This window comes from Lepisma saccharinum, chromosome 4 (assembly GCF_977018435.1).
Source record: "Lepisma saccharinum chromosome 4, izLepSacc3.1, whole genome shotgun sequence".
Lineage (NCBI taxonomy): Eukaryota > Metazoa > Arthropoda > Insecta > Zygentoma > Lepismatidae > Lepisma > Lepisma saccharinum.
The window spans coordinates 80,345,570-80,922,285 of NC_139232.1; the positions used below are offsets into that span (position 1 = coordinate 80,345,570).

A 576,716-nucleotide genomic window follows, 5' to 3' on the forward strand; every position below is an offset into this window, starting at 1 on the left:
CCACTTTATGCACAGTAAGGCTAATCGGGACTGGACCTACAGTAATCGCGAAGATGAGGATGAGTGATGATGTGATGAAATTGATCAAGGGACACTCAAAGAACACCCATACGCAGGCCGGGATTCGAACCCGGGAGTGCACTAATATGCAAATTAAGAAAAAAAAAAGAAATAACCAAAGTATGGTGAGGTCTAAAATAGTAATGAAATCAAAGTTTAATACTTTATTCAGGCGACAGTTGCGGAGTAAAACGAATTATCATCATATAGCCTTGTATTGGCTATATGATTCAATGATTTCCCCAATAACTTCCTAAAAAGAATGGGAAGGGTTATCATCCTCTATTAGCCACATTTTTCTGTACCAAGGTAAAAAGATGGGTAAAGAACTCTTGGTCCTTGGGCATAGGAAGTGATTGCTCCTTCATGAAACTTAGAGCAAAGGGGAGAGTTTGGAGCGATTTAGAAGGGGTAGAAAGCGTTATGGGGGGGGGGGAGAAGAATGAGATGTGAGAATATGAAGCCTGTAAGAAGAAGAATGGCCTGGAAAGAAATAATGAGGAAGATTTTGGGAGGGTGGTGTGAAGAAGAGAAGCCAAAAGGAAATATAAGAAAGGAACAACGAATGTGAAATGAAATTGGGAATGTGAATGATGGTGTAGAAGATGAGAATGAAGAAAGTTGTGAAAGTTTGGAGTCAATATAAGGAAGAAAACTCGAATGATGAGGTGGGAAGAGATTAATGTAAACGAAAAGAGAAATTATGTAATTGAGAAAATAATAAGTGAAACAAGTGTTGTTTATATGGACTTCATGAGCTATAATTATTACTAGAGCCCGAAAAACTGTAAAATATGTATGTTTATGTCATATAAATTGGAAAATATGTCATGAAAAATTACAAATATGTCAGAAAAATGCAGAAATATTCCCAGTAAAGCCAAAAGTATGCACAACTGTACTCTCGAATTTCTCCCATACCCGATAGAGTAGAGTAGGGGCTCTAATGTACCGAATGTTATTTTTACTTTTGACTGATTTTTGTGAAAAGCGAAAAAAGCAAACAAATGAGAACGAAACTTCTTTACTTCCCGTGCAACAATGAGAGAGAACATTTTTCCTCAATAATGTTTGCATGGCTATCATTGTCGGCGGGATAAACAGGTGGGGTATTATTGTTCTGTACTAAGAAAAGACGGCACATTTCTTCCTCCGTAATTTCCATATCCTGCCATCGACAATATGAACTATCCGTTATGCTAAAGCTACGAAGAAAAAATTATGAAATAACCGATTATATGCGAGAGAATTACGAAATTATACAGAAATATATCTTATTACAACAAATTGAAGAAATATGTTGTAAAAACGAGAAATTGGTGAAATATGTCAAAATATGCTTTGTCAAGTTTGTCTGTTTCGGCTGATTTTAATCGGATATGTAAAGATCTCACCCCAATATTAGATCCGAAGCCAAATGAAAAATATGTTAATACATAAAGTCCCGAGCCCTAAGTATAACGTTGCAGCAGAATGTTTGCAGACAAAGTAAAGAGAGAGAGAGAGAGAGAGAGAGAGAGAGAGAAAGATAAACTGCCAGACACACGTAGAGAGAGAGAGAGGGAAAGACCCAGAGAACAGAGAGAAAGAGAGAGAGAGAGAGAGGAACACAGAAAGAGTGTATGAGAGAGGGTAAGTGAGTGAGTGAAACAGAGATCAGACACCCGGAGAGAGAGGTGGGTGGAGGGAGAGACAGAGAGAGGAACGCCGCTCTATATTTCATTCTTTCCTTTACAAGACAAGAAAGAGAAGAAAAGGCTTTTGCTTACTTTGACAGTAAATGCAAAGCATATCGACCCATCACTCACATTTTCGTACGAAATTTCTCCAATGAGTAAAACGTCACCAGCTTCACAGAAATCTGGATGTCCCCACGGATGGATGGGCTTGATGGACGCGTCCTCCTTGGCTGCCGAAGTGAGAAGTCGCGGCGGACATTCCGTTGCCCAATGACCTGGTTCCCCGATCGAAGCTGCTCCCTCCGCTGCCCTTCATTTCTTGTCGATGGGAAGTTTCTACAGTGAATCGGCAATTCGGGATCAAGCCGGAGACGTTACTGGAAGAAGCGACTAAGTAACAAAGCGCTCAGAAAAGAAACTTTTGGTGGAAAAACGGAGACGAGTTGGCGTCCCGGTTACGGCTTCTTATGTTTGTTTTTCTTATTTTAATCCGCCTTCCCTTTCTTTCTCTTTATCTCTGTATCCATTCGTGTTTCTCCGCGCGGATTTGTAAGGTGTATCGAGGCGTTAAAAACCTTATTTTACCCTCTTTAATGTGTCGTTCACGAAACAAAGCAGATTGGAGCATCCGGCACCTTTGATCCAAACCGAATCAGGCTTCTTTCCCTTGTTAGTGAGACAGTGATTTTCAGGACATGTTGAAGGCGGAGTCTCTCGGGCTTCGGCCCCCCAATCCCCCCTCATTTCGAAGAGTTCAGGAGCCAGAAATCTACAATCATCATCATGGGCACACCGAAAATGGAGAGGGGGAGGGTGATGAAATTAGTAACGTCTTCTCTGGTATTAATTTGTCCAATAAATATATAGCCCCAATCCCACCACTCACTCACTGACTCACTGACATAAATGTTCTCCATGAAGGAAGCCCCGGAGGCGAAAAACGCCCGATTACGACCCCCCATGAAATCGTCCCAAAAGGCCGAGAAAATTCAAAAATCTCTCAATCGGCCCTTCCTTAAGGGTGAAAATGCCCTTTTCTCACGTCCTTAGCAACCGTTGCCACGGGCATTTCTTTTGCACACATTGTTTCCTTCAATTCTTAATTGTCCAGCTACATTATATTTCTCACAGATAAGTAACACACAGATGAATCAACTCCTGGTTTTGAAAAGGTGCCTGAAACAAGGGTGACATCTACATAATAAGGAGTTTCAGCCCAGATACAATTACGTATATATTGTTATACTCAATGCGTAAATATCTACATCGTGCTTGTTTCAACTAAATGTTTTGGGGGTATAATGACATGCAATTCCTTAGAGCTTGCCGTGCTTGTTGTTCACCATGGAAACGGACGTTGCTAGGGAACTTAAAGAAAGTTTATTTTCACCCCGAATGCTACTGTAAGGGAATTATGCTAGAGTTTTCGATTGATTGATTGATTTGGTGTTTTAAGTCCACTTTGTGCACAGTATTAGAGTTTTCGAATTTTAAAATGTGAGCATCAGAATTTTATTGCAAAGGAGAGATAGAAATTTGCGAAGAATGAAGGAAAACATTTCTTTATTTCAATTATGTTTAAAAATGTAAAACTGACTACAGAAGTAAAATGTTACTTTTCCAATTTAGTGTCGCTTTTGAATTCGTTTACATAAAACATCTAACTAACTATCCTGAAACTGTTATTACTTACCCAGCTTATTATTAAGAAATAAACCAATAATATTTTGATTATTTGTACATATTACAGCGCATACACACATAAATTTACGTTCAAAACTTTCCAAATAAGCGAACCACGTCGGCGAGCGCACGAGACGTGGCCACAGGCCACGTCGAAAGTGCGCGAGTCCAACATATATAAAGCCCCAATCCCACCACTCACTCACTGACTCACTGACATAAATGTTCTCCATGAAGGAAGCCCCGGAGGCGAAAAACGCCCGATTACGACCCCCCATGAAATCGTCCCGAAAGGCCGAGAAAATTAAGAAATCGCTCACTTTGCCCTTCCTTAAGGGTGAAAATGCCCTTTTTTCACGTCCTTAGCAACCGTTGCCACGGGCATTTCTTTCGCACACATTGTTTCCTTCAATTCTTAATTGTCGAGATACATTATATTTCTCACAGATCTACAACACACAGATGAATCAACTCCTGGCTTTGAAAAGATGGCTCAAACAAGGGTGACATCTACATAATAAGGAGTTTCAGCCCAGATACAATTACGTATATATATTGGTAAACTCAATGCGAAATTATTATCTACATCGTGCTTGTTTTAACTAAATGTTTATGGTGTATAATGACATGCAATTCCTTAGAGCTTGAAGTGACTATTGTTGTCCATGGAAACGGGTGTTGCTAGGGAACTTAAAGAAAGTTTATTTTCACTCCGAAAACTACTGTAAGGGAATTATGCTAGACTTTTCGAATTTCAAAATACGAGCATCAGAATTTATTACAGAGGCAATGTAGGAATTTGAGGAGAATGACGGAAAACAGTTATTGTCCAATTATGTTCAAAAATGTGAAAATAACAAAATACGTAAATATTGCATTTTCAATTTAGTCGCTATTCAATTCGTTTATGCAAAACATCCAACTACTTATCTTGAAACGGTTATTACTTACTCAGATTATTATTATTAAGAAAATAGACAATAATAGTTTGAATATTTGTAATTTATTAGTTCCCATACACACATAAAGTTACTTTCTAAACTTTTCAAACTTGTACACATGTTCCCCATCATCCAATACAACATGCAGACATTTTCAGTCATTAAGATCTATGAAGAACCCCATCTATAACATGATTGCGCCCACAACGTGGCCGAAGGTAACGCATGCGAGCGTACAAGACGTGGCCAAGGGCCACGTCGAAAGTACGCGAGTCTCACATATATGAGGGCAGTCAAATGAAAACCGAACATCCGCTACAAAGTGACAATGGAGTTTGTTTTATTCAAAAGTAATTGCCACAAGTGTTAAGACATTTATCCCACTGGGAGACGAGACGATCAATTCCAGTCTTGCAGAAAGAGGTAGGTCGCTGACGGATCCACAACCTCGCCCACTGTTGCACTTCCTCGTCCCAATGAAACTGACGTCCACGAATGTCTTTCTTCAAGTCACCAAAAATGTGCAAGTCACAAGGGGAAAGATCGGGGCTGTACGGAGGATGTTCAAGCGTTTTCCAGCCAAATGTCTGAAGCTTATCGCTCACCAGATTGGCGGTATGGGGACGGGCATTATCATGCAAATTCCGTCCAACAGCATTCCAGGGCGTTTTGACTTAATGGCGCGTCGCAGTTTCTGCAACGTGTCTGCATAGCTCTGCGCATTGATTGTGGCTCCACGCTCTAGGAAGTCGACAAGCAGAGGGCCCTTGCAGTCGAAGAAGAAGCTCATCATGACCTTACCGGAACTCGTATGGACAGCTTTGGATTTCTTTGGCGGGGGAGAATCGACGTGTTTCCATGAATCGACGATGAATTTCGCGTGTTCCAGTACCCTCAGCCACCAAGAAACGAACCACACCTCTCTGCTCTTCTTTGCTTGCCTCCATTTCCAATGCTGGACGAACACGCTTTTCGCTACGCTCGCCTCCTGAGCAATGACGAAGCAACTGTGTGGACCTGTGCGTTTTCACTATGCATTTCTCCTACCCTACAGATGGCAGTATCGATACGTATCAACAGTGTTGTCAACTTTTACGAGGAATGTGTTTTTTGGTGGGTGTTCGGTTTTCATTTGACTGCCCCTCATAGATAGATTGATTGAATTAGGTTATTTAACGTCACTTGTTGGTTAATCGCGATGACGACCAGGATGGGTGATGAAATGATGAAATTGATGAATGAACACCCAAGAATAACATCCATGCCGAGACCGGGATTGGAACCCAGTACCCCTGCCGTCGTAGCGCGCTGTGCTATAGAGCGACCACAAGGAAAACAACCTTTGATCAAATGTCTTCGCGCACTTCGCTCCATCGGTTCAGAAGGAAGCATGCTCCACTCTGCTCCTCCCTTCCCCGCGGGAGCACGATGCACAGTACTTGCGGGTCTGCGCAGGCTCTTTTTGCATGCGGTTCCACTATAACCACTAAGAAAAGTAAATAAAAGTAAAGTTCTCCCCTGTGCTTTGCACTACGCCATGAAGGTGTATAGGGGGGTGTGGAGTTAGGGCCACTAACCACTAACTATAACCACTCGACCACGGAAAATGTTTCTCGTAGAAGAGCGTCGCTTATGTTAGGATGGTACTTCGAATAGACGAGACGAGACATTCGAGCGTGCCGTTCTCGTTCTCGGTCTCGCCTGTCTCGATATCGGTTTGATTTTGAGTCGTGTTTGCACCTTCATCGGCGCGTCTCGTTTTTTTTTTGTTTTGTTTTTTAAATTTGGTTTCTTTTACTTCGCTTTTGTGCCACTTTTGGCTAATTGCGAAGATGAGGCTGAGTGATGATGTGACGAATTGATGAATGGACACTCACAAACATATATGCCCTCGCCGGGATTCGAACCCGGGACCTCTGTCGTCATAGCGCGAAGCGCTAACCACTCCACGGGGCCTCGTCTCATTTTTAAAAACGTACATCTAGGTCTTAAAAGGCAAGTCTTGGTCTAGTCACGAAACATATAGTATAATCATTTCCAACATGTCGACCAATGAACTTTCATGAACAACATTTTCTAATAATTTTTGTTTCACGCTACGAACCCTCAAATAAAGAAATTTTATTCTGAATTTATGTGTAACAATGAAAAACAGACATCGACTCGTCTCTTTGTATCTTTCTCACGCTTACTCCATTTTTACCTTTTATCTTTTTCTGTCCCCCCTCTCGTTTTCTTATGTTTGTTCTTCTTTTTTTCCCTGTTCCCCTTTCCTTCTTTATTTCTCTGTTTCACCTTTGTTCTTTCTTTTCTTCTCTCCTCTTTCTTTCGTCCGTTCTTTCTGCTTTTCTTCTTCCGTTTTCTCTTCTTTTTGGTATATTTCTTTCTTATCTATTTTCCTCTATCCTTCTTTTCACTATTCCTTTGTTTTCTTTCTTTCTTCCTCTGCTATCACGTTCTCTCTTTCTTTACCTCTCTCACGCACATTCTCTATCTTTGTGTCCGTGTGTTTGTGTGTCTTGCTGCGCTTTAAATAACTGATAATCTCACACATTGAGGATGGACCGGCTATGACAAGTTCATAGTGGCTAGTGATGACGCCCCAAGTTTGAATTGCTTAAAATAAAAACAACTTTCCCGGAGAGAAATACTAAATTCGTCCCTGCATGTTATGTATTATCCCGTGTTGAGGTAAGACGTAAAGCAGTTTCGAAGAAATTGAAAATGTTGCTTTCCAGGGACAAATAAATGGGCCAATAGAGAAAATTTGCACAGTACTACTACATTGGCAAAGGTTTGAAGTTTACACATTTTGATCTTTGTAACTCTAATAATTTGTGACATCAATAGACCATGTGCTGTTGGTTTTTGTTCGCAAGTATACATGGAGAAACTGGTGTATTATCGATATATAATTGAATCGAATTTTGCCTATGTAGATCCAGTACCTATATTTTGTGCCTCATGTGATCAGTGACGTACGGTGACCTCGACACTTGGGGTAGCAATCAGTGGCTGCTAAATGGTTACTAAAATAAAGTACACGTATCCCCCCCCCCCCACCTTTCGAAAATCCTGGGCACACCACTGGTAGCAATCGATGTTCGTTGTTGAGTGCAGAATTATTCAAAATGTCTATACTCACTCATATGTAGACTGGGGTGCATAAACATTACCAGGTAAATTGTGTATCTCAGTGTTCATTCACTTACTTCTGTGCAACGCAATATTCATGAACTCGTATCATTTGTCGGAAAATGAACGAAAATGGTGATGGATAACTTCCATTTATGTATCCCACAGTGTAATATAACTCTTCTAACATGAGACCATTACATTTATAACCCCCCTCCACGTACACACAAATACATAGATTGCAGTGTTGTTAACTACACTAAAAAGAGATTGAGCGATTGCAATAAGAGGGATAATTTGGCAAGACTTGAATTCTATTTATCACTGTCCTTTGTTTGTAAATAATGAGAAAATGCTCCTTGACTTGCAGCAATGTATTCAAGATTAGTCATAATCGTTACAATTAACCTCATCATCGGAATTGTGGATAAAACGAGGTATGAGAAGACACAAACTTTAGTTTTTTGTTTAGGTTGACTGAAAATCTGACGTTCTGGTTAAAGTATCAATATGTATATAGCACGTAGACGGTAATAATAGCAACAAAATGAAATTATATTGTGTGAGTTATGGACGTACCCAGACATTTTTCAAGGTGAACGAACTTTTTCCCAGGGGGGGACAACATTAAGATTACAACGTGGAAGTGCGGTTTGACTGTGTACACAAAAGCGACTTCTCCATGTGCTTCGAGTGCCTCCCCGGTGACGTGGTGGTAACGTCGTTGCCTTGTGATCAAGTTGTCCCGGGTTCGATACCCGGTGGAGGCACATAGTGGTTTTAAACTGTAGGTCCAGTCCCCATTAGCTTACCTGTGCATAAAGTGGACTTAAGAACAAAACTCGCTCTATGTGCTTGGACAAAGATATGAATGACAGGCGCTTAATCTATCACTTTACAAAATAATGTATTAAGTTTAAACATTTCTGGAAAGCTTAGAAATTTTTCTACGTCTTTATTCGAAATATTTCTCAGTAGTTCCCTTCGATTTAAAATTATTACCAAGAGTTTTTAAAAATTTCGTAGGAATTTTATAATTTTTATGCATATTTATGATTTTTACGAAAAGGATTTTGTGCAAATACGCCTCTTATCGTGATAAATGATAAATACCTGCCAAAAATTCAGCTTTTAGTATAGACCATTTCAATTGTTCCCAACAATCTTGGAAATGGGAAACGTGAGAGATGTATGAGATGTTCTATTTTATAACATGAACCAATTTTCGACACAGAAAACACAATCTATTCGAAGTTTGGTTAAGGTTTTTGGTAATCGTAAAAACAAAAAAAAAAAAACCAATGGTATCCTTCTGTAAAATTGGCAATTATGTCTAATTTTGTTTGTCAACTGTAATCAAATGTGCATACTAAATGAATTTGGTTGTGTTGAATAAGCATTTGTTTGTCACAATAAGTATTTGGTTACGAGAAACTATTTTTTTTTCTTATTATAAACAATGGCGTAAGCTGGATATTTTTTCGGGTGGAACTGGAATTGTAAAGGTGCATTGTACGTACTTACATAGCTGGCTTTCTAGGGGCACGGCATACACAATAAGTAGGGACGTGAAGATTTTGTTTTATTTTTTCCTAAATTTCGATGTTATTTTTTACTGCAATTCGGTGTTGTATTTCGCGGTTTGGGACAAAATTCGGTGTTATTAACTTAAAATCGATGATATTTTTGCATGCATGTTTACTGTTCCTTCTATGCTTAAGATTTTCAAATTGCTTTAGTTCTAGAAAATTGAGATACATTTTAGTTTTAATGACAAGAGAATATGGATTACCTTTGTGAGAAATGACGACATTTCTTCCATTTGGAAAACTATTTCATCTCATCAGACACTAAATATGAAATGTTTGTTGAATGATAACACCCAAATCTTTGAACACAATCACACACATCACGTTTCCATAAAAATGCCAAAAATTCCCTCTACGATCTCAGAATATACCACACACACACCTTCCAAAACACAGAACGCTGGAAAAATTTCCCGTTCCTACAAAATTTCCCTTCTGGGATTAACCCCCCCAAGCGAGTTCTATTTCAGGACGAGGTTAAACACTATCAGTCTAGTCTACCACAAACAATAAATGAGGTGTTACGATCTCTTTCGAATCGAATTTTCAGCAGCTAAACTATACAAATGACAGATCTAATAGCGCTTCAGGTAGTTCTTTCTTAATAGAAGAAGTGTTATTTCCAGTTTATGCATATTTCACGGCGTTTTCCGCAAAATTCGGTGTTTTTCTGTAAAATGAAAAAATTCGCGTTATTTCATTCTTCCGAAACACAGGAAACGTGCCTCCTTTACCTACCCAAATACATTTTAAACACTTTATTTTGGTTTCCTCAACTTTTCGGTGTTTTCGTTAAATCGAAAACTTCACGTCTCTAACAATAAGAATACCCGGTGGAGGCACATAGTGGTTCGGATCCCACTTTATACTGTAGGTCCAGTCCCGATTAGCCTTACAGTGCATAAAGTGGACTTGAAACAACAAAACAATCAATCTAACAATAAGATATTTCTTATATTTGGATCTCCCCACTCTCAAAAATGACAATCGGGGGTTATTTCAAGAAGGGTTTGCATTTACCACTTTGGTCTTTCCCAAGTACTTCACTGCTTTTATATGAAAATGTTGATTCACCCATCAGCCCCCCCCCCCCCTCTGGATACGCAAGTGATTCCTCCATGTAGTTGGCATTCGGGACCTCGCCCGTGCATTTCTCTATTCAACAAAATTGCGTTTCTAAGCTGTCGCGTCATAATGAAGCTTCTGATTATTTAGCCACAGAAGCTAAAACACCATGAAATGCCTCTCTATGGAGATAACATCGCAACATTGTTTTCACCATGTTCTCTTCGCGCGAATACAGTTTCGTTCGTGTTTTAGTTGTGAGTAATTGGTAAAGGTCTTTTTTCCACAAGTTTGCGTTTCCATGTAACTGTAACGACACAATCGCGTAATCTGTGTAGTTAATAGATGGTGAAAGTTGCACGTTCCTTCTGTCAAAAGGGAAAAAGTTACGCCAAGCAAGAAGTGTCCATCAAGCAGTTTGGATTGAGGCCTTGTGTCCAGAGTGTTTGCTCAGGCCTTGCACACTTCGGGTGAGTCCTGCAACCGATTCTCTGTTTGCTCAAAATTTGTGCTGCAGCTGCCAACAAACTGAAAACTTCCACACGGATTATGAGAACGTCGTTAACTTTTTCCTTACTTTTCTGCGATACACTTTCACCTCATCATCGAGTTGAATTGGTATGAGGAAGTCCTGTTTCCTCCAATAGCACACAAAAAAAGCCACCACAATTGGTTTAGGTATACGCACAGGCCTTGAGTGAATTTGCCTCCGCCATTTTGACGCCCAAAGGGATTCGTGACTCCGCCATTTCGCGGACACTTACTGATAAACATTGTTGCTTATTTCGTTCCAGCAACTTCACTCCGCATGTTTTCTCTCCTTGATTGCTGCTCTTTAACGACAAGCATGTTGATACTATGACAGATTGTGGTCATTCAGTGCTTGCATATTTTGTTGCACGAGTCTCTGCTAAATACTAGGTTTTTGTGACGACAGAAATTAATTACAGCGTTGTTGAAGGTCCAGGAATTTAAAATAAATTCAATTCCGGCCCATGAAAGAAAATCAGCAACATTAAATATAGGTTCTGGACCTTAAAGAACCTTTTTCTCTGTAAAGTATTTCAATTTGGTCCGGATCAGTTTAAATACGTTCCAGGAACCTTTTTCCGCATCAATTTAAATACGGTCAGGACCCTTTTTTCCGGATCAGTTTAAATACGTTCCAGGAACCTTTTTCCGCATCAATTTAAATACGGTCAGGACCCTTTTTTCCGGATCAATTTAATACGGTCCAGGACCCTTTTTTCCGGAGCAATTTAAATACGGTCCAGGACCCTTTTTTCCGGAGCAATTTAAATACGGTCCAGGACCCTTTTTTCCGGAGCAATTTAAATACGGTCCAGGACCCTTTTTTCCGGAGCAATTTAAATACGGTACAGGACCCTTTTTTCCGGAGCAATTTAAATACGGTCCAGGACCCTTTTTTCCGGAGCAATTTAAATACGGTCCAGGACCCTTTTTTCCGGAGCAATTTAAATACGGTCCAGGGCCCTTTTTTCCGGATCAATTTAAATACGGTCCAGGAACATTTTTTTCCGGATCAATTTAATACGGTCCAGGACCCTTTTTTCCGGAGCAATTTAAATACGGTCCAGGACCCTTTTTTCCGGAGCAATTTAATACGGTCCAGGACCCTTTTTTCCGGAGCAATTTAATACGGTCCAGGACCCTTTTTTCCGGATCAATTTAAATACGGTCCAGGACCCTTTTTTCCGGAGCAATTTAAATACGGTACAGGACCCTTTTTTCCGGAGCAATTTAAATACGGTACAGGACCCTTTTTTCCGGAGCAATTTAAATACGGTACAGGACCCTTTTTTCCGGAGCAATTTAAATACGGTACAGGACCCTTTTTTCCGGAGCAATTTAAATACGGTCCAGGACCCTTTTTTCCGGAGCAATTTAAATACGGTCCAGGACCCTTTTTTCCGGAGCAATTTAAATACGGTACAGGACCCTTTTTTCCGGAGCAATTTAAATACGGTACAGGACCCTTTTTTCCGGAGCAATTTAAATACGGTACAGGACCCTTTTTTCCGGAGCAATTTAAATACGGTCCAGGACCCTTTTTTCCGGAGCAATTTAAATACGGTCCAGGACCCTTTTTTCCGGAGCAATTTAAATACGGTACAGGACCCTTTTTTCCGGAGCAATTTAAATACGGTCCAGGACCCTTTTTTCCGGAGCAATTTAAATACGGTCCAGGACCCTTTTTTCCGGAGCAATTTAAATAGGGTCCAAGTTCCGTATTGAAATGAAACAATACTCAACTTGGACGGAATTTAAATTGTGAGAGAAAAAAAGGTTCCAGTCCTGCTGCGGAACCTAATAGAAACCATTAGAATTTATGGGTTCCTGGACTTTAAACAACCCTGGTTAATTATGACGACGATTCAGATAATTGGAAGGTCAATTGAATGCTCGTAAATAGAGGAGAAGAGATGTGTGCATACAATGCATTCATTCTTATTCTTCTTTCTTTTTAGTTCTTCTGTGTACATTACCTTTCAACAATTCTTCTTTGTAGACACCATTTGTGTGAGCACTTCGCACTTTATTATCTTGGCTATTCATTAAAGCTTAGACGTACCTCTTCATATCCACCTGTCAAAAGCATCCAGTCTTTACTCTCTCTTCCCTCAAGGTCCATGGAACTCATTCACGTACTCGCAGAATTTACACGCTTGAGTTCCGTCTCTCCTGCTGAACTTCTGTTGGCGGTGCCTGGATGGCCATATGGTACTCATCGTGCCTGGCAAGACCTCCAAAGATATGTGTAATGTGCTCAAGCGACAACCTGTGCCATATTGTGCGGCAATAATATTACTCCAGAGTCTCTGGATTGGGCATTTCAGAAACCATTACCTCAGCGGAGTGACTGGTCAATTTCTCGCTCGCTATGCTGTTCCGTTAATACAATCTCCAAGAAGATCAAAGACTGTATCACTTTTGAAGATTCCTTATGTGGTGATTAATATAACAGATGAAAACAGTGGAGTACTTTAATGTGCCACATTGGAATGCTTTGATATGTGGGAGCAGGGTATGTTTTTTTTTTACATTGTTGTTAACCATTTAACGAGCAAGCACAAACGAATTCCAATGATCTCTTAACACCCAACCATTACAGGGACAATGGGAGGCCTTGGGGTCTAAGATTGGTTCCAACCTCCAGATAAACGGTACTTCTGGTTCAGCCAACACCGCTCCACGAACTGGAGATGGCAACAACCTAGGGACTCGTCTACACTCTGTCCAGGGAATCTCTGGAGTTAGCGAACTTAAACAGGTTCTCTCCGCAAGTAGTGACTCGAGAGGGCTCGACCAGTGAATGCGTGAGAGTGCATGGAAGGGTAAACGCGGCTGTAGCAAATAGTCGATTGCAGCAGCGCCCACTGCTTTGCTCCGCCCGCTCGCTTTCTCCCCTTCTATACCTTCATGCGCGTCCTCGCTCCACAGATTCCCGAGAAAGGGTGTAGCTCATTGCCTTAGAGAATCGGTACCGTGCACTACACATGACTAGAGGTATATAGTATATGTATAACCTTTCATCCAAAATCTCCAGATGTGCTCTGTCTCGCCAAACATTGTTCCACGAGACATTATTCCAGGTCAGAGCGTGAAATCCAACCCAAACTATACACTGGACCTACCCGATGGCGCAGTGGTAGCGTCGTCGCCTTGTAATTATGGGGTCCCAGGTTCGATATCAGGTGAAGGCACATAGTGGTTCGGATCCCACTGTAAACTCTAGGCCTGTCCAAATTAGCCTTACTGTGTATAAAGTGGACTTTAAAATTCAATCAGACAATCAATCAAAACTAAACTATACCCTGTTCCACTTATCTCTGGAGCAAGGCCGCGCATAGCGTCAGAGAAGGGGAGGAAATCGAGTGGGAAGAGCGAAGCAGTACACGTTGCTGCAAAGGCTGGTAACCGCAGTCGCGTTTCCCCGTCCCCTCCCACGTGTTCATTGGTGGAGACGTCTCGGGCCACTACTTGCACAGAGACTATTTTTCGTTTGTCTGCTACAGCGATAACTGAGACAGCGTATAAGGTAACAACCTCCATTGAAGAGACCTGGGACAGAATAGTCCGTTACGTGATTTTGTTGTAACTTTTGTACCTACTCTGATCCTTATAGGGGCCGTAGCCAATGGTAGATATGGTTCAAGTTGACAGACCCCCATTAGCCTCTAGTGTTTGCTCTAGCTAGAGAACAGTGTGCTGTTTGAAAGTACCTTACCAGTTCCAACCAGCATCCAACTCCGTCGTCTCTCTAACTGGGCCCTTCCCGCAGGTACCGCCTCAGCGAGGTCACGATCTCCATCCATCACTTGCGGTTGACCCGGCAGCGTGCTTCTTGGTGAGGATGACGACACGAAGTGTTCCTGCCGTTTACAAAAGCGATCATTCCACTGTTTCTATGCCTCCAAGTGTTTCAAGCTACCAGCGTTAATGACACGCCTACCAATTTATTACTTTACGCCTCATTTCTGCCACTTTTGGATAACTGCGAGGAGTTTTTTAGTCCACTTTATCCACAGATAAGCTATTCGGGACCGGACCTACAGTTTAATCCGAATCATTATGTGCCTCCATCGGGTATTGAACCGGCGACCTCTTGGTGACAATGTGATTGATTGAATTGTTGTTTTAAGTTCACTTTATGCACAGATAGGCCAATCAGGACCGGACCTGCAGTGTCTTGCTAACCACTATATGCCTCGAACCAGGGACCTCTTGGCGACAATGTGGTCTACGCCATCGGAGAGGCCACATTCACAACTGAACACCCGTAGCTAACCCGGAATCTTCGGTGTTGAGATCCTGAGTCGACCAGGATTCATTGGCTACCTCCCCATGCGAGAACAATGGTCATTCCACGGTCTACATAAAAAGTTATTATACTACATTAAACGTCCAAGCTTTGCCCTGTAGATAGGAACGGAAAGCACACTCAGATTTCACATACCAAGCAAAGCCTTGCTTTTTATAGAGTAATTACGAGGCTCGTTTCGGCCTATTTTCTAAAGGAAACACTCTAGGATATTGTGGATAACCAACCTTTTGTTGGAATTTTAGCAGTATAGACCACGTTTCGCGCATCAATCTCGAGTTGAAAAATCAGGAATTGTGTCGGCCAAAATGTTACACACACACACGGCGTTTATTTCAAATTTAATTTACAGTATTTATAATATGAACATGGAATTTTTTTTAGATAAACTCAGTATCACAAATTGTGCGCCGGAATCAATTCGATTTGTATTTTGTAGAAAATATTTTGAACAATAATAAGAGGGAGGGTAAAATTCTTTCTCAAGTGGATACAAAAACGTAAATTGTAGTTTGAGTCATGAGATTTTATGTTTACAAAATGATTTTAAAATATGTATCAAAAAACTATCCATTTAAGACACGTAAAGTTATCATTTTCTTATCTCTGTTTTCATATTTAAACATGTTATATATTATTATTATTATTATAGTTTAAAGTAAATTAGGGTTGGGTGGGTGGTCATTATAGGTCTTTTCTACTCTTACGGCGGGCGCTCTATATGCTGGCAAGGGAAGTGGGGAGCGGGGAATACGCAGCAGACCAACCAGACAACAGCGGTGGCGCCCAGAGTTACGACGTCGAGGGGAGAAAGTGCTGCCCCCACCTCGTTCTACAGGCTGCTGCGTTTCTTATCGCGCTGGATTGGTCGGTCCTCTGCTCCCCACTTCCCTTGACAGCATGTGGGTCGCCCACCGTAAGACTGGAAAATAGCTATAGTGAAAGATCGAACAGTCTGTAATGCAAAATATTCTATGTCGTTTTAGTAAAGTATACCAGTTCGTCCAAACCACGGGCCGTCATTGCTTTTTACGTGGCACCATTAGTAGTTGTAAAATCTCAAACTTTATTTTGATGCACACGTGATTCAGAATAAATTACGTGTAACGTTAAGCATAGCAAGAAATATCTAAAGTAAAACTTTACAGTTGGAGAAATTACGTCACGCAAAATATTTTTTCACAACATGTGTACACATGATTGAACTTTTGATTTTGTCTTTAGCCGACCTCCGTGGCAGAGTGATAAACACACCGCGCTACGACGCTAGGGATCCCGGGTTCAAATCTCGCCCTGGGCATGGGTGTTCTTTGTGAGTGTCCCTTCATCAATTTCAGCATATCATCTCTCATCCTGAACTTCACGATTAGCCAAAAGTCAGAAAATCAAAGTAAAATAAACAAAATCAATGATTTCTATCTCTATATAATAAACTATAATTTTGTTCACTGCTGTTGAAACGTGCAAAGCTACAAGTAACTATTAATTTAGTTACTCGCCGCTTGAAAAAGTAACTGAGAGTTACGGTTACTCATTTAAAAAAAGTAACTAGTTACAGCCATCGTTACTCGAAAAAGTAACTTCTACCCATGTACAGTCAGCCGCAATAAAAATGGGACACCATGATCCTGAAATACTAGCTTCCCTGTTATGTGTTACTTCTGTTGCCTAAGTCTATGGCGTAAGTTCTGCTATCGCCGCAACGTTAGACAACACACAAGGGAAGCAGGTACTTCAGGACCTAGGTGTCCCATTTTTATTGCCGGTGACTGTACGTACCCACAGGAAGGGCTCATCAAACTCGAGCCGCCCCGAAATTTCTCGTTTTAAGCTAGAGGGAGAAAGGTACTTGCGAAATACAGTGCGTTCATTTCCTTGCGAGGCCGAGAGAACGGGAGAAGTGTGGCGGGTGGCGCTAGCGGAGATGCCGACATTTTCGACCAGTAACGTCCCGCTTAAGTTTACCCTCGAAAGCGTTTTGCTTCGTTCGGAATCGTTTGGAGGTTTCGAATGTGCAACACTGTATCAAGATTAAGTTGCAGCCTAAACCTTTGAAAGTCAGTGGTATTCGTGAGCATTGTTTGCAATCTGAAAGCTCCGCGCTTGAGTTGTTCTTTCCTTCTTGCCCTGGACAGAGATGCGAATGGAGTGAGGAATAGACCTTGAACCAAGAGCGTGTTAGTTTCGTACTGTGTGTGGTTTTTGGTTACTTGCCGTGCTACTTCTTTTTGTAATTGCAGTGTGTGTGTGTGTGTGTGTGTAAGTGAGGCGATTGAAATGCCAGCCGCAAAGTTCACGTTAGAACAAATATTTTTTATGTATGACACTTACGTGAAAACAGACTCGTGTCGAGACGTGTGTAGGCAATTTGCACAGAAATTCCCTGGCGTTTTAGAACCCCTAAGCAAAAACGGCAGATTCTAACCGAAGAAAAACTTGACGAAATTGGGTCAGCGTTAGAACGCTCTCCATACAAACCTATACGCCATGATTGACAGGAGGTGGGTGTGTCAAAATAGAGTCTACGGAAAAAATCCTCATAGTATTGACGAACTAAAAGGCAATATAAGGGCAGAACGTGGAAGAATTACGGAAGAAGAACTTTTGCGTTTGAATCAAAATTAATCCAACGATGGCAGTGATGTGTGAATGTATGTAGACATCACTTTGAACAACTCTTATAACACAGGTTAGTGCTCGTTTTCCAATATCAATATAAATATCTGCATGTTAAAGATATGTGTATAAAAATAAACGGGACGTTACTGGTCGAAAATGTCGGCATCTACGCTAGCGCCGCCCGCCACACTTCTCCCGATCTCTCAGCCTCGTAAGAAAATGGACGCACGGTATACAGCGAGAGAGATATATAGATATAGAAGCTACGTTAAAAATAATACAAATTTAGTTTACTTTTCTTACGTACCGTAGATCATTTACTTTTTGTCCGCATCCGCCCCTGTTTTCTTACGTGGGAAACGTGGGAAAAAGGCGGTTCTGTCCCCAAAACGCTGTTGTCTGTTTTGATCCGCAGGAGATGGCATTGATGTCGAGAGCTTCACGCCGAAATTAATGAAGTGTGAAGAGCTGTTCTATTTCTGCCATCTTCCATTCTCTTCCTCAACAAGCAGATCGCGACTTCTTTTTTTTCCTCTACTCTGGGCTACGTGAGGGAGGGGCGTGACGGCTTCCAGCCTTTAACATTTCCGAGCAGAAAGAACAAAAGATCCAGCGAACTTTATGAATGTACCCCGTTGTAGGATACGCTCTTTTTTCCTTTTCGCTACTTCGAAATATTCCCGCCAATATCGTGAGTTTGTGTTGCGTCATTCGCTAAACAAAGAAAGTTATTTCTTGGACGATTCCATTCACGTACTTGCAGAATGCTTGCGGCTGCAATTTTGCCACCGTGTTGGTAAACCTACCCCGAAATTGTTTTAGCCCACCCTTCTGTGCCCCTACATAAACTGCACTAGACATTTTCAGAATAATTTAGTGCATAGCGAGATTCACGCACACTCAAATATGCAGAAAGGGACAAAGGGAGGAAGAGAATGAGAGAAATCGAAGAACGAAAGAGTGAAATAATAATAGATACGAGAAATAGAAAATGTATAAATAGAAAAATCAACGAAAGAGCCAAAAGAGGGAACGAGAAATATAAAGAAAGGGACAGAGAAGTTGAAGTAGAATGAAAATGGCGAGGAAACCACTGAAGAAGGAGAGAGATACCAAGAAAGAGACAGAGAAGCTGAAGAAGAATGAAAGTGACGAGGAAACCACTGAAGAAGGAGAATGATACCAAGAAAGAGACTAGAGAAGCTGAAGAAGAATGAAAGTGGCGAGGAAACCACTGAAGAAGAAGAGAGATACCAAGATAGAGTCAGAGATGCTCAAGAAGAATGAAAGTGGCGAGGAAACCACTGAAGAAGGAGAGAGATACCAAGAAAGTGAAGCTGAAGAAGAATGAAAGTGGCGAGGAAACCACTGAAGAAGAAGAGAGATACCAAGATAGAGTCAGAGATGCTCAAGAAGAATGAAAGTGGCGAGGAAACCACTGAAGAAGGAGAGAGATACCAAGAAAGTGAAGCTGAAGAAGAATGAAAGTGGCGAGGAAACCACTGAAGAAGGAGAATGATACCAAGAAAGAGACAGAGAAGCTGAAGAAGAATGAAAGTGGCGAGGAAACCACTGAAGAAGGAGAGAGATACCAAGAAAGAGAAGCTGAAGAAGAATAAAAGTGGCGAGGAAACCACTGAAGAAGGAGAGAGATACCAAGAAAGAGACAGAGAAGCTGAAGAAGAATGAAAGTGGCGAGGAAACCACTGAAGAAGGAGAGATATACCAAGAAAGAGAAGTTGAAGTAGAATGAAAATGGCGAGGAAACCACTGAAGAAGGAGAATGATACCAAGAAAGAGACTAGAGAAGCTGAAGAAGAATGAAAGTGGCGAGGAAACCACTGAAGAAGGAGAGAGATACCAAGATAGAGGCAGAAAAGCTGAAGAAGAATGAAAATGGCGAGGAAACCACTGAAGAAGGAGAGAGATACCAAGAAAGAGACAGAGAAACTGAAGAAGAATGAAAGTGGCTAGGAAACCACTGAAGAAGGAGAGATATACCAAGAAAGAGAAGTTGAAGTAGAATGAAAATGGCGAGGAAACCACTGAAGAAGGAGAATGATACCAAGAAAGAGAAGCTGAAGAAGAATAAAAGTGGCGAGGAAACCACTGAAGAAGGAGAATGATACCAAGAAAGAGAAGCTGAAGAAGAATGAAAGTGGCGAGGAAACCACTGAAGAAGGAGAGATATACCAAGAAAGAGAAGTTGAAGTAGAATGAAAATGGCGAGGAAACCACTGAAGAAGGAGAATGATACCAAGAAAGAGACTAGAGAAGCTGAAGAAGAATGAAAGTGGCGAGGAAACCACTGAAGAAGGAGAGAGATACCAAGAAAGAGAAGCTGAAGAAGAATGAAAGTGGCGAGGAAACCACTGAAGAAGGAGAATGATACCAAGAAAGAGACAGAGAAGCTGAAGAAGAATGAAAGTGGCGAGGAAACCACTGAAGAAGGAGAGAGATACCAAGAAAGAGAAGCTGAAGAAGAATGAAAGTAGCGAGGAAACCACTGAAGAAGGAGAATGATACCAAGAAAGAGAAGCTGAAGAAGAATGAAAGTGGCGAGGAAACCGCTCTAGAAGGAGAGATATACCAAGAAAGAGAAGTTGAAGTAGAATGAAAATGGCGAGGAAACCACTGAAGAAGGAGAATGATACCAAGAAAGAGACTAGAGAAGCTGAAGAAGAATGAAAGTGGCGAGGAAATCACTGAAGAAGGAGAGAGATACCAAGATAGAGGCAGAAAAGCTGAAGAAGAATGAAAATGGCGAGGAAACCACTGAAGAAGGAGAGAGATACCAAGAAAGAGACAGAGAAGCTGAAGAAGAATGAAAGTGGCGAGGAAACCACTGAAGAAGGAGAGAGATACCAGGAAAGAGAAGCTGAAGAGGAATGAAAGTGGCGAGTAAACCACTGAAGAAGGAGAATGATACCAAGAAAGAGACAGAGAAGCTGAAGAAGAATGAAAGTGGCGAGGAAACCACTGAAGAAGGAGAGAGATACCAAGAAAGAGAAGCTGAAGAAGAATGAAAGTGGCGAGGAAACCACTGAAGAAGGAGAATGATACCAAGAAAGAGAAGCTGAAGAAGAATGAAAATGGCGGGGAAACCACTGAAGAAGGAGAGAGATACCAAGAAAGAGAAGCTGAAGAGGAATGAAAGTGGCGAGTAAACCACTGAAGAAGGAGAATGATACCAAGAAAGAGACAGAGAAGCTGAAGAAGGATGAAAGTGGCGAGGAAACCACTGAAGAAGGAGAGATATACCAAGAAAGAGAAGTTGAAGTAGAATGAAAATGGCGAGGAAACCACTGAAGAAGGAGAATGATACCAAGAAAGAGACTAGAGAAGCTGAAGAAGAATGAAAGTGGCGAGGAAACCACTGAAGAAGGAGAGAGATACCAAGATAGAGGCAGAAAAGCTGAAGAACAATGAAAATGGCGAGGAAACCACTGAAGAAGGAGAGAGATACCAAGAAAGAGACAGAGAAGCTGAAGAAGAATGAAAGTGGCGAGGAAACCACTGAAGAAGGAGAGAGATACCAAGAAAGAGATACGGAGAATCTAAAGAAGAATGAAAGTGGCGAATCAACCACTGAAGAAGGAGAGAGATACCAAGAAAGAGATACAGAGTTTTCGGAATGAAAGAGATAAAGAAAGAGGGCTAGAAAGAACGGGGGGAGGAAAGCAACATTGAAGAAAGAAAGAGGTAGAGAACGAAGCGGAGAGTGATAAAGAAAAAGTAACAGGGAGAGATTAAAAAGAGATAAGTAGAGAAGCTCGGACAGAATTGAAAGGTAGAAGGAAAGAGATGGAAGAAAAAGAGATGAATAAAAGAATTAAAGTGAAAGAAAACTGAGAATGAGAGTGTGTGTGTGAGAGAGAGAGAGGGAGAGAAGATAATTTTCTATTCATTCTTCGAATCTGAATCTCGAAAAATAAAATAATAATGAAATAACACACGATAGAAATTATATATTTATCTACGGGTAGAATTTCAATGAGCGCAAGGGATTTAATTTCCCTGTTACTTTCGGCTATTTTTCACCAGTCACAGTACTTAAGGAGAAAGTTCCCTTACTCAAATCATCACCCGAATTAAAAGCAAGCTAGTGTAAAATCCTCCTTAGTAGAATTAGTGAATTGCAAGTTCTAGGTTCTATACAAGACCTTACCAGCATGGTCGTAACTTGGAGCGTAATTTTGAGGGGTCAGAATGAAACCTAGGACTTAACTTTGGGAAAAGTTATCCATCTCATAATATTAGAGTCCAGGATTATTTACTAAATAACTGAGACGTTTGTTAAATTACAAATATTACTCTTAATTACTTTACTCATCAGGTTCCCTAACTTGTAAATCTTAATAAACCTGATTTTTTTTGGTGAGGTAGAAGTGTTCCCCCTTGCCCCCAAGTTACGCCTATGCTTACCAGGACATTTAGGAAACAAGGAGGCACTAAACGTTTACCTCAAAGACAGTGCAAATAGAAGCGCTTTTAAGGGTCAAGCGACCTGGGTCTTGGGGCCGCAAACCGGCACGTCCCCTTTGAGTAGCGCGAAAACTTTGTTATTATTACATAAGAGTCGCTATTTGTTTTTAAAAGCATTGGATTCGTGTAGACAAGAATTGAAAGAAGTTATTGCTGCGTACCATAATAAGCATATTGCAGAATCATGTGGCCGCGGTGGCTCAGTTGGTAACGCGTCTGACTACCATGCTAAAGCTCCCGGGTTCGATCCCCGGCCGGTTCAATTTCGCGAACTTCTCTAACATTGGAAGCGACCCCGGCGCCCACCAAGCGTCGAATGACATGGGTACCTTGGGGAAACCCTGGGGGTAAAGGCGGTCAGAGGCGTGAAGCTGATCACATCACCCCCACTCACGACCGGATCAAGAAAGTGTGGGGCGTTACCCCTATACGCCTTCATGGCGTGGTGCACAGGGGAGCACTTTACTTTACTTTACTTTACATTATCATGTAGCAATTAAGCTACAAGAGATTATACTGTTTTTGATGTCATTATGCCACATGTCCACCACAATGGACATGTTCTTTAACAGTGACACTTCGAGTATATTAAGAATAAGGCTATTATTTTTCGTCATTAAAGCCGTTGTACGGACCTTGTAACCAAGGGGTCCCGCGTTCGGTTCCCGATGGACGCACATAGTGGTTCGGATCCCACTTTAAACTGTAGGTCCAGTCCCGATTAGCCTTACTGTGCATAAAGTGGACTTAAAACACTAAATCAAGCAACCAATCGTTGTACGGACGTGTTTGATTGGAGGAACCCACTTCGCCCGGGTGAAAATTGTATCTTGAGCCACCCCTGGGTGCAAAAGACAGTTCTTCTGCGAAAATCTGAAAACGACAGTGTCGTTATCTCTCATCGTTTATGGAAGGACGTTGGGAATATGAAAATGCTATCTGAGGACACCGACATCTGCACATACACCAACAAAATGCCGGACTGTTAAAATAACGATGTCAACTTGTCATTTAGAACGTAAAGTAATATTTTGGCAAAATATCTCGAGTAAAAACAAAACGTATTTTTAATGTCTCTTAGATTTTCATGTTTATAAAGGTTTTGGGTGCATTAATTTAGCATCCATCCAGAAAGTATATTCGAACTTTCCGGTACTCTATGCATTTTTGCTGTTTTGAGCCACTTTCCTGCCACTTCTAGCTAATCGCGACAGTAAGAATAAGACTGAATTAGTGCCGGGACTCGAACACGTAACCGATCTTGAGGCGACTGCGTTGAGGTGCCATTTAAAACCATTTATAAAACCAGCTTACGATATGGGTTTAGAAGCTAGTGTGAATCAAGTGATGGAAAATTTATTTTATGCATAATAAACAATCGTGTCTGGTTTTTAAATCTTCATGCCGTCCCTGTTGAGATAGTGCGCTCGTGAAGAAACCGGGAGGTTTCCCATAAACCCGATGTTTGGAAAAGATCGATTACCACGTAGCCGACAAAAGCACACAAGCGGAAAGAAAAATTTTGCAGCCCGCCCTCTCCCATGCCAATGATACTTTCACTTCCTCGATTTCGGACTCTGATAGAATCTGCCTTTTTTATGCATGTCTTTTCGGAAAGAAAAATAAATGGTGCTTGACAAGAGGAGGTCAAATTTCAATTTAGAGATGCAGGGAAAAAATGGGAGATGACGGGCGTATCTCATGCAGTTCTTCGCGACTATCGACTCATTCCTGATGGCGAGACATAATTTCGCTGTACCAAAACTTGCTACTGCGTCGGCCATCCCCAATTGGGCAGCGGGGTGTAAGGGGACAACTTCGCAGAAGACGGGTCTTGCTCTTCGCACAACAGTCTTGCTACTTTGTATTCTGACGTCAGACTAGGAATGCCTACGAGGTTAAGTTAGGCTTGTTAGGTTAGGTAACATTAGCATAAATACAATGACAAATTATTATATAGGCTAAGAGAACTAAACTTAGCTAGCCTAACCTAACAACGTAGGCATTTAGCCTAAAATTAGAAAGCTTTCTCCCGTGACGTCAGAACACAAGGTTAGAATACTCAAGACGATGTTTTGGGGGCTTTTGCTCAGTGGCGATCACAAAGGCTCCCCAGATCCTGGGATACGAGGATGGGAGGGGGAGGTATAGGGTCCCCCTTAAACAGTTGATTCCGTACCACAGTCATTAACGAACCTTTGTTCCGTAACGTAAAGAGCGTACAAATTTTCATCTATAAAACTAACATGAAAGTTAATGCGAAACATTAATGAAATCGTCCATTACTTGAAGGGTTCATATTTGTTTGTCGAGTATCAAACAAATGATTTTAACCAATGAAATAATTATACAATGTCCACAATAGTTTGCAAATGATCTACAGTAACCAATGCGATGTCTATATTGGTTCAACAGTCTCTCTTGTAGCAAAAAGGGTTCAAAATAGACTCTGAAACCCATGTTTTACCGAAATACAAAAAGTTTCAACATTAAGATTTTTATAGTATTCATTAGAATGTAGGTAAAATAAAACAATGTAATATTACTATTATTATTTTATTTTATTTTATAATTATGTATTAATTTTTTTAATTTTGTACAACCAATTTTGACATAGTGATATACCTGGTTGTTTAATCGTTACATCACTTAAATAAATATTATTATTATTATTATTATTATTATTATTAGAACAATACACAGTTAATTACACAATATTATATAACAATAAACAATTATTAGTATCAGAGATATAATAGATCTCGTTGAAAACTGTAACTTAAAGTGTAAATATGCTAACTTGTTATGTTATGTTATTCTACAGCTTATGTATTTTATTCGTGTAACTTTGTACTTTTGTATTTGACTTAGTGCTGTATTAGGTTTCATACTGTGCTCAACACTTAAAATAAACACGATTATTATTTTTATTATTATTATGTCATTTATTCGACATGGAATGCAGTTTTTCTTTCATATCAGTGGTGTTGCTGAATTCTCGTTAGGTTTCTTTATGTGAAAATATTTAGCACACTGGAAACAGCAGGGAAAAAGTATGGTTCTTGATTTATATGTTAATCAGTTCTTCGGGTGGGGGGGCTGGCATCACGGTCACCTGTGCTGCTGGTGCATGATAATGTTATTCGTATATTAATATTATTAAACTGTAATTCAAAATATCTCTGATTCTATTTTCAGTGGCGGAACATTTCAGTTTCAGACCCAGTACCAATTAGCCATTTTGTGCTAAACTTTTTCTTCGTACTCTTTTACAGTTTGGGGAAAAAATATTGCGGAAGGATTCCATTTTTCTGTGCTCGAACATTTTTTTGTTTGTTGGGATATATAACTTTTCATCATAGATACTCATTGCTTCTTTTGTTTGTGGGGGGCACGTGACCCCCCAGAAATCCTCTGATGGGCGTTAGGATTGTTTGAAAAATTGTGGAGATTCGATAAAATGTTCTTCAAGAAATTCTGGAGAATTCTAAATTTTTCAGAATTGTGAAATGCCACCGTCTATTTCCAAAGTATTACATATTTTACGAAAAGAGCAGCTGAAACAGGTCAAAACAAAGGTCAAGTGGAACTTAAAGTATCGTGATTGTTAGGACCTATGTTGCACCATCGTAACTGATCGCAAATAACGAAATACGGTTCATCTGATGTTTCATGAAGTACAACACCTCTCAAATGTCACGTACAAGCATGATCGCTCGTTAAATAAGGAACTTTCATTCCATGGTGGAACAGCAGAAAGAGGCAAGAAGACATAAAGTTCTTTATCTGAGCCGAGGGCTGGCCATCTCTTTGATGGTGGGTGTGACCCTCCGATTCCAAAACGAAAGGAAACATTTCGCCCTTTTTTCTACGACTGGCTAAGCACGGGCATTCACCGAGTCAAATTTATGGCCCGCGAGTCTCTACTTTTGCATAACAGATGGCGCATGATGCTGTAAATTAAAATTCTGCAGTAAAAGAACAGTTTGATTCTCATTTCGTCCTTGCGCAAGATTGTGTGGATTCATCCACATGTGAGGTAATAAATACAGGCGGGGAAAAGTTGGTAATAATCCGCAACCCTTGGTTTCAACTTTGCATCAGCTGGTCTAACGCCAAAATATGACTTTATGTGTAACTCATGATGCAAATCTGAATGTCGGGATCATAATAAAATACCTTCCATTATAGAATCCGACAGAATTTGGGTTTTCCCATACCTTTCACCGTGCAGTTTTGCACACTCAGTATCCTAGCGAAGTATTTGTAATACAGAATGCAACCTGGGTTTATAAGCTTGCTTGGTTTATCCTCGTCACTTCCCTTCTCTGTGTTCTTGTCTTTTTTTTGGTAGCCGGACAATTGCGATGACGAACAATTGCGAAGAACACAGATACAAGTGAAAGAGCGGGTGAACAATTGCGATGACATTTCAAAGCTTCTATCAAATTGAAGGGTGACTTAACACCGCGTACAATACCTTTTACAGCCGGCCCCCGTGGCGGAGTCGTTAGCACATCGCGCTACGATGCCAGGGGTCCCGGGTTCGAATCCTGGCTTGGGTATGGATGTTCGTGAGTGTCCATTCATCAATTTCATCATATCATCACTCATCCACATCTTCGCAAATTTGCCAAAAGTGGCACAAGAAGCAAAGTAAAATAAAGCAAATCAATCAATCAATCAATACCTCTTACAGGAGAATTATGTGAAATATTGATATTTTCGAATAGAACAGTGATTCCTCTCACTCTTTCTCCAGGTTTGAGACTGGCAAGGTAGCTTGTAAACTACTTGCATTACAACCACCTTTTGGTTAGGTTAGGTTAGGTGTACCTGTGGGTTAGTCATCCTTATCGTCCCAATTGTTCTAACTAACTAACTAACTCTCTAGCTTTCTTAAACCCGAAGGTTCATGGCTGCAGCAACACAGGCCTTCCATCTGTCCCTATGTTGAGCAAGATCTGTATACTGTTTTCCAACCCTACCGATTTCCTTTAGGTCCATCTCAATGTTGTCCCTCCATCTTCGACTTAGCCTTCCTACAGGTCTCTTACCATCAGGTTTCCCAACAAGAATCCTGTAAACTCCTCTTTCCTCTCCCATTCGTGCCACATGGCCTGCCCACCTAAGTCTTCTTGATTTAATTATTCTAATAATATCTGGACATGAATACAAATTATGTAGTTCTAAATTATGTAACCTTCTCCACTCACCTGTCTCCTCATCCCTATTGTCGTACCATTATTTTGTAAAATTACCTTCACCGTCAAAATCATCGCAATTGTCCGTGATTTGAGCTTCATCGAAATTGTGCGCTATCGTAATTGTCCTAGATTCATTACGTTTCCGGTACCTGTTAAGAAAACACTCCATACATAGACAACAGATCCCCATCATATCCAGTCCCATGTAGCAGTATGACTATAATGCTTGCTTGGAGGTCCTTTTCGAAATCTCGTGTCTGCCAGATAGTAGACTTCGAGAGGGAAAGTTGCGCGATACTAATGCTTCTCTACGCGGATGATCTCGTTTTAATATCAAACGAAGTATAGGGGTAACTTCAGGCAGACTGAAGCAATACTGCACAACATGGAAGTTGAAAGTAAACACAAGAAAAACTAAAATAATGGTATTTAAGAAAGGTTATGTCTTCGCAGCAAAGGAGCGGTGGGCGTATGGGAACTCGGAGCTTGAAAGGGTGAAACGTTTCACCTATCTAGGCATCACGTTGAGTATGGCAGGGGAGTAGACAAAGCACGTTGAGAGCAGAAAGGGAAAAGCTTGTTATGCGCTGGGCAAGGTAGAGCGACTGCAACGGAAAGTCCCTGGAGTCAGTGTGAGATTGCTGGAGCAAATTTATGAAGCAACTGTGAAAGCAAACCTATTTTACGGCGCGGAATTATGGGGAAGGGTAGGGGAACGAGTAGCAAATCAGATACAAGCGCGGTTTTTAAAACAACTGTTGGGAACCAGCGCGAGTGCAAGCACGTGTGGCGTTCTGAGGGATATGGGAAAACACGGGGAGGATGTCGAAGCGAAGATGAGATGCTTCAAGTACTGGGTGAAGCTGGAACAAGGGACTGGAGACTCATTGAAAAAACGGTGTCTGCGAGTTCAGATTGAGGAAGGGTTCGCACGCCACTGGGCAAGAGGGATTAGAGATGACCTCTACAGAATGGGTCTGGAGGAACTGTGGGAAGATGTGAGGGGCGGAAGGTGAGGGGCGAATCTGGGATGTTGCAAATTATAAGGAAGTGGAGGACAGTAGCAGGCAAGACGTCATGGCAGAATGTAGGGAGAAGGTAACGCTCGCCGCCGCACAACCGACAGGGGTGTGGGTGGAATGGGGGAGGAAACGGTACATTAATACGTGTACGTACCAGCAAAGAAGTGGATTCGCCTGGTTCCTGCTAGTGGGTGGAGGCAACACAAACTTAAGGGGCCGGACGGTAGTGCCATCTGCACGTTATGCGGCGAAGAGAATACGAGGACTCACAGCCTGCATGAGTGTGTTTGGTCGGCGCCCCTCAGACAACGCAAATGGGGGGTCAGTGCAAGGGACAGCATTGAGCAGACAATCCAGGCTGTATCTAGGGAGGAGAGGGGTAATGTAACGAATGCTAACATCAAAGCCCTGGGCTCATATTTACATGCAGTTTGGAGGGAGCGCAGGAAAATGCTGCAAGAGGTCAGTGAAAGTGGAGGATACGGAACAGTGGATCAGGCATAGGGCGGGTGTGTAGTGCAGTGTTGTGAAGGTAGTGATAACGAACAATCTCAAATGTTAGAAGAGAGCCATATTGCCCTTTATGCATGTATATATTCTTTTTTTTCTAAATGTTTCTGTTTATAAATGTTTATAAATGTATGATTAATAGGGTGTATGTTTAAGGCGGGGTGTTTATGTAACAATAATGTAGGATACGCACAGCCCAAGGGCTTGTATCAATATCAATAAATATCATATCAAATAAAAAAAAAGTATTCATTGCGATGCCGAGGACCTGTTGGGTCCAGCCCGTGCTGTGGGCTTTTGAGGGCAGCATTTTCACTACGTAGTTTTCTTTTCCTAAATAGAAATTAAACTTGATTCTTCGCAGGCTTTTGTTGTATGCTTGAGTTTGGTTTGAGTTTATGTTTTAAGTCCACTTTATGCACTGTAAGGCTAATCGGGACTGGACCTACAGTTTAAAATGGGATCCGAACCACTGTGCCATGTGCCTCCACCGGGTATCGAACCCGGGACCCCTTGATTACAAGGCAACGACGCTACCACTGCGCCATCGGGGAGGCATTTTGTTGTAGGCACTGAACTTTATATTTATATAACTGATATTGTGTTTATAACATTTCTGTCTGCACCATACTAAAATTTCAAAACAATCGGACAAACCGTTTTTTATTTATGGAATTTCAAAGAGAGCAATCGTTTGCAAAACTAAGAAAAGGCTATTTTTTGTTCATTCATTCAGTGTTCACCCCCTTAATCCAAATATGATTCGAGTAACAGGAAGCTACACGACTGTCTTCTGGTGATATAAACAAGTTGTTCTAAGAGTTGTTTCTTTATCAGCTTTAAAACTTATCTTTTATGAAGTTTGGCAAGGTTGGCTATTCGCAACTAGACTTCCAGCCTGGGTAAGAGTATCACATTTTTTATCTAATCATAATTTATGCTTACTGTTGCAATTTGCATAAATAGGCACAAAATTACACAAAATCAGAAAAGTACAAATACAAAGATAGATCCGAACCACTGCACTGTACCTTCCCTGAGATCGAACTCTGGACCTCTTGATTACGCGGCGACAGCCACTACCCTCTCAAGGAGGCTCGGTTGTTGTTTAAAGCCCCTATCACACGGAACTGGATTTCTAGTAGGAATGCCCTAGTTGCCGCTGAACTAACTTTCTAGGTAGCAATCATGGCCGCCTGGCTGACTGCTTGACTGGTTTGGAGGAATAGGACATGTCTAATTGCTACTTGCTTTCCTCGACTGGATTCTGAGGAACAGCCAATCAGAGCAAAGTTTCGCCATGTGAAGATAATCTGTGAGTGTGCAAAGGAGCGTTTTTGTCAGTGGTTTCCGAGTGTTACTCCAGCAATGTATAACGTATACAGCATGAAAGGCGCGTTGAGTCACACCGTGTGCATGGTGTTTACATTTGAAACAACTAAAATATTCTTCCATACGTATACAGCAAACGTTGTAATGTATGTTTATAAGCAGCGCCATTGTTTTGTACCTAATAACGTTTTATACGAAACGTTATTCCTCTCGGTTGAATAGTTATCGGCTTTTAAAAATGTGAAGTGATACATTGTTTACATCTCACGCGGCCGCCATTACAACTTCCCTCGTATGGGAACCGAAGTCTATCGACAAGTACGCTGATAAGTATCGTGTGAGTCGAAAACTAGCAAATTGGTAGACAGTCCAGCGCCAACTAGGGCATACCTACTGGAATGCCAGTTCCGCGTGATGCGGGCTTAAGGTACCTGAATCCAATATGGTTTAGTACCCAAAATGGCCTATTTGCTGTTTCCAAGTAGTTACAAGGTTAATTCGACATATGTCGTTAGTATGGTATTTAGACTGTCCGAACGACGTGATTGGATCTGTTGTCTGTACCTGTAGTACAGTAACTTGAAGACAAGTCTGGACATCGTGATTGTGTTCTACGTGTCATAATATTGCATTGTCAAGTTGTTACTTACTACTACATATTCCAAGTGATAGGTATGATAGCTCATAATTTGTACTTTACAACAATGTAGCTACTTAGTTTAGAATTTAATCTAAAGTCCTGTTTATAATGAAGGAGAAAAGGACACTTTGTAAGGTAGACTGAATATGGCCTACATAGGAACAATCGTAAAGGGCATGAGAAAGTGACATTTGTTACTCTTATGTTCACGTAGAGTGTGTGGGACTCACTAACGATGATAAAGAACCTTTCATTTGCCCAGACTGGGATGTGTAATCCATAGTCGTCAAAACAGAGCGTCAAAACAAGACCAATATTGTATTTGTGAGACTACCCGATACCAAGAAAAGTTGTTTCGCAAAATTTGAAAGTACGGCTTTTTCACAAATTTAATTGTGTTTATAACATTTCTGTCTGCACCATACTAAAATTTCAAAACAATCGGACAAACCGTTTTTTATTTATGGAATTTCAAAGAGAGCAATCGTTTGCAAAACTAAGAAAAGGCTATTTTTTGTTCTCACGACGAAAAAAAATATAAAGCATACTCGAAAAAAATTTGGTTAGCATAGATTAACGCAGAATTGAATAAGCTAACTTTTGATATAATTTGTTTTTATGAAGGTCTACTGGTTAATTTTTAATTCGAGTTGAAACTCTATAATTTTTAATCCGACAGTAAGCTCTGTTCCTATATTTTAGGCGAAAAAAACCCGCGATCACTTAAAGATCTGTGAATGGCAACGGTGGATAACAAAATGTACATTAATGAAGACATATGATAGAGTGCGGACAACATCAATTTATAGCCAGATAGGTGGGTGGGGAATGATTTTTCTTGGGCTAACGGCACTATAATGAGATATTCGCTACTTAAAATCAACTTTATAGGCGGAGAGCAACTTAGATTATGTTTCTTTCATAGTAAGGGATAAACTGCAGTGAGAACAATATTAATTTATCCATAAATGAGAGGTAAGGTATTTTCCTTGGTCCAAGGTGAAAAAAAAATCCGGAACTTTTGCTGTCAGCGCCGTTGTGCCTGCCATATTGATATGCGTAACTTTTTAAAGGTACAGTAAAACCTCTTTAATCCGAACCCCGATACGATAAGCCGGACTTCGCTTAATCCGGACAGGCAAAAGGAACAAAAAGCAGAATGCAAGGTTTTAAATGTGGCTAGAAGTCAACAAGAGAACTTCCCAAAGAAAATGCAGTCAACCACTGATGAAATTCTGTTTCCCGCAGACTTTGTACTGTACTGTATAATGTATTTAGGCCTATGCTCTTTAAATACACCATAATAAACGTGTTTTGTTGCTATAAAAAGAGTTTTACTGCACTTTCTACTGTTCTTTTAGGTTATTTCAGTTAATCCGGACATTTGTTAAACCGTTCAACTTATCCCCTTATTAGTCCGGATTAACGAGGTTTTACTGTAAATAGTGTCAACCAACACACCATTGTGTGTTGTATCCTGTCACATACGTAGCTAGATAAAGTATACTGTAGGTGTTTAAAACGAGACCACATTCAATCCCTTTGTTGTATCTCAACTACCTAAAATGGATTCTTTAAGCGGCAGTCATATTGATGACGGCATATTTAAAAGTTTCCAAATGGGACAGTCTTTTCACCTGCTGGAATTTACAAGGTATAAACGGAGCATTCAAACTCTGGGCATGCCTCACAGGTTCTGTCACCAGATTCTAGATGGTTGAAGTCTCTTTCCACTTCCATGTGTATTTTATTATGTTGCTGTAATTCTCTTTGTAAGATTGACTGTAGCTCGTTTTTAGTGCTTAATACCCTTCGAAGCCACCTGTAAGAACCCAACACCTCCCCGGCATGGAAGCAATCAGCAGAAGACGCGTAATGAAGGAGGGGGGTGGGGCGCCATTTCATTAAGGAACGTCAAATGGAGCTTCCGGTTTGGAAAGAGCTGCGTGAGTTTCGTGTCTCTTCCTAGTTTTCTAGTCAGTGTTGCCAACCTCGTTCTGTTAGAGCCAGGTTTGGTCTCTGGACAAAGCAAAATTTCTTTTTGTCGCACTTTATCCTCAAATGTACTAATCACGACTGGGCCTACAGTTTATAGAAGTACGAACCAGCATGAATGTGCCTATACCGGAAGCAAACCAGAGACCCTTTGATTTCAAGGTGGTAGCATTAGCCACTCCGCTATAGGGACGCCGAGAGATACAATGCGTTTCTAGAGGATTCCTTTTACTGCAATAATGCAACCTTTCCTGGCATATTTATACTAAACTGTGCTGTCCGATATACATTGCAGAACCACAATTTATGAATTAAATATTTGTAAACGCTGGTCAATCTCGTAAATAAAAGATAGATAACTTCCCACTTTGTATTAAATTAGTTTTTAGTCAACCTCGTCTCAAATATAGGGTGACCTCGAGGTCAGGTATAAGTTTAATTTTAGTGAAATTATGAAAATTTTAGTCAAATGACCAATACCGATTGGTTAAACGTTATCAAATTTTGGTACCAAATGTGCCATGCTATGTCAATTAGTACATAAGAACTGTGAAAGTAGGGCTTCACACGTTCTCAACGTCGACAATAGCGATGATCTGATCACCAAGTTGTGGAAATTCATGAGATCGCAGTTTCTGGAATCGAACACGGGTCTCCTGCATGACATACTTTACTTTACTTTATGTTATCTGAGCTTTATTACAATAAAGTTTCAACAACAACAATAATAAAGTGCACTTCTTTGAAAATGTATGAACTTCATATTTACACACAAGTTCGGTATTGGGTGACACTCTCTGAAAGCAAAAAAGTTGTTTTCACACTGCCTTAATTAAGGCAAGGAAACAAAACAAGTTTTTATTTATTTACCTTACTTTGATTTATTGAGTAAACGATATGTAGACTATGTATACATGGACGTCCGGAAGGGGGGCGGGTGGCAAGTATTTATTATGTTATTTATTATAAGGGTGTTGATGGAGCATTATAATTTCAGACTGAAGCAGTGTTTTTTGAGGGGGCAGCACTATTATGGGGAGAAATATGCCTCCTTTGCCCACCTGGAAAAGAATTACCTTCTTTGCACCTCCCTGGAAAAAATCCTGCGGACGTCCATGTATGTATGTTTTATCAATTTCTACTAATAAACGATAATCATATGATAACATAGTTTAAAGTACATACATCACAACCGTGGGTGTCCGCGGGATTTTTTTTCCAGGGGGAAGGAAGCAAGATTATTTTCGGGGAATTCGAAGCATCCCCCCCCCAAAAAAAAACAGTACTCCAGGCTATTTTCGCCAGTCACAGAATACGCCATTAACTAGAAACAAAAACAGCCTTAACAAGAAAACTTCCTAATGCAATTCCTAAAACTAATACTATCATAGAATGCTATCAACTAAAATTTTACTGTCTCTGAGGATAAAATCTCCCAACGACGGTTAAAGTCTGAGGCTATAGGGAGACGCTCATCACACAAGAACAAACGCAAGACATCACGTCTCCACAGAGGATTATCCTGGCCTTGTGTCAAGGCGTCAGAACCTCGTTGCCCTGCAAGAAGCAGTTATGAGGCTGTTTTACTGGAAGTGTAATTGACTTTTGGGTGCCTTGCACGCCGCTTTAGTTTAGTTATCGTATTCCTGCACCAGTCCTACTCACAATTATCAACTCGTTACAATTTTGAACCCACGTTGCTGTGACTGAAGTGACCTTATACAGGGTGGCCCAAATAAAACTGTACCCAAAACAAAGGTGGTAGTAAACCAGTTCTTTATCATCAGAATGTTTTTGTAGTTGTTATCAGATACTTATTGAGTGATGTCTTTTGCTTTATTCTTTAAAATTTGTCAAGAGCTTCAAAATCTCAGCTGCAGTTGTTATATTGAACATCCGTAGCTTCAAGCTACAATCCAAAACATTCTGAGAAGAACCGACATGTGCCGCCTCTATGCGGATAAGGCCACTTCAATTCCAACATCTGGTCTGGGAAGTGGAGCGTGTGTCACTCTTGTGACTGCATTTGCCTAAGTTTTAACATGTAAGTTACAGATGTACTTGATCGAACATACTAACACTCTTCGCTTCGTTGGCTAAAGTTTAGTTTTACCCACCGTGTATGTATGAAATATATAATTTTGGGATGACATTTATTTTCCAAGAGGGCAACGATCCCATTTCCCCCTTCCGTAACCCCTTGGACACAACCAACGGGATCACTGTGGCTCTCAAACCCACCGTTACAACACCCTTTCCATAACCCAGGAACAAGTTTCCATTTATTTCATCCCTGAACTGGCAACACTGCCCCTCCAGTATGCCACCATTACAGAGATGCCGTGTAAGCCAAAGCAGACGCCATTATCCATTTTTTAACATAAAAAGCCCGTCTTTTGTCGGGCGGAGCCAGTGATCTCGTTGTGTTGGAGGTCTTAGAACGTATCGAACGGTGGTAGAGTAATAATTGGTAGCAATAAACTCACAACAATGAAGAAGCTGAGCTTCCCCATTGTTGTGAAAGGCTGAGCGTGATGTGCGGTCATAATGGAGCTTCCAGCGCGTGGCTGGGAGACTGGCGTGATGTTCCTTCGCCCTTCCAAAGACATGGAAAACGCATCCCGGCGACCTTATTACGCTGATGACTTCTACATTGTTTTTAGCTCAACGCCAAAGTCCGATAAGGCTGTCGTGATTTGCACGCTCAACAAGCATTTTCTATGGCGAGGATTCTCTGGAAAGTAATAATAAAACAACGTGTTTTCTCCACTGTTTATTTACACGATAAGGGGCTTCTTTATGACTAGGGAACGGATTTTAAGGTGCAGCACCTTTCGAAAAATATAGCTGAATATATATAAATATATCATTCGTTTGAGATATGTATTTTAGGACATGAAATGTACGTAAAATGAAGACACTATGTTGCACCTTTTCGTGAGATTAGCACATATATCGCCTTTGTACCCCCTCTTTGATGCTTCAGTACCGTTTTCCTTCCTTTTATTTCATGTTTCATAAAACAATTGGACAGAAACATAAATTATTTTCACTCTTCTTGAGCAGCAACATAAAATCCTATAGTCTTATTTTGTAGAGCAGAACGAGAGCTATAAAATTGTATAATATAATAATTGCAGCCCCAGTAGTTCCCAAGATAATGTAGCAAAGACCCCGAAAGAAAACACAAGCTTCAACAAAATCTATTCGGTAGAACAACGATTCTCTATGCGGTCCGCGCGCATTATATACAGAAGGTGCAGAAAAAGAGAGAGCATTGAATAAAGGCATTTTATCAGAACCTTTTTTTCCCCCTTTCCCGACCATAATTTTGAACATTAAAACCCTTTCCCTATTATGACGCATCAGTATATCCGGAAAGTTAGTCGATATAACACTCTCTTTCGTTTTATCTTCTATCCATCTTTTTCCTACATCTTTCTGATTCCCTATCTTTTGTCTCTCTCTACACTTCCTCTTTATCATTAGCTGTCCCTCTGGTTTCTTTTTCCTTAGTTCCTTGTTCCCCATTTTTCTTTATTTTCCTTTCACTTCACTTTTCAATTTGCCTTGCTGTCTTTGTTATCTTTTGTCCACATTTTTTTTTCTTTCTCGTTAGTTTGGAAACTACGGCTAAATTTCTCGAAGCTCCGAAACTTTTGTTTCTTTACGATACCCGGTGGTTCAGTTCCGATCAGCTTATCTGTACATAAAGTGAACATAAAATATTAAAATGTGCACGTTTGCGATCTTGCTGGTCTTCGGTTTTCGGTGGAGGATCATTGGACAATGATTTGGATTCCACTTTAAACTGTAGAAACAGTTCCGATTACCTTTTCTGAAAATATACTTTACTAAAAAAACATTGGACTTTCTTTACATGCTTAAAGTATCGTTAGCTTCCCAGGTTGCTGTTATCAAGTTGTGTCAGTTAAAGAAAACGCTAGAGCAATCCTCCTCCTGAAAGTTAGACCAGCGCCAGAATTTCTTGTGCTGTACAGGATAGATTTTAAACTCTTTCGAGGTAATATTTATTGTGAAGGTTACTTGTTTTCATGATGTCTGCCAGCACCCAACCTACTCGCCGCCGAAGTTTTCGGGTTCGAATCCCAGCCTGGACGTGGGAGTTACCTGTGAGTGTCCCTTCATCAAATTTGATCTAATCATCATTCATCCCCATTGAGGCTGAAAAGCGGCGCTAAATAATGCAAATAAAAATGCAAAATCCAGCACCCAAAAAGCAGACTAGCGAGGCTCTGGCGTCTGGGCTCACAGCCAGCATGATCCTCTGTGGGGATTACGTTGTGTCGTCCATATATGTCGTCTCATGTTTTTGCCATTCATCCTCATCTTCGCGATTAGCCAAAAGTGACAGAAAAGCGAAGTAAAATAAACCAACCCAATCACTCAACCAGCAGGTCCCGGGTTCGAATCCCGACTTGGGCATGGGTGTTTGTGAGTGTCCATTCATCAATTTCATCATATCATCACTCATCCCCATCTTCGCAAATTAGCCAAAAGTGGTACAAGAAGCGAAGTAAAATAAAGTAAATCAATCAATCAATCACTAAACCAGCACGCAGTATTTGTTGGAATACTTTTTTTAAAAACACCTTGTGTACAGGGCCGGATTAAGACGAAATTGGGCCTGATGCTTGAAATCTTCGGTGAACAATAAACACGACGTCGTTATAGTTACGTCACAGCACAAAGAATAATAGCAACTGTATAATAAGTAACGCTATGTCTAGGCGTCCGAAATTGGGGCTTCTGAGATTTATTTTCAGTTTAATATAGCAAAAGAAAACTGTTCAGCTTTCGGAAAATTCTCGTCTCTTTTCATCTGGGCCTATTTCAGGAACGGGCCTAATGCTGCAGCATCAATAGCACCCACCTTAATCCGGCCCTGCTTGTGTACTGGACTATGAGTACGTAACTCCACTTTCACTGTTTTGAGAAAAGTCCTCGGTCCCGAATGAATAAAATGGATTTCAGGAGAGGGGAAATTGAAAGAAAGAATCGATCAGCAAATCCGAGCAATTGCCCCAATGGAAGGCGAAAGTGAAAGGCGAGGAGAGAGCGAGGCACACGCCCTCTAGAGTTAACGGCCGTCGTGACGTTATGAATCGGCTTTGTTTACGCCGGGAATCCGTATCTGGAACATCGCTGATGTTACGATTAGATTACGCTTGTTTTTTTTTTATTATGAATTCATGCTTTTTTCGCTAGATCTTGTTGTTTTTCTTTGTGTCTTTATCTTTCCCTGAACGCCGCTCGTTCTGAGTTCAGATGTCGCCACGGGTCAATGCTAATGAGATTGTTCTCGGATCTTCACATTTTTTCGTTGCATCAAAACAACAAAGCTGCGGAGAGAGTCGTCACGTAATTATGTTACGTGTTTTACGTAAAGAGATGCAATCGTAAGTTCGTCAGATTAATTTTCCAATTAAATTGTTCTCTAATTTGTTTCGTTTGTTTCCAGTTCAGCTTGTCTCTTTGTTCTCGTAATAAATAGGTTGTTGACGAGCCAGTCATTATTGTTTGGCATGACACACGATGTATAGTGTTCTTATTGTTCCCCTGCCGGTGAAATTCGAAATAACTGTGAAACTACGTGTTCCATTGAAAAAGTGTTGCACCAAAAATTGTTTATTTTTGCACGAGGAATACGAATAATAATAAAAAATTAAGTTTCCTTTTTTAAAAAAAATTATGACCTCAAATGACCTTGGAATCGTCCTCCTAATAAAACATACATAATGATATTCGCTTTTCACCTTAAAGTCAATTAACTTTCATTTGCTATATTTCTTTCCAACACGCTTCCTTTGTGAGATTTTTCGCATTTTCAACTTAAATAGTTCACTCGGTATATTATATGCGCCAATGTTTGGCATTATAATTCGCTTCCACACAGCTACTGTGCACACAGCGACCATTTTCAAAATGGTGGACATATTAAATTGAAACCTCTGTATATCTATATATTGGAAACCGGATAATTTTAGTAAAAATGGAATGCCGAATGCGAAAGTTTGAATTTCAAATCATATCCGTTGTTCCCGTGCCCGCCATATTGACAAATGGCCGCTAAAAAAAATGCAAGAGAGGTCAAACTCTGTTTCTGGCCGCCTAACGTAGAACGGTCAAAATTGTAGAGCGTAAAATCTCCTGTGCGAAATTCCTTTCCAACATGCTGACTGTCTCATGTTATTGCATTTTTTTTTAGCTGCGCGTAGTAAATTTCTCTAAAACTTATTTGTCAGTTCATAACGATATACTATTCTGTTAACGTGAATTATGCTAATTGAACGTGTAAATGGTCACTGGGATTCTATCCTTACAGCCTATGCATCCATCATATTTGGCATATGGGCGTCAATTTGTAAAATGGCAGCCGTTCCAGAAAACACAATCAAAAATTAAATATCTCGGTTACCATACAACTGACGCACAAATATAAAGGGACAAAAATTGTAGAGTATTGAATTTCGAATATTTACCTAATTGCAAATCAGTACTAAAAATTGGACTATATGTGACAATCACGATGTAGAAGAGCATGTGGAATGTGGACTGATTTGATTACAGTTAAGTTTGGCAACAATGCATAGATCATAAAATTGCAGGATACGAAAATGGCGTCTTCGATGAACAACGTTTGCCGTTAAAGTGCTACGAAAATAAGATTTTTATCGGTTCGTTATCGCAATTAGCGCAAAACCATTCACGGATAGCCCCACTGACCATTCTCGGTAAGGTTAGGTTACGTTACGTTAGGTTAAGCAAATATAGTTAAAATTTGGGGTCGTAAAACTATTCACGGATAGCCCCACGAACCATTCACGGTAAGGTTAGGTTATGCAAGTATAGTTAAAATTTGGGGTCGTAGTAACGTCATGAATATATATTTCGTTCCTTAAGTATTCGAAACGCAAAATCTTGCGATAAATAATGAGCAATTGTGCATTGTCGGTTGCGATCACAGACCCCCTTATTTTGCAATTTCTACACGTGACCCCCAAACTTTAACTTCAAATTCGTGATTAGGAGGCCTCAATTAGTGAGTATGCGAAATATTACAAAAATCGGGGAGGGGTCCGGTATTGTAAATTCGCTCCGTAAAGAAAACGACAAGAAACCAAACTTAGATTTTTTTGTCCGCGATCATAACCGAAACATTGACGCTACCTTTTTTAAGCACTAACTTCGACCACTTGCATACAATGTTTGGTAATAAGTGTAATATCTTTTCTATTTTGGACGCCATAGCAAATTCATACGTACAAGTATGTACATTGTTACAGTTAAGAAAAGTGGGTCTTTACACGAATGTAGTACCTGGTTTGACGATAATATTAGTCCTTCGTAAGGATAAGCTTGTTCGAGATGCATTTATAAATTCCAGCGTTTCAAGCCTGTTTTCGTTCATTATAATTCATCTTATTGTTTCGATAGTAAACGTATTGTCAAATCAAATTCATTGAATCGAAAAAAAATTAAAACAATCATTGTTTCCTTGTAGGTACTGGTGTTCCAAGTTAATTTAATAAAAAGGGGGATATATTGAAAAGTGCTTGACTTTCTTTTGCTTTTTAAGCATTGCATGTCTAATTAATTCCGCTTGTTTGTGACAAATACAATGTATGTACGTTCATGTAAAACTGGTCACGTATGCAAGCGTGCTAAGTAATTGTTTTGTACACTTGAGCTAATTCGCAATTGAAATTTCTTGTTAATTGGACACAAATGGGCGGTTGTAAATTTCCGTGCATGTCAAAAAAGAATATGTAAAAAAACTCGCTTGTTTAATTCGTTTAGGCATTTGTTCAATTTTTAAACTTGTGGAATATGTAAATACGACATTGATTGTCGTTGAAATTGTACATTTAAACTTAAGTATTGCAATTAAAAGATATTGTTGAAATTTTCCTGGACTATGTGATAAAAATGAATGAAAATATTCAGGCTTACAATTGATAGGCTCTGGAGTAAAACATGGTGACATTTTGGTCATTATTGAGTTACAAAGTAAGATCCATCCTCCAATTTTCGCATGTCTCGCAATTTGCATTGGTTTCGTTAATTCCTTCTGAAATTAGTAAACACAACACGAAAACAATTTATATACAGTATGGCTTCTTATAACCTTTCTGCTTAAACTCAGTAATGACCAAAATTTCACCATGTTTTACTCCCGAGCTAATCAATTGAAAAACAAAGATACATTTTGTTGCAGATTGTGAAATTCGACGGCGTAACTAATCGAAAATTTGCTTTTGCATGCTAGCAGGGTAGATAAAAATCACGATTTTTATTTAAATAATATTTTTTGTTGATTTTTAAAATTTAAATCTGATTTTCTTTATTTAAATCGATTGTTTCGATTTAAAAAGAACAGCTTAAAATTGCTTGTGTGGTATTTGGCACCATACATATAGATATATGTTTTTATATAAAGCTTTTTCTAGTAAACCGCCCTGTAAAATATTTGAACAGTTCGATTAAACAAATAGAACATTATATGTAAATATACATTTTTCTATTTCTGATACTGTACCTACTATGGAAATGTTTGTTGAGTGTTGAGTATAATAATTTCAGCAACTTTTCTTCCAGTGAAAATAAAATATTCTGGATGTACTCTAAAATTATAACTTAAAATATTAACTTAAATATTACTTAAATTTATTGGTAACTGAATTTTGAAGATTTTTTTAATGGTAGTGTGAAAAATACCAACTAGCATGTTTATTTACAGTTTAATGATAATGACACTATTTATGGATTAACATGATTAGGATTTTGTATATTTTTCTACACAAAATGTTTGCTATTTTTTTTTCCATAAAAAATATTGAATTTTAAATCAAGAGAAATATGTTATGTGCTTACATTTTCTTTCATATGAGCTTCACACCATCAGTACATATATTTTATTTCCTTTATTTTCCTTTCTTAGAGCATATAAACACCATTAAATGATTACGAGTACTTTCACCAAAACTGATATGATATCTACAAAATCCTCATGTACATTATTCTAAACTATTTATTCAAAATGATTTAAATTAGTTATTTTCTTTAAAAAAATCACCTGATTTAAGTCTTGATTTAAATCAATCCACATGATTCTATTTTGATATGTTTCTGCTGTAAGTTATGTTCGTTGAATGTATTCAGTCTATTTTGCTTGTGGCTTTAATAGTTGCATAATTAGTACAAGGTTCTTTCATAGCTTGCGATATACAAGCAAATTGTTATTTTAAGATATGATTGCCGTAAGATAGCCACCGAATGGACATATATCCTGTGGGTTCCGTGAAAAAAAAGAAGTTTTTCCTATCGTGGAGGCTAAGGCGAAGTCACGTGTTCCTAACTCTTTCTGCAAAGAACAATGTGATTTTCTCATGATTTTGGAGACATTGCCCTTGGGGTTGTGGGTTTTAAATCCCACGTTCGGCCATGCTGTAAAAATTTATCCAATATGGACTAAGAGTCTGTTCTCGCACCTAGGCGATTATGATTTTATTTGTAAGAACTAATAATTCCCAAGAAACTCGACAGATCGTCTCTTGTTCGTGTATAGTTCAGAGACCCACCAGTAGGTGGCTCCACTTGCGTGCGGGTTGAAGTTTTGGGCAATTCCTCTGTTTCCCAACCAGAAATTGGAAATGCTTTCGTTCCATCAGGTCGTCCTTCATGCCTTCGCTCCTTCAAAAGAGCTCACTTCGAGTGCGTTGATAATTGATTCATATCGAGAGGCTGGGCGGGCGAGGTTGTGTCACGGTTTCCTTTCCGGGAGGAGTCGAAACCGCCGTTCAATGTGGAGTGCAGAGAATTACCAAACTGGAGGAAACGTTTGGATTCGCTCTCAATAGCCGTTTTCGGTTAGACGTGTTTGCTTTCACTTTTTCTTTCAGTTTCAAAGCTGTTTTATTGAGATGTTGAGTCATAAGTGGCAAACAACAAATAAAATATCTTAAGTACTTTCATTTGATAACGAACACGTGTACACACACACACAACACCACTACAACCACCATCACCACACATTTACAGAGGACATTTTTAACGACATGTATTATCGTTTGAGTCTTTAAGTCTATACACATGTGCTAATCGAGACTGGACTTATAGTTTGAACGAGGATCCGAACCACTATGGGCCTCCACTGGGTATCGAACCTAGTTTGTTCAATGATTGTCTATTCCTTGCCCTTCCTGGGAAAGTGTTGTTAGCTCCCTTGAAAAGTGTTTTGTTGTGCCATAAAACATCACCTGTCTCTAGAATCGAACTCTAAGTTCTCGCGTTGCAGTCAGACGCCATACTGTTGTTATGCTCAGTAGTTTTGTTATGTTTTCTTTCTAGGAGTAAGCTCTGTGTCTCAGTGAAGATTTGGAACTCTTTCCAAATGTGATTTCTGTTAGTAATTGATCTTCACTTAATATTTCAGAGGCCCCAAACAACTTTCACAATCATAAACACCTTAGCGTTTTTAACCATACTATCTTCTCCACAAATGTACATATTTCAAGTAAAAAGAAACGAAACAATCTTGATTATTCTACAGAACTTTAAAAGAGCTATAAAAAAGATAAACCTTTGTTAAAGTGACGACTTCGAAAATATTATTGACTTCGAGCTGTTATGATCAGAAAAAAATAAGATCGAATTGAATTGTGTTTGGAACTTAGAGAATAAATTTCTGAATAAAGTTTACTAAACAATGGAGGTGAAAACGCGCACTCTATCATCTGTGTAAACTTTACTAGAACAATGCTTGCTTCTAGCAACTGAGAGAGTGGTTCGAGGCAACCAGCATGAGGCCTTACAAAAGAAGCAACTTAACTAGTAAGTACGTTTTTTACAGTCGTTCTAGACATTTCATAGTTTAAGCATTGAACAATATATATATTTTTAATTATCTTGTGGATAAAATATATATATACGTATATATATATTTTGTGAACATCATATACATTTGAAGACAAGTGAAAAAAACTAAGGGGTTGGAAATGAAGTTGGTTATGATTTTTGCCTTAGTTGTGTTGCTTGGAAAACGCATAAAAGAGTATGAAGGAGTCTATCAACCAGTCTGGTAAATATGGAAATTCTGTAAGAGCACGGGAATGCTTTTTTTCTGGAAAAGCTATCAAAATGTTACGAAATTTACTAGTATTCTGCAAAAATCAACATTTTTGTAATACAGTGGAACCTTGATAACTCGAACTTGAGGGTAACAAGAAAACAAATCGAGGTATCAAGGATTTCGACTTACCAAGGTTCGAGTTATTGAGGGCCAAAATCGCAGACTTCGAGTTATAGAGGTCTAAAGTTTACTTACCCTTCTGAACGTCGGCACTACGTATGTCCCGACACGATTCTTTATCACCTGACATTGTACGTACACCCTACATTTCGACTTACTGAGGTCTGTGCGACTAAAACTTCGAGTTATAAAGGTGATTAAGTAGGGCCCGGGACTTTATGTTCTATAAAACTTTAAAATATGTATGTAATTATGTTATAAAAATGAAAAAAATATGTTACGAAAAATTAAAAATGTCAAAAATTCAGAAGTATCCCCAGTAAAGCCAAAAATATGCACAACAGTACTTTCGAATGTCTCATTATACGGGATGTCAGTATCTTCCAGGGAAGATCGACCACGATGGGGGTGGGGTATTAAATGAAGTCAGAATCCCTTTAACCATATAATGTAGTGGTAAAATATTGACAATATATTGTGATGTTCACTGCAATTATCCAAAATGTTATTTGCTATTATATCAGATTTACAGCTTTGTGGAAAGTACAGCATAATTGGCAGCTCGCTATAAAAAAGGGGGCATTTTTGTTCTGTACTAGTTGGTAAGAAGATGACATCTGCTAATTTCTTCGTTCGTAATTTCCTTATCCTGCCATCGATAATATGAACTATCCGTTGTGCTAAAGGTACGAATTATAAAATTAAAATAAATAAATTATAAAATAACCGATTATATGGAAGACAATTACGAAATTATACAAAAATATGTCTTATTACGAGAAAATGGAAGAAATATGTTGCAAAAACACGAAATTGGTAAAATATGTCAAAATATGACTTATCAAGTTTTTCTATTTCGACTGATTTTCATCAGATATGTAAAGATCTCAGCCCAGTATCCGATCTGATGCCAAATAAAAAAAAATGTTATAACATAAAGTCCCGGGCTCTAGATTAGAATTTAACTTCGACTCATAGAGGTTTTTCATAGTCTACCTTCGAGTTATTGAGCTCTAACGGCATTCCATAAACTGTACAAAAATTCGTCTTATCAAGGTTTTATTCGAGTTGTTGAGGTAAAATTAGCATTTAGTGTTATGGACAATTCAAGGGGATTACAAAAAATTCGACTTATCAAGGAATTCGAGATGTTGAGGTTCGAGTTATCCTGTAGTACAACATTCCGTGATTATAAACGATCACAAAATTCCAAATATGTATATTACGAAATTTATACTGATACCATTCGAAAGAACAGCTCAAAGAATTTTAGGGATGTGTAATTGTTGGCGTTAATTACAACAATAGATAGCATAACAATAAAGAATGAAACAATTTAAAAAAGGGAAAAAATCTTTCGATTGTTAATGTGTTATTGTAAATGGCATTGTTGTTAGAAGCTAGCCTGCAGTTAAACATCCCTAAATCCTCCGTGTCCAAAATCCATCTCGATGTTCGGAATTTTCTAAATGAGAAACTTGAAGGAAGATGGATTGGACGCTCCGGAAACAAATATGCTGTGTTCTGCAAGTGGCCACCGAGGTCCCCTGACTTGCCTGTCTATGATTTCTTCTTATGGGGTCATATAAATGATCTTATATACGTACCTCCACTATCTCAAGATCTGCAAGATCTGAAACGTCGTATCATTGTCGCCATCGGGACCGTCACTGTAGATACGGTGGAACGAGTGTGGCATGAGTGGGAATATCCCCTTGATGTTTGCAGCGTGACACGAGGAGCACACATTGAGTGCCACTGAATAAGGGTAGTTAGGTTTTAACATTTGAGTTTCTGCTTCTAATGGCACCATTTTTATATAACTATGAGTACCGAGAGCGATGCTATGTGTTTTTATAATCACGGAATGTTTTTGTGGACATGCTGGACAATAAATATAGGTTTTCGAAAAATAAAATATAGGACAAACTAGTTTAATATACTGAGTATTACTCGTAGTTAAAGTAGAAATTTGTAGGTGGGTGTCATATGACGTCTGGATGCGCGCATATGTGACAAATTTTATTTTTCGTGGGCAAGAATTTTTCTGTTTGGACAACCGAATAGCATGGTAAAAAAGGTTCAAATCTCCCGCCTGCCCGCTTGAATTCCGTATACTTGCAAGAACTGACCTCCATAATGGCGCTCCAAGCCACACTTCAGCAGTTTGCGACGCAGGTGAAACACCTATATGTAAAGGGGTCCTGTTTGGAAATCTTTGTCATTTAGAAATCTACGTCAACAAGTTGTTATTGATATATACCGCTGCCTTGTGATTTTTCAGTGCTCTTTGGTAGATAGTTGTTTGGAAGAATATATTATCAAATTTTACTATAATTATATATTATTTACAATATTATTGTTATAATATTATAGAAGGGGATTCGTTTTTAATCATTTGCCAATGCATTTCAAGTAGTATTATATACACTCACCCTTGATACTCATTTGCATATCTCCCCCTATATACAGTTCAGTTTCTCTTCTCGTTATCACCTTTATCATTTGAACTTAATATTCTAAAACTTGGTTAAGAGAAATTTGAGTAGCCTTGGTCCTAAACTCCACCAGCAAGTTGGTGTATATGTAAGGGACACAATTTTGAACAGCCAAAGATTACATAGTCGCGAATTGAGTGCTGGATCGTCATCTTCTATAGCTACCCTAGCAGAAGGCCATGGCTGCACTCACAATATCGTCACCGATGGCCCAAGTTTCGAGCAATTTCATCCAATCGCCATTTATCGTCATCGTCGCGATTATCCAGATTTAGGAGAAAAGCGACGTAAATTACAAATACAAAAATTACAATTTAAAATATTACTCTTTGACGATTGTAGTAGTCAACCATGGCTTATCGCTGGAAAACGTTGATTGTACTAAATGTTACAAGACTAAAGAAAATCCTCTCCACACACTAACAGCATCTATAACTAGAAAAACTTTTCCCAACAATTAAAAACTAGAGACGCCTATTTGTCTATGTTTTACAGATTAAGAGTACTGAATGGACTCGTCCGAGTCTCTCACGCTCGAGCGTTTACAATGGCATATCATATTAATCAGTGGCGTGCGGTGACATTTTCCGTTGGGGAATCATATCGCGAAAAATTATGAAAACCAAGAATGCAGTGCTTCTACGTGGTACGTTATACTGAAAAATTAAGCACTCTACCTGATACTGTTTCCTTAACGTCTCTGAATGTTCTGGCGCAGTTGTTATTTTTTCGAATTTCAGTCTGTCTGTTGTCAAACGCATTTAATGCAACAGACGATCGCGGATGATTGAAACAATTTTCAAGATGTTCACACATTGCAATATTCACAAATCCACTTTTGCACCACGTAGTTCTTTCCGTAGTAAATAGTAAACAATGCCAACACTAAAGTTTTTGAAGCAAACATAGAAATTCACCCGCCCGAAAAACAGTAACTTTTCACCTCGCAAAGCGCTTGAAAAAAAGTGTGACCGCGGCCAGCGAGTTTTACCAACTCTATTTGGCGGATGTATCTATGGACATGTTAGATGTCTTAATAGACCGAACGCTCTGAAACGGTTATCTTCACATAGAATATGTCATCCGTATCTCAGCAATCATATTTTTGTGTTTCTCCTGTGTTTTGAAACTATATAGTTTATTTATGAATATAAATTTTAACAAGCTTGGTGGATATGTTACATTACTGATAGTATACAGTACACTTGGACATTTAATCGTGCAGTTCGCAACACTGAGGACATTAACAGACTGAACCGATGGCACTCTGGCTTTTTTTCAGCCCTTACCGATTGGAAAACAAAATTTACCTTCACATAATGTACCCTCTCATTGGATCCTTCAAGGTCGCCCGTTGATTTTTCGGGGCCTTGCTGGCGTTGTGTGTCGCAGATGTTTTGTCAACACGACACGAGAGGATGTTGATGGTCCCATATCGGAAATGGACGAACCTAGGAGGCTTGCAGGTTGATTCTGTTGAGGCAACACGGAAGAAATAACGAAAAACTAGAAGTGAAAGAAGTAATTTTGCAACAGTCATCCTGTGTGCCAGCACTGCTGGCTTTGCTGTACCGGAGTGCACGTACATGAAATTAATGTGACAATAATCGTAGACATATACGTATATGTAAAATATCCGTCCTGGCAGTATCAGTCCACAATCATCTGTTGCATTTTCATATATCACCGTATTGATAAGATAGATTCAACTACATTTTAATATGGAGATAATGACTGTTTACTTAATTTTCAATTTCACTGTATCTTTCATCTCACGATCCACATTTGAGGACCCACTACCACACACAAATTACGGTTATAGGTGTTGCACTCGGCCTCGAGCGTATACTGCCTGTTCGAGCGTTATTCCTCAAGCGAAGAAGCTTCCGTTTTCGTACGCTATCTAGCGTCGTCCGAGCGAACTATTTGGCGCTCGAGCGAAATCTTCTTCCTGCAGTACTCTAATACAGATGTTCTTATTTTTTTCAATCGTAGCGATTAAATTAAAATTCAAATTACAGAAAGAAATGCTTCAACGTATCAACGTCTGAACGAGGCATTGCAACAAAACCGCCTCCCTTGAGACGAATCGGCGTGGAAAAAAAAAACTTGCAATCCCATTGTTGCGTCACCTAGCGCAACATTGGTCGTTTGCGAGTTTCGTGACAGAATGCATTTTCACTCGCTCCTGTGTTGCAGAAATGCCTTTCCCTGGTCGTCATTGTGATTAAGAGGCCGCGTTACAAGGGATTGTTAAATTCTGCCTCTCAACGTTGTTATTAGCAAGCAAATACCTTGGCAATGAAATTTATAAGAATGAAAAATACTTTGTTGCTTTGTTCTGTTATCTTTCTCTGTATGCCCTTCACCATACATGCTGCTCGACTTTCGCCATAGCTTCACAGGAGAAAGTTACATGAAAGTACCAGGCGTTATTTACAGGGAAATATGTGATATCTCATATTGCTGAAATCTAGATAATAAAATAATACAATACCGTATACAGTAAATTTGCGCTAAAGAATACTGACTTACATACTTTTGCTTGTTAAGTTTGGGCCGACCTCCTTTGCAGAGTGGTTATCACAGACCGATTGGACGCCAGAGGTCTCTGGTTCAAATCCCGGCCTGGGCATGCGCCCCTTCATCAATTTTCATCTTCGCCTTTCCTGTTCGATACCAGTGTAGGCAGGTAGTTGTTCGGATCCCACTTTAAACTGTAGGCCCAGTCCCGATTAGCCTATCTGTGCATAAAGTGGGCTCAGTGCTAGCCGTTTGCAGTAGCGCACACTGCTTTCCTCCCCCGCTTGCTTTCTCTCCTTTTCTACCGTTATGCTCTACGGGCTCCTGGGACGTATTATAGAGCTAAATAGTTTTGCACATTTTGATTGTCTTCTATTTTCAGTTCCATTTAAGATATTTCGATTGGCATAATGCGCTATCTTGATTTAGAATATCGAAAATGTTGAATCTCTGGTATGTTTTGTGTATTTACCCCTGTTGTTAGGGAGCGGGGCGGTAAATAAACCAACAAAATGACCATAAATTTAGACGCGGGGAAAGGCAGCAAGAGAACTTCTGTTCTCTGCTTCTAGTGAAATCATATGGTGTAACGCCCACTACAGGGAAATGCGCTGAAATTTCCGTGCCAGACGTTTCTCCGCTGACGTTAAGCTTAGAGTTAGGCAAATGCGGATAAATCACTGATCCATTGGATTCCCTGCGAAGCCAGGATCCTGCACTGTCTCGGGAATCTGTGAAGGAAAGCCGCGGATAACGATAGAGAAGGGGAGATAGCTAGTTGGTGGAGCAAAGCAGTGCGCGCTGCTGTAAACGGCTGGTAATTGCAGCAACGTTTTCACCTTCATGCACTCATTTCCCCTGCCACGGGGTCATTGGTCGAGCCCTCTCGAGTCATTACTTGCGCAGAGGACTTTTTGCTTTCGCTTGCTCCAGAGATTCCCGGGAGAGAGTGTAGGTTCGAATCGCCAAGTTGTGGGTGTACAGTCACAGACACTGCTGGGTTGTAATGATTCCATTCAAAGCCAATGCATTCATTTCAACCCACAACAGCCCGTGACTGTATCATTGCGATTGTATGTGCGCAAAAGTAGGCCTAAATCTTCATGAGCATTTTTTCAACCAGTAAAGCATAAAAATTGTGATTGTACTAGTATGATGGAGATGTTTTTCATTGGGTTTGTTTGCTTATTCGTATGTTTGTGTAAGAAATCCCAACAGATAGCGCTATAAACCAATTTTCTTTTAAAGTCTTCTAATGGAGGCTTTTATGTAAAGATAAATGCTACTTTTTTTAAAAACAAAGATTTACTTATATCTACTTGAAATAGAAGAATTAAAATAATCATATTCAACTGCAAAATTTATACAGTTTACATAAAGATTTCGAACTCTACTAATGGAAAATATAAGTGAAATCATGTCTTCAAAGAGATATTACATATACATAGAATTACACTACATTAGATACTATATTTGACTGTGCATACACTCGGTTAGTGTATTGGATCCCATTCTCGCTATTTTGTGGCTTTCAAGATCGGAGTGTGCTAACATTGTAATTCTATTCAAGAAGTTTTGCAACTGTTCTCTAGATAAGTGGTTCCCACATTTTTTCGCTTCACGGCGCCATTACCGTTTCAAGATTTTTCGCGGCAGAATGTAGGTTTATCTAACAATTGCAACGCTCAGTTAGTGTGGTCAGGTTTGCTTGCCTTAAGTTAAAAAATAAACACACACTTCAAATTCCGAAACATTTTATGTGTAAAAAGTACTAAAACCAAGTGTAGATTCACAAGTAAGTGTCATTTTAGTGAAAATATTGGAACATTTCGCGGCGCCCCTGTAAGTCAGCCACGTCGCACACTTTAGGAACCACATGATAGGTCAAAAACGAAATTTTGGAACTTGCACCGGAGTCGAACTCGTCATTGGTCGGTCCAAAGCAGAGAGCACTAACAATTTGGCTTCCAAGCTCATATACGCGCGCGCGCGCACACTCGCACATACACATTGAGACTGAGGCTACTAGGAGGGGGAAAGGCAGCTGCAAATTTTCTTGGAGTTCCGACATTTCCGACACCGTCATTTGCGATACTAAGGCAAAAACTGTTTTTTCCCGCCATAAGCGACACTGCTTGGATTTTCCCCTACGATTTCTAATTTGTTTATCAGAATTAGCGACATTTGCGTACGTGCAGCAGCAATAACGTCTCTGAAGAAAGTATTTCCCGAGGCTCAGATCAGTGGTAGTAATTATCACTTTAACCAATGTTTGTGGCGAAAGGTGCAGGAGTTGGGACTGACAAACGATTACAAAACAGATCCAGACGTGCGGCTGTGTATAAGAATGTGTTCAGCTCTGGCTTACCTCCCTATGGCTGACGTCGATGATGGATGGCTGTGTGTGATGGAAGATGCGCCAAACCACGACATATTGACAAAATTTTTTGGATTATTTCGTTGAACAGTGGATGAACAACTCTGTTTTCGACATTTCCATGTGGAACTGCTCCCAAAGCGGCACAGGACTAACAATGCAGTCGAGGGATGGAACCATACAGTTAATGTATTGACGGAAAAGTCAAGTCCTAACGTGTACAAATTAGAGAAGAAGGCCTTGAATCTTTAGGGAAATGTAGACGACGTCAGTACATTACATTAGATGAGATAATACAATGAGCATTTGCCGACTATGAAATGCATAGAGATCTTAAGCGCTTTTTGAGGAGAATGGCGTACGTTCAGAAATTAGAATGAAAATAGTAAGATGTTGCTTCAACTACAACTACATTTACATTTCTACATTGACAAGGGATTGAAGTCTGCTCCTATACTGACAAGGGATTCAAACAATCCGTCATTGACAAAGGATAAATACATCCAGCTTTTAAACACCTAGATTCCATGATGCCAGTGTGAAGGAAAACTAATAAAGGTTTTAAAAAACACATCAGCTTCCATGATGCTGCCAGTTCTAAGCCTGGATAAGGTGTGAAGGGAAGCTATTTACACTTTGTGTCGCAGATGATGGTGTCGCAAATGTCAAGGAATATATTTTCCATACAGTGTCGCATATGACGGCAGAAATGTTAGTGTCGCATACGACGGTGTCGCAAAAGTCGTGTATTCAATTTTCTTAACTAGTTTATTTCGTTGAACATCAAAGATGTCAAAGTTACTGTTTAAAAAAAAGAACATGCATCAGTCAGAAAAGTTTTTTACGAGAATTTCATTTAACACTTTTTATGTGCCTCTCCTTGAGACCTTACAACTGGCAGTACTTGGTCTGTATGACATGTACTATCTTCCAAACAAATTTTGTTAGCATTGCATGAATGAATTGATTTCCAGGTTGCAATATTTTCTTATTAGTGATTTCTGTATATGTACTACGATCTTGATCTCATGGGTGCTCTACTACAGTACATTTTGGTGTAACTTGTTGATGATATCTATCCCTCATGAATGGCTCACTAAACATTTTAATAATATGTGCTTGTTTTCCATTCATTGGTACTATAAATATTCGATTAATCCTTGTATGATAGTCTTTCCTGTATGCCTGCCGTATTAAATATTCGAATAACCCTTGAGCGATATTAATTCCTGAATGCCTCATTAGATATTCGAGTAACCCTTGTTTGAGATCCAGTCCTGGGTGCGTTATTAGATATTAGAATAACCCTTTGTTGATATTCGTTCCTGGGTGTTCCATTAGATATTCGAATAACCTTTGGTTGAAATCCAGTCTTGGGTGCCTTGTTAGATATTCGAATAACCCTTTGTTCATATTCGGTCCTGGGTGTTCCATTAGATATTCGAATAACCCTTGGTTGAAATACAGTCCTAGGTGCCTTATTAGATATTCGAATAACCCTTGATTGAAATCCAGTCCTGGTTGCCTTATTAGATATTCGAATAAACCTTTTTTGATATTCGTTCTAGGGTGTTCCATTAGATATTCGAATAACCCTTGATTGAAATCCAATCCTGGGTGCCTTATTAGATATTCGAATAACCCTTTGTTGATATTCGTTCCTGGGTGTTCCATTAGATATTCGAATAACCCTTGGTTGAAAACCAGTCTCGGGTGCCTTGTTAGATATTCGAATAACCCTTTGTTGATATTCGTTCCTGGGTGTTCCATTAGATATTCGAATAACCCTTGGTTGAAATACAGTCCTGGGTGCCTTATTAGATATTCGAATAACCCTTTGTTGATATTCGTTCCTGGGTGTTCCATTAGATATTCGAATAACCCTTGGTTGAAATACAGTCCTGGGTGCCTTATTAGATATTCGAATAACCCTTGATTGAAATACAGTTCTGGTTGCCTTATTAGATATTCGAATAACCCTTTGTTGATATTCGTTCCTGGGTGTTCCATTAGATATTCGAATAACCCTTGGTTGAAATACAGTCCTGGGTGCCTTATTAGATATTCGAATAACCCTTGATTGAAATACAGTTCTGGTTGCCTTATTAGATATTCGAATAACCCTTTGTTGATATTCGTTCCTGGGTGTTCCATTAGATATTCGAATAACCCCTGGTTGAAATCCAGTCCTGGGTGCCTTATTAGATAGTCGAATAACCCTCTGTTGATATTCGTTCCTGGGTGTTCCATTAGATATTCGAATAATCCTTGGTTGAAATACAGTCCTGGGTGCCTTATTAGATAGTCGAATAACCCTCTGTTGATATTCGTTCCTGGGTGTTCCATTAGATATTCGAATAACCCTTGGTTGAAATACAGTCCTGGGTGCCTTATTAGATATTCGAATAACCTTCTGTTGATATTCGTTCCTGGGTGTTCCATTAGATTTTCGAATAACCCTTGGTTGAAATACAGTCCTGGGTGCCTTATTAGATTATTCGAATAACCCTTGCTTAAAATCCAGTCCTGGGTGCCTTATTAGATATTCGAATAACCCTTTGTTGATATTCGTTCCTGGGTGTTCCATTATATATTCGTATAACCCTTGGTTGAAATCCAGTCTTGGGTGCCTTGTTAGATATTCGAGTAACCCTTTGTTGATATTCGTTCCTGGGTGTTCCATTAGATATTCGAATAACCCTTGGTTGAAATCCAGTCCTGGGTGCCTTATTAGATATTCGAATAAACCTCTGTTGAAATTCGTTCCTGGGTGTTCCATTAGATATTCGAATAACCCTTGGTTGAAATACAGTCTTGGGTGCCTTGTTAGATATTCGAATAACCCTTTGTTGATATTCGTTCCTGGGTGTTCCATTAGATATTCGAATAACCCTTGGTTGAAATCCAGTCCTTGGTACGTTATTAGATATTCGAATAACCCTTGTTTTGATATTCGTTCCTTGGTGCCTTATTAGATATTGGAATAATCCTTAGTTAAAATCCATTTCTGCGTGGCTTATTAGAATCATATAAACGTTTGTGGCTCGCTTATTAGACTTTATTATATCCTTTTTTGTGAGACATCTCAGTCTCACATGTGACATTTTTTGTTTTATTCCTCAAATGTAGTTTTAGTCGTGTGTAATAATAATAATTTCCTCCTTCTTCCGGAGCAACATGCTGGTTTCACACCAATACGTACTGTAATTGGAATTGTAACATTTTATTATTTTTGAGATGTTAGTAGTTAATATTAAAAAATAATACTCTTCCCTATAATGATAAAAAGAAGCTACTAAGAATTAAGAGAATAGGATTAAGAATTAAAAGAACCGGATTAAGAATAAAAAATACGATATCATGTCATCACTCAACCTCATCTTCCTTATTAGTCAAAAGTGGCAGAAAAGCGAAGTAAAATAAACCAAATCAATCAACAATGAAAATACTGCAGTAAAACAATAAATTGGTATAGCAAGAATTCTAAAAACTTTGGTAAGCTAAAAATCTATAGACAAATATCTAACAAAAATAGCAATGTACTATCTTCATACGTATTCAGTCCTTATGTAGTGAACGAGTTCTTCGAAGCGCAAGTTCTCCCTTAGCTGTGCAGAGTGCAATATCGATTCACCTCCAGAAGGAGGTGAGGGGCATTTTTGGTCCAAGGTGTTATAATTTAGGGCCCACTTAACGATCAACTTTCCGGCTGGTAAACAACTTGAATTGTATTCCCTAAAGAGCTGTATAGGCTGTATATCCTCTGGTTAACCTTTCTCATTAGCGTACACCTTGTGATGCAATATGTATACCTTCTAAAGGGTGTCTCAAAAAATATGGGGCATTTTGAAACAAAGGAATAGAGAAGAGAATAAATAGTTGCAAGAGATTTAATCATGGAAATGAATAGTGAAGAGGATGCCATTACATAATTACATACCGCTGAAGAGATGGGTAGGTTTACGTCTTGAATATGACGACCTTTTCTAAGCATCCATTCCTGCAGTCGTCGAGGAACATCCTGTATCAGTTGTAGCAGGTCGAGTCAAACGGATCTGTGAGTAAATCGGCCAGATTCCTATGGACATGTTACGTCGAGCTATATGCAGGATGTCCCTCGACGACTGCAGGAATGGTTGCTTAGAAATAGTCGTCATCATGAAGCCATAAATCTATCCATCTCTTCAGTGGTATGTAATTATGTAATGGCATCCCCTGCACTATATTCATTTCCATGATTAAATCTCTTGCAACTATTTATTCTCTTCCCTATTCCTCCATTTCAAAATGTCCCATCTTTTTTAGACACCTTTTACTTTCGCTTCGTTTATATCTATTTAAGTACAGTAACATGCTATTCTGTATAAAATACAATAACATGCTATACTGTATATCTTACGTTCAAATGTAATCATTGAAATACACATTTTATGTTTTAAGAACGCTTCTTCTATTGTAACATGTCTCATTTATGCCAATTATGGGCATATGATCATCAGTATTCTATGATCAACGGCTTTTTTTTTTAGAACTTCATGATTTCATCCCCCCGAAACTTGTCGTATACCCTCCGAAAATTTTGAGACTACAGCACTGCTACAGAGTAAGGGTGCAGTGAGTGTAATGTCAGTTTGTTCCAAGAGGGAAGCTAAAGAAGTTTCCCCTGGTCGAAATAAATAGCATGAATTCCCTTCCCTCACTCTGTTAATTGAAGGAACAACTTGCCATGTGGCAAACAACTTATTAACGGTTGAGATCATCGATATATAATAGCTTCCTAACCAGAATATATTGGTTTCTTTCTGTTCACCCACAGGCAATATCACGATAAAGTGCAACATTATTAACATGAAAAAACACGATTTTTCTCCCTCCCTCCTCTACTTAATGTGCAACTTAATAGGTAGGCAACAACTTGCATTTCATTCATTAGACGATAAGGATTAAAATTATAGCAATTCAATAAATTCCGTAAAATGGAGGTGGGTGAGGGTTTCATTGATCCATACTGAAAACCATAGTATTGTTATTAAAATTAATAGTAACTGTCTACCTCCTCACAGCTACTTAACGTACAACTTGGCATATGGGGAAAAATAACTATTGCATTTCGTTTCTCCAAAATGGCCGAGATCGAGAGAGTGTGGGGCTCTACCCTCACATGGCACAGGGAACTTTACCTTTACCTTGCGTTTCGTTTCTGAGTAAGTTTTATATCGAGGTAAGTATCACAAATTTCGAGGAAAAGGGGGGGGGGGTAGAGGGTTTTTTCTAAAGTTTACTTTCAATAGTATTTCTGTATATGAAAGTATTTTGTGAAGCGCATCACAACATGTTGAAAAAATACACAATTCGTTTGAGTATAATTTTGAATAATAAATTCAATTAATTGACATTACGTTTCTAAACTTTCTATTCCAAGGTACGTATTACGAATATTGAGTGAACTTTAATTTATTATTCTTATTTGATTATTATTAAGGGTACATAGAAAACTAAATCCATGAAGTGTTAGGTTTCAAAACCTAAATGTTTCTGACATAACTGTACAATAGTATGCGTATCAATGACATCATAATGCTAAAGAAATATTACATAATAAAAATAATTAGCCTACCTCTAAGTAGCTTCTTTCGCTATTCATGCAAACTGTTCACCACTGATCCATCTTTTGTGATGTATTTCTCCTCAATTCTTCCTTGTCTGAATTCACTATGCGTTGGAAATATAAGTATTATGGTATTAACTATAGTTGTATTGAAGGATTTCATTTAGTCCTGTATTTTATTCAAGCGCAATAGTACAGTTTCAACCATGACGATGGGGTAACTGTTAATTCATGAACAACAATGGCATATTGTTTCATTCTTTCTATTGTTACTTCACTTCTACACGATATTAATATTTTAAAATAAAACTTAAGGTTCATTTAGTGACATCGGATTTATTTTAGTGGTTTTCTATGACGGCCACTTATCATCTTGACGTTAATTTCAAGTAAAGTAGCCTTACTTATTTTGACGCGAGTAACATATTTCTTGGGTTACTAGAATTTTCAAGCGCTAATAATTCAGGTCCTGTAAGTGGCATTGTATAGAAAGCTACGTGTAAATAAATCAAGTAATTAATAGCTTTAGCTGGCAGGCACGAGAATTCAAAACCTGGAATCAGATTTCAGCTCATTTTAACAATTTTCGATAGTTGGCCCATTAATTGGTATCGGTAATGAACTTGACGGAAACCGATGTCTTACAGTGATACACCTAGTTGTAATAGCCCACAGATTTGTTTTTTAAAGTTCAGTTATTTAAATTTCCCCGTTAGTTAGTTTCTGTGGTTAGTAAAATTGTGTTGAAAGCTGAAATGTTAATTTCATATAATAGTGTCGTTTTCTTACAATTGTCACTACGATGTATGGCGTGTACAAAGTCGGAAAACTTAGCGCTTGATTTATTAGTGTGTCTGTAATTGTATTGAGACTCCATGGCGTATATTAACTGTGTATGTCGATATAAAGACGCAAGAAAATACCACGGATGATTAAGAAATTAGCATGATGCAACCATAGTGATATGTTAATGGGAAATGTTTCATGAAGCAAAGTTTATGGCAAATCTTCCCTTAAATTTGAAAGATTTTGTTGAACGATTTGTGCAAAAGTGAATAACAAAACACAGAAACTATGCATATCAGCGTATTAAACTTTTGACATGTAAAACGAATTAAGTAAAATATCTGTGCTGAGGGTGGCTACTCACCGGGAATTCCTTGAATTCCGGGAATTATGAGTGAATTATTGGATCCGGGAATTGGGTGTGAATTGTGCGTGAATTTTTCTCCGTAGACGTGAAAAATTGCAACTTTTATTAATCAAAATACCATCGAATTAATACATATTTATAAATGCCTTGAGGTAGGTTTTCGCAGTTTAGCTTCTATTTTTATCTAGGAACGAAAAGAGAGTTGCGTGGAAAATAGAACAAAATTATCTCAATCCGTTTATTTTGTTAGTGTCCTTTGCAGTCTATCTGACAGACGGAAGATTATTACAAGATAACATATATTGAAGTAGATTAGTTAAAATTTGAGTTAGAAATTCTTATACAATTAACAGTTTTTCGTAGATTAGTATATCCCGTAACATTTATGATTTGTGTTTGTAGATGTGTGTGAAATGGCAAATGTAAATTCCGCACCTGAAATTTAATATTTTAAACATACATACCGTTTAATTGTATTGAATTAGAATTTTTGGATTCATTGGAATCACTCAGACCCTTTATATTGTTAATATGTTTGCCTTTGTATGTGTGAGGGTGGTGAGAGGCGATATTACGTAAGTTTGAAATAGAGAAGACATCGGCTTGTAGCTTTGAATTTTTGGAAAGTTCACCTTGAAAACCGGGAATCAGTGGCGGCGATTGGGGGGGGGGGCAGTTGCCACTTTTGTCCCCGCACTGTGCTAAACCTTATCTACAAAAGGAAATATACTGTCTTTGCCTCCCCCAGCTTTGCACTTTGCCCCCGGTTTCGGTACCAAATCTCCGCCACTGCCGGGAATTATACGTACAGTCAACGCCAAAGATAATGGTAGGCAAATTGTTCACCACTACTTTCATTACTTTTTTATTCTACGTCCTGTGTTGTTTTAAGGAATGAAACTATGTTGGTTCGAAGCAAGCATTGTTCTCTGCTTATTGCCGTCGTTATTTCAATTCATTGTCATCACATTGTGTAATTCAGATCGAATGAAAATGGTGGTGGACAACTCTACTCTTCCTTTCGCCGTTGGGTGTACCTGAATTTTATCATAGTCCTAGAGTGGCCACCCTGTGTGCTGGATAAGCACCCATCTGGTGGATACAAGTCTCACAAGTATATAAATAATAATAATAATAATAATAATAATATATTGTAATTATTATTATTATTATTATTATTTCTACTATTTTGTTTTATATACTTGGTTTTGCCCTTCTCCCTGCAAAAGTTTTTGGCAACGCCAATGGTTACCACATACGAGCTTCATGAATCCCTGAGTAACACTCTTCTGATAGCAACAACGAGCTTTTGATATTTGGAATATATTCAGTGACCGTTAACAAATCGAAACCTTTGGACGCCCCGTTAAAATTTCTGCCGTATGGTAATTTCCACTCCCATTGCAGTCGTTTCCAGCATTCAGAATTTACAACATCCGGTGCGTCTCTGCTATGACCGAAAACGAGCTGACAATCGTGGAGCTGGTGTCGTAGACACTAGCGCTGGATCGATCAGGGGGCTGCAAAATGTCCGTTAGAAGAAAATCTGCAATGCGAACGATGTGGAAATCGAGTTAAAAAATAGACGCGTGCACGAGAGCATAAAATTATTTCCGTTGTCTGCTGAAATAAGCCTCTGCCAAAGTTGTTCCTGCTTCCTTGCTACTTAATAAATGACCTTAGAAAAGAAAAGAGTAGGCCCTAATTCATCGCAATCTAACCCCAAGCCCAGGAGCGTCCAGCTATAAATCGTCCTTTATTTGACTTGCGCTGCAGAGGGACATTTCGAGACACCCCGCGGAGGCAGAATTGTCACCAGGTTGCACCGTGACGGTGGAGGGTTTGGTCTTTCGTGATTTCCGAAGCTTGTTCCCAACCCAGCACTTTATTACCAACTGTAGTTTGAGTTGTTTTTCATCCAGCAGAGCCTCCTTTTAAAAAAAATATGTACGTGGAACCTGAGGCGAAATATATTAGAAAATAAATATGGCAAATTAATACATCGTAACGGATTTAACATTCAACAAAAATCTTCGCCTCAAAAATTTCCTGGGTGGGGGAGTTTTTGTATTAACAACAAGGATAAGCAAATAGTTTTGACTTCAAATATACATTACTAAGGGTAATATGGAAAACACACATAAATTAGTGTGGTTGTGAATGCTGAATGGTGTCTCTCTCTCTCTCTCTCTCTCTCTCTCTCTCTCTCAAGAGATCAGTAACAGATCTACACTAATAGCAATATATATACAATTAAAGTAAAACAAGAATTCAAGACAAATATTAGTATGAAATCTAATTGACTTATATTAATAAAAAGCAAATACTTATACATAATAAAACTATTTTCAACTAGTTTGTAATTCATTTACATGTTTAACTAGGTAGTGAAGGAATTAGTTTGCTACTTTATAAATATCTGATTGTTTTGTGTGTTTAGGGGGTGTAGATTATGACTTTCCTCCCCCCACCAGTCTTCAATGATTTCATACCCTGCTCTTAAGCTATTGTTAGTGATCCACTTAAGCTTCTAGACATAATGTGCTCACTTGTAGACCTTGACAATATGTTTAATTTCTAAAAAAAAAATGTGTGGTCTTAACTTGAACAGTGCAACAAGGAAACAATTTGAAATTTCTCGTAACGAACGTAACCTACATTGGATGAAGCATGCGTTGAACTTTGGTAAAATTAAATTTCCTGTGAAAAACAATGTGGGTTTATGCCCTAAACAACTGACTCTAGGTCATCGTATGTACAATGGGATCCATGAGTACCGTGCAAATTGTCCATCGCCATGTTCGTGCACTTTATTTGACCCAATAAGAGCTTCAAGAATTGTTCATTTCAATAAACTATGAACCTAAATAGGTAGAAAGTAACACAAATGAGCCAAAAAATATAGCGGTTTGGTTGACTTGGCCTTGAAAAGTCTCTCAGATTAGATTTAGTTAAAGTCGCACAATATTTTCCTGGCGCAGACCACCAGCTCAATCTTCCCGACAACCTTTGCGGTGGTTTCAAAACCAAACACGCAAGGAAGACCTTATTTTCCACACCGCTGAGCAAATAAGACATCGTTCCAGGAACGAAGAAAAATGATATAGGTATATCCATAGCAGTTAGCCAAACTGTATACGGTAGAGACCAAAGAAGAGTGATATAAACTTAAGTAATTTTGAAAGGACATAAGGTTCACATAAACTACAAAAACACCAGAAAGGAAAAACATTGAATATTATTCCTACTAATTGACAATCATGACAATTAAAACAACAAAAATCACCTTTATTCAGAGGTGTTCCTCAAAGGCCGCTTTCACACTTGGTGTACATTCAAATTCTAAACAATAACACTATTTGTAATCTTAATTGTGCCATTATTTCAGAAATATGCATATCCTGAAGTATCCTCTTAAACCTTTCATTGAAATATTTAAGTAGGCATTTTATTTTCACTTCCCCCGTCACAAAAACTTAGTGGTTGCATGCCGACAGATTGGCTAATTTGCCATTTTCATCACATCAATGATATACTTATATTTTTAAGAACTCATAAACATAGTTTATATTTACTAATAACAAACAATATAGAAATTTAAATTTCTCTAAGGATTCTAGCCAGGCCTTGTGGCCGAGTGGTTACCCCATCGCGCTGCGACGCCAAGGTCCCGTTTTCGAATCCCGCTCGGGCTTGGTTGTTTGTGAATGTCCATTCATCAATGTCATCATTTCATCACTCATCCCCACCTTCGAAAATTAGCCAAGAGGTACATAACGCGAAGTAAAATAAACTAAATCAATCAATCAGTCCCTAAGGATTCTAGTAAGGTGTTGTTATATCCTATAATTGTAACATTTATATCTTTCTGGATAATAAGTTATTTTTATAAATGTAATTTATAATTTGTTTCAGATAAGATAGTAAAATACGAAGCAGCTCTACAATATAGATTTTACGGTCTTTTGTTGGAATCAGATGTAGAAAGGGATGCTTATATTTCCAATGATATTCACTCTTTTTTAGGGAAGATAAACACATATTATTATTACTGCATATAAGCAGTAAATAGTAGAAACCTCGAAAATAAATTTAAAGCCACATTATGACATTTCCCACCTAATTATTACAGGGGTATTCAGTCCTTTTCCTGACTATTAATTTTTTTTACTTTTTCATTCATGGATATTGAATTTTTCAACGTATATATTTAATTGTTCTAATAATATAAGAGATAAGGAAATAATATACTGTTCAGTATTGTGTGACCTTCTCCAATCACATGTTTTATGGCATTTAGGCCCAAATACTTATTGCAATATAATATGAATTGTCTTTGCTAGGAGAGTTCGTTCCAGTCATGAAAAAAATAGCCGAGAAAACGATTAAGAAAGAACGAAACATCCGCAAGGTAACACTCCCTTACTCCTCCCGCCATTTAAACCCATAAATCCAGTGACACCGCGTAAGTGACGGAGCAATTAACGCCCAGAGATAAGGCTAATTGGCGACAAAGAGATCTCCCGTTCCGCCGCTTTGGTCCCCTTTGCTGAACTCTCCCAGGTGCACGTCGCTACCTGCTGCCGGATGGGGCGCGTGCTCAGCATTACAGGCGGACCTGCAGATGACTATCTGGGCCCCCGCTGTGGGGGAGCGGAAGCTGTCCGTAAAATGCACGACATGGCAAATTTCCCACGACGCTGCTGGTCATACATGTGTGTGTGCTCTCACTATCAGAAGGGGGTGCGTTCCAGTGTTGCAAACCAACAGCCAATCATGGAATATTTTATTATTATTATTTCTAGGGAGCGGAAATTGATGATGTCATCTTTTTTCTGACATCTCGGACACGATGGCCATTAAATATAGCTACACAATATTACACTTGGTCTAGAACCCAAAAAAGGTAATTTTAAAGTGCATTTTTATGTATTATTTTGCCAATTTTCAGGTTTTAAGTCATTTTCCCTGATTTTCGTCACTTTTCGCAATATTCGGTGTATTGTTTCGTCATATTTTGTCACTTCTTTCATTTTGGTAATATTCTTGAGTCTGGCTGACAACAGACGAAGATTCTCATTTGAGAACCTCCGAAAGGCAATGGTGGTGTATTGCAACTCTCTGTAAGGTAAGTGGAAGAAATCGTTAAATATTTAGAAAGTGCTTGTATGTGAGATATTTCAAACAATTTCTGATGTTAAAAATTACTTTTCCGACGCACTTTTCCCTGGGGGGGGGGGTCTATGAACCCTTTCCCCGATGCGTCCCTGATTTTGATTTCCCTATTTTTTTTATACAATTTGTTAAATTTCCAAACAAAAATTGTCTTACGTGGATCGTGATAATTTCTTCTTCTTGACAGTGCCACAGAAACACACCACACTACATCACCAGGCAAAGATGCGGGGAATTAATGCATTTCACACTAATTCTTTCAGTGTATACGACTTTTTCATTAAATTGTTTTAAAATTATTGGGTTCTTTCCATTGGAAATCCTCGTTGCATATGTTAAATGAATGTGCATGTGGTATCATTTGGTGCTTTTTTTTAAAAGAAGGTTGAATTTTGCTTAATTTCCTTTTCATTTCAATTTTTAACCTGAAACTAACCAATTTAATGGTCATTTTTTACGTCATTTTCCCTCATTTTTTTAGGACATTCTATAGGTCATATACCTATATTTTTTAGGTCATCAACTTCCGCTCCCTAATTATTACTATCAGAGTTGGATTTTCGTATAGATTGACACAGGGATTTAAACTGGACTTTCAGGTGTTATTTAACGACTAATGTGTTAAATCTAGGTGCGACGAGAGGTGAAACTTAGTCACCAAAATTCTATCAATTGTGTCTTCGAATTAATAATCGAGCATATGTATATATAATATTAGAGCGAGCCGGTACCGATGAATCGGTACCTGAAAATGTGTGTTGGATTTTATTTACCGATAACGGCCGATACTTTTGATCATTCGCAGGATTCGTAAAAATGCCACACGACACTTTTTAAAATAACGTGGGAGTTATTCGAAGTTTCTTTTGATTTTTACCAATATTATGTGAAGAAATTGTATTTTGTGATTACGTAACAGGTGTTTTATATGAATTGTAGCTTTCCTGGCGACGTGATTCGAACAAGTGTTCTCGGGTTACCAGCCAGATTAAATCAGCGTAGAAATGGTTAATTTAATAGTTATGTAAGTAACCCTACACTGGTCTACATTCTCTGAGAGCAATTTAATGCTCTCGAAACGTTGGAAGCTAATCTTGATTTAACCTGGCTGGTAAACCGAGAACACTTGTTCAAGGTGTTTTTATATTCTGATTTAATTGTTTAATATTTTAAAGCAAAACTGTGGTAAATTGATGCTTGGAATACTTACCCATTAACATTAATTAATGGTTTGAACAACTTTTCATTGTTACACATTTCAAGCATCAATACCGGTGGGATGGATATCTTACACAGACTCGGTTTGAAGTGATGCAAGGTCAACCCTAATATATATACTTACAAGGGCACCCGCAGGATTTTTCTCAGGGGGCGGGGGGCAAAGTCATAGCGGTTTTTATTATTATTGCTATTATTTTTGTTGTTGCTATTATTATTATTATTAGTTACTACTACTACTACTCTGCAAATCATAAAATTCAAATTGAATTGAAAATACTTTGGAGTTGTATACAAGTTCAGATCGAGTCAACTATATTTAGAGAGAAATTGGATTCCCCCTTGCTTTCTTTAAAAAAAAATAATAATAATCACTTTGTTGATGAGCAGTGCTTTGTTGTTTTTTTCACAATGCACAGATATAAATCAGTCGCAGATTACTTAATCTGTTGTCCTTCATGTATACTTCTAATCCATAATTAACGTGCCGAAGGGTACTGTAAAATAATAATAATAACAACAACAATAATAATAGTTGCTGCAACTTACGGCCTGTAAGTCCCAGAATACAATATTTTTTTGTTGTAAATTTCACAATTTCACCATTCGAATTACATTAATTCTTCCCGGAAATCTCATTGCTTGCCCCCCCCCTCCACCCTGCGGGCGACCTTGTGTATATATATATGGTATAAGATTTGGTATACGTACAGATCGATAAACTGACTTCTTACCGGCCCCCGTGGCGGAGTGGTTAGCACATCGGTTCGAATTCCGGCCTGGCCATGGATGTTTGAGAGTGTTCATTCATCAATTTCATCATATCATCATCACTCATCCGCATCTTCGCAAATTAGCCAGAAGTGGCACAAAAAGCGAAGTAAAATAAAGCAAATCAATAAATAAACTGGCTTCTCGGTTTATTCAAGAGTCTGTAGGCAACGTATCACAGAATTGCCAGTTGCCGATTAGTAAACGTCACTTTTTAACTATTTAACGACACAACCCAATGATTAAACGTGGAATATAAGTGTTTGCAAATATGAAACTATTTCATAATGTATGGAAAGGGATTTGATATTAGAAGGGGGCATTTTCGCCACGCGGAAGGGCAGGAAGCCTTCACGGTAGGTGGAGGCTAGGCGGATGTGCTTCCACATACCTTTTGGTCTCTTCCGTGGCAATTACACACAAAGCTATGCGCGGCGGAAATGAAAGCGTGGATCATTCAGCAAACACTCATATGCCACTTTGTACACATTAAATAATAACAAACCACACATTAAAGAAAAATGCACAAGAATTAAGCCACTGGTTTCCTCGCTTCTCCCTGCTACATCCTCAAGAATTGAAAGGATGATGCCGTGTGAAGAATGCTTTTGAAAAGACGTAATCGTTTACTTTTTTAATAAAATAGAATAAAGTTAGAAAATTACAGCTCTGGAACCTGAACACTGTAGTCAATAACATTTTCACCCCCAAAGAGCATTTCCAAAGCTTTAAAGATAAATTAATTTTCTGGGCAGTAGCAATTTGGGAACAGACATAATGACAAGCTTTTTCTTATTTTACTTCGCCTTTAATCTAATCGGATGATTAGGATGATGATTACTGGTGATTAGATAAAATTGATGAAAGGACATTGACACGCATGCGCAGGTCAGGACCCGAACCGGGAACCCTTCACCATGATAGTGAGTTGATCATGAGATCCATGAAACATACTCGACAACCGAAGCGACATGATGATATGAAGATGATATAATTATACTAGCAACATTATTGTAAATACATTAAACATGTTAAAACTGGCCTATATTTTCATCATAATTCTGAACGTAAAATATTAAACGTCTCTGTAATATGTTACACTCAGTGGCGGCGATTGGGTTCCAAAACGGAGGAGGAAGGGGAGAAAAGTGCCAAAACTGGGAAGGGGGGCAAGAACAGTTTACTTTACCTTGGTATATAAGGGTTAGCATAGTGCGGGAAGAACAGTGGCAAAAAAAGAGTGTGGGAATGGGGGGAGGGGCAACTGCCCTCCCACGCCCTTTCTAATCGCTGCCAATGGAAATTCTTGGACACTCACTGTAAAAAGATCTCACCATCGATCAAAGTTCCCTAGATTTTGCACTCTGTAAGATATGCAATTATTTTGGCCTAAAAATTAAGACATGTACTCTCTGTGTGATTATACTTGCATAATCTTTATCTCCGTTGAAAGTGAAATTTACTTGAGCAAACTTTTCAAATTATTCAATACCTGTTTAAAATTTAATCATCCTGAGCTAAACGTTTACTCCGTGTTGAAAATGAAGTCTGTCTGAGCCAAACATTTCACTCTATGTTGAATGGGAAGTTAACCTTAGCCAAATGTTTCAGATTTTCGCTCCCTTGAAAGGGAAATCATTTTTAACTAAAGTCCGCCCGGCCAAAGAATGGACCTGAGGAAACCCAGACTTTCCGCCTCCAGTTCACGGGGAGAAGAGCGGTGTTGCTACACGCCTGATTTTTCTCCAGTCGAACACGACACCTCTTCCTGCCAACATGGCCTCTTCGCTCACATTTTAGGGAGAGTCAGGGAATCGGAGACCCATTCGCTTGCTACGCGGCGGCAACCATTAGGCTGCTTAGTGCTTGGCTTTGTTGAGGGTTCCTGTTTCGAAAACGACCCAAAACGAAAAATTGGGCAACGCAAAATACCGCGAGGATTTTCCCTCGCCACGGCAACTGGACTAAGCCAATTGGTTCACCGGTTTATGTGGCCCTCCATGGCTTTCTACAGAAAAGACGAAAATAGAATTTCCAAGTCCATTCTTTGGCCGGAATCACTGTAGTTAAAAATGAACCAAACTTTCCTATATTTTTCACATTGAATAGTTCTGAGCTAAATTTTCTTAATTTGTTGCTGATTGTTGAAAGTGACCCCATGCTAAGACAATTTATTCTAGACTTTTCACTCTCCTGCAAGTGAAATCATATTGAGTTAAACTTTGCTAGAACTTTCACTACGTGTTAAAGTAAGTCAACGTGAACCAAGCATTCCTAAGTTTTCCCATCTGTTGAAAGTGAAATATTTTTTAGCTAATTTTTCCTATATTTTTCACTCTCCCATTCTATTCCATTCTATACTATACTCTTTGTTGAAAGTGATGCCATCCTAAGCTAATTTTTCCTAAATGTTTCACTCTGTGGAAAGTGATGCCATTCTGAGCTTTTTTTTTTCCTAAATTTTTCTCTCCTTGCGTATCATACCCTATAATTCGTTACGCGTGTTGAAAATGATGCCATTCTGGTGCCCTTTGTCGAAAGTCATGTCATCTTGAAGGAATTTTTCCTAAAATTTTCACTCTTTGTTCAAAGTGATGCCATTATGACACAATTTTTCCTAATTTTTTCACTCTTTGTTGAAAGTGATGCCATCCTGAGGCAATTTTTCAATCTCCACTGAAAGTAAAATCAACCTGAGTCAAACCTCCCTGTATTTTCTTCTCTGTAAAATGTGAAACCACCCTGACTCTGCCTGCATTGATCCCTGAAGCTCGCAGCAGGATTTTCGTCCTTCGAAGCCTCTTTTGTGGATGAAATGGCTGCTCCTCCTCCGACTCCCTATCTGACCGCAGGAGTCCCGATTCAATCCCTCGCACTCACGCCCCCACCCAACCCCACGTATTGACGACAAGAATCGCAGGAGTCGGGAAGGCCGCCTGTCCCTTGACATCACTAATGGAAATCGACACGCAACGTTACGCCCCCTGCGACACCTTCACGCACACACAATTGCCCTCCCGTCCCTGGTTTACGGGAATTGCAATGTTAACGTTGAGCAAAATGAGAATGAGCTATGTTAGAATTTCTTCCACAAGATAGACCCGGGTTCGATCCTGATGATCTCTGGAATTTTTCACATAACCTCTCTGAGGTTCACCTGTACCTGAGCCACGCTAACTCCCGGCCCCCATTCACAGCACAGAACGGTTATTTTGACAAAATTCTGTTTCCCTGCTGGCCGATTCGGGGAGGAGGGATACTAATGTTGCCGATTGTTGCCCAATCAGAGCGCAGCTGTAGGTCTAATTGGCTGTTTGACAGCAAGTTTCTTCGTAGGTAGACGCGGCTAAACAGGGTCACTTTCTTAAAGACGGGTCCCCCGCCGGGAGGTGTCTCGGCAATGGATACCTGGAGAAGAGGATGGTGTTGACCACATCACATCCACCACAGCCGAGATGGTAAATGTGTGGAACACTACTTGCACTCCCAGGTTCGAATCCCGGCCTGGACATGGATGTTTTTGTGCGTGTCTCTTCATCAATTTCATCATATCATCACTCATCCTCATCTTCGCGATTGCCAAAAGTGGTAGAAAAGAGAAGTAAAATAAAGCAAATCGAACCTCTGCACGTCCTATGTGCCTTCATGGCACGGTTTCATAGATAGAAAGTGCTAAGTCTGACAATTGAATTCCTGGAATGGCCGCAGCATGGCGCTGGGGTGTTGTGTCAGGCGAACTCATCAACTCCAACACTTTTTGGCATATTCCAACTTGAGTTCACAGACCAAACGAGTCGTTCGTTCTTGAGAACCAGAAGTAGTATTCCTACCAGAATCAGTCTTTGGAAAATAGTCCGCAATTAGCGGGGGAAATTTGTTTGTTCTTTGATAATGAATTTTTTAAAGATATTCCTTTTTTAGTGCATATATTAGCTTCAAATTAGAATTACTTTGATTTAAACACGTGCTAAAGACGTGTTGATTACAAAATCACACAGCAATATAGATATGAACTTGAAGGCTACGGAAATAAATGTGTAGCCTGAGATGAGTATCTTTTCAGCAATAGCATTTGATTGGCGTATGTTCTAGTATCACTTTTACCTCATTGGCCTTTGAACAGTTTTATTCGAACTGTTTTGGATGTGTAAGGAAAAGAAGACCATTTGGTTGAAACTCGATGCGTAAAAGAGGCAGGCTGACGGGCCGTCCCCGGATGATGCATGGCTCCCTCTGGAGGAGAGCTTCGTGTGGCTGACGTCATCCATCACTCACTGTCAAGGAGTGTTAACACTCGCCACAAATGTGGAGAAGGAGATTCCGCACTTGGTAATATTTTTTTCTAATGCGGTAGGATGATCTGTCGCCAATCTTGAACCACTTTGTACGATTAAAAATGGCTAAGAACTGCTCACACAAGAAGCACCTACATCCATGGTGAACATGTATACTAATTCTTCATGGGAATAAACTGAGCACGTTCTCAGTAAATTGGGGAGGTGCTACACGTTTTGAGAGACAGCTCTGGAAAATGTTAACTTGGTGAAGGCTATTGGTTTTTTGGCTCTATGAATAAAATTATGGAGTATGGTATTTGCAAAATTTTCAGGCCACACGGAAACTTCCAACATCGTCATATGAAAACCAGAGGAACGTAACTCCAAAAGTGTGTCAGTTTTGTTTAGATAAACTCGTCTGAAGAGGTCTATTTGGAGTCAGAGCGGTATATCTCCACTTCTAATCCTTAGCAGTAAGGTGGAGCCACGTACCTCCAATTCACTGACTCCTTGTAGGAGTCAGACATATTCCGAGGCAGTGGCGTATATTGAGTCCAAAATCTGGGCTATCTCACTATGTCACGTGGTTCTAGGCTATGAATAGAAATAATTCTTCTTTGTAGCTAATCAGTGGTGATCTATTCATTCTAGTTTGGAGCCTTTGGTCTGAATATTTTACAGCAGTTACGTACGTTTGAAGAAATGGATAGTAGAGGAAAGTCACCAAAACTGACATAGGGCTCTTAAACCGACACATCCCCATTAAACAGCCAAGAAGTCCTGCCACTTCGCGGCAACAGGCTAACTCTATTCTCTTGTCAAGATATTGTACGACCAGGGAAACAAGTTTTCGTGACGGTTTTCTTTGTGTAGGCAAAGATTTTTGTTTTGGGATGATTTCAATATTTTTGTTTTGTCTATCCATAGTGCTATATTATTGATACTGGAAGGATGAGTAAAGTTTTATAGTTTTAATAACGTTATTGTAGATAGAATAACGATTCCGAACATACTGTAGTATATTTTAGTTGTGAAGATGTGGTGTTTGTAGATATTTTAGGTTATTGCTGTTGATGGTGCCATTCCCTAAACCGACACACGTCAATAATTGAGTTCCCTAAACCGTTGCGCCAGATGAAGATGCCCTACAATGTATTTTTTGTGAAGGACTTATTCTGAGGATGCCAGTGGTATCGTGTGCAATCTTTAGGCTCCTGTTCAATCTGCAGGTGCAGAACATGACATGTACTCTGTGATTTCTGAAGATGACTTTATTTGTGTTGCCATTGAGCACTAAATAGGGCAAAGAAATTACATTTCCTTTCATGCTGATGAAAGGAATTGCTTTATTCTCTATTAGAAGCCATTTATCACATACATTATTTTGTGTTGCTTTGTAATTTAATTCCTTATTTAAACAGGTATGTCGGTTTAGGAACCAATTTTCTCAGATGTTGATTGTACCTTTTTTGATAAAACTATTTTGTAAAACAAAAATGTTGTTGTAATAGATCTTGTTACACAGCTTATACTTGGGCATGGAATTGATGTTCACATTGATGTATTCCACTTCGGAAAATTCCTTGTCTACTCTGAGTTAAGGTTAAAAAACAAAACGGCACGTCGGTTTTGGTGACTTTCCTCTACTGGTTTTGAGCGGAATTGGTCCAAGCATTTGCAGATGGCGGACAAATAACAGATTTATCGATATTCGAAATCTGCTGGTGACATTCGAGTAAAGTTCTTATACTGACCGCTGACATGCTGAAATCTCAAGTCTGCCATTAGCATTGACCCGGCCTGCTGTCACATGACGCAAAGAATCAGGTTTGTCACCAGCATAGTTTTTGGTCTTCGTCTTATGCACGTTGCTGCTGCTACTTCCGAGTACATAAATAAAAGAGAATGAATGCTCACAAAAGCATGCACGACAGGCTAATGGAGCACCGTCCTCTCCCAGCGATCTGGTGCTCGCTGAATTGTTGCAAAGGTTTGATGCGGCAGTGCTCTCGGCTCAAGAATAAAACAGGAGTCGGAAAGAAATTCGAGCAACGAACCGAACGACTCTTGCTCAGCTCGGCCGCCTAAACGTACCTTTACCACCGTTTGATTTCCAATGCACTCTTTATCTCAGGATTCTGTGGAGCAACGCCGCGCATAACTGCAGAGAAGGGGAAAAAGCGAGTGAGTGGAGCAAGGCAATGTGCGCTGCTGCGAACAGCTGGTAGCTGCAGTGGCGTTTTCCCGCCAGTTACCCTGCTCGCGCATTGACTTGTTTCCGTTCGCTTGCTCCAGAGAATTCGGGCATAGAATACCCTTGTCTGTGAATCGGGTGTCACTTATCGCACACCGTATTGGTCATCTTTGTCTACTGCGTCAGCTCGGATTGCTTTCGTTAGGTTAGGTATAGGACTCCTAGCTTAAATACACGATAAAACACTCCAAATTTTTCGGGGCTCGATCAAAAAAGTATTATTTATGCTAAGAGCCCTAAACCTGCTTAATGCAACAACGAAAACAATGCGCTGACGTCAGTAGAAGTACGTGCTCAGTACGGTGTGCGATAAGTGAGAGCCCAGAGATTTCCGGGACGGAGTCTAGGGGTGATATTCAGACGAGTCAACATGAGACTTGGCAGGGTATTGGCCTCGTCTCGAGTTGTAAATGCCTCTCTCGTTCACGATCCAGTTTCTACCTGCAGCTGTGGAGGTACTTCAGATCCAATCTTCTATTTTTTTTTCTGTATTTTGCTTTTCTTTTGTGAACAACTGATGTTTGAATGGTGTTTCAGACATTTTGCACTTTTGTGCTTCTCGTCCCTTCTTTTTCTCGTCTTGGCATCGGATTGATTCTGATCAACGAGACCTCTGAGCATTATCTCGTTGACTGCTGTTGGTGATCATTGTTCTTGAATTTGTTCACCTCATCCGCTGTAGAACAGTCAACCTGGATGTTCGTGGGTGTATGTAATAGATGCGTCGGTTTGTTTTGTACGCTGACGTTCCTCTCGCCTTGCAGTGACCTACCTGTCTTGAAATGTTAATTTCGCGTCGAGGAACACACTCTTCCTGCCTTTTGCAGGGTTGCAGCTCTTGAATAGGCCGGACTGAATAGTTTTTTCGTACAGCGTACAGCTTAAATTCGGATTGCTCTGTTAAGTTCTTACAGTTTTCAGTCGTTTTCTGTGAGTGACTTAATTTATCTTCAAGTCTGCTGCTACAGATCTCTTGCTTTCCCTATTTCTTATCCTTCACATCATGTAGCTCTTTATTCTTCAAGTACACCTCGTTGCAGACTAACGAAGCTCTGGCGTCTAGACCTACGGCCAGTATCATCTTCGTAGGACTGTGTGTGTGTTGCCATGTGTCTTGTTCTTATGTGGGCTGAGTGCCCTTTTACAGCCTCACCCTTTAACCGAAGTCAGAATGTTTTAATATTTTACTTAACGACATTACAGTTATTTTTGTTACGGCAAGGGGCCGGACCCCTATTTTGGGTGCAAAATAGCCTTGACGCACCCAAAATTTTAAATTCAAATTTATTTATTCTTCAAATGCTAGTTTTTCTGTCCTTTCTTGTTTTATCTACCCATCTCGTTAGATCTGGAATAGAAAACAGAACAATACTGGTAAATATCATATTATGGGCTAATTAATGTTTCAGTGAGGAAGACAAATAACTGGAAAGTAATGAGAAATCCAATAAAAAAAGAAAAGATAGACACAAGTAAGAGCGAACTCTTGCACTCCCAATCAGTGTGTGCTCATGCCCTCTCTTGTCGTAGTCAACATAACCGCCCTAGATTGATTGATTGATTTGCTTTATTTTACTTCGCTTTTTGTGCCACTTTTGGCTAATTTGCGAAGATGGGGATGAGTGATGATATGATGAAATTGATGAATGGTCACTCACAAACATCCATACCCATGCCAGGATTCGATCCCGGGACCCCTGTCGTCGTAGCGCGATGTGCTAACCACTCCGCCACGGGGGCCAGCAAGTACTAACGAGAGAAGGGATTCTAACCTCCACCATATCGTTCTTTATTCTCCCACAAACTTAAAACTTTGGGAATAAGCTTCAGAATGTTAACGCTTAATTTATAACTTTGAAGAATTATTGTAAAAACACTGGAACTCATAAACTTACCTGGATAAACTTCAGATTATGCACGACACAATCTGAATTATGGTCCAAACATTAGTTCAAAACAAACACACACTAAGTGCCGGTAGCTGACGCTCTGTGTTGCCAATTGTGGGAAAATGTCACACCAAACTCTTGCCCTCCCCCTTACCTTATCTTTAATTTATTCCTCTTCTTTTTCTTGATTCTCCGTTCTCTCTCTCTCTCTCTCTCCTTTAAAAAAATCTTCCCCCTGATTGGAGGCACATAGTGGTTCGGATCCCACTTTAAACAGTAGGTTCAGTCCCGATTACCTTACTATGTTTCATTCGAGGGCATACCTTTTCCAGTGACGCAATCACAGGGGAGGCATTGCCCCCCAACCTTGGACGGAAATTAGTTCTGGGGGGCCAGGGGGGCAAACACATACGGCCAAGCGTACCTGCAGGGGGCCATTAACGCCCTCAATTTCAAATTTCATGCAAAATAAAAATACTTTTCGTAAAATTGTCGTGCTCACTTCGATCGCAATGCCCGCTTTCTTAGTCTCATGAAGTTCAAAGGGGGGGCGGCAGGAGTCGGCCCTAGGCGCCGAACGCTCTAAATGAAAAAGTTGTAAAAGAGAGAATGCTATGGCGCCACGTGAAATTATTTGCGCCCTATTAAATCAATATTGATTTCAGTCTGCAAAAAAAATTGGATCTAAAAATGTTCTTGCTCGCTTCGCTCGCATTGTATTTATTAGATTGCATTGTAGATTACCAGAGAGAGAAGTAAGACTTGTCTTAATTGATTTTGTCTTAAATGCATTGACAATTGTTTTGAGGAAAAGAAGCGTGCACATTTCAGAGACAATTTATATAATTTTTGCTGTTGGTTTATTATGAAGTGGATGAATTGGTTGTGTAATGTATTTAAATAATATGTGTTTTAAAGAAACTATGAATAACTATACAATTTAGTGTTGGCACGTTGCACATGTATCTTTTTTATTTTACGTTGCTCCATGTTGCATATGTATGAAACATATACCGTGCATGAAAGTTATACATGTTAATGTAAAAAAAACAAAAAAAAAACAATTATGTTCGGAATGCATTTATCAAGCATTTTCTGTTTGTTTTTTTCAAAAATAGTTTGTGTGCTTGTTTTCAGTTATTAATGTGAAATTGAATGTGTTGAAAAAATGATTCAAATAGTTTGTTCGAACACAAATGCTTTAGCACCGACTTCTATCACTTTTTTGCTTAATTTACGAGGATAAAAACGTCTCTGATACTACTACTACTACTACTACTACTAATAATAATAATAATGATTATTATTATAATTATTATTGGTACATTTATCCGGGTACTTGCCCCCCCCCCAGACAAAAATATCGTGGTTGCGCCTCTGACCTTTTCGAGTCTCCCTTCGAAAATTTTCTATCGACCCTCATGTTATTTTGTTCTATCTTATTAGTGCCCCCCTACAAGTTACCACCCCTCCAGTGGCTACACCCCCACCCTTAACGTAAATTCTGGGTTACCGACATGAACGCATTGCCTCACGCCAATGCGGAAAGGAATAAGTAATATTTTTATCTCTCCCCTCTGATTGGCTAAGACCAAAACTTCACGAGTGCTATTGCTAACATACACTGTCAGATCGCAGATTACCTCTAGGAAACTTCGTGCAATCGCTGGCTCTTTGGGATTTGAAAAAAAAATAAACTTTGGGAAATGTTTTTCCTCTTTTCAAAATCTGACCAGATTTTACTTGTTACATTTCCAGAAAGTTCTTTGTCCGCCGGAGGCTATTTTGCGGAGGTCCTTCCTACATATCGATTCTTTGCAAGTTGACGTGACTTCCCCTCGTCACGTGACGAATCTGGGCAGGAAAGGGGTGGGAGGTGCGCGACAGGTAGGTGGGTAATGCGCCCCGTAACAGTGTTGCTATCCTTTAGGGCGAAAATTTTCCCTCTGCGTTCTGAATGTTTCCCCTTTCATGAGCCATTTTATTGAAAGTGAAAGTTAGTTTGGTGCACACTGAAAAAGCTTCGACAAGGAGAGAGAAGAGAGGAGAATTTCGAGCTGCTATCCAACTCTATGATCTGTAGAGGTTCACGAAACTGATGCAGAGTGTTATTTCTGTTTTAAGTTCACTTTATGCACAGATTAGCTAATCGTGACTGGTCCTACAGTTTAAAGTGCGATCCAGACAATCGCCGGGTATCGAACGCCTTGATTACAAGACGGTGACGTTACCACTATGCCATCGGGAAGGCAAACGGAACCAAAAGTTCTGGATTCGAAACACTCATTTAATCAATTCATCACTCATACTGATTGTCGCAATTAACCTAGATAGGGCCACTGGGAAGAGATTTCTACAATTAGGGAGTTACTTAAAAATACGCAGAAATCCCTACAAATTAATTTGATTTGGTTTATTTTACTTCGCATTTATGCAACTTTTGGCTAACCGCGAAGATGAGGATGAGTGATGGTATGATGAAATTGATGAGAGGAGACTTACGAAGAACACCCATGCCAGGGCCGAGATTCGAACCCGGGACCTCTGGCGTCGTAGCGCGCTGTGATAACCACTCCGCCACGGAGGCTGGCTGGCTCTCTACAACTTGAACCTCATCTAGAAAAATAACTGGGGGTTTCAGGTGTGACCAGTGGCGGTCATTGGGTTCCAAAACTGGGGTGGAAAGACAGTATATTTTCATTTGTAGATAAGGTTTAGCATAGTGCGGGGCCAAAAGTGGCGAAAAGTGAGGGCAACTGCCCCCCTCTAATCGCCGCCACTGGGGGTGACCATTTCTTAAAGCACTCATAAGTCAACATCTCTTCCATGTGGTACTCCCTGGACAGCATTTTGCAGCCTAACGAGGCTGTGGCGTCTGGACTTTCGGCCACTACAATCCTCTGTGGGATTTATGTTGTGTCCTGCAATTGTAATAAGTAAAGAAAAAGTAAAGTGATCCCCTGTGCTATGCACCACGCCATGAAGACGTATAGGGCGTGTGGAGTTAGGTCGCACACTTCCTTGATCACGGCCGAAGGTGGGAGTGATGTGATCAGCACCACGCCCCTGGCCGCCTTTACCTTCAGAGTTTCCTCCATGTGCCCACTTTGTACGCTGCTGGGTGGGCGCCGGAGCCGCTAGAACAGGTGGAAAAAATCCCAGTTCTCCCCCACTGGGGATCGAACCCGGGTCTCTCCAATGGTAGACGCCCTAACGACTGAACTACCGTGGCTGTGATTGTCCTTTAATCAAATTTATCAACATTCATCCTCATATCGTCGCAATTAGCCAAAGATGGAAGAAAATCGAAGTAAAATAAAGCAAGTCAATAAATGGAAATTTCAAAGTATTTGCGATTCAAATTACCACCGCGGCGCTAGTATCGCTGCCACTATGAATAGAATGGAGTAGAATTTATTTTCAAGTATGAGCCTTTACAGCTGTGCATACCATATAAGGATGAAAAGAAAATAGTGCAATTTTCCTACACCATTCCTCCTCTGTCTACTTCCACATTCACACTATTTGGGAGTTCACAAACACAGTCTTTCATTTCCCATACTTTCACTACACTTGCGCTGTTTCACTACAGTATTTCACTAAACCCTTACCTGAGTGATTCCTAATTTTTTCTCAGATTTATTTATTTATTTAGTATCCCCCTGTCACACATTTTCGCTATCACCACTGAGCTTCTTTGCTCTCTTTGCCCAGACATAATGTAGAAAAGTTCCCAGATTCCTTATTTGCTCCTCCCCCCCCCTCTCGGTCTCTCCCTCCTAATAACTATTGTCATTATATTCTCAATGTTAGCTTAATTTATTTCCCTGATATATTTTTGTCTTGCCTCCCCTGTTTCTTTGCACTGGATCTAACCACTAGATGATTCTAGCAAGTGGATTAACATTCTAATATAAGCGTAGAGAAAACTGAACATAATTTTTGAAGCACTTGTCAGTTGAGGATTTAAGTTCTTTGTACTGATGGAGGGGACATTATTTGTAACTGAGGCCAATTAGGTTAAATGAATAGTTACTTTTAATCCTACATTTCTCAGAGGTGATTAACTAAATTTAGACATTAAGGTGGGAAATTGTCAATTTCATATTGCTACTTTTGAAGGTCTTGATAGTTGATTTTAGAAGTTAGTGCGGGAATTAATTTTTAAACGTGGAATATAGAGGAAAACCATCAACGATTTAGTATATTTAGTCATCTCGAACGTGTGTATGTGTTTGGGGTGGGGAGGGGTCATTCTCTTCAGACTTAAGTTTTCGGAAATTCCTCTGCTTTCAAAAAGGCCGGTATGACATTCAAAATAGAAAAATTACACCTGCTTTGAATTCCTTCTACAGTACTCATGAATTTTCGTGTGACTTGCTTTCCCTGTTATCTACGTAGATATTTGTGATAGAAAATAGACTTACAAAGCCACGAAACTATTGCGAATATACAGACAACAGTGAAAGCAAACTACACTATGTCACGCAAATTCTCCACATTGTGTTCCAGTAGTCTGTGGAGCAAGCGAACGAAAACAAGTCCGCTGTGCAATGAACGCCTGAGAGGTAAAGGGATTTCATGGAGGGGACAAGGCAGCTGCAGCTACCAGTAGTTTACAGCAGCGCCCACTGCTTTCTCCCTTTCTCTACCCTTATGCGTGGCATTGCTCGTCAGACTCCTAGGACGGAGTATAGAAGGAATTTTAAGCAGATGTATCATATCAAATAGCATTTTTTTTCAAGGAAAGGAGAGGAAATTTCGAAAACGGCTCGACTGGGATTGGCCAAAGGTCCTGTGCAACCCCTCCTCAGACTTGACACTACGTGTCCTTTTTTATTTCTTTTCCCTCTTATTAAAAAAACTCCCTTCAAATTTCCCAGTATAATGGAAAATGTTTCCCTCGCGTGGCAACACTGCTCCGTAGGAGGGCCAGGAAGAATCGCCGGATCACGAACACGCGCCTGCGCAATGCACAAGGTCTATAATGGTTCTTAATTTCCTCGGCCGTCATCAGGAAAGCCATTACGTTAGATTTGGTGCATGCGATGAAGCCACGAAATCGAAATTGGAGGGAGGGAGAGGAAGTGACAAAGGGTCCATGCCCCCTCATCAATTTTAGATTTTACCTAAATTTAGGGGTCGCAAAACAAATGAATTTTCACGGAGACGTACTGCAGCACTCAGTTGACCCGATAATCACAGATGTCGCCCCGGTCGTGTAATTGTGTGGTCGCTTGTGATTGTATTTGGTTATCACGAACAGCCAAAGGGAAATGGGGAGGGGTTGGAGGAATTACTTTTCGCAAGGGTTGCAGACGAGAGTTTTAGGTGGGATGGGGACAGGAAAACAAGTTGGAGTTGTGGTCACGGCATCATATGTTTACTTGAAGTATTGACAGATATTTGGGAGGTGTTTGGGGAGGGGCCCTTCAAAAATTCCACAATGGCGGTGGGAAAAGTACCCTTTTGTCCCCCCTCTCGTCAAAATCCACATTCAGTTAAGTTTTTATTTTAAGCGTTTATGTGTATCTATGCACGCGCACACATACGCATAAGGTAAAGCTACCCCTTGAGCTTTGCAACAAACCTGGAAGGCACGCGGGGGTATGTAGAGATAGGCAGTAGCGGAACTAACACGCTTTGAGCCCCCGCAACTTTCTGTTGTGCGTAGGGTTACCAGACGTCCGGTTTTTCCCGGACATGTCCTACATTTAAGCCTTAAGACCGGCGTCCGGGAGGAATTTTGGAAAATATCATAAATGTCCTACATTTTGAGCGTCAGATAATATTAATTAGGGAAATGCGTAACAGAAAAAACATGCAAGTTACAAGTCTGTGGACTGCGCTTCCAAACTCAATAGTGAAACTTATTTTGATTTAGTCATTGCCCAAAAAGGAAAAGGTTTGTCCTGCTATTAAACAAACGGGAAAATGGAAGCAATTAATGAACAATTTTTTGGGACCAATTTGTGATGTCACTGTTCAATGCCTGAGTGGAATTTCTTGTCTGATGGAACAAGGTGTTTCCCATTCTTATTCAATATAATTTGATTGTAAAGCATGGGTATAGAGTTAATCAGGGTGTTTGCCAGTCAAGAAAGTCATGGAAATCAAGGAAAAGTAAAGAAATCTACAAGTAGGTCAAGAAGTTAATAAGAAGGCAATAAATTATACTTGTGGTCAATAATTTTTTCTCTAACAAAGACTGATTGGTTGATTTAGTTTATTTTACGTAACTTTTTCTGTCCCTTTGGCTAATCGCGAGGATGATGAATGGTAGATAGTATGCTATCAATAACTTTTAAAATACTTAGTCCCTCATTTTGGAAGGGGCAAGTAGTGGGGTTTGTGGTGGGATAAACCCGAGAAAGTATGAACCCCCCTCAAGCAGATTTGCTTACACTTAAAACTAGCTCAACATGCCTACATGAGCTTTTTGCTCAAGTGTGGAATCTTGTCTAATCCAAGATTTTTGTGAAAATGCCCTCGGGAATTTCCTCAGAAAGTATGACCCCCTCAGATTGATGAGGTTACACTTACAAAAGGCACTTCTGTGAGATTGTTGTCCATAAATTTGTTAAAAATATGCCCCTTTTGATATTTTTTTTGACCACACCTGAAACTACGCCAAGATGCTTATAAGAGCCACACCTACACCCACCCACACCCACCCACACATATTTACTTCCGGTTCACTTCCGGTCCACTTCCGGTCTACTTCCGGTTCACTTCCGGTTCACTTCCGGTTTACTTCCGGTTCACTTCCGGTTCACTTCCGGTTCACTTCCGGTTTACTTCCGGTCCACTTCCGGTCTACTTCCGGTTTGAGTTCAATTGGACACCAGGCTCAACTTGCATATCTAGTACTAAGACAATGCAATATGCAGAGACCTCTAGAATTGCTCTGTGACCCGCTCATTTCTTACATCATAAACATATGATTTTTCACCTATGAGAATGACACTGCATATGGTGTCTTCAGGTAATGCATCGTGGAATTCACAGATAATTTTAATGTTTGTCCTGTCATTAACCACAACTTGTTTTCTTTTTGAAGTGTTGATGACAAACATGGGTCTCCGTGTTTTGAATTCATCTGGAGTGTAGTACATATCAGTACTGCCAGTAGTGACCCTTTTGAAGGATGTAAATGCCTCATATAATTTGAGGAAATCATCCTTGGAAATGTCTAAATTGTAATTTTCTCTAGGGAATACCTCATTTCTGCCATTTTTAAGATATATGTTCTTGATGTTGCAGTTATCAAATCTACTCGAATTTTTTTCCTGATTGTTGTGTCTCCCAGTCTGAAACAGTACCACCACAAAATCAGGCATGTCGTATTGAATACTAGAGAATGAATTTGTGGCATCAAATTCATAATATGTGCCAGATGCGGGCTTCTGTACACATTGATATGTATAAAATTGCAGAGGAATCTGTGGATTTTTTATTATATCAGCTTTGTATTTAAGAGCATAACTGGCTTCATATTCAACAACTGGGATTCTTAGCTCCATAGTCTGAATAATGCATTTGCCTGCATCTGGTAAGGTATTAGGCATAGCTTCCCCTGTAGGGTTTAATGTGCTGTACCTCATCAAAGCATTATTATCATTGGCAGCTCTTCTAAATGTAATTCTTAACCCGCCCTTCCACATAATTTCTTTGTAATCCGAGAAGAATCCTGGCAACAGGCGCATGGGGAACAGCACTGTGTGGCTCTTAGATAATATCTTATCACCAGCCTCAAATCCGCCTATTTTGTAGTAAGAAGCTTCGGTTTTGGATAATTTTAATGTGGCCAAAGCTGTGGAGGTAATGCCGGGATAATCTATTCTGTTTATAACAACACCATGTTTTCTGATCTCAATTTCAGAGAACAGATGCGGCACAAAATTGTCTACAAGTCTTATATTTGAATTTGCCGGATAATCTGTTCCATCGAGCTTTACAACATCAAATTTGATGTATAGATCTGCTCTGTAAGGGTGTATAAATCCATCCCCTACATCAAGATCAACCTCGATTTCCGTGTTGGGTTGATTTAAATTTGCAAATGTCCTCCTGTTTGGGGGGAATGATTGTAGCTCATAACTCTCAATATTTTCCATTGTATGTATTTTTATTTAAATGTTAATCTCTATGATAGCAGTTGTTGTGGCTCCAGCAAAATCAACTAATTCTTCTTTTTCATTAGTGACCATCAATTCAATGTAATCTATTCTGTTGTGGCATACAGGAAAATATAATGTTGGGGATGGATTGTAGATGATCGGCTCCATGAATTCGGAATTAGGTTTGAATGTTGCAATGATGCCGGTTTGTTTGTGAGTGCCTATGCCATTTGATTTGGTAATCATACCCTCAGCCACATTACAGTGAATATTCAGAGTCTCTATGGCTAAGAATTTGGGTATATTCATAGCAGTGTGTTTGATGGCCGCTTCAAGTTTTGTGTTGTTCTCAAAGCCTAACAGCTCTCCTATAGTACCCAGATGCACTGTCTCTGTAGCAGATACAATCTCTACTCTGTGAGTGACAGAATTTTGACTTAACACTACACCTCTGGGTAATTGAGCATTTAGAGTGGACAGATTATATTGCCCTGGAGTGATGACAATTTTTTGATCCCCTACTGCAATTGTATTGTTGTGGTGTGTAATATTGGGGATCAGGTACATGCCGTAAAATGCTCTGAGAGCTATTGTTTTGGGATACACTATGTCATCATGCAATTTGAGTTTCAATATTGAATTTTGGCTGGTGAGATGGAATACCCCCATGATGTTTTAAATACCACAAGGCTTTTTGAAAATTTTCAATTGATGGTTTATTTATTTGAGACATATATCTCAGAACAGATAAACACAAATGTCCGCAATTAACATCTTTGAAGTTTTGAATACGGGCATTATTGTAATAAAGATTAGCCGATTTTAGATATTTTACTAAATTTTCAGGTGGAACACCTCCAAATGAATCAAACACAAATGCATTATTGTTTAAATATTTAAGATAACAAATCCAGTGAGTGCCCTGATTTTTGTACTCATCCAAATTAACAATGCCACACTCTTTGTTGAGTGGTTGTTCCGGTAAAGAATCAGACATGTACACACCCCTAAAATGTTTGATGCCCAGTGGCTTGATTAAAGCTTCAATATCTTGGTTTGTAAGCGGCTCTTGTTTTTTTTAAACTTACTCATGGCTCTCTTAACACCTTTGCCTTTTTTCTCCATGGCCAGGTTATGGCGCCTCTGCTCATCTAATTCTGCCCTATTTTTCTTGGCATCTATTACTGTTTTTGCTATGGCAGCTGATCCCCCAGCCAAGCTCCCAACAGCCCCGAGTGCAGCTAAGATGGCAGGGATGGTAAATATGAATCCCCCTGTATGTGATTTTTTTCTTGATTGCTGTAATTTTTTTAATTGGGGGGTACTAAGTAATAATTTCATACCATGGCCCTTTGCAAGACAAGAGCTTTTTTTCTTGCGCTGCTTTTTGGTCAAGAGACTATCAATAGTTTTAAGAGATTTGAGACCTGCATAAGGTATTTGATACATAACACCCTTGGCCTTCATTGTAGGTTTATTATATACATATTCACAGCCCCCACCCCAGTTTTTGTTTGGTGCTCATAGCTATGGTGGTTCCCAATGCTGATATTCTCTCACTCAAAGAAGCATCTTTGCTTACAAATCTACCAAATGCAGCCTCTTCTAATTTCTTGTCTGCAACATGTCTCTTGTCAAGATCAGTATGTGTGTTGTATGCTATGTCATGGTCTCTGCAAGCAGCATCTAGAGGATTAACACCAGGATCACCTCTGTTTAATCTATGATCCAATTTTGTGCCTGGACCACAATACTGATAGCCTGGAATATGTAGTTCAAATGGCAGCTTGTTTATAATGTCATTAACAAGGCCCCGACCCTCAGAAATATTCCAAAATTTAGGTGGTAGAGTATTAATAATTTTTATGAGATATCCAATCCCCTTAGGGTCATTCACTATAAAATTAGACAATTTTGTGCTTATCATGTCCATAATTCCAACCTTTTCATTGTAAAAATTGTTGTTGCCGGCATTTTCCTCCCCAGCTATCACCAGCAACCTATCTACAAGTTTCCTGACATCATCAACCCACACAAATTCTTTGGGCAGGGTGTTGTATTGTTTGATTCCACTGCCAGTCTTGATCTGTGACCATATGGGCTTGATTAAATTATTGTATTTTGCTCCACTGCTAGACTTGACTCTTTTTTGTGTGGGATCATTGTTCTGGTATAGAGCATCTGATTTTATTAATATTTCTTTGTAATCCTCATAATCTTGATCTGTATAGCTGCCAGGCCTTTTCCTAGTTATCAGTTCCCACAACCCAGGTGTGCCGGTGTACTTAACAAAAGCACCTTTTTCTCCGAGACGAGATTCTGAATAAACAATTATATCATCCCCCATAAATGTTACTCTGAAATTGCCAATTCTATGAATGATGCTGCCGTCAAGCTCTGTGTCAGCATATAAGCCAAACACCTCATCTTTGTTGTCTTTAGGTGTGGTTAAATATTTTTGAGCAAGAAGACCCAATTCAATAGGATCCTGAGTAGCTTCAATTCTTCTAGGAGCAACAGGACTAGGTGTATGAATACTGGAAAGTGGGGTGAATGGATAATCTAATATGTTCCTAGCAGCTACAGGTACAAGCTCTGTAATCAAATCTTGATTCTGCTCTGTAACAGTTTTGATATTCTTACCTAAATTATTAATAGCATCAATTACAGGCTGTTCTGTTTGTTTGTGTTTTTCATAAATTCCCCGGTTCTCTGATTTCCATCCCTTAAATCTTTTTACAAGATAATCTCTTAACTTAAGATCGTCAATGACTGGTCGTTTCATGGTTATTTATATACGTCTCAACGTCTAGAAAATCGTTGATTTTATTTCTGTATTTGCCAGTATTAGGTGTTCTTGTCATATCAATTGTGACAAACCCATAACTGTCCTGGTTCCAGCACCTGCTGCAAAACTTGGAAAAATCATTGTAGCTCAAGTCCCCACCTACATATTCATCGTGTATGTGTTTGAGGTTGGTATGATCTTGATGAAACACACATATAAAATTGCTGTTGTCTCGGATCAGCTGCTTCGGTATTTTAGAAAAAGTCTGTGCCAGGTAGAAGCAATCAATGTTTTTGTGCCGCCCCTGTGTAAAAAAATTTCTAACCTTGTTTTGATTATCCAGTATAAGATCATCAAACACAACAACAGAATTATCGAGACATTCATGGAGTGGCTTAACATCTGGTACAAAAGTGGCTATATCCAATCCATCATATAGCTTCATCAGCTGCTGATATTTTAATTGTTCCAAGCTCTTAGAGAAGACATACAAGTGCCTGTTTTTCCAGTCTAACCAGTTGGGTGCCAATAAAAAATTATCAACCATTAGTGTAGTTTTACCACAAGCAGATGGCCCAACAATAAGACACCTAATATTATCAGGCAGCAATTTTCCATTTCTCTTATTTTGTTGTTCAGGCTCTGGCAGCCTTTTTATAACATCCCAGGTGCTCATATTATCATTTTGTCTGCATCGATCCAGCTGTTTTCCGGATGACCCAGCCATTTGACAAATAACTTGTTGCCTTTTCTGCGGATAATTTTTTCTATGAGATATGTGTCAGGCTGTTTAGTTTTGCTGAGCTCTTGTTCATAGAACCTGCCTTTGAGAATTTCTCCTCGGTGATCTTTTATTATATATGTGTTAAGGGTCCCGGGTTTAACTTGAACCACTGTAAATAATTCAGTACTCCAGTTTCTTGTAAAGCCTCTTTTGAATAAGTGCTTATATTTACTTATTCTTACTTGATCACCCACCCTGTATTTGGCCCTTCTTGTTGTTGCCTGGTATCTAGGATAATAAACAGTCCTGATCAATTTTTGCTCATCAGATGAAGTTACTTCGGAGGGTTTCATGTTGATTGTGGAATGGACCGAGTTGTTATATTTATGTAGAAGTTCTGGAAGAATATTAATCCATTTATAATTACCTTGAAGTGTGAATTGTTTATACATAAGATTTTTTAAGGTTCTGTTGAATCTCTCTACAATTGAGGCTTTGAGATCACTGTAACTCGAGTAATGTTTTATTGCCTGGCTTTTAATAAATTGTTGAAACACTGAATTATAAAATTCTTTGCCATTATCAGTTTGCAAATAGCGCGGGGATCTTCCACTCTGATTGATGATTGTCCTGATAGCTTCTGTAACACATTTTCCAGTCTTGGATTTGAGTGGCACAGCCCAGGCAAATTTTGAAAATGTGTCTATTACAGTGAGTAGATACTTGTAGCCCTTGTTGATTTTGTCTAAGTTTTTCAACTGCCCACTTGACAACTCAATCAAGTCGCTCTGCCATAAATCATCTATGCCCTTTGTGACTACTGGGAGCCTCTTAAAATTATGTCTGGCCTGTCTGTGTAATTCATCAACAATAATTTGTCTAGACATGATATGTAAACAAGAATATTGCAACTATAGGGTGTTCAGCAGCTGAGACTGCAGGATTTTCTAAATATAATTTGTCCCCTATTTGTATTTTAAATTCCAGAGATCCATCATCTTCAACATATGCTGTTTCTAATGTATTGGGGTCTGTAAAATCCTCTAACTCTACACTGGTGATTTTCACTTTGTTGTCAGCATTTGTTATTGATAAGGTAGGGTAGTGGTGTGCCTGTGGCTGATGCCAATATTTGATCTTGATTGGTCTCAATGTGCCCCCAACAAAAAACTGGTAATAAAATTGTGCAGGGGACAGCATATATATTTTGCCACCTGGTGTAAATGGTGAATCATATTCTTTGTTGGGGATGCTGTACAATTCAAGAATTACTGTATGTTTTGGATTCTCGATTATGCCTGTTATTTCCTTTTCTGCTGTAAGCAATCTGCTTGTTACAGATTCAAGGTGCTCATTGATGGTCCTAACAACATCATCGTGGCCTGGCTTGATCTTTATGTCCACAATAAGTTTCTTGTATTGTTGCACAATCTCTTGAAGCTGGGTGGCAAAAACAGACAGAGCATTTGCTTGATTGGATTCCATGGTTCCTAGCTGTTGCTTGATATTAGCTACAATTTGTTGCAAATTTTCAACAACTGCCAATTTTGAATTTTGAGCAGTAAGATCATGGACCTGTCTTCTGATATCCTCAAACAGGGCATGCAGTTCATTAATATGTTGATTGGTTGGAAGAGTGGCCACTGTCTGAGTGAGTTGTTTGATCTCTGTCTGGATATTCTTGATATCTTCTGATTTCAATATGCGATTCACTGCCCTCTTAATATTTTTAAGTTCCTGTGATGTAGGAAGATTTGATACTGTATTTTGCAAAAATTCAAGTGCCAATTTCACATTGTTTAATTCAGAAGCATCAGCCACATTTTGCATAGCATTTTGGAGCAGGGCTATATCTGCCTGAGTGGGTGTTGATCGTTGTAAAATTTCAAGTTTTGTTTGAATATCATCTATCAAGTGATGAAAATGAGATAGTTCAGATTCAGTATTGAGGTTTTCAAGCTTTGTGATCTGTTGCTGGACACTAACAAGTGTGTCTACAATACCGGGCAGGCGAGTTTCTTGTACATTTGCCAAATCACTTTGCACTGCTGCTATGGTACCTTCAAGATGGGTTATGGTACTTTGAATTTTTCCAAAATCTTCATATGTTTCGAGTTGCAGCTTGATGTTTGCTACACTCCGAGTTATTGCATTCAAAGCATCAGAAGATGGCAAGTTGTTCATAAAATTTTCAAGTGTCTCAATTTTTTCTTTAACCTCGGCTATGGCATTGTGCAGAGGGTCCAGGTTAGGTATCTGGAGTGACTGAATCTGTTCTTTTAGAGTGGAAATCACTAGATCAAAATCTTCTTGTGATTTTATGCTTTTGACAATTGTTTGGAGCTGTGCCTGGACATTATTTATTTGCTCTTCCAATTGTTGTTTCAATTGATCAGAGTTGTTAGCCTGGGTCTTAAATTTGGCTTGAAGAGCTGCTACAGCTTCTTCTAAACTTTGAAAATTATCTAATGTTGCCAAATCAGTATATTTCTGAAGCAGCACTTTGAGTTCAGAATCAATTTTAAGAAGAGGGTCCATGCATTGTGATTGTAAATTTGTAATTTCTAATTGAAGACTGGCATTGAGTGTAGTTTGTAAAGCTTGTAAATCACTTCTTAATTTCTTGACTCTGACATCAAGCATCAGAATCTCATCACTGTGATCTTCATGCCTTGTATGGCCAAATATATCATTAGGCATTTTCTTTTAGTGGTTATTTATTATAGAGTATCTGATTCTTAATTCTATAAAAAAGGGTATAAGCTTGTCATAAGATCCAGGGACCTCAATATATAAGCAGTCACCAGCAGAAACAGTATATACAGTGCCAGAAACCATGTTTGAGTGCTTAATTCTATAAATATTTCTCCCTACTGAAATCTTGACATCACCCTCAGGGGTTGTAATAAATTGCAATTGCCCACCTACAGGTAATTGGTAATGATTTAAATTATTGTTAAATATGTACAATGTCTTGCCTGTTTCTTCATTATTATCTGTAAGTATGCTGTTCAGATGAATAATTAACAAGCCACTCAGTTTAGACATTACAGATTGAAAATCAGGAGAGGGTTGTGGTGTGGGCAGGTCCATAATAGCTTGTTTCTTGAACCCAAATAAGTTCATAGGCATGTTTATTTATTTCAAATCATGCTCTGGAATTGGGCATTGTTTCCCATTTTTCAAATCACAATGCCCCCAAGGTAGAGTATGTATGTTACATGACAAAATGCATCTCTTGTCATCATGTGGGTCCAGGGCCACTTTTGTTACAATATTTGAAGTCAGCAAGTGATCCTCACTCTGGATTCTATTTTCTGATGTTCTGATTGAACTCTGTGATTTGATGCAATTTTTATAATCTTCAAATTGGAGATCTTTTTCAACAGTTACTCTGCCAATGCCCTTGGCCTTTTTTGACAACAGCACTACATGTTTTAAAACTGTACATCTTGGCACTTAACCCAGCAAATTCCACAATAACATCACCAAGTGTCTCATCTTTTAACTTGCCAGGCACCTTTTTGTTGTGGTGGTGTTGAATCTTTGTATGTTCACTGGTATCAAAGTATTGAAACAATTCAGGCTGTGACATATCTTGATAAACATCTTCTGTTTGAATATCAAGAATAAAACTATCCGTATCCATGTACAATAATTTTACACGATCACCATAAAAAGGTTTCAGCACATCATAATACAATATTAACATATGTAATTTGGACAATTCCAATATCACAGCCCCTACATAAATAGGTTTATCAAACTTAATCTTTGTTTTCAACATGTTGAAAAGTGCCATGTCCTCATCATAAATTCTTCTGTAATTGAAGTTGGGCTTTGCAACCAATTTTTTGCTCCGGCTGGGGTCAGTAATTATTTTAACATCGGTATGTTTTCTGACATTTTCAATTGTTTTGCCATACACTGAATTCACCATCAATTTAAACAAGCCCTTATCAAATTGGCTCTTTGCAGATGTTCGAAGCTCCGTGTTTGTGTCAATGTAGGGTTTCAACCATTCTGAGTGCCTGAACCTTAAGACTTTTCCAACTTTGGTCACTTGAACACCATGTTTCATCAAGAACTGTAGGTTTTTGTAATATATGACATAATCCTGTTTCGGCTCCAGAGTCATCATGAGCTTCTTCTGTTTAGAGCCAGGTGAGTACTGAACCTCGGGAATTGGGGACAAATCAGAAAATTTATTGTGCAAATGATCAGGAATTGTCAGATCAACCTCTAAGAAGAGGCCATATTCACTGTCATCAAAATTCTGAAGATCCTCAATATTGAAATCTTCAACCCTTTCAAGCTCTGCATATGGCAGTTTATCCATCATGGCATGACCATAGAGGTTGTTTGCATCTACATACGTTATATAATTTGATGGCCGTGCTGGATCATAATCAGGCATATGCTTGTTATTTGCTCTGGCATATCTCTGGGAACATTGCACCATCCCTCCTCTTATACATTTCTCCATAAACAGATACTTATCTTGATCGTGGATCAGATCCAATTGCATTTTAGTGTTGAAAAACATTGCGGCCCATGCTAGACCAGGGGCACTGTAAAAATACAATGGGTCCAGCTTATAATTTTGCATGGAAGATTTTCTGAATGCCTGCAATATATCAGCTAAGAGGGTGACATCAAGTTTCAAATATGCCATGTGATAATCACCAAATGTCTTGCATTTTAAACTGTTCCACATCAATTTGGCATGGTGATAATCTTCATCACTGATTCCAGATCCTCTGATTTTGCTATAAAATGCTTCTTGCGGTGGCAGGGAACACTCATCAAATTTAGAAAAATCTGTGACATAGTCATATGGATATACACCCTTCCGCCTAATTAATTTCAGGTCCAGATTTGGAAACATAGCACGTGTGATTTTCAAGTCATCATCAGATAATTGAGAGGCCAGTGTAGCCAAGCTAGCAGGTAAAAATCTGTAAGAATCAAGAAATCTTATGTGAAAAGGAACACCATGAACTTTAATTATCTTGCTAATAGATATATATTTCTCATCATTTTCAGCTAAAATGTTTAAATTCTGCTTCTCAAACCCCTCGTACCTGATCAGATGATGGAAATCATAATTGGATGCTCCATGGCAAAATATGGGGATAAATCTTGGTCTCTTGATCTTAATATTACAGCTATTACACAGGGCCATTAAGAATTTACCATCTGTATGAGAATGGTGTTTCACCTTGATATTTGTATCTGAAAATTCACAATCACATACCGGGCATTTTTCTGCATTGTTGAAATCTTCAATCTGTTCCTCTGTTAAAGGCAGCATAGGCTTTGATATTAATAAGATGTTAGATGCTATGTCACGGCACACATTTTCTATTATATGTGCAAATTCTTTGATGGCATTTGGTCCCTTGTATGAATATTCTTTAATAACAACACCATCCCGTATAACCACACAACAAAAACTGGAAGGTTCATGTTGTTGGTACGGTGTACTTGAAGATTCTTCTGGATCTGGGCTACAGAATGCAATAGGTTTGAGGTTCGATTCGAAATCACAGACAATATATGCTGGGTGTTCCAACAAGGCTTCATACTTTTTGAATTTGCAATTTTCACTTGGATTGGGCATCACCATATGAACAGGTTTATGGTTGCCACAGTATTTCAGATGCTCAATTAACTTGTTTTTAGCAATTTCTGCACTCTCTTCACAAACACCATTTACCATTTTTCTACCATCAAATACAGTTAAGCATCTTCTGCACAACTTAAATATTTTTTTATATTTGTCTAGTTGTGTTCTCACTAAAGCTTCAAGATTATGTATCAGAGTGTAATGGTATGTGCTATCTCCTTCAATTAAGAGCAGATCAATCGGAATTGCAGATTCATCATCAATTGTACTGATTCTGAGAGGTGCTATCGGACAATTGCCAGTGGAACAAATAAATACATTAATAGATAATTGTTTGCCATTGATGTGCCTGGCCCTTTTTTCAAATTTATCAATATTCTGAACTGACATTGGATATTCCAAACCCTCCAATGCATCGTCAAAAAGATGTTCATGTTGTTTGTAATAACTTATTCTCTCAGGATGCCTTGAAACTAGAAACAAAGCAGCTAATATACACCACAGAAAACATTTCTGGTCGGTATTTTCTATATTAACCACGGCTCTTCTGTTTTTGATATTTGCAGGTAATGGTACATATGTAGATCCTTGTAATGGAGTGAATTCAGAAATATTAACATATAACTTGTGTGGAGATCCGCATAGGCTCCATCCGGACTCTTTTGCTGCAAATTCAGAGTGTTTGATATTCAGTTGATTTATCAAGCTGCTTATTATTGTGTCTGAATTTGCATTTGAATATACAGGTACAGTTTCTGTTATGTGGGGCTGTGTAAATTTTGTGCCATTTGGTTTCTTATATTGTACAAACAATTTGAGGGACAGTTTATAAGAGCTATTTTGTGCATTTAGAATTGCCTGGAGATCAGGATTTATACTGTTCAAGAAATTCTCAATGCCACATCTTGGCTCTGATACAAACGGGTAATCTCTTAATTGGCCATTAAAACTGCTACGGATAGGTTCATGGCGTGGCTGTTTTGCTGCTCTGGCATTAAGAGGTGCTTCGTGCTTTCTTTTCAGACCAGATGTGGATGGTTGTGCTGATGACTGTACAGAGCAAGTATCTTTATGTGTATATGTGAAATATTCCATGCTATATTTTCTATTGCATTTGGGGCAAATTTTTGTGGGAGTTTTGTATTTGTCTGGATTACAAATTTTTTGATGCTTGGCCCAATTGGGGCTGGATATATTTTTATTGCACTGATTACAATATTTTTGATTCGGCATTTTTGCTGTTGTTTATTATATACAATTTCCTGGGTTTCAATTCAAAACTTTATGCTGGATAAAAATATCAGTTGGGTTCAACACTGTGCTTTGTATGTGTGTGTATGTGTGTATGTGTGTATACACTTAATATTTTTGGCTTTGGTATTTATATACAATTTCTTGGGATTCAATTCAAAATTCTATACTGGATAAAAATATCAGTTGGGTTCAACACTGTCCTTTGTATGTGTGAGTATGTGTGTATGTGTGTATGTGTATGTATATGTGTGTGTGTGTGTGTGTGTGTGTGTATGTGTGTGTGTGTGTGTATGTGTTGATATTTTTGGCATTGGTATTTATATACAATTTCTTGGGGTTCAAATCAAAACTCTATACTGGATAAAAATATCAGAAATAGGCCACAACTTGGCCACAAGTAGACCGGAAGTAGGCAAACCGGAAGTGGACCGGAAGTAAACCGGAAGTGGACCGGAAGTAAACCGGAAGTAGACCGGAAGTGGACCGGAAGTAGACCGGAAGTGAACCGGAAGTAAATATGTGTGGGTGGGTGTAGGTGTGGCTCTTATAAGCATCTTGGCGTAGTTTCAGGTGTGGTCAAAAAAAATATCAAAAGGGGCATATTTTTAACAAATTTATGGACAACAATCTCACAGAAGTGCCTTTTGTAAGTGTAACCTCATCAATCTGAGGGGGTCATACTTTCTGAGGAAATTCCCGAGGGCATTTTCACAAAAATCTTGGATTAGACAAGATTCCACACTTGAGCAAAAAGCTCATGTAGGCATGTTGAGCTAGTTTTAAGTGTAAGCAAATCTGCTTGAGGGGGGTTCATACTTTCTCGGGTTTATCCCACCACAAACCCCACTACTGGGGCACCTGCCCCTCCCGCTAAATCCGCCAACGACTACTGTTGCCAAGTTTAAACATGGATTGGATCTTAGGATATTTCTTTGCCTTTTCTTCTTTTTTTTTCCTTTTTCGAAATCCAGCACCACTTAGACGTTTGTTTTTAAACATTTCTCACTTCATTAACATAACAGCTACAAAAGAAACTTAACATGATACGGGAGTATTACAGTTTCACCAAACCTTGCTGAAACCCCGGCGGTAAGTAGGGGCGGGGAGGGGTGAAGGTCATCACTTTTTTGCCTGTCGTCTACCCTTAGGCGACATAATCAATTTCCATTCTACTAATTAAGGTTTTCTTCTAATCTGGCAATCCACTTTTTACTTTTCTAGTGATTAAAACATTTTCTGTTTGCAGTTGTAGTGGAATAAAAATATAAAATGTTTGGTTGAAAATATATTTTAACGCCGAAGGGAAAACTTTTGTGAACAATCGGTGTTTCTTAATTTATCATTCTTTCTGTGTCCCCGAAGCTCTTGCCCCCGCACCGCGGAGGTGTTATTTACGCCACTGGAGATAGGAACTCACACGTTCAAATCTCTACCATTTGTGGAGGTGATGCGAACATCACCACGCTCCCCCAGAGTTGCAGCCGGGTACCCATTTATTAAAGGCTGAGTGAACCCCAGAGCCATCCAATGCAGGAATATGGAGAGAGAGATTCCAACCTGGAATTATCCAACGGGGAATTGAACTCTGTTCTCCCCCGTGGCAGTTAGACAACTTCCGATGTTTAAAAAAATCATCTTATTTTTCATTTTTTCAATTATTAACTTTTACCCTTTAATTTTCAACGAAAGAAACAAATAACATGCATGGCTTATTTAGGATTCGAACCCGGAACCCCTGGTATCGTAATGCGCTGAACAATCCGCTGATGAGATCTCAACCCGACGACTTGACCAACGGGACTTCTCTCTTTTTCTCCTCACACTTAGACAAACATACACCCCCATACATACATACTATATATATATATATATATATATATATATATATATATATATATATATGCATGCTACAGTTATAGCAGTTGTTGCTACAGCTAGGCAAATATGCACTTGTCTAGTAAAACTCCTATTGTCGTTCCTGACAGTTTATTTGAAAAAATGAGAATTTAATGTAAATTTTTGTAACTCTGCAAAACTCAAGTTTATGTTTTTGTTCAAAGATGGCAGCACAAGGTTACAGAAATTTCTTATCTAATGAAATCACGAAAATGTAATCGTTTGAGAAATGTTTTTATTTCTTTGCGAACGGCGATGGAATTCTGAAACATCTGAGAAAGATATGAATTAATGTTCATAATCAACAGTTTTCGCACAAGTTAATTTTGAAAGTTTTGAGGTGAAATTATGCAAAGGATAAGTGAAAGTCTTCCCTACACAGTTCATGAACATGTCCTAACATTTCACCGTTTTCTTATCACCATTCATCATCATCTTCGCGATTAGTCAAAAATGGCAGAATAGCTAAGTAAAATAATTAAAAATAAAAACTACACCTATCTTTGCTTTCATAAAAATAGCTCCATTCTGTCACCCACAAGTGAATGTTCTTTCCAGAAATATGATTTATTTTTTCTGTGCGTTATGAGATCTTAATTTGAAGCCTACGTGTGACGGTGGACCACATCCATCACGAGAGGGTGGAAGACGGAACTGAAGGAAGAAATCAATCAATTGTGTCTGGTAGCTACATACGAACTCTTATCCAAATCGTTCATCATTCATTCTCGAAGTTCAGTGTCAACTTCAAGTGGGTTTCAGAAGGAAGGTGTTTTTCTTCTTAAAGTGGCTGAACCTCCGTTTGGCTAATATATTAGTGATTAAAGAACACGTTGGTCTGTCGATAGAAGTTCAATTTGAAGTTGCGATACTAAAAGCGATCCGTAGTAATTACTTCGTTTTGTGTTCAGGAACATATAATAAATTCCTAAGAAGAAAGAGATGTTCTATCATTTTCTAAATTCACTTTCATTATATTAGTTTTATTTATTTTCATAATTAGCACATGCCTACCCAATGGCGCAGTTTTAGCGTCGTCGCCTTGTAATCAAGGGGGTCCCGGGTTCGATACCCGGTGGAGGCACATAGTGGTTTGGATCCAACTTTAAACTGTAGGTCCAGTCACGATTAGCCTTACTGTGCATAAAGTGGACTTAAAACATCAACTCAGTTATGAAAACAGATTAAAATTTAAATATATTTATAACCAAAAATAGAAGACAAATCCTTCATTTCTCGTTTTCTGCACTTTTTCTATTATTTATTCTTATTCTTTCATTGATCAGACCAGGTTTGTCGAACCGGTCGTAAATTTATAATTTTTGTTGGTATTTTTAACCTGTTTTGTGTATTTCCAAACTAAAAACAAGAAACAATAATAATGCCGCATTACATATTTACCGGGTCACAGCACTAGCATTTTAGTGTTTCTTCTTTTATGTAATCATAATACACACGTATCGTTGCGATTAATCTAAATACGTATTAATGCGGACTTTAGTAACCGGAAAACAATACAAAACATTTATTGATGATTTAATTTTATGAAGACCAGTTTATCTGGAGATAAAATAGCCTAAGTGCTGACGCACCAAAAATTTTAAATTCAATCAATCAATCTCTTGGATTCGCGTTAGCTCTTGAAAATTTGGAAGCATATCAGTAACTGACCTGGCTGTTATTCCCAATGTCTTTTATTATCTATCAATCAAGCTTAGAGAATCACAAATTGTATATACGGACTGTGTATGTACTTTGAATTTTGATCATAAACGGAAATTTGCATGGTGATTAGGTTGCTATTGATTATTACGGATCAGGTTTTGCTCACACATACTCCAAGCAGACGTGATTGGTTTACTCATTCACACCAGGGAGGACGGTAAATGGGAAGTTGAGCACTGACTGCTTGAATGTAGACCTGCCTGTAACGTTCAGCCGACATGAGGGTTGCATAGCTTTCAGGATCTGCATTCGTTTGAGAAGGTACTGGCACAGCCTTATCTGTGGTACGGGCGATCCTTCATAAATTGTGTTAACCTCTGTAAATTAATTTATTTGTATGTATTTCTCCCTGCACTCATATCTGCTTTCATGTGCTGCCCCAAAGTGCACAGGCTAATAAGATTTAGAACTACAGGTTTAGCAAATAGTCAACACTGAAATTGTATCTTCCCGATATTGCATCTATACTGAGTCATTTCATTGTGTTAGAATTATCATTATAAATCGTGCTATCGTGAGGGTTTCTGCACACAACATTGTATAAGATGAATAAATAACTACTAAATTACCAATGGAAGTATAAATAAATTTAAGAACGAGTTAAGATAAACGTAAACAAAATAAAAAGTAAAACTTTGGGGTAATAGAAAAACGAATATCGCGATAAAGATGAAATTGATAACAAAATAAACAAGACAAATAAAAAATACAGAATAAACTTTAATAAACACGGAAACATAAAAATGATACATATCGAAGTGAAAGGGAAAGATCTTTTAATTGAACTACAAAACTTTGATAAAACCCAAGATAAAAAAATAATAAAATCAGAAAGGTGTGTGTGAAATAGGAAGGTATCCAAAACTTGACCAGTAAGAAATAATATGAATATTTTATTGAATTTTCCTCGCTATTTGATACGGGGCTTTTGTGAGTTCTAGGGGTAATGAAATCTTCAAATAAGACGTGAAAAAGCATTAGAAACATAAATAGGCCACAAACTAGTGTGGAATAGCTGAAAGTAGTAGTGAGTAGTTTCCAAAGATGTCATTAGGTGGAAGCACAATCCAACTTGGATGATATTCAGTTAGCAGTCGCTAGATAGCAGACGCACGCATGGGCAGCTCAGTTTAAAAATGGCGACCATGTTTGAGGTGTGCAGTTAGAAAAGCAGCGTGATGATGTGCGTTTTTAGTGGGCAAAATGACTTCCTGCAAAGAGTATTCACAAGGAAATGTTTCTTATTTACGGTAAGAAGTGTTTGTCACGCAAAGCGTTGCACAACTGGGTCGATAAATTTTTGAGAGAACAGTCAAACATTTTGCAGATGATTAGTCTATGATTTTGAACGTGAGGTGCGACAGTGGTCGCTAAAGCAGCACAAATACTTTTATGCAAATGGTTTTGTGAGACTGATGAATGAATGGGATAAGTATATGAATGTTGGTGGGGATGATGATGAAAATATAAACGGTTTTCAAGTCAGTAGCTCACTTAGATTTTTTTTTTAAGAAACGTTTTTGACCTACAAATAGACTTACCCTCGTATATGAAAAAAATGGACAACTTTGACAAATTCAAAAAAGGTAATATAAATTAGAAAAACCACATCGACTAAGAAATATAGGCAAGTAAACATAACAAACTAAACAGAAAAACTATGAAAGGATAACACATCTGGAAATGTATTTAGAATATGAAAAATCGTATTTGTTCTGCTTGTATTATTTTTATTTTTACGTCGCTTTTCTGCCACTTGAGGATAATCAGGACGATCAGGATGAATGATGTTTACATAAAATTGATGAAAGAATTTCGAAGAGATATATAAATATCTTGGTCGGAATCAAACGAGAGTGTAAATCTTTTCTTGAACGTTCGCAGCAAACTGTGAGGCAAAATATGAATAAAAGTAGGGGAGAATAAAGTAGAATGAAATGAGAAAAATTTGGACAAAATATAATTAAATCTATATCTTGTTTTTCGCGTCTGCATTGCGGATTTTATTGTGGTTGTGCATAAATGCTTGATGCACATTTCCACACTTCGCTTCACCGCAGTGTTGAGACCGGAAGTCAAATCTGATGCCGGGCTTAAAAATTCATGATGTACTGCCAACAATTTCCACGGGAGACGCAGAAGCGAATGTGATGTTGAAACACCCCCGGCGCATCAGCGATCCATATCGGGAGTTAGTGACCGCCGGAACAGGGCCGTGGGAGACGAAGCAGATGTTCCAAAGGGAAATTGAGCCGTTCCTTCCCTGCCTCCGGGATAACTAATATCCCCCCTTCCCGCAGGTGATCATGCGAGGCAAAAGCCTTGGGCAAGTCAGTCTCTCCTTCCAACGGGTGGTGGTGGCGGCTGGGGATAGACCATATCTATCCACAGAGCGATATTCTTATATGCTGGGTGTGTCACAGTGAATTCTGAACCATTTATACTTCGCAGCGCCCGAATCGTAGCACCAATTTCAATTCCACCTTAAGGCCTGTAAAATTAGTTATGGCTGTATTAACATGCAATGTTAATTGGACACTATCCATTGTTTAGTGCTTTTTTCGTTTCGTCTAACACTACCTTCGAGAGACCACCTCTTCTCTCGTATTCAGGTCAATTTGCCGGTGGAAGTGTGTTGGTCTTCAGCCATTTCCATTGTCTTGATAATCCCTATCTGCTTTAAATTCTCTGGTGCCTTGTTTGTAGAACACCAATTATTTTATTTCATTCGTTTTTAGCGTTGCGTTTCCTACTTCTTTTTTTTAACGACAATGACGAGGATAAATGATGATTACTTGGGAACTGACTAAAGAAAAAAAACCTGTCTTTAGCACTGCTGCAGCAACACAAGTCTTCCATCTGTCCCTATCCTGAGCAAGGTCAATCCAATCATTTCCATCCTTACATATTACCTTTAGGTCCATCTCAACGTTATCCCTCCATCTTCGTCTTGACCTTACTACAGGTCTCTTACCATCAGGTTTTCCAACAATAATCCTGTAAACTCTTCTTTCCTCTCCCATTCGTGTCGCATGGCCTGCCCATTTAAATCTTCTAGATTTAGTTACTCTAATAATATCTGGACACGAATACAAATTGTGTAGTTCTACATTATGTAACCTTCTCCACTCACCTGTCTCCTCATCCCTTTTGGGTCGAATTCTGTGGAAGGGAAAATTGTAGTCTTTAAAATGCACCCTAGGACACAAAAAACATTTTGGCCGGCTAGAAAATTAGTTGCGTTATTCATATTTGACACTTCTCTCTTGCTTTTCTTTTCATTAATTTCTCGTGTTCATTTCTCTTTTTCTCGTTCCTTTTGTTTGTATACCTCTATCCATATCTTCGTTTCCTTTTTCGTTCTACTCTCTTCCCTGTCTTGTCATTTTTCCTTTTCACTCTCTTTTACCTTTTGTTCATCTCTTTCACTCTCTCGCTGTCCACTTTCTTTAACTTACTCCACCTCTCTCCTTTTAATTCTGCCTCTCCATAAGTTTCTATTTTTCTTCCCTTCTCGTTCTTTCTTTTTCTCGCATTTTCATTTCTCTCTTTATCTTTCCTTCTAAAGTTGTCATACTTTTTCTCTCAATTCATCTTTGTCTTTTCTTTTAATTCCTCCCATTCTCTCTTCGATATTTTCCCATTTGATGAATTTCTGTCCCTTTTCTTTCTCGTGTCCACTTTTTGTCACTTTCTTTTCCGTAATGACAGAAATAACAGGAATTTTAGTTCCGGCTATACATTTATGGGATCTTACTCATTGCAAAGTTCTGGAACCTAATCCAATCGTACACCTCTGAAATGCTGCTTCACACAAAGTAATTCTTTCACACCGGTCATGACATGCGTTTATTCTTTCGTCAGTTTTTTTAATTGATCCTTAAATATTTAGGAAACAATGTTTATACCTAAATAATACATATTTCTTTAGAATTGATATGGATTATGGAGTACATAATTTTTGCAGTTAGGTTTTCTTCCAACCCCATCTCTCTCCCTAACACACACACATACACAAAAATTTAAAATTAAGAAAAAGTTTTCAACAATCAAGATACAATGTAACATTAAGAATTTTTCGTTTCAGGTGAATTTCGTTGCAAGGCTACCATGAAAATGTGGCCCAAGTGGTATAGAATAAGTGATGGAAACGTTTTAAGGTTTGACTGTTAGTGATATTTCATAATATTCAATTTTGTAGATGCATATACATGTAATTTATGCAGAGACACTTCTTCAGTTATTGATGATCCGATTTATAACAGATAACAGCAGCACACTCTGTGTCAACAATTATTTTTTTTATTAACAGCTTGTAGGTTTGTTACCCTTTATAAAAACTTCCCGATTCTCCATTTTATGATTATTCTTAAGATAAATTGTGAGGACATTCTGCATTCAAACAAGTAGTTTTCATCGTTTCTGCTACGGGTTAATTTGCATAACCCAGTAGTTAGCGCTCTATCTCTTTACGAGCCCATCCGGGTCCGATCCGTGCAAGGAACACCAGAAATGTGGGTGTTGTCTCACCTTATGTGGAAAATTTGGTAGCTAGTTTGAGAAGTAGAGAACAGTGGCGTTGGAACTCAATGCTCTGACCACTCTTTGCCGAAAGAAATGCTTGTCAAAACGGCAGTCAAAGCGCTGTTGTGCCATACGGAGGTGTTAGGTTTACCCATATTTGGCCTTGTATTGTCTCAGTATCTGAAAATTTACAATAGCCTCTGCTTTATAAATGTCCGACTGAATTATTATACTGTTCCTTGTTCAAACAGTAACTTTCTTAAAAAATATTACATATTAAGACATGGTTTATCCAGTTTTTCTTCCTTGCCTTATCTAGCCGATTCGCATTTGTGAGGTCTCAGGTTCAAATACCGTGGTTAGTCATCTCGACTGATGTCAGTGGTAATGTCATCTCTTCACGCGAATGCTGGGATGAAACCTTTAAAGGGGTGTTTTGCGGTCCCTTTCTTTTCACAGACGTTGTTCTCTACTTTCGCAATAATTATAGCCAATTTTTATACTCCCAGTACTTTAAGAAACATACCTTGGAGTTTTACACAAGTTAAAAAAAATAGCCCGTCCGTCTTGTGAGAATGAAGAAAGAATTTTGCAATGGAGTAGATTTTCGTTCGTACGATCTCTCCCGCTGTCTTTTATTAAATTTTTGCATTATATTTATTCATATACAGGGTGTCCCACAGAGGGGTTTACACTATTTGAATGTTAATAACAGTGAAAATATTACAGATAACGTGATGGAACTTTTTGTATCTGGATCTGACATGATTAGTGCTTGTTGCCATTCATTTGTTTTTCTTTAATTTCAGTTCAGTTGCCAATAGTGACAAGTAATTGACAAGATGGCTGGGAACCTTTCCGTTGAGCAACGGAAGTGGATTTTAAAGTGTTTTTGGAAATGTGAGAACATGAGAGAAGTGCAGAGACGATGGCGGGCAGAATTTGATACTGCGCCACCGTCACGTGTAACAATTACGAAATTACGCGACAAGTTTGAGAGGGAAGCAGGGCCGGATTAACCTATGGGCAACTGGGGCAATTGCCCCGGGGCCCCCACCAAAAGGAAGCTGTGAAGAGCCTCCATCAAAAAATCTTTTAACCAGTTGGCTGTGCTTGTGAAAAATTACATAAGAAGTTGTATTTTAAAAATAAAATAAAAATTCAATATTGTCGTATGTCTACACTCTTCTGGATCCAATTGTAACACAGCTCTCAGTCGATCTGTTTGTAGATATTTGAAACTCAGTATACTTTATACCATGGATTGATTTGGCTATGGTGTGGAAATAAGGCACACTTATTCAAACAGTCAATTCTCAGATACGATTAAGATAATAAATAATCCTACAAAGTACATGACTTTCTTTAGTTAATAACATCAAAAATGAAAATTAGTGAAGAACTGGCTTCGTGCTGCCATGGGACAGGATCGCTTATCCAATATTTGTTTATTAAGCATTGAACATGAACTTCTTCGTGAATTGGACTTCGATGATATAGTAGATGATTTTTCGGCGAAAAAGGCAGGAAAAGTGTGTCTACTATAAGTGTTAAACCTTTGGGAATTTTCTTGAAGAAAGTGTAGTTACTACAATTTCCACAATGAACCTGTCAGTAATTATCCAGTAGATGGACCGTGCATATGTAGTGACACATTGACTCTTCATTGTAAATAATATCATTTATAATAAATTATGTACGTAAGTACAGTCTACTGCTCAGTTCTCTGTTTCCGTCTGAACCCCCTTAGTATTTACTATATATTGTAGTTACGGTGTTCACTCTTCGTAATATACTGTAGATATTTAGACGCAGAATTTTACTGCTGCTATAGCGCTACAATTTTCGCCGTGTAACTTTATTTTACTGCGCTATTCTCCCTGCAAACCTATCTGCGATATGTTCGATAGTGAATGACTACTAAATCTAATATCAGGTCTACCATTTCAACTGCTGAAAATTGGTGGTTAACATATTGAGTTAATAAAGCTCCTAGTAAAAAATAATAAAAGAATGGGGGCCCCCACAAAACATTTTGCCCAGGGGCCTCCACAAACCTTGATACGGCCCTGGAGGTAAGGAACTGTGTATGATCTGGGGCGGTGTGGCAGGAAGAAATCAGTATCGGACGAAAGAGGGATGGAAGCAGTGGTACAAACTTTCACAAGATCCTCCAAGAAGTCCATACATCAAATTCTGCCTGCCATCGTCTCTGCAATTCTTTCATGTTCTCACATTTCCAAAAACACTTTGAAATCCACTTCCGTTGCTCAGCGGAAAGGTTTCCACCCATCTTGTCAATTACTTGTCACTACTGGCAACTGAACTGAAATTAAAGAAAAACAAATGAATGGCAACAAGCACTAATCATGACAGATCCAGATACAAAAAGTTCCATCAGGTTATCTGTAATACTTTCTCTGTTATTAACATTGAAATAGTGTAAACCCCTTTGTGGGACACTCGGTATAATAGTTCTGTATGAACCGAAAACAAATAACACTTAATTACTGTTAATTAATTATCTTTAATAGCCTTGGCACGGTCGGATAGTTTCACAGGATTGATTCCATTGGTTTCCTTTATTTGACTTTGCTTTTCTGCCACTTTTTGCAAAGCACGAAGATGGGCATGGAAGGTGGTAAGAAGAAATTGGCCAAGGGCAATCACAAATAAACATGGAAAGAATACAATACGAGCCCCACAGAGGATTATACTGGCTGTGAGTCCAGAGGCCAAAGACTCGTTAGCTGGAAAAATACATTCCAAGGTGTACCACGTGGAAGCGAAATTGATTTATTCGGTTTATTTTTTCGCTTTTCTGCCACTTTTAGCTAATCGCGAAGATGAGGATGAGTGATGATATGATAAAGGGGCACTCGTACAGAACACCCACGCCTAGGCCGGGATTCGAACCCGGGATCCCTGGCGTCGTAGCGCGCTTTGCTAACCACTCCGCCACGGAAATAGGCGGAACAGAGGTTTAACATTTGAATGCCTTCAGAAATGGTGACCCCTTGTTTCACAAGTGGGTGGGGATGGGATAAAAGTTAGCTTTTCGTGGCCAGAGACATTTGGATGTAGTCTCCAGCACCCACCCCCCTTCCGTTAATCCACCCCCTGGACACAATCGTTACATTGTAAATCAACCAGGCCACTGCCCTGTCAAACATTTTAATGAAAGATAGAGCTAAGTTGTAAATATTAATGAAACCTTTGCGTGTAAACTTAATATAACGTACGCTTTTACAACAAAATAGCCGATTGTAATCTAAAATGGGGTTTTCATTTGGAACATAATTGTTTTCCTTTCTCCGCGAAATTACTTTTTATTTGCTGCGAAGGAATTCGGCGCTGATGCCAATCGAACTTTCCCTAAAATCCCCGACGCTTGGGTGGTTGCTCCGCGAAGCGTTTAAAGGGCGTTTCGTTCTTTCACACGCTCCGGGGGTGTCATTAAGAACGGAACTAAATGCCTGGATGCGTACATATCTCTTGCTTGAACGATGCGAGATGGGCGTCAGGAATATCATCGGTAGAATTATTACAAGAGGAAAATGAAAACTGTACGGCAGACTGTATACAGCTCAAATTTACATGAGGTATCGACTGTTATTTACAAAACGACCTCAAGGCTGCAACACTAATCAAGTGAGCTTCAAGACTCCATTTTTGTTATTTTAAAGATGGCGCCTTCTATACACACTTGCACCAGTGAAGAGGAGTAGTTTCTTTCCCTCTGTCAGCGTAAAAATTACAGAAATTTCTCGGTAAATGAAAATTCAATCGCTGTGCATGCTTACCACACCAGCAAGTTTATCAATGGTCTCAGTTCGCAGACAGATGGGTGGAAAAGCCTTCGCAGTGGCTCATGGGTGACTGCACGTGGACCCAAGACTTATCCTTCTTAAGGTATACAGGCACTTACTCAAAGTTGAAATATTTGTGCTAATAAACAGCACACTTGTGCAACCCTACATACTGCAGAAATCTACTAGATAAGAAGCAAAAGCAAATTGAGATTTTCATTTCACTCTGCCTTGTCATAAGCACTCACTTAAGATACAGCTGCATTTGTGTGCAACCCATGGGTAACAATCAGAAGCCGGTAAATTGATATTTACTGTTTTCTCACATTGGTGGGGGGGGGGGGGTGGTATTGACAACAAAGATATTGTGTAAGAGGGAGTTTGAGTTTTTAAGTTACTTTATGCACAGATAGGCTAATCGGGACTGGAACTACAATTTAAAGTGGGACCCGAATCAATCCCTATGTGCTCCCAGCGGGTATCGAACTCAGGACCCGTTGATTAGAAGGCGGCGAGGCGACGTTGCCACTACACCATCAGGGAGGCCTCATGTTGTAAGGAAGAGAAAATGTAATTATTATAGTCATCTACGACCAGTATAAAGTAATTAACAACAATAATATTTAATCTTAAAGTAAATTATCTGTTAGAATATTTACTTACCTTACTCATTTCTTGATACAATAGAGTAATTCGAGTTTGGAAAGAACCGAGACTATATCGGATTACAAAAAAAACGCTGTAGGGAATAACCTAGGGAAAATTGAAGTTATTTCACAAAGCTGAATACATTTCGACAGGGAAGTCTTTTATGACAGGACCATTAATTGACAAGAATATGTTTGTTACAAAGTTATACTGTATCCCGGTTATCTCTGTAGCAAGGCCGCACATAGCGGCAGAAAAGGGAGGAAATCGACTGAGCAGAGCGAAGCAGTACACGCTGCTGTGAAGGCTGGTAACTGCAGTCGCTTTTCCACCTCTACGCAATCTCATTCCCTCTCTCGTGTTGATTGGTGGAGCCGTCTCGCGTCACTACTTGCGCAGAGACTTGTTTTCGTTCGCTTGCTCTAGAGATAACCTGGACAGAGTATGCTTTCAAATTCATTTTCTTTGAGGGGGATACAAACATCCTTGGCAGGGATAAAAATAATTTTGTTTTGCCGGGATAGTTTTTTTTTGTGTGTGTGAGGTGGAAATCCCGCGATTTGTTATCTTGAATTTCCATGTTCTCGCAATTTTTGAGCGAATCTCACTAGACTTGTGCACGTTTACTTGCAGAGAAATCCTTAACTTGAAGAAAGTGGAGGACAAGTTATGTTACCGTCGAGGAGGACCATCAGGTTCCTTCACGTTACGTCTCACTTTTGTTTTCATCATCCACGTCACGATTTTCGCTTTTGTTGCGCGTCGATCACTTTCATCGAGCTCCAGTTCTGAAGACTCTTCGCTGAGCACGGACTGCGAGAAAGTGAGCTTACGTTAACAGCAAAGCCTGACAGTTTATTATGGAGGCAGTAATTAAACGCCGGGGGCAGGCTGTGGAAAATCTAACTCACGTGGCGAGAGCTGCGGGCAGAGTTGCCAACTGCATGCTGTTGCAAAACACCAAATTTGTTCACATTTTTTTCGAATATGAAAAATAGTAAAGTTTAAGTACACTTTATGTTCATATAAGCTAATTGGGAAGAGTGTACAGTTTAAGTGTAGTGCGAACTACTATGTACAGTTAGCGGCAATAAAAATGGGACACCTAAATCCTGAAAGACGTTATGTGTGTTGCATAACTCTACGGCGGTGGCAGAAGTTGCCATTGAAAATTTGCTATTAAAATCAAGTCATCACCGTGGAGTTAGGCAACACATGTTGGATGTAAAGGAGAAAATGGAAAACTCATTCCCCAAAGTACTAAATTGGTACAACGTCAAGAACCTGAAGCTTAACGTTGCAAAGACGAAGGCTATGGTGCTTCACACCGGTAAGGCAATCCCGGCTAACACGATAGATGTTACCCTTAATGACGCCAGAGTACCTTTGAGCAATCATTTAAAGTATCTAGGAATCATTATAGACCACCAGATAAATTTTAACCTCCAAATAAATAACTATATTCGTAAAATCTATCACCATGTTTACATATTTCGAAAAATTCGGAAATATCTCAATAGAAATCTTAGTACCCTTCCTTTATTCGTCCTGTATTCGAGTATGGTGCTAGTCTTATTTTTGGCGGTAACTTAACTCATCTGAAGAAACTTGAAACAATCCAAAACAATTCCTTAAGAACCATTCACATGCATCCCCCAAGAAAATAATTCCCAACAATTGCGCAAGATTTACAACATACCCACAGTCACTTCGAGAATACATTACATCTACCTGAATAAGGTATTCCATAGTATACATAACAAATCATCTCCATTGCATAATAGGATTAAGCTCCGCTCCGAGTTCATCACCCGAAACACCAGATCGTCCTTACATAGAGACCTAGTAATCCCCAAACCTGACAAAAGCAGATTTGGCCAGAAGTCCTTCTCGTACCTAGCAGCGGTAACCTGGAATTCACTCCCGACGAAGGTCAAACTCAGTACCAGCAAAGCGCAGTTCTGTCGTCTTCTACGTTCACATGCCTATAAATTCTAACTTCAGTAACATTATTTTCAGTGCTTCATTCCCCTCCCACACCACCACCATTCCCACCACACACATACAGTATGTTTTAAAATTTTCATCTATGTACTTCGAACAGTAATTTCATACACACTCATACCCAAACCCACACACCCTTACATTTTCCTTTCTTCTAAATGTGTATAACTCTCAAACTTTCTTTGTTCCATTGCTACTATAGAACATTTTATACTGTATACTCATGTAAATTCATCTCATTTTCCTTAGATGTAGCTTTTGTATATTTTTTACCACATAGGGCATCGTCATTATTTGTATTAATATCGTTCTAAATGAAATGTTGTATGGCTTAATTGTAACCCTATGTAGATAATAAATAATAATAATAATGCCTTGCAGAAAAGCATTTTAGGATCTAGGTGTCCCATTTTTAATGCTGGTGACTGTACCTCCACCAGGTATTCAACTCGAAACCAATATCTCACAATAAAAAAATTAGGCCTACATTTAACTTCGTGTTTTCACACTCTTGCATCAGTACTACATCACGCTTAATTAAACAATTATTAAAGCGAGCGGCAAATACTTGTTTTTGGATGTCTATGGTTGTCCTCTCTCTCTTTAACTAATTACTTCCATTAACAAGCAATAGAAATAAACAGAATTTAGAGATTTGGTGATGAAGGAAGGAAAGTGTACATTTAAAGGGCAATACGAATGAATGCGTGTTTGAGGCACGTATCCATGGAGAGGAATAGCGTATCTTTGATACGAAGCCAGGGATTGTGGTTTAGAGTCCTGCGTAGAGTTTGATGTTTCTAAATGTGTGCTCATTCATGTTTTCTTTCATTATTCATCGCTATGGCCGCAAGGGAAGCATAAAAAGAACATAAAGTGACAACTATACCCAAAAGTTATCGCTATTCCGTTAGAAACAAAACAGTTCCCCCTGTGGGTATATTTCACTTTAAAATGGAAATCTACTTAGTTGGTTTGTTGAGTTTAAGTCCACTTTATGCCCAGAATAGGCTACACGGGGCTGAGCCTACAGTTCAAAGTGGGATCCGAACTAGTATGTCTTCACCGGGTATCGAATCCGGTACCCTTTCATTGCAGGGCCACGAAGTTAAAATCTACTTAGCCTATCTATTCACAAAGATAACTTGAAACTAATATTGCACAGCTTCTCTTTGATTATACGTACCTCTGTTGTGCATGTTAGTGACTGGAGGGGGGGGGGGTGAGGATAGGACACACAAATAAGAGTTAGCTTAGAAAGATACCAAACGTTACGTTTGTACGACAGAGCGCCGAGCAGAGCAAGGGTCGTAACATGCCCCCCCGCCGTAACATCGAACCGTAACAAAATCCGCTCGACGCTGGCTCGGAGACTTAGCTATCCAGAGGCGGTCCTAAGACCAAAGATGAAAGGAATGCTCGGGATGAGGGCCAGGAAGATGTCCGATGGTTTGAACTACACTGTGACATCCGAGCAAAATTCGTCTTGCCCAGTCAACATCTTCTGAATCGACAATGCATTTTGTAGAGCAAGCAAATAATATAATATAAATTGTGCTGGAAGTGTAAAATAATGTGTGCATGGTACTATACGACACATATATACAGGGTGTCGCAAAACTCTTTCAACAACGCTTGGGTGCTGGTAGATATCATAAAAACAAGTAACTTTTCCCTATAAAGTTTACCTCGAAAGCGCTTAGTTTCTGCGCTATAAGCGCTCAAAATCTATCCTGTACGTATGCAACCCAACGCAGCAAACGCTTGCTCTGACATAACTACCAGGGGCGCGTGGAAGGGTTGCCACTAGCGTTCCTCGTTAAAAGAGACGACTTCAAAACAACAACTTGGGAGTCTTGCCTGAGCAAAATCCAAACATTAATGGTACTTACGATGTTGTAAGAAGCATTGACAGTATTTATAAACTGACAAAGACAAAAAATAATGGGCAGACTGAAATTCAAGATTACTCATTCTAAAATAACTCCATAATTGTTTTATTGATTTGGTTTATTTTAATTCGCTTTTCTGTCACCTTTGGCTAATCGCGAAGATGAGGATATGATGAAATAACAAATGACACCAATGTCTAGGCCAGGATTTAAATCCGAGACACCTGGCGCCGTAGCGAGCTGTGCTAACCACATCACCACGGAGTGTTTCGTGTGTCATGCAAATTCAATAATTGCAAGGGACACATGAGATAGGGGAAATACACGAACGAACCAATGTAAACATGATTATGCTTTCTGCCTCGTTTCGAACATTTGACATTCGAACAAAAACTGCTGGCTGCTAGTGCATTACACAATGACTCTACCATCGTGGTTGCAATCACATTCGCAGCAAAACATGCCTTACTGCAGAAATGAACTTTCTTGTCAGTATATTGGTACTTGATTTTTCTAACGCTACTATTGTTCCAAGAGTCAAAATAATTCGTTAAGAGCAGAGAACTAACAGACGTTCTAAACTAAGTTTTCTTACAGTGTTGTTTTTACGTTAAGTTCAATGCACCAATAGGTGTAGTGATGCAGTACCTGCTCCCTTTTCAGAAAAATTGGGACTACGGAGACGAATGATTCGGTGGCATATTTCTCCAGGCCGGAGCTCTTATCAGGAACCTTCGATAAAGAGATCATGTGTCGATCACTAAACGTACTCGATCACCAAGGCGACTCAATAGACTTTTGCTGTTCGCAAAATTGTTTTTTGTCATTGTGCAATACGAGTGTCCTTTACAGTTCAGCGCTTCATATAAGTATGCATTTCTTGTCATTGGCTTTTAATAAGCACTAATTTTAATGTGTGATTTTATTCATTTCTAAACGACGTGTTTCATTAAATTAAAAGCCGACCCCCGTGGCGGAGTGGTTAGAACATCGCACTACGATGCCAGTGGTCTTGGGTTCGAATCCCGGCTTGGGCATGGATGTTTGTGAGTGTCCATTCATCTATTTCATCATATCATCACTCATCCCCATCTTCGCAAATTAGCCAAAAGTGGCACAAAAAGCGAAGTAAAATAAAGCAAATCAATCAATCAAACATTAAATTAAAAGAGCCTCGCAATTACTTCCTTATGAGACGAACACGATTAGCAATAAAGCTATCACAGATAGGAATAATTTTCAAATCAATTGTAATAACATTACAGTCTGCATGTTCGAAACGAGGCAGCAAACACATCATGTTTACATTGGTTCGTTCGTGGATTTCCCCTATCTCACGTGTCTTGCAATTGTTGATGTTGCATGACACAAGAAACACTGCGTGCTGAAGTGGTTAGCACAGCTCGCTACGGCGCCAGGTGTCTCGGGTTTAAATCCTGGTCTAGACATTGGTGTCATTTGTTATTTCATCATATCATCCTCATCTTCGCGATTAGCCAAAGGTGACACAAAAGCGAATTAAAATAAACCAAATCAATGAAACAATTATGGAGATATTTTTAGAATGAGTAATCTTGAATTTCAGTCTGCCCATTATTTGTCTTGGTCAGTTTATAAATACTGTCAATGCTTCTTGCAACATCGCAAGTATCATTAATGTTTTGGATTTTGCTCAGGCAAGACTCCCAAGTTGTTGTTTTGAAGTCGTCTCTTTTAACGAGGAACGCTAGTGGCAACCCTTCCACGCGCCCCTGGTAGTTATGTCAGAGCAAGCGTTTGCTGCGTTGGGTTGCATACGTACAGGATAGATTTTGAGCGCTTATAGCGCAGAAACTAAGCGCTTTCGAGGTAAACTTTATAGGGAAAAGTTACTTGTTTTTATGATAAGCGTTGTTGAAAGAGTTTTGCGACACCCTGTATATTGCAAAACATAGTGATATACAAATTTCAAAGATTTATATAATTAATAGGCGTAAGCAGCAGAGAATATAATCAACTGACAACGTTGGTGGAGGCACATTGCATAGTGGTTCGGATCCCACTTTAAAATGTAGGCCCAGTCCCGATTAGCCTATCTGTGCATAAAGTGGACTTAAAACATAAATTCAAACAACTGACAACGAACACAAATATTTTGGAAAAGTAGGTAGGCTACATTGTTGCTTACAATATCTGAGAACATGCACACACACACACACACATTCATATAGTTAGGTTAATTTTCCTTCCAAAATAAACATTATATTTACCTTTTTAATGTATTCGCCAGTTTAAGTGAAAATTTTATTTCCGCTTCGTGTACGGTCACCGGGAATAAAAATGGGATATCTAGAAGCTGAAATGCTCGCTTCCCTGCAAGGTGTTGTGTGTTACCTACCTACACGGCGATAAGCGGATTTTAATAGCAAAGTTTCAATGGCAACTTCTCCCCCTCTCTTAAAGGCTAAATGGATGTAAATATAAGATGCTTGTGTTACTTTCAAAGCAATAAGCAATAACTAAAATAGACGACTGTTCACATAAGTACGTACGCAAGGGGGGGGTGGCGCTTGCCCCCTCTTGAGATATCTGGAAAAGGTTCATTTAATTCCAATGGTGAAATTGTAGCGATATACTTTAATGAAAAACAATTATTATTATTATTATTATTAACTAGTAATAAACAAATAATATTGTTTTCTGCAATTGACAGACTGTTACATGTCCAACAAAATAAGAGAGAACATTTTCACAAGAGAAATTACAAAAACCTTGACTTCTGTAACTATCCTCGTGCGGGACGGGAAATCTTTGATCGGGACAGGATTAGGAAGGAAATATTAATAGGCTAATCCTACCATTCTGGACTGAGAAAGAAAAACTCTCCATTTCCCTACCAGACCGGGAAAGATTCGAAATATCTCTATGTTGTTAAAATCTCGAATTATACACACCACTATTCCTTCAAGCGATTGTATTTGCACATCTGGAATAATTTCAAGAAATTTCAGACACTTATAGTGCAGAAAATGTCAAGAATTAACCTTTCTTAAATAAGATCCGGAATTTCTCGTCTTCTCAGGATTACGAAAAGTAGGGAAATAGTTTCCTGAAGTCTAGATCTGACGTTGATAATTTAAACCTAGTCATTTTTTATTACATTTTTTGTTTACAGTACCCTTCTGTACGTTAAAACATGGATCAGAGGTACCATGAAAGAGAGAAGATTTAGTGCACAAGGACAAAGAATTGTTCATTAACAAAGTGATAGATGTTCATGGAAAGGAAGGAAGGCGATTCAAGTTTCTATCTAAATAGTAGTTATACGCCAAAATATATACAATTGCATTTGAATGGTACGATTTGTAAAATAATAATAGCAATCATAATAATGATAAGTTTCTATGATTTAAGGGCAAGCTACGAAATCTTACTCTTGTCCACCCTCATAAAAAATCGCGGGGGCGCCACTGTACGTACGACATACGTATCAGTGGAACGTTATTCCCTTCCGCTGAAGACTTGATACGGCTCGACGCTCGCAGGAGAAAACAAGAGTCCGGAGATCCGAGTGCCGAACAGATTCTGCTTGGCGCTCGGTACTGACAAACGCTCGGCATTCTGAACGCACCTTTACGTCATTCAGACCGTAGGATAATATTCTCGAAGAGTTACAAGCAAGGAAAAACTACTGCATTGATCGGATAAGGAAGCTGCTTCAGTGTTCGATCACGGTGAGCTTCGACTCAGTCTCGTCACCGAAGGTTCCAGGTTCGAGTCTCTTGTCGTTATCACTCGTTGGTTGATTTGGTGTTTTAAGTCCACTTTATGCACGGTAAGGCTAATCGGGACTGGACCTATAGTTTAAAGTGGGATACGAACCACTTGTACCTTCACCGGGTATCGAACCCGGGACCCCTTGTTTACAAGGCGACGACGCTACCACTGCGCCATCGGAGAGGCCCGTTATCACTCGTGTCATAATTCTTCCTCTTCGTCACGATTAGAAAAACGTTTGAAGAGAAGTGACACTATATAAGAAAAGAAAGTAAAACTGAATTCCGTGACACATCAGCCCGTTGAGAGATTTCCAAGCGGATTTCCATTGGGTGAAGCGTGATCAGAGCGTCGAGTCCCACAGTCGCTGTTTTCTGGCTTTCGATACCGATGCCCGCCAATATAACTTTCAAGCAGCTCCCCCACGGTGCTGGGCCAACACTGATATTTCGGAGCTCTCGCCGAGAGTGGAACCCGTGGCATCAAACCAGCTCCAGGTGGGAGCTTTCTTATGATACTGCCATGTGTTACGCCTCTGTAACAAGCATAACTTTTAACCATTCGAAAGCATAGGTACATTACGTATTTGTTATTTGGTAGTTTTCACGTCATCTGCGAATCAAAGTTCAACTGTGTTGAAACAACTAACCTGAATGTAATCCACTAATGGCTGCAAATTGTAAATTAAATTTATTTTCTGTAAAATACGCTAAAAGAAAAAAATGTATATCATCTCAAGTTTTAAAATTTTAACGTTCATTGAACATGCGTCTAAATAATTTCGATTCATGTAACTTTATTATGATGCAATGACTTTGTAAAGAAAGGGTGTTGGATAGTAAAACCTCAGAACAATCCCTGGATGGACTAGGGAACGCACTTCCTGTGTGGACTAGGAAGGAACTACCCTGAGTGGACCAGGAGTAATTAGACAATTATAAAATTAGCTTATAAACCATTTTCAGATCAGATAGAACTAATGATGACTAAATTATCCCGTCCGTGATCCTTAGTTTTACACTCACTCTTACGCCAAAGTGACTGTATGCTGTTTCTACAATAAACTGTTGAATATTTAACATGTATATATTTTCAGTCTTTCTACTCCATAATAATTTATTATAAAATATTAGTTACTTTGTGTGATAACATGTGCTAGTAAACTCAAGATAAGGTAGATTTAAATTGTCCCAGATTTGTTCATGACATTAAGAGGTTGGCTGGGGATGGCACCACTGACGTTTTGATTTAGAGTCTTGGCTTGGCATGACTGTTCCTTGGTGATCGTTACGATGCATAACTGAACCAAAAGAAACTGAGATTAATAGGGTTTTAATTTTATTCACAAATTGTACTCCTTAACTTACATCTTATAATAACTAAACAGCTAGTGTATTTGGATTTCTATTTTTATTATTTTACGTCGCTTTTTATCCGTTTACGAGTAATCACGTAAAGAAAGATTAGTAATTAATAGGATGTAGAGAAGATTATACGGACTGGCGGTAGAGACGCCTGACCCTGCCTTCAAGAATGCAGTGTACCACGTAGACAAGAGATTGGCATTTGAGTGCTTTCCGAAAAGCTCATCCATTACACCTTGACACCACCACCATCTGACGATATTTTTTGTTGAAATCGTGAGAAATTTTTATTTGAATTTTTTGTTGAGTCCGTAGTCAGTCGCTATCCTACGAATGAATGGGCAACCTTCGCATAAAACCAGACTCTAGAGATACGGGCTCCTCCAGAGACTGACTGTACTGCAAAACAATCATGAAATGCTACCTCGCTCAATTTGAGCGATGGGCTACCAAGTGGAGAACATGTGCAAACCCCGAAAACACAGCGTCCCTCTTCACACACCAACAACACCGCTTCCGACCATGCATTTGCTTCCATTAGCGCCACATCTTATGCCAATATAACACCCGATTAAAAGGGTATAGGTGGCAAGAACACTATCCCGCGTGAATTGAACTTCGAACATTATATATATATATAAACGTAAGACGTTGTAGACGTAAGCAAATGCTAAATTTCTTAACACCTGGTTCGGAGTGCGATTGTGAGCGACATCCTTTATAAATTTGACGGTCCTTTCAGACCGAAGCGACAGGCAACATGTGTCGCTTGAAAGCGAACCACCAGTAATCAATCTTTCTAACCGGAGCGACACAAGCTGCACGTGTCACTTGTCGCTCTGACTGGGCTCAGGGAAGCTGTCAGGTCGAAGCAACAGACTGAGAGTTCTCAGTACAAGAGCCCGTTCAGCCTATAAGCAAACACTCACCACGCATGCGCTACCAACAGTCCGAGACGACACGATGCACCATATTAAGAAAACAGTCAAATCATTGCGACACACATGACACAAGTGATACATGCCGTGTTTCTTCGGTTCGAAAGGTTTCATTGATACTGAGGGTCCACATTCAAGCGACAGGCGGTGCTTCTCGCCTATCGCTTCGGTCTGGTAGCTTCCCAAATGCCGTGCACTGAGATAGATGCCTGTTGTTCGCACATGCGCAGTGAATGTCTGTTTATAAACTGAAGGTGGCCATCTCGCTTGTCGCTTCGCTATGAAATTCCCGTGTCGCCTGTCGTTTCGGCTTGTAAGCTCCCAGAAGCTGGAGAACGAAAACTAGGAGGAGCTTTCCCATTGACGAAATTCCATGGCCCCCTTAAATCCCAACGCTGCCTTAACATGAAAGCCACTGAAGCTTCCTTCCATTTCCTATTCTCTTCTTTCTGTTTATTCTTTTATAGTATATTCACCGCCACGAATTAACTACCGGTAAGCATGAAGATTTGGACATTAACTGTTGAGGTTGTACTCACTGCCTGCGGCCACGAGACCCCTGTTCATTTAGCAAAAGACCAACGACTCTTACCGTTCTAGAGGGTGGGCATGTAGGGAGGCTCTGGAGCGTGGAATACACACATTGCTGGGTGGCAACAGCTAGGAAGGGCAGGCAGGCCTTCAGATAAGGTGCGTGCCTCGCTCTTTGTTGTTTTATTAGGTAAGTGGGGCAGAGGGGAATGACCAACGCAGCTGATCTAATTGAAGCAAAACTGTTAACGGCTTTTTGAAAAGGGAACGCGATGGAAATAAAGTTTGTGTGTGATGTGCGAGGCGTATCGGACTTGGGTCGCTGGTTTTCGGCGCCTCAACTTGTAATCTGTCCACTTTCATACTCAGAACGATGCTGGCGAGAAAAGGTGAGTGAGCCTTTTTTCGTTTTTTCCAACCTGAACAAGTCGATTGAACGGTACAGAGTCCGAATTCCTGTGACCCCTCTCGGTGTATTGTGTGTGTGTGGGTGGGTGTTGGCATTCCTCAGTGCAGCCTCGGTGCAGAAAGTGTGTGTTTTAATGTTATTTGTCAATGTGTTCATTTGCATCTGGAGTTAACGGGCTGATGACGTCTCCTGCTTACAGGTCGTGGCGACTTCGTGGGTGGCATCGACAACGAGGCGCTGGACTTCCCATTGGACGATTACATCACGGTCCAGAATGACGAAAACACTCTGTAAGTACACGTGCTATTTTTCTATTCTTCAATATCAGTCTATAGATTGACAACTAGTTTTCGAGGAGCTTTGCTGTTCAAATACATGGACGTGAATATGGTCATGTAGTGTTAGAAGTTGAGGGATAAAGTAAAGGGCATATTTCATACCAACAGTTTCCTGCCTCTATGTTCGTGAAAGCTGCTAAAAATGAGTGCCGGGAACATGCAGCAGCAGGGTCGGCGGGGGCCCCAAACCGAGGTGTTCTCCTTGAGTAGCGTCAAAACTTTAATTTCGATTATACAAGCATACACACAGAAAACTAATTACATCATATCGATTGATGCACCAGAATGCATCGATTGATGCACTAAAGTGTGTTTTATGGCTTCTTCAAACAATCACATTCACATTTGATGCATTTTCTTGCATTTTTGTATGTCGTGAAAGAAAGTGCATCATTTCATACAAGTGAGGATTTATTTCAGTCGAGATGCACTTCAATGCATCAGTTGATGTTCCTTGATGCACCTTCCTGCATCTTTTCGGATGATGCACTTAAACGTTTGGTCTGAGCTGCAGAGTTCGTGTAGCTCAGACGAAACGTTTAAGTGCATCATCAAAAAAGATGCATTCTGGTGAATCAAAACGCATCAACTGATGCATTGAAATGCACATCGACTGAAATAAATCCTCACTTAAATCAAATGATGCACTTCGGTGTTTGTTTCACGACATACAAAAATGCACCCAAATGCATCAAATGTGAATGTGATTGTTTAAAGAAGCCATAAAACACACTTTAGTGCATCAATCGATGTATTCTGGTGCATCAATCGATATGATGCATTTAGTTCTCCGAGTGTAGTTATTTGCTGTATATAAAAAAGTAACAACTGTGCAACAACGTTCCACACCACATTGCATATTGGAAACAACTAGATGAAAACAAAGAAGTTTCGGATAGGAAATATAGATGGCAGCATAAAGGTAAAGTAATACAGGGTTTGTCCGGAAAGTAATAGGACTGAGTCGATTTAAAAAAAAAATATTGAGCCAATCGTTACAATTCTTTAAAAACTTTCAAAGTAGTCTCCTTCTGCGTCGATACAGCGCTGCCAGCGCGATTTCCAATCATTGAAGGCGTCACGGAAGGCATTCTCCGGAATAGCCTTTAGAGCCGCGGTGCAAGATGCTTGGATCCCCTCTGTCGTCTCAAAATGCTTGCCTTTCATCGGCCTTTTCAGGCGAGGAAACAAAAAGAAGTCCGGGGGGGCCACATCTGGGCTGTAGGCCGGCTGCGGAAGCGTTGGGATGCCTGCCTTGGTCAGGTAGCTGGTCACAAGAAAGGCGGTGTGAGCCGAGGCGTTGTTGTGGTGCAACTTCCAGTCGGCTGCGATGTCTTGTCGGACCCGATTGACCCTTCGTTTGAGTCTCTTGAGCACTTCCACATAACACTTGGCGTTGACGGTTTGTCCAGGAGGAACAAATTCATGGTGGCAAAAAAGATGTCAAAGTCGGTGTTTGTCGAAGTCGAAGGTCTTCCATCACGGTCTTCATCGGCGACCTCTTCCCGGCCCTCCGAAAAGGCCTTGTGCCACCGAAACACACCACTTCTTGCTAAAGTATCATCTGGGTAAGCCTGCTTGATCATATCAAACGTCTCTGTCGCAGATTTACCGAGTTTCACACAGAATTTAATCGCGTACCTCTGCTCTAACGAACGCTGCATTTTCGGCTTGCACCACTCACAGAAACACGTCGCGCGAAAAAGCCTGTCCTGACTCTCCGGGTGCTCGGAGACAACTGACTAGCCACTTGTAGGTTAGGTAGGAACCCCCTCTACCGAATACAGTCAGTGCGCGCGCGCTCCGAAGTACAGTCGCGGCGAAAAAAAATCAGTCCTATTACTTTCCGGACAAACCCTGTATTAATAAATTGATGAAGGATAAGTATCGACTTAATGAGGGTAAAAATATGTTAAGAAGATGTAGAAAAGATGAAGTCAATGTATGAAAAATAGACAAGAGATGGAAAGAAAAACAGTTGCTTTTCATCATTCAACAATTTCAAACCTTATTGTCAATTAATAGATACGCATAAGGAAGTACTCGGACTTCGGAAGCCTATTTAGTCGCCTTCTTCGTTACTACCATCCCTGCAACGAGGAATCTCTGGAACTTACTGTTGCATAATTGAATTGAATTGAATTGAATTGAATTGAAAAGTCTTTTTATTTACTACAGAGCGAGATTCAGCCTTGGGCTGCTCTACCACCTAACTCTGGTGAATAAAAGTTACAATACATACATTTATAATACTGAATAATACTGAAATCAAATAACATAACATGAATGAATATGACATAAATGAAAAATAATAAAATTATAAGAGAATACAATGACAGATACATTAACACACACACACACACACATACACACGTGTACATACGAAATTTCCAGATCGATACTAAAATAGCATGCACACAGGTTGAAATATTCTTTGTGTCAGATAAGTGTTTGCAAAATACATGGTTTTACTTTACTTGATTCCTGTTGCTTAGCCGTACGAGCTAATGCTCAATTTTTGTCTTTGCAATAAAAATAATACGACTTGTTCTTTACGTACTGCAAAATCATGTAGCAATTTAAGCAAAGAGATTACTGTTATTTTGATATCATTATGTAGGTATTAAATAAATGAATACCTACAAAATAAAGTATTCTTAGCAGTAATACTTAAAGTATTAAAAAATAAGGATATTATTTATATTACTTAAAACCGTAAATACGTAGCAGGGTCAAGGTTTTTATTGGGAGTGTAAAGTTTGGGGACGAGGGTGAAAAGTTAGGGATGGCAGGGTTGAAAGTAGGGGACGCCAATAATCCTCCTCGGGTGAAAATTTTATTTTGAGCCGTCTCTGTGTCCCCCTCTCGCGAAATTTTCCTGAACATCTGCCCCAAAATTGTGCAAGAGTACCCGATTTATGAATACAATGTCCTTAGTTCGAAAATGTTGGTTGATGCATGGGGCCAGTGCTCGACGTGAGAGGGGATGCGGGGGACGGTATCCCCCCAGCTAGCAAAATTTCCGCAAAGCATCCCCCACCTGTTTTATTATCACCATGGTACATAGGAACATCCTCCATCTAACACCAAGGCTCGACGAAACATCCCTGCAGTTAAGATTTTCCACTTCAAGCGCTGCGTGGGACAGCAGGAAATAGAACTGAAGAAAACCTAATATAACTCTTTCCTAGACTAACCCAACACAGGTTAATAAAGCATCTGACGTACTGATAATGAAGTTCGGACGCTACGACGCATGTAAACCCTATTGTCATGGGACACTATGTACTCCCCACATTCCCACGACAAACCTTTGGCCAAACGCGTTTGAAAGAACCGCCTCGGTGCCGAGTGTTTTCAGTTCACGATCTCACTAACAAGAAAACCGGGTTCGAGTCCTGGTCTAGGGGTAACCTTTTCTGCCTCTTCATTAATATCAACTAATCATCATTCATTATCTTCGCTGCGATCAGTAAAAAGGTGGCAGAAAAGGGACGTGGAATAACGAAAAATACAAATACAAACAATGTGTTTGTATACGTTCTTGGCCATCACCTATTCTAAAGCACTAAAACATTATGTATCCCAGTGTTTATAATCAAATTGTAACCAGGAGAGTGGTTCAATAAAGATTCATTTTCCATATTTCACATGATATTTTGTGCAAAGTGTGATACGCATAATAAGTGTACTAAAACTAGAAAATTGCAGCACTCTCATTGAGTTCTTCTGCTAAGGAGTTAAACGTGTGAGGAAATGTTGACGTGGAGAAAGATGAATCCTGTATCTGTTTTAGAAATGAAAGAATAATGTGAAGATAGCCAGATAGCTTGTTATTATGAGCCCCTACCTATAGCAATTGTAGACATTGGTTGAAGCTGAGTCATTCAAGGTGATCTTCATTCAACCATTGATGACAACACAATCAGAAGTTTGGAAAACGTTGATCATCGAATATCGCCGAATATACGTGCGTAAATTGTACTCTGGGATAATGAATGATTACTGCATGTTCAATGAAAACATTCATTTTCTTATCCGTATCTATTTGCAAAATTGAGTACCAGATGGATCTCCAGTTTATTAACTGTTTTCTAGAAGGCTTATCGACAACAGAAATCACTAAAGCGTGTTAACTCTGCACCAAAAATTGTGGAATATTTCTTCTCTCGTCTAAGCATACAGGATGGCAGCTGGATACGTCATTTTGACCCAAAAAGTAAAGGCACTTCTCTACTCACTGCACAAGAAGGCAAGGATCCAATCTTCAGCAAGAAAGGTCTTGCCGATAGTGTGTTGGGATCAGGAGACATATCTTACCTGATACGAACTTACTGCAAAAATTACAGTACAAAATCCTATCCCGTAGTCGTGTCATGCTGTCTGACGTTACAAATAGGCAAGCGGCCACATGTGGCTATGAAATACCATCCAGCTTACTTGCCGGATCTTACACTGTCACGTTTCTTCTTGTTTCCTTCTCTAAAATAATTTAAACCGGCCCCCGTGGCGGAGTGGTTAGCACATCGCGCTACGACACCGGGGGTCCCGGGTTCGAATCCCGGCATGGGTGTTTGTGAGTGTCCGTTCATCAATTTCAACATATCATCACTCATCTCCATCTCCGCAAATGAGACAAAAGTGGCACAAAAAGCAAAGAAAAATAAAGCAAATCAATCAATCTAAAATAATTTCTTCGGATCATCTATTTTTCTGACGACGAGACTCATATCTGCAACAAGGTTATGGTTCAAAGATCAAAATCACGTCTTCCGTAAAAATGGATCCGTCGTCTGCTCCACCATTACAGAAAATGTGTAAATTTTCACTGTGGCCTATGCATAAAACGAGTATAACTTGTCAAGAATCAACAGGATAGCACCTCTAAGTAGGTCAGAGCCATTCCTTTACGCACCTCCCTGGTATAATCGTGTTTTTCACCTCGATTGATTGCTTGATTGGAGCTATTTTACTTCGCGTTTCTGCACTTTTGACTAATGATTGATTGATTTTCTGTTTTAAGTTCACTTTATGCACAGTAAGGCTAATCGGGACTGGACCTACGGTTTAAAGTGCACTTGGAGAACTAAATGCATCATATCGACTGATGCACTAAAGTGTGTGTTATGGCTTCTTCAAAGAATCAGATTTATATTTGATACATTTTGGTGCATTTTTGTATGTCGTGAAAGAAACATCAATGTGCATCATTTGATTCAAGTGAAGATTTATTTCAGTCGATATGCACTTCAATGCATCAGTTGATGCGTTTTGATGCACCAGAATGCATCTTTTTTGATGATGCAGGAAGGTGCATCAAGGAACATCAACTGATGCATTGTAATTTATCTCGACTGGAATAAATCCTCACTTGAATCAAATGATGCACTTTGATGTTTCTTTCACGACATACAAAAATGCAAGAAAATGCATCAAATGTGAATGTGATTGTTTGAAGAAGCCATAAAACACACTGTAGTGCATCAATCGATGCATTCTGGTGCATCAATCGATATGATGCATTTAGTTTTGTGTGTGGGATCCGAACATATATGTGCCTCCACCGGGTATCGAACCAGGGACCCCTTGATTACAAGGCAACGACGATACCATTGCGCCATCGGGGAGGCGCTAATGCGAAGATGAGGACGAATGAAGAAACTATCACATACTCATAAGGACAGCACACAGCACAGGACCATAGAGAATTATACTTGCCATGGGTCAAGACGCCAGAGCCTCATTAGTCTGCAAACTCCAGTCCAAGGTCTACTACTTCAAGGAGGCTGACATTTTGGTGCCCGTATGAAGGGTCACCCCTTTCCCCCCTGTTTTTCATCTCGATTTCGGGCTCAGATTCCACCATGCGGGGTCTATGCTTTGGTGTATTTCCATTTGAAAAATCGTACACTATAGCTATCTTAACAATACAAAGTAATGGATTTTTGTTCACATAGAAAGAATAAGTTCAAAGTAAAAAATAATAACAAGGTCGCTCAATTTTGAAGACCACTTTCGTATTACATCAAGGTTCCGATTTCGTCAGATAGAAACCAATTGAATTCCATTGCGTGTTGCAAATTATGGCCTGTAAGGTCCTCGAGGCGTTTCTTCCGAAAAGGTGCCAAAAAGTGGACCCAAAAGAGAATGAAGGAGCACATGGAATTTGCAAATGAAAACAAGAGGATTGTTGAAGCCAGGAAAATATATGAGGAGGAGGAGTCAGGAGGAGTCAGCAAATAGCATTAGGATCCTATTTCATTTGTACTTCTTCTGGATGGGTCCTGTCTTCTCATTTTCTTTATTCCAGGCGCAGTTATATCATCAGGGAAATGCCCAACGTCAGCGGGTGGGCTTGGTCGTACCCAGAGGAAACAAGGGCCACTTATCATCCTGGAAAACTAGTGCTGACATATTTCATTTTGTTCATACGTTGGAAAGTTATATAAGTGCCATTTCCTTTTCATATGATTCAAAAACAAAAGGATTGTCACAATTCCAAAGTTCTTCCCTGGATTATTTTTTTTGTCCCTTGGCAAAAAATCTGGGTGCGTTCATGTCCCTAGCTCATCTTGAAGTAATTTCAGCCCCCGCTTCTACGCACACACAGAGGGTTGAAGAGAGAAAGAATCAGAAATAAATAAATAAAGTGACAGGAAGAGAGAAAGAAAGAAGGAAGAAAAAGAACAATAGAAGAAAAGGATAAAAAGTCAACGAGCACACAAACAGAGATAGCTAGAGAAACAGAGAGAGAGAAAGAACAGAAATGTTCTGGCGATGAAACCGAAAGAAACTTCCAGCAAATGAATTATGAGTTGGGTTTGTGCTTCAATTCTCTCTACTAGATGAGTTGATGCAAACGTCGGGACACATGTCCCGCGCGGAGGACATTGCAAGATTTAGAACCTAAATATTTAGCAAACGTGACAAATAAAATGATTTTTAGAATATTTAGGTAAATTTCTTCGAATTTAAGATGGACAACAACCTTCGCAAGTGATCTGGAAAATACGATGCATATCATGTACTCATTAGACAAACGTAATATTTTGTTACTTATGTTATCTATTTTTATATTAAAGATGGAATTTGCAACCTTTATTCGGAGATATTTACATGCCAGAGAACAAAGTTAACATAGTCTGTTCGTAGCACGTCATAGCCTCATCAGATCTAGCACTGCAAATATTGTGAGTAATATTGTCAAGTTTAAACACATATTGTTTATTTTGTTCATGTTATTTTACTCCTCTGGTTCCTCGTAGTCCTCCCTGACCTCTGGTGGAGCGTGTGGACATTATGTGACCTGTATTGACGAGCTGCTAGGGACAGCATTAGCACCTTTGGAAATACATGCTAACAGCGCCAAACCTGACCTGCGTAACCTATCCACGTATGCATATAGCTTAATAGCTTAAATAAATAAAATATAACTTGCAAAATCTATTTACATGCTTATTTATGCTATTATATGCCTACGTGGATAGGTTAGGCAGGCCAGGTTTGGTGCTGTTAGCATGTATTTCCAAAGGTGCTAATGCTGCCCTTAGCCGCTCTTCCTGTATTGTGCTGCTGGCTAACACAAATCAGTGCTATGTGTTTCTGCAATGATACAGAACAGAAAAAGCAATTCCCGAGAGCTCGTAGTTTCGAAACAAGATTTCGCCAAGGACAATGTTATTGACTGAGATATTACTTATTACACTCATTTGGCGTTCATATCTTCAGAGCGGCCTTCGCGATGGCGTAGTGGCGTCGTCACCTTGTAATCAATGGGCTTCGGGTTCGATAACCGGTGGAGGTCATGTCAATACCCGGAAACCATAGTTACATGTATCGCATTAAAGTCGGTCACTTTGGGGTATATATTTCTACATCTAATTGCTCTGTGGTGTGTGTTTCAAGCTTAAAAGTAGTTTTCCATCGCAGTTTTTGCCCTTAAAAATTTGCTTGCAGGATGTTGCACCAATGAGTTTAATTTTTTATGTAGTGCTACATTTATAGTTTCATTGTAAATTCCGGGCTGTAAGGGCGACTCTTTTGTTAAGACATCCAAATGTGTCTTAACAAAAGACACAACACAAGATTTTCACGTAGTACACCCTGAACTGCATTATGCAGAATATCGAGGGTCTGGGCTCAGCCAGTATAGTCCTTCCTCTGTTCGGCTTGCGTTGTCTCGCCCATCCCATTATATCACCATTCATCTCCATTGTCGCGATTAGCCAAAAGTGACAGAAAAGCGACGTAAAATCAACTAAATCAATGAATCAATCAAACGGTTGGCAATTCTGTGTCGTTACTTGATTCTGAAAACCTCTACGAAAAACTGAAGCTAAATTTGTGTCAAATAGACTTTTGACAAAATTGTATACGTTCCGCCATTCCGCACTAAGTCACGTGGATGCTTTTGCCGATAAAACCGCGTCTTCCGCAAGAAGCAAGTATAGATGAAGTCCTGATTCGAACGCCACTTTTGTATCTTTGACACATATCGAGAGGAAACCGAAGGGACGGGTATCTGGTTTCGAGTCGGCGCCTGTTTTTTCCTGAAAAGCGTTGTTGTCACTTTACTTGCAGTGTTTAGGCATCCATTCATTAACTGCGAGGTTATACTCCCAAGGTCTTCACATTGTATAAAAAAAATAGCACACGTGGACTTGACAAGAGCTGTCAGTTTCTAAAACGGACGTAATTGGTGGGAAAGGCTTGAGGGGAAGATATACTGGGTTCCAAGTGGACGTGACGTACGGTTGTTGACTTCTGTAACCTAGGAAACTGATCTTTCGGACCTTTCGTTGAAGTAAAGTGGCGTTCGAATCAGGACTTCAACTTTACGATAGCTCTGGCGTGTTAGCAGGGGATAAGCCACAACATGGCTTTTTACCCTTTCAACAGGGTGGGCGGCGAAGTTTGGCAACGCTGGCGGCCAGTTCGCCGACGTGGTTGGCTTTGCTGACAAAGCTCCTTACTGTTACTTTTGGCAGGGATATGACATAGTTATACATTTTCCCTGTAATATATTGAAGCAACCACGCTGGTGAGCTCAAAGCCAACCGTGAAGTTGTATGGTGTTGAGCAGAAATGAGTGCACGTTGGTGATTCAAATAATGCACAGCTTTGACCGAACATCTACGTCACAGGACGCAACCGAGCGGCTGAGCACGAAAGTAGAAATGTTAATTAAATGTTGTAATTGTAACAGGAGCTTTACTTTCTCTCTCATTTCACTTGTTCCGCCTGGAATCCGAGATAACAGCTTTCTTGGAGAGAAGTAATAAATATATTCTGTCATATTATCAGAGCCAAGTTTTTTTTTCTTTTTTTTTAGAGTACGTTATCCACTTTTTTTTATTGTCGAAAGTTCGAAGTGAAAATTGGAGTAATTAATGCTTTGCATTTCACTGGGAATTTAGTTTCAGGTGTTGTTGGTTTCAGTGCTTTGGATTATTTGCACCCCTTGCACTAAGTGGCGTGCTCAGGATTTTCGATAAGGGAAGGGTTACACAGAGTGGTGTAAAGAAAATGTGTTCAAATCAGGGTTGTTAAAGTTCCAGTAACCCATAAATTCTAAAGGGTTCTATTGGGTTTCGATGTAGCACCGGAACTTTTTTTCTCGCACAATTTAAATTCGGTCCAAGTTTCGTATTGTTTCATTGAAAAAAAAGGTTCCTGGACCGTATTTAAATTGATCCGGAAAAAAGGTTTCTGGACCTAATTGAAATATTGGGTTGGTGCGAATGAAATGTCCGCTTTGACGTCTGGTGGGAAACTCACCTCAACAACACAACACAGGGATTGACTGAGGTCACGGGTCTAATGTCATAAACTCTGTATACGTCCAGCAAACAGGCTGGAGCACCCAGACAGTCAGGAGGCAGTGTGTTGCTGAACAGGGTCATCTGAAAGTGTTCATGGAGAACACACAATTGCGAGTGATTTGTCTTTACGAATTCAAACTGGGACATTCTGCTCAGCAAGCCGCCAAAAACACTAACAGTGCATTTGGGCCAGGAATGGTAAATGAACTCACCATTCGCCGCTGGTTTGTCAAATTTCGTTCCGGTGACACAGCATTGCAAAATGAACCCAGTGGCCATCGGCCAACATCATGTTCGGATGAGCTCCTCAGGAACCCCGTGGAAGCGGACCCTCGGAAAAGTGTTCGTGCCATTGCAGACGAGTTAGGCATACACCATGCCACTGTCGTTTGGCGGCTCCGTGGAAGCAGTAAAGTGAAAAAGTTGGACTCATGGGTACCAAATGATTTGACACAGGTCAACAAGACTCGCCGCCTGGAGGTGTGCAGTTCTCTGAGTGTAAGGAATAACTGGGATGGTTTCCTGCATCGGATTGTCACTTCAGATGAAAAATGGATCTGCTATGACAATCATAAACGATCAGGACAATGGTTGGATCGTGATCAACGTCCAGGGCGGTTTCCGAAACCACCTCTCCACCCACGGAAGGTGTTGTTGCTGGTATGGTGGTCTATGGTGGGTGTGATCCATCATGTCTTTCTCAGGCGAGGTGAAACCATCAATGCAAATTGTTACAGTCCTGAACTCCATGAAATGCACCGCAAACTTCTCCGCAAGCATCCAGCAATGGTCCACAGACATGGTGTCCTCGTGTTGCACGACAATGCTCGCCCACATGTCGCACAAAGGACGGTGCAGGCTCTGCATGAGTTGCAATATGAAACCCTTTCTCATCCAGCATATTCTCCCGACCTCTCTTCCATTGACTACCATCACTTCCGGCATCTCGATCACTTCCTAACAGGGAAGACCTTCGCTGATGATCGGGCGGTGCAATATGCCGTTGAGGATATCTTTGCGTCGCAGACTCCAGACTTCTTTCGCCATGGAATCCAATTGTTGGCTGAGCGATGACAAGTGTGTGTGGCTGCAGACGGCGACTATTTTGTTTAACCAGGTATTGTAGTTTTGATTTTTTTGGCCTTTGGCAATGACGCACCAGGGCCGGACATTTCAATTGCACCAACCCAATACTTTACAGATAAAAATGTTCTTTTCGGTCCAGAACCCATTTACGCTTGCTGATTTTCTCTCCTGGACCGGAACTGAATTTATTTAAAATCCCTTGACCTTTAACAACCCTGGTTCAAATATTTCAATCAAAAATAGTTAACATGCACGATTCGTTTTATGAAAGAATGAAATCATGCAGTGAAAATATTATTTTATGTGAAAGAAGGTAACTTCACTACAGCGTCAGATTTAAATAAAAAGGAAACGAAAGAAAGTTATGGTATTGTTATTGAATATGATTAAGCATACTACTTTGATACGAAAAACAGTATTTTGATATTGAACACACCCATATTTGTAATTAAATATAATGAACGTCGTACCAGCGGCACATCGGAAATGAAGAGAAACTTGTATTAGCCTTCCATAATTCTTGGATTTAACCTTCAACGTATTCTGCTTATTGCTTTTAGGTAACAATATGAAATATATATATATTTTCATAATTGTTATAATGTTTATATTGTGATCATGTATTATAGGACACCTGGACTTCAGACTAAGGGTTCTTTGCACCAGAAAAGTGTAATTTATTCGTCACCTGATTGCACATTTATCTATCAACGGGTGCACCCTCTCTCACTCTAAAGCAAAATGTCCAATTCCCACACTGGCCTTGCGTTGACCATGAACTCTACCACGTGTGTGATTGGTTTCTCTCGAGTCCAATGTCGCGGTTGAAGTGAAACCACGCATGTGTGGTCAAAGTTTTTCTACGCACAGCACTTACGCACAATTTGTTGCTAATCAAGTTCCTTTCACGGCCATAATGATCGCTCGATCGAGCATATTAACCTTGAAATTCAATGTCGCACCTTTTCCTTTCTGGTGTTTTTTCTTCATAATCTTGCAGCAGTCTGTTTCAATTGTCGAAATTGACTGGAAGTTCGGATCACTTAGGATCTGAAGAAAAATCATAAGGGTTTACGTGTAAAGTGAAATTTTTTGAAAGAGAATTTGAGTTGGTGTTTTAAGTCCACTTTATGCACAGTAAGGCTAATCGGGACTGGACCTACAGTTTAAAGTGGGATCCGAACCACTTGTGCCTCCACCGGGTATCGAACCCGGGACCCCTTGATTACAAGGCAATGACGCTACCACTGCGCCATGGGGGAGGTCGAAAGAGAATTTGATTCAAACCAACAACTTGGATAAGATAAACGCACCCTACAAGGAACAATGTTGAACAGTTGACATTGTTCATTCAAATAGACACACAGTGGCAGGAAATATCTAGAAATGCGAAGCAGGGACACCCGCAGAAGATATTTCAAGGTGATATAATGGAGGTTGCGTCAATATGTCGTCATGTTTAATAGTTATAATTCATTTCTCTGTTTGAATCATGGATCATCGCTTTCCATGTTGTCCAATAGTCCGCTAACACTCATGTACGGAACGTGCTGCTGTGTGAACACCTGGAATCCTTTTTCGTCACTGCTGCCTGCAATCGGTAGACTAGACTCGTAGCTTCATATGCCAGTTCTCACGTCTCGAATGGTGGACCATGGGACCTGAAAAAAAAAAAAAGTGTAAATCAATTATAGTACGCCCCTCGTATTAGTTTTATCACAGTAGTCTGCATCATCTCGCAAGAAATGAATGGTGATTTCACCGGAATAGGCGCCTTTTAATGGTTTTTGCTCCTAATTTTAAAATTAGTTGAATTTTTCTCGATCTGAGGAAGGCGAAGTTAAAAAGGAAGAAAGATAGGAACTTGTGTGTGAGAGAGAGAGAGAGAGAGAGAGAAATGTATAGCCAAAATGATGGATGAAGAAAGAGATTGACTAACAGATAACGAAGGAAAAAGGACACTGTCCCAGGAAGCGAACAATTGATTTGTTGAGTTGTTACTTTAAGTTCACTTTATGCTCAGCAAGGCTAATCGGGACTGGACCTACAGTTCAAAGTGGGATCCGAACCAATATGTGCCTCCATCGGGTATCGAACCCGGGACCCCACGCGCAAGTAGTGACTCGGGAGGGCTCGACCAAGGAACGCGTGAGAGGAAAAGTGAATGCATGGAGGGGTACATGCAGCTACAGCTAGCATCCGTTTGCAGCAGCGAGCACTGCTTTCATCCGTCCACTCTTTCTTCCCTTTCTCTGCCGTTATGTGTGGCCTTTACTCACAAATTCCCAAGTCACCGGAGACGAACGTAGACATACTGATAATGAAATACAGAGAATAAAGAAAGCAGAAAAGGGAAAGTGAGGGAGTCAAAGGTATTATTGTAAGAAGGAAATGAGGAAGAATTTTAGTAGCCATGAGAGTCCACCCATGTAAGAGCTGACATCCTTCGGAGGCATCCGAATGTCAACCCCTCTTCCACGTAGTACACCCTGGACCGGAGGGGTCACGCTAATGAGGACAGACCTCACCCTTTGAAGACTTGTGAGGGCGAAGGCGATCCGTGAGGGCATGTGAGGGTGAGGGAGGGAGAACGTCAATGACCACCTCTGCTCTGGACTCTATTCTTGTAGAGTGATTCCTTGTAGAGTGACGAGGCAATGTCGTCTGGACTCGCAGACAATATAACACTCTGTGGACCTGTGGTTGTGCGCTGCCCTCTGTTGTTGTCCTATCATCAATTCCATCATCATCTTCGCGATTAGCCAGAAGTGGCAGAAAAGCGAAGTAAAAAAAAAAACAACCAATGAAGGCCCACCACTGGACGGGAATAGGTCCATACAAACTTCTTTACCTGCTACCCACTAGGGTGGTCGTTCTGCGCGCTTCGCAAATTAGTCTTAAGCGTCTGCAGCTAATATACAATTGCTACACTTCAATATAATGCTTCGGCGACCAGGCTGGTTTTATTGGGTTTGACTTTTATTGACCACTTAAGGTTTATTACCCTCGCAATGCTCCCAATTGCAGATTCAATTAAAGAGGAAAGCGCTCAACGCAGTCGTGAACAAATGAAAACTGCTTTTTATGATTTGCAACTTCACGCTTATCTTGCAAGTGGGGAGGAGGTAGGGGCTTTTTGCAAGCTGCGTACTGTAACAGCACAGTCAATTGTTCGTGACCAGAAGCCTCGTTAATGGGTAATCTACAATCCGTGGCTGCTTGCTTGGAAACAGAGAAGAGAATGGGAAACTCACACTGCGCATGCTCTGCGCGTTTGTTTATTAATCTCGCATCGTATTAACCCTTCGTGTGATAAGATCTTTACACGTGCTTAGGTCGAAACAAAATTGTTTGCAACGAAATCTTCACCTGTAGAAGTTATGCACGAATGCTTGAAGAACGCGCTGTTCGTCAAGGCAAGATTTTTATTTCAACGTAACTCTTACTTTAGAGGTGCTAATGAACCAATATGTAAATGTATGATGACTGGTGTGCAGAGGCCAAAGATCTGTGACGCAATTTTATTATCTCTAACCATAACACGAGCTTAATTAGTGTCAACATACGTAGGGCGAATGCCAGATTTTCTTCATCCAAATAATGATGCATCATTGTTCAGGATGTTACTTCTTAAATAGTAACGGAGTTAAAGTATTTGGAAAGTAACTGAAAGTAACTATTACACTTACATTCTGCGAGAAAATTTTTAGCAAAAAATTACGCACCATCTATAATCATTAATTGTAATAAAATATATATCAAGACTTATGTGTATTTATGTTCCTGGACATATAATATAAGTCTTCGTGTATTTTTAATAGGTACATCAAATAAAATGATTGAACCAGGAGCTAGCTTTGCTTGAATGATTTTAATTCGAGAAATCGTTCGAATGCCGGCCAAGATGCTTTGCACGTGGTGGCATCTAATTAAGGGGTCCCAGGTTCGATACCCGGTGGAGCCACATGACACAATGGCGCAACCACAGGGGGGCTGCGGGGGCATTTCCCCCAACACTTGGATGGAAATCAATTCTAAGGGGGCCAAACATTGACGGCCAAGTACCCCTGTAGGGGGCACAGAGGGGAAATTGCCACCCCTGAATTCAATTTTTTTGCAAACAAAAATACATATCTTAAAATTGTATTGCTCGCTTCCCTCTCAATCCCTGCTTTTCTTAGCCTCATGAAGTTCAGAGCCATAGTTAGGGGACGACGGGAGTCGGCTCTGGACGCCAAAAGATCTAAATGAAAAAAAAGTTGTAAAAGAGAGAATGCCATGGCGATCCGTGAAATTATTTGCGCCCTATTAAATCAATATTGTTTTCAGTTTACAAAAAAATGGACCTAAAAATTTTCTTGCTCTCTTCGCTCGCAGTGTCATTGTTTTCGGTAATGCATTGTAAATTACCAGAGAGAGAAGAAAGACTTCTATTCATTAATTTTGTCATAAATGCAGGGAACAATTTGATGTGGAAGAGGAATGTGCACATTTGAGGCAAAATTTATATTTTTTTTTTTGTTGATTTATTATGAGGTGGATGAATTGATTATGTAATGTATTTAAATTTTATATATATATATACGCACACGCACATACATATGTGTATTTATTAAAAAATTGAATACGTACACAATTTAGTGTTAGCAACTTCCATTATGTATTTTCTTATTTTACGTCTCTGCATGTTGAATGTGTGTAAAACATATGCTGTACATGAAAGTTATAGCTACATGTTACCTATATGTACGAAAAGAATTAGGTATATTCCTAATGCATTTATCATGCGTTTTCTGCCATTCAGAATACAGTTTGTGTGTTTGTTTTCCATTATTAGTTATTGTGAAATTGAACGTTTTGAAAGATGATTTCAAATCGTTTGTTCAAACACAAATGCTTTACCACCGATTTCTACCCCCCTGTTTTGCGGACTTTATGAGGATAATAATGTTTTTGATACTACTACTACTACTACTACTACTACTAATAATAATAATAATAATAATAATGTTATTATTTTTGATACGTTTATCCCCCAGACAAAAATTCGTAGTTGCGCCTCAGTTCGGATCACACTTTAAACTGTAGGTCTAGTCCCGATTAGCCTTTCTGTGCATAAAGTGGGCTTACAACAACAATTTAGATGAAATTTAATCAAACGTTGTGACATCGATTCCACTTACAACAAAATCCACTCTCTCGGCAATAGCTTCTTTCTAACTCGACTACTACGTCGATATACCGTGCGTCCATTTCGATCTTTATTTATTTATTTATTTACGACTTTGTTTACATGGCGAAGTTAAGGCATTAATGCCTTCTCTTCCACTTAACCATTAATTACAGGGATCATTTTTTTCTTTGCAGTAAATTGTATACAATTAAAAAATTAAAAAAGATAAATGAAAAATAAAATAATAAAAGAAAAGTAAAGTAGTGAAAGTAAAATGAAACTAAAAATGAAAGCAATACAGTTTGAATACGAGCAGTCAAGCCCTGGATTAACCATTAATTACGTACATTGCTCATTATTTTTACTAACACAATGAAAAAAAGTAGCTTAGAAGAAATTAAAAATAAAAGCAATACAGTTTCTACATGCACACACACACACACAAACACACATTCACACACAAGTACCTACATAGAAAGCATATTTCGTGGGCTAAATGTATAACGTATTTCTTTCTGGGAATTTAATCTAGGTCCAATTGTTTAGCATGTATAATTTTAATTGTCTTTTGAATATTACAATTGAGGAGGAGGCTTGGATTTCGGGGGGCAGTCTGTTCCAGTGTCCTGCAGAGGTAACGGTAAACGAATTGGCGTAGAAGTTAGATCTGTGGATAGGGATGGATAACAGAGATTTTTCACGTGATCTGGTGTTGCGGGAGTGAAAGTCCGAAAGATATTGAAACCGCCCGGAAAGGTATTTTGGATCTTTTATTTCTAGGGCTTTGTACAGTAGGACAAGGTTGTGGTAAATCCGTTTATCACTTAATTTCAGCCACTCGACCTTCGCATAATACGGTGTCAGCCGAGAGATCGGGAGAAGCGTGGCGGGCGGATCTGACGAAGATGCCGACATTTGCGGCCTGTAATGCCCGCTCATTTTTATGGACATATGCAGACATTTATATAAATATTGCAAAACGAGCACTAACCTGTGTTATAAGATTACGGTTTTAATTTTAGTAGCTTAGTGGCTGTATGTGCCGATGATTTTGACACGCCCACCTCCTGTGAAACACGACGTAGAGGTTTGTTTGGAGAACGTTCTAACGCTGCACCAATATCATCGAGTTTTGCTTCGGTTAGAATCCGTCGTTGTTGCTTAGGTGTTTTAAAATTTAACGATCCAGTTTCTCGTAATTTAAGGACAAGATGTCTAACCGTATCTCTGTGTGTAGTTGAAACGCCTCGGAATTTCTGTACAAATTGCCCACACACGTCTCGACACGAGTCTGTTTTCACGTACGTGTCATACATAAAAAATCTTTGTTCTAACGTGAACCTTGCGGCTGGCATTCCAATCGTCTCACTGACACAACACACATACACACTGCAATAACACAAACAAGTAACTGCAAGTAACCAAGAATAACACTCTTGCGCACAGTACGAAATTAACACGCTCTTGGTTTACATTGCTCGCCACTATATTCACAACTCTGCCTTCATCTAGTCGCGAAGGAACAAAAAAACTCGAGCTCGGATATTTCGGATTGCAAGGAAGCTCACGAAAACCATTCACTTTTAACGGTTTCGTCTACAGCGTAATCTTGATACAGTGTTGCACATTCGAAACCTCCAAACGATTCCCATGACCACAAAACTCTTTCAAGGATATAAACTTAAGCAGGACGTTACTGATCAAAACTATGATTAAAATGCTTTATTATCTGTGGCTCTTAACATCGTTTCTATAGCGTATTTATTTGTGTATATAAGAGCAGAACTTGGATGAATTACAGAAGAACTTTTGCGTGTTATAACACAGGTTAGTGCTCGTTTTGCAATATTTATATAAATGTCTGCATATGTCTATAAAAATAAGCGGGCATTACAGGCCGCAAATGTCGTCATCTCCGTCAGCGCCGCCCGCCACGCTTCTCCCGATCTCTCGGCTGAAGATCGAAATGGACGCACGGTATAATATATTAAAGGCTTGGTAGGTAATTAGCATCTACATCATCTTTGAACATGACAGTCTCTCCGCTTACTCGTGCTTCCAGCACTAATCCTGCCCAGAAAAGTTTTAAATGATCTTCCATTTTCAAAGTTATTTCTTTCCATTTATTGCTTCTTACGAATTCATCGCGTGTTTCTATCAATGTGCCAATTTCCACCGTTCTACTTGAACTAGTGGAACGATGCGATTCTCGAAACTTTGTGTCCACTTCTCCCAGCACAGAGAGCTTTTAATTCAGACACCTCTTATTAGGCTTTCGCAAGGCGCGCGGACCAAGCGTTCAAGTGTGAAGAAAGTGCTCCTTTGAGGAAAAAACTTTCTCCGGGTTTTGGGTTTGGTGTTACAAACAGTGAGGTATGGTTTGTTTGTTAGAATAGAGTAAAGGAATACTTTCTTCTAAGGGAGGTGCTTAGGCTTCAACACCAGTCTAAACCTCATGCCGAAGTAAGTTGTTTTAAGTTCACATTTGTGGTAGAGAGATACTAATCAGTGGGAAATTCACAGTTTAAAAGTCTCAAAGGTTTCATTTCAAGGCTTCAGAATCCATTGCCATTGTAATAAAAATAACTTTGAGGTTTAAAAGTATCGGAAAATATCTTCATTCTCCATTAACTGTAAGAACGAAGTTAATGTAAACAAAACCACGTGATTTCTGAAAAAAAAATAGTTCCTTTCCTATGCCAGTTTAGGTCTTATCTTCCTCATTAATACAGGGTGGCCCAAAAGTAAGGTATACAGCATATACCACTGTCGGCCTGGCGTTGTTGTTTGTAACGTCGTCGCCTTGTAATCAAGGGGTCCCGGGTTCGATACCCGGTGGAGGCACAGTGGTTCGGATCCCACTTTAAACTGAAGGTCCAGTCCCGATTAGCCTTACTGTGCATAAAGTGGACTTAAAAACAAACTCAAATACAAAAAAAATGTTGTTTGTAAGTTCATTATCCTTTTCAGATATCTTGATACTATGAATGATGGCTGGTAATTTGAAAGTACGCAGTCGTAGTACTATCATAACTTGTTGTTGTTGTAAGTTCATTTGATTTTTGGTACTGTATTCCTACTTTTTGGCCACCCTGTATATGTGTCACATATGTATAGACTCCGCGGCGAGGAGGTGTCACTAATCGAATCCCCCCCCCTCATCCCAAAAATAGCTATAGCTCATAGGGGGTCGAGCATATAAAGTTATTTACACACACACACACACACTCCACACACACACAATCCCTTAACATTCCTTCCAAATTTTTCGCGGCACCCCGTAATTGTTTCATAATTTATGTGTCCATTTTGTTTATAAATGTACCCTTACAACTTCCTACAAGTGCAGATTGAAAATTAACCGCTACATCTAATTTGGCATCATCATCGTCGTGATTAGCCAAATTCGGCAGAAAATGGAATGTCAAATACAAACAGTTGTTTTTGTATCATGGTCATTTATGAACCTTAGTTCTAACCATAGGTAAATTTCAAATTGTTATAACTCTCATCTTGAGAGATTAGTTTGTTTTACTCCTTCCTGGACCAACTAGTATGTTTTTGCCCTTCTATTCTTCCTTCAATTAGTTTTCGTTATTGGATTTCAATTGGCTTCGCTTGCATCTTGGGACATTTTCGTGCTTCTCTCTCTATCCATTTCACATTGGTGGATCCATTCAGTTTATTTTACTTCGCATTTCAGTCACTTTTGGCTAATCGCGAAGATGAGGAAAGGATGAAAGGACGTTCACAAAAATACCCATGCCCAGATCGGAATTCGAACCCGGGCAGTCTGGCGTCGTAGCGGATTGTGCTAACCACTCCGCCACGGAGACCGGCACTACCCATTTCATCTTAAACATTCTCCTGTAACAGCACATTTTGTTGGCGGTCAGAAGGCAGTGTCTTCCTCTAGTCCCCTTCTGCCATCATAGCGTAGGGTTGGTTGCCTCGATCCATCTCCTCCATTCCTGTCTGTTTCTCATCATTCTCTTCATCATATTTATTGTCTTTTTCCTTTCTCTTCCAATCTTTTCCATTCTGTCTTCAAACATTATCCTTGGTCTTCCTTTACCTCTCCTACCTTGCACCTTTACTTCTAGAATTTGCTTTACCTTTTTTTTCTTCATTCATTCTGAATACATGTCCCCACCACTTTAGCTATCTCTTTTCAATTACTTTCTCTAGCGACTCCTGTTCCACTTCTCTTCTTATTCTTTCATTCCTCACTTTATCTCTCCAAGTCTTATTAACAGCTCTTCTCAGGTATTTCATTTCACTAGCCTGAATTTTACTCAGATGTTTATGTTGAAGTGGTAAACTTTCCATTCCATAGTGTGAATGCCAAATATTTGGACTTTATTTTATATCTGAAATCACTTGCCTCGTAATTTGTCATGCACTATCTTTCAGATTACCAAACACACACACACATACCATAATAGCTACTCGGGAAGTTGAGAGATTTTTTTCGTAAGTTACAATATTTATTTTCTGAAAAAGGTAGGGTGAAAATTATGATTACAAAAATAAAATACTACATTGAATAAATATATTGCTGAATAGGTGTATCTAGTTAGTTAAGTGTAAAACACGTGACAAACAGAAGTTCCCGAATAAAAGCGTATGAATCCCCTATATTCATCTTCTTCCATGATTAACAAGTAGCCCAATTATGCAGATTAATGATATGTATAACATGCTAAGAATTACAATTCTTTGCAGACATACAATTCCAGGATGCAATATTTACCTTTTTTTGACCAACAAACTCAGGACCTTCCTAATGACATATTGGTAACGCTTCCTCTTTGCAATATAGGAGTATCGGTGGAGGACCCTAGTAGTTCGATCCCAATTTAAACTGCACGTCCAGTCTCGACTAACCTATCTGTGCATGAAGTGGACTTGAAAGAAACTTTGACAAACGAACTCTATAAGCAAACAAACGGAAGTTTCGTGGGTGAAAAAGTGTTCGTGGACTTGTTGATTGATTAAATCGGCCTCTCGGTGGCGTAGTGGTTCTGACCCCACTTCAAACTGTGAGTCCAGCCCCGATTAACCTTTCTGTGCATAAAGCAGACTTTAAAATATGATTGAATTAAGTTATATTACGTCGCTTTTCCATCACTTTTGCCTAATCGCGACGATGAGAATGAGTGATGATACGATGAAAGTGACGCTCATTCACGAAGAACAGCCGACTTCCGTGAAGGAGTGGTTATCAGAGCGCGCTAAAATGCCAGGGGTCCCGGGTTCGAATCCCGGCCTGGGCATGGGTGTTCTTTGTGAATGTCCTCTCATCAATTTCATCATACTACTTATCACTCGTCCTCATTTTCGTGATTAGTCAGAAATGGCAAAAAAGTGAAGTAAAATAAACCAAATCAAGCAAGGACCACTCTACATATATAGGCAGGAAATCATCTCGCAGAAATTATCAAGAACTTGAAGATGATGAATTGAAGTACTTAAGGAAAAGGCCAGAAAAAACTGTATAAAACCATACATTTTGAAGTGGAAAATGAATTTTAATATCAATAACTGATGTTAAAATAAAGAAACTTTTAAAACTGTGCTTCGAATGATGTAACTTGAAGATCTGCGATGTGAAAATCACGTAATTTCTTAATTTCCATCTTTATTTATTTAACTCTAAATGGGTCATGTAGGCCCCGAATATTTTTAAAACTTTCGACATGTTCAAAATTTCTAAAATTATCCCCACCTAATTTTCAACTCTGCACCGCTTCTCTTAAGATTTGGCCAATTTGCTTCCTATCTAAAATAACCAACACCTGAGAAGGAATATCGCAACTCGAGCATGTCCAAAGACACCCTATGTATATAGAATTTGAGCATCAGAATGCGATAATTTGCTCAAAATTGTGGCCGCAGCGTTTTGCTTTTCAACAAACTCTCACTTCAATTATCTCAATTTCATAAAATTATCGACCTTGGCAAAACCTCCGTTGCACGGAATGTTTTTTTTTTTACCCCCTCCCTGCCCCAACTCCTCGAAGGCTTCTATTATCCTAATGCTATTGACCCGTATCCCGGCTGCCGCTTTCACATCCCTCCCGGCACGCAATGAGGTGCTAAAGCGAGGAGTATTTATTTTATGCCCATAATGAAACTAACTTCCCTGTTTGTTAACTTGCAACTTCGCAGATTAGACACGTGTGATTTTAACTCCCCGGAACGACTTGCGTGTGTGAATGTGAATAGAGCTGGCCAATGCAGGTTTAGATCACGCAATTACATTCTGTGGCGACGCATGGGTTGAGAATGAGACAAGTCCCTTCCAAACTCGTAGCCAAAATTTTATTTCGGGGGCTCATCCCTTATCAGCAGCTGCCATCTAAAGGCGAAGAATTGGGGGGTAGATGCCCTGAAGATTAATTTTCAGTATATTACAACTTATTATGAAAAATGTTTAATCCTGCCAAGGACGTAAAATTAATTACCATTTCAACATCATTTCCAACGAAACATTTATAGGATTTCGGGGGAGGGGAAGGGCCGCCCCCAGAACCCATCCCCTGGCTACGTGCCTGGGAGTATACTTTAACTAACCTTCCTGATGTCTCTCAAAATTAGCACTTTTATAGGTTATAAGTAACGTACCGCCTTTAATTCTTCGTGCATGTCACCACGGTGCAATGCACGAAGAGAAAGCTAGCTTCATTTCTTTCTTACTTACACTAACTAACTAACTCTCTAGCCTTCTTAAACCCGAAGGTTTATGCCTGTGACAACACAAGCCTTCCATCTGTTCCTATCCTGGGCAAGATCAATCCAATATTTGCCATCCTTACCCATTTCCTTTAGGTCCATCTCAACGTTATCCCTCCATCTTCGTCTTGGCCTTCCTACAGGTCTCTTACCATCAGGTTTCCCAACAATAATCCTGTAAACTCTTCTTTCCTCTGTCATTCGTGTCACATGTCCTGTCCACCTAAGTCTTCTTGATTTAATTTTTCTAATAATATCTGGAGAAGAATACAAATTATGTAGTTCTAATTTATGTAACCTTCTCCACTCACCTGTCTCCTCATCCTTTTTAGGTACAAATATTTTTCTAAGGATTTTATTTTCAAATACCGTACTCTTAATTTATTTTATTTATTATTTCAAAATTCAACCATTTTTCAGTTTCAAAAACCAATACGTTTCACCTCCCTATATTACGAAATTACTGTGGTTCTTGCTATGAATACATGTAATATTTTGAATTTCAAACGTTCAAGTCCTTTACTCCAATTTTGATGCATTTTTGCCTACCTATTGCACAGTTTATTTTTTTGAAACCTAGAAACCTGTGCTCAATGCTTGAACAAGTCACATTGAACATCCAATACAAATATCAGGTAATGGTAAAGAAGCTGTTACGGGCTAATACCATAATAAATAGTTACTAACGATAATAATAAATGGCGCCAAGCGAATAAGAAAAGAAAGTAAGAAGATTGTATTTGTAATTCCTTGTGCAATTTATCATGGTAGTTCTGATCCCAATTAACGTGTCTGTGCATAGAGTGGGTTCAAAACAAACTTTGTCAACTATTATTATTATTGCAACGAGGGGTAGAAAAATTCAGGGTGCTCGGTGGTCATGGCGCCTGAAAATTTTCACCTAACGCTTGAATTTTTAAATTCAGTTCTAAAAAAATATGTATATTTTTAATATTTAGAGTTTACTTATGGAAATTTCCATTTCTTTTTTTTAAAAAATGCCGACTACAGTACGTGTTTTTTCTAATATTGGTGTATGTTTTCTGTATGACGTAAGTCATAAAATCAGAATAACAAACATGTCAGTATTTTTTTTTTTTTTTTTTTTTTTTTTTGCAGTGTTCGTAGCCGAATTTTAAAATCTGGAACTACTTGTATATGGGAGAATCGGCCATATATTAGAATGTGTTGCATAATGTGTAACCGGTTAAGGCACAGACCTCAAGGTACCACCAGACTGGAAAACTATGCGCTTTTCTTTGAAGCCGCGTATCTTCGCTCGCACATAGCCCAGGGAGTGGTAATATGGCGGAGATGCGCATTCTGATTTGAGTCTGAAGAATGAAGCATTGTGGGTGTCAACATGTGAAACGAATTTTATTACTTATGTTACTTTAAATTTATAATTTAGGATCCACTGTTCACTACAGTGCTCTCAGAGCTTCAGAGCATACATACACGATACATATGAAAGTATTGTACTCTAATCAGTACCAGGGGTCCTGGGCATGGATGTTCTTTTTGTGAGTGTCCTTTCATCAATTTCATCATATCATCACTCATCCTCATCGTCGCGATTAGCCAAAAGTGGCAGGAAAGAGAAGTAGAATAAACAAAATCAGTTAAGCCAATCATTCGAATATGTAGCATTCAAATTATACAGCTAGTAATACATTGAAAATTCAGTTTCGACTGTGTGAGGATTTTTAAAAGTTACGCAGGAGTCTGAGAAAGAGATTTACAAAACTTCAAATGAATGCGGAAGTGAGGCTAATCTTCGGAGAAAGTAATATGTCCATTTTAAAGTAACAAAAAAATGATGTGTGCTCAATTATGTCTTGAAAAGTGGATGCTGTAAGTGGCCGAGCAAGCAAAGATTTTAGACATGCGTTTTTCTTTTAAAACACACTTCATGAAGTTTACCTAATTTCTAATCGTCGTGATTGTCTAAAATGGTGTCAAAAGGACGAAAAAATAAGATAATAGAAATATGTGTATAAGTGGCCTCCCTCGTAACTGTTGTGGAGCTCGTTCCGCGTTATATACACGCGCAGAAGGGGAAGAGAAGTAAAAAGTCCAAAAACGATCAAACGTAATAAACCGAACCTACTCAAAAACGCACAAAATTTTAACACCGAGAGCATGTTGATCTGCTTAATGGTAATACTGAGACCAAACCTGATGCACCTAACATGCAACATACACACTGCAATTTGCGTTGGTGTATATATTTTCACTAACACTTCTAACCTGTACTCATAATAATATATTTCTATGATTTTGTTCTGTTTGATGAACGTAACTACATCAGGCAGTTAGTGTAATTTTAGTGATATTATTATCAAGTTAATAATATTGAAATAAAGCTGTTTCTTGGAGCATACTTCACATGAGCATCTGGTTAGGTTTCAACATGATAGTCAAGGTAAAAATTTTACCATTCAAAGTGCAAAAGAAGGTAAAGCATACACATGTGTACAGAAGTTGTTAGTATTATGAACATTGGCGTATCCGGGTTAGACACACTATCTTACCGAATTTTCAGATCAGTCAGTACGTCGCTTCTTTCAGAAACTTTTATTTAAGATGCAAAATTCACTTCTCAAACGACACTGAAAGCGGTAATAATATCACTGTACATTTTGTAGTAATAAAATATAGAAGTTTCAACTTAACCCAAAGATTGATGTATAAATTTTGGCTTCGTGTTTAATGCATGTACAAAATATTCTTTGTACTTAAATAGGATATCAATTGGTTAACGATATTTCAAGATTCGGCGATTATAATATAAATTATTTACTTTTATTTTGTCCTTTTACAACATAAGTTTATTAAAAAGAAAACACTTTGAAATTGCTACGAAGAACTAAATGTAACTAACATATAATACGTTGTTTATCTACTTCGGAAATGATGTAGATACTTCATTCCAACGTCAGTAGACCGCTAGTTCCCGCTACATTGAAAAATAAAACTTCGCTCTCGATTCACGTGCAATATTATTTGTCTTTGCGGCAATCGTTAATGTACGTGTTGTATGTACTACACTCGTATAACTGCATGAACATTCACTTGTACAATTAGAATCAGGGAGTACCCATGTTGCTTCGGTAAAGGAATGGGTGAAATATGCTTATTATTGTTTTCACTTTTGTGAAGAAATTATTTGTACTCATTTGCGGAGAGGAATATGTAAAGTTGTATCCTTCTTATTAAACTTTAAAATTGCCATATTGTGTGGAGCAATGACTCACAATCTTCAAATTGTTGTTAGAAATAGGAATATGATACCACCCCCCGGCTTCTAAATTTTTGACTTCAAGTTGACCCATGTTAAGAGGCCCACGTCTCTGTCTGGTACCTTGAGGTCTGTGGGTTAAGGCCACTCTGGCTCTCAAGAATATATTACTCTTAATCCAATCTTGTATTAATTAATACATTAAAGTTTTAAGATCATATTTCAAAATTTGTAGTTTTATGTTAGTTGGATATGGCTTACTTAGACCGTATTTGCCAAAAAAAGGGGGGGCTCCTGAGAAAAAGAGGCTGGCTCCTGAAATTTATTTTAAGTTTTTTTTTCCATCCCTGATTACAACTATTGTTGCTACTATACTCCATTATCGACAAGAAAACTTGTAGAAATTTCTACGAATGTACAGAACAGCATCGAAAGAACCGTGAATTATAGGCACAATGGCATTATAAAGAATGAATGGCCTATTTTTCCTTCTTCCAACAGAAGGAAACTCGTGTGTCTGTGTGAAGTAGTGCTGCATCATTCGTTGCGATGGCTGCGTGGCGTGTCCTACCCTCATTCCACGGCAACCGTTAGGCATTTGTTCAATTTCCTTCTTCCCCTCTTTCTATTACCCTAATTTTCTTTCTTCCTTTTTTTTTATTCCAAAGAACGACTTCAACGAGCCAGACATGAGTAACTTTAAAGAGCTGCTTAAACAATTAACCCAAGTCGTGTGTTTGTTTCTACTGTTATGTCTGAAATCCAGACTGCGCTGTAGCCTACTGTTTACAGTATTTTCCAGAATGAAGCTAAGGGTTGCCAGGTACATCTCTTCAGAAATGTCCTTTCCAGAAAACACCAGAAGTCAATGTGGACTGTGGACGATGTGCATTGGTATCAGCAAACATGTCAGTGGCGAATCGTGACTATATCCTCAAATACGCCTATCGCTCTACGTAAGGGTCCTAGGGATTTTAGTATTGTAAGTCTCTCCACTTAATCGGAATTCTTAGATTTAGCTGCGAGGAGAAGAGCGCCTTCAGAGGGCTGCACAGCGGCCAGAATCGCTTACTAGGCCCGCCTGGCTGGTCGGGCGGGCGAGTAAAACTATATACCTGGGTTTTGACCCGTCAAGCATCGAAAGCCCACTGGTAACTGGAAGGCCTTGCAAGACGAAGCTCGCTTATCTTCAGCGAACGCTCATTCCGGTTTTGCACCATCTCCAGATACATGAGTCACGGAGTCACCGTTGCCAATTTCTAGATTCTAAAATGGTCAAGGAGCACTTAAAATGTTCACTTTTATCAATTTGAAATTGCAGACATTTATTCCTTGGTAGAAAACATTTGTATCACTCACACCCAGTGGCGGCGATTGGGTTTTAAAACTAGGGGCCCAACGTGCAAAAGTAGGGGGGCAAGGACAGTTTAATTTCCCTTGGTACATGAGGTTAGCGTGGTGCAAAAGTGGCAAAAAGTGGAGCGGGGGGCAACTGCACCCTCTCGGTCCCGCCCCTAATTGCTGCCACTGCTGTCACCTGTAAAGGAGTACGAACCAAGTCTCGCAAAAAGTACCATCGTAAATATTTTGGAACATTGTGTGACTGGTGGTGGTTCTACATTATACTTTTTGGGGAGTCCTCCCCTATGGTGCAGTGGGATGTCGTCGCCTTGTAATCAAGGGGTACCGGGTTCGATACTCGGTGGAAGCACATGGTGGTTCGCATCCCACTTTAAACTATAGGTCTAGTCCCGATGTTCTTTAGGCAGTAAGACAACTTAAATATCCTTAAATGTGCTAAACTTTTTTTTTTAAAAAAAATCAGAAATACAAACTAAGAATCTTGAAATATAACCTATATATTATTTAATGAGTCGTTCTTTGTTTCCTCATTTCAAAGTTTGTAGTATGTAAATGTCACAAACCATGACTTAAGTAGAAAATATCGAAGGACGCACATAAAATGTCGGTGCTTGATAGAGCGGGGGGAAAAGGGGTGCGCTAAACCACAATCCTGTCTAGGGGCCCAAAGTATCTACCTACAAGCTCTTCGACACAATCGGTTTCAACATCAACAAATCTTAAAACGATAGTCATTTGCACCATAAGTGTGAAATCTTTGGTGTATTCAATTGATAAGCTAATTTGACTTTGTTGCACATTAATTGTAGCAGTTAACTTTGAATTTTAGGACTTAGATGATAATAATAATTGTGAATCTCATTTTGTTCTTACGTCTTAATGTTCTTGTAATATTAAATATTTGACGCAGTGGCGTAACAAAATCGTAAAGTACGCGTCCGCAAGAAATAAATTTGGGTCCCTCAAGTACAGTCATATTCTTCTAGGAAATGTATGTAATTACTTAGAATGGCTGGTTGTGGCTACACTTACATTAATAACTATACAAATCGATGCTCTAACTCTGAATTTTCATATATTACAACATATCTTTCTTTGACATTTATGTATTCAATAGAAGAAAATAGAAATACTTAATTATCCCTTCCCCCCAAACAGAAGGCGGTACAGGATACAGAGAACACTGGAAGCTAGTGTAGAGCTATCAAAGAGAATAAACTTTCCCAAAGCACTTGATTTCAGATTTAAGCACATTCCTGAAACATAGAACTTGGATCAGGAAATTCGGAAGATAAATAATCTTCGTGCCCATTACAGAGGGCAATAGCTGCATCTGAAGTTGTAGGAACGAAGGAAGAACTGCTAATATTATCCATACCCTTCTTCAGTTTAAAACACCGGAAGCATTTAAATGCCCCATACTTTGCTCCGTGGCAGTTTGAGGTGCTTTACCGTTAACATATAAAAATGGGGTAGGCTTTGCAAAGTCACGAGACAAAAGAAAAACCAAGATAAATTGCTTTTTATTCAAGAAAATAATAAATGGATAAAAATATCCAAGCAATTTTTGCGTTGATGTTTCACATGAGAAATGATAATTATTTGGACTTTTTCGGGGCCCCTTATGGTTAGAGCTCCCGCCCGCCTCTGTTTTGACGTATTCATTCAAATTATAACGTTAAACTAGAATATAAAGCCAGATAAAAAGGTCTTAATTTTATTGCCCACAAAAATTAGCCTTTTCTATCTTTCTCACTTCCATTTATTACGTTTTTCGTATCAACCTCATGGGACGGGAGGCCCCTACATGCGCAAGGCCCAGGGTGGTCGCCCACTTCACCCACCCCCTCCCTGCTACGCCAATGGTTATACAACTTCAAGGCACCTGCGCTGCGCCTATCATAAATTCAAATATTTCCATGCGTAATGAAATATGATGGCCGTTGGCAACACTGACAGGAGTGCTCGCTTCTACTTGCAAGAACGTACATCGAGTCTCACGGGTCCTCTTAAGACCCGGGTAATAGAAAAGCCTGGCAGGCATCGAAGCCTGTGCACAACTGTGACGTGAAGCTCGCTTGCGCGATGTCGAACACCTGGGCTTGACGTGCGTGTTGCATATTTTTAGGCGCGCCTCCTCGCAGACGGGTTTTTTCCGGGTCTCCTGTGCATGTGGTAAAATTTAGATTTTCATATTTATTAGCTCGTGATGAGTTCTCTTAGACACATGGCACAATACAGTTCCCAAATAGTATACTTCGATCACGATTTATATTTTAATCTTCCGCTATTAAAGAAACGTGTGTGAGATTGAATCATTCTCTCAAAAGTGGTGTGTCCTCAAAGGGCGTGTGTACATGAACAAATAACTTTCGGCGCGAGATCAAGGCAGTTCCCCCTCAGGTTCTGGCTGTCACCTTCAGGAATTTAGAGCGCTGTAGTGTTTGAATGCCCACGAAGGACACTTCCAACACATGTTGTGATAGTCCCCCATTTCCCATACTCACACGTAAACCATATCAATGTTTCGTTTTATTTCCGCCTGCCTTGTAAATTTAAACGGACACTTTTCGGGCTACCTTCGAGTGGGACACCCTGTGTGGGGAACCCTGAACCCTCGAACCCTGAAGTACTTGAATGTGAACCTATAAAAAGGTACGAAAATAACATCGACGATTTTTCAAATTTGTAAATATTTCAATTTTGTTCTTGCGTAAATGAATGTGTTTGTTGTGTAGAAGTCTGCAGTCTGCACTATTGGGTAGTTTTAGTTTTATAATCATTAATGCAAGGCAACCGGACGTCCGATTCACCGATTTAGTCAGGACAGTGCGTTACTTTTAACGTGATGAGAAAATTGTATCTTTATTATTTTTTGTTAACTCACATTTGAACATGTTCTTTATTGTAATAATAATTGCTAATACGCAACATTTAATTTATAAATACGTATATTATTTTCTAAACATAGAATTTTCATGACTTTTCAATTGCCCTGGTATAAGAAAATTAGAGGAAATTTGAAAACATTGTTAATATGTGGAACACAGAACTATTTGAACTATCTTGTAATCTCTCTCTTATATATATATATGTATATATATATGAATATGGTTTCAGATTTTTAAATTTTCTTTTTAGTATGTTACACTTACATATATTACACCCAAATAGCACCAATCAGTTTTCAAAATGTCCACTTCTCGCCCTCACACAGGCTCGAAGTCTCCCTGGCCGGGCATCTATTGCAGCACGGAGGGTCCTGATGGGGAAGTCCGTCCCTGCTGTTATCAAGGAGCGCTTTTAACTTGCAGTTATAGGGTGCCTCTTCTTGCAGACGTCCCCTCTGGCTCTGGGCACAGTCTGTAGTCCAAGGTACTGAGATCATGGCTATCAGATGGCCAATCAAAAGTGGAGATGAAATCGAGTACATTGGTCTCAAGTCACCGTCGCACCATCCTTGCCTTATGAGCTGGGACAGAATATTTCTTGAACATTGTTTGGTTCAACAGTGTCACGAAAAGTCCAGGACACTTTCCACATACAACGCACGGCTTTTTCTCAAAAGTCCTGGTGGAACTCTCATAGGGTCATAGCTCAACCCCCCCCCCCCCCACCAAACCATGACTGGGGAGGACTGGTGGCATCTCTGATTTCTGGGAACCCTCTCACAAACTTCTCGAGAGTTTGAAGCATACACCCTTTCATTTTGGCGGTTAAAACTTTATTCAGTGGTGAACAATTTCTTATCAGTGAAGAGAATTCTGCAATACCCATTGGCAACGTACCGCTGCAGGAGCCGTCTTGATTTCAGTTCCCTCTGCTTCTTCACTTGTGTCGTCAGGAAATTTCCAGTAGGTACCCTGAACATTGGTTGTTTTGAAATATTCAGCTCCTGTGCCATTATCACTTGTTTCCGGATGAGATTTCGGCGGATGCGACCCACCACTGCTTTGACAGCCGCCGCTGTTCATACGGTGTGAAGTCGACCAACTCTTGGGCGATCTTTCATGCTACCAGTATTAGTAAATCTCTGGATTGTCTGATACACAAACCTTTTGCTGATCTTCGGGATTTTTAGGGCCTGGAAAATCTCAAGGAGTGACTTTCCAACCATATGCAGAGCAATTACGGCTACTCTGATTTCATATTCGCCCCACTCCATGCTAAGCACAAGAAGATGCATGCTTGAACTTTAACAGCTGAACACACAATGGTCAGGAGTGAACTTCAGCACAAGCTTGGTTCATGAGCCTGACTACCGGATGTGCAGTCCAAGCAGAATGTTTGTAGCAGTATTAATAGTCAGACTAGGTGTGTGTGTGTGTGTGTGTGTGTGTGTGTGTGTGTATATATATATATATATATATATATATATATATAAACACATTTTCGGGTCTGGCCCTTCCCTAAAAAAATCCTGGGTACGAGCCTGCACACACACGTGTATGTTTGCGTGGAGTGTAAGGGGAGACCCTTTCAGAAGACACCCAGATGTCAACCTCCCTTTCATATACTACACCCTGGACTGCATTTTACAGACTAGCGTGGCTCTGGCGTCTGGACTCACGGCCAGTATAAAGGGGCTCGTGTTGTGTGCTGTCCATGTGTGCTTGTGATTGTCCTGTCATTCATTCCATCTTATCACCACTCATCTTAATCTTCGTGATAAACAAAAGTGGCAGAAAAGCAAAGTAAAATAAACCAAATCAATCAATCAATGCATGTATGTGTGTCGGTGTGTGTATACAAGAGCAAAAATGAATGCCGCTAAATAGACATGTTACACCCAGGTTTCTATACTTGGCAATACTCTCACATGCCAATTGAATCCAAAAGTTAAATTAAGTAGTAAATATTTTCTACTTGCTTTTGCTAAGATCCATGGAAATCCGTTTATGTTCAACCATTTCATTATTATTTAGGACTAACTAACTAACTCTCTAGCCTTCTTAAACCCGAAGGTTCATGGCTGCAGCAACACAGGCCTTCCATCTGTCCCTATCCTGAGCAAGATCTATATACTCTTTTCCATCCCTACCGATTTCCTTTATGTCCATCTCAACGCTATCCCTCCATCTTCGTCTTGGCCTTCCTAGATGTCTCTTACCATCAGGTTTCCCAACAATAATCCTGTAAACTCCTCTTTCCTCTCCCATTCGTGCCACATGGCCTGCCCACCTAAGTCTTCTTGATTTAATCATTCTAATAATATCTGGACATGAATACAAATTATGTAGTTCTAAATTATGTAACCTTCTCCACTCACCTGTCTCCTCATCCCTTTTAGGTCCAAATATTTTCCTAAGGATCTTATTTTCAAATACTCTCAATTTGTGTTCCTCTTTCAATGTAAGGGACCAAGTTTCACACCCATATAATACTACAGGCAAAATTAATGTTTTGTATATTTTAACTTTTAGTTTCTTAGATATTAAACGAGAAAAGAAAAGTTTATGAAGAGAAAAGTAACTAACATGCATTTCCTGAATTCAGCCTACTTTTTATTTCCTCTTTAATATAATCTTCATTCGTTAGTATTTGTATTTGGAAACTGGTTCAAACCAGTTGTTATCAATAATTAAATTTTGATTATTACCTAACACTTGGTTTCGGCCTGTAAGCATATATTTAGTTTTCTCTTTGCTAACCTCCAAACCTATCTCTTTAGCAGTTTTGAAAAATATTTTAACATTATTCTTAATTGTATTTATATCATCCCCTAATAAGTCTACATCATCTGCATATGCTAACAACTGCGTCACACCGCTTAGTTTTAGTCCTTCGTTAGTTTCTTTTACCTTCCTAACAGCATATTCTAAGGCAAAATTAAAGAGCAATGGAGATTATTAAGTCTGGATATTAAATGTAATCTTAATTCTCCAGATGACTATCAACATATTCATTTCTTCAGAAACTTGTGTGACAAAATCAAATAGCTTACAATGTCGACATTCCCAGAATGTTTATAATCACAACTTACACTACTGTGATATTTTAATGGACAAATGCACGTTTTGTGTACTTCCAGAGATAAATATTTAACTGCTTTACTTGAGCACCAACAATCACCTTGAACCTTGTCTTAGTTCCTAGCTACGTGTTGTTTCGTGTGAACTTGGACCAAGTTTTAATTGATCTGTCTCTCTTCTTGACGAACGGAATTGAGAAATAAATATTCATTTTATAGCGCGTTAACGTTAATTTTAAAAGAAAATAAAGCTCGTAGTACCACCACTTTTCTGCTCATTATTTCATCATCACTACCACCACTAATCAAATTGTAACCTTTTTACTGAAGTGTATACCATGATGAGATCCTTTCATTCATCGCGATTAAATTAATGTCACAAATAACCAGATCGTGCCAACGTCACGATTAACCTAGAGAGTGAGAAAGGTGACTTTAAGTTCATGAAAATAAAAATACTAGTCATTCTCTACGTGTGTAAGTAGCAGCATGTAGTGACTTCAACATAATTTAGAAAAGTATCATCGAAAAATTATCTAAATTCTCTTTTCCTTTCGAGAAGTTCCATGAGTCGTTTTTTCTACACACTGTCCCGAGAATTTCTGGAGCAATCGAACGAAAGCAAGTCTCTGCGCAAGCGCAAATAGTCTCTCTAGATGGCTCCACCAATGAACGCGTGAGAGGAGAAGTTAGGCAACCTCGATACTTCCTTGCATTACGTTACACATGTAGCTACATAATGAAGCCTTATAACCTAAAAATCTTGTTTGCTTGTATATCCAATATCACATGAATTTTTTTTACTTTATTTTTTAACACCGTTTGTGTATTGGCAAAATATATGTGTGCGCGGGGGGGGGGGGGTTATCCACCTTATCATTCGGTTAGATTAACTTGAAGAGGTAGAAGGTTGTCAATATTTTTTTAAAAGAAAATGTCATCCCTACTCTAAGTAGGTTTATAGACAACCGTATTAATGTGTTTCGATCATTTTCGGCGTAATGCTAATTTGAATTAGTACTCCAAAGTATCTAGGTACCATAAAAATACAGTACCTGTATTTACAAAATTGCAGTAACATAGGCAAGGCGTCTTTTCCCCAAAGTACAGATCCGTAGTCATGACCCTGAGTTGACAAACTGGTGTAAAATTTTCAGCTGAGACTGCAATTTTACAATAGTCTTCGTGGTCACAAAACTGATCACTGGTTTATCTTTGTTCTCGTACCATATTTCAGTCTTTTTTGTTTGTTTTTCTCGCGATATTATAGCGCAAATGCTGTTCTAAATCACCCGTCAGCTTCGTGCCTTAAACTTAAGAAACGCAGTCACACGCCCACAAAATCGTCACAAAGGACATTTGAATGCCATGTAAATTAATGTTCCTCTCTTCAGTAACCAAGTGGTCTCAGGTTTCATTCCCTGAGGACGCATATTGTACAGTGGTCCCACTTTAAACTATAGGCTTGTCCCAAGCAACCTATCTGAGAATAACGTGGACTTGAAAGAAAATTGTCTTCTCTTTTAGGTGGATAGACATCAGCTTCAGATTACACTGCGAGGGTCTTCAAAGTAAAGTACACTAAATACGAATATGTTTGTTTGTATATTTTCTAATTTACGTCGCGTTTTTACTTCTTTAGGCTAATCGCGAGGACGAGTATGAGATATTTCTGTACTTTGATGATATTGATTAAGGGATACCCACAACACCCATCCCCGAGATAGGACTGGATTGATTGATTTTTCCTTCGCTTTTCTACCACTTTTGGCTAATCGCGAAGATGGGTATGAGTGATGATATGATAAAATTGATGAAGTGACACTCACAAAGATCATCCATGCCCAGGCCGGGATTCGAAGCCGGGACCCCTGGCGCCGTAGCGCGCTGTGATGACCACTCAACAATGGAGGCCGGCTGCCAGGATTGGAACTCTGAATCTTCGCTCGCAAGATTGTCCATCGACCACTCTGCTATAAGCCAACCACAAACAGAACCAACCCAAAACCTGTCAATTGACACATGTAGTACATTGATTCCAATAACACATTAACGTTCATAAACTGCAAATGATGCACTTTTTGGTGTGTCAAAATGCTCACAGAAATGCATAAAAGGGCACTTTTATCAGCTGGTGTTCCGTGCAATTGGGAATATGAGACAAGATAATTTCATAGGTAACAAAATTACACATTTTGCTGTGTCAATTGATGCATTAAAAGTGAAATTTTGTTATCTTTGAAATGATCTTGTATGGCCTTCCCAATTGATGCATTTTTAGTGCATCACACGGAACACCAGCTGATAAAAGTCCCTTTTATGCATTTCTGTGAGCATTTTGACACACCAAAAAGTGCACCATTTGCAGTTTATGAACGTTAATATGTTATTGGAATCAACGTATATGTGACACATTGCCACGTTTTGTGTTCTGTGTGAAGGTGGCTTCTTGAAGTATCTTGTATCGCATGGTCTAAACAAGTAGCTATCGTTCTGTATTTGTGGATATTGTAATCACAGTATCTTTGAAAAATGCTGTTATTTGTGCTTGAGTCGTGGATATCCGTGAACGAGACCAATGCCATTCCGAAAGGAAGAGGAAAAATGTGCGAATTCACGAGAGAAAGTTGAGCTTCCTTTGCGAAATAAACGCACTTATCTAAGTTCTTTTGGAATTCACTGGGCCCCTCCCTAGCAGCAAATTCCCGGCTAGAAACAACTGTGTCTGCAATTCCCGAGTAAACAAAGCTGCGAGAATGACTGGTCAATCGCTTCTGAGGGCAAGCAAATGAGCAGGTCAAGGTTCGGGTGGTGTTCCTGTTTTCGACCGGAAAAACCAAATTGATTCAAGGAGTAACCGTTTTTTGGGAACCTCGGAAAGTAGTCTTGGACTACTTCCTTGCTTTGTATATCTAAGAGAAAAAGTGTTGCCATTGGCTACAATTTCGGTCAATCTTACGTTCCTGAAAGTACATATCACTATACAAGCTCAAGCAGAAAATCAGGGTGTCCTATCGCCAGCGGCAGCGCCAGGATTATTCATCTAGGGGCTGCTGATGGGGTGCGGAAAGAAATTTAGGGGGTGCGATTCTGAAAATAAGGAAAACATGAAACACGCATGCAACCTTTCAAAACTGGGGGAGAAAGGTGCCAAAACGAGGGGGAGGGGGCAAGTACAGTTTACTTTTCCTTGGTAGATAAGGTTTAGCATAGTGCAACTGTATTCCTAATCGCCGCCACTGATTAACATAAATTACTGACTGAAATTAAAATATATGTGTGAAATATATAACTTTAGATTGACATTCATTTTCCAGGGATGCTGTTCCCCCTTGCCCTCCCCCTGAACGTCCATGATGATACGTATTATATAAAAAAAGTCTTCTACTCCAAGAAAGTGGCCATACAGTGTAAACATTCATATACACGTTGCAATCTTATTGAACTATGTAGTGAAATACAAAACAAAATCATCCTGCCCTTAAAAACACATTTTTTGAACCTTTTCAATGTAACCAATGGAGGTACAAAATACATAGTACATTATACCTTCCATCTGAGACAGGACAAAACGCGAAGAACACAGCAACTGTGTCATCTTTAAAATCCCTTATGTCGCACTATCCCCAACAGCGAACTGTAAAATTTCGTGAACATTGGGCCTCTTCCTAACAGTTTTTGAAACAGCTTGAAATGGTACGTTTATTTGACATGTTACGTGGAACAAATACATAGAACGTATTAAGAAGAAAACTACCCTTCATGTTACAACTCGCATTAAATAATTTCCAGAGCACGACTTGGTGATACCTTGAAAGCAGCTGAAATTCTTGCTCCAGTGCGAGGAAGAACAGCCAGGAGGAAAATAAACCGTTTATCAACAATGCAAAACATAAAAGAAAAACATAACTCACATTAAGCTATAGGCAATTATCAAAAACCACGAACAGACCACTTGAAGAAACAATAGGTGAAATAAATCATAACAACAATGCTGACGAAAGAAAAAAAAACTGCCGCTGATCTTTATAGAGGTTCCCGCCAGTGCAGAAAATTATATGCATATCGGCACCTCTTTCAGTGCATACAATAATAACGGTCTTACTCATGGACGTCCGCAGGAAGTTTTCCAGGGATGGGCAAGGAAGGTATTTTTTTCCAGAGGGGGCAAACAAGTCACATTTTCCCCCAAAAGAGTGTAGTTCCCTAAAAAAAACATTGCCTAAATTTGAATTTATGGTGTTAATGCAATAATTAGCACACATTATTGTGGCTAAAATAAAATTATATGTGTAAAATACGTAATTTTTGGTTGCTTTCATTTTCCAGGGGAGGGACCACGGTCCCCCATTGCCCCCCCCCTTTCCGGACGCCCATGGTCTTACTTCAATACCTAACATCGGCTCTCAATATGACGACATGATAAAATATTACTTATTAATGTTAGTCTTTGCAGTTGAACGTAGGAGGTGCGGAAGAAAATTAAGGGGCGCGTTAGCACACCCTCGTGCCCCTCTGGCGCCGCCCCTGCCTATCACACTTTTTGTATTTTCACATAATCAACTGAACGAGCAAAAACATGAAGCAAGGAAATCACAAACAATACAAAAGTTCAAACAAATCAAGTTCATAAGAATGTTTTGTATAACAATGCGGAATTTCGCAATCAATTTGGTGTTAAACTCAACTCACGAAGTTGTATCTGCGGAAAATTAATTGAATATTATTGTTAACAAGGGCGCACCTCAGGGATGTGATCGACTGGTGACAGTCCAATTTGTCATTTTGATGATGATGATACTTATAACAGTTTATTGCTTCTTAATGCTGAGCACAACAATGGTCAAATACAATTCTACGTTAACTATTTCTACAATTAGTTCACAACATGCGCCGTATAAAATATACTATTATCGAGTTTTTATGAGTCCACCACCATTGTTACTATACCTATTGAGTCGAGTTGAGTCTTGTCCTATATTTAGGAACCTTCACACACATGTTGACTCCAATAACAAATTAACTTGCTTAAATGCATATGATCCACTTTTTGGTGTGTCAAAATACACAAAGGGCACTTTTAGCAGATTCTGTTCCCTGGGACGCACTGAAAATGCATCAATTGGGAAGACCAGAAACGATCCACCCAGAGATAGCAAAAGTTGAGATAAATACAACAAAATTACATGTTTACCTGCGTCAGTTGATGCATTAAAAGTGCATCAACCTTGATTTGATGCATTTTGAGTTGTGTATTGGAAGAAATGACTGAAACAAATTGTCATTATTCAATGAGAGTATTTTCTGTAAAAATACTTATTTAATATACTATGAGAGCTTTTCTGTAAAAATACTTCTGCTTAAATTCGCTATAGAGTTTGTAATGAGTTCCAACTACTCCTTATATTTACTTACCATATACTGTCTGACCTGACTATTTTTGCCATGTGACAATGGATTGCTGATGAACTCCATAATTATTATTAGGTCAGAAGTTTAGTAGCTGAACTTATTGAAACCTACAATTTGAATTTATGATGATGTAGATCCACTGTATTACTTTATAATTATGTATTCAATTCTGTAATTTTGTAAGACCAATTTTGACATAGTGATGTACCTGGTTTTCAAATTGTGCTCATCACTTAAATAAATATTATTATTATTGACTTGGTTTATTGTACTTCGTTTTTCTGCCCCTTTTGACTAATCGCGAAGATAAGGATGAGTGATATGGTGAAGTTGATGAAGGACAGTTGCAAAGAACACACACGCAAAGGTCTGGATTCGAACGCAGGACCCTTGGCATCGTAGCGCGCTATTATTATTATTATTATTATTTGAGAGTATGCCGAAAGGGAGAGAGGAGAGGAGGGAGTCTTCAAGTCCAGTTACTTCTAAATTAATGTTCCTTGCATGATTTCACATCACTTATCTCGTAGGTCGTATTTTTCTGCCTCTTTATTATGCTTACGTTACACTTCACAATGTTTGTCTAGGTGCTCCGGAAGTTTTCAGGAAAACCTCCACAAACATTTTCCTTTTGCGCTTTTTCCTTGCTGCGTGCCTAAATCTGTTGCGTCACGCGTGCGTCTTTGATGTCTGTGGAAAATCTATGCTTTGTTATCACGCTCCCCACAATTGGACATTGTTCTGCCTGCCTCACGAGGAACCCCCTTCAAGCTGATTACTTTCTTTGAAAGCGCCAGGCTGCGAATCAATCACACCATCCCGCCTCTGAAACAGGCGTCGTTGGAGAGACGAGCCGTGCAAAAAGTCAGGCACTGAATTTTTTTGCCAGTTTCCACCGCCATGATCGATAAACATCTTTTCCACGAGTTTTTAGTTTTTTTTTTTACAAACTTTGCCACCTCGATGGTCGACGATTTTTTTTTTATTTGATTTGGTTTATTTTACTTCACATTTCTGTCACGTTTGGCTAATCACGAGGATTAGGATGAGTGATATGGTGAAATTTATAAAAGGACACTTACGAAAGAACACCCATGCTCAGGCCGAGATTCCAACCCGAGGCTCCTGACGTGCTGCGCTAAACACTCCGCCACAGAAGTCGGCTGTAGTTGACGAGCCACAAAATAATTTTACTATTTTAGTAAATTTTATTTAAAAATAAATGTATTACTTTATAAAACAATATTCATTGCAATCTAGTGTATTGAAATTTGAAAGGACCGCGCTGGATAAACAAGATTTCGAATCCGGAATATATTGGTTTAAAGGTGTACTGTAGGTTGCATTAAAAAGTTACATTGAATATGACACAACAAACTGTAATACGACACCGCACTGTAAATTATAGTTACTCTTGTACGTCGAGCGTCGAGATTCCAGGCGGCAAACGGGCGATCGAGCGACACAATAACCAAATGAAGGCACTCTATCTCACTCCATTCATCCTCATCGTTGCGAATAACCTAGACGGGTACAAAGGAGACGTAAAAAATCAAATAATATACAGTTGGTAGGGTGTCTGACTGTAACGCAGGAGACCTGACTCAATCCCCGAGGTGGTTGTTCTCTAGTGAGAATTTTTCTTTGGTCTGCTTGTGCAAGATTCATTCACCCAGCTGCCATCAGTGGAAATTGTTAGGCAGCTAAAGGTGATTAGAACGTGGTGCCGATCAGAGGTGCCAACTTAAGATAATTTTTTCGGGGGGGTGGGGGGGTAAGATCGGCATAAACAATATACTTTATGTAAATATACAGAGCATTCCCTGACATTCGTTACGAGACTCGGCGGCAAGCGGCCCGGCGTCAGCGCTTGTCTTTCCCGTTGAACGGGTCCGTGACAGTCGCACGCTACAGTCTGTTTTTCTTTCGCTCTCTTTCCCTTTCTGTTGACGTTGCAGACTGACGCCAGTATAATCCTCCCTCGGAAATTGTGTTGTGTTGTGTCGTGTCCGTGTGTTGAAGATTGTGGCTTAATTTGGCACCACAAAAGTTTACATTACAACAAAGGATTTATCTTGTCGAGTGTTACTTCGGAAAGAGGAATTGTGGAGAAGTGCAACGACGTTTTGCAACGAAATTTCCTGGTGTTCACGTTCGACATAGGACCACTACATCAAACATCGTAAAAACGTTTTAGAGTAACAGGGTCAGTTATGAATAAAAGTGGAAAGAAAAATGGGGAAATCTAAAAATTAAAGTATACAAAGACAATCCGCACACCATCCGTGAGTTAAAAGAGAGTATTGTACGAGAAATCGGGAGAATTACAGTAGACGAACTTGCACGTGTAAATGCCAATTTCGTTCGGAGATGCCAGGAATGTGTTGCAGCAGAGGGACATCATTTTCAACACCTTCTGTAGTCAAGGTTAGTACACATATGAAAACTGTAATTTAATAGCCGACTCTAGCGACTGTCGCGGACCCCGTTCACCGCGAAAGACAAGCGCTGATGCCGGACCGCTTGCCGCCGAGTCTCGTAGCACATGTCAGGGAATGCTCTGTACATAAATTGTGTTCTACGTGAATTTGGGGGAGGGGCAGAAAGTACCTTCCACCCAGGGGTGCCCATCCCCCCCCAAGGCCTACGACGCACTCCCCCCAAAGTAGAACATTCCCCATGCCCCCCCTTTATGCCAAATTATTTGCTCAAATTATTTTGGTCAGACAAAATTTGCGGAACAATATAATACAGACATTTTTAAGCAATATATGTTTACTTTAGGTACTTAAACTTTCATGTTTGCTAACATAAAACGTACAAAACTGCTCAGGATCACTGCCATTGTTAGTGCTGAACCTTATTTTTAACAGTTTGTTCGCTCGACTAACATTGTATTAAGGCGCAGGCGCATTTAAAAAGAAAAAAAAGCTAATGCGAACAGCACGTCCCCCATACCAAACCGATCCTAAAGGCATAAGAGATGGTGTTTCATTTCAACCTCATCGCCGCGATCACCCACAGGTAGGTAGAAAAACTGTACATAATAACCATAACTAAAAATCAATAACAAGTCAATCAAAGAAACGATCCCCCCATTTTTGTGTGAAGATATATAGCATTGGTATAAAATTCTGTTCCCCCCCAAAAAAAGTTCCCATGGCGCAGGCGCGTCTTGAATCCCCTTTGTGGGCACCCCTGCTTCCACCCCCCCCCCTAAAGTTGGTGCCTATGGTACCGATCATCCCATTACCGTTCTATCAGGACCAAAATTGCTTGGAGCTCAACCTTCACGCCTATGTAACATATGGCAATGCGCAGTGTTCCATTTGGCAAATGAGAAATGCAACCTCCCTCCATTTTGCAGGCTAGCGAGGCCCTGGCGTCTGGACTCATGGCCAGTATAATGCTCCATGGGACTTGTATGGCGTCCTGTCCATATGTGTTCGTCAATTCATCCATTTGATCTGATCACCATTCATCCTCATCTTCGCAATTACCCAAAAGTGACAGAAACGCAAAGTAAAATAATTTAATAAATTCCTTCGTTAAAGCCCAGCATTCGTCCGGGACTGAGGACATCATTGAAAATTATTAGTCATGATGGTCTACTGTTTGATGGAACCTACGGCATCATAACTTAAACGTGTCCGATGTAAATGCCCACGACAGTACTGAAGAAACTGAGAAATTTGCTCGAGACTTTTCGCCCGCCTGTCCACTTTCATTTCAAAGTCCTCCGGTCTATGGTTCCGCCACCGTCAAAACACAAAAATCCAACTGAGACGCTAGGTCTCAATAATTTACACTGATTATATAAATTCTTCTGTCAATGATGGCAGTGTGCCACACTAATAACTCTAAATATTCATGGATAAAACTTCCAATACGTCTGTATCAAATAATATTCCAGTCTCTTATTTGAATACATCTTGGCAGGCATTGGATGACAGAGGGGATGGCAAGAATAGAACGTGAAGTTTAAGAGAAACAAGGCAACGTGGTTGCAAGTTCGGCGAAAAAGACAAGACGCCATGCTCTCATCGATCAGTCTTGCAATTGGACTCCTGGATGGATTCTGGCGGAGAACTACGCCTGCGACCTACTTTCTTACGGCCCAATTGCACGAAAGGTTTCGAGTTGTGCGTGGCCCGATTCTACGAAGTAGCTCCAAATCACATTGTTCCTAAATCATTTTCCGATGACGAAATGATAAAAGGAAATAATTCTTTCCACTGAACAGACGGGACGAAGTGCTGTCTGCTTTTTTTCCACTCCAACTTTAATCTCTCTAAATCCATGGAAACCCCGTAATGAAGGCTGGCAAGGCTTTGACTTCTAGAATACAGTCAGGACAATCCTATGTGGTGGTGGTCTCCTTTATTTTTATCATGCAATGGATGACCATCGTGATCTGTAGTAGAGACTGAAGCACCATCCGAGTTAGTGATACCACAGACAAATTATAATAATTATTATAGTATACTATCTTAATTTATATGTGGTCATGGGCATATATATAGTTCGTAAAGGGGAGGGCAGTTCAATTTTGGTATGATTAGGGCTGCTTTATTTCATAAGTGAAAATTCAGGGCACTGCTGACCGAAAGCTTGTTGGGGAGCAGGGGGGGGGGGGGTGCTGGACCCGACAAAGTTGTAGTTACGGTCACGTTACTTAGTATTGATACTTTTCTGTCCATCTTGTGTCAAAGAACTTGAGAATGTTGTGATGTTTACCTGGTTTTCTTGCACTGTGGTTTTAGAAACCAAATTTCTTTAAAAAGACTCGAAGAAAAAAAAATGATAACTGATTTGACGGTCCCAATGTAGTTTCTTATCGCAGAAATTCCGAAACTTTCAGGAAATTGCAGACATTTGGTCAGCAGTCCCATCTGGTGTGTGGAATTACGTAATCTCATCCCATCCTTATCCCGTCCTATACGTCTCGAATTTAGAAAAATAAATAAAGTCCGAAGAAATTTTTATAAACAAGCGGATAGAACAGGTAATCTGGTAATTTTACTGAACCAAAAGGGGAGGTGGGTTGAACCCGTTGAACCCCCCCTTAAATACACCCATGTATGTGGTGATACCATATTTCTTTGCCAAGACGACACACACTGAACTGGTTGTATAATCCGGCTTTTGTGCACCAACACACAACAGTGATTATTCCAATTCACATTATATCATGTATTACATTAAAACAATATAAAATAAAAACTTTGACAGGGCTTAAAATAGATTGTGGAATACAGAACGTCCTGAAGAAAAATTTTACTCTATGGAAACCGTTATATTTAGTGTGCGAATTAAACATTAGCTTCGTGGAGATGAAAGGAAATCGGCTCTGTTTTTGAAGCAGATAAATGAACATTATTTTTATTATTATTATTAGGTTAATGTAACAGTAAAAATAACTAAATTCCACTACTTCTTTTCACGTAACTCCCCAACTGCTCGCACGAAGCTCGGTGAACACCGAAATGTTGGGGGTTGCTAACGATTTTATGGTTGTGTGTATCAGTTCTAAATTCTGCAGTTACCAAATGGCATTGGTGCACTAAAAGTCACATGATCCGTAATCCTCTAGTTCCAACTCTTGCACAATTTGAACCTTAGTTTCAAACTATTGCATACCTGGAGCTGACTTGAAGCTTGTCTCACTGTTATGTTCTGTGATCAAGTGAAGGCTGTGCTAATGTTTTCCACAGTCGGTTGATATATTCAATGTCTATCACTGCTTCTTCACTTTTCCCCAATGCCTGTAGCTGGAAACTTTTGAATCCTTACGGTGGCTCTTTCGCATACTTATTCTAAATTCTTCTTGCACTATGGTTGGCGATTTCATCTCGGCCAACCACAGCACACACTTTGCCTTTCCCTGTACAAATGCCACACACTCAGCAGTGGCAGAATGTGGAAGTAATGCACACAGAATAAGACTTAACCGACTCATCTGCAACAGAAAAGCAGTCATCAGTGACATCAAGGAAGTCTGTAATCAAGTTAAACAATTTGGGATACCCTGTATTTCCGCCGCCCTTGGGCAGAGGAATAAAAATTCTCTGACCCACGGTTCTGGATCAAAAATTTCTTATGAATCCTTTTTCTACCATAAAGTAACTCTGAAAGTTTGTCGAGTTACTTCCAAAAAGTAACTTCCCCCAAAACAATCTTAGCGTAAAATTGTATCTGCTCTGTAGCGTAGCACCCAGCCACGGCAGGTAAAGGAGGCTGAAGGCTTTGATGTCGCTCCGTGGAATTAGCTCCAGTTCATTTTGGGGTTGAGTGACAGCTGGAAGGGTTTCCCCGCCGAAAAAAAGGCAAGGGGACGGGAGGGGAGCTTTCTTACTTCGGAGTGCTTTCGTGAAATGAGTTATCGATTTCGGTGAGAAACTTGAACTCCGATTGTTGTTCTGTTCTTCCTCTGTTGTGAAATCGAAAAACAGACTGTCAAAAGGAAGCAGCCTGAGTAATAACTTGCGAAGGGAAAAGTTGCCATCTATCTATCTACCCTTGTGCCCATTGCACTCGCAAGGATCTGTGCAGGGTAGAAAATGAGGCCAGTCAAGCTTAAGTTAAATTTTAAGTTGTTCAAGTACAACGTTCGTCGAATTGACATTAGATTAAATTCGTTCTTCTTGAATCGAAAAAAATGTATATTGTTTCCTGATATTAGAAGTATAAAAATTCAAATGGGTTGATTTCCTCACCAATGTATGACCATTACACAGTGGAAATGTGGCAAAACAAGTTGGACTTACGCTTTTCTATGCTTCATCCGAGCTTCGTGGCGGAGTGGTTAGCACAGCGCTCTACGACGCCAGGAGTCCCAGGATCGAATCTCGACCTGGACATGGGTGCTCTTTGCGAGTGTCCCTTAATCAATTTGATCAAATCATCCCTCATCCTGTGCCTTCCCGATGGCGCAGTGGTTGTCTCGTCGCCTTGTAATCGATACCCGGTGGAGGCACATAGTGGTTCGAATTACACTTTAAACTGTAGGTCCAGTCCCGATTAGCCTTACTGTGCATAAAGTGGACTAAAAACACCACCTCAATCAACCCAACTCATCCTCATCTTCGCGATTAGCCAGATGTGGCAAAAAAGCGAATTGCAAGAAACTAAATCAATCAAACCCTAACCTGTGCTTCAGACTAGAAGGATGTAAAGGAAAAGTACTTCTAAAGTAATAGTCACATAGTACTTCTCCCGAAACGACATGCTTGCAGGTCCTACCGTCTAGAAGCACAGCCAGTACATTTATCTGTTCGGCTTCTGTTCTTTGTCCTGTGCATATTTGTTGTATTGTACTCCATCCATTTTATCTTATCACCATTCATCTCCATCGTCGCGATTAGCCAAAAGTGATTAGAATAGAATTCACTTCAACTGTGAGACTTCACAGCTGTCCATTCCGTACAAGGAAAAAGTAGTATGTTTTCCCACATACCTTCCTTGTCTTCTTCCCCTCTTCGCTTAATCGCGAGTTCAGAATTATCGTCCTTCACTTTCCTCACTTAAAGCACACTCACTATTTTCACTAATTTCTTAGATGTATTATGTCTGTGGAGCAATTCCGCGCATTACTGTAGAGAAGGGGAGAAAGCGAGTTCAGAGCAAAGCCGTGCGCGTTGCTGCAAACGGCTGGTAGCTGCAGCCGCGTTTTCTCCTCCATGCAAACCCTTTCCCTCTCACGCGTTCATTGGTCGAGTCCTCTCGAGTCACTAATTGGGCAGATATTTGTTTCGTTCTCTTGTTCCACACTCCTGGGACAGAGTATAGTTGATTCCTAGAAGTTTTAATAGCACCCATGTCATTAATCTTCATTCCCTACTCTTAGCTTCTTTGCTAATGTAGGCAAGTTCCCAGATTCTTTATTTGCGTGTCTCCCCACCCTTCGGTCTCTCCGTATCATAACGGTTTTCATTATCTTCTACATGCTACATTCAGTTATTTCCCTAATAAATTTTCAACTTGCCTTATCTTTGCTTAGAGCCGTGGTTTAGTCGGAAGGGCGCCTGACTTTCTGTCACGCGGTTCGGTTCCCGTCGTGGGTGATCTAAGATCGGAATTTTCGAGGCCTTGTCGCTGCATACAGCGGCTCTGGGTCTGAAATCACTCAGCCTCAAATCAGTGGGTACCTCGGGGCAACCCTGGAGGGTAACGGCTGCCGGAGCGTGGTGCTGATCACATAACTCCAAAATAACCGAAATCGAGAATGTGTGGGTCCCATCCTTTAAATGTGCCTTCATGACACGATATGCACGGGAAACTTTACTTTTACCTTTTGTCAATTAAAAAAATGTAAACTAACCAAAAGTTGCAGAAAATGACGTAATATAAATCAAATCATTTCACAATAATAATAATTATAAAAATAATTATGTGTAAACTTATGATTGGTAGCCAACCTTGACTCGCCGCAACCGAATTGCGCACACTTTAGATCCAGAATTGCGCACAAATCTCACTTATCTGTTTTGCGCACAGATTTTGATTGAACGTTGCCACTTTGATAGATTTAAAGTCTGTGCGCAAAACTGTTTCTTTTCTTTAGACAAGAAGAGAGAGAGAAATTAGAAATAAAATAGTAAATCTCTTAAAGGATTAAATAAACATATAATTTGACCAGTAAATGTAACAATTTTCATACCAATTTACATAATACAGTAAGTCACTATTGATGTTTTCAAGGTACAATTTTCATACCAATTTACTCAAACTCAAAAGTTAGGTTAGGTTAATGACTGCACAACAAACACTTCTGTCAATAGTAGCTCGTGACCTTCGGTATAAATACGGAGATACACCGACCATTACATTCTAGTCCACCAATCAGGTTCATCCTCTATGCCTATCTAATGCTACCCTTCCAGCAAAAACACGTGCAAGTCCACACACACACAAACAAACACAACAGAAGTGAGAACGGCTTGAGAACATTTTACATCTGGCAACATCGCCTCAAATTTTAGTGCGCAATCCTGTACATTGTGACAGCTTGTCAACGGCTTATCAGATACCACTGATAAAACCGGAAAAGTGTGCGCAATCCGGCTGTAGCCACCTTGACTAGGAATAAGCAAAAAGAAATGGGTAGTATTCAGTCAGCTTTTCAAGTGCGGTCGGGGGAAGGGGGATGATATGTAAAATGACTTCTCCGCTGATGAAGCACTGCATAATAATCCTCCAACACCCCTGCTGAAGAGCCAGTGACTTTATTTTTCTTCCAGCGTTCCGCTCCCTTGCGCATCGATGTTCCGGCCTGTTGCGTCGTCCCTTCCTTATCCCACGCAACATCATTGTCCTCCCCCTCCCTCCAATTTGTCTAGGACCCTTTTTAATTAGGGTTGTCGCTATCACACCTGGCGGAGGGTGAGAGACCCCCACCCCTTCTTTTACCTGCCCCTTTGTGCCATTTCGGAAACAGCGTCGATGCTATCTGTAAGCGTTGCATTAAATGATTACAATGATGAGAACATCATTCATTTGAATATGCAGTGATACCAACCTGCTTAGTGAAACGTTATTAGAGACATTAGTTTTCGAAGTGAACAATGGGGAGACATGAGATTGATTCAAGGATATAAAATGGACATGTGACGTCATGAGACTTTCAACAGTGTCTTTTCGTCTCGTTAATGTGGAAGCTTTCCTCGGTTCTGAAGAGACGTATCATCTCTCATCCAATTGACTTCGAAATCCTGAAAACAGGCACGGATGTAGAATATGTTGGGGGGGGGGGGGTCCGAACTAAGTGTCTCATAATAATAATAATAATACCACCATTAAGCCTTGTTTCCATGATATAAAAACTAAATATGCTGACCAAAGCATACATTTATTTTATTATAAAACATAAACTAAACGTAACGTTTCAACCTTCTAGCAAGGTCTTCTTCAGACTCTGTACCAAGTACAAATGTAACCAGGTAAATAACAGGACGATATATATATATATATATATATATATATATATATATATACACACACACAAAAATACTCCCCTCCAGACTATTAGAAAGTAGTTCTGGAACAATCTATCAGGTGGCTTTTCCTTGTCAACTGTACTTTCACCTGAAAGAGAATGTCGCTGGACTCTTTATCTCACGCTCTATTTCCTTCATTCTTCTTCCTTCTCCTCTCCTCTTTCTCTCTTGTCGTTTCCACTCTTTCTAATACCTTCTTCATTCTTTGTTTAACTTCAGTCCCCCATTCCAGTTCATTGTGTCTTGTTCACCTTTCTTCTCTATTTCCTTGGCCTCCTTCCATTTTCTCACTAGTATTCTCTATTCCCTTTCTATCTGCTTAGCCTCATCCCACTCTATGTCATGTCCTGTTTCTCTCGTGTGTTTAAATATCGCATTTCTCTCTCTCTAAGTCGTACATCATCCCTATGTTGTTTCAACCTGTCTTTCAGCCTCTATTCGTTTCTCCTATGTACACACTCTGACATTCTTTACATTTCACTTCGTAGATAATCCCTTCCTCTTCTTAGTTTATGTTTTATAATAAAATAAATGTATGCTTTGGTCAGCATATTTAGTTATAATAATAATATTTAAACTAAAAATCATAATTACATTAAATTAATTTAAATAGTATTAATTAAAATATTCAAACTAATTAATATATTTTTATTACATGGAACGGTTTAAGAATAGTGATATAACAGCACGTATTCATTATCTAGCTTACGTATAGTCAAGGTCGGCAAAATTTAGGAAAAAAAACCTTCCCTTCCAAGGAAATTAATGTCAAATAGATAAATAATTGAATATTTATTGAATATAAAAAAGGATCTTTGATCCAGTTGACCAAAAGCGAAGTTCCTGGAGGATATTTTGTGAATCTTACCTTTTAAGTAGTAATAAATCTTGCATAAATCTTCTTTGGTACTGTCATTCAAAGTCGCATGATAACAATATAATCCTTGCCATCCAATAAGTTTGGAAGAAATAATTAACCCTCAATTAAACAACAAGTATATTTGCATTATTTAATTTTAGTTATTTTATTATCATTATTTAATTTTTGTAATTTATGTACTTGGTAACTCTTTTCGGGCGGGCGGTACGAACACCTAAACTAGGAAAGCTGAGTGATTCCTGCCATTCTTGGTCCTTTCTCATATGTTGTATGGTTCAAGTCCTGATTCGAACGCCACTTTACTTCAAAGAGAGTTCCGAAAGATCCGTTTCTCGCTGACAACTATATGTCAAGTCCGCGTGCAGCCCAGTATATCCTCTCAAACTTTTTGCACTAGGAACTGACAATACTTGTCAAGTCGACGTGGAGTAAATGATATGTTGCCAGTTCAGTATCTTTAGCCCTTCTCTCTCTCTCTCTCTCTCTCTCTCTCTCTCTCTCTCTCTCTCTCTCTCACTTTCTTCTCTTTCCTTCTTCTTCTTCTCTTTTTCTCTTCCTCTCTCTCTCTCTCTTTTATGGGGAGAAAGCTTTCCTTTTTCTTTCTCTCTCTCTCAGACCAGAGGGGGGTAGCACCCCACCCCCTCCCCCATCCCTGACCCCCTTCTCTCTCTCTCTCTCTCTCTCTCTCGGGAAGCGAGAAAGGGAGAGGGGAAGGGGGAGAGGGGGGAAGGAAGAGGAAAGAAGGCTCTCTCTCTCTCTTTCTCCACAGGAGGGGACTGGAATTGTAAAGGGGGCTCTTTACAAGAGAGAAAGAGAATAAAGAGAGAGAGAGAGAGAGAGGAAAGAAAAAGAAAGAGGGCTCTCACTCTTCTTCTTCTCTCCCTGGGAGAGAGAGAGAGAGAGAGAGAGAGAGAAAGAAAGAAAGAGAGGGGGTCTCTCTCTCTCTCTCTCTCTCTCCCCCTCTCCTTCCCCTAGAGATTTCATAACGTTAGGTTGCGAGTATCTTTGCTAGATTGCGTTATTATTTTGTTCTATTCTTTTATACAATAAATGGAGACAGGCGCTGGCTCGGAACCAGATATCCGTCCGGTCGGCTTCCTCTCGAGCTATGTTAAAAATGTCGTAACTGACGTTCGAATCAGGACTTGAACTTTACGGTCACGGACACTTCTGGGCTGTAAACAGTCCCATTGACTTTAAGTAGGATCATTACAACCCAGAAGTGTCCGTGACTGTGCCAGTGCACTTCTGTCCAGATTCCTAATCTCGTTATAGTCGCTATACTTACTTATTGGATATTCTTGCGACATGGGAGCAAAAAATACATTTCCCGAGTACGCGTGATTCCACCCCCTCCTCCTCAAAATTGTTTATGAAAATAAGTTGAGCGCAAGACAAAGCAGTGAGTCACCATCTGTGAGGGCAATGTTCATTCCAAGTCACGTGCTTGCTTCAGATTACTTTGTACCTTCTCGTACGCAGTAGCTGGAGAAAATGTGGAACGCAGTGGCGGCGATTAGGGGGGACGAGGGGGGCAGTTGCCCTGCACTATGCTAAACCTTATCTACAAAGTGAAAGTAAACTGTCCTTCCCCCCAGTTTTGGAAACCAATCGCCGCCACTGTGTGGAATGATTAACTTCAGAAAATTGTACTTTTCCATTTTGGTATACTACGACTCATAATAAAAGTCAATCAAATTTATTCAGTGATAATAATAAAATAATCTGAACCAGGAGCGCCCGTTAATTGGAGATTCAAAGGCGAGGGATGTATTAGTATTAAAGTCTGCTTTAATTACGAGAGATTATGGGATCTGGATTTTAACCATAGATTGAAAGATAAACACACGTGCAACTTTTAGTTTATTTTTCATATTTGAATATATTTGAAGCCCTATGACACGAACACGAAAATGAGTGAGAAGATAAAACGAATGAATTAAAATTTATATATGCTTCGGCATGTGTGGGCATTTTCCACCCTACAGAGTATACGAGGAAAATCACCTTTGGAAGTTAAACTGGTGTAAAACACCCTTTGGGGAAGGTTAAAATTGCAAGGTTGTAAAGCAGTAATCTTGAACCCGTCCCGCTAAAACCCGTAATGAAATGAAAGAATAAATAACCAGTGAACTCAAAATTTGTGAAAGAGTCAGAATTGTCTGTTTTATACAGAACTCTCTATTCGGTACCACTTATGTCTGCGAACAGCTCTTTTCCGAAATGAAGAATGTGGAATTAAAGTTGAAGAAACGACTAATCAGCACATGTCTTCAAAGCTATCTGCAAGTAGCCTCCTCAAACTTCAAGGCAAATATTGACATACTAGTGAGTAGTGAAGGAAAAACAATCACAGTTTTCTCATTGAAGGGGTAAATGACTATTCATGTGCATGAATGGTAATGTGCATATCTTTCTTTTTAAAAGACAAATGAAGTAGAATGATATATGGCCCACTATAGGAAAAACGTTGACGAACACTGTTGTAAAGGAACCCGCACAGTTCATACACAACATATTAATGAGGTAAGGAGACATTAAAAATGTCCTCGGACACTGTAAAAGTCCGTGCTCCTCTAAAAGCTAAGAACATTTGTTAAAACACTGTAATTATCTCCTAACATGGATGACAAGGAGTCGGGAAGATGAAAGTTTGAGGATATTAAAATCGACACATTCCATAAGGATGTGCAGTCCACCGCTTGCAGCAAATGACGATGTCTGAGAGACTGTGTCCAGTGCGAAGCCGAGTTAAAATGATCTTACTCGATTTGGGGGGATGGAACGAATAACGTCATGCACCAATAGCGGGCTTGATAGCATGAAGCTTGTTCCATGTTTCCTCTTTCTACGACGCTCTAAGCCCCGCAATAGCAACTTTTCGCATTGACTCAAACGTGCGGGCAGAATATTGTTCCTCTGCAATGCTGCGAATTTTCTCGCGTGGATTAATACATAAAACCTGCTGCAAACTTAACCTGTCGCTGGGCATAGCGACGTTTTACTTCAGATACTTTTGTGGAGTGTATGTACCTCTCTATAGAGGGGTATTTATGGAAAATTATGGATAAAAACAGACATTTTTTGTGCGGTGTGAGAGCTTGAAATTCTACTCATATTTGAGTAGGCTGTATTTTCGTAGATTAAGAAACTAAAATATCCTCATCAATGTTAGCACATTACGTGAGCTATGTACATAATTTTGTTCCGCACCTCGGCCGCGTGGTATGTGATGCTTTGGGACCCGGCTACCGGACACGCGCAGGTTCAAGTATCCTGGGGAAAGAACAACTTTTCTTCTGAGATTTCGGACTGTGTATGGGACCGGTGGTCACCCATCATCGTGAACGAATTGGGGAGCTACGAATGAGTAACCTAACCCGGTCATGGGAACCTACAACAAGGATCAATGGTTCGTCGTGCCGACCACACGTCACCTCGTAACTGGTTGGATGATCTACCTCGGGTGAGTGAGTGGTTAGGATCAGCTGGAGTGAGGCAGGAAGTCGGTTGGCAGGCTTGGGCTATGGATGGGCTGTTTGTTGCGCCACGGGATATAATCACAATATGATCTACCTCTACGGCAGATTGGATAGCACAGCGCGCTACGACGCCAGCAGTCTCGGGTTCGAATCCCGGCCTGGGCATGGATGTCCATTGTGTCACTTCATCAATTTCATCATATCGTCACTCATCCTCATCTTTGCATCGAAAGTGGCAGAAAGGCAAAGTAAAATAAACCAAACCAATCAAACGTTTCGAGTAGAAAATCATGATAAAATGAATTTTAACAAATTACTGAAGTAACCATATGCGTACATGTCCTACTAAGAACTCAATATGCTGACCAAGGCAGAATTTATTTTATTTTAAAACACAAAACTAAACGTTACGTTTCAAACTTCTAGCAAGGTCTTCTTCAGACTGTGTACCAAATACAAATGTACAGAGTGTCAAGAAGACCTTTCTAGAAGGTTGAAACGTAACGTTTAGTTTTGTTTTAAAATAAAATAAATTCTGCCTTGGTCAGCATATTGAGCTTTTGGTTATCATGGAAACAAGGGTTAATGATACTTTTCAATGTAATACTAGTGACAAAAAAGTGCATCCAAAAATCTTTCCTCAATTTTCACGTATTTTCTATTTAAATTATATATGGTATACTTTGGTAATTCTTTTATTTCTGTTAAATTTATTTTTCTTTCGTGATTCAAGAGTTTCATATTTTTTACAACGGTTCATATTTCACTTTTTTGGAACATGAATAAATATTTTCAACTCAAAATGTTCACAAACTCTGCTTTATTTAGCCGTGTGCGCTGAACGCCATCTGCTATTTTTGTTAGTAATTATTTATTCCTTGTGTTGACTCGTATCGTTTTATCCTAGTTCATTTTTATTTTTCTTAGAATTTCTTGTCAGTTATCTCTCGTGTATCAAGGGTCCCGGGTTCGAATCCCGCTCGGGCTTGGTTGTTTTTGAATGTCCATTCATCAATTTCATCATTACATCACTCATCCCCATCTTCGCAAATTAGCCAAGAGGCACAAAACGCGAAGTATAATAAACTAAATCAATCAATCAACTCTCTCGTGTATCTTCATACCTATAATTTAGGTATGTACAATGTTTGTCACGTCAATATTAACCCAATATAGCCCCAATATCCCATTTTATAACAGGCCACAGCTTTCAATTGTTAAAATAACTTTGTAGCGTCAATAAAAAAAAAAAAAATATTCACGGAATGATTTTGAATTTCATTTTGTAAAATGGTATGGCTACTTTAAAGACAGTTTTAACATTTGGAAAGAAAACATAAAAAAACAGCTGGGCCTCATTCCAGTTTTTTTCCACTCATTTTAAAAAGTTCCGAACTCCTTGGCGTAGTGGTTATCACATCGCGCTATGACGCCATAGGTCCCGGGTTCGAATCCCGGCATGGGTGTTTTTTGTGAGTGTCCTTTCATCAATTTCATCATATCATCACTCATCCTCATCTTCGCGATTAGCCAAAAGTGGCAGAAAAGCGAAGTAAAGTAAACAAAATCAAATCACTTAAAATAGATTTTTATAAAGTTCGCAGGGAGTACAGATCATGTGAGGTATTAGTACTACAGTGTAGTGTAATAGGTTGATGGTGGTTTGGATTCTTTCGGTTGCCGAAACAATCTGGATAAAGGAAACTTTTTTCTCTTCTTCTTTATTTTTGGCTCACATCTCGTTTACGATTTCTAGCCAAAGTTGCTGAGTTCAGGTACTATTCAGTGGCGGCGATTAGGGGGGGGGGGCGAGAAGGTAGGCACCCCCCCAAACTTTTCGCCACTATGCTAAACCTTATCTAGAAAGGGAAATATACTTTCTTTGCCCCCCCTCCAGTTTTGGAACCCAATCGCCGCCACTGATACTATTATAAATGTTGCAAAATGTTGTTGAATATCGTAACTTTCTTCGAAACACTATTGACTTATTGAGTGTTGTAGTCCATTCTGTTCATATGATATAACGACTTTGCGAGGTCTTATGGATTTAAATTGTCGTGGGGGTCATCATGGCTGTTTAGATTGTAAAACTATGTTTTCTAGCGAAACTCTAAAGAATCCCAAATAACTGCAGGACGAGATTCAGATATTAATGTACATAAGGACATCGGAAATGGAACCTGTGTGTGAAGAAAGTTTTTATAAGAGGGCTACTGTATTTTTTTTATCAAGGTCCGATCGGTCGCGAAATAAAAACCACATTAAAAATCCGATGAAGCTGTGCGCGGATGTGTTGCGCAGTGTCTCTAGTATGCCCGTTGATCGCTTAACGTCGCACGTGTTAGTTCGGAGCGCGCAGTGATCACGGAAACATGCCAAGAACATTAGAGTCGCACGCAAAGTGTAAAGTGCAATCCAGCCAAAATTCATCGGCGAATGAGTGCAGTGCACGGTGAAACTTTCATGAGTGACAGCAAAGTGCGGCAATAGTGCAGGAACTTTGAAGCAGGACGTACAGACATTCATGATGCAGGCGGTCAGGAAAGGAAGCGAGTGTCAACCGATGGTCTTGATCAGCGAGTGGATCAGGCTTACTTACTCTTACTTACTCCTTGGCTGCTACAGCCCCTAAAGGGCCTTGGCCTCTCTCACAATGATAGCCCATTCTCTTCTGTCTTCTGCTCGACGTCTCCACCGTCTTACTCCCATCCTAAGGTCCTCCTCAACGTTCTCCAACCATCTTTTCCTTGGCCTTCCTCTTAATCTTCTCCCTCCTGGTGTCCCTTTATAGACCTTTTTAACCGCTCTGTCTTCAGGCATTCTTTCCACATGTCCTAGCCACCTCAGTCTCATGCTTCTTATATCGGAAACTATATCTGTTTTTTTTGTAGAGTGCTCTAATTTCATCGTTTCTCCTGATTCGCCATTGTCCATTCTCATTTACTGGCCCGTATATTTTCCTCAGTATCCTTCTTTCCCATCTTCGCAAAAGTTCTTCATCTGCTTGCACCAAAGTCCATGTCTCTGCTCCATATGTCACCACTGGCTTTACGACTAGCTGATATACTTTGATTTTCAAATTTCTACTCAGGCTGCGAGATTTGAAAACTCTTAACAGTGAGAAATAGCTTCGATTACCAGCTGCAATTCTTGCTTTTATTTCCTCCTTAATATTATTATCCATGGTAACTAATGTTCCAAGATATTTAAAACTTTTGCATTTTTCATAGGTGCCTCCATTAAGTTGTATATGTTGGCCTTCCCTGAATTCCATATTTCGCGCTGAGAACATGTATTTAGTCTTGGGTTGGTTTATTTGGAGTCCCATCTCACTAGCTGTGTTCTCCAATCTTCCCAGTCCTTCCTTCACTTCTTGCAATCTTCGTGCCATCATATCAATATCATCAGCATATGCTAGATTTTGGTTCACTCTGTTGAAGAGAGTTCCTTCTGGGTTACACCCTTGATCCACTCTTCTCATGATATTTTCTAAAGCTATATTGAATAATATCGTAGATAGCACATCTCCTTGTCTCAAACCTTGGTTCACTGAAAATTCCCTTGTGAGCTCTCCTTCAATCTTCACCTTGCATTGAGTACCCCTAAGCGTCATTCTGGTTATTCTTATTAGCTTCCTTGGGATCCCTAGCTCCTTCATTGCCTCATACAATTTTCCTCGTATGATACTGTCATATGTCTGCTTAAAGTCTATAAATAACTGATGAATATTAATGTTATATTCATAACATTTCTCCATTATCTGCCTGACCATAAAGATTTGATCCGTAGTGGATCTGTTTGGTCTAAAACCACACTGATAATCCCCTATTATTCCCTCAGTCAGTGGTGACAATCTTCCTGCTAGGATCTTTGCAAGCACTTTGTATATTACGCTCAGTAGGGCTATACCTCTATAGTTCTCACAGCAAGTTTTATCGTTCTTTTTATGTATAGGGCAGATTATTGCCATACTTCATTGATCTGGCATCTGTTCATGTTCACATATATCAGATAACAGTTTGTGTATATACTTTATTAGTTGATTTCCTCCATTCTTAACCATTTCTGCAGTGATATTATCAATCCCTGGGGCTTTGTTATTCTTAAGAGACTTAATAGCTGTTCTAACTTCTTCTAGTGTTGGAGATGTTCCGGTTTCGTCATCATGGTCCTGGTCTGGGTACTCCTCTTCCATCACTCACTTCTAGATCTTGGAACCCATCTTCCACATTAAGTAGCTGACTGAAGTATTCTGCCCATCTCTCTAAGATCTCATTTTTCCCGCCTATTAGGTTTCCTACTTGGTCTTTACAGAAAGCTGTCTTTGGTTGGAAGCCTTTCCTTATATCCTTCACCCTCATATACATTTTCCTTACTTGCTGATTACTATTATATTCTTCAAGTTCCTCAATCCACTCTTTCTCAAAGCATCGTTTCTTTCTCCTGCACACACAGTATGCTTCCTTTCTTTTAAGTCTATATTGTTCTGTGTTATATCTGGTTTTCCTATTCAGCATTCTCTTTCGTGCCTCATTTCTTTCATTTATTGCTGTTCTACATTCCTCATCAAACCATTTACCTCTTCGAATCTTCGTCTTCTCTCCCAGCACTTCCTGTGCTGTTTCATGTAGGATCTCCTTTATTATACTCCATTTCCCTTCAATACTTTCGCTTTCCCACCTTTGACTTCTTTGTTGAAGTTGGTTGCCTACCATTAAACGGAATTGTTTGGCAATGGCTTCATCTCTTTTTAACTTCTCATCATCATACCTTGAGGTCACTTTCGCTCTTCTTCCATCCCTATATGTAGCTTTCCTCTGTCTGTACTTAATGCGTACTAAATAATGGTCCGAATCACTGTCTGCTCCTCGACAGCTATCTACTTGTAGTATATCAGAGGCATGTCTTCTGTCTATCAGCACATGGTCAATTTGGTTTTGTGTTACACCATCTGGTGAACACCATGTCATTTTCCTCACGTTCTTCCTTTGATGCCAGGTGCTTCTAATGACCATTAAGTTACACATAGCCAGATCTATCAGTCTCAGACCATTATCATTTGAAATTTCATGCAAACTTTCCTTTCCTATAGTGTCTTGGAATGCCTCTTTGCGTCCAACCTTGGCATTAAAGTCTCCCATTATTATCTTAATGTCATGTTTTGGTATACGATCGATTACCTGATCCAGCTGCTGGTAGAATCCATCCTTTTCATCTTCTTCTGCCTCTTCCGTTGGGGCATATACACATACTAAGGTAATGTTGAAGAACTTGGCTTTCATTCTCAGCGTACATAGCCTCTCATTTATTGGTTTGAAGGGAAGGAAGCGAGTGTCAACCGATGGTCTTGTTCAGCGAGTGGATCAGGCGATTCGAGAAAATCGTCGGTTCACAATTTCTGTGTTGCTTGAGTCGTTTCCCGAAATTTCAAGGTCAGCTCTCTATACCATCGTGAGTGAGAGACTTCAGTACCGCAAACTCTGTGCGCGATGGATTCCCAAGATGCTGTCCGACCAGCACAAAAGACAGCGAATGGGCGTCGCCTTAACGTTTCTTCAGCGCTACCATGATGAAGGAGAGGATTTTTTTTAACAAAATTGTCACAGGGGATGAGACATGGGTCCATTTCGAAAATGAAGAAACAAAAGAGCAATCCAAACAGTGGATGCATTCCCATTCTCCGAGTAAACCAAAGAAGTGCAACCGAACCTTCTCCATCAGAAAGTGTATGGCTACTGTGTTCTGTTGCAGAAAAGGAGTGTTGATGGTGGAATTCATGGAACGTGGCACGACCATCACTGCAGCCTCATACAGCGTGACGCTTCAACGTATACGAAGGGCAATTCAGAACAAGCGAAGAGGCATTGTCCTTCTTCATGACAATGCTCGGCCGCACACTGCAGCTGCAACACAGACGCTCCTGCAGCGTTTTCGAAGGGAGGTGTTTGATCACCCACTTACAGCCCGGACTTGGCTCCCTCAGATTTTCATCTTTTTACGCACATGAAACGCTGGCTAGGAGGGCAGCATTTTGGCACAGACAACGAGCTGCAGACCAGCGTAGAGAATTGGCTGGCAGCACAGGCGGCTGCCTTCTATGACGAGGGTATTGGAAATTTGGTACCACGCTACGACAAATGTCTAAATCTGGGCGGCGACTATGTAGAGAAGTAGCTGGAAGGTGTAGCTAAATGTTGCAAATAAAAACATTTTTCATTTCACTGTGTTTTTTATTTCGCGACCGATAGGACCTTGAAAAAAAAAATAGCCCTCGTATAAAGAGCCTCGGTGTTGTTGTCTTAAGGGACATTCAAAAAAAAAAAATGGTTTGTTTGATAGTTTCTCCGCATTGACATCAAGTTGATTGCACAATTTTTCTTTAGCTGCTAAAAACTAGATTCTTTGAACGGCAGCTTCTCAAGTGTGTCAAATTGTACCCCTTGTTCTCACTTAAAACAATTCGTACTGGATTTAGTGGAGTACATTATTCAAAAGCTTTCAGTGTACCTCTGTACCTCTCCCGTTCTTGCGCCACTGCAGAAAACTTTCACGTTATGTTAGTATAGCAAGTTGCTCTCCATCTTGTGATGATATATTGTGTAAAAGTACATGTACAAAACTTTCCTTATCTGCTCGTGTACTTTTAGCATTTTCCCAACGAAACAGTCCGTAAAACAATCACTAAAGTCCAGTTTGAAAGAAGATACCATCATGATAGAAAAAAATCATTCTCCCTTCAAATCTGCCATAATTCATGCGACCTGTGGAGGCCCATGACTTAGGAGCTTATACGAACTCAGTATGAAAGTTAAGGTTTCCTCATTATACGTTTTCATCATTATCTAACAATTGCAACTTATTTTTTATCACGAAATTTACCTATAATATTTTGATTTTAGGTGAACCATGGTTTACTATAGTCAACTGTTGGCGCCACCCTCTGAAGTAACGTATCCTACTACATAATCTAGCCTAAGTTCATAAAAACGAATCAGGAACGCTATACTCAGCACGCAGTGGCGGCGATTAGGGGGTGAGGGGGGCAGTTGCCCCCCCACCTAATTTTCGCCACTTTTGCCCCCGCACTATTCTCAATCTTATCTACAAAGAGAAATATACTGTCTTTGCCCCCCAGTTTTGAGACCCAATCGCCGCCACTGCAGCAAAGTGTGCAGGCACTAGGTGGAAAAACTTCTCAAATTTATTTAAATTTATCTCAACAGATGGCAGCTCGTGCCAATTAATATTTTTGGTGTTAAATATGGAATTTTATTCCTTGTAGAGGAATAATTTTAAAACACACTAAGTTTAACAGTTACATTGCATTACCAAGTATGGCTATTGTTGTTTTTTTACGCTAAAAGTTGTTTATATCTGGTAGAGAATCAACATTCTTGCAAGCTATTTGCCACGGATTATCAATAAATATAACGAACTGTTGGGTATCGCCAATGACTACATTGGAATTGTTCTTTATCGTGTATTTTTGGTGAGAGGGCGCTCGTGAGCTCTCTGCAAAATAGATTCATTCTTGCATATTGGTACGTAAGTCTGTAATTCAAGAGACTCGTAGGTTCAATCATTCTAATATAATGCAAAACAAAAGAGTGCTTTAATTTTGTGACACAATTATCACATTGATTCTGCTAAAACATGAAAACACAGTTCATATTTCAATACGTCATCACTAGCGAACGTATTTTAATGTGCAAAATTATGGTCGGGAAAGAGGAAAAAATAGTTTCTATAAATGTTTTCAAAAAGGTTCTGATAAAATGCCTTTATTCAGGTGTAAACCAGTTGACATAATTAGTAATAATTACATAAAGTAACTAAAAGTGTTTAGGAAATAAACGTGGCATTTACTGGGCTTCAAACAACTTTATATACTGGATTACGCTCAACATTTATGTTTTCGAATGTAAGTCGCTGACGTTTTGAGCTCAGATCATTATATGCGGAGAAACTCCATTATCTTAAGAACTATTGGGGCTGCAATGATTATATATTAATATTATATATATTATATATAATATTATATTAAATATTATATTTGCTCTACAAAGTGAGACTATATGATTTTATGTAGCTGCTCAAGAAGAGTGAAAATCAACTATTTCTCTCTCCATTATTTAAACAAAACTTGAAAGAAAAGCAAGGAAACAGGTGCTGAAGCATCAAAGAGGGGATAAATAGGGGATCAATGCGCTAATCTCACGAAAAAAAGGTGCAACAAAGTGTGTTCATTTTACTTGATTTCATGTTCTAAAACAGCTATAATTTTGAAAGGTGCTGCACCTTAAAATCCTTTCCCTAGTCATAATATTTAGGTATCCGGTGCAAGTTCTTCGAGGATAACTTGTTTTGCATATGCAATCATATTAGCATATTTATCATTCAATTAATTTCAAGTCGAGAGTTAGGAAAAGTAAAATTATTCATGCCGTGTAGTAAACTTTCAAGTAACTTACTGTCCAGAGCCTCCTTAATACGTTATTATGAAATAAATAACGAAATGACTAAAGGTATAATCAGATAATAACCGTTGAAGAAATGAAAGAAGAAAACTACAAAAAGAAATCTTTGTTCCAATGCATATAGGAACAACTTGAGGCCTGGGTGTTCCTACATTAACATTGCAGAAAGTAAATCTTGGTAAGATTAAACTAATAAAGAAGAAACTTTTTGTCCCTTCATCCACTTCAACTTATCACCATTTTGCCTCATATTCGCAATTAGCCAAATGTGGAAGAAACATGACACGTTGTTTTATCCAAAGAACATTACTTAAACCAACCCCCCTCCAAAAAATACTAAATTACAGAGATTAAGATTATCAATAAATATTTGTACAACTGGAGAGAACAATAAATATTTGCACAACGAGAAAGAAAAATGAAGACAGTAAATATTTATACAATTGAACGTGTCAAACACGAAGTAAAATATATCATTCAGTCTGGATTGTAATGATCCCATTGGATGTCAATAGGATTGTTACAAAACAGAAGTGTCTGCAGAGGTGCCCATCCCCCCATAGCCAATGGCGCATCCACCCCACCCCCAAATCGTCATGCGTCCCGCCAAATCATATCATGCGCCCCCCCCACCCCAAATCATATCATTCACGCCCTCAAACCATATTGTACTCCCAACAAAGTATTTAATTACGACAGCATGTCTACCGGAAGTAACTTTTTTCCCCTTAGCTTTAGTGAACACTATACTTGATCTGCCCCTCCTCCATAAACAGGGATGCCCATCACTCAAGATAAAATCGTTCATCATAACTCCCCCCAAGATAGTTTGGATGAATACGTAATAATTTTTGTCTATTTGAATGAAATACCATGTTAAACTGTCCATATTTTTTAATTGCTCGATTATGGAAATGATTTTTAGCTAGCACATTGATTGGTTAAATGTAAAAAATAAAATTATGTAAATATGCATATAAATAGCGTTTGTGAGTCGGTTTATAAAACTCACAATTTGAGTATTTAACACAAATTGTTACACAACTTAAGATAAAGATAGAAAATTCAACCTTGGCAAACAAAATATTATGCTCTTGCCTTATAACCGATTCAATTATTGTTTCACGAGACATTACAGAACCCAACCTACAATTTCTTAAGTTCAGAGCCATAATATAATACGGTTTCCCTTTCAGAGAACGCACTTTTAAATTTAATTCTCAATCCTACGACCAAAATTTCCATGCCAATTTTAGATTTACTGTTGATATTGAAGACTGGATATTGCCTCCTCCAAAATATTAATTCTCAGTCTCCATACCAGAATTTCCGCAACAGTTGGATCAATAGTAATACACAAGAAATGGATACCCCACTCAATTTAATACTTAATCACCCTCTAACTATAATACCAGCCATAATATAAGACCTAGAGTTTGATACTGTGCCCCACAACGTTTAATTCAGAATCCCCCCTCCCCAAACGCACGTGTCAATGAAGGCCTAATTTGTAAAAGTTGGATATTTCTCCCCCTTCCCCCCTTCGATAATACCCTTACACACTTTCTTTGATGTAATGGATTAAATATGGTGCATTTAAGGTGTAACATTTTTACATAAATTCTGGAAAAATATATGTAAATGTTGAATTTTATCTTATTTGAAGGACCCCCACCCCCCCAAAAAAAAAATCTCGATGGCGCAACCTGCACCATAATCTTACCTATGGGCACCCCATGAGTGTCTGTGACTTTACGATATGCACTATAATATAATTTTCAGTGTTTGGGAAGTTACTTTTTAAAAGGTAACTAGTCTCAGTTGCAGTTACTTGCTTCAAAAAGTAACAGTTACTCATTTTAAAAAGTAACTCAGTTAAAGTTACTGGTACTTGAAAAGTAACCCTAAGTTACTTTTACGTTACTTTCTGGCGGAAATTTTCTTGCAAACATTTACATACAACTGGTGATCATTAATTGGAATAAAATAAACATATGAAGACGTAAATGTGTTTTATTCATGCTTCCGGTTGGTACATAATATAAGTCTTCATACTTTTATGTTATTCAATGGAGGCGGAAGGTATTACTGTAGGGAGTAGACAAATTACCAACCATTTCTCGTGAGGGGGGTGTTTCAGGTTCAAATAAGAAAACCACTAAGAAATTTTGCCTTAGGTGATCTGACGAAAATTAGCTTTTCTTCCACGTTACAAACATCCAAGTTAGCAATTTAAGTGTCGTAAAGTAACTGTTGAAACGTTACTTCTATTGAAAAAGTAACTCTGTTATAGTTACAGTTACTTGATTATAAAAGTAACTAGTTACAATTGCAATTATCAAAAAAGGAACTGTTCTTTGTAACAAGTTACTTCCAAACACTGATAATTTTGTTGATACTTGTAGTACTGTTATTCATATTGAGATGAGAATTTGGGGCTGCACTAAACAAGATGCGTGCAACACCCCATCACCCCCTTCTTGTAGGCTGTTGCGAGTAGGAAATACCAATTCAGTGGCCGTCGCTGGAATATCCACTGTCGAGAGAACGTGTTAAAATAACGGCGGTCACTCCTCGCGTAGAACTCCCACACAAGGGCTTGCCTTATTAGAGCATTAGCATTTTAAATCCCTTGGAACAAAAGGTTTCGGAGGTCATAAAGCGACGGAGGCCATGTGTGATTTATTAAAGCAGAGCCCCTTCCTTCTGCGTGAACTTTCTAGAGCAGCGGAACTTCATTAGGAATGCTTTAGAAGGAGCGACCTGTCGAAAGGAACGTGTGAAAAAGGCGCGGCGTTGTGTAAAGGGGAAAATGTATGCGCGTTCGGAAATGACGGAGCGAGGAGTACAGAGAGAAGGGATAGCCACATGTAGGGCTCGAGTAGATTGAATAATCCCGGGATTTCAGTACTTGGGGGACTTTATTTCCGGGATCCCGAGCTTTGATGGTGACAAATCATTTATCGCGCTACGGCGCAATGGGGTCCGGAGTTTGAATCCCGGCTTGGGCATAGAAGTTCTTTGTGAGTGTCCCTTCATCAATTTCATCATATCATCACCAGGGCTCGCATTTTTAGGTGCTAAAAATCAGAAAAATATTTTTTTATGTGCTCAAAATATGGAAAATATTTATATTTTATGTACTGAAACATGGAAAATATGCATTTTTATGTGCTAAAAATGTTCACAATTTCTGCTTAAAACAGCAACTCACCAGATGAAATTAGCATGTTTTGGTGAATAATGGTGAATTACAACACACCGTAACTGTCATCATTAAATTGTCCATCACAAAGGACTGACGATTGTCCCGAAACGGTGCCTTATACTGCGAAAATGTTCCACATCACACGAAGTCAACCTGGCATACTTAAGGCATGATATTTAACTCTCACTTAAATATCCAATATTTTCTTCCTGTTCACCGTCCAATACATTTGAAATGTTACACATAATTTTAAAGCCAGAATTTTTTGAGTGATGACTCATCACTCGTCTTCTTCTTCGCGATTAGCCAAAAGTGGCAGAAAAACGAAGTAAAATAATACCAATCAATCAAACAAGCACCAAATCATTTATTCCCTCTTCTCTTTTAGCGAGGATCCGCGGTGGTCTAGTCGATAGAGCGTTTGAATGCCACGCGAGAGACCCTGGTTCGATTCCCAGGATCGAAGGTGGAAGTTTTCCCTGCCTTTGCCTTATCCCTGCATAAGGAGGCTATGAGGTTTACCCAGTCTCAAATAAATGAGTACCTGGGCGGTAATGTGAAATATGTGGCCCCGTCCCTCTCCTACATGGGCTTTCGTGGATTGTTGCAAATGCACGGGAAACTTTACCTTACCTCTTAGTGAGGCAGGATCTTTTCTGGGGATTCAATTCCAGCTTCTACTGACGACACCACACAACTCAACTGTTCTATTAGATTTTGTTGTAGAATTAATGAATCATGTTCTGATTAGATTTCATTGAAGATTTCTTTCTTTCAAATTCTTTTGAATTTTTAGTCTACATTTTCAGTTTTTAAGAAATGTGTTGCAAAGCAATTTTAGGGCATTACTTAAGCTTTAGTGTTGAATATACTATAAGACAAGATATAGGAATGGCATATTACAGATAGAGGATCTTCTCGTTGTTTGGAACGCAGAAACGTTAGTTTGATAATAAAAGTTTTCCAGCACTTTGTTGGGGAGGATTGGACGTCCATAGTGGAGACGAGAATCTCTTATGTTCCGATCGCACCAACTGCCCTAAACCAACAGACATCTTGTACAATTTTTGTAAATTTCAAAATGTGAAACTAGGAAACTCCGAAAAAATTCCCCCCGTGTATATATTTTTCAATTCGAACACTATTTGCATCAAACCTCCACGGCAAAAAAAAAAAAAATAAAAAAAAATAAAAAAAATCTCCCGTACCTTGCTTTGAAATTGTTTTCCTTGATTGTCAGAGTAGAGTGCCACACACGTAAATTTGCCGTTGCGTAGAAACGAATTTTCGTTTCGTCTCTCTCTCTCTTAGCATCATGTGTTCTACCCTGCTCGAAAACCTTCGCTATTGTTGCCACATTGTCATTCCATTCCTGGACACACTCGCGCAAACATCATTGAAAACAATTGAATAGCGCTCCAGCTCGCGGTTCCCACCGTTCGGTAGGGACGCTAATGTGGCAATATAGCACGGCGTAGTGCTTGCTTCTTTTATGCAGTGCATGTTCATTGGCTAGCTAGTAACTAGTGTTGCCAACTGTAATAATGAAGCACTAATTCTGTCACGGAAGGGGAAAAGGCAGGTAAAGTGGCGGTGAGTTTTGTTGGATTGGAAGCACCATATTTTTATTTTATACTAAGTATTTGACCGGTTTGACGTTGTGTGCGTGTATTGCGTGTGTGTATGTAAAAGTGTGTGTTTGCTAATGAACGTTAAATTCCATAATGCCTCCAGTTCTGTCGAAGTTGAAATCAAAAACCTTGCATAGCCAAGCTCGGGAAATTCTAAGCAACGTGCACGAGTTCATGAAGGAGGAAGCCAGTCATGGTGTTAGCATCCCAATAAAGCATTTTGGCAAGAGAGCAGCGAACAGCAGCAACAAATTGTTCATATTTCATAATTTTGGAATTATTCAAAATAAATAAATTATGTGGCTCCAACATCATTTCAACTCTGGCTCCGGCACGTGTTCTTGTAGAAATTGCATAGAGGAGGCTGTCATTTTTGCTGCTTAATGCGATACATATTGTTTTCTGTGTTAAAATTGCCATGCTTTGATGGGTGACCAAGTTCATAGCAGGGCCGGCGGAAGGGGAGGGCGAACCGTCCCATCTCCCAGAGCGGCAAAATTTGAAGAGAAGAAAAAAATAAGCCTATTGAAAACTGTGATCGAGCGAGATATTCTTTTGCGCTGAATAGTATTGAAATAGCATAAGAAGTCTCATTATTTATTTTATATTTTGATGTTTTAGTTAGGAATATATTGATTTTCAATTTTCCGTTTCTGCGTAATGACCCGGGGGGGGGGGGGGGGGTCGAAATAGAGCGGCATCTGCCGCCACCTCCCAGGGAGGCAAAATGACTAGCGCCGGCCCTGGTTCATAACAAAAGAAAAAGCCGCGCAGCTTATCGTCTAGTGGCAGTATATGTACTTGTTATTGTTGTGGAAGCCGGCATCCTTTGTAAATGTACAACAAAGGCAACCGACTGTCGCCGATCTCAGAGAGGAAATAATAATACTGCTTCAGGAGGAGTGTTATGGTGCAATTGTAGCGGTTTAACACGTTGGCATGTTATTATCTGCCGTTGCAGTTCCATACCAGTGTATACGGGTTTTGGGAGTGAAAAGTTAGAACGCCACCAGTGCATTAATGCAATGAAAAATAATATATATTTTTTTTTATTTTGTTTGAAATCACTCAAATAAGGAATCGTATGAAGAAGTCTTCTTTGCAGCATTTTTGGTAATTTTACTTATGTGTTAGTTCATATTTTGCGAATTTTTAGTCCATATGTATATAGCTACATACAAAGCCACTTGTTAGTACATATTAATCCTAGTCCTGGTATAATGCATGACGTTTAAAACTCAACGTTAGATAGACCTGAATTCTCTAATTTTATTGTTGTACGTAACAGCTGTGCATCGGCGCACTGCAGCGATTTTTCTATCTGCTCCATTAGCAACACTGCTTCTTTAGTTGTTTCGCGCATCGCACGGCAGAATTATCTGCGCTGGACTCTACTGAAATTATCTTGAACTAAGAGCACGGCGCTATTGGAAGATATGTTTTCATATGTTCACCCACTTCGTCACCTGTGGGTGGTCAGTCAGCTCAGACAGGAACAACCACGCCTATCCCCTCACCTGCGTCAATCTTCTACCATTCAGCTAACGTTTTTCTTATTATATACATTGAATAGTGTATGGTTGCGTTTCAAAGTGGACCGAGGTGGTGATTAATTTGAAAGTCACGGGAACTGAGCGGGAAAAAAATGTTCCCTCTGCTGTCAGCGGTCATCGAAGACAAAGATTCGAGGTGCAGAGTTTAGGAAAGCTTAAAAGCTGGAAGTGTCTGTGTGCTTAAGTGGAGTAATTATTCTTTACTGACGTAAGAAAAGTCCTGCCTTTGTATCTGGATGCAGTGTGGCATTCCTTAGTGAAAATATGGCTTTGCTTGAGAGATATTTATTATGCAAGAATTTCAGCTATTTTTCATTTGGATCTGTGAGACACCATCAGAAGCTGTTCGAGATATATTCATTTTCATTTTATTTATCTATTAACTATTGATATTTATCGTCGTGACTAACTTAGAAGAGGTGACGAATAGCAATGTTCAATAGCTAAATATTCTAGTTGGATTTGTTGCCGGATTCAGTACAGGTGCTACCGCTACCAAACGAGAGGCCCCAGGATCGAACAATCTGTAAGGTAGGAATATATCGCGGTGTTTTCCCATCATGAATTCCATCTGCTCATCCTTTATCCTCATAGTCACGACTAAACCACCAAGAAGAGGAGGAGAGGTGGGGTTAAGGGGTGACTCTTTCTGAAGACCTCTCTACACCTAGAACACTCAGACTAACGAGACTGGCGACTGGACCCACAATTCTGTGGGGGCTTGTGTTGTCCTGTACACAAGTCTGTTTGTGATTGTCTGTTCATAAATTTTATCTTATCACCATGCATCCTCATGTTCGCGATTAGCCAAAAGTGGTAGAAATGCAAAGTAAAATAATGTAAAGCAATCTGTCAACAATATACCAGAAGGAAGACTAAACACATCAGTGTGATTGTGAAATTCACGTGATTAATGTGTCCAGAAACCTCCCGCTGCAAAGAAGTAAGAAAACACGACTAGAATCTTTAGAAATGTGGCTATGGCGAAGATTGGAGCGGGTGGAATGGACAGACTAGAAAGTGATCCAGAAGAGAAAATAGAATTGGCTGGAACGCAGGCTAACAAGAAACTGCCTGCAATTAGACGCTCTAGAAGAATTGGTTAACGGGGAAAGGATATGGGAAAGAAGAAGGCAAAAGATGATAAATCATATTAAATTAAGTGGATCCTACGGCGACATGAAGCGTGGCGCAAGTTTGGAAAGCCTGGAGGATGCAGTGAAAAACCTGCCTATTAAGGCTGACAATGGAAAGACTGTTTCAATGAGTTCAAAAGGCGATTTTTCCTGTATTTTCAAAACTTTTTCGGGATTCCGAAGATAAATTGTGCATTATAATGCGATTGTTACTTTTTTTAATTCCTTGAATATTAATAATTACTGTAATTAACATTTACGTTGCCACAGTTGAAATGCGTCTATCGATTTTACTCAAATGCAAAAATTTGGGAGGGGGATTTATAAAATTTGGGTCCCTATAGGCTATCCTTTTGGGGCCTGCCGACATAATTATTATTATCTGTTTTGTTATGACACTTCACTAAAGTTCGATAAAAAAATACACTCAGATTCTTCAGCGTCTCATCTTTGTGCGACACCCCTGCATTTGGCTATAGCCTAGGATAGCCAAATGGTAAATCCCCCGTCAGTACTTCAAGGAAGGAAGAGTTTCCACGGGAAATCATTCACTTTCTTAGTTTGTGATAATTTGCGATAACATTTTGCGTAGAAGATTTGATGTGTTTTCAGGTGATTTTTGCCTCGCTGAAATCACTTCAGCGGTTCCAGAAATATCAACAGGTAAACACTGTGAGCTACTGCAACGTGCAGCGGCCATGTTGATGACGTCATCGTGGCTTGATGCAACGGCTATTGGGAGTATCTTGAAACTCTGTTGCCAACAGCGCCCCCAAGTGTAGGCTGGAGCAACAATAAACCTCCTTGCTTCCGTGAGTTAATTTAACTGACCCTTTTCCACCTTCCTCCAGTACAACATCTTCATTGTGCTCCGATCCAAAGCCTCTCACAATGGCCGCCATAATGATCTCGCCTGACCCAGCCAGGGATTACCCGCATTGATGCTGTATTTTGAGGTCTTGGGGCCTGGGAATCCCCGCACTTGTCCCGGTGGAGTCGCAGGAGAATAATGGCGCCGATGACAACGGGCAAATGAGTTGTAATGAATAGCGCCGCTGATAAATTACGAAGCTGGTTGACAGGTTGGCTTTCCAGGCCGAAGGAACGAATGTCGGCTGATATTTGTGAGTCCATGCGATGATCGATGTGCAGCGAATGTTGTCAGAATTAATTACCAGGGACCCCAGTGTAATTCCTGCTAAATATTTTATGAAACCTTCATCGCTTGTTCATCAAGAGATCTACGGCTGTGACCTGATTGAACAGTCACAGACAATGACGTCAGCGTGTTATTTTGAATTCAGCATATATTTTTTTTAACCACTGCCTTTTCAACAAGGAAGCTATATTCTGTCTCGGGAATCTGTGGAGAAAGCCGCGCTTAACGGTAGTGAAGGGAAGGAAGCGAGTGGGTGGAGCAAAACAGTGCGCGCTGCTGCAAACGGCTGGTATGTGCAGCCCCCAAACACTCTCACTTCTTCTCTAACGCGTTCATTGGCCAAGTTCTCTCCAGTTACTACGTGAACAAAGGACTTGTTTTCGTTCTCTTGCTCCAGACATTCCCGGTATAGAGTGTAGGTAGATGAGCTATACTCTGTCTCAGGAATCTCTGGAGCAACGCCGTGCATAACGGTAGAGAAGGGGAGAAAGCAAGTGAGCGGAGCGAAGCAGTACACTCTGTTGCAAATGGCTATCGCGTTGCCTCCATGTGCCCCCTTTATCCCTCCCGCGAGTTTTGGCCGAGGCCTCTTGAATCACTACTTGCACAGAGAACTCGTTTTGGTTCGCTTACTCCACAGATTCATGGGACAGAGTAAAAAAGAACAAGCTGGTTAAAATTATCGTTGCACAAATTCACAGGAAACGTGTCCTTCATTATATCTGACAGGTAAAAAGACAAAGCTCTCCTCTACACATTGGAACAGGCCACACTGTAAGAGAAAAGTGGTGCTGAAAGAAGTTACACAGACTGTGGCCTTGGAAAGTCCACAACACAATTTGGAAAACTTTAAACCTCAGTGGTGTTAAAATTTCACAGATAAATCGTTGTAATGAACATTTCAACACCACGCAGGTTAAACTTTGACCAAACTGTGGTGTGTGCCTTGCAACAGTTCTTTAATTCAAAGACATTTTACAATTATATTTTGTTATTTAGTTTTGTGCATAATCTGAAAAGAATGAAGAAAACTTCTGTTGTGTTACTCTATTCAATGTTGATGTTATTTTGTTTGTTATTCGTAACTATAGTGACTGTAGAAATTGGTTAATATACTAATGTGTTAAGTAACATTTGAAAAGTTATTTTTATTCAAAATATTGCAACAAACTGCTCCACACCGGGGACAGTTGCAATAAATTGGCGACCCACAGCCAGGATTCGAAAATTGTAAGTTGATAAGAACTGAACTGATAATGCTACAATGAAGAAAAGAGAAGTGCCTTACGTGCTTCGAAGTAGTGTGTGCCTTCAACCGGATCTCAGTGATGTTGCTGAAGTAAGCAACGAAGAGGACAATTCTGGTAAGCAAATGGAGGATTTACTCTGTTGTAAGGACAGATTTTCTGACACTCGCATGATTGAATGCACGTCATGCAAGAAATGGGAACACGTAAATTGTAGGGGTCTTACAGTTATTCACTGGGTAATATTCAGCTCTATGAAAGAAGACTATTACTGTAAGGCATGCAAGCCAGAATTCAATCCATTCACTCTAAAATCATATTTGGATACAGTAAATCCCAATATTGACCAAATTTTATCTGCTTTTCACTTGAGTTTGGCCCAACATGAGAATAGGTTGCAAGACAAGTTGCTCCAGAATACCGAAACTCTGGAGAATAGGTTACTCCAGAATACTGAAGCTCTGGAAATTAGGTTACTTCAGAATACTGAAGCTCTGGAGAATAGGTTGCAAGACAAGTTGCTCCAGAATACCGAAACGCTGGAGAATAGGTTACTTGAGAACACTGAAGCTCTGGAAAATAGGTTGCAAGAGAAGTTGCTCCAGAATACCGAAACTCTGGAGAATAGGTTACTCCAGAATACTGAAGCTCTGGAAATTAGGTTACTTCAGAATACTGAAGCTCTGGAGAATAGGTTGCAAGACAAGTTGCTCCAGAATACCGAAACGCTGGAGAATAGGTTACTTCAGAACACTGAAGCTTTGGAGAATAGGTTACAAGATAGACTTGATCAGAACACTGAAACGCTGCGCGAAAGTTTACAAACAAACTGTGAAGTTTGGGGCACAAAATTGGTTAGGTTGCAGCAAAGTACTGAAAAACTGAATGAAGGGCTCCAACATGTAGAAAATAAGTTGCAGCAGGTTTCTGATGCTTGTCAATCAGCTAATAGGTTACTAAATGAACGTATAAATGATGAAGTAACGTTATTAAATTCGAAAGTCAGTGATCTGGAATCAAAGCTAGACCATCAGGATGATGAGTTAAAACAACACTTATCAAACCAGTTGTGCCAACATGAAACTTCTATAAGTACACTACAAACAAATATGAATACTACGCAGGTAAAGTTGCAAGAATTTGATTCTATGCTTAAGGATTTAAATGAGAAATGCAATAGCTTAGAGCAAAGCGATGTTATTTGTACTAGTATGGTTAGAGACGTTCTACAACCAGATAAAGAATTAAGTAATGCACTTATTAATGAACATAGGCACATAGCATGCCAAACTGATACAAGATTAAATTCTAAATTAAAGCATGTTGTTTTTAGTGAACACAATAAATGCGAAACATTTCATACAGGTTCTTCTGGCTATGATACATCTGATGCTGAACTGAATTCTGCAAAGGAAAATGTAACCAAATTGTGCAAGGGCAAATCTGCTCACAATAAAAGTAGAAATAAATTTGGTAAAGCTTTCACTTCACAAGGCAAAAATACATATGCATTGCGGCATTGTGTTCTAGATAATACTGAATTTACTAATAGCAATCCTACTGTTGACAAAATCCATTGTACATGTTCACTAAATAACCATTCATGTCTTTCTTCGTTGAACAACTCTTTGCTGTATGATAATGAGCACGTACATACTTGTGATATTGAAAATAATGCACCTAGTTCTTTATGTGCTACAGACACATCAAAGCAAATTTGTTCTACATCTAACAGAAATTCCATACCTTCTAGAACTTATGTTGCTTGTGATAATAAAGAAAATTTCACAGGTCTTGGAACTTCAGTATGTGGTTGCCAACGTCAAAGTACATGTCATTCCTTAATCCATGATCAGTTTCCTGATGACTTAAATGTAAATCATTGTCCTTGTACTAGAACAAACTGTACTTATAACCCGATGTGGCTTAATAATGATTCTACATGGAATTCTTATAATCAGTCTGATAAATGCTCTAATAGATTTTCACGAGTTAGTGAACTCAGTCAATTGCCACGTTTTGGAGGAGATGTTTCAAAACAGTCTGCTAGAGAATTTATCGAACAACTAACTACAATGTTGAACATAATTGGTGTTCCTCCCAAGTATAAATTATGTATAATTCGTAAGTGTTTTTATAATGTAGGCGCTTACTGGTTCAACAGTGAAAAGAAGAGTTTCATTTCTTATGAGGACTTTGTACATAAATTTCTTGATCAGTTTGCATCTAATGAGTTATTAGAAAGTCAGTTGACATTGTTACGATCAAGAAAATACAACCCAGCTTCAGGTTTGTCATTGGAAGCATACGCTTTAAAAACGTACTCTGCTTATTGTAACCTTGTGGAAACTCCAAACAAAGTTGAAGTAATACGGATGATTTTGAAGCAGCTACCTGAGTCAATTTCAAAGAATGTGGGCTGCCATAATATTACAGATCTTAAGCAACTGACGCAGAAATTAAGGACTATTGATTTGTATTCGAGCGAAAAGAATAAAAGTTTATCTTTGCCCGGTGATAATACAGATTCTGATGACAAGGCTAATAAGAAGAGAAGTTTCGACAGACCAAAATACTTCGTCAGGCAAGTAAATGTGGAGCGGAATTCTTATGATTCTACAACACAGACCGAAAATGCAGGAATCAATGTAAATCATCGCCCATCTCCCAGAAGATTTGAACGCAATCCCTCAAGAAGGCAGTTTGTAAGGTCTGAAAGAATTAATAATAACGTAAATAATTCGAATTTCAGACTTGGCAATACCCCAACATCTGATAACAGAAGATATAGTAGAACTGGAAATTACAATGAACAACCAATAGAGTATGGTAATGCATCTCATAGTTCACAGGAAAACAGTGTTACAGTAGGCAGCACCAACTTGCAGCGTAATTCTGCAAATATGGAACACCTAACTCCGACTGCTACTACTACCACAAGTGCACATTCTTCTAACTACTTAAACAACTAAGGCAGGGTGATATGCTCCGATTTACCTTGCCACAAATAAATGCAAAGGAGCTGGATGGTAGAGTTAATAACCCTTATTTAGTACATGTTAAGGAATGTCTGAACGATTATAATAAAATTAAATCTTTAGGCGTTACCAGAGATAAAGTTTTATCTGTAGCATTTTTATTAGAATGGTACGATTCTGAACCAGAGTGGATTATGTCAGAAAACGGTACTCCAATGCCAAAAATTGAGAATCCAGAAATACAAGGTAAAATTGCGGATCTGTCTTTAAATTGTTTAATTGATACTGGAAGTCAGTGTAATTTATTAGATTATAAAATCTGGACAATTCTAAGTTCAATTATACCAGGAGCAAAATTGGAACAATTAGAAGGAATACAATTGGCTTGCTTTGCAGGAGATCAACGTATAAAGGTAATGGGTTTCAAATATGTAACAGTTCAAATAGCAAATGAGTTTTTCCACATGCGACTGTATATTGTCAAACAGTTACACGCTGATTTAATTTTGGGTTCGCCATTTTTGTGGCAATATAAGGCGATTATAAATTACAGCAACGCAACCGTCATGCTTTCGAATTCATTAGGTCAGGAAATAATTGCTCCGTTTTTAATGCAATCTGAAGAAAGTCTTCCGTCAATGAAGGGAATAGTACGTTCTTGCAAATTACCAATTTCAACCACTTCACAAATTGAAGGAACATCTGACATCGCTTCGGAGGAAGATATTCGGCGTGCAGCGTTCATGAACAATACTCTTCCATCTGATTGTTTGGATCAGTTATTTCATCTTCTTCTCGAATACCAAGTTTTATTTTCTGACAAACCTAAAAAAGCAAATGTGGAAGCTTACGATATACAATTGGATACTGATGTGCCAATAATAGCACCAACTTATCCTGTTCCTTATGCTAGACGGGATGATATGGAAAAAGAGTTACAAAAATGGCAACAGTGGGGCGTTATACAAGAAAGCACATCTCCCTATAGGAATCCACTCCACATAGTTCCAAAGGCGGGAGGTTTATGGAGACCAGTGGTCGACTTCCGTAAATTAAACCAACACGTAATTTCTCCGATGACACAGGTAGAGCCTATCTCGGAATTACTACAAAGATTGAAGGGAGCGAAATACTTCACATCTATTGACCTTAGTTGCGGTTATTTTCAGATTCCTTTGACACCAAGGTCGTTTAAGTTTACGGCATTTTCTTATAGAGGCATTTTGATGGAGTTCCATTTTTTGCCTTTTGGAATCAAAAGTGCCGTGAGTGTGTTCGTTGATAGAATGCATAAAATATTTGGCAATCATACAAATTCTTTCCTGATTGTTTATATTGATGATATTTTAATTTTCTCTCCATCAATTCAAAACCACTTAGAACATTTACGTTATGTTTTATCAACTCTGAAGACAGCTAATATGTCTATTAAATTGTCGAATTGCAAGTTCTTCCAAACTGAAATACATTTCCTAGGCCATGTGATTTCTGGAGAAACCATTCATATTGATCCTGAAAGGAACCAAGCAATCATGGATTTTCCAGTTCCTCAAAACAAGAAGGCTCTAAGGAAATTTTTAGGAATAGTAAATTGGAGGAGAAAATTTGTTCACAAATTTGCAATGATAGCTGCTCCTTTGTATGATTTACTAAAATCAAATAACAAGTGTGACTGGAAGGAGAATCATCACCAAGCTTTTAATGATTTGAAACAGCTAGTTACATCTCCTGATGTATTAGCTCAACCGGATTTTAGTAAAATTTTCCATCTTAACACTGATGGAAGCAAAGTTGGAATTGGAGGAGTTTTATGGCAGTTATCAGGTGAAGATGAAACGTTAGTAATACAATATGTTAGTAGAGTATTGCGTGGTACAGAATTAACTTATTCAACTCATGAGATTGAATGTCTTGCTATCCTATTTTCAGTAGAAAAGTTTAGTGTTTATCTTAGTGGAAGAACATTTGTTATTCATTGTGACCATCAGTCACTTTCATGGCTGCAGTCGGCTAGAAGTTTAAACCCAAGACTAAACCGCTGGGCATTAAAACTTCAAAGTTTTGATTTTACTGTTGAACATATTCAAGGTTCTACCAATATTGTGGCTGATGCCTTAAGCAGATATCCTGCAAGGGCACAGGGAGATTTATTCACATCGAAACTCTACGTTAATAATACAAATATCGATCTCCTATCCCAAGATACTCCACAATATTGGGTACAATCTCAACAGAACGATGAGCAATGTCAAAAGTTAAGAATTGCGATAAACAAGGGAGATTCTAAGTTCGAAATCAGAGGACATTTTAGAATGCATGAAGATATCTTATTCTATAAATCTATTGCGTCTGAACACTGGAGAATATTTGTACCTAAAAAAGCTGTGGAAAAGGTACTGTATGATCATCATGATTTATGTGGACATTTTGGTTATTCAAAAACCTTCAGAAAGTGTTCAAAATTTTTCTTTTGGCCGAATATGAAAGCCAGCATTAAATTATATCTGAGAAATTGTCTTGAATGTGCCAAGTCAAAGCAGAGAGTGCAACGTATCACACGAGAAGATCTTCACATATTAACTCCTAAAATACATCAATTCCTTTCATTAGATTTGATTGGTCCGTTACCAGCTTCTCAAGGTTATCAATATATACTAAGTATAGTGGATCTTGCAAGTAAGTTTATTATGGTTTATCCTTTGCGTAAAGCTTCATCTATGGAAATTATCAATAAACTAAACCAATCGTATTTTCATCATTATCCTGCATGTCTAATTATATTAAGTGATAATGGTTCACAATTTAAATCTAAGGAGTGGCGAAGTTTTATTACCTCCAAGAACATCAAGCATATTTTTACTTCGCCATATTCACCACACGCTAATCCAATTGAACGCTACAATAAAGAGATTGTGCGTTTACTGAGGTTATTTTGCAAGGATAATCATAAATCTTGGGCTAAATGTTTGACAAACGTTGTCAAATTGTTGAACAATTCATATTCTGAATCTATTGGTTTTACACCTGCGGAACTATTTTTACACGATCAAGTTAAAGATAATATAACTAATATTGTCGATTGGCCTGAGAATATTGAAGAATTATCCTGGAAGGCAAAATACTTGGAGCTAAAAGAAAAACTTAAACATCGAAGAAATTCTAAAGGTGTTCAAACAAGCTCTGGTACTAAAAATATTGTCAAAGGAGATTTAATCATGATTAAAAATCATGCTAAGAGCTCTGCTTTAAACAAAACTATCTACAAATTATATGATTTGTTTATTGGCCCATTCTTGGTAATAGAAGTAAGAAACAATTGTGCGACTGTAGTTTCTCTAGATGGAAAGGGAACAAAAGGTAGACAAAACCTAGAAAACATTAAACCTTTTAATTGTTCGGAGGAGAAAAGAAAGGAGTTGTTAAGAAATACTGATTTATGTTTTAATTGTACATAAGGATTGAATTTGTTGTAATTTTGTGCAAAAACGAGTTCAGTTGTTTGCATTATGTATTTTATTATCATGTGTAAACCAGCATGAATTTATTATCTCTGTTCTGTTGATCATCATATTATCTTTTATGTAAGAACTTATGTTTGGCTTCTATTCTCATCAGTATGGTGTATGTCAATGTATTGAGGAAGAGTGTTGACACGAATAACAAAGGGAGAATTATACAAAGTGTCTCTCTGGAAGAATGATAAGAAGGAATATATATATAATGTAAGTTGAATGTAATGTGATTCGCATTTTTATTGAAGGGCTTCGTTTGCACATATAGTTTCAAACGGAAGAAGTGCACTCGTTAAGAATAAAACCCTTTTAAATGGACATAAGATGGTTATGAAATAGTAATGGTAATGAGATTGCAGTAAAGAAGAAATCTACTGAAGATGGCTGTAAAGAAGATGTGAAAGGAATAAGATTGGTGCCAAAGAAGTAGTAGAAGAAGAAGTGAAGATGATACATTGAAGATGTTACGTTTGAAAAATATACGTATTTCTACATCAAAGTATGATATCAAGGTTTTCAACCGGAGGAGGAGGCTATTGCAACAGTTCTTTAATTCAAAGACATTTTACAATTATATTTTGTTATTTAGTTTTGTGCATAATCTGAAAAGAATGAAGAAAACTTCTGTTGTGTTACTCTATTCAATGTTGATGTTATTTTGTTTGTTATTCGTAACTATAGTGACTGTAGAAATTGGTTAATATACTAATGTGTTAAGTAACATTTGAAAAGTTATTTTTATTCAAAATATTGCAACAAACTGCTCCACACCGGGGACAGTTGCAGCCTCTTGGAACCATTGTGTCGTTTTAACTCCATTTCATTTCCTTGCATGAAGACATGGGTGGGGGGGAGGTGTAGGTAGGTGCCAACACATACACGTCTGGGCCATATGTGGAGGTAATGTGATCAGCACCACGCTTCTGTCGCCTCCCCCATCTCCGGGTACCCATTTATTAGAGGCTGTGTGAGCCCTAGAGCCGCTCCATGCACGGTTGAAGAATTCCCAATCTTAGGTTAGCGATTTCAGGAATCGAACCTGGGTCTCCCACATTGAAGTTACGACCGAACCACCTCGGCTCTATTATCTCTGGTAGGGAGATGAGACAAAGTTATTTAGTGACGCCTCTGCACTGGCATTGCTTTAGTAACTGTTACTATTTCTGTCATTTGACGTCGCTCTTCTACCTCTTGAGGTAATCGCGATGATGACGATGAATGATGAAGTGAGTACTGGCACCATGATGTACACTTGTCTGAGCAGGGGTCAAACCTTTTATCTTTAGTTTCATAGCACGTGACGCTGACCACTCCTCCACGAAGACCTGCGTGCCCTCTGCTTCGCTAGTCTTTTTGTTAAACTTTTGGAACTCCTCACGCGTAAAATAAAATGAATGACATAGTAATTGACGATTTACCTAGTATTATATCTGTCCGGGGAGAGGGGGAGTCCAATTTTGCCCAAAATGTGTTGTATCCATTTCCTAGGTCATTGAAGTGGTCCGCAATGAATCGCCACATACGTGGAACACAAATTAACTATTCACCATCTATTATATGAACCCTAGGATTTTTTTTATTTACCATAGGAGGATTAACAGGAGTAGTACTAGCAAATTCATCACTAGATATTGTATTACATGACACACATTATGTTGTAGCACACTTCCATTATGTATTATCCATAGGAGCAGTATTTGCTATATAGGCAGTGATTTTTTTTCTGTGAAGACAGGTTACAGTAACCTTCAAGTTTGTTTGTTATTGTGACAATGACAAAGTTTAGCATAAAACATTATCAGTTTATTTACTTTTAAGGTGCCGGTACGGCGTGCCGTTGTGTACCGCCAGAAAAAAAAAACACTTGATATATGGTAGGTATGTTAAATCTCATCTCTAACCTAATCAACTTAACCTAACCTCACCTCATGTTTTCTCCTTCTCCTGTAAAATCAACTTCTTGAACTTATAACCTTTTTCTCACCAATGATATATGAACACGACTGTACCAATAATTCACATTCACATCATATTGAAAGATAACATTTTTTCTGATTGTTAGATGGCAGAAGAAAACAATTTTTGTTGGCCTTGAAAGATGTGTAAAGATGGAATATTAATGCGTTATAATTCAAACTCTAAATATACTTATTAAACTCTGAATAAATCGAAATATACCTAGTTATTTTGTTGTTAAACTTTTAATAATATCTCCCAAAAACTGTTCAATCTCGTCGAAGTAAAGTAGATATACCGGGTGGTCCATTTATAATGATAGTATGGAATATCGCATGCAGAATGCATCCAATCGAAAAATTGCACAGAATAAAAGTTTGATACTATTGAGGGGGTAAGTCAATGCCGCAAAAATTTCGTCGCCGCCACACACCCCTTAGGGGTGGGAGGTAAATTTGAAATTTCAAATGGAACACCCCCATTCGTTTTACATATTTGGATTCCGTGTTGAAAGAGAAGTATTTTTTGTTTGAAAAATTTTGTAAAAAAATTGCAAACTTCGAACATTTATAAACATTTGGTAGTTTCAGATTCATTTTGTTCCCTTTATGTAATAACAGTTTTGGTTTCCGTTGAGAACATTGCATAAACGAATTTTATTCAAAAAATGTGTGCAAAGAATTCGGCAAAAGAAAATTGTTTGCAATTTATGTTTGTGTAACAATAAATAATATTAATTTGTTCCAACTCTTTGGTTTCAAGGAACAATTTCATATGAACAACAAAATTAAGTATTTTACTACAAATTAGTTATCATTTGAGGTACACAAATAAATGTTTAAAGGAGCAAATGTTCAAAATGATGACCGTTCTCTTCAATGCATTTCAAAACACGGTGTCTGAAGCTCCACACTGTTCGTCCCAAAATGTCAGGAGTGATAGAGGCACGAGAATCAATAATTCGTTGCCTCATGTTTTCTGGCGTTGTTGGAACTTCGTGGTAGCACTTTTCTTTAAGTAGTCCCCAAAGGCAGAAATCAGGCAACGTGAGATCGGGTGAACGAGCTGGCCAAGAAACGGTCCTCCACGTCCTATCCATCGACCAGGAAACTTTATGTCCAACATGGCTCGAGCCTGAATGGAATAGTGAGTAGTGTTGTTCATATGAAATTGTTCCTTGAAACCAAAGAGTTGGAACAAATAAAATACTATTTATTGTTACACAAAAACATAAATTGCAAACAATTTTGTTTTGCCGAATTCTTTGCACACATTTTTTGAATAAAATTCGTTTATGCAATGTTCTCAACGGAAACCAAAACTGTCATTACATAAAGGGAACAAAATGAATCTGAAACTACCAAATGTTTATTAATGTTCGAAGTTTGCAATTTTTTTACAAAATTTTTCAAACAAAAAATACTTCTTTTTCAACACGGAATCCAAATATGTAAAACGAATGGGGGTGTTCCATTTCAAATTTCAAATTTACCCCCCCCTTAAGGGGTGTGTGGCGGCGACGAAATTTTTGCGGCATTGACTTACCCCCTCAATAGTATCAAACTTTTATTCTGTGCAATTTTTCGATTGGATGCATTCTGCATGCGATATTCCATACTATCATTATAAATGGACCACCCGGTATACGTTAATATTATTTCAGTGCTTAAGGGAAGAAAAACCAATACGTTCTGCAATCCGGCAATTCCCGTAGCTTATATGAAACATTTGAGGTGTGTATTTCTCATTGATTACATTGTAATAATCACCGTAATCTAGACTTGCAAGAGCTTAACTTATCAAACTTAATGCTGATTTATTTCAAGATTGATTTGTTTTATTTTACTTGCATAATACTTCACTTTTCTGCCCCTTTTGGCTAATCGGAAGATGAGGATGAGTGATGATATGATGAAAGATGAAGGGACACTAAAAAAAAAACAATGCCCAGGCCGGGATTCGAACCCGAGACACCTGTCGTCTTAGGGCGCTGCGCAAACCACTCCAACTATTAATTTCATAAATAGTGTTGTTTAGTTAAATTTAATTACGAAAACTTCTTCATGAAAGTAGAGGCGTATTAATAACAAGGAACGTTTACATTGCTACCAAGAAAAAAATTAATAGTTCTTTGTAAACACACAATATTAATTTAAAAGAGTGCAACGTGCTTTACTCTTTTCTAACTTTGTCATGTTTCTTCATTCCGTTCCCTCTTGTCTCAGTGCCCTGGCAACCTCCATCCTCAAGAATGTCCTATATTTCTCTCCTTCGATTTACAAGTATTCGCAGAAACTACAGTAACACGATTAATAATTCTTAGTTAATGAATGTTTATTATAAACTGCTCACAAAAAGTTTTGCATCACCAACAAAAACTGTATTCCTGGGAAGAAAATAAACATACAATTGCTCAATCAGTACAAGAAAGAAGAAAACGTGGAAAACATGGGAATGGCATGAAAAAGAACGTTCACACTAATCCAAAAAAAAAAAAAAAAAAAAAAAATGACACACTGCTGAAGTAGCAAAGGGAAACAAATGGCACAACAATGCTATCTACCTATTTGTTATGTCAGACAGGATGTTTACCACCTGGTATGTCCCCCTCGGGCTGCAATGAGGTCTTCAACACGCCGGGGCATGCTCGCAATGAGATGACCAAGGTCATCCTGTGGTAAACGATCCCATTCCTCCTGTGCTGCCAAAAGAAGCTCACGTGGAGAGTCTGGGAATACAGGACGGTGTGCCATTGCATTCCTCAACATGGCCCAAGCATGCTCGATACAATTCATGTCTGGGCTTCCTGGCGGCCAGGGCATTCTGTTAATTTGGGCCTGCTGCAGATAATCTTGCACCACCCCTGCACGATGTGGCCGGGCATTATCATCCATGAACACAAGAGTTGGACCAATGTTCTGACGGTATGGTTCCACAGTTGTTTGTAGGATGTCTCTGACGTAACGCGGTCCTGTCAGTGTCTCTTGAATTGCAATTAGGGGCGTTCGGTGGCCGTGCATAATCCCTGCCCAAACCATAATGCCACCTCCTTGGAATGGATGAACAGGTTGCACATGACGAAGTCTCTCCCGCGGTCCTACGCCTCTCCACACTCTCACACGTCTCGAATCAGGCCTCAGACAAAGCCTACATTCATCTGTAAAGAGTACACACGACCAATCTGCAGGTCCCCAATGCACATGTTCGCGTGCCCACACCAAACGATCACGCTGTTGGTTTGCACTTAGAGGTTGCCGACGCATGGGTCTTCGGCAACGTAAGGCTCTTGCTCGCAGTCTATTGCGAACAGTCTGGGTCGAAACACGTACGCCTGAGGCTTGTTGGAGGTTATTTCGCAACTCATTTGCGGTCCTTGTATTGTGCCGCAGGGCTGTGACTCCTAGCAAACGGTCCTGGGCTGGTGTTGTTACCCGTGGTCGACCTGAACGGTGGCGATCTGCTACTGTCCCACTGTCTGTGTACCTTCTCCATGTTCTGCTGACATCGCTCTGTGCGATTCCCATCGTCGCGGCTACCGCCCGTTGTGACATCCCACTCTGCACGAAGGCGATAACCCTTGCCTGATCGAACTGCGATATTGTACGCCTGGGCATGTCTACAACGCACCTTCACTACTTGAGTCTCTCTACGTAAGTGGGAGATATAGCCTTGACCATTACCACCCACAATACTGAGATGTTCGAACACACAAATATGCTCAGGTGGTCGTGGCTGTCGTCTGAAGAGCGAGTTATACGGGGTTGAATGGGTATCTTGCACAGCACAGTGTGCTTTCTCACAGCTGGCCCAGTGGGACATGTTGCGATTGTTCTTTCTATCATTTCTTGGGTGATGCAAAACTTTTTGTGAGCAGTTTATTACATTTTTCGAAAAGTAAACATATATAAATACCAAATTGTAAGCTGATGCCTTCAAAATTTTGACCTGTATTTTCCTTCCACGTTATCAATACAAAAAAGTTAATTCCGAATGAAAAATGTGAAAGACATAAAAATTAAAACTGTGTTAAAGTTTCGCATTATTTTTTATAAGCGAAAATAAAACTTCACTTTATCATATGTTTAGATGTATTATAACCAAATTAACTGTATGCAGAGTACTTATCACAGCCAATGGCGTGCCCAGGATTTTTGAAAGGGAGGGGTTACATGTATATTTTCTTAGCAGTCAGTCCTCCTTGCGTCATGTTTTCTTGTATTTGGAGTTCTTTTTTTTTTTTAGGAATACTGGGGCAAAGGGGGGGGGGTTATGACCCCACCAACCTCCCCTTGGGCACGCCACTGATCACAGTGCGCTACGATGGGAGGGGTCCCGGGTTCGAATTCTAACCTGGGCATGTGCATTATTTGTGAGTGTCGCTTCATCAATTTCATCATACCATCACTCATCTTCACGATTAGCCAAAAGTGACAGAAAAGCGAAGTAAAAATCAATCAATCAATTAAAATTAAATAAACTGTATTATGGTACATTATTTTTCTAGAAATTCTCGCTGGCGCGCAAACTTTCAGTTATGTATCCACAGTTATTATTAAGAGACCTGGCATATTCTGAAGAATTAAACTATTGTATTATGGCGTTAGTTACTCAAATACACGTAAAGGTACGTTGAATTAACCTTGTAAGTCCTTAATTAAAAAATACCTTGAAAATGTCATTTTTGAAATTTCGTAAGATCTTCCAACCTACAACTCCTGAAAATTTCCGATTCTACTTCAAGGCTAATCGAGACAATATCGATTAATGAAAATGATGGAGATTATCTGCTAACGACTGTTTAACTTCTGGTTTATAAGCCAGCCTGTAATTTAACCGTCCATTAAAATTAGTAATACACTCCCTTCCATTGTAAAATATCTACTAACGAAATGTTAACTGGTCGTTAGTTCTACACGTGTGTACTTTTAAACTTTTAATTTAACCGTTACCTCTTGCATTCCAGATACTTCACAGAGGCCCTAGCAGAGAGTGAAGGGCCGAGGGGTACGCCGGTGTCTGCTCCCGACTCCACCGTCAGCCCCAGTCACGTGAACAAGGGAGGACCCCCGAGGATTCCGCCACTTCCGGTCAGCTCGCAGCAACCAACCAGCGTCCACAGCCACGTGGTCATCACCAGCGCCAACCAGCCCTACAAAGGGGCTAGCAATGCGGATGGCACCTTCACCACCAACACGTGAGTACATGCTTTGGACTTCTTTACGCCTGAGATGCTAGCCTGAAATACCTAATGAATATAGCCACGAAACCTAAATCCATGTAATAACCGCCCCCTAATCGCTGCCTCTGAATGTATGTATAAGTTTGCCAAAGAATAGTGAGGAAACAATGATATAACTGTTCACTTTCTAGCTTGAATCGCTAAACGGAAAGAGAATAAGAACAAATTCTTATTTTCACTGCGCCGTTAGACATGAGCGTGGTGCACACATGTAGTTTGTCGCTAGGAATTGTGGGAAACTGATCCAAGGAAAATATCGATTCGAAGGTAATGGGTGTGCGGTGAACCGAGGGCTAGGAAGCTGAGCGTGTCATGCAGACAGACTAATTGCAGGCGAAATTACGGCGTGCGGCTCGCCTCAAATTGCGCCGGGAAATGGAAAATCGGGGAAAATAATTTCGTTTCTCGTTCCCTTCGCGTGGAGAAGAACGCGAAACAAAAACTTGTTCTTTAAAGAAAAGAGGCCATGTTTGAATGTTAATGAGAAAAAATGCGGCACTGTTCAGGCGAAAACTGTAGGAATGCTATTATGAAAGCGAAAGTTTACAAATTTTGTTTTCATAGGCACGTGAGATGTTTTTTTTTCCTTTCCCATTACAAATATGCGGAAATTAAAGAGCATGCGTCTTCCTGGTGCTTTTTACAGTTCTCTAAGTTCCAAAACCAAAGCGTGTCTTTTTTTGGCAGCCTAAAATTACGAAATGGTCCCGGTGAACGAATACAGTAATATAAACCCAGCAATTTCTTTGGTTTCTAAATGTTAGTCTTGATTGTACATTTTTTTTAACAATGTGTTCTTGCATTAAGCAAAGTTCCAATACAATATGATAAATTGTTACGTGCCCGTTTTTTTCTTTCACAGTAAAACCTTACCATTACTCCTTCACGGAGAACTACAGAACGTTTCAATCCTACTCTGCAGCCACCTTAGATGTGGGATAAACTTTATCTGAACCTTGAACCGACTTCTGTGGCTACTTTGAAGGTCCAGTTCCGTTAGTTTATCTGACCACAAACTGTGTTTATAACGAACCCTATAATTATTTTGATGTGAATATTATGAAGTATGTACCGGATGGCGCACCTAAAAGTACCACCGGAAATATTTTGTGAACAACAATAAATATTGAAAAACTGCTTTCGCAGATATATAGGTGTAAGAAGGGCTCATGAAATTAGTGGACACAATACGTTCAACTACGTAAGGAAGTACGATTTTCAGCACAAAGTTAGTTTTCTTTTAATGGAAACCCCATTTTATTTTCAGCTCATTTGAAAGTACGGAAAAAATCATTAACAATGGCGTTTGTTACATTGTAATACGTCAAGTAGTAGTTCTCAAGTAATTGTAACCTAAAGTTGAGCGTGAAGGTGCATCCTTCACTATGCCTGTCGGCAGAGCCGAGCGCAAATGCCGTCGCGCATACAGCCTGCACGCATGTGCTGCATTTTTCCTACACTCGCCACAGATAAGTATCATCCCAGCCTTTTCAGAGTCTGAAAATACTATTTTCTCAGCAACAGTTCTGACGTACGTACACTATCACAAACATCTTGTTAATTAGTGCACTTTGTTACGCCATTGCTTTTTTTTATAAATTTCATAAATCAATTTGAAGGAAAAAATGTGTAAGTTGCAGAGTTTAAAAGTTGAAAACTTAAAGATTTGACGTAAATAAATGAACACCAACTAAAAATTAGAAAGATGTTAACGTACTAATATTCATGTATGTAACTGATGGCGAAATGTTTAAAATTTATAATTTTTAATTAACAATTATTTGTTAACTCAGAAAGATGTACCAGAAGCTTTCAGATAATTTGTCAGAGCTTACGTTTGTACAAACTGCACATTTTATTGTAACCCGCAGTTGTTGGAACATAACAACTTTCCTAAGCACAACGCATAGTATGCAGAAGAGTAACATGTTTGTTAAGATACCCGAATGGCGTCAAAAGGGGGATATGTAGGTTACGACATACACGAATCAACTTGTGAGAATGTTTATTCCAAGCGTCAACTTCAGGTTTCAATTATACTTGAGAACTACTTGACGATATATATATCGTTGATTTTCTAGACGTAGAGACGTATATAAACAACCATGAAACGACCAATCGTTGACGATCTGAAATTAAGAGACTATCTTGTAAAACGATTCAAGGGATGGAAATCGGAGAACCGATGTTTTTGAACCCAAATAAGTTCATCGGCATGTTTATTTATTGCAAACCATGCTCTGTGATTGGGCATTGATTGCCACTTATCAAGTCACAATGACCCCATGGTAGAGTATGTATACCACATGATAAAACGCATCTCTTATCGTCATGTGGGTCCAGAGCCACTTTTCTTACAATATTTGTAGTCAACAAGTGATCCACACTCTGGATTCTACATTCTGATGTTCTGATTGTACTACATGATTTGAGACAATTTTCGTAATCTTCAAATTTGAGCTCTTTGTCTACAGTTACTCTACCAATGCCCTTGGCTTTTTTGGTGACAGCACCACTGGATGTTTCAAAGCTGTACATCTTGGCTCTTAACCCAGCAAATCCTACAATAACATCGCCAAGTGTCTCGTCTTTTAACTTACCAGGCACCTTTTTGTTGTGGGGTTGAATATTCAGATGGCCAGGCAATTCGCTAGTATCGAAATAGTCAAACAATGCAGGGTCTGCTATATCTTGATAGACATCTTCTGTCTGAATATCAAGGATAAAGCTATCCGTATCCATATACATCAGTCTTACACGATCACCATAAAAAGGCTTCAGCACATCGTAATAAAGCTCCAGCATGTGTAATTTGGCCAATTCTAATATTACAGCCCCTACATAAATAGGCTTATCAAACTTGATCTTTGTTTTATTCATGTTAAAAAGCGCCAGATTATCGTCATAAATTCTTCTGTAATTGAAGTTGGGCTTTGCTACCAATTTTTTGCTCTGGCTGGGGTCAGTAACCAATTTGACATCAGTATGTTTTCTGACTTTTCTATGGTCTTACCATGCACCGAATTGACCATCAATTTGAACAAGGTCTTATCAAATTGGGTTACCGCACGTGTTCGAACCTCAGTGTTTGTACCAATGTATTGCTTCAACCACCTTGAGTGCTTGAACCTCAAGACTTTGCCAACCTTGGTCACTTAAACACCATGATGCATCAGAAACTGGAGGTTCTTGTAGTATATACCATAACCCTGTTTTGGCTCTAGAGTCATCATCAGCTTCTTCTGTTTAGAGCCAGGTGGACACTGGAACTCAGCAATTGGCGGCAGATCAGAAAACTGGCTGTGCAAATTATCAGGAATTGCCAGATCAACCTCTAAGAACAGGCCATAGTCACTGTCATCAGTCTTGAAGATCCTTAATGTTGAAATCTTCGACCCACTCAAGCCCTGCATATGGCAGTTTTTTCATCGTGTCATAACCATACAGGCTGTTGACATCCACATAAAGTATATAGTTTGATGGTCGCGCAGAATCATAATCGGGAACACACTTGTTGTTGGCTCTAACATATCTTTGAGAACATTGTACCATGCGCCCTCGTATACAATGTTCGATGAAAAGATACATGTCCTGGTCCTGGATCAGATCCAATTCCATTTTAGTCTTCAGAAACATGGCAGACCATGCTAGGCCTGGAGCACTGTAAAAATGGACCGGGTCCAGCTCATAATTTTGCATCGATGATGTTCTAAATGCTTCAAGTACATCGGCTAAGAGCGTCACATCAAGTATCAAGTATCTCTTATGATAATCACCAAGTGTCTGGCATTTTAAGTTGGTCCACATCAACTGGGCATGGCAATAATCATCATCACTAGTTCCTGATGCTCTGAGTTTGCTGTAGAACTCTTGTTGTGGTGGCAGAGCACACTCGTCAAATTTGCAAAAATCGGTAACATAGTCGTATGGGTATACACCCTTACGCCTAATCAATTTCAGGTCCAAATTTGTAAACATGTCACATGTGATTTTGAATTGGGCATCAGATAATTGGCCAGCCAGAGTAGCCAAGCTAGCCGACCGAAATCTGTATGAATCTAGAAATCTTAAGTGTATAGGCCTGCCATTAACATTGATTATCTTGCTAATAGCAATATATTTTTCGTCATTTTCTGCTAAAATATCTAAATCCTGCTTGTCAAACCCCTCGTATCTGATCAGATACAAATTTTGGTCTCCGGATCTTAATATTACAACTACTACACAGAGCCTTTTCATATTTGCTGTTTGTATGACAATGGTGATGCACCTTGTTATTTGTGCACTGTTGAAATCTTCATTCTGATCCTATGTTAAATGCAGCATAGGTATTGATTTTTAATAATATATCATAGGCTATGTGACGGCACTCATTTTCTATTTTACGTGCAAACTTTTTGATAGCATCTTGCCCCATGTATAAGTGTGCTTTACTAATAACACCATCTTGTACAACCACATAACAAACACTAGAAGGTTCATGTAGCTGATACGGTGTACTTGAAGACTCTTCGGGATTTGGGCTGCAGAATGCAAGCGGTTTGAGATTTGATTCAAAATCACAGACTATATATGCTGGGTGCCGCAACAAGGCTTCGAATTTTTTGAATTTGGCTTTTTTGTTTGGTTTAGGCATAGCCATATGAACAGGTTTATGGTTGCCACAGTATTTTATATGTTCAGCCAACTTGTTTTTATCAATTTTGGTATTCTCTTCATAAACACCATTTACTATTTTTTGACCATCAAATACAGTCAAACATCTTCGACACAACTTGTATATTTTATTGGATTTGCCTAGTTGTTTTCTGACTAAAGCCTGAAGATTGCATATCAAAGTGTAATGGTATGTACCGTCTCTATCAATTAAGAGCAGATCGATCGGGACAGCAGAGTCATCATCAAGTTTGCTGATTCTAAGAGGTTCTATCAAGCAATCGCCATGAGCAGCAGAAAACACATTAATAGATAATGGTCGGCCATTGCCATGGACGTCCGCAGGATTTTTTCCAGGGAGGGGCAAGAATGGTATTTTTTTCCAGGGGGGGGGCAACCAAGGTAAATTTCCCCCAATAATAGTGTTGTTCCCTCAAAAAAATGGCTTAAATTTGAATTTATCATATTCATGCAATAATTAAGACATATAATTGTGGCTGAAATGAAATTATATGTGACAAATATATAATATTTGGTTGACTTTCATTTTCCAGGGGGGGGCCACGGCCCCCCTTGCCCCCCCTTCCAGACGCCCATGGCCATTGCTATCTCTGGCCTCTTTTTCAAATTTATCGATATTCTGGACAAACATTGGATATTCTAAGCCATCCATAGCATCATCAAAATCATGTTCGTGATGTTTATAATGACTTATTCGCTGTGGATTATTTAAAACTGGAAACAAAGCAGCCAAAATACACCACAAAAAGCATTTCTGGTCGGTATTTTCTACGTTAACCACGGTTTTTTTGTTTTTGATATTGTCAGGTAAAGACAGATATGTAGAACCTTGTAGAGGTCTGAATTCAGAAATATTAACATAGAGCCTGTGTGGAGATCCACAAAGACTCCATCCATTAAAACTACTATCAATGGGTGCTTTGCATGGCTGCTTTGCTGGTCTAGTATTATCAGATGTAACAAGCTTTCTTTTTAGACCAGATGAAGATGTAGATGGCTGTAGGGACAATGTAGATAGTTGTGCGGAACAAGTGCCTATATGCCTATTGAAGTATGCCATGCTAAATTTTCTATGGCATTTTGGGCATATTTTAGTGGGCATTTTGCGTTTCTCAGGATCACAATTACGTTGGTGCTTAGCCCAATTAGGGCTAGATATATTCTTATCGCATTGATTACAATATTTCTGCTTTGGCATTTTTGGTTTTGGTATTTATATATAATTTCTTTGGGCTCAAATCAAAGACTATATACTTAATACAAAATATCAGTTGGGTTCAACAGTGTGCTTTGTATACTTAGTGTGTATACTTAGTCTGTTACTATTTTTGGTTTTGGTATTTATATATAATTTTTTGGGGCTCAAATCAAAAACTATATACTTAAAAAAACTGGAAAAAAAACCCACAGGTGTCTGTCAAGTAGACCGGAAGTAAATATGTGTGGGTGTGGTGGGTGTAGGTGTGGGTGGGTGTGGGTGTGGGTGTAGATGTAGCTAATAAGATTATACTTTACAGAGTGTTACACTAAAGGCAATAAGCTCATATGAGCATCTTGGCTTAGTTTTAAGTGTAGCCAAAACAATGCCAAGAGGGCCATATTTTTTATGATCCTATGGACAACAATCTGACAGATGCAGCTTTTGTACGTGTAGCCAAATCAATCTGAGGGGGATCATACTTTTCACGGGAAATCCCCGAGGGCTATTTTACTAAATTCTTGTATTCGACAGAGTAGCACAGTGTAGGCAATAAGCTTATATAAGCATCTTGACATAGTTTTAAGTGTAGCCAAACCAATCTGAGGGGGGGTCATACTTTTGTGTTCCAGTAATATCCTATTTTATACTACTCGTATTACAATGTAACAAACGCCATTCTTAATGATTTTTTCCGTACTTTCAAATGAGCTGAAAATAAAATGGGGGTTTCCATTAAGAAAATTAGTTTGTGTTGAAAATCGTACTTCCTTACGTACTTGAACGTATTGTGTCCACTAATTTCACGAGACCCTGTCATACCTATATATCTGCGAAAGCAGTTTTTCAATATTTATTGTTGTTCACAAAATGTTTCCGGTGGTACCAAAAAAAATATATATTAGACTTTTTAATACCTAGAAAAATATGCACAGTATATTTCCAATGCTATGTGTTGTGAACTTTCAGCATATTTTGTGTCCCCATCCAGAAACAAATTCTAGATCCTCCTATGATTTTATCTGTTGCTGGTGGAAGGTTCTGCCTCAGGTGACAAAGAAATGCTAGTCTAGCAACACACCCTTGATATATTCCATAGTAAAGCAATTTTGACCTTGGCGAAATTTTCAGATACTTTACAACCTAATGAACAATTGGTACTCTTTCGGAGCAAGTCTCAGTTTCGATTTTGAATGGTTTAACACGGTTTCGGTACTACTTCAAATAATGGTAATGCAATGCAAGATTCCACCATTAAAATTAATATCTGGATTTTCATTCTATTCAATGGCTTATTTGCCCCTTTAAGTCTCTTAAAATTACGTTAGCTTTGATTTATTTCTTACTTTTGCAATTAACAACACCGTGTTCCTTCTATTCTCACATGCTTTTGAAAATAAATAGAAGAAAATGGGACTCGTCGAATTTAATATTATATTTTTCTGTATGAAATCACTTGCCAGTTGGAGATTCTTGTTTCCAATATATTGTTAACAATAATCACACTTTGTTTCCAACCTAGCGAACTTTATTTTGCTGTTTCTAAGATAGTTTCCATGGTTACAAGTTTAAGATTTAATTATCATTTTCAACGCTAGGGACCGCATCTTCGATATCCATATCATCTGTTACTTCCGAACCTCGTACTGCGGTCATGTGGATACTATGACACATAATCTTTACTTACATTTACACTCATGTCATTACCTGTTTAGCACACTTTACACTGCTTACTCTTATTCCATGGGTTCACAGGACCTACTCCGAAGGTCTGAAAGATGAGGGAAGGGCATTTATTCCTCTCAGTGAGGTTTTTTTGGGACTAATCAGCGCTTGAAGTGGAAGCTGGGGGACGTTTGGTCGAATGTTGACATTAGTTGGCGGAATGCTCCTGTGGGAAAATTTTGCTAGCTGGGGGATACCACCCCTACTCCTCGCATCCCCCCCGTTTACTTCGACCACTGGTCTAATTATATTTTAGGGGCATCAGTTTGTCCATTCAGCCAACAGCCTTTTGTAGATGCCACATGCTGTTTCGATGAGTCGTGGCGGGAAAAGTTGTGAAGGCGCACAGGTAAATTGCAAGGAAAGGAATGACTGTCTGTTGGGTACGCATACGCCCAGTAGCATATCCTGGATTTTCATAAAGGGCATGCTGTACACAATTTTTTAAAAACATATATATTATGGAATGGGGGAAAGCATTATACGTATTCAGTAGTAGACGATTTGCACATTAACATTATTAAATATTGCATAAAGTATAAAGTAATGAAATATGGATAATAAAAGTTTAAAAATCACCAGATTTGATGTGTGATGTGGACGTCTTCATAAAATCTTCAAAACTTCCCTGTTCTTTGTTACGACCTCATTATGAAGCTTTACAGATATTTTCATTTGTTGATTTATCTGAAGATCTATTCTTGTTCGCCCAAATGTCGAAAGCTCTAAACTTGCTCTAATATGACAGAGAGATTTTTCATGTATTGAAATAGAAACCGATAGTACGTTTAAATTGCTAAATTCATCCTTAGTCCACACACTTGTTCTATCAACACCAAACAATAGACAAGGCAACAGAACAACCTCTCTGTAACATCACAACCTGCTAACCAGCTATTTTTCTTGTATTGTTCAGTTTGAAAATATGGCATGGAGCACATGTAGAGAAGAATCTGTTAAAATGCTTATGAAGGTAAAACTGGAGCAATGATGATCAAAGGAAATTTAATTTTGACAGAATCCAAATATGCACCCTTCAAACTAACTCCATGGCATTAGCCTCATCACAAACTTGAACAACCCATTTCTGTGTATTTGTAACGTGTTTTATCAAAGTTTCTCTTGCATAGGTTAGATGCTTTAGGAATCTGAATTGCTGAAATAAAAATGAAACAAACTCTGAGACCTACTGCCACTTAAGTAGAAACACACTTCTAGGGTTAGATAGTGGCTTCGGGTTAATTTACATCTTTACTGACAGCTTGTTATGTCTAATTTAATATATAAACTGGCAACATACCTTGAACTTACATTGAGTAATGGTACTTGTTGCCATTATTATCACTGTAAAGATTTAGGGTGCAGAGCAAGCTGAGAGGATTCCTGATCACTCCTCAGCATTCTTCTGATACTGTCTTTGTAATTTGTATCGTAATTTGGTAATATATAGATTCTTACATGTAATTTCTTGTAGATGGTGCTGGTATACCTAACCTGATAGACTGTGATTTCTTCTTTCAGACCAAATCTTCCAGAAAGTCCTCCTGATTCGGGGTCTGAGCCTCCCTACTCACCCCCTGATCCAGGGTCTCACTCACCTCGTAAGTAGTTGTAATTGTTCTTACTTCTTTTCTGCATATTTACCTATCTAAATTTTCTGATACACTTTTCACTAATAGGCATGAAGTATTCATTACAAGGCCTACGAAAGTGTTAGTTTATGCAAAATGTATATTTTAAATCATATGTTGCCAGTGTGATTAACAAGAAAATAAATAATCCCAAAATATTTGTATTTTATTCTGCTTCCTGATAATGACACTATGAAGTTCTGAAGATATTCAAGATAATTAAAAAAAAATACTCATTGGAATTATTTATTTCCTTGTTAACAAAAGAATACTTGTTGTGCCACCAGTCTGGCTGAAAAGAAATACTAATTACTTGATAACTATTATCAGAAATATTTATAACAAGAGCCAGTCCATTCACATGAAATTGAAGCAATATGTTTTACCTTTAATTGGTGAGGTTTTCATTGTAACAATAGGAATTAAATTAAATTGATCTCATCTTAGCCTGTCTCTGTGGCAGAAGATTACCTTTGTATCATGCTGCAATGCTAGGGGCCTAAAGGAGAAGTCTTGTATAAATCATGGTTATTATTATTTGTTGTTGTTCCTTCCTATATTCCATTACTTTATCATTCATCCTCGTTGTTCCAGTAGTAAGGGGGGTAACATAAAACAATTAATCAATGTGGAAATAATTTAACCTGAATGACATAACCCTTATTATGAATATTTCTGACGATTCTCATGAATGAATGTGTTTATTTATTTCCTTTTTGATGCAGAAATTTTATGTATTCATCCTGAACAAATAGTTACATATTTAGTTTTATGAAAAATTTGCATGAAAGTCTGAACAGAATATGCAAAGCTGTGTCAAAGGAATTGTTATGATGTAACATATGTACTCAACTAGGGCAATGCGAGGTGTTCTGCATGGGTTTCATGAAAAGATACATTCATACTTCTTCATTTAGGGGAGATTGGGGCAAGTGAGACCCCTTAAGAAAAGAAAGGTCATAGTGTGCACATTATTTATTTGAGAAGAAACCAACTTTAACGATGCTACACGTAGAACAATTATGAACATTTTTATCTAGTTCTAACACAAAAAAATAATTAACTTACCTGATAAAAAATTGAAATAAATCCAGTCTACATTGGGATGCACTTACCCCACTGGGTGGGGCAAATAAGGCCAGCCAGATACAGAAATTGAACACTGAAACTTGGCAAATAACTTTCACGAGCCAAATGTTCTAAATCACTTAAATCATGTGTCCAGATTAATGGAAATATAACTGTCAGATAATCCATACAGGAAGATGATTTCATCGGTTCATTATCGGCACATTCATCATGCACCCATTGCTTACAATGCACACTCTGAATCCACTCCTCTAGTGATGTGTCGACATATCTTTCTGTACAAGAAGTCACACTGTTCTGTCTACAACAGCATCCACAATTTTTTCAGGAATGTTCTGGTCATCAATGATCCCTCTCCTTGTTTTCTGTGAATGTGGGATTAGTAATAATAACCCATGGCTCGACAGCCCTTGCATGGCCTATTCCGATCTCTGGACTGCCAGTCTCCCTCCCACAATCCTACCTAGAGGTGTGGAGATCTTCAACCGGTAATGGGGTGACATGGGGTCAGCACGTTGAACCCCAGCCATTATAGGAGATTTCCGAGACCGGGTTACGCTACTCACTCGTAGCTCCCAAGTTTCCTCACAATGGTGGGTTGCTACCGGTCTTATACACAGGCTGAGAGCCCAGAGACTGAACCCAGGTGGACTCTAACACATGTCGTCCTGCAGTCGGAGTCCAAAGCACAGCACCTTAGACTGCACGACCACGGAGGAGGACGAATGTGGGATTAAACCTTCCCATATTTTGTACCTTCCTTGCCTAGATTATTCTTGAGATGACAGTTGTCTGGGGTATACTGTATTTCACTTTTGCTTTTCTGAACAATAGACTACCATCCACTCCTTTCGAACATAGACTTGAAACATGTCTGAAATGATGGCACAGGGAGAGATATAAGTTTTACGTAACATTTTTTTAATCATAAGTTTTCAATACACATAGGAGCATTGTTGTCGAGATTAACCTAACTGTAGTAAAGCAACGTAAAATAACCTACTAGTGAATCAATTAAAATGGAACAAGTGTGACCGTCTAAGCTTCTAGGTGGACACTCTTGCCCTACCTCAGATGTTTTATTTACTTGACCCCTGCATGCGAGATTAATAATGCTACATTAACCGTATGTCAGCATGAGGTTCGTAAAGAAAATTATTATGCAATAAATACATTAAAAGTGTTAAAATTTATTGACGATATGCAATGCAGAGTTCTTTAAACCATCATCTTTATAAATATAACACCGAAAATTAATACATACTTGTAAAATCCTCAATTTTCAAGTGAGCGTACAACTGCTTCACAAACAGCCTCTCCAGCTTCCATGACACCAACTAGCCTCGCAGGGGTAATTTCCTGTCATGGTCTACAATTCAGCTAGGGTGGACGCACTTGCCCAACCTGTCTCACTTGCCCCACCCTCCCCTATGTCATACAATAAATCCCTAGTGTTTTCATTTGATTAATTTGTACATTATTTATCCACTATTAACTATTATACTTATTCATGACAATAAAAAAAGAGAAAAAGATTAATCTTTTATAATTTATAATAATGAAAATGCTGGCAACAACTGCATTTATTGACACAAAAAACGTAGCAATATTTATACCAATTGTATAATGTTTTTGTTGTTTTTATTTTTTTGTAGAACAAAAGGGCTTAACAACAAATCTGCAAGAAATTTTACTTCAACCTCATGAAAATTACAAACTCACAGCTATGTATCCAGCTCCCCCCAACTTGAAGCACCTTTCCTCTGATTCCATCCAGCCATTGAATAGTCCAGGTCAGGGGCATCTCACCCCTCACCAGCAAATGGCGAACACGCAACACCATTTGTCCCCACTTCCAAATCATACTCAACTCACCCCACTCACAAACCCCGGCCCACCCCAGCCGCCTGCTCAAATATCCATCCCCACCCAGATAGTCGTGGCTACTCAGAACGGAGCCCTGCCTCCCACCAGTGGACCAACATTAGCCTCGTTGGGGTTGCCTGGACACAACATGCAGCAGCCTTCGCAAGCAGCAATAACCACGCTTTATACGTCGCTTCAGAGTGGGAATAAGAAGAGGAAGCTCTCTGATGCCTCTCATGGACCTATGAACCCCAACATGATGAACAGCATGGTCCATGTGAAGCAGGAACCAGGTAAAATACTTACAAGTCCATGTTATTAACATGGGCATTGGTAGGGGTGTGTCGAACATATCCACCAACCCCTCTGGGATTTGGCATCACTCATTTCAAGTTACAAAAAATCAGAGATCTTGCTATTGGGTCATTCCATGTCAATTCATCCAGGCCATGTCACTATCACCCACCATCCCCGATTTTGATGAATCGGTATACTTATATGCTTGGGTCCCCTTCGGTTATTCTCGGGGCTTGGCCGAAGCAAACAGCTGCTATCATTTTTATGCGAGCTTCAGAGAGGGAAAGTATCCTTATTGCATGTCTTTCATAGCGTACACCTCTGCAAACCTTATCAGCACATCCTACAAGCGAATGTTGTGAAGTTAAAGGTTTAGAAGAACTACACCATTTCCTCGATTATTTGGTACTGAAGTAATTGGCTGTAATTTTAGCGCTGGCACTGCAGTTGGCTTCAGCACGTTCTTTGGTGGCAAATACAGATGTCACACATAGTCTTCTTCACAATGATTGGCATTGTACACTTTCATTTCTTACATTTCGTCTACAAACATGAATCCACTGTTTACTTACGCAATTATCTGCTGGAAATCTATGAAATTTTATGTCAGTTCCTTTAGTTTTCTGGTTATAGTTTTCATAGCTTGCTACAGCACAATTAGACATGATTGCAGTCTACAAGTACAAAAATACAATAAAAATAAATCGAACGCTACAAAATCAACAACCTGCTTGTTCCGATTTTCACGACATGTTAACAGCTGAATGTGACCAGCACCAATTCCTCCCAGATGACGTAATGAATGCACAGACGACTGCACATATGTACTGCACATAGCAACGAGCACCCCCTGCATTTCTGTTATAAATGATCGTATATTCCCGCAGATTTGCCGTAGAACCTTTAAGTTCGTTTTCTTTTGTTCAGAATAGTGTAAGCTTCCATTTAAATAAGGTTTCAGACGGGTGTATCAATAACTATGTATTTTATGTACAGTTTTATCTTTTTTTTTTTTTTACAAAAATAAATGACTAACTTCAACAGTGAATTACATGCAATGCCCCCCTCCTTCAATTCCCCCAATTTTATATGTAGGTAGCTCAGAATGTGTACTAATGCCTGATGAAAATATTAGGATGGGCGCTTCAGAGACAGAGTGATAAAAAAGATGTTTGCATCTAATGACATTATAAGTTAATCTTATTAAAAATGCTTATGTATTTAACACAAAGCCTGAATTACAATATGTTTTAAGGTATAATATTCAAAATTTCTGTTCACTGTGTGCGAAGGTAGTAAGCATAGGCGTAACCTGGTGGGGCCTAATTAAAGGAAGCATTTGCCCACTCCCAAATTTATAGGTTAATTAAAATTTACGAGTGAAATATATTTTGTGAACCTCCTGACACTTGAGGAACAAACAAATAAAGAGTAATAATTGTGATTTTTCAAATGTATTAACAAATAATCCTGGACACTATTTTTATGGGATGGAAAACTTTTTGATTCTCTCAACCCAAAGATAGTGCCCAAGTTACGTCCATGAAGATAGTACCTAATAATACTTACTCTATTGTACTCGATGCATAGTCAAAATTTCATGTACTATAAATTGTGCCGTTTACATTTTAGATGGATATTTTGACCATTTCGAACATACTAAAGTATTTGATTTATCACTAAGTATACACAGTGCAGCAATTTTAAATCGAGTCTGGTGCTCTAAAAAAATAAACAAGTCTTCATAGAAAGTTACTTACCTTTGATCATTCAAAGTAGGACCCTCCTGCATCCACACATTGTAGCGCAATGCCTGCCAGTACATGGAAGGATTGCTGGAATTAGTTTTATGTAACCCTTTTTAAAATCCATATCGTATCCTTCTTGATTGTTGGTACATCATAAAAGTAGGAACCTTTCAGTGCAGATTTTGGTTTAGGAAATAAAAAATAATCACATGGAGCCAGATCTGGTGAGTAGGCAGGGTGCAACATCACACAGTCGATTTAGGGCCAAAATGTTCTTTGCAATCACAGTCTTGCGACTTGGGGCACTGTCATGAAGCAGACGCCAGCTGCCATCATCTCAATACTTGGGCTTCACACGTGTCATTCCTGCATCAAACGTTTCAGTACCTCAAGATAAAATGCAGCGGTAACAGTCTGTCTGAAATTTTAGTCTTCAATAATGATTGTCCTCACTTTCTCAACCAATTGTGGCCCGTCCTTCACTGAAATGCCTGAGCCATTCAAATACATGTGTACAGGATAAACAATTGTCCCTATAGACTTGTTCGAACATGTGAAACGTTTCCGCAGCAGTTTTACCCAAGAATGCACAAAGTTGATGTTTGCTCTTTGTTCTATGTTGAAATCACGATGCACCTTCACAACACGTGCCCAGCCCACATTCAACAATGCCACAAGAGGCAATGTTGCTCAAGGTCAACGAGCTCTGTGTCGCTTGTTCGTGAGATACCCGTTACTTGTTCGCACCACAGAATGCTTGCACAGTGGCACCACCTACCAAGAAAAAAATCAGTCTCGATTTCAAATTGCCGCACTGTGTATATGTCCTTCCATTTGTGTTGTTAATGTCCACTGGACACAGGACACTTTGTGGCCAGTTGTAGGAATTTGATGGACCAAGTGGATGCAAGAATTTAATTGCTGCATCTCCTTTTTTCAAGTGGACTTTTGAAGCAATCCTACAAACAAGTTTGAGTCTCACACACATGCTAGTACGTAGCTGTTTACAGTTGGAATTCGGAAACCCACTTCTTCACAACTGTCAAACCATACAGTTATACAAAACATATTTCATCAGCACTTACTATTTTTGCACTGACTGTTAAACAACCAGTGTTTCGAAGTAAGTAGTTACAAGTAACAGTTACTTTTTATTTAAGAATTCTAACTGTAACTAACTACTTTTAAAAGTAAATAACTGTAACGTTAACAACGGTATCAGAGCTACTTTTTGCAATAGGGGAAGAGCTAAATTTGACAATTTGCAAAATATATATGTGTGAGACATCACACAAACACTATGACTAAAATTTCTCCCTAAATTTTAAAGCTTTTTCTTGAATGAGGTGTGTAAAAGTTAATAACAAAATAGAATAATTATTCATTTCAGTACACTAACTGTATGAAAGTCTCGCACCATGGACATGTGGTTTAAGGCATCAGGCTTTGGGCTTGGGATACAGGGTGCACGATGGTTCAAGTCTCCTGTGGGGAAAGCATTATAACTTTTCTCCTGAGATTTCAGTTAGTGTATGGGACCAGTGGCCACCCACCATTCGTGAGAAAATTGGGGAGCGATGAATGAGTAGCTTAACTTGGTCATGGAAACCTACAATGACGACTGAGGATTCATCATGCTAAAACAACCAGTTGTGTTTGATATTCACTCGTCTCCTGGATTGAATAGAAAAGCATCATCAAAGATATAATAATAATAAATTTGAAATAAAATTGGCTTATTTTTATAAGTATATAATAGTTATTATGTAATAAGAATCATATGCATGATAATAACCAGTGCCGGATTTTTCAAATCTTGGACCCCCTCGCAAAATATTACCAACCTACCTTTACACACACGCATGCACATTATATATATATATATATATATATATATATATATATATATATATATATATATATGGTAACACACTTAGCGTAAAAATTACGGATAAAACTTCTTCGTTTCATAAGCTCTCCAAAAATATACAAATGTTGTCAACTGGCACACGGGTTGGGGGAAAAATCTGTAATTTTTCCGCTAAGTGTGTTACCATTTTTTTGAGTAATCCTCTTCCATTTAAACGATAATTTCCAAATTTCTTCATGACGTGTGCTCCAATGACTGTTTCTTTCTGTGGGTATGGGCATTTTGGGCATGAATTTTTTTCGCAGTAGTCACTCATTCGTCAGCTTTTAGCAACATGTTGATTGAGTGCCCAGGGTGTAGTAGTTTTTTCACAATTAGTAGTTTTTTGGTCGCAAGTCGGAATGTGTCACGAAAATCTACAAACTGCAATAACTCGAAACCCATTGATTTCCGACCCCTGGTGCATAGGGTCAAATTTGTTGCAAATGTGCTCTAGTATTACCCCTTTCCAGGAATAGGTCCAATTACCAATCTCCCTGTGTGTATATATATAAATAATGATGTATGTGTGTAATTTTTGATCTCATGTTGACAAAGTCACATATAAGGGTCTAGAACAGGGATCTTCAACACACAGATGGCCAGCAGAGTCCTTTGCCGTGGCCCGTCTCCATTTGAAAAATTAAGTACCGAACATCAAGAAACGGATTAAGTAAATTGCAGATGGCAGCATCTTACAGTTCTCAATATCGCAGTATAGCTTCGTGGCCTGCGAGCGTCATTGAAAAATTATTAATGTGGCCCGCACTGTCTGACGAGTTGAAGAACCTGGCCTAGAGGGTGATTCAAAAGTCCCTTAACACCCCCTATAAAAAAGTAAAGGAGTTAGGTTGGGGTACAAATGGTCTTGATAGAAACAGTTTAAGCTTAGGGGGAACCACATTGGTGTGTTGCAAGCGAACGTCTGCCATATTGTAGGCTGCCATATTGAATTCAACACTGTTTTCTCACACCTGGAAAATGATACATTTGTTACAATCATGCAGTTGTAACTTTTACCTGATTAAAGATAGGTTGAAGAAACCTTCACCACTGCATTTCTCGTGAAATTCTAGCCTGATTTGATTCTAGTCTGATTGCCGCACTGGATACCTTGAGTGGGTGATTGAAGGTCGGAATTTTTCCCGCTTTGTCCCCACATAAAGCGGCTCTAGGGCCCAGCCAGCCTCAAATCAAATAGTCCCTGGGGGGAGGGGGCAGGTAAAGACAGCCGCAGCATGGTTCTGATCACATCACCTCCAAGATTACAGAAATCGAAAATATGTGGGGCCCTACCCCCACATACCCTAAATGTGCCTTCATGGTATGGTGCTATATGCACAGGGAACTTTAACTTTACCTGTATATAATTATTATTCGTTTCTGTACTCCTGAGTAACTGCGTTTATTTTTTACATATGAGAACCCTCAATGGCTGAGGGTCCCCTAAAGCCTTACTTGTCTCTGCCCCCCTCCCCCCCCTTGTACAGGCGGGGTTTTGCAGCTTGTAGATAATGACAATTGTTATTACTTCTACTGTTCAGGTCTCATCAATGTTCTGACCCACCCATCCCACAACAACAAAATTTTTGGCGATGCACGTGGTTGTTAACTCGTCTTATATGTAATCTTGACTAGCCAATATACATATCTGTTCTAGTTAATAAGCCCATTCACTACCTAATAATAATAATTTAGAAATTACTAAATCTAAAAGCTAAATCAGAATATTATCTTATTGTGTTATAAATCATATCTATCATTATTTCCATATGACTAAGGGAATTCAACAATGAAAAGTCAACAAACGATATATTTTAACTTTCAGTATCCAAGAAACAACTAAGGAGAGAAACCTGTAAAAGATACCATAAGATCACATAAATTCCATTGATTTGTGGGCTTCAATTAATAATTGAATAGACAAGAACACTTTCTCTTCATTACATCGGATTGCTACATTTTACATTATATCCAGAGTTTCAAGTAAAGGTTTGAAGAGAGGGAGCATGGAACCTCTAGAAATATAATGCTACTTGATATGTTACATAACCTCTACATGACAACAATGTTGGAATAATCTGTGTGAAGTTATACATACTCTGTCTTTTTTGTTATAAAATGATTATTTTTTTACAGAGTTGTCTCCTGACTCAAGTTCAAACCACACTGGAGTTTTGGATGATGATTATGGCTTTGAAATTGCAGGCGATGCAGGATTATATCTGGACTCCACCTATCAGTGCATTCGCTTTCAGATATTTCAGCAAAATAACTGGCATGTGTTGTGTGATCAAAATCTCAAGGAACTGTAAGTATTACACCAGTGTTCACTAACCGACTGATTTTCAAAAGTCCAATACAATAATAAGCAATTTTGTAATATTTTAAACCAAAGACAGTATAATCTTTAGATAATTATCACTGAAATTATTAGTTCTATACAATTATTCAAATTTCTTGTATAGTAGAAATTACCATGCTTGCAAAAGATGCTCAAAGCAAGGGCATATTGATCGTAGCAATGTGACAACTTGCGCTGTCTTGTTGGAAAGTTGGTAACTAATTGTTCACAGGCATTTACATCCATACATTTCTGGAAAATTTCATTTTGCGATTCATCTATACAAGGGAGAAAAATTATTATTACTATGAGATCGTATGGACTCGCTGTTAATGTTGCATGAAATACTATACACGTGATGGACTTGGGAAAAACTTTTTCACCACTTTTTAAATTTTGAGCCCCCTTTTCCCAGCCCCTTCTGCAAGCTCCCTCCTTCCCACCCCCTCAAGACTTTATTTATTTTTTAATGACTAAAAAGTGAAAAGAAAAGCAAATGAACATATAAAATTGTTGGTAAATTATACTCTATATAAAGAAATAACTGAATGAGCATTTCAAATGTAGAATTCAGACTTGTGAATATTAGGGATAATAGTGAGATATATCTAATGAAATAAGTAATAAAATAAATTTTCAGACGAACGAATAGGATATAAGTGATTAATAATTATGACTTTTGAGGTTGTGCAAATTTTTGTTGATAGTAAAAGAATTTGAACATTAGGCTCATGTTGAAACATTGCAACAGTCAATTGAAATAAGTCATGCTAGCAAGCAGAAAATAAGCAGATATGATTTTTTGAGAGGAAAGTAAAAAAGTTAAGAGGATCAGAATAAACACTTATTAAATAATGTAAATTTTTATTTAAATTTTATTCTTTTCCTGTTACTCAGATTTTAGCTTTTTAAGTTATTAATGTAAAGAGCATCACCATAAATGTAATTGACATTGTTGATGTCGCTTATCTTGAGCAAAAAATTAGAGTATGATGTGGAGTACTGACAGTCTGAGCAAGATATTTTTCTTTCTTCATTTGTAATTGCCTAATATCATAGAAGGTACTGGTAATCATTGTGACAACTTTTGCCAACTAGCATTGAATTTTGTTATTGTTTTTACAGAAGTTATTTTCATGTTTTTGTAAATAGTAAATGCTTTTGTGCATAATTTTTCAGCCCAGTTCCATATTACAAAGTAGATGCTGACAAAGGCTTTAACTTTTCAAATGCTGATGATGCCTTTGTTTGTCAGAAAAAGAATCACTTTCAGGTGAGTAAAAGAAATGTTTTTTGTTTGTTATATTGCTCAACTGGAAATTTAAAAGGTTATTTTCACACATTATAACTACAGATTTTCAAGCACTTGTATTCCCTCAGATCTTCAGTTCTAAAACTTGAAATATATAAATTGCAGTTCTAATAATGTTATAATTAATAATTATTAATTAATGTATAAATGTTTAAACTAAAAGATACAAATATATTATGTAAGAACAACAACTTATTATTGTATGAGTGCAAAAAACACAACAAAAAAATAAACATTTGATACAAATATATTTACAAGAATCTTATTATTTTCTTGTGAAAATAAATAAATATCATAAATATGTATAAATTCAAAGATAGATATATATATATTATGTGAGAACAACTTTTCATTGTACGAGGGATAATAAATTAACAAATAAATATAAAATAAATATTTGTACATTCAAGGATACAAATAGAGAACGTAAGAATGTGTCTAAATAAAGGTATTCAATTATAAATGTAAAACAAGCACATTTTTAAACGAAAAATGGCTGGGGTGACAAAGTACCCCATGTGCCTGCTTATGTTATAAAATATAGCGTGCCCGCAGGAGGGTTAAATATGTTGTTAAAAGTTAATATTATTTAACAATATTTTCATTTTATAATTATAAATAAAAAAAAATTACAGTTAATTTATCTGGCATTTAAAGTAAACTATTTCATATATTGTGCTAACTTAGGTAAATTTTAGGATTAGCTAGGTATCAATATTTACTCTGCATCATATAATATTAGCTATATTGAACACTTGTGATAAATAATAATATGTGGCCCAATAGCCCTTGAGGGCATGGCCTACGTACCTACCTGCGACTGCCAGCCTCACTCCTACATGCCTCAGCAGAGGTGAGCAATCATCCAATCAGTTACGGGGTTACATGTGGTCAGCACGATGAACCCCAAGTTGTTGTGGTAGGTTTTCCATGATCAGGTTATGGTACTCATTCATAGCTCCCCAATTTCCTCATGATGGTGATTGGTCACTGGTGCCATACACTGGCCCAAGTCTCAAGTGAAAAGTTGTAATGGTTCCCCCCAGGAGACTCAAAGTAGTATGCCTCCTGTAGCTCAGAGGCCAAAGCCTGACACTTTAGACCGAAAGGCCATAGTGCAGGACAAACACTTTCGATAATGGGGAATGTAAAAGACAGATTTGAAGTGTTATGTTACATTCAGGATATTATAACAAAGAGTGCTGACAATAATGGTAAAATATGAATGGAACATCTTGCAATATAAAGTGTTTTTCAATAATTAATTCCCAAATATATGTTAATCAAGGGGTCCCAGGTTCGATACATAGTGGTTCGGATCTCACTTTAAACTGTAGGTCAAGTCCCGATTAGCCTTTTCTGTGCATAAAGTGGACTTAAAACACCAATTCAATCAACCAAATATATGTTATGCAATTATTGCTTAATATAATAAGTGTGTGTGTGTAAGTTAAAGGTAAGGTAAAGCTCCCCTAAGCATAGCACCATGCCATGAAGGCACATTTTGGGGATGTAGGGGTAGAGCCCCATGCATTTTATTATTATTATTATTTTTATTTTTATTATTTGTTTTTAAAGGTGATGTGATCAGCACCATGCTTCAGCCGCCTTTACCTTAAGGTACCAAATTATTTGAGGCTGGGTGAGCCCCAGGGCTGCTATATGCAGAAACAAGGCTAACTATTATTATTATCCCATATGCTTTGTGGTGTATGTTACAAAATCTTCATTGTAGAATGAAAAATAACAGGAAGCCAAATTCATTTCCAAAGTATTTATATGCATTATCTGCTGCAAGCAAACTTCATTCTCTAGTGTAACTCTTTCTTCCACTACAGAGAGTATTTTTTTAATTTTTGTATAATTGTCTCAATTTGTTTCCAGATAACATGCCATGCACAACTTCAAGGAGATGCTCAATTTGTGAAAACTCCTGAAGGATTAAAGAAAATTTCTAGTTTCCATTTACATTTTTATGGAGTGAAAGTGGAGTCGCCAACACAAACGATCAAAGTTGAACAATCGCAGAGTGATAGAAGCAAAAAACCATTTCATCCAGTACTGTAAGTATGAGAACATAAAAACTCTATAGACTCTATACTTTTTACTTTTTTCATTTAAACACTGACTACAATTCACCTCTTTAAAACATCCCGTACATAGAAATATACTTGAGTTTTATTTGTTATCAGGGTTCAATAGGTAAAAAATAACACAATAACTGTGATTACCATTCAGTTGTTGGTAGATTCAATTTATCTCCAGCTAAATAATTAGGAATGTGTTGCAGATTATGTTCTTTTTTGCTACTGGATAGCAAGGGGCAACTTGTGCTATTAAAACGTAGGGTAAGGGAATCCAGACACTTGCAAAACAATAGGTTTAGTTAGATCTGGAAGGGTTAAGTGTAATTTATGTTGATTGATGTATGAAAGCTTGAGGTGGTCTTGATTAAGTTTATTTTTATTAGGTTAAACAGATCCTGGCTGGGGTTTTGCTTGAATGTTATGTTGGTTTACATAAATATTGTTAGGCCTTGTTGCGTTTTGTGAATTTTATTATATTAAGTTTTTATTTAGATGAGGATGAATTTTATTAGGTCAGAGTTTGGTTTGTATCGGCTAGGCTAAGTTTTATTTTGTGTTTTATTTCCTTTGGTTTGGTTTAATCTGGTTATATTCAGCTGAGTTCTATTAGGTTAGATTTTGCTTGATAGCAGGTCTCCTCAATGGCATAGTGGTAACGTTGTCACCTTGTAAACAAGGAGTTCTGGATTCGATACTTCTTCAAGCATATCTGTGCATGAAGTGGACTTAAAACAATAATTCAAACAAATTCAAAACATGTTTAGTTTAGTTTGGTTCTCTTGCTGTGCATTAGATTTGTTAATCTTTGGTTGTTTTTTAAAGAATATGCACCACATAACACTTCATTTTTATCCTTCTTCAACAAGTTTTCCTACTCTTGACTTATACAATACATAGTTTTTATCAGGAGATTAAGTAAGCTTTTTTGGAATTTAAAGGAACAATTCTTGATAATTATCATTCATGCATGCAAAGATTTCATTTTTGAATGAATAAGGAGGGCAAACTTCAAGACTCTCAAACGTGAAAAGGGAAGAGATAACTATTATGGCACAATGCATGCAGGCAAAACAGTATAGAGGAGCATTTGGAGAAGTAATATTAATTCAGGATATCAGGTTCATTGCCCAAATTGTCAGTACTCTAGGTCCAGATATATTTTAATTTTAAATATCTGGAAAGCATTATTGAAGAAAGTGGAAGAATAAATAAGAAGATAAACAGAAAAGCACATAACATAACTTTATCACAATGAAAGGAGACTATATTGAACAAGGATGTATCTATGAAATACACAAAGATGATATAGACCACAGTGACATGCACAGAAAACTTATTGTAATATGTTCACATTTTGCAATCTTTTCCTGCCTTTGACATTCTTGTTTTTTTTTTATGAATACTGGGCCTAATGGGGTGGGGGGTTTTGACCCCTACCAACTCCCTCTTGGGCATGTCACTGATGGCATATTGTACATAACAGTAATATTATATTTGATTAAAATCCATGAACTAGGGATAAAGATAAATTCAGGGAGTGGAGATTAAAATCTTCAGGAGTATACTTGTAGTAGGAAAAATCGAATGAAGAGGGAGAGGGAGAGAGGGGGGACTGAAGTTACTGGATGGAACAGATCATGCACAGTTAAGTTGATTTTGGCATGTGAAGAGGATAAAGTCAGGAAGACATTAATTTCAGAAAACTAGAACACTAACTGTATTATCATCAACCACAATAATAGCTACATCAACAGCAAAAATAACTACATAACCATCAACAACAGTAGGTACATCCTTCTACAACAATAACTGCATCCCACCAATCACAAAAATACCAAAATAAACGACTCCAATAATAAGTACAACATTGTCAACCACAACAATTGCTATACCTTCAACTACAATAATTACATACTCCTCAACCACAACAATAACTATATGATCAACTGCAACAATAACTATATTATCATCAAAAATTAAAAACTAATCACATTATCCTAAACAACTATATCATTGCCAACTACAACAATAACTACATCATCATTATCAACAACACAAGTATCACATTCCTATAATCAGTTATGCCACGTATACCTACAACGGTACCTACATCAACTTCAATGGCAACTACATTAACTAGAGTTGCAACTACACAGTACATCAACTATAATCCGTGATTTATCCACACACTCCCAACACTATCTAACACACCCCAAAATTTCCTCAAAGGCCCAATTTTGTTAGGTCAAAATTTACCCTTAAAGATCCCTAAATTTGGACTTAACTCCCAAATGGAAAATTCTGGATTAACCCCTGATCACCCAGAAAACTACATCAACATAAACTACAATGACAACTATGTCAACATGAACTAGAGCAACAGCTACGTCAACTATAGTGACAACTGGCCTCCCTGATGGTGCAGTGGTATCATTGTAGCCTTGTAGTCAAGGGGTCTAGGGTTCGGTACTCAGTGGAGGCACAAAGTGGTTCAGATCCCACTTTAAATTGTAGGTTCAGTCCCAGTTAGCCTTAATGTGCATAAAGTGGAACTAAAACACAATCTCAATCAATGAACTCAAAATAGTGACAAGTAGATCAACTAGAATGACAACTACGTCAACTAGGGTGACAACTACGTCAAGTGAAGTAAAGTGACAGCTACGTCAACATGAACAAGAGTGACGTCTATGTCAACATGAACAAGAGTGACGTCTATGTCAACATGAACAAGAGTGACGTCTACGTCAACGTGAAGTAGAGTGATGGCTGCGTCAACGTGAAGTAGAGTGACGGCTACGTCAACGTGAAGTAGAGTGACGGCTACGTCAACGTGAAGTAGAGTGACGGCTACGTCAAGGTGAAGTAGAGTGATGGCTGCGTCAACGTGAAGTAGAGTGACAGCTACGTCAACGTGAAGTAGAGTGACGGCTACGTCAACGTGAAGTAGAGTGACGGCTGCGTCAACGTGAAGTAGAGTGACGGCTGCGTCAACGTGAAGTAGAGTGACGGCTACGTCAACGTGAAGTAGAGTGACGGCTACGTCAACGTGAAGTAGAGTGACGGCTACGTCAACGTGAAGTAGAGTGACGGCTACGTCAACGTGAAGTAGAGTGACGGCTACGTCAACGTGAAGTAGAGTGACGGCTACGTCAACATGAAGTAGAGTGATGGCTACGTCAACGTGAAGTAGAGTGACGGCTACGTCAACGTGAAGTAGAGTGACGGCTACGTCAACGTGAAGTAGAGTGATGGCTACGTCAACATGAAGTAGAGTGACGGCTACGTCAACGTGAAGTAGAGTGATGGCTACGTCAACGTGAAGTAGAGTAACAACTACATCAACCAGAGTGACAACTTTATCAACATGATCAACTTGAAGAAAACTATAACATAACTAACTGAGTAACTCTCTAGCCTTATAAAAGCTAAAGGTTTATGGCTGCAGCAACACAAGCCTTCCATCTGTTTCTATCCTGGGCAAGAGCAATCTAATGTTTTCTATCCTTACTGATTTCCTTTAGGTCCAGCTTAACATAATCCTTCCATCTTGGTCTTGGTCTTCCTACAGGTGTCTTACCATCACATTTCCCCACACGAAATCTGTAAAAACGATAACATTGTCAACTATAACAGCATTACATCATCAGTAACTAGAAGATTGGCTACATCAACAACAGTTAGATCAGTGACCCCAGTATGAATTTTGCCCTTCCAAAATGTATTTGAAATTGTTGCTACTGGAGTGTGGTACATTTATATTTAGAATTTTCTTTAACTTTGAATTACAAGAAGTGACTCGTGCGATATTCCCAATTATAATATACATTGTGTCGCTAATTCTAGTACTTTTTAATAAAATAGAAACCCTCTCTTTTACATGTGAATGTGAACCTAATCTACCACATGTAATAATACAGCTTGATATGGCATTTGTTTTGGACCTTCTTTGTTTAATAGATATGTAAATGTTTTGTTTTGCTCTGGAAGTTATATTTGAGTTTTAATTTTCTTCTATGTCACTTTACTGCCTGTTTAGGCTAATGATGGCAATAAGGATGCAAGGATTCAAACCCTGAACCTTCAGTGAAAAAATTGTGAACTCACAATTTAACATACTTGGTCATTAAGGCTGTAGAAATGTTGTTGACATGTTTAACGCATTTCTAACTTAAAATATTAGTTGAAATTTTCTCTCGCAAAGAATGGAAGTATCAACACACATAGAGTTTGTAGTACATAGAAGTACATATTGAACCAAGAAATAAAGAACATAGATAAACTTGAAGCCTTGGGCATTCTACTTGTGGTGTACCTACAGAGAATGTTGTTTCAATAATTGTCATGCAAAGAAGAGATTTTTAATGCAAGAAGTGAAAAATTTAAATACACTCTCGGATATAAATAAATAATTGATTAAAACTTACTTTGAATATAATCACCTCAAAATACTCAATATTTCAAATAGCTGCATGCTATATAATTTTGTCAATTCATTTATGAATTTCAAGAATTTGTTTATAAAACAATGATGATAATTAATGCTATGGAGTAACACAGCAAACCGCTAATTTGATTGCAGAAGCCTGGACATTTGCCTACAGCTGCATTACTTTTTTGTTTACTAGATTTAAGGTGAGGAGATAACAGCTACGCACCATGTGTGCATTTATTTGAATATCGTCGGAATGGACACTGCTACTGAAGAAAAACGTGGGGTACAAGAGAGTATGAATTTCTCAACAAGTGGCAGGTCGAAGCATTTTTCAAAGTTGATTATTAAGCTAGATACGACCCTGTAAAAAATATGACTAATAAGAATTTTTGGAATCCCATGTATTCCTTATGCGGCAAACTTCAACATCAAGTTAGGGCTAATCAAATTAGAGTTTTGACTTTTCTGCTGGGCAATCACTTCTTAAAACTGCCCTCTTCCCGTTGATATAATTTTCTATTCCATCGGAAGTTTGATATTCCTAAGATAACAAATCAAAATATACTCCCATATGCCCAATGCATTTCTCCTTGCCTCCTGGCAGTGTTGCCAAACTTGGTGCGCATAAAAGAGCTAAATTTCACCTTACATGGAGTTAAAACTGACTTTCAAGACTAATGTTAGTTGTCAAATGGCTGGGGCGCTGCTATTACTGTTAACTCTAAATTGATGACAATTTATTCTTATTTTTCATCATCTAGATCCGGCAGCATCACCCATCTCATGGTCGTACAAAATCGAAAATAAAGTATTCCCTGATAACAATATTATGCAAATTTCATGTCAACACGGCGCTATAAAAAAAGTAGCTGGGGATATAAGAGGGAGTGGGGCAACGCAGCCAATATAACAAAATCACTTCACGTTCAAAATGCATAATCATGGCAAAAGTTGGTCTATGTGGCCCGGAATCAGTGATGGTATCATAGGGAGGCACGGGGGTGGGTGCCCCAGTTCACAGGCAAACGAGTACACGAAAGAGCCAGATCTGGCTTAAGAAAGCTAATTTGGCAACACTGACTCGGAGGGAAAAGCCAGGCAGAGACTGTCTTGCATACCCTTAAAAAGAGCACACTACTTTGAGTGTGAAAGATAGAGGAGACCAATAAAAAAATATGTGATTTGATTTGCTATTCTGCTACTTGGCTAATCGTGATGGCGTAAGTGATAAAATTGATGAAGGGACACTCACAAAGAATACCCATGCCCTGGCTGGAATTTGACCCTGCAAGAAAAAAATATGTGAGAAATAGAATAAAGGAACATGTTAATACTTTTAATGAAGGCACACCTCTAACTGAAATTGGTGACAGTTGATTAGAGAAGTATAGTTCATTAGAAGGATAAAAATATTAAGGATTGTGGGAGCATTTGGAAGAATGAAAATTTATATACTATTGTAAATTGTAAATTAATTAAATTTTCATTAAATTCAAGCCAAGTTATGAAGTATAATAATTACCTCAGATTTTATCCTTCCATTGGACTATGACTTTGACAAACTGAATAAAACAGTTGCTTGTAATTGCACATACAAATATTATGATGAACATTTTTTTGCCTTCATTGTTCCCTTGGCTACTTAGATATTGTTGTTTATGACCTTATTGTTCTCTGAGTTTTAAATCATTATTACATTGCCATGTACTTCTGGTATTGTTGTAGATGGTGGGCCTGTTGTCTTATATTATTAACCCTTGTCCATCTTGCAATTACTGTCCAATAAAACAGGCAATGAGCATAGACAGCCAGACGTTCACTATAAAATTATATTGTGAATGAACGACTGGCTATAATCGCACCACATCACCACCTCTTTCAACTGCTAAATGCCTCGTTTTCGTCATTACTGAATTTTACCTGTACTTGTGTTGAATTTGGTGGTGCTAATAGAATAGCATTAAATAATTTATATGCACATTGTCGAAATTTTTCACATGGATTCCACTTTGGATTTCAAATTTAGTGAAAATTTCAACCCCAACAAGAAGCTTTTTTTTTTTTGTTATTTTTCATTAATTATTTCTATATTATGTATGAAATGTTTTCAATAACTTTTATTACAATGTTTAAAAAATTGTTACAGAAAAAAATTGCATAAATAGAAAGTTTACATAAAATGTCACATATTATATATCTGTGGAATGTAGAAGTGTAGATTTCAGAAAACATTGCTAAATAATAACATACTTAGCAACATATTATACATTAGTTTTTGAAAAACTGCAACAAGAAAAAATAATATAAAATAAATAAATAAATAAATAAAAAACCCTCTCCTGGGAAAATCTCAGTATTTTGAGGCTCGTCCAGAAAGGGTTAAATGCTTGTCACAGTGCATACATTTCCTGCCATCATAATAGTTTAAGGTGTTTTCATAACATGGTGCAATGCACAGGGGCTAGTTTCAACCTTTAATACAGAAGGCATGAGTCAAAGTACAATATGAGGTGTCTGTGATATGAGATGTTTTTTTTTTGTTTTTTTTTGCCTGAGATTTGTTAAGAATTCATTTCACATACATGCACACAAATCCAAATGCACATCTTAGTGAAGCAATGTGACAAACCAAATACATCAGCTGAAAGGAATACATCAGAATTGGATTTTGAAATTGGAATCCAAAAGATTAATATTTAAATATTAACAGTAATTTCTAAAGATTTTCATAAAATAGCATTATAAACACAATTTGTAAACAACTGAATGCTACAAGGTACAAAAGCACTCCCTCCCAAAATGATAGTAATAAATATAATCAAATTTTATGCCATCTCCATGTATTTTGTGTATTTATTGCTAAGATAAAGTATTCTTGACTAAAGTAGTAGAGAATCACAAATAAGAAATATTCATTTTTGTATTGATGCACCATTCTTAAAGCTGCCATTTTGTAACAAAAATTTATTAACAAGTATTTTATTGTGTTGCAGTGTCAAATTTTATATCATTGACTACTTTTTAATTTAAGGCAACATTTTAATATCTATGATGTAAGCAAATGATTCTCATAGAAGTTGCAGCAATGCACATACCACTCATATATTTTACTTTAATTATTTTCTCTGTTATCTTTTCTGTAGTTCAAGTCTTGAATATTGTTTTAAGATGCTGGTTGTTGGAATATTTTTTTTGTTTTAGGTTAACATAGTCATTCTAAATATTAAATCATTAACATACTCGTACATTAATGGATGCATTTAGTATGAGAATTAGGTTTTTGTAAGAAAATCATTGCTAAAGATGTGTTACATGTGGAGAATGCATATTGAAAACAAATTTCCTAACTGTTTCTAAAATTTATGCAGGCAGCAGAAGTGGCATTTTACAAGGTAAATAAGATGCAATTGGCATTGACCCAATTACTTTTCTAAATTTATAGAAGACATAAACTTCAAAAAATTAGATTATGAATGACATAGTAATTGAATCTCAAGATTTTTGTATCATAGATTTATAGTCTCATGTATTTTTCAAATAATGTTACATAAAAATAAAATCACTTCTGGAAATACTGTACAATCTACAATATTGTATTAATCCACTAATGAAATAACACAATTCTTTTACTGCCGTGGACTAAGACTAATTTCACTACATGGTCTCTGAGAACAGGAGTATTGATGATTCAGTTAGTAGGGTGTTTCACTGCCATGCAGGAAACAGGGGGATAATTTAGGAGTGAGTGTTCTAAGGTTGGAATTTTTCCAGTCTTGTGTCTGGAAGTGGCTCTGAGGTAAACCTAGCCTCTAATAAATGGGTACGATGGGGAGTAAAGGTGCCATTGCAAAGGTGGCATTGCCTCCAAACATATGTATGTGTGGGGCCCTACCTCCACATCCCCTTATGTGCCTACATGGCATAGTGCAAAGAGCATGGGGAACTTTAACTTTTCACCTTATGTGGGAATTATTAATAGTAGCTTCCTCAGACCAAACATGCACATAGGCATTAGACATCTCAGGCCTCCCTGATGTTGTAGTGGTAGCATCATTGCCTTTTAACCGAGGGGTTCCGGGCTCGATACTCACTGGAAACTAACAGTGGTTCAGATCCCACTCTAAACTGTAGGTCCAGTTCCAATTAGTCTTACTGTGCATAAAGTGGACTTAAAACACTAACTCAATCAATCAACATCAGACATCTCACAATGAGGAGCTTAAAATATGTGTGTGAAAAAAATAATTTTATAGCTATATATCACACTGCGAGTTGATGTGAATGCAACATATTGCCATCATGTTAATCAACAATTGAACCTGGGTTTGGCATTCCATAATATTGTCCTAACATACCTCCCAAGCCATTGGGGAACTTATTAAGTCAAATACTTACTTTCACACTTTTTGGGTGTAATTGTTTATACTCTTTTTTGGTAATTTTATTTGGTAGTTTTTTCGTTATTTCTTTGTTGTATATGTGTTGTTTCTTTCAATATTTCACGAGAATGCACTACAAATGGTTTGCAGCGCAAAGCAAATACAAAACATTTTTTTCATATTTTCCAAGTCCTCTATACTAATTACTTTTTCTTAGTAAAATAATGCAACTCTCCAAAGCAATTTATATCTTATTTTGTAAATATTATTAGCAAATTTCAAAATGTTAGGAAGTAATATTCTTCAGACATTGCAACAATTCCCTGAACAAAACGTTACTTTTTCCCTAGTTAAGAAAAATTCAGTAAATGTATCACCTTTTTTCTAATTATAACATTTTAAATAAAAGATCTCAAATTTTATTTGTAATGGTAATGAGTAAATAGAAATGAAGTTAATAAAGAAAATATTGCTATTAATTTTGTATGTTTATATAAATCTGCTTCAAGAAAATAAAGTTGTTATAACTATTGACAAGTTTCCAGAGTGACTATATAATTTTATTAAGTACAATGATCTTAAGAAGATTCTTTAGCTGTATTTTAAATATTGTATGTAACTACGTTCGAAAGTGAAAATTAATGGAAATTTGATTTACTTCAGTGGCAGACTCTTTTTATATAAAAAATCCATAGCAGTTAGGACTGACACTGTATCATTCAAGTTAAACCTTCTGCCCAACAGCTAGCATCTTTATAAAGTTATTAGATTATTATTTTTCTTTATGTGTTAATGCATCAGTGTCGTATTCTGAAAATTTGACCTGATTTACCACAATTCTTATTTATGGTATATATTTATTATATATTAATTATATATAATAGAAATAAAACACCAATGCAAATATTCAAGTAAAACAAAAACAGAAGTCCAACAATTTCCAATTTTCAGGCAATTTCTATGTATGTTAAAATAGTTGGTTTACTAGCAGTAAACCAGGTAACATTGGAGAATATGCTACTGTGATTCATTCTTATTTGCTTTCATTACATGGCATTCTCTCTATGATATGTTCATATGTAGTATTCTTGATGAAATTATTGATATTCCAATGTTTAATTGTAAATTGAATACTTTCATCTATAATACATTTTTTAATATTTATTTTGGTCAAGTAAGCTTTTGTATAATTGATCCATTGAATTTCTATATTCAATATAAATTTTCATTAAAACCTTGTTGGCGTGAAAGTTATATTTATTATATACTTGACAATGCACACTTCCTGAAAAAATATTATAGATTAAATTTCATCAACATGATAAAACAGTGTAACAGTAAGACAGAATTTTGTTCATCTTGTGTGTGTTATAAAAATTACAAAATGGAAAAAAATTTATTTGTTAAATTTCTCTTCTGCAGGGTTGATTTTCAAAGAGAGCCAGTTGTTAAAACCACGGTTGGGAGGTTACACTTCAGCGAGACAACATCGAATAACATGAGGAAGAAAGGAAAACCTAATCCTGACCAGCGATATTTTTATCTTGTTGTTGGCCTGCATGCACATTGTGGAGAGAACAACTACCCCATTGTCTCACATGCATCTGAAAGGATTATTGTCAGGGTAAGTAAACTAATTAAATTGGAATGTAATTGAATTACTGCATTGATCAAATAATTCCTAAAACTTTTTTTTTTATATAGTGAAGATTTGGATTGTAAAACAAAGAGAAATTGTTAAAAGAAAATCAAGTTAAAGCATTTACCTGTATGTTACAGCAGTAAACTATGATAATGATCATGTCTGATCAACTTTTATTTTTTAGAAATAATCAACTTCTCTTGAACTTACATGGGGCCTCCCCGATGGCACAGTTGTAGCGTCATCACCTTGTAATCAAGGTGTTTCAGGTTCGATACCCAGTGGAAGCACATAGTGGTTCAGATCCCACTTTAGAACTGTAGGTCCAATCTCAATTAGCCTTACTGTGCATAAAGTGGACTTTATAAAAACTCAATCAATCAGCAATCAGTCTTGAACTTATTGGAAGACAGACAAATTATAAAGTGATTTGCTTATCTTAGGTGCTGGAATAAACGAGATCCATTTTATGTATAAACTCTCATTAGCATTTTATTAATTAATTTGGTTTATTTTACTTTGCTTTTCTGCCACTTTTGGCTAATTGCAGAATCAAGGATGAGTGATGACATGATGAAATTGATGAAGGGACACTCACAATGCCCGGATCGATATTCGAACCTGACTCCTGGCATTGTAGCATGCTGTACTAATCACTCTGCTACAGAGGCCAGCACTAACACTTTATTATATGAACACCATTTCGTACCATCATGCATAGTATTTGTAGTTTTCTTATTCCTTTTGTGATACTTTTGAGTAATTGTGATGAGGATGAGTAATGATCTGTTGCTTGAACGTGTGATTTTTCATGTGAAGCCTACATGTAGGAATACTGCTGTCCCATTGGCAGTGAAGGAGGCATCAGTTAGCCACAACTTCCTGGCATTGTAGGGCTTTTTAATGCTTTTAACCTATTACATAATTTAACCCATATGTAGCACCTTTCCCACCCCTAATGAAGAACCCAGTCAGTTTCTACGGTATGTGTCTAGATATTAGTAATTTTACTATTTAATGACAAGCAGGGTTGTCTTATTTTGATATTTTATGTTATATAACTTGTGGAAAATTTGGTTATACATAATTAATGTGATATGTTTACAATTTTTTGTCTCACTTCTTACAATCCTGTTAAATTACCCTTATTATATCTTAATTATGTGTAGTGCTGGATTTTATCAGTAAATTAAATAGACTCAGTCGTCTCAGAGATTTTCAATGGTTTATTTCCTAAAATTTTTGGTAGCTATATGTGTATGGTATATATACTATTTTTCTATGTCTAGATCATTTTTCTGCCACTTTTGATTAATCATGATAATGATGATGAATGATTGGATGAAACTGATGAAAGGAAACTTACAAAGAAACAACTATATCCTGGCCACATGTCACAAGCAAATGCTTCACTGGTGATGTAATGAGTTAAATCCTTAATATGCTTGACCACTGAGGTGACATTGGCTATAAAAACCACCATATTACAAGTATCAGCTCAGAAATATTAACACATTTTATGCATACTTTATTGAAGTGTCTAATAATAATTCATGCTGTTTTCTAACATTACTTTTGATCCAACAAATGGAATTGACAAGCCACCAAACAGGTAAATGGCTGGTAATTCCAGTTTGATTACTTATTTTGCACTGAGTGTTATTTATTCTATATTTAAATGTGTCAGATTAATAATAGACATTTAACATGCTGCTTTATCCTGAAGACACTAGGCTTTCTTATTCCAGGCATCCAACCCTGGTCAGTTTGAGAATGATGTTGAGCTATCGTGGCAGAAGGGACACACACCGGAATCCATTTACCACGTGGGACGTGTTGGCATTAACACAGACAGGCCTGACGAGGCACTTGTTGTGAATGGAAATGTGAAGCTGACAGGCAGTATTGTGCAACCAAGTGATGCAAGAGCCAAGGAGAAAATTGAAGAGGTATGTAACCTTCAGAGCAGATATGATTACAAAGAAATGTCTTTGCAATATTCATAATTTCATTCTGCCAAATATTCTTTAAGTCTACATAAAAAATTGGAACCTGCATGAGACAAATGAATATACATCAGAAATCTTCAATATGGTGGTATATAAATCTATAAAAATATTAAGTAAAAAGGTAACGTTCACCAGTCACTGGAAGAATTTTAATTTTTTGCAGCTACAAGCTGCATCTTCAGATGTAGGAGAAAAGTACAGTAAGTGATGGGAATGATAGCGAGAGTTCAACCTGCAGGGTTGCCAAGTACAGCTTGAAGTTGTGGACTGTATAAAAACATGTGGTTTTCTCGCCAGGCTCGTCGAAAACTGTGACTGATATGCTGTGATGTGGGAGGGGGTGCAATTTGTGGGGGGTGAGGGAGAGGGCAAATGGTAGTAATGGAGGTAAAATGTAGGGATGGGGTGGCCTTGTTCAGGTCAGGGGGTGTAGTTGTACTCATGGCTGATGGTTGGTGGATTGGGGTAAGAGGTTGATGATGGATACCTAGAAGCATTCGTTGAAGGGGCTATTATGGTTGTTGGTATGCACGGTAACAGTGAAGTCCAGGTTTTGGGTGGAAGACCTGTGGTTTGATTCTGAGGTTGAGGATTGGATGTTTTCCCCATGTAGCATACAAGGATATAGATGAGGTTTGAGGTGTGTTAGATTACTTTGGGGTAGAGGATGAATTCACTGGTGGCAGTGTAGATCTGGAGGCCATGGGAAGTGACAAGAATGGGGCAGGCTTTGCACCTGGGGAGGTTGCATTTTTGAGCTGGATGGAGTTTATTGTCGGCTGAAGGGTTATGATGGACCAGGATGTTTTGGAGGTTAGGATATTTGAGAACAACTCTGTGCTTGTCAGGAAAGATGTTTCTGATGTTGAAATCACTGTGGAGGCCAGGAAAGAGGGAACATAGGGGTATGTCTGATTTTGTTGAGGTGGGAATGGATTGATATTGGATTTCAAGTATGGATTGGTGCCAATTTTGTTGGTGGAGGTGTATGAGGCAGCTTGGGATATTTGTTTGGTGACCATGGTGGAAGAATATCCATGGCTTGATGTAAGCAGAGGTTGTAGTTCTGTCGGGAGGTGGGTGAAATATTGAGGCATTGTTCCTGAGGGCCAGCGAGGATGGGATGGCTTTCTTGGTGTGGAATGGGCGGGAGCTGGAGAATTGTTGCATGTGTTTGTCAGTTAGAAGTGCATGGATGGATTTATACTTACATGGAGCAGCCTATGACTGAGAGTCTCCTGATTTATAAAGGAAGTGCTATTAAAAATGTTTTATAACAATTTCATGTCCTCCTCTGTGGCCGTGCAGTCTAAGGCACTGTGCTTTTGGCTCAGACTGTAGGACGGCATAGGTTCGAGTCCACCTGGGTTCAGTCTCTGGGCTCTCGGCCTGTGTACACTGGTGGCAACCACCATCGTGAGGAAATTGGGGAGCTTCAAGTGAGTAGCATGAGCGGAATTCTCCTACAACAGCTGGGGGTTTGACGTGCTGACCCCATGTCACCCCATTACCGATTGAAGATCTCCACACCTCTAGGTAGGATTGTAGGAGGGGAAACTGGCAGTTGGGAGATAGGCCAAGGTCCTTCGAGGGCTGTCTAGCCATGGGTTATTATTTATAACAATTTTATACTATGTAAATTAGAATTGGGTTAATAATGAAATCAACATTAGTAATATTGGTATTAGAGATTACAGATTCAAATTAATTACCTGTACCGCTTTGTCTAGTTACAATTAAGAATATGAATGATCATTATGTTACTGATAAAAGGACACTCGTAAAGGAGCATCTGTGCCCAGACTGTAATTGAATCTGAGAATCTTTGGTGGTAAGATTGTAATTTGTCTATTTGATGTATTGTGAAACACCATTTCAGTATCAATACACAGAAGTTCATCAAATGTTGAAGCTTTGAATAATTGCATGAAAAACATAACTTCTTTCGAAATGACACCTTTTTAATGCGCTTGTCATGATCTAAATTAAGTTAATAATATTATGCAGCAAGACTAGTATATTTGCAGAGTAAAGTTGCAATTTAATATTTCATACTCTAACTTGAAGAGCTGCCTCCCCGATGGCGTAGTGGTATCGTCGTCGCCTTGTAATAAAGGGGTCCCAGGTTTGATACCTGGTGGAGGCACATAGTGGTTCGGATCCCACTTTAAACTGTAGGTCCAGTCCCGATTAGCCTTACTGCACATAAAGTGGACTTAAAACACCAAATCAATCAATCAATCTAACTTCAAGAATAACTTTAAATTTGTTAAAATGCTCTAGAATTGGATACATACCAGAGTTATCATGTTAAATGAAGTATTGTAGGTCTATTCTCTTTCCACATTTTCTCTTCTTTACATAACACACACACACACACACACACACACACACACACACACACACATACAGGAATAAATACAAAAGTTGCATTAGTCTGTTGAGTGGCAACTATCATATTTCTTTCTAGTTGGATACCAAAGAGCAGCTGAGGAATGTCCAGCAGCTGCGAGTAGTGAGATACCAGTACGATCCAGCCTTTGGGAAGCATGTTGGCCTTTCTGAAGCTGATCTTGCTGCTACAGGTATTATAGCCCAGGAGGTTCAGAAGGTTATACCAGAAGCTGTGAAAACTGCAGGAGACATTGTACTGCCCAATGGACAAAGGATAGACAACTTCTTACTTGTGAATAAGGTAAGTACATTTATTTTTGTAATACTAAAAATACTAAAGAATTAAATTAAAGGATCATGAAAATGCTGTGGAACCTTGATTTTATGTTTCTCAGGGGACTAAGATGAAAAAAACATAAAATATGGGAAAATGCAATACCGAGAAAAATTTTATAACATTTTCTATGGTAAAATCTGGGAATGTAAAATTGTGGTTCTACTGTAGTAATTTTTTGTTGATGAAATGTTGAAGTTCTAGATTATTAAAAAGATTTTTATTTCAATAATTACATCAAAAAGAAACTTAAAGTGCCTAAAATCCAGTGCAAAGCAGGATACTGCTCATAATGAAGTGAAAATAATATGGAGCACATTAGGCCTGTTTCATTTTTTCTTCTTTTGCGCTGCAAATACATTGTATAACTCAAATATTGGTGATCATGAAAATGTAATGTGCCTTGTCTCATCAAAATATTGTACTTGTCTATTCTAAGCTGAAGAATTAACCCATTCATTTGCATTCCAGCAAATTTAAAACAAAAATTTATTTCATTTCAGGAAAGAATTTTCTTGGAAAATGTGGGTGCAGTAAAGGAATTATGTAAAGTCACAGACAATTTAGAAAACAGAATAGATGAACTAGAGAGAATGAATAGGAAACTAGCAAAATTGAAGAGGATAGATAGCTTGAAGTCAACTTGTAGTATATCAACAGGTATAATATCGATTTCTACATGCTCATTGTGATTTTTAAAAATTGCTTTGTTTATTGCCTTTTCTTATATTACTACCTTAATTATATATTAAATGTTTTACCGATATAATATATTAACCGTAGCTTACCTGTCCCATACAAGAAACTTACCTGAGAGAGGGATACACACTTTTTCATCATTAAATTTGAAGAAACCATTTTGTTATTGAATTACTGCTTTCTTTGTTGATTACATATGTGCAATTATTTATTAATTATAATAATTACAAAATTATCACCATTAATAGAAAATAATAACCAAATATTGCAGTAGTGTCGCACACATATTTTACCATTCACTAATACTCACAAAAACCATAATAATTTTCATTAATGCTTTATTTGTTTATAGAGGTGCAGTTGTTTATCAATTATAATAATTGCAAATATTACCATCATTATCAACCAATTGTACCCTCTCACTGGCACGAGTGTCTCAAGTGACATGCATTAAAAGATAGCACCTGATAGGCTCACCTATATATAGTGCATTTTTTATCCTATTTACATTATATTTATGTTTTTATGAACAAAAGTTACAGAAATATTGAGAACACCCTAGGGAACAATGTAATTTATTTTCAATTTTTTATAAAAAATTTCAGTTGAAAAATTGAAAAAATGGAGGTGGTGGGCTAGGGTTAATTATTTATTTTTAAATATTGTATATTATTATTATATTACTGATGACACTGAGGAGAGAAGCTAACAATGGAGGGAATAATTAATAAGGAACAGAACATGCTTTCAGTTTTATGTTATGTACTGAAGCAAACAATAAACACAGGACAAATGGAAAGTCTGATACAGCAGGTTGACATTATGAACACAGGTGGTAGACAGAATGCATACACTGTAAAGTAGTTGGATACAAAAGCAATGAGAGTATATATTCATTAGATATTTTGCTGCTCTCTTAAGGATATGCATAGATGGGGTGAGTGTTGCAAGTGCCTCAAAGCACATGTGTGTGTGTGTGTGTGTGTGTAAATTAGGCAAGAAAAAAGAGAAAGAAACCCTGATGCCAGAATTGGTCCTGGTTATGTGAAGGACTTGGTGCAAATATTGTGCACAAGGGTTAAACAAAAAACGATCAGAAGAATGCTGGCCTCCCCCATGGTACAGTGGTAATGTTGCCACCATGTAAACAAGGGGTCCCAGGTTCGATACCTGGTGGAGGCACATAGTTGTCTGGATTTGTCTCAAAACTGTAGCTCCAGTCCCACTTAGTCTTTCTGTGCATAAAGTGAACTTAAAAATAAACTCAAACTCAGAAGAATTCAAGAGATCTTTGTTTCTTAGTCTTACACACATCAATGACATGTATGGAGAAAGGTGAGTGGAGAAGGTTACATGATTTTGAACTGCACAATTTGTATTCATGTCCAGATATTATTAGAATAATTAAATCAAAAAGACTTAGGTAGGCAGGCCATATAGCACAAATGGGAGAGAAAAGAAGAGTTACAGGATTCTTGTTGGGAAACCAGATGGTAAGAGACCTGTAGGAAGGCCAAGATGAAGATGGAGGGATAGCATTGAGATGGACATAAAGGACTTCGGTAAGGATGGAAAAGATTGGATTGTTAGGGTTGTCAGGATAGGGACAGATGGAAGGCATGTGTTGCTGCCGTCATAAACTCTCGGGTTTAAGAAGACTAGAGTGTTAGTAATTAATAAACAATTAATTTTTCTCCAAATTATGAGTTCCTTGAATCTCTGTTTGACCTTACTGTGTGCATCATGGGAAAAGATGAAATCAAGAAAATTATAATACATAAAAGGGACAAAAAATAATATTTTCAACTTCATTTCAATACAGCAAGGCCTATTTCTGCAGCGAATTACATAATTGCGCAGACAGATTGGCCTCCCCAGTAGCATAGTGGAAGAAAGTTAGTTCTTAACGTCACTGTTCTGTTAAGTGCACTATTGTGTGAGTATTTAAAAAAATGGTTCTTGACCAATTACTTCTAAAAGCAAGTACCATTCAAAACATAGTTTGTGAACTGCTGTTCATGTCCTAGGAGGTGTTACATACATACACCAACCACATAATAATTACTAACCAGTATCTGATCTACAGAGGTTGTTCCATCTACATTTGGCCAATTTTGACTTACCCAAAAATGTAGACGAATCCATGGTGCCAGGTCTGTAAGTGCTCGATGTGTGTCCCTTGGTTCCTAACAATAGCCCAACAGCGTAATTTCCACTGTAATAGGCTTCTCTGAAGAACTGGGAGGGGAATCTTGTCCCATTCACTTTGCACAGCTTTCCAAAGTCCTTCCACAGTTGTCACACGCCGTTTTCCCAAAGCCCGCTTCAGCAAGCCAAATCCACAATAGTCCATAGGACTTGCGTCTGGAGATTTAACAGGTACCTCATTGAAAGGTATCACCTGTATACCACTTGCCTCCTCCATCTCCCTGTAGAATGCGAGGGACGATCGTGAAGTATGTGATGAGGCCTTGTCCATGTGAATGCGCACCAGATTGGCATCATTTCCGTACATTGTAGGAATCTCATGCTCGTAGATCGGCCGCATGATCTGCTCCTGATAATACTGCGAGTTTGTTTTGCAGTTCTTCGCCACCCTACGAATCTTCAGTTTACCTCGGTAACAGTAGCCAGTAACGACCATGAACCCTTTTGGGAAGGATTCTTTACATACACGGACCCACCTTCTGAAGTTCTTTGCACCTTTCTCTCGGTACATGATGGCTCTCGGTTTACCGCAGTCGGAAAGGTAAATCCATGCTTCATCGAGCGTTACGACGTGCTTCCACCTTTGTTTTGCCAGATGCCGTTCGTACAGCTTCCGGGCGTTACACTTTCGTTCCTTTTGGTGGGCATCCGTGAGAAGATGGCAGCGAGCTTTCATGACTTTTTCCAGCTTGAGTTGATGGTGTAAGGTCCGGCTCACAGTCCCCAAAGACACGTCAAGACGATTAGCCATACACCTTTGTGTTGGCTAATTTTCTTGCCTTGCCATTTTGCGCAGTTTCCTCTGCATGGTAGGGGTGGCCTTGGCCTTGGCCCGCTTCCTAGGCAACTTCGTTGGTGATCCAAATGGTGGAGCTTCGTTGCTCTTGTACTTTTTAATAACATTTTTTATTCCACTTAAACTGATGTTGCAACCATTCTTCTTGCACTGTTTTCTAATGACAGAGACACTAAACTGGGCGTCATAAAGCGCCGCAACATAGCCTTCCCAAAACCGGCTTAGTTTGGCCAGCATGTTGGTCACAGAGCGGAAACCCACACACTTGGAAAAATATTTTACACAACACTCACAACAATGGTCCTGTTTTGTGCGATATTTTCGTCCGCGCGGATAAACAACTTCGTTCCCAGACAGTCACTGCACAACACTGCAGGACGCCACATGCCAGTTCGGGTGAGTCCAATCTGCCCAGGAGGGGGGGGGAGGAACGAAATCGGCCAAACGTAGACGGAACAACCTCTGTAGGTGGTTGTGAGGCCTGCGACCAACAAAATTGTTCCTATGAATTCATGATGTCTGGAGAAGCACCAGCATAAGCTCATAATAATAATAATAATAATAATAATAATATCTGGTGCAAGGCCCCCAGATAAGTAGGATCTTGGATGAGTGCCTGAGTTGTATAAATCATGGAGTTTAGTGTTTAGTTATAGTTGTGTCAAATCTCCATCTTTAGTTGTTCCTGCTATTGCTTATCTTTCTATTCTCTTTTGATTATAATGCTCTACTTCATACATAAAATGATATAAGAATTGTAAGAAATTAATTGATTGAGTTGCTTTATTTTACTTTGCTTTTGTGCCACTTTTGGCTAATTTGCAAAGATGGGGATGAGTGATGATGTGATGAAATTGATGAATAGACACTCACAAACACTTCATGCCCTGGCTGGGATTCAAACCAGGGACCCCTTGTGTTGAAGCAGGATGTGATAACCACTCCGCCACAGGGGCCGGCTTGAAAGAAATTAGGTTTACTTCTTTATTCATTACTTATGTTCAAATAGGCTGATTTAGTTAGTAGATTCATTTTTGTGGTGAATTACATAACATGCGAGTGTGTATTATAGTTACTTGGAAGAGAAATGAAATTTAATAATATTTATTTATTTTTTCAGTTTCAAGCAGTAGAGGCTCTAATGTGTCGGTGAAAAAGAGCCGCAAACACAAATTATTTTCAGAAGACAGTTTGTATACAAACAAATTTATCCAAATAACAATTATAGCACTTGTAGTGGTAATGGCTTTCTGGTAAGTAAAACAATGTTATCTATTATACTTGCATGAATCTTTGCTACTTATTTTATGATTCTAATTTTTTTCCAGAAAAAGATGCATTCTCTACTTGCATTACTAAGCAACAAGCAAAAGCAATCAGCTTCGACCTGAATAAATTGGTATATATATAGGTATTTTTACTAAAAAAGCAAACACCATTCTAATATATCAAATAAAATAATTTTTATAGTTCTTTATGGATAGTGGTTCAAGTTTCTATTATTTTTGGTTGTTTTTTTTCTTTGTCGAAACATAACAAATGAAAGTTCATTATGTTAATTATGTTATTTATGTGCATGGTTTATACAAGTGTTCCTATATGTTAATAGTCCTTGCAAATGGTGAGAAAAATATAAGATTTGTATCAAAGAAGGAATATTATTTGTGTGTAAATCTTCAATCACACAGTCATTTTCAGTTGATAATGATGTTCCCGTGGATGAAGAGATACCAGAATACAAGGTCTTTCATAATTTCCTCTGGGATTTTGGAAGTTTGTTGCTCAGAGGCCAACTCACTCACAAGGAATGGAGTAATATCCAAGTTTATAACCCACCTTACAAATGTTCGATATGTCCTCCCTTGGTGACTCGGCAGACATAAAACGAACACGTAGGTCAGGAATCACTTGAGACTGTGGAGATATCTGAGCATAATTACAGAATTAACATCTGTCAAGTCACCAAGGAAGGTCGTATCAAACATTTTTAAGGTGCATGAAGATTAGGCACACACAGGAGATATACCACGTAGAAATTTCAGTGAAAAATGCAGGCTTGACCAGGACTCGAACCTGGGTCTCTGGCATACCGTGCCAGTGCTCTACCACTAAGCTACCAAGCCAGCCTGGCCTCGCCAGATTTTTCGCTGTTGCTGTTTTTGCCTGTGTGGAATCATCTCTGCTAGTGCTACTGCAATAGGATCTGTTGCCAATGAAACACTGTAGACTTTGACGTTGCCTGGTTCTTCCCAGTGTAGAGGAGGAAATTTGTAAAGTGGTTTAAAAACTTGAATATTTACTCTCTTCACTGACATGCTCTCATCTCTGTGGGTGAGTTGGCCTCTGAGCAACAGACTTTCGAAATCACAGAGGGGATTATGAAACACCCTGTGTTGAACACAGCACTAAAGTTCAAGAGGGTAATCTTCAGTGGCGAAGCATGACATTTTTATGTAGTCATCACAAGACTTGCCAAACGTCAGGGTCAATCTTTCAAGCTGGGAAGGGGAAGGGGGAGGGGGCATTCCTACATTGATAATGATGATAACAGTGTTCGTACATGACGTGTGAAGTAGAGATGGCTAAATCTATTCTAAAAAAAAAAAATGGAAAATTTTTTAAACTTCTCTCTCTGAAATTCGTCTTGTTTCCGAAATCCAGGTAGTAGAATTTTTGAATTGAGTTTTTAGATTTTCCGGAATCCTGATATTTTTGGCTATCCCTGGTGTGAAGTAAGATATGTTAGGGAAAAGGTTCTGTTTGAGTAAGTATGTCTATCACCTCGAAAACAAAAATCTTGATCAATCTTGTCATTTGTAAGCATAGTAAACACAAAACAGCAGGAAGTACTTCGTGTTTTGTAAACCAAGAACATCCCCCCCCCCCAAAATGATATTTGAATCGCAGGATCCAATAATATCTTTCTAGCACTAACCGTGGGGAAATTTATGCTTTTGCTTACTTATATTTTTTCTATGCACCATTACTTTCACCATGTATTCTGTGTAAGTTGCGTTGCGATGCTCTTCAATATGTTTTTTTTTTCTCTTAAAAAACAGAGCATTGCATGCTTTACAGTGCTGGACATTCTGAGAAGTTTCATCTTGATGTCACAGAAACCCTGCCGTGTTTGCAAACAAGGAGGCTGAAAAAAAATGTCTCTCATGACCAGACCTTCAAAAGTGGGAGAATAGCGGTCTTAAGGACCTTGGATTCGCAGACCTGCTGCGATGAGCTGGCCCACCTGACACTATTGCACTCAACGGAAATGCAGCGGGATGTTTGGGCACAGGGGGAGGGGGTGTAGAACTGGGCTCTCCTTTTGATGTGCTAAACTTAGCGAATCTCTTGTGTATTTCTAGCTGTTTAATGGTGTTCACTCAAATAAGCGAATATTCTGATTTATTTTTTCTTCTTCCCTAAAATATTTAAAAAGCAATATTGTTATTATTTTGCTTTGTCATCGCCGCATCCTCCGATGACAGGATGCCTCACCTTTGGTAATCTTTCTTCCAGTAGCTTACATGGCAGGTTACAGCAGCATGGCACTGCTGCAGGGAACAATGACATTATAACGTATTTGTCTGTAAAGTTTCATTGGATTGTATGTATGTATTTTTTTTTTTTTTTTTTTTGCTGTAAGTATACACATTCATTCTTGAGTAAATATGTTACTTAATACACTGATAAAATTTAATATTCATTTTCCTTCCAGTATGGTTTCTATGGCTACTTTGTTCTTTCTGGAGATTCAAAAGAATACAGGCAGTCTATCAGGGTAAGAGTTCAAGATAATTTGCTATTCAGCTCAATTACTCAAAATCACCATGGTTTGTTTTATGAAATTAAATCGTTTACCATATTTTCAATCATTAAGTGTTACCAGACAAATGTATGAGGTTTCAAGTAATTTTCCTCATTTCTTAAGAATGTTAATTGAATATTACTTGCATAAATATAGTGAATGGGATTTTTGTGTAGCCATAAGGGAGTATGAAATTTCCCCCTTTTTTAAATCCTCTTCCATCATTTTCATATTTTTAACATCTGAGGCTATGGGCACGTAAAATTCTGTTAGCCTCCCTCAATGAATACCACTGTGGCTTCTGACTACAAACAGAAAGTTGTAAATTTTATTATGAAATGCCACATGTTGCAATTATCACATGATATTGGACACGTGACCTTTGTAATTTCATTCTCTTTTTTATTTTTTTTTTATTTTGTGTTAGTGATAAGTGAGTAAGATTAAAGGAAGACCTACTTCATGAATTATTTTCCTCAGTTAAAACTTTTTTTTTTGAAAGCTTACACTTATGAATTTGTTTTTAGTAATTTCATTTTTATTTCTGTCTTTTGTCATAGAATTTTATTAATCCTATTTGTCTACATATTTAATATTAAATTCACAATTTATTAATCTCTTATAATGGCTAAGGAGTTGTAATAAAATTATTTGTAAAGATACTTTATAGAATATTAATCACAAAAGGTCATGACAGTTCAGTTATGTCCATCCATCCATCTGGCTATTTATATCTTCAAAACTATTGGAAATCAAAAGTAAAGATTTTGTACACTAATAGTTCTGAGAGTCCAACAAAATTGTCACAATCAACATATCTGCCTGACTTTGAGAGACAGCAATTAACATCATGTGACCTAATTATATCTCAGACAATGCAGATCTGTCCATTTGTTGTTAACTATGGACATGGGGCAGACTGGGAACATCAAAAGGGTAGTGGAATTTAATTGGAAGGATGTCTTGAGTAAAATATTCTCCCCCACTATACAAAAGTTTCCTGGAAGACTTAGTATGGCAATCTATGCTACATTGGAGTAAATCAGGCCTGTTTGAAATACAAACATGGAATTTTCAATCAATTGGAAAAAGTTTTTATATTACCATAGTAACCATTAACTCAGAGAAAGTCAAAGCATCCACTTTCAGTTTGAATGAGAATTAGGCAATAAGGCTACTGATGGGCTATTCCTATTCCTCAATAAACTAGAAATAAGGTTTATTTGGAAGACTTGAAGCTAAACTGTCATTTATTATCAATAAATTTATCACACAACTATATGATTCCCAGATATCTTATAGCTCGGTTACCATGTTTAAAGAGTCAAAATAAATTATCAATTTTCTACTGCGATTTATCAGAGCATCTGGTTTTGATGCTGCAAAGTAATCACACAAAAATTGTATTCGTCCTGTATAGTTAATTTGGAGACTGATATCTTGCAATCACAATCAAGTTCCATGGCTATTCTATCAGACATTTCATGGGAAAACATAGAAGAGAAAGAGAGCGGGAGAGTGAGAGGGGGTGGGGGGGAGACTGTGACTGACTGGCTCACTCACTGGTAAAAATTGTCATAAGTTGCTGATTTTTAGGGTGAGGTTGGAGAGCATAACATTAACCTGTTTATTCAAAGTAAAACATTAGTTTGCAAATTGATATTTGAATTTTTACTTCATAGCCTCAAGGTTTGGAATAACGCAATGTAAAATTATTTTTATTTTTAGTAGGTTGTCAGCAACACAGGTGCCTCCATTGACAACTTCTGCTTCAACACCATCATCCATGAAGCCTACAAAATACCCATCCTCTTCCAAAGAGCTGTCATGGTATTACACATCACAGAAAATTAAGCCTCCTGACATCAAGCATTTTTCGTCACCCTTGGAACCACAAACCACAGAGCCGGAAGTTTTGGAACAAGATGCTGTTCCAAGGGACTACACCCTGAGGCCTCCGGTGTTAGGCCGACCGCCCGAGTGCTTGCATCCCATGCACTATTTGGATGGTGAATCTTCAGCATGCCAGGTGAAGTATTCGCAGTTTTTTTTAGACATGTTAAAATATATCCTCGATTTTAATTTACACTGAAATAGATATGAAATGTAGCAGTTCAGTCTTATGTTGGTTTCATGCTGAAGTCATAAGGATCACATGCATAGGGCATCAAGCCATTATTTGTATTAATATTATTCTAAATGAAATGTTGTATGGCTTAATTGTAACCCTATTGAGATAATATATATATATATATATATATATATATAATAAAGGAAATAAGAAGGAAATGGGAAATACTCACCAGACACTGGAAAAAATTAGATTTTCATGGTCGCAAGCTGCCTCTTCAGTCATAGGTAAAAGAGAGATAGTGGAAACAGAAGTCAGAGTTTGATCTACAAAATTTCCACATCCAGATCAAAGATATAGGAGAAGGGAGGGTTGGGAATGCAGATGAGAAGGAGAAGACAGGGTTGGCTGGGAAAGTTACTGAGTATTTTTTTTTTTCACACCATGGGGTGTGGTTGTACTCATGACTGATATGTAGGCCCTCTCCCATCTTTTCTGTACTAAGGTGTTGGTAGATTGGAGTAAAGGGTGGATGATCACTACCTGCAAGCAGTTGTTCAAAGGGATATTGTGATTGTTGGCATAGACAGCAACATTGAAGTCCAGGCTTAGGGTGGAGGAGTGGTGGTTGTAGAATCAGAGGTTGAGGGCTATGGATGTTTTTCCAGGTAAAAACCATCAGAGATGTTGCACATGAATATATAGATACCATTTATGGTATGGCAAGTTCCTTTGATGCGCAGGATGAATTTACTAGTGGCGGTGTGGTACTGAAGCTTGTGGGAAGTGACAAAAATGGTGCTGGTTTTGCATCTTGGCAGTTACATCACCCCCCCCCCCATTCCTCCCCCTCCAACCTCGGATTTATTGTTTCATGCCATTGCACCCATACAAGCCTGGTAAGCTTCAAAGGAAATTTGGAAACTGAGGCAGCAGATTGCTGAGGGAATAATTATAAGTACCCACACTGCACCTATTACCGAGATTTGTCTATGATTCTTATCTGCATATGGATCTTTGTTTCACTTCTTGCTGTTAGCGGAAACTTGGTAGTAATGTTAATTGAAAAACAATTTTCCCAATGTTCTTCAAAACCCATGTTAAGTTGGAAAAGATGTAGTCTCATATTTAGGATGTAACTGGGGGACCATCTTGCCTCAATTCAATGATGAGTAACCTCCCCGATGGTGCAGTAGTAGCGTTGTTGCCTTGTAATCAAGGGGTCCCAGGTTCGATACCTGGTGGAGGCACATAGTGGTTCGGATCCCACTTTAAATTGTAGGTCCAGTTCCGATTAGCCTTACTGTGCATAAAGTGGACTTAAAACACCAAATCAATCAATCAATCAATGATGATGGATTCAAGTGATTTTATTAGCGAGATCGGTCATAACCTTTCAGTGCAGAGGTCAGCAGCATCTTACAATTGGAGAGTCATTTCGAGTTGAAATCAGTGAGTCTAGAATAGGCAAAGTATGAGTAGGAATGGTGTTGAATGGCACGTCAGGACCCCAACCCCTGCTAGTTATGCCTATGAATGTTAATGCACTGAAAGGCTCCTACAGAACAGTGAGCTTCTAACATAAAAAATGAAATTTTTCAGAATAAATAGTTTTCATTTTGATCATATAAAGACATTTCAGATTTTGCTTTCAATTATTTTCTAGAAGAGGTCCTTGAAAAATGCACTTTAAGTACAAAGGTAATTGGATTTCATATTAAGCTATGTATTCTTCAATACCAGTCCTTTGTTTTCAGATATTTACTATATAGATCAGTGTTCAGAAAGTTACTTTTTAAAAGAAATTATGTTACAGTTACTTATTTCAAAAAGTATCTGCTACTTAAAAAATAACTAAGTATCTTTTACAGCTACTTTCTGCTGGAAATTTCTTGAAAACAAATTACACATAATTAATGATTATTGATTGTAATAAAATAAATGTATGAGGACTAGTTTCCTTAGCCTTTGGCTATTTCACAAAAGTCATTTCACCTTCACATCCAAAGAAGACACACAGTTGGAAACAGAGTTGTCAAACTTAGCTCTTCCCCACACCACAGATTTTCAAGTTAATAAATTGTGTTGAAAAGTAACTGTAAGAGTAACTGTTGATAACTGTAAAAATGATAACAAGTAACTTCCAAACACTGCTATAGATTATGTTTTTATTATTGTAGGTTTTTTGCTGCTTGTCAGAGATGCCACATATTGAGGAAAATCAGGATCCCCAGGTGACCTCACAAGTGGAAGAAAACAGAGGTATACAACAAATGTGTAAGCAAATTATAAATTAAATTTTTCATTTTTATCTCTTGTTTTGGAACAAGGAATAAGTTTCCTTCATTATACCAAAGTTGTCTCTCTGTCTTGAAAAATATTGAAACTAATGGCTCTCAGATGTGAGATTTTTAAAATCAGCTTGCCACAAGATTTTATCACTTAATTTTGGATAATTGAACTGAACTGAAGTATGATCTGCTTTACATCAACTCTGGATATTATCATTTAGGGTGTTGCCTCATGTCTTCACATGAAACCTTAACAGTATCTGATGTTTTAAAACATTGTGACTTACATTTTCAAGGGTAGCGTATCACTGTCATCACCACCTTGAAGCAGCAGCTATTACTGACTACACAATCAGAAAATTCACTTGTAATATCAATTAATGATAATGATTTCTCAGGTTAAATTATTATTACAATAGGCCTATATTACTAGAGTCGCATATTTATGGTGAATAAAATATCCAGATTTCAATGCAACAACTTGGCACATTTTGGGATCAAATGCAGTATATAAAATTGCATTTCAGTGTTAAAATGGTGAATGAAATCCCTAAATTTGATTAAAAACTACACTCGTAATACAAAACTAACTTTTCCCTTCTAATAGCACATTTGTAGTTGTCAGAGTATTAAGTTTATTCCTGTGTAAAGGAGTCCATTTTTGCTTCTGAAATATGTACCGCAAAATTAAGCAATTTTTTGTGATTTGCATAGCTCTCAGGATAATTCAGACTTCAAATAAAATCACGTCGGTAAATATAAACTCTAAATTTCGTGTTTGAAAATTTATTCCGTACTTTACAGTTCATTTCGCACCATTTAGTGACAAAACATGGTAGGAAAATGCACCTCACATATTACAGAAACATGCAAAATGAACATTACGGAGTGTTATTTCAAATTTCGTGTTTCCGTCAAAAATGAAATATGCATGCTTCTATATATTACCTTTTACTTTGAATGTTGCTATTTATATAACAAAATATATTTGCCACATTTCATGAGAGGACAGTAGCAATAAAACTTGGAAACTTGAGTATGTCTCCCAGTTTCAACACCCAAGATTATCAACATATCACGTTGTGTTGCAGGAGGTAGGCCTGATCACAACGATGAAGTGTCAGGTGAGGTATTTCAAAATTGTATTTGTTGGGATGTTTCAGAAACACACCAAGAAGTTATTATTTTAATCTGCTATTCATTGCAATTTGATGTATCTGTTCAATGTCTTGATAATGAGGATTGATTAATTTTTTAGCAGCATTTGGAAACCATGAAGCAGCAACAGTGACAGCAGCAGCTAATAGCCTTGATGACATCATGAAGGCTACAAGGGATTCCCAGAGTGACTCCCTTGAGCAGAACAGCTTTGATGTGCAGGAACTGCCAAATGAACATCATGCTTTAGTTAAAGAGGTAATGTTTTATTTCCAAATGATATGTTCAACATTTAATTTGTGAAAAGATGTAGATATTCTACTGAAAGATAAAGTTATACATTAAATTGGGATTGGCAAATACGATAGATATTTTGCAAGTTACAAAATGCTGTTCTGTGGAAATCATTTGGAAGCAAGTTTTGATCTTTGAAAGCACAAAGAAACAAATTTCTTGGTTTGATTTGCTCATAAGGAATGCTTCTCATGTAGGGAAGTACAAAGTGAATGTTTTAAAAATAGCTAATTTCAAAATATTAATATATTTTCAGGAGTAGAGATAGACAACATATTCTGAGTTCATTTGACTTTTCTTCTGATTCACCATTTCTTTGCTTCCAAATGAGCTCAGAATGTGTGCTCTAGCTTCACTAATTCAGAAATCTTACTAATTTACTTCAAACTAATTCTCTGTATTGTAAGAGTCATTAGAGTAAATAATTAATATATACACAAATGCACTAAAATGAGCAAATGAGATTTAGCATTATGTTGTAGATTTCTTACTACAAATACATTGCATTCTGTAAGTCTGGGTATATAGGCAATGTGCTTTCTTTAAGAAGGAGAATGCTCTGAATTTTGGCTTTTACGTTGCCCCACAAAACCAAATTCAGTGGAGTGAGATCTGGGTTCCTTGGAGGTAACTTAATTTATCCTTGGCATACAGTCCAATATTCTGGAGCCTGTATGTTAAAGCAATGTCTCACTGGAGAGTAGCTGTCCTGTTGAAAACTCCTATGGGTCCAGACTTACAGGACACCCTGTATATTGTTGTGTTATATGTTATGTATAATCACAAAGCTACAATGGTAAATTGTATTATGTGTGTGTTTACACATACACTCGGAAGTCAGACATTCCTGGTTTAAATCTATGATACAAGGATTTCTACATGTCACTTAGTTGGAAATGGTAATGGAAAGCAGCCACTGGTTCCCCACTTGGTGTTTGGTTACAACACTGTTCAATTGGACTCTTTTCAAAAATTGGTCATTAAACTACTAAAATCTTAATGACATGATGAAGGGACCACAACCCCTCTCCCTATAAATTGAAGGGACCAGGGTTCAAATCCCAAGTAAAGTATAAATATTTTTGAGAACCCTTTCATTTCATTTACCATCCACTTAATACCATCTTTGTTATTAACCCACAGGTAGAAAAATGATGTTTAATAACAAAAATTCAATTAATAATTCAGGCAACCAATTTTTACTTTTGTGTGAAGATAAGTAAAAAATATAGATATTCTTAAAATATTTTTTTTGATCAGATTTAAATTATTTTGTCCCCCCCTCCCCTCCCACAAAAAAAATTCTATGACACAGCATACATCATAAATTTCTTCTCTAGGCATCCTTGCCTGTAGAGTATGTTTACTATATACTGATATTGTGACTGATGTTGCAGATGAAAGTTTTGGAGACCTCTATTCTAGCACAGATTCTGATCTTGAAACTAGTATTCCATTTTCAATTTCCTTTACAATTAAAAAAAAAAAAAAAAGTTTTTGTGGACAACATGCCAGTTCTGTGTCTTCTAAGTGATTTGTGATCTTGGTCGATCCTCACCAACAGGCAAGGTTCAGTTTAAATCCAGTCAAAATTTAGATTGTTTGCACCTCCTTTATGGTGCAATGAGATAGAAAACTAGCAAACGTTTAAGTTGTGCTTGAATACTATTTGCTTTAACAAATGTTCTTTCTTTCAGCTGAAGGAGCTTTACCTCTCTCTTGAGTCTGAACTCACACTGAAATTAATTACTCACTCTCTCAGTATATATATATAGAGATGATGTACTCACTTGTCCAGGAAGCTGGTTTTTGAAAACCAGTTTCATGCAGAAGTGAGTGCATGAGCTCTCTCTACATATTTACTAGCACCTCTCTCTTCCCAAAATATGAATTTACTTTGTTACAGTAAATAATATATTCCTTTAATTCCTTTTTTTTAAGCCCTCATCTTGGTTGACTGTGGACAATAGTCAACGAGATGTGAATGTAATGAGAAGAAAGAGGCGGACTGGTTCACAACATCAAATCATACATGACAATCAAGAAGGCTTAGTTGATGGGGATGGTAGCCTGGAAAGCTTACCAGGTAGGAGCTTTGGTTAACCTACTCATTTCTCTAAGAAATTGTATTCTTTTCAAAAATTGATTTCCAAATTATGTGTTTATTGTCTTGGGTATTGCATGTAAATACTATGAATGGGCCAGTAGGAAAATTTTACTGATATGGATAAAATACAAATACATATTTTTTAAAAAACTAAAATTATTCATAAAGCAAGTAATACATTTGAAAATTTGTTCTGTGTTTATTTTTGAGGCATATGGAAAATACAAATAGCTGTTGTCAGAGAAACACTCAGAGTTTCTCTTATTCAAATATCTTATTTGTAATGTCCGAATAGGTGTCCAATGTGGTCATTTATTATGAGCTCAGATGCATTTTGCAAGAAATAGAATATCATGTGTACATACATCACATGGAGAATGATGCCAACACGACACTTTCAGCAACATTACAAAAAAAAATTTAAAAAATGAGAGTTTCTCTGATGATAGCAGTCTGTGTTTTTCATGTGCATCAAAAAATAAACATAGAACAATTTATTTTTAAATATTACTTTCTTCATGAATAAATCTGTATAAGATGGCAGTCAGTTGTTACATATGGATCGGAAACATGGACAGATAATATCTCATAATCATTGAAACATGAGGACAGATAAGATATGATATGTAAACCAGAATTTAAATAATGGCACAGGAAGTGTTGCTACATGAAGGAAAATTTCCCTTGGTGCAGGGAAATCTAGATCCAATTCTACGTAAAAAGGGCGATTGTATTAAAAATATAGATATTACCAGAAAAATTGAAGTTGTCTGCCTTCTGCTTTTGTTTATTAACCTGAATGCATGCATTGGTGTTTTATTTCTAATACATCTAATTAATCTAGATCGGTATATTATAATTATATACAATAAATAAGAATTGTTGAAGTAAACCTGGTCAAATTTTCAGAATGCGCCACTGTTCACATGATAGTACATCGTGGAGCATTGGACTTCTTGCATGAATATGTTACTCTTTTCAACAAACTTGATTTATGTTTATAGATTTAGATTTAGATTTATTTCGTCCATTAATCACATTTGCATTTTTATGCTGTGATATTGGACACGTCAGTCAAACATTACAATATACTAATACAATGAAATATTATAATGTAATTTATCATTTTGGAAGAAGCTACTGAACATATCTGAAAATATATCAAAAATTTATTGCACATTTAGTTTCATGCCATAATCCTTATGAAGGTTACATAAATGCATACCCCTTGAAATCATCAACTTTGAGGCAAACATACTACTACCTTGCATTGAGCTTCTCAAAGCTGCAGTGGCCCTTCCTAGCCTCTCATTGGCTCATTTTCACTGATTTGCCTATCATTTAGCTAGGGTCGATGCACATCCTTGACCTGTTTAACTCTGCCTCACTCTCCCCAATAGTGTTTTAGATATATTAATTTCTAATTTCTTATTCTGGTTTCAGACAATGAGCAAAACATGTTCTCAGTAACTCTTCAAGGTCGTCATTTCAATCAGACCTTGACATCAGAATTCTGCCTGCCAGAAGCGATGGACTACACTCGATGCATTGATAGGACGGCCACAAACTTTACATATCAGATTCCTGTAAGCCGTTTCATGCCTGATGAAAACCTTGTTCTTCAATTTCAGTAAGTAATACTTTTATCCTATATTTTTCTAAATTCATAATGTTGTTATCAGTGAATTAGAACCATACTTCGAACATTTGTACATGATGCAGCTTTTTCATATGCATACAGGTAGTTTTGCTTCATGGGGAAGTATAGATGCTTAGATGTACAGGATAAATCAGGTTGGTGACATTAAAAACCACTCAAACAATACATGCATTAATCAGGGGTCAAAATGGACCAGAGCGAGATTCCGGTTCATGACTATTAGAAACCTTCTCATCACTAGAAATCAGAGACAAAATGTACCCCTTGTGCATAGGCAGATTATCTGACATAGCGAGTTATGCATGCATGCAAATGCCAGGTGGAAGTTCCTTTGCAACTAGTCTTTATCTTACTTGCCACACCAGTTTGCATTGAGAAAGTTGTGATGCTTACCCATGATAGTGCAGAATAAACTCAAATTTAGTGCATACTCTGCTTAATGAGTCACTATTTCAATTGCTAATGTAATGCACCCAGGTAGTTTTTGTTGTATTATAATTTCAAGCTTTTTCCTATTTCATTCTAGTTCAACACAAATTTCTACACTTCACCCAGAAAATTGTGATTCGCCAATTCACCCTGTTGATTGCTTCGGGAGCAGAAGCGACTCTCATTTGTCATCACAATCATCAGATGAAGGAAACCAAGATGGGGTCTTCTCTCTGAATGTTGGCCATTTCATTTCCAAGAGTTTCCGATTCAGAATACCCATCTACTCCACTGTTAGTGTAAGTAAATAGAAACCGTAGATTAATAAAACAATGTATTTTATTTGTTTATGCATATTCAGGTCTTATCATCAGCTCAACAGCATGTCTTTTATTATTTTCTTTGACGTAGTGTTTGAAAAATTTTGGCAAAAGTTTTTAAAAATTAATTATGGTAATGTGATTTAAAAGAATGTTTACATTGAGTGACCAAGTGCATGTAACTGAACATAAAATATGACTTGTAACTCATAAATAGAGGCAGGTTTATGTGCACTAACAAAGGACAAAATATGCATTAAAATGTTGCTTCAATTTATTTGCTTTAAATTAATTGTTTTTACTAACTAAGGGCTTTCATCCCTTTATTAGGAGTAAGAACTAAATAACCTCATTGCTGATGCATCCATTATAACTTTTGATAATAAAATTAATCAGTGGATCCCTCATTCCAAAGGAGACTGCTAAACTTTTGAATATACACAATCGTAATATGAATTGTTACTTCACTTGGTATAATGAAAAGAAACATGACAAGGACATTTTCTTCTGTTGCATTCCTGCATGGTTTCAATGTAAAGTAATTTTATACATCAATTTGACAATTTCATGCACAATTCCAATAGCTAATTTTTGTGGTTTTTGGGATTTTGTGCTCGATTTTTCATATTTTTATACATGAATTGATCATTAGTTAAGTCTATGTGAAGTTTTGTTTTTTGCCAGATGTGCAGCTAAACAGGTGATTACCACTGTCTGCCTGTTTGTGCAATGCAGGCAACCTTTGAATACCTCCTCCATGAAATGGCCAGCTGGGAAACAAGATTTTGTCAACATAATCATTCTGTGCTATGAATGGCCACCAGAACTTATCTTCGCCTGGGTATAATGTTAATGTAACATTTTAGAATTGCTCTTAGAATTGAAAATCCGGGCAGAAGACTTGCACAATTTGCAACTTTGATTATTTGCTTTTGTTCATAATGACTGAAATAACAACCATAATCTTCAGGTTCATTCTAGTCCAGTAGGAAACCAGGCATGATACCAATGTGCTCGCTGGCTCACTAGGAGTTCTAGCAGCAACAATAGCCTAGCATATACTATTGTGCACAACTAACATTTACTCGGTGTCAATTGAACATTTATTATTAATTTTGTGTCTCTCTTCCTGCTTCCCTGGATTAACAATGGATTTGCGATTTTAGAATCACAAGCTTGTATTTTTTGATGTGGCATAACTTACACCACATGCCATTTTTGTCATGTACTTACTGTTTTTCTCTAGCTTTTACCACATTACGTGTTTCTTCGGGAGTTAAATGCTTGGCTGACATCAGGGCATTATTTTTTGAATTTTTCTCTCTTTTTGAACAACCATTATGATATTCTAAAATCTTTAAAAGATACATATAATTAGAATTCCTCCTAGAATATTCACATGAATTTTCATGTTGTTTGCTTTTGATTTGTCTAGATATTATCAATAGTTTAATAAGCTTACATAGTGACAAAATTGAGAATATCTAGACTATAGTGAAAGCCAGTGGCAAGCAATGCAGTTCTCCGAAAGGGAGGTAAATAAATTATGCAGCCAATTGCCCCAGCTTTTCTAGGAAAGAAAGGCATGTGTCTTAGTTCAAAATTCTTGATCACATTATTGATATAATAAAAAACTTGCTATTACTTACAGCTTCTCGTACACAATTTGAAATATGTTTGTTTTGGTAAATTCACCAAACAAAAGAGAACACTCACTTGAACAACTTGTTCTTCCCACACAAATGGAAAATGTTCCGAAAAGCTCTGAAACTAACAGAAAAGTGATACCAACCTCATTGTAAAAATTATTGTTCACAGGAGAGTAAAATAACTGACTTGAACCTTAAAATTAATTAAGCTTTGGAATAAAAAGTCATTACAACAGGTTGAAAATGCACCCGTTCTTTTTTTAAAATAATGTATCATATTAATAAAAATAGTATTAGAGTTTGATAGCATTTAAAACTTAATGTTTTTGCTATTTGCAGGTCTCAAAAAAGAGTTTCGTTGCTTTCTTTACATAAGTTTTGTCGAAAAAACATCAGTTTATTGAATTTGTTTGTATGGAATATGGAAACTCACGGTAAATATCGTGTAAATTATTTGTCAACACTGGTGTTGTTATTTGAGATGAGTGAGGCGTGAGGTGGACAACAGCCAGCTGTTCTGCAGATTCCAGCACTCTCCAGTGCCAGGGACATTATGTTTGGCTTAACCTCTGAACATCGACATTATTGACAGCTTTACAAATCGTGACAGTTCAAGTAATGCTTTAAAGTTTGTCTACATGGAATTTAGAATACTTATAATTATTTATTTCAATAATTCTTTGTTTATAATAAAGCAAATATTCATCTTCGAGATCGTGATGCTTTCTGCTATTAGTGTCTGCTTTCTGCTTGGCTCAGCTATTTTCGTGAGAAGCCGAAAATCTCCAAAAAGCAGAGCTTTTATGAGTGGTTTGGGGATGCTTCACCAACACAGCTGAGAGGTTGCTGCTTGCCAATGGGCTGCTGAGAGAGTTTGCAGCCGTAACATTTCTTGAAATTGAGTGCGATAGAAACTAAATAAGGCACTCAACATAAAGTACATTAAATAATATTTTGATAGTGCAAGCAGTGCTTGCTTGCATTGCTTGTACTATATCTTTGCCACTGGTGAAAGCAAGTCACATGAAGATTCATGTGAACACTCTAGAAGGACTTCTAAGCAGATGTAATTTTTTAGATTTTAGAATATCATAGAGTTTTTTTTTTAGAAGAGAGGAAAATTCGAAATAAGCTGCCCTGGCATCGACCAAAGATTCAGCCAAGCCTTAAGACAGGAATAGTCAAAGTTTAAAACCCAAGAAGGTAAGTTGGGTTAAGAAAGGTTAAAAATGAAGGTAAAAGACAATGCAAGGTGCCCTGTCATTGCTTCCTACTCCATTACATCTCTCGCTGGCAAGTTGCCAGAACACAGTTTCTAATGATCATTAAGGATGTGTGTGTAATTTTTTACCTTGGAATGAATTCAGTGATAGGTTTGTGTAACGGAAATGGTTATGGAGGTTAATATTAGTAGAACAAGATGAAAACCAGATATTGAACAAAAAACATATTTAAATTGAAAACTGGATGTTTGTCTGAAACATTCACATACATTGTATCACAACACAAAAAGCTAGTAACAGAATAAACCTGTCCATGGTTTCTCTTCCTCTAGCCATGGAGGCCAAACCTAGTACACATACACTAATACCTGGGCCATATCGTTCAGGTTTCCCAAATGGCAGTCAGGTGTATTACTGAATGAGCTACCATGACACATGAAGTATTCATAAATTTTGATTTGGTTTATTTTACTTCGCTTTTCTGCCACTTTTGGCTTCTCGCAAAGGTGAGGGTGAGTGATGATGTGATGAAACTGATGGAGGGACACTCACGAACAACACCCATGCCCAGCCATGATTTGAATACATGACCCGTGGCATGATAACATGCTGTGCTAACCACTCCACTACGGAGGATGGTTATTGACAACTTTTGAAATAAAATGGCATGTATTAGTCACATGGCCTGAAGGAATAGCCATAGGACATGCTGAAATATCACCCAAATTAGAAATGTAGTACTTTTTCATGTATGTTTTTTAATAAATTTCAATTACGCCTTGGTCATTTCTATATCAATATTTTATGCATAATTACATTATGTAGAAATGATATATGAATTACTCTGCAAACTAATCTCAAGTATCATATTTTTCAGAGTAATTCAGTGTGCATACTGCCAAACAACAAACTAGGAACTGACTTCTTGGAGTATAACTTCTACTTCTACAGAGATTGTGAAGAGTAAGAAAGAATAACATTATCTCTATTGGAGAAGAGAAAATTCAACGTGGAAAAGACTTGCAGATTTAGCCCCGATCATCTGCATATTGGATACAGCTTGAAGAATAGTAGGATGAACATAGAAATATCAACATTTGATGAGAAAATTAATGTTGTGTACATGTCTACTTCTTTTACATGCAAACATAAATGTGTGTATTCCCAAATGTTGAAGCACAAATGTTATGTTGTCACATACTTTTAAATGCACATGTCGTCCATCATTTCTATACTTTTTTCTTCAGATGAACTGTCAGGTTTTATCATTTTGAATATAATGTGTGCACAAATAAATTTAAAAAATTTTTGAAAGTAGTTGATTTGACATGAACATGATAGTCTATTTTTTAAAATTTTTGAAACATAATTTCAAATATACTCTTGTTTACGTATCGAGTATACATGCAATATATGTTAACAATTGCCGTCCAATATTCAGGGTACTGTGAATTCTTCTAAAAAGAAATTTGTGGTATTGTTGCTTCTTAATACTAATAGATAGCCATTTGTACTTCCACAGAATGAAACTTGTTTTTTTTTCATGTCAAAGATTTTCCAATTTTTATGTTCCTTTGTAAGAGAAAAAAAATAAGTTAACTGAAATTTTAAACTTATGTATAAGAAGAATAACAGATAACATATAAATATTTCACACAAATTTTCAAACTACAAATTAACAAGCTAAAAACTTCATTGATAGTGAGATTTTTGGAGGAGAAAAATCTGCTTCTAATTTTTGTCTACAGATTTGCATAAAAAAGAAATTACTTTTTGTTGAAATAAAAACTTATCAATTCAAAAATCCTGAAATGAAATAATGTTTCACTGCATAATTTGTTAAAAACTGTTACCTAAAATTAATTTGAATCTACAGTATCAAGCTTAATTATAATTTACCCTTGGAGAAAAGTTAGCAAGGATTATATTACTCTTGATGATATTTTTCGAATATAAATTTTCTGCATCATAATTTCTATGTATTTGCTAGAAATAAGAAGCACAAAATTTTACATTTATATCAATTACAAATGTAGTGTTGATGTGTGTAAAAAGTATCTTTGGTTTTAATATTAAAACAGAGAGGATAATAGTTATGCATAAAACATATAAATCACTGAAAGTGTGAAGGGACTACAGAATGAACATTATATTTCCTCATTTACATACACATGTACATATCCAGCATATGTGGCCTTTAGTGAACATTAATTTCATCTAATGAATGTTCTAATAGTTCCTAAAATAATCGTTATGTAATCTGCAGAATGTTTTTGCTGTAGAGGTATCAAAAGCATCTAAACCGTCCATACTTGTATAATGCCTTCAAAAATTGATCCAAATTGTGATACAAATTCCACATGTCTAAAGTGCTTTTATTATTATGCAATATGAATATAGTAGGCCTTTTGAATACTGTTAGAGATTGACTACTTTTGAGCTAAGAATATTCTTTATGAAAAATCTACTATGTTCTACAAAGAGTTTTACAAATTGTACCGTAAAGATATATTTTCATGCTTTCATTGTTAAATTCATATAATTAACTATAGAAAAGTCAATTTCTTTGTAAATGATGACTCAAACTGTTACTGAAGGAACATTTTCACTGCATGCACTATGATATTTACTGCATGTTTTCTGATCAATGTCTCGTGTAACTTAGTTGTAATTAATCTTGTTTGTAATTGGAAATATATTTCTTGCAATTCTATAGAGATATCAAAACCCACATGATACTAGTTGTAGCAAGAAAGCTTATATTTCATGGTCTTGTCACACTTTAGCTATATAATCACGTAGATGTATATTTAAAGTAAATTTTAAACTTGATGTAAGTGCTGCAATAAGTAGGTAACATTGGAAAACTTAGCAAGACCTACCACATATAAAACTTGTTACATAATTATTATCAAAGACTCTTCACAATCGCAGCTTTTTGAAATTTGGATTTTTCTATGTAAACAATTTACATGACAATTATATAATATCTAAGAGAACTCTTTGCCAAGAAACAAAGTTTTCAGAATATATACAGTATGAAATATTACCATATATCCTCATATGTACTTTTAAGACTCACGGTAAATGTACATTAAAATGCTTCTTGAATATTATCCTCCTTAGATTGATTTGAATGACACCTTTAGATAGAAGAACAAGAAGATAAAAAAGTTGTACTGTATACTGAACTGTGCTTTAATGGCAGAATATGTTAACTGTAGAAACACTTAGAAAATTAATTTTCTTATAGAAAAACACATGTGTATTGTGGTACCATTATTGTACAAATTCTCGATCTCGTTTATCTTTCTTGATGTTTATTAAGAATTGTATTATATTCAGTGTATTGTGGCATTATACTTAAATTGGTTTTTACATGTATGTGCCCATTAGTTTTTCATTTTTGCAAGAGGTCTATCTGGTTTGGATTTGTTGTAATGATCTAGAACAGCACATGGCTTCTTACGTGAAAATTCCTGGTGTAAGTGAGAGAGCACAGATATTCAAGCCACGGTGATCATTATGTACCTGTGCTTAATCAAATAGTTGTTTATGCATGTTGAATTGTTTTAAGATGTATTTTTGTTGTCTCTTGTATTTGTTTATAAATGTGAATTTCTTGCTGTGTCGTAGTATTGCTTTCTAATGAAAATAATATAGTCAGATAAGTTGGTCGATATTCATTTGTTTAAACTGAGTGCAAAGTGGGGGCCAATCATTGATATCAAACTACGTATATCCAGAGATTGTTAATACATAGCAAAGCCATTTCGTATGGTCAATATTTTTTGAGTCTGTAGTAGATACACAAATGGTGGGAACGGAATAAATAGAAAGAACCATATGATTCCTTTTTATTTTAATGGCTTAATGAAGCTGTATTTTCTATTGTGTATTACACATGATCAGGAACACTATCATGTTGTAGATAAAGTATTATCTGAATACAGCAAAGGAATGATGTGTGTAAGATGATGCACGAATTCTAATCAGAGTTGTTTTAGAGCAAGGTTTATCAATCTAAATAACAGTAAGAACACTTAAACAAAATAAAGAACATAGGAGGAATACATATTTCTAAATTCAATTAACTATAAGTTGACACAGCATTGTGTATATGTATGTAGCAATAAAATGTATTGTATAAAAGATTGGTAAAGAAAAGTCTGTGAAAATTACATTTCTGCATTTGAAAGTTACTTTCTGTTAATACCTAATTGTAAAAACTGTTTTATTCTAATTGTGACTAAAGATGTTAGAAAACAATCAAATTGTCATCTGTCTATGTATTATAAAGGGGTAATAAAAATATAAAGATTTAATATTAAAGGTTTTCATTGAAGTTACGATTTCTCAAAACTGATTAACTATAGTAAGTATAGCATAGCTACAGTGGTGTCGCAATACTAACTGTTGTGCAATCATAGTGCAGAATGGTTATTTTTGATAAATCCTGTTTCTCTACTGGCTGCTTTGTGAAGGGGAAATTTTAACATTGTCAGCTCTTGCAAAAGTGGCTGTTTGACCACAAGTTCCTTCCCAGGTAAAAGTGGCAACACAGGGTCACTGGCAGAAAGGCAGTCTCCCTGCTGGAACTTTACTAAGTACCCCCGGTACCCTGCGAACAGAATAACAAGATGTTGCATATTTCTGTCACACTTTGATCCTGTTATCTAGAGTCCAACACAGATATTTCTGCCGTGCGATGCACGACAGAACTAAAGAAGCAGTTACTTACGTGAAATTTAGAAGATTTCGTACTTCCGCGTTGCACAATTTAATGGTTCAATCCTATTAATTTCGAAGATCCACTGTCTTCATTCACAAAAGGGTACGGCGTTTGAAGCGGAGATGGTATCGCGTCACTACATTGTTTGTTCCCGCCTGGGAACAAGTCTTCATACGATTCCTTATTTGAGTGATTTCAAACAAAATAAAAAAAATATTATTTTTCATTGCATTAATGCACTGGTGGCGTTCTAACTCCCAAAACCCGTATACACTGGTACGGAACTGCAACGGCAGATAACAACATGCCAACGTGTTAAACCGCGACAATTTGACCACAACACTCCTTCTCAAGCAGTATCATTATTTCCTCTCTGTGATCGGCGACAGTCGGTTGCCTTTGTTGTACATTTACAAACGATGCCGGCTTCCACAACAATAACAAGTACATATACTGCCACTAGACGATAAGCTGCGCAGCTTTTTCTTTTGCTATGAACCAGGGCTGGCGCTAGTCATTTTGCCTCCCTGGGCGGTGGTGGTAGATGCCGCTACATTTCGACCCCCCCCCCCTCCATTACCCAGCAACGGGAAATTGAAAATCAATATATTCCTAAGTAAAACATCAAAATATAAAATAAATAATGAGACTTCTTATGCTATTTCAATACTATTAAGCGCAAAAGAATATCTCCCTCGACCACAGTTTTCAATAGGCTTAATTTTTTTCTTCTCTTCAAATTTTGCTGCCCTGGCCGGTGGTACGGTTCGCCCTTCCCTTCTGCCGGCCCTGCTATGAACTTGGTCACCCATCAAAGCATGGCAATTTTAACACAGAATACAATATGCATCGCATTAAGCAGCAAAAATGACAGCCTCCTCTTCCTCCACCTAAGTCCTATCTTTCGCAGCAAATGTCGCAAACTCTCTTGACTTCCCACAAAATGTATGTCCGCCTGTAATTTGACATGCAATTTTTTCAATGTCGGCACTTCGTTTTCACGCAGAGCGTAGTCGTATATGCGCCTACGGATAACGTTTTCATCGAAAGCGTCCACTGACGATTTGGTCGCTGGTCTTTGTAGTTCTTTCCCGGGAGTGTGGAATGATGTGGGGGGGGGGGCTTCTGACATCTCAAGAGATTGTCTTTCGTTCATGATAGCCCTGATTGTTCGTTCAGGAACTCCAGTCGCAGCCGCTGCTCTCTTGCCAAAATGCTGTATTGGGATGCTAACACCTTCGCTGGCTTCCTCCTTCATGAACTCGTGCACGTTGCTTAGAATTTCCCGAGCTTGGCAATGCAAGGTTTTTGATTTCAACTTTGACAGAACTGGAGGCATTATGGAATTTAACGTTCATTAACAAACACACACTTTCACATACACACACGCAATACACATCAAACCGGTAAAATACTTAGTATAAAATGAAAATATGGTGCTTCCAATCCAACAAAACTCACCGTCATTTTACCTGCCTTTCCCCTTCCATGACAGAAATAGTGCTTCATTATTACAGTTGGCAACACTAGTTACTAGCTAGCCAATGAACATGTACTGCATAAAAGCAGCAACCACTACGCCGTGCTATATTCCCACATTACCGTCCCTGCCGAACGGTGTGAACCACGAGCTGGAGCGCTATTCAATTGTTTTCAACGATGTTTGCACGAGTGTGTCGAGGAATGGAATGACAATATGGCAACAATAGCGAAGGTTTTCGAGCAGGGTAGAACACGTGATACTAAGAGAGAGGGAGACGAAACAAAAATTGGTATCTACGAAACGGCAAATTTATGTGTGTTGTACTCTACAGAGAATCACTAAAGAAGTTTCACTATTTTTTTTAAAACTCCAAAAACTACAACAGTAGATAATCTCTGTACAGTGCTTTTGAATTTTCATGCAGCACAAATCTCCAAGGGATTGAATGTCCAGATCAAATCCATTAATATTACAGACATCTATGGAACGTCCAATATGTATCCAGTTTTGAATATCCATTGGATGTATATGGGATATCCAGTCCTGGATATCATAGGATCTCGAATCCTCGATATCCATGTAATTTACAGTTTGAATATCCACAAAATATCCAATGCTGGATATTAAGTGTATGTTTACAATAAAATTGACCTTAACATTTCGCTACCCATGGAAAAACTCGGTGTCTAGTCATTCAGCTATTTGCTAGAACTTAAGCATCATAATTCCAAAACTTCTCTACAAGACATGGCATTGATCATAGACCCATTGTCTGATTCATGTACACAGCAACCCTCCATTGAAATTCTACAGGACCTAAATATTAAGATACATACATTCGATAACATCCTCACATGCCAAGACAAGCAAGCCAAAATATATAATAACCAGATTATATAAACGAGACCTGTTCTGGTCTTCATAGCAAAATACATAATGCATTATGTTTATACTTGTAATAGAGGTAAATAAAGTACACAAAGGGGAAAATGGAGAAACCAGCAAATTCTGAGGAAACTGGTGGCCTCATTTATAATTAAAGGCTCCAGGGCACAAAGTGCATGACCCTGAACGTGTGTAGGTGGAGGTGGGCATCATCAAAGAGGTTCCCCAAGTTTTTTTCGACCGGAACGACATTATAGTACCTTTTCAGGTGTTACTGTCTTTTATTGTCTTTTCTTGCACTTATTTTTACTTCAAAATATGAATTATTTGTATAAAATAGTGAACAGAACGTGTTTAAGTACATTAGTTGATTTCTCCTGTCAATAATGATAATTTATTGTTATACTTGTGTCGTGAATTTCTATTTCTTCCTTTTTCTGTGTACATACCAAAAATTATTAGCTTTACTTTTATATAATTTGATTTTTTCGACTGAGCATATTCTAGATTAGCATGTCAAATTCTGTTAATGTTATCAACAACAAATTTACTTGTATGTGTGTGACATGTATATTTGTAGCTGTAACTTTTAAATGTAATTACCGGAGACCTATATTTGGGCAGCTAAATGCCTGTTGGTACCACAAACTTAAATAAATAAATAAAAATATGTTGTTTGCTCCCAGAGTGTCGAAAATTTGCAATGGGAATTTGTAGATATTGTTATTTTGAATTGTCTATTTCAAAGTGACACCAATAGACATCATCCACCTCTAACATATTTTGATCCTTCAAAGTATGTGATGTCATTATTGCTGGAACATCACCCAGTGGACAAACCAACCACCAAGTAAAAGACGAAAAATGGAAGAAGAAACAGCAGATATGTCAAAAGCATGAAAAATCTTTTAAAAGGCCAGTCTTTAGTTTGAGTTTGTATTTAGGCCCACTTTATGAAAGAGAAGAAAATTGATACTGGACGTACAATTAAAAGTGAAATCCAAACCTGACTATAACAGGTATTGAAGCAGGGACCCCTTGATTACAAGGCGATGTGTTACCACTATGCTATCGGGAGGCCCAAAAGATCAGTTATAAACACATTTTTCTGCTAATTAGTGACTAACATGCAGTGATTTTCTAACGGGATTTATAGCTTTATACGCATTTGTATAAATACATGCAAGTCAGTCTGATAAAAAATAAAAGTTTGTCCTACCTTTGTAGAAAAAAGGCATGCAGCACATGCTGTGTGCATCTCCCAGAAAAAAATGTGGATCCACCTATGACTCTAACCTCAAGCCCCCTTTCGTACGTCACTGTAACATATGATCCGGAACCCATGCCAGTAGCAACGAGAATACATATCTTTACAGGTTATGTTTTTCTTATCCTCAGATGAATAATTGATTTGTTTTCTTTTTACTTTGCTCCGCTTTTCTGCCACTTGTGGCTAATCTTGAATATTAGAGTGGATGATGATATGTAGAGGTGACACTCGCAAAGAACACCCATACCCAGGCAGTGATTTGAACTCGGGACTGCTTTATCCTGAGGTGAGAACACTTACGGTATCCATCAGTGACGTGCACTGAGGAGTAGCTAGTCTAGCAGAGATAGATTAATCAATCTCATGTCTCTAATTATTTTCAAATCACAATATTTATTGTCTTGAAGCGTCCACTTATGCAACACTTTTTCCCACGTGCTTCTCATCCCTCGGTGTGATCTGCAGGCACGGCTGGATACCCTAGCTGGCTTTTCCTCCACCTCAACAGTTCCAGGTATAGACAGCCGCCCGAAGGAAAATGGAAGATTTCTGTCTGTACCTCCCTTGCCCCCCGCTCCAATGGTTGAAAGCCCATGCTTTCAGGTCCTCCAGTCTATCTCCTATAGGAGAGAGGGGATTGGTTTCCCTTCGATTCCTTTGTAATTCCATTTGTTATCTGTTATTTACACCACAACTTTTTACACATTGTATGTACAATATGTGTGTATAATATGGGATGTAGTTTTATTTGTTTATGAAATGGGAACGTAGGCTACTTGTATTATGTGCAGACAAAATTTTTTGGTTTCTTTTCTTCTTCTTTTTTTTTCAAATATGGAATATATAATGATTAAATAACAAATATTTGTTCATGCTCTCTCTCTCGCTCTCGTTTTAGTAGTTTCTTATTTAAATATACTAATCTCTTGGCCTCCAATAAACAAATGGGTAAGCTAAACTGTCATAAATACGGATGCATTAATTTGGCACTTTATAATTGTTGTTGTTAGTTTGGTTTATTTTACTTCACTTTTCTGCCACATTTAGTTATTGCGAATATGAGGATGAGTGATGATATGATCAAATTGATGAAGGGACCTCACAAAGAACAATTCAGGCTGGGATTCGAACCCGTGACGAGCGCGCATTCTTGTTCCTGTGTGTTGTACTCTGCAGTGAATAATGAAATAATTTGGAATGAAAAATGTATCCTAGAACTCAAAAAGCCAAATGAATATTGTTGAAGAAACTACAAGAAAGTGTGTTTTATTACCTGTTTATCCCCTCTAATATATTGAATTCTTGCAACCTTCCGTCACCTTTTCTAGCTGTACAGATTTAATCGCGATACGTAGCTAATGAGCTTATGGAAGTCAGGAGGGACAATCATAAACAGAGAACTCTGGACTGATTTCACAGTGCCTTGCAAATGCACTGGGAGGAAATTATTTGTATTTTTTCCCCTTTTTTAGCGTTGCTTTTCCATCACTTTACCTAACTAGTGTCATGACGACGAACATTGATTAAATCAAACGAATGAAGAATGGTTACAAAGAAACACTCATGCACAGGCCAGGGCTCGAGCCCGGATCCTTCAGTAACGATCGTGAGATGGAGAAATTAGGGAAATCAAGCAATGCAATTTTTTGGAAAAAACGTTAATCATATACAAAGATGGTGTTTCAAAAATCCAATTGAAATTTACCACTGAGGAAAAATGCAGTTTGCTTTACCGATACCCACGTATCGGAATAGTTAGATATTTCCACTCATCTTTGTTGTCGGCCGACCTCCGTGGGGGAGTGCAAGTGATTCCGGATCGGTACCCGGTGGAGGCACACAGTGGTTCGGATCCCACTTTAAACTCTAGGTCCAGTCCCGATTAGCCTTTATGTGCATAAAGTGGACTTAAAACGCCAAATCAACCAACCATGGGGGAGTGGTTATCACTGCACGCTCGACACCAGGAGTTCCGGGTTCGAACCCCGACCTCGGCATGAGTGTTATTTATGTTTGCCTCTTCACTAATTGTATCATATCATCTTCGCAATTAACCAAATGTGTCAGCGACTCTAACTAAGTAACATAAATCAAATCAAATCATTGATTGATTGTTTGATTTTGTTTATTTTACTTCGCTTTTCCACCAGTGTTTGCTAATCGTAAAGATGATACGATAAAATTGATGAAGGCACAAACACAAATAACACCCATGCCCAGGTGGGGGTTCGAACCCGGGATATCTGACTTAATAGTCAAATCAACATGTTTTGGATTTTCGAAAGGGGGAGGGAGTTACGTGTACTTTGTTTTAAGTAGTCCTTCCTCATTTTGCATTCTTTTTCTTTTTTTGACGTTCTATTTTTAGGAATATTGGACCCTAAAGGGGAGAGGGGAGATTATGACCCACACCAACCTCCTTGGGCACGCCACTGATTGCTACCCCAAGTGTCGACGTCACCGCACGTCATTGGTATCCTCGTCGTCGCCTTGTAATCAAGGGGTCCCGGGTTCGATACCCGGTGGAGGCACAAGTGGTTCGGATCCCACTTTAAACTGTAGGTCCAGTCCCGATTAGCCTTACTGTGCATAAAGTGGACTTGAAACACTAAATCAATCAATCAATCAAGTCATTGGTATCCGTTCAGGTTCAGCGTGCGAAAAATACATAGCGCCGCTCTTCTTAACGTGAGAAATTCCATTTCACATCTATGGAATTTGTCCCTTTCTTTCTTTTAATTTTAGCAAATTGATTAGCGCGTATTAACATGCCGGCCGCCACGATCTGTAAAAGGACTTTCTGCAGAGTTCCGGTATCCGATCGTTGGCTACCCTGAATTGCAACACGTCATCACCTGTATGCACTTAGCAACACTGACGGAGGTGCAGCGAGATTGCGCAGTGTGAAGTGTATTGCTCACCTGACGTCACAGTGGCGGGTTGCCAGCGCCTTCGCCGGCGGGAGGAGGAATTTAGGGATGTCTTAGGGCGGCTCCTGGCAGGGAATCGCAGCAGGAAAATCGAACTGTCGCTTGTCAGAAGGTGAACGAGTGTGAAGGAAGGCGGACGTGTTTGCGTGAAGTTTCTGGTGCAAATTTTGTCAAGTGCATTTTTTGAACAGAAAAGTACCCATATTCTAGTCTTACCTTAAGTCGGTCGTGTGAACTCTTTTGTGTTGATAAATATTTCAGAAGTGTCTTTGATCGAAAGAAAAATTCAAAGATGGGACTACACGAAAAGGTAAGTCGGAAAGAAAGAGCACATGTACTGGGCGCAGTGTATCTAACTTTGCAAATGTTTACATTCTAGTGAACATAAATCATGTCTATTTATGCGTGTGTGTATTTTGCTGATGTGTATACCTCTTCAGGTAAACCACAACGATAATAGTAATTATTATTATTATTACACGAAAAGGTAAGTCGGAAAGAAAGAGCACATGTACTGGGCGCAGTGTATCTAACTTTGCAAATGTTTACATTCTATTGAACATAAATCATGTTTATTTGTGCGTGTGTGTATTTTGCTGATTTGTATATCTCTTCAGGTAAACCACAACGATAATAGTAATTATTATAATTGTAATGATAATTACATAAACTGGAACAACCACATATGCCCTATCCGGGATTCTAATCTTAAATCAGCAGCGATGTAAAGTTCTTTCTACTAGGTCATAAAAAATGCAATTTTGAAAATGAAGTAGAAGCTTTGGCTACAAGCACGACTTTCTCCGGGATATTTGTCATAATGTACTAAATATTGTGTTGAATTACCTTGAGTAAATACGTGAAGTCGGATATGTGATTAGGGAAAGGATTTTAAGGTGCAGCACCTTTCCAAAAATATAGCTGTTTTCATACCGATCGCTTTCGATATGTATTTTAGGAAAATGAAATCCCCTTTTTACCCCCTCTTTGATGCTTGAGCACCTGTTTTCTTTCTTTTCTTTCATGTTTTGTTAAAACATTTGGACAGAAAAATAAATTGTTTTCACTCTTGAGCAGCTACTAATAATCCTATAGTCTTAATTTATAGAGCAGAACGAGAGCTATAAATGGGTATAATATAATCATTGCAGCCTCAATAGTTTCAATTATAATGTAGCAAAACCCGCGAGAAAAAAAAAACAACTTCAACAAAACCTATTCGGCAGAACAACTGTTCTCTATGCGGTCCGCGCACGTTATATACAGAAGGCGCAGAAAAAGAGGGCATTTTTTCAGCACCTTTTTTTAAAACATTTTCAGAACCTCCCCCCCCCCCTTTCCCGACCATAATTTTGCACCTTAAAATCCTTTCCTTAGTGATTATATTTTATGAACTTGAGACTAAGTGGACTATAATTGACGCGAGTTTGACAAAGCTCGCTCGGTCGTTTCGGGACGTTTACTTCAACAATAGTCAGAGATGTATTAAGGAGGGAGGCACCATGCAGCTTTTGCCCCCTCCACTTACAATTACCCCTGAGGGAGGGTTAATATGCACTGCAGTGCCTCGATGTGCACCAAATTTTCAAAGATATTCTTAAATATCTTTCTAAGGCATATTTCCTACCTAAATATGAGCAAGTAACTTGTTAAATATTATAGAGCTCAAAGATAATCTGTATTTAAGCAGTAGTACAGTGTTTAGAGCTGGCATAATGTTTTGTTATGGTCATTTATTGTTAAAAGTAGAATACGTATACTTGATTCTCGGAGCCATAAATTTAAAGTTTATACCGTAGGTGACACCAGGAGGCAGTGGCACTCCCCCAAAGGGAGTGTTCTTATGTCTCTCAATAGGGAGTGTTCTTACATCTCCCAGATTGAAAATTCTGGATAAACCCCTGCCACAGGGATCCTGTGTAAGTGTCAGCAGGACATTCCGCAAACTCAATCTACATCTCAATTGTAGTAGTAACAGTAAGCATAGGCGTACGCAGACCTTCTGATCAGGGGGGCAAAAGCCTTGAAAGTTCAGTCGGGAAAACAACTCATTTTATCTCACTGTTTTAGTTTTATTACATTGATGGGTATACACATGTGTGTGTGTGTATTACATAATCAATTCATTCGCCCCATAACAAACCAACGGCAAAAATGATATAAATTGTCTGAAGTACTTACTTCTCTCTGGTAATTTAGAATGCATTACAGAAAATAAATTGCGAGCGAAGCGAGCAAGAAAATTTTTCCATCCAAATGTTTGCAAATTGAAAACGGTATTGATTTAATAGGGCGCAAGAAATGCCATGGCATTCTCTTCTACATTTTTTCTCATTCAGATCGTTCGGCGCCCAGAGAAAACTCGTGCCGACCCATAGCTACGGCTACGAACTTGACAAGACTGTAAGAAAAACAGAAATTGCGAGGGAAGGAAGGAAGAAAATTTTACGAAATGTAATTTTTATTTGTATAAAACTTGAAGTCGAAGGGGCAATTGCCCCTCTGTGCCTCCTCCTGGCCGTCTGGAAGAAATAATGCAAGAAAGACGTGAATACTAATTCGATCTTGAGTATCCTTTTGTCCTGCTACTCGTAGATTCTGCTAGTCTTGCTTTCTTTTACTTCTATGTTTAGCCCCCTAGAATTGATTTCCGTCCAAGATTGGGAAAATGCAATGTTCCTCTGCACCTTGAGGTTGCGCCACTGCACTCCCTTCCCCGTAGTTGCTTTGAACTTTAATCGGCTTGAAAAATACTTCATTGTCTCCTGTAATATCGTTTAATTACAGCGATAAGATTCTTCTACACTAAATTTCTAGGTAAAAGTATAATAATATGTAGGGGCAAATCTGAAAAGGGGCGCAAGGATGGCACACCTCCCCCATCGAAAACGAATGTCAACCTAAAATTATATATTTCACACGTATAATTTGATTTCAGTCATAGCAATTTACATTAATTTTTATGTAAGGGGAGAAGGGGGACGTAGGAATTCGATAATTTCAAATTCAAGTGTTGTTTTTTCAGGGGGGCAGCACTATTATCGGGTTAATATGCCCCATTGAAAAATATCTTGCTTGTCCCTTCTTGGAAAAAAAATCTGCGAACGGCCCCTTCCTCCGTGCGCACGCCTATGACAGTAAGAGAGGGCATGTGAAAGCAATCGCTATCCGCCAAATCAAATCTGAATTAATCAGGTGGACATTGTTCACAAAATTCTTTTAATGAGTCGACTTGGAGTTATAAAATTCTCTCTCTTCCTTTGTTGATAAAGCCAAGTAAATATGTGGTTTCTGCACTTCGAAATGTTGCAAAGAGGAAATTGGTCAAAAAGTTTTGCCGCCCTTGAACGTTTTATCTTTAATCAGCTTTCCTGGCAGTCGACTATGGTTAGGAGGCGCTGAAGAAGAAATTCTTGACAGAATGCAGCGGCATTCTTAAGCGAAATATCTACATGATTGATTTTAAGTCCACCTTATGCACAGAAAGGCTAATCGGGACTGGACCTACAGTTTAGAGGGACCCAAACCACTATGTGCCTTCACAGGGGATTTTTTCATCTTTGTTATTAATATTGCGTAATTATTACCTGTTGTTACACAAATGCAGGGTTTTGCCGTAAACCAGCGACAACATTTGACACTGTGTAGGGACAAGGGCAAATAACTTTTCTCAGCTTTTTGCTACAGAGATCTTGTTGCGATATAATATTTTATGCTTTGTGTAGCCATGTACTACAGATTCATCGTAGCCGCTAGCAATTATTTTGTCTTTGAACAAAGTAAAAGCATTAGTATTCTACAGGTTTTGTTTTTCTGTAGTGCTATAAAAAAACAACAGCCCTCTAAGTGCCAGGGCCTGCAAGAGAGGCTTTTTCATTGGGTGACGCGTGATCAATGAAAAGGTCCTATCGCCGATGATTTCTGGCTGCTCTTTTCAAGTAGCTCCGTAATTGTCCTCACGACGCTGGGTCAATGCCGAAATTTTTTGGTTTTCCACCGGAAATCGGACCCGAGATCGCTTGCTGGCTCCGGTCCAGCAAGTCACATGACAGCGGGGAAAAGATCTGATGCACCAACTTCGTATCTTGCTTGGAAGGCACTGCTCTCAAAGGGATGTTGCGCCACTGCGCTACGAGTTGGTGGAGTCTTTAAAAAAAACAGGATGTTTTGCTTTCAGCTATTTTTAAAGTCAACTGTTTTAACACGTTGTAATATGGAGGGTGTTTCCTATGGTGTATTATTTTTATTATTACGAACATAGCGAATTTATATTGAGAAAAAAAGCCCTAGTCGCTTTTCAACAATTCATGCTGTGTGCAAATCGACACATTTGGGCTCAAAGACGGGAAGTTGTCAATAGTCAACACTGCTTAAGCGACTACACAAATCAAAACCGTTCACGTGTCTCTTTTATCAGATTGACGTCGAAACGTGGAAAGAAGAGCCACAATTCCACTAATTTCCGATTGGTTTCCCTGCTCTGCTTGTAGTGAAGTCACATGGCACAGTGGTTCGGATCCCAGTTTAACACTTTACATGCAGTCAGTGGCGTGCCCAGGAATTTCGAAAGGGAGCGGTTTACGTGTACTTTTTTAGTTTTAGTTGTCAGCCCCATTTTGCCATCTTTCTATGCCATTGATATTCTTATTTTTAGGAATTCTGGGCCAAGGGGGGGGGTTATAACCCCCATCAACCCCTTCTTGGGCACGCTACTGCATGCAGCCCATATTACCCAAACTGAGCATAGTGGACTTGAAGAAAGAAAACAATAAAACAGTGTGTTTACGTGCCAGATGTTCGCAGAAAGAAAACAATAAAACAGTGTGTTTACGTGCCAGATGTTCGCTGCGATAAATTTTACGCAAAGGGTAGTTTGGTAGTCCTATACCGGATTTCGGTAAATGTAGCATACTAAAAATAACGACATACGTTATACTGAAGATAGCGTGTTACCACAATATAGGGTGTACCAAAAGTCCTATTACCCCCCCCCCCCTTTGAATTGTAGACAAACCTGCAAAATGTTATTTTAACAGCATGCGTATGATGAGAGGATGGTATACCATTAAATCAGACCAATGACCACCATTTACTCCAGAGGATCTGTGTGCACACCGCCATTTTCATGGCACAGTATTATATTATGTGAAATCCTCCGTAACATAAGATGTCAGATCTGGATTTCAGGTGGCCATTTTAAGAGAATACCTCAATGATGTGTTCAGAGACAAATGGATTGGACGAGGATCGCCAAATTTACCAGCATCTCTAAAATGGCCACCCCAAAGTGCAAATCTGACATCTTGTGATATTGCGCTATGGGGACACATCAAACAGAAAGTAGCCCATAATCGTTATCAGACAACTGGGGAACTTCAAGAAGCTGTTCGCAGTGCGTTTGCTTCCCTCACGCCAGCCATGGTACGGAGGATTTCACATCGCACCTGGAGGCGAATAATACTGTGCCATGAAAATGACGGTGTGCACACAGATCCTCTGGAGTAAATGGTGGTCATTGGTCTGATTTAATGGTATACCATCCTCTCATCATACGCATGCTGTTAAAATAACATTTTGCAGGTTTGTCTACAATTCAAAGGGGGGGGGGGGCGTAATGGGACTTTTGGTACACCCTGTATATGGCTGGATCCGGCTAGATATTTCCTGCAAACAGTGGCGGCGATTGGGTTCCAAAACTTCAGAGGGGGGCAAGGGCAGTTTACTTTCCCTTGGTACATAAGGTTTAACATAGTGCGGGGGAGGGGGTGCGACTGCCCCCACCCACTAATCGTCACCACTGTCTCAACAATTCTCGGTGATTATTACTTGAAGCTTTTCTAGTTCGTATACACTTTTGCTACCTTCATCTACGATAAAGTGTTGAAGTTAATTTTTACACTTTTTTTTAAACACTATCCCCGAAATCTGCGTAGCAAGGCCGTGCATAGAGGCAGAGAAGGGGAGAAAATCGAGTGGGCAGAGCGAAGCAGTACACGCTCCTGCAAAGGCTGTTAACTGCAGTCGCTTCCCCCTCCACGCAATCCCGTTCCCTCTCAGGTGTTCATTGGTGGAGCCGTCTCGCGTCACTACTTGCGCAGAGACTTGTTTTCGTTCGCTCGCTACAGAGATACCCGGGACAGAGTATGAGGCCTCGATTACAACGTTACCACTACGTCATTGGCAAAGGCCTGAATATCCAGGCAAAAGTTATAAGCCTGGAAAATGTAGGAATCAAGCCGTAAGCAAGCACCCGTGTTTCATTCTTAAAGGGTCACAGAGTACTTGGAATTGCCCTTAGGGCATCTGACAGATAACGAGCCCTTCTGAGAAAGTAAAAAAAGTACCATTCGCCTTTATTTAATATTTAGTTCACTTGGCATGGATGACCGCATCAGCACTAACTCTAACATGATGGTGGATGACTAACACCAATTATAGTTCCACGTTTGTTCATTATTATGGGGACATTTTATGACCACTCTAATAGCTTGAATTTACGCCAACCCATCGTTCGCCAGGTCGCAAGAAGGTTAAGTGCGTGCTGTGAATAGTCCGGCGGAATTACCTTTCCTCCCCTACGGCTATCTGTTACATAACATATACTTGGTATTCTTCCGCGCGATGTTTATGATGTTTATGCTTTCCCATGTTTTGTTATTTTTCTGAGAAGTGCTTCCGTTTGTTCTTTTCCGGGAATTTCTTCGTTATGTTGCTTTGTGTAATTCGGATAGCAAAAGTTATGAAGATAAGTATTGTCGGTAAGTTGTACGCGCAAAATCTCTCTAGTCTTGTTGTTATTAGTACAAAGTTACTACCTCTCATATTTGGCTAATCGCGAAGATGAGGATGAATGGTGATAAGCAGTGGCGCCCCCCACTTTTTGCCAAATTTGCTCCCGCACTATGCTAAACCTTATTCACCAAGGGAAAGTCTGTCCTTGCGCCCCTCCCCCTAGTTTAGGTACCTTGCACCCCCTGGTATTGGAACCCAATCTCCGCCACTGATGATAAGATGAAACAGATGAAGGGACAATCATAAACACTTGTGGACAGCACACAACACGAGTCCCATAGAGGATTATACTGGGTATGGGTCCAGACGCCAGAGCTTCGCTAGTCTTCAAAATGCAGTCCAGGGTGTACTACGTAGAAGTGAGGTTGACATTTGGGTGTATCACGTGGGAAGGGTCAGCCCTACACCCCGTTTTATTGCTAAATTAATATTATAACAACGCTGTAAAGATGCGGGTGAGTGGGAATTATAATATTATAAATATGACGTGTGATGGTATACTTCAGCTTCGGTCGAGTCAAAGAGAGCGCTTAATAATATATAAAAAAAGAAAGACTAAACATCGCGGCAGTTATTTTCATTTGGGAACAAGTACATCTAAAGATTTACATGTTCGCTTGCGGTGGACATTTCTGTAATAGCCACATGAAATTGTAGGGCTTACATTTTCCTTGGATCAGATTTTGCCTACAACTTGTTCGAAAAGTCCCATTACCACCCTCTTAATTGTAGACAAACCTGCAAACTGTTATTTTAACAGTATGCGTATGATGAGAGGATGGTATACCATTAGATCAGACCAATGGCCACCATTTACTCCAGAGGATCTGTGTCCACACCGCCATTTTCATGGAACAGTATTATTCGCCTCCAGGTGCGATGTGAAATCCTCCGTAACATGGCTGGCGTGAGGGGAGCAAACGCACTGCGAACAGCTTCTTGAAGTTCCCCAGTTGTCTGATAACGATTATGGGCGACTTTCTGTTTGATGTGTCCCCATAGCGCATTATCACAAGATGTCAGATTTGGACTTTGGGGTGGCCATTTTAGAGGTGCTGGTAAATTTGGCGATTCTCGTCCAATCTATTTGTCTCTGAACACATCATTGAGGTATTCTCTTAAAATGGCCACCTGAAATCCAGATCTGACATCTTATGTTACGGAGGATTTCACATCGCACCTGGAGGCGAATAATACTGTGCCATGAAAATGGCGGTGTGCACACAGATCCTCTGGAGTAAATGGTGGACATTGGTCTGATTTAATGGTATACAATCCTCTCATCGTACGCATGCTGTTAAAATAACATTTTGCAGGTTTGTCTACAATTAAGAGGGGGTAATGGGACTTTTGGTATATCCTGTACAATATACCGAATGGTGAAATGAAATGATATTCGCAGAGTCATTTTGAAAGTTGAAAGCGGACCGACTCGTGAATATGTATGTGTGTTTGTCATTTTCATAACTTGATTTTGAAGGTAAATGCTATTGAGCTACGTCAAGAAGTATAAAAATATTATCGGTACTGATTAATATCGGTTACAAAATAACACTCCATGGTTGTATGTTCTTTCACATTTAAAGCAGATGCATTATTTGTACAAAATGTATTCTCGCACCGGGAGCAGAAATCTGTTATTTCGACCTGTTTGTATTACTGCCTGCAGAACACCAAATCCGATTTTCTGTCTTTCTCGAACTGAGAATTCTACAAATCCGCTGTCCGTTGTGCCGTGGAAAGAAAGTGTAATGTACGAATTGATTTGAACGTTTCACGTTGATTCAATAGTAAGCTTATTCCGCAGAATTCAACACGTAGCTTTCGTGAGAGCGAGTGTATGTTGACAACGCGTAAGGAGCCGACCGGCCTAGAAGTTGTGCCAAGTTGCTGCTTGATAGTAAAGTGACGTACTTCCTGCGTTTGGGTTTCTAGGGCTGGCAGACGCACCCTAGCCTTGACTCTTACGTAACCTGCGTGGCGCACCTGCTATCTTTCGCACTGCAAGCCACAACATTCCTTTTCTTACAACCAGCCTCAGTCTTTTTGCACCAACGCTTGTAAAACCGAGAAGCACACTTTGTTCAAAGTGCGTCGCAGAACGCAGCGAGTTTCGACGATACCGAACGGCATTCCACCACAACACGGCCTTGAATAATCGGGCGGAACGCAGAAAAAAATGGCCCATCGCCTGCTTGGGTAAATATTTACGGGAAGAAAATTCCGCCTTTAGGACGGAAATACGCAGCAGTTTTCATCGAAATACGCGGCTTCCAGTAAGACGATTCATTTCAGCACTTATTAATTTTTTGATATTATTTTGCGCTACCTGTGCGAATTAAACATTTCATGTCATTATTTCGTATACAAACTTTTTTTTAAAAAATAACAAATTTCTGTCACCGTTGCCATTAATTGTCGTGTCTGTTTTGTTGAAATTTTAAAAATTACTACAGCCTTGACTTTGACGTCTCATCGAGTTTGTTTTGAAATTCATTTTATGCACAGAAAGGCTAATCGGGACTACTAGTAGACCTTAGTTTAAAGTGGGATCGAAACCACTACAGTTACAATGTTGTTCGTACAGGGCAAACACATCGACAGAGTCGGATTTGCTAAGGAACATTTACATAAGGATCAGGAGTTTTGGGACAACGTGATCTTGTCCGATTAAACCAAAATGAACCTGCACGGATCAGATGGTGTGACCAGAGTGTGGAGGAAGGCAAATACGCAGGACAATGCTGCCAATACAACGCCTACGCTGAAACATGGTGGAGGATCCATTATGATCTGGGCCTGTATGTCGATTAAAGTCATTGGTGGAATCAAGGAGAAACATATCTGTAATAATATTCTGAATGATAAGGCGAAACAAAGTGCCATGTGTGTTTACATTCCAGCAGGATAACAACAGCAAACATACTGCTCAACTCAGCAGGGAGTGGTTGATTTTGAATATACCAAAGCAGTTGAAAACAGTAGTTCAAAGTTCAGATCTGACTCCGATTGAGCATTTATGGGCAGTTTTGAAAATACGTGTCCATAAACATGAGTGCAAGTCAAAAGAAGATCTGAAGAGGGCCGTCGCTTTAGAGTGGGAGGGAATCATCCCAAACATCTGCAAGACTTTGGTCGCTTCTATGTACAGGAGATGTCAAACGCAGTGGCGGCGATTGGGTTCCAAAACCGGTGGGGGGGGGGGCAAGGTGCCAAAACCGGGGGCAAAAACAGTATATTTCCCTTTGTAGACAAAGTTTAGCATAGTGCGGGGGCAAAAGTGGCGAAAAGTGGGGCAACTGCCCCCCCCCCTAATCGCTGCCACTGCCAAACAGTTATTAATGTGAAGGGACGCAACGGTTATGATTCTGCCTATTCAATTGTCTTATTTTGTAACGTTTTATGTTTATTTTTCTGTTATCATTGCAACATTACGAACAGAAATGTGGCATCAAAATAGCATGTTTGTGTTCAAATAATAATGTTCTTTCGTTATTAATAAAGTTTTTGGGGGGAACGAACTGTTGTAAATTAATCATCATACGTGTTATAATTACATGTAGGGAAAATACCTAATGTACAAAGGCTTAATGTAATTTTTGCTTTCGTTTACTTCTCACACTTCATCTGTATGAACAACAGTGCAGCGACGTTACCGCTACGCCTGCGGGGAGGCCCTGGTGTTTCATTGGTTCTTCCTTCATCCACTTGCCATTTATTATCATTGTCATGATTTACACGGAGAGGTGGAAAGGACTACAGTAAGCAAAATTGAGAAATCAAAGGCTGGTTCCGGGTTCGAAGTCTGGCGGAGGCACATCGACCAGGGAACCAACTTTAGACTTCCGTTCAATTTCGAGTAATCTATCTTAAAGCGAACTGAAAAAAAGACGTATTTGAGGGCATTTTGTCAGCTTGCGATCAATGGTAATATACTGTTCGAATCCAGGTATTCCATGGGATTGTCAGAAAGGGCGCCCGCAAAGTGAGGCCACGTTGCACTTGTCCTTCCTGAGATATCTGGAAAGACTCAAACATAATTCAAATTTTGAAATTGTAGGTATAAACATGGACAGGGAGTGCCGTGAAAGACAGCAGATTAGGTGCATATGCAAATTATCCTAGTGCTGCCGATGCCTCGTAAGAATTATCTTTTTAAACTGGGGGAAAATAATTCACTCCACGTTTCCCCACTTTTAAGTACTGCTGCCCCCCTCGGAAAAATCCCGCAGGCGGCCTTGGTTGTCGGCGAACGTTTATTTCTTTCGACTCCAGTGACGACGCCAGAGAAAATAAACGAACGTGGGTAATATTTTTTCAAGGGGGCAGTAACATTGAATGTGCCCCTAAGTTCCACAGAAATATTTATATTTGGGCTACAGGATTATTTATTTATATAGATATTTGTTGTTTGCCGGAGGTACAGGACTGCGTTATCGACTTGGACAGCGCTTGCTTCTTGCCTTATTCTGGCGTTTTTATTTTACGGTGAACTTTGCGTACCTCAGTGATGGAGACGCCAGTCGTCCCGGGATCGAATCCCAGCTTGGGCACTTCTTTGTAAGTGTCCCTTCATCAATTTCGTCATATCATCAACCTTATCTTCGTGATTAACCAAAAGTGGCAGAAAAGCGAAGTAAAATCAACCAAATCAATCAGTCAATCGCGGTGTACCAGTGGTGTGCCCAGGATTTTCGGAAGGCGGGGGTTACGTAAACGCTTTTTAATAGTCCGTCCTCATTTTACAATCTTTTCCTGCTATTGACGTTCATTTCTTAAGAATACTGGGCCAAAGAGGAAGTTATGACCGCGCTCCTCCCTTGGGGTGATGCGTCTGTGATGCTTTTCCGATCGTTTAGTTTTCGAATTAGCCTCCCCGATGGCGTAGTGGTAACGTCGTCGCCGTGTTATCAAGGGTTCAGGGTTGGGCACCCTGTGGAGGCACACAGAGGTACGGATGGCTGGAGGTTGGCATGAAAGTAGTTTCCTGGCCCGATGCGATACAGAGACACCTAGCGACATATCAGAGGACTAGGAATTCTTTTCGGCTGTCCTAAGCCTGAGGCCAGAGAACCTTCCTTCCTTCACCACCCCCTCCCCTCCGCGTGACTCCCGCAGCGAGGTTTCCAGGAAAAGGACACCCACCTGTTTCTTTTAATTCTGGTTTCGGAGGCTAAAATTTCTCCACTGGCAAAGCAATTCGCATTTCTCTGCTTGCTGGCTGACTCTTGCATGGAGCGAGACGAGTGGAGGCTCCAGAGACAGAACCTTCATCACTGAAGTTTTGATTGAATAAATGTGGTTGATTACAGTGGCTACTATAATTATGTTGAATTTTCTTGTTGAGGTTGGAATTTTATCAATTGAGAGTAAAGAAGGCGGTAGAGAATATCAGTTGAAAGAAAGTATTTTTCTTTGAAGGGGGTGTTTTTTTATACAAAATCAATGTAATAATAATAATAATAATAAGGCAAGAATTAGTAACAATTATTATTTCAACTATTAACGAATCGAGTCCCTATTAGAGATGGGCAGAAGCGAAACTACCTGGAATTTAAAATGGGGAAACGTGGACATGCGTAATAACATATGGAAAAACTGAAAAGGAGAAAGACGGACAAAACAATGTAACAAAATGTACAGTAGTAACAAAGATGTCAGGAAACAATAGTATAATATTGAACATACACTTTGATGAAGTAGTTTTCTTTGTTATGATCTGAATTAAGTCCCTTTGCACAGTTCTCATCGTTGGAGTTCACAGCAGCTTTAATCGGCCAAGATTGATTGATTTTGTTTATTTTACTTCGCCTTTCTGCCACTCTTGGCTAATGATGATATGATGTAATCGATGAAGAGACGCTCACGAAGGACACGTATGCCCAGACCGGATTCGAACCCGGGACCACTGGCGTCGTAGCGAAATGAGATAAATACTCCGCCACGGGGCCGGCTAATCGGCCAAGGGTGGGGACAAACTCTCAGTGATGATGGGAATCCCCTGTGGAAACATATGACCAGTTCCTGCATCACATTAGTTGCTCTCTCCTATTGTGATTTTTCCCAATGTTAATTGATTGCTTGCCAAGTGAAATTTCAGTCCAACTAATTATAGTATGATCTTCAAGATCAGCACTATACGTGTTACAAAGTACTCTTAAAAAAATCCCAGTGAATTGGTCAAAATAAAGTGACAGAATTTCGAGGAGAGGCCGAGCCTCTGTGGACCCACACTTGGTTACGCCAATATACGTAAGTAAACCGTGGTGCTACAGCCCCTGAGGGCCAGAGCCCACCTACCGACTGTAGGCCTCACTTCCAGTCCAACCAGTTATGTGCGGTCAGCACGACGAACCCCTAATCTTTGTTGTACGTTTCCGTGACTCATTCATAGCTTCCCAATCTCCTCACGATGGTGGGTGGCAACCGGCCCTATACACAGGCCGAAATCTCAGGAGAAGAGTTGATACGTTTCCCCTAAGAGACTCGAACCTGCGCGCGTCCCGTAGACGGAGCTCAAACCATGATGCATCGGACCATACAGTCACGATGCAGAACAGCAGGGCCGTAGCCAGAATTTTATTTCGGGGGGAAGGCTCATCCCTTATCAGCAGCTGCCATCTAAGGGCGAAAAAGTGGGGAATAGAACCCCTGAAAATGAATTTCTCAGTATATTACAAGCTTCTTTCAAGATTTCTCCACTGGCAAAATATTCACTGCAAGGGAAGTGGCAACGGCAAACAGTCAGGACCTTCACAAATGAGATTTGGATTGAATAAATGTTGTTGATTACAGTGGCTGCTATAATTATGTGGAATTTCTCTTTGTGCGGTTGAGATTATAAATTGATAGTAATGAAGGAGGTAGAGATTATCAGTTGAAAGTAACGACGAATCAAGTAAGAATAACTAATTGAAAGTACGCTGTGTAAATGTATAGCATACCAGTGGCAGTGATAACAAGGCAGAGGCATACTAGTCGCCATTTTCTTTTTTCTTTTGTAGGGGGTTTCGTGTTGATACAAAATTTGTATCTAATAGTAATAAGTACAAAAAATAGTAACAGTTATTATTTTAACTACTACGAACAGTGCTGATAATAATTCGAGATGGACGGGAACGAGACTATTTCGAATTTAAAGGAAAAAGTCTCGGATATGTGGAATGACCTAAAGATAATCAGAAGAGGCGAAAGACAAACCAATGGAACAAAATGTACAACTACAGTAGTAGCAATGATGTAAGGTAACGAATAGGTAAACATTGAACTTACAGTTTATGTATTACCCATCTTAAAAACAGCTCAAACGTATTTGAAACTTTCTACATGTTATCATTTTGTATCATTATGACACGTGCTTTCCCTCGAACTAATATTTATTGTTGTTAATTTCCTTTCTCGTTGCACAAATGTTTATTGCTCTTTTAAATTCTAGAAATATTTTTAATGTTATTCGTAATACCTTTAATTTGCTGCGTGATTTTTGTGTTAGTTAATATTAAGACCTATTACTGATGATGTCACAGAAAAGTGACTCACCTGTATGTATATATCTTGTAAGACCTGATGCTATGGTAATTATGGACTGTGTTTAGTTTTTAGCTTTGGCTTTCGCACCCCTCAGGATAAGTCACGTATCATATCTGGTCATCTTGCTCCGAAATAACTACAAGTATTACGGTCACAATGGCAGTCTTACGGATGACGTCAAGATGGAATGTTTACTGGAAACCGAACAATTGAAATGTAACACCACCGAGAGTATAGATACGTTGATTGATTATTTTTCGTCGCTTTCTGTCACTTTTGGCTAATCACGACATAAAATGGTGATTACATGGAATTGATGAAGGGATACTCGCAAAGAACATCCGTGCCCTGGCAACTTATAAACCCCACATCCCCATTTCTTTCAATTGATAATACGCACCTCTCCATTACTATCATGAGTGAATATATTTTACAGTATTTTTCAATAGTTGTTAACTCGACATAAATCTTCTTTACTGATTTGAGTTGATTTTTGTTATTTAGCGTCGCTTTCCCGTCACTTTTGGCTAATCGCGACGAGTTTAAAATCCTTTTTGCACCACAGTAAACTATCTTATGAACATGGGCGTCCGCAGGATCTTTTCCAGGGCGCGGGGGGGGGGGGGGGCAAAGAAGGCAGATTTTCCCCATGATAGTGATGCCCGCTCAAAATAACATTATTTCAGTCTGAAATTATCACGCTCCTTAAACACAATTATAATGAGTAACATAAATTACTGTGATGGAAATTAAATTATCTGTGAAAGATATATATATAATTATTATGTGGACATTCATTCTCCCGTAGGGGGGACATGGCCCCTCTTGCCCTCCCTTCCGAACTCCCATGCTTATGAAGGTACAGCAACTTTTTTCCTAAAGAGAAAATAAACTGAATAAATAACAAGCAATAGCTCTGTCATTGACAGCTAGCACTAAGTTCCTCTGCTTGAATGAGAAATGGATATTTCTTGCATGCTTTAGTGTATTAAATTTTATATGTATGTAAAGCAGAGGAAATATACCATCTTGCGTGAATAATATATTGTTAATTTCATACAGTGTTTATCCTCTGCATATGTTTCTAATTATACATTTTCGTAGTTGAAAATTACACGTTTGACACGTCTGTATTTGTATTTTATTTTCTGCTTCTGCTACATTTGACAATTAGCGACGAGGAGGATGAATGAAGACACGCACGCATGCACTCACTCACTCACTCACTCACTCTCTCTCTCTCTCTCTCTCTCTCTCTCTCTCTCTCTCTCTCTCTCTCTCACTCTCACTCTCTGTTTTACACTCTAACACTCTATGTCCAGGCTGATGCCACGGCTGGAACGTGGAACCTTCCATGGTCAGACCTTCGGTCAACTGCTGAGCGCGCTCGGCCACAGTTTCCTTTCTTATAATCTTCAAGTCCCTTTGTGCAGTTCTCATCGTTGAGTTCACAGCAGATATAATGGGCCGAGGTTGATCTGTTTGGTCTATTTTACTTCGCCTTTCTGCCACTTCTTACTATTCGCGATGATGGGAGGGAATGAGTGATGATATGAAATTGATGAAAGAACACCCCCCCCCCCCCATGCCCAGGCCTGGATTCGATTGATTGGTTTCAAACTGAAATTTCAGTCCAAGTAACGATAGTATGATCTTCGAGATGAGCACTATACGTGTTACAAAGTACTCTTAAAGAATCCCCAGTGAATTGGTCAAAATAAATTGACAGAATTTCGAGGAGAGGTCGAGCCGCTGTAAGACCACACCTTACGCCAATATACGTAAGTAAACCCGTGGCGCAACAGCCCGTGAAGGCAAGGGCCTACTCACTCACAAGGGCCGGCCTCACTCGCACACCAATCAGTTACAGGGTGACGTGTGGTCAGCACGACGAACCCCCCAATCGTTGTTGAAGGTTTCCCCAATCTCCTCAACAGGTCCTATAGACCAGCCATGTCAAACTCAATTCGTGAGTAGGGCCGCATAACGATAATGTCAAAACTTTCCGGGTCACACATCTAGAACCCCAACACCTTGAAGTCCAGAAGTAAGTGGTTCGACCCAACGATGCCGGGATTCCAGTGATTATTATTGCAGCATCGATATGTAAATTATATATAGACCTCCCCCCATATTTTATCATGGTTATAGTATTTTACATGTTACTTTCGAGTATAAACTCGTTACAATTGTGCAAAATTTTTTGCAAGAAACTGTTTGTGTGCAATTATAGTTTCGTTTCGCACAGATTTGACAGTTTTTTTTAACAAGCTTCTCAAAAGTCTGCAATAAGTTTTTTTGTGAGCATGAAACTCTTGATGCAGACAACAAATATTTTGTCAGTCATTCTTGATCATTCGGCAAGGCTGTTTCATTAATCTTCATTATGGAAAACAACTTTTCACCAAGGCAAGTGAAAGCAAAATTAATAAAATTTCTACAGCAAAATAGCTTATTCGAGGATACTGCTATGGGAGATATGAGAAAAATCAAGGATAACCCACCTCGCGACATTTATTTTTCAATACGAGTTGCACTGCAATTCAATAAGTTCCATTCGAACGCAGGACTTGCACACACATCATCAAAAGAAAAGGGAGCAGAGCAGAACAAGTATATTGCCCTTCGCACCCTCTGAAGTCTTGAAACCTGTTTCCAAATTCATCACGTAGTATTTTTACTGTGGACAAATATTCCTGCCATACCTGGTATTCCTGAGAAGTTGAGAAGGACAAATTATAACTTTATTAAAAAAGTTTTAATATAACGGAAGACTGTAACTTTGCAAAATGGCCTCCACTTCCTTCAAAATATCAGCTCTTGTGTCACGGGGAGGAATCATTCAAGTAGTTTTACTGTCATATCGAGATGAGAATCGCATCCACGAATGAAGGGAGCTAACCGAGCTAGCTCGCAGACGTTCGTAATTTCACATATTGTGAGCGAAAAGGCAACACCACGAACAATTTTTGCTTTCAATTGTTCGTTGACTAAGTCATCAATCCTCTCCTCAACTGTATTTCTGATTTTTTTAAATATTTTTTTTATTAGCGTTGCTTTTCTGCCACGTTTGGCTACTGGCGACGATGAGGATGAGTAATGGTATCATGAAATTGATGAAGAGACACATACAAAGAACACCCATGCTCAGGCCAGGATTCGAACCCGCAACCTCTGGTGTCGCAACGGGCTGTGCTAACCACTCTGCCACAGAGGTTGGCAAATTTATTTCGTGATATAGAAATACTTCTGGATGAATAAACTTTATCAGGGTACAAATTTTCTACGCTTTTCACTATTCACTTCACAACAAAAGTAAGCATTTCACTTGAAAAATCTACATTCCTCGTCTATAGTCCTTTTCTTACTCCCACGAAGTTTGGGAAGCCATATGGTTCTCTGAAACTTTTACAGAAACTGACTTTTCTTCCAGGTAAATCCTTGAAAATGAAGAAACAAACTCACAGAAAGTATGCACGCTGCCCTCCCCCAGGTGGCAAGATATTTTCGTACTTCAGAAGTAACATGTCCATCAGCTTGCTTAGTTGACACAACATCTACTCTATAATGGAATGTATACCTGTGTAGGGAAAATTGGTCAATGTGTTGAAGTTTGGATGAGTCTGGTCTTGTATCACGAGAAAAGAGAAAACGGGATAACTACAAATGTATAGATAATTTCAAGCATGAAGTGTTAAGTGGGGCCAAGGCGGGCCGCATTAACGGATGCTGGGGCCTACATGCGGCCCGCGGGCCGCGAGTTTGACTGGCCGAAATATCAGGAGAAAAGTCGTTACGCTTCTTCCAGGAGACTCGAACCTGCGCGCGTCCCGTAGCTGGAGAGCCCAAAGCATGACGCCTTAGACCGGACGGTCATGATGCAGGACAGCAGGCCCGTAGGCAGATTTTTTTTTTTGGGGGGGGGGTGGAATGCTCATCCCTTATCAGCAGCTGCCATCTAAGGGCGAAAAAGTGAGTTTTTGTTTCCTAATTTTGATTTGGCAAAGGGGAGCTCTCTCACTGCACCAAGCGCCGTCAGCCCTATGCCGGTCGTTTGAGTATCTTGAGTTGTGAGTTTCTGTAAGTCTTCTTTATGTATAGATAGGCTAATCTACATTTATAGTGGGATTGAACTATTGGGCGTCCACCAGGTACCAAACTCGGGACCTTTTTTGACATTACGAGGGTCATCTTTACCATTACGCTATAGGGGAGGCAAAAATATCTGAAACTAAGAAGACATTTTGAATGGACATGTAGATTGTAGGAGGCAGGGTTCGCGCTGAAAAGGAAGAAGACTGAATTCTCCCTCCCCTTTCCTAACCTGTACATCTCTAATGTAATTCTCAACCAAGCCAAGAGTCTTGTCTAGTGTTGCCCACGAGACGAGACTTTGGCCTGTCTCGTCTCGTGGAAATGCTGTGAAATGCTGTCACGTCTCGAAAATATTCGTTTGTCTCGGGACACATGATCAATCTCATCTCGTCTCGAATTTTTAAAAGCCTGTCCCGTCTCGTCCCGTGGGCAACACTAGTCTTGTCCTTCTACATTTTATGTCACTTTTGTTATTGTTATGGAGAATTCAAATTAATAATTTGTCTTTAAATCTCAAGTTAGCAAGTCAGCCAAAATTATGTTTTTATACTAAATTTTAGATTAATTGAAGATTTGCAAAGAAACAGTAGACCTTTTCATGATCCTTCCACTCCAAAAACAAATGTTTTGTAAGAGTCACATCAAGTTTATGTTTGGAAATAGTGAAGTTCTAGGAACCACACACACACACACACACATATGTAAGCAACAACGATAGTAGGCTATTGTAATTTGGAGAGGATATGATTTGTGAGCGGAACAAGCATGGGAATTTAACGAAGTTCCTTTGCGAATCATCAATTATGTGTGTGTGTGTACACGTATTTCCTATCTGCACCGTTGACTCACAAAGTACTACATGTGAGGTAAAACTATCGAAATGTAAAAAGAGGAAGCGCTACCACCCTCCCCGCCTTTTCTACATTTTATTCAAATCGAACACCAGGCACGTATCGAGATATCTATATTTCGGAGGGGCGTCCTAACGTAATGTCTCAAAATAATAATATTAATAATGTTAAATTAAAATAAGTATAATTATATTAAATTAATTAATATACGTATTTTTATTACATTAATAGATAAGAAGGCGATATAACAACAGTGATACAGTATAACATCACGTATTCATTATCTAGCTTACGTGTAGTTAAGATCGGCAAAATTTGTAAATAAATAGAAACTGCCCTGGCAAGGAAATTAATGCCAAATAGATAAAGAATATAATATTTGTTGAGTATGAAAAAATGATGTTAGATCCAGTTGACGAAAGTAAAATTCCTGGTAATATTTTGCATGTTATTATAAGTAGTAATAATTCTTGCATAAATCTTCTTTGGTACTGTCATTCAAAGTCGTATTGCTTTCCAATATTTTTGCGGAAATAAACAAATTGCGATTAGACAACAACCTTATTTTCATTACTTAATTGAAGTTATTTTATGATCTCATTAATTTTTGTACTTGGTAAGTCTTTCGGGGGGAGGTTGGGACTCCTGGACCCCCCTGAATACGTCCTTCGCGGTAGGGATCGAGATAAATTTACTGTCACTGGTTCCAATTCACGGTAAATATGCTCTGCTTCTCTACACTCAAACATACACAAACTCATGGCCTTCCTGCTTTCTTGGTTTCTTGCCTGGGAAAGAGGCAATAAATCAAGCTGTGACAGCTACGGGACCTTCTGAGGAGGGGACGGAACCCAGCTGTGCAGAGGATTCAAACACCCGCGCGAAATAGCCCTCCCGTCACCCTGGGGCAATTTTCGAACAGAGACATCTAGTGGCCAAGTGGCGAACTATGATGAATGAAATTCGGCTGAAGCGGCCGTATCTTTCGCCGTCGATAATACATGACATTTTTAAACAATCATTTTGGGCCGTGCAAGTGACTTTTGAAAGAAAAGCCCTCCCTAGCTCAGTCATAAAAGGATTGAGCATTACGTTAGTATGCATCATAATGGCCATTTTCGTTGGTGCTACCCACAAATCCTATAACCATTCTGTGCTTATTTACGTATTTCCTTATGGGAAATTGAAAAACAATAATGGAATTTGTGCACATTTAACGAACTGAAATTGCATAAATGTGTCATGTACTCAAAGTTTCATAAACTAAGTTCACATCCACTGCGTGTTTTCCGGCAAATTTTTGCCCTAAAACGTTATATTCAACAAAATGCAAAAAAGCCCATGTTAAATTTAAGCGCTTTCCACGGCGACCTTCGCCAAACTCCACCTCCCTCTTAAACTGTAGATCCAGTCCCGATTAGCCTATCTGTGCATAAGGAGGACTTAAAGAAACTAAGATATGAAGAGTTGTTACTAATCGTGATGAAATTGGAGACTTTTATTTAACACTACGTATGTCATCGTAAGGGCGAAGCTCTTGTATGTTCTCTGTGACCTCTTGCTTTTGCACCAGCGTAGAATTTCTCCTTGGCAACGTCTCTGCAAGCCATTCATATAACTGCGGCATTTGCTTCAGCCTTCGGGGCTGGAAGAGAAACTAAGATTTTCTCCTTCGGTCGTTCTCGTTTTCACGCGAAAAATCCCGAACTGGTTGATGTAGTTAAATGGAGATTTATTTACTTCCTTCTTGACGGAAATAGCCTCTGCATCGACTCGTTCATTCAATTTTTGAGGTCTTGAAACTTTCCGGGTGAATTTGCACGCGAGCGCGTCGATCTTTAAATAAAAGAGGGGATAAGTGAAACGCGAATCCTTTTACTTCATGTGGACCCACATATTTATCTTTATATAATGTTCTTAATTTTGTTAATTTGTTGTAATACTTCATGTGTGGCTTTTATATTTGTATTACTATTTTGCTCTTATGCTAGATTACTTAGTAAGTATAATGTTACTTTATGTTAAGAGATGTACTTTCGTGAAAGTTATTGGTTTAAATTTCAAGATGTTTTCTTCAGTTTGTATTACAGCCCACTTTATGCACAGAAAGGCTAATCGGAACTGGACCTACATTTTATATCATTATGTGCCTCCACCAGCTATCGAACTCGAGATCTCTTGATTATGTTACGACTGCGTCATCGAGGAGACCCTTTATTTTGAAGATGAACATGGGAATTGGAAATTATGCCAAAATGACATTTTTACTGTCGACAGTATTGTTCCGTTAACATAATACCCCCTGAACTTCGTATAGCAACATACAATTTACATATCAGAAAATGCACCACTAATAATCCCAAAGGATGGACACTCATAAGTGAAACACATTTGTCAAAACTATTTTTTCATCTTATTCGAAATTTTATTATTGAAAATGTAGAGGAGAATTACAAATTTTACCACGAAGTAATTTTTATAGAAAGAAATAGCATCCTTGAGGTCGAGACACACTCCCCCCCCCCTTTCATTTCTGGGAGTTCTTGGGTTCAATTTCAATTATGCCAAAACAATTAATAAAGTAAAGAATTACATTGAAACATTAAAATGACTTTTATTTAGTCAATTAAGTCCATTTTTTTCGCGCAATAATGGCCTAAAGATAATGAAAATTTTGAATTTTCCATAATTGGAACCTACTTGTATTTAGTCCCAGCAAAAGTGTCACGTGATATTTTTGCAGACCATGCGAGATAATCAAACTCCGAAAAGCATCAACTGGTGTCGGCGATTAAATTCGAGCCGGTACCGAAGATTACCGGTACTTTGCGATTACATACAGTGATGGACAAAAGTAATCATACAGTGGAACTGAAAGGAAGAAAGGACGAATTGCAGCAGCTAGGAATGCAATAAGGAAGTCAAAACTGTTAATGCTTTACCATGTATGCACCAAACGATATATTGACAACAAAAATAAATATCAGATGCTGATTGTAGAAAAATAAAATACAAAACATTCTCAATACCCGCTTCTTTGGCTGGACAAAAGTATTCATACACCAACATAAAAGTTCACTTTGAAGAAAAGAAAGAAACAAATACCATGTCGTCATAATTTAGTATGCATTCCTCTGTTATGGAGAATAGCTGTCAGTCTCTTTTGCATAGAATGAACAAGAGGCGTGGTTATTTCAGATGTAATATTGTGCCGCTCATGCAAAATGACCTCTTTCAGTCTATTCTTGCTTGTTATGTCATGTTTTCGGAGTCTGGTTTCCAAATGGCTCCAAAGATGTTCAATGGGGTTAAGGTTGGGGGACTGAGGTGGAGTTTTGAGTGTGTGGGGAGTATTATATAACAACCAAAGGCGGACAATCTCAGCTGTATGTTTAGGGTCGTTGTCCTGCCGGAAGTAAAAATCATTCCCAAGACCCAAATGATCGATACTCTGCTGAAAATTGTTCTTCAGAATATCCAAATAGACAAATCTATCCATAGTTCCCTCAATAAAGACGACTTCTCCAACACCTGAGGCTGACATACAGCCCCAGACCATAACACCACCACCTCCATGTTTAACTGTGGCCAAGAGATTTCGAGGCTCAAGCTCAGTATTGGGCTTTCTCCACACCAAAATTCTACCATCACTATGGATAATATTGAATATACTCTCGTCCGTAAACAACACTTTATCCCAGAAGTCTAAACGTTTACTCACATTCTCCTTTGCAAATGTTAATCTGGCCTTCTTGTTCTTCTTACTGATGTATGGCTTCCTTCTAGGTACCCTAGCTCTGTACCCTGCTCGGTTGAAAAGCCTTCTAATACTTCTTGAGGACACTTGTTTTCCCAGGTGCTCGTGAACATGTGCCGACACTGCTGACGATGTTAATTTTGGGTTTTTCTTGATCATTCTCAACAGTCCTTGCTTCTCTCTCGAAGTAAGTTTCTGAGGATGCCCAACCCTTTCCCTATTTATCAGCACTTTTGTGTCTTTATATCGTTTGATGACACTTTGCACAGTCGCACGACTTCTCCCAACTATGTCTGCGATTTCAGAATATGATTTCTTATTGTGCTATAATGATATCATAATTCTCCTCTCTTTGATGGTAGTTTCCTTCCCTTTGCGGCCCAATTGACTTCCTGCAGCACGCCAACACCAAACCAACCACTTCCTTACACAGGTGCAAGTGCAGTAAACACATATCTGGCACTGAATGATGGAAACGGTTGGTTCACGAACTTTTTTCGGGGTTTATAACCTGGCGTATGAATACTTATGACCATCCAGAAAGCAGTTTATCTAAGGATTACCCACATTTCTCATGACAATTTCAATTGTATGCACACAATTGCTTTGCGTTTCTATTCTTGCCATTCCAATGGAGCATATGTGCTACAGACTTGACTTGCCTTTACGGTCTTCTTTGTATAATAACATGTTTCATTCAGACAATGCCTTTGTATGAATACTTATGTCCATGACTGTACATCGGTATTGGCACGGCTGTAGCTTAAAGTGGAATCTGGGCCAGGTGTTTGCCTTCAGACGTTTCTATTGTCTCCATGCTCACTGTCTTACCCAGCGAAAACCGGGATATGGTGCCAGTGGTTAGGAGATAAGCACTATCTTGCCTTCATTGCTCCAGGAAACTGCAGCGTTGCCACATTTTCCTTGATGAACGCAAACGTTACGTTCAGAAAGATAGTGCAAGTGTCACAATTTTCCTCATGACCGCAAGCGACTCCAAATCACTTTTCCGGGGGTTCTCGCTGTCATAGATTTCTCCTTGGCCATTACATCACTCTAGTGGCTCAACTTTGTCATAAAAAGAACGATTTTACTTTGGGTCGCTTATCTTTCACTTTTGCGATGAGGATAAGTGGTGATGATTGGAAGCTGCTGGACAATCGCACGCCCGTGGCAGGAATCGAACCTGGAATCTACCGTGGCCACTGTGAGAATTAAGCTATTTGCTTTGGGGGGGGGGGGGATACCCACCCAGTGGCGTATTTGTGATTTCATTCGGGAGGTATTTCTTTTGACTTGCTGTTCTACGTAATTTAGAACATTGCTTCTTACCTGAGTCATTAAGTTTTATGATAAAATTTGCAGGTAATTTAGAATCACTTGGTATATTTACTTTTAAATAAAACCCAAACTCGTATACAAAAAGAGCTATTGAACTAGTAACACTGAAAACTTGAAGTTTCTGTTGCCAAGTACAAATTTAATGCCAATCTGATCTACCTACAAGTTTCTTGTGAACGCTTTAATACTTATAAAATATCAGGTATATGCCATGTAATGTTATTTCAGAATGGTGTCCTCCTTTAATCCACAAGGCTGCATACTTTTCGGCAGGGAAGTCTGTGATGACTGCATCATTAATGGACACGAATGATTTTTCAATTGTGTTTTTTACATAGTATACTACATCCTTTCAATCCGATTTTCTTTGATGGGGATTAAAACAAACCTGACAGGGATAAAAATATTTTTCTATGGTTTGGATACAAATTTCTGTTGGAGGGAAGTTCCCCGGCACCCCCCGTTATTTCGCACACTGACCGTGGCATGGTTCTGATCCTATCACTTATTGCGTTCTACAACCCAGGTGACCCGTTGGGTTCGTTGAAAGATGGTGCATTAGTGCAATGACTGCTAAAAGGGGACGTTAGCCCATTCTTTATGCTCCTAAGCCCTTTTGCGAAATACTTGGACACGCCATTGTGGAGGAAGAACGCGAAGGATAAAAAGGGCAAAGGAAGGGAGCAAAGCGAACAGCAAATGTCATTAACACCAACTCCATATCGTTGTGCTTATTTATGTGAAGATAGGTAGGGTTGCCAGGCGTCCTATGTTTGCAGGACTGTCCTGAAAAAGTGTCGGAAGTGATTGATTAATATTGTACCTAACGGGTGTGAGTAATGACCTCGTAAATAAATTGTCTTTATCGATTGATTTGCTTTATTTTACTACGCTTTTTGTGCCATTTTTGTCTAATTTGCGAAGATGGGGATGAGTGATGACATGATGAAATTGATGAATGGATACTCACAAACATCCATGCCCGGGTCAGGATTCGACCCCTGGCGTCGTAGCGCGATGTGCTAACCACTCTGCCACGGGGGCCGGCAAAATTACTATCAGGGCTATTAAAGGGCCAGGAACTGTAAATTATTTCTGATTCGGGATTACAAAGAACCGACTTCTCTTGAACATATATCAGTTGGTCCCGGAACCGAAACGCGCAGTGCCTTAAAAGGGTCCAAAAAAGGTTCCATTCAAATCGGTTCTAACTCGATTCTCTACGAATAGTAATGCTACGTATAATTCTGGGAAGACATATTATTGTGGACAGAGGCGTGCCCAGGATTTTCGAAACGGAGGGGTTACGTATACTTTTTCTTGATAGCCAGTCCTCATTTTGTCATATTGTCCTGCCTTTTACATTCTTTTTTTAGCAATACTGGTCCAACTGGGGTTTATAACCCCCATCAACCCTCCTTGGGCACGCCACTGATTGTGGGCCAGTTTGTTTAAAAATAATAATGTGAAAAATCGGTTCAGTCCTTTGGCGAAAAGTTGTCGTTGTTTTGTCTCAAGCAAGCGTGTTTAGAAAAGCGTGGATGAGGAGACGCAAGCAGAGTATAATATGCCATAAATCTGACTTGTCCTCGCCCAAACACCGTCATAAACAACTGCAATCAGCCGTCATTCGCGTTCGAACTCGCTGGCTCTTATCGAAAAGCCGAGTGGTGGCGCACGAATGTTAGACCAATGGCTTACAGAAATGGTAATTTTGTGGACGCTTGCGTTTGCTTTCAACGGCGGATAGTGAGACAGGTGGCAACACGTGCAGAGAAGTTTCATTCTTCAAAGGATGTATGAATACGTAAATGTTTACCACTGGCAGTGGAAGTTCACCTCGCTGTATTAGCTGCCCTATTTCTCATTTAATCGTCAATCCTTCACCTATAAAATGATTTCAACAAACGTGGTTTAAGACCTTTCGATTTCGTACGGAAGTATTTTGAGTAAAACTCCAACATGAAGAAATGTAGATTCTTAGGTCGTGACTGCAATACTGTTCTTCAGGTAAGAGGATTAGTGTTGTTTTGTGTGAGTCCTCCTATTCTCGTGCTGTTTCTCTCAATGTAAAAGTTAATTTGGAGTTTCTATTCAGCTGTAGATGGGAATTTCCACATGAAACCGAAGGTACTGGTAGTGTGTTTGCACTTGCACTAGTCTTGCTTGTGTGAATAATAATTTAAATTTTCTTAAAACATTAAAATGCTGACCAAGGCGGTCTTCTTCAGACGAAACTTCACATTTTTTTAAATTTTTTTATTTTTATTTGTTGTGAAGTTTCGTCTGAAGAAGCTGTTAGAGGGTGGAAACGTTACATTTTTATGCATATTTTTATACTATAAAAGTTTGCCTTGGTCAGCATTTTAATGTTTTATTAACATGGAAACAAGGCTTAACAGTGTTACCATTAAATTTTCTCTCAAATGTTTGCTTTATGGAGATAACACCCATTTTCCACATTTCATTCTTGATCAGATTTACTCATTGGATTACTTCATTGAGGGAGGTTTGTTATTGTGGCCCATGGGAGAGCAACAGTGTTGTCATTTGCTTCCCTACTCTTGTCTTTTCTACAACTGCAGAGTGTGCCATACCAGTATAAAACATCCTCGTGGACCTATTTAGAACGCAACTAATCGCGCACCAGACATACGTAGAAGAAAATAAATTCGGAACGCGTATAAAACGGGAATTATCATAGACCAGAACTTTTTTTTTTAGAACCCCAATTAAACACGGGCCAGTTTCGGTACCGAAAAGAAACAATACCGAACTTGGACCGTATTTAAATTGTCCGGTCCCTGTTACCGGATCCATTAGAATTTACGGATTCCTGAACCTTTAGCAACCCTGCCTACTATTGCATTTACTTCTGGCCTTAGTAGAAACAATTGAAGACTGGGGCCAGCAATGACAAATCGGAGAGTTAAAGAGAACTTTTGGTATGCGTACTTCACGTAAACAAAAACTTTGGTCATTGTTATGTGGCGGGATCTTGCTCATGAAAGGTCTTGTGTGGAGGATTAAGTTCATCAGAGTTGTTCAAACTCCACTGCAGCCGATAAGCCATACCACGCGCGAGATTCTTTCCTTCCCTCCTGGAATGCCGTGCATTTCCCCTCCCCCTCGCTCTGGCGCCATTCGGTCGCCTTTTCAGTCTGTCGCGTTTCCTAACCTGAAATCAGATGACAGTTGCCTATGCCGTTGGAGTAGTTTTCAATCCTGATTCTTCATGGTGCCCCACGCTGATGACGTCAAATTGAATATGACTCGTTGTGGTTGGTTTGAAAAGAAATGTTTTTTCTACAATTCATTACAAATTTTCGATCGATTTTCCTCGTATTTATCTGTGGAAGCGTAAAGTAGTTTATCGTTAGAGGAAAGAGGTCTGTGAGGACCCCCGCTCACAAGAGTTTCGCAACATTTTATTTTCCCTGTTCGAATGCGCCGGTCATCATTAGTTCCTTTTAAAGAACGCAATACAGTCCTAATGTTGGACAGTAATGTTCAAGACCTCTCCCCTAGGCTATCTGCACTAAATGGCGACTTCCCACAAAATTTCCTTGTATCCGGTTTCCTATTAAAAGAAAGATTTGTAGATTTTCAGACGAATATATGGAACAGTAACGTGTTTCTACGAAATAAACCAATATTAAGGGACTATTACTTTCATAACATCTCTTGCAGTTGTTGCAGAACGAGTCAAAACTTCCCAGGTCTTCAATCAACGAGAATCAACGATGCCAACCCTAGCATAATGAAGCTAAAACTAGAACAATTTGAGCTTCGTTGGCACCTAGCAACCTGTGTGTGCATAATGGGAAAATCTAGCATAATTTTCAAACTAGTTTGCTTCTCCTGGGGGATATTCACTTCAAAGGACGATAATTTGAGAAATTAAAAACAAAAAAATTATATCCAGGTGTTATTTCCGGTCCAGGGACGTGCTTTCCCAACCACACCCTTTTCTCTTCATATTTTCTTTATTCTCCCTAGTTTACCTCGCTAGGAACATTTCATGGCAAGAAATCGGTAGAAAGTAGTGGGGCGCAAATAAAACAAATGTTCCGCTTTGTAGTCTACGAATCGTCTCAAACTTTGTCTAGTTCGATGTTGAACTCATCTCGGAAAGTAGATGCATAACTTAAAATTACAATCACCCGAATAATAATAATAAATTACTATTACTAATTATCAATAATTTATTATACAGATCCTATCACAATTTATCAGCATTTAGCATAATTTCGCAGATTAAACAGCGCTTTTTCTTATCGGGTGGTTGGTAACGCTGCAGAAAACACATATGCCTTGTTCTCTCCTGCATTCAGCTGGGAGATTGGGAACATAATACGTATCTTCTAAAAGATCTTTGATGGTAAATTGAGTATAAAATTCGGATCGCAAAGGGATTCGAACTTGTATATTTGCCTTAAAGTACCATTCTCTAGCAGTAGGCTGTTTCTGCAACTCTGTAACAAAGAACACACAATACCAGAGACTTGGGTTCGAGTCCTCATCGAGCTTCATTTTGTATTCAGTTTATATCGTTGAATCCGGGAATGTAGGACATCAAAACGTCTAGCTCTGGCAGAACTTAACTAAAATATAACGTCAAATACTTGAAAATAGCTTTTTAAAAAATTGTCATTATTATTTTTGGATTTGTATTTTTAAGTTGTGTCTGCCATATTAGGCAAATCGAGACGACGAGGAACAATGATGATCATTGAAGTTGCGAGTCTTTTGCTGAACCAGCTCGACCACACTCACTACGAATTAATAATTGCCACGTTGTTGAGTCTCGCCACGTCTTGGTACCATTCCGTTTCTGACAAGTCTTATCTAGCGTTTATATACAACGGCTGAAAATTACTTGATAAGGCGCTGTAAACCAAATGAAACACGTAAGCCCAAATTGCAAACAATCCTGTTTTATGTGCTGGAGAGATTACAAGTTGACGCAGGAAATTATGGAATGAAAATGTTTATCTTGTCCTTAACAACGCTTGTAAAAGCGTTATATCTAGCTATTAAGATCATGTTTTTGGGCTTAGTTGTAAGTATGCTATTTATTTATTATTATTTCTTTTTTGTAATGTTCAAAGGGTGAACTTGCCACGAGAATGTTTCCGCCCTTGTGTCTTTCTCTACTTTATGATCCGATAGCTTAAGCTGGATCTACAACTGAAAGTGTTATGGAAGTAGCAGTTTTAAAGTAGACTCCGAACCACTGTGCCATGTGCCTCGAACTATTTATCTTAATTTTCATGCGTCCCACATGAGTAACGTCATAAACAAGTAAAAAGATCGTATCCTGGCCTGGATATGGATGTCCTTTGTGTTCCTTCATCGATTTCATCATATCATCACTCATCCTCATCGTCACGATTAGCCAAAAGTGGCAGAAAAGTGACGCTAAATAACACATCAAAATAAACAAAAAACAAGTAAAAAAGGGTTAAGTTCTGCATGCCATGAAGGCACAAATTGGGAATGTGAAGGCAAGATCCTACACATTCTCGATCTCGACCATTTTTGAACGTGATGTGATGTGTAGAGCCAGGGCGCCGCGGCTAGCTTACAGGGGCGCCACGAAATGATCCAATATTTTCACTCAAATGATACGATTGTTCCAAATATGTGCTTATGTAGTACTTTTACACATAAAATGTTTCTGATTTTGAAACGCCAAGCAACCTAACAACACTAACTGAGCGTTGCAAATGTTAGATAGGCCTACATTCTGACTTGGGCACCGCGGGAAAATCTTGTAACACTAAGGGCGCCGTGAAACGAAAATGTTTGGGAAACCCTAGACACCGATGAGAGTCTGGAGAGTGTCAAAACTGCTCATGAGGAACATTTCCACCTGAAGAAGGCAGCAGACCAATGAGTCGCGTGATACTTGTAGCTGCAATATTTTAGGATTCGTGTTTTGTTATAAATACTTGCCAACCCATTTTCCCTCAATTATATATAAATTCAGCTCTAGGATTTTGGGTTGTACCCCCATCACCCCTCCCTTTGGGTACACCCTTGTGGTGAACCTATCCCATCCCTAGTTTGGATGGAAATGAAATTGTCCATTACGCAATAGTCTTTAAAGCTCGTGACTTATTTTGGGGTATCAAGAAGGATATGACTATTACATCCAATCGGGTCAACAAACATGACGCAAGTAAAACGCACAGACACGCACGTCGTTTGTTTTTCCCCCTCTTTGTGTGCGTGTGATACAAGGAAAGCGACCTTTCGCTTATAATCGCGTTCCACGTGTGAAGAGCTTCAGTGTTTCCGTGGCATCAAAGAAGCAAGGCTTTGCTCAGATAACAAAGGCAAGTGTGTGATGTTTTATGTATCAGAAGCGATTAGATTAGGTAAATGCACATTTATTGCATCGGCTTATCACTGCAGTTAATGGGGAATTGGTTTGAAACCTATTACGCAATTCTACTTGGAAGGTTCATTGTTCTTTATCTCGGTGGAATGTTGATTAATTACCGTCAGCTTAGTTGAATAGGCTCTGTGGGTTATAGTAGGCGTAGTCTATGACGCGTACTGTAGTGTGTACCAGAGTTAATGTGTAAGTATTCTTGTGGCTCATATAAATGGGTAGAATCTCGTTATCGCTGACGCAATACTACAAGATAAGCAGCCCTCCTTTTCAAGGCCGCTAAGATGTGTAATTCGCAGTTACCTGACACGTACTTAATAAGCCCATACATGTTTTGATACTGAAGCTTTACAGATTGATATAATTAATGTCTCTTATTTATAGCCATCGGTTAACTACAATGGACGACTATGAGATGCAGGCCCGTACCCAGGATATTTTGAGGGAGGGGCCAGATCCGAAAATGTATACCGGGTGAGTTTTTTAGCTTGACACAACGAAATATCTCGAAAAGTACGCATCTGATAAAAAAAAAAGTTCTGAATGAAATTTGTGGGTAGGTGGGGGTGGGGGTGGAGTTTGGCATCATTAGATGAGCCCCTTCGTGACGAACAAATTTCATTCAGAACTTTTTTTTTGATCAGATGCGTACTTTTCGAGATATTTCGTTGTGTCAAGCTAAAAAACTCACCCGGTATGTGTGTATGTGTGTGTATATATATATATATATATATATATATATATATATATATATATATATATATATATATGTGTGTGTGTGTGTGTGTGTGTGTAAAAAATAGCCTATATATAACGTAGGTGTGTAAAGAGATTACAAAATAGCATAAATGAATGGCTTATTGCAGAAAGGGACCCGAGTCACATTTTTGAGGTATCCGAGTTATTGGTATTTTTGTTTTTCCTAGTTACAGACACATCTTTTAGTGCAGAAAGGTGGCTATAGCCAAGAAAATGCACAGTGAAAAGTGTACTTAAATGCAGAAAAGTACCTGCGTTACTAACTCGGGTCCTTTTCTGCAATAAACTTAGCCGTATTTATACGTTGTACGAACTGTGTACGATGATCTGTAATGCAGCTCGGGGCGGTAAAAATACTGTCAAACTTATTTGACACCAGTAACATTATTGGTTTCGCAACGTGGTGGCCTCATGTCTACAAAAAAAAAAAATGTGGCATCTGTGAAAACTACCATGTGTTCCTACAAGAATAGGCAGTAAGTATTTTCAGATTTCCAAGTATTATTACTTTGAATACTGTGTTGAACATAAGGGTACTGTCAAGGTTTCCGAATTCATCAAAGGTTTGACGTCTCACAACTTCTATCTGTCCAAAGGTGCAATAATTGTAATTCCTACGCCACGTACGTTCCCAGTTGCACGTATGCCGATCAAGCTTACTAAATTGAAGGACATATGAACTGCCTTGTCGTATGTACCAGACGACGTCAAAGGATTTTATGAAGATATTCTTCAATGGCCCACTACACACGCCAATGAAACAGACTCAGATGTAGAGTAACACATGCATGTATGAGCTCGTACATTATTGTACTTCAAACACCGACAATAAAGTCCAGAAAGTGCAGTACACTGTAATTTATTGATGAATCTATAATTTTCTGTGGCATATATAACATAACCTAACCTAGCGTATGTGGCAACGACAAACGGGCGTTTGTAGATATTTCTCGTCTTATTTCTCACAGTTTCCACTTTTATTGCAGAAAGGTACCGGAGTCACAACCTTTTCATCTCCACTGTCTCTAGCAGCATACTGCAGGGGGGCGCATTGAGGGTTGCAAAATTAACTTTTCTTTAAGCTGAATATTTGGTCCAACAGCGGTACATTTCTTTCTTACACTATCAATAATATACGATTTTTCTTGTTTTTCTCAGAATTGTGCAAAAGTGACTCAGGTTCCTTTCTGCAATAAGCCATTCAAATGTTTTTATTAAGTTATTAAGTGTTGGATTTCATTTAATTTCTGTTAATAATGATCAATAAGATTTCATGGGCCTGCTCGATGGCGCAGTGGTAGCGTCGTCTCCTTGTAATCAAGGGCTCCCGAATTCGATACCCGGTGGAGGTACATCTAGTGGTTCGGATTCCACTTTAACTGTAGGTCCAGTCCCAATTAGCCTTACTGTGCATAAAGTGGACGTTAAACACCAAATCAATAAGATACTTATATTAGTCTTACATTCATGTTGATCTTTATTTTGTATATGTTGCTATAAGGCCCGTGCCCAGGATTCTTTTTTAGGGGAAAGGGGTAGATCAAGGAACAAGGGGATCAGAAATGCTGTGAGATTGATTGAATTGGGTTATTTTGCGTTAATTTTCTTCCAAGATTTGACTTATTAAGATGAGCGACGATATAATGAAAATGGTGAAGGAAAAGACTCACAGAGAGCATCCAGGCTGGGGTTCGAACCCGGAAGCCCTGGTGTCGTAGCGCGCTGTGTTAACCTCTCTGCCACGGTGGTCGGAGAATGCTGTTGGAGTAGCTGTTAGATGTGACCACCAATGATATGGTAATATTACAGCTAGATTGATTAATTTGCTTTATTTTACTTCGCTTTTTGTGCCCCTTTTGTCTAATTTGCGAAGATGGGGATGAGTGATGATATGATGAAATTGAAGAATGGACACTCACAAACATCCATGCCCATGCCGGGATTCGAAACCGGAACCCCTGGCGTCGTAGCGCGATGTCCTAACCACTCCGCCAAGAGGGCCGGCTATATTACAGCTAGAGACAAGCGTACAATTGTAGAGTTGCAATGTTTATGGTCCAAAGTAACGGGGGGAAAATGTCAACTCACCGATACATGCCCCAACCTGACACAACAATCAGTAACACAGTCGTTACATACAAATGTGTCACACGGCGTACAACTTACTGCTTATTGTGTACATCCAATTCTCCGAAGTATTCGAATAGTTCTGCAAATTAACATTGTTTTCAAATTTCTTTCAATTTTCTTATGCCGGCACCATAAAACAGTCATAATAATATATTTATTTTTAGAAAATAATATATTTATAAATTGAATGATGCGCATTAGCAATTTTTATTATAATAAAGATCTTGTCCAAATGTGAGTTAACAAAAAAAAGGGAGACATTTTCGCATCACGATTGCAGTTCGAAAAAAGTCGGGACAGGGTTTTAAAGGAATGCACTCTCTCGTATAAATCGGTAAATTGATACAAGGCTGGTAGCTTGTATCAATGGTTATAAAATTAAAACTACTCAATATTGCAGACTTGTGGAGCCAGCCTCTCTACACAACACATTAATTTATGCAGAGATACGATTGATACTTTTACAAATTTGAAAAATGGTCCATTATATTATTTTAGTAGCATTTTAAAGGTTCACATTTAAATATTTCATAGTTCAAGTGTGGGGGGGCATGGTACGGGCGTGATGAGATGAAGCAGTGGTGTGGTGTGACGTTATCAAATATCAATTCTATAGCAATAACCCCATCATTGCCAACTTCAACTACCATAATCAGCTTAAAAATAATGGATTTCACATAATTCTACATTAGACGTTTACATTATGCATAGGGGTGTAAGGGGTGACCTTCCCCGTAAGCGCCCAAAAGTCAACCTCACTTCCACGTAGTACACCCTGGACTGCATTTTGCAGACGAACGAGGCTCTGGCGACTGGCACTATGGCCAGTATAATTTCTTGTGTTGTCCTGTTTTTTTTTGTCATTGTGTCTGCTGAGTGCCCCTTTACAGCCTCAGCTTTTAACGAAAGTCAGAATATTTTAATATTTTAGTAACACGACGCTGCAATTTATGCTCTTTTAGTTATGGTAAGGGGCTGGACCCCGTAAAATGTGTAGCATGTAGTCCTATCGTAATCAGCTGGTTGAGTCAGGTAAGGATAATGATACACTATATTATATGCGCAATCTCCCAGATTGGTGATTCACCGGGTATTTCACAGTTTCACAAATAAATGTTTCATAAAAGAAACTATTATACCATTAACAAGTCTTCAGTCACACACGTACAGTAATTTTCAGTTGAAAATGGCGTATTGAGAAGTTTACAAACAAGTAAGCGGAGATAAGTTGCGTTTAACACCTTAATTAATGTTGTTTTTACTAGCACGTCCCTGTAGGCAGTGCGTCCAATTCCTTGCGAGGCCGAGAGATCGGGAGAAGTGTGGCAAGCGGCGCTAGCGAAGATGCCGATATTTTCGGCCAGTAACGTCCCGCTTAAGTTTACCCTCGAAAGCGTTTTCCTTCGCTCGGAATCGTTTGGAGGTTTCGAATGTGCAACACTGTATCAAGATTACGTTGCAGACTAAGCCGTTAAAAGTCAGTGGTTTTCGTGAGCATTGTTTGCAATCTGAAAGCTCCGAGCTTGAGTTGTTCTTTCCTACGCGACTACAGGTGCCCTGGACAGAGCTGCGAATGGAATGAGGAACAGACCTTGAACCAAGAGCGTGTTAATTTTGTACTGTGTGAAAGAGTGTGGTTTTTGGTTACTTGCCGTGCTTCTTCTTTGTGTAATTGCAGTGTGTGTGTGTTGTGTGTAAGTGAGGCGATTGAAATACCAGCTGCAAACTTCACGTTAGAACAAAGAATTTGTATGTATGAAACTTACGTGAAAACAGACTCGTGTCGAGTCGTGTGTAGGCAATTTGCACAGAAATTCCCTGTCGTTTTAAAACCCCTAAGCAAAAACGAAGGATTCTAACCGAAGAAAAACTCGACGAAATTGAGGCAGCATTAGAACGCTCTCCAAACAAACCTATACGCCATGGTTCACAGGAGGTGGGTGTGTCAAAATAGAGTCTACCGAAATAATCCTCATAGTATCGAACTAAAAGGCAATTTAAGGGCAGAACTTGGAAGAACGGGAGAACTTTTGCGTGTGAATCACAATGTAATGAAACTATGCCACGAATGTGTGAATGTAGGTAGACATCACTTTGAACAACTCGTATAACACAGGTTAGTGCTCGTTTTGCAATATTAATATAAATATCTGCATGCTAAAGATATGTCCATAAAAATAAGCGGAACGTTACTGGGCGAAAATGTCGGCATCTCCGCTAGCGCCGCCTACCACACTTCTCCCATTCTCTCGGCCTCGCAAGGAATTGGACGCACGGTATTATAATTCACTGCGTGCCTGAACCGCGGGTCGGGGATTTCCAATCGTTAAAGCCAGCGTGGTCAAAGTTGGATGTTATCCTGAGCAGACGATACTTAGCTGAGTTTCGTCGCAAGGTATATTAGCTGAGTTTCGTCGCAAGGTATAATTGCCTGTCTTCCTCTCGGTCTCGTCTCGTTTTGTAAACAACCATTTTATTCTTGCCTCGGTCTAGGTCTTTTCGAAATATATATGGATGAACAACATATGCAGCCACAAGCGTGCGCACGGGGGGGAGGGGTCAGTTGCCCTTCCTAATACTCTCACTTCAGTGTAGAGAAATCTTATTACCGTTATTAAACAATATTATTCTCTAAAAAAATATTTTCTAACCGATGAAAGTTCCAAGCAGCTACGGTGGGTTCATTTCCTATCTAATTGGACTACCTCACTTCGTTCTCCAGCAAATTGCTTGTTATTAAAGACTCGGGCGTTTTGTTCGTTAACCTAGTTGTGTCAAACATATGTGACCGCAGAATAAATTGGTCATACATTGGAAATGAATAAATTATGTGCTGTACGAAATCATGTTTGTATGCAAATTAGTCTGAACCACAGAGAAGGAAAATAAAGGGGGAGCCGAAGAGAGAACTTTTGTGCCACTAAAGCTGGAATTCTTCTAATAGTGATTCCAGTGGGTCCGGACACACTACATACGTTCCCGTTTACTACCCATTAATACAATAAAACAGGGAGATGGAATGAGGATTTTCTTTTTCAGATTGAAATTCATTAAGGCTTTTGCCCCCCCCCCCCATTAATCAGAGGGTCTGCGCACGACTATGTATGCAGCGTATCATCGGACTATAACTTTCACAGCATATAGAGGTCATGAAGATATACTATTTTCTGAAAGCCTTTTCTTTTTTCGCGTCTCGTTTCGACGCTACGAGCCCTAGAAAAACAATTGCATTCCATAGATATACCACCTCGCAGCACAGGTTCACAATTGCCACTAATGTATTAACTTTCCCATTATCATGAACAAAATATATGATGTAGGTGCAGTTAATCAGGTAGATGTCCGCTTGATAAATCTGCCGAATTTCATTCAAACATTCCCTTCCCCCTAAAAGTCCCGAACGAGACAGAGAGACTTGGACACTGCCTCGTTCTCGTCTCGATATCATCTCTACAACCGACATTATGCCATTGTGCTGTGTAATTTGTTTGTTTGATTTAGTGTTTTTAAGTCCACTTTATGCACAGTAAGGTTAATCGGGACTGGACCTACAGTTTAAAGTGGAATCCGAAACACTATGTGCCTCCACCGGGTATCGAACCCGGGACCCCTTGATTACAAGGCGACGACGCATTGTGCTGTGGAATGGTCTTCTAATACTTCATATTGAAATATAACTTTACTAATTGATTTGAGAAAACGTTAAATCGGGCTGCATATTTGCACAGTGCTACTAAATTCCTTGACTGTACCTGCAAAGATCCCATCTGTATTTACAAAGTTTTTGGCTTAGGAATGGAAACCCTACCCTCTTGACCTACTGAAAAGGGATCGACTGATCATAAATCAACTTCCACACATGAGTGCAAGCAGTGGATAAACAGAAATTTCCTCTCCGTTGCTGGGAGATCAGTCATGCCTCTTGGATCTTAACCAATAACGAATTATTTTGAAAATAGAATTCGGAGTTTGTGGCACAGAAGCAATAGTTCAGAGTAGCACGTGCGTGTCACAAGCCCGTTCCATATGTATGTGTATATAGGTCATCGGTCGTAACGCTGGAGGCGCTGCTATTTCTGGAGAAAGATTGGTGTGCAACTGTTTTCGCTGACGTTGCTCTCCAGCTTGCTGTAGGGGCATGTAGTCGTAAACACAGACATCTGGAAGCTAACCAAAACGCGTCGTGCACCATTAAGAAGGTTCAAACATGCAAGAAAATGTGTAATTCAAACAGCAAGATATTTTTTTCCCAGAAATATGCAGTATTTGTAAAGCATGTCCTAGAAACCGAGGAAAATTTCCTAATATACCCAACAGTGTACTCAACAAACCAAGAGACTGGTTCTTTACAGCATTTAATGCGGTTTTACATAGCACCAGTTATCTGCTCAGTAGTTTGGATCTGTAGGGCCAGTCCGAAAGTTTGTTTCAAGTTCACTTTATGTACAGGTAGGCCAATGAGAACTGGCCCAACCTTGGTTCAGATAAAAGCAGGATGTAAACGAGTATGTGCCTGCACAGCGGGTTACATACCTATGTGGTATATTTAAGATGTATGTTTCAGCGGGTTACATACCTATATGGTATATTTAAGATGTATGTTTCAACAATTTATTATTCTGTGCTAATATCATTTATCAAATATTTCTGTATAGGACTGTATATTACGAGGGTCACTATTTATATTTTGAGCCTTGGCAACACTGATTGAAGTTAGGCGCGATTTGACGTTTGCACGGAATCGTCTGGCATTATTGACCATAACGTACTTCAAATGTTTTGTCAATAGCTTCATTTGTGTTGTTTATGTTGCCTTGGAGATTACGCGACAACAATAAAATGGAATTAACTCGTGAACATTTTCGTGCGATGATTTTTTACGATTTTCGACGTGGATTACCAAGACAAGAATGCATCGATCAACTTACTTCTACATTTGGCGATGAAGCCCCATCCTTTGCCACTGTGAAACGCTGGTATAACTAATTTAATCGTGGCCGCCATTCGCTCACCGACGAGATTCGCGAAGGTCGTCCAAAATCAGTTGTTGTTCAAGAAAACATTGATGCTGTGCAAAACCTACTACTGCAAGATCGTCATGTGACATACTGTGAGATTGAGGCAACCATAAGCATTAGTTCCACCAGCATATATAAAATATTACATGATCATTTAGCTGTGAGAAAGGTATGTTCTCGTTGGATCCCACACAATTTGACAAACACTCAAAAAGACGCTCGCGTCAATTGGTGCAAACAAATGCTCAATAAATACAATCATGGTGCTTCAAAAGATGTATATAAGATTGTAACAGGTGACGAATCATGGACATATGCATATGAGCCGGAACGTAAACAGCAGTCGACTGTATGGGTGTTTCAAGATGAACCCAATCCAACAAAAGTTGTTCGCGCTCGAAGCACATCGAAACAAATGGTCACCTGTTTTTTCGGGAAAACTGGTCATGTGGCAACTGTGCCTTTAGAGGAACGTAGAACGGTCAACTCTGAATGGTACACAACAATTTGTTTGCCAGAGGTCTTCGGTCAAATACGGAAAACAAACAAACGCCGTCGGATCATTCTTCATCAAGACAATGCCAGCTGTCACACATCTCGTCTAACAACCGACTTTATGAACAGTCAAAAAATCGAATTGATGGGTCATCCGCCGTACAGTCCTGATTTGGCTCCCAATGACTTCTTCTTGTTCCCGAATGTCAAGAATAAATTGCGTGGACAACGATTTTCGTCGGCGGAAGACGCCGTTGATGCGTTCAGAAACCATATTATGGAGGTGTCTCAAGAAGATTGTAAAAACTGCTTTGACAAATGGTTCGAACGAATGCAAAAGTGTATTGACCATAAATGAGAATACTTCGAAAAACAATAAAGCAGTTTTCAATGCCAAATTCCTGTTTTTTCATTGTTAGGCTCAAAATATAAATAGTGACCCTCGTATTATTATTCGTCATTGCTAAATGCACGGCCATGAAATTAGGCGAGTGACAGAAGTACGCTCCGTCGGAGCACAACCCCATGTGTTCGGGGGTTTAAGAGAATGAAGATCTCGTTGTAGAGTTAGTCTTTGTAATCCATGTGATACAAATTCACAGTATTTGCTCTAATCGTCAGGGATGACACAAAAATACCCCGGAGAGAGGTCGGTTTGACGCTCAAACTAGTCAACGCAACCCGCTTGACGTTGCCACACAGTGCGTGGAAACCATTGACTTTGTCCCGCTCTCGCTTTGCAATTCGCATAGTGGCAGCAGCGCAATTCTGCCCAGCCGCCTATTTTCATGGCCATGCGTTTTGTGCATTCTCCACATGAAACGTTACCCCGTGCATAAGACGTCCTGCTGTATTTGTAGTCTTGGTGTTGTTATCGACTTAGGACTTCGATCTTGTGCAAGACAGGCGCCAATGTCTTGTGGTGTAACGTACTTTGATGACATTGTTGATTACTGAAATCTTCCCTTCCAAAGGTGAAATAGTGTTGATATTACATCTGAGCAAACGGATAAATTATCTCTATTATTGACCTGACAATCAATCTTTGAATATGTGTAAGTTCAAGGTATTAACCACACCCTTCCGTATATTATTGATATTTTACTGAAAACAAAGATATTATCTCTTGTTGGAAAAGGCAAGACTCTGAATTGTACAGTCATGGAGACTTCTGGGTTGTAAAGATCACATTGAAAGTTAATACAGAAGTGTCCGTGACTGTAGTTCTTATCTTATTGTCCCTTTAGGCATTACGTAGTCTTGGGAGAATATTTATCTTTGATCTTCTATTGCTGCAAATATTTTAGTACGAAAGGACCGAATATGTATATTACAAATATAGACACGCGGAGGAAGTATGCATGTTCATCCACTAGCACACATACTTCGTTCGTTAACTGTATGATCTAAATTTCAAATTTAATACATCTGTACAAAAATACTATTGCACAATACACACACAAACTCTTTTCGTTTCCAACTGTGTAACGTAATTTCTACCTAGAAGAACCGCTGACGTTCAGAATTAATTAATTTTGGTAGCCAAATTGTCAGTTTGTTTCCATTTCTATCACATAGTCAGAAGTATGAATAATATTATTTTCCTCGACTTTGCTAAATATCTTGCTGAGATATAATGAATCCATTCAATGCGGCGTTGTATGTGCATATTTCATTTCCTTTTGAAGCTGCGTCGACACAGTCAAGTCAATCACAATGACATGTGTAACGTTCCTCGCAATCTATAGCAGTTGTTTACAGTCTGTTGTTTACTATATGCAGGGATGGTAGAACAGGGTGGCGACAGACCTGGAAAACCTGGAAAACCGGGAAAAGTCAGGGAATTTGAGGTGTCAAAAAAAGTCAGGGAAATGTCAGGGAATTTCGTCTTCATTGACTTCGAACACTCTTTTGACGAAAATTGTTATAACTCGGGCACTATGGGAGCAATCTACTTCGGATAACTTTCGTTTTGCAGCTAAAACATCATAGCATGCAACGGTGTACAATCTACAACACCGGACCGAGGATGGGGGCTTGGGGGCACTTCCCCCGAATTTCAATGGAAAAAAAATCTGGAGTTTGCCCCCTCTTCTCCCGCTATTTTCGGGAGAAGGCGCAAACTTTAGTATTCTTTTCAAAGAATGGACATTTCTCAAGAGAATGAAACCTGTTTTATGTTCTTGGGTGCCATACAAGTTGAATAATAAGCCAAAATGTGATTATTTTTTTTTAAGAAAAATAAGTACAGTAGAGCGTCGATTATCCGAAGTAATTGGGGGACATGGGTGTTCGGAAAACTGGTTTGTTCGGATAATCGAACTGTACATGTTTATTTGCCAAAAAGAAGTACTGTACAGTAAATTTATTCATAAAAACAGGCATCTCTTTAAGTATTACAAAGTAACGTACAAAGGCAACTTTAGTAGGAATATATAGTATGTGGTACAGTTTATCAAACAAAAATATGTACATATTACATACGCATTTTGCATGAACAATACATACACCGACAGAAGTGTACTGATTGTTGAAACACAGCGACTGGCGGCTTGGCCGGTCAGCAGCGCCTTATGAAGGCCCCATTAGAAGCAATGTTCCGCCAGGGGTGGCTCAGTGCAGCGACTACTGTGGGAAACTTGGTTTGGGAGTGAGGGGGATGATGGACGGTAGGGTGGGAGAGTAACAGGTGCGAGCGAGTACACAGTTCGGTTAAGCGGTCGTTCGGTTGACCGACGTTCGGATAATCGACGCTCTACTGTAATTTGCATTTTTGGAGGAAAATTGTTCTAACTCAGGCACTAAGAGAGCAATCTACTTCGGATACGTTTTGTTTTGCAGATAAAACATCAGAGCATACAACGGTGTACAATTCAGAACGCCGAACCGAGGGAAAGGGGGTTGGGGGGGGGGGGGCGACTACCGAATTTCAATGAAAAAAAACAACATAAAAATCTGGAGTTTACCCCCCTCTTCTCCCGCTATTTGGGAAGAAGGTGCGAACTTTAGTATTCTTTTCAAAGAATGGACATTTCTCAAGAGAATGAAACATGTTTCATGTTCTTTGGTGCCATACAAGTTGAATAATATGCCAAAATGTGATTTTTCTTTTTTTTTTACGAAAAATAGGTAATTTGCATGTTTGGAGGAAAATTGTTATAACTCGGGTACTATGGGACCAATCTACTTCGGATAAGTTTTGGTTTTCAGCTAAAACATCATAGCATGCAACCGTCTACAAATCAGAACACCGAACCGAAGAAGGGCGGGTTTTGGGGAGCGACCACAGAATTTCAATAAAAAAAACTTAAAACTATGGAGTTTACCTCCTCTTCTCCCGCTATTTTGGGGAGAAGGCGCAAACCTTAGTATTCTCTTCAAAGAATGGACGTTTCCAAAGAGATTGAAACATGTTTCATGTTCTCGGGTGCCATGCAAGTTGAATAATAAGCCAAAATGTGTTTTTTTTTTGTGTTTTTTTACGAAAAATAAGTAATTTGCATTTTTGGAGGGAAATTGTTATAACTCGGGTACTATGGGAGCAATCTACTTCGGATATGTTTTGTTTTGCAGATAAAACATCATAGCATGCAACCGTGTACAATTCAGAACGCCGAACCGAGGAAGGGGGGTTTGGGGTTGTGCAACCCCCGAATTTCAATGGAAAAAACAAAAATGTGGAGTTTGCTACATTGTTTTCAAAGAATGGACATTTCTCAAGAGAATGAAACATTTTTCATGTTCTTGGGTGCCATACAAGTTGAATAATAAGCCAAAATGTGAAACTGTTTCTTTACGAAAAATAGGTAATTTGCATTTTTGGAGGAAAATTGTTATAACTTGGGTACTATGGGAGCAATCTACTTCGGATAAGTTTTGTTTTTCAGCTAAAACATCAGAGCATGCAACCGTGTACAATTCAGAACGCCGAACCCAGGAAAGGGGGTTTGGGGGTAGCGACTACCGAATTTCGATGAAAAAAAACATAAAAATCTGGAGTTTACCCTCTCTTCTCCCGCTATTTGGGAAGAAGGTGCGAACTTTAGTATTCTTTTCAAAGAATGGACATTTCTCAAGAGAATGAAACATGCTTCATGTTCTTTGGTGCCATACAAGTTGAATAATATGCCAAAATGTGATTTTTCTTTTTTTTACGAAAAATAGGTAATTTGCATGTTTGGAGGAAAATTGTTATAACTCGGGTACTATGGGACCAATCTACTTCGGATAAGTTTTGGTTTTCAGCTAAAACATCAGAGCATGCAACCGTGTACAATTCAGAACGCCGAACCGAGGAAAGGGGGTTTGGGGGTAGCGACTACCGAATTTCAATGAAAAAAAACCATAAAAATCTGGAGTTTACCCTCTCTTCTCCCGCTATTTGGGAAGAAGGTGCGAACTTTAGTATTCTTTTCAAAGAATGGACATTTCTCAAGAGAATGAAACATGTTTCATGTTCTTTGGTGCCATACAAGTTGAATAATGAGCCAAAATGTGAAATAAAACTTTGTTCGGAAATGTGGCATGGATATGTTGCGGAGGGGGGAGGTTGGTCATCAATATGAATTTCTCAGGCTTGCTCCAGACCTCTGTCAGAGTTTCCACCCAAACATAAGTGTATGAAGGTCCAAAAAGCACATTCATTTCGTAATCAGCACCACGATACCGGGCCAGTACGACCTTACTCTGATGATACCGTATGGTTGGTATCATCGGAGGATTAAAGGTTAAGCCTCTAAATATTACGTGGAAAATGCATTAAATTATCATTTTTTCTTGTCCTTATGGGAGTAGTAAGGGGACCTGTCGACAGATGGTGGGGATAAGAGCGGGTGGCGCCGTCCGATAGTTGTCGGACGTCGTAGTAAGGCATTTTGTTGGGCAAACTGAAGGAACATGGAAACAAATATGTTCCATTGATACATACGATTTTTGTCGAATATCACCACCCGACAAAGTATCTCACTACAACATGCGACAGAAATTGCATGGACTGAAACATCCAACAAAAATCGCATGCATAAACAAGAAGAGCTTTAGATGCAAATATGCTGCTGGAATTTTATTACTCTTCTGGCTCACTTCACTTTATTTAATGTAGCAGTGCTTACGAAGGTTTTCTTTCATCGTCCTGACGTATTAGTGGTTTCGCACAAGTTAACATACGTTTACAATGACATTGCAATATTCTTAGAATACGTTTACAATGACATTGCAATATTCTTAGATATCAAGAAGAATCCAACCAAACTGGATATATATTGAATACTATCACGAAAAAGCGAAACATAAATCTGCATTGGTGAACGTTTTAAAAATTGGCAAGTGCATGCTCCCAACCTCCAATTTACTGCAACACTAGTATTGCAATGAAATTAACGCCACTCTCTGTCCTGTCTGTTTAATCTCGTGAGAGATGGTCTTAAATCTCTCACTGAGTGAAGTTAATGTCCAATAGTATGAAATAAAATACTAATAATAAATACATAAATATTTTAATATCATATTTACTCGAATCATTCAATCATAACAGAAAATCACTTTCTTCAAGAATTGACTTTTCTCTGCCAGCCCTGCTAAATTTTCACTTTCCACTACTGATTTATACGAGGGTGGCCAGAAAGTAATTTCCAGTTAGTAGGTACATTGATTTTTCGCAAACGCCAAAACCGTGAAAAATTGTAATTGCTGCGAAATTATGTTTAGGAATGTGCAGTGATGTCTGGACACATTTTTCGCCCGTTCGAAATATCGAAATAATGCGAATTTTGCAAAAAATGCGAATTGTAGGCATTTTTAGCGATTTTTTTTAAAGAAATGTCCTAAAACAATGAAAAATTCCATGAAATCCAACATCCTTGACTTTTCTAGGCCATGTTTGTGGACATAGAACATGCAAGTTTTCCAACATTTTACTCAAGAGTAAACTATAGAGTTATACGTACGTGGAATAATTCCGACAGCCACATTCAATCATTTATTTCCCACGATTTTTTCAACTTCTATCAAAACCATTTGCATCAGAGAGCAAAGTGGCAGGGTTCTAACAGGAGATCGAGTGCGTATCTACCGTGACACGGGAGCCACATCTTCGTATTTGTCGCACGAGATATGTTTTGAATTACGAAGCTAAGTGCGCACGATCGGCATTTGTCGAGTGAGTAATAATGGAGTTCAGTCGTTAGGGCATCTGACTACTATGCGAGAGACCCGGGGTCGATCCCCTGCAGGGGAGAACCGGGATGTTTTCCACCTATTCAAACTGCTCCGGTGCCCACCCAGCATCATATGAAGCTGGTACCTTGAGGAAACTTTGAGGGATAAAGGTAGCCAGGAGTGTGGTGCTGATCACATCAGCCCCACCTTCAGCCGTGATCAAGAAAGTGTGGGGCCCTAACTCCACACCAAAATTCCATTATCTAAAATCCTTACCTTAAAATTAATAAAGGGGTATGGAAAATAACTTTCAAGATATCAAACTCTCGCGAAGAGGCATAAGCCATGTGACTTACAATTTGAAACAGTAGTTTAAAAACACCATGAAAGTATAATTTCAGATATTTGCCAGAAAATGCGCTAAAATGAAAATGTGACTTTTGGGAAAAATTTTCGGCATATGCCCATGATATATGTGTCTGACAGCAAAGACTATCTCTACCGCAATGTAGCTGTCAAATCCTTGCCTTGCCAGAAACCTCTTCAGTTAAACAAAGAGATGAAAGTCGGTACATTCCAGGCCAGGGCTGTACAGGGAGTGGTCTAAGATCTCTCACCTGAAGTGATGCAAAGGACCCACGTGTACTCAGCTCTATGGGGTTGTGCACATTCGATTGGCCTTCCGTGAATTGTCTGCACCATCGTCTGACCATACTATCACTCACGACGTCCGGTCTGCACAACTCACACGATTGCTGGTGGCTCTGTGCCAAATTCTGAGCGTGCAATGTAGGCTACATCGCAGTCGGTGGGAGACTTTATGAGAGCTGCAATCTTTAACCTAGAACTGTCCTAAACCGGCTACATTGCAACTGTACCAGATTACAGCTACATGCCACTTCTTCCTGCCTGCATGTGTGTGTGTCGCTCTCCGACCACTAGTGCTGCGTATAGGCACCATTGGAGCTTTTTCAGGATGCCCCTCGTATATGAACTTTCAGAAGCTTTTATTATTAGAGTGTTCCTGTTTTAATGTGTTGGTTAGCTAAATCAGGTACCTATACAGTGCAATTCTATAAATTCCTTGCGTTAAATTTCTAATACTTACATACCCTTTTCGTCAGCATTAATGGTATAACTGCATGTTGTCAGTTTCCCAGCACTTCACTTGGATATACTGTACTGAAGCAGAAATCCCATCGATAATGTAAGGAAATATGACACTTTCTTTTGTTCGATTCAGTTGTTTCACTTATATGCAAGAGTTACGTTGTTTGCTTTACAGAGAAGAGAGAAGTAGCTTTATGCATTGAGAAATGAGTCCGCACTCATAGTTTTTGTAAGCAGAGGGTTCCAAACCTCAGTGGAAATATCAACATATAATACCGAGAATGTATAAGGAGACTGATAAATTACAAATTGTATTTCTTAATCAATCACTCTTCACTCTTATCTCATTTAGTCGTAACTTTAAAAATAATCAAGTATTTTATTTTAAACTTACTGCGTATGACAAAATTCCATAATCCTTCCTTAGCTTGTGAATTGTAATAATTTTCCAAATTCACTATTTTGCAGTTTGAATTCAAATCATAGAGAATAGAGAAATTAAGTCAATTTAATAAAAGATAATATTGGTACTTAGCAAAACCATACGTGGATCTGTATGAGTTTATTATTTCCATTTGCAAAAACATCGATTTAGTTTAGTTTGGAATTGTCAGGGAAAAATGTAAATTTTGTCCTGGAAAACCTGGAAAAGTCAGGGAATTTCATTTCTGCTTGTTTGTAGCCACCCTGTAGAAAGACGAGGCAAGATTATTCAGTTATCCATTTTCAAATTCCTCGCTCTCGATCTATCGTCGATTTCAAAACGTCGTCTTGTTCTCGTCTCGAATCACGAAAGATTTCAGTTTGTTCGTTTTTAGTTTGTTGTTACTTTGAATAACAAAATGACCCATCAACCAGACATGAATTCTGCATCTATAGAGCGACCACAAGGAAAAAAAAACAGTGGGCGAAAAGTCCCCGCGCAGCTTTCCCTTCTTCCGTTCAGCTCGGGTCATAAGGAAGCATGGTCTACTCTCCCCTCCCCTCCACGCGGGAGTACGGTGCACATGAGTCGCGGGTCTGCGCAGGTTTCTTTGCTTGTGGTTCCACTATAAATAATTTGCATGGCAATGCAATTTTTGATTTAGGTGAATATAATGAGGGCTGCTAAGATTCGTTGCAATAGATGACACAGTTTATTTTCGACTCTGACGGCTGTCATAACTGGGCAGGTAAACAGACTCATGCACTGTACACATTATGCCTGTTGGAGTCTCCCCAATGGCGTAGTGATTACGTCGTCACCTTATAATCGAGGAGCCCCGAGTTCGATACCCGGCGGAGACATAGTGGTTCGGAACCCACATCAAACTTTAGGTCCAGTACCAGTTAGCCTTTTTGTGTATAAAGGAACTTTAAAAAACTCAAACGTTAGGCCAGTTTAGTTTCATGGTATTACTATTGATATTTGAAGGTGTTAGGTTTGGTTATCGCAGTATTTCACAGTTTTGTCCTCTTGTTTTCCAAGTCAGACACTGCTTTCTGTACAATGTTTATTTTGAGTTTTAAACATAATTCCAAGAAGTAATCAACGTTAGTCGTCAATGAATGACTGTTGCTGTTCTCTGTTTTTAATTGTTAGTTTACTTACTGTTGGTCGTCAACCAGTGGCTGTTGCTATGCTGTTAATTGTTAGTTTTGGGAGTCCGTGGTCAAATTTTTAGGCATCAATATCAGTTTGGATTTCACTACATACTCTTTGTCTTTTTGGTAAATTAAGATTTGATGATGGTATTTTCGACATGCAAGGTGGGTGCAGTTGCTATTTGTTATGTTTGGCGATTTATTGTTATTTCCAAAATATTAGAGGACGATTGCTCATTTTTTAGATCTCAAGGTGACAGGAATCGCTTTTCTTACCTGACAGTCTTTCCTGAGGTCGATCAGTCACAGCACTCTCCCCTTTATTCGGCCATGCATAACATGTGTGTGGAAAGTAAAAGTTCCGCTGAAACACTTGGGATTTTAGTTTGTCTGCAATGCCTTGTCGGGACAAAAGTATACCGACAAGTGCGATAGCAAGTATTGTGTGAGGCGAAAACTAATGGATGAGCCACACAACTAAGCCAAGTCCAAGTGGAAAATGCAACAGGAAATGTAGCCTTGTGTGATTCAGGCATAATACAATAAACATGGAAGGAAACTAGGATGAAATGGTTTGCCTTTCACTTCTTTGGATGAACCGATCCGATATGAGTGGTGGATTGATGAAGCTGATGAGATGTCAAAATCGTTGCCTGCTGTTGCGTTGCTAAGAGGTAGGTGATCCTTTCTTAAAGGACTCAAATGTCAATCTCTCATGTAGTACAGCCTGGACAGCATTTTGCAGGCTAGCGAGGGTCTGGAGTCTGGACTAACAGCCAGTATAATTCACTGTGGGACTTGTGTTTTGTTCTGTCCATGTGATTCTCCCTTCATCCATTTTATTTTATCACCATTCATCCTCATCTTCGCGATTAGCCGGAAGTAGCAGAAAAACGAAGTAAAATAAACGAAGCTGGTGCGTACTTTTTCCATTGTATGTAAAGCAATATAACAAATGTGTGTTAACTTGCGCGAAACGTGCATTTTTTTTTAAAAAAATACAAAAAACAACAAAGAAAAACAAAACACGAAGAAGTATGGTTAGATCTTGCCACTGGAATATACCGTGCGTCCATTTCGATCTGCAGCCGAGAGATCGGGAGAAACGTGGCGGGCGGCGCTGACGGAGAAGCCGACATTTGGGGCCTGTAATGCCCGCTTATTTTTATAGACATATGCAGACATTTATATAAATATTGCAAAACGATCACTAACCTGTGTTATAACACGCAAAAGTTCTTCTGTAATTCATCCAAGTTCTGCTCTTATATACACAAATAAATACGCTATAGAAACGATGTTAAGAGCCACAGATAAAAAAGCATTTTAATCATGGTTTTGATCAGTAACGTCCTGCTTAAGTTTATATCCTTGAAAGAGTTTTGTGGCGATGGGAATCGTTTGGAGGTTTCGAATGTGCAACACTGTATCAGGATTACACTGCAGACGAAACCGATAAAAGTGAATGGTTTTCGTGAGCTTCCTCGCAATCCGAAATATCCGAGCTCGTTTTTTTTGTTCCTTCGCGACTAGATGAAGACAGAGTTGTAAATATAGTGGCGAGCAATGTAAACCAAGAGCGTGTTAATTTCGTACTGTGCGCAAGAGTGTTATTCTTGGTTACTTGCAGTTACTTGTTTGTGTTATTGTAGTGTGTATGTGTGACGTGTCAGTGAGACGATTGGAATGCCAGCCGCAAGATTCACGTTAGAACAAAGATTTTTTATGTATGACACGTACCTACGTGAAAACAAACTCGTGTAGAGACGTGTGTAGGTAATTTGTACAGAAATTCCCATGCGTTTCAACTCCACACAGAGATACGGTTAGACATCTTGTCCTTAAATTACGAGAAACTGTATCGTTAAATTTTAAAACACCTAAGCAAAAACGACGGATTCTAACCGAAGCAAAACTCGATGATATTGGTGCAGCGTTAGAACGTTCTCCAAACAAACCTCTACGCCGTGTTTCACAAGAGGTGGGCGTGTCAAAATCATCGGCACATACAGTCACTAAGCTACTAAAATTAAAACCATACTCTTATAACACAGGTTAGTGCTCGTTTTGCAATATTTATATAAATGCCTGCATATGTCCATAAAAATAAGCGGGCATTTCAGGCCGCAAATGTCGGCATCTCCGTCAGTGCCGCCCGCCACTCTTCTCCCGATCTCTCGGCTGCAGATCGAAATGGACGCACGGTATTATTACGTCAACAACTCCGGAAAAAGTCGTGGTTATCAACATGGCAGATTAGGAGAAGATTTTTATGTGGAATTAAAGGCTGGTGTTTATTAAATCAACCACAAGCAAGATAAACATTAATTACCTTAAACTGACGTCATTTGGCTCAGTGTCAGCCACGTTAGTCTAAGGTTCAAAGTATTATAGAGAATTTTCCATTCGTAACATGTGTATCTCTTCATAGCAGAGGTTCACTACGTAATCTCAGTTCTTGAAGTTTGATATGAAAGTCACTTTGTAAACAAATGATACTAAAAATCTCCGAAAAGAAGAAAACTGTCACGCACATGCAGTGTTTTTTCTTGTGAAAAGAAGTTCCGGTAATGTTGAAAAGACGGTTTGCTATTATGACGAATGATAATTATGCAAAATTAATCATGAAAGCGTACCGCTTAAAAAAAGCTCTCCCTCTGGATCGTATATTATGTACCGTCTGTATACTCTGTTCCAGGAATCTGTGGGGCAAGACCGCGCATAAAAGTAGAGAAGGGGAGAAAGCTAGTGGGCGGAGCGAAACAGCGAGCTGCAGTAGCGTTGTCCCTTTCATGTTCCACCTTTTTCTCTCACGAGATCGAGACCTCTCCAGTCACTGCTTGCGTAGAGACTTGTTTTCATTCACTTGCTCCAGAGATTCCCGAGACAGAGTGTACATTAGTGGAAAAACCTAAGAGTCAGCGTTTACTAATCTCTGTACTATCTGTCACCAACTTGTTTCGTCAAAAGCTAGCTTCCGTTTTCCTTGGCCTAAATACACTTCCGTAAAAGTGTTTTTGGCCAACCTTAGATATAAGGAGTGAGGACCCATTTAAATTAGTGGAATTAAACATACGTACTATGTAGCGAAGGCAAATAATCCTTGATGCGTGGTCTATTGACGTCACAGTCTCATTGCTGGTGCGCAATGACAAATCGATGGACATTTCCGACGTTTCAATGTAACTGTGTTGGGCATTCTAACGAAGAATTCTGTCATTGAATTTATTGGTGAGAATGTTGTAACGGCAACTGGTTCCTTCATTTAAGGTCAGGATATACTCTAGTCACATACAAGACATCACCTTGCTCAACTGCTTGTTACGTGTGCTGACCATGGTATTACATTTTGGTTACTTCCAGAGCAACTATACGGATGACGATCCATGAGAGCAATGTGGAGCTATTGTCCCTCGGAACTGCCTGAAATTTTAATAAAGTAATGATGCCTAATATTATTACTAATTCCAAGTGCTTGATTGATTTAGCTTATTTTTCTTCGCCACTTTTGGCTAATTGCGAAGATGAGGATGAGTGATGATACGATGAAGTTGATGAAGGGACACTCGTAAAGAACAGCTATGCCAAGGATGGTATTCGAACCCGGGACCCTTGTCGTCCTAGCGCGCTGTGCTAACCAATCCACCAGGGACAGTCCAAGTGCTTTAGCCTGATTGTTCTTTTATGTTTTGCGGACGTAACAAACATGTTGATTATTTTTTGATCGAGTTTTATCTCAAAATATAGCGAACAATACACTAAAATATGTAAAGTGGCTCAAATCTATAGCTTCCAAAAAAGCCTAAAATTTATTGCATATTTCCACTAAAATTTTGAAAATCTAACGAACTATATTTCCAATTTCTAAGTTTAACGAACAGGCCTACAAGATGAGAGCAGTTGATATATTTTATAAACATACACGTTTTTTTTTTTTTTATTTTTAAATAATGCAATGACACTGATTTGCTAATTTCTTTATGCAGAAGAAAAGCATCGAATGATTGACAACCTCTACAACAAAGTGCAGGTCTTTAGCGACTAGATACAGATATAGTTTTAACTATATATTGCTAATTGAGATATAACTTAATGTATATTCTGTCTAGATGAGAGAGATGAGTAACTGATTAACGATTTTTTATTGTGCAGTGAGAATAGATTTAAACAGATGCGAGAACCATAGATAGACATAAGGAAGTAAGAGGAAATAATTGAGAAATAGGAAAAAAAACGAAGGAAATCAGTTAAGAGAAAGATTTTTAGAAATGAACGAGTGGGAGAAAGAAAATACACATGTTTGTAAACTCTCACACCACAAAGAAAATACGCATGTCTGTTCTCACACATTACTCTTATACCCTAACTTCTCAATATATAGCGTCTGGCCACTCGGCCTAAATTTTATAAAGTCGTCCTCAGTGCCTACACCACCGCGCTGCGTAAGTTTTAACACATCATGTGAAGAAGCTTAAAGTTCATAAAAAAATAATGAAAGAAGCCTTTTTTTTCACTTCCCCTGACCCTTCTCAATGTAAACACCAGAGGTCAAAGTTAAATGCTTTTCAAGTCCTGACTAAAACGCCAACTTTCGCGTGGAAGAAGAGGACTTTGTGCAACCCTGTCTGGTTCTGCGCAAACTAGTATTTCGAGATATGTCGCGAAGTAAACTCGGACAAAGTGCTTTCAGGAATCGAGATATTGTCGATAATCGACCGAAGAACGCGCATGTGCGTTTGCATTGCATTCGTTAGTCTGCTTTCGCAAAAGCCTGGGTACTTGCTCCTCCAAGCTTGTGTTGTGATCGTTAAGACTATTAAGTGTCAAGACTAACATTAATTGGTGGTGTCGACAAAAAGTGAGATTTTCATTTAACGGAACTCGAACCTGTTTGAATGTCAACAAAAACGCATTGGCACATATAGAGAAGAAAACTGGTAAGTTGCACTACCACCACTGTAATTAATAGCGGAAATTAAGCATGCAGATAATAGCTGCTGGATATTCACCCTCGCTTCGTTTACCATAGAAGCGATCTTAAAGGTCCTTTCATCTTGTACAGGTTAGGTTGGCATGGAGGGAACATTTCCAATTCTGTCCGAGATATTGATCGTTTACGAAGCTTGTCAACTCGCAACGCTGCTGCCACCTAACAGCGTGCTCGAATCTAAACATTTATGTTTCCCGGACAATAACTTCGCACAAGCAATAAGTATTATGTTAATTACGCAATTTACACTTCAGAATTGGGCGGGGGGCTAGGGTACTTTACATATTGATTGCTCGATATTTCAAAAGTACCTATTTTATACATAGTACTGTAGATAACTGATTTTTCTAACATTTTTATATTAAATGGTACAGTACATGCATACTCGTTGGCAGTTGACTGATTTTCTTAACATTTCGAAATCCCATTTATGGCTACTGGCAGTGCAATTTTCACTTCTTTCATTGTAAACTTACAATTAATTCTCAAAATCAAAATAAATCCCCCCTTCCCCGAAGTTCCGGATTTCGAGTCCCTGCCTGGGCGTCATCTGTGACATCTGTGAGTGTCTTCATCATTGTCCCTCACCCTCATCGTCGCAATTAACTAAAAGTGGCTGAAAATCTACGCTGAATAACAAAAAAGAACTGTTCTGTATTCGAATCCGGGATAAAATAACAATTGTGGAACCTTGCGCTAAATTTTAATCAAGTATTCGTTTACACTCATAGTTGTACAGTACATAGCTAAGTAGAAAAGTGATTGTTAAGTTGCCCATTAGCTCAATATCAAATAGTTCATCCTTTTGTCTTAAGATGACATGTACATTTTCTATTATATTTATATTGATCATAATTGTTTAGTCGACAGAAATGGCGACATGATCAGTTAGGCGCCAAACTAAAACTGATCATGTGCATTTTGGTACTTGCGAAATGCTGTCGCTAATATCAAATCATTGGGGGCGGGGGTGCATTTAAATTGTTCCAATTGAGTGCCCAAGGTCTTTTGTGCACGAAGCTTACCCAAACTTTGCAAACTTTTGTTTCAAATCAATTTCGTTTATTGAATTTCACCTTACATATGTCCAAATATTATGTGCAAGAAGCAATATTTTAAATTCAAATATGCTCCTCTTTTTAATCAAAAGTGTCACGGATACGATCCCGGTGGAGGCACATTGTACAGTGGTTTGTAACGACCGTGCCAGTGTTCACGAGATTTCAACCATATGACGCATTTTTGAGATCTTGTGGTAAGTGACTAACCTGTATGTTGGCAAGATTGTGATGTGGAATGTTCGTTTCTTTATTGAGGACATGGATGTAACAAATGTATGTTTGATGTTAATTCCTTTTCCAGTGTTTAAAGTTATTAGCGGTGATGTATTTAACGTTGTGTAAAAATGTTTTGACATTTCAAAGAACAGGGAATATTAAAATATAAATCGTGATCTAAGTATATTGTTTGGGAACTCCATAGGTGAATTACGCCATGTGTATAAGAGAACTCATCACTAGATAATGAGTTTTAAAATCCAAATTTTTCCTACACGAATATGAGGTAACGTAGAGTAAGATGGTGTTGCTCTCCGCTTCTAAAAACTAAGGACGGAGACAAAATACTAACAACCATAGGACCTTTAAACAAAGCCCACTCAACTGTCGGTGGAGCCCGCACTAACTTTACAACTTTTCTACGACTGCCACAGAAAGAGTTTGATTTCCATACATCCTAGCAGGTTATTGATTCAGAATCCTTCATTGGCATAGTATATGCGCGGATGCGAAATCACTCCAGATCGGTGGGGGAGGGGAGGAGCAGACACACACCACTGTGCGTATGGGTGTCATTAAATATAGAGTTAATTATTAAATAATTAAATTATAAAATATACAATATGTTATATGTAGTGTCCTTCATTCAAAATTCGATTGCAAATTGAAGATTTCAATATACTACTAATACTATGAACAGTGATTTGCATGACTAGAGGGAGGGGCAAAAATTAAAACATTAAGAAGATAATAGTTTCCGATATGAAATCCACATCTAAATGATATTACATGTTTTATTTATATACTTTGCGGTAGCTGACGAAAGACGATGAGAAATGGAGAAGAAATAACAAGTCGGACTAATTTCTGTGTTCTGGGGATTGCTGGCTTCAGTGTCCTTAGAGATGAGTCTGTTGTTCGTTCCTTGCGTGTGTTTTCGATATTGTACCAGTAAAGTAGATTCGACTTAAAAAATAATTGTTTATCTTTGTTGTTAGAACAAAAAATCTCCCCCTGGAAAAGTTCAATGGTTGGGTGGGGGGGGGGATTTTAGGACAAGATCGTTGGTGATGGTCCCCCCCTGTTCTCCCACGGGATTTCGTATCCTGGTATATGCAGTGGTTCGCCACGTCACATGGGATTCGTTTGCTTAGGAGTAATAGCATTCAACAGAAATTGATTTATACACTCAGGCATGTCGGCACTTAGGCTATTTCTGCCCGCGATACAACACGGGGAACAGATCGACTACTATAGAGCGACCACAAGGAAAAGAGCCTTCGGCCAAAAGTCTCCCCGCACCTTCCCCTCCATCGACTCAATTTGGGCCATAAGGAAGCCTTCTCCACTCTGCCCCTCCCCTCCACGCTGGAGTACGATGCACAGGAGTCGCAGGTCTGAGCAGGCTCTTTTGCCTGTGGTTCCACGACAAAACATTAGAGAAGTTTTGCATATTTTATCTTTATTTAAAGTACAATAGGTTCAACCTTTTCTCGTCCACAAATTTGAAAGGCTGGCCAGCTCTTGCTTCGGCACCACCCTACCTTGGAAGTAGCTCTTTCATAGCATGCTGGCAGCTTCTCATCATTTCAGTGTTTCTTGAAAACGTTCAACAACTCTGTAGGGTAACTGTTGTAGCCAAACTGCAATTGTACAAGTCGTGATTTAAAAATCACACCATTTATATATTTTTTCCTCGTGTAACCGTGCTCTCTTATCTTCCAGATGTCTGACCAGAACGCAGAGATGCGTGACAAGGCTTTTCGAATCTGCAGAGACTACCTGAATGGTGCTTGGAAGCAAATCAGCTCGGAAGAGATGGCGCTCAAGCGGATCAGGTGAGTAATGTGCTGACTTTTGTGTGGCTAAGCACTTGCAATTGTTCACACACTCATCAACATTGACTTAATATTTTCTCGTAAAGTGACAGTCATAAACCGGATCTGATTTTTAAATGTGATATAATATTGAAATGAAATTTAATGATTTGTCACGAAAATGATTTTAAACACCCTTTCTTTCCACTTACTACAACTCAGAACGGTTTCGGTAAATTTTATTGAACTTCGATAGGATGTCATACTTATAAAAACATGTAAATGTGTATTTAATGTTAACCTTCAATTAGTTGCATTTTTTTCTTTACTAATGGGTTGTGTGTGGTTTTGCAGTCATATCTTCATATACTGTACTTCTGAGGCTAAAAATTATCAAGGGGTGGGTCTCCTCAACATTATGTTCCTGACCACGTGAAACCAGAAGTATTTGACAGTAATAAGCTCGCACTGAATTGATTGATTGAATTTGAAATTGTGGGTGCGTCATCACTTAGGCTACTTTGTACCCATCCTATTATACGGGGTCCCTTACCAGAACTAAAACACGTGTCTGAGGGCTAAAATATTCTTACATGGGTTAAAAGTTGAGGCTGTAAAGCGTCACTCAACACATGTAAGGACAAAACACAGGACACACACAGCCCTACTGGCCCTAGGTCCAGACGCCAGAGCCTCGTTGTAAGCTCGCTGGAGTATTTACCAAATTACATAAATAAATATAAACTAACGAAAGTAGAGGGTATAACGCAACGCATTGTAGTAGAAAGTATACGCTAATGAGTGGGGTTAAACCGTTTACCACACCCTTCCTTATCGATTCGAATCATTTTGGTTTATTTCGGTACGGTAAGTACATCATTTTATGAAATAAAGCCATTGCAAAGATCACTTCGCGAATTTTGTTGTTTCTAGCAAAAACAGAGTGCAACGTGCACGAGACGAAGCACGTGGTGGTGAAATAGCTCTCCTCGCTTCCAATTAAGGAAGACCCTGAGACTCTTCTGGTAGGCGCTTTCTCACGACCTGCTTTTACCTTCCACCTCCACCACCGTGGCGCTGCAGCCAGTGACTCACGAACAAGCTATGCTCGTTTCAATTTGCAGTGGAATTGTGCTCGTGACAGTACTGTGAAGTTTTTTTTTTTCCAGTGCTAGTTGTAATTAAGTTTAGACAATATGTACGGTGTAATTCACATAAAATTCTCCTCGCAAATATTTCGGAAACGAAGCAAGATCTTGTTGTTAATTTGTTTTGGGTATATTATAATCATTCCATGAAAACTTTCGTTTTGAAAGTAGGGAATGGGAGAGAGAGAAACCTTAATAATGAAAATGTAATAGTGTGCACATAATTTATTTCAGAATAAACAAACTTGTACGAGGCTACACATAGAGCATTTATTAACATTTCCAGCTAGGGGTGTAAGGGGTGACCTTCCATGTAGTACACCCAAATGTCAACCTCACTTCCACGTTAGTACACCCTGGACTGAAGACTAACGAGGCTCTGGCGACTGGCCCCATGGCCAGTATAATTTTGTTTGTATTGTCCTGTTGTCCTTATGTGTGCTGAGTGCCCGTTTACAGCCTCAGCTTTTAACAGAAGTCAGAACTTTAAGCTTTTTAATTATGCAACGTTCGAGTTGTTCTTTGTAATGATAAGAGGCTGGCCCCCGTATAATGTGACGGGAGCAAAATAGCCTAAGTGCTGACGCTCCCACAATTTTAAAATCAAATTCAAATTCAAACAATTCCAGCTAGTTCGAACACAATAACAAAACTAACGTCTGTTAAAAAATATTGCCAATCTTCCTTCCACATACTACACCCTGAACTGAATTTTGCACACTAGCGAGGGTCTGGCGTCTGGACCCACAGACAGTATAATCCTGTGTGTTGTATCGCCCGTATACTTGTGATTAACCCTTTATCCGTCTCATGTTATTACTAATCATCCTCGTTTCCGCGATTAATCAAAAGTGGCAGCAAAGTAAAATTTTAAAAATCAAATGTGTTATAAAATTGAATTTTTTTCAAACGTGCATTAGGATGCGTTTGCTCAAAATGAGACTAGCAAAATACAGAAATTCAATACTGAAACTTGGAAAATAATATTTGGAAGATAAACCTTTTAAATCACTTTAACTACATACTCATATTATTGAATACAGATAACCTTCACAGTAAGTTGATTTTATCGGCAACTATCACAAACAAAATTGACTTATCCTGTGCATTTTTCGTGCATGCATTGCACCAGTGATGTGTCGACATATCTTTCTGTCCTCATCAACATCCATGTTCTTCAGGAGCTTTCTGGCCATCTCTTTGCCCTCTTCATTTGATTGCTTTCCGAAGAAGTGGTCGTATACTTTCCTCTTTTCCCTGACAGTGCACTTTTCTATGCAGTTGTTTTCTTCCTGGGCCAAAGGTGAAATGGGCGGAAATTGAATATAAGAAGGGTGCCACGTATATCACTGTAGGTGGCAGTTGACGAGGACACAGCCTCAGCTAAAACATTGGGACTGTTCATGAGAGAGCATATTCAATTTTTCAGTAAGAATAACACGGGACAGAAGGCCTAAAGGCCTTAGTCACTTCAGAAAGTGACTAGTTTTAATTACTCATTTTGAAAAGTCACTCGGTTATAGTTATCATTACTTCGACAGTATTTTATTCTAGAACTCAGCTTAGTGATAACTCGGAAGTTGAAGACCTATAAATTGTCAAAAAAAGACATAAAAAGACCTAAAAATATAAAAAAAGACATAAAAATGGAAAAAAGGACGTATAAATGCGATCCAGATTAATTAATAACTTCAGTTTTAATTACATATTTAATGTATCATATATGGTCGTATATCCGTGCTGAAAGCTTCAAAACAAGAGAAAGTTGCCATTTACAGCGCAACCTTCCAGACAAGGTACGGTTAAAGGACCTTGTACCTACCTGCTTCAGTCGTCCAAAAATGTTTTTCTCTCGTTTCAGGGATGGTTCAAATATATTTATTTATTTCTTTACTACAGAAAGGATGTTTAAGAGGTGATGGTGATGATCTGATGATGATTTGAATTGAGAGTGGGCAGTAAAAACGTAGTCGAAAGAAGGAGAAGTTGCAAAAAAAAGCCGTTAAGACCTAAAAAAAGGCTAAAAAAGACAAATAAAACCCACCTTTTTCTGGCCTACAATGACCCAAAATGAACATATATTATGTTGGGCCTCGTCTTCGGACACTAGGGGAAAAAATGATATTTCCTCAACTTCCAAGACCTAGTGATAACGTTGTCACCTTGTAATCAAGGAGTCCCTGGTTTGATGCCCGGTGGAAGTGCATAGTGGTTCGGATCTACTTTAAAATGTAGGCCCCGTCCCGATTAACTTATCTGTGCATAAAGTGTACTTACATATCTTTCAAAAGTTTTTTTTTCTAGATATGTAAAAATTCATACAATCAGTTTCATACATGAACAGCAAGTGAATGTTTTGTCTCCTCGGCTCTTCGTGCTTGAAACAGTAACTCTCGCCACACCCACCAACCAGAGGGGACTTTGTACCTTGCAGCAGCTGCAACTGCATGAGGAATTTCGCTTCGTCTGCAGACTGAGCACTTCGTCATTCAAAACCAACAGCAAAGCACTTTCTTTTAATAGTCTGCTGCATGTGTGACCAACGTTGCAAAACCAGGTGATTAGAAAGGAGCAAAATCGTATCTTATATGGAACTGAAAATCAGATTCTAAGAGCTTATTGTGGAATTCATAAAAAACTGTTTGCGTTTCGAACCTAGGTAATGTGATATAGAAGGTACCGAGACTAAGCCCCGCGACAGGTTAACCTTGCAGCAACTTTTCGCATATATAGACCCAAACGTGCGCGCAGAAAATAGTTCAGCTGCAATACTGCGGATTTTCTCACTGTCTGTGATATGAACAGCTCAGCGGTTAAGGCGAGACTGGCACGGGGATGCTGAGTGCCTCTCTAGAGTGGATTGATACATAAAACCTGCTGCAAACTTAACCTGTCGCGGGGCTTAGACAAGACGAGGCTAACTTCTTGAACGAGACCGCTTGTCTCTGTTTAGTCTTGATTTCTAAACTACAGCCTCGTATTTGTCTCGTAAGTCTCGAACTGGTCTCTGTCTTGTTAAACAACTAATGTAAAAAGTAATTATTAAAACAAACTTAAAACTTGCCCTGTAAGGGGTCCCGGGTTCGATACCTGGTTTAGGCAAATACTGTAGTTGTTTCGGCCCCACTTTTAGACTGTAGGTCCAGTCCCGTCCCGATTAGCTTTTCTGTGCATAAAGTAGACTTACAACCAAAACTGAACAATCAAACCAAAATATGCGTTCTTCATATTAAACAACATGTAAACATTATGAATATTGCCGACTTCCGCGACAGCGTGATCAGCCCGAGAACGCAGGTTTAAACCCTTCATAAGGCACGCATCCATTATGTTGTCCCATCATCACTTTCACTAGTTCATCATTCATCCTCAATGCCGCCAGTAACCAACGATGTAGAAAAGTGACAAAACTACAATATTTTTTGTATATTGTGGAAGTTGCATAGTAAAAGTCCCGGACAGAGAATCTCGGTCTCTTCTAGTGTTGGCGATATATAAAATACCGTCCAGGCGATATCAACTAGACCAGCGGTTCTCAAACTGGGGTACGCAATCAGCTCGGAGATTCTTCAACCACTCAAGAAACTGTATCAGGCTATGCAGGCACATCCTTCTCACTAGAAACTCTGAGGATTTACAATAAAAACTCCCAAAATTGTGCTTGACAGTTTGTGTACAAACTTATTTGTGTTCTTTACTTTTTTCAACAACTCGAGAAAAAATATGTGAAAATTAAAATTTTTATGTACTTCTTAGCACACACGTGTTTCACGTTTTTATTTTTGTAACTAAACAATCATAAATATTGTAAACGTAGGAACACCCAATAAAATAATAAACGTAGGATTCTAATGTTTATTTGATTACCATGTTTCCACATACAGCCAGAATGCCATTTTGCGCTATACAAAATACAGACCTCCAACATATAAAAAACGCTCCAGCAGGCAGTCAAAAAAATTCCCCAAAACCCATTATTCGGAGAAAACCTATGGTGGGTACATTAGACGTTTAGTTACGACTAAACTGTACAATGAGGAAATGTTTTGAGAACCGCTGAACCAGATCATCACGATATTTCAGCGATATACCGTCAGTCACGATACTTGGCGATATATCCTGGAGACGATATATCACCGATATCACGACATGGAAAAAATATCGTATCGTCTGTGACGATATCACGACATGGAAAAAATATCGTATCGTCTGTGACGATATTTTCTTGATATATCTAACTAACTCTCTAGCCTTCTTAAACCCGAAGGTTCATGGCTGCAGCAACACAGGCCTTCCATCTGTCCCTATCTTGAGCAAGATCTATATACTCTTTTCCATTCCTACCGATTTCCTTTAGGTCCATCTCAACGTTATCCCTCCATCTTCGTCTTGGCCTTACTACAGGCCTCATACCATCAGGTTTCCCCACAAGAATCCTGTAAACTCCTCTTTCCTCTCCCATTCGTGCCACATGGCCTGCCCACTAAGTCTTCTTGATTTAAATATTCTAATAATATCTGGACATGAATACAAATTATGTAGTTCTAAATTATTTAACCTTCTCCACTCACCTGTCTCCTCATCCCTTTTAGGTCCAAAGATTTTCCTAAGGATCTTATTTTCAAATACTCTCAGTTTATGTTCCTCTTTCAATGTAAGGGACCAAGTTTCACACCCATATAATACTACAGGCAAAATTACTGTTTTGTATATTTTAACTTTTAGTTTCTTAGATATTAAACGAGAATACAAAAGTTTATGAAGAGAGAAGTAACATGCATTTCCTGAATTAAGCCTACTTTTTATTTCCTCTTCAATATAATTTTCATTTGTTAATATTACTCCTAAGTATTTGAATTTGGAAACTGGTTCAAACTAGTTGTTATCAATAATTAGATTTTGATTATTATCTAACACTTGGTTTCGGCCTGTAAGCATATATTTAGTTTTCTCTTTGTTAACTTCCAAACCTATCTCTTTAGCAGTTTTGAAAAATATTTTAGCATTATTCTTAATTGTATTTATATCATCCCCTGCATATGCTAACAACTGAGTCACACCATTTAATTTTAGTCTTTCTTTAGTTTCTTTTACCTCCCTAACAGCATATTCTAAGGCAAAATTAAAGAGCAATGGAGATAATACATCTCCTTGTTTTAACCCATCATGAATTGTAAATTTTTCAAACACATTAATACCCACACGAATTTTACTTTCTGTTTCACTGGTGCATACTTTTATCATACTAACAAGCTTCTTAGGTATTCCAAACTCTACTAATATATTATATAATTTATCTCTTTTGACCGAATCATATGCTTTTTTGAAATCAATGAATAGCTGATGGACATTTTGATTATATTCCCACTTTTTTTCAAGTGCCTGTCTAATATGAAAAATTTGATCTGTAGTTGATATCGCGATATCAAATTTCCGATATCGTCTATCCCTAGTCTCTTCTCGATTTTACAGGCATCAATCTTGTTCTGGGTCTCGTCTCGAATGCTGGTCTCGTTAAGAGACTCGTCTCTAAACCGTCCTTTGCTCTAATAAAATTCAAGAATGTTTAAACATTCGTGGGAGTATAGGTCACCGTAAGTAGTTCTGAAGCTCCTAATAACACGATTTAACGAGAAACTAGGAAGTTTTGGTGAATTTTCCTGCCTGATCTTCGGACGTTAGGTGGTAAAAGTGCTAGATATGTCTCGACCCCAATAGAGCCACATTGACAACAGTGAACCTAGATACCACTTTGCAAAAATCACTGCAGGGTTCAAGACAACTTTTTCGTAATTGTTTTTTGTTTGCTGAAAACCATATGGAACAAAAGAACCTAACCTCGGTGTCATAAAAGCTTTGAGAGCCAAACTGCTTTTTGTTTGGATACGCGTGGTCAGTAAATAAGTTCCATCGCCGCTGTTTTCAAGTTTAAGAAGCAGGAGCCGCTCTATGCAGAGGCATGCAAGAGTTCCTCACCTGAAATCATCCATCCCGGGAATCGATGAACTAGCTCCCAGATTTTCCTCACGATGATGCGTCAAGACCGAAGTTTTCGAGCTCCCACCGTGCAGGATAACGTTAATCTTTCGACTATACTAGAGCCCTAACTATTACTTATATGATTGCCATTACTGCTCCGAGCGATGTAGCGTTAAAACCACAACATATTGTCTTTCATTAATCAGCCTTTCCAGTTTCATGACACATTAATATCTGTAAAAACTGTTCAAACATTAATACATCATCATCACACAAAAAAAATGCAAAAAAAAAAAAAAGATTTTGTTGGGAATAGCCAAAAAATAGTGTCTTGTTACTAAATGTTTGTAAATAGGTCTCAAACAAAATACTGTTCACCAGAATCAAATTCTTTTAGTAATCGTCAAAAGAAAATAGTTAAATGTAGTAAATGTTACCAAATTTTTTGATTGGGGTTTTACCAAAAGCTTAACCAAGCGTGTTTTTTTTGTTTTTTAATTTTTTTTAATAATAATAATAATTCTGTGGAATTAGAATACAACGTGTTTAGGGTTTAATTTTAGTAATATGTTTAACCTAAGAGTGTGTAACTAAAAATTTAATTTAATTGAAAGAGTTAACTGTAACCTCCGTGAGAAGCTGAAATTGGTGATTGGCATTTTAAGTGCATGTGAGTAATCCCTCTTGTGATACTATTGGTTGGCTAGGAATATTTCGGGGATGGCTTCAAGTCCGTTAATCTAATCCGCCCCTGAATATTCTAGCTGCACCATTAAAGTTTTATCAGTCAATTCCTGTTGTACAATTTTTACAGCATATTTTGATGTTACTGTTATATGGAAACATTTTCTGTTCAGATGGTAACCACCGCACAGATGTATGTATTGGAGTGTGAAATATCTAATATCTAGGAACAATAAATCACAAGATCAAAATCACGAAGTTGACATGTTTGTCTGATAACGAAGGCTGCCCCCATTAATATATCTTTGACCTCCTTCGTCCGTCCTGTTGGTTCTGGATTCGTCGAATTTTCAATGGCTAGTGTAATCAGCGCGAAAAACACTTACAAAATTAATCTGTTTGTTTCCTGTTATATCTTGCCGTGGAAGATCTTTGGACTCGACTTTTCAACCCAGATCGACACGAGTGACCGAGAGGCGATGGATACAGCAACGAGATAACATGTGTCATGTGTCAACCTCTTGTCTTTGGATTTTCTTTATTTTTTAGAGAAAGGGGAAGAGGTTAGAAAGTTGCGAAAATTAGTGGAATTAGTGCTCTACAAATGGATTATTGTTTTGAATCTTGTTTAAAGCGGTTCTAATTCAGGGGCCCCTTGGTTTGAAATCGCGTTAGGGGATTCATTTTTGCTTCAAACATGTAATTTAATTTTCACTAAAGGAGGATAATCGAGTAAAATAGGGGATACGTTAGGTACAAATTCATCTTGCATTAAAGTAGTATGATTTGACCTATTACTGGGTGGATAAAGTATGAACCCCCCTCAGGCAGATTTGACTACACTTAAAACTAGCTCAACATGCCCATATGAGCTTTTTGCTCAAGTGTGGAACCCTGTCTAATCCAAGATTTTTGTAAAAATGCCCTCGGGAATTTCCCGTGAAAGTATGACCCCCCTCAGATTGATTTGCCTACACTTATAAAAGGCACTTCTGTGAGATTGTTGTCCATAAATTTGTTAAAAATATGCCCCTCTTGATATTTTTTTCCGCTACACTTAAAACTAGGCCAAACGTATTAAAACACACACACACACACACACACACACACACACACACACACACAAATCACACTACTGAACCCAACTGATATTTTTTATTAAGTATAAAGTTTTGATTTGGACCCCAGGAAACCTTATATAATAAACAACAACAAAAATGCCAAATCAAAAATATTGTAATCAATGCAAAAAGAATATATCTAGCCCCAATTGGGCTAAGCATCAAAGGAATTGTAATCCAGACAAATGCAGAACTCCCACAAAAATATGCCCTAAATGCCATAGAAAATATAGCATGGAATACTTCACTTATAAACATAAAGGTACTTGCTCTGCACAGTCATCAACATTGCCCCCTCAACCATCTACATCTGGTCTGAAAAGGAAGCATGAAGCACCTGTTAATGCTAGAGCAGCAAAGCAGCCACGCTATGCACCACCTATCCATAGCAGTTTTAATGGCCAACTTGGGGATCACCGGTTTGTATCAGAGCAAAAATGTGATATTAAGAATTTTTTGAACAGTATAAATTCTGATGTGCAGGCAATTCTAAATGCACAAAATGGCTCTTATAAGCTGTCCCTCAAATTGTTTACACAATATAAGAAGCCAAATGGCACAAAATTTACACAGCCCCACATAACAGAAACTGTACCTATATATTCAAATGCAAATTCAGACAAAATAATAAGCAGTTTGATAGATCAATTGAATATTAAACACTCTGAATTTGCGGCAAAAGAGTCTGGATGGAGCCTATGCGGATCTCCACACAAGCTCTATGTTAATATTTCTGAATTCAGCCCATTACAAGGTTCCACATATGTGCCTTTACCTGCTAATATTAAAAACAAAAAAGCTGTGCTTAACATAGAAAATAATGATCAGAAATGCTTTCTGTGGTGTATTTTAGCTGCTTTGTATCCAGTTTCAGATAATCCAAAGAGAATAAGTTATTATAAACAGCATGAAAATGATTTTGATGAAGCAATGGAGGGTTTAGAATATCCAATGTCTGTTCAGAATATTGATAAATTTGAAAAAAAGGCCAGGGATATTAATGGTAAACAATTATCTATTAATGTATTTATTTGTTCTACTGGCCGTGGCAATTGCTTGATAGCACCTCTCAGAATCAGTACATTTGATGATGATTCTGCTGTTCCGATTGATCTGCTCTTAATTGAAGGGGATGATACACACCATTATACCATTATATCTTGAAGCTTTAGTGAGAACACAACTAGACAAATTCAATACAATATTCAAGTTGTGCAGAAGATGTTTAATTGTATTTGATGGTAGAAAAATGGTGAATGGTGTTTGTGAAAAGAATGCAGAAATTGCTAAAAACAAGTTAATTGAACATCTGAAATACTGTGGCAACCATAAACCTGTTCATATGCTTATGCCTAACCCAAATGAAAATGCCAAATTCAAAAAATTTGAAGCCTTGTTGGAACACCCAGAATATATAGTCTGATTTTGAATCAAATCTCAAACCTCTTGCATTCTGTAGCCCAGATCCTGATGAATCTTCAATTACACCATACCAGCTACATGAACCTTCTAGTTTTTGTTATGTGGTTGTACAGGATGGGGTTGTTAGTAAAGAAGATTTATACATGGGAGCAGATGCCATCAAAAAATTTGCAGATAGAATAGAAAATGAGTGCCATAACATAGCATCTAATGTCTTATTAAAATCAAAACCCATGTTGCCTTTAACAGAGAAACAGATTGAAGATTTCAACAATGCAGAAAAATGCCCGGTATGTGATTCTGAATTTTCAGATACAAATATCAAGGTGAAACACCATTCTCATACAGATGGTAAATTCAAAATGGCCCTGTGTAATAGCTGTAATATTAAGATCCAGAGACCAAAATTTGTCCCTATATTTTGCCATGGTGCATCCAATTATGATTTTCATCATTTGATCAGGTACGAGGGGTTTGACAAGCAGAATTTAAATATTTTAGCTGAAAATAATGAAAAATATATTGCCATTAGCAAAATAATTAAAGTTAATGGTGTTCCTATTCACTTAAGATTTCTTGATTCATACAGAATTTTATCGGCTAGCCTGGCTACACTGGCCACTCAATTATCTGATGATCAATTCAAAATCACATGTGCTTTGTTTCCAAATCAGGACCTGAAATTAATTAGGCGGAAGGGTGTATATCCATATGATTATGTTACAGATTTTTCTAAATTTGATGAGTGTTTCTGCCACCACAACAAGAGTTTTACAGCAAAATCAGAGGATCTGGAATCACTGATGAAGATTATCACCATGCCCAGTTGATGTGGAACAATTTAAAATGCCAGACATTTGGTGATTATCACAAGGCTTATTTAAAACTTGATGTGACCCTCCTAGCTGATCTGATCCAGGATCAAGATATGTATCTGTTTATGGAACAATGTATAAGAGGAGGCATGGTGCAATGTTCTCAGAGATATGCCAGAGCAAATAACAAATATATTCCTGATTATGATCCAGCACTGCCATCAAATTATATACTGTATGTAGATGCCAACAGCCTTTATGGTTATGCCATGATGAAAAAACTGCCATATGCAGGGCTTGAGTGGGTCGAAGATTTCAATATTGAAGATCTTAAGGATTTTAATGACAGTAACTATGGCCTGTTCTTAGAGGTTGATCTGACAATTCCTGCTGATTTACACAACACATTTTCTGATCTGCCCCCAATTCCTGAGGTTAAGTGTTCACCTGGCTCTAAACAGAAGAAATTGATGATGACTCTAGAGCCGAAACAGGATTATGTCATATATTACAAAAACCTCCAGTTCCTGATGAAACATGGTGTTCAAGTGACCAAAATTGGAAAAGTTTTGAGGTTCAGGCACTCAAGATGGTTGAAGCCATATATTGATACAAACACAGAGCTTCGAACATCTGCAATGAGCCAATTTGATAAGACCTTGTTTAAATTGATGGTCAATTCACTGTATGGCAAAACAATTGAAAATGTCAGAAAACATATTGATGTTAAAATAATTACTGACCCCAGCCGGAGCAAAAAATTGATTGCAAAGCCCAACTTCAATTATAGAAGAATTTATGATGAGAATATGGCACTTTTCAACATGAAAAAAAAACAAAGATTAAGTTTGATAAGCCTATTTATGTAGGGGCTGTGATATTGGAATTGGCCAAATTACACATGTTAAAATTGTATTATGATGTGTTGAAGTCTTTTTATAACGATCGTGTAAAACTGATGTACATGGACACAGATAGTTTTGTTCTTGATATTCAAACAGAAGATGTTTATCAAGATATAACACAGCCTGAATTGTTTAAATATTTTGATACCAGTGAACATACAGAGATTCAACGCCACAACAAAAAGGTGCCTGGCAAGTTAAAAGATGAGACACTTGGTGATGTTATTGTGGCATTTGCTGGGTTAAGGGCCAAGATGTACAGTTTTGAAACATGTAGTGGCGCTGTTGCCAAAAAGGCCAAGGGCATTGGCAGAGTGACTGTAGACAAAGAGCTTGAATTTGAAGATTACAAAAATTGTCTCAAATCATGTGGCACAATCAGAACATCAGAATCCAGAATTCAGAGTGTGGATCACTTGTTGGCTACAAATATTGTAAGAAAAGTGGCTCTGGACCCACATGATGATAAGAGATGCATTTTATCATGTGGCATAAATACTCTACCATGGGGTCATTGTGATTTGAAAAATGGCAAACAATGCCCAATTACAGAGCATGATTTGAAATAAATAAACATGCCTATGAACTTATTTGGGTTCAAAAAACAGGCTATTATGGACCTGCCAACACCACAACCCTCTTCTGATATAATATCTAAACTAAGTGCTTTGTTAATTATTCATCTGAACAGCATACTTACAGATGTTGATGATGAAACAGGTAAAATATTGTACATATTTAACAATAATTTAAATCATTACCAATTACCTGTAGGTGGTCAATTGCAATTTATTACAACCCCTGAGGGTAATGTCAAGATTTCAGTAGGGAGAAATATTTATAGAATTAAGCACTCAAACATGATTTCTGGCACTGTATATACTGTTTCTGCTGGTGACTGCTTATATATTGAGGTCCCGCGATCATATGACAAGCTTATACCTTTTTTTTTATAGAATTAAGAATCAGATATTCAATAATAAATAACCACTAAAACAAAATGCCTAATGATATATTTGGCCATACAAGGCATGAAGATCACAGTGATGAGATTCTGTTGCTTGATGTCAGAGTCAAGAAATTAAGAAGTGATTTACAAGCTTTACAAACCACACTGAATGCCAGTCTTCAACTAGAAATTACAAATTTCCAATCACAATTCATGGACCCTCTTCTTAAAATTGATTCTGAACTCAAATTATTGCTTCAGAAATATACTGATTTGGCCACATTAGATAATTTTCAAAGTTTAGAAGAAGCTGTAGCAGCTCTTCAAGCCAAATTTAAGACCCAGGCCACCAACTCTGAGCAATTGAAACAGCAATTGGAAGAGCAGATAAATAATGTCCAGACACAACTCCAAACAATTGTCAAAAGCATAAAATCACAAGAAGATTTTGATCTAGTGATTTCCACTCTAAAGGAACAGATTCAATCACTCCAGATACCTAATCTGGACCCCTTGAACAATGCCATAGCCGAGGTTAAAGAAAAAATTGAGACACTTGAAAATTTTATGAACAACTTGCCATCTTCTGATGCTTTGAGTGCAATAACTCGGAGTGTTGCCAACATTAAGCTGCAACTTGAAACATATGAAGATTTTGGAAAAATTCAAAGTACAATAACCCATCTTGAGGGTACAATAGCAGCAGTGCAAAGTGATTTGACAAATGTACAAGAATCTCTAGAATCCCGCCTGCCTGGTATTGTAGACACACTTGTCAGTGTCCAGCAACAGATCACAAAGCTTGAAAACCTCAACACTGAATCTGAGCTATCTCATTTTCATCACTTGATCGATGATATCCAAACAAAACTTGAAATTTTACAACAATCAACACCCACTCAGGCAGATATAGCCCTGCTCCAAAATGCTATGCAAAATGTGGCTGATGCTTCTGAATTAAATAATGTGAAATTGGCACTTGAATCTTTGCAAAATACTGTAACAAATCTGCCTACATCACAGGAACTTAAAAATATTAAGAGAGCAGTGAATCGCATATTGAAATCAGAAGATATCAAGAATATCCAGACAGAGATCAAACAACTTACTCAGACAGTGGCCACTCTACCAACTAATCAACATATTAATGAACTGCATGCCCTGTTTGAAGAAATCAGAAAACAGGTCCATGATCTTACTGCTCAAAATTCAAAATTGGCAGTTATTGAAAATTTGCAACAAATTGTAGCTAATATCAAGCAACAGCTAGGGACCATGGAATCCAATCAAGCAAATGCTCTGTCTGTTTTTGCCACCCAGCTTCAAGAGATTGTGCAACAATACAAGAAACTTGTTGTGGACATAAAAATCAAGCCAGGCCATGATGATGTTGTTAGGACCATCAATGAGCACCTTGAATCTGTAACAAGCAGATTGCTTACAGCAGAAAAAGAAATAACAGGCATAATCGAGAATCCTAAACATACAATAATTCTTGAATTGTACAGGATCCCCAACAAAGAATATGATTCACCATTTACACCAGGTGGCAAAATATATATGCTGTCCCCTGCACAATTTTATTACCAGTTTTTTGTTGGAGGCACACTGAGACCAATCAAGATCAAATATTGGCTTCAACCACAGGCACACCACTACCCCACCTTATCAATAACAAATGCTGACAACAAACAAAAAATCACCAGTGTAGAGTTAGAGGATTTTACAGACCCCAATACATTAGAAACATCTTATGCTGAAGATGATGGCTCTCTGGAATTTAATATACAAATAGGAGACAAACTGTATTTAGAAAATCCTGTAGTATCAGCTGCTGAACACCCCATAGTTGCAATATTCTTGTTTTCATATGATGTCTAGACAAATTATTGTTGATGAATTACACAGACAAGCCAGACATAATTATAAGAGACTGCCAGTAGTCACAAAAGGCATAGATGATTTATGGCAAAGCGACTTGATTGAGATGGCAAGTGGACAGCTGAAAAACTTAGACAAAATCAACAAGGGCTACAAGTATCTACTCACTGTAATAGACACATTTTCAAAATTTGCCTGGGCTGTGCCACTCAAATCCAAGACTGGAAAATGTGTTACAGAAGCCTTCAGGACAATCATCAATCAGAGTGGAAGATCACCGCGCTATTTGCAAACAGATAATGGCAAAGAATTTTATAATTCTGTGTTCCAACAATTTATTAAAAGCCAGTCGATACAACATTATTCGAGTTACAGTGATCTCAAAGCCTCAATTGTAGAGAGATTCAACAAAACCCTAAAAAATCTTATGTATAAACAATTTTCACTTCAAGGTAATATTAATGGCTTAATATTCTTCCAGAACTTCTACATAAATATAACAACTCGGTCCATTCCACAATCAACATGAAACCCTCTGAAGTAACTTCATCTGATGAGCAAAAATTGATCAGGACTGTTTATTATCCTAGATACCAGCCAACAACAAGAAAGGCCAAATACAAGGTGGGTGATCAAGTAAGAATCAGCAAATATAAGCACTTATTCAAAAGAGGCTTTACAAGAAACTGGAGCACTGAATTATTTACAGTGGTTCAAATTAAACCTGGGACCCGATACACATATATAATAAAAGACCACCGAGGAGAAATTCTCAAAGGCAGATTCTATGAAGAAGAACTCAGCAAAACTAAGCAGCGTGACACATATCTCATAGAAAAAATCATCCGCAGAAAAGGCAACAAGTTATTTGTCAAATGGCTAGGACTTCCAGAACACAGCTGGATCGATGCAGACAAAGTGATAATATGAGCACCTGGGATGTTATAAAGAGGCTGCCAGAACCTGAACAGCAGATTAAGAGAAATGGCAAGTTGCTGCCTGATAATATTAGATGTCTTATTGTTGGGCCAACAGCTTGTGGTAAAACTACACTAATGATTGATAATTTCTTATTGGCACCTAACTGGTTAGACTGGAAAAACAGGCACTTGTATGTCTTCTCTAAGAGCTTGGAACAATTAAAATATCAGCAGCTGATGAAGCTATATGATGGATTGGATATTGCCACTTTTGAATCAGATGTTAAGCCACTCCATGAATGTCTCGATAATTCTGTTGTTGTGTTTGATGACATTATACTGGATAATCAAAACAAGGTTAGAAATTTCTTTACACAGGGCCGACACAAAAACATTGATTGCTTCTACCTGGCACAGACTTTTTCTAAAATACCGAAGCAGCTGATCCGAGACAACAGCAATTTTATATGTGTGTTTCATCAAGATCATACCAACCTCAAACACACACATGATGAATATGTAGGTGGGGACTTGAGCTACAATGATTTTTCCAAGTTTTGCAGTAGGTGCTGGAACCAAGACAGTTATGGGTTTGTCACAATTGATATGACAAGAAAACCCAATAGTGGCAAATACAGAAATAAAATCAACAATTTTCTAGACATTGAAACATATATAAATAACCATGAAAAGGCCAATCATTGATGATCTTAAATTAAGAGATTATCTTGTAAAAAGATTTAAGGGATGGAAATCACAGAACCGAGGAATTTATGAACAACACAAACAAACAGAACAGCATATTATTGATGCTATTAGTGAATTAGGTAAAAATATCAAAACTGTTACAGAGCAAAATCAAAATTTGATCACAGAGCTTGTACCTGTAGCTGCAAGGAACATATTAGATTATCCAATCACCCCACTTTCTAGTATTCATAAACCTAGTCCTATTGTTCCTCGAAGAATTGAAGCTACTCTGGATCCTATTGAATTGGGTCTTGCTCAAAAATATTTAAGCACACCTAAAGACAACAAAGATGAGGTCTTTGGCTTATATGCTGACACAGAGCGTGATGGTAGCATCATACATAGAATTGGCAATTTCAGAATAACATTTATGGGAGATGATCTAATTGTATATTCAGAATCTCATCTTGGAGAAAAAGGTGGTTTTGTTAAATATCCCGGCACACCTGGGTTGTGGGAACTGATGACTAGGAAGAGACCTGGCAGCTATACAGATCAAGACTATGAGCATTACAAAGAAATATTAATAAAATCAGATGCTCTATACCAGAACAATGATCCCACACAAAAAAGAGTCAAGTCTAGCAGTGGAGCAAAATACAACAATTTAATCAAGCCCATATGGTCACAAATTAAGACAGGCAGTGGAATCAAACAATACAACACCCTGCCTAAAGAATTTGTGTGGGTTGATGATGTCAGGAAACTTGTAGATAGGTTATTGGTGATAGCTGGGGAGGAAAATGCTGGCAACCACAATTTTTACAATGAAAAGGTTGGAATTATGGACATGATAAGCACAAAATTGTCTAATTTTATAGTGAATGACACTGAGGGGATTGGATATCTTATAAAAATTATTAATACTCTACCACCTAAATTTTGGAATATTTCTGAGGGTCGGGGGCTGGTTAATGACATTATAAACAAGCTGCCATTTGAACTACACATTCCAGGCTATCAGTATTGTGGTCCCGGTACAAAATTGGACCATAGATTAAACAGAGGGGACCCTGGTGTTAATCCCCTAGATGCTGCTTGTAGAGACCATGACATAGCATACAACACACATTCTGATCTTGACAAGAGACATGTTGCAGACAAGAAATTAGAAGAGGCTGCATTTGGTAGACTTGTAAGCAAAGATGCTTCTTTGAGTGAGAGAATAGCAGCATTGGGGACCACCATAGCTATGAACACCAAACAAAAACAGGGGTGGGGGTTGTGAATATATATATATATATATAATAAACCTAGAATGAAGGCCAAGGGTGTTATGTATCAAATACCTTATGCAGGTCTTAAATCTCTTAAAACTATTGATAGCCTTTTAACCAAAAAGCAGCGGAAGAAAAAAAATTCTTGTCTTGCAAGGGGCCATGGTATGAAATTGTTGCTTAGTACCCCCAATTAAAAAAATTACAACAATCTAGAAAAAAATCACATGTGGGGGGGTTTCATATTTACTATCCCGGCCATGTTAGCAGAACTTGGTGCTGTTGGGAGCTTGGCTGGGGGATCAGCTGCTATAGCAAAAACAGTAATAGATGCCAAGAAGAATAGGGCAGAATTAGATGAATTGAAGCGCCATAACCTGGCCATGGAGAAACAAATCAAAGGTGTTAAGAGAGCCATGAATAAGTTTAAAAAAAACAAGAGCCGTTTACAAACCAGCTTTAATCAAGCCACTGGGCATCAAAAATTTTAGAGGTGTGTACATGTCTGATTCTTTGCCAGAGCAACCACTCAACAAAGAGTGTGGCATTGTTAATTTGGATAAGTACAAAAATCAGGGCACTCACTGGATTTGTTATCTTAAATATTTAAACAATGAGGCATTTGTGTTTGATTCATTTGGAGGTGTTCCACCTGAAAATTTAATAAAATATCTAAAATCAGCTAATCTTTATTACAATAATGCCCGTGTTCAAAATTTCAAAGATGTTAATTGTGGACATTTGTGTTTGTCTGTTCTTAGATATATGTCTCAAATAAATAAACCATCAATTGAAAATTTTCAAAAGGCCTTGTGGTATTTAAAACATCATGGGGGTATTCCATCTCACCAGCCAAAATTCAATATTGAAACTCAAATTACATGATGATATAGTGTATCCCAAAACAATAGCTCTCAGAGCATTTTATGGCATGTACTTGATCCCTAATATTACACACCACAACAACACAATTGCAGTAGGGGATCAAAAAATTGTCATCACTCCAGGGCAATATAATCTGTCCACTTTAAATGCTCAATTACCCAGAGGTATAGTATTAACTCAAAATTCTGTCACTCACAGAGTAGAGATTGTATCTGCTACAGAAACAGTGGATCTGGGTACTATAGGAGAGCTGTTAGGATTTGAGAACAACACAAAACTTGAACCGGCCATCAAACACACTGCTATTAATATACCTAAATTCTTAGCCATAGAGACTCTGAATATTCACTGTAATGTGGCCGAGGGTATGATCACCAAATCAAATGGCATAGGCACTCACAAACAAACTGGCATCATTGCAACATTTAAACCTAATTCTGAATTTATGGAGCCAATCATCTACACTCCATCCCCAACATTATATTTTCCTGTGTGCCATAATAGAATAGATAACATTGAATTGATGGTCACTAATGAAAAAGAAGAATTAGTTGATTTTGCTGGAGCCACAACAACTGCAATCATAGAGATTAATATTTAAATAAAAATACATACAAAAAAAATGGAAAATATTGAGAGTTATGAGCTACAATCATTCCCCCCAAACAGGAGGACCTTTGCAAATTTAAATCAACCCAACACAGAGATTGAGGTTGATCTTGATGTAGGGGATGGCTTTATACACCCCCACAGAGCAGATCCATACATCAAATTTGATGTTGTAAAGCTCGATGGTACAGATTATCCGGCAAATTCAAATATAAGATTGGTGGACAATTTTGTGCCGCATCTGTTCTCTGAAATTGAGATCAGAAAACATGGTGTTGTTATAAACAGAGTGGATTATCCCGGCATTACCTACACAGCTTTGGCCACACTAAAATTATCCAAAACCGAGGCATCATACTACAAAATAGGTGGATTTGAGGCTGGTGATAAAATATTATCCAAGAGCCACACAGTGCTGTTCGCAATGCGCCTGTTGCCAGGATTCTTCTCAGATTACAAATATATTATGTGGAAGGGTGGTTTAAGAATCACATTTAGAAGAGCTGCCAATGATAATAATGCTTTGATGAGGTACAGCACATTAAACTCTACAGGGGAAGCTCTGCCCAATACCCTACCTGATGAGGGCAAATGCATTATTCAGACTATGGAGCTAAGAATCCCAGTTGTTGAATATGAAGCCAGTTATGCTCTTAAATACAAAGCAGATATAATAAAAAATCCACAGATTCCTTTACAATTTTATACATATCAATGTGTACAGAAGCCTGCCGCTGGTACTTATTATGAGTTTGATGCTACAAATTCATTCTCCAGTATACAATACGACATGCCGGATTTTGTGGTGGTACTGTTTCAGACTGGAAGACACAATAATCAGGAAAAAAAATCAAGTAGATTTGATAACTGCAACATCAAGAACATATATCTTAAAAATGGCAGAAATGAGGTATTTCCCAGAGAAAATTATAATTTAGACATGTCCAAGAATGATTTCCTTAAATTATATGAAGCATTTACAGCATACAAAAGGGTCACTACTGGCAATACTGACATGTATTACACACCAGATGAATTCAAAGCACAGAGACCCATGTTTGTCATCAACACTTCAAAAAGGAAACAAGTTGTGGTTAATGACAGGACAAACATTAAAATTATCTGTGAATTCCACGATACACTCCCTGATGACACCATATGTAGTGTTATTCTCATAGGTGAAAAATCATATGTTTATGATGTAAGAAATGAGAGAGTCACAGAGCAATTCTAGAAGAATTACATTATTTTAATACTAGATATACAAGTTGAGCCTGGTGCCCAATTGAACTTAAACCGGAAGTAAATATGTGTGTGTGTGTGTGTGTGTGTGTGTGTGTTAATACGTTTGGCCTAGTTTTAAGTGTAGCAAAAAAAATATCAAGAGGGGCATATTTTTAACAAATTTATGGACAACAATCTCACAGAAGTGCCTTTTATAAGTGTAGGCAAATCAATCTGACGGGGGTCATACTTTCACGGGAAATTCCCGATGGCATTTTTACAAAAATCTTGGATTAGACAGGGTTCCACACTTGAGCAAAAAGCTCATATGGGCATGTTGAGCTAGTTTTAAGTGTAGTCAAATCTGCCTGAGGGGGGTTCATACTTTATCGACCCAGTAATAGGTCAAATCATACTACTCATTAAATGTCTCTTATTGATGCAGTTAAGTTCTCAAGTGAGTGTGAATACGATCATCGCTAAAATCAATATTCGCCGTCGACAGCGACCGATTGGTCGATATAGTATACGTACACAAACTAAATCGCACGTCATCTCGGACTCCTATCTACATTCATTTCATAGTGATATCATGTAGCGTTACAGTTGATTTGGTGTGCTTTGTTGTTATGTTTTTGAAGTGGCACAAAATAATGAAACGAAAATGTAAGTTTACACATGTTACAAGTACAATTGTTTTCGAAATATTTTATAAATATGATTGGGCACTGTTTTATGCCGTGTTTTAACACTTTTTGTAATTGATTTTGTTTTAAAATCCACGTTATGCACAAAAGGGTAATCGAGACTGGAGAAAGTGAGATCCGAACTACTATGTGCGTCCAACCCTTTGCTTAGCGACGATGTTGCCACTACGCTATCCCGGAGAGGCGCCTAAGATCTTTTTGTGAGAAGTTTTATTAAACTGTCAGACGATAGTGTGAAGTTACCATATTTCAGAATTATAATATAGCATAAACAAACATGTTGATGTAGAAATGCAATATATGTTTAATTTATTTAATATTTTGGTGAAAATGTTTAAAAAATAAGATGTCCTCTTCTTCACTTCGCAAAATATGGTAAAGTTGAATTGCCTTACCTTGACAAATTCAGAACTGGAGGATTTATTTGCAAGAACGAAATATGCTCTGTTTTGTTGTTTTAAACTTGTGCGTGTAAAATTATCCTGAAGAAACATGGACTACAGAGAAGAGATGACACTTGTTTAAGGAGTTCCTGAAGAAACATGGACTACATAGAAGAGACGACACTTGTGTAAAGAGTTCCTGAAGAAACATGGACTACATAGAAGAGACGACACTTGTGTAAAGAGTTCCTGATGAAACATGGACTACAGGGAAGAGATGACACTTGTGTAAAGAGTTCCTGAAGAAACATAGACTACAGAGAAGGGACGACACTTGTGTAAAGAGTTCCTAAAGAAACCTAGACTACAGAGAAGAGATGACACTTGTGTAAAGAGTTCCTAAAGAAACATGGACTACAGAGAAGAAATGACACTTGTGTAAAGAGTTCCTGAAGAAACATGGACTACAGAGAAGAGATGACACTTGTGTAAAGAGTTCAACGTCCTAACTGCATGACAAAGTAATGGTAACAGCAACGCGTTACTGTTGGAAGAAAAATAATAGTAAAACATTACTTTTTTTAAAGTAAGATACCCAGATCTGGTAAATATACGTAAATTGACACAAGATTGAAATTTTAATGTCCCAAAGTTGTTTCCAATTATGCGAAGGCTAGAATGAAGCTTCTGTTGAAGCCTGGAAAGTACCGAGGGACACGCACGTTGTTAGCCTTGTAACTGGTTAGAGCATTCATGTCGCTAATCAGCCCGGCCATTAGGTAAAGAAGAATAAAGACGAACACACAGGGCCGGATTTACGCATTACAGAAACCTGTTTACTTTGAAACTTAAGACTTGTCTTTGGATGTAAGCGCAACACGTAACCAGAAATGCGTTTCGAGAGAGTCCTCATGATAATGCTGCTCTTATGGAGCATGACGGGCAATAATAATAACAATACAATAGTACACGTGGGATGAAAAGACAAATTATAAATTAGAGATAGCATCAACATACTTTTATATATTGAGCGTACTTCTAGTTGAAACAGTACGCAACACCTGCTTTTCTTTACGTTTTCGAATGAAAATGAATTTAGGATTTAAAAAAATATTATCTCCATATTTTTACGTTTAAACGCACGAGATTAATTGTAATTTATTGAATATTTTATTTAATCTGTCATGGACACACACATGTAAAAGTCCCTTAGTTACTTTTAAAGCAATTAGTTACTTTACAAAATATGTAACTAACCATAACAAACTTGCTTCTTGAACGAAATAACTTTCATAAAACAACTTTTTCCAATAACATATGTGCAGTAGATAGATTGTGAAGCATCTATGATGTTATAATATCTTTGAATATAGATGTTCAGTTGTTTTGTTGATTCGGTTGTCAAGCATGGAGTTAACAATGTTGTATTATTCTGAGTTATGAATTAAATTATTATTTTGTATAAAATCAAACCCACTTGAGTTGTTATATTACCGAGGTTGGTAACGCAGAAATAGAAGTGTTATTTACTTTTATAACGTGGCTACTCTTCTCCGATGACCCATCCCATCCCCATTAAATACGCCCTTGAGTAGAAATTATACAAAAAATATAAACAGTGCGTGAAGCTCGCTTCGGGATTGTTGTGCAAGCAGCAGGTTTAAGAGATAATGGGTTCTCGGAACACAGGTGACGAAATACGGCGAGGTTGTCTAACTTAGTGGCTGCGATTAGGGGGGCGAGGGGAACAGTTGCCCCCCTACTTTTTTTTGCCACACTTGCTCCCACACTATGCTAAATCTTATATACAAAGGGAAATATACTGTCTTTGCCCTCCAGTTTTGGCACCTTGCCTCCCGGTTTTGGAACCCAATCGCCGCCACTTAATCACTGTACGTCAGATAAACTCGGGTTAGTTTTTGCATGGTACCTTGGCATTGTACACTGTTTTCTTCGGTCACACTATTAGTATATCTTATATCATAATTTTGAAATGCTGGTATTAGGTTCACTTTCATAGAAAGACCATGTGGCACGAATGTGAGAGGAAAGAAGAGTTTACAGGATTCTTGTTGGGAAACCTAATGGTAAGAGACCTGTACGAAGGCCAAGATGAAGATGGAGGGATAACGTTGAGATGGATATAAAGGAAATCGGCAAAGATAGAAAAGATTGGATTTTGCCCAGGATAGGGACAGATGGAAGGTTTGTGTTGCTGCAGCTATAAATCTTCGGGTTTAAGAAGGCTAGAGGGTTGGTAAGGTTGATATAAGTCAGGAAGGATACACTAAAGTTCATTTTGAAAAATGTCGATTTAGCTGATGGTGTTTTAAGTTTGTTTCGATTGATGAGGAACAGCACGCATTAGGATCAGGAACATTAGTTTAGCTAAATATTACATTTTTATTTTATTTAACCGTGCCCTTCCATATTTGTTTGTGGAGGCACATAGTGGTTAGGATTCCAGTAGGTCCAGTCCTGATTAAGTGGACTTGAAGTCAAACCAACCTTCGGTGGCGAAATGGTGTGTCGGGTACTCGACATGCTCCATCATCAAGGAGGATTCGTGAATCTACAAAAGTAGCATTTGGAAACTGCCATCAGTTCCGCTGCAGCTTGTAGACTATGTGAACCGTACATCTGTGCTCCGTCGGAAAAATGTTAAGTATGAAAGAAGAACAGCGTATCAATCTAAAGTTTCTTATGAAACTCGAAAAATTCGTCACAGAAACTTATGGTTTGTTGAAGGAAGTGTAAGGAGATGAGTGTTTATCACGCACGCAAGTGTTTGAGTGGTTTCAAAGGTTTAAAGAAAGACGAGAAGTGATCGCGGACGACTCGCGTCTTGGACGGCCTTGCACGTCCAAAACGGAATCAAACATTGCAAATGTCGGTGAATTGATTCGAAAAGATCGTCGCTTGAGTATTCGAGCTATTGCAAAATAACCAACATTATTACATCACTGTGCTGACCACCCTTCGTGAGCAAGTAAGAAGGCGACGACCTGATTTGTGGAAAAGCAAGTCATGGATTCTTCATCAGCACAATGCTCCTTCCCACACGGCATTGTCAGTCAAGGCTTTCTTGGCCAAGCATGAGATCACAGTGTTAGAACATCCACTCTATTCGTCGGATCTCGCTCCGTGCGACTTTTTTTTTTTTTTTATTCCGAAAGGTCAAATCAGCACTGAAAGGAACCAGATCTACGACCGTAGAATCTGTAAAAACAAAAGCGACGGAGGTCATGAACATGGTTTCAGAAAATGATTTCCAGCACTGCCGCCGGGAATGGAAGATTCGTATGGAGCGGGATATCGATAGTTCAGGGGGAGTACTTTGAAGGGAATAATGTTTGGAGTTTACAATATAACCAATAAGAGATTTTGTAGCAACAGTCCGGTTTTTTTCTAGCCACCCTCGTATGTATCCTATCTATTGAACAGACATTTCAGTCTCCTAGGCCTCCCCAATGGCTTAGTGGTAACGTCGTCGCCTTTAATCAAAGTGATCGATACTTGGTGGAAGCACATAGTGGTTCGGATCCCACTGTGAACCTTTGGTCCAGTCCTGATTGATTAGCCTCTCCGTACAGTAAGTTGACTTGAAACCCAAATTCTGTTTCTATATAACGTCTCTTTTTCGTGTGGTGAACAGGTTGCTGTTTTTCCTGAAATAAGTGCGTGGGGAGCTTAATGTGCGTCACTCTTTTTTTCTACTGTCAAGGTGATGGTCGCGCTTATTGGTAGTAGAAGGAAATGGCTGCTCGTATTTCCAAGCACAATGGGGAACGGAAGTGTCGTAAACAGAGATTGCATAATCTTACACAGTGTCCTGAGCGCTGCAGCGCGCTGTGGAGAATCTGAAAGAAACAAGCTGCCAGTTTTTAGTGCACCAATCAGGAAAGCACAGGACCGGATGTAAAGTATTTGCGTCAATAGGGCAGTGTGAAAGACTATTTTGTGGGAATGTTCAGGCGTTGATTTGATAATTAACACACGATAGCTAATTCTTAACGTTGAGTTAACAACAATGATGGGTTTTATACGGGGTGCATCTCTGTTAGCAACAATATCAATGATTTCCCAGTGAACTACTGTGAGGTTTCATGAACTCTGTGTTCGGAGTGGGCGGATGTTTGTTGAAACTTTGGTTTTTGATTGATTTGATTTACTTTAAGTCGCATTCTGCCACTTTTGGCCAATTGCGAAGTTGAGGACGAGTGATGATGATGCGATAAATTGATGACGGGACACTCACAAACATGAGGATGAATGTTGATGAGATGGATGAAGGGCCAATCAATCACATATGGACGACGCGACACGATCCCCACACAGGATTATACTGGCTGTGAATTCAGACGCCAGGGCCTCGTTGATCTGCAAGATTGCAGTCCAGGGTGTACTACGTGAAAGGAAGGTTGACGTTTGAGTGTCTTCACAAAGGGTCACCCCTTTTGCCACAACTCGTATGATCAAAATTTCAAAAGTGAAATTTCAATATTGGAATCGATTTCATTGTCCGGAGTTTTGATGATATGTTCCGATGTGAGATTTTCTGACAAGTTCTTTCCATCCCTCGATATTTGGATATATAGAGGATCCGATATATACATTGTTCTGGGGGTGGTGACATTGTATGAAAAAGGGTATAAAATATTGATTATGCTTTAGAGAATATAGAAAATTCACATAACTCAACCATTCAGTATTATCATAATACTGGGTAAAATATATTCTTCAAAAATTAAAAGTCTTGTGCCAGTGGAAATAGTTCGCAATATCGTCAATTATGATCGTGAACTGCATATACTTTCAACTTCCAGTACAACTTTTAGTAATAACATTCTCCTATAATACAGGGTGTACACAAAGTATCTGACACATTTTAATTATTAATAAATCCGGAAGTAATGAAGATGCAAAGAAACTGGTGGCAATGACAGATAGTTAAACTCAAAAAATGTTATGTCCTGTATCAGTATACTTCTATGTGTGTTCATTTTGTCGCACGGAGAATGTTAATACGATAATCGATTTTTTCCCACGTTCGGGTCAGCATGTCGACATCCACAGTAGATATCGCGTTGTTTATTCTGGCTTTATTTTCATCACTTTTGTAAGGTTCGTCAGCATCGTTAGTCGTGTTTTGAAAGAACGCTTGTCTGGAGGATGAATTTGACGTGGTGGTCAGATTCCTTGGCCCACGAAGTTACCCGACAAAACCCCATTGGACTTTTTTTCTTCGGGGATATGTGGCAGACATTTTTATACGTCAAAAGTGATGAACATATGAACTCAAAGCCAGAATAAACAACGCCATAGCGTCTGTGGATGTCGACTTGCTGTCCCGAGCGTCGGAAATAATCGATTATCGTCTTGACATTCTCCGTGCGACAAAAGTAACACACATAGAAGTGTTCTGATACAGGACATCAAACTTTTTTAGTTTGTCTATCTGTCATTGCCACCAGTTTATTTGTATCTTCATTAGTTTCGGATTTATTAATAATTAAAATGTGTCACACTTTGTGTACACCCTGTATACAGGCAGTTCTAATTTCGATGGTTCTTGATCAGTAATTGGGACGCACAGGTCGTTGCCCTTTCGTGAGGAAAGGGTTGAAATATGACGGCTATTCATTGAATTTTGGCAGATTCCGAACTTGTCAGTTTTTCTTATTGAATTATGTATCAAAACTTTGTGGCATTTCTTGAGAAGTTGACTGTGTGCTTAGTCACGGAATAGCAATAAAATGTTTATTTCCGTGAAAAAGGCAGCCTTGTTCCCGCCTTCCACAAATGACTAATGTCTTTCTTACGTCTTAGTCATTTGCCGCACGAATTGAAATTTGCATATTTTTGTGAATTGTCAAGAAAGCATGTGCGATTTCTTGTGACTCATCTTGGGCCTCGATAACTTTACTCCACACACCCGTACCTTGTGGTGTAATGGTGCTGTGAGAGCAAAGGTCCTGACTTGGAACCGAACCCTTGATAAAGTAAAGTTGTTGTCTCCTTCCATCGGTTTCATGAGTTTGTCATTCTCAAGTTCCGAGTTAAAAATGCGATCCAAACAAAGTATAAATAGAAAACTGGACTTTCCACCCTTTCCACTTTCAAAACTGCTCAGCCTCGACACAACGGTCACCCTGACGTTTCCTTTTCTTTATTGGGCAAAAATAATTCACCTGAAAAGTCATGAATTTCGGTACAAAAATTGGCAATAACAAATTGAAGCAGCCTTTAGCGCTGAAATGTATAAATTTCCATGGGTATTGATCAGAACTTTGCGTATAGACTGTCGATAAAAAACAAAATGCTGGAAGGCGACCTCATTGTCGGTGAAACCATAGGAAGCAAGGAGGGTACTTGTCACCCCCCCTCCAGATCGGGTTCATAAAATTTACAAGTTGATTAATACCCTGGGACCCAAGGAGGGAAGTAAAAAATAGAACATTAAAATGCTGACCAATAAATTTATTGTGAATATTCATCTGAAGAAGACCCTGTTAGAGGGTGGAAACGTAACGTTTGATATGATCCACATTGTTATGTGACGTCATCATTAAAAGATATGTCACTAATGTATTTATTTTTGTAAAAGAAAGCGTAATTTCTTTGTTATTAAATGTAATAATGCACCTTGTTTGTAATATATATCTTTTGTTTAATGTTTATTGTATTTTATGCTCTGTTATGAGTAACTTAATGTATCTTTGTTTGCAAGAGTGCTCTATACGAATTTGTATTTCTAAAGATGTATAGATGTCAGTCTTGTTGATAGTATCCTTTTGTAGATAGTGAGTGATTCATCTGTACTTTAATCTGTGTTCTCGAAAAGAGTATAAAAGCGAGGATATCGCGTAAGAATCATCACACTTTCGCCACGGATCGTCGAAGCTTTTTAACTTAAAAAGAACTCCTCGGTATTGTGCATACATCCTGGTATGGTAGTTCGGGGCGCAAGCTAGGCCTATGTGAACATAGGTACGCCGATAGCCATGCATTGATGATATGCACAATACTGCAACTATTCTACGTTAAATAATAAAGCTAGCCTAAAGATTAATTTGAAAAAAAAAAAGGCTAAAGAGCAAATATTGGCTCAGTTATCATTGCATATCTCTTGGTGTGGTAGTTCGGGGCGCAAGCTAGGTCTATGCAATCATAGGCTTGCCGATAGCCACGCATTGAGTTTATGCGTTTTAGTTGAGTCAATTCATCGACAAAGCGAAATCCTCGCTTTCATCTCAAGTATATTTGCATTATAATTGCAATGAATAAAGAATAAAACCTTTCAGTTTATATATACTGCAATAATGTGATTTTATTTCTCTGTGCAGTGAATATTGTCTTTGCCTAACACTACCCCTGTACCTGAGAGGAGTCTGTGTACTTCACCGAGTCTCATCGTTCACCGCTGAGTATTATTAAGTTAATATTAATAGTATAATAATACGACGCGTACGTTCTAAGTTAGTTAGTCGTTAGAACGTGTCAAGTGGCAGCTCAACGTGTTGGCTCGATTTTGTAGTGTACAAGGGCAAGACCATTGTTTAAAGTTGAGATTAATTGTGCAAGAGCACTGAACTTTCATATTTATAGAAAAGCACAGAACTACTTCGTTCGAAATGGAAAGAAAACATTTGCGTAGCGCAAATAAAAATCTTGCTTCAAATTCAGAGCTTAATGTTCCCGATTGTTGTCGGAACATTGATAAAGATAAAACCACATTTGTGTGCAAGAAATGTACAAAGCTTTTACATTTTGAATGTTGTGGCCTAGATATTCGAACTGAAAGCCACGAGTCTACCGATTTGGTTTGTAAAGATTGTGAATTATTGTCTACGGATAGTTCATCTGATCCATTAAATATGTTCAACGCATTAAAAGCAATGATTGAAGGAATTAGCAAACAACAAGTCGAAAGTATGGGAAAATTACAGGCTGATATTAGCAATGATATCTGCAAACAGTCTGAAGCACTGAAAGCTGATATGTGTAAACAGTCTGAAGCACTGAAAGCTGATATCTGCAAACAGTCTGAAACACTGAAGGCTGATATCTGTAGACAATCTGACATATTGAAGGAAGATATCCTCAGAGAATGTGCGTTGCTAAAGGATGATATCGGTAAGCAGCACGATGAATCCATGAAAGCTTTAAGAGCTGAAATAGGCGAGATGGCCTGTGAAATACAACAACTAAAGTCTGAGAACGAGAGTACTAGGGCCCGATTCTCTGAAGAAATTCGGCAGGCTAGAGAGATGGACTTTGATGAGTTCCGGCGTAGCTTGGCAGCCGATGTTAATAAAGCCACGGAAAGTGTTCGCATCGATGTAGAGGATATTAATTCGAGATTCACTGAGGAGTGCAATAAGATTATTGAAAAACAGCTGACGATGGAACAGATGTTGGCCGAGGCCGAGGCTGACAAAATACAGTTCCGGGCTGAGGTCCAAGAAAATATTAGTCAGATTTCAGTAGTTGTGTCTCAAAGAAGCAAGGACGTTGAGGAAATAAAGACTCAAGTAGAACAGCTTACGAATCAGTTAGAGACCATGCACGTCACCCGACAAACAGAAACAGAAACTGGATCTCGAACAGCTGGTCATCCGTCTGCAGTTGCTGAGAGTGCAGCGTTGCCAACCGTGAACATTGAACTAAATGAAGCGATGGACAGAGCCGGTGGAGAGAGAACTAGAGAAGACAAACAAGTAAGTCGCCCACGAGATACACCTGATTCAAGAGGTAATGGAGTGGCGTCTGCTGTTCCACCTACCTTTAGTCTTTCGGGCGATGACAGAAGTTACAGAGAGCGTGAATCTCGCAGGGCCCGGCACAGTCTTTATGAAGAAAGGACAAAGAGGAAACGTCTAGAAAGGAAGAAAGATCACAGTTCCTCCTCTTCCAGCACCACCTCTGACTCTCAGTATCAAGCAAAAATCAGGAAGCGAACGCGAAGGCATGGAAATTCAAGGAGCGGGCCAGATGAGTCGCCGCCAAGAACTCAGCGATCAGCAATGACTGGAACTCCAAGGATGGCAGACCTTAATTCCTTGTCGAAGTTCAAGGGAGACCTGGAAGCCCAGAATGCTGAACAATACTTAAAAGAACTTAATATCAATTTTGATTTAATGCAGATTCCATACGAATACCGATTGGAAATTATTCCTCGGCTTTTCAAGGGCCAGGCTGAGCATTGGTTTCGAGCAAACCAGTTAGAGTTCAAGTCCTATTCTGATTTCTGCCGTCGTTTTCGCAAACAATATGCTTCAGAAGAGGCCAAAGAGAGGCAGCTGACAGCAGTGAGATCTCGCCGATACTTAAAGCAGTCCGGTATGAGCATGGAGGAATATGCCTGGTCTATTTACTCAGCCTACCGCAATCTGTCTGCCCATTACATAGAACCTGAGATTGTGAATTTAATCATCTCCCAGCTTCCATATAGAGCTCGCAGTCTGAGTCTAGCTAATTCTCCTCAAACTGTACGGCAGCTAGCCGACTTTCTGAAAAGGTTCGAGGTGCTTGAAGAGCAGGACAGTTGGAAGCCTGTGTGGAATAGGGAAGGTGCAGGCCAGGGAAATGCTCCCAGACAAAATAGAATTGGAAACCAACAACCCAGAGTCAGACAAGTTATGCAGAACCAGAGGAATGGATTTTCCAATTACAACAGACGACGTAATCCTCCTAGAAGGGATGGCAGGAACAACTACGCACGTGGGCCGCGTCGTTCCAGATCTGATCCAGAAGACCATTCCCGTGACTCTTCACGTAACGCCTCTGAACCCAGTAATTTCAGAGCGACGGCGCCTCCGTTTGAACCTTCTGCTTCACGTTTGACGAACGAGCAACGTCAAAGCGTCGACATAACCAGAGACTTTTGTTGGGCACCATCGACTAGTGCTAATCCGAGTGGTATACAGTCGGATTTAGCCAGTCGCCCAACGTGAATTCTTCGTTCCCGATCACGGTTGGGCTAAAATCTTGGACTTCTCTGGGAACAGATGACAGCGTTATAAATAGTGAAGACAATCATCTTTTTGTTGTGCTGACTCTCAATGAAGGAGAACAAAGTTTTGATAGAGCACTACAACAGGCAGTTAGAAAGGAAAATTTACCCAGGGCTCCATTTATTAAGGCAACTGTAACAGGCGTCGAGTTTATTTGTGTTCTGGACACTGGCAGCGAATGTAATCTCATGAGCTACGCCATTTGGAAGAAGATTAAAGAGAAGCTGCCGTCATTGCAGTTACAAACATGTCCAGATGTTAGACTGACTGATTTCACTGGGAGAAACAAAACTAGAGTTGTGGGATGTAGACAAGTATATCTGGAGATTGCTGAAAGAAATTTATTGGAGGACATGTTTGTCTTGAAAGGTCTCGAAGCTGACTTTATTTCGGGCTACCCATTCCTCAGGAAATATGAAGCAGGAATTGACCTACAGCGCGAGAAGTTATCCCTCACCGTAGACGGAGTTCCGGTAGAGCAGGACCTCGTGAATAATGGATCTTCGACAGGGACGTCTGTAAGAAAAGTCCGTGAAGATATCCATGTCGATCAGTGGACTGCTAGTCCTGACGACATTCTTCAGAAGGTCAATGTGAATGAGATTTTGTGCGAAAGGGGTAGAAGCCAATTGAAAGAAGTCTTGTTGAAGCATAGAGATGTATTTTCCGAGAGACCAGGTACTATTAAAAACTTCCAGTGTGAGATTGAACTCACCACCACAGAGCCTGTGTATCGATCTCCATATCCCATACCTATAGCAAAAAGGAAACTCCTGGAGGAAGAATTAGAAAAGTGGAGACAATGGGGGTGTTATAATACCTTGTAATTCCCCTTACTTGAACCCTTTAATTGTAGTCGACAAGCCTGATGGTACAGTACGCCCATGCATTGACTTCAGAAATTTAAATAAAATTGTACGTGTACCACGGAACTCAGTTGAGCCCATTTCGGATGCCTTACAAAAATTTAAAGTAAAAATTATTTTACAAATCTGGATCTGGCTTCTGGATATTTACAGATCCCTGTAAAAACTGACTGCCAACCATGTATTGCCTTCTCCTATAAAGGACGTCAGTGGATGTTTGCTCGAATGCCTTTTGGTATCTCTAGTGCTGTGTCAATTTTCATAGCGGCCATGCATGCTGTATTTGGTCCTGAAACCGAAGAGTATCTAACTCAATATATGGATGACTTGCTGATTTTCGACAAAGAACTCTCCAAGCATCTCGAACATCTGGACGAAGTGTTGCAGCGACTCCAAGAAGTGGGGATGACTGTAAAGCTACGAAAATGTGAATTTGTCAAAAAGGAAATTACCTACTTGGGTCACATTGTTTCTGGAGATGCTATCAAAATCCAACCAGACAAAAATTCCGCCATTAAGTTATTTCCTAAACCTAAAACTAGAAAGGATGTTCGGAAATTTCTTGGCCTCGCCAACTGGAGGCGGAAGTTCATTGAAAATTTTGCAGCAAAATCTGAACCGCTCACCAAGCTGTTAGGTAAAAATCAACGTTGGATTTGGGGAGACGAGGAAGAACAAAGTTTCCAGCTATTGAAGAATGAACTTGTAAGAGATGCTGAATTAGCACAGCCTGATTTTGAACAGGAATTCTGTATCCAATGCGATGCTTCTGGGAAAGGATTGAGTAGTATTCTTTTCCAAATGGATGGTGAAGAGAGAAAGGTCATTCAGTATGCAAGCCGAAAACTGAAGGAGAACGAACGCCATTACTCCATCCATGAGTTAGAATGTTTGGCCATAATCTTTGGAGTTGAGAAGTATGCTGTTTATTTGAAAGGTAGACCCTTCACTATCTACAGTGATCATAAAGGGTTGGTATGGTTACAAGACGCCCGTAACTGGAACAGTCGTTTGACTCGCTGGTCTCTAAAACTCCAACAGTACCAGTATAAAATAGTATACGTCTCTGGTCGCCAAAACGATCTGGCAGATATTTTATCTCGGTATCCTGCTGATGATATACCCCAGATTCAACCTGAACATAGCCAGCAGACATTCAGAATAAACTACCTGTGGGCCGAAAGAGGAGAAATAGATGACGTCGACAAGTGGAGAGAGGCACAATCTGAAGATGAATTCTGCAAAAATTTACTCCAATCTCTAAATTCTCAGGAACCTAACCTCAGATTGCATCGTTCCTATCGCATTCAAGAAGGAATTTTATTTAAGAGAGGATCAGACAATCAGTCCCTTTGGAAACTGTGTGTTCCGGTGGTAATGAAGCAGCCTCTCTTGAAAGTAATTCATGATGAAGCTGAACATTTTGGAGTATCCAAGACATTGAAGCGACTTGCAGTACGATACTTCTGGAAAGGCATGAAGGATGACGTGATACAGTACATCCGAGATTGTGAAATTTGTGCCCAGAGTAAACCAGACAAATTAGGGATACTCAAGGAGACCCTTCATATCAGTCCCAAGCAACCTCATGAGATGCTTTCTCTGGACTTGATTGGGAAGCTTCCTCGTTCTAATGGATACCAGTACATCTTGAGCCTTATTGATGTGGGTACACGTTTTGTCTCCGCATATGCTTTACGGACTGCCAGCACCACGGAAATTATAAACACGCTTCAGAGAGGATATTTTGCTCACTATCCAAACGTTACATTTACCCTAAGCGACAGAGGAGCTCAGTTTACCTCGAAGCAGTGGAAGGAATTTACCAAAAACCGTGGTATCCATCATGTTTGCACAACAGCTTACAATCCAAAGGGGAACATGGTAGAACGAGCAAATCAAGAGATAGTCAGATTACTTCGTTTATTTTGTTATCGAGAACATCAGACTTGGTCTCGATACATATCAAAAGTTGTTTGGTTAATTAATTATTCTATTTCTGAAACAACTGGATATTCACCTGCTGAACTATTCTTCAATCATCCTATACCCAGAGAGATCCTAACTCATTTCAATTGGCCCGAACGGGAAGAAGCCCAACCGGATTGGAAGTCCAAATTATTCTTAGCCCAAGTCAGGGAGAAGAAGAAGCTGTCGAAGGATTTAAAACAGAAGGGAAACGCCAAGACAGTGACAGTTGGAGACTTCGTGATGGTTAAAAACCATTCCTTAAGTTCCTCATTAGATAGGACCATTCAAAAGTTATTTATGTTGTGGATAGGACCTTATCTAGTGGACAAAGTGGAAAATAATGTTGTGACATTGCTAATTCCAAGGACTAAAGAATTATATGGTAAGGTTAACTTGGATAACGTAAAACTGATGCGTTTTTCGGAGGATAAAAAGAAAGAATTTGTAATTTAAAACTAAGTTTCCTCCAGGTAGATAACTTCCTTCCTGAAACTTAGTTTCCGAAAGGAAGGGGCAGATGATATGATCCACATTGTTATGTGACGTCATCATTAAAAGATATGTCACTAATGTATTTATTTTTGTAAAAGAAAGCGTAATTTCTTTGTTATTAAATGTAATAATGCACCTTGTTTGTAATATATATCTTTTGTTTAATGTTTATTGTATTTTATGCTCTGTTATGAGTAACTTAATGTATCTTTGTTTGCAAGAGTGCTCTATACGAATTTGTATTTCTAAAGATGTATAGATGTCAGTCTTGTTGATAGTATCCTTTTGTAGATAGTGAGTGATTCATCTGTACTTTAATCTGTGTTCTCGAAAAGAGTATAAAAGCGAGGATATCGCGTAAGAATCATCACACTTTCGCCACGGATCGTCGAAGCTTTTTAACTTAAAAAGAACTCCTCGGTATTGTGCATACATCCTGGTATGGTAGTTCGGGGCGCAAGCTAGGCCTATGTGAACATAGGTACGCCGATAGCCATGCATTGATGATATGCACAATACTGCAACTATTCTACGTTAAATAATAAAGCTAGCCTAAAGATTAATTTGAAAAAAAAAAAGGCTAAAGAGCAAATATTGGCTCAGTTATCATTGCATATCTCTTGGTGTGGTAGTTCGGGGCGCAAGCTAGGTCTATGCAATCATAGGCTTGCCGATAGCCACGCATTGAGTTTATGCGTTTTAGTTGAGTCAATTCATCGACAAAGCGAAATCCTCGCTTTCATCTCAAGTATATTTGCATTATAATTGCAATGAATAAAGAATAAAACCTTTCAGTTTATATATACTGCAATAATGTGATTTTATTTCTCTGTGCAGTGAATATTGTCTTTGCCTAACACTACCCCTGTACCTGAGAGGAGTCTGTGTACTTCACCGAGTCTCATCGTTCACCGCTGAGTATTATTAAGTTAATATTAATAGTATAATAATACGACGCGTACGTTCTAAGTTAGTTAGTCGTTAGAACGTGTCACGTTTTTAGTGTATATTTTTTATACAATAAAGTTTGCCTTGGTCAGCATTTTAATGTTTTATTAACAGTTACCAAAGTAAAAAAAAATAGTAATATTTGTTATTTCACAAGTGTTACAGCTATTTAGCAAATAATTCTGATTCAATTTTTATGGGATGGAAAATTTGTCGATTCCGCCCCCCCCCCCCCCGCCGACCCCCAAGTTACACCTATGGGTGAAACCAATACCAACTTAATTTTTTCAAAGCGGAAACCCATTTTTTTTATTGTAGAATCAAATTCTACACAAAAATTATTACATAAAAAAATAACCGGATCATTTTTTAGAGTGTGCATTTATCAAACGTTATAAGCGATTGAAGAGATCAACTGTACCAGCGATCTGGGATTGGTCCGTGATATCATGCTTTCAGGTTGCTATCTCGAGACAATTGTAAATCTAACGACAGCGCCACCAGGCAACATGTGGCATAACATTAACATGAAGTGACTCCACGATTACAGATGATGACAGCTGCAAGAAATAGTTGGCAATAGCACAATTTTAAAATATGCGTTTGCATTAAGCGTTAATGCAGTATGACTTGATAAACAAAATTACATTCGTTTGGATAATACAAACCAAATTTTATTTAAAAAATCACCAAAATTGAGAACCTATTTGTTTGTCGCGGTATTCGTAATTTATTAACTTCAAAATAAGAAAGTTGCTTCTTATTTTCATTAACGATTCATTTAGCAGCTATAGAACGCTAATTACAAGTCACGTTACTTTTCGTTTTGTTTATTCAACGTCATTTGCCGCGATGTTTGACGTCCGGTGCAGAGCATTGTAACAGCTGCTATCTTCAATTGCTTACAACTACTGGTAATTCACTTTTTCTAAAATGTTGCTACTAAAAGTTCCTTATTTTTTTGCAAATAATTTGATTCTGCAATAGAAAAGAGAGTTCCCGTATGAAAATTGAAGTTGGTATAGGTTTCGCCAACACTAACGCCTCTAATGTCTTAACCGATAGCGCCATCATTATATTTTTCATCTAGAAAATTTTCTTCGTACTATGTATATTTTTCGAAATTTTTATATTTTTCTTTGTAAACGGACCACGCTGTATATACATCTGTTTTTATTTCGTACGAACTAGTGCTGTTGAAATTATTCGATATTTTCGATCTTTCTTTTTCACGAAATTATATATACTTTTTATATCACAAAAGTAAGAAACTTTTTCAAAACCGAGCACTGTTAATATTTGTCAATTAGCAGTGATTAACCCAGAAATTTCGTTTGGTGTGTGAGGCTCTATATGTTTTAGCAGTTGGTCGTATATCTTCGTGCTCTCGGCGTTCATAAAAAGCAAAATCCTGAGCTAAAAGTGTTTTAAGACACTACCAATCATACAAGGACGTCAGTGATCAGAGCACTGTCACCGTACCAAGTTCATGTTTTGTGCACTGATATCTCTTGATACGCGGGATAAAAAAGTTGACAGACTCGTGTGGCGGAAAACAGATCGTGTTTACATAACACCAGATAATGCAACTTATATTCTGTACACATGTCTTCACATCTGGCTCCCGTGGAAGATAGCTCCAAGTGCAAGGACTTGCGTCAAGTCAATGTGTTGATACATATGTTGTATGTACATTGTATACACACACGCGCGCACACGGATGTGTGTGCAAGAAAGAATAAAGCACACCAATTAAGGAATAAGCATGCACAAGACATCAATCTCTTACTTCGATGAAAATTCATAACTGAGAAGGATGACGAAATTCGAGAAAGTACAGTGTCGAGGAGCTTTCACAAATCCCAGAAGTAACATTCAGGGAACGTCCGCAGGGAAGGGGCAAACAAGGGCAATTGCCCCATCTCGATTTCAAATTTTACACTAGGACTCGCAAGTTGGTGACTTTAAAATTCTCGAAAAAGTCCCCGTAAATTTTGAAATAAGCGATACACGTCACTTGGGAATGAACCAATCAATCGCAATATTTCAGAACCTAGCGCCATAAACCATGACGCGCTGCACAAGCCTGTGTTCGATTTATTGATCCTCGAGCCAGAAGCGACAAGTTAGTCGCTTCGGTGCGAAATCTCCCTTACGACATTTTTCACAAAGGCTGGTGTATCATCTGGATATGCAAGTACTCTTTCTATTAAAGAATAATTTGCCATGAGCTTTCATGTAAGCAAACTTCTTGGGCAGGGGAAGTAGTTATGCAGTGTTTATATTAACAATAAAAAAAATAATTGAAAAATAAGCCTGAGATTTCACTACCTCGGGCAAAACTGTCACAGACATCGAGAAGATTTGCTCTTCTAGGATACTTCCGCTTTTCCGGTCTGTCTCCATCAACGTAAATTTACTCTTTTCACTACTGGATCTCACCGATGGGGTATAATAACTAACGTTATATGGGCCAGGCTTCGACTTTGTGTCCAATAGATAGCATTTGACTTGGTGTTTTAAGTCCACTTTATGCACAGTAAGGCTAATCGGGACTGGACTTACAGTTTAAAGTGGGATCCGAACTACTATGTGCCTCCACCAGGTATCGAACCCGGGAACCCTTGATTACAAGGCGGCGACGCTACTACTGCGCAATCAAGGAGGGCCCCCAATATATAGCAGTCCAGAATTTTATCCGCAGATATAGGTGATGAGTGATGAAATTGATGAATGGACATTCACAAACAACCAAGCCCGAGCGGGATTCGAACCTGGGACCCTTGGCGTCACAGCGCGATGTGCTAACCACTCGGCCACAGGGTCCGGCAAGTTTTTATTATTGCATTACTAAAAATTCGTTTATTCAAATAACGTTTACCAAAAATCCAGTGCATCTGAAACAACTTTGATCACAGATAGGCCAATCTGGACTATGCCTACACATCATCGGGGAGTCTCAGTATTTTATAGCGTACAGAAGCGATTTCACATCGGATCTGGTCCCATCGGAATATGGATTATATATATATATATATATATATATATATATATATATATATATTAGCATGCATTCAATTACCATTGAACATTGTCCATTGTCTAGTGCTTTAAGCTATACTTGTTGTTAGATGCACTAGACAATGGATATGGCCAATTAACGTTGCATGCTAATGTAGAACCCTTGTTGCCAACATTTAGAGAATTATTGTTTTTTTTTTTTTTAAGTTTATGAAAGTCTTGCACCGATACTAGATAGCTACTTAATTTTTTTCTTCTCACTCTCCTTATAGTCAAGAAGTTAATGTTGCTAAGAAGAAAATATTTCCGCACATTGGACATAGAATTTTGAAATGTCTTGATAAGCTTCCTCATTCTACTTCTTAGACAAGAGTGAGAACTTGAGGAATCCCATTTGTCAGCGATCATTGCAAGTTTGTTTATATTAACGTGACATACTACTCCTGGTTACGTGCGATTAGATAATGCAATGACATGCATTTCTAAAATGGAACACCGTATTGTGTATATAGTTAAAAACTGACGTAGTTATCGTGGAATCAACTTGTTATATATTTTATGTGTGTTTGAAATACGGAACTGTTGATGCGTAAAGTATTCAGCAGACATACAGATAATCACGTTCTCTGGCAGATATGGAAAATCTCGGAGAGTTCCTTCATTTGCCGAGAGATTAATCAATTCAAAAGGCTTAGCCTGCTTAAATGATGCATAATAATGTTTAATTAACTTTGCGTTATCAGATGCTTGTTTAGATCCTCAGATTCAAATTGCCAGCTGTTGAACTATGTTTGTGCTGAATCATCATTCCCCGAGTGATCATGTTTAAGTAACTCCGGGAAACTTGCAAAGTTGCTATATCGATAATAAATACAATATCGATTGTAAATTTCATCCAATTCGGACTGTACTATTCTGTTCTGTATTCAAACCGTGTTGCATTACATATTATTTCATTATAACATTCGTCATAAACCTTGCTCGGGCTCAGGATTATAAATCTAAAATATATAATCGGCTTCGGTTTTTTAAAAAAGTTGTTCAGTGTTATTGATTATGGATGTTATTCAGTAATGGTAGCCCACGATAGGTGCATGGCGTTCCTCGTCCCGTCCCTCTCGTCGAGAAGTTCTTCTTACCAGACTGCGTATTGGACACAGCCGTCTAACACATGGTCACTTCCTGCAAGGGCTGGACTCTCCGATGTGTCGTGTTTGTAATGCTGTTTCAAGTGTTCGGCACATTCTTGTTGAATGTGCTGATTTTGCTTTCTTCAGACTTTTAATCTTCCCAGCTGTAGGTCATATCCCTGTTGGTCGATGACAAAAGTGTTTAATCAAATGTTTTTACATTTTTGCGAAGAGCTGGTCTCTTCCACCGTCTGTGAGGAAGCTTTTAGTACATTCTAACTTTTTAATGTGTTGTGTTTGTCTTGTGTAGATCTTTTTACACCTTGCACTTTTAATTTTTTTTGAAGCGGATTTTTGCACCACTTATTTTAATTTTTTTAAGTCAGAATTTTAGGTAAGGGGATATTTCCCCGAATATACAGGGTTAGCCTAAAATAAATAGACACTTTCAAAGTTTTACAGAAACAAGAGTTTTTATAATAGGGCTGAAATACTTACATGGTTTGAAGAGTACGTCCTGAAGTTTACATCGGTAAGTTACAAGTGTTCTATGTTGACCCTTTTGTAACACAGATACCAATGTGATAGTCCAGTTCTCCTCTCCCAGGACTTTTCCCCTTTCACAGACAACCAGTTTCCTTAGATTTGCTCCAATCGTAGATTGACTGTCTTGTGGGTGGTTGTTTACCATACCGTGTTCTAAAACGACGCTGCACGATAATAACAGAATTGTTTTTGCAAGTTCAATCTTCAATCACGCAGAAAGTCTTATCCACCTGGCTAGCGGCCATACTGCTCGACTTACGTCAAGGGTGCTCACGTGATGGTGACGTCACGAAGACATAAAAGCGGAGGTCGTAAACTTGAAGACTTTCTCTATACAACAGTACTAAATGCTTTCTGATGTAACAAACAAATTTCAATATATAAAACGTTTAAACTGTCTGTTTCTTTTAGGCTAACCCTGTATTGAAGGGTGCAAAATGGCCTGAAGTGCCCCAAAATTTTAATTAATTAATTCATTCATTCATCATAACCGGTTAATAATTACGTTATTTTTGTTTTTAAACAGTTTCCAATTAACTAAACGTTACTTTCTAAACATCTGTCAATGTGCACCAATTATATAAGCAGTTACAATATCATTTTCTATTATGTAGATGCACTTACATTTTTATTTTCAAATTATCTATTGAAATATGTCTTCATTTTCGTATTGAAATAAATTGATACAATTTATCCTTAACATAAAAGACCATCCATTATGTCTGTACACCATATGTTGAAAATTATTTCAAATAACATGTTGATTTGATCAAATGTTGATGCCCTAATCCATGTAATGCAAAATGTGTACGAAAACAACAAGAGGGCTTGGATCCGTTAAACCCTCCCCTCACATACGACCAGTGACGTGCACTGAGGAGTAGCTAGTCTAGCAGAGATAGATCAATCAATCTCACATCTCGAATTATATTCAAATCACAATATTTATTGTCTTGTTAAAGCCACCACAGCTCGTACGCAACACTTTCTTTTCCACGCGCTTCTCGTCCATCGGTGTTCTCCGCGGGCAAAGCAGGCTGGATACCCTAGCTCGCTCTTCTTCAGCCAGGCCAGTTTCCAGGTAGAAACGGCCGGCCCAAGGAAAAGACAGATTTCTACCTCTAGTTCCCTTGCCCCCACGCTCCCCGCTGCAATGGTTGAAAGCCCAGGCTTTCAGGTCCCCCAGTCTATCTCCTATAGGACAGATAGGGGATTGGTTTCTCATAATTTTTTTGTAAATCCTCTAAAGAACACAGGGTAAAATTTTCTGCAGTACTTATGCTCTCTGTATTTACACAACCTTTTACACGTTGTACAATATGTGTGTATGTATAATATGGGATGTAGTTTTATTATTTATAAAATGGGAACGTGTTATGTGCAGACAAAAATGTTATGCTTTCTTTCTTTTTTTTCTTTTTCAAATATGGAATATATAATGATTAAATTACAAATATGTGCTCAGGCTCTCTCTGACTCTCGTTTTAGTAGTGTTTTATTTAAATATACTAATATATTGGCCTGTAACAGTCATAAATACGGCTGTATTTATTTGGGCAAGAGAACGCGTGTTCATATTGTTGTTGGTTTGGTTTATTTTACTTCGCTTTTCTGCCACATTTGGTTATCGCGAAAATGAGGATTGAGTGATGATATGATGAAATTGGTGAAGGGACCTCATATGAACAATCCAGGCCAGGATTCGAACCCGTGATGAGTGCGCATTCTTGTCCTATGTGTTGCAGTGAATAATGAAATAATTTGGAATGAAAAATGTATCTCAGAACTCAAAAAGTCAAATGAATATCATTGAAGAAACTACAAAAAAGTGTGTTGTGTTTTGTTTCCTGTCACCAAATCAACCAAGCGCGGGGGAGTGGTTATCACAGCGCGCTAAGACACCAGGTGTTCCGGGTTCGAACCCCGACCCTGGCATGGGTGTTCCCTGTGCTCGTCCCTTAATCAGTTTCATCGTATCATCTTCACAATTAACCAAATGTGACAAAAAAGCGACGCTAAGTAACAAAAATGAAATCAAATCATTGATTGATTGCTCAAATTGGTTTATTTTACTTCGCTTTTCCGCCACCTTTGGTACAACAAAATAGATGAAGGAACACACACAAAGAACACAAATGGCCAATCCGAGATTCGAACCCAGGATCTCTGGCATAGAGTCAAATCAAATAGTTTTTTATTTTCGAATGTGGTTGGGGGTTACGTGTACTTTTTTCTAGTACTCATTCATAATTTTGCAATATTTTCCTGTTATTGACATTCTTCTTTTTTGAAGGAATACTGGCCCTAAAGGGAGGAGGGGTGTGACTCACACCAACCACCCCACCCCTTGAGAACGCCACTGACTGCTACCCCAAGTGTCGACGTCACCGCACGTCACTGCATACGACCATGTTGGTACGGCCAGGTTGTACTGCAAGCAGGTTTCTTTTAAACACATATAATCCTGTCAAAAAATAAGGCTGGAATGAAACCTATAATTTTCTAGATTTATGAAGCAGCCACTGTAATTTCGTGGTTGCAGCGAGGCTACAATTAGAGGAGAAATTGGCGCCAACGGCGAATCAAAGTGATTGCATGTCGAGTGCAACTGGAACCAAAAAACAGGTTTTTCCTAAGACAGGAATGTTGCGCAGATAGTAAATAAGTTCCTGAAGAAATGATTGATTTTTTTTTCTTTTTCACACGGGGATTACTGTTAAAGTGTGCATATGAAACAAAGGTCTCATACGTCTTATTTCCGTGTAATCGACAACAGTTATTATAAATGACCTCCTTTCCAGATAATTTTCCCGGAGACTAGATGTGGAAAACGCTGCTTTCGATCAACGTCATTTTCTCGTGTTTTTATCGTCATGCACTTGATCAAAGTTCGTAATGCAAGAAGTGAAACAAGTGAATGACACATGCTTGAGTCATTGCGATGGTGAACAAGCAGTGTTAGCCTACTCCAAGTGGAATAATCAAGATAATTTACATTATAAAAGGATCTAACAGTATTTGTAAATGAAGTATAAGCACAAAGTTGTGTACCCAGTTGTTTTACAATAACTCAATCTTCACATGGGTTGATTAAGGCGGAGATTGGCGGAGACAAGTTCTCCCTCTCAACGCAACTTACTCACTCAACTTACTCACTCGTGTATTTAGTACATTGACAATAATTTACACAATGTTTATTTTTCTCTGTCTCATACAATATCCAAACACATTCCAAATTATCTCATAAGTTAATTAAGGAATATGAATGTACTTTATTGGATGGAAATAGTTTTAAATTGTTGATAGACGGTGAACGGATTGAACAATTGGAGCCGACGTCAGTGGCGGACTGATTATCACAGTCCACTAGGATGCCAGGGATCCCGGGTTCGAAACTCGACCTGGGCATGTGCGATTTTTGTGAGTGTTCCTTCCCACAATTTCATCAGTTCATCACACATCCTCATCTTCGAGATGAACCAAAAGTGACAGAGAAGCTAAGTTAAATAAACCAAATCAGTCAATCATTCTAAATTGGAAGGTAAATGTATGATTCCTTCAGGGAAACATGGCGACCAAAAATTTTTAAAGTTTATTAAAATTTACAAGTACTTTTGTTAACCTCCAGTGGCCTGAGAAGCAAAATAGCCTAATAATGAGTAATATTTGTGATTTCGCAGATGTAACAGTTATGTAGCAAATAAACCTGGATGCTATTTTTATGAGAACGAAAACTTTTCAAGTTTGTCCCCCCAAAGTTAAGCCCAAATTTCGATCCTGTCACCCCAAAATTAGGCCCCAAGTTACACCCATGGCAACAAGCAATGCAGAAATGTACTACAGTCCTTGTTGCCACTGACCAGATAAGTGAATAAGCAGCAGATTTTTTTACACACATGAAGTATGTTTGTTGTATATGTAGTAAGAAGATATGACCCTGCCAAAACGATGCAGATACCTTGAATGAAACTTATAATTCTTTTCTTATCTTTTCAGTGGAGGATTGAGCAATTGGCTGTTTCTGTGCACATTGCCAGCTTCCCACCCCCCAAAGAACTCTGAGCCCCACCAGGTTCTTCTGAGGCTATATGGCCAGATTCATGGGGAGAGGGCATTCGAAGGACTGATCACAGAGTCTGTCATCTTCACCTTGCTGTCAGAAAGGCGGCTGGGACCAAGACTGCATGGGATTTTTCCTGGTGGAAGAATTGAGGAATACATTCCTGTGAGTTGAATGTAGCACTTGCACATTGTAATAGAAATATAATTTTTTGTACTAGTAAAATAAATGGTTGAATGATGTTTTTAATATTTGTCTGAATGCTAGTAACACTTTTGTGTTACAATGGTTCTTTATTAGCATGCAATGCATTGTCTAGTGCTTTTTATTTTACTCATTCTAAAACTGTGTTTCGAGAGAATACATCCTCTGTCATTTCCAGTTGAAAAGAGTCTAATGTAGTATTAGAATAAGCAAAAGTATAGCACTACCAGGAATGTTGTCATTATTATGTGGGCACACTGAGGAAATCTTAGTTATCATCACATACCACACCTTTGGCACACATATGAGGTGTACCATGCAGAATTTTTTCAGAAAACTACAGGTTTGACTTGGACTTGAACCTGGGTGTCGAACATATGGTGCCACTGTTCCACTAAGTCTGCGCTGGTTAAACCAGGCATTGCCAGAGACCCAGATTTGTAGTAAAATCACTGGCCTGTTGTAGGTTTGATCCCCACAACTGGCAAGAAGCTTATTTTTAAACCTGAAGATAAGTGAAGGGGCGCTCCCTTAAAATGTTGTGATAGAATAAGTGTAAGTAGTAGAAGCACTAGACAATGGATAATGTCCAATTGAAGAAACTGTTCACTTGAAGATAAGAGAAGAGGGGCTCTCTCGAAATGTAGTGTTAGAATAAGTATAGTTTAAAGCACAACACTCTGTCCCAGGAATCTCTGGAGCAAGTGAACGAAAACAAAGTCTGTACAAGTAGTGACTCGAGAGAGGGGAAGTAAGTGCAGCTACCAGCTGTTTGCAGCAGCATGCACTGCTTAGCTCTGCCAACTCACTTTCCCCCATTCTCTTCTGTTATGCACAGCCTTTCTCCACAGATTTCAGAGACAGATTATAGACGATGGATAATGTCGAACCATTGTGACTAACATTCAGAGAATTATCCCCTTTTTAATATTGATTTTCCTTGTCCTGATTGGCATGTACAACACATTTTAATTGTGCTTTTCTGAATGTGAAATAATTTTTACTGCTATGATAAGAAAGTACATAATCATTTCTACATATTGTGACATTTCAAGAGAACTTATGAAGGAATTGAAACATGTTAATCTCACCTAAAAAGCAGAATGCCCTATATTCTTATCATAAAGAGATTGTACTAAATAAAACAAAATAAAAAAATCGAAAATGAGTGAAGAGTGTTTAAATAATAAAGTAAAATAAACATTCGAAGGTAATTATCATAGGACCTACTTTTTCAGGCGCGTCCCTTAAAAACAAGAGAACTGAGCAACTCAAAATTCAGCAAGCTGATAGCAGAAAGAATGGCACAAATCCACTGCATGAATGTACCAATCAGTAAGGAACCTCGATGGTTGTGGGACACGATGGCAAGGTAAGTGATAAAGAACTACTTGTAGTCTCCATCTTGAATCACACATTGTTATACATACTTTCAAGTGAGCAGAATTCTTCCACTTCATTGATATTATGCTGTCCTATATATTTTTATCTTTCCATACCATAATATTTTCCTTTATAGTTATCTTTGATGTCTGTTGATTAAACTAATTATGCATGAAATGTATGTATCTGGTACTCGTACTAATTCGAGTTCAGGATAAGAAATAACATAGCTGACACTGCATTAGGCTGGGACTTATAAACCAACATCTTTGAGGTAAATTTATAAGTTGTGGAAAGCAGGAAATGGTTATATCTTATCTTTGGTTTATTGTTACACGTATGTATATTTTGAAGCACATAAATAGTAACAATAAATAGAAGATTTATTTCCTGTGTATACTTGTGGCATGCAATACATAGAAAGTAGTGAATTCTTAAAAATCTGTTTAAGACCAGGTACTCTTGAGAGGAGAAAACTATGGAAATTTCGAAATTTTATTTCTCTCCACTTCTGCAAATTTCACTGTTGTAGTGCCCTTCATATTTAATTACAAAACCAGTTTCAATATCAAACTTAATATTTTAGCTTACAAAGTGACATTTTTAAATCATAGTCAACCACTATTTATGTTGTGAATTATTTATATATGGTTACAAGTAGTCTTTTTTTATGTACACCACTGCAGTGAATTTATTATTACTTTACATATAAGTTTATATTTTGTTATGGTGGTTTCTTTCTATAGACCAATGAATTCTACATATTGATTAATTTTAATTTTTGAATGTGACCCTTTTTCTAGAGTGTGATTTCAGTTATCTCCAACACTTTTAAATGTTAAAACACATAATGTTATTTAATTATCATGTAACTTACTGTGGTCCTAGTAGCTCTTTTCCCCCTGGCCCGTTTGGTTGAAGCCGAGCAATAGGTGGTTGGGGACCAAGCCATCCAGGGTTCGATGCTCAGCTGTACCTGCTCAGTGCACATAAACAAATAGAAGATACTATTGAAATGATGGAAAAGGAAGAGGGGGGGGGGGGTTCGTGAAATTATAGGGATTCTGATTGTTGAACTGCTGTAATATGTGACTATGTATCTATCTACATTGAGATTCACTACATATGTCTTCCTATTGTGAGTGTGTTAAGTCCACCACTTAGTTTTGATTTCGGTCACTTACTCCGATGTACTGGTACTGTCCACTGATGAAATCGATTGTCGGTCACTGCGGTATGGAACTAGGACCGACCATCATCTTCTCTCACTGGCCCGTGACACAGTCTGCTGCAAACTGGGGTGTCAAACGCACTACCCTTGGACGACGTGGGAAGACACTTCCTTCTAACCAAAGTTCTGGACACTGACCACGTACATGAATACTTTTATATGTAAAAGTTGTATGTTTGTTTTCGTAAGTCAAACTATCCCGTTCATCATAAAGTGTTCAAGTGTTAAATGCTATACTCTGAGCACTGATGTACACTGACTTCTTAACACATACTGTTCAGCACAACCCTTTTAACACAGACTCGTCACCTCAAATTCTCAACACAGACTCTTCTGTACCACCTTTCAACACAACTCTAGACACATACTGTCCAGCACAATCTTTTTAACGCGAACTGACCTGTCAGCCTGCCAGAATTCACTGTTCGGTTTTGGAATTTGAAGAGGTTCAGTTTCTATTGGCTGACGTGGAGGAGAAGTTGGTTGCAGGGATAGAAAACTTTTAGGCGTTGGGAGGACAAAGGGGTTTCTGGGAGAGGAAGTGGGTAAATTTAGCTATCCCCTTTTGTGGGCTCTCTAAAGGGGGTAAGGCAAATTACCTTTGTTTGGCTTCACTGGAACTGACGGGAACTTGGAGACGTGCTGAATGCTCAATAATAATAATAATAATAATAATAGAAGAAAATGATATCTACTTAAATAATTTAAATTCAATGAAATATTGGAGAACAAAAAACAATTAAAAAATTTAATGGAAATAAATGAGTATGTTGATAATAATGTGCTCATACAGGTGTACGGGTACATTACTCTGTTAACATAGAGTTAATGCAATTTGATTTTCATGTAACTTAGAATCTGAGTCTGAAGTAATTTCACAATTGACATTTTATTATTATTTTTCTTATGCGACAGACTTGCATAGTGCTATTTGAAGCACAGTATCTCTAGTGAGTTCCTTGTTGAACCTTTTTAAGTAAAATATACTCTGTGTTCAGTACTTTATAGACTGTCTTTGAAAATGTATCAAGTTACACTTTAGGAGTGTTCATACAAGAAGATCCACTTCTGGCAAAGTAAAAGCTTTGCATGGAATTATAATTTCAGGTGGATTCAAGGTGTCCAGGAAGATGCATGCTTAACTGAAGTAGAGCCGGAGAAGAGTGCCATTGCTCAAAGGCTGTTGAAGTGCAATTTCAAGGCAGAGATTGAATGGCTAAGGTAAGATTCAAACCTGTTCAATTTAATGGACTGACACTTGAGATTATCATAATTTATTTTGTAATTAATTATGTGTTATAAAAATCAATTGTTCTTTCTTTTACTCTGAAATGAAAACTGCTGCACACACACACAAGGCATTCAGGAATGTCAACTATTTACCCTTTATGTCGATCTTCAAATAATTGCAGAGAAAATTTATTTCAATACAAAATTACGTTAATAGTTGCAACGTGTATGAGGAAATGAGTGGCCCTTCCACCTGTGCTGTCTTGCATTAAGTTTTACATAATTTCTGGTCAATTTTATTCATGCGTTCATCTTTTATAAAGAGGTCCGTGGTTCATTTCCTGCTGGAGGTACATTGCACACTTGTTCAGATTCCACTTTAAACTATAGTTCCCATTTGAGCACAAAAGTGAAATTAAAACAACAAACTTTATGACTAGGGAGAGACAGGGTAGGGCACTAGGTAGGCAGAAAAAGTTGTAGACAAGAGAACCTTAAACCAAGGCTGATATCTGTTCACCTCCACCTTCCATCAACATATTGCCACAGAAAGGCATTGAATACCACGCAACCTGTTTGTGTGCTCATTTGACATTGCAATGCACAGCAGCTCATGTGGTTCTTTTTTACCAAGTTAAGTGACAACTTGAAGAACTGTGTTATTCACATATGGGTCAAAATTTCACCCGACTTTGTTCTGAATATATATACATGTGTGGAGATGCCCTGATAAGCACTTCTTTGTCAGGTATTGTGCAGGAAGCGGACAGATTCAATTTCACATTAATAATAGAAAACAAGCACACAAACTATTTTTGAGAGACAGAAAATGCTTGATAAATGCATTCCAAATATTATTCTTTTTTACATTAACATGTATAACTATGATGCACGATATATGTTTCACACACATGCAACATGGAGCGACGTGGACACTAAATTGTGTACGTATTCAAACTTTATTTAATACATATTATATACAACATATATTATTTAAGTACATTACACAACCAATTCATCCATCTCACAATAAACCAACAGCAAAAGTTATATAAACTGTCTCTCAAATGTTCACGCTCCCTTTCCTCAAAACAAGTATTAATGCATTTAAAACAAAATCAATTAAGACAAATCTTATTTCTCCGTCTGGTAATTTACAATGCATTACTACAGAGAACAATGATACATTGTGAGCGAAGCGAGCAAAAAGATTTTTGGATCCAACTTTATTGCAGGCTGAAGTCAATGTTGATTTAATAGGGTGCAAATAATTTCACGGGACGCCAATGCATTCTCTCTTTTTAAAACTTTTGTGCCTTCCCGATGGTATAGTGGTAACATCGTTGCCTTGTGATCAAGGGGTCCTAAGTTCGATACCCGGTGGAGGCACATGGCACAATGGTTCGGATCCCTACTTTAAACTGTAGGTCCAGTCTCGATTAGCCTTTCTGTGCATAAATCAATCAATCAGTTTTGCAACTTATTTTCATTTAAATCATTCGGTGCCCAGGTCAGACTCCCACCGTTCCCTAGCTATGGTTCTGAACTTGATAAGACTAAGAAAAGGAGGCATTGCGAGCGAAGCAAACAAAATTTTACGAAAAGTATTTTTATGAAAAGTATTTTTATTCGCATAAAATTTGAAGTTGTGGGAGGTAATTCCCCCCTGCAGGTACACTTGGCCGTCAATGTTTGCCCCCCCCCCCCCGAACTAATTTCCATCCAAGGTTGCGCCACTGTTCTGTCGTGATGTAGAGTGGCATTAGCATTGGCAGTGGAACACACCTCGTCACCATACCTGAGCATCTGATCACCTGACCACATCTTGGAAGAATAAGTGGTACCTACTACACATGATGTGTATGCTGAATTTCTCACACAGAATGACATCACTAGCCTCAAATTCAAGTCATAGAATGAATGGCAAGTGATGATTCCAAACTTAATGCTAAACCTAAAACACTCTCGGAGTTCCATGGGCCTTGAGTAAAGAATGGGAACCACTATATCAGTGCAACCTCCAGAGGCTTGTGAAGAACGTAGTGTTAAGATGGCATTGAGGTTCATGAAAGACTTGCACAGTCCTACACCCCTAAAACTTTGAATGAAAAGAAGTGTCTGCCCAAGGAGTGACTTGAGAGGGCTCAACCAATTAACACTTGAGAAAGGAAAATGTGACTGCAGCTACCATCTGTTTGCAGCAGCATGCATTGCTTTGCTCAGAACATTCACTTTCTCCCCTTCTCTACTGTTACACATGGATTTGCTCCACAGATTCCAAGGACAGAGTATAGATGAAAGAATGATTAACATTTATCACTTTGTTTTCTGCAGATTTGTTGCTTTTCACATTTTGTACAAATTAAGATTCTGTATGAGTTGTATAAATAAAAAATTGTGATTTCGTATTCTAGTATTTTTACATGTCGGTTACTTTGAATCAGATGGATGTTAGTAAGCATGTTGCTCTAAATTTTTGATCAGTGTTTAATCACATGTTGTGTTGAGACATGATTTCTTAGTATTATTTATACAAGCCAGTTTGGCTTTTCTCTTGTACATGAACTAGGGATGGACCGATATGGGATTTTGGTCAATACCAATGTAAAATGTACCAATACCAATAACCAATATTCTACCAATCTGATATAAAGTTTCAGATGGTCCTTGAAGAATTTGATTAATTCATTGACGACCTTAACGAATGTATGTTGTTGGAAGAAGCTGCATAATTATGCCTTAAAATTAAACCCATGGTGCACCAGGCCATGAGGCCCAGGACCTACATACTTACTGCCAGCCTCACGTGGGTGATATCCAACCAGTTACGGGGCGACGTGTGGTCAGCACGACGAACCCTCAGTCATTGTTGTAGGTTTCCATGACAGGGTTACGCTACTCATTCGTAGCTCCACAATTTCCCCAATTTCCCCATGCACCTGTGTCTGTCCCGTAGCCGGAGCCCCAAGCATGATGCTTTAGACCGCATGCCCACGGTGCGGGATGCATATTTATGCATTTACTTTGAAAAAAGTAGGGAATGTAGTTTACAAGTTTGTATCCATAAAATTTAACAAAAACGGGAGAATATTTCCTTGAATTATAAAATATTTATAGATATGCGATAGGTCACACTAAAAGTTTTTAGACATGCACAAGTAAAACACTGGAGACCAAAAGTATGAATGCTATAACTTTTCAAAGTATTCTCCATGACAGTTGATGCACTTGTTCATCCACTCAAACCAAGTGTGAAAGCACTGGGACTACACATCTGCAGGCACCTCTTGAATGCACTGAACGAAGGCGGTGACTGCCTCCTCGGGAGTAGGAAATGAAGAACCTCGTAATGTATCCTTGATTTTAGGGAACAGGAAGAAATCACAAGGGGCGAGGTCAGGACTGTAAGGAGGATGAGTCATTTCTTCGATGTTGGAGGCTTTGAAGAATTCAATTGTTCGTACTGCTGTATGGCTGCGCGCATTGTCTTGATGCACAATAATGCGACTTCGTGGGCGTTTTTCACGAACTTTCCGTACGATCTCCGGTAAACAAACCATAGTGTACCATTCAGCATTAACGGTCCGACGTCCCTGTAGCGGCACTGTTGCAAAATGGCCCGTTCGACTGAAGAAAGTGGCAACCATTTGTTTGCCAACACTTTGTCCCTTCCTGACTTTTGTTGGTGGGTCTTCATCCAGGAAGATCCACTGCGTCGACTGTCGTTTGCTCTTGGGTTCATAACAGTACACCCAAGTTTCGTCACCCGTTACGATGTCATACACTGCATTTGATTGTCCTTGGTTAAATTTGTCCAGCATTTTCATGCACCATGAGACACGTACCTGCTTTTGCTCCTGAGTAAGATGGTGTGGGATCCATCTGGCACAGAGCTTCCTGACACCAAGGCGGTCATGCAGGATCGTTTGAACCTGACTCATTCCAATACCCAGTGTTGCACTAATAACTGCATATGTCACCCGGTTATCCTCCTCTATCATGCGACACACTCTGTCGACGTTTTCTTGAGAAGTTGCTGTCACAGGAGGACCATCACGTAATTCATCACAGAGTTTCTGACGTCCACGTCGAAATTCTAAAAAAACAATTAAACACCGTCGCACGGCATGGGGCTTCCTCCTGAAATGCATTTCGGAGCCTTTCATAACATTGCTGCTGCGTTAAACCTGCTCGAAAATCGTAAAAAATCATTGCTCTGAAGTGCTCCCATGTTAAATCCATTTTGCTGTAACACACGACAATAATTGACTAATTTCTGGCACACAACAATTAACAACTATAAATTCTGCAGCATTATCACACTTCACAGACTACTAACTTCAACATATCCTAGAGACAATATATTGCTGCAATCAGTGTTGCCGCATTTAAAAACTTTGTGTCACCCACGTATATCGGATAGATAACATTATCGATATTTTTACCAATAAACCAATATACCTACATCAGCTGATACTAATAGAGTACTAATTAATCTGCCCCATCGATAATATGTTTGCATGTTCACATTTTTGTACTTTGTTTTATTCTTATGTTAACTTTTAAACATTATACTTTCAGAAAATATCTTGTCAGTGTGAAATCTCCAGTGGTGTTCTGTCACAATGACATGCAAGAAGGCAACATCCTGCTTAGAGCAGGCTCTGTACCTGAGAAGGATCAGCTGGTTCTCATAGACTTTGAGTATTGTTCATACAACTACAGGGGATTTGACATTGCCAACCACTTCTGCGAGTGGATGTATGACTATACTGTAGAGGAGCCTCCAAATTTTGAAGAAAATACCCAGCGATACCCATCACGTGAGCAACAGGTAAATGAATACATATACTACTCAAGTAAGCATGTATTTGAAGTAATCATTGACAATCAAATTGAATTGTAAATGGTGCATGATATACCAAGCCTTTCTTTTTACTTCCAGAAAAAAAAATTAAGTTTTTTAAAAATTACACTGCACTTTTTTTACTATTTGATATCTTGCCCAGTAATTGCAGGGGAAAAAATGCACTTAATGCTTGGTTTTCTTTAAAATCTGTAATAAAAATATGCTAGTTGTTTAATCAGTTAATTAACAGTTACCAAATTTACTTTCAAAATTGAGAGCAGCATAATGACAATTCTAGATATTGTTTGAATGTGTACTTTTTTTTTAATATGGCAGAATGTTTGAGCTGTCTCATTTTAGCAGTAATTTAGTAAACTTAGATTGAAATTTTCTACCCGCATAAGTACACTTATGTAGGGTAACCGTTTTCTCGATTCGCCTGTTTTTTATGCTTCCTTCTCAGTCTCTGCTATGGAGCATCAGTGCCCTGTAGTGTGACGCATCGAAGGAGCAATTCCCACTACGAGAGGAGTGACCCACTCGTGGGAGTCACTTGCAGCACCCAGTGGAATCTACAGTGGAGTTCAGTGTTTTCCAATGGTATTATTTGTGCTTCCTTTCCCGATGTGTTCTCCTGTATGCAATGATGCATTATGGTCACTGCAGGATGCACGATGCTTTGAGAGCATTTTTTGGGTCTTGCAGTTGACCATGGTGCAAATGCATAAGCACCATTTCAGAAAAGGAAGACAAATGAATTTATTAATTGATAATTCTTAAATTTGACTTTGAATCTTAAAGTATCTTGACATTAGAGAATACAATTTTGAGGAGTATGCCATAGCTCATATATAACAACTGATTATGTATCTATTCTACTCTTGATGATATAATCGAACACAGTTATACTTACCGTGTTGAAATATCTGCATTACATTCACGTGTAAGAAAATTTCGACATTCGTACTGACTACATTGACTTCAAAATAAATATCAATAAACTATAGCTTATTTTTTATGTTCATGTATCATATGATATCCATACCTATGAAAAGTGGGTCAACACATAAATAAAGATTATGATTGGTGAAGGAGACAATGCTATTTTTGCATTTCTCAGCTGCATAAAGTAATTTCTCTCAACCAAGAAAGAAACCATAATACTTTATGCATCAATTTGCTTATTATTTTTTGTACACCGTTAAGTAAAAGTAACAATTGTAATTCTTAATTATGATTAAAACTTAATGTGTGTTGAAACATTATCAGTTTTGAATTTTTTTCGCGATATCATTTTCTTTGTATTTCCTGATATTTGTTATAAACGAGCTATGGTGTATGGCTGATCTGCAGTGATTGAATATTTCCCTGATTTTGAACATTTATTGGTGACATATAGTTACCTAGTGATGCCTCAGTATCTATCTACAATGATTATTTGATTAATGGAAACTTTATAGACTTCTACCAAAGAAAAAGTTACGAAAAATTTTTCACAGTTTCAATGTTATTCTTCCTGCATTTACTGTAAAATAAAATGGTCAAAAATTTTGCACAGCGTAAATAATAATTATAATAATACTTTCAGTCAATAAACAAGTACAAATATTTTATGTTCACAATTCTCTGCTTATGTCTGTGGTTGAAATTAACTATTTTATGTTATCAAGTATTCATGAAAGCCTTATTACACATGTAGTGGATGTTGTTGTGTTATTCATTATATAGAGCAACAAATGAAGCATCTTCATTTCTAAATTTCCTTTCATGTTGAATCTGCAGTATTTATTTACACTTTTCCACATTTGTGCTTTTTTCCTTGAACATATCAATCAATATTGAAGTTTGTATTTTTTTAACCTGTTCATTTATTCAATAAACTTTGCATATCTATAATGCATTTAAATATCATTTTCCTGTTCTGATTCAATATTGTAGCTTCATCTTTTTTTCTCAATCCATGAACATAATCAAATACTTATAAATGTGACATTATCCAATACTGACTCTATTAAATACAGATTTCATGATTCAAGATTTCCACGACATTTTGTAGTTATATGATATTTCATTTTAAAATTCTCATTTTATATTCAATTTTATCATTGAACTATACGTGTAATTCATATGGAATGTAGGGTGAAGAAAGAAATTATTTCACTGTGCAAAGTTTTGGACTACTGTTCAATTGAAATTGAGTTCTCAAGAAGTCATGAATAAAATGTTAAATTTGAATAGAAGTATTTTACAATCCATTAAAATTCGTTTATCAGTTTTAATTATTGTTTCTTGTTATCAAGTATTTTCTTGCAGTTAGAAACATGCAGGGGACTGATTTAAATACTTTTAAGTTTTAAGAATTTGGAGCAAGTGTAAAGAAAGCTTTCTGTAAAGGTGATATGTTTATTAATTAGGGCACTATGGACAACAGTTTCACCAAAGAGGCCTATTTATAGATGTTAGATAAATAAAACAGAAGCCAGGAACATATGTCCACTACAACATTTTGCAGACTTTTCAGAAAGTGAAATAATATTTACATATATAAACTAAAATTTCAGTGTTGACAACATTGTGGGAACAATTGAGAAGCTTCTTGAAAATTAGAAATAGCAGGATTAGGTTTCAAAAGCCAGAAAACAGTGCCAATGAGACTGAATACACTTATCACGTGCCACCTAATGAAAATCCACTTGTCAGGCCCTGGCTGTTGGAAGGTTTATAAAAGTCAGTTAAAAGTAAAGGTGGCCGAAGCATAGTGCTGATCACATCACCTTCAAAATGTCTTGAGATCAAGAATGTGGGGGTAGGCCCCCACATTCCCTAAATGTGTCCTCATGGCATGGTGTTACATGGTCAGGAAACTTTACCTCACCTTAAGGACACAGGTCGACTTGCTGACGCAAACCAAGCAGCAGGTTGGGACAGGCAGAAGAAACCTTGGCTGGCATCAATGAAAAGACCCAACTCAGCATTTGCATTGTGACAAGTTGGCACATTCTGAAATATTTTGTTATTTTCAAAAATTCTGAATAACATTCATTGTTTACACACACTTTATGATAAAATTATGTGTTGTAATTACTTCTCTCAGGGGATGAAAAATTTCACTGATTTCTGATTTTCCAACTAAAATAACATTTTATTACTAATTATTAGAGGCACATATTTTTGGTAAATAAAAAGCAAAATTTCGGTAGAAAAACAGAGTCGATTTCGGGTTCAAAAGCGATAAATAAAATAAAATTTTGGTGTTATAGCGGTGAATAATCACATCAAAAGTGCTATGTAAGATGACATTTTGGTTTTAAAGTTGTGAATATAATCCTAAATTTGATTTAAAAACTGCACTTATTACACAAAATAAACTTATCCCTTCTAATAGCACATTTATGTAGTTACCAGAGTATTAAGTTTATTCCTGTGTAAAGGGGGTCATTTTTGCTTCTCAAATATTTACGGCAGAATTAATCAATTTTCCGTGAATTGCGTAACTCACAGGATACTTCAGACTTCAGAAAGTGTCGCGTCGGTATATAAACGGTAAATTTGTGTTTAAGAGTATATTTCGCATTTTGCAGTTCATTTCGCATTATTTCGTGACAAAACAGGGTAGGAAAATGCACCTCACACCTTTCAGAAACATGAAAAATGAACATTACAGCATGTTATTTCATATTTCGTGTTTTCGTCAAAAACTAAATTTGCATGCCTCTACTAATTAACACCCCAAATGTAGGGCATTCACTTTAGAAGAATTCTCCGTCACCCGACATAAGATTCCCTGGAAAAAGAAGACGTCTGGTAACCCTATAGAATTCATATATTGCAAAAAAGAAAGAAATAGTTTCATATATATTTTTAAAAACAGTTTAAATAAAAACGGCTACTACACAAATCTGATGATTTCTATCGAATAATAATTTTATGGAGAGTATTCAAGGTATGCCCTGGCCCTTACGGCCTGTTGCACCAAGGGTTATTATTTTAATTATACAACCTCTTGAAACCTGTATGCATATTGGACTAACATGTATCAATAACTTCTATGGATATACGAGGGTGGTTCAATAATTATTGTCCCTGACATATAAGCAGTATTATTTTTCCACAAAGTCCCCCTTCACAGTAATGCACTTCTTCCACCTATGCTGTAAAGCCACTATGCCAGTTTCAAAGAATGTCTGTGGCTGAGCCGTGAGCCATTCTTCCGCAGCGTCCATAACAGCAGCATTTGAAGGAAAATGCGTCCCCTTGAGGTGCTCCTTCAACTTCGGGAACAAATGAAAGTCACTAGGGGCGAGGTCGGGTGAGTAGGGAGGGTGTTCCAACACATGGAAACCAGCAGCATGGATTGCGGCACCAGTAACATGGCTTCTGTGTGCTGGAGCATTATCGTGGTGAAACAGCACTTTTCGCCGCAACATCCCACGCCGTTTCTCCTTGATTGCTTCGCGTAACTTAGGGATTAGGGCTGCATAATAGTCCCCAGTAACAGTGTGTCCCACCAGGTAGTCAATAAGGAGCACACCCTTCGCATCCCAAAAAATTGTGGCTATAACCTTGCGTGCTGATGGTTGCATCCTGAATTTGCGGAGGGGAGGTGAATTGCTTTGCCGCCAGTCCATACCCTGTCGTTTGGACTCGGGATCATAGTGGTGGAGCCATGTCTCATCCACTGTCACAAATCTATCACAGAACTGCTTCAGGTCTGCCCCCATCAGCTCCAAACCAGCCCTTGAACATTGAACTCTGTCTTTCTGTTGTTCACGGGATAACATTTTGGGGACCCATCGCGCTGACACCTTTCTGAATCCCAAGTGTTCATGCACAATGGTTTCCACTGAGGCTACAGAGATGTGCATGATGTCTGCTAACTGTTGCACCGTGATTCTTCTGTCAGCCATAATCATGTCATGCACAGCATCAATGTTTTCTGGGGTGGATGCTGTTGTTGGAGGACCAGCACCAGGGGCCTGTTGACAGCTTTCCCTGCCGCAACGGAAATCGCGGCACCAGTTTTTTACCACCTGGTAGGTAGGAGCCCCATCACCCAACACACTGACCATGTCCTCATGAATCTCCTTTGGGCTTAGCCCCTTTTTCTGGAGGTACTTGATGACAGCTCGTTGTTCGGTTTTCTCCATTTTTCAAACTAAGTGCCACCTCTCACACTTAAAACGAGAAAAACGAATTTACTATAGCACCTACGGTTCTGAAATTTTGCATATAGGCATCTAAGACATTAGCCTACAATATCCCCATCATTCATTGCAATTCATATCCTTTAAGTATGCCGGGGACAATAATTATTGAATCACCCTCGTATTTGTTGTGTTCATGCAAACAGTTATTCATTCGAGTTTCCTGGAACTTTCTCAGTCCAACATATCCAAGTGAATCATGTGAATTGAAAAATTACTGTTAAGTGGAAATATTTGCAGTACTTAGTAATAGTTTGATAGTGATTTTGCAAACTTGCAAGAAGAATATTTCTACCATAATCTGCATTAAAATTTCTTGCATGATATGTGAATAGTAGAATTAATGGCTTTGAAATAAGAAATATTACATATTAATTGTAAGAATTCTGTAATATAATACTTTAAGAACTGTGTAGTAAATACCTTGATAACAAGAAACATTATTTAACACAATAAAAGGTGTTATTAATTTCATCAAAATATGTTGTTACGCATCAAAATTTTATGTAGTTTCTCGTGCCATTGAAACATTATATGTAAATATACACAGTGATTATTTAATACACTGAACACTAGATTGCATTCATTCTACATGATCGTAGTAATGGATTATGACTGTCAAAATAGAATCAATAGATGAATTGTGGGTTGAGAGTAGTAAAAGTACAAAGAATGCACAAAATGCATGAAATACAAATTCTATCTTCTCTATGAATATTTAACTCTGTAATATTGAATATTATTTGCATATTTATATAATCACATGCATACACTATGTCACAACCTCCTTTCTCAGAAAGTGTGGATTCAGTTTATTTTATCACTGATATATTAAAGTAAAGAACTCCCCAATAGAATTAAATAAAGAACATGCCACATATTCCATGTGTAATTCAGAATACATCACTCACATGAACTGCTTTGAAGTAGTGAATAATGCATAGAGTTATGTCACAATCTTTCCATTTGTACCTAGATTGTCCCTTTCTTTTTTTTACCCCATTCACTTTTATGCAGTTTATATTTGTTTTATTTCACTGAAATGTCATGGTGGGCTAATCACAATGATGAAGGAACCATCACTTTTACATCAACCTATGCCCATGCCCAGGCTGACTAAATTTCAGACTCTTTCCTAGTAGATCAGACTATTATAAATTTTGAGTTGCCATTCAAACGTTCATGACCAACAATAGGATAGAGGAACTTGTTCTCCCTTTTGACACTTTGTGATGACTGATAAAAAAAAAAGGACTTTTGAAATCTTAAATTCTATGTGCCCGACACTTCCTCATCAATGTATGTAACTAACTTTAGGAAAATAATAAATTTGTGTAAAATTTATTTACAAGACGTGTCAGGAAAGTAAAGATACAAACACCAATAAATATGTACATAGAGTTTGTTACATAACTACTGATAAAAGTGAAGTCTGGCACATACTCTCTTTCTCAACATAAGTACCACCATTTTTGTCAAAACATATATTAAGTCTGGGTATGAGCATGTGGATCCCAGTATTGTAGAAGTCCGCCGCCTGCCTCTTGAATCATGTAGTGACTTCCTCCTTGATCTCAGCATTGCCATCAAAGCATTGTCCAACATGGTGTTTCTTCAAATTAAAAATAAATAAATAAAAATCACAGGGTGCAAGATCCAGGATGTATGTTGGATGATCAAGAACTTCCCATCAGAATCTTGCAACAAACTCTTTGGTGACATTCGCTTGTGGGCCCTAGCATTGCGTGGAGCAGGAGGTCTCCACATGACAACATATCCCTCCTTCTGTTCTGATTGCACATCAAAGCCATTTCAACATGTGGCAGTATGCATTAGCAGTAACTGTTGTTCCAGGAGGCATGAACTCCACCAGCAGGATGCTGTGTCAGTCCAAAAAAAGAAGAAGAAAAAAAAACACCATAAGCTTGCACATTGAAATTGATGTTTTGAATTTTTGAATGGGTATGACGCCATTGGAGTGACTGTTGCTTGGATCCAGGCACATGGTGGTAGACCCATGTTTCATCTCCTGTCACAGTGGTATCAAAGAGCGCATCTCCTTCATGAAGATGTCGAGTGCATAACCCATTCTTTTTGTTTTTTTTGTTCATCTGCCAACATTTTTGGGCACACAATTTGGGTTAAAGAATACCATTATTAAAATTTCACAATATACATTATTTTTTACAGTAATTTTGTGAAAAACACTGACCTTATTTTAATTTAATCATCACATTTTCTTAATGGTTGTTCCGTTCAAGGTTTGGAATCACATTCTACCCTATTAATGCACAACTAATGCCAGGAAGATCTCTCTAAATGGGAAGCCCTCTTACAGGCATTCTTACCATAGAAATTAGATGAACGAGCACTTGACCTTAGGCAGAAAAGGCATTTCCTCCAGAGCACTTACTACACACAATTCAATAAACATTGGAAACCCATATTTTGGTACTAAGTTAGAAGAATATTTACCTGCATCATAGTATAAATAACTTTGCTCTCTTGAGCTGTAGCAAATTTCTTTCCAATTCAACTCTCCCTTACATTCCTCCTAAACACTTGTTCGTTAACCTCTCTAGTCACACTCACCTCTCACACCCCTCTACATTTCAACTCGTCATGATGTTTTCATTTCTTTCTTCCACACTCCCTTTCCCCAATACACCACAAAGTATATATTTGATGCGTAATGCATTTTAGTGCATTTCATGATACTTTTTACTACTCTACACTGCATTTCATCATGCAAACATATGGAAGCTCGAATTGACCAAGACAACTTTCTGTGTTTTCGCATTTTGTTAAGTTTCTCAAGTCTGGTTGGATGCATCATTTCATAAATGTGAGGCAATGACGAGTGTAGACTATAGAATGATGCTATGCAACAAAGAGATGCAAGATTCTAGGAAATGGTACACACAGAAAGTTCTCACATAAAGAAAATACTTCTTGAAGATCTGCTTCAGCTTTCCTGTGTTTGCTGAAATGGAATTATATCTACACACCTGGCTTATAGTCATGTGTAATTTTGTTTTTGATATTGGAGTGCTTTATCTTATTACGTTTTATCAGGGGATAGGCCGATGCTATTTTTTCTTTCAATATTTAGTTGATCCATAACATCACATTGAATAATGTTATTTATTTGCTCTTTTTTGCTATGCAAAATTAGTTTTCTTTCTTTCTTTTTTAAAATAATGATGTTGAAAGGAGGGCTATGATCGAAGTGCTAATATAGAAACCGGAAAAAGTATAATTTAATTTTTAACGAAGCCTGTGAAAAATAATCTCTGGAGATATCAAAATAAATTTTCAAATATACAAAAACAATTGTTGTAAAACTGCATTTCTCTTGCAAGTTTAGTGATTTCTGAAGATTTTGTAAGATGAATGATCTTACAGCAATAGCAAGTAAACACATAGAGTAGCACCTTATACAAAGCAAGGTGCTACTGTTTTGTTCTATGTTACAACTGATAGAGTAGCACCTTATACAAAGCAAGGTTTTGTTCTATGTTACAACTGAAACATGCATTCCAGTGATGAAATCATTCATGTAAATCCATTAGCATCTAAAATCTTCAGGTCAGGATCATAAAAAAATTAAGATAAATATTTAGAAGCAGTTTCGGGTTGATGTCAAGTTGCTGTGTTTTACTATTGCAACTGTTTGAATTATTTCAGCGTAGGCTTAGAAAATGCCTGTAAATAACAGTGAAACATGGAGATATTTGAGTTTCAAATATTTGATAATTTGATTGCATTCATTTGTATTAAACTCTGGTTGATGTAACGTCTACTCGATATCAAACTGGAAGCTCCTTGATTACAATGCTACAGCATTACTCCTGCACCATCAGGGAGGCCTGAGAAGATATTGCAGTTTTCCTTGCATTCATCTTTTGTAATTATTGTCAATTGGACAGTTTTTCATTTGAAAGTTAATGTTGTCATGAAAAGAAAACTTTTTGTGATTCCGAGTGATTCGCTGATTGATATTAAGTTTTCTCATTGAAGCTCTTGAATTTATTATAAAAGAAAGAAAGAAAGAAATTTTATTATTTTGATTATTAAGATAAAAATTGTAGGTGTTCTGCTTATTAAAACAGTCAGTAGAAGTTAATGCATCGGTCTTATCCTATGTATTTATTAATGTGTGTTGCTTTTCTAGCTGCAAGTAGAGCAGCATTGTTGAAATGCTTGTTCTCATTCCCTTAAAGATATTACGCCCAGACACCTGGGGGGTGAAAGAAGCCATGGGTTGAGGTGCACTACAGCCAGACTGGTTGTTCAGTAGGTAGTCTTCAATATGACTAAATTTATTTACAGAAGTTCGAAGAAGATTCTTTTCAAATGTTATTAACTTTTTAAAGAAAATAATACATGCATATGTGCTGTAAATTGTATTTAATGTGCTCTATTGAATTTACAGTGTGTAACATCAGCTAAGGAATGGTGAAGAATAGGATGTTTGGTGTTATTCAATTTTTTTAAAAATATTTATTTAGTGAAAGAAGACTATTTTAGAGATTTTTGGAGCATTTTCCATTTTGTTAAATACATAAGTTGTATTTATATGACTTTGTACAAATGAAGCGAAACTGACAGTTGGTGTTTAAAATATTTCTTTACAACCACTGTATAAAAAAAACTATTAAATTTAACATCTGCAGTTAACAACATTATATATTCTGCTGAACAGCTAATTTTCAGGCATAAACTGTGGCCATATGCTAAAAATGCTAAATGCCCAAAATGCTTTTGTATACACTGGTTCTAAACTCTTCTTCATAGACTCTTAAGGACTTCAAACATGAAATAAACCACTATCGCTTTTGTACCAGGGGAGCTGTTTTCTCACACAATCTCCTAATTTTGGCATCATGTGTGCTAACAGTGGTCATACATGTGGTGACACATGACAGCCAACCGTTACCATACATATGAATACTGTTCCTAAGGCTGTGGGATTAATAGTTTCATCTATATTTGTTTAATATGAAAACCCAACCAGTTGTTTTCACAATCACTCATTTCTGAAACATATTCTATGTTATAGTTTCTAATATGATTGATCTCATAATTATTTCACTGTATTTACAGTTTCTTTTAAATTGATATCAATGAAAGTTACTCATTGCCCTTTCATTTTCATGTACGTACATTGGGAGCACCTATCAAGAAGTTGATTTTACTGAAGAACTGTTACTTTGTTGAAGAATAGCTCATTCAAAGTTAGAGATTTTGAAATATAACTAAGTTTCAACATTACTTTATGCTAACATTATTTTATGCTGAAGGATATACTACCTTCAATGGCTTAATTCTAAATTACACTCTTAAGACTCAACTTTAACTACTGTTTTGCTAAACTTAAGTTACTAATTCTATTTCCTTCGAAGTGGATAAAAATCCAAAAAGCAGCCTTCATAGCACTACCCTAAACCTCTATAAGCCATCCCAGTGTATATTTCAAGCAAATATGGTCCCCCCTCCTACCCCTTCTCAGGAAATAGAATTAGTAACTTCAATGTAGCAAAAGGTTGTACACAAATCTAAGGACAGACCAGCAGTATGTGGTTAGCAGAAGGTTTGTAGTAAATCAGTTCCATTGTAGGTTCAATCCCCTGCCACCAGAAAAAAGAAATTTGTACACTTGAAGATGAGAGGAGAGGCACTCTCTCAAAACATAGTGTATATATAATTAAAAAGCACTGGACAATGTTCAATTAGAATTGCCCGTTAGAATAAAACCATCATCACTACCATTCAGATGAATCTCAAAGTTAATAACATGATATCATATATAACTTTTACATAGTAAATAACTCTTCATGTAATGTATGTTAATCTATTTTTAATGTTCAGAAGCGTGAATAATTCTTCCCGTTACTGAACAAAGAAATCTCAAATATTTTTCACGTTATTTCTTCTCTGTACATGGGAATAGAAGATGAAGAGAGATTCTTGGTGTATAAGCTAACAAGAGTTGTGAATAGGTTCATGATATTTTGAGACTGAACATTACTTTCATCTTCAGGGACTGTAACATGAAACCAGTGTTGATTTCTTATGTCTGACTCAATAAACAATTTCATTATCATTTCAAAAGTAACTGTTGCTTGTAGAATGCACAAGGAATGTGTTACTGTGAAAAACTAGTTCTGAGTTATGTTATGAAGATATATTATAAATAGTTCTTGTAAAATACACTCTACTAAAACTTTCCATACAGTTTCCTTCCATGTGGAATTTTTGTTAGTGGTCTAGTATTTGGTGTTAGGAATCCTGAATGAGATCCAAATAGTAAAATTACATAGATTTTCATTTAGTTAAGAGGCTATTTGTAAAAATATTGGATGCATAATTATTGGCAATATACAAATTAAGTAAATTCTCCCATGATAAAAATCCAGTGAAAAACTTGGTAGTTGATGTCATAGATGAAATCAATGCTACATATATATATATATTTTAAATATAAACCGTAAATACATTATCTATCAACCTATCTAATGTATTTTTGCAACTAGATGAAAATTTTCTGGTGTAGACAATTATTTGAAAATGGCAGTGCTGAATACCATGTGCTGTTCAACTAATTGTCTCGCTTGCTTGATGGAAGAAAATATGAAAACATGCTCCTAAACAACAACCACAATATACAGACATCATTTTGTTCACAGCATGTGGATGTTGGCAAGGAGTGGGAAAACGTGTGTATTATACCTGCTTATTTCTTTGTCTTGAAACTAATATTTCTGACCTGTAGAAATGCGAGAGCTTATTTATAGCTTCTTGTATTTGTTTTGTACATATGAGTAAAACTCATAAATAGAAGCACAACATAGAGAGGAATGCTTCGCTTGCAAAATCTTAGAAATTGTCTACTAAGATCTGTATAGATATACTCTGTATTTTTCAATATCATGAATGCAGCATGCAATTGAAGGAAGAATCAATGGTTGACATATTCAGATACCATGATCTTTTTATATATTTTATTATGAATAGAAATAGATATTTCCTGCAAGACAAAACTAGTAAATGCAAAAATATTCCACATTTGAGCCACCTTCTGTATAAATTTAAATGCCTAATTGAGCTAGATATATTATTTTTCTACAATAGAAATAATTGTGTAGAAATGATGGTAATTTTTTTAATCATTGCATGAAATTGTACTTTTTAAAATCTTTTACCTGTTACTTTATGAAAGCTTCTCAACATTTTTTTTAGAGTTTCTTCATATTGAAAATTATTTATGTGTACTAATTTAGTTATAAGTACTACTACTGATGTATATACATATTTACAAGTGTTCATTTGATTTCCATATTTTTAACTAGCTAATAGGAATTGTATATTTTAGTGTATATTTTTCAAATCTGCCTTGTCATGTACAGCTCGGTGTTTTATGTTGCTATTTTGCTGCTCTTCTAACTCAAAATCAAAGTAGAATATCTCTCATTTCATGGAACAATAGGCAATGTTATAAACTGACTTCTTAAGCCAATAGGACTCATTTGAAGGAAGCTAAGGAAATATTCTTCCTATAAATTATAATAGCACAGTAACGAAAATTTTTGCTTGTGCTGAATGTAGTCATGCTTAAATTTTAAAACAAAGATATTTTAATTTACACTATTTTAATCTTCTGATGTGTATATAATTGTATATCATGAGTCTTATGTTATGGCAAAATATTTGAACAATGAAACTTAATATTATGATACATCTGACAGTATAATTGCGAACAGAATGTTAGATTCTAATTTTGACATTGTAGCAATGATCAACAGCATCTTTTTATTAATCATGAATTCTTGCATAAATAGACGTTTGAAAGAGTAGCCTCAATTTTAATACAAAATCAACTTTTGTACATAGACATTGAGTGAAAAATTTGTAATGATTTTAAGAGAAATGCACACAAAATAAAAATGTTTTCTCTATTTTCCAAATTTTTGTATTATATTTTTTAGCTTTCTATATGGTGCATACAGGAGAAGTACTAAATAGAAATTTAAATGCAAAATCAAGTTCAACTGAGCTTCATCCCAGTTCAGCCTGCATTCTTTCACTTAATATTTTAATTGTTTATAACATTGTTCATTGTCTTGTTCTATTCTAAATAGTAGAAATAATTTTCCACTTATTTATTATTGCTCTCTGAAAATGATTAAAAATCTGATTGTTAACTTAACAAAGAAACTATTTACATTGGTTGTGGGTTTATGTGCACCATTTATAATTCTATTTTTTGTCCCCTCTTGTAGCCAGCTTTTATACTTCTTACTGACTTTTAAAGCATGCCTTTTACTTGTTTCTTTCTCTTTTGATGGTACTTTCTTCATGCTTGTATCCAATTTCTATATTTCTTTTCAGCATGTAGTTCTGTATGACACATAATTTTCCAAACTATTTTGAGCAGATTTCTCAGTCCTTCTTGCTTTGTAGCTGCTTTATACGATGGTCATTCGGAAAGTAACCGCCGTTTGGCTGTAAATAAAAAACCCGCATAGATAGAACAAATTTTTACTTTACATCTGAAAGGTACAGCTGTCCTCTAATTTTCAACATAGTCGCCATGTAAATTCAAGCACTTGTCATAGCGTTTCACCAACTTAACACTCCGTCCTGCATAAAACTCGACCACCTGGCAATTCAACCAACCTGTCACAGCATTTTGAAGATCCTCATCATCAGCGAAGTGCTGTGCACCAAGCCACTTCATGTGAGTGAAAAGATGAAAATCAGAAGGAGCCAAGTATGGTCTGTATGGGGGATGATCAAAAACACCCCAGTTGAATTGGCGCAAAAGATCTTGTGTTCGTCGAGCAGTGTGAGGGCAAGCGTTGTCATGCACGAACACAACCCCAGATGTCAGCAGACCTCGACGTTTGTTCTGGATGGCTCTTCTCAGTTTCTGCAAAGTGTTACAATAAACTTCAGAAGCGATTGTTGTACCACGTTCCATGAATTCGACAAGCAAGATTTCCTTAGCATCCCAAAACAAGGAGGCCATAACCTTTCTCGCCGACAAAGTGTGACGGGCTTTCCTCGGCTTGTTTGATAACTAATATGACCCCATGCCATTGACTACTGTAGGGATGGGCCGATATGAAATTTTGGCCGATACCGATAAAGTACCGATATAAAATTTACCGATACCGATATTCTACCGATCCGATATAAAATTAGAAACGGTCCTTGAAGAACCTGATTAGCTAATTGATCTACTTAATAAATGTGTGTTTCGAGGTGACCACAGTGCAAAAGAAGTTGAATACTTAGACTTTTACTTTTTTAGATAGAAGGGCACGGAGATTATCTATAAAAATTATAACAAAATGGCAGAATTTTGCACTAAATTATAAGATATTTATCGATATATATCGGATCGGTAAAATAATCGGTAATTTTACCGATAAACTGATACACCGATAAGCCTATATCGGCCGATACTGATAGAGTACCGATTAATCGGTCCCATCCCTAGACTACTGTTTTGTCTCTGCGTTCATACGCCACCCAAGTCTCGTCGCCAGTCACTGGCTAAAAGTCTAAGGAAGGCAGAGACCATTCGACTGGTTTTGTGGATCTCCGCGTACCTTGCATTTGGTGGGATTTTCGATGGCAGCACATATTTCGTGACATTATAACCAGCATACGCGCGTCATTACGATGCTCTCACTAGCACAGCTGGAAGCTTACTGAATCACAGATTGTGTGATGTAACAACGGTTGCACTCTGCCCACTACTACTAGCGCCATGCCACAACGGCGGTTACTTTCCGAATTACCCTCGTATGTATACTCTTCGCTTGACGTGAGTAAATAGATAATTTAATCATGATTTCCATGAAGATACATACATATTTTGCATAAAAATCATATATATAATAAAATATATATTCCTGTGAATAAATTAGCCTAGCTTTTGATATGTGAAAAGATTTTCCAATGGAGCATCAGTGACTAATAAATCTTATTGCTAAGAGACTCTGTTACAAAATTCCTGGCCATGCCACTGGTCTGGTGTCATTTAATTTTGAGACATGACAGTGAATTACATTTCAGCTAGGATATGTCAAAAACAAATATTGGTTAACTTGTTTACTTATTCACCCTCAACAAGGACAAGTCTCCAAATACAGAAGGGAATTTAAAACCTAGAAGTATGAAAAGACATTTGTTGTTTTTTCTTTCATTTTTTTTTATTTTGCTAAATAAAATTCTTTACAATCAATATTTCACTTAATTGGAAACTTCCAAGAGATTGGAGCATGGAAGAAGAGGCATGCATGTTCCTCTGATCCTCACTCCCCTTCAAAAAATACAATTTAATGAAATCAAAATATTGACTTATGTTTTGTATGTTTTACACAATGTCTACTTTAGTTTCAATATTTGTGACTGCATTTGGTACATACAATGTTTACTCTCTATATTTTCTTGTGTATTTTTATGTTAGCACAATATTTATTGGGGAAAAACATAATTAAAATATATAATGCACCTGTTAGCTTTCTGAATAAGTTTCTGGAATATCACTTTTAGCAATGGTCCTATGAACACTTAATAATCTTTGAAATTTGAGGGAAGCACAACAAAAGATCACTGTTGAAGAACATATTACGCCACGTTTTGAAAAAGAAAGGAAAGATATGAGTAATTTTTGGGGGGGGGGAATTGCGACTTCCTCTGGACATCAAATTGTACAATGAGGATGTTTGAAACCTTTTTTTCATATTGGTCATTTTAGCACATATAAGTAAAAAACAAAAAAAAAACATAGCAAGAAATTGTGATGAAAAAGTTACAGGTCATTCATATATTACGTTTTCAATAAGAATATTGACTTTTGAAAAAAACATTGATTAAAAATACATACAATAGCTGTATTGTTTTGTAATCTGAATACATCATGTCTACGTAAGTATATAAATGGACAAGAAAAAAGACATCTGAAATATCCTCTCTGGTTTTGGAAAAATAGAGTTTTCATTGCTATCGTGGAATGTATTGTAATTTGAAATTTATCATACAGAAACTGAACCTACCTAACCTACCCATCTTTTTGTATGATAAATTTCAGATATTTTATTTCATCTGAGTGTTGGTTGAATAACCTAACCAAATGTCAGGCACACCTGCTATGCCTTCTGACATGACCAATGTTCCCAACGCACCTTGTAATTTAGAAAACACATACTTTTGTATGAATATGTCGTAATTAACCTCATAAAATCATCTGTAATCCATAAAATGCGTAAAAATATTTATCGTTCTTTTATCAATTGAATAAATACCCACACAGACCATTAATACACATTGAAAATTTTTGAAAGTGACTCCACGGCTGGCCTTTATCCATGTTTGTTTTTGTTACTGAACATTCGTGTAGAGCATGATTTTCTTGTTTAATGTTTCAAAAATATCCACATGGACAAAGTTAAATCAGCGTAAGTTACACATATGTTTTCTGCTTTTTATACAAAAGTTATACGTTCAAAATCTTGTTTGGGTGACTTTTCGGACACTCTGTATAAATATTATACTCAAACTATCCCACATCAATCTACCCGAGTTTTAGAGTTTTACTGTAAAATATTTACAGGTTCAGATACATGATATAGTGAAACCTGAATTTTATTCTTCAGGTTCCTTTGACCAAGAAACATAAAAGGGGGGAAAATGTAGGCAGGAAATAATTTTAATATTTTATTACATTGGCCCCAGAAAAGTTATTAGAGGTGTAATGTGAGAGTATATAAAAGCAAAGAATGTAAAATCTGTGTTCCACTGCAATAAGAATATTGAAATAGCTGTTATTTAATCACATAATCCACTTTCACCACACAGTGTTGGTGTGATGTTGACTAATATTATGGATTTTGTGTAAATTTCACCCAATTTAGTGGCATACAGAATTTTGAGGATTCTGGAAGATGCCTTTAGATCGACCACAAGGAAAAGAACCTTTGGTAAAAAGTGTCTGCACATCTTCTCTGCCGTTCATGGGGCTTCGGTGCAGAGTTGCAAGGTCAGACTTGAAAAAATCGGGAGGTTGTTTCTTGGGTAAACCAGAAGATCTGCTGAAAGAAACGATCTAATAGTAGCGGATGAGTGACGTTCTCAAGGAGTGAGGCAGGGGCGCCGACTTGTCAAAATTATTGGGGGGCTCTGATCACTGAAATAAATTAATGAATGACTCACTCCCTCCCTTTTTTAAAAATAAAAATTACGTCTTCGTATAGCAGTTTTTCAGCAGCTATTATATTCCTCATGAAAATGAAATGTAACATGAAAAGCGTTTAGAAAATGTTTCAGTCTCTATGTCTTTTGTGTCTGCTCACTTGTTCTTTAGATAACAATTAACATTTTTATTGAAAAGTATGTATTTACATTAAGAGACCAACCTAACAGTTTTATGCCGGCCTCGGTAGCCGAGCATGTTGGGTGGTCGACTCAACTCGCTTTGATCTAGAGGTCTTGGGTTCGAGTCCCGGCGAGGGCATGTGTGCGTTTTAATGTCCGCAACAGACATGTGATGGGTTGCAAATAACCCATAAAGTAACGAATATTTACAATATTTAACAGTTTTATTTAATTATTTACATAAATGCTAACACAAATCGCAGGAAAATAATTTTATTTTTTGTTCTTGCTACAATATTTTACTTTTTAAATTTAATTTTGCAATAATAAAAAAAATAGCATGTACAGTAAGATATAAAGTGACATACACAACAAAAACATATGAACATGATTTAAAAATAAAGCAAAAGTTGCTCTACGCACTGGGTTATTTTTTTATGAACTCATTAACGAGCGGTCTCAGGTCCAAATTATCAAGCACAGTTTGATGTATGTGGAGTACCGCTAAGCTGCTTAGTCTCTTCTCCCTCATTGTAGATCTCAAATAGGTTTTTAGTCGGCTAATAGCACTGAGTAACCTTTCGGCTGTGGTTGTCGTCACTGGCACAGTGCGGAGGACCATCATGAATTTGGCTCCTGGGGGGTGCTGTCTTCCAAAATAAACTTTAACAAGTCGTTGGCTAAATTCATGATGTCATTAATTAATATATGTATAATAGTAAATAATAATTATATACTTAGTATATAGTAATAAGTCATGTGTTTTGCTGTCTCCGATCATAGCATCCCGAAGTTGGTTTAGCGGTCTCAGCCCCCCCAAAGTTGATGGTCTAGAACATTTCAAATGTGTATTTAAAGTTAAGTTCATGTGGCACAATTCAGAGAACTTTACAAAAGAAGAAAAATAATACATTAGATCCTCTTAAGCAAAATTATTTGGGGCTCTGCCCCCACATCATTAACATTGGGGGGGGGGGTGGCCTCGAGCCCCCCTAAGCCCCATGGAGTCGGCGCCTATGGAGTGAGGCATGGGTGTTTGCACTGGGGGCAAGGGGGACAATTGCTCCCTAATATTAGGATGGCTGCAGATTTTTTCCAGGGATGGGCAAGCAAGGAAATTTTCCAGGGGGTAATTAATAATAATAAATCGTCTATATTAGAGTGGCATGATTAAACCTCTATGCATATTATCCCGTAATAGTGCCCCTCAAAACACCACTTGAGTTTGAAATTATGACGTTCCTGTATCCTCATTATAATAATTCATGTAAATTACTGTGACTGAAATATTATATATACTTTTAGGTTAACATTCACTTTCCGGAAAGGGTGACAATGGCGGTTGTCATACTTACCCATAGAGGCACAAAAGTGATGTAAAATAACCAGAATAGAAATAGATTTTGAGTTGGGATAAAATAAAACCATCTAAAAATAAAAATGTAATAATAATAATAAAATAATAATGTCCTAGCACAATTGAGTAGCATTGGGCATAATTTCACAGTTCAAACAGCACTTTTTATGGCCGAGTGAAGTTTCACGTGGTCGGCTCTACTTCTCCCCTCCATTCCCAGATAAGATAAGGAGGCACTTGGTGGTTTCAGCAATAGTTTATTAAGAAAATCTCCTTGGGAATCAATAGGCCAGCCAACACTGAAGGCTCCTTCCCCCTGCCCTCCTCCACACCCACAAGCATGGTGCAATTCTGTACAAGTTTTTTTTCCCTGTGTTTGCACTATAGATTCTTAATTTTCTTTTCAGTGTTAGGAATGAGCCGATACCACTTTGAACCGATACCGATGACAATACTCTTACCCGATTCCCACCAATACCGATACTTGAAAATTGCAATACGTAAAAGTTGTTCAAAATATTCTCCAATTATATGCACCAATTTGCCAAGAAATTTGCTTTACAATATTCAAGAATTACATAAGATATTAAAATAGATGTTATATAATAAATGTTATCCCGTTTTTAATGCAATATTGGTTCAAAATACAAATAAAGTAAATTTTGCATAATTTTTAGGATAACTGGACTCTGCGAAAGTGTCGCACAGCATTTTTGTGAAAGACCAAAATGTCAGAAAAGTATCGGGTGGTATCGGTAAATGAATTCTAACCGATACTTTCTGATACCGATACATCAGCATCTGTATCGGCTCAAGCCCTATTTTGTATCTTTAGGAACCCTCATAATGAGATAACAATTTGAGATAACAATTTGAGGATAGATACAAACAAATATATAAAATCAATAAATACTATTTTTCAAGTTGTCCAACATGTTCGTTCTTAAAAAAATGTTTTCAAGTTTTTGAGAATTAGTCACTTCTCTCTGCAGTTCTTAACATTAATTCTCATGAGCTGAAAACAACATTTCTGAATTCATTTGGTGGATATCATGAAATAATCTCTTCCATCTTTTGTTGCCCCCCCCCCCACCCAAATAGAAGAAACTTTCCATTAGCATTTCCCCCTGAATTCATCCTCATTCCCCCATTTCCAAGAGATGAACTACACCATGATTCTTTGAGATTCTTTTGTATCTATAAATTTTGCGAGCACTATATTATATTGCACATTCTTTAAAACTACTGATAATTATAATTCTGCATTGTAATTTTGGTTAGCATGCAAACAATGTATTTGCTTCTGATCACACATGAAGTTTCTGTAAGATTACACAGATGTTAATTAAAAAAAAGAATCTTGTCGAAGCAAAAGAATTCAACAAATCGTTTTTCCACAGTTGTCATTCATAAGGACCTATCTGAACACATGGAAGCAGAAGAGGCAGCGCAACCCAGATGCTGACCACACTTCTCGACCTGCCTCATCCCGTTGCACCAATGAAGAGGAGTGTGTTCTGAGAGAGGCCCAGGCATTTATGTTGGCATCTCACTTTTTCTGGGGACTATGGGGCATTGTCAATGCTAGACTATCACAAATTCCATTTGGATATTGGGTAAGTGAATGATAATATTTTGCTTTTGTACAGGCTGAAGCATAATCATTTACCAAATACAGTAGTCTTAAAATATAAAGAGAGGTTCTTTATTATTATATAATATGTATTATATTAAATTAAATTATAATTAGAAATTATCTCTCGAAAATTTCCCCCTTTTAATTTTTTACTCACTTTTCCCATACTATATAGAACACAATTTTTTTCCCCTCAAAATTGTGTTCTATATAGTATACGAATTCTCTCATGATATTTTTGCTCAGAGCTATAGTTCATGTAACACAAAATTGTTAATTTTCCCACTCGCTTGATTTGCAGGGACATAGGGAAGGGAAATAGGGGCAATTGCACTAAATCTTACATGTCAAGATCTAGGACCAGATCAGTTACATGATGAAAAATATATTAGCTAATATATTTACAGTGAAGTTTTAAGACTTTGCACTTGGCTATCAGAATCTGAAGAGAAGAGCTGTTTTGGAAAATTTGAACCCTGTACTACATGCAACATATATAGCCCCAATCCCACCACTCACTCACTCACTGACATAAATGTTCTCCATGCAGGAAGCCCCGGAGGCAAAAACATGCTCGATTAAGACCACCCAGGAAATAGTCCAAAAAGACAGAAAATTTAAAAATCACTTGCTCAGCCATATTTTACGGGTGAAAATGCCCTTTTTTCATGTCCCTAGCAATGACCATTTCCAGGGGCAAAAATCCGACATTTTTTCTCAAGGCTTCTACAACTTCTACATAAAATAATTAAATTTGAAATTACATTTCTTCCTTAAATATTTTTCCAATGACAAACTAATTCACAAAAAAATAATTTTCATATCTAAAATAACAAATCTCTTCCAGATGTTTCAATTTTTGTGAATGGTACTGATTAATGTACACACACATATGTTACAATGCCAGATTAAAAATGTACAAGGTCATATTCGACTAGCGTGACACATAGTGCCCTCCTCCCAAAAAAAATTAAGATAAATTGAGACAGTACAATATCTTTTGGTGCTTAGTTGAGAGTTTTTAGTGCCTTCAGATATATTTCTTATTGTAGAGATCATCAATGACTCAGATGATTCAAATCGAAGTTAGGAAACTTGAATCAGACAAAAGTGACATCTACATAAGAAGATTGTCCAGAGATTACAAAGTTACATACAACTTAGTACTCAAAATACGGAAAGAGCTACATCATGGCTGTTTTAATGTTGTAGAGATGTAATACTGCTGTGTATGCAATGTTTGTTGTTGACCATATAAATGAATGTTGTTAGGGTACATGAAGAAATGTTATTTCCACCCCAAAAAGTATTGTAAATGAGTTATACTTCATTTTTCGTATTTCAAAATATGAGCTTTACAATTAGTTCCAGAGACAAGGTAGGAATTTTCGGGTAATAACTAAAAACAATTATCTTTCAATTCTTTTTAAAAATGAAGAAATGACAAAAGAGTAAGTATTGCTTTTCAGGTTTTGTTTCGCTATTGAATTCCTTTATATAAAACATCTAACTATTTTGAAATGGACAATATTTACCCAGTTTAAATTGACAAAAATATGTTCAATATTTGTGCAACATTAGAGCACATACACACATAACGGTACTTTCTAAACTTTTCAAATAAACAAACTTATACATATGTTTTCCTTCATTCAATACAACATGCAGACATTTTCAAAATCATTAAGATCATCTATAAAGCGATTGCACCCACAATGTGGCCGAAGGTCACCTATGCGAGTGCAGAAGACGTGACCTTCACGTTGAAAGTGCACGAGTCTTATATATGTTTGTACATGTTTCATGTGAATATTCCCTAGACTCTCAGAAATTGGCAAGGATTAATGTTTCATTTTTAATCAAGTCCCATGCCATGATGAGTTAATGAGACTTGATCATGCCATTGAGGATGATTATCCCTGTCTTATGCTAGGATGTTCCCTTAGAATCATCAGGTCAGTAATGTGTACAGTGTAGATAATTCCCTTGTAACAGGGGGATGGGGGCAATGTTAAGTCTCGTACCATATTTCACTGCATAATTATTGCCACAGCATAATCATTGCAATCTGCTTTTTCAGTTCAAAAATTGGTTTATAATCTTTTATCTCATAATTGTCGCATCAGATAACAAAATCAATGACAGAGAAGATTAAATTTTGTAAGTCCGTACTAGGAACACTAGTAAATTTTCTCAAGTATACTTATTTCAACTTTATTTATCTCTATATTATAGAAATATATCTAATTGTAATGACTATGTATCCTTCATATGGGCTCTGTAATTAGGTATGTACGTGTTGAGTTCAATAAATAAATAAATAAATAAATAAATAAAAAATCAATAACACCTAATGTGTTAACTTTTATTTTCAGAATGGAAAATGTTCGCTAAACTGTCACAAAGATTTGGATTTGGACTATTCAATTTTAACATATATTCATGAGTATTTTGTGCATCCTAATCTTGCACCGTGTAGAGTATACCTAGTAATGAGTAATTTTTAAGTACTGGCACTTTTTTTTAAAAAATAAAAGCTTTACATAATGATCGCACTCCACTTTTTTGGGGAAAAAAATGTTTAAAATCTGACTATTATGTGGTGAAATACGGTATGTATTAGCATTTAGATGTAGATTTATGTCATCCATGAATCACATTTGCATTTTCATGCTGTGATATTGGACATGTCAGTCAGGCTGAAATCAAGTTTAATTATTGATAACAACTCATTTGAATCCGTTTCAAAATTCAAGTACTTAGGAGTAATACTAACAAATGAAAATTATATTAAAGAGGAAATAAAAATCAGGTTTCATTCAGGAATGTGTGTTACTTTTCTCTTCATAAACTTTTATCTTCTCATATAATATCCAAGAAACTGAAAGTTAAAATATACAAAACAGTAATTTTGCCTGTAGTATTATATGGAAGTGAAACTTGGTCCCTTATATTGAAAGAGGAACACAAATTAAGAGTATTTCAAAATAAAATCCTTAGAAAAATATTTGGGATCTAAAAGGGATGAGGAGACAGGTGAGTGGAGAAGGTTACATCATTTAGAACTGCATAATTTGAATTCATGTCCAGTTATTAGAACAATTAAATCATGAAGACTTAGGTGGAGAGGCCATGTGGCATGAATAGGTGTGTAGGCCATGTGGCATGAATGGAAGAAGGAAGAGGAGTTTACAGGATTTTTGTTGGGAAACCTGATGGTAGAAACCACTAAGATCACCAAGACGAAGATGGAGGGATAAAGTTGAGATGGATCTGAAGGAAATTTGTAGGGATGGAAATTATTGTATTGATCTTGCCCAGGAGAGAAACAGCTTTTGTTGCTGCAGCCAGTGGTGGCTCGTGGTCTGAACCTCTGGGTCTGTACCCAAATCGTATTAAGCCATTTTCATGCAAGAGATACACCCATGAAGTAAGAAATAAAGAAACTTACAAACATTAATAAAATTACTGGGATTTACATAAATTTACACATGTCTGTTAAAAGTTTACCGGGTGAGTGGCTATTTGTTTTTTAAAAAATGAGTTTGATTTATTATTGTCAGGAATTATTTGAAGTTACTGCTGAATAACTTAATAAGCATATTGTAAAATCATGTATGAATTTAAGCTAAGAGATTATTGTTATTTTGATGTCATTATGTCTGTACTGAATAAACGCATACTCGCATACCTTCAACAAACTTGTTCTTTAATAGTCAGTAACAAGTATTTTACAAATTGGGTTATTTTTTGTAATCAAAACTGTAATTATATAACATGACCATGATTTACATTGGAGCAAGGTGGAAAGTAGGAGCATGCCCCCTGCGTCAGCTTGCCTGGGTGAAAATTTTATCTCAAGCCGCTCCTGCAAACAAGATAGCTGATCCAAAGACCACATGCCGAAAAACAGTTGTATTCTATCTAGCAGTTCTTTATTTCCATTGACCAACTGACCAAAATAAAATCAAGAGAATAATAAATATTAAAGAAGACAAACAGTACTCACTCAGTCAACACTTCCCTGCTTTGTACTTCAGAATGTTTCTTTCCCTTCTGCCGTATCCATATTATTACTGCAGTCGCTGCATGTATTATAGCTAACTTCCCTCCAAATATTCAACAAAGTTAAATATTACGTATATGCTTTCACTGTGTACAGTTTTCCCTTTCATCGTGAAATCAAACACTTTGCACTAAAACAGGAATGAGCTTTTGACAGTGCAACAATTTTGCAACACATGAACAAGCACACAATGAAAACAGCTGACTGGTCGACTCCCCCCCCCCACCCCATGCATGTTGATCGACTACAGTGCCACAAGGACAGTTTATTTTGTCCAAGCTGCACTAAGCAAAGGCAATGCAAGGCAAGACATTGTTTAAAACCCGTATTTCGCTTTCAGTTGCTGCCCCCTTCCTCCTCCCCTTGCTTGCCCCTGCTATGCTCAGAACAGGGTGGCGAAGGTAGCATAGAAACGTCTTTTTTCCAAAAAAATCCCTTTATTTACAATGATGTGTGGGCTGCCTCTACTCCACCACACAATCTCGAATGGAATGGGATTGCAACCCTGCATCGTGAACACAACACTAGCAGTTTGCGTAAAGCCTATAATACTGCAAGCTACAGGTGCCAATGCTTTCTCTCTCCTTGTGTGCGGCAAACAACGGCATCTGAGCGCACTGCTAGTTGTGCAAAACTAACTTGCCTCAGTCTGCAGGCGCTTGCAAAACTAGGCATGTGAGGCATATACAGTCGGTGATGGGGCCTGGGAACGTTTGATGTTTTGAAGAAGATAGTGTTCAATAAGTATAATAAAAAATAATTACATTGCAGATTTAATTGGATGTGCACGTGCGAATATGCAAATAGGCAGAAGCCGCTACTGGCTGCAGCCATATTTTTGGGTTTAAGAAGGCTAGAGAGTTAGTTAGCAAGTTAGATTAGCATTTTTAAGAATTCTGTTGATCATATTTCCTAGATGATAATTTCTACAGGTATGCACACTTCTTTTTAATTATGTTGAAGCATTTTCTCTCTTGCTTTCAGGATTATGCTGACACAAGATTAAATGCATATTTCCATCACAAGGCCCTTATTACAGCAGCCGTTGTGGAGGCGGGAACCAAACGTAAAGCCGAAGACATGGAATAAATTCATGTCTTCAAGTCGTTACAGTTCCCAACATATATATGGAATGTAGCAACAGTAACTTTCATGTTGCCTTGTGGGAGAATCCTTTCTCTGAATTGTAAATAAAGAGCCATGAGTCTGATATTCATCTGCAACTATTTTAGCTTACTGTTTGTTTGCTGTCTCCACCATGCACGCTTTACTTGCATGACCAAGTACACGTGCACAAAGGACAAAGTTCCCGCCAAATTCTCTGCCTTAATTTTCATGGAGGTTAGCACATTGTACAGTTATCATCACCCTCCAGAATGAGGCCAGGGTAAATATGTGATACTTACTATGGTATGTGATAAGCAGCCACACATGTAGAAAGAACGTTGAATCAGTCTCATTACCGACTGTTCCTGTTAATATGTGAATTACTAATATCTGAATTTTACTCCACTTGTTATGTACAGTTAGTGTGTTCTTTACTGTGAATGGAATTTGGTTTATATTTGATTTGTCCGAGTAAAGAAAAAGTATTGTTTTTGTGCAGCTAGATGGTAAATGTGGTTAGTGAGAACAATCAGTCTTTTGTCATTGTGTCAGCTATGAATGTTAAATTACAGCATGCTAATTCCTTTGATCATATTTCAAAATTAATAATTTGTCTTAAAGGAATTGACTTACAAGCTCATTCAGTGGAGAGACTGGATGTTTATGCATTCTCTCAGCTCTTTATTATTATTTTACTTTACAAGTGCATTTAATTTTTATATGCTCTTAGTGAAACAATAATATTTGCTTTCTATTGGCACTGTGTGCTATGTACTGGTTGAAAGACTGATGTTTGTAAAATATCATATGTCTTAACTAGCTAGGATATTACAAAACATTGTGTTAATCATTTTTTCAATTATTCTGTACATCTCTTAAACTACGTATGTTTCTCGCATATCAAATGATATGATAGAATAATTTAATAACGAAAAACATTTTATTTTGTACATTTTTCACTTCATGTGTTTTTCTGTTAGAAATATAGATGTTGCACTATTTGAGTTGTATAATTGAGTTGTGTGACTTTTAACTTTTTAAGAAACAGTCTATATTTTACAAGAAAAGCATAATTTGATAATTATTAAAATTATAGTATGAATTATTAGGAAAGCCAGTATCAAAAAATTTGTAAGATGGTGTTTTTTAAGTGAAATTATGAATGAACAGGACACAATTTTTAGTACAATTACAATTCTACAATGCTCTCTTAAACTCTTATTCCATGTTTATCAGTTCATATAGACTTTTCTGTCGAGAATAGTTATACTTGTGAATACATAAATGTAGGTTTCTCTTGAAAATAGAATGTTTTATTCATTGCAGTGTATAACCTGCCACTTTTTGTGTCATTAAAAGGATCTAGAGGCCTTAACATATGTTCAAGTATCCCAATAAACATATCACTAGAGTACTTAAATACACCAGTTCGTGTGATTTTTGTCACAAGATGCTACTGCACAAACTGTCAACTGGTATACTTTAAAGTAATAAAAAAAAACATAAGTCTGTATTTGAGTCAATACTGTACCTAACTGTTATGGCAGTATGATATTTAAGAATTTTAGCAGTGAATTACTATGTATTGTAATTTACTAGCCCATCCATTGCCAGAATGGTAATTTGTACATGCACTTCAAAACTATGTAGTAAAAATATTTTTTTATGGTTCCTATTTGTAAGGTTTGTCATCGACTTTTCACTTATGCAACTGAACCATATTTCTTCTTGTCCTCATTTATATTGTACAGAAGAGAGAAGAATATGCACTCATAAATACAATGTTGATTTTCTTTTTTCAGAAGATATTTGTTAAATAAGCAAATTAAATTTTTCACCACAAGTTCAAATTCCAAAATTTTAGATTGTTATAAATTTCTGCCAATATTCTGACACAGATCTCATTGATGCAAAATTTGAAATGCCATAACATTAGAACAAATATCAATGAGTACAGTATTATAGCCAGTGGCTGTAGGTCCATTGCTGAATGCATTTCATAAAATTCCTTTGAAATTCCATGTCTGTCCAGATTCTTACCTCATATTTATATTGTAGTGTAGTCTTTTTTTATTTTATTTTTACCTCATAATGTCTTCTGAATATTTTAATAAGTACATAATATATGATCGTACATTCACCATAAAACAGATTGCTATGTAGTTCCACATGTGTCGATAATATGCATGTAATTTTTATGTTCACTGCCACATATGTGAATGTTTATTATATTACATCAGCTATTTCACACTTAAAAATGTTATCAAGTTACTTGTGATCTATTGTTGATTTGTACATACACATGATATAATATTGTAAAAGAGATAACATTAAGTGCTATTGTCTCGTAGCATGGCAGTGTAATTTTATTGCACGACAGGGGAGCATTATTAGTTTTATTTTTTACTACTTTTCTTATAGTGTATTTTGTGACCTTTTGTGTTAAGATTTTAAGACTGTTTTCTATTGTATAAATAGGAATGTATAGTTATATAAACTCTTCATTCCCTAAGCTGAGTGCTCAAGTTTGAAAATGTATTAAGACTGGCAATTTTGATAAGTTCTTGTAGGAGTTCATGCTGTGATGTGTTGTTTGCACTTTATCTTATTGAATAGAAAGGTAAGTCTCATTGTACAATTATGAGGAGAAATGAAGCAAGTTCCCTGCTATTTACTTTGAGACAAATAGCATTACCATTTTTTGTTCACCCATTATTCATACTCAATGATCACAGATTTCACAAATTCACAGTATGTTTCCTTCACATATTTTAGTTCACTTGGACTGCACAATCACAAATGTTAAGTTGTGTATCTTGGCAAAACGTGTCATCTAGTGTCCCAATAGTAAATTGTATAACACAGTACTACCCAGTAGCAACATTATTATTTTGGATTAAATGAGGGAACCTTTCTTGACTTCAGTTTATAAAAATTAGTTCATTACAAACTACATTAACCCTCCGTAACCTGCGCGGTGGTACTGAGTGCCACCTTTTATAAAAATTTGAATTATTTTCCTTACCAGCGCAATAATGGCTGGGAAAGCACTAGGTAACTTATCTTCACTATTCCCCCGTAAACATAGAGGTGTTGGCACCTTTTTTCTGTCGTTCTTTCAGTTGCTTACACGCCTCTGAAGTGACCGGTCGCCCTTTGGCAGCACTCAGTACCGTGCACGGGAACGTTTCATACCTTAAATCACAGCACGCCAGCAATGAATTTGGGGGAAATAAGAATAAAACCACGGTATGTTGTTTGGAATGCAAATTATTTGTATGCAGAAACCATTGCAGTACCCATACGAAATGTCGGAGTTGTCAAAATAACGATATTGAAAAGTGGAAACATTCCGTTACTTATATTTTGAGTCAGTATGTCTTTCCTTATGTATAATTTGTAAGAGTAAGAGAAAGAAATTGAGATTTGAACATTTTAAAAATATTTTGTAAGTTTCTTCGAGGTGTGTTTTCTACATTTGATTGCTTTTTCTGCAAGTCAGTAAGATTTTGACAGAGTTTTGTTACAAATATTTTCTTTCTCCGTCCATACAAGTTGTACGATTTCTATTCGATTTGAAAAATACATTAAAATGTTTGAAAAAATACGTTGAAATTTGTTAAATAGTACGTTGAATATTTTTGGAAAATAATTTGATAATTTTGTGATTGGTGAGTTATATGGCAAAGTTTTAATTAATTTTAGAATAATATTTTCGTGTATTTGCTTCAAGAGTCAAAGCTTGTAATTCTGTAAGACACTTTCATTTTTTTTCTTTTTTACTTTCCTTTTAATAGCTCATAAAAATGTCCGAAATGGACATGTTTGCATTCATGTATATTTCGCCTGATTTCCAGCAAGTGCTAGTGTAATTCAACCTCGATTTGCATCAATAATTTACTTAAATAACGTTGGTTTTAATGAAGCGATAACGTTGGTTTTAATGAAGCGGTACTGAGTGTCCCACGCAGGACATTTGTGCTGCAATGAGGACATGGATGACGGAGGGTTAATTGTATTGTACTTTGTATTGTGTTCCACAAAAATGCACTAGATGTAAAGTAACTTCTAAAAAAAAATAGTTAAACTTGCTCTTGAATTTTTACAAAACTTTTATGCAAATAGACTGAAGGAATATAAGAAGGGCTCAATTAATGTTATAGTGTTTCTCTCTATATAGGAAGTTCCTTCCATTTTATTGGCTGATATTTTCCATGTAGAAATGAGGTATGGGAGTCTAGTTTGAATTTCATTTTCTTTATTAATCCATAAGAAGTTACTTGCAGAAAGTGCACATTTATTATTAACTGTTATTGTTTTAGCAGGTATTTTACTTTCAAGATATTTAGTCACTATAATTTTATTCATCTGGTCAGTGCCCATAGGTTGGTTCGTTTTTGTAATGTTCAATACATTGTAAACAAATATATTTTTCCTTTATATACAAAGAGCATTGTGGGGTTTCATATTCATTTGTAAATATATATATGTACATAAGTATTTAAAATGTGTTGCTTTTACCTACTTCGAAAGATCTGTTAATAGAAACTTTTAAGTCTGAATAAATAATTTTTATTGCTTGCAGTTGGGTTTCTTCTTTAAAACTTATTTACCCCTTAAATTTGTTGAAAATAAATTGATCAGGGAAATACACAGAAAAGACATGGGTGACATCAAACAAAGTGTAACAATAGCATTCTCTACATTTTTTGTATTCTTGAAATACCCTCATTTGCATAATAAAAGTTTGTCAAAATTGGTGGCTTGGAAACTGGTAAGTGGAGGCAAGTTAAGCAGACACAACTAAAAACAATTTTGTATACTTGATCAATGTATAGGTTAATATAGCATTAACAAGTATAAGTAATAATATTACAAAAAACTGTTTGAAATTTTCCTGCTCTACTAGATGAAGTTTCCAAAGGAAGAAGAGGAAAACAAATTATTAAGACCTTCAAAAAAAGTGCAACATGGCATTAGACCGTCCATGTTTATGAAAACAGCAAGGTGCTTATTTGATTTGTCAGAATGTTTTTAAGTATAACACATGATTCAAATTCATAAAGTTCCACAAGAATGTTACTGTTGACAAGAAAAAAGTAATTTCACTACCAGCTAGGACAGTTATTGGTAGTTGGACAGTTCGATAGAGTATCTGGTTCACACATGAAAAGTCCAGGTTCGATTCCTGGTGTGTGTGATCTCAGGTGGAAATTTTTCTAACAATGTCCCCTCTGGGGCTCCACTAACCTTTAATCACAGTGTGGTAACACTATTGCATGCTACATCAGTGTTCAGAAAGCTATTTTTCTAACATAACTATGTTAGTTACTTGGTTCAAGAAGTAACCGAGCTAAAGTTACTTATTATTAAAAACATATTGCACACAGTAATTGGACCTTCCCGATGTTGTAGTGGTAACGTCGTCCCCCTGTAATCAAGGGGTCCCAGGTTCGATGCACCTGGTTGAGGCACATTGCACAGCGGTTCAAATTCCACTTCAAACTGTAGGTTCAGTCGCGATTAGCCTGTCTGTGCAGAAAGTTGACAATCTCAAATCGCACAAACGAATTGATCATTTATTGTAATAAAATAAACACATTGCTGGCTGAATATTATGTTGTCATATGTCCATCTGCACTAATATTTCAGGAGAACTGATTGAAGTTTGATGTTTGTGTATTATGAATACACTACAATATCTGTGCAAGCATTTTATTAATGTTAATAATTCATGTCACTTGACATCCAGATGCGTTGCTCCATAACGTGTCACATTAATATGTATGGAACACTATAACATTATCAAATCATTTCCGAGGAAGAGTGGAAATGTGACAAAACAGTATTCAGCTGGCGATATGTAGACTAATGTGTGTTTTATTTATGTTTCTGATACAGAACATAAGTCTTCATACATTTATTTTATTACAACAAATAAATGATTGAGCAATGAGTTATCTTTGATCTTTCATTTTATTTTACTCTCTCTTGCCAGTTTGCACCAACGTCGATTTACTCGCGATTAAGAGTAAATTCTGAGTTAACCCACGAATCGGATGATTATCTGTCAACGGAAATGACAGGTAAATTGAGACTAAAAGGAGGTCAACTTTACCCTCTGAGATCTGCGAGTAAAAGCATAGTAAACCCACACACAGTGCAGTAATGGCTGCCATTTGTAACCAGTAATATATCACCAGAATTTAAAAACTAAATAAATGTTAAAAAGGAAGTAATAGAATCAAACTATGTAAATAAAAGGTGATAAATGTGTAGTATGTTACTATATATACACTGTGGGAGATGTTTACTGTGCACATTTGTAAAATTGCATGTGCAATACAAACCTAAACATACATTCAGGAACTCATAGTGATATAAACATTAGCTATAGAAGGATCGTGAATGCTACATGGAGATACGTGTGTGTGTGTGTGTGTGTGTGTGTGTATATATATATATATATATATATATATATATATATATATATATTACTACAAATATAACTAACACTATTTACTACGATTGCAAGCTGCACTAATACATCACCATTTATTCAAGTAAATATGTTTCCCCCACCTTTATTTCGTGTGCCTGTTGATTGTCAATGTTTAGGATACCAATGTCCCGTTGCTTCCATCCTTGATCAGGTGCTTTTCTTGATTGATTTATTTTACTTAGCTTTTCTGCTACTTTTGGCAAATTGCGAAGATGAGGATGAATGAAGATAAAGAAAGAATTGATGAAGTGGCACTAAGAAATAACATCCATGCCCAGGTTGGGATTTGAACCCAGGACCCCTGGGATCATAGCATGCTGAACTAACCACTTTGCCACGGAATCCGGTGCTCAGACATTTTCGTGTATGCATAGGTTGATTTACGTGATGCTATTTCTTCCTGATAGAGAGGTTAGGAAAATATGTTGTCTGATGAAATGTGAGAGAACCCTATCTTGCACGCCTTAAAATTTACTTGGTCTAGTTCAACAGCTGATGGCAGTGTGGGGTTCTTATCTTGGGGAAAGATGACAAAAAAATCCACATAAAACTCACTGGTTTAAGCTTCGTTGAGGGCTTGTTTTCACAGGCTGTTTTACACAAAATAATACCCACAAAAAATTTTATATTTGTGCTAATTGGCCACTTACTTTTGATGTTTCAATAAAAAGAATACCTCTTACCTTCATTACAGCCATGGACATCCACAGAATGTTTTCCAGCCAGGGGAAAGCAAGGCAATTTTTTACAGGGTCATATTTTCTTCCATAATGTTGCCCTCTCAAAAAACACCCCTTCGGTTTGAAGTTGTCATGTTACTGCAATGCCCCTAATAATTAACGTGAATTTCTGTGACTGAAATGAAATAATGTATGTGAAATGCACAGTGGCGTGCATACAAGGTAAGCTACCGAAGCACTGCTTCGGCATGCAATTCGAATTTTACATAATTCCCCAAGATACTTACACTCCCCGAACGTGTCGAGAGGTATTTTTGCGGAGCCCGTGAAAGACTAAAAGGCTGCAAAGCAGTGGTGCGCAGTGTTTTTATCAAGGCAAGCCTGCCCCTTGATGTACTATTGTTTATTTAAAAATTATATATTCAGTGCTTCGGCTATGTAACACCACACGCTACTGGAAATACATAACTTTAGATTGATATTAATTTTCCAGGGCAAGTGGCAGCCCCCACTTGCCCCGTTCCACACATCCATGATTGTAGCACATCTTGAAATACTTATCCTTTAACAAGTGTGTGCTTACATAACATTAAAAGTAACTTTGACTGTAGAAACACAATAAATCCTTCACACTTCTTTCAATCACAATTCACGAATAGGTAAAGTAAAAGCCATAAAAACTCTGACCCCACACCATGTTCCATTGAAAATCACTGAACAGTAATTCCGCCATCCAAGATTATTTAATTTCACAACTGTCGACTACATAAGATTTTATGGGATTATGTGAGGCCCTCCCAAGGTACCTCGATGCATGTGAACATCGAGTACTGTGCAGGGATGGAAATTGGGGCGTTACCCCCACACCCCCTATACGCCTTAATGGCGTGGTGCTATGCACAGGGGAGCACTTTACTTTTTTTTTATTTATTGACAAGGGATTCTGGGTTTGATATCCAATAGAGGCACATTGCCCAGTAGTTCGAATTTTACTTTAAAACTGTAGGTCCAGTCCAGAATAGCCCATCTATGCATAAAGTGGACTTAAAAAAAACATCAAACAAAAACATCACAGACTTCGAATCCAAACATGTAGCTGAATGAGTAGACATTGTGATATGAAAATGTCAATTTGTGGATAACATACAGACATACACCAGATATCCAGGATCCTATGGCATCTTATGAATATCACTTGGATATTTGTGATATGTGAGTATAGATTTCCAGTTATTTTACATCGCTTTCTTCAATTTTTGGCTGATCGCGACTATGAGGATGAGTGACGATGTGATGAAATTGATAAAGGAGCAGTCACAAAAAAACACTCATGCCCAGTCCAGGTTTCGAACCCGCGACTCCTGATCACAGCACTTCCAAAATGGCCGAGATCGAGAATGTGTGGAACCCTGCCCCCCACATCCCCTCAATGTGACTTCATGGCATGGTGCTTTATCCACTAATGTTGGCGTTAAAATTCTTTCCGTTAAATATGGACGTTTTCCGCGTTTTCGGTGTTCAGAAAATACACACCTCAATGAATAAAGGATTATATTTCAAGTCAGTGTCTGTATGGTTACGGATAGTTATGTTTGGTTTCTTAAGGTTTTCTCCAAATCAATATCAGAATTTCAGCCGGCTTTACAATTCAACGTACAACAAAAACGAAAACATCTTCCTTTTCAACTGCTATAGTTGACGTGTTTACTTGGTTAACGTGTAAGATCTGAAGCGAGATGCCGCCACGAACGTGGGTGGGGATAAACAGCAGGCGAGTTGTTTTCGTCCAATCACACTCAACCTTCAGCCAATGGGCGCAGCTGTCATTCTGCTCGTCTACTCCACGTGGAGTCCTTGAGCCAATGGGCGCAGCTGTAATTGTCCTCGTCTAGTCAACGTGGAGTCTCAACCGTGCGGTGAATGTATTGTTGGAGCTGGTGGGCGCGCTCCGTCGACTTCAAAGCCAGCCGCTCGTTAACGTAGCTAGCACGTCGACTATAACTCGAAATGTTAGGCTCAAACATAAATATAAATCAACGGAAGTATGTGGGGCATGGACGTCCGCAGGATTTTTCCCAGGGAGGGGCAAGGAACGTATTTTTTTCCAGGGGGGCAAACAAGGCACATTTTCCCCAATAATAGTGTTGTTCCCTCAAAAAACATTGCTTACATTTGAATTTTTCATACTCATGCAATAACTAACACATATTATTGTGGCTGAAATGAAATTATATGTATGAAATAATAATTTTTGGTTGACTTCCATTTTTGAGGGGGGCCACGGCCTCTTCCCTTGCCCCCCCTTCCGGACGCCCATGATGTGGGGTTTCAGGAGACACTGCATACCGTTAAGCTCCTGTCATTTTTCTTTCCGAGTTAGATTAAATTTTAGACAATTCTTTAAGATACAGAGACTAGGAAATTCTCTACTTGTAGGAAGTTAAATAAAAAGCTGCGGTTGTTTTCCAGAACTTAAGCTCGTACGAGCTTTTGCTTAAAGCCCACTTTATGCACAGATAGGCTAATCGAGAATGTACCTACATTTTTAAAGTTTCATCCGAACTACCATAGTGGTTATATGTGCCTCTACAGGGTATCAAACGCGAGACCACTTGATTACAACTTGAATTCGGAAGTGTAAACGTTTCAGTGCCAACATCCACGGAGGAGTGGTTGGTTGGCACAGTGCTGTACAACGCCAGGGGTACCGGGATTTGAACCCAGGATTCCTTGATTGATTGATTGATTTAGTTTATTTTACTTCGCGTTTTGTGCCTCTTGGCTAATTTGCGAAGATGTGGATGAGTGATGAAAATTGATGAATGGACATTCACAAACAACCAAGCCCGACCGGGATTCGAACCCGGGACCCTTGGCGTCGCAGCGCGATGTGCTAACCACTCGGGCCACAGGGTCGAGCGAGGATTCCTTGATTACAATTCGACAGCGTGCCACTACGTCACCGGAAAGCCCTTGCTTTCCTCTGTATATATAACATAATTTGCCAACCTCTGTGGAGGAGTGCTTACGCTACGTCCAACGTGGATACGGGCAGCGCGGTGCGTGCGGTGTGATGCGACCGCCGCACCGCAGATATGTGCGTGAACGCAGGGAGTGTCCAACGTTACTGCGTGCGATTGTGTTGAGCAGTTGCGACTAACATGGCTTCCAGTTCGGTGCGCTCCGTGCTATTAATGGAAAGTAGTGTAATTAAAATGAAAATATTGAAGGAACACAAGAAACGTCACAGACAAAAGACGCACACAATCTTCAGGAATAGGTTGTCGTATGTCATCATCTGTATCCGCAGCTACGAGCAGATGAAAATGCATTTCATCAGTACACAAGAATGACAATAAACACCTTTGACTATATTGTGAAAAAATTGGATGGTGCTTGTTATCATTAATTCCTGTACTCTCAGCTACGGAATCCCACTCCTTATCAACAATTAAACGATCTTTGTAACGAGGGTTTCTTTTATCCCACAACATATTTCTTGTTTGCACTTCTGCAATAAGCCCTTCCATCTTTCTTGGCGACTGGCCACCGGACGGCAAATGCGATACAAAACAAACCTGTTTGAAAATCAAACGTTGCGTGCGTTGCGAGCGGACGAATCGCACGCGTCACGTGTCTACGTAGGACGGGCTCATTTCTGACTACAGGTTTGATCGGATACGACTGCCGCGTTGCAAGCATCGCCCCGCACGCACCGTGCTGCCCGTATCCACGTTGGACATAGCTATCTGCAGTGCGCTACGACGCCAAGGGTCCCGGGTTCGATTCCCGGTCCGGACATGGGTGTCCTTTGTGAGTGTCTCTCCAACAATTTCATCATATCATCCCCATCTTCGCGAGCCGGTCCCGTGACGGAGTGGTTAGCACATCGCGCTACGAAGCCAGCGGTTCAGGGTTCTAATCCCGGCCTGAGCATGAATGTTTGTGAGTGTCCATTCTTCATCACTCATCCCCATCTTCGCAAATTAACCAAAAGTGGTACAAAAAGCGAAGTAAAATAAAGAAAATCAATCAACCATTTTCGCGATTAGCTAAAGTGGAAGAAAAGTGAAGAAAAATATACCAAATCAAGAACAAAAAATGTGTTTCAGTAAGGTGGAAATGTAAAATAAAGTCAAACGAGCCTTAAATTAGACTTCTGTTAACAATATGAGGTATGCATGTGAATAACTGACAACACAGAATCACCGCTAGACTTACTGAGAATGGCATAATACACCATACATTTTTAGTCACCCTGTAACGTTCCGTCGAAAGAGCGCATGCGTATCCTCTCGTTCCTGCCAGCAAGTGAACGCTGCGTCGACGCCGCTTGTCTACGGAGAAATGCACCAGGCGGCAGTGGGAACGTGGCTGTCGGGCCGACAGGAGGATTGTATTGATTGCACACCGTTGAGCGTTCGCACGCAACGGTCAGAAATCAGAACAGACACACAGGGCGAGCCGGCAACTCGGTGACAGTAAGCTTTTTCCGCCTTAATTTCTACCACGCTCTCTGGGGAAGCGATTCTGTGAACTGTCGTGTGGATTAACTCTGGTAAGCGTTGTTCACGCCTTGAAAACAGAGATTGAAAGACTGGAACGAAGACTGACAATGAGTGAACTTCAGTTGGACGAAGTGAGGAAGAAGGCTCATCAGCTGTGCAAGGAGTATTTTCTTGGACCATGGCAGAAGATCAGTCCAGAAGAAATGGTGCTCAAGCGGATAAGGTAGGTGTCATATTTCTAATTACTTTTTCAGCCATTCCCGAGGCGAAAGGAGATATGTCGTAAAGGGAGACAGCGAGAATGTATTCCAGTTTCTCTTTCAAAGCTTGTTTTAAATCTACTTTCTTGCTCACATGACCTAATCGGGACTGGACCTACAGTGTAAAGTGAGATCCGAACCACTGTACCGGGTATAGAACCCGGGACTCCTTGATTACAATTCGACATCGTTACCACTGTGTCACCGGAAAGTCCTTGCTTTCCTCTGTATATATAACATATACTTCCCCAACCTCCGTGGATGAGTCGTTTGTCGACCTCCGTGGCGGAGTGCAATGCCAGGGGTCCCGGGTTCGAATCCCGGATAGGACTTGAATAGGGGTATTCCTTTTAATAAATAAAAAGTGAAGAACACAGCGCGCTAGGACGCCAGGGGTCCCGGGTTCGAATCCTGGCCCGAGCATGGGTGTTCTTTGTGAACAATCAATCAATAACATACTTTGAAAAGATAGTATTCTGTTTGAAATATTTTTTTCGGGCTCATTTAAACTAGTGTGGTATACTATTGCAACCCCACCCCCTCTACTCCACGCAATCTAACTGTCTCTCCCGGACAAACTTTGTTTTGGCGAGATTTAGTATTATTATCAGGTAATGGATTTATATGTACTAAATAAGTTAGATGTGCTCATTTTCCAGAGCTAGGTGGGCTGAATCTCGCTCTGTAGTAAATAAAAACTCTTCTATTCTATACTTTTCTATTCTAGATATATATTTAGTTACGTTAATCAAAATATGGAATTAAATATGGGCTTATAGCTATGTAAATGACAATTTTAATTAAGCAAACAGCTGACCTAGTTAAATAAAATGCATGTCATGTTACATTAATTTTAATGCAAAAATATATTTTAATACCAAAACAATGAAATATAAAGTTTCTGTTAAGTGTTGAAACGTCAATATTCTCTGAAACTGCATTCAGTATCACATGAAGTAATGGGAGTATATTTAAAAATAATAGATTTTATTTCATCGCGAAAGCTTGAGCTTGTGTTGACAACAATGTTAGAATAACGGTGCAGTGTCTATGGCCAAGATTTAATCTTGTAGAAGAGAGTACAAAACGAACAGAATACAGGTGAATGAAAAAAAATACATAGGGAGAGAAAATGTAGGAATAGCATGATAATTTTTATTATTATCTTTTTATTTTCTTTAGACATGCCTTTTCCGAGCGAAGAAATTTGTTATTACAAAACAAACTTCACAATATTATTTGAAGACTCGTGAAAAACAAGCCATTGTTTAAGTAAGTTGGAGGAAGGGGAAATAGAAAGTTTTAACACATTGTTGCTCCAAGGCGTCTACACAAGAGCTGCAGAAAACGCAAACGAAGTCATTCTTGTGTCAAAGTCTACAGACTTCTTTATTTCCCTCCACACAATTTTGCTTCATTATATAGATTTAGGTCACAGTATGTTACAGTGGAATAAGTGCATTTCAGCCTTCAAACTCTTTAGATTAAAATGTTCTGGAAGACTAATGTCCCGAATATCAGCTGTTTGTGGTCTTACTACTATGAATACAAAATTGAATCAAGTTGATCAAAACAACCTTATAGCAAGCACAGTTTGTAAGCAAACAAATAAGTAATATTTTCGTTTCTATTCTCGACCAAAATATTTTAATTAATTCATTCATTCTTCTCTCGCTACTCCCAACTGGTCATAACAACACGAACGCTGTAAAGAAATCTCAAGGAATTTTTTTCTTTAAAGTTGGCAAACCTAAATACTCCTCGTTAGTGCAAACTGTGTTGCGACAAATTATTCTTTTTCTTCGCTTGCAAGCTTGGAGCTGCGTATTCTTTATCGTGCTCAACAATGGGACCTTCATGGATACTTGTTTTTGAACCAGGCAACTGATATCTTGCAAAGCTATGGCAGATCAAAATCGAAATTTGGGCTATGTTTTCCGCACTGTATCTGTCTTGTCCGTTTACGGACATGAATTAGATTTACATCGACGTAATTAGCGATTCTTTAGCAGTGCGAAGGTATTTTCCAAATTTCGCTACGTGGGCAGAGAAGAAAGTTATGAATCTTGTGATTTTATATTGACTTTATTTACGTTGGATGTTTTATTACTTATGAAATCTCGATCTGCAGTTGCGGGGAGACAAGGAAAACAACCCATATGCTCGAAGTTAAATTAATAATAGGATAAAGTTCTATTGTTGATTTAAAGATGACAATGTTGTAATCATAATAATATGTACATGTGACTTGTTTGTTACGTATATTTTTTAGTAATACGTATTTTATTCTAAGGTATTTTGCATGTAATGACAAAACATTCTATTTTTTATCAATTTTTCCGAGAAAAACATACAAATGCATGAACAACTCTTATTTCTGCTCATTAAATGATAGACGTTCTAGCCCTGATTTCATCGATCTTATGAAACTGTTCTCGAGTATTTTGGGCAGATCGTCTATATATAGCACTTCTGGTCAGAAGTCTTGAGTTTTCTCAGATACAGAATTCTCGTCATGAACTGTAGTTGAGAAAAGGGCGGTTGTCCTGAGATACTTCGGAATTGAAGACTTGAACGGTATTCGGTTGAGTGAACAACGTTCGCGATCCCGGTCAGGGTGCGCGAGTATCGGGGAAGTCTTTAGATCTCTGGTCAAGGACTGAGGAGAGAATATAATGGGGGAACCCCCGAATGTATCCTAACCTCCACCCGCATACATTCGAGGGTATGCACATGTCCCAGTGCCTCTGACATAAACTGGGACGGCAGTTGCTCGTTTTACGGTTCACCCAGAAGAAGAAGGCGATGTTCAACACCTAACCGAATATCTTTGAGGTTTTGTATTGACGTTTGTTCCCTTAGATTCTTGGTCAAGAAGGATCGAGAGCCTTCGACACCGAATCACGGCGAACGTCTAAATCTGAGGCTACTGGATAACCCGATCCTTCTGCATGCCCTGACAGGATAACGGAACATATACATGTAGCTGGGGTTTACTTGATACATCACCCGGGCAACGTGGAGTGGGGACGTTACACGCGTAAAGGAAAAATACATTGACAATGCTTAATGACTTCGCCACTTTTCCTCAATACACATCAATATTGATATAATCTGAATAAATTTCGCATAGTTTTTCAAGATTCTTTTTTCCTGAAAGTCTTATACTATAGACCGACCACAAACAAAAGAACCTTCGGCCAGAAGCCTGCTCCACTCTACCCCTTCCCTCCACGCGCGAGTACGATGCACAGGAGTCCAGGTTCTGCGCAGGTTATTTTTGCGTGTTTGGTCCCACTATAGTTGTCCATTATTTTCTGTGCAAGGAGAAAATAAATGAATACTTTCTATTATCCTTTGAAGGAAAGAAAGTCTCTAAATGCACATAGAGTCTTGCCAGTGGCGTAGTGGTAAAGTCGTCCCGGGTTCGATATCTGATGGAGACATATAGTGGTCGATTAGCCTGCCTATCTGTGCAAAAAGTTAACTTGGCTCAAGAAATTTTAACTGTAAATGTGTATGAGAAATAACTGAAAACGCATTGTTTGTAAACATATAATTTCGCCTAATCTATCTGTGTGCCAGGCATTTTCGTCTTACAGCAGGTCAACGTTCTGGGTCGAAAGTCCGTTTGGACGTTGGAACCCGATTAGCTTCAGAAGGGAGTTATCTAGAGTTGGTGTAGTAAGTGACTTTTTTTTTACTGGAAGTGAATATTTTTCTTCGATTACAGTTCTTTTGTGGATTCGCATTAACCAGTGACATAGCGGCTGGAGAATAAGGGGGTGCACTGTACCTCGTTAACATTTTTGGTAGGGGGGTATAATTCCACCAGGCCCGTACCTAGGATTAAATGAGGAGGGTGGAAGGCGGGGGGGGGGGGAGAGCCGAAAGTGTGGAATATCCGCAAGCAATGCTGTTGGAGTATCGACATAGTAGTAGCACTGCAGCTAGACGTACGTTTATAGAGTTGTGATATTCTGGTACAAAGTAACGGAAAAAATTGAACTCACCGATAGCAATCGACAAGCAATAAGCATCACAGTCGCTTACGGCCAAATGCTGTCACACAGTGTGTACACCTTGGTGATTATTGTTTATCTTCAATTCTCAGAAGCATTTCAATCGCACTGAATTCCCAATCTTTTTAAATTTCGTTAAATTTTCAAATCACATAAGGGATACATTTAACGAAAATAAAAAGGCTTAAAATAACAACCACCCGCTTGTTTGGTGCGGGCTGGCACTGAAAAAGTTTTTTCTGTAGTAAATGCTAAGAGCAGATGTCCTCCCCCCTCAAACATATTACTAAGGAAATATATTGTAATTCACCCCCTCACCCGCCTCATCGCACATATTGTAACATGATGCGGTGGTGTATTTTTTTTACATATATTGTATAGAAAAATATATATATGTTGAATTTTATATTATTTTTGAAGAAAAATATCCTCCCCCAAATTTTCATGATGCGGTGTGCACCGTGAGCACCCATCAGAAGAAGTGTAGTTAAATCATGTTGAGCGGCCCGGGTATGAAGTCACGAAAGCGAAATTTTTGTGGGGGGAGACAAGTAGGTTCGTTCATGGCAGAGCAGTAACGTTGCCACGGCTAAATACAGCCTCTGACTACTGTTTACAAACAATGCACATTTAAGAAGACACGTGAGCTTTTTGCAGTGATATGGGGAGTAACTATTTGTGTTGACGAACTAATGTAGATAAGAGTCAGGGTGCGAAATCCTGGGGGGACGGGGGATTTCCCCCGCACCAACAATCTAGGCCTCAAAAATCCCCCCACCAAAAATTTCCGGGGGGGAGAGTTTTTGTTATAACAAACAAAAGATAAGCAATTGTTTTTAATTTCAAATATACTTTACTAAGAATAATATCCAAAAGACACAAAAATTAGTGTAGTTGTGAGTATTGAATGCATTCTCTCGCAAGAGATCATTAACAAATCTACATCAATACGCACAATAAAAGTAAAACAAAAATGCAAGAAATTAACAACTATGAAATCTAATTGATTTATCATAAAGCACAAACTAAACAAAAACTTACACATAATAAAACCACTTGAACTATTTCATAATTTATTAACATCTTTAACCAGTTAGTAAAGAAATTAATTAGCTGCTTTGCAATATCTGACATGTATAAAAGTAACAAATTAATTTCCTTTATGCAATTAATAATACTAGTAATAATAATATATTTTTAATTGAGTAATTTATTTTTACTTTTAATAACATTACAAATATGTATCGTATAATTTACACATATGTTTGTGGGGAGTGGTTTGTAGGTGAAGAACTTTCTTCCCCCACCAGTTTTCAATGATTTCGCACCCTGATAAGAGTTATGAGATACGCACACATATTGAACCAAGAGTATGTTTCGTTTTCTTAGTGGGTTTCATCTGAAGGTTGACCCATTTCTTTGCTCGAATCTCAACTCCTAACTGTGGACTGGAAAGGTATTACGAACTAAAACACTCCAGTCACAATTTGAGGTGTGGGAGATCTTCATGCTTGTCGCTCTCCCGCTTGTTTATTTGCTATGTGACGTAGTGGAAGTGCATGTACGAGTGTACTGTGTACTGTACAAGCAGCGCCAACTGGAAACAACGGAGATTTCTTGATGCTCCAGTGACCGACTTTCGCTCACGCTGATAAGACTTCGGCAGGATCACCCCTCTTCCAGTCGATCTCACAAAATGGGCCAGCGTCTGGGAAGAGTATTCGTCGAGTTCCGGAGAGTGACTGTGTTTTAGGAATTTTCGTTCAACTGCGTGTTACTCCCTGTGTTTCGTCGATGTTTGCTGTGGTCCTGGATATTTAGGGAACTGATTGTACTCCCTTCTCCGTTGATGATCGTCAAATTGAAAATCATCCACTCGTCCGAGGATAGACGGATTGATGTTTTCAAAATCGAGATCTTCATTGAATCCTGTTCAGATGGTAAAAAACCTATGATAACCCCTAGCGTAATCGTCCCTGCGAAGGTTTCGTCGCTACTACCCTTGGTGCAGAAATGGCCTCGTCGCGGATGAGACTCAACTTTGGAGCCAAATCGGTTACTGTACTCATCATCTGGACTACACCCACACTTCGAGGACAATCAAATGGATAGTGGTGGCTTGGTATAGAGAGTTTGCAGAATCAGATTGCAGGTATTTGTCTTCAGTTGTACTTATGACTTAGTTTGCGGAAAGTACAAAAGTAAAGTCGATGGGACGGAATTATTATTATTATATAGTATTATTCACCCCTTTGTTTGGTGAAGTTCAATTGAAAAATATCCATTTCGTTTAGTTATCGACTTTTTGGTTGTACACTTTTGAAGTGGGTCTTCGATAATAAAATATCAATTTTAAAGTTTAAAATACCACTACTATATTTGTTACCAGTTTTGTTTTCCTCGCACAGAAGTGGGAGGATTGATTAATCCTTTTTAATTGATTTTTGATTACTTAAGGTGGTTTTATACCCGAATTTTAATTGCAGCAATGGGGCTGATTGATTGATTATGGAAGTAGGCGAGCGTATATTAGAAACACAGCGTTTTTAAGGACACTATTCTAATAATTCAGAAGTACAGGGGAACTTCTTTAGGAACGAATTTAGGATTTCTTTATAGGAAAAATTGCTATTCACACAGTTCTCCTATTCTTGAGTGTTCTGCACATACCTAAAAGTTGAACTTGATTTCAATCCCATAGAACCGTAATAAATAAATATCAATTAAAACTTCTGAAATGTCCATTTCAAGATGTGCAAATTTTTAAGAAACTGCATCCTTCTGGTACAAATATTTCACGCGCAATCAAGCATTGTATCAACATTTTCAGTGATCCAATATAACTGTTCTCATTTTCAAAACTGAGGTAAACTTGAAACGGAATTCTTTTTTTTGGGGGGGGACTTCCTTGGAGATGTACGGGAATCCTTCTAACATATCGTAGCCAGTCTCGTTCTATCTCGTTCTCGGTCCCGTCTCGGCAAGTTTCAAAGTGTCTTGTCCTGTTCTTTGTCTGTAAAAACAAAGAGGCTTCGTGATCCGTTACATTTGTTTATTCTTCCAATATATTTAATTTAGAACATTTTGCGATGAATATGAATAAAAAAAATACCCTTATAACATATTCCAATCATCCCGACAGTAGCCTCAGTCATAATTTCTTCAACAACATACTTCCACTGTTAATGTTCTTCGCAAGCAAGGTAATCCTGACAGCCTTTCATTGTTTAACACAAAAGTGCATACTTGCTAATATTGATCTGTCTACACACGAACCTCAGTTCCTTGGAAGTTATTTTTATCAGTAGGTTGGAAATGAATAGAACGATGGATGTCCGTCCTCTTCTTGATTCATATCACGAATAGCGTGCAGCAGATTGACAGTGTCAGCCTTATGAACTCACGAATGTCAATAATATAAGGAGAAAGGTGTATTCTTAGTGCAACGTCGATATCGTTGATGTAGAGAGAGATTATTTCCGTAACATCTTTGGCTGTTATGCATTTGAAGCTTCGGAACGAGTCACAACTCCCGAAGCAGCCAATCAACGAAGTGAGCCGCTGACGTTATATCAACACAGAACCTATCGCTAAGCCCCCACTCAGGCTTAGCCCACTAGGCTCGCTAGACAGACTGGCGTAGTCCGCTGGAGATGTTCCGAAAGTAATTCGACTTCTACTGTGTTGCCCCTCTCTTGTTCTTTTCCGCGACATTCTTTGAAAAAAATAATCCTTCTTGATCTAATGTTAAAATTTGTCTTCTGAAAAACTGACGAGGAAATTAATTCTTATTTCTACTTCTTCCAAAGCTAATCCAACTTCTCCCACGTTAGGTTTCCATTCTTTCTTCATTATTGCTTTGCTTTCCAGTTTCGAACTCCAGTTTTTCTTGTTTTTTATCCGTCCCCACCTTTTTTTTTTATCTTTCTCTTTTTCTGACCATGCAACAATGAAATATGATTTCTTTAATTTTCTCCTTGTTATTTCTTTCTACATGTCCAAGCCAACTGATGCGGAGAGATTTTACAATTTTAACAATGTTTTCATGGTTCAATGTAGGCCTACGATTTATCTCATTGTTGTTTCTAATTCCCCATTATTTCTCAATACATATTAATTATTATCAAAGATAATATGTTTTTCTTACTGGTTCCAATTACTGTTTCTTTACTGCCAAGGTACTCCCGGAGTGCGTTTGTGTACTTATTGTTATTTTGCCATTTATTTCCTTTAAACATATTGTTTTTTTATTATCCAATATTTTCTTGAGTTTAATTGGCTTGATTATAAGTATAGATTTATTCTCACGCTGATGATTTTTAAGCTATGACAATTGTAAGTTCGGCAGTGCTATTAATCATTTCATCATCATCATTATTATTATTATGAATTATATTTTTGACGGGCATGAGTGGAATAATTTTAGTTTACATGGTTTAAATATTACTATAACATTAATGTTTGAGTGAATATTTAATGTTTTTGGAGCTGGTAATGTATTTTTTCTATAGTTATTTCTTATAGTAGACATTATATAGAGGCTGATTATAATATTGATAATTTTATTATTGTGATTCTTTTGGTTGAAGGATCCGTAATGTTTTTAATTATTTCACATAATATTATTAGAATTATTTTGTGGTGGGATGGACTAATATTTGTTACGTAATTTTTGTATCAGAACGTGCGTTGATAATAATAAATTATGTCAAATGGAATGATATTGGTGATTAATTTCTGATTGTGAAGTAGTGTTGATTACTAATTTTATTATTATTGTCGACATAACCAGGAGAGGGCACACATTTCCTTTCTACCTGACTTCTTGCACCCATAGTTTTCCCCATTCTCGTTTCGGTCTTTGTACATTCTTATACTTTAGTTACTGCTAGTGTTTATGTATTAATTCGTTTTAATGATATGATCATTGTATTTCCTATATAGGGCAGGATATTATTATTATTATTGTTTTCTATTTTAACAATGTTTGTGACCGAGGTTAGGCTAATTTAGAATATTGAGGAAGATTATTGCGTTGTCTTCTTTGTCATTTGGGATTAATAATAGTAATATTATGTATGGGGTTTAGGGGACTATCCTTCTTTCATTTACTAACCCATGCTTGCTATATTTAAATCTTCATTATTTTGGTGTGCATATTGTCGGGGATATTAAAGATATTCGGTGTATGGGGGGCTAATTAATAAAATTAATCGAACTATTTCTTATAGGTGCCTTTCAAGTCCTGGTCTGTGTGGCATATCCTTTCTTACCTGGGTTTTATTCTAAAGACTTAATTTTTGGTGATTTTAGTTTCTTTTTAAATTGTATTTGTATTTATTTTATTGCAAATTTCTACTGGAATAACAATGTCTTATAATTTTCGATTCAATTATTATTTTGCTGGAAGATCTTATTTTGGCTGTTCATTTAATTTCTTTCAGATATAGGCGGTGGAGTCGTGTGTACAGGTATATATCTAGGTATTAATACTATTAATTTTAACTGTTGTAGGTGGATCATTTTTAAGATATTTAATTTTCCCAATAATACCGCTCCTGGGGTATATAGCATCGACTGTGAGATGCTACGCCATCTGTCTACAACAGGTAAGCTATTTGTTCCTCACCGCTTATCTATCTTTAACATGCTCTGGTTGGAGGATTAATTCCCCACATTTTGGAAGGAGGCTGTTATTGTTCCATTCCGAAGCCAGGTAAAAATCACACCAAAGCTCCTAGTTACAGACCCATCGCTTTGTGTTTGAAAGCTGAACAAGCGTCTTGCCTGGTTCTTGGCAAACTCCTTGATTAGTACTTGTCAATATGGGTTTCTCTCCAACCTTTCCACCCTTGACAATCTTGTTAAGCGGGAAACATATATTCAGGATGCTTTCTTCAACAAGATACATTTGATAGCAACCTTTTTTGACCTCCAAAAGGGCAATGACACAAGGTGGTAATTTAGTGTCCTAGAATACATTTTCTAACCATCATCTACGTCCCGCAAGACAATGTTCTGAGTGTGACTCTGTGTGCTATAGCTGCCAATAGTGCTATGGCAAACATTCTCGCTCCTGTACATATCATTTGTATCGACGACCTCACGACCATTTGTCACTCACGGACTCTCGCGACAGCTTTCCGTCAAATCCAACTGACCATAAATCGTTTGGTGGAGTGATCTTCCCAAACCGGTTTTAGCTTCTCATCAGAGAAATTCGTGTGTGTTCATTATTGTCGTCAACGCACTTGCCACCTTGACCACAACCTGAGCATGGGGAGATCGCCCCTGCGTTTCGTGAATATGGTTCGATTTCTCGGTCTCATTTTCAACAAGAAATTAACCTGGCAATCTCACCTTTGTCAGCTAAAGTTTTCTAGCCTCAGGATTCTCAACCTTCTACATGTTTTGAGTCATACGTCTTCTGGTGCTGATGCAACGGTTCTTTTCCGACTGTACCGCTCACTTATTAGGTCGAAGCTCGAGTATGGACGTGTTGTTTAAGCTTAAGACGAGGAGGGACAATTTCCCCTAGGTCTTTCTCGCTGGGGCAGCTGCCGATCAATGTTGCCAACTTCGCTCTTTTGGAGCCAGATCTGGCTCTTTCGTGCACTCGTTTGACTGTGAACTTTGGCACCCGCCCTCTGCCCCACCATGATGCCACCACTGACTCCGGCCCAGAAAGACCAACCTTTGCCATGAGTGTACATTTTGCATGTGACGTGATATTCATATATAGGCTGCGTCACCCACTCACTTTTTCCTCCCCAGGTATTTTTATATATAGCACTGTGGCTAAGGTGAAGATGACAATATTATTATCCGGGATTCCTTTATTTTCGATTTCATATGAACATCATTGGATTATTGAGATGGGTGATGCCGCCAAATCTAGGCGGTGAAAACTAAGAATAAATTGCCATCACTTTAAAACTAACGGTAACAGCAGCGCCCCCACCCCTCTGACACCTAAAACTACCCTAGGAGGCACTTTATTCAGCCTTCGTTAATCTAGCTCCTTGAAAGTCATCTTTAGCTCTATTAATGGTGAAATGTAGCCCTTTTATGCACATCAGGTTTGGCAACACTGCCAGGATGGCCGTATGAGGCAAGGAGAAATGCATTAGGTTTATGGGACCATTATTTTATTCGTTCTCTCGGGAATATCAAACATCCCATGTCGTAGAAAAGTACATGGACTGAAAAGGACACGTTGAACTATGTCATAGTTGAAGGAAAAGTCGAAACTCGCATTTGATTAGCCGCAATTTGAAGTTGAAGTTAATTTCCCATAAGGAATACATGGGGTTCTGTAAATACTTAATCATATTTTTCAAACATCGTGTCTAGCTTACTAATCAAGTTGAAAAACAGTTTCCACTTTCAACATGGAGAGAAATTCATATTCTCGTGCATACTAAACCTTTTTTTAAATAGCAGTGCCCAATCCGACGATATTGAAATAAATGCACAACTAGTGCGTAATTGTCCCTCCTCGCCTTAACACCCAGAGAGAGCTACAGAACTTCTGTTGTCTGCTTCTATTGAAATCAAATGGTGCAACGCCCACTACAGGGAAACGCACGGAACCTGCAGGCTCAATGGGCGTCAAGTTTCATACTCCTCTGTTCGCCTTCTCGGCTTCGCATCCTCGACACCGTTCATCTAAGATGCTGGTATTCGTCTGTGTTCCCGTGCATTTCGAACCAGTCTAGTCGCCAGCTTGTAGCCGTCGTCCCCATAGGCGTACGCAGGCCCTCTGATTATGGGGGGGGGGGGGCAAAGCCTCGATGAAAGTTCAGTCGGGAAAGAAAAACCTCATTTTTTCTCACGATGGCCTAATGCAGCAACATAGAGGCACCATAATGAATAAATAAATTGTCGTCTCTGAAATGTGCTGCGGTCCATTTCGTCCAAACAATTGCGTTCATCTCTCTCTCTGGGAATTTACAATGAATTACAGGAAACAACAACCTTGCGAGCGAAGCGAAGAAAATTTTTGGATCCAAATTTTTGTAAACTGAATACAATATTGATTTAATATGGCACAGAAAATTTCATGGCCCGCCGTGTCATTCTTTCACATTTTTTTTTATTTCGGCGACTAGGACGAACTCCGCCGCCCCTAGCTAACGGCTCTAAACTTGACAAGAATGTAAGAGAAGCAAATATTGCGAGCAAGAAAATTTTACGAAATGCATTTTTATTTGTACAAAATTTGATATCAGGGGGGGGAGCAATTTCCCCCTGCAGATGCTCTTATATTTCACACATATAATTTGATTTCAGTCATAGTAATTTACATTAATGCGATAATTTCAAATTCAAGTGGTGTTCTTTGAGGGGTAGCACTATTATCGGGGTAATATGCCCCATGGAAAAAGACCTTGCTTGTCCCTCCGTGGGAAAAAAATCTGCGGACGTCCATGATTAGGGAGGGCAATTCCTACCCCCCTCTTGCCCCCTGTTCGCACGCCTATGGTCGTCCCTACGAAGGCAACGATTCATTCTTAACTACTACCTCCATCTAATATGTCCTTTCAGCACTTTGTGCTGAAAACCCTAAATCTATATCCATCAATCACTGTTCACACGTGCAAGGTAACAATCTATATCGCATAACTATCAATATATGAAGTTACATATTGAGTATCTAATGCAGTTACGACGTAAAGCAAGGCAAAACTGGTTTATTTTGGCCAAATCCATTTCTTTACTCGTTTTAATTAGAGGGGGGTGTCAACTAAGTAATGCGGATTACGTTTTACATTGCTATTCGCTAAGACACGATATGTTGCGGAACACACTGGCATTATTATTATCTTAAACGTTAGGTAGATAATCCCAGGTTACACTTCTTGGTTTATAACCTCAAGGACGAGTATTATCTCTCCGTTGTCAAGGTTGAGGTAATCACTAGACACAAAGGAAATAAAAATTTAAGTAGAAACCTTAACTCAATATCACCACCGAAATTATCAGCCCGGGCACGGGTGATACTTGTGGGTTTATCTTCATCTAACAATCAGTCATCATGAACGTCGCGATTATCCGACCAACACAAAATGAAAAAGTTCGTTGAGTTTAATAGTTTCCTGTGCTCATAGAAGCTCTGTATAGTCAAAGGGTCTATTTGATTACCACGAAGCCTAAGTGACCTTAAAATAACAAGAGGAATCACAGGGTATCCCAGACGAGAAATCAAATTTCCTTCACCTCAGTTCGAAAAGAGTTACTTAATAGTATTTTTTAAAGCTGGATTAGAGGGCTGCTTTAACAACAGTCACTGGTTTGATTTGAGTTGCTTTTTGCTATTTGTTCTTCCACTTTTGGCTAATCGCGACGACGAGGATGAGTTATGATATCCCCTCGATCATTATAAACACAGCGTTTTCTCCTCTAGAGACTACAATTTTCAATCAGCTTGAATTCCACGTTTTTCTCCTTCTCTTGATGGAGTTTATTTCCAGCATTATTATTAAGTGAAACGGCATCTTGTTTCATCTCATTACAGAGTCATTGATTCTTTCTTCTGCTATCTGTGTAGAGAACAAGTTACTTAGCACTCGCAGAATAAGTACAACCTTGAGTGTAATGATAAGACACTGAAACGAAACATGTGTTTGTGTTTTAGCTATTTCTCACCGGCGATAAGTTTTCATGAACGACAAATTCTAACCTGCCAGTGTATTTTTTTATATTATTATTATTTTAAGAGAGTAACCATCGAGCTTGAGCCAAACCAAAATTGTTTCCGACACTAAATTTCGAAGTTATCGCTTGTAGATTAATACGTCATGCCGTAAAGTTTAAACACTCTTATTCATTAATTCAAAGGTGGAGCAACTCGGGCACACCCTGGTGCTTCAAATTAAGCATCTAATATGATTTTTCCCGACTTGTTTTTGGGCATATTTAAAAATATCCAAAATTACTGAAATCATATTCTAAACAAAGCATTACATAAAAATCGTGTTCAAATATTTCAATCAAAAGTAGTTAATCATTTAATTATAGAATTAAATCACGGAATGATTATATTATTTTATATGAAGCAATGCAAATTAACTAAAGCGTCTAAATTCAATGAAAAGTAAACAAAACAGAATCATGATAGAGAATGTTATTGGATATGATTATAAAATGCCACGATGATAGGTAAAATAGTTTTATATTGAGCACACCCATTTTTGTAAATGAACGTCGCACTAGAGGCGCATCGGAAATGAAAGAAATACTAATTTAGAAACTTTTATGAGCCTCCCATAATTCTTGATTTTTAACCTTCAACATGTTGTTGATTGCTCTTAGATAATAATACGAAATATTTAAATGTTTATTAATTGTAATAATATTTATATTGTGATCATATATGACATCTGTTCTTCAGACTAAGGGACAAAAAAACCTTTGATTTTTTTTCAGAATGCTGACATTTTGGTTATGGGCCCCGCGTAATTGTAGGCTCCAGGTTCCGCACCTACTTAGGCCCGGCCCTGCGTTCTGTTTTGTTTCTGGCGATCTATATTCGCTGTGTATTAATGCGATCGAGCTTATGGACTGCAACACACGCTACAATCTGCCCGCCTTGAAATGTAAACGTAAATATACATTAATGCCATCTCTGTAGCATACACACGCGCGTGCGCGTACCTAAGTAAATAGTGTTACGACTGATATACGTGCTCGTATCCTTGAATTCAGTGTATATTAACTGTCCACGAATGTCCAGTTTTACTCCAACTTTGCGAGGTAAAAACCGAAAATAAGTACAACCAACGGCGAAAGAAACAGTAGGCGAATTGTTCATCACCATTTTCATTCGGTCTGTATTACACAGTGAGATGACTAGGGCTCGGATAAATATGCATTTTGCATATTGCATATGCAAATGCATATTTAAAGATATTAAACTAAAAATGCATATTTCATATGCAGGAGCATATTTGTATGAAAATAAGTTGATGTTGTGCATATTTTTCTTCTCCTCGCTTCTCTTATTTTCTTTATCTTTTCTCTGTCTTTCTTCTTTCAACAACTTCAAACAAGCATCAAAATTATAGAAGACGTTAAAGAGGCCCTCGCCCAGGTTGAAGGTCCTGTGTATGTACAGAAATTGGATGCAGTATTGAAAAAGAACAGTGGGTATGCAACAATGGTGAAAGAAGTTTGCAAAATTCTGCATACAAATGGACAACGTGTGGATGATCTGAACTTGATGTGTCCGACTTTGTTACCCTAAAATACAGTCCACTTGTATCTTGCGAGTGGAACGTGTTTTTTTCTGAATATAAGGCTATTCTAGCTGAAAACAGAAGGAGTTTCAAGTTCGAAAATTTGAGACAACATGTTGTTATCAAATGCAACCATGATCTTGATCTGTAATGTATTGTATTTCATCTAACACAGAACATATTATTTTTTTAAAAAACCTATGTAGTGAATGAGCGTTGAGAATAATGCATACTCATTGCCTGGCATGTAATCTTTCATAGTTTGTAATCATACAGCATTTATAAATTAAACGGGTTTTTAAAGTGCATATTTAAATGCATATTTTACACTTTTTAGTGCGTATTTTGCGTTTTTTAGTGCATAACTATCCGAGCTCTAGTGATGACAATGAATTGAAATAAAGACGTCAATAAGCAGAGGGCAATCAATGCCTGCTTCGAACCAACAGAGTTTCATTCCTCAAAACAACACAGGATGTAGAAAAAAAGTAATGAAAATAACGGCTACAATTTTCTTTGCCGTTGACTGTACATGAAATAATTTTAAAAAATGATTTGTATAGTTTGAGCCATGTTTAAACTGAATGATCAAACTGCAGGAAAGTCCGTCACCGAGATTTCCGAAGATAAGCCTGTTAACACAGGGTACAACAACAAAACCTGACGGTTTTAATTACAAATGAAAACAAATCTCTTTCATACAATGAAGTCCATTTAATACATGTTGTAATACGTCTCAAAGCATTTTAGGAAAATAATATGAGAGGCAGTTTCATGCAATTTCTTGACAAGAACAGTTTGAAAAGCACACCTGTGAGGCGCGGCAACTGAATATGACTGTTTTTAAAATCAACACTGAACGGAAGTTGCTCGAAGTAACGACATTCACCGTAATCTGCATGTTCCCAGTCGTAATAACATTTTACTGTCGGTAAGGAACTTCAGGGAGACGGCATCAGTAATGACAAGAACACCTGGTAAGGTTGGAAATCCCGAGAACATTGAACGAGTACAGGTCTCTGTTTTGAAGTCATTCAAAAAATGAACTGTCCTTGTCAAGGAACTGCATGAAACTGCCTCTCATGTTATTTTCCTAATGCTTTGAGATGTAGTACAACATGTATTAAATGGACTTCGTTGCAGGAAAGGGTTTCGTTTTTATTTGTAATTAAAAACCGCCAGGTTTAGTTGCCGGACCCTTTATTTGATGATTACACTGACGAACAAATTCAAACTTTTTTTTGCTCCTTTGAACGAAAATAGGTGATTATTTATAATTCGACCCCGCTGAATCCAAATCTGAAAGTAGAAATGCTGTATCACCGATCGTTTTCCCTGGGTTTTCATTTTTTGTTTTTAATAAAAATTTAATTCCCTTTGTAATAATACATCGAAATTTGAAATTATTTTTGTTTGTTTGCTCATGAAATAAGATTTAAATATTGAAGTGAATAACTATGAAATATTAAAAATAATAAAAATATATATAGGACCGATTTTGACTGTTCAATGAAGAAATTTCGTGCAAAAAAAAGGAAAAAACACATTCTTACATTTTCAAAATTTCTTTCTTGAACTCTACCGTTTGTAACTGCCACCAGAAAGCTCTTCCTAGAGGTTCCAACAGTAGTCTGCTAACATGTTCTGTACCGATTTTCCTGCATATCGTTTCTCCATGACAGAAATATCCTGGTGAAATCTCTCGCCGCATTCGTCACTAACCGCGCCCAAATTAGGGGGAAAAGAGACCAAATGCGAATGTAAAAAGTGAATTTTCAAGGACATATTGCACCCCATGCGCTGATAACACTTCAACAAGTTCTTAACAAGTTCCTTGTAGTTGTCAGCTTTCACATTTCCAAGAAAATTGCAGCATACTTGTCTGAAAGCTAACCATGCCCATATCTCTTTTTCTGTTAGCAATTCCACAAAGTTATCATGAATGATCTCACGTATTTGCAGCCCAAAAAAATATGCCTTCTTTTAACTTACTATCACTGAGTTTAGGAAATGTTTTTCTCAAGTACCCAAAACCTCACCGTGTTTATCCAAAGCCTTAACAAAATTTTTCATCAGCCCTAACTTTATACGCAACGGCGGTAACAAAATCTTGTCTTTCTCAAGTAGAGGGTGACTCCTAACATTCTTCTCTCCAGGAATTAAGTTTTTTCGTATGGGCCAATCCACAATGTTGTAATATTTATTCACGCATTTGCTTGACATGGCGAACTCATTTATTAAGTTATAATATATTTCTTTAAAAAAAAAAAAAATATGAATGCTCTAATCGTTTTGTTAAAATACAACTTACAATTCACTTCACTATACACAATATTAAATTCACAATTTCACGAACATACACAAACATAAAGTACGGCTACTCGGGAAGTTATCGGAAAGGAAGTTAAGACTCGACTAACCCAGAAAAGAACAAATTTTAACAGAGAAACAGGAAATTACTCTACTGCCAGATGTTTCCTCCACGAAATACACAAGGAACCAAACGTTAAGCCGGAAGCGGAGCAGCAGGGTGCGGAGACCTGAAACCATAAAACTATAAAATGTAGGTGTTCTGCAAAAAAATTAGGTGATACAGGAAAACGGATGCGATATTCGTTATCAGCACATCTGAATACATAAAGATCACTTAGTTTTATTTAAAGGAGTATTTCATTGTTTATCAGTGTTATCCGCCTTTGAATCACCCTATACTTTCGCAGGCGACAAATTAGTCATTGCTTAGACTCAGCAGTGGCTTGTAATTTGCAGACCACACCTGCAACTTGAATGCCAGATTGATTACGCCTTTGTTAGGAATGTTTTTCCAGGCGACATTGTTAGCTTATCCCGCGACCTATGCACGAGTGATAAGCTTACTCAGCTTGTACCAGTACCAGTTATTCGAGGAACAATCCTTATTCATGGAAGAACAATGATGTTGTTCATATAATGAGCGCGATTCTTTTTAAAAATGTTGTAATATGCGTAGCTTAGGAGGAAAGAGAACTAAATGGTGGAAGTAACAAATATTATGATAAGCTGTGATGATAAGAGCCCCGCGGTGGGTGTTGGGCATAGAGCGAGGTACGTGGTGCCATTAAACAGTTGGTTTCGTACCATGATCATTAAGGAACCTTTGTCCTAACCATTGTTAACTTTGTAATGTTTACAATCTACAAATGTTTCAAATGATGGAGTTGAAAAGTATGACTATAAAGTTTCCGCAAAAAACAACGCTTTCAGCATACCAGAAGGCACATTTTAGCCTTGGTTCTCTATAAACTATTGGCCCAGTTCCTATTAGCCTATGGATTTAAACTTTGGCCAACATCCCTAAATTTGATTTTTCAAATTTTATTTTTGTTATTTAGCGTAACTTTTCTGTCATTTTTGGCTAATCGCTACGATGAGAATGATATGATGAAATTAATGAAGGGACACTCGCAAGGAACCACGCCCAGGCTGGGATTCGAACCCGGGTCCCCTGGCGTGGTAGCGCACTATGCTAACCACTCGTACGCGGAGGTCGGCAAACACTCCTGAAGTAGGTGTCGTGAAAGATAAGGCTTTCCCTTCTTGTGTTTGAATAAGTAGCAAACAATCTGTAAAAAAAGAAAACGTAGGATAGCTGAGTTATTAATTAGAAAGACATTTGTTAGTGGCTGGAAGTTGCGAGAAAATAATCTCTCGTTTATTGTAAGATTGCAAGGTAAAAGCAAATCCATAACCAATTGGAGCAATTTACGTCTTATTACAACCCATCATGGAAGTACAGCGCCACATTTCAACCTGGTGGCGGAAACTTGAACTATATTTTTAGCGCCAACCTCTTCCCCATGGTCTGCATAGTGGATTCACAAAATTTCAGAGTTCTACGATGCCTCAAGCAGGGGCTCTGAGTTGGGTAACTAATTCTGGCCACCGGGTACACGTATGGCATCGCCATTGTAACGATAACAAAATATAATCGCAGATATCTTCGGTAAGTAGCTAATTTGAGAAAATTCACCTGGGCCGACCGATGCAGGAAAGAATGTTTGTCTTTGCGGAAGTTAAAATTTCTTTTCAAGTCATAATGCTTAGGAGCTGCTCTTAACGCAAGTGTCACCAACACTGATATGTATGGATTAGACTTAGTACATTCTCAGCGATAGACGAACATGACCTACAGAATCGTGATAAATGTTTGAAGGAAATGCATTTCTTTATCGCCCGAAACTTACATCCAGCATTTCTTATCAGATGGTGCTATCAGCTCAATTATGCTTTGCCCGCAATTCGGGATGCTTTATCCCCTAGTATTTATCACTTGATGAAGGTTACATTGCGGAAATTCCTGCATGAAATCGTGAAGTTAATCTATGCACGATAACAACACCCTTAATAAATCTTATCTTAATCTTATATCTCTTATCCGGATTAATGCGTGGATATTGGATGACATCTCCTAATTAAAGCTCATGTAATGGAATTCTCCGAATGCATTCTGTTGTTTTAAGCATGGGCGTAACTAAGGACCTAACTTAGGGGGGGGGGGGCAGAATCGAACATAAGGCTTAATTTTGGGGTGTAGAATCGAACTTGGAGCTTAACTTGTTGAGGGAGGGGTAGAATCGAACTTAGGGCCCAACTTTGGGGGGCAAAATTGAACTTGGGGCTTAACTTGGGGGGATAAAATCGTATTTGGGAACCAACTTTGGTGGGGGGCAGAATCAAACTTGGGACCTAACTTGGCGGGGGGAGGGGGCAGAATCGAACTTAGAGGGAGTAAAATCGAACCTGGGGCCTTGCTTTTTGCGGCAGAATCGAACTTAGGCCTAACTTTGGGGGTAGAATCGAATTTGGGACCTACTTTGATGGGCAGAATCAAACTTGGGGCCTAAGTTGGTGGGGGTGCAGAATCGAACTGGGGGGGTAAATCGAACTTGCTGCCTAACTTTGGGGCTTAGAATAAAACTTGGTTCCTAACTTTGAGGGGCAGAATCGAACTTGGGGCTTAACTTGGGGGGGGGGGGAGAAGAATCGAAAGCCTTCGATTCCACAAAAAAATCGTTCAGGATAATTTGTAATATAACGGTTACATGTGCGAAATCACAAGAAATACTGTTTAATACTTTTCTCTTAAGGTCTCGGAAGGTTAACAGAAATACCAATAACTTGTACATTTTAATAAACCTGAAAATTTTTGGGCGGGGTAAGTGCCCACCCTTCCCTACGCCAAGTTACGCCTATGGTTTTAAGGATGTTAAGTTAGTGCCTCTAAGAAGAACTGACGAAGTTAGGTTTTAGACCAGGGACATATTTTTACAGCTCCAGGCGAGACCGAAACAGTCGTGAGGTTTCGCCTCATTTCATTTGATCGTTGTCGTTAGGGCGTCTGACTACCATGCGAGAGATCCGGGTTCGATCCCCGGCTGGGGAGAACCGAGATTTTTTCCACTTGTTCAAGCGGCTCCGGCGCCCACCCAGCGACGTTTAAAGTGGGTACCTGGAGGAAACTCTGGGGACGTAATGGCGGCTAGGGGCATGGTGCTGATCATATCACCTCCGCCTTCGGCTGTGATGAAGAAAGTGTGGGGCCCTATCTCCACACCCCGTATACGCCTTCATGGCGTGGTGCAAAGCACAGGGGGGCCTTCCCCATGGCGCAGTGGTAGCGTCATTGCCTTGTAATCCAGGGGTCCCGGGTTCGATACCCGGTGGAGGCACAAGTGGTTCGGATCCCACTTTAAACTGTAGGTCCAGTCCCGATTAGCCTTACTGTGCATAAAGTGGACTTAAAACACCAACTCAAACCAAACCAAAGCACAGGGAGCACTTTACTTTTACGTTGGTAGTAACCAGGGCACGGAAGTTGATGAAAACCAATCTTTATTTCGGGTACTTGAGGATGATGCTAAACATACATACCATATCATGGAGTTTTGGACTTTTAACCACTGTTAATTTTTACAAAAAAAAATAAATAATTTTTTTACCTACGTTTCGGAGGCCGAATCTGCCTCCGTCTTCAGGGTAGGTAAAACGTAGGTAAATTTTTTTTTTTTTTTTTTTTGTAAAAATTAACAGTGGTTAAAAGTCCAAAACTCCATGATGAATAAATCACCACTGATTAGCTACAAAGAAGAATACATACCATAGGCTAGAAAAGTTGCCGTGCAGGCTAAATGATTAAAAGTTTTATTGATAACATGTTTATTTAAGCAAATGAGAGGTACAAACATTTGGACATGAATATTTTTTATGTTGCCACAAAAATTACAATATGTTAAAGTTTGTAAATATTAATAAGAAATTTAGCCTAGGTCTTAATTCCAAAGCAGTGGCTAATCTAATGTTTGCAAATGCCACAAGAAAAATAGCAAATATTGTCCTGATCAGCACATTCGATATGTATCAAACACGTTGGGATACTGCACCCAGCACTCTGCAACCTCTTGACCAAAGTCCAGTCTCTCCCTTGTTTACATATAAACTATTTTCTTGTTGACCTCTGAGAAGCACTTAACTTCCTACATCCCTTGATTGTTTTACCTCGTGTTTGATCTATTTCATCATTACTTTCTTTTTACTTTTCAGTTCAAGCAGCCGTTTCTTCTCCTCAATTCATTTTTTTAAGGTTATGACGTGAGAATCTGATTCCTGTATTCATTGCTTTCTCGTTTTCGTCTTTACCTCTCTGAAGCTTTCTGTGTATGAGAAATTTCGTTCACAATATGCCAGAAATGACATGAAGATGTATGTGAGTCATTGATATACAGATGGGGGACAAAATAATACGAACACCTGTGAATGTAGAGAAAATCTTTATTAATAGGGGGTTGGACCACCCTGTGACTGAAGTACACTTTGTATGCGACGTGGGATGGATGCATAGAGGTCATGCACAATGTTTAAGGGAATATGGAGCCATTCTTCCTCCAGAGCAGTCTCCAATTCCGAAAGTGTGGCTGGAGGCGGACTTCGAGCACGAAGTTTGGACTCCAAATATCCCCACAAATGTTCTATAATGTTCAGGTCAGGAGACTGTGGGGGCCATTCAAGATGTCCTACTTCATCGTCATGTTCTTCAAACCATGTTTGGACAGACCCAGCAGTGTGGATAGGAGCGTTGTCGTCTTGAAAAAGCGGTCGGTCCCCAGGAAATAAAGTCTGGACAGAAGGATGGAGATGATCCCTCAGAATGCTGCGATAGTGACTGGCATTGATCTTCCCATGCAGAAAAACAAGTGGTCCCACACCATGCCAAGATATCGCGCCCCATACCATAATGGACCCATCTCCATGCTTCACAGTCGGCAAGAGGCAGTCAGGATGAAATGCATCTCGAGGCGTTCTCCACACATAAACGCGCCCCGTGGTCTGAAATAACGTGAATGTTGATTCATCAGACCAGATGACTTGTTGCCACTGCAGTGGGGACCAACTTCTGTGAGATCTGCACCATTGGCATCGCTTGACAGCATTACGTGATGTCACCAATGGCTTACGAATTGCCACTCGGGCATGAATGTTTGCAGCATGGAGTTACCTTTTGACAGTTTTGGTTGAAATGGGGTCCTGGAGATGCCTGTTCATTTCAGATGTTATCTTGGATAACAATTGCTTGTGCTTTCGGGTCACTATGTGCTTCAAGACCCTCCTATCCCGAGCAGCAAGCTTTGTCTTTCGTCCACTGTTGTGCTTGGAAGACGCCATCTTACCTTGTGTTGTGTACGCTGTCATAACGGCTGATACTGTGCTCCTTGCACACCCAACAAGCTTTGAGGTTTCAGTCACCGTTGCTCCAGCTGAACGTGCTCCAACAATCATGCCTTTTGGAACTCTGTCAGGTCTGACATTGCAGTGTCTCTTGAGAGCGTATGATAGCCGAATGCATCACCAATGACTGCTGTTTGCAAACTAATACCTTCCCCTTCACAGCCACTAGGTGGCAGACTTCAGTGCCAGGTGGTGCTGCTGTACTGCCGGTGTGAAATGTGGCATACTTTTTCACAGGTGTTCGTATTATTTTGTCCCCCATCTGTACGTATGAGATGTTGAAGTACAAGCGGATGATTCTTCCAACTGTGTTCAGCAAGATGTGTTCGATTTTGAGCTGGTGAAGGTCCTGTCTTTTCAGAAAGATGAGTTAGAGCCACTGGAGGTTCTATTTTTGGTTCTGTCTCTTGGAAATGTTCAGCAGGAATAATCTAAACTATGAATTCACCCAGTTTTAAAGGTAAAAGTCCTGTACATACGAAAGCTGACCGCCAAATCCATTCGGCAGATTGAAATGCAAGCACCTCATCAAAAGGAGAAGTTAAGGGGTTATCCTTGTACTAAGGTGTAGCATTACGAAAATAATAGCAGGAAATGTCCCATCACTGCCTACCTGCATCTTTCATTGCATTAAAAATATTGTTTGTGTATAAGATGAGGTCGTTTGAAGTCAACAGATGGAATTATTCCTCTTCACACCATTAAGTGTTTACTTTTCAAATGTTAATTTAAATTTATCTTGGTTCACATGAAGTGTTTGCATGGGAATAGATCCAAAGAGATTGAAGCCAGAATTAAATTTAAAAATATTCGTAATAATCTTGTTTATTTCTTTCATGTTTCAGTGGTGGTTTGAGCAATCTTCTGTATCTTTGTGCCTTGCCTCCAACAACGAAAATCGAACCTGGTGAGACAGAGAAAGTTCTCATGAGAATCTATGGCCAGGTGAATGGAGAACATGCAAAGGAGGCGATTGTTACTGAGAATGTGATATTTACTCTCATGTCTGAAAATCAACGAGGACCAAGACTGTTAGGTGTTTTCGACGGGGGAAGATTTGAAGAATATTTAAAGGCAAGTGTGTACACACAGACACACGCACACATTATCAGTCAGTCATGCTTGTGAGAACATTACAACTATGAAGTTTAATTTTGAATATTATATCTTTCATTAATTCAAGTATTCAAACTGCACAAAATAGAAAATTGTTTTTCTTATGTGTGAAAATATTCACATTGCTTATATTTGTTGTGGTGTTTTCTGATTATGACATATTCATTCTTTATTGCTTGTTGAGGGTTTTTCCTTTTCTTTACTTGTTAATTTCTAATTTATTCTTGTTACAAAATAGGAAGCTGTAATTAAATTAGAAAATTAAAATATGTGTGTGCACTGAATTTGTTATATTTATTATATGCTTAACATCAGTGGCAGCGATTGGTTTCCAAACTTGGGGGGTGGGGGACAAAACAGTTTACTTTTCCTTGGTACATAAGGTTTAGCATAGTGCGGGGGCAAAGTGGCAAAAAGTGTGGGGCGCAACTGACCCCCACCCCACCCCTTATCGCCGTCACTGCATAACATATTTTAACAATATACTTTTTCTTTCAGGCAAGACCATTGAAAACAAAGGAATTAAGTGATTCAACCTTGAGTTGTCTTATTGCTGAGAAAATGGCTCAAATTCATATGATGGATCTTCCAATCAGCAAAAAACCTTATAAGTTTTGGTCTACTATGCAGAGGTACAAATTTTCTTTTTTAATATACTACGTTTAAGAAAAAATAATAGTTAATATTTAAGAATCTACATAAGGTACACAGAAATGAATCTGCATGTTATTTTATTTTTCAAATCCTGGATACACCAGAACATTTTTGAAATTTTGGAAGTACGTATTATTACTTTATTAACATCTTACTTACTAATGCATTACTATTTCAATGTTATAATGGCTATTATATATAAATATATACAAGGTACATTCAATAAATAACCGGAAAACTAGTATAACAAATCTAAAATACGACAGTGATTGTGAAATGTTTTGTTATTTTGTGAAGGCATCTGTAAGCTATTCATAGCTGGAACTGGCACGCCTGCCTCAAGCACGAGATGCTGGGAAACAGTTACACAAGATGGCGGCACACTTACAGGAGTACTCCAAGCTGGAGCAGCAAAGTGTCAAGATTTTTGCTGAGTGAAGGCGTTAAACTGATAGAAATTCATCGCGGCATGACAGTTCAGTAGGGTGACAACTGTATGAGTCTATCACAAGTGTACGAGTGGGCTAAGAAGTTCAAACAGGACATAACCAGTGTTGAAGATTCTCCGCATCCAGCTCGCTCTGTCACTGCAGTCACAGAAAGCAACATTGCTAAAGTGGAGGACTTGATACGGGAGAACCAACGTATTACTCTCAGTGAAATTGCTTCCCAGATGGAAGCATAATGTAAACAGTACCACCTACTCCAACCTTTTGCGTGAAAAACTGAAACCAGCCATTCTGCAGAGACGACGTGGTCTGGTGTCCACTGGTGTGCTTTTGCACAGTGACAATGCGAGACCACACACTGCCGTGTCACATTGTCTACCATCGAGGGCCTAAAGTTTGAGTGCTTACCCCACCCTCCATATTCACCTGATCTGCCATCTTCCGATTTCCACACCTTTGACCCACTGAAAGATGGACAAAGTGGATCGAGGTTCCACTGAAAGATGGACTAAGTGGATCGAGGTTCCAGAATGACGATGAATTCCAGTCAGCGGTGCATGAGTGGTTACACATGCATGCAAAAGAATTTCCTGTGGAATCAGTGCCCTTATCATGCGCTGGCGTAGGTGCATTGAACTAGGGGGGACTATGTTGAAATAGAGTACTGTAGTTCTTTTGGTGCTTCTAATAAATATTTGTTACAACATATTTCTGGTTATATATTGAATGAGCCTTGTATGTATGTATGTATATATAAACTAATTGTATCTGGTATCTTTCAATACTTGTTCTTCTCAATGGACAAGCGATTTCACAATTAATCAAGTAAAAGAGGTAGACGTCATACATGATTTATTTCAAATATATTTTTTTCACAGTACTTAAGCAACAGTAAACCTCACAGAGGCTGACTTGGTCTTTACATAAAGTTTGGTCATGGGTTATTCCCCGTCAAAAGTCAGGACTGCCAGAAGAATTCTTGGGCACACCTGTAGCCAGAATTTCATTTCAGGGGAGGTTCATCCATTATGAGCAGCCACCTTCTAAAGGCAAAAAAGTGGGGGGTAGAAGTCCTGAAAATAAATGTATAAGTATCATATATTACAAGGTATTTAATCCTGCTAAGTATGTAAAATTAATTACCACTATACACTATTTAAATTAGATATTTGTAGGATTTCAGGGAAGCTTCAGTCCCCTTAACCCTCCCCCTGGTTACATGCCTGTTCTCGGGCCTGGGTCAATGTAGATTATGGAGCCCTAGTCTGTGGTTCATGGAGCTTGGTTAATTATGCAGATCTCCAATTCAGTACATTGCTATAGTCACAATTCCATTGGTAAAGATCATTATTCAAACCCTTAACTAGGGTTGATAAAAGTTAAAGGTTCAGGAATTTGAAATAAATTCAATTCCGGTCCAGGAGAGAAAATCAAGAAGTGGTGTAAATGGATTCTGGACTGAAGAACCTTTTTATCTGCAAAGTATTTCAATTGGGTCCAGGAACCTTTTTTCAATGAAACAATATGCAACGTGTACCAAATTTAAATCATGCGAGATGAAAGGTTGTGGCCCTGCAGCAGAACCCAATAGGACCTATTAGAATTTTTTGTGTTTTTGGACCTTTAACAACCCTGCTCTTAACCTATTATAATTATATATTTATTCATTTCAATTGAGGAAAATCATAAACTTAGGAAGCACAGATGTCAATTGTCTCGTAAATTATACACAATATATATTTTCCCAGAGGGTGGATGGGCTTGGTTGGAAATCAATCTCTTATACCACATTCTGTGATTATAAACATTTTTCTTTGCATTGTGTTCTTCAATAATTTTTCAAATACTTAGCTTAAATATTTACATCAATATTTCACTTTTGTCGTAGATTATATGAGCATAATGTTTGTTTATGTTGCAAAATGTATTTTCAGGACCATTATCTTTTGCTAAATTTTAAAATCTTCAATTGAAATTTTTCTTTAACATGAAGCTTTAAGCAGTGCTTGAAGTGGAAAATGTTAGCTGGGGGGGATATTTGGTCTAGCCTTGGGGTTAGTTGGGGGATGTTCCTATGGTTTACCATGATGACAATGAGACAGCTGGGGGGATGTGGGCCTCCCCGATGGTGCAGTGGTATCGTCATCACCTTGTAATCATGGGGTGGAGGCACATAGTGGTTCAGGACTCACTTTAAACTGTAGGTCCAGTCCCGATTAGCCTTACTGTGCATAAAGTGAACTTAGAACACCAACTCAATCAATCAATCAAAGCTGGGGAGATGCTTTACAAAAATTTTGCTAGCAGAGGAGATCCACCCCCTGCAATCCCCTAATCACTTCAAGTAAAGGGGGAGGGGGGACTGTAGAAGATTAAACTTGGCATACATGTGTGTTGTGATATTTTAATGCTTATTGTCTTAAACCATCTTCAAATTCTGATTTATTGGCACAATAGGGTACACTATGTAGTGTAATTTTATTGGAAAGCATGCAAAATGCTTACTGATGTGGTATTATTATAATCCTAACGTGCCATCTTATTTAACATTATTACTTTACACTGTACTTTGACAAGGTGCTGTATCTTGCAAATAAGTTGTTCATGGCACTCAAATAAAACATTATCCTCATTATCATTTCTACCTTGCAGGTGGCTAATGGACCTACAAAAATTTATAACCAGGGACAATATTTCTGAGCAATCTCATCAAATGTTGCAGAAAATCAAACATCACAATCTTCACTTGGAACTATGGTGGTTGAAGTAAGTAGCATGGGCTTAAATGTGAGAGTATAAGAGTAACTAAGATCATGCACATTATGTACATATGCTTTCAGTTTTATTTATACATGTCAGTGGTGTATACTGGGTTAAGAACCTGGGCTATCGCACCATATCATAGTGTTCGATTTGGAGCTTATCGTCTACGTAAGCCGAATAGACAGCTTGTTAATTATGTCCCTCATTTCACTTCACTACACAACACAGCACATATCATTCACAAAAATACAATCCACTCACTACTGTATTCACACACTGTCTCTAAATAAATTCCACGCACCAACCCTTAAAGACCACTCGACACAATCTAGACTAGAACTGATCCTTGTCATTTCAGTAATTTTTAGATGCGCTCATAAACCATTCCCGCTCAGTCAACAATTTTCTACTCCCCACTGTATTTCAGTTGTTTGAAGGTCAACAACCTCTTTTTCAACTCCTCTGCAAGCGTTCAATGATGTTCTTGTCCCTGCCATATGACACACTTTCCCCGTGCCTGCGATATGTCTTCAAAATTCCCCATTCCTGGGAAAATTACATGCTGGGAAAAATTGGTTTGCAACATTGACCCAGACTGTTGAGGAAGTTCAGAAGGTTTTTCCCCTGCCATGTGCAACCCTGTTCCCTCTTCTGTAACAGTTTAGCTCCACAATTCCCTGTTTCTGGGGAAATTACATGCTGGGAAAAATTGGTTTGTAACATTGATCAGGTGATCTTTGTGGTAGGCGTGTCATGGTTGCCCGTCACCCCCGTGGAGTTGCCCGCCGGCACTGGGCCAGCAGCCTCGCGAATTCAAAGAAAGCTAGCAATGTTTCCAACTCCTAAGAAATCAGGTTCATCTTGTTATTGAAATGAACAATTTTATGCACATTTTCTGATAGATATTTTTTTCTGTATTTTATTCACTCAGTCTGGGCTTTGCAGATACCCTGGATAGCCCTGAATATACAACTCTGATACATGTGTATTGTGTACTTATGTCCTACCCTATTGCCATGCGCTCGAAGGCATCAGGTTTTTGGCTCAAGCATCAGATCTTCAGGGGGAATCATAACAAATTATCTTCTGAGATTTCGGCCAGTGCATGAGACTGGTGGCCACCCACCATTGTGACAAAATTGGACATCTATAAATGAGTAGCATAAACTGGTCATGAATCCTACGACGACAACTGAGGGGTCATTGTGCTGAATATACGTCATCCGTACCTGGTTGGATGTATCGCCCACCTCTGCTGAGGCATGTAGGAGTGAGGCTGGCAGTTCGTAGGTAAGGCTTGGCCCACAAGGATTGTTGCACTACGGTTTATTTTATTATGCACTTACTTTTTTTTTGTCACTATTAATTTCAGTGCCCGCAATCACCAAGTTAATGGAATGAAGGACGTAGATTTGTGGATAATGTAAATATATGTTACACATGCATAAATATTTTGCTGCCATGACTAACTCAAGACTTGGATAATTACTTCTATTTTTGTTTCTTTAGAGTGAGTGGTTATGTAACTTTGATCATTTATTGATGTAATTATGAGAAAAGAAACATGCAATGATGATTGGAATATTTTATTATTCCAATATTAGGCACTTTTAATATGCGATTTTGTAAAATATATCTAATATACAAAACTCTGTGGAATTATCAATGTCAGTAGTAATTATTCAAATGTATCATGATATGAAATACTTCAAATTATTTACACATACACATGTAAAAGTAATCAAATCATTGATTTCAGAAGGTGGATCACAATATAATATAAGGGAATCCTCGATGCCATAGTGGTAATGTCGCTGCTTTGTAATCAAGAGGTCCCGGGTTCGATACCCAGTGGAGGCACATAGTTTTTCAGACCCCACTTTAAACTTTAGGTCCAGTTCCGATTAGACTTACTGTTCTTAAAGTGGACTTAAAACAACTCAACAATATAATATAATGTAATATAATACTTTAATTTTAATTAAACAATATGAACATCATGAGTTCTTTCATAAATAAAAGCCATTATTGTTAAGAATGAAGTTCTCCATGACTAAGATTAAAAAATCTATTTGGTTGTTAGTAAATTTCAATGTAGAAATAAATGGGTACCTGGGGGCAACACTGGGGGGGGGGGTAAAGGTGGCAGGAGGATGGTGCTGATCACATCACCTCCAAAATGCTCGAGATTGAGAATGTGTGGGGCCCTAACCTCACATCCCCTAAACGTGCCTTCATGGAATGGTGCTATATGCACGGGGAACTTTACCTTTACCTATGGTTCCTTTGATTCAACCTTTAGCAGTTATATGTGGTGCTTATGGCTGGAATTCTCCAAAAAAACGTTAAATTTGCACTTTACTAACTGCTAAAGGATTACAGTAGAATCTGAAAAACTGTATAATTTTGTCAGCTTTGTTATTTTTTCTGTACGAACACAAGATTAGTATTGTTATAATTATAATATAAACCATTTCTTCAGAACTGAAATTTGTATTATTTATGATATTCATTTTTATTTCCAGGGAGTTTTTGCAGAAAGTGGACTCCCCAGTAGTTTTCTGTCACAATGATCTCCAGGAGGGAAACATTTTGCTAAAGACAGATGTACCAGAGAAGCAGCTAGTCATTATAGATTATGAGTACTCTTCCTACAATTATCGGGCATTTGATTTTGCCAACCACATGTGCGAATGGATGTTTGACTACACAAATACAGAGCCACCATATTTTACTGCTAACTACCACCATTTTCCAACTAAGGAGCAACAGGTAAGTAAGCAAGCAAATACATAACAATATATAAAACAGTATTTCATGATATATTTAATTGCTACATTCTTGTTACTAAATTTGACTTTTTATGGTAGTCAACTTTAATTTTCATCTCCATCCTGAAGTATTTCTTTTTTGCCTTACCTGATGTAAAATGAATGAAACGGGAATAGAAAAATTTCATCAATTCATAAATTTAGTTTTCTTTGACCTCCAAAAAGCATATGACACAACGTGGCGCTTTGGCATCGTAAAGCAGCTCCATTCTTGGGGCGTCTGGCCATATGGCGTACTTTATTCAAAACTTTTTATCAGATCGTTTTTTCCACGTACGTGTTGGGAACTCCTTTTCGGATCTTCACGAACAAGAGAACGGTGTCCCGCAGGGCAGCGTATTAAGTGTGACTCTGTTTGCCATAGCAGTGAACAGTGTTATGGCAAGCATTTTTGCCCCTGTACATGGTCTTCTGTATGTAGACGACCTCACGATATTTTGTCGCTCACGGAATCTCGCGTCAGCTTCTCGTCAACTCCAACTGACGATAAACCGTTTGGTTGAGTGGTCCTCCCAAACAGGTTTCACCTTCTCATCCGAGAAATCCGTGTGTGTTCACTTTTATCATCAGCGTACATGTCATTTCGATCCTGACCTGTACATGGGGAAATCTCCCCTGTGCTTTGTGAATGAGGTCCGCTTCCTGGGCCTCATTTTCGATAAGAAATTAACATGGCTACCTCACCTTCGCCAGTTAAAGTTCTCTTGTCTTAGAGTTCTCAACCTTCTACGTGTTTTATCTCATACTTCCTGGGGTGCTGATCGGACGGTACTGCTTCGCCTGTACCGTGCACTCATCAGGTCGAAGCTTGATTATGGATGTGTTGTGTATTCTTCTGCCTGCCCATCTAGACTTCGCATCCTAGACACTGTCCACCATGCTGGTATACGTGTGTGCTCTGGCGTCTTTGGGACCAGTCCAGTCTCCAGTATGTACGTAGAGGCATCTGAGCCGTCGCTGTCTCTGCGAAGACAGCAGCTGGTAGTGAACTACTTCCTCCATCTTCGCTCGATGCCTTCACATCCTTCATTTCCCACCATGTCAGACGAGAGTAGGCTGGCAAGGTATCGGCTCCACCCTAGTGTCACTAGACCATTTGGTGTTCGTGCAGACGAGATCCTGTCAGCACTTAATGTGTTTTACACGGATTGGTCCAAGACAGTCGAATCAGTTGGTTGCACCTTCGTCCTAGACTCTCAAAGTTCCAGTTACTCGCTACATCCTGCCTGTTCCATCTATAAGGCAGAGTTGTAAGCCATTCTAAAGGCACTGGACTTTGCAGACGTCAATGGTCTGAAGAAAGTCCTTGTGTGCAGTGATTCGACCAGCATGTTGCAGACTCTGGATTCGCCATATTCCCGGCATCCGGTAGCGCAACGCATATTCAGACGGCTTGTGTCCTTATCTGCTAGTGCGGATGTACACTTCTGTTGGGTCCCTAGCCACGTGGGCATCCAGGTGAACGAAGCAGCTGATGCTGCCGCCAAGTCTGCTGATGCAGATGGCGACGTTCTCGTCCACCTTTTGCCAGCTAGCGACCTGCAGAATGTGTTCCGTTGTTGCCTTCTTGACACATGGCAGGCCGAGTGGGATACGGAAACGGGGAACAAGCTTCATGCTGTTAAGCCCACCATAGGTGCTTGGCGTTCCTCATCCCGCCCCTCTCGGCGAGAAGAAGTTATTCTTACCCGCATGCATCTAGGACACAGCCGTCTTACACATAGTCACTTGCTACAAGGGCTGGACCCTCCATTGTGTCATGTTTGTAATGTTATTTTAAGCATTCGTCACATTCTCGTTGAATGTGTCGATCTTGCTTACCTCCGGCAGACTTTTAACCTTTCCAGCTGTTTGTCATCCCTCTTGGGTGATGACAGCAGTATTTTATCAAATGTTTTTAGTTTTCTACGAAGAGCTGGATTCTTCCACCGTCTGTAAGGAGGTTTTTAGTTTGTTTGTTCTGACTTTTTAATGTGTTGTGTTTGTCTCGTGCAGGTCTTTTTACAACCTGCAATTTTAGTTTTTTCCAAGGGGCTATTTACACCCCTTTTTTAGTTTTCAGTCAGAATTTTAGATAAGGGGATGTTTCCCCGTATACAGGGAAGAGTGCAAAATGGCCTTAAGTGCCGACTCACCCAAAACATTTTAAATCAATCAATCAATCAATCAATTTCACATTGACACACCTTAGACATAGGGTGCATTCATATTGTGCTGTGGTTTTTATGTTATACTCATTTTCAAGCAAGAGAAAGATGTTTCCTTCATGTGAAACAAAACCGAAACTATGAGACAGTTATTCTTGTTCAAAGCTTTCAGTCTGTTTATAAGAATGCTCAAACATGATTTGATTTCTTGCATGAAATCTCAGGAACAATTATTTATTAACTCAATTGATTGATTGAATTGAAATATTTGGGTGTGTCGACACATTAGGCCATTTTACACCCTTCAATGTATGCAGGGATGATTCACTCAAATAACACCCTTACCTTGAAATTAAAAGAGGGGGTGTAAAAATCTCCTTGAGAAAATTTAAAAATTCAAGTTGTAAATGGACTTGCATGGACAAACACAACACATTAAAAGTTATGGATACTTTAAAAACTACCTCAGAAACAGTGCAAAGGCTTGCTCTTCCCAAAAATCTAAAAAACATTCGCTAAAACATCATGAATGGCAAATTGTTGGGAAGGTTAAAATACTGCCCGAGATAATTAAAATCTGCACATTCGAGAAGAATGTGTCGAACACTTAAAACAACATCGCAAGTACAGCACGACGGAGGATCCAGTCCTTGCAGCAAATGGCGATGCGTTAGATGAGTATGTCCTAGTCAGACCAGCGTTAAGATGACTTCTTCTTGGTGGGAGGGACAGGGCAAGGAATGTCAAGCACCAGTGATGGGCTTTATAGCTGGAAGCTTGTTTCCCCTTATCTCATCCCACTTGAACTGCCAGTGTGAAGAATGGAACAATGAAAAACATTGTGAAGGTCCCTAAATGGCAGAAGGTGGATGAGAACATCGCCATCTGCATCAGCAGAATTTGCAGCAGCATCGGCTGCTACATTCCCATGTATGCCCACGTGACTAGGAATCCAACAGAAGCGAACTTCAGCTCTGGTGCACAAGGACACAGTGGCGTGCCCAAGGGGGGGTTGGTGGGGGTTATAACCCCCCCTTTTGGTCCAGTATTCCTAAAAAAAAGAACATCAAAGGTAGGAAAAGATGGCAAAATGAGAGCTGACTACCAGAAAAAGTGTACTTAACCCCTCCCTTTCGAAAATCCTGGGCACGCCACTGCAAGGACACTAGACATCGAAAGATATGCTGCACTCCAGGATGTCTGAAACTCGGTAATTCCAGACTCTAGAGCACACTGGTGGAATCTGTGCATGTAAGGACTTTCTTCAGATCTTGAATATCAGCGAAATCCAATGCCTTCAGGACCGCACCCAGTTCTGCCGTGTAAATGGAACAGGCAGGGTGTAGGATGAAACTGTAGTTTTGGGAGCCCACAACAAAGGTGCATCCTAATGAGACAGGGGCATACCAGAAAGATTTTTTTTTTGGGGGGGTCTAGCCAAGGCTGCCCATCCTCCAAGGCCAATGACGTGTTCCCCTCTATAATAATACAATGATAGTTATCTCGTTTATTATTATTATTGTGTTCAGAATTGAATGTCTGTTTACAATTTTCAGAAACAGTATGAAATATTTTACTGAACTCTTCATTTGAAATTTCACTAAGTCTCTGAAGCTCTTCTGTGACGTCTCTTGGTTAAGAAAGAGCAGGCTAAATTGTGATGATTGCTCTAAATACTTTGACAACTATTCAGTAAAACTGAAAAACGTTTGTCAGATAAGGAGTACAACTAACAAGGTCCTCTTTTCAACTGCAGCTAGAAGATCACTTGCTTGGGATGGTTCACTCTCACAGCTCCGCTTAACTCACAAGGTTGAAGAAATTTAACAAAAACATGAAGTGAATCATGTTTTTCTAGAAATAGAGTTTCACACATTGACAATAGTTTTTTTTTTAATATCTGGTACATAATGCACTGTATTTGTTTTTAGTATTCCACCTCTGCATATATTATTAAAAAAAAGCACCAACTTCACTTACTGTACCAAAACAGTTTTTACAAAAACAAGAAAAACCTTAGTGGATGTTATTTTCAGAATCCACAAAAAATAGACATTGGGTGGGGGGTCCGGACCCACTGGGCCCACCCTCTGGATATGCCCTTGTCCGCAGATTTGGACCCATGTGTAAAACACATTAAAATTGGTGTACTGAGATCGAAGCTCTAAAATCCTCTGCTGGTATTTGACCATTGGCGATTCTGCGTTTGAGAGGGCAGTAAGAGAAAAGTCAATCAAACGTGCAGGAAACTCCCAAGGCGGTAAGAGTGGAGAGACACCTGGAAGACCACTATCAACACCAAGCGCCGACAGGATCTCATCTGCACAAACACCAAATGGTCTAGTGGCACAAGGATGTAGCCAGTACAGAGCCAGCCTTCTCTAATCGGAGACTGTAAGATGTGATGGTTTTTATACAATTTAGTGAAGTTCCTCACCAAAAGATTGTTCCACATCCCAATTATTCCAATTAAGAAATGATTTCTTATGTAAATGAAATTTCCTAGCATTTGTACCAAATGTGAACTTGTCTTCCTTCTTTTCCACACATGCTACACAACATACTACACACACACACGGTACACACCCTCTCAGAATTTTTTACAAGCCTGGCGAGAGAACCACGAAACTGACTATATCTTCACTCTGGACCTGGCAGGTCTGCTGACAGGTACAACACACACACTTGCACAAAAATTTAAACTTTCGTCATAAAGTTACTTTCACCTCATACACTCTGACACAAAAAGTACATGTGTTTCATTTGCAAGGTAGTCAATCCATCCTCTAAACCTGGCATTTGTTCTGACAAGAGTGAGACATTTAACATTTTCAACTGTCCAGTACCTTTACATTTCATTTTGACTTATTTTCAATCATTTTAAACATGGCATTTGAAAACATTGCTCTGCAGCGTACTGAAGTTGTACAGGCACAATGTACTTTTCATGAACCTCATAACTTTAGTTTTTAGTGTTTTTATTTCAATGCATTATTAGATTTCTATTTTATAGAAGTTAACTATAGAGCAACCACAAACAAAAGAATCTTCGGCCAGAAGCCTTTGTGTACCGTCCCCTCCTTCCCTTCAGCTAAGACCACAGATAAGCCTACTCTACTCTGCACCTTCTCTACCACTCAAGTACGATGCACACGACACATGGTTCTGCACAGGTTCTTTTGCTTGTGGTTCCAACTTGTACATGAGTTGATTAAGCATTATTTATTTCAGGGTGCTATATTCAAAAGGTACTTGCAGACTCTGAAGAAGGAACAGAAACAGTATCCAGACAGCTGCGGCGAGAGAGGCGATGTTTCTGAAACAAATGAAAGTCAAGAGTTGGAGAAATTGTTCAGAGAAGTTCAAGCATTCATCCTTGCGTCACACTTCTTTTGGGCCTTATGGAGTTTTGTCAGTGCCACATACTCAAGCATTTCTTTTGGATATTGGGTATGTACATATTTCGTTTTCCTTTTTTGATAATATATTGTGCAGCTATTGATTTCAAATGAGTATGTGTATACGCACATCCAAAGTTTTATTTCCTAAATGAACATCCCTACAGATGGAAAAACTTTCATGGGGAACTCTTTGATCTTTATGGGTTGGTGTAGTTCAGAGATAAACTGTGCTAATTTTTGGAATGGGGCAGAAATTGGTCTATAAATATACAAAATGTAGTTAAAATAATAGTAAGTGTAATTATTATTATTATTTTATTTACACTGCTGGAGCAATTATTTTCAAAAAGTCACTTCTATCAGATTTTTTCCAACCTCAGTTCATGAATTCAACATGATGGGTCTCATATGAATTTTAAAAACCACAGCATAAATGTTGAAGTGATGAGAAAATAATTTGTCATGATAAAGAAATGAAGATTTTCTACTTCCTTCTTTTCTCAGTCACATATGTTCTAATGATTGCTGCATGGCAATCTTTGTAGGTTAATTTTTTGGCCTAAAGTTTTGCCTTATAAAACATTGTCTTGGCCTACATGATTGCGATTTGCAGGTTTCGTATTACTTCTTTGCATAGGTTGTTTGTAGGAGATTCAACTATTCTCACATTCCCTTTCAAAATATCATAACGTTAGAAGAGAATAAATCCACTACTTATGGCTCATTAGATACTTAATCTTTTTTCCCACTCCATGTGGTTAATCTTTGAGATCGCAAAATATACTACAGTGATTTCAATGCATTCCTGTAATTGTTGGCTTAAGGCTTTCAATCTCACACTGTACTTCATTTGGTCCAAGTGACCAAAAATACATCAATAGCAGGGCACAATTTTACTATTCGATGGGAAAATGCCGTAGAACACCCTCTAGAAGTCTGAGAAAATACTGAATACATGTAATCTGTTATGGTACACATCCACCATAAATTGGTCAATGATATTTCATACACCTATGAGGCTCAAAACTGAACTGAATTGAACTGGGACTCATTGCATATGATATATTTAAACTGGATAGTTTCATATCCAGTGACTTAGAAATAATTACACCTGGTTGGAATGTGTCATTCATAGGGTTAACAGACATCCTCTTTTCCCCCCGATATGTCCGACATTCCATTGATGTTGCTGTTCGATGCCTGAGCGGAATTTCTTACTTTGCGGTTTGTACCAGTGGAAGCAATGATGGATTCTTCATTATATTTTCCATTAATATTTTGATTCTAAGTCAGGAATATACAGGATAAAGTTATTGAACTTGAAACCATCCCAAACGAAACTTCTGGAACCATTTCAGGCTATGTTAAGGACAAAATGTTTCATATCATTTCAAGTTATGTTAATTGCTAAATATTTGTTTGCCATTCCAGGTCCTAGTGCAAATGTTTAGAGAGTATTTTCATTAATGTAGCACAATGGACTGCCGAGAGAAATAAGTTTCTCATAGTTTCTGGTTCTGTATATTTTCAGTGTATTTTCAGTGTGTTTGACTGATAAGAATTTTGTAAGTGTATTTTGACCAAACCAGAAATTCTGAGAAAATTGGGCTGCGCTGCGAAGTACGACTGAAACACGTCTAGTAAGAAGCGAATTGTTTAGTATTTATTACAAGTTTGGAAGTCATTGAAAACATTATTTCTTAAACCTGAAAATGTGTCAATTTTACATTATTTGCTAACATGTTCTAGCAATGTGTATTATTTATTGCAAATTATTTGTGCCCTACATTTCGACTTAAAGTCTTACATTTTGGGACATCATGTCCTACTTTTTCCTTGTAGTGATCTGGTAACCCTAGTCATTCATAACCAGAGGATGGAATAGTTCAAGAGGGAGCATGTGGGAAATCCCCATATACCTTTCAAATGCATAAACAGGAATAGATGTATGTTTGTTTGCAACTTTCATATTACAAACTTCTGATTTTTCCATTCCATTAAATTCCAAATGAGCCAGGAATGAGGTCTAGAGTTTTATATATTTCCGAATTGTTATCTGCTGTTTTTTAAATAGTTTATCCAAACTTTTCATTAAAACAACAGGAAATTCATGTTTGTATCCCCCAAATGAAAAACGATCATGTGCCACTGCTCAGATTCATGGATAAATTGAGTACTTGCCTGAAGTGTGTTAATATATTACCTCATTTTATATTCCATTTCACTGAAATAATAATAATAGCCTCTTTGTTTCAGATATTATAGTTGAATAATTCGAAATAAAACCGACACAATCGTTCTTTTAAATTTCAAATTCTGTGATTTTTTATTTACAAATAAAGTTTCGATGACAGAAATTTAACAACATTCTGTTCTAATAATTCCTTTACAGTAGTCATAATGAAGACATTTTTAATCTAAGATTTTTGAATAACAAGTGTTAATATTTTAATATTATCTATCACTTAGTGGATGTTTACTTTGATATACACATCCTCTTTTTGTCACTTTTGACAATAACATTTCCTGCAATTTATTTCTGTAAATGTAACAATTTTATCTAGCACATGTCTTTTTGATCATTCTGTATCCATTTGTTTGCCCTGTTTCAGTCTATATGATGTTCATTTTTGTTGCTTCTTTATTGTTTACATCCTCTAGGATGACCCATATATTATTTCATTTCAAAAAAATTATTGTGGAGAATGGATTTTGAGTAAAGTTTAAAGCAATAGACAGTTTTATTTCTAGTTTTCCTTATGCATCAACTGTAAAGAGAAACATGATTGTTATGTGTATAAATAAATGATGTCGCCCAAAAAAGTTAGTTGGGAAGCAGAGAGAGGAATGTTTTCTTAGAGCAGTCGTGAGTCATGACCAATTTCAATACAAAAGAAAAGTATATTGGTGCTAAGAAAACATATATTTATGGGGTGTAAGGGGTGATCTTCCACGTAGTACACTCTGTACTGCATTTTGCAGACAAACGAGACTCTGGCGACTGGCCCTATGGCCAGTATAATTCTGTGTGTTGTCCTGTTTTTTTGTCCTTATGTGTGCTGAGTACCTGTTTACAACCTCAGCTTTTAATGGAAGTCAGAATATTTTAAGATTTTAGTTATCCATCGTTAGAGTTGTTACTTGTAACGGTAAGGGCTGGACCCCATATAATGTGACGCGTGCAAAATAGCCTAAGTGCTGCCGCATCCAAAGTTTTAATACCAAATCAAATTCAAACACATATTATCTAGTTTTTCTTCTTTACTCGGAGGATGATGGTAAGGGATGTTAACTAGTGGGCCCATCATTCATGCAGGTAATTATGAATCATTCAAAGGCCTCTTAAATGGTGTACTGGTAATGCTATTTCCATGTAATCAAGAGGTCCCAGATTTGTCCATCAGTGAAGACACAGTACACCAGTGTTGCGCATCCCACTTTAAGCTGTAAGTTCACTTCTGATTAATCTGTTCGAGCCTAAAGTGGATTTAAAACTAACATGAAACAATGAATAACTATTAATCAAATTTTTGGAATTGATTGATTTAGTTTATTTACTTCACTTGTCTGCCACTTTTGGCTAATCACGAAGATGAGGATGAGTGATATGATGAAATTGATGAAAGGACACTTGTAAAGAACACCCATGTCCAGGCCGGGATTCGAAACTGGGATCCCTGGCATCATTGTGCACTGTGCTAACCACTGTGCCACGGAGGTTGGCAAACATCTGAATATTTTTTTCTGTATACAGGAACAAAATCATGCTCGAGGTGCTGTAAGAGTGCATAGGCATGACAGCCTTCCAGCAAATAAAAGGACTCCCTCCCCATGCCCACTCCCTCACATTTCATTATCACCACTGTGAGAAACATTGATGTCATCTAGTTTTACCCCTGACCTTAGTAAATATCACAAAACCTAACAGATATCCTTTCAAACGAAGACAAAAAGTAGGTTTTTCGATATTAAAACTAACATAGTTTTGTCTTCATTTGCCAACATTTATCCCTATACTAGCATTGATAAACATTTTTCTGGATTTACAGGAATATGGAGAAGCAAGACTGAATGAATACTTTAAACACAAAGAATTTTTGCTGAAGAAAGAAGAAGTTATAATGAAGAAGAATATTACAGGAGAAGCAGAATCATCAAATGATTTGCTGATTGAAAACAAAGGATTGTAGTGAATACAAAAAGCTTGTCCCATGAATACGATAACATTACAAGCTGTGATCTTGTCTGTTAAATTTGAAAAGTCAATATGAAACAGATGATCATCATGCGGATCTGCACAAGTGATTATCTCTTTGTTATGATTCATGCTATGCATGAATTCATCTGTATATGCTTTCTTAATAAAAACGTAAAACTCAGCATCTTTATTTTTTCATAAAAAATGTAAGATACCACATTTGTCACTACTTCATAGGTACACAAAAAGTCTTCATGTATTCTCTACTCTGATATTTATTATTGTTTTCTATTACAATGATAGTAAGAGATTGTACTGAAATTACAGATACTTTATGACTCCAACTTCTAACTGAACATTTGTTAAGAACAATATTAATATTGTTCTTAAATAATATTAACTCGGTTACAGTTACTGGCATCTAAAAAGTAACTGTAAGTTACTTTTATAAATACACGAAGACTTAGGTATGTTTTGATAAAAGATTCTCTCTATTTGCCAAGTTTGCGTTGTGGAAAGGATTCCAAGCTTTTGAGAGTGACGTTAGCTCTCGAAAGCTTGGAATCTTTTCCACAACTCACTTGGTTGATAGCCCGAGAGAATGTTTTCTTAATTTGTATTCCCCCCGCATTTCATTGCTGTATGATAAAATTGGTAATGCTACATCACATGCTCTTATGTCACGCTACATAATCTCGAGGCCTTGTGTCAGAGCAAGGAGAATCGCTCGACCACTTGGTCTCGGGTAGCAAAGCCAGCTACACACACACTGGTCAAAATTCCACTGCAGTTAAGTATTTCAATTAAACTATGAATTAATCAATACCATTATGTGCATTAGTCTACTTATCAGCCATTAGGGCTAAAATTAACCTACTTAAAATGGGGGGGGGGGGTATTTTTTAATTTTTTAAACATATAAACTTCCATGGCTTTTTTTATGGCCGATAATATTATGTGTGGTAATGTAAAGAATTAATATTGTGTATTTCAACATATACAGGGGAATGAACATATACAGGTGCCAAGTCAAGGTTATATACTGGTTATTTATCTAAATGTTAGTGATATTAGAATTCTTGTTATTAGTAATTACTACTTACTTGTCAATGCTTTGGCTGTAATAAACTTGAAATTTAATAGATATGCATGTATTTTATAATTATTTACTAAGGTCTATTGCTCTCACTACTAGGTATGTAGTTGTATGCCTCTAGGAAAAGGGGGGCGCCCAGTCAAACTATCCACTGTGTGGTACGATGTTCGCACGTACTTTGATTTCTATATAGAGGCAAAGTATGTGGGGATGTCATATTTATCACCAGCAAAAGTTCAAGACTTACTTTAGGTGTGTTTTATGTTTCTTTCTTCATGTACTAGGGCAAAAGGCATGTATCTAGAAATACAGTGCGTCCATTTCGATCTGCAGCCGAGAGATCGGGAGAAACGTGGCGGGCGGCGCTGACGGAGATGCCGACATTTGAGGCCTGTAATGCCCGCTTATTTTTGTGGACATCTTGCAAAACGAGCATTAACCTGTGTTATAACACGCAAAAGTTCTTCTGTAATTCTTCCAAGTTCCACCCTTATATACACAAATAAATACGCTTTAGAAATTATATTAAGAGCCACAGATAATACTCTGTAAAACATTTTAATCATAGTTTTGACCAGTAACGTCCTGCTTAAGTTTATATCCTTGAAAGAGTTTTGTGTCGATGGGGATCGTTTGGAGGTTTCGAATGTGCAACACTGTATCAAGATTACGCTGCAGACGAACCGTTAAAAGCTAATGGTGTTCGTGAGCTTCCTTGCAATCCGAAATCTCCTAGCTCAAGTTTTTTGTTCCTTCGCGACTACAGAGCTGTGAGTATAGTGGCAGGCAGATGTAAACCAAGAGCGTGTTAATTTCGTACTGTGCGTAAGAGTGTTATTCTTGGTTACTTGCCGTTACTTGTTTGTGTTATTGCAGTGTGTATGTGTTTTGTGTCAGTCAGACGATTGGAATGCCAGCCGCAAGGTTCACGTTAGAACAAAGATTTTTTATGTATGACACTTACGTGAAAACAGACTCGTGTCGAGACACGTGTAGGCAATTTGTACAGAAATTCCCAGGCGTTTCACCTCCACATAAAGATACGGTTAGACGTCTTGTCCTTAAATTACGAGAAACTGGATCGTTAAATTTTAAAACACCTAAGCAAAAACGACGGATACTAACCGAAGCAAAACTCGATGAAATTGGTGCAGCATTAGAACGTTCTCCAAACAAACCTCTACGCAGTGTTTCACAGGAGATGGGCGTGTCAAAATCATCAGCACATACAGCCACTAAGCTACTAAAATTAAAACCGTACAGAGTTTCTATAGTGCAAGAATTACAGCCCCCTGACAACGTAAGTAGAGTAAATTTCTGTAATTGGGTTTTGCAGAATATTGTAGATGGTATTGTTGATCCACAGTTAATAATTTTTTCGGATGAGGCATGGTTTCACTTGCGTGGTCATGTTTGTTCACAGAACAATAGATACTGGAGCACTGAAAATCCCCTTATAATACACGAAGTTCCGTTACACGATGCAAAAATTGGTGTGTGGTGTGCTGTAAGTGCCAAAAGAATAATAGGGCCTATATTTTTTAAAGACACAATAAATTCTGAGAGTTACCGCACACAAATACTCGCGCCGTTTTTTCAGTTGTTATCAGATAATGAGAGACAATATGGGTATTTTCAACAAGATTCGGCCACAGCCCATACCGCCGCTGATTCTTTGGACGCTATAAGGGAGGTGTTTGATGACAGAATAATTTCAAGAGGTTTATGGCCTTCACGTTCGCCAGATCTTACCGTATGTGACTATTATTTGTGGGGAACCTTGAAAAATAGAGTCTACCGAAATAACCCTCATAGCATCGACGAACTAAAAGACAATATAAGGGCAGAACTAGGAAGAATTACGGAAGAAGAACTTTTGCGTGTGAATCAAAATTTCATCAAACGATGCCAGGAATGTGTGAATGTAGGTGGACATCACTTTGAACAACTCTTATAACACAGGTTAGTGCTAGTTTTGCAATATTTATATAAATGTCTGCATATGTCCATAAAAATATGCGGGCATTACAGGCCGCAAATGTCGGCACCTGCGTCAGCGCCGCCCGCCACGTTTCTCCCGATCTCTCGGCTGCAGATCGAAATGGACGCACGGTATAGTTCAGAGGGGTCCGAGCCAAGTGTGTCAGAAATAATAATAATAATAATAGCAATAATAATAATTTAAATGTTCAAATTAAAATAATTAAATTATAATAATTAAAATATATCCCAATACAATCCTTGCTTTCCATAAAGTTTAGAAGAAATAAATAACCATTAATTGCACAACAAATGTTAAATAAGTACATTTTAGTTCTTCGGAAGTGTTTTGGGTGGGGGTCCAGACCCCCTGGACTCTCCCCCTAAATACGTCCTTGTGGGCAATCAAAATATAATGCCTCCATATTTGTAATATTTGCTCAAGTAGAACGACTTTGAATATCCATGTTATAGGGGTATCCTCACCCTACTAATGTAAGTTGCTCTTTCTTCAAATTAAATGTTTAGCCGTTATTAAATTTCTGACAAAAAAGGATTGCTCACCTAAGGACGGCTGTAATAGACATTAGCAATGTGTTTCCTTGGATAAATAAATTTCAAGGAGATGAAATGGATAGTAGATAAGCCGAGGAGTGGTTGTTCGTCATTATCACTCACCGATGAAAACCGTCAACATACTGATGCAGTGATTTTAAGAAGACAGATGCATCACAGATCAGAATGTTGCTCATGCATTGAATGCATCATTTGGTTCTGCACAGGTGATAATTTATGACTTTGGCCAGCACAAATTGAGTTTCAGTTTTTGTTTGTCTACTTTATTGTACAGATAGGCTGATTGGGACTAGACCTACAGTTTAAAGTGGTATCTGAACCACTTTGTGCTTCCACTGGCTATCGAACGCAGGACCCCTTGATTAAAAGGTGACGATCTTACCACTACACCATCTGGGTTACCACAAAGTTTGTACTAAGTGGTTCTAAAGTTAATAGAAGTTGAGGAGGTGGATGGAGGTGTGTCAAGATCTCCAGGATACATTTGAAACTGAAGAATAGGCATCTTGAACAATGTAGCACAGGGGATGAGATGTGGGCATACCTGTACGACCCAGAGATTAAGGCTCAATCCAAGAAACAGAACCACAGTGGTTCTCCATGTTCCAAAAATTTTAAGTCTGCCAGATCAACACAGAAGTTGATAGCAGTGTTTTTGGACACACATCATTATTCTCATTGAGTTTTTGGGTGGGGTCAAACAGTCGCTACCGAGACCTACATTACTAGAGAACATCAGGAAAATGAGACAAGAGAAAGTTATTAATTCCATACAGATACAAATATTTTAAATTTGGTATGCAACGAAGCCCCAGCTCCCTTGCCTTGCCATAAAACTTTCACCTTAGCATCCAGAGAAGACACATAATTGAGAACATAGGTGCCAAATCGAGCTCGTCCCCAAGTTACAAGTTTTCAAGTTAACAATGAAAAACTAGATATGCAGACCAAAGCAGTAATTTATTTTATTAAAAACATAAACTAAACGTAACGTTTAGTTTACTAAGAAGAGAAAGCTTTTTTAAAACTAGGAAGAGGTTTCAAAGTTAAAGAAAGAAATGTAGATTATAAGGAAGTTATATATGACATTGAAGAAGCAGTGCTCCATATAAAAGAAGAACCAGAAAGAGAGAAGATTAGAAGAACAGCAGCCATACTGAAGAAAGAAATGGGAAAACGAGGAAAAGTAGATAATTTGAATCAAAAAGAAAGGGAAGGGATGAAGAAAATCAAGACAAGAAATGATGTGGTGATAGAGCAGGCAGATAAAGGAGGAGCAATTGTGGTGATGGAAAGAGAATGGTACGAGAGGAAGTTTGAAGACCTAAAAGAAAACGGATATGAGGAGATTTGTGGAACAGGAGAAGAACAAACTATAAAAGAAAGAATCATTAAAGACTGTAGGAGGAGAGGATTCAAGAAATGCATAAAGGAGACAGGAAGACTACCAAGTTTGAAAGGCTTTCCAAAGATACACAAAGAGGAGGAAAAGTTAAGACCAGTAATGAACTGCAGAAACAATATTTTGGAACCCTTAGAAAAGAAATTAAAGAAAGTTATTGACGTGTTAGTAACACAGCAAGAAAGCAGAGCAGTTAAGAACAGTGAACAAGTAGTAGACCTCATAAAAGGACTTAAGTTAAATGTGATGAAGACGACAATGTTTAGCTTAGACGTGAAAAGTATGTTCCCGAGCATCAAGAGGGGACACGTTTTGGACATTATTAAAAAGAGAATGGGACAAGAAATTATAGGAGAATGGGATAGTGAAAGGGTAGTGAAGGCGCTGGAAACCATTTGGAATAACGGGTACAGTATAATGGGAGATAAAATAATGTTAATGAGTGAAGGACTAAATATAGGTTCCAGTCTAAGCCCAGCACTGGCTGAATTGGTTATGAATAAATGGGAAAAGAAAGTGATAGAAAAGAGAGGTGAAAAAATAATTCTGTTTTGCAGATATGTGGACGACTGTTTTGGCATATGGAAGGGAACGAAGAGGCAGCTTGACATTTTGCCAAAGAAATTCAAGATAAAGAAAGAGGGATATTATTGGAACTTGAAATAGAAGAAGAAAACAAGCTATCTAGATATATTGATGAAAAGGAAAAGAGGACAAGAAATTGAAACCGCTTGGCATCAGAAGAAGTGTGCAGCAGGGGTATTCTGCCACAAAAGAAGTGATGTAAGTGAGGTGACAAAAATAAATTTTATAAAGAATATGGAGGACAGAATCAAGAAAATATGCATGAAAGAATGTGAAAAAGAAGGCAAAATAAATAGCCTATGGAAACAGCTGGAAAAGAATGGCTATGAGAAGCAGGATAGACTGGACATAAACAGAAGAAGTAAGAAAACGGACAGGGGAGAATTGGAAGAGAAAGAAAAAGAGGAGAGAAGGTTTTGGAATAAGGAGTATGAGGAAGACCACAGAAAAGATATGCAAAGTGCTTAGGAAAGCGGGAATTAAAACTTACAGGAAGGGAGGGAGAAGCATCTTAGGAATAGCGAGGAATGTTAACAAGAAAAAGGAAAAAAGAGAAGAGGAAGAGGAAGGGATTATCTACGAAGTGAAATGTAAAGAATGTCAGAGTGTGTACATAGGAGAAACGAAAAAAAAGGCTGAAAGACAGGTTGAAACAACATAGGGATGATGTACGACTTAAGAGAGAGAGAAATGCAATATTTAAACACACAAGAGAAACAGGACATGACATAGAGTGGGATGAGGGCAAGCAGATAGGAAGGGAGAAGGGAATGCTAGTGAGAAAATGGAAGGAAGCCAAGGAAGTAGAGAAGAAAGGTGAATAAGACATAATGAACTGGAATGGGGGACTGAAGTTAAACAAAGAATGGAAGAAGGTGTTAGAAAGAGTGGAAAGGATAAGCGAGAAAGAGGAGAGGAGAGGGGAGAAAAATGAAGGAAAAAGAGCGTGAGATAAAAAGTCCAACCACATTCTATATGAAAGTAATTATGTTTAGCCTTTTAGGTGAAAGTACAGTTGGCAAGTGAAAGCCACCTGCTAGAAAGTTCCTAACAATTTTCTAATAGTCTGGAGGGAGTAATGTTTGTGTGTATATATAATGCCCTTTTTGTGTATCTTGTTACTTTTGTACTTGATACAGAGTCTGATGAAGACCTTGCTAGAAGGTTGAAACGTTACGTTTAGTTTATGTTTTTAATAAAATAAATTACTGCCTTGGTCAGCATATCTAGTTTTTCATAATCATGGAAACAAGGCTTAATGGTGTTATAAGTTAACAATGTTAAGTGCCGTAAAGTAACTGTAAAACCAACTGTTGATAATGTTACTTCCATTGCAAAAAAAGTAACTCTGTTACAGTTATGACTACTTACTTTTAAAAGTAGTTAGTTAAACTTAGAATTCCTCATTACTTCAATATTACCACTCTGCTACAAAGTTAACTGAATTCATTTATTGATAAACTAAAAACTAAACGAAGCCATGAATATTTAATATAATACTAATTAAAAATAATACTTGAGGAAAATGATTTGGGGAATTTAGAAAAATGGTAAATTTGAAATCCCAAATCTGAAGGCAAACAGTCAACAAATGTAGGCCTACTGTAAAATAAATATGCTTTCAATAGATATGTCATTGATGAGTGACAATGCAACAGAAATATATTATTAGGTAACTGATCCAGAGATGTAAAACGATAAACATGTTTTACATACTTGGGGATCAGCACTTGAAGTGAAAAATGCCAGCTGGGAGGATATTTGGTTGAACCTTGATGCTAGCTGGGATGCACCTATAGTGACTGGGGGATGCTTTGCGAAAATTTTGCCAGATGGGGGATCCCATCCTCACTTTGAGCACTGTTGGGGATATTTTATGTCCTAAACTACGATACATACGTACGTATGTTGTGTTTCTGAACATACAATGTTTGCTACTTGGATGCTAAAATTTTTAGTATCAAACTTTAAAAGCTGAAAATGCCTTAATTTCTTAATGGTGCACAAAACTATACATTTTTTTACATAGCAAGCTTCTAACGCTCATATGGAAGATCTAATCTAAAAAATTTAGAACACAGCACCTTCAAATAGTCCTCATGTTTCACTTAGCATGTTAAAGGGATTGGGGTCAATCTGGTTGTGATGTGGTGAGTAGAAGATACTCAAGGGTTAAAACATTACAGTAAATTTTACAGGGGTGCATAAAGAAAACTAATTTTTCCTATTTTATTTTTTATTAAGCCTGGAAGTAATTTCTTGGAGAGATAACATATATATCTTGATGAGGGCGGAAAATTCTTGTGACTCAATCATATTTGCTGATGATACAGAAAAATGGTTTACAAATAGAAAAGTTACCTGTGTTGCCTGAATTAAGACTTCTTTTAATTCCCTATTTTAATATCATTTTCAGTTATTTTCCACACTTCTACTCTTGAAACACAAGTAGATTTTTCGGAAGCATCCTTTTTACGAAGGAACAATGACGATTTCCAAAGATGAGAGACTAAACTAACTCTTTCGAGGACAGAGGTGTGTTGTCAGGTCAACAGTGTTCCTTCTTATTATAATATTTTATTGATATGTTTGTTAGATATATGTATATAAACAGTATGTATGAATGAATGTATGTGTGTGGAGCAATTAGTGCAAATCAATTTACTTGTAACTTGAGGTTCAACTCTCTGTACCTTATTTAGAATGCTGAAGAAAATGAGGCCGAAATTTAGAGAGGTAACAGGCGCCAACCAAATATAGTTGGGGAGATAGGCTGTTACTTGGAAGGGAGAAGCTGTTTTGCTCCGGTCAGCTCAAATTGGAGAACATATATCTCACGAATTGGATGCTGTAAGGAAATTGGATTGCCGTGCTAGCCACATCCTTGGCGTCCCATTGACAGGTAAAAGGGGTTTGTTCTGGGTACTTGAAATGATTATGGTGCACCAAGCATTAGAGTGCCCTGTTACCGTCCAAATTTGTAAAATGTACACGTCGGTCGACCTCGCGCCTGTTAACACAAAATGACATGAGTCTACGTATGACAAACGTACCCCTGATATATTTATTGATTTGGTGTTTTAAGTCCACTTTGTGCACAGTAAGGCTAATCGAGACTGGATTTACAGTTTAAAGTGGGATCCAAACCACTATGTGCCCCCACCGGGTATCGAACAAGGGTCTCCTTGATTACAAGGCGACAACACTACCACTACGCCATCGGGGAGGCCCAAACCTGATATAGTTTTCGATGTGTAAAGCATCCAGTGTACAAACAATAAAGAATCGAGTCCGATCATTAAGGAATAAATGTTTAGATTCAGACTCGGTGTAGGCTATGTAATTAGTTAAAACTAGAAAATCTCCAAAATTACTGTTTTTGATTTAACAGTGCTGGACAAGGTACGAGATCCCCTATATCATTTCGCAAACGCTAACCGCCCGACCCTGTGGCCGAGTGGTTAACACATCGCGCTGCGACGCCAAGGGTCCCGGGTTCGAATCCCGGTCGGGCTTGGTTGTTTGTGAATGTCCATTCATCAATTTCATCACTCATCCCCATCTTCCCAAATTAGCCAAGAGGCACCAAACGCGAAGTAAAATAAACTAAATCAATCAATCAATCAATCGCAAACGCTAACCGTTGTCGAATGGTATTCTTTGAGTTTTGGTTTTACGTCCACTTTATGCATAGGAAGGCTAACCGGGACTGGACTTACAGTTTAAAGTGGGACCCGAACCACTTGTGGTTCCACTGGATGTCGAACCCGGGACTCGCTTGATTACAAGGCGATGACATTACCACCACGCCATCAGGGAAATTGGTATAGGGAAAATGGGGTAGCCCCGGACATGTTCACACAGTGATGTGCTTTTTGGTAAGAAGATGCAAAATTGTTTTAAAACAAGCCTGAAATATTTATTTGGAATGTGATCTTTATTGACAAAGCAAAGTTATCGAAAGAAATGCAAAAGGAAGTACATAAACAAATGACAATACAGATCGCTACATTTTACATATTTTCACATATTGGCGGGTACCACCGGACACTTAAGATAATTAAAAAAAAATCATATTCTACACTTGGAAGGAACAATAAGAACACTTACCCAGGAAGTTTACAGTGATCACATGTGTAATGGATATCAGTTGATTCGATATCGGTGCAGTTGTCATGGGCCCAGCCATCGCAGGATTAACACTGAATCCAGCCTTCATTGAACGTTTCACCGCAAATGATGCATTCAGTTGTGCTATACTGTTCGTCTGGTCGCATGTCCTCTTTGTTATTGTCACAAGCAAGCTGATCGTGGCCCATTAGCTTCTTGCGACCTTTCTTTGCTAATACATGTGTTGAGGTCACCTTTCTTTCAAGTTACTTCTTATATGCTGAAGATGTTAGTATCTCACTCACTGCAGTTCTTCTTGTTCGTGACGCTAAACGTCTCTTACGATTTTCTGGTAATGGTGATAACTTTTCAATAATGGAGAGCCCTTTGCTAGTTGATGGACGAGGAGATTCAGGTTCCTCGGTGACATGTAGAGAACGTGGATCCACTGCAGACGACGGAGAAGAAGCAGCCCTCGTTGCCTCCACCGCTGCTGAAGTTGAAGGTTCTGGGTCTTCACAGGTTTGCGGAGTGTAACATCTTCCAACGCGAGTCACGTTTGCGGGCAGGTAGTCGATGTCTGTGAATATATTACGGTTGAATGGATATATTCCAGTGCACGCAAATCCATTGAGAGCAATGTCCATGCGACACACCTTACGGTATGCCTCTGCAACAAGGTGTGCTACATCATAATCGGTTATCTTTACTCCAGCATTCTTGCACATCCACATCGAACAAGCTTCATTGTATGCTCCTTTAAACGGTTTCATAAAAGTCCTGTCAAGGGGCTGAGTCTTGTGCGTGGTATGTGGAGGAGTACTGAGCATACGAATACTGTGATCCCTCGCATATTGGATCACTTTCAAATCCTTATGACTGCAATGTCCGTCAACAAGTAGCAGAACTGGAACGCTATCACACAGTGTCAGGAACTGCTACATTTTGTCCGGTGTTACCCTCCAATTGCCTGTCCGGGGTTACCTGACACGTACCATTCGACAATAACATGCCTCATACTATCACACAGTCAAATATATACTTGCGGTTTCACACACGATTTGTTCAAACCCTAACCAGTACACTGACAACTATTTGCGTTTCATTTACTTACCTTTATAATAGCAATGACCTTCCTTAAGTTACTTCGGGACGAACACCGCATACGCAGAAACAGAGCGGCTTGCAGCACGTCCGCTATTCTTCACCGACCAACTCCTACTACTTGCACGTGCAGGGTAGAACAAAGTCCTTTCTTTTTCTGCTGATACAGTATCGCTAGCTCATACCGCAGTTTCGGAACTCACACTGTCCGATGGTACCCGATGTCCGGGGCTACCCGATTTTACCCTACTTAATTATGTTGAACCGAAGTCCATTTCCGTAGAAAGATACCTCTAGACAAATCAGAGTCGAGTTCGGAGTGAGTCTTGAGAGGGGAGGTAAAGTGTGCGTGAACAGCTGTTGTCCGAGCTGCTTGTTCCTGACCTAGAAGACTTCAACTAGTCGGTTGGGGGTGTAACTGATTGTACAGTTCCGGAGCTCCCTTTTTGGTCAAGCCACACCCTTTGCGTTCTCACATTAGGTCGAATGAATTCGTTGTTAGGTTTAGGGATCTCAGGATTTACACACTGCAATTCTTGTGACGTCCCAAGCCAAAGGGCGGGGTGGAGCTCGGAAACTGTGCGAAAAGTGAGACCGTCAGTTGGAAGCACAGCGTAGAGGGAGCTGGTTGCATGTTGCTCTTGTGCAGATGTGTACCGAGGTGCTCGACTCGTCATGAAGCCTGTTACCAATTCTAACGATCTTCGGCTGTGTGTGCTGGATAATTATTTTCGAAGTAATTTGTTTTTGTTTTGTGACCGCCGTTATTAGTCGATGAAAGTGACGAGAACTAACTCGTTATTATTAGTGCTTATTTACTTGTGAAATGAAATTGTGAGATGCTTACGTGGGTCGACCAATTTTTCGTCAGCCACAGCGGTTAAATACAGGTACGTCTATTACATAGTTTCGGAAGTTCTCGGATAGTTTTTTTGTTTTCAAATTGGCTGAGTCTGCTGCCACTCGCGTGTCAGCAGTAAGAATAAGCGTCAAATTTGCTCCTGCCACGTAATTCGTCTGCTAAGAGGATGTTACAAATCTTAAGAACAGATTAAGACGAGAGAAATGCAAGATTATGATAAGTGGGAATGAATGTACAGGTAATTTAGAACCTTTTTCTTTAGAAAGCATTTAGCGATATTATTATAATACTAACAGAACTAACCTAACTATGAGAGCATTTAGGTTTATTATTATTAGAAGAATGCTGAGGGACCTAATCTTAAAAAAAAATTGTGAAAGTAATCGCTACAACTTCACAGTATGTGTTACAGACGTAATTACATACATAGCATGATGAAATCACGATAAAACAAAGACCGAGTCTACTGCCACGCGCATCTTTTTTGAGGTTCCAGCAGAAAACAACGTGGCAGCAGACACTACCTTTCAAATTAGTAATTACAAGGTAAAATTTTACTATCCACAAACACGTGGCTTTGTTTCGTCACTTTTAACATTCGCATATACATATCTGCTTCGCGAAACATTCTTTAAGGTGTATTCACGTTTTTTTTTTCATTAAAGTAATTTCAATTTTTCACATTACGAGTACTTCTTTCTTTTCGTTTTGCGCTTCCGTAAGACACAATATGGCGCGTACAGCTTCGTAGATCATCGCGCGTCGTGCTTGTGTTTTGTCGATTTTCATTGGGTATGCAGTGTTTCCAACCTTCTTAACCGAAAAAATACAAAGATAGTTAAAATGCGTTGAACCATTGACGATAGCCCCAAGACCAGGCGCGGCTCGTGCATTATTTACCCGGGGGTTCACTGAAGTGATGTGACATATATTCACTTTCCGCAAAATATACTTCCTTCGCCCAACAAAAGGATGGGGGAGGGTTTAAAAGCTTTGTCAAGAATTCTTTTTATCTGGGAGTATAAGGTTTTGTTGTAGGGGTGTGCGAATAAATTTAGGGCTGAAACTACAATAAATTGTGCCTTTATGAAAAAAGTTGAGTTTTGTTGGAATATCATGGACGTTCTCAAGTAGGGGCAAGTAATATATTTTTTCCCCACGAGGAGCAAGAAACACTCCTTCAGTCTGAAGTTACTGCAACGCTTTTATAATAATTACCAAAAATTACTGTGACTGAAATTAAATTATATGCGTGTAATATATAATTTTTGGTTTACATTCAATTTCCATGGGGGGCGGCCCCCTTTTCCCCTTCCGGACGTCCATGCTGACTAATCAGAACTGGTCCTACATTTGTTAAAGGGAAATGGCAACTAATGGCATGCGCATACTAGAAATCGAACCTGAGACCCTTTCATTTATACGCGACAGGTTTCTTCAAATTTGGGGTTGGTCGACCAGCACACGCTTTTTTTCAGTGGACAAGGAAGTTTGTTTACGTTAATTATGTGCATTTCTATCGGTCATTTCTTACCTGCGCGGACAGCAACGCCTACACTGCATCAAATGACATAACCTAGGTAAAGTCCATTCCTCGTTTCACTCGCAGCATCACTTAATACTTTCCAACAAGTATCCAAGCACTTCAAAAACTAAAAAACTTGAGACTTTGACACCGAGCGACAGCGAGTCACGTCTTCGCGCCATTCTTTCTCTTTCGCGAACCCGAAGTGTTTCCACCTTTAAGGAAAAACCTCTGAATGCATGCACAAGGTATTTTGGTAATGTATCTCCTTTATTTTAATTCATCGCATCTAATTCCAGCTTCTATTTGTTTCCACTCATCCATCTCTGACACAATCTTGCATTTATTCCAAGAAGTTCGGTGCAAAAATGATACAAGAGAAGATTGAATATGTAATGTGTGCGCTTCAAACTTGAACCGCACACAGCAACACTGGAAGGGAGGAAGCAGCGAGAAAGGAGCCTTGTCCCGCGGCTTCTGTGAGAGAACGAACTGCGCATGACCGTTGGGTAGAGACATAGGTTCTGGAATCTCATCTCCCATGTATTTTGTCCTATACCCTCCTCGCGCTTCTGCTCCCGCACGAAGCTTTCACAATGGCACGAGCTGTCCTGTGGGGGTTCAACTGAGGGTCTGTATCAGGGCGGCCGATTCGCGGTTTCTTCTTCTCAGCAAGAGAGTTCGCCGTGTTACGGGCACAAATACATGACTTATTGTGTAGAATTTTTAGCGAAATAATGTGAAAATTTAAAGACATTGTTCATTGTTCATTCTCGAGGTGATTATCGTATATTACTGGGGGTTCACTGATCCTGTGCGCTATAGGGCCAACCGCGCCTGCCCAAGACACATTTCGTAAGGTTAGGTTAGGAACAACATTTCTCAATAAGGTCTAGCTCATTTCGGCTCTCCCCAATGGTGTAGTAGTAATGAAGGCTCTTGCCTTGTAATCAATGGGTCTCAGGTTCATTCCCCGGGTGAGAGGCATTGCACAGTGGCACTGATTTTAAACTGTAGGTCCAGTAGTGGCGGCGATTGGGTTCCAAAACTAGGGGGCAAGATGCAAAAACTGGGGGGCAAGGACAGTTTACTTTTTCTTTTTTACACAAGGACATAAGATTTAGCATAGTGCGGGGGCAAAAGTGGCAAAAAGTGGAGGGGCAACTCCCCCACTAATCGCCGCCACTGCCAGTCCCTATTAGCTTATCTGGGCAAAAAGTGATGTGTTTAGCTGATTTGGATGTTACGAGTCCTTGAAAAAAGGCATTTTCTATTCTACGTGATTATTTTAATTTTACTACACTTCTGTCACTTTTGGTTAATAGTGAAGATGAGGATGAATGGTGATAAAATTAAATGAATGAAGGGACAATTATAAACACACAGGGACGACACAACACAAGCACCACAGCAGTAGTTGGTGGCTCTGAATTATGTGCAGAGTTAGTAAAACGAAAATGGGGTAATATGGAAAAGTAGAATACATACTTATTAGAAAATGGGGTATGTAACATAATTTAGTGTGTGTTCTGTTAGAACTACCATTTTCTAATAAGTTTGCGTAACATAATGTAGTGTGTTATTTGTTTAATAATCCCATTTTTCTAATAAGTATGTGTAACTATTGATTTGGTTTTCTCTATTGCCCCATATTCTCTCTAATAGCCCTTTACCTAATTCAAAGCCACCAGCCCACCGCTGTCCCACAGAGGATTATACTGGCTGAGAGTTCACACGCCAAAGCCTCGGTCTGCAAAATGCAGGCCAAAAGAATTTACAAAATAATTTTACAAAAATAACTATTATAAACGAATAAAATTAAAATCAATTTTATTCCTAATATTATCATTATTATACGAAAATGGGGAGACTTTGCTGCTCGATTCACCAGATGACTGAATATCCAGCACAACTGTTCTCCATGACTTTTATTGTTTACATTTCATAAGAGTTAGTGTACTGAAATTCATAGTTAATGTATTTTGTTATTAACATTCACACACCTCGTTCAAGAAAACGGCGGGGGGATCTTACTCACAAAGTTCTTGTTGTGAGAACTTGCACATCAAAATATATATTTTTTGAATTTCGGAAACACTTGAATCATTTATTCATTGGATTAAATCGTAGAACTTGAAAGGTTCCAGTATTTACACTACTTTTTTTCGATCTAATGCCTTTTTTTTTTGGTTATTCTGTTAGAATACCAAATAACTGAACTTTATTTCTTATTAGCAATAAAAATAACAAGCTTTCTGCTTTTTAGCAACTTAAAATGAGCAATGCCAGTGGAGAGAGAAGGGGGGCGACGGACCCCTTCGAGCCTCTCTCCCGACGCCTATGCTTACAACCGTGGTATATTTAATTTCTTGTTTTATTTTTTGGGGATAGAATCCTAGAAAAACTGTAACGTTCTACTCGCTTTAGTTCCCTTGAGATTCACAAGCTACGGTAAATTTTTTTTAAAAAAGGATGAGGCCGTGGATTAAGTAAGCGTTTTGTCAGTAGAACGTACAAATTGCTGGGTAGGAGGCTTTTGCCACGTTTTTCGCGACGCCTAAAATAACACTGAAAGTTGATTGTTGCTGGGCCAAAAATCGTCACAATAAAGTTTACTGTATGAATAGTTACTTCACATTTAACATAGTTTCAGAAAGGAAGACCTTTCCCAAAATGCGTCACACAATAACAAATCCATTCTTGCAATCTGCTCCCCTCTACCATCACTAAATACATACTACATGCAAAAATACTAGACGCTTGTTTGAATGTTATAATCAATTTCAAGTTTTAGGCAAATATCAATAAATATTCATTGTCGCATTTATTTTGATAACATATCTTTTATTGCGCGTAAACTTGTCTACAATTGTATCAAACGATAACGCAAACAATTATGAATTTTGCAATGCTACGCAAGTCGGGAATTCAACAGGATCGCCCTATCTATATATATATATATATATATATATATATATATATATATATATATATATATATATATATATATATATATATATCCCACACAACTATTCAAAATTTAAATGTTCGTAATTTTATACATTAACAATTTCTTTAGTTCATCCTATATTATATACATATACATCACAGAAAATGTGAGATACCAATGTGTCTAAAGTACATTTCTTTGGTTTTAATTAAACAGACACGTTCATACAATCGCTAATGCCTCAATTAAGCTGGCGTGTAACTAATCCTTCACTTTGACTGCAATGTACAATCGAAAGTTACTTCTTTCGTTTTGACAGCAAAACTACTTCAGTATTATACTATATCAATTATACTTATCGTGTCGATTACGATTTCAACAAACTCGCGTAATTTTCAAATTACGTAATCAACCGTTGCATGCCTTCAATTTACAGTTACAATGATAATATCATTTTATAAGTTGCTCGTAAAAAGGGGAAGCAAATTGATAAGCTAGGTAAAGATTGGGAGTCGCACGACAAGACTGTCGCGATTTTCCAGATTTACATTTTTTGCAACCAATAACGTGTTTTTTGCATTCATATCAAAAGCATGAGATGCATGTCATTGATTTAACACGTGCCGTTTCTAATCCTAAAGTACATATCCTAATATCCAGTGGTCACTCGTAACCTCCTTACGTAACACAATGCAAAAATTACCGGCAAATTACATACCATCTAATTGTTCTGATTACTTCTTTACTGTCACGTAATCTAACACTCAAAAGTACGGCTGCAAATCAAGTTACGCGTACTTGTGCTATTTTGGCATTCGACGCAATTTTCAAAGGGGTCAAAATGAGTACTTGTCAAAAACACACACGTTGCACTATAAAGTTCACTACTCATACCTGTATAGTAATGTGACGTGTCCTAAGCACGAGACTTCCAATTTTCCATGTATCGGCAAACATGGTCAAATGGCTTCCTTCATGAAATGAAGTCCCAAATTACGTCTTCCCATCGTAATTTATCCTGGCTTCTATCCGGAGGAGCTCTTCCCAATTCTCCTTTGCTTTCTTTACCTAGCTTCGTCATCTAAGTTCTTTCTTCACCAAGCACAGCTTCCATGCTTTCTTCTCCAAGCATCGTCTACTTTGGGCAGGCGAAGAAACCATTCCTGTTGATGCAGGCAACCTTCGCAGTTTTCGTGGGGGTATTGAAGAAACATAGCACTTCACTGCGTGTACTCCTGTAACACTGGTCAACAATGAAAAATTTTCAAGAATAGAAATGGGTGTTTCTTATGTATTTTGACCCCCTAAGCACGAAAATGTTATTAGTTTCTGTGTAGCACCCACAGCTTTAAAAATATTTCATTATATAAGAATTGTTATAATAAGCAATGCTATACATACATATTACGCTTGACAGTAAGATTGTGTCGTTTGTTCGCGCATGTTAAGTTCCCCCAACTGGTACTGTTTAATACTGCGGGCTCTCAACGAATGCATTGGAGTCTTAGGCTCACAGGATCAGCCAACCCCCCCTCCTTTTCCTTTACTCGACAAATGTTTAACTTACATGAGAAATGTGATATGAGCCGGAGAATTGGTACAGAGTACCTTGAAAGAGCTTCGTGCAAGGCGTATCGATTGTACACAACATGGCAACAGTGCATCTGACTCATTGTCTATTGTTTCTGAACACCATGTTCTCAGTCGTGTGCAAATGCTTCCTATGTTTGACTGTTCATTGACGAGTGTGATTAGTGCGATGTAAATATACCTTGTGCTGAGTGTTTCGTTGTCTATTTTTCATTGGTTCAGTTGTGTTAGTGTTTGTACAATGTCACGGGAATGTTTAAATCATCCAAATAACTTTTGCTACATCTGTGGGAGTACACTATTAAATCATGCAGACGACATGTGACACCCGTACTTAAGAAATTGTATGATCTTTATTTCGGGTGCAAGTTAGGTGATCAGGATCGAAAATGGGCACCACATATTGTCTGTGTGAACTGTTCGTCTCGTCTGAATGGTTGGATGAAGAACAAAGGTAAAGTTGCAATGCCTTTTGCTATCCCGATGGTATGGAGGGAGCCGACTAATCACGTAGATGATTGCTATTTCTGCATGATTAAAATAGCAGGGATAAAGGGCAAGGATAGAAAGAAGATCAAGTATCCCAACATCAAGTCAGCTATTCGACCCGTAGTGCACAGTTCCTCCTTACCCGTCCCCGTTCCTCCAGAGACATAGTCATTGGAAGATGAAACCCAGGTCGATGCTAATACAGACACGGAGAATGAAAGCTCTGATTTCGATTACGAAGAAATGACGCCACATCTCCTGACACAAAACGATTTGAATGATCTTGTTAGGGACCTGAATCTTTCTAAGGCACAAGCTGAACTTCTGGGTTCGCGTCTGAAACAGTGGAATTTACTACAGAAAGATGCTAGGGTTTGTTTCTTTCGAAATCGTCAGGCTGCCTTCACACCATTCTTTGTCATGGAAGACTCACTCTGTTACTGCAATGATGTGAATGGTCTATTTAATGCTATGGGACTTAAACATATACCAGTGGAATGGCGACTATTCGTTGATGCCTCCAAAACTAGCCTCAAAGCGGTACTCCTGCACAATAGCAATGTTTATCCTCCTATTCCCGTAGCTTATGCCACTAAAATGAAGGAAACATACAGCAGTATGGAACTTTTGTTGAATAAAGTTCAATATAACATCCACAAGTGGCAAATCTGTGCTGACTTTAAAGTAATTGGGATACTTACAGGATTACAATCTGGGTATACAAAGCATTGCTGTTTCCTTTGTGAGTGGGATAGCCGTGATCGAAAAAGTCACTACGACACAAGGATTTGGTCACTCGTAACCTCCTTACGTAACACAATGCAAAAATTATCGGCAAATTACATACCATCTAATTGTTCTGATTACTTCTTTACTGTCACGTAATCTAACACTCAAAAGTACGGCTGCAAATCAAGTTACGCGTACTTGTGCTATTTTGGCATTCGACGCAATTTTCAAAGGGGTCAAAATAGGTACATGTCAAAAACACACACGTCGCACTATAAAGTTCACTACTCTACCTGTATAGTAATGTGACGTGTCCTAAGCACGAGACTTCCAATTTTCCATGTATCGGCAAACATGGTCAAATGGCTTCCTTCATGAAATGAAGTCCCAAATTACGTCTTCCCATCGTAATTTATCCTGGCTTCTATCCGGAGGAGCTCTTCCCAATTCTCCTTTGCTTTCTTCACCTAGCTTCGTCATCTAAGTTCTTTCTTCACCAAGCACAGCTTCCATGCTTTCTTCTCCAAGCATCGTCTACTTTGGGCAGGCGAAGAAACCATTCCTGTTGATGCAGGCAACCTTCGCAGTTTTCGTGGGGGTATTGAAGAAACATAGCACTTCACTGCGTGTACTCCTGTAATCAAAGTCTGCAGGGGCAGTACATTCCGCAATGTTCCCAGTCTCGTAGTGCACATGTTGACTCGTTGCGTGATGGTAGGGCGAGTGAGATTACGAGTTGCCGTAACCCACCGAGAAATCGTCCATCAGGTGACGCTGTTACGTCATTCCTACTCTAAGTAGCCCTAGTGCTGCCATCTCGTATCATTTCAAAGAACTAGATGGTCCATATGACAAACATGGGAGCAATCAGGCGACAAGCGCCAGCGACAAACTTGTAACGTAATTTACGTAATAATAAACGCGGAAATACGTTACAAATCACTCGCAACTGGCAAAAAAAAAATAGAGCCTATCCCTGAGCAACAATGATAAATATTCCTTTTAACCAGGCATGATACTAGTAAAAGTTTTCTCAGACATCCACATAATTATACGTTTATAAAACCCTTAAATATAAACCTTTTTCCTAGGAATTATTATATCACCACATACAAGTAAAAGATTACAAAGAGCATAAATACAGGGTGTCGCAAAACTCTTTCAACAACGCTTGGGTGCTGGTAGATATAATTAAAACAAGTAACTTTTCCCTATAAAGTTTACCTCGAAAGCGCTTAGTTTCTGCGCTATAAGCGCTTAAAATCTATTCTGTACGTATGCAACCCAACACAGCAAACGCTTGCTCTGACATAACTACCAGGGGCGCGTGGCAGGTTGCCACTGGCGTCTCTCGTTAAGAGAGACGGCTTGAAAACAACAACTTGGGAGTCTTGCCTGAGCAAAATCCAAAACATTAATGATACTTGCGATGTTGTAAGAAGCATATTTATAAACTGACCAAGACAAATAATGTGCAGACTGAAATTCAAGATTACGTACTCATTCTAAAATATCTCCATAATTGATCAATTGATTTGGTTTATTTTAATTTGCTTTTCTGCAACCTTTGGCTAATCGTGAAGATGAGGATGATATGATGAAATAACAAATGACACCATTGTTTAGGCCAGGATTTAAACCCGAGACACCTTGCGCCTTAGCGATCTTTGCAAACAACATCACCACGGAGTGTTTCGTGTATCATGCAATATCAACAATTGCAAGGGACACGTAAGTTGGGGGAAATCCACGAACGAAGAAATGTAAACATGATGTGCTTGCTGCCTCGTTTCGAACACGCAGGCTGTAATGTTATTACAATTTATTTGAAAATTATTCCTATCTGTGCTACCGTTATTGCTAATCGTCTCACTAGGCATCCCCGATGGCGTAGTAGTAGCGTCGTCGACTTGTAATCAAGGAGTCCCGGGTTCGATACCCTGTGGAGACACATAGTGGTTCGGATCCCACTTTAAACTGTAGCTCCAGTCCCAATTAGCCTTACTGTGCATAAAATGGACTTAAAACACCCAATCAATCAATCATAAGGAAATAATTGCAAGGCTCTTTTAATTTAATGATTCATTGATTGATTGATTTGCTTTATTTTACTTCATTTTTTGTACCACTTTTGGCTAATTTGCAAAGATAGGGATGAGTGATGATATGATGAAATTGATGAATGGACAATAATGGGGGAACCCCCGAATGTATCCTAACCTCCACCCGCATACATTCGAGGGTATGCGCATGTCCCAGTGCATCTGATATAAACTGGGACGGCAGTTGCTCGTATTACGGTTCACCCATTATTGTTGCACACACTACCTTTATTTAAATTATCCTTTACTACAGTACACACATATATATATAAAACAAATATAAGAAGAGAAAAAAATAACAGTAAAGAAAATATATAAGACACATACATATACATGGTTCCCAATACAGTGATTTGATTATTATATGTAAATTACAAGTCACAAATTACACATTACAGTATCGTTAGTGGTCTTCACAGATACCAGCACATAGTTATATTTTAGTATAATTGGGTCATTTTTATTTAGTTATGTTTATTTTATTTCTTTTCACATTCTTTTTCTTGTTTTATGTATGCACTGTGATCCGGATTCCGGACTCCCGGAATCTATAGTATGCTTGATCCATGCCGCAAGACGAACCGCCAAGGACAGATCGCAATAGGTTGAGGACCTTTAGTTATTTGAATTTATTGTTTGGCAGATTGCTCACCCCAGAGGCTAGGTGTTCTTATCCCTGTCGGTTCGTCCTACTCCTCCTATTTCAGTCCATGACTTATGTAGCTTGAGTTGCGTTTGAAATATTTTAAAGTTAATATTAATTGTACAAAAGAGGAAATAAGGTATGACAACAATAAAATAAAATAAAAAATAAAATAAAACAATATTGAAATGCTAAGTTGTCGATCAAAATGGGTACACTCTGATCTTCATTATATGACATACAGTGAATTAAGTTTTTTTTTTTTTTGAGTGTTAGAATTTGAATAAAAATAATTTAAATGAATAATAATATAGTGCTTGTTTAATTTGATGTTAATTAGTTTGGTGTTTAGATTAGACATTGGAATGCCAATGTCACCGGGTGCTGGAATACCAGCATACCATATTTTTTTTAAATTTTTTATTTTTATTTTATTTAATTACTATATATTTTAACCTGGCTTCCGCCACTCACAAACATTCATACCCAAGCCGGGATTCGAATCCAAGATTCCTGGCATCATAGCGCGATGTTCTAACCACTCCATCACAGACGCCGACTTTCAATTTAATGAAAAACGTCGTTATTACATGAACAAAATTCGCACATTAATACCATGCTAAAGGTCCCGGGTTCGATCCCCGGCCGGTTCAAATCTGGGAACTTTTCTAACGATGGAAGCGGCCCCGGCGCCCACCCAGCGTCGAATAACATGGGTACCTGGGGGAAACCCTGGGGAGTAAAGGCGGTCAGGGGCGTGATGCTGATCACATCACCCCCACTCACGACCGGATCAAGAAAGTGTGGGGCGTTACCCCCACACCCCCTATACGCCTTCATGACGTGGTGCTATGCACAGGGGAACACTTTACTTTTTTTTTACTTTTAAAACTAGTACTTATTAAGAACCAAAGCCAAGAAATGCATACTTATGTCAAGCGCTGAACTGTAAAGGGCACTCGTGTTGCACATTTGCGCATCATTTACATTTGTTCGTTAGTGGATTTCCCGTATCTTACGTGTCCCTTGCAATTGTTGATATTGTATGATACACGAAACACTCCGTGGTGATGTTGTTAGCACAGCTCGCTACGGCGCAAGGTGTCTCGGGTTTAAATCCTGGCCTAGACAATGGTATCATTTGTTATTTCATCATAGCTATCATCCTCATCTTTGTGATTAGCCAAAAGTGGCAGAAAAGCGAATTAAAATGAACCGAATCAATCAATTAATTATGGAGATATTTTAGAATGAGTAATCTTGAATTTCAGTCTGCCCATTATTTGTTTTGGTCAGTTTATAAATATGCTTCTTACAACATCGCAAGTATCATTAATGTTTTGGATTTTGCTCAGGCAAGACTCCAAAGTTGTTGTTTTCAAGTCGTCTCTCTTAACGAGGAACGCTAGTGGAAACCCTGCCACGCGCCCCTGGTAGTTATGTCAGAGCAAGCGTTTGCTGTGTTGGGTTGCATACGTACAGGATAGATTTTAAGCGCTTATAGCGCAGAAACTAAGCGCTTTCGAGGTAAACTTTATAGGGAAAAGTTACTTGTTTTAATGATATCTACCAGCACCCAAGAGTTGTTGAAAGAGTTTTGCGACACCCTGTATATATCATCAGGTAGTTGAAAAATATTATTGATTAATTGATTACAGTAAGACAATGAAAAGTTTTGCAATAAATATTAATACCATCATTTTATCAACCTATTAAGCTTAAGGAAAAGCATTAATTTCCAATTCAAGAAATCTAAATAATTCACTAATATATTAAACAACAATGCCTTCATGAAAAATAGGCTCTTGCATATTGATATTAAGAATTGAAGAGCTTCAGTTGACATAGTAGCCTGATGATAAGGAACGTGAAGTAAGTAAAGATGTGCAGATCCAATTCCATATGAAGCCAGATTGGACGGCAATTCTTAATGGACGAATTTTTCTCGAAAATGACATGAAACAAAAAAATAACTGAAAATTAGAATAAGGAAGAGAAGAAGTTATAGGATAGAATGAGAAAAATTGAATTTCAGTCATGATAAGAAAGGAAAAGGAATGAGCAACTTTACATCAAGCACAATAAGTTTTTCTAAGGTAGCAAGAAGGCATCTCTAATTGAAAAAGTTAATTTCTTTCCACAAAAAAAAAATATATATATAAGCATGACGTACTGCCTGAAGGCATAGTCAAGAGAAATTTAGTAATTATGAATTGAAAAATTTTGAAAACCTGAATATAAGTTAAATAAATAAATACTATAACATTTTCAAATAACATAGTAAATAAACATGTGTACACCAGCAAAATACATGAGAAATACCTGAATCAATCAAAATAAGATACACGTTATTCAATATATACACTGCCAAAACCTCAACAGAGCCTTAATTTGTAAAATTCATTGGCAATGTTGATTAGATTGTAAATATAATAACAATCATGAAAAACATTATAGAGACAGATTCAGTATAAGTTTTCAATATTTATTAAAACCAACAATAAGGAATAATACTATCTCATGATCATGATTGTGTATGCATTCTGGAATTTTTCTTCCAGCAGTATTGGACCAAGTGTCTTGGCAAGGAAAACTAAGCATTAACCTGAGAGGCAACTATTTAGTAATCTTTAAGAGAATATTCATGAAGTGACGTTTTTGCAAATTTTAAGGGAATAAATGAATAATGAAAATGCCCCCTAAAATTACAAATGCACAATAAAAAAATGAAATTTATATAAAACAGGATTGATGTTGGGGATCTTAAACAATGATGGCACAAAAATAATAGCAAAAGCAATTTCCAAAATCAAATTAAAAAATTCACGTCTTAACGTTACAATATTCCCAAAAGGTACAAAGAGGGAGGGGAAAAAGGGGGTATTGTATGAGGAAAAAAAATCTAGCTCACCAATCCTAATATTATTTATACAAATGTCGTTTTAGAACCGTCAAGGTCAAAAGCAGAAATAATTGATGTCAAATGCAAATGTATAATGGGAAAAAAAATTCTCAAAATTCCAAAGATCAAAATTAATTCTGGCAAACAAATTATCAAAACAACAAAAAAAATTTAACTGCCCCCCTTCAAAAAAATTTCCCCTGTGCATGTTACATGTAGGCAGCTCAAGTAAAAGAACCTTGCTCTGGTACCATGATTGGAAGCGTGCTGGGCCCATAACCCAGAGGTCCGTGGATCGTAACCATGCTCTGCTACCATGAATTTTGTAACGTTCTACTCGCTTTAGTTCCCTTGAGATTCACAAGCTACCGTAAAATTAAAAAAAAAATGGATGAGGCCGTGGATTAAGTAAGCGTTTTGTCAGTAGAACGTACAAGTTGCTGGGTAGGAGGCTTTTGCCACGTTTTTCGCGACGCCTAAAATAACACTGAAAGTTGATTGTTGCTGGGCCAAAAATCGTCACAATAAAGTTTACTGTATGAATAGTTACTTCACATCTAACATAGTTTCAGAAAGGAAGACCTTTCCCAAAATGCGTCACACAATAACAAATCCATTCTTGCAATTTGCTCCCCTCTACCATCACTAAATACATACTACATGCAAAAATACTAGACGCTTGTTTGAATGTTATAATCAATTTCAAGTTTTTGGCAAATATCAATAAATATTCATTGTCGCATTTATTTTGATAACATATCTTTTATTGCGCGTAAACTTGTCTACAATTGTATCAAACGATAACGCAAACAATTATGAATTTTGCAACGCTACGCAAGTCGGCAATTTTCCAGATTTACATTTTTTGCAACCAATAACGTGTTTTTTGCATTCATATCAAAAGCATGAGATGCATGTCATTGATTTAACACGTGCCGTTTCTAATCCTAAAGTACATATCCTAATATCCAGTGGTCACTCGTAACCTCCTTACGTAACACAATGCAAAAATTATCGGCAAATTACATACCATCTAATTGTTCTGATTACTTCTTTACTGTCACGTAATCTAACACTCAAAAGTACGGCTCCAAATCAAGTTACGCGTACTTGTGCTATTTTGGCATTCGACGCAATTTTCAAAGGGGTCAAAATGGGTACTTGTCAAAAAAACACACGTCGCACTATAAAGTTCACTACTCATACCTGTATAGTAATGTGACGTGTCCTAAGCACGAGACTTCCAATTTTCCATGTATCGGCAAACATGGTCAAATGGCTTCCTTCATGAAATGAAGTCCCAAATTACGTCTTCCCATCGTAATTTATCCTGGCTTCTATCCGGAGGAGCTCTTCCCAATTCTCCTTTGCTTTCTTCACCTAGCTTCGTCATCTAAGTTCTTTCTTCACCAAGCACAGCTTCCATGCTTTCTTCTCCAAGCATCGTCTACTTTGGGCAGGCGAAGAAACCATTCCTGTTGATGCAGGCAACCTTCGCAGTTTTCGTGGGGGTATTGAAAAAACATAGCACTTCGCTGCGTGTACTCCTGTAATCAAAGTCTGCAGGGGCAGTACATTCCGCAATGTTCCCAGTCTCGTAGTGCACATGTTTACTCGTTGCGTGATGGTAGGGCGAGTGAGATTACGAGTTGCCGTAACCCACCGAGAAATCGTCCATCAGGTGACGCTGTTACGTCATACCTACTCTAAGTAGCCCTAGTGCTTCCATCTCGAATCATTTCAAAGAACTACATGGTCCATATTCACAAACATGGGAGCAATCAGGCGACAAGCGCCAGCGACAAACTTGTAACGTAATTTACGTAATAATGAACGCGGAAATACGTTACAAATTCATGAATTTTGTAACTTTCTACTCGCTTTAGTTCCCTTGAGATTCACAAGCTACCGTAAAATTTTTTTAAAAAAATGGATGAGGCCGTGGATTAAGTAAGCGTTTTGTCAGTAGAACGTACAAATTGCTGGGTAGGAGGCTTTTGCCACGTTTTTCGCGACGCCTAAAATAACACTGAAAGTTGATTGTTGCTGGGCCAAAAATCGTCACAATAAAGTTTACTGTATGAATAGTTACTTCACATGTAACATAGTTTCAGAAAGGAAGAACTTTCCCAAAATGCGTCACACAATAACCAATCCATTCTTGCAATTTGCTCCCCTCTACCATCACTAAATACATACTACATGCAAAAATACTAGACGCTTGTTTGAATGTTATAATCAATTTCAAGTTTTTGGCAAATATCAATAAATATTCATTGTCGCATTTATTTTGATAACATATCTTTTATTGCGCGTAAACTTGTCTACAATTGTATCAAACGATAACGCAAACAATTATGAATATTGCAATGCTACGCAAGTCGGGAATTCAACAGAATTGCCCTATATATATATATATATCCCACACAACTATTCAAAATTTAAATGTTCGTAATTTTATACATTAACAATTTCTTTAGTTCATCCTATATTATATACATATACATCACAGAAAATGTGAGATACCAATGTGTCTAAAGTACATTTCTTTGGTTTTAATTAAACAGACACGTTCATACAATCGCTAATGCCTCAATTAAGCTGGCGTGTAACTAATCCTTCACTTTGACTGCAATGTACAATCGAAAGTTACTTCTTTCGTTTTGACAGCAAAACTACTTCAGTATTATACTATATCAATTATACTTATCGTGTCGATTACGATTTCAACAAACTCGCGTAATTTTCAAATTACGTAATCAACCGTTGCATGCCTTCAATTTACAGTTACAATGATAATATCATTTTATAAGTTGCTCGTAAAAAGGGGAAGCAAATTGATAAGCTAGGTAAAGATTGGGAGTCGCACGACAAGACTGTCGCGATTTTCCAGATTTACATTTTTTGCAACCAATAACGTGTTTTTTGCATTCATATCAAAAGCATGAGATGCATGTCATTGATTTAACACGTGCCGTTTCTAATCCTAAAGTACATATCCTAATATCCAGTGGTCACTCGTAACCTCCTTACGTAACACAATGCAAAAATTATCGGCAAATTACATACCATCTAATTGTTCTGATTACTTCTTTACTGTCACGTAATCTAACACTCAAAAGTACGGCTGCAAATCAAGTTACGCGTACTTGTGCTATTTTGGCATTCGACGCAATTTTCAAAGGGGTCAAAATGGGTACTTGTCAAAAACACACACGTCGCACTATAAAGTTCACTACTCTACCTGTATAGTAATGTGACGTGTCCTAAGCACGAGACTTCCAATTTTCCATGTATCGGCAAACATGGTCAAATGGCTTCCTTCATGAAATGAAGTCCCAAATTACGTCTTCCCATCGTAATTTATCCTGGCTTCTATCCGGAGGAGCTCTTCCCAATTCTCCTTTGCTTTCTTCACCTAGCTTCGTCATCTAAGTTCTTTCTTCACCAAGCACAGCTTCCATGCTTTCTTCTCCAAGCATCGTCTACTTTGGGCAGGCGAAGAAACCATTCCTGTTGATGCAGGCAACCTTCGCAGTTTTCGTGGGGGTATTGAAGAAACATAGCACTTCACTGCGTGTACTCCTGTAATCAAAGTCTGCAGGGGCAGTACATTCCGCAATGTTCCCAGTCTCGTAGTGCACATGTTGACTCGTTGCGTGATGGTAGGGCGAGTGAGATTACGAGTTGCCGTAACCCACCGAGAAATCGTCCATCAGGTGACGCTGTTACGTCATACCTACTCTAAGTAGCCCTAGTGCTGCCATCTCGTATCATTTCAAAGAACTAGATGGTCCATACGACAAACATGGGGGCAATCAGGCGACAAGCGCCAGCGACAAACTTGTAACGTAATTTACGTAATAATAAACGCGGAAATACGTTACAAATCACTCGCAACTGGCAAAAAAAAAATAGAGCCTATCCCTGAGCAACAATGATAAATATTCCTTTTAACCAGGCATGATACTAGTAAAAGTTTTCTCAGACATCCACATAATTATACGTTTATAAAACCCTTAAATATAAACATTTTTCCTAGGAATTATTATATCACCACATACAAGTAAAAGATTACAAAGAGCATAAATACAGGGTGTCGCAAAACTCTTTCAACAACGCTTGGGTGCTGGTAGATATAATTAAAACAAGTAACTTTTCCCTATAAAGTTTACCTCGAAAGCGCTTAGTTTCTGCGCTATAAGCGCTTAAAATCTATTCTGTACGTATGCAACCCAACACAGCAAACGCTTGCTCTGACATAACTACCAGGGGCGCGTGGCAGGTTGCCACTGGCGTCTCTCGTTAAGAGAGACGGCTTGAAAACAACAACTTGGGAGTCTTGCCTGAGCAAAATCCAAAACATTAATGATACTTGCGATGTTGTAAGAAGCATATTTATAAACTGACCAAGACAAATAATGTGCAGACTGAAATTCAAGATTACGTACTCATTCTAAAATATCTCCATAATTGATCAATTGATTTGGTTTATTTTAATTTGCTTTTCTGCAACCTTTGGCTAATCGTGAAGATGAGGATGATATGATGAAATAACAAATGACACCATTGTTTAGGCCAGGATTTAAACCCGAGACACCTTGCGCCTTAGCGATCTTTGCAAACAACATCACCACGGAGTGTTTCGTGTATCATGCAATATCAACAATTGCAAGGGACACGTAAGTTGGGGGAAATCCACGAACGAAGAAATGTAAACATGATGTGCTTGAGTAGTATAATTGACTGTACTACCAGCACAGGAAAGTATGAACCCCCCTCGAGCAGATTTGCTTACACTTAAAACAAGCTCAACATGCCCATATGAGCTTTTTGCTCAAGTGTGGAACCCTGCCTAATCCAAGATTTTTGTAAAAAATGCCCCTCGGAAAGTATGAGCCCCTCAGATTGATTTGCATACACTTAAAACTATGCTAAGTTCTCTTATCATCTTATTGCTTATAGTATGTTTTTCTGTCAAAATCCCAGGAATCTTGAATTGATATAAAGCTCATATCTATTGGGTTCTGAGACCCAGTGGAGTGTGGTGCATGGTTTTTATTGCCTTGTAATCAGGAGGTTTTTGGGTTTGAGTCCTCATAAAATATGAAGCCTTCTCTGATGGCAAAATGTTAATATTGTTGTCTTGTAAACAAGGGGCTCTGGGTTCGAGTCCTGATAGATTGAAATATGTGTGGCAAAATAATATCTCCATACGTGAGATTTTGAGAATAATTACTGCTAGTTGATAGCTCCCAGATCTGAAACCCCCCTCCCTCCTCTGCTCAGACAGATTCGGCCATGTGTGTAAAAGCTATATCTGTGTGATTGTTGTTTATAAATTTGTCAAAAATATGGCTTTTTTGATATTGTTTTTGGCAATATTTCTATGCTCTATAACTTACAGATCTAATTTAATATACAAATTTGAGCTGTTGCCTGCTTTTTTCCAATCTCTGATCAATTCCATTGCTTGGGGTAAGCAATTATAGCTCGGAAATGCATGAATTGATATTAATCTATCAAAAGACTAATGTTTTGCCTCCATGCCTTGCCGGCACGCAAGAGATAAAATCTACACGCTAGAAGGGAACATTAATGATTTTTCTGTACGATTCACTGAAGGGGCCATTAATCTTTCTGTGCGACAGGGGAAAAAGTGTAACATGTCTGCAACATGTAAAAGTGTAACAAAGATTATTGAGATAAAAATACATATTTTCACACAGTGGCAATGAACTGCCCCCCTTCATGCTGAAAGCAATTCTATTCTGATAATATAAGCCTAGGCAAAGACTTAGAAAATATTATGGCAGTTCAAAATCCAATTTTGTCTGTATTAAGGTCTCAGAACCCAGTAAAATGTGGGCATATTCCATATTGAGAAGTGTTAATATTGTTGCATTGTAATCAGGGGCTTTGGGTTCGAGTCCTGATATAAGATTGAAATATATACAACTGCCCACACATAAGATATTAACTGCTAGCTGATATACAGTTGAAGTTTGTGTGTTGTTGTACAACAGGATAATAGAACAAATATCTTCTAGAATTGCTCCGTGACCCTCTCATTTCTTACATCATAAACATATGATTTTTCCCCTATGAGAATAACACTACATATGGTGTCATCAGGTAATGCCTCATGGAATTCACAGATAATTTTAATGTTTGTCCTGTCATTCACCACAACTTGTTTTCTTTTTGAAGTGTTGATTACAAACATGGGTCTCTGTGTTTTGAATTCATCTGGTGTGTAATACATGTCAGTATTGCCAGTAGTGACCCTTTTGAAAGCCGAAAATGCCTCATATAATTTGAGGAAATCATTCTTGGACATGTCTAAATTGTAATTTTCTCTAGGAAAAACCTCATTTCTGCCATTTTTAAGATATATGTTCTTGATGTTGCAGTTATCAAATTTGCTTGAATTTTTTTCCTGATTATTGTGTCTTCCAGTCTGAAACAATACCACCACAAAATCAGGCATGTCGTATTGAATACTGGAGAATGAATTTGTAGCATCAAACTCATAATAAGTACCAGATGCGGGCTTCTGTACAGATTGATATGTATAAAATTGCAGAGGAACCTGTGGATTTTTTATTATATCAGCTTTGTATTTAAGAGCATAACTGGCCTCATATTCAACAACCGGGATTCTTAACTCCATAGTCTGAATAATGCATTTGCCTGCATCTGGTAGGGTATTAGGCAGAGCTTTTCCTGTAGGGGTTTATTGCACTGTACCTCATCAATGCATTATTATCATTTGCAGCTCTTCTAAATGTGATTCTTAACCCACCCTTCCACATAATATCTTTGTAATCTGAGAAGAATCCTGGCAACAGGCGCATCGGGAACAGCACTGTGTGGTTCTTGGTTAATATCTTATCACCAGCCTCAAATCCACCGATTCTGTAGTAAGAAGCCTCGGTTTTGGATAATTTTAGTGTGGCCAAAGCTGTGGAGGTAATGCCGGGATAATCTATTCTGTTTATAACAACGCCATGCTTTCTGACCTCAATTTCAGAGAATAGATGCGGCACAAAATTGTCTACCAATCTTATATTTGAATTTGCCGGATAATCTGTTCCATCGAGCTTTACAACATCAAATTTGATGTATAGATCTGCTCTGTGGGGGTGTATAAATCCATCCCCTACATCAAGATCAACCTCAATTTCTGTGTTGGGTTGATTTAAATTTGCAAATGTCCTCCTGTTTGGAGGGAATGATTGTAGCTCATAACTCTCAATATTTTCCATTGTATGTATTTTTATTTAAATGTTAATCTCTATGATTGCAGTTGTTGTGGCTCCAGCAAAATCAACTAATTCTTCTTTTTCATTAGTGACCATCAATTCAATGTTATCTATTCTATTATGGCACACAGGAAAATATAATGTTGGGGATGGATTGTAGATGATGGGCTCCATAAATTCAGAATTAGGTTTGGATGTTGCAATGATGCCAGTTTGTTTGTGAGTGCCTATGCCATTTGATTTGGTGATCATACCCTCGGCCACATTACAGTGAATATTCAGAGTCTCTATGGCTAAGAATTTAGGTATATTAATAGCAGTGTGTTTGATGGCCGGTTCAAGTTTTGTGTTGTTCTCAAAGCCTAGCAGCTCTCCTATAGTACCCAGATCCACTGTTTCTGTAGCAGATACAATCTCTACTCTGTGAGTGACAGAATTTTGACTTAATACTATACCTCTGGGTAACTGAGCATTTAGAGTGGACAGATTATACTGCCCTGGAGTGATAACAATTTTTTGATCCCCTACTGCAATTGTGTTGTTGTGGTGAGTAATATTAGGGATCAGGTACATGCCATAAAATGCTCTGAGAGCTATTGTTTTGGGATACACTATGTCATCATGCAATTTGAGTTTCAATATTGAATTTTGGCTGGTGAGATGGAATACCCCCATGATGTTTTAAATACCACAAGGCTTTTTGAAAATTTTCAATTGATGGTTTATTTATTTGAGACATATATCTAAGAACAGATAAACACAAATGTCCACAATTAACATCTTTGAAGTTTTGAACACGGGCATTATTGTAATAAAGATTAGCTGATTTTAGATATTTTATTAAATTTTCAGGAGGAACACCTCCAAATGAATCAAACACAAATGCCTCATCTTTTAAATATTTAAGATAACAGATCCAGTGAGTGCCCTGATTTTTGAACTTATCCAAATTAACAATGCCACACTCTTTGTTGAGTGGTTGCTCCGGTAAAGAATCAGACATGTACACACCTCTAAAATGTTTGATGCCCAGTGGCTTGATTAAAGCTTCAATATCTTGGTTTGTAAGCGGCTCTTGTTTTTTTTAAACTTATTCATGGCTCTCTTAATACCTTTGCCTTTTTTCTCCATTGCCAGGTTATGGCGCTTCTGCTCATCTAATTCTGCCCTATTTTTCTTGGCATCTATTACTGTTTTGCTATGGCGGCTGATCCCCCGGCCAAGCTCCCAACAGCCCCGAGAGCAGCTAAGATGGCAGGGATGGTAAATATAAATCCCCCCACATGTGATTTTTTTCTAGATTGCTGTAATTTTTTTAATTGGGGGGTACTAAGCAACAATTTCATACCATGCCCTTTTGCAATACAAGAATTTTTTTTCTTCCGCTGCTTTTTGGTCAAAAGGCTGTCAATAGTTTTAAGAGATTTGAGACCTGCATAAGGTATTTGATACATAACACCCTTGGCCTTCATTGTAGGTTTATTATATACATATTCACAACCCCCACCCCAGTTTTTGTTTGGTGTTCATAGCTATGGTGGTTCCCAATGCTGCTATTTTTTCACTCAAAGATGCATCTTTGCTTACAAATCTACCAAATGCAGCCTCTTCTAATTTCTTGTCTGCAACATGTCTCTTGTCAAGATCAGAATGTGTGTTGTATGCTATGTCATGGTCTCTACAAGCAGCATCTAGGGGATTTACACCAGGATCACCTCTGTTTAATCTATGATCCAATTTTGTGCCTGGACCGCAATACTGATAGCCTGGAATATGTAGTTCAAATGGCAGCTTGTTTATAATGTCATTAACCAACCCCCGACCCTCAGAAATATTCCAAAATTTAGGTGGTAGAGTATTAATAATTTTTATAAGATATCCAATCCCCTTAGTGTCATTCACTATAAAATTAGACAATTTTGTGCTTATCATGTCCATAATTCCAACCTTTTCATTGTAAAAATTGTTGTTGCCAGCATTTTCCTCCCCAGCTATCACCAATAACCTATCCACAAGTTTCCTGACATCATCAACCCAGACAAATTCTTTAGGCAAGGTGTTGTATTGTTTGATTCCACTGCCAGTCTTGATCTGTGACCATATGGGCTTGATTAAATTGTTGTATTTTGCCCCACTGCTAGACATGACTCTTTTTTGTGTGGGATCATTGTTCTGGTATAGAGCATCTGATTTTATTAATATTTCTTTGTAATCCTCATAATCTTGATCTGTATAGCTGCCAGGCCTTTTCCTAGTCATCAGTTCCCATAATCCAGGTGTTCCGAGATACTTAACAAAAGCACCTTTTTCTCCGAGACGAGATTCTGAATATACAATTATATCATCTCCCATAAATGTTACTTTGAAATTGCCAATTCTATGTATGATGCTACCATCAAGCTCTGTGTCAGCATATAAGCCAAACACCTCATCTTTATTGTCTTTAGGTGTGGTTAAATATTTTTGAGCAAGAAGACCCAATTCAATAGGATCCTGACTAGCCTCAATTCTCCTAGGAGCAACAGGACTAGGTGTATGAATACTGGAAAGTGGGGTGATTGGATAATCTAATATGTTCCTAGCAGCTACAGGTACGAGCTCTGTGAGCAAATTTTGATTTTGCTCTGTAACAGTTTTGATATTCTTACCTAAATTATTAATAGCATCAATTACAGGCTGTTCTGTTTGTTTGTGTTTTTCATAAATTCCCCGGTTCTCTGATTTCCATCCCTTAAATCTTTTTACAAGATAATCTCTTAACTTAAGATCATCAATGATTGGCCTTTTCATGTTTATTTATTTATATTTCAATGTCTAGAAAATTGTTGATTTTATTTCTGTATTTTCCACTACTGGGTGTTCTTGTCATATCAATTGTGACAAACCCATAGCTGTCCTGGTTCCAGCACCTACTGCAAAACTTGGAAAAATCATTGTCGCTCAAGTCCCCACCTACATATTCATCATGTATGTGTTTGAGGTTGGTATGATCTTGATGAAACACACATATAAAATTGCTGTTGTCTCGGATCAGCTGCTTCGGTATTTTAGAAAAAGTCTGTGCCAGGTAGAAGCAATCAATGTTTTTGTGCCGGCCCTGTGTAAAGAAATTTCTAACCTTGTTTTGATTATCCAATATAATATCATCAAACACAACAACAGAATTATCGAGACATTCATGAAGTGGCTTAACATCTGATTCAAAAGTGGCTATATCCAATCCATCATATAGCTTCATCAGCTGCTGATATTTTAATTGTTCCAAGCTCTTAGAGAAGACATACAAGTGCCTGTTTTTCCAGTCTAACCAGTTGGGTGCCAATAAAAAATTATCAACCATTAGTGTAGTTTTACCACAAGTAGATGGCCCAACAATAAGACATCTAATATTATCAGGGAGCAATTTTCCATTTCTCTTATTTTGTTGTTCAGGTTCTGGCAGCCTTTTTATAACATCCCAGGTGTTCATATTATCACTTTGTCTGCATCGATCCAGCTGTTTTCCGGATGACCCAGCCATTTGACAAGTAACTTGTTGCCTTTTCTGCGGATGATTTTTTCTATGAGATATGTGTCAGGCTGTTTAGTTTTGCTGAGCTCTTGTTCATAGAACCTGCCTTTGAGAATTTCTCCTCGGTGATCTTTTATTATATATGTGTTAAGGGTCCCGGGTTTAACTTGAACCACTGTAAATAATTCAGTGCTCCAGTTTCTTGTAAAGCCTCTTTTGAATAAGTGCTTATATTTGCTGATTCTTACTTGATCACCCACCCTGTATTTGGCCCTTCTTGTTGTTGGTTGGTATTTAGGATAATAAACAGTCCTGATCAATTTTTGTTCATCAGATGAAGTTACTTCAGAGGGTTTCATGTTGATTGTGGAATGGACCGAGTTGTTATATTTATGTAGAAGTTCTGGAAGAATATTAATCCATTTATAATTACCTTGAAGAGTAAATTGTTTATACATAAGATTTTTTAAGGTTCTGTTGAATCTCTCTACAATTGAGGCTTTGAGGTCACTGTAACTCGAGTAATGTTTTATTGCCTGGCTTTTAATAAATTGTTGGAACACTGAATTATAAAATTGTTTGCCATTATCTGTTTGCAAATAGCGCGGGGATCTTCCACTCTGATTGATGATTGTCCTGATGGCTTCTGTAACACATGTTCCAGTCTTGGATTTCAGTGGCACAGCCCAGGCAAATTTTGAAAATGTGTCTATGACAGTGAGTAGATACTTGTAGCCCTTGTTGATTTTTTCTAAGTTTTTCAACTGTCCACTTGCTATTTCAATCAAGTCGCTCTGCCATAAATCATCTATGCCCTTTGTGACTACTGGGAGTCTCTTAAAATTATGTCTGGCTTGTCTGTGTAATTCATCAACAATAATTTGTCTAGACATAATATGTAAACAAGAATATTGCAACTATGGGGTGTTCAGCAGCTGAGACTGCAGGATTTTCTAAATATAATTTGTCTCCAATATGTATTTTAAATTCCAAAGTGCCATCATCTTCAGTATAGGCTGTTTCTAATGTATTGGGATCTGTAAAATCCTCCAATTCTACACTGGTGATTTTTGGTTTGTTGTCAGCATTTGTTATTGATAAGGTGGGGTAGTGGTGTGCCTGTGGTTGAAGCCAATATTTGATCTTGATTGGTCTCAGTGTGCCCCCAACAAAAAACTGGTAATAAAATTGTGCAGGGGACAGCATATATATTTTGCCACCTGGTGTAAATGGTGAATCATATTCTTTGTTGGGGATACTGTACAATTCAAGAATTACTGTATGTTTTGGATTCTCGATTATGCCTGTTATTTCCTTTTCTGCTGTAAGCAATCTGCTTGTTACAGATTCAAGGTGCTCATTGATGGTCCTAACAACATCATCATGGCCTGGCTTGATCTTTATGTCCACAACAAGTTTTTTGTATTGTTGCACAATTTCTTGGAGCTGGGTGGCAAAAACAGACAGAGCATTTGCTTGATTGGATTCCATGGTCCCTAGCTGTTGCTTGATATTAGCTACAATTTGTTGCAAATTTTCAACAATTGCCAATTTTGAATTTTGAGCAGTAAGATCATGGACCTGTCTTCTAATATCCTCAAACAGGGCATGCAGTTCATTAATATGTTGATTGGTTGGTAGAGTGGCCACTGTCTGTGTGAGATGTTTGATCTCTGCTTGGATATTCTTGATATCTTCTGATTTCAATATCCTATTCACTGCCCTTTTTATATTTTTAAGTTCCTGTGATGTAGGGAGATTTGATACTGTATTTTGCAAAAATTCAAGTGCCAATTTTACATTGTTTAATTCAGAAGCATCAGCCACATTTTGCATAGCATTTTGGAGCAGGGCTATATCTGCCTGAGTGGGTGTTGATTGTTGTAAAATTTCAAGTTTTGTTTGGATATCATCGATCAAATGATGAAAATGAGATAGTTCAGATTCAGTGTTGAGGTTTTCAAGCTTTGTGATTTGGTGCTGGACACTAACAAGGGTATCTACAATACCGGGCAGGCGAGATTCTAGTACATTTGCCAAATCACTTTGCACTGCTGCTATTGTACCTTCAAGATGAGTTATGGAACTTTGAATTTTTCCAAAATCTTCATATGTTTCAAGTTGCAGCTTAATGTTTGCTACACTCCGAGTTATTGCATTCAAAGCATCAGAAGATGGCAAATTGTTCATAAAATTTTCAAGTGTCTCAATTTTTTCTTTAACCTCGGCTATGGCATTGTTCAGAGGGTCCAGATTAGGTATCTGTAATGATTGAATCTGTTCCTTTAGAGTGGAAATCACTAGATCAAAATCTTCTTGTGATTTTATGCTTTTCACAATTGTTTGGAGCTGTGCCTGGACATTATTTATCTGCTCTTCCAATTGTTGTTTCAATTGCTCAGAGTTGTTAGCCTGGGTCTTAAATTTGGCTTGAAGAGCTGCTACAGCTTCTTCCAAACTTTGAAAATTATCCAATGTGGCCAAGTCAGTATATTTCTGAAGCAGCAGTTTGAGTTCAGAATCAATTTTAAGAAGAGGGTCCATGCATTGTGATTGTAAATTTGTAATTTCTAATTGAAGACTGGCATTGAGTGTAGTTTGTAAAGCTTGTAAATCACTTCTTAATTTCTTGACTCTGACATCAAGCATCAGAATCTCATCACTGTGATCTTCATGTCTTGTATGGCCAAATATATCATTAGGCATTTTTGTTTTAATGGTTATTTATTATAGAGTATCTGATTCTTAATTCTATAAAAAAAGGTATAAGCTTGTCATATGATCCAGGGACTTCAATATATAAGCAGTCACCAGCAGAAACAGTATATACAGTGCCAGAAACCATGTTTGAGTGCTTAATTCTATAAATATTTCTCCCTACTGAAATTTTAACATCACCCTCAGGAGTTGTAATAAATTGTAATTGACCACCTACAGGTAATTGGTAATGATTTAAATTATTGTTAAATATGTACAATATTTTGCCTGTTTCATCATCAACATCTGTAAGTATGCTGTTCAGATGAATAATTAACAAGCCACTCAGTTTAGACAGCATATCAGGAGAGGCTTGTGGTGTTGGCAGGTCCATAATAGCCTGTTTTTTGAACCCAAATAAGTTCATAGGCATGTTTATTTATTTCAAATCATGCTCTGTCATTGGGCATTGATTCCCATTTTTCAAATCACAATGCCCCCATGGTAAAGTATGTATGCCACATGATAAAATGCATCTCTTATCATCATGTGGGTCCAGAGCCACTTTTCTTACAACATTTGAGGTCAATAAGTGATCCACACTCTGAATTCTGGATTCTGATGTTTTGATTAAATTCTGGGATTTGATGCAATTTTTATAATCTTCAAATTCAAGATCTTTTTCAACAGCTACTTTGCCAATGCGCTTGGCTTTTTTGGCAGCAACACCACTACATGTTTTAAAACTGTACACCTTGGCACTTAACCCAGCAAATTCCACAATAACATCACCACGTGTCTCATCTTTTAACTTGCCAGGCACCTTTTTGTTGTGGGGTTGAATTATTGTATGTTCACTGGTATCAAAGTATTGAAACAATTCAGGCTGTGACATATCTTGATAAACATCTTCTGTTTGAATATGAAGAACAAAACTATCTGTGTCCATGTACATCAGTTTTACACGATCACCATAAAAAGGTTTCAACACATCATAATACAATATTAACATATGTAATTTGGCCAATTCCAATATCACAGCCCCTACATAAATAGGTTTATCAAACTTAATCTTTGTTTTTTTCATGTTGAAAAGTGCCATGTGCTCATCATAAATTCTTCTATAATTGAAATTAGGCTTTGCAACCAATTTTTTGCTCAGGCTGGGGTCAGTAATTATTTTAACATCGGTATGTTTCCTGACATTTTCAATAGTTTTGCCATACACAGAATTAACCATCAATTTAAACAAGGCCTTATCAAATTGGCTCTTTGCAGATGTTCGAAGCTCCGTGTTTGTATCAATGTATGGTTTCAACCATTCTGAGTGCCTGAACCTCAAAACTTTTCCAATTTTGGTCACTTGAACACCATGTTTCATCAGGAACTGGAGGTTTTTGTAATATATGACATAGCCTTGTTTTGGCTCCAGTGTCATCATGAGCTTCTTCTGTTTAGAGCCAGGTGAGCACTGAACCTCGGAAATTGGGGGCAGATCAGAAAATTTATTGTGTAAATTATCTGGAATTGTCAGATCAACCTCTAAGAAGAGGCCATAGTCACTGTCATCAAAGTCCTGAAGATCCTCAATATTAAAATCTTCAACCCATTCAAGCCCTGCATATGGCAGTTTTTGCATCATGGCATGACCATAGAGGCTGTTTGCATCTACATACACTATATAATTTGATGGCCGTGCTGGATCATAATCAGGCATATATTTGTTATTTGCTCTGGCATATCTCTGAGAACATTGCACCATCCCCCCTCTTATACATTCCTCCATAAACAGATACTTATCTTGATCGTGGATCAGATCCAAATGCATTTTAGTGTTCAAAAACGTTGCGGCCCATGCTAGACCTGGGGCACTGAAAAAATATATTGGATCCAGTCTATAATTTTGCATAGAAGATTTTCTGAATGCCTGCAATATATCAGCTAAGAGGGTAACATCAAGTTTTAAATATGCCATGTGATAATCACCAAATGTCTTGCAATTTAAATTGTTCCACATCAACTGAGCATGGTGATAATCTTCATCAGTGATTCCAGATCCTCTGATTTTGCTGTAAAACTCTTCTTGTGGTGGCAGAGAACACTCATCAAATTTAGAAAAATCTGTAACATAGTCATATGGATATACACCCTTCCGCCTAATTAATTTCAGGTCCTGATTTGGAAACAATGCACGTGTGATTTTGAATTGATCATCAGATAACTGAGTGGCCAGTGTGGCCAGGCTAGCAGATAAAATTCTGTAAGAATCAAGAAATCTTATGTGAATAGGAACACCATTAACTTTAATTATCTTGCTAATAGATATATATTTTTCATCATTTTCAGCTAAAATATTTAAATTCTGCTTGTCAAACCCCTCATATCTGATCAGATGATGAAAATCATAATTGGATGCTCCATGGCAAAATATGGGGACAAATCTTGGTCTCTTGATCTTAATATTACAGCTATTACACAGGGCCATTAAGAATTTACCATCTGTATGAGAATGGTGTTTCACCTTGATATTTGTATCTGAAAATTCAGAATCACATACCGGGCATTTTTCTGCTTTGTTGAAATCTTCAATCTGTTCCTCTGTTAAAGGCAACATGGGTTTTGATTTTAATAAGATGTTAGATGCTATGTCACGGCACTCATTTTCTATTCTATGTGCAAATATTTTGATGGCATCTGGTCCCATGTATAAGTGTGGCTCACTAGCTACACCATCCCGTATAACTATATAACAAAAACTGGAAGGTTCATGTAGCTGGTATGGTGTAATTGAAGATTCTTCAGGATCTGGATTGCAGAATGCAAGAGATTTGAGATTTGATTCAAAATCACAGACAATATATGCTGGGTATTCCAACAAGGCTTCAAACTTTTTGAATTTGAAATTTTCACTTGGATTAGGCATCACCATATGAACAGGTTTATGGTTGCCACAATATTTCAGATGCTCAATTAACTTGTTTTTAGCAATTTCTGCACTCTCTTCCCGAACCCCCTTCACCATTTTTTGACCATAAAATACAGATAAACATCTTCTGCACAACTTGAATATTGTATTGGATTTGTCTAGTTGTGTTCTGACTAAAGCTTCAAGATTTTTTATCAGAGTATAATGATATGTGCCATCCCCTTCAATTAAGAGCAGATCAATCGGAACAGCAGAATCATCATCAAATGTACTGATTCTGAGAGGTTCTATCAAGCAATTGCCATGGCCAGTGGAACAAATAAATACATTAATAGATAATTGTTTGCCATTGATATGCCTGGCCTTTTTTTCAAATTTATCAATATTCTGAACAGACATTGGATATTCTAAACCCTCCATTGCGTCGTCAAAATCATGTTCATGTTGTTTTAATAAGTTATTCTCTGAGGATTCCTTGAAACTGGATACAAAGCAGCTAAAATACACCACAAAAAGCATTTCTGGTCGGTACTTTCTATATTAACCACGGCTTGTTTGTTTTTAATATTAGCAGGTAATGGCAGATATGTAGATCCTTGTAATGGGCTGAATTCAGAAATATTAACATATAACTTGTGTGGAGAGCCGCATAGGCTCCATCCAGACTCTTTTGCTGCAAATTCAGAGTGTTTAATATTTAATTGATTTATCAAGCTGCTTATTATTGTGTCTGAATTTGCGTTTGAATATACCGGTACAGTTTCTGTTATGTGGGGCTGTGTAAATTTTGTGCCATTTGGTTTCTTATATTGTGTAAACAATTTAAGGGACAGTTTATAAGAACCATTTTGTGCATTTAGAATTGCCTGGAGATCAGAATTTATACTGTTCAAAAAATTCTCAATGCCACATCTTGGCTCTGATACAAACCGATAATCCCTAAGTTGGGCATTAAAACTGCTATGGATAGGTTCATAGCGTGGCTGCTTTGCTGCTCTGGCATTAAGAGGTGCTTCATGCTTTCTTTTCAGACCAGATGTGGATGGTTGTGTTGATGATTGTGCAGAGCAAGTATTTTTATGTGTATATGTGAAGTATTGCATGCTGTATTTTCTATGGCATTTGGGGCATATTTTTGTGGGAGTTCTGTATTTGTCTGGGTTACAAATCTTTTGGTGCTTGGCCCAATTGGGGCTGGATATATTCTTATTGCATTGATTACAATGTTTTTGATTCGGCATTTTTGTTGTTGTTTATTATATACAATTTCCTGGGATTCAAATCAAAATTCTATGCTGGATAAAAATATCAGTTGGGTTCAGCACTGTGCTTTGTGTGTGTGTGTATGTGTGTAGGTATGTATACACTTAATATTTTTGGCTTTGGTATTTATATACAATTTCTTGGGTTTTAAATCTAATCTCTATGCTTATCTTATGACAGGTTGTAAAGCCAATAGCCCACAAGTGTAAAAAGAGAATAAATATTCATTCACACTGACCTTCCGCAAATACCTGCACGAACATGCATATCTTGAATGGCAATAACCTGGCACTGGTATTGATTTTTGTATAACAGGCTGGGACAAATATAAGCTTGACTCTAAATATGAGTGGATTACAACAAATATCAGATTTTATATTGTTCAATATGAATAATTATATATATTTAAACCAAACAGGCCTGTAAGTATGAGAAGCACTGTATCAACACATCTATTCTCCTCAGCAATTTTTTTTTGTTTGCATGCAAAGCTTCATTACTCGGGAATTTCTGTAAGTACTGGCGCTGAGGAGAAACATGCAAAGCAAGAAATCAATACTACCGTCTCGGGAATTGCACACATTGCCACAGAGGAGAATTACTTGAAACATGCAAACATATAATATAAGAAATAAGAGAATCACGGAGCAATTCTAGAGGGTCTCTGCATATTACATTGTTTTAATATTAGATAAACAATTGAACCTGGTATCCAATTAAACTTAAACCAGAAGTAAATATGTGTGTGTGTGTGTGTGTGTGTGGGTGTGACTCTTATAAGCATCTTGGCTTAGTTTTATGTGTTGGCAAAAAAAATATCAAGAGGGGCATATTTTTAACAAATTTATAGACAACAATCTCACAGAAGTGCCTTTTATAAGTGTATGCAAATCAATCTGAGGGGCTCATACTTTCCGAGGGGCATTTTTTACAAAAATCTTGGATTAGGCAGGGTTCCACACTTGAGCAAAAAGCTCATATGGGCATGTTGAGCTTGTTTTAAGTGTAAGCAAATCTGCTCGAGGGGGGTTCATACTTTTATGTGCTGGTAGTACAGTCAATTATACTACTTGCTTGCTGCCTCGTTTCGAACACGCAGGCTGTAATGTTATTACAATTTATTTGAAAATTATTCCTATCTGTGCTACCGTTATTGCTAATCGTCTCACTAGGCATCCCCGATGGCGTAGTAGTAGCGTCGTCGACTTGTAATCAAGGAGTCCCGGGTTCGATACCCTGTGGAGACACATAGTGGTTCGGATCCCACTTTAAACTGTAGCTCCAGTCCCAATTAGCCTTACTGTGCATAAAATGGACTTAAAACACCCAATCAATCAATCATAAGGAAATAATTGCAAGGCTCTTTTAATTTAATGATTCATTGATTGATTGATTTGCTTTATTTTACTTCATTTTTTGTACCACTTTTGGCTAATTTGCAAAGATAGGGATGAGTGATGATATGATGAAATTGATGAATGGACAATAATGGGGGAACCCCCGAATGTATCCTAACCTCCACCCGCATACATTCGAGGGTATGCGCATGTCCCAGTGCATCTGATATAAACTGGGACGGCAGTTGCTCGTATTACGGTTCACCCATTATTGTTGCACACACTACCTTTATTTAAATTATCCTTTACTACAGTACACACATATATATATAAAACAAATATAAGAAGAGAAAAAAATAACAGTAAAGAAAATATATAAGACACATACATATACATATTTCCCAATACAGTGATTTGATTATTATATGTAAATTACAAGTCACAAATTACACATTACAGTATCGTTAGTGGTCTTCACAGATACCAGCACATAGTTATATTTTAGTATAATTGGGTCATTTTTATTTAGTTATGTTTATTTTATTTCTTTTCACATTCTTTTTCTTGTTTTATGTATGCACTGTGATCCGGATTCCGGACTCCCGGAATCTATAGTATGCTTGATCCATGCCGCAAGACGAACCGCCAAGGACAGATCGCAATAGGTTGAGGACCTTTAGTTATTTGAATTTATTGTTTGGCAGATTGCTCACCCCAGAGGCTAGGTGTTCTTATCCCTGTCGGTTCGTCCTACTCCTCCTATTTCAGTCCATGACTTATGTAGCTTGAGTTGCGTTTGAAATATTTTAAAGTTAATATTAATTGTACAAAAGAGGAAATAAGGTATGACAACAATAAAATAAAATAAAAAATAAAATAAAACAATATTGAAATGCTAAGTTGTCGATCAAAATGGGTACACTCTGATCTTCATTATATGACATACAGTGAATTAAGTTTTTTTTTTTTTTTGAGTGTTAGAATTTGAATACAAATAATTTAAATGAATAATAATATAGTGCTTGTTTAATTTGATGTTAATTAGTTTGGTGTTTAGATTAGACATTGGAATGCCAATGTCACCGGGTGCTGGAATACCAGCATACCTCCTCCGTAGTCGAGCGGGTTAAGGCGTTCACTCGTCTTGAGATCGTTCGTTGCGGGACGGCGTAGTTTCGAATCCGGCTCTGGTCGGAATTTATTCGGCCTACGTATAGGGCCGGTGGCAACCCACCATCGTGAGGAAATTGGGAAGCTCCGAGTGAGTGAGCGTAACCTGGTCAAGAAGACCTACAATAACGGCTGGGGGTTCGTCGGGCTGATCACCCGTCACCCCAACACTGGTCTGAGACCTCCACGCTATAACAGGTGACGGCGGAACAGTGTGGGAGGGAGACCAGCAGTCGGTAGGTAAGCCAAGGCCCGCCATGGTGCTGTAGAGCTGTAGGGTTATGTTAATAATATAGTGCTTGTTTAATTTGATGTTAATTAGTTTGGTGTTTAGATTAGACATTGGAATGCCAATGTCACCGGGTGCTGGAATACCAGCATACCATATTTTTTTTAAATTTTTTATTTTTATTTTATTTAATTACTATATATTTTAACCTGGCTTCCGCCACTCACAAACATTCATACCCAAGCCGGGATTCGAATCCAAGATTCCTGGCATCATAGCGCGATGTTCTAACCACTCCATCACAGACGCCGACTTTCAATTTAATGAAAAACGTCGTTATTACATGAACAAAATTCGCACATTAATACCATGCTAAAGGTCCCGGGTTCGATCCCCGGCCGGTTCAAATCCGGGAACTTTTTCTAACGATGGAAGCGGCCCCGGCGCCCACCCAGCGTCGAATAACATGGGTACCTGGGGGAAACCCTGGGGAGTAAAGGCGGTCAGGGGCGTGATGCTGATCACATCACCCCCACTCACGACCGGATCAAGAAAGTGTGGGGCGTTACCCCCACACCCCCTATACGCCTTCATGACGTGGTGCTATGCACAGGGGAACACTTTGTGACGAACCCTGAGAGGTGAGAACTCCCAATCAGAATGTCAATGCCTGGTGGGTAGGTATACTAAGTTAATGTGAACAATTTAGATGACATCTCAATTGCAAAACGCTGAAATCACACCAAATTCTCACACGTGACCCCACCCATCTCATCGGTAACGCTGGTAGCCGTGTTAAAGAATTACAACAATTAAGCTTAAACAAATTAAAGAATCTTGACCAAAATTACCCTAAAAGTTTATGTTCACCATTATTGACCTCAAGAAGTATAAAACCGCAGCAGAAATGAACTTATGCTTTATACTAAATTCCGCTGTCACCTGTCCACCCTGTATATTAAAATGAACCCATCTCCGTTGACATATTGACGCACCCGAAAGATGAACTTAATTTAAATTCTTTCCCGATAACGAATACGCTAAGGTAAAAGTAAGTAACAATTTATTGAGTTATTATTCATGCACGAGTGACCAGTAAGAAGTGAACCCCCCACCTGTAAGAGATCACTGACATTAGTATGCACATGGTTATCTTACATGAATTGAAATCTGTAAATTAATAATATTCACACTAGAGAGTTGATTTATGAGCATTTATTAACTAAAACAATTGCAGAAATAAGATCTGCTGGATTTTATTTTGAATTACGACGAACACATAACACAACATTTTGTGTAAGCTACATTCTGCACCTTACCAACCTGCCAGACAATGGCGTATTAATACGTGAATATCAACTGATGTGACCGCTGTCTTTTTCCTTAAAATCTATCACACCATGCTCATTGACACCGTCAATTATTACGTGTGAAAATAATTTGAAAGATTATCATTTAGATCATTTTGACGTTGCTGACGAATACAATTTTATACCATTTCGACGTATGAAAACCAACAATGAAATTTGTCTATGTAAGTTTTAGCAGTCTCAATTATTGACAGCTAACGGACGTAAACATACGTTACAAAATCTCTCATTCGATATTAGGTAAATTTTGACAAATATCACAGAAAATAATGAATGAATTGAGCACAATAAATTAAAATTATATGCAATAATTAATATTTACACAGTCTTAGGCAGCGAGAGATTTCCTCGACAAGATGGCTACCTCAAGCATATGCTTCGCGCTCAAATTAACGACGTATTGAGTTCCGTATTATGGCCATAATATACGCACACGAAAGCTAGCTTAAATCACGTATAAAGCCGATGAGTTTCATGTATTCTCAGTTGAATTTGAGTTTATCCGTAATCACTTAGATAGAAAAGGATTCCTACTTACAATGCATCCGGGTCCTTCAATTTGTGAATATTGAGCGAAAATAAAATTCACATATCCGCTCACACCTTCACTTGCGCTCACAAATTTCTCGTGAAACAGGTAATCTTATCCTTTGTGGGTCATAGGCATCCTTCAATTTGGATGGATCGCCTATAAATGGACCGATATCCCTTGATATCTGCAGCATCCAAACAGCTCACTTCTGCGTCTACCATATTTTCTCCCAGAACTCCTGAATCGCTCTTCCGCGACCCGTTCCTCACGTTCAGATTCCAACCTGCGATTTCCGGCAACAAGTTCAATTCCCAGTGCAGAACTGCTTTCACATCCAACGTATATCCGAGAATGATTAAAACCCATGGTTTAATCTTTGTTTTTCACAAACTCGCCAAATCACATTAAAGAAAGAAGCATTTTCTTACTGGATCCCGTTCGGAAATCAAGATCAGTTATTACCAATGAACTGTTCAAAAGATCTGTTACTCGTATCGCGCTGCACAATGTTGCCAACAGATATAAAGATTTTGCTCTGTGAGTCCCCAAGAATATAAGCATGCGCGCAGCAACAGCCGTGGATAATTTTCAATAATCATTATCAATAATATAGAGAAAAAACATGAATACAGTTGAATATAATATGACTCGTATAACGATACCCGTTATAATTGGCGCCCAACAAGAGGCTGAACCCAATTAACACACAATTTCTTATTCCTTACAACATCCAACATGAAGGTACACTCAAAACACAAATTTACACACCATAACAAGATTAGTATTACACTACATTTACAATATTAGCAATCATCACTCAATATCAAAATATTTACATATATATCAACTTTTGATTATAGAATCTTTACAATATGTGCGAAGTTCAAATCGCACTGGTCACTCAACACTAGTGCACCTCAACTGGTGCTGATTTGCAATTAAATCTCACGATGGCACGCAGTCCCTACAAAAAGTATGGCCCACTAGTTTAAACAGACCACCGCTGGCAAACGCTAATTTGAACCATCCAATCACAATAACCACCACATCAACTGCTTTGACATCAAAGAAACCTTCAAACAAAAAAAAATATATTAACTTTGTACAAGCTTGACGATAGGCTTGACATCCTACACGATGCCCACACCTTTGTGCAAATCTAATTGCGTTTCTCACCAAGCCCCAAAATTTATTTTCAACTTACGCCCCTTACGATCAGTGAAGTGAACTCTACCTTGAACTCAGCAAGATCTCTCCTATCAGATCACCTCCATTCCTAACTTGACCCAAGTCTGTGCACAAAAGCAAACCACCGACTTGAACTACCGTATGAAACTGATCTAGAGGGGAGGAACAATAGGAATTAACTTCATGTTCAAACCCGCCGCGAAATTGTACCAACTTGGCAACATTGCCCGCCGCAGGCACTATTTCACTTGGCAAACAAGAATATCCTACCCTTACCCTCTAATCTTCATTTCCCTTCAAATCCCTGACCAAGGAATCTCCTTGCTCCCAGGTACTTTTCAGGTTCATCAATATTTCCTGAACCCCTGTAAAATTCCCGTCTTGCATGTGCTCTACCCAATACTTCAGTTTGTCCAAGGAACATTTCCATAATTTACAATTTTCTATTGATTGATTATCATATCTTTCCCCGGTAACACAATCAATCAATGCCAGTGTGGAATTACCACTATTTTTGACGCAAAGATAGGGCCCAACAAAGAGTTCGCAATATTTCTTTATTACCTTATCTCTCACACCGCCAGAATTTTGATTTTTAATGAAAACCAAATTTCCTACTTTAACCTTTGGATGAGTTGCCTCGTTTGCATTAAGCTTTTTTAACCTTTCTTGCCTTTTATTGAAACTGGTTAGATTTGCCATGACCAATTTGCCATCCCAGGTCACATTATCACCCACGTCCAAAAGCGGTATGTCGGTCAATCTCCTCGACATATTTAACCTGAGTTCCGGAGGCGAAAATAACGTTTAAATTTTAATTTTACACAAGATAAGTGTTTAAAGAGTTTCTATAAAATTTGAGAGCTTGATCTGCCAAATAACCAGGAAAATGTTTTTTCACATATATGAATCCATGTTCGGACAAACTCAGCAACCTTAACTGAATACGTGCGAAAAGAATTATCTGATAGACAGAAGCAACAACAAACAGCTGATGACACCAGCCCCGTATGTACGCGGCGAATAAATTCTGTCACCTAATGTTTCACCATTATTATTGTTAGTTACGTATTTACACCACAAATAAACCACGACACTAGTCATGAGCGAATCAAAAGTAAGTTTCCGTAGGACTCATAACTTCACGTTGCTATCCCAAATTTTAGATAAAGTATGTTCGTATCTATTGAATATTGACTATAACAATTAACCTTTATTATAACCCTGTAATCGTTATTGAGAGACACATTCTATTACAGAAGCTCCAAGACGGACTCGTGTCAGGATCAAACCATCATTATGCGGCAAACGTCCTCTCGACATTCTTCCGTTCTCACATAACCTATGCGTGGAGACATCTTTAAGAGGATGAACAAATACGACAGCTAGTGTCCCTGATGTTCCCCTACGTTCCTTCAGAACGCCCGAATTCTCAATTTTTGCTTCAATAGGTTCGTACTAAAATTTCACGACGATACTACGTAGTATGCACATTTAGCAACAGATTTGAAATGAAGCTACCCACGTCATGGAAACGAAATCGAATCTAAGGCTTATAGAGAAGTCACTTGCTTCTAAATGATGGTGAAATACCATAACTCCACACAAGCTTCTATCCTCAGAATTCCTGCACTTAATTGTCCTTAAGATTCCTAATCCTGAGTATTAGTTTGACACAAGATCCCCAATGAAATTACGTATCAAAACCAAATTAATATTAAAAAAAAAATATTTATACTCAAAATTTCTTTCTAAGCACCCCAAAGATACATAAATTATAATATTTGCCCATTTAAAATATGTTACGTGCAATATTTACATTTGTACAAAGCAAACTTACTACAACTAATTAAAGAGTGATGATAGCTCCGATGACCTCACTAGGTTTCATCTTTGAGCAATCATACTCTCCCAATCGCATTTCATGAGATTTTCTTCTGACATGAGTACGATGCCAAACCAGTCGTACTCTGTACAAAAGAGACAATGCCCAAAGAAGACAAATACTAGAAGTTTCCCCCCAAACTTTTGTTCTGATATGTTTCCGAGGACACTTCTTTGTTTTTCTTTTCTTAATATGGCTAGGATGTAAGGGCACTCTCCCTCCCGCAACTGTTCGACTGACTCCAGAAGTTTTCTTGACAAATATCATACTGGCCTTTCTTTTGCCCATGGGGACATACCTTGGACCACACCAACGACAACTTCTGAGTTCGACTACATAATTCCCCACAACAGTCTGCGGTGAATAATCAGATATTGGTTTGACTACATTGAGTACCGAATGATCTTGATCTAAGGACATTTCAGGTAAGTAATTACCAGTTTGAGACAAGACAGAGTTATTCTGAGCAGTTTTTGTATCAGTGTGTGTGTGACGGAGATTCAACTTGCTTACAGAACACCCTGTATCACTTTGCACCGTGCGAACAAGCTTACCCCACGAAGACGAACCCAGAGAACAACATTCTTCGGAACAAATACCTGATGGAGAAACTTGCAAGTTCGGTTTTGGGATAGAAGTAACATCCCTGTGGAAGCCGACAGAGAAAGGGTCATCCCTGTTACCTGACGCCCCAAGAGCACCCTCCTTGCCTACAATATGTTTTCCATCATTTCCCTCGTAATGTTTTTGTTCTAACGCTACGTTCTGGTTAAGTTCGCTGGTACACTGTGCACCCCTTTCTGACCAGGAAGTCCGGGTGCCAGTGCAGTAGTCATATTCGACCAAACGTGAAATACACAAGCAATCTGTAACCGCAGGAGAAGTAAGAGCATCATTCGAATGTTCACAAGTTTCATGAACACCCTGTACTTCCGAATTCAACCTACGTGCCAATTCATCACACTTCCTATCTAACCCTTCAGCTCTACTCATGCATTCTAATCTGTATTGAGAGACTGTCAAAGTGAGATCATGAAGACCCTCATTTGTTTTGACCACATCTTGTTGCAAGTCTAAGATACATTTGCTGGTATCACTGAGGTCTGACTGAAGTTTCCCCACCAACCTACTAGTGTGAGCGGTAAGTTCAGACTTCAGCAATTTTTTACTGTCATCCAATTCTGACTTCAGCAATCGGTTACTGTTATTTAATTCTGACTTCAGCAATTGGTAACTGTCATTTAATTCTGACTTCAGCAATTGGTTACTATCATTTAATTCTGACTTCAGCAATTGGTTACTGTCATTTAATTCTGACTTCAGCAATTGGTTACTGTCATTTAATTCTGACTTCAGCAACTCAATACTTGCTTTTGACGCTTGGAACCGTTGATCATTCCTTTCATCACTCTGCTTGATGAACGCGAACAACGATTCCAACGTCACAGGTTCGTTTTCCGTTCCCATTTTGTTACCAAAAAATTAAAATAAAAATTTGCTTAATACCTATAAAACTTTCAACACTGAGTCTCATAATCTTAATGTGACGAACCCTGAGAGGTGAGAACTCCCAATCAGAATGTCAATGCCTGGTGGGTAGGTATACTAAGTTAATGTGAACAATTTAGATGACATCTCAATTGCAAAACGCTGAAATCACACCAAATTCTCACACGTGACCCCACCCATCTCATCGGTAACGCTGGTAGCCGTGTTAAAGAATTACAACAATTAAGCTTAAACAAATTAAAGAATCTTGACCAAAATTACCCTAAAAGTTTATGTTCACCATTATTGACCTCAAGAAGTATAAAACCGCAGCAGAAATGAACTTATGCTTTATACTAAATTCCGCTGTCACCTGTCCACCCTGTATATTAAAATGAACCCATCTCCGTTGACATATTGACGCACCCGAAAGATGAACTTAATTTAAATTCTTTCCCGATAACGAATACGCTAAGGTAAAAGTAAGTAACAATTTATTGAGTTATTATTCATGCACGAGTGACCAGTAAGAAGTGAACCCCCCACCTGTAAGAGATCACTGACATTAGTATGCACATGGTTATCTTACATGAATTGAAATCTGTAAATTAATAATATTCACACTAGAGAGTTGATTTATGAGCATTTATTAACTAAAACAATTGCAGAAATAAGATCTGCTGGATTTTATTTTGAATTACGACGAACACATAACACAACATTTTGTGTAAGCTACATTCTGCACCTTACCAACCTGCCAGACAATGGCGTATTAATACGTGAATATCAACTGATGTGACCGCTGTCTTTTTCCTTAAAATCTATCACACCATGCTCATTGACACCGTCAATTATTACGTGTGAAAATAATTTGAAAGATTATCATTTAGATCATTTTGACGTTGCTGACGAATACAATTTTATACCATTTCGACGTATGAAAACCAACAATGAAATTTGTCTATGTAAGTTTTAGCAGTCTCAATTATTGACAGCTAACGGACGTAAACATACGTTACAAAATCTCTCATTCGATATTAGGTAAATTTTGACAAATATCACAGAAAATAATGAATGAATTGAGCACAATAAATTAAAATTATATGCAATAATTAATATTTACACAGTCTTAGGCAGCGAGAGATTTCCTCGACAAGATGGCTACCTCAAGCATATGCTTCGCGCTCAAATTAACGACGTATTGAGTTCCGTATTATGGCCATAATATACGCACACGAAAGCTAGCTTAAATCACGTATAAAGCCGATGAGTTTCATGTATTCTCAGTTGAATTTGAGTTTATCCGTAATCACTTAGATAGAAAAGGATTCCTACTTACAATGCATCCGGGTCCTTCAATTTGTGAATATTGAGCGAAAATAAAATTCACATATCCGCTCACACCTTCACTTGCGCTCACAAATTTCTCGTGAAACAGGTAATCTTATCCTTTGTGGGTCATAGGCATCCTTCAATTTGGATGGATCGCCTATAAATGGACCGATATCCCTTGATATCTGCAGCATCCAAACAGCTCACTTCTGCGTCTACCATATTTTCTCCCAGAACTCCTGAATCGCTCTTCCGCGACCCGTTCCTCACGTTCAGATTCCAACCTGCGATTTCCGGCAACAAGTTCAATTCCCAGTGCAGAACTGCTTTCACATCCAACGTATATCCGAGAATGATTAAAACCCATGGTTTAATCTTTGTTTTTCACAAACTCGCCAAATCACATTAAAGAAAGAAGCATTTTCTTACTGGATCCCGTTCGGAAATCAAGATCAGTTATTACCAATGAACTGTTCAAAAGATCTGTTACTCGTATCGCGCTGCACAATGTTGCCAACAGATATAAAGATTTTGCTCTGTGAGTCCCCAAGAATATAAGCATGCGCGCAGCAACAGCCGTGGATAATTTTCAATAATCATTATCAATAATATAGAGAAAAAACATGAATACAGTTGAATATAATATGACTCGTATAACGATACCCGTTATAATTGGCGCCCAACAAGAGGCTGAACCCAATTAACACACAATTTCTTATTCCTTACAACATCCAACATGAAGGTACACTCAAAACACAAATTTACACACCATAACAAGATTAGTATTACACTACATTTACAATATTAGCAATCATCACTCAATATCAAAATATTTACATATATATCAACTTTTGATTATAGAATCTTTACAATATGTGCGAAGTTCAAATCGCACTGGTCACTCAACACTAGTGCACCTCAACTGGTGCTGATTTGCAATTAAATCTCACGATGGCACGCAGTCCCTACAAAAAGTATGGCCCACTAGTTTAAACAGACCACCGCTGGCAAACGCTAATTTGAACCATCCAATCACAATAACCACCACATCAACTGCTTTGACATCAAAGAAACCTTCAAACAAAAAAAAATATATTAACTTTGTACAAGCTTGACGATAGGCTTGACATCCTACACGATGCCCACACCTTTGTGCAAATCTAATTGCGTTTCTCACCAAGCCCCAAAATTTATTTTCAACTTACGCCCCTTACGATCAGTGAAGTGAACTCTACCTTGAACTCAGCAAGATCTCTCCTATCAGATCACCTCCATTCCTAACTTGACCCAAGTCTGTGCACAAAAGCAAACCACCGACTTGAACTACCGTATGAAACTGATCTAGAGGGGAGGAACAATAGGAATTAACTTCATGTTCAAACCCGCCGCGAAATTGTACCAACTTGGCAACATTGCCCGCCGCAGGCACTATTTCACTTGGCAAACAAGAATATCCTACCCTTACCCTCTAATCTTCATTTCCCTTCAAATCCCTGACCAAGGAATCTCCTTGCTCCCAGGTACTTTTCAGGTTCATCAATATTTCCTGAACCCCTGTAAAATTCCCGTCTTGCATGTGCTCTACCCAATACTTCAGTTTGTCCAAGGAACATTTCCATAATTTACAATTTTCTATTGATTGATTATCATATCTTTCCCCGGTAACACAATCAATCAATGCCAGTGTGGAATTACCACTATTTTTGACGCAAAGATAGGGCCCAACAAAGAGTTCGCAATATTTCTTTATTACCTTATCTCTCACACCGCCAGAATTTTGATTTTTAATGAAAACCAAATTTCCTACTTTAACCTTTGGATGAGTTGCCTCGTTTGCATTAAGCTTTTTTAACCTTTCTTGCCTTTTATTGAAACTGGTTAGATTTGCCATGACCAATTTGCCATCCCAGGTCACATTATCACCCACGTCCAAAAGCGGTATGTCGGTCAATCTCCTCGACATATTTAACCTGAGTTCCGGAGGCGAAAATAACGTTTAAATTTTAATTTTACACAAGATAAGTGTTTAAAGAGTTTCTATAAAATTTGAGAGCTTGATCTGCCAAATAACCAGGAAAATGTTTTTTCACATATATGAATCCATGTTCGGACAAACTCAGCAACCTTAACTGAATACGTGCGAAAAGAATTATCTGATAGACAGAAGCAACAACAAACAGCTGATGACACCAGCCCCGTATGTACGCGGCGAATAAATTCTGTCACCTAATGTTTCACCATTATTATTGTTAGTTACGTATTTACACCACAAATAAACCACGACACTAGTCATGAGCGAATCAAAAGTAAGTTTCCGTAGGACTCATAACTTCACGTTGCTATCCCAAATTTTAGATAAAGTATGTTCGTATCTATTGAATATTGACTATAACAATTAACCTTTATTATAACCCTGTAATCGTTATTGAGAGACACATTCTATTACAGAAGCTCCAAGACGGACTCGTGTCAGGATCAAACCATCATTATGCGGCAAACGTCCTCTCGACATTCTTCCGTTCTCACATAACCTATGCGTGGAGACATCTTTAAGAGGATGAACAAATACGACAGCTAGTGTCCCTGATGTTCCCCTACGTTCCTTCAGAACGCCCGAATTCTCAATTTTTGCTTCAATAGGTTCGTACTAAAATTTCACGACGATACTACGTAGTATGCACATTTAGCAACAGATTTGAAATGAAGCTACCCACGTCATGGAAACGAAATCGAATCTAAGGCTTATAGAGAAGTCACTTGCTTCTAAATGATGGTGAAATACCATAACTCCACACAAGCTTCTATCCTCAGAATTCCTGCACTTAATTGTCCTTAAGATTCCTAATCCTGAGTATTAGTTTGACACAAGATCCCCAATGAAATTACGTATCAAAACCAAATTAATATTAAAAAAAAAATATTTATACTCAAAATTTCTTTCTAAGCACCCCAAAGATACATAAATTATAATATTTGCCCATTTAAAATATGTTACGTGCAATATTTACATTTGTACAAAGCAAACTTACTACAACTAATTAAAGAGTGATGATAGCTCCGATGACCTCACTAGGTTTCATCTTTGAGCAATCATACTCTCCCAATCGCATTTCATGAGATTTTCTTCTGACATGAGTACGATGCCAAACCAGTCGTACTCTGTACAAAAGAGACAATGCCCAAAGAAGACAAATACTAGAAGTTTCCCCCCAAACTTTTGTTCTGATATGTTTCCGAGGACACTTCTTTGTTTTTCTTTTCTTAATATGGCTAGGATGTAAGGGCACTCTCCCTCCCGCAACTGTTCGACTGACTCCAGAAGTTTTCTTGACAAATATCATACTGGCCTTTCTTTTGCCCATGGGGACATACCTTGGACCACACCAACGACAACTTCTGAGTTCGACTACATAATTCCCCACAACAGTCTGCGGTGAATAATCAGATATTGGTTTGACTACATTGAGTACCGAATGATCTTGATCTAAGGACATTTCAGGTAAGTAATTACCAGTTTGAGACAAGACAGAGTTATTCTGAGCAGTTTTTGTATCAGTGTGTGTGTGACGGAGATTCAACTTGCTTACAGAACACCCTGTATCACTTTGCACCGTGCGAACAAGCTTACCCCACGAAGACGAACCCAGAGAACAACATTCTTCGGAACAAATACCTGATGGAGAAACTTGCAAGTTCGGTTTTGGGATAGAAGTAACATCCCTGTGGAAGCCGACAGAGAAAGGGTCATCCCTGTTACCTGACGCCCCAAGAGCACCCTCCTTGCCTACAATATGTTTTCCATCATTTCCCTCGTAATGTTTTTGTTCTAACGCTACGTTCTGGTTAAGTTCGCTGGTACACTGTGCACCCCTTTCTGACCAGGAAGTCCGGGTGCCAGTGCAGTAGTCATATTCGACCAAACGTGAAATACACAAGCAATCTGTAACCGCAGGAGAAGTAAGAGCATCATTCGAATGTTCACAAGTTTCATGAACACCCTGTACTTCCGAATTCAACCTACGTGCCAATTCATCACACTTCCTATCTAACCCTTCAGCTCTACTCATGCATTCTAATCTGTATTGAGAGACTGTCAAAGTGAGATCATGAAGACCCTCATTTGTTTTGACCACATCTTGTTGCAAGTCTAAGATACATTTGCTGGTATCACTGAGGTCTGACTGAAGTTTCCCCACCAACCTACTAGTGTGAGCGGTAAGTTCAGACTTCAGCAATTTTTTACTGTCATCCAATTCTGACTTCAGCAATCGGTTACTGTTATTTAATTCTGACTTCAGCAATTGGTAACTGTCATTTAATTCTGACTTCAGCAATTGGTTACTATCATTTAATTCTGACTTCAGCAATTGGTTACTGTCATTTAATTCTGACTTCAGCAATTGGTTACTGTCATTTAATTCTGACTTCAGCAACTCAATACTTGCTTTTGACGCTTGGAACCGTTGATCATTCCTTTCATCACTCTGCTTGATGAACGCGAACAACGATTCCAACGTCACAGGTTCGTTTTCCGTTCCCATTTTGTTACCAAAAAATTAAAATAAAAATTTGCTTAATACCTATAAAACTTTCAACACTGAGTCTCATAATCTTAATGTGACGAACCCTGAGAGGTGAGAACTCCCAATCAGAATGTCAATGCCTGGTGGGTAGGTATACTAAGTTAATGTGAACAATTTAGATGACATCTCAATTGCAAAACGCTGAAATCACACCAAATTCTCACACGTGACCCCACCCATCTCATCGGTAACGCTGGTAGCCGTGTTAAAGAATTACAACAATTAAGCTTAAACAAATTAAAGAATCTTGACCAAAATTACCCTAAAAGTTTATGTTCACCATTATTGACCTCAAGAAGTATAAAACCGCAGCAGAAATGAACTTATGCTTTATACTAAATTCCGCTGTCACCTGTCCACCCTGTATATTAAAATGAACCCATCTCCGTTGACATATTGACGCACCCGAAAGATGAACTTAATTTAAATTCTTTCCCGATAACGAATACGCTAAGGTAAAAGTAAGTAACAATTTATTGAGTTATTATTCATGCACGAGTGACCAGTAAGAAGTGAACCCCCCACCTGTAAGAGATCACTGACATTAGTATGCACATGGTTATCTTACATGAATTGAAATCTGTAAATTAATAATATTCACACTAGAGAGTTGATTTATGAGCATTTATTAACTAAAACAATTGCAGAAATAAGATCTGCTGGATTTTATTTTGAATTACGACGAACACATAACACAACATTTTGTGTAAGCTACATTCTGCACCTTACCAACCTGCCAGACAATGGCGTATTAATACGTGAATATCAACTGATGTGACCGCTGTCTTTTTCCTTAAAATCTATCACACCATGCTCATTGACACCGTCAATTATTACGTGTGAAAATAATTTGAAAGATTATCATTTAGATCATTTTGACGTTGCTGACGAATACAATTTTATACCATTTCGACGTATGAAAACCAACAATGAAATTTGTCTATGTAAGTTTTAGCAGTCTCAATTATTGACAGCTAACGGACGTAAACATACGTTACAAAATCTCTCATTCGATATTAGGTAAATTTTGACAAATATCACAGAAAATAATGAATGAATTGAGCACAATAAATTAAAATTATATGCAATAATTAATATTTACACAGTCTTAGGCAGCGAGAGATTTCCTCGACAAGATGGCTACCTCAAGCATATGCTTCGCGCTCAAATTAACGACGTATTGAGTTCCGTATTATGGCCATAATATACGCACACGAAAGCTAGCTTAAATCACGTATAAAGCCGATGAGTTTCATGTATTCTCAGTTGAATTTGAGTTTATCCGTAATCACTTAGATAGAAAAGGATTCCTACTTACAATGCATCCGGGTCCTTCAATTTGTGAATATTGAGCGAAAATAAAATTCACATATCCGCTCACACCTTCACTTGCGCTCACAAATTTCTCGTGAAACAGGTAATCTTATCCTTTGTGGGTCATAGGCATCCTTCAATTTGGATGGATCGCCTATAAATGGACCGATATCCCTTGATATCTGCAGCATCCAAACAGCTCACTTCTGCGTCTACCATATTTTCTCCCAGAACTCCTGAATCGCTCTTCCGCGACCCGTTCCTCACGTTCAGATTCCAACCTGCGATTTCCGGCAACAAGTTCAATTCCCAGTGCAGAACTGCTTTCACATCCAACGTATATCCGAGAATGATTAAAACCCATGGTTTAATCTTTGTTTTTCACAAACTCGCCAAATCACATTAAAGAAAGAAGCATTTTCTTACTGGATCCCGTTCGGAAATCAAGATCAGTTATTACCAATGAACTGTTCAAAAGATCTGTTACTCGTATCGCGCTGCACAATGTTGCCAACAGATATAAAGATTTTGCTCTGTGAGTCCCCAAGAATATAAGCATGCGCGCAGCAACAGCCGTGGATAATTTTCAATAATCATTATCAATAATATAGAGAAAAAACATGAATACAGTTGAATATAATATGACTCGTATAACGATACCCGTTATAATTGGCGCCCAACAAGAGGCTGAACCCAATTAACACACAATTTCTTATTCCTTACAACATCCAACATGAAGGTACACTCAAAACACAAATTTACACACCATAACAAGATTAGTATTACACTACATTTACAATATTAGCAATCATCACTCAATATCAAAATATTTACATATATATCAACTTTTGATTATAGAATCTTTACAATATGTGCGAAGTTCAAATCGCACTGGTCACTCAACACTAGTGCACCTCAACTGGTGCTGATTTGCAATTAAATCTCACGATGGCACGCAGTCCCTACAAAAAGTATGGCCCACTAGTTTAAACAGACCACCGCTGGCAAACGCTAATTTGAACCATCCAATCACAATAACCACCACATCAACTGCTTTGACATCAAAGAAACCTTCAAACAAAAAAAAATATATTAACTTTGTACAAGCTTGACGATAGGCTTGACATCCTACACGATGCCCACACCTTTGTGCAAATCTAATTGCGTTTCTCACCAAGCCCCAAAATTTATTTTCAACTTACGCCCCTTACGATCAGTGAAGTGAACTCTACCTTGAACTCAGCAAGATCTCTCCTATCAGATCACCTCCATTCCTAACTTGACCCAAGTCTGTGCACAAAAGCAAACCACCGACTTGAACTACCGTATGAAACTGATCTAGAGGGGAGGAACAATAGGAATTAACTTCATGTTCAAACCCGCCGCGAAATTGTACCAACTTGGCAACATTGCCCGCCGCAGGCACTATTTCACTTGGCAAACAAGAATATCCTACCCTTACCCTCTAATCTTCATTTCCCTTCAAATCCCTGACCAAGGAATCTCCTTGCTCCCAGGTACTTTTCAGGTTCATCAATATTTCCTGAACCCCTGTAAAATTCCCGTCTTGCATGTGCTCTACCCAATACTTCAGTTTGTCCAAGGAACATTTCCATAATTTACAATTTTCTATTGATTGATTATCATATCTTTCCCCGGTAACACAATCAATCAATGCCAGTGTGGAATTACCACTATTTTTGACGCAAAGATAGGGCCCAACAAAGAGTTCGCAATATTTCTTTATTACCTTATCTCTCACACCGCCAGAATTTTGATTTTTAATGAAAACCAAATTTCCTACTTTAACCTTTGGATGAGTTGCCTCGTTTGCATTAAGCTTTTTTAACCTTTCTTGCCTTTTATTGAAACTGGTTAGATTTGCCATGACCAATTTGCCATCCCAGGTCACATTATCACCCACGTCCAAAAGCGGTATGTCGGTCAATCTCCTCGACATATTTAACCTGAGTTCCGGAGGCGAAAATAACGTTTAAATTTTAATTTTACACAAGATAAGTGTTTAAAGAGTTTCTATAAAATTTGAGAGCTTGATCTGCCAAATAACCAGGAAAATGTTTTTTCACATATATGAATCCATGTTCGGACAAACTCAGCAACCTTAACTGAATACGTGCGAAAAGAATTATCTGATAGACAGAAGCAACAACAAACAGCTGATGACACCAGCCCCGTATGTACGCGGCGAATAAATTCTGTCACCTAATGTTTCACCATTATTATTGTTAGTTACGTATTTACACCACAAATAAACCACGACACTAGTCATGAGCGAATCAAAAGTAAGTTTCCGTAGGACTCATAACTTCACGTTGCTATCCCAAATTTTAGATAAAGTATGTTCGTATCTATTGAATATTGACTATAACAATTAACCTTTATTATAACCCTGTAATCGTTATTGAGAGACACATTCTATTACAGAAGCTCCAAGACGGACTCGTGTCAGGATCAAACCATCATTATGCGGCAAACGTCCTCTCGACATTCTTCCGTTCTCACATAACCTATGCGTGGAGACATCTTTAAGAGGATGAACAAATACGACAGCTAGTGTCCCTGATGTTCCCCTACGTTCCTTCAGAACGCCCGAATTCTCAATTTTTGCTTCAATAGGTTCGTACTAAAATTTCACGACGATACTACGTAGTATGCACATTTAGCAACAGATTTGAAATGAAGCTACCCACGTCATGGAAACGAAATCGAATCTAAGGCTTATAGAGAAGTCACTTGCTTCTAAATGATGGTGAAATACCATAACTCCACACAAGCTTCTATCCTCAGAATTCCTGCACTTAATTGTCCTTAAGATTCCTAATCCTGAGTATTAGTTTGACACAAGATCCCCAATGAAATTACGTATCAAAACCAAATTAATATTAAAAAAAAAATATTTATACTCAAAATTTCTTTCTAAGCACCCCAAAGATACATAAATTATAATATTTGCCCATTTAAAATATGTTACGTGCAATATTTACATTTGTACAAAGCAAACTTACTACAACTAATTAAAGAGTGATGATAGCTCCGATGACCTCACTAGGTTTCATCTTTGAGCAATCATACTCTCCCAATCGCATTTCATGAGATTTTCTTCTGACATGAGTACGATGCCAAACCAGTCGTACTCTGTACAAAAGAGACAATGCCCAAAGAAGACAAATACTAGAAGTTTCCCCCCAAACTTTTGTTCTGATATGTTTCCGAGGACACTTCTTTGTTTTTCTTTTCTTAATATGGCTAGGATGTAAGGGCACTCTCCCTCCCGCAACTGTTCGACTGACTCCAGAAGTTTTCTTGACAAATATCATACTGGCCTTTCTTTTGCCCATGGGGACATACCTTGGACCACACCAACGACAACTTCTGAGTTCGACTACATAATTCCCCACAACAGTCTGCGGTGAATAATCAGATATTGGTTTGACTACATTGAGTACCGAATGATCTTGATCTAAGGACATTTCAGGTAAGTAATTACCAGTTTGAGACAAGACAGAGTTATTCTGAGCAGTTTTTGTATCAGTGTGTGTGTGACGGAGATTCAACTTGCTTACAGAACACCCTGTATCACTTTGCACCGTGCGAACAAGCTTACCCCACGAAGACGAACCCAGAGAACAACATTCTTCGGAACAAATACCTGATGGAGAAACTTGCAAGTTCGGTTTTGGGATAGAAGTAACATCCCTGTGGAAGCCGACAGAGAAAGGGTCATCCCTGTTACCTGACGCCCCAAGAGCACCCTCCTTGCCTACAATATGTTTTCCATCATTTCCCTCGTAATGTTTTTGTTCTAACGCTACGTTCTGGTTAAGTTCGCTGGTACACTGTGCACCCCTTTCTGACCAGGAAGTCCGGGTGCCAGTGCAGTAGTCATATTCGACCAAACGTGAAATACACAAGCAATCTGTAACCGCAGGAGAAGTAAGAGCATCATTCGAATGTTCACAAGTTTCATGAACACCCTGTACTTCCGAATTCAACCTACGTGCCAATTCATCACACTTCCTATCTAACCCTTCAGCTCTACTCATGCATTCTAATCTGTATTGAGAGACTGTCAAAGTGAGATCATGAAGACCCTCATTTGTTTTGACCACATCTTGTTGCAAGTCTAAGATACATTTGCTGGTATCACTGAGGTCTGACTGAAGTTTCCCCACCAACCTACTAGTGTGAGCGGTAAGTTCAGACTTCAGCAATTTTTTACTGTCATCCAATTCTGACTTCAGCAATCGGTTACTGTTATTTAATTCTGACTTCAGCAATTGGTAACTGTCATTTAATTCTGACTTCAGCAATTGGTTACTATCATTTAATTCTGACTTCAGCAATTGGTTACTGTCATTTAATTCTGACTTCAGCAATTGGTTACTGTCATTTAATTCTGACTTCAGCAACTCAATACTTGCTTTTGACGCTTGGAACCGTTGATCATTCCTTTCATCACTCTGCTTGATGAACGCGAACAACGATTCCAACGTCACAGGTTCGTTTTCCGTTCCCATTTTGTTACCAAAAAATTAAAATAAAAATTTGCTTAATACCTATAAAACTTTCAACACTGAGTCTCATAATCTTAATGTGACGAACCCTGAGAGGTGAGAACTCCCAATCAGAATGTCAATGCCTGGTGGGTAGGTATACTAAGTTAATGTGAACAATTTAGATGACATCTCAATTGCAAAACGCTGAAATCACACCAAATTCTCACACGTGACCCCACCCATCTCATCGGTAACGCTGGTAGCCGTGTTAAAGAATTACAACAATTAAGCTTAAACAAATTAAAGAATCTTGACCAAAATTACCCTAAAAGTTTATGTTCACCATTATTGACCTCAAGAAGTATAAAACCGCAGCAGAAATGAACTTATGCTTTATACTAAATTCCGCTGTCACCTGTCCACCCTGTATATTAAAATGAACCCATCTCCGTTGACTTATTGACGCACCCGAAAGATGAACTTAATTTAAATTCTTTCCCGATAACGAATACGCTAAGGTAAAAGTAAGTAACAATTTATTGAGTTATTATTCATGCACGAGTGACCAGTAAGAAGTGAACCCCCCACCTGTAAGAGATCACTGACATTAGTATGCACATGGTTATCTTACATGAATTGAAATCTGTAAATTAATAATATTCACACTAGAGAGTTGATTTATGAGCATTTATTAACTAAAACAATTGCAGAAATAAGATCTGCTGGATTTTATTTTGAATTACGACGAACACATAACACAACATTTTGTGTAAGCTACATTCTGCACCTTACCAACCTGCCAGACAATGGCGTATTAATACGTGAATATCAACTGATGTGACCGCTGTCTTTTTCCTTAAAATCTATCACACCATGCTCATTGACACCGTCAATTATTACGTGTGAAAATAATTTGAAAGATTATCATTTAGATCATTTTGACGTTGCTGACGAATACAATTTTATACCATTTCGACGTATGAAAACCAACAATGAAATTTGTCTATGTAAGTTTTAGCAGTCTCAATTATTGACAGCTAACGGACGTAAACATACGTTACAAAATCTCTCATTCGATATTAGGTAAATTTTGACAAATATCACAGAAAATAATGAATGAATTGAGCACAATAAATTAAAATTATATGCAATAATTAATATTTACACAGTCTTAGGCAGCGAGAGATTTCCTCGACAAGATGGCTACCTCAAGCATATGCTTCGCGCTCAAATTAACGACGTATTGAGTTCCGTATTATGGCCATAATATACGCACACGAAAGCTAGCTTAAATCACGTATAAAGCCGATGAGTTTCATGTATTCTCAGTTGAATTTGAGTTTATCCGTAATCACTTAGATAGAAAAGGATTCCTACTTACAATGCATCCGGGTCCTTCAATTTGTGAATATTGAGCGAAAATAAAATTCACATATCCGCTCACACCTTCACTTGCGCTCACAAATTTCTCGTGAAACAGGTAATCTTATCCTTTGTGGGTCATAGGCATCCTTCAATTTGGATGGATCGCCTATAAATGGACCGATATCCCTTGATATCTGCAGCATCCAAACAGCTCACTTCTGCGTCTACCATATTTTCTCCCAGAACTCCTGAATCGCTCTTCCGCGACCCGTTCCTCACGTTCAGATTCCAACCTGCGATTTCCGGCAACAAGTTCAATTCCCAGTGCAGAACTGCTTTCACATCCAACGTATATCCGAGAATGATTAAAACCCATGGTTTAATCTTTGTTTTTCACAAACTCGCCAAATCACATTAAAGAAAGAAGCATTTTCTTACTGGATCCCGTTCGGAAATCAAGATCAGTTATTACCAATGAACTGTTCAAAAGATCTGTTACTCGTATCGCGCTGCACAATGTTGCCAACAGATATAAAGATTTTGCTCTGTGAGTCCCCAAGAATATAAGCATGCGCGCAGCAACAGCCGTGGATAATTTTCAATAATCATTATCAATAATATAGAGAAAAAACATGAATACAGTTGAATATAATATGACTCGTATAACGATACCCGTTATAACTTTACTTTTTTTTTACTTTTAAAACTAGTACTTATTAAGAACCAAAGCCAAGAAATGCATACTTATGTCAAGCGCTGAACTGTAAAGGGCACTCGTGTTGCACATTTGCGCATCATTTACATTTGTTCGTTAGTGGATTTCCCGTATCTTACGTGTCCCTTGCAATTGTTGATATTGTATGATACACGAAACACTCCGTGGTGATGTTGTTAGCACAGCTCGCTACGGCGCAAGGTGTCTCGGGTTTAAATCCTGGCCTAGACAATGGTATCATTTGTTATTTCATCATAGCTATCATCCTCATCTTTGTGATTAGCCAAAAGTGGCAGAAAAGCGAATTAAAATGAACCGAATCAATCAATTAATTATGGAGATATTTTAGAATGAGTAATCTTGAATTTCAGTCTGCCCATTATTTGTTTTGGTCAGTTTATAAATATGCTTCTTACAACATCGCAAGTATCATTAATGTTTTGGATTTTGCTCAGGCAAGACTCCCAAGTTGTTGTTTTCAAGTCGTCTCTCTTAACGAGGAACGCTAGTGGCAACCCTGCCACGCGTCCCTGGTAGTTATGTCAGAGCAAGCGTTTGCTGTGTTGGGTTGCATACGTACAGGATAGATTTTAAGCGCTTATAGCGCAGAAACTAAGCGCTTTCGAGGTAAACTTTATAGGGAAAAGTTACTTGTTTTAATGATATCTACCAGCACCCAAGCGTTGTTGAAAGAGTTTTGCGACACCCTGTATATATCATCAGGTAGTTGAAAAATATTATTGATTAATTGATTACAGTAAGACAATGAAAAGTTTTGCAATAAATATTAATACCATCATTTTATCAACCTATTAAGCTTAAGGAAAAGCATTAATTTCCAATTCAAGAAATCTAAATAATTCACTAATATATTAAACAACAATGCCTTCATGAAAAATAGGCTCTTGCATATTGATATTAAGAATTGAAGAGCTTCAGTTGACATAGTAGCCTGATGATAAGGAACGTGAAGTAAGTAAAGATGTGCAGATCCAATTCCATATGAAGCCAGATTGGACGGCAATTCTTAATGGACGAATTTTTCTCGAAAATGACATGAAACAAAAAAATAACTGAAAATTAGAATAAGGAAGAGAAGAAGTTATAGGATAGAATGAGAAAAATTGAATTTCAGTCATGATAAGAAAGGAAAAGGAATGAGCAACTTTACATCAAGCACAATAAGTTTTTCTAAGGTAGCAAGAAGGCATCTCTAATTGAAAAAGTTAATTTCTTTCCACACAAAAAAATATATATATATAAGCATGACGTACTGCCTGAAGGAATAGTCAAGAGAAATTTAGTAATTATGAATTGAAAAATTTTGAAAACCTGAATATAAGTTAAATAAATAAATACTATAACATTTTCAAATAACATAGTAAATAAACATGTGTACACCAGCAAAATACATGAGAAATACCTGAATCAATCAAAATAAGATACACGTTATTCAATATATACACTGCCAAAACCTCAACAGAGCCTTAATTTGTAAAATTCATTGGCAATGTTGATTAGATTGTAAATATAATAACAATCATGAAAAACATTATAGAGACAGATTCAGTATAAGTTTTCAATATTTATTAAAACCAACAATAAGGAATAATACTATCTCATGATCATGATTGTGTATGCATTCTGGAATTTTTCTTCCAGCAGTATTGGACCAAGTGTCTTGGCAAGGAAAACTAAGCATTAACCTGAGAGGCAACTATTTAGTAATCTTTAAGAGAATATTCATGAAGTGACGTTTTTGCAAATTTTAAGGGAATAAATGAATAATGAAAATGCCCCCTAAAATTACAAATGCACAATAAAAAAATGAAATTTATATAAAACAGGATTGATGTTGGGGATCTTAAACAATGATGGCACAAAAATAATAGCAAAAGCAATTTCCAAAATCAAATTAAAAAATTCACGTCTTAACGTTACAATATTCCCAAAAGGTACAAAGAGGGAGGGGAAAAAGGGGGTATTGTATGAGGAAAAAAATCTAGCTCACCAATCCTAATATTATTTATACAAATGTCGTTTTAGAACCGTCAAGGTCAAAAGCAGAAATAATTGATGTCAAATGCAAATGTATAATGGGAAAAAAAATTCTCAAAATTCCAAAGATCAAAATTAATTCTGGCAAACAAATTATCAAAACAACAAAAAAAATTTAACTGCCCCCCTTCAAAAAAATTTCCCCTGTGCATGTTACATGTAGGCAGCTAAGTAAAAGAACCTTGCTCTGGTACCATGATTGGAAGCGTGCTGGGCCCATAACCCAGAGGTCCGTGGATCGTAACCATGCTCTGCTACCATGAATTTTGTAACGTTCTACTCGCTTTAGTTCCCTTGAGATTCACAAGCTACCGTAAAATTAAAAAAAAAATGGATGAGGCCGTGGATTAAGTAAGCGTTTTGTCAGTAGAACGTACAAGTTGCTGGGTAGGAGGCTTTTGCCACGTTTTTCGCGACGCCTAAAATAACACTGAAAGTTGATTGTTGCTGGGCCAAAAATCGTCACAATAAAGTTTACTGTATGAATAGTTACTTCACATCTAACAGTTTCAGAAAGGAAGAACTTTCCCAAAATGCGTCACACAATAACAAATCCATTCTTGCAATTTGCTCGCCTCTACCATCACTAAATACATACTACATGCAAAAATACTAGACGCTTGTTTGAATGTTATAATCAATTTCAAGTTTTTGGCAAATATCAATAAATATTCATTGTCGCAATTTATTTTGATAACATATCTTTTATTGCGCGTAAACTTGTCTACAATTGTATCAAACGATAACGCAAACAATTATGAATTTTGCAATGCTACGCAAGTCGGCAATTCAACAGGATCGCCCTATATATATATATATATATATATCCTACACAACTACTCAAAATTTAAATGTTCGTAATTTTATACATTAACAATTTCTTTAGTTCATCCTATATTATATACATATACATCACAGAAAATGTGAGATACCAATGTGTCTAAAGTACATTTCTTTGGTTTTAATTAAACAGACACGTTCATACAATCGCTAATGCCTCAATTAAGCTGGCGTGTAACTAATCCTTCACTTTGACTGCAATGTACAATCGAAAGTTACTTCTTTCGTTTTGACCAGCAAAACTACTTCAATATTATACTATATCAATTATACTTATCGTGTCGATTACGATTTCAACAAACTCGCGTAATTTTCAAATTACGTAATCAACCGTTGCATGCCTTCAATTTACAGTTACAATGATAATATCATTTTATAAGTTGCTCGTAAAAAGGGGAAGCAAATTGATAAGCTAGGTAAAGATTGGGAGTCGCACTACAAGACTGTCGCGATTTTCCAGATTTACATTTTTTGCAACCAATAACGTGTTTTTTGCATTCATATCAAAAGCATGAGATGCATGTCATTGATTTAACACGTGCTGTTTCTAATCCTAAAGTACATATCCTAATATCCAGTGGTCACTCGTAACCTCCTTACGTAACACAATGCAAAAATTATCGGCAAATTACATACCATCTAATTGTTCTGATTACTTCTTTACTGTCACGTAATCTAACACTCAAAAGTACGGCTGCAAATCAAGTTACGCGTACTTGTGCTATTTTGGCATTCGACGCAATTTTCAAAGGGGTCAAAATGGGTACTTGTCAAAAACACACACGTCGCACTATAAAGTTCACTACTCTACCTGTATAGTAATGTGACGTGTCCTAAGCACGAGACTTCCAATTTTCCATGTATCGGCAAACATGGTCAAATGGCTTCCTTCATGAAATGAAGTCCCAAATTACGTCTTCCCATCGTAATTTATCCTGGCTTCTATCCGGAGGAGCTCTTCCCAATTCTCCTTTGCTTTCTTCACCTAGCTTCGTCATCTAAGTTCTTTCTTCACCAAGCACAGCTTCCATGCTTTCTTCTCCAAGCATCGTCTACTTTGGGCAGGCGAAGAAACCATTCCTGTTGATGCAGGCAACCTTCGCAGTTTTCGTGGGGGTATTGAAGAAACATAGCACTTCACTGCGTGTACTCCTGTAATCAAAGTCTGCAGGGGCAGTACATTCCGCAATGTTCCAGTCTCGTAGTGCACATGTTGACTCGTTGCGTGATGGTAGGGCGAGTGAGATTACGAGTTGCCGTAACCCACCGAGAAATCGTCCATCAGGTGACGCTGTTACGTCATACCTACTCTAAGTAGCCCTAGTGCTTCCATCTCGAATCATTTCAAAGAACTACATGGTCCATATGCACAAACATGGGAGCAATCAGGCGACAAGCACCAGCGACAAACTTGTAACGTAATTTACGTAATAATGAACGCGGAAATACGTTACAAATTCATGAATTTTGTAACGTTCTACTCGCTTTAGTTCCCTTGAGATTCACAAGCTACCGTAAATTTTTTTTTAAGAAATGGATGAGGCCGTGGATTAAGTAAGCGTTTTGTCAGTAGAACGTACAAATTGCTGGGTAGGAGGCTTTTGCCACGTTTTTCGCGACGCCTCAAATAACACTGAAAGTTGATTGTTGCTGGGCCAAAAATCGTCACAATAAAGTTTACTGTATGAATAGTTACTTCACATCTAACATAGTTTCAGAAAGGAAGACCTTTCCCAAAATGCGTCACACAATAACCAATCCATTCTTGCAATTTGCTCCCATCTACCATCACTAAATACATACTACATGCAAAAATACTAGACGCTTGTTTGAATGTTATAATCAATTTCAAGTTTTTGGCAAATATCAATAAATATTCATTGTCGCATTTATTTTGATAACATATCTTTTATTGCGCGTAAACTTGTCTACAATTGTATCAAACGATAACGCAAACAATTATGAATTTTGCAATGCTACGCAAGTCGGCAATTCAACAGGATCGCCCTATATATATATATATATATATATATATATATATATATCCCACACAACTATTCAAAATTTAAATGTTCGTAATTTTATACATTAACAATTTCTTTATTTCGTATTATATTATATACATATACATCACAGAAAATGTGAGATACCAATGTGTCTAAAGTACATTTCTTTGGTTTTAATTAAACAGACACGTTCATACAATCGCTAATGCCTCAATTAAGCTGGCGTGTAACTAATCCTTCACTTTGACTGCAATGTACAATCGAAAGTTACTTCTTTCGTTTTGACCAGCAAAACTACTTCAATATTATACTATATCAATTATACTTATCGTGTCGATTACGATTTCAACAAACTCGCGTAATTTTTAAATTACGTAATCAACCGTTGCATGCCTTCAATTTACAGTTACAATGATAATATCATTTTATAAGTTGCTCGTAAAAAGGGGAAGCAAATTGATAAGCTAGGTAAAGATTGGGAGTCGCACTACAAGACTGTCGCGATTTTCCAGATTTACATTTTTTGCAACCAATAACGTGTTTTTTGCATTCATATCAAAAGCATGAGATGCATGTCATTGATTTAACACGTGCCGTTTCTAATCCTAAAGTACATATCCTAATATCCAGTGGTCACTCGTAACCTCCTTACGTAACACAATGCAAAAATTATCGGCAAATTTCATACCATCTAATTGTTCTGATTACTTCTTTACTGTCACGTAATCTAACACTCAAAAGTACGGCTGCAAATCAAGTTACGCGTACTTGTGCTATTTTGGCATTCGACGCAATTTTCAAAGGGGTGAAAATAGGTACATGTCAAAAACACACACGTCGCACTATAAAGTTCACTACTCTACCTATATAGTAATGTGACGTGTCCTAAGCACGAGACTTCCAATTTTCCATGTATCGGCAAACATGGTCAAATGGCTTCCTTCATGAAATGAAGTCCCAAATTACGTCTTCCCATCGTAATTTATATTGGCTTCTATCCGGAGGAGCTCTTCCCAATTCTCCTTTGCTTTCTTCACCTAGCTTCGTCATCTAAGTTCTTTCTTCACCAAGCACAGCTTCCATGCTTTCTTCTCCAAGCATCGTCTACTTTGGGCAGGCGAAGAAACCATTCCTGTTGATGCAGGCAACCTTCGCAGTTTTCGTGGGGGTATTGAAGAAACATAGCACTTCACTGCGTGTACTCCTGTAATCAAAGTCTGCAGGGGCAGTACATTCCGCAATGTTCCAGTCTCGTAGTGCACATGTTGACTCGTTGCGTGATGGTAGGGCGAGTGATATTACGAGTTGCCGTAACCCACCGAGAAATGGTCCATCAGGTGACGCTGTTACGTCATACCTACTCTAAGTAGCCCTAGTGCTTCCATCTCGAATCATTTCAAAGAACTACATGGTCCATATGCACAAACATGGGAGCAATCAGGCGACAAGCGCCAGCGACAAACTTGTAACGTAATTTACGTAATAATGAACGCGGAAATACGTTACAAATTCATGAATTTTGTAACGTTCTACTCGCTTTAGTTCCCTTGAGATTCACAAGCTACCGTAAAATTAAAAAAAAAATGGATGAGGCCGTGGATTAAGTAAGCGTTTTGTCAGTAGAACGTACAAATTGCTGGGTAGGAAGCTTTTGCCACGTTTTTCGCGACGCCTAAAATAACACTGAAAGTTGATTGTTGCTGGGTCAAAAATCGTCACAATAAAGTTTACTGTATGAATAGTTACTTCACATCTAACATAGTTTCAGAAAGGAAGACCTTTCCCAAAATGCGTCACACAATAATGAATCCATTCTTGCAATCTGCTCCCCTCTACCATCACTAAATACATACTACATGCAAAAATACTAGACGCTTGTTTGAATGTTATAATCAATTTCAAGTTTTTGGCAAATATCAATAAATATTCATTGTCGCATTTATTTTGATAACATATCTTTTATTGCGCGTAAACTTGTCTACAATTGTATCAAACGATAACGCAAACAATTATGAATTTTGCAATGCTACGCAAGTCGGCAATTCAACTGGATCGCCCTATATATATATATATATATATATATATATATATATATATCCCACACAACTATTCAAAATTTAAATGTTCGTAATTTTATACATTAACAATTTCTTTATTTCGTATTATATTATATACATATACATCACAGAAAATGTGAGATACCAATGTGTCTAAAGTACATTTCTTTGGTTTTAATTAAACAGACACGTTCATACAATCGCTAATGCCTCAATTAAGCTGGCGTGTAACTAATCCTTCACTTTGACTGCAATGTACAATCGAAAGTTACTTCTTTCGTTTTGACCAGCAAAACTACTTCAATATTATACTATATCAATTATACTTATCGTGTCGATTACGATTTCAACAAAGTCGCGTAATTTTCAAATTACGTAATCAACCGTTGCATGCCTTCAATTTACAGTTACAATGATAATATCATTTTATAAGTTGCTCGTAAAAAGGGGAAGCAAATTGATAAGCTAGGTAAAGATTGGGAGTCGCACTACAAGACTGTCGCGATTTTCCAGATTTACATTTTTTGCAACCAATAACGTGTTTTTTGCATTCATATCAAAAGCATGAGATGCATGTCATTGATTTAACACGTGCCGTTTCTAATCCTAAAGTACATATCCTAATATCCAGTGGTCACTCGTAACCTCCTTACGTAACACAATGCAAAAATTATCGGCAAATTACATACCATCTAATTGTTCTGATTACTTCTTTACTGTCACGTAATCTAACACTCAAAAGTACGGCTGCAAATCAAGTTACGCGTACTTGTGCTATTTTGGCATTCGACACAATTTTCAATGGGGTCAAAATGGGTACTTGTCAAAAACACACACGTTGCACTATAAAGTTCACTACTCATACCTGTATAGTAATGTGACGTGTCCTAAGCACGAGACTTCCAATTTTCCATGTATCGGCAAACATGGTCAAATGGCTTCCTTCATGAAATGAAGTCCCAAATTACGTCTTCCCATCGTAATTATCCTGGCTTCTATCCGGAGGAGCTCTTCCCAATTCTCCTTTGCTTTCTTCACCTAGCGTCGTCATCTAAGTTCTTTCTTCACCAAGCACAGCTTCCATGCTTTCTTCTCCAAGCATCGTCTACTTTGGGCAGGCGAAGAAACCATTCCTGTTGATGCAGGCAACCTTCGCAGTTTTCGTGGGGGTATTGAAGAAACATAGCACTTCACTGCGTGTACTCCTGTAATCAAAGTCTGCAGGGGCAGTACATTCCGCAATGTTCCCAGTCTCGTAGTGCACATGTTGACTCGTTGCGTGATGGTAGGGCGAGTGAGATTACGAGTTGCCGTAACCCACCGAGAAATCGTCCATCAGGTGACGCTGTTACGTCATACCTACTCTAAGTAGCCCTAGTGCTGCCATCTCGTATCATTTCAAAGAACTACATGGTCCATATGACAAACATGGGAGCAATCAGGCGACAAGCGCCAGCGACAAACTTGTAACGTAATTTACGTAATAATAAACGCGGAAATACGTTAGAAATCACTCGCAACTGTCAAAAAAAAAATAGAGCCTATCCCTGAGCAACAATGATAAATATTCCTTTTAACCAGGCATGATACTAGTAAAAGTTTTCTCAGACATCCACATAATTATACGTTTATAAAACCCTTAAATATAAACCTTTTTCCTAGGAATTATTATATCACCACATACAAGTAAAAGATTACAAAGAGCATAAATACAGGGTGTCGCAAAACTCTTTCAACAACGCTTGGGTGCTGGTAGATATCATTAAAACAAGTAACTTTTCCCTATAAAGTTTACCTCGAAAGCGCTTAGTTTCTGCGCTATAAGCGCTTAAAATCTATTCTGTACGTATGCAACCCAACACAGCTAACGCTTGCTCTGACATAACTACCAGGGGCGCGTGGCAGGTTGCCACTGGCGTCTCTCGTTAAGAGAGACGACTTGAAAACAACAACTTGGGAGTCTTGCCTGAGCAAAATCCAAAACATTAATGATACTTGCGATGTTGTAAGAAGCATATTTATAAACTGACCAAGACAAATAATGTGCAGACTGAAATTCAAGATTACGTACTCATTCTAAAATATCTCCATAATTGATCAATTGATTTGGTTTATTTTAATTTGCTTTTCTGCAACCTTTGGCTAATCGTGAAGATGAGGATGATATGATGAAATAACAAATGACATCATTGTTTAGGCCAGGATTTAAACCCGAGACACCTTGCGCCTTAGCGATCTTTGCAAACAACATCACCACGGAGTGTTTCGTGTATCATGCAATATCAACAATTGCAAGGGACACGTAAGTTGGGGGAAATCCACGAACGAAGAAATGTAAACATGATGTGCTTGCTGCCTCGTTTCGAACACGCAGGCTGTAATGTTATTACAATTTATTTGAAAATTATTCCTATCTGTGCTACCGTTATTGCTAATCGTCTCACTAGGCATCCCCGATGGCGTAGTAGTAGCGTCGTCGACTTGTAATCAAGGAGTCCCGGGTTCGATACCCTGTGGAGACACATAGTGGTTCGGATCCCACTTTAAACTGTAGCTCCAGTCCCAATTAGCCTTACTGTGCATAAAATGGACTTAAAACACCCAATCAATCAATCATAAGGAAATAATTGCAAGGCTCTTTTAATTTAATGATTCATTGATTGATTGATTTGCTTTATTTTACTTCATTTTTTGTACCACTTTTGGCTAATTTGCAAAGATAGGGATGAGTGATGATATGATGAAATTGATGAATGGACAATAATGGGGGAACCCCCGAATGTATCGTAACCTCCACCCGCATACATTCGAGGGTATGCGCATGTCCCAGTGCCTCTGATATAAACTGGGACGGCAGTTGCTCGTATTACGGTTCACCCATTATTGTTGCACACACTACCTTTATTTAAATTATCCTTTACTACAGTACACACATATATATATAAAACAAATATAAGAAGAGAAAAAAATAACAGTAAAGAAAATATATAAGACACATACATATACATGGTTCCCAATACAGTGATTTGATTATTATATGTAAATTACAAGTCACAAATTACACATTACAGTATCGTTAGTGGTCTTCACAGATACCAGCACATAGTTATATTTTAGTATAATTGGGTCATTTTTATTTAGTTATGTTTATTTTATTTCTTTTCACATTCTTTTTCTTGTTTTATGTATGCACTGTGATCCGGATTCCGGACTCCCGGAATCTATAGTATGCTTGATCCATGCCGCAAGACGAACCGCCAAGGACAGATCGCAATAGGTTGAGGACCTTTAGTTATTTGAATTTATTGTTTGGGAGATTGCTCACCCCAGAGGCTAGGTGTTCTTATCCCTGTCGGTTCGTCCTACTCCTCCTATTTCAGTCCATGACTTATGTAGCTTGAGTTGCGTTTGAAATATTTTAAAGTTAATATTAATTGTACAAAAGAGGAAATAAGGTATGACAACAATAAAATAAAATAAAAAATAAAATAAAACAATATTGAAATGCTAAGTTGTCGATCAAAATGGGTACACTCTGATCTTCATTATATGACATACAGTGAATTAAGTTTTTTTTTTTTTGAGTGTTAGAATTTGAATAAAAATAATTTAAATGAATAATAATATAGTGCTTGTTTAATTTGATGTTAATTAGTTTGGTGTTTAGATTAGACATTGGAATGCCAATGTCACCGGGTGCTGGAATACCAGCATACCATATTTTTTTTAAATTTTTTATTTTTATTTTATTTAATTACTATATATTTTAACCTGGCTTCCGCCACTCACAAACATTCATACCCAAGCCGGGATTCGAATCCAAGATTCCTGGCATCATAGCGCGATGTTCTAACCACTCCATCACAGACGCCGACTTTCAATTTAATGAAAAACGTCGTTATTACATGAACAAAATTCGCACATTAATACCATGCTAAAGGTCCCGGGTTCGATCCCCGGCCGGTTCAAATCCGGGAACTTTTCTAACGATGGAAGCGGCCCCGGCGCCCACCCAGCGTCGAATAACGTGGGTACCTGGGGGAAACCCTGGGGAGTAAAGGCGGTCAGGGGCGTGATGCTGATCACATCACCCCCACTCACGACCGGATCAAGAAAGTGTGGGGCGTTACCCCCACACCCCCTATACGCCTTCATGACGTGGTGCTATGCACAGGGGAACACTTTACTTTTTTTTTACTTTTAAAACTAGTACTTATTAAGAACCAAAGCCAAGAAATGCATACTTATGTCAAGCGCTGAACTGTAAAGGGCACTCGTGTTGCACATTTGCGCATCATTTACATTTGTTCGTTAGTGGATTTCCCGTATCTTACGTGTCCCTTGCAATTGTTGATATTGTATGATACACGAAACACTCCGTGGTGATGTTGTTAGCACAGCTCGCTACGGCGCAAGGTGTCTCGGGTTTAAATCCTGGCCTAGACAATGGTATCATTTGTTATTTCATCATAGCTATCATCCTCATCTTTGTGATTAGCCAAAAGTGGCAGAAAAGCGAATTAAAATGAACCGAATCAATCAATTAATTATGGAGATATTTTAGAATGAGTAATCTTGAATTTCAGTCTGCCCATTATTTGTTTTGGTCAGTTTATAAATATGCTTCTTACAACATCGCAAGTATCATTAATGTTTTGGATTTTGCTCAGGCAAGACTCCCAAGTTGTTGTTTTCAAGTCGTCTCTCTTAACGAGGAACGCTAGTGGCAACCCTGCCACGCGCCCCTGGTAGTTATGTCAGAGCAAGCGTTTGCTGTGTTGGGTTGCATACGTACAGGATAGATTTTAAGCGCTTATAGCGCAGAAACTAAGCGCTTTCGAGGTAAACTTTATAGGGAAAAGTTACTTGTTTTAATGATATCTACCAGCACCCAAGCGTTGTTGAAAGAGTTTTGCGACACCCTGTATATATCATCAGGTAGTTGAAAAATATTATTGATTAATTGATTACAGTAAGACAATGAAAAGTTTTGCAATAAATATTAATACCATCATTTTATCAACCTATTAAGCTTAAGGAAAAGCATTAATTTCCAATTCAAGAAATCTAAATAATTCACTAATATATTAAACAACAATGCCTTCATGAAAAATAGGCTCTTGCATATTGATATTAAGAATTGAAGAGCTTCAGTTGACATAGTAGCCTGATGATAAGGAACGTGAAGTAAGTAAAGATGTGCAGATCCAATTCCATATGAAGCCAGATTGGACGGCAATTCTTAATGGACGAATTTTTCTCGAAAATGACATGAAACAAAAAAATAACTGAAAATTAGAATAAGGAAGAGAAGAAGTTATAGGATAGAATGAGAAAAATTGAATTTCAGTCATGATAAGAAAGGAAAAGGAATGAGCAACTTTACATCAAGCACAATAAGTTTTTCTAAGGTAGCAAGAAGGCATCTCTAATTGAAAAAGTTAATTTCTTTCCACACAAAAAAAATATATATATATAAGCATGACGTACTGCCTGAAGGAATAGTCAAGAGAAATTTAGTAATTATGAATTGAAAAATTTTGAAAACCTGAATATAAGTTAAATAAATAAATACTATAACATTTTCAAATAACATAGTAAATAAACATGTGTACACCAGCAAAATACATGAGAAATACCTGAATCAATCAAAATAAGATACACGTTATTCAATATATACACTGCCAAAACCTCAACAGAGCCTTAATTTGTAAAATTCATTGGCAATGTTGATTAGATTGTAAATATAATAACAATCATGAAAAACATTATAGAGACAGATTCAGTATAAGTTTTCAATATTTATTAAAACCAACAATAAGGAATAATACTATCTCATGATCATGATTGTGTATGCATTCTGGAATTTTTCTTCCAGCAGTATTGGACCAAGTGTCTTGGCAAGGAAAACTAAGCATTAACCTGAGAGGCAACTATTTAGTAATCTTTAAGAGAATATTCATGAAGTGACGTTTTTGCAAATTTTAAGGGAATAAATGAATAATGAAAATGCCCCCTAAAATTACAAATGCACAATAAAAAAATGAAATTTATATAAAACAGGATTGATGTTGGGGATCTTAAACAATGATGGCACAAAAATAAAAGCAAAAGCAATTTCCAAAATCAAATTAAAAAATTCACGTCTTAACGTTACAATATTCCCAAAAGGTACAAAAAGGGAGGGGAAAAAGGGGGTATTTTATGAGGAAAAAAAATCTAGTTCACCAATCCTAATATTATTTATACAAATGTCGTTTTAGAACCGTCAAGGTCAAAAGCAGAAATAATTGATGTCAAATGCAAATGTATAATGGGAAAAAAAATTCTCAAAATTCCAAAGATCAAAATTAATTCTGGCAAACAAATTATCAAAACAACAAAAAAAATTTAACTGCCCCCCTTCAAAAAAATTTCCCCTGTGCATGTTACATGTAGGCAGCTCAAGTAAAAGAACCTTGCTCTGGTACCATGATTGGAAGCGTGCTGGGCCCATAACCCAGAGGTCCGTGGATCGTAACCATGCTCTGCTACCATGAATTTTGTAACGTTCTACTCGCTTTAGTTCCCTTGAGATTCACAAGCTACCGTAAAATTAAAAAAAAAATGGATGAGGCCGTGGATTAAGTAAGCGTTTTGTCAGTAGAACGTACAAGTTGCTGGGTAGGAGGCTTTTGCCACGTTTTTCGCGACGCCTAAAATAACACTGAAAGTTGATTGTTGCTGGGCCAAAAATCGTCACAATAAAGTTTACTGTATGAATAGTTACTTCACATCTAACATAGTTTCAGAAAGGAAGACCTTTCCCAAAATGCGTCACACAATAACAAATCCATTCTTGCAATTTGCTCCCCTCTACCATCACTAAATACATACTACATGCAAAAATACTAGACGCTTGTTTCAATGTTATAATCAATTTCAAGTTTTTGGCAAATATCAATAAATATTCATTGTCGCATTTATTTTGATAACATATCTTTTATTGCGCGTAAACTTGTCTACAATTGTATCAAACGATAACGCAAACAATTATGAATTTTGCAATGCTACGCAAGTCGGCAATTCAACAGGATCGCCCTATATATATATATATATATATATATATATATATATATATATATATATATATATCCCACACAACTATTCAAAATTTAAATGTTCGTCATTTTATACATTAATAATTTCTTTAGTTCATCCTATATTATATACATATACATCACAGAAAATGTGTGATACCAATGTGTCTAAAGTACATTTCTTTGGTTTTAATTAAACAGACACGTTCATACAATCGCTAATGCCTCAATTAATCTGGCGTGTAACTAATCCTTCACTTTGACTGCAATGTACAATCGAAAGTTACTTCTTTCGTTTTGACAGCAAAACTACTTCAATATTATACTATATCAATTATACTTATCGTGTCGATTACGATTTCAACAAACTCGCGTAATTTTTAAATTACGTAATCAACCGTTGCATGCCTTCAATTTACAGTTACAATGATAATATCATTTTATAAGTTGCTCGTAAAAAGGGGAAGCAAATTGATAAGCTAGGTAAAGATTGGGAGTCGCACTACAAGACTGTCGCGATTTTCCAGATTTACATTTTTTGCAACCAATAACGTGTTTTTTGCATTCATATCAAAAGCATGAGATGCATGTCATTGATTTAACACGTGCCGTTTCTAATCCTAAAGTACATATCCTAATATCCAGTGGTCACTCGTAACCTCCTTACGTAACACAATGCAAACATTATCGGCAAATTACATACCATCTAATTGTTCTGATTACTTCTTTACTGTCACGTAATCTAACACTCAAAAGTACGGCTCCAAATCAAGTTACGCGTACTTGTGCTATTTTGGCATTCGACGCAATTTTCAAAGGGGTCAAAATGGGTACTTGTCAAAAACACACACGTCGCACTATAAAGTTCACTACTCTACCTGTATAGTAATGTGACGTGTCCTAAGCACGAGACTTCAAATTTTCCATGTATCGGCAAACATGGTCAAATGGCTTCCTTCATGAAATGAAGTCCCAAATTACGTCTTCCCATCGTAATTTATCCTGGCTTCTATCCGGAGGAGCTCTTCCCAATTCTCCTTTGCTTTCTTCACCTAGCTTCGTCATCTAAGTTCTTTCTTCACCAAGCACAGCTTCCATGCTTTCTTCTCCAAGCATCGTCTACTTTGGGCAGGCGAAGAAACCATTCCTGTTGATGCAGGCAACCTTCGCAGTTTTCGTGGGGGTATTGAAGAAACATAGCACTTCACTGCGTGTACTCCTGTAACACTGGGCAACAATGAAAAATTTTCAAGAATAGAAATGGGTGTTTCTTATGTATTTTGACCCCCTAAGCACGAAAATGTTATTAGTTTCTGTGTAGCACCCACAGTTTTAAAAATATTTCATTATATAAGAATTGTTATAATAATCAATGCTATACATACATATTACGCTTGACAGGAAGATTGTGTCGTTTGTTCGCGCATGTTAAGTTCCCCCAACTGGTACTGTTTAATACTGCGGGCTCTTAACGAATGCATTGGAGTCTTAGGCTCACAGGATCAGCCAACCCCCCTTCCTTTTCCTTTACTCGACAAATGTTTAACTTACATGAGAAATGTGATATGAGCCGGAGAATTGGTACAGAGTACCTTGAAAGAGCTTCGTGCAAGGCGTATCGATTGTACACAACATGGCAACAGTGCATCTGACTCATTGTCTATTGTTTCTGAACACCATGTTCTCAGTCGTGTGGAAATGCTTCCTTTGTTTGACTGTTCATTGACGAGTGTGATTAGTGCGATGTAAATATACCTTGTGCTGAGTGTTTCGTTGTCTATTTTTCATTGGTTCAATTGTGTTAGTGTTTGTACAATGTCACGGGAATGTTTAAATCATCCAAATAACTTTTGCTACATCTGTGGGGAGTACACTATTAAATCATGCAGACGACATGTGACACCCGTACTTAAGAAATTGTATGATATTTATTTCGGGTGCAAGTTAGGTGATCAGGATCGAAAATGGGCACCAAATATTGTCTGTGTGAACTGTTCGTCTCGTCTGAATGGTTGGATGAAGAACAAAGGTAAAGTTGCAATGCCTTTTGCTATCCCGATGGTATGGAGGGAGCCGACTAATCACGTAGATGATTGCTATTTCTGCATGATTAAAATAGCAGGGATAAAGGGCAAGGATAGAAAGAAGATCAAGTATCCCAACATCAAGTCAGCTATTCGACCCGTAGTGCACAGTTCCTCCTTACCCGTCCCCGTTCCTCCAGAGACATGGTCATTGGAAGATGAAACCCAGGTCGATGCTAATACAGACACGGAGAATGAAAGCTCTGATTTCGATTACGAAGAAATGACGCCACATCTCCTGACACAAAACGATTTGAATGATCTTGTTAGGGACCTGAATCTTTCTAAGGCACAAGCTGAACTTCTGGGTTCGCGTCTGAAACAGTGGAATTTACTACAGAAAGATGCTAGGGTTTGTTTCTTTCGAAATCGTCAGGCTGCCTTCACACCATTCTTTGTCATGGAAGACTCACTCTGTTACTGCAATGATGTGAATGGTCTATTTAATGCTATGGGACTTAAACATATACCAGTGGAATGGCGACTATTCGTTGATGCCTCCAAAACTAGCCTCAAAGCGGTACTCCTGCACAATAGCAATGTTTATCCTCCTATTCCCGTAGCTTATGCCACTAAAATGAAGGAAACATACAGCAGTATGGAACTTTTGTTGAATAAAGTTCAATATAACATCCACAAGTGGCAAATCTGTGCTGACTTTAAAGTAATTGGGATACTTACAGGATTACAATCTGGGTATACAAAGCATTGCTGTTTCCTTTGTGAGTGGGATAGCCGTGATCGAAAAAGTCACTACGACACAAGGATTTGGCCTGCCCGTACACAAATGGAACTTGGTTGCAAGAACGTAGCAAACGTTCCATTGGTGAACTTGAAAGACATTTTGTTACCACCACTTCACATAAAACTTGGACTTATGAAATCATTCGTTGTTGCAATGGACAAAGATGGACCTGGTTTTATGTACTTACGTCAGAAATTCCCTGCGTTGAGTGAAGCCAAAGTGAAAGCTGGTGTGTTCGTTGGCCCTCAAATTAGACGGCTTCTTCACGATCCTGATTTTGTCACAGCTTTGAGCCCTCTTGAACTGGACTGCTGGAATTCTTTCAAAAAACTGTGTTCTGATTTTTTTGGAAACAAGAGAGCAGACAATAGTGATGTGTTTGTCAACGAACTACTACAGTCTTACCGTAATCTCGGTTGTAACATGTCTTTAAAAATGCACGTTCTCCACTCACACTTGAATTCTTTTCCTGCTGGTGCTCTTGGACAAGTCTCCGATGAACATGGGGAACGATTTCATCAGACCATATCTACATTGGAGCAACGCTATCAGGGGCAATGTGCAACAAATATGATGGCTGACTACTGTTGGACACTACTGCAGGATAGTAGTGGCACCCATAAGAGGCGCAGCAAACGTCCAAAAGTAATCTAGGTATGTATGAAAAATATTTCACTAGCATTTTATGGACTTTTGTGTTGATATATTAGTATTTAGAGACAAAATCATATTGTTTGAGCATCATAGAAACCTAATAGCATTACATAGCGAATAGTACACTTTACACAAAAACTGAGGGTGCTGTGGAAAAACCAATGCCAGATTCGTGTTCAGCAGGTCGAAATACATGGGGATAACCCATTTTGGTGCTCGAAAATTTTACAAAGTTGAATTTTGTAGACAATCAAAGTCTGCAGGGGCAGTACATTCCGCAATGTTCCCAGTCTCGTAGTGCACATGTTGATTCGTTGCGTGATGGTAGGGCGAGTGAGATTACGAGTTGCCGTAACCCACCGAGAAATCGTCCATCAGGTGACGCTGTTACGTCATACCTACTCTAAGTAGCCCTAGTGCTTCCATCTCGAATCATTTCAAAGAACTACATGGTCCATATGCACAAACATGGGAGCAATCAGGCGACAAGCGCCAGCGACAAACTTGTAACGTAATTTACGTAATAATGAACGCGGAAATACGTTACAAATTCATGAATTTTGTAACGTTCTACTCGCTTTAGTTCCCTTGAGATTCACAAGCTACCGTACAATTTTTTTAAAAAAATGGATGAGGCCGTGGATTAAGTAAGCGTTTTGTCAGTAGAACGTACAAATTGCTGGGTAGGAGGCTTTTGCCACGTTTTTCGCGACGCCTAAAATAACACTGAAAGTTGATTGTTGCTGGGTCAAAAATCGTCACAATAAAGTTTACTGTATGAATAGTTACTTCACATCTAACATAGTTTCAGAAAGGAAGACCTTTCCCAAAATGCGTCACACGATAATGAATCCATTCTTGCAATCTGCTCCCCTCTACCATCACTAAATACATACTACATGCAAAAATACTAGACGCTTGTTTGAATGTTATAATCAATTTCAAGTTTTTGGCAAATATCAGTAAATATTCATTGTCGTATTTATTTTGATAACATATCTTTTATTGCGCGTAAACTTGTCTACAATTGTATCAAACGATAACGCAAACAATTATGAATTTTGCAATGCTACGCAAGTCGGGAATTTAACAGGATTGCCCTATATATATATATATATATATATATATATATATATATATAGGGCACACAACTATTCAAAATTTAAATGTTCGTAATTTTATACATTAACAATTTCTTTATTTCGTATTATATTATATACATATACATCACAGAAAATGTGAGATACCAATGTGTCTAAAGTACATTTCTTTGGTTTTAATTAAACAGACACGTTCATACAATCGCTAATGCCTCAATTAAGCTGGCGTGTAACTATTCCTTCACTTTGACTGCAATGTACAATCGAAAGTTACTTCTTTCGTTTTGACCAGCAAAACTACTTCAATATTATACTATATCAATTATACTTATCGTGTCGATTACGATTTCAACAAAGTCGCGTAATTTTCAAATTACGTAATCAACCGTTGCATTCCTTCAATTTACAGTTACAATGATAATATCATTTTATAAGTTGCTCGTAAAAAGGGGAAGCAAATTGATAAGCTAGGTAAAGATTGGGAGTCGCACTACAAGACTGTCGCGATTTTCCAGATTTACATTTTTTGCAACCAATAACGTGTTTTTTGCATTCATATCAAAAGCATGAGATGCATGTCATTGATTTAACACGTGCCGTTTCTAATCCTAAAGTACATATCCTAATATCCAGTGGTCACTCGTAACCTCCTTACGTAACATAATGCAAAAATTATCGGCAAATTACATACCATCTAATTGTTCTGATTACTTCTTTACTGTCACGTAATCTAACACTCAAAAGTACGGCTGCAAATCAAGTTACGCGTACTTGTGCTATTTTGGGATTCGACGCAATTTTCAAAGGGGTCAAAATGGGTACTTGTCAAAAACACACACGTCGCACTATAAAGTTCACTACTCTACCTGTATAGTAATGTGACGTGTCCTAAGCACGAGACTTCAAATTTTCCATGTATCGGCAAACATGGTCAAATGGCTTCCTTCATGAAATGAAGTCCCAAATTACGTCTTCCCATCGTAATTTATCCTGGCTTCTATCCGGAGGAGCTCTTCCCAATTCTCCTTTGCTTTCTTCACCTAGCTTCGTCATCTAAGTTCTTTCTTCACCAAGCACAGCTTCCATTCTTTCTTCTCCAAGCATCGTCTACTTTGGGCAGGCGAAGAAACCATTCCTGTTGATGCAGGCAACCTTCGCAGTTTTCGTGGGGGTATTGAAGAAACATAGCACTTCACTGCGTGTACTCCTGTAATCAAAGTCTGCAGGGGCAGTACATTCCGCAATGTTCCCAGTCTCGTAGTGCACATGTTGACTCGTTGCGTGATGGTAGGGCGAGTGAGATTACGAGTTGCCGTAACCCACCGAGAAATGGTCCATCAGGTGACGCTGTTACGTCATACCTACTCTAAGTAGCCCTAGTGCTGCCATCTCGTATCATTTCAAAGAACTACATTGTCCATATGACAAACATGGGAGCAATCAGGCGACAAGCGCCAGCGACAAACTTGTAACGTAATTTACGTAATAATTAACGCGGAAATACGTTACAAATCACTCGCAACTGGCGAAAAAAAAATAGAGCCTATCCCTGAGCAACAATGATAAATATTCCTTTTAACCAGGCATGATACTAGTAAAAGTTTTCTCAGACATCCACATAATTATACGTTTATAAAACCCTTAAATATAAACCTTTTTCCTAGGAATTATTATATCACCACATACAAGTAAAAGATTACAAAGAGCATAAATACAGGGTGTCGCAAAACTCTTTCAACAACGCTTGGGTGCTGGTAGATATCATTAAAACAAGTAACTTTTCCCTATAAAGTTTACCTCGAAAGCGCTTAGTTTCTGCGCTATAAGCGCTTAAAATCTATTCTGTACGTATGCAACCCAACACAGCAAACGCTTGCTCTGACATAACTACCAGGGGCGCGTGGCAGGTTGCCACTGGCGTCTCTCGTTAAGAGAGACGGCTTGAAAACAACAACTTGGGAGTCTTGCCTGAGCAAAATCCAAAACATTAATGATACTTGCGATGTTGTAAGAAGCATATTTATAAACTGACCAAGACAAATAATGTGCAGACTGAAATTCAAGATTACGTACTCATTCTAAAATATCTCCATAATTGATCAATTGATTTGGTTTATTTTAATTTGCTTTTCTGCAACCTTTGGCTAATCGTGAAGATGAGGATGATATGATGAAATAACAAATGGCATCATTGTTTAGGCCAGGATTTAAACCCGAGACACCTTGCGCCTTAGCGATCTTTGCAAACAACATCACCACGGAGTGTTTCGTGTATCATGCAATATCAACAATTGCAAGGGACACGTAAGTTGGGGGAAATCCACGAACGAAGAAATGTAAACATGATGTGCTTGCTGCCTCGTTTCGAACACGCAGGCTGTAATGTTATTACAATTTATTTGAAAATTATTCCTATCTGTGCTACCGTTATTGCTAATCGTCTCACTAGGCATCCCCGATGGCGTAGTAGTAGCGTCGTCGACTTGTAATCAAGGAGTCCCGGGTTCGATACCCTGTGGAGACACATAGTGGTTCGGATCCCACTTTAAACTGTAGCTCCAGTCCCAATTAGCCTTACTGTGCATAAAATGGACTTAAAACACCCAATCAATCAATCATAAGGAAATAATTGCAAGGCTCTTTTAATTTAATGATTCATTGATTGATTGATTTGCTTTATTTTACTTCATTTTTTGTACCACTTTTGGCTAATTTGCAAAGATAGGGATGAGTGATGATATGATGAAATTGATGAATGGACAATAATGGGGGAACCCCCGAATGTATCCTAACCTCCACCCGCATACATTCGAGGGTATGCGCATGTCCCAGTGCCTCTGATATAAACTGGGACGGCAGTTGCTCGTATTACGGTTCACCCATTATTGTTGCACACACTACCTTTATTTAAATTATCCTTTACTACAGTACACACACATATATATAAAACAAATATAAGAAGAGAAAAAAATAACAGTAAAGAAAATATATAAGACACATACTTATACATGGTTCCCAATACAGTGATTTGATTATTATATGTAAATTACAAGTCACAAATTACACATTACAGTATCGTTAGTGGTCTTCACAGATACCAGCACATAGTTATATTTTAGTATAATTGGGTCATTTTTATTTAGTTATGTTTATTTTATTTCTTTTCACATTCTTTTTCTTGTTTTATGTATGCACTGTGATCCGGATTCCGGACTCCCGGAATCTATAGTATGCTTGATCCATGCCGCAAGACGAACCGCCAAGGACAGATCGCAATAGGTTGAGGACCTTTAGTTATTTGAATTTATTGTTTGGGAGATTGCTCACCCCAGAGGCTAGGTGTTCTTATCCCTGTCGGTTCGTCCTACTCCTCCTATTTCAGTCCATGACTTATGTAGCTTGAGTTGCGTTTGAAATATTTTAAAGTTAATATTAATTGTACAAAAGAGGAAATAAGGTATGACAACAATAAAATAAAATAAAAAATAAAATAAAACAATATTGAAATGCTAAGTTGTCGATCAAAATGGGTACACTCTGATCTTCATTATATGACATACAGTGAATTAAGTTTTTTTTTTTTTTTTTTTTTTGAGTGTTAGAATTTGAATAAAAATAATTTAAATGAATAATAATATAGTGCTTGTTTAATTTGATGTTAATTAGTTTGGTGTTTAGATTAGACATTGGAATGCCAATGTCACCGGGTGCTGGAATACCAGCATACCATATTTTTTTTAAATTTTTTATTTTTATTTTATTTAATTACTATATATTTTAACCTGGCTTCCGCCACTCACAAACATTCATACCCAAGCCGGGATTCGAATCCAAGATTCCTGGCATCATAGCGCGATGTTCTAACCACTCCATCACAGACGCCGACTTTCAATTTAATGAAAAACGTCGTTATTACATGAACAAAATTCGCACATTAATACCATGCTAAACGTCCCGGGTTCGATCCCCGGCCGGTTCAAATCCGGGAACTTTTCTAACGATGGAAGCGGCCCCGGCGCCCACCCAGCGTCGAATAACATGGGTACCTGGGGGAAACCCTGGGGAGTAAAGGCGGTCAGGGGCGTGATGCTGATCACATCACCCCCACTCACGACCGGATCAAGAAAGTGTGGGGCGTTACCCCCACACCCCCTATACGCCTTCATGACGTGGTGCTATGCACAGGGGAACACTTTACTTTTTTTTTACTTTTAAAACTAGTACTTATTAAGAACCAAAGCCAAGAAATGCATACTTATGTCAAGCGCTGAACTGTAAAGGGCACTCGTGTTGCACATTTGCGCATCATTTACATTTGTTCGTTAGTGGATTTCCCGTATCTTACGTGTCCCTTGCAATTGTTGATATTGTATGATACACGAAACACTCCGTGGTGATGTTGTTAGCACAGCTCGCTACGGCGCAAGGTGTCTCGGGTTTAAATCCTGGCCTAGACAATGGTATCCTTTGTTATTTCATCATAGCTATCACCCTCATCTTTGTGATTAGCCAAAAGTGGCAGAAAAGCGAATTAAAATGAACCGAATCAATCAATTAATTATGGAGATATTTTAGAATGAGTAATCTTGAATTTCAGTCTGCCCATTATTTGTTTTGGTCAGTTTATAAATATGCTTCTTACAACATCGCAAGTATCATTAATGTTTTGGATTTTGCTCAGGCAAGACTCCCAAGTTGTTGTTTTCAAGTCGTCTCTCTTAACGAGGAACGCTAGTGGCAACCCTGCCACGCGCCCCTGGTAGTTATGTCAGAGCAAGCGTTTGCTGTGTTGGGTTGCATACGTACAGAATAGATTTTAAGCGCTTATAGCGCAGAAACTAAGCGCTTTCGAGGTAAACTTTATAGGGAAAAGTTACTTGTTTTAATGATATCTACCAGCACCCAAGCGTTGTTGAAAGAGTTTTGCGACACCCTGTATATATCATCAGGTAGTTGAAAAATATTATTGATTAATTGATTACAGTAAGACAATGAAAAGTTTTGCAATAAATATTAATACCATCATTTTATCAACCTATTAAGCTTAAGGAAAAGCATTAATTTCCAATTCAAGAAATCTAAATAATTCACTAATATATTAAACAACAATGCCTTCATGAAAAATAGGCTCTTGCATATTGATATTAAGAATTGAAGAGCTTCAGTTGACATAGTAGCCTGATGATAAGGAACGTGAAGTAAGTAAAGATGTGCAGATCCAATTCCATATGAAGCCAGATTGGACGGCAATTCTTAATGGACGAATTTTTCTCGAAAATGACATGAAACAAAAAAATAACTGAAAATTAGAATAAGGAAGAGAAGAAGTTATAGGATAGAATGAGAAAAATTGAATTTCAGTCATGATAAGAAAGGAAAAGGAATGAGCAACTTTACATCAAGCACAATAAGTTTTTCTAAGGTAGCAAGAAGGCATCTCTAATTGAAAAAGTTAATTTCTTTCCACAAAAAAAAATATATATATAAGCATGACGTACTGCCTGAAGGCATAGTCAAGAGAAATTTAGTAATTATGAATTGAAAAATTTTGAAAACCTGAATATAAGTTAAATAAATAAATACTATAACATTTTCAAATAACATAGTAAATAAACATGTGTACACCAGCAAAATACATGAGAAATACCTGAATCAATCAAAATAAGATACACGTTATTCAATATATACACTGCCAAAACCTCAACAGAGCCTTAATTTGTAAAATTCATTGGCAATGTTGATTAGATTGTAAATATAATAACAATCATGAAAAACATTATAGACAGATTCAGTATAAGTTTTCAATATTTATTAAAACCAACAATAAGGAATAATACTATCTCATGATCATGATTGTGTATGCATTCTGGAATTTTTCTTCCAGCAGTATTGGACCAAGTGTCTTGGCAAGGAAAACTAAGCATTAACCTGAGAGGCAACTATTTAGTAATCTTTAAGAGAATATTCATGAAGTGACGTTTTTGCAAATTTTAAGGGAATAAATGAATAATGAAAATGCCCCCTAAAATTACAAATGCACAATAAAAAAATGAAATTTATATAAAACAGGATTGATGTTGGGGATCTTAAACAATGATGGCACAAAAATAATAGCAAAAGCAATTTCCAAAATCAAATTAAAAAATTCACGTCTTAACGTTACAATATTCCCAAAAGGTACAAAGAGGGAGGGGAAAAAGGGGGTATTGTATGAGGAAAAAAAATCTAGTTCACCAATCCTAATATTATTTATACAAATGTCGTTTTAGAACCGTCAAGGTCAAAAGCAGAAATAATTGATGTCAAATGCAAATGTATAATGGGAAAAAAAATTCTCAAAATTCCAAAGATCAAAATTAATTCTGGCAAACAAATTATCAAAACAACAAAAAAAATTTAACTGCCCCCCTTCAAAAAAATTTCCCCTGTGCATGTTACATGTAGGCAGCTCAAGTAAAAGAACCTTGCTCTGGTACCATGATTGGAAGCGTGCTGGGCCCATAACCCAGAGGTCCGTGGATCGTAACCATGCTCTGCTACCATGAATTTTGTAACGTTCTACTCGCTTTAGTTCCCTTGAGATTCACAAGCTACCGTAAAATTAAAAAAAAAAATGGATGAGGCCGTGGATTAAGTAAGCGTTTTGTCAGTAGAACGTACAAGTTGCTGGGTAGGAGGCTTTTGCCACGTTTTTCGCGACGCCTAAAATAACACTGAAAGTTGATTGTTGCTGGGCCAAAAATCGTCACAATAAAGTTTACTGTATGAATAGTTACTTCACATCTAACATAGTTTCAGAAAGGAAGACCTTTCCCAAAATGCGTCACACAATAACAAATCCATTCTTGCAATTTGCTCCCCTCTACCATCACTAAATACATACTACATGCAAAAATATTAGACGCTTGTTTCAATGTTATAATCAATTTCAAGTTTTTGGCAAATATCAATAAATATTCATTGTCGCATTTATTTTGATAACATATCTTTTATTGCGCGTAAACTTGTCTACAATTGTATCAAACGATAACGCAAACAATTATGAATTTTGCAATGCTACGCAAGTCGGCAATTCAACAGGATCGCCCTATATATATATATATATATATATATATATATATATATATATATATATATATATATATCCTACACAACTATTCAAAATTTAAATGTTCGTAATTTTATACATTAATAATTTCTTTAGTTCATCCTATATTATATACATATACATCACAGAAAATGTGTGATACCAATGTGTCTAAAGTACATTTCTTTGGTTTTAATTAAACAGACACGTTCATACAATCGCTAATGCCTCAATTAAGCTGGCGTGTAACTAATCCTTCACTTTGACTGCAATGTACAATCGAAAGTTACTTCTTTCGTTTTGACCAGCAAAACTACTTCAATATTATACTATATCAATTATACTTATCGTGTCGATTACGATTTCAACAAACTCGCGTAATTTTTAAATTACGTAATCAACCGTTGCATGCCTTCAATTTACAGTTACAATGATAATATCATTTTATAAGTTGCTCGTAAAAAGGGGAAGCAAATTGATAAGCTAGGTAAAGATTGGGAGTCGCACTACAAGACTGTCGCGATTTTCCAGATTTACATTTTTTGCAACCAATAACGTGTTTTTTGCATTCATATCAAAAGCATGAGATGCATGTCATTGATTTAACACGTGCCGTTTCTAATCCTAAAGTACATATCCTAATATCCAGTGGTCACTCGTAACCTCCTTACGTAACACAATGCAAACATTATCGGCAAATTACATACCATCTAATTGTTCTGATTACTTCTTTACTGTCACGTAATCTAACACTCAAAAGTACGGCTCCAAATCAAGTTACGCGTACTTGTGCTATTTTGGCATTCGACGCAATTTTCAAAGGGGTCAAAATGGGTACTTGTCAAAAACACACACGTCGCACTATAAAGTTCACTACTCTACCTGTATAGTAATGTGACGTGTCCTAAGCACGAGACTTCAAATTTTCCATGTATCGGCAAACATGGTCAAATGGCTTCCTTCATGAAATGAAGTCCCAAATTACGTCTTCCCATCGTAATTTATCCTGGCTTCTATCCGGAGGAGCTCTTCCCAATTCTCCTTTGCTTTCTTCACCTAGCTTCGTCATCTAAGTTCTTTCTTCACCAAGCACAGCTTCCATGCTTTCTTCTCCAAGCATCGTCTACTTTGGGCAGGCGAAGAAACCATTCCTGTTGATGCAGGCAACCTTCGCAGTTTTCGTGGGGGTATTGAAGAAACATAGCACTTCACTGCGTGTACTCCTGTAACACTGGGCAACAATGAAAAATTTTCAAGAATAGAAATGGGTGTTTCTTATGTATTTTGACCCCCTAAGCACGAAAATGTTATTAGTTTCTGTGTAGCACCCACAGTTTTAAAAATATTTCATTATATAAGAATTGTTATAATAATCAATGCTATACATACATATTACGCTTGACAGGAAGATTGTGTCGTTTGTTCGCGCATGTTAAGTTCCCCCAACTGGTACTGTTTAATACTGCGGGCTCTTAACGAATGCATTGGAGTCTTAGGCTCACAGGATCAGCCAACCCCCCTTCCTTTTCCTTTACTCGACAAATGTTTAACTTACATGAGAAATGTGATATGAGCCGGAGAATTGGTACAGAGTACCTTGAAAGAGCTTCGTGCAAGGCGTATCGATTGTACACAACATGGCAACAGTGCATCTGACTCATTGTCTATTGTTTCTGAACACCATGTTCTCAGTCGTGTGGAAATGCTTCCTTTGTTTGACTGTTCATTGACGAGTGTGATTAGTGCGATGTAAATATACCTTGTGCTGAGTGTTTCGTTGTCTATTTTTCATTGGTTCAATTGTGTTAGTGTTTGTACAATGTCACGGGAATGTTTAAATCATCCAAATAACTTTTGCTACATCTGTGGGGAGTACACTATTAAATCATGCAGACGACATGTGACACCCGTACTTAAGAAATTGTATGATATTTATTTCGGGTGCAAGTTAGGTGATCAGGATCGAAAATGGGCACCAAATATTGTCTGTGTGAACTGTTCGTCTCGTCTGAATGGTTGGATGAAGAACAAAGGTAAAGTTGCAATGCCTTTTGCTATCCCGATGGTATGGAGGGAGCCGACTAATCACGTAGATGATTGCTATTTCTGCATGATTAAAATAGCAGGGATAAAGGGCAAGGATAGAAAGAAGATCAAGTATCCCAACATCAAGTCAGCTATTCGACCCGTAGTGCACAGTTCCTCCTTACCCGTCCCCGTTCCTCCAGAGACATGGTCATTGGAAGATGAAACCCAGGTCGATGCTAATACAGACACGGAGAATGAAAGCTCTGATTTCGATTACGAAGAAATGACGCCACATCTCCTGACACAAAACGATTTGAATGATCTTGTTAGGGACCTGAATCTTTCTAAGGCACAAGCTGAACTTCTGGGTTCGCGTCTGAAACAGTGGAATTTACTACAGAAAGATGCTAGGGTTTGTTTCTTTCGAAATCGTCAGGCTGCCTTCACACCATTCTTTGTCATGGAAGACTCACTCTGTTACTGCAATGATGTGAATGGTCTATTTAATGCTATGGGACTTAAACATATACCAGTGGAATGGCGACTATTCGTTGATGCCTCCAAAACTAGCCTCAAAGCGGTACTCCTGCACAATAGCAATGTTTATCCTCCTATTCCCGTAGCTTATGCCACTAAAATGAAGGAAACATACAGCAGTATGGAACTTTTGTTGAATAAAGTTCAATATAACATCCACAAGTGGCAAATCTGTGCTGACTTTAAAGTAATTGGGATACTTACAGGATTACAATCTGGGTATACAAAGCATTGCTGTTTCCTTTGTGAGTGGGATAGCCGTGATCGAAAAAGTCACTACGACACAAGGATTTGGCCTGCCCGTACACAAATGGAACTTGGTTGCAAGAACGTAGCAAACGTTCCATTGGTGAACTTGAAAGACATTTTGTTACCACCACTTCACATAAAACTTGGACTTATGAAATCATTCGTTGTTGCAATGGACAAAGATGGACCTGGTTTTATGTACTTACGTCAGAAATTCCCTGCGTTGAGTGAAGCCAAAGTGAAAGCTGGTGTGTTCGTTGGCCCTCAAATTAGACGGCTTCTTCACGATCCTGATTTTGTCACAGCTTTGAGCCCTCTTGAACTGGACTGCTGGAATTCTTTCAAAAAACTGTGTTCTGATTTTTTTGGAAACAAGAGAGCAGACAATAGTGATGTGTTTGTCAACGAACTACTACAGTCTTACCGTAATCTCGGTTGTAACATGTCTTTAAAAATGCACGTTCTCCACTCACACTTGAATTCTTTTCCTGCTGGTGCTCTTGGACAAGTCTCCGATGAACATGGGGAACGATTTCATCAGACCATATCTACATTGGAGCAACGCTATCAGGGGCAATGTGCAACAAATATGATGGCTGACTACTGTTGGACACTACTGCAGGATAGTAGTGGCACCCATAAGAGGCGCAGCAAACGTCCAAAAGTAATCTAGGTATGTATGAAAAATATTTCACTAGCATTTTATGGACTTTTGTGTTGATATATTAGTATTTAGAGACAAAATCATATTGTTTGAGCATCATAGAAACCTAATAGCATTACATAGCGAATAGTACACTTTACACAAAAACTGAGGGTGCTGTGGAAAAACCAATGCCAGATTCGTGTTCAGCAGGTCGAAATACATGGGGATAACCCATTTTGGTGCTCGAAAATTTTACAAAGTTGAATTTTGTAGACAATCAAAGTCTGCAGGGGCAGTACATTCCGCAATGTTCCCAGTCTCGTAGTGCACATGTTGATTCGTTGCGTGATGGTAGGGCGAGTGAGATTACGAGTTGCCGTAACCCACCGAGAAATCGTCCATCAGGTGACGCTGTTACGTCATACCTACTCTAAGTAGCCCTAGTGCTTCCATCTCGAATCATTTCAAAGAACTACATGGTCCATATGCACAAACATGGGAGCAATCAGGCGACAAGCGCCAGCGACAAACTTGTAACGTAATTTACGTAATAATGAACGCGGAAATACGTTACAAATTCATGAATTTTGTAACGTTCTACTCGCTTTGGTTCCCTTGAGATTCACAAGCTACCGTACAATTTTTTTAAAAAAATGGATGAGGCCGTGGATTAAGTAAGCGTTTTGTCAGTAGAACGTACAAATTGCTGGGTAGGAGGCTTTTGCCACGTTTTTCGCGACGCCTAAAATAACACTGAAAGTTGATTGTTGCTGGGTCAAAAATCGTCACAATAACGTTTGCTGTATGAATAGTTACTTCACATCTAACATAGTTTCAGAAAGGAAGACCTTTCCCAAAATGCGTCACACGATAATGAATCCATTCTTGCAATCTGCTCCCCTCTACCATCACTAAATACATACTACATGCAAAAATACTAGACGCTTGTTTGAATGTTATAATCAATTTCAAGTTTTTGGCAAATATCAGTAAATATTCATTGTCGCATTTATTTTGATAACATATCTTTTATTGCGCGTAAACTTGTCTACAATTGTATCAAACGATAACGCAAACAATTATGAATTTTGCAATGCTACGCAAGTCGGGAATTTAACAGGATTGCCCTATATATATATATATATATATATATATATATATATATATATATCCCACACAACTATTCAAAATTTAAATGTTCGTAATTTTATACATTAACAATTTCTTTATTTCGTATTATATTATATACATATACATCAAAGAAAATGTGAGATACCAATGTGTCTAAAGTACATTTCTTTGGTTTTAATTAAACAGACACGTTCATACAATCGCTAATGCCTCAATTAAGCTGGCGTGTAACTAATCCTTCACTTTGACTGCAATGTACAATCGAAAGTTACTTCTTTCGTTTTGACAGCAAAACTACTTCAATATTATACTATATCAATTATACTTATCGTGTCGATTACGATTTCAACAAACTCGCGTAATTTTTAAATTACGTAATCAACCGTTGCATGCCTTCAATTTACAGTTACAATGATAATATCATTTTATAAGTTGCTCGTAAAAAGGGGAAGCAAATTGATAAGCTAGGTAAAGATTGGGAGTCGCACTACAAGACTGTCGCGATTTTCCAGATTTACATTTTTTGCAACCAATAACGTGTTTTTTGCATTCATATCAAAAGCATGAGATGCATGTCATTGATTTAACACGTGCCGTTTCTAATTCTAAAGTACATATCCTAATATCCAGTGGTCACTCGTAACCTCCTTACGTAACACAATGCAAAAATTATCGGCAAATTACATACCATCTAATTGTTCTGATTACTTCTTTACTGTCACGTAATCTAACACTCAAAAGTACGGCTGCAAATCAAGTTACGCGTACTTGTGCTATTTTGGCATTCGACGCAATTTTCAAAGGGGTCAAAATGGGTACTTGTCAAAAACACACACGTCGCACTATAAAGTTCACTACTCTACCTGTATAGTAATGTGACGTGTCCTAAGCACGAGACTTCAAATTTTCCATGTATCGGCAAACATGGTCAAATGGCTTCCTTCATGAAATGAAGTCCCAAATTACGTCTTCCCATCGTAATTTATCCTGGCTTCTATCCGGAGGAGCTCTTCCCAATTCTCCTTTGCTTTCTTCACCTAGCTTCGTCATCTAAGTTCTTTCTTCACCAAGCACAGCTTCCATTCTTTCTTCTCCAAGCATCGTCTACTTTGGGCAGGCGAAGAAACCATTCCTGTTGATGCAGGCAACCTTCGCAGTTTTCGTGGGGGTATTGAAGAAACATAGCACTTCACTGCGTGTACTCCTGTAATCAAAGTCTGCAGGGGCAGTACATTCCGCAATGTTCCCAGTCTCGTAGTGCACATGTTGATTCGTTGCGTGATGGTAGGGCGAGTGAGATTACGAGTTGCCGTAACCCACCGAGAAATCGTCCATCAGGTGACGCTGTTACGTCATACCTACTCTAAGTAGCCCTAGTGCTTCCATCTCGAATCATTTCAAAGAACTACATGGTCCATATGCACAAACATGGGAGCAATCAGGCGACAAGCGCCAGCGACAAACTTGTAACGTAATTTACGTAATAATGAACGCGGAAATACGTTACAAATTCATGAATTTTGTAACGTTCTACTCGCTTTAGTTCCCTTGAGATTCACAAGCTACAGTAAAATTTAAAAAAAAAAATGATGAGGCCGTGGATTAAGTAAGCGTTTTGTCAGTAGAACGTACAAATTGCTGGGTAGGAGGCTTTTGCCACGTTTTTCGCGACGCCTAAAGTATCACTGAAAGTTGATTGTTGCTGGGCCAAAAATCGTCACAATAAAGTTTACTGTATGAATAGTTACTTCACATCTAACATAGTTTCAGAAAGGAAGACTTTTCCCAAAATGCGTCACACAATAACAAATCCATTCTTGTAATCTGCTCCCCTCTACCATCACTAAATACATACTACATGCAAAAATACTAGACGCTTGTTTGAATGTTATAATCAATTTCAAGTTTTTGGCAAATATCAATAAATATTCATTGTCGCATTTATTTTGATAACATATCTTTTATTGTGCGTAAACTTGTCTACAATTGTATCAAACGATAACGCAAACAATTATGAATTTTGCAATGCTACGCAAGTCGGCAATTTTCCAGATTTACATTTTTTGCAACCAATAACGTGTTTTTTGCATTCATATCAAAAGCATGAGATGCATGTCATTGATTTAACACGTGCCGTTTCTAATCCTAAAGTACATATCCTAATATCCAGTGGTCACTCGTAACCTCCTTACGTAACACAATGCAAAAATTATCGGCAAATTACATACCATCTAATTGTTCTGATTACTTCTTTACTGTCACGTAATCTAACACTCAAAAGTACGGCTGCAAATCAAGTTACGCGTACTTGTGCTATTTTGGCATTCGACACAATTTTCAATGGGGTCAAAATGGGTACTTGTCAAAAACACACACGTCGCACTATAAAGTTCACTACTCATACCTGTATAGTAATGTGACGTGTCCTAAGCACGAGACTTCCAATTTTCCATGTATCGGCAAACATGGTCAAATGGCTTCCTTCATGAAATGAAGTCCCAAATTACGTCTTCCCATCGTAATTTATCCTGGCTTCTATCCGGAGGAGCTCTTCCCAATTCTCCTTTGCTTTCTTCACCTAGCGTCGTCATCTAAGTTCTTTCTTCACCAAGCACAGCTTCCATGCTTTCTTCTCCAAGCATCGTCTACTTTGGGCAGGCGAAGAAACCATTCCTGTTGATGCAGGCAACCTTCGCAGTTTTCGTGGGGGTATTGAAGAAACATAGCACTTCACTGCGTGTACTCCTGTAATCAAAGTCTGCAGGGGCAGTACATTCCGCAATGTTCCCAGTCTCGTAGTGCACATGTTGACTCGTTGCGTGATGGTAGGGCGAGTGAGATTACGAGTTGCCGTAACCCACCGAGAAATGGTCCATCAGGTGACGCTGTTACGTCATACCTACTCTAAGTAGCCCTAGTGCTGCCATCTCGTATCATTTCAAAGAACTACATGGTCCATATGACAAACATGGGAGCAATCAGGCGACAAGCGCCAGCGACAAACTTGTAACGTAATTTACGTAATAATAAACGCGGAAATACGTTACAAATCACTCGCAACTGTCAAAAAAAATAGAGCCTATCCCTGAGCAACAATGATAAATATTGCTTTTAACCAGGCATGATACTAGTAAAAGTTTTCTCAGACATCCACATAATTATACGTTTATAAAACCCTTAAATATAAACCTTTTTCCTAGGAATTATTATATCACCACATACAAGTAAAAGATTACAAAGAGCATAAATACAGGGTGTCGCAAAACTCTTTCAACAACGCTTGGGTGCTGGTAGATATCATTAAAACAAGTAACTTTTCCCTATAAAGTTTACCTCGAAAGCGCTTAGTTTCTGCGCTATAAGCGCTTAAAATCTATTCTGTACGTATGCAACCCAACACAGCTAACGCTTGCTCTGACATAACTACCAGGGGCGCGTGGCAGGTTGCCACTGGCGTCTCTCGTTAAGAGAGACGACTTGAAAACAACAACTTGGGAGTCTTGCCTGAGCAAAATCCAAAACATTAATGATACTTGCGATGTTGTAAGAAGCATATTTATAAACTGACCAAGACAAATAATGTGCAGACTGAAATTCAAGATTACGTACTCATTCTAAAATATCTCCATAATTGATCAATTGATTTGGTTTATTTTAATTTGCTTTTCTGCAACCTTTGGCTAATCGTGAAGATGAGGATGATATGATGAAATAACAAATGACACCATTGTTTAGGCCAGGATTTAAACCCGAGACACCTTGCGCCTTAGCGATCTTTGCAAACAACATCACCACGGAGTGTTTCGTGTATCATGCAATATCAACAATTGCAAGGGACACGTAAGTTGGGGGAAATCCACGAACGAAGAAATGTAAACATGATGTGCTTGCTGCCTCGTTTCGAACACGCAGGCTGTAATGTTATTACAATTTATTTGAAAATTATTCCTATCTGTGCTACCGTTATTGCTAATCGTCTCACTAGGCATCCCCGATGGCGTAGTAGTAGCGTCGTCGACTTGTAATCAAGGAGTCCCGGGTTCGATACCCTGTGGAGACACATAGTGGTTCGGATCCCACTTTAAACTGTAGCTCCAGTCCCAATTAGCCTTACTGTGCATAAAATGGACTTAAAACACCCAATCAATCAATCATAAGGAAATAATTGCAAGGCTCTTTTAATTTAATGATTCATTGATTGATTGATTTGCTTTATTTTACTTCATTTTTTGTACCACTTTTGGCTAATTTGCAAAGATAGGGATGAGTGATGATATGATGAAATTGATGAATGGACAATAATGGGGGAACCCCCAAATGTATCCTAACCTCCACCCGCATACATTCGAGGGTATGCGCATGTCCCAGTGCATCTGATATAAACTGGGACGGCAGTTGCTCGTATTACGGTTCACCCATTATTGTTGCACACACTACCTTTATTTAAATTATCCTTTACTACAGTACACACATATATATATAAAACAAATATAAGAAGAGAAAAAAATAACAGTAAAGAAAATATATAAGACACATACATATACATGGTTCCCAATACAGTGATTTGATTATTATATGTAAATTACAAGTCACAAATTACACATTACAGTATCGTTAGTGGTCTTCACAGATACCAGCACATAGTTATATTTTAGTATAATTGGGTCATTTTTATTTAGTTATGTTTATTTTATTTCTTTTCACATTCTTTTTCTTGTTTTATGTATGCACTGTGATCCGGATTCCGGACTCCCGGAATCTATAGTATGCTTGATCCATGCCGCAAGACGAACCGCCAAGGACAGATCGCAATAGGTTGAGGACCTTTAGTTATTTGAATTTATTGTTTGGCAGATTGCTCACCCCAGAGGCTAGGTGTTCTTATCCCTGTCGGTTCGTCCTACTCCTCCTATTTCAGTCCATGACTTATGTAGCTTGAGTTGCGTTTGAAATATTTTAAAGTTAATATTAATTGTACAAAAGAGGAAATAAGGTATGACAACAATAAAATAAAATAAAAAATAAAATAAAACAATATTGAAATGCTAAGTTGTCGATCAAAATGGGTACACTCTGATCTTCATTATATGACATACAGTGAATTAAGTTTTTTTTTTTTTTGAGTGTTAGAATTTGAATAAAAATAATTTAAATGAATAATAATATAGTGCTTGTTTAATTTGATGTTAATTAGTTTGGTGTTTAGATTAGACATTGGAATGCCAATGTCACCGGGTGCTGGAATACCAGCATACCATATTTTTTTTAAATTTTTTATTTTTATTTTATTTAATTACTATATATTTTAACCTGGCTTCCGCCACTCACAAACATTCATACCCAAGCCGGGATTCGAATCCAAGATTCCTGGCATCATAGCGCGATGTTCTAACCACTCCATCACAGACGCCGACTTTCAATTTAATGAAAAACGTCGTTATTACATGAACAAAATTCGCACATTAATACCATGCTAAAGGTCCCGGGTTCGATCCCCGGCCGGTTCAAATCTGGGAACTTTTCTAACGATGGAAGCGGCCCCGGCGCCCACCCAGCGTCGAATAACATGGGTACCTGGGGGAAACCCTGGGGAGTAAAGGCGGTCAGGGGCGTGATGCTGATCACATCACCCCCACTCACGACCGGATCAAGAAAGTGTGGGGCGTTACCCCCACACCCCCTATACGCCTTCATGACGTGGTGCTATGCACAGGGGAACACTTTACTTTTTTTTTACTTTTAAAACTAGTACTTATTAAGAACCAAAGCCAAGAAATGCATACTTATGTCAAGCGCTGAACTGTAAAGGGCACTCGTGTTGCACATTTGCGCAACATTTACATTTGTTCGTTAGTGGATTTCCCGTATCTTACGTGTCCCTTGCAATTGTTGATATTGTATGATACACGAAACACTCCGTGGTGATGTTGTTAGCACAGCTCGCTACGGCGCAAGGTGTCTCGGGTTTAAATCCTGGCCTAGACAATGGTATCATTTGTTATTTCATCATAGCTATCATCCTCATCTTTGTGATTAGCCAAAAGTGGCAGAAAAGCGAATTAAAATGAACCGAATCAATCAATTAATTATGGAGATATTTTAGAATGAGTAATCTTGAATTTCAGTCTGCCCATTATTTGTTTTGGTCAGTTTATAAATATGCTTCTTACAACATCGCAAGTATCATTAATGTTTTGGATTTTGCTCAGGCAAGACTCCCAAGTTGTTGTTTTCAAGTCGTCTCTCTTAACGAGGAACGCTAGTGGCAACCCTGCCACGCGCCCCTGGTAGTTATGTCAGAGCAAGCGTTTGCTGTGTTGGGTTGCATACGTACAGAATAGATTTTAAGCGCTTATAGCGCAGAAACTAAGCGCTTTCGAGGTAAACTTTATAGGGAAAAGTTACTTGTTTTAATGATATCTACCAGCACCCAAGCGTTGTTGAAAGAGTTTTGCGACACCCTGTATATATCATCAGGTAGTTGAAAAATATTATTGATTAATTGATTACAGTAAGACAATGAAAAGTTTTGCAATAAATATTAATACCATCATTTTATCAACCTATTAAGCTTAAGGAAAAGCATTAATTTCCAATTCAAGAAATCTAAATAATTCACTAATATATTAAACAACAATGCCTTCATGAAAAATAGGCTCTTGCATATTGATATTAAGAATTGAAGAGCTTCAGTTGACATAGTAGCCTGATGATAAGGAACGTGAAGTAAGTAAAGATGTGCAGATCCAATTCCATATGAAGCCAGATTGGACGGCAATTCTTAATGGACGAATTTTTCTCGAAAATGACATGAAACAAAAAAATAACTGAAAATTAGAATAAGGAAGAGAAGAAGTTATAGGATAGAATGAGAAAAATTGAATTTCAGTCATGATAAGAAAGGAAAAGGAATGAGCAACTTTACATCAAGCACAATAAGTTTTTCTAAGGTAGCAAGAAGGCATCTCTAATTGAAAAAGTTAATTTCTTTCCACAAAAAAAAATATATATATAAGCATGACGTACTGCCTGAAGGCATAGTCAAGAGAAATTTAGTAATTATGAATTGAAAAATTTTGAAAACCTGAATATAAGTTAAATAAATAAATACTATAACATTTTCAAATAACATAGTAAATAAACATGTGTACACCAGCAAAATACATGAGAAATACCTGAATCAATCAAAATAAGATACACGTTATTCAATATATACACTGCCAAAACCTCAACAGAGCCTTAATTTGTAAAATTCATTGGCAATGTTGATTAGATTGTAAATATAATAACAATCATGAAAAACATTATAGAGACAGATTCAGTATAAGTTTTCAATATTTATTAAAACCAACAATAAGGAATAATACTATCTCATGATCATGATTGTGTATGCATTCTGGAATTTTTCTTCCAGCAGTATTGGACCAAGTGTCTTGGCAAGGAAAACTAAGCATTAACCTGAGAGGCAACTATTTAGTAATCTTTAAGAGAATATTCATGAAGTGACGTTTTTGCAAATTTTAAGGGAATAAATGAATAATGAAAATGCCCCCTAAAATTACAAATGCACAATAAAAAAATGAAATTTATATAAAACAGGATTGATGTTGGGGATCTTAAACAATGATGGCACAAAAATAATAGCAAAAGCAATTTCCAAAATCAAATTAAAAAATTCACGTCTTAACGTTACAATATTCCCAAAAGGTACAAAGAGGGAGGGGAAAAAGGGGGTATTGTATGAGGAAAAAAAATCTAGTTCACCAATCCTAATATTATTTATACAAATGTCGTTATAGAACCGTCAAGGTCAAAAGCAGAAATAATTGATGTCAAATGCAAATGTATAATGGGAAAAAAATTTCTCAAAATTCCAAAGATCAAAATTAATTCTGGCAAACAAATTATCAAAACAACAAAAAAAATTTAACTGCCCCCCTTCAAAAAAATTTCCCCTGTGCATGTTACATGTAGGCAGCTCAAGTAAAAGAACCTTGCTCTGGTACCATGATTGGAAGCGTGCTGGGCCCATAACCCAGAGGTCCGTGGATCGTAACCATGCTCTGCTACCATGAATTTTGTAACGTTCTACTCGCTTTAGTTCCCTTGAGATTCACAAGCTACCGTAAAATTAAAAAAAAAATGGATGAGGCCGTGGATTAAGTAAGCGTTTTGTCAGTAGAACGTACAAGTTGCTGGGTAGGAGGCTTTTGCCACGTTTTTCGCGACGCCTAAAATAACACTGAAAGTTGATTGTTGCTGGGCCAAAAATCGTCACAATAAAGTTTACTGTATGAATAGTTACTTCACATCTAACATAGTTTCAGAAAGGAAGACCTTTCCCAAAATGCGTCACACAATAACAAATCCATTCTTGCAATTTGCTCCCCTCTACCATCACTAAATACATACTACATGCAAAAATACTAGACGCTTGTTTGAATGTTATAATCAATTTCAAGTTTTTGGCAAATATCAATAAATATTCATTGTCGCATTTATTTTGATAACATATCTTTTATTGCGCGTAAACTTGTCTACAATTGTATCAAACGATAACGCAAACAATTATGAATTTTGCAATGCTACGCAAGTCGGCAATTCAACAGGATCGCCCTATATATATATATATATATATATATATATATATCCTACACAACTATTCAAAATTTAAATGTTCGTAATTTTATACATTAATAATTTCTTTAGTTCATCCTATATTATATACATATACATCACAGAAAATGTGTGATACCAATGTGTCTAAAGTACATTTCTTTGGTTTTAATTAAACAGACACGTTCATACAATCGCTAATGCCTCAATTAAGCTGGCGTGTAACTAATCCTTCACTTTGACTGCAATGTACAATCGAAAGTTACTTCTTTCGTTTTGACAGCAAAACTACTTCAATATTATACTATATCAATTATACTTATCGTGTCGATTACGATTTCAACAAAGTCGCGTAATTTTTAAATTACGTAATCAACCGTTGCATGCCTTCAATTTACAGTTACAATGATAATATCATTTTATAAGTTGCTCGTAAAAAGGGGAAGCAAATTGATAAGCTAGGTAAAGATTGGGAGTCGCACTACAAGACTGTCGCGATTTTCCAGATTTACATTTTTTGCAACCAATAACGTGTTTTTTGCATTCATATCAAAAGCATGAGATGCATGTCATTGATTTAACACGTGCCGTTTCTAATCCTAAAGTACATATCCTAATATCCAGTGGTCACTCGTAACCTCCTTACGTAACACAATGCAAACATTATCGGCAAATTACATACCATCTAATTGTTCTGATTACTTCTTTACTGTCACGTAATCTAACACTCAAAAGTACGGCTGCAAATCAAGTTACGCGTACTTGTGCTATTTTGGCATTCGACGCAATTTTCAAAGGGGTCAAAATGGGTACTTGTCAAAAACACACACGTCGCACTATAAACTTCACTACTCTACCTGTATAGTAATGTGACGTGTCCTAAGCACGAGACTTCAAATTTTCCATGTATCGGCAAACATGGTCAAATGGCTTCCTTCATGAAATGAAGTCCCAAATTACGTCTTCCCATCGTAATTTATCCTGGCTTCTATCCGGAGGAGCTCTTCCCAATTCTCCTTTGCTTTCTTCACCTAGCTTCGTTATCTAAGTTCTTTCTTCACCAAGCACAGCTTCCATGCTTTCTTCTCCAAGCATCGTCTACTTTGGGCAGGCGAAGAAACCATTCCTGTTGATGCAGGCAACCTTCGCAGTTTTCGTGGGGGTATTGAAGAAACATAGCACTTCACTGCGTGTACTCCTGTAACACTGGGCAACAATGAAAAATTTTCAAGAATAGAAATGGGTGTTTCTTATGTATTTTGACCCCCTAAGCACGAAAATGTTATTAGTTTCTGTGTAGCACCCACAGTTTTAAAAATATTTCATTATATAAGAATTGTTATAATAAGCAATGCTATACATACATATTACGCTTGACAGGAAGATTGTGTCGTTTGTTCGCGCATGTTAAGTTCCCCCAACTGGTACTGTTTAATACTGCGGGCTCTTAACGAATGCATTGGAGTCTTAGGCTCACAGGATCAGCCAACCCCCCTTCCTTTTCCTTTACTCGACAAATGTTTAACTTACATGAGAAATGTGATATGAGCCGGAGAATTGGTACAGAGTACCTTGAAAGAGCTTCGTGCAAGGCGTATCGATTGTACACAACATGGCAACAGTGCATCTGACTCATTGTCTATTGTTTCTGAACACCATGTTCTCAGTCGTGTGGAAATGCTTCCTTTGTTTGACTGTTCATTGACGAGTGTGATTAGTGCGATGTAAATATACCTTGTGCTGAGTGTTTCGTTGTCTATTTTTCATTGGTTCAATTGTGTTAGTGTTTGTACAATGTCACGGGAATGTTTAAATCATCCAAATAACTTTTGCTACATCTGTGGGGAGTACACTATTAAATCATGCAGACGACATGTGACACCCGTACTTAAGAAATTGTATGATATTTATTTCGGGTGCAAGTTAGGTGATCAGGATCGAAAATGGGCACCAAATATTGTCTGTGTGAACTGTTCGTCTCGTCTGAATGGTTGGATGAAGAACAAAGGTAAAGTTGCAATGCCTTTTGCTATCCCGATGGTATGGAGGGAGCCGACTAATCACGTAGATGATTGCTATTTCTGCATGATTAAAATAGCAGGGATAAAGGGCAAGGATAGAAAGAAGATCAAGTATCCCAACATCAAGTCAGCTATTCGACCCGTAGTGCACAGTTCCTCCTTACCCGTCCCCGTTCCTCCAGAGACATGGTCATTGGAAGATGAAACCCAGGTCGATGCTAATACAGACACGGAGAATGAAAGCTCTGATTTCGATTACGAAGAAATGACGCCACATCTCCTGACACAAAACGATTTGAATGATCTTGTTAGGGACCTGAATCTTTCTAAGGCACAAGCTGAACTTCTGGGTTCGCGTCTGAAACAGTGGAATTTACTACAGAAAGATGCTAGGGTTTGTTTCTTTCGAAATCGTCAGGCTGCCTTCACACCATTCTTTGTCATGGAAGACTCACTCTGTTACTGCAATGATGTGAATGGTCTATTTAATGCTATGGGACTTAAACATATACCAGTGGAATGGCGACTATTCGTTGATGCCTCCAAAACTAGCCTCAAAGCGGTACTCCTGCACAATAGCAATGTTTATCCTCCTATTCCCGTAGCTTATGCCACTAAAATGAAGGAAACATACAGCAGTATGGAACTTTTGTTGAATAAAGTTCAATATAACATCCACAAGTGGCAAATCTGTGCTGACTTTAAAGTAATTGGGATACTTACAGGATTACAATCTGGGTATACAAAGCATTGCTGTTTCCTTTGTGAGTGGGATAGCCGTGATCGAAAAAGTCACTACGACACAAGGATTTGGCCTGCCCGTACACAAATGGAACTTGGTTGCAAGAACGTAGCAAACGTTCCATTGGTGAACTTGAAAGACATTTTGTTACCACCACTTCACATAAAACTTGGACTTATGAAATCATTCGTTGTTGCAATGGACAAAGATGGACCTGGTTTTATGTACTTACGTCAGAAATTCCCTGCGTTGAGTGAAGCCAAAGTGAAAGCTGGTGTGTTCGTTGGCCCTCAAATTAGACGGCTTCTTCACGATCCTGATTTTGTCACAGCTTTGAGCCCTCTTGAACTGGACTGCTGGAATTCTTTCAAAAAACTGTGTTCTGATTTTTTTGGAAACAAGAGAGCAGACAATAGTGATGTGTTTGTCAACGAACTACTACAGTCTTACCGTAATCTCGGTTGTAACATGTCTTTAAAAATGCACGTTCTCCACTCACACTTGAATTCTTTTCCTGCTGGTGCTCTTGGACAAGTCTCCGATGAACATGGGGAACGATTTCATCAGACCATATCTACATTGGAGCAACGCTATCAGGGGCAATGTGCAACAAATATGATGGCTGACTACTGTTGGACACTACTGCAGGATAGTAGTGGCACCCATAAGAGGCGCAGCAAACGTCCAAAAGTAATCTAGGTATGTATGAAAAATATTTCACTAGCATTTTATGGACTTTTGTGTTGATATATTAGTATTTAGAGACAAAATCATATTGTTTGAGCATCATAGAAACCTAATAGCATTACATAGCGAATAGTACACTTTACACAAAAACTGAGGGTGCTGTGGAAAAACCAATGCCAGATTCGTGTTCAGCAGGTCGAAATACATGGGGATAACCCATTTTGGTGCTCGAAAATTTTACAAAGTTGAATTTTGTAGACAATCAAAGTCTGCAGGGGCAGTACATTCCGCAATGTTCCCAGTCTCGTAGTGCACATGTTGATTCGTTGCGTGATGGTAGGGCGAGTGAGATTACGAGTTGCCGTAACCCACCGAGAAATCGTCCATCAGGTGACGCTGTTACGTCATACCTACTCTAAGTAGCCCTAGTGCTTCCATCTCGAATCATTTCAAAGAACTACATGGTCCATATGCACAAACATGGGAGCAATCAGGCGACAAGCGCCAGCGACAAACTTGTAACGTAATTTACGTAATAATGAACGCGGAAATACGTTACAAATTCATGAATTTTGTAACGTTCTACTCGCTTTAGTTCCCTTGAGATTCACAAGCTACCGTACAATTTTTTAAAAAAAATGGATGAGGCCGTGGATTAAGTAAGCGTTTTGTCAGTAGAACGTACAAATTGCTGGGTAGGAGGCTTTTGCCACGTTTTTCGCGACGCCTAAAATAACACTGAAAGTTGATTGTTGCTGGGTCAAAAATCGTCACAATAACGTTTGCTGTATGAATAGTTACTTCACATCTAACATAGTTTCAGAAAGGAAGACCTTTCCCAAAATGCGTCACACGATAATGAATCCATTCTTGCAATCTGCTCCCCTCTACCATCACTAAATACATACTACATGCAAAAATACTAGACGCTTGTTTGAATGTTATAATCAATTTCAAGTTTTTGGCAAATATCAGTAAATATTCATTGTCGCATTTATTTTGATAACATATCTTTTATTGCGCGTAAACTTGTCTACAATTGTATCAAACGATAACGCAAACAATTATGAATTTTGCAATGCTACGCAAGTCGGGAATTTAACAGGATTGCCCTATATATATATATATATATATATATATATATATATATATATATATATATCCCACACAACTATTCAAAATTTAAATGTTCGTAATTTTATACATTAACAATTTCTTTATTTCGTATTATATTATATACATATACATCACAGAAAATGTGAGATACCAATGTGTCTAAAGTACATTTCTTTGGTTTTAATTAAACAGACACGTTCATACAATCGCTAATGCCTCAATTAAGCTGGCGTGTAACTATTCCTTCACTTTGACTGCAATGTACAATCGAAAGTTACTTCTTTCGTTTTGACCAGCAAAACTACTTCAATATTATACTATATCAATTATACTTATCGTGTCGATTACGATTTCAACAAAGTCGCGTAATTTTCAAATTACGTAATCAACCGTTGCATGCCTTCAATTTACAGTTACAATGATAATATCATTTTATAAGTTGCTCGTAAAAAGGGGAAGCAAATTGATAAGCTAGGTAAAGATTGGGAGTCCCACTACAAGACTGTCGCGATTTTCCAGATTTACATTTTTTGCAACCAATAACGTGTTTTTTGCATTCATATCAAAAGCATGAGATGCATGTCATTGATTTAACACGTGCCGTTTCTAATCCTAAAGTACATATCCTAATATCCAGTGGTCACTCGTAACCTCCTTACGTAACACAATGCAAACATTATCGGCAAATTACATACCATCTAATTGTTCTGATTACTTCTTTACTGTCACGTAATCTAACACTCAAAAGTACGGCTCCAAATCAAGTTACGCGTACTTGTGCTATTTTGGCATTCGACGCAATTTTCAAAGGGGTCAAAATGGGTACTTGTCAAAAACACACACGTCGCACTATAAAGTTCACTACTCTACCTGTATAGTAATGTGACGTGTCCTAAGCACGAGACTTCAAATTTTCCATGTATCGGCAAACATGGTCAAATGGCTTCCTTCATGAAATGAAGTCCCAAATTACGTCTTCCCATCGTAATTTATCCTGGCTTCTATCCGGAGGAGCTCTTCCCAATTCTCCTTTGCTTTCTTCACCTAGCTTCGTCATCTAAGTTCTTTCTTCACCAAGCACAGCTTCCATGCTTTCTTCTCCAAGCATCGTCTACTTTGGGCAGGCGAAGAAACCATTCCTGTTGATGCAGGCAACCTTCGCAGTTTTCGTGGGGGTATTGAAGAAACATAGCACTTCACTGCGTGTACTCCTGTAACACTGGGCAACAATGAAAAATTTTCAAGAATAGAAATGGGTGTTTCTTATGTATTTTGACCCCCTAAGCACGAAAATGTTATTAGTTTCTGTGTAGCACCCACAGTTTTAAAAATATTTCATTATATAAGAATTGTTATAATAAGCAATGCTATACATACATATTACGCTTGACAGGAAGATTGTGTCGTTTGTTCGCGCATGTTAAGTTCCCCCAACTGGTACTGTTTAATACTGCGGGCTCTTAACGAATGCATTGGAGTCTTAGGCTCACAGGATCAGCCAACCCCCCTTCCTTTTCCTTTACTCGACAAATGTTTAACTTACATGAGAAATGTGATATGAGCCGGAGAATTGGTACAGAGTACCTTGAAAGAGCTTCGTGCAAGGCGTATCGATTGTACACAACATGGCAACAGTGCATCTGACTCATTGTCTATTGTTTCTGAACACCATGTTCTCAGTCGTGTGGAAATGCTTCCTTTGTTTGACTGTTCATTGACGAGTGTGATTAGTGCGATGTAAATATACCTTGTGCTGAGTGTTTCGTTGTCTATTTTTCATTGGTTCAATTGTGTTAGTGTTTGTACAATGTCACGGGAATGTTTAAATCATCCAAATAACTTTTGCTACATCTGTGGGGAGTACACTATTAAATCATGCAGACGACATGTGACACCCGTACTTAAGAAATTGTATGATATTTATTTCGGGTGCAAGTTAGGTGATCAGGATCGAAAATGGGCACCAAATATTGTCTGTGTGAACTGTTCGTCTCGTCTGAATGGTTGGATGAAGAACAAAGGTAAAGTTGCAATGCCTTTTGCTATCCCGATGGTATGGAGGGAGCCGACTAATCACGTAGATGATTGCTATTTCTGCATGATTAAAATAGCAGGGATAAAGGGCAAGGATAGAAAGAAGATCAAGTATCCCAACATCAAGTCAGCTATTCGACCCGTAGTGCACAGTTCCTCCTTACCCGTCCCCGTTCCTCCAGAGACATGGTCATTGGAAGATGAAACCCAGGTCGATGCTAATACAGACACGGAGAATGAAAGCTCTGATTTCGATTACGAAGAAATGACGCCACATCTCCTGACACAAAACGATTTGAATGATCTTGTTAGGGACCTGAATCTTTCTAAGGCACAAGCTGAACTTCTGGGTTCGCGTCTGAAACAGTGGAATTTACTACAGAAAGATGCTAGGGTTTGTTTCTTTCGAAATCGTCAGGCTGCCTTCACACCATTCTTTGTCATGGAAGACTCACTCTGTTACTGCAATGATGTGAATGGTCTATTTAATGCTATGGGACTTAAACATATACCAGTGGAATGGCGACTATTCGTTGATGCCTCCAAAACTAGCCTCAAAGCGGTACTCCTGCACAATAGCAATGTTTATCCTCCTATTCCCGTAGCTTATGCCACTAAAATGAAGGAAACATACAGCAGTATGGAACTTTTGTTGAATAAAGTTCAATATAACATCCACAAGTGGCAAATCTGTGCTGACTTTAAAGTAATTGGGATACTTACAGGATTACAATCTGGGTATACAAAGCATTGCTGTTTCCTTTGTGAGTGGGATAGCCGTGATCGAAAAAGTCACTACGACACAAGGATTTGGCCTGCCCGTACACAAATGGAACTTGGTTGCAAGAACGTAGCAAACGTTCCATTGGTGAACTTGAAAGACATTTTGTTACCACCACTTCACATAAAACTTGGACTTATGAAATCATTCGTTGTTGCAATGGACAAAGATGGACCTGGTTTTATGTACTTACGTCAGAAATTCCCTGCGTTGAGTGAAGCCAAAGTGAAAGCTGGTGTGTTCGTTGGCCCTCAAATTAGACGGCTTCTTCACGATCCTGATTTTGTCACAGCTTTGAGCCCTCTTGAACTGGACTGCTGGAATTCTTTCAAAAAACTGTGTTCTGATTTTTTTGGAAACAAGAGAGCAGACAATAGTGATGTGTTTGTCAACGAACTACTACAGTCTTACCGTAATCTCGGTTGTAACATGTCTTTAAAAATGCACGTTCTCCACTCACACTTGAATTCTTTTCCTGCTGGTGCTCTTGGACAAGTCTCCGATGAACATGGGGAACGATTTCATCAGACCATATCTACATTGGAGCAACGCTATCAGGGGCAATGTGCAACAAATATGATGGCTGACTACTGTTGGACACTACTGCAGGATAGTAGTGGCACCCATAAGAGGCGCAGCAAACGTCCAAAAGTAATCTAGGTATGTATGAAAAATATTTCACTAGCATTTTATGGACTTTTGTGTTGATATATTAGTATTTAGAGACAAAATTATATTGTTTGAGCATCATAGAAACCTAATAGCATTACATAGCGAATAGTACACTTTACACAAAAACTGAGGGTGCTGTGGAAAAACCAATGCCAGATTCGTGTTCAGCAGGTCGAAATACATGGGGATAACCCATTTTGGTGCTCGAAAATTTTACAAAGTTGAATTTTGTAGACAATCAAAGTCTGCAGGGGCAGTACATTCCGCAATGTTCCCAGTCTCGTAGTGCACATGTTGATTCGTTGCGTGATGGTAGGGCGAGTGAGATTACGAGTTGCCGTAACCCACCGAGAAATCGTCCATCAGGTGACGCTGTTACGTCATACCTACTCTAAGTAGCCCTAGTGCTTCCATCTCGAATCATTTCAAAGAACTACATGGTCCATATGCACAAACATGGGAGCAATCAGGCGACAAGCGCCAGCGACAAACTTGTAACGTAATTTACGTAATAATGAACGCGGAAATACGTTACAAATTCATGAATTTTGTAACGTTCTACTCGCTTTAGTTCCCTTGAGATTCACAAGCTACCGTACAATTTTTTTAAAAAAATGGATGAGGCCGTGGATTAAGTAAGCGTTTTGTCAGTAGAACGTACAAATTGCTGGGTAGGAGGCTTTTGCCACGTTTTTCGCGACGCCTAAAATAACACTGAAAGTTGATTGTTGCTGGGTCAAAAATCGTCACAATAACGTTTGCTGTATGAATAGTTACTTCACATCTAACATAGTTTCAGAAAGGAAGACCTTTCCCAAAATGCGTCACACGATAATGAATCCATTCTTGCAATCTGCTCCCCTCTACCATCACTAAATACATACTACATGCAAAAATACTAGACGCTTGTTTGAATGTTATAATCAATTTCAAGTTTTTGGCAAATATCAGTAAATATTCATTGTCGCATTTATTTTGATAACATATCTTTTATTGCGCGTAAACTTGTCTACAATTGTATCAAACGATAACGCAAACAATTATGAATTTTGCAATGCTACGCAAGTCGGGAATTTAACAGGATTGCCCTATATATATATATATATATATATATATATATATATATATATATATATATATATATATATATCCCACACAACTATTCAAAATTTAAATGTTCGTAATTTTATACATTAACAATTTCTTTATTTCGTATTATATTATATACATATACATCACAGAAAATGTGAGATACCAATGTGTCTAAAGTACATTTCTTTGGTTTTAATTAAACAGACACGTTCATACAATCGCTAATGCCTCAATTAAGCTGGCGTGTAACTATTCCTTCACTTTGACTGCAATGTACAATCGAAAGTTACTTCTTTCGTTTTGACCAGCAAAACTACTTCAATATTATACTATATCATTTATACTTATCGTGTCGATTACGATTTCAACAAAGTCGCGTAATTTTCAAATTACGTAATCAACCGTTGCATGCCTTCAATTTACAGTTACAATGATAATATCATTTTATAAGTTGCTCGTAAAAAGGGGAAGCAAATTGATAAGCTAGGTAAAGATTGGGAGTCGCACTACAAGACTGTCGCGATTTTCCAGATTTACATTTTTTGCAACCAATAACGTGTTTTTTGCATTCATATCAAAAGCATGAGATGCATGTCATTGATTTAACACGTGCCGTTTCTAATCCTAAAGTACATATCCTAATATCCAGTGGTCACTCGTAACCTCCTTACGTAACATAATGCAAAAATTATCGGCAAATTACATACCATCTAATTGTTCTGATTACTTCTTTACTGTCACGTAATCTAACACTCAAAAGTACGGCTGCAAATCAAGTTACGCGTACTTGTGCTATTTTGGGATTCGACGCAATTTTCAAAGGGGTCAAAATGGGTACTTGTCAAAAACACACACGTCGCACTATAAAGTTCACTACTCTACCTGTATAGTAATGTGACGTGTCCTAAGCACGAGACTTCAAATTTTCCATGTATCGGCAAACATGGTCAAATGGCTTCCTTCATGAAATGAAGTCCCAAATTACGTCTTCCCATCGTAATTTATCCTGGCTTCTATCCGGAGGAGCTCTTCCCAATTCTCCTTTGCTTTCTTCACCTAGCTTCGTCATCTAAGTTCTTTCTTCACCAAGCACAGCTTCCATGCTTTCTTCTCCAAGCATCGTCTACTTTGGGCAGGCGAAGAAACCATTCCTGTTGATGCAGGCAACCTTCGCAGTTTTCGTGGGGGTATTGAAGAAACATAGCACTTCACTGCGTGTACTCCTGTAATCAAAGTCTGCAGGGGCAGTACATTCCGCAATGTTCCCAGTCTCGTAGTGCACATGTTGACTCGTTGCGTGATGGTAGGGCGAGTGAGATTACGAGTTGCCGTAACCCACCGAGAAATGGTCCATCAGGTGACGCTGTTACGTCATACCTACTCTAAGTAGCCCTAGTGCTGCCATCTCGTATCATTTCAAAGAACTACATTGTCCATATGACAAACATGGGAGCAATCAGGCGACAAGCGCCAGCGACAAACTTGTAACGTAATTTACGTAATAATTAACGCGGAAATACGTTACAAATCACTCGCAACTGGCGAAAAAAAAATAGAGCCTATCCCTGAGCAACAATGATAAATATTCCTTTTAACCAGGCATGATACTAGTAAAAGTTTTCTCAGACATCCACATAATTATACGTTTATAAAACCCTTAAATATAAACCTTTTTCCTAGGTATTATTATATCACCACATACAAGTAAAAGATTACAAAGAGCATAAATACAGGGTGTCGCAAAACTCTTTCAACAACGCTTGGGTGCTGGTAGATATCATTAAAACAAGTAACTTTTCCCTATAAAGTTTACCTCGAAAGCGCTTAGTTTCTGCGCTATAAGCGCTTAAAATCTATTCTGTACGTATGCAACCCAACACAGCAAACGCTTGCTCTGACATAACTACCAGGGGCGCGTGGCAGGTTGCCACTGGCGTCTCTCGTTAAGAGAGACGGCTTGAAAACAACAACTTGGGAGTCTTGCCTGAGCAAAATCCAAAACATTAATGATACTTGCGATGTTGTAAGAAGCATATTTATAAACTGACCAAGACAAATAATGTGCAGACTGAAATTCAAGATTACGTACTCATTCTAAAATATCTCCATAATTGATCAATTGATTTGGTTTATTTTAATTTGCTTTTCTGCAACCTTTGGCTAATCGTGAAGATGAGGATGATATGATGAAATAACAAATGACATCATTGTTTAGGCCAGGATTTAAACCCGAGACACCTTGCGCCTTAGCGATCTTTGCAAACAACATCACCACGGAGTGTTTCGTGTATCATGCAATATCAACAATTGCAAGGGACACGTAAGTTGGGGGAAATCCACGAACGAAGAAATGTAAACATGATGTGCTTGCTGCCTCGTTTCGAACACGCAGGCTGTAATGTTATTACAATTTATTTGAAAATTATTCCTATCTGTGCTACCGTTATTGCTAATCGTCTCACTAGGCATCCCCGATGGCGTAGTAGTAGCGTCGTCGACTTGTAATCAAGGAGTCCCGGGTTCGATACCCTGTGGAGACACATAGTGGTTCGGATCCCACTTTAAACTGTAGCTCCAGTCCCAATTAGCCTTACTGTGCATAAAATGGACTTAAAACACCCAATCAATCAATCATAAGGAAATAATTGCAAGGCTCTTTTAATTTAATGATTCATTGATTGATTGATTTGCTTTATTTTACTTCATTTTTTGTACCACTTTTGGCTAATTTGCAAAGATAGGGATGAGTGATGATATGATGAAATTGATGAATGGACAATAATGGGGGAACCCCCGAATGTATCCTAACCTCCACCCGCATACATTCGAGGGTATGCGCATGTCCCAGTGCCTCTGATATAAACTGGGACGGCAGTTGCTCGTATTACGGTTCACCTATTATTGTTGCACACACTACCTTTATTTAAATTATCCTTTACTACAGTACACACACATATATATAAAACAAATATAAGAAGAGAAAAAAATAACAGTAAAGAAAATATATAAGACACATACTTATACATGGTTCCCAATACAGTGATTTGATTATTATATGTAAATTACAAGTCACAAATTACACATTACAGTATCGTTAGTGGTCTTCACAGATACCAGCACATAGTTATATTTTAGTATAATTGGGTCATTTTTATTTAGTTATGTTTATTTTATTTCTTTTCACATTCTTTTTCTTGTTTTATGTATGCACTGTGATCCGGATTCCGGACTCCCGGAATCTATAGTATGCTTGATCCATGCCGCAAGACGAACCGCCAAGGACAGATCGCAATAGGTTGAGGACCTTTAGTTATTTGAATTTATTGTTTGGGAGATTGCTCACCCCAGAGGCTAGGTGTTCTTATCCCTGTCGGTTCGTCCTACTCCTCCTATTTCAGTCCATGACTTATGTAGCTTGAGTTGCGTTTGAAATATTTTAAAGTTAATATTAATTGTACAAAAGAGGAAATAAGGTATGACAACAATAAAATAAAATAAAAAATAAAATAAAACAATATTGAAATGCTAAGTTGTCGATCAAAATGGGTACACTCTGATCTTCATTATATGACATACAGTGAATTAAGTTTTTTTTTTTTTTTTTTTTTTTGAGTGTTAGAATTTGAATAAAAATAATTTAAATGAATAATAATATAGTGCTTGTTTAATTTGATGTTAATTAGTTTGGTGTTTAGATTAGACATTGGAATGCCAATGTCACCGGGTGCTGGAATACCAGCATACCATATTTTTTTTAAATTTTTTATTTTTATTTTATTTAATTACTATATATTTTAACCTGGCTTCCGCCACTCACAAACATTCATACCCAAGCCGGGATTCGAATCCAAGATTCCTGGCATCATAGCGCGATGTTCTAACCACTCCATCACAGACGCCGACTTTCAATTTAATGAGAAACGTCGTTTTTACATGAACAAAATTCGCACATTAATACCATGCTAAACGTCCCGGGTTCGATCCCCGGCCGGTTCAAATCCGGGAACTTTTCTAACGATGGAAGCGGCCCCGGCGCCCACCCAGCGTCGAATAACATGGGTACCTGGGGGAAACCCTGGGGAGTAAAGGCGGTCAGGGGCGTGATGCTGATCACATCACCCCCACTCACGACCGGATCAAGAAAGTGTGGGGCGTTACCCCCACACCCCCTATACGCCTTCATGACGTGCTGCTATACACAGGGGAACACTTTACTTTTTTTTTACTTTTAAAACTAGTACTTATTAAGAACCAAAGCCAAGAAATGCATACTTATGTCAAGCGCTGAACTGTAAAGGGCACTCGTGTTGCACATTTTCGCATCATTTACATTTGTTCGTTAGTGGATTTCCCGTATCTTACGTGTCCCTTGCAATTGTTGATATTGTATGATACACGAAACACTCCGTGGTGATGTTGTTAGCACAGCTCGCTACGGCGCAAGGTGTCTCGGGTTTAAATCCTGGCCTAGACAATGGTATCATTTGTTATTTCATCATAGCTATCATCCTCATCTTTGTGATTAGCCAAAAGTGGCAGAAAAGCGAATTAAAATGAACCGAATCAATCAATTAATTATGGAGATATTTTAGAATGAGTAATCTTGAATTTCAGTCTGCCCATTATTTGTTTTGGTCAGTTTATAAATATGCTTCTTACAACATCGCAAGTATCATTAATGTTTTGGATTTTGCTCAGGCAAGACTCCCAAGTTGTTGTTTTCAAGTCGTCTCTCTTAACGAGGAACGCTAGTGGCAACCCTGCCACGCGCCCCTGGTAGTTATGTCAGAACAAGCGTTTGCTGTGTTGGGTTGCATACGTACAGGATAGATTTTAAGCGCTTATAGCGCAGAAACTAAGCGCTTTCGAGGTAAACTTT

General features: G+C 38.2%; 3 protein-coding genes and 1 non-coding gene across 17 annotated transcripts; 3 read left to right on the forward strand and 1 right to left on the reverse strand.

The window, feature by feature from the left end:
- The first annotated feature begins 43,610 nt into the window (after positions 1-43,610).
- LOC145986627 (uncharacterized) lies at positions 43,611-263,506 on the forward strand. 8 transcript variants are annotated; one of them, XM_083120861.1, is made up of 22 exons: positions 43,611-43,659; positions 100,044-100,124; positions 116,031-116,121; positions 201,148-201,378; positions 210,545-210,624; positions 213,399-213,902; positions 219,703-219,874; positions 221,087-221,180; positions 223,104-223,282; positions 233,543-233,744; positions 235,496-235,711; positions 238,242-238,466; positions 239,003-239,159; positions 243,323-243,455; positions 245,918-245,980; positions 247,739-248,036; positions 250,259-250,355; positions 251,628-251,785; positions 253,763-253,907; positions 255,372-255,558; positions 256,115-256,316; positions 260,087-263,506. In XM_083120861.1, exons 1-22 carry the CDS (start codon positions 43,629-43,631, stop codon positions 260,174-260,176), a joined length of 3,636 nt encoding a protein of 1,211 aa, XP_082976987.1. In that variant the 5' UTR covers positions 43,611-43,628; the 3' UTR covers positions 260,177-263,506. The 8 variants fall into 8 exon arrangements, with proteins under 8 accessions (XP_082976987.1, XP_082976986.1, XP_082976989.1 ...); XM_083120860.1 differs by having other exon boundaries at positions 43,612-43,659; positions 247,736-248,036; positions 251,631-251,785; XM_083120863.1 differs by having other exon boundaries at positions 43,612-43,659; positions 247,736-248,036; positions 250,259-250,340.
- On the reverse strand, positions 244,255-244,325 carry TRNAT-GGU (transfer RNA threonine (anticodon GGU)). The gene has a single exon. It is a non-coding gene; the product is annotated as a tRNA-Thr (tRNA).
- Positions 263,507-270,600: 7,094 nt separating the features above from the next.
- LOC145986628 (choline/ethanolamine kinase-like) lies at positions 270,601-410,498 on the forward strand. Of its 4 annotated transcripts, none has more exons than XM_083120868.1 (8): positions 270,601-270,819; positions 326,520-326,632; positions 371,197-371,425; positions 372,703-372,836; positions 375,186-375,299; positions 379,890-380,142; positions 400,506-400,721; positions 405,792-410,498. In XM_083120868.1, the coding sequence occupies exons 1-8, from the start codon at positions 270,802-270,804 to the stop codon at positions 405,894-405,896; spliced, it is 1,182 nt and encodes a 393-aa protein (XP_082976994.1). In that variant the 5' UTR covers positions 270,601-270,801; the 3' UTR covers positions 405,897-410,498. The 4 variants fall into 4 exon arrangements, with proteins under 4 accessions (XP_082976994.1, XP_082976993.1, XP_082976996.1 ...); XM_083120867.1 differs by lacking the exon at positions 270,601-270,819 and adding an exon at positions 318,598-318,692; XM_083120870.1 differs by lacking the exon at positions 270,601-270,819 and adding an exon at positions 323,262-323,464.
- A 6,946-nt stretch (positions 410,499-417,444) lies between these two features.
- On the forward strand, positions 417,445-458,624 carry LOC145987231 (choline/ethanolamine kinase-like). Of its 4 annotated transcripts, none has more exons than XM_083121751.1 (8): positions 417,445-417,827; positions 427,331-427,357; positions 441,730-441,958; positions 442,499-442,632; positions 445,756-445,869; positions 448,392-448,638; positions 454,076-454,294; positions 458,295-458,624. In XM_083121751.1, exons 1-8 carry the CDS (start codon positions 417,712-417,714, stop codon positions 458,433-458,435), a joined length of 1,227 nt encoding a protein of 408 aa, XP_082977877.1. In that variant the 5' UTR covers positions 417,445-417,711; the 3' UTR covers positions 458,436-458,624. The 4 variants fall into 4 exon arrangements, with proteins under 4 accessions (XP_082977877.1, XP_082977878.1, XP_082977879.1 ...); XM_083121753.1 differs by lacking the exon at positions 417,445-417,827 and adding an exon at positions 423,536-424,038; XM_083121752.1 differs by lacking the exon at positions 427,331-427,357.
- The last annotated feature ends 118,092 nt before the right edge of the window (positions 458,625-576,716 follow it).

Coding starts and splice junctions, on each gene's coding strand:
- LOC145987231 (XM_083121751.1), top strand. CDS start 417,712: ATGAGTGAACTTCAGTTGGACGAAGTGAGGAAGAAGGCTCATCAGCTG. Junction 417,828..427,330: donor ATGGTGCTCAAGCGGATAAG/GTAGGTGTCATA, acceptor AATTTCTTTCAG/ATATAGGCGGTGGAGTCGTG. Junction 454,295..458,294: donor GCATTTCTTTTGGATATTGG/GTATGTACATAT, acceptor CTGGATTTACAG/GAATATGGAGAAGCAAGACT.
- LOC145986627 (XM_083120859.1), top strand. CDS start 43,629: ATGAGGCCTTACAAAAGAAGCAACTTAACTA. Junction 43,660..100,043: donor CAAAAGAAGCAACTTAACTA/GTAAGTACGTTT, acceptor TTTTCGTTTCAG/GTGAATTTCGTTGCAAGGCT. Junction 116,122..201,147: donor CAGAATGACGAAAACACTCT/GTAAGTACACGT, acceptor CTTGCATTCCAG/ATACTTCACAGAGGCCCTAG.
- LOC145986628 (XM_083120867.1), top strand. CDS start 318,669: ATGATGGTATTTTCGACATGCAAG. Junction 326,633..371,196: donor ATGGCGCTCAAGCGGATCAG/GTGAGTAATGTG, acceptor TTATCTTTTCAG/TGGAGGATTGAGCAATTGGC. Junction 380,143..400,505: donor ACCCATCACGTGAGCAACAG/GTAAATGAATAC, acceptor GTTTTTCCACAG/TTGTCATTCATAAGGACCTA.